The sequence below is a fragment of the Lithobates pipiens genome, unplaced genomic scaffold, assembly GCF_037356315.1.
Source record: "Lithobates pipiens isolate NorthernLeopardFrog02 unplaced genomic scaffold, aLitPip1_a1.2 Scaffold_30, whole genome shotgun sequence".
Classification (NCBI taxonomy): Eukaryota; Metazoa; Chordata; class Amphibia; order Anura; family Ranidae; genus Lithobates; species Lithobates pipiens.
Genome location: NW_027507791.1, coordinates 159078046 through 159654761, shown reverse-complemented (window position 1 = coordinate 159654761; position 576716 = coordinate 159078046). Strand labels below are relative to the sequence as shown.

The 576716-nt window shown below is 45.5% G+C and overlaps 2 protein-coding genes and 1 long non-coding RNA gene across 5 annotated transcripts in view; all 3 read left to right on the top strand.

Moving 5' to 3' along the window:
- Positions 1-129873, top strand: part of TEDC1 (tubulin epsilon and delta complex 1) — a 427923-nt gene extending 298050 nt beyond the window's left edge. For both annotated transcript variants that reach the window (XM_077465033.1, XM_077465034.1), the window contains 4 exons: positions 72739-72837; positions 75598-75684; positions 119579-119779; positions 129400-129873. In XM_077465033.1, the coding sequence (XP_077321159.1) occupies positions 72739-72837; positions 75598-75684; positions 119579-119779; positions 129400-129747 (735 nt within the window). In that variant the 3' untranslated portion in view covers positions 129748-129873. The remainder of the gene's footprint in view (positions 1-72738; positions 72838-75597; positions 75685-119578; positions 119780-129399) is intronic.
- Positions 129874-145044: 15171 nt separating this feature from the next.
- On the top strand, positions 145045-146402 carry LOC143942152 (uncharacterized). Its single transcript, XR_013264719.1, has 2 exons — positions 145045-145956; positions 146057-146402. It is a non-coding gene; the product is annotated as an uncharacterized LOC143942152 (long non-coding RNA).
- Positions 146403-217063: 70661 nt separating this feature from the next.
- Positions 217064-478924, top strand: TMEM121 (transmembrane protein 121). 2 transcript variants are annotated; one of them, XM_077465031.1, is made up of 3 exons: positions 217064-217736; positions 384012-384141; positions 477089-478924. In XM_077465031.1, the coding sequence occupies exon 3, from the start codon at positions 477585-477587 to the stop codon at positions 478518-478520; it is 936 nt and encodes a 311-aa protein (XP_077321157.1). In that variant the 5' UTR covers positions 217064-217736; positions 384012-384141; positions 477089-477584; the 3' UTR covers positions 478521-478924. The 2 variants fall into 2 exon arrangements, with proteins under 2 accessions (XP_077321157.1, XP_077321158.1); XM_077465032.1 differs by lacking the exon at positions 384012-384141.
- Positions 478925-576716: the final 97792 nt, after the last annotated feature.

Here is a 576716-nt window from a genome sequence, read left to right as displayed (position 1 = left end):
GTGATGGCACGTCAGGCACTATGGGAGCAATGGGTATCACTAGGTTGTTTATAGCTCTGAGGTCTTGTACAAACCTGTAAGAGCCACCCGGCTTCTTTACTGGGTTAATGGGGGTGTTGTAGGGTGAGAGTATCTCTTTAAGAATTCCTTGCTGCAGGAACCTTTCTACCATTGGAGCAACTCCTTCCTCTTTTTCTTTTGAAATGGGGTATTGTTTGTGATAAACCGGCTGTGCCCACGATTTTAAAGTTGCCTTGTATGGGGTACAAGAAATAGGACCTACATCCAAGGAGCTTTTAGACCATACCGGATCATCTGGTGGAGGGAGATCACTATCCTCAGTGTAATATATTGGTATTACCTTGGAGTGTACGAAGACCCCTCCTTCAGTGGTCATTTTCAGTGTTATACCCAATCTTCCCATCAAATCTCTTCCCAAGAGGCTCACGGGACATTTTGGTATAATCCTGAAACAATGATGCAAGACTGTTGCACCTTCCCCTTCAACATCACTTACTGGTAAAGGCGATGTTTTGTATGTTTTGGTAAGTATCCCATTAATTCCCATAGAAGGTTCAGCAATTTTGGTCTCACCTCTGTAGTAGTCCTCACTGAGGGTGCTCCGAGTCGCTCCTGAATCGGTTAAAAACGGAACAGGCCTATATTTAACATATAAGGTCACAATTGGTTGCTCATTGTAAGAGTGTGAGATCAAGGGAAATGTTGGGATACTACCTTCTGGGCAGCTTCATTTCAGTTGTTGTTGATTCCACTGTATAGGGAATCGGGGACCCTGTTGTTTTTGGGGCAACTTGATTCTGTTGGCTAGATTGGGGTCCCTGTGTATGCATTTGATCTTGATCTTGAGTATTCGGGTCATTCCATTCATAAGGACATTGATTTCTCCAGTGCCCCTCCTGTCCACAGTTAAAACAACATGTGCGTGACTGCTGGGGGGGTCTGGAAAAACCATGCCCTTTCCCTCTTATTTTTCCTCTTCCTCTGCCTCTACCTCTTTTTCCACTGTCCCATTGTCCACCATTAACTTGGGGAGGCTGGGCTTGCACTCCACCCTGATAATGGGTACTCACTGCTTTCTCTTTTATTACATCGAAACACCCTACTGCTTCTTTCTGTATTAAAGTTTCCTGAAATTGGTCAATCGTCTGTGTGGTCCATTCCGATATCATCTGTTTGACCACCAAGGCGAACTGGGGTTTTAGATTATTCATATAAGTTTGAATAAACAAAGCTCCCACATCAGTAGTTGTAGCTAATCCAGCTTCTGTTGTCCAATTTTCATGAAACCTTTTCCAGAACTCAACTACAGTCTCTCCTGACTTTTGTTTGCATGCTATGGCAGTAGGGAGGGAACTTTTATTTTTAAATACTCTCATCATTTCAGTCTCTAATTCCGTCCACATGGTGTTCCTACCTGGTACTGTGTTTAACCCATATGTTCCCGCATTTCTAGTGTCAATAGTGTTTATAGTTGCAACATTTGCCCAGTTCCAGGACGCATATCTTCCTGTGTGTAATTTCTACCCTTACAGGCCTTTTTTAAGTAAGTTAAAGTACCTCCTGCAGAGGCGGTGGGTTTGGGGCAATGTTTTACTATCCTGTCAATGTCCTCAATGTCTATTGCCTTTTTCAATATTTCATTTCCAATGGTCATGAAAGGCGCTTGAAGATTAGGGTTACAATATACAGCTCCACTCTTTGTTTTAGGGGGACTGAATATTCTATCCCTATCAGCGTTTTCCTGTTCTTCCTCCTGCTCTTGGCCAGGTGGTGAAACTACCTCTCCTATAGCTCCCTGATCTTCTGGTTCAGCTACCTCGACTTGGGCTCTCGCTTCTCTCCTCTGTGGGTGCTGTCTATCTTGTTGTGGAGCAGGAAAGATCTGCTGTTGTGGTTGTGGAGCGGGAGGGACCTGCCGTTGTCTGGTTGCATAATGTCCAGCCAGAAGATCAATATCTTCCTTTGCTAAACTTGGATAGACATGTACATATGCGGGTGGAGGATGACTGACTATTGGCAGAGATGGGGCTGTTGGGTCAGGGAAAACTCTCTTTTTATCGGCTTCTTCTCTATGTTTCTGGTCATAATCTTCCTTACTTAGACATTTGGTGGGCTTTTTCTGTTTCTTATTTTCCCTCTCAAACCAATATGGGGCGTATTTTAACCAGTTCTCCCCTCCCTTTTCCATATAATCCATATCCCATTGAGGATCCCCAGGGTACCAAGGGAAAGTTCTCTTATCTCCTAAACACAATCCTTTAATCATATCCATATGAAAATTATCATTGTTACCATTCCGGGAAAAGGGGTCTACACTGTGTATGGTTTCGGTCCAGCCCACTAAATTTGAAACCCATGGGACTATAAATTCATAATTAGTACCACAAATTCTGGCTACAAAATCTTTACATGTTTCTCCTGGGTTGGGAAGAGGGGGAGGATCTTCTTTACCTTGTTTCTGACCCATATTGACAGTGGGAGCCGACTGTTTTACCACGCAGCCTTCTGACCCACACAACAGATAATCTTATAATTCCTAAGCAATAGAAAGAAAAAGCAAAAGATTTTGGGGTCACCGGAGTCTATTTCCTCATTAACCTTCTCATATTTCTTCCCAAAAGAAATGTATCTATATATGTGTATGCAGTACTGCTTATCTTTGTGGATTTCCCAAAAACCCTCCAATATTAACCTCTGGCGTGATCCTATCCCCTACTAATTTATGGGTCTAAAAAAACATTAAATCAGAGCTGGGGTAAGGAATATTTTGTCAATAAAGACAAAAAAAAACTTACCCTTCAGCTGACTTTTGCTTAATGTTTTCTATCCCGAACGACGAGCCCCCAGTTGTAGGGAAATTCAGCTTCTAGGACCACCCAGATAGGTTCAGGTAATGCAGGAAGACTTCCGTAGACCCCCAGGCCCGGAGATATCAAGTGACACAGGAGACAGGTGTGCAACCATTCACTTTATGAATATCTGCCTTAGACAAGGCAAAAATTTTACTTTTATGCAGTCTTGAGATAACAAGGGAGGAGTTTCTGAAGTGTTACACGTATACAGAAGAAATAGCTTCAGTCAATATTTTACTGACTAGCTGATGCCATAAGACAAACTTTTACATCATTTTTACTACAAAATATATGTATTCTTGAACAGATGTCGTTATCTTATCTAAAACAAACGTAAGCCTGAGCTAAGTCAAACTCCACAGTCTTAATATATATGTAAAAATGACCTCGAGAACATTTCTATAGATAACACTTTAACCACTTCCCGACCAGCGCACGACGATGTACGTCGACAGCATGGCACGGGCAGGCATATTGGCGTACATGTACGTCCAATATTCGTTGCCGCCGTGCCATCGGGAGCGCGCCGGCGGCGGCGCGCTCCCGCGCTGGTCGGGACCCCCGTGAGTCCGGTCGCGGGACCCGCGGACTTGATCGCCGCGGGCATCCCCGCGATCGTCTCGCGGAGCGGCCGAATGGAGGAAATGCTGTATAAACAACATTTTCCCATTCTGCCTAGCAACTAGTGACGCTGATCTCTGCTCCATGTGATTGGAGCAGAGATCAGTGTACACTAAATGAAAGCCCAACCCCCCCACAGTTAGTAACACACCCCTAGGAACACTTAACCCCTACACTGCCACCCACTGGTTAACCCTTTCACTCCCAGTGTCATTTACACAGGAATCACTGCATTTATATAGCAGTGATTACTGTATAAATGACAATGGTCCCAAAAATGTGTCAAAAATGTCCGATGGGTCCCCGACAATGTCGCAGTCACAATAAAAATCGCAGATCGCCGCCATTACTAGTAAAAAAAAAAATAATAAAAAATTATTAATAAAAATGCTATAAAACTATCCCTATTTTGTAAACGCTATAACTTTTGCGCAAACCAATCAATAATCGCTTATTGCGATTTTTTTTACCAAAAATATGTAGAAGAATACGTATCGGCCTAAATTGAGGGAAAAAATGTTTTTTTATCTATTTTTGGGGGATATTTATTATAACAAAAAGTAAAAAATAATGCGTTTTTTTCAAAATTGTCGCTCTATTTTTGTTTATAGCGCAAAAAATAAAAACCGCAGGGGTGATCAAATACCACCAAAAGAAAGCTCTATTTGTGGGAAAAAAAGGACGCCAATTTTGTTTGGGAGCCACGTCGCACGACCGCGCAATTGTCAGTTAAAGCGACGCAGTGCCGAATCGCAAAAAGTGGTCTGGTCTTTGACCAGCAAATTGGTCCGGTCTGAAAGTGGTTAAACATGTGAGTTTCAACTTAAACTCATATCTGAATTCACGAGTTTTCCTGTAACACATATAATCTAAAAACAAAATGGAGTCTATCTTGCTATCGTTCTTTACAGTATATAGCTTATTATCTTCTTGCCAGATTTCCAAATCCAGGAACGAGATTGCCTTATCGCTTATCTCCCATGATAGATTGATATTCCTATCATTTCTAATTCAACTTTTCTAGGAAAGTGATCAGGTTATTTTTCTCTCCTTTCCACAATATTAGGATATCATCAATGTACCTTTTGAAAATTACCAATTCTTCTGGGAGTTTTTTAAATACTGTCTCTTCTTCCCATTGAGACATGAACAAGCATGCCACACTAGGTGCAAACTTTGCCCCCATCGCTACTCCTACTTTCTGATGATAGTAACTTCGGTCGTACCAAAAATAACTGTTTTTCAAACAAAAATCTAAACATTTAATTAAATATTTTCTCTGAAAGCATGGCAAAGTAGAGAATTTTCTTAAACCTGATGGTGCTGGATTATTGTATATAGAGAAGCTACATCTGCAGTTGCTAGTATCCAGGGTGTTTCTCCTTTAGGTGCCTCTTCAATCAATTGTAATACTTGCTTAGTATCTCTCAAGTAGGCTGTGGTTTGTTTCACTGCTGGTTGTAGATAATTATCTAGATATTGTCCCATTCTTGAAGTGAGAGAGTCAATCCCATTAACTATGGGTCTCGGTGGTGGATTCATATTGTCTTTATGTATCTTGGGCATCGAATATATAACTGGAGTTCTACATGATTCAGGAACTAAATATTTTGCTTTCTTTTTATTTAAAATATTTTTCTTTAGCCCCAAGTGTATGACCTGTTCAAGCGTCTTCCTACATCTAAATACCAGATTGCTGGGTAATATTGTGTATGTACCTCTATCCTCCAAGAGGTTCTTCATAGTCTCTTTGTATTGTAATTTAGAGAGAACTACAATACCTCCCCCTTTGTCTGCGGGGCGAATGACAATATCGTTCCTCTTTATTAGTTTACTTATACCACTTTTTATAAACTTCGGTCCCTCTGACTTTTTAATTTTCAAATCCTTAAGATCTTGAAACACAGCTTTTTTAAAAACATCTACATGTTTATTGTTGTTCATAGGTGGATTAAAAATAGATCTGTTCCTTAAGGAACTATGGACAACATCTGAATTTTCCATAGGTAGTCGTTTTTTAATGGGGTTACTAGCTATGTACTTTTTTATATTCAAAGTTCTAACATATTTTTGAATCTGTATATAGGTCTCAAACTTGTCCAGATTTTTTGTTGGTGCGTATTTCAAACCCTTGTCCAATACTCCAATTTCTTCATGCGACAAGGGTTTTCCACTCAAGTTGAAGATACCCTCACCCTTTAGTTTCTTCTTGGCCTGTGTTCTCTTTCCAGCTCTCTTTCCTCTCTTCTTCCTGGGCTTTTTCTTTGGCCTCTTGGTTCTATTGGGCGCTTTGGGGGATGATTTTCCATCCCTCTCTCTAAAAAAGCTCTATTCTGATATGAGTCTGGATAGTCATTTTGTATTCTTCCATCTCTCTCATCATCATAGTACTCCCTTAATGGAGCATAGCAATTATACAGCGGTAATGGATTATGATCATACGGACGATGTTCTCTTTGTGGGGGGCCCAAGTTATCTCTCTCTGTCCATTTCCATGGTTATGTGGTGGACTTCTCCCTCGTGGTCCATATGTCCCCTGTGGGCTTCTCCCTCGTGGTCCATATGTCCCCTGGGGGCTTCTTCCTCGTGGTGCATATGTTCCCTGGGGTGGGCCTCTATTTTCTCTTTGATCATAAATTGGTCGATTCCAATTATTATTACCATTATATGGTTTCTTGTTATTGTTCTTCCAATATGGCTTTTTTCCTTTATTCTGTGGAGTATTAAAGCATATTGTGATCTTTGATCATAATTTTGCGGAGTAGAATAATTATGATCATTTTGACCTTCATTGATTTTTGGATGTCTTGGAGAATACCGTTGTTGCTCATTTGGATATGGTCTTATTTGAATCTTATCCTGTTGTGGGATTTTTTCCGGTGTCAAAAATATAGAGATGGGAACGGGATGGCCAGTTTGACTCTGCCATTTGAATACCTCATCCTTTTTGAAATCATTAATGTCTCTAGTGTACTTTTTACTTTTCCTATTTTGGACCTCTTTGTCTTTCCTATTGAGATCTTTGTTCAATTGTGTGGTTAGGGAAATAAATTCAGGTTTCTCCTTATGTGTCTCTAATTCACTTTTAATTTCCCCTATTACTTGCTCAATTTTTTTCAGCTTCCTTCGTTTTCTTTTTAATGAGAATTCCAGAAGCTCTAGACCCTTCTCATTAAAAAATTTGATCCATTCGTCCATAGAGTCCTGGTCCAAAAGTCCATCATTGGGAGATACGTCCCATCTGAGACGTCTGGGTACTATCTTATCCTTTAGGTATTGTTTAAAGGTGGTCACGTCCCACCATAGACTCACCTTTTTCTCCATGTTGTGACCCAGTTTACGCATTAAACTTTCTAACTCACCATTTTTATGGGGATTAGAGTCAGAGCTATTGGAAACTTCCTCTAAATAAATTTTTCTTTTTTCCATAAAGGAAAACGCCTCCATGATCGCAGCAGGGATTTGTGGGTTATTTAACTGGTTGCCGACCGCCGGCCGTCAAATGACGGCCAGGCGGCGCACCTATTGTGGCGGGAGGACGTCATATGACGTCCTCCCGTTTAAACAGGGAATGCGCGCGATCGTGCGCGCGCATCCCTGTTTCTTCGGTGGCGGCGTGTCACGGAGACACCGCTCGCCACCGAAGGGGGTTAACAGCCATTCGTTATGGCTGTTTACCACGTGATCGGCCGTGATGAAGTCATGGCCGATCACAGATGGTCACACCCCGAACGTGCACGGCGCATGCGCGCGATCGCGCTGCGTGTGCACGTCGGTGGCGGCGTGTTCCCCGGGAACACTGCTCGTCACCGACGCTGGTAAACAGCCATTGGCCGGCTGTTTACCCATGTGATCGGCTGTGATCCTTTCACAGCCGATCACTAAAATGTAAACAAACCGCGGTAACGGGATGTTACCGGGTTCTCCTCCTCACACACCGATCGTGTGTGAGGAGGAGATTGCGGTAACATCTCGTTACCGCATACAGTGTACACCGATCACACTGATTGCCCCCCCCCCAATAAAGAGGACCTGTCACCACCCCTCATAGTACCTGTCAATCACAGTCCATCAGAGTACCTGTCACAGTCCATCAGAGTATTTGAGTACCTGTCCCGGCCCATCGGAGTACCCGAGTACCTGTCCCGGCCCATCGGAGTACCCGAGTACCTGTCCCGGCCCATCGGAGTACCCGAGTACCTGTCCCGGCCCATCGGAGTACCCGAGTACCTGTCCCGGCCCATCGGAGTACCCGAGTACCTGTCCCGGCCCATCGGAGTACCCGAGTACCTGTCCCGGCCCATCGGAGTACCCGAGTACCTGTCCCGGCCCATCTGAGTACCCGAGTACCTGTCCCGGCACATCAGGGTACCCGAGTACCTGTCACAGCCCATCTGAGTACCCGAGTACCTGTCACAGTCCATCTAAGTACCCGAGTACCTGTCACAGTCCATATGAGTACCTGTCACCGCCCTTCAGAGTACCCAAATACCAGTCACCATCAGAGTACCTGTCACCAGGCCATCAGAGTACCTGAGTACTTGTCACCAGGCCATCAGAGTACCCGAGTACCTGTCACCGTCCATCAGAGTACCCGAGTACCTGTCACAGTCCATTAGAGTACCGAGTACCTGTCTCAGTCCATTAGAGTACCCGAGTACCTGTCACAGTCCATTAGAGTACCGAGTACCTGTCACAGTCCATCAGGGTACCCGAGTACCTGTCACAGTCCATCAGGGTACCCGAGTACCTGTCACAGTCCATCAGGGTACCCGAGTACCTGTCACAGTCCATCAGGGTACCCGAGTACCTGTCACAGTCCATCAGGGTACCCGAGTACCTGTCACAGTCCATCAGGGTACCCGAGTACCTGTCACAGTCCATCAGGGTACCCGAGTACCTGTCACAGTCCATCAGGGTACCCGAGTACCTGTCACAGTCCATCAGGGTACCCGAGTACCTGTCACAGTCCATCAGGGTACCCGAGTACCTGTCACAGTCCATCAGGGTACCCGAGTACCTGTCACAGTCCATCTGAGTACCCGAGTACCTGTCACAGTTCATCTGAGTACCCGAGTACCTGTCAAAGTCCATATGAGTACCTGTCACCGCCCTTCAGAGTACCCAAATACCAGTCACCAAACCATCAGAGTACCTGTCACCAGGCCATCAGAGTACCCGAGTACTTGTCACCAGGCCATCAGAGTACCCGAGTACCTGTCACCAAGCCATCAGAGTACCCGAGTACCTGTCACCAGTCCATCAGAGTACCCGAGTACCTGTCACCAGGCCATCAGAGTACCCGAGTACCTGTCACCAGGCCATCAGAGTACCCGAGTACCTGTCACCAGGCCATCAGAGTACCCGAGTACCTGTCACCAGTCCATCAGAGTACCCGAGTACCTGTCACCAGGCCATCAGAGTACCCGAGTACCTGTCACCAGGCCATCAGAGTACCCGAGTACCTGTCACCAGGCCATCAGAGTACCCGAGTACCTGTCACCAGGCCATCAGAGTACCCGAGTACCTGTCACCAGGCCATCAGAGTACCCGAGTACCTATTTGCAGCCCATGTCTCATAGAATATACGTTGGGGTGTTTGCTTTCCAAAATTGGGTCATTTTGTGGGTAATTTCACTGTCCTGGTGGTCCAGGACCTTCAAAAGTGTGATGGGTAGGAATGAAATGAGATGTGTCATTTATGCTCCTAGAACGCCTGAACGTACTACTTCAATGTTCGGCCTCTCTATGTGGCCAGGCTGTGTAAAAGTCCTACACATGTGGTATCGCCATACTCGGGAGGAGTAGCAGAATGTATTTTGGGGTGTAATTTTTGCTATATACATGCTATGTGTTAGAAATATCTTATAAATTGACAATTTTGTGTAAAAAAAAAAATGCGTTTTAATTTTTTTCCACATATTCCAAAAACTTCTGGAAAAAAATGAACCGTTTAAAAGACTCATTATGCCTCACAGATTATACGTTGGGGTGTTTGCTTTCCAAAATGGGGTCATTTTATGGGAAATTCCATTGTCCTGGTACTCCAGGGCCTTCAAAAGTGTAATAGGTGGTTGAGAAACGAGATGCGTAATTTTTGCTCGTAGAACGTCTGAAGGTACTACATCAATGTTAGTGCTCTGTATGTGGCCAGGCTGTGTAAAAGTCTCAAACATGTGGTATCGCCATACTCGGGAGGAGTAGCAGAATGTATTTTGGGGTGTCATTTTTTCTATATACATGCTATGTGTTAGAAATATCTTATAAATTGACAATTTTGTGTAAAAAAAAAAATGTGTTTTAATTTTTTTCCACATATTCCAAAAACTTCTGGAAAAAAATTAACCATTCAAAAGACTCATTATGCCTCACAGATTATACGTTGGGGTGTCTGCTTTCCAAAATGGGGTCATTTTATGGGAAATTCCATTGTCCTGGTACTCCAGGGACTTCAAAAGTGTAATAGGTGGTTGAGAAATGAGATGCGTCATTTTTGCTCGTAGAACGTCTGAAGGTACTACATCAATGTTGGTGCTCTGTATGTGGCCAGGCTGTGTAAAAGTCTCACACATGTGGTATCGTATCATGTGGTACCATACTCGGGAAGAGTAGCAGAATGTATTTTGGGGTGTAATTTGTTGTATGCATATGCTGTGTGTGAGAAATAACCTGATAATAGGACAATTTAGTAAAAAAAAAAAAAAAAAAAAATCTTCATTTTGCAAAGAATTGTGGGGAAAAATGACAACTTCAAAAAACTCACCATGCTACTTACTTAATACCTTGGAATGTCTACTTTGTAAAAAGGGGTCATTTGGGGGGTATTTGTACTTTCCTGACTTGTTAGTGTCTCAAGAAATGAGATACACCTGATGTACTGAAGGCCTCATCAGAAGTGATCAATTTTCAGTGATTGGCACCATAGTTTGTAGACTCTATAACTTTCACAAAGACCAAATAATATATACTAATGTGGGTTATTTTTACCAAAGATATGTAGCAGTATAAATTTTAGCCAAAATTTATGAAGAAAAATTAATGATTAGCAAAAATTTATGACAGAAACCAAGAAAAATTCATTTTTTTCACAAAATTTACGTTTTATTTTATTTATAGCACAAAAAATAAAAAACCCACTAGTGATTAAATACCACTAAAAGAAAGCTCTATTTGTGTGGAAAAAAGGACGCAAGTTTCATATGGATACAGTGTTGGATGACTGAGTAATTGTCATTCAAACTGTGAGAGCGCTGAAAGCTGAAAATTGGTCTGGTCAGGAAGGGGGTGTAACTGCACTGTATTGAGGTGGTTAATATAGTAAACAAAATTGGAGTATCCCCGCGCTATCGTATAAAACCTAAATTAGTGCTAGGGATGGGTTGCAGCAGAACACCGACAGAGGTATAGACCCTACCACTGAGAGACGTGTATCAAAATCAAATAAGTGGTGCTGCGCTACCTTAAGAATAGTAAGTTAGTCTAAAGTGCCTAGTGCTTACTATTAATTAAATACCAATTTACATATAGCTAGACAATAATGTAAACCAGCTATCGTGACCATAAATAAAGCAATAAGTGAATAAAGTGTCAAGTGCTGAAATAAAACATACAATATATAAGCGATATTAAAGTGTCCAGTGCTTCATAGGTTCAAAGTCGCATAAACCAGTGAAAACATATAGTGCAAACAAACTCTTTCCACAGTAAAAATGAGCACAATAAAAAAAAAAAAAAAAAAATATCAATAATGACACACACGTGAATCACAGTGCAATTAAAGCACATGAGTAAAGTAAAATAGCAGAGTCTCTATAAAATATAAAGTGACGCGTGATTCATAAGGTGCTTCTCCGGGTACAGGGTGCCAGGAAAACCAGTGTGTACAAACTCTTGTGCCTCTTCAGTGTTCCACACACATCAAGTGAAGTGGCCCCTTACCTTACTGCTGTAAGGTAAACAGCAGACAAAAAAATCTCAAACAATCCAGGCGGTGTGTCCCTACTCCCGGAACATAAATCTTGTCCCCACGTCAGTTGTTGGAATAACAGGCTCTCGTAGGGAAAAGGAAAGGTAGGCTCCAATGGTGAAGTACATATATACTTTTATTAATAAAACCAAAAAGATGGAGAGGTACTCACAAACAACAGATAGGTAATTCACATATCACAACACAGCCAAGCAAATTAGAGACACATAAGGAGAAACCTGAATTTATCCCACAACAGGATAAGATTCAAATAAGACCATATCCAAATGAGCAACAACGGTATTCTCCAAGACATCCAAAAATCAATGAAGGTCAAAGATCCCAATATGCTTATAATACTCCACAGAATAAAGGAAAAAAGCCATATTGGAAGAACAATAACAAGAAACCATATAATGGTAATAATAATTGGAATCGACCAATTTATGATCAAAGAGAAAATAGAGGCCCACCCCAGGGAACATATGCACCATGAGGAAGAAGCCCCCAGAGGACATATGGACCACGAGGGAGAAGCCCACAGGGGACATATGGACCACGAGGGAGAAGTCCACCACATAACCATGGAAATGGACAGAGATAACTGGGGCCCCCCACAAAGAGAACATCGTCCATATGATCATAATCCATTACCGCTGTATAATTACTATGCTCCATTAAGGGAGTACTATGATGATGAAAGAGATGGAAGAATACAGAATGACTATCCAGACTCATATCAGAATAGAGCTTTTTTAGAGAGAGGGATGGAAAATCATCCCCCAAAGCGCCCAATGGAACCAAGAGGCCAAAGAAAAAGCCCAGGAAGAAGAGAGGAAAGAGCTGGAAAGAGAACAAAGGCCAAGAAGAAACTAAAGGGTGAGGGTATCTTCAACTTCAGTGGAAAACCCTTGTCGCATGAAGAAATTGGAGTATTAGACAAGGGTTTAGACAATCTGGACAAGTTTGAGACCTATATACAGATTCAAAAATATGTTAGAACTTTGAATATAAAAAAAGTACATAGCTAGTAACCCCATTAAAAAACGACTACCTATGGAAAATTCAGATGTTGTCCATGGTTCCTTAAGGAACAGATCTATTTTTAATCCACCTATGAACAACAATAGACATGTAGATGTTTTTAAAAAAGCTTTGTTTCAAGATCTGAAGGATTTGAAAATTAAAAAGTCAGAGGGACCGAAGTTTATAAAAAGTGGTATAAGTAAACTAATAAAGAGGAACGATATTGTCATTCGCCCCGCAGACAAAGGGGGAGGTATTGTAGTTCTCTCTAAATTACAATACAAAGAGACTATGAAGAACCTCTTGGAGGATAGAGGTACATACACAATATTACCCAGCAATCCGGTATTTAGATGTAGGAAGGCGCTTGAACAGGTCATACACTTGGGGCTAAAGAAAAATATTTTAAATAAAAAGGAAGCAAAATATTTAGTTCCTGAATCATGTAGAACTCCAGTTATATATTCGATGCCCAAGATACATAAAGACAATATGAATCCACCACCGAGACCCATAGTTAATGGGATTGACTCTCTCACTTCAAGAATTGGACAATATCTAGATAATTATCTACAACCAGCAGTGAAACAAACCACAGCCTACTTGAGAGATACTAAGCAAGTATTACAATTGATCGAAGAGGCACCTAAAGGAGAAACACCCTGGATACTAGCAACTGCAGATGTAGCTTCTCTATATACAATAATCCAGTACCATCAGGCATGTGAAGCCGCGAAATGGGGTTTAAGAAAATTCTCTACTTTGCCATGCTTTCAGAGAAAATATTTAATTAAATGTTTAGATTTTTGTTTGAAAAACAGTTATTTTTGGTACGACCAAAGTTACTATCATCAGAAAGTAGCGATGGGGGCAAAGTTTGCACCTAGTGTGGCATGCTTGTTTATGTCTCAATGGGAAGAAGAGACAGTATTTAAAAACCCCCCAGAAGAATTGGTAATTTTCATAAGGTACATTGATGATATCCTAATATTGTGGAAAGGAGAGAAAAATAACCTGATCACTTTCCTAGAAAAGTTGAATTAGAAATGATAGGAATATCAATCTATCGTGGGAGATAAGCGATAAGGCAATCTCATTCCTGGATTTGGAAATCTGTCAAGAAGATAATAAGCTATATACTAAAACACATTTTAAAAATATTGACAGAAATAGCTACTTGTCAGTAGATGTCACCACCGGAGCTGGTTATGCGACATCCTAATGGGACAACTGATCCGGCTACGAGGGAACTGCTCTCACTCTAAGGATTTTTTGATACAAGCAGATAAAATTGGACAAAGATTTACTAATAAAGGATACAGAAGTGAAGACATTGAAAGCAAGATCTCAGAAGTAAAGAAGATGGATAGAACACTGTTAATAAAGGATAAACCACCTACTACTGATAAACCCAATGGAGTACCAATAGTACTGAACTATAATGTGCAATTTAGAAGTATTGAGAAAATGATAAAAAAGCATTGGCATATATTACGGTCAGATACACACCTACAGGAGATTTTACCCCAACACCCGAAATTTATTTATAAGAGGGCTCCAACTTTAAGGGACAAGATTGTGAAGAACATCCCTGACCCGCCATATAACGGTATAACTTTCTTTACAGGAAAGGGGTTTTACCCGTGCAAACGCTGCTATGCCTGTACAAGAATAAAAAGACCTGTTGAAAAGAAATTTTAACTTTACCTCTACAAGTACCGGTAACTCATATGAAATTAAAGATTTCATATGTTGCAATACGGAAGGAGCCGTGTATGTCCTCCAATGTAGCTGTGGCTTACAATATGTGGGGCGAACAAAGAGGCCATTAAAAGTAAGGATTAAGGAACATGTAAAAAATATCATTAGTGGCTTTGACAAACACGGCATGTCCAGACATTTTAGCACCCACCATAATAGGGACCCCACCCACCTTACTTTTTGGGGCATAGAACCCTATAAAAAACATTGGAGAGGTAGCCATAAAGTCAGGACACTTAGTCAATTAGAATCTAAGTGGACTTTTATTTTAGATACTTTCTCACCCCAAGGCCTAAATATAGACTTTGATGTAAATTGTTTTATTAGTGATTTTTAGCTTTAATAGTGATTTTTTATCTTTCCGAATGGGAGTCAGGGGTATTTAAATTTAGCTTAATTATGTATATTTGTTTATTGACCTGTGTAAACTTAGTGGCCTCTTGGACATTATTTCCGGTGTCGGTCTCCAAGATTTTTAATCTTGGTGTATTTTTAAATTTTTTTTAACCAGCTTGTTGTTGAATATAATTTTAAAACTTTTATTTTAATAAAAAAAATAAAAAAAATCTTTTAGCCGTTTTCTTAAATTGGACTTCCCTATATTTTATAATGAGGAACCGTCTGTTAGTCCGTTCGATTGATTATAATTAAATATGTAGGAAGTATGCCCCAGAATGGGGATCATACTTTTGCCCACTGTACCTTATTTTTATAACTATCTGTACAGTTATCAGTCCTGGGCTGCCCTATTATATATTATGTTGTGAGCAGTCCATGCTCGGTATATGGTCTGCGCTGGACAGACCTTGTAGTTTTGTTTTTCCGTCTGCCCCCTTCCCCTTAAAGTCTTTTTAGCTACAGTCTTAATAAATTTTATTAAACAAGATTTTTTAATGGATGTATTGGAGAAGGATAGTCTGTGTTTACATGTTTGGACACACAGTAAAACCGTAGCCTATAAACAGTCTGCATGGATACCTATCCATGTATGGCTCCGGGAAAATGGTTGCTATACTATGTAAGCATAGGAAAAATGGTGGCGAATACAGTCGAATGCACTATCCAATTTTGAGCTATGGGAGGGCTTCGGGAAAATGGCCGACGGCTAGACATATGGAAAATGGCGGCGGTTGTAGTCCGATCCTCTAGAAAATGGCCGCGACAATGTTAGTCTATGGGAGGCTTCGGAATAATGGCCGCCATATATGCCAATATAAAAGACACTTCCGTATACCTATATCCCATTCCCTGATGAAGTCATGTGACACGTGACGATACGCATCGGAATAGGAGGAATTAGGACACCGGTAGTGACGTCCGAGACACGAACGGAGCGCTCGGCTGTGTTGTGATATGTGAATTACCTATCTGTTGTTTGTGAGTACCTCTCCATCTTTTTGGTTTTATTAATAAAAGTATATATGTACTTCACCATTGGAGCCTACCTTTCCTTTTCCCTACGAGACCCTGTTATTCCAACAACTGACGTGGGGACAAGATTTATGTTCCGGGAGTAGGGACACACCGCCTGGATTGTTTGAGATTTTTTTGTCTGCTGTTTACCTTACAGCAGTAAGGTAAGGGGCCACTTCACTTGATGTGTGTGGAACACTGAAGAGGCACAAGAGTTTGTACACACTGGTTTTCCTGGCACCCTGTACCCGGAGAAGCACCTTATGAATCACGCGTCACTTTATATTTTATAGAGACTCTGCTATTTTACTTTACTCATGTGCTTTAATTGCACTGTGTGATTCACGTGTGTGTCATTATTGATAGAGGTTTTTTTTTTTATATATAATTTTTTATTTTTTATTGTGCTAATTTTTACTGTGGAAAGAGTTTGTTTGCACTATATGTTTTCACTGTTTTTTGCGACTTTGAACCTATGAAGCACTGGACATTTTAATATCGCTTACCGTATATACTCGAGTATAGGCCGACCCGAATATAAGCCGAGGCCCCCAATTTACCCCCAAAAAAACTGGCAAACTTATTGACTCGTGTATAAGCCGAGGGTGAGACATGCCTGTCCATCCCTGTGTGTGTGTCCGTCCATCCCTGTGTGTCCGTCCATCCCTGTGTGTCCGTCCATCCCTGTGTGTCCGTCCATCCCTGTGTGTCCGTCCATCCATCCCTGTGTGTGTGTGTGTCCATCCATCCATCCATCCCTGTGTGTGTGTGTCTCCATCCATCCATCCATCCATCCCTGTGTGTGTGTGTCTCCATCCATCCATCCATCCATCCCTGTGTGTGTGTGTCTCCATCCATCCATCCATCCATCCCTGTGTGTGTCTCCATCCATGTGTGTGTGTGTGTGTGTGTGTGTGTGTGTGTGTGTGTGTGTGTCCAGCCTACCTTTGTCCCGAGCCTCCGTCCCGTGCCTTGCCTCCTTGCCTCCGTCCCGTGCCGTGCCTTGCCTCCTTGCATCCGTCCCGTGTCGTGCCTTGCCTTGCCTTGCCCCCGTCCCGTGCCGTGCCGTCCCGTGCCCTCTTCGTCGGCGGCCATTGTAAAGTTCAAAAGCTGCGCCGCCGCCTTCGCCTGTGATAGGCGGAACACTGAATTTCCCAGCAGCCTGTGTTCCGCCTATCACAGACGTCGTATCATCCTCGTCCGTAGTACGAGGATGATACGATGTCCGTGATAGGCGGAACACAGGCTGCTGGGAAATTCAGTGTTCCGCCTATCACAGGCGAAGGCGGAGCCGGAGGCGCGGCTTTTGAATAGAATGGCCGCTGTCTGTCTGCTCGACACGCTGATCGAGCGGGCAGACAGCGATGACTCGAGTATAAGCCGAGGGGGGCACTTTCAGCCTCAAAAAAGAGGCTGAAAATCTCGGCTTATACTCGAGTATATACGGTATATATTGTATGTTTTATTTCAGCACTTGACACTTTATTCACTTATTGCTTTATTTATGGTCACGATAGCTGGTTTACATTATTGTCTAGTTATATGTAATTTGGTATTTAATTAATAGTAAGCACTAGGCACTTTAGACTAACTTACTATTCTTAAGGTAGCGCAGCACCACTTATTTGATTTTGATACATGTCTCTCAGTAGTAGGGTCTATACCTCTGTCGGTGTTCTGCTGCAACCCGCCCCTAGCACTAATTTAGGTTTTATATGATAGCACGGGGATACTCCAATTTTGTTTAAGAATGACGCATGCTCAGAAGCAAGTACGAAAAGGAAGCCATTGGCTACTGGCTATTGAACGTCCTTTTTCTAGTCCCGTCATACGTGCTGTACATCATCGTGCTAGCAATCGCCGGACTTTCCGCCGGATTGTTTGCCGGACTAAGTACGCCGGACAATTTGATCGTGTGTACAAGGCTTTAGACACAGTGAATGCAGGTAAGCCGTGCCCCCCCCCCCTTCTGCCTCACTGGCTGTGATTGACAGGGGAGGGAGCCAATGGCTCCTGCTGCTGCATCTCGGCCCATCAGGAGGTAGAGACCCATGCACCGAGAGCCATTTAGTATTGGGGGAGCTGCACACTGAGGGTCAGTTCACAGAAATGCAGTCCAGATGCGTTCCAGGTGCTTTTCTGCATGCGTGTTTTTGATGCAGTCCAGTGCATTCCCCACCCCCACCCCTAATTTTTCTTAACTTTTAAATAAGGATGTGTGTTCCAGTGTGTTTTTGATGTGTTCCGGTGCCTTTTTGATGCTTTTTACAGTGTTCCAATCAGTGCAGAAAAAATGCCGCATTTCCTCCTTTTTTTACTCTTGAACTGCAAGCACTAGTGTGAACTATGCCATTAAAAACTATATAGCCTACTTTCCGTGCGTTTTTGATGCAGAAAAAATGCATTGGACTGCATGTGTTGTTAACAACCATTTTAAAGCGGAGGTCCAGCCTTTCAAAAATTGAAAAAAAAAAATTTTTTTTACTTACCAGAAATGGCTGTTGCTAGGCAGATCGTCCTAATCTGCCACATCCTACTTCTTGGTGCTCTTCATTCTTCTCCTCCTCGCGTTGTCTTCTGAGGAATGGGGTGCGGTGTGTTCTGGGAACTGTGTGTGTCCCAGAACACAGCCGGCCATTCACAAAGAGCCTCACGCATACGCAGTAGGAAACTTAGGATGGCTGCGATGGGCCTCGGGGGGTCGACATCGTGGGCTCGCTGGACAGGTAAGTGCCCTTATTTAAAGAGGAGGGCCAGTGTTAAAAAAATTAAAAAATTAAAAGTCAGCAGCTGCTGACTTTTAATAAGCAGACATACCTGTCCAGGGCGCCCGCGATGTTGGCCGCCCGAGGCTGACCCGTCCCTCAGCTCTTGGGTCCCGGCGCCGCCATTTCAACTAAGGGAAACATGTAGTGGAGCCTTGCGGCTTCACTGCACGTTTCCTACCGCGCATGCGCGAGTCGTGCAGCGCTTTGTGAATGGGACACACAGTTCCCAGAACACAGCGCGACCCATTACCCAGAAGACGCTGCACGTAGGAGAGAAGACAGAACATCACCGCGGAGATGGAAGAGGCAGATTAGGACGATATGCCTAGCAACAGGCATTTCTGGTAAGTTTAAAAAAAAAAACATTATTTTTTCCTGATTTTTTGCTAATTTTTAATGTACTTTTGTCTTTCAGGGTGGCCCTCCACTTTAAAGTCAGCAGCTACAGTGTTTTTTTTTTTTTTTTTTTTTAACGGCCGGACCTCCGCTTCCTGTTGTAATCCTATCTTAAGTATTAATGTTACTTCTGTACGTGTGTGTGTGGTGGGCAGGGGTTATTCCATTTTCCTTTGCCACTGGGCCCCGATCTGCTGTTTTCCTGGCCACAGCTTGCCAGGATCTGGCTGCTTACAGCTGAGCACATCGGGATAACACTGCAGAGAAGATTAGAGAATGGATGTTTACTAGTTTCCTTCTGCTTGCCATCTAACATGTTACACATGCATTGTCTGTGCGTTTGCCTATGCAAAATATTTTTTTCCTTACCTCACTCTGTAGCTAGGGCATTCTCAATGTAGTTAGTACCTATCCATTTTATTCTTCACATGTAATATCCTGCTGGAGTTATACACACAATGATTTTTTGACGTATCTGATGTTCATCTGTATGATCTTCACAAGTTTTGAAGTAAAAACGTTATACAACCTTAATTTGAATCGAGTCACTGTTTGCTAATCCTACTGAGGCTGTGTGAGCAAGACATCTCATTCACTGGACTAGTAAGGCTCCATTCCCACCATGGGGTTCTGGATCACGGGCGGAATCGCCGCTATTCTGCATTGCCGCAAAACCTGGGATGCGCTTGTGATCCCTGTTCCAGAACTTCTTTTGCTCAACCGCTGTCCTGCGATTCTGTATGTGTGATTTTACATTGATTCATTGAGTGACAATCGTGGAAAAATTGTACCGTGATTGGGGTGCCATTAAAAGTAACGGGGATTGCAAGTGCATCCTGCACTTTGTGGCAATATGGAGTCCTTTGGATTGGAGAGGCAGAACAGTCAAAAAATCATTGTTTAGCTCCATGCAAAGAACTTTCAAAGCTTCACTCAAAAAATACGTTTAGATTCAGCAAGAAATCATTTAGCTTCAGTCAAATCCAGCAACACCTCTGGAATATGCTATGAAATGTTCTATCACCCTGAATATACAGCTCTTTAGGACAGTACTGCTATTGTCCTACAAGCCTGTAAATGCCTACAAGCTAATCACAGCAGTTTACAGAAGAAAAATTTATCAGAATTTTTTCTAATGGACTGTTGTACAAGTCACTTGCGCACTATTCATCTGATTGGTGGAAGTTGCCTACATTACTACATGCTATTCTGATTCCTGGTTATAATACCTTCTCAAACAAGAAACAGAAAGTTGCATGTACGTCACAAACAACCTCTAAGCCAGGGGGTAGGCAACCCCCGACACGGGTGCCACAAGCAGCACGCAACTCCCTCCCCATCAGAAAAGCAGCATAGGGACGTGTCAGTGAGACACAGCTTCTGCGGAACTAATTAATTCCAATCTCGGAATGCCCTAAGCCGCACCTGCACTGAGGGGGAGGCACCGTGCCCCCATACATTGTAAAAGATGGGAAACATTGTTTGGTTCTCTAACTTTGCTGTAGCTGCCAACATCAGCTCTTGCGATAGGGAAGAGATTGGGTGCAGTTCTGCTAGGGTGGCAGTCTGTTTCCAAGAGGACTATGATTGGCCACTTCTAAAGCCAATCAAAGTCCTGCTAGCCCCGCTTGGTTGCCACTACCAATCTTAGAAAGAAGGGATTTCACTGTGATTAACCACTTTCTGCCCGGGTGTCATTCTGCTATAGTGGTTTTGTTATCTTGACTGGAAGTCACATTACGTCATTCAGGATAACAAGCCAGCACGCACCCCTGGGGGCTCGCATCGTGGCAATCGGTGGTGCGGTGTATCAGTGTGACACACAGCAACTCCAACCTAGGTAAAAAGCCTCTGATGGAGGTACCATCTCATTGGTGCCACCTCATCAGTGCAGCCTCATCAGTGAAGGTGAAAACGTATTTACAAAACAGAAACAAAGAAAAACTTTTCTCTTTTTCTATTTGTTTTTATTTAGCATTTGTTTAGCAAATAATAAACACCAGTGGTGGTCAAATGCCACCAAAAGAAAGCTCTATTTGTGGGAACAAAATGATGATAAAAACTGTTTGGGTACAATGTTGCATGACCACGCAATTGTCATTTAAGAAGAGACAGCACTGAAATTGGCTTGGGCAGGAAGGGGAGGAGTGCTCTGTATTGAAGCGGTTAAGAAAACCACAATAGGGTGACCGTTTGTGGAACTTTGTTGAAAATAAATAAATAAATGAAAAAACAGCTACTTGAGAGATGATTGTCTCCGCCCTTCTACAGGTAACAAAAATCAGACACAATTTAAAAGGCCCCTCCCTTTCCTCTGACCCTCAGTTGTTTTGTGTTTTTAGACCCCCAGGAGTATGCACTGAAAATGGTTCATTATTTTCTTCAGGTCGGGTAACTGTGGTTAGCGGACCCTCTTATTTAGTAATACCCAGACTGGTTCTGACTGTGTCTGTGGTGTTCTCTGCGTTGTTAACCACTTCAGCTCCGGACCAATAAACACCTTAAGGACCAGAGGTCTTTTTGCAATTTCGCACTGCGCTGCTTTAACTGGTAATTGCGCGGTCATGCAATATTGCACCCAAACGAAATTTGCGTCCTTTTCTTCCCACAAATAGAGCTTTCTTTTGATGGTATTTGATTGCCTCTGCGATTTTTTTTTTTTTGCGATATAAATGGAAAAAGAGCGAAAATTTTGAAAAAAAAAGATATTTTCTTCTTTTTGTTATAAGAAAAATCGAATAAACAAAATTTTAGTCACACATTGAGGGCAAAATTTATTCAGCCACATGTCTTTAGTAAAAAAAATGTCAATAAGCGTATATTTTTTGGTTTGCGCAAAAGTTATAGCGTCTACAAACTAGAGTACATTTTCTGGAATTTACACAGCTTTTAATTTATGACTGCCGATCTCATTTCTTGAGGTGCTAAAATGGCAGGGCAGTACAAATCCCCCCCAAATGACCCCATTTTGGAAAGTAGACACCCCAAGTAAATTGCTGATGGGTATGTTGAGCCCATTGAATATTTATTTTTTTTTGTCCTAAGGGATTGAATAATGACAAAAAAAAAAAAAAAAAATTTTTTTTACAAAAAGTTGTCACTAAATGATATATTGCTCACACATGCCATGGTTATATGTGGAATTGCACCCCAAAATATATTCCGCTACTTCTCCCGAGTATGGGGATACCACGTGTGTGGGACTTTTTGGGAGTCTAGTCGCGCACGGCACCCTGAAAACCAATCACCACCTTCAGGATTTCTAAGGGTGCAAATTTTTGATTTAACTCCTCACTACCTATCACAGTTTCGAAGGCCATAAAATGCCAAAATAGCACAAAACCCCCCAAAATGACCCCATTTTGGAAAGTAGACACCCCAAGCTATTTACTGAGAGGCATGTTGAGTCCATGGAATATTTTATATTTTGCCACAAGTTGCGGGAATATTACAAACTTTTTTTTTTTTGCACCAAGTTGTCACTAAATGATATATTGCTCACACATGCTATGGGCATATGTGAAATGACACCCCAAAATACATTCTGCTGCTTCTCCCGAGTACGGGGATACCACATGTGTGGGACTTTTTGGGAGTCTAGTCGCGCACGGCACCCCGAAAACCAATCACCACCTTCAGGATTTCTAAGGGTGCAAATTTTTGATTTAACTCCTCACTACCTATCACAGTTTCGAAGGCCATTAAATGCCAAAATAGCACAAAACCCCCCCAAATGACCCCATTTTGGAAAGTAGACACCCCAAGCTATTTACTGAGAGGCATGTTGAGTCCATGGAATATTTTATATTTTGCCAAAAGTTGCGGGAATATTACAAACTTTTTTTTTTTTTTTTGCACAAAGTTGTCACTAAATGATATATTGCTCACACATGCTATGGGCAGAAGTCAAATTACACCCCAAAATAAATTCTGCTGCTTCTCCCGAGTATGGGGATACCACATGTGGGGGACTTTTTGGGAGCCTAGCCACGTACGGGACCCCGAAAACCAAGCACTGCCTTCCGGATTTGAATAAAAAATGCTATAAAAAACAAACTAACCAGAGTCACCCGTAACACTTATACGGTGATCAGTGGTGAAAGGGTTAACTAGGGGCAATCAGGGGGTTCAAATTTTTATTAGGTAGTATATGGGGGTCCCTGGCGCTATATAAAAACCTGACGGGGAACCTAAATAACTAACTGGCTAACCAGCGTCACCAGTGACACTTATACTGTGATCGCTGGTGAAAGGGTTAACTAGCAGCAATCAGGGGGTTAAAACCATTATTGGGTAGTATATCGGGGTACCTAGCGCTATAAAACCTGGCGGTGAACCTAAAAAAATAACTAGCTACCTAGCGACACTAGCGACACTGATGCAGCGTTCAGAAAAATGATCGCTTAGTGACACTGGCAAAAGGGGGTGAAAGGGTTAACTAGCGGAAATCAGGGGGTTAAAACCATTATTGGGTAGTATATCGGGGTACCTAGCGCTATAAAAACCTGGCGGTGAACCTAAAAAAATAACTAGCTACCTAGCGACTGTAGCGACACTAATGCAGCGATCAGAAAAACTATCGCTTAGTGACACTGGCAAAAGGGGGTGAAAGGGTTAATTAGCGGCAATCAGGGGGTTAAAACCATTATTGGGTAGTATATCGGGGTACCTAGCGATATAAAAACCTGGCGGTGAACCTAAAAAAATAACTAGCTACCTAGCGACACATGCAGCGATCAGAAAAATGATCGCTTAGTGACACTGGCAAAAGGGGGTGAAAGGGTTAACTAGCGGCAATCAGGGGGTTAAAACCATTATTGGGTAGTATATCGGGGTACCTAGCGCTATAAAAACCTGGCGGTGAACCTAAAAAAATAACTAGCTACCTAGCGACTGTAGCGACACTAATGCAGCGATCAGAAAAACGATCGCTTAGTGACACTGGCAAAAGGGGGTGAAAGGGTTAACTAGCGGCAATCTGGGGGTTAAAACCATTATTGGGTAGTATATCGGGGTACCTAGCGATATAAAAACCTGGCGGTGAACCTAAAAAAATAACTAGCTACCTAGCGACACATGCAGCGATCAGAAAAATGATCGCTTAGTGACACTGGCAAAAGGGGGTGAAAGGGTTAACTCTAGGGGCAATCAGGGGGTTAAATCTTTATTGGGGGGTGATAGGGGGCTACCCTGGACCTAACACTAACTGTCCTGACAGTTTTTACTGTCACAACTGACACTGAATGCATTGATCAGTAAAGAAATGATCAATGCAATCAGTGACACTGTGACTGGGGGGGGAGGGGGGAAGGGGGGGGATCGGGGGGCGATCGGGGGGGGTTTGTGTGCCTGTGTGTACCTACATGTCAGTGTAGTGTTGGTGCACACTTACTTTTACTCTTCTCCTCGTAGTCCGGTCAAAAAGACCGCCCCGAGGAGAATGACATCACTTCCTCCTTCCTGTGTAAACAATACACAGGGGAGGAAGCTTCTCATTGGCCAGGAGCGATCCAGAGGGGGTGGCCGAAAACCAACGGCCATCCCCTCATCACGGAGCGCTCCTGGACCGAATCGGACCGCCGTAAACAGCGGGAGGGGGTCCGATCGGACCCCCCACCCGCTGGAAGGCAATCACGTAGATGTTCGTGATTGTGCCTGCCTGTGCCATTGTGCTGACGTACAATGGCAATACGGCGGTCCTTAAGTGGTTAAGCTAAAAAGGCCCCCCCTGTTTCCTTGTAGGTTACTTGCCTTTCTTTAACCACTTTCCTACTGGGCATTTAAACACCCCTCCTGCCCAGACCAATTTTCAGCTTTCCGTGCTCTCACACTTTGAATGACAATTACTCAGTCATGCAACACTGTTCCCAAAGGAATTTTTTGTCCTTTTTTTCCCCACAAATAGAGCTTTTGGTGGTATTTGACTACGTCTGTTTTTTTTATTTTTTGCCATATAAATGAAAAAAGACCGCATTTTTCTTTGTTTCTGTGATAAAATTATGCTAATTATAAATTTTTCTTCATAAATTTTGGCCACAATTTATACTGCTACATATCTTTGGTAAAAATAACCCAAATTAGTTGATATTTGGTCTTTGTGAAAGTTAGAGAGTCTACAAGCTGTGGTGCAAATCATAAAAAAATTATCACATCTGATGTATCTCATTTCTTGCGACCCGAACAAGCCAGGAAAGTACAAATACCCCCCAAATTACCCCTTTTTGGAAAGTAGACATTCCAATGTATTTAGTAAGAGGCATAGTGAGGTTTTTGGTGTTGTAATTTTTTTCCCACAATTCTTTGCAAAATGAAGATTTTTTTTGTTTATTTTTTTTTCCCCACAAAATTGTCATTGTAATAGGTTATTTCTCTCACATGGCATGTGTATACCACAAATAATTCCCCAAAATACATTCTGCTACTCCTCTTGAGTATTACGATACCACATGTGTTGGACTTTTTCACAGCCTGCACACTTAGAGAGACCCAACATGCAGGGAGCGCCGTCATGTGTTCTAGGAGCATAAATTACACATCTAACTTGTTGACTACCTATTACACTTTTGAAGGCCCAGGGAGCACCAGGACCATGACACGTGACACTAATATGGCAGATGGCACTGATACGTGGCACTGATGGCACGTGACACTGATGTGACACTGACGACAGATAGCACTAATATGTGGCACTGATGACAGATGGCACTAATACGTGGCACTGGGGACAGGTGGCACTGATAGGTGGCACTGGGAACAGGTAGTACTGGGGACAGGTGGCATTGATAGGTTCCCCGGTTCGTCGGGAGGCCCTCTTGGGGGCAGTAAGGGACCTGCTGAGTCGCGGGGTGGTTGTACCGGTTCTGGACTCGAAACGTTTCCAGGGATTCTACTCAAATATGTTTGTAGTTCCCAAAAAGGAATGGGTACGTACAATCTTGGACCTAAAACCCCTCAATCACTTTGTAAAAGTGCAGAGGTTCAGAATGGCATCAGTTTGCTCGGTAGTCGCTGCACCCCATCAAGGGGACTTCCTGGCGTCTTTAGACATCCAGGATGCGTACCTGCACATACCCATATGCCTGAGGAATCAGAAGTTTCTGCGATTTGCAGTCGGCGAAGCCCACTATCAGTTTGTGGCTCTCCCTTTTGGCCTGGCATCAGCCTCCCAAGTCTTTACCAAGGCGTGGCTCCAGTTTTGGCGTTGCTGTGACAACGTGCGATCTAGATCGTGGGATACCTAGACGATCTCCTCCTGAGAGCATCTTCCACCTCAGAATTAGAGGGGGGTGTAGCGATCACCATGCAGACCCTGCAAGCATTTGGGTGGCTGTTGAACCTAAAGAAGTCGGTGTTGGTGCCGACCCAGTGTCTGGAGTACCTAGGCTTGCTGCTGGACTCCTTGGAAGCGAGCGTGTTCTCCCTTCTTTCCCCTTAAAGCGATCAGGCTGTGCCTATCCACATGATCAATGAGACTGAAAGGACGTCCGATCAGGATCCAATCAGACAATGCCACCGCAGTGGCATAAGTCAATACTCAAGGGGGAATAAGAAGCTCAGCCGCTGCTCGGAAGGTCACTCACATACTTCGGTGGGCAGAGCGACCATGTACCGGCCCTGTCGGCCATTTACACTCCCGGAGTGGAAAACTGGCGGGCGGACTATCTGAGTCGCCAGATGCTGGACCCAGGAGAAGGGGCATTGCATCCGGAGGCTTCAGGTCAATGTGCCTGAGGTGGGGCACACCAGACGTGGATCTTCTGGCCTCCCGTCTCAATCGGAAAGGTGCCAAGATTTGTGTCCAGGACAAGAGATCCATGAGCAGACGCATCGGACGTGCTGGTGGCTCCGTGGGATCAGTACCAGCCGATCTACGCCTTTCCTCCATTAAAACGGTTGCCACACCTTCTTCACAGTGTGGAAGCCGAGGGGATCCCAGTAATACTGGTTGCCCCAGATTGGCCTCAGCATCCTTGGTACGCAGATCTGGTGTGTCTGGTGGCAGACGTTCCCTGGCGACTGCCGTTTCTGGAGGACCTTCTGGTTTAAGGTCTGATTCTCCATTCTGCTTTACCATCGCTGGTTTTAACGGCATGGCTATTGAGAGCCAGGTGTTGAGGAAGCGGAGTTTGTCGGAATCGGGGATCCCAAACATGTTGAGAGCACGAAAATCTTCCTCTCGGAAGATATACCATCGTACCTGGAAGGCCTATATCTCTATGTGTGAGGAGAAGGATGGCATACACGCTCCTTTTCCATTACCAGAATCCTGCTGTTTCTTCAGCAAGGAGTAGACCAGAAATTGGCATTGAGCACCATTAAAGGACAAATTTCAGCTTTGGCTGTCTTTTTTCAGCGACCCCTGGCATCTCACTCATTAGTGAGTACTTTTGTTCAGGGGGTTTGTCATGTAGTCCCTCCAAACGTGGCCCAACTGCAGGGCGATGAGCCGGCGGAAGCCAGGGCAGGGAGGACACTGCAATGGGATCAGAATCAACTATATCCATTGTGGCCCATAGCGGTAGTTGGTGTGTTTCATGGAGATGAGACACCGGTGCTATATTCGCAGCGGTGTAATAGGCCTGTAGATTAAGAATAGAGAGGCCTCCATTAATCCTTTTAGCGTACAAAATTTGTTGATTCAGGGACGAGTGGCTCCCCAAATAAAGTGTAAAAGCTTACGCTGATGTATCCGCAAGATATGTGAAGGCACCTGAAGAAATAAAGTAATTTTGGAAGGTAAGACATGCGAACCGCAGTCACTCTGCCGAACCAGGACAAAGGTAAATGGGACCAGGAGGATAACATATCGAACAGTTTTTTAAACAAAGGTGGGAAGTTGGCCTGATACAGCCCCGCATAGGAGGATGTGAGGCGGATACCCAGGTAAGGCAAGGAAGAGGGCCAGTGAAATGGGAAAGCTGTTTTCAAGTACCTCAGTACTGGAGGGGAGAGGTTGACTGATAGAGCCTTGGACTTAGAGGGGTTAACTCTTAGTCCTGATAGGGAAGCAAAGGAGTCTAAAAGGGAGAATACATTGGGTAGGGAGATTCGGGAGAAGTTAAAGTTAGCAAAATATTGTCGGCGAACATAGATATTTTTTGTGAGGAACCCGCTATATCAATGCCTCTGATGTCCGGATGGGAACGGATTGCTTCCGCCAAAGGCTCTAAAGCCAAAACAAAAAGAAGTGGCGAGAGTGGGCAACCTTGAAGGGTACCTCGCCTCATATTAAAGACAGATGACTCAAATCCATAGTATTTAATCTCGGCCCTAGGAGAGTCGTAAAGCGCTGTCATCCATTGCAAAAATTAAGCTCTAAAACCATAGCGGTGCAGTACAGACATAAGATACGGCCAAGACAGGGTATCAAATGCCTTGTTTACGTCCAGAGACAGAAGCATTGATTCCAAAGAGCGACTATGGGCTACATGCTGCAGCTGTAGTATATGCCTAATAGCGTCCCCCGCTTGTCTTTGCAGGACAAAACCTACTTCATCCTTCTTAACTAATCGGGGAAGGAAAGAATTCAATCGGTCAGCCAGAATTTTTGTCAAGATTTTCATGTCCACGTTGATAAGAGAAATTGGCCTGAAGTTAGCCCACGATGAGTGGTTAAGAGGTCTGACGTGAAGTTTTGTCCATTTTTAACAGAGGGTAGGGGTAGTGCGTTCCGAAGGGTATTTGTCCAAGGAGGGATGCAAGGCCAAATTCGGGGTAGTGCGTTCCGAAGGGTATTTGGCCAAGGAGGGATGTAAGGCCAAATTGGAGTCTCCCGCTAACAAGAGAGTACCTCTCTGGTGGCATGACAAGAGGTTACAGACATGGATCAAAAAGGGTCCCGGAGTAGTATTAGAAGTGTAATAAGTCATTATAGTAATTTCTGAGTCCTGAATGGTACCTTGAAGTAAAAGATACCTACCTTCCAGATCCGCTATCTGTTTGCTGCAACTAAAAGGGACAGACTTACGGAAAGCGATGAGCACCCCCCTTTGTTTGTTCGGGCCTGTAGCCCTAAAAACCTGGGGGTATTGAGCATCAAAATATTTGGGACAGGAGGCAGTTGAAAAATTTGTTTCCCGCAAGCAGGCTATATCCACCTGCTGCCTCCTGAGATATTTAAAAACTTTTACCCGTTTTTGAGGAGAGTTCATGCCCTGAACATTCAGGGACAACCAATTTAGCGTCATAGTGGGGCAAATTGATAAGATAGAACAGTTCCACCGAATACAACCCCCGCGGACATCAAAAAGGAGAAAAGAAAAGAAAGAGAAGCCAGAGAAGAACAGAAGGGTATATAACTATACAGAAAGAGATTGAGTAAAACTCGTTGACACGATTGTCACTAGTAGTGGGGCAAAGGGCCCACTTGAGGGACGGAGGTTGACCAGAACAGACATCCTTGTTAAGTTCCGACAAATCTGGGGGAGCAGTGGTCCACCGGAACCACTCGGCTTGTAGTACAGTCATACATACAGTAGTAAGAAAGGCACATATCACTTGTGGACAATTATATGAAGGCATAACATTTAGAAAAAAGGGGGACATTGGCTCAACCACAGTAGGATAGGGATACAACTAAAAATACTGATACTATCCGAGTCCAGGGTTGGTCTCGTATAAGCCTGGGAACCCAAGGAGGCGAGCCAAAATGAAGGCAACAGTGCTAAATCATTAGATATAATCTCGCGGAGCGACCTTACCCTGACAAAAAAAAAGGGGGGGGGGGGGAAGGGAGACCAAAGTAGTGGTGGCGATAAACCATCAGGTCACGACCACCCTGCATCACCAACTCTCACTCGGGCAGGCCAGGGCGAGGGACTAATACGCTAAAGCAGCCCCCAGTGAAGGTAATGGGTATCCATTGTCCGCAAGGGATCAAATGCTAATGGGCGTCACATTGTTAGGCTGGAACTCCACGTGACTGGCATCAAAAAGCGGGTCCAGGCCCGCTATAGGTATTAAGAGCAGATAAGTTGGAGAAAAAGTCAGACACCAGATGGAGTAAAAAAAAATAACCAACAAAAACCGTTTACTTGAGATTAGTCCCCTCTGTCAGCCTGTGGGCACATTCTGGAATCGCTGGTCTTGAAGGGAGCGAAGTGCTTGAGATCCTTGACGAGACCATTGGGAAGACTTGTGGGGAGGTTGAGTAGGTTCCAGGCGAGCAGAAGAGGCTGGCGTCTCCTTTTAGGAGGGGGGCAGGGTAAGCTGCAGATCTTGAAAATGACGCCGCAGGTCAGATGGGGAAGAGGCATGAAACTGGCGCCCTGAGTGGGAGAATGAAAGCTTGAAAGGGAATCCCTACCTGTACCTGATCCCATTCGCTTGTAAACCTGCAAGTAGGGTTTCAGGTTCCTCCGTTTAGCGATAGTAACCGGGGAAAGGCCAGCAATGAGTTGCAGGGAATTACCATGGAAAGATAGATCCTAGCGGTCTCTTGCAGCTGACAGGAGTCGCTCTTTAGTGCGAAAATAATGAAACTTGATAATTATGTCCCTTGGGGTACCGTCCGCAGGCTTAGGGGCAAGGGACCTGTGTATGCGGTCAAACTCCAAACGTTCAATTGGTATCTTGGGTGCCAGTTCCTGAAAGAAGGTCATAGCAGTACCCTGCAAATCGGTAATTGCCTCAGGGACCCCGAGAATGCGGAGGTTATCCCTGCAGGCCCTATTCTCGGCATCCTCCAATTTATCCTGCAAATTGAGAAGTTCAGCGTTTAATTTATCCACCTCCTCTTCATGTCCCTCTAGCACGGTAGTGAGGAGGTCCATGCGTTGTTCCAATTGATTAGTGTGGTGGCCTATCTCTTTAAGGCCTTTTACTAAGTCTGCCGACAGTTTGCGGGAGGCCAATGTTATTTCATCTCTCACTATAGAGCGAAATTTGCTCAGTAAGGCATCTGATTCCACAGGTAAGGGGCTTACCAGATCCGATGGAAATTGGTTCAGGCTGTCAGCTGGGGAAGCAGGATCCACTGCTGATATCTGCGTGGAGTCGTCAGGCTCCGGTAGTTCCGCCGCCATCTTGTCCTTGCCTTTGCTTTTACCCTTCATAGCAGGGGAGGTCTTCACCTGTGGACGGCACCGCTGAATATTTTGGGCGGTGTGCGGTGCATGCCCGTCTGAAGCCTGAGGGTGTCTGCCACTTCGGGAGCTGGATTATGTGCGCTGATGTTGTGCCTATGCTTCGTCAGCCGGGTGTTAGTGTTCCGACGGCGCGGAGCGAGAGGATCAAGCAGCCATCTCTCTATCTCCCGTGCATGTGCCCCCTTTTCCTGGTTTTTCGATAAAAACACAGTACTGTCTTTTTTTGGTGATCACTCCTGTTGAGAATACCCTGACTTTAGTACACGGTTGCATTACTTCCGCAGTTTTGGTGCGGTTTTGGGTAATCACTCCTGTTGAGGATACCCCGATTTTTAATTTTTTTTTGTGGTGGTTTTTTCATGCACTGTTTTGGTGGGTAGAGTTTCACTAGTTCCCACTTGCCATGGTGGATGAAGTTTTATGCTGTTTTCCCACCCCTCGTTTGGCACTGCTTGGGGACGTCCCATTTTGTTACAGAGAGGAGCTGTGTCGGTCAGTGAATATAAGAGAAAATAGTTTTTTTTGTACTCACTGTAAAATCCTTTTCTCTGTAATTCACCGACCGACACAGCACCCGCACCTCCTTTTTCTCTGTTATACTGCTTGTTGACGTACTGAGTCTGCTAGAGCAGCCTGTGGGTGTTGTAGCCTATGGACCGCCCCCTGGGCAGAACTAAAAGTTCTGAAGTGTTGTATTACAACTTTGCCTAGTAATCTCCAGTGATAGGGCTGACAACCCATTTTGTTACAGAGAGGATCTGTGTCGGTCAGCGAATTACAGAGAAAGGGATTTTACGGTGAGTACAAAAAATCCTATTTTTTCCCTCCAACCTTCAACTTCTTCCGGCTCGTCGGGGGGCCCTGTTTGGGGCAGTACAGGACCTGCTGCTGCGCGGGGTGATAGTACCTTTACCGACACCAGAAAGGTTTCAGGGGTTCTACTCCAATCTGTATTTAGTCCCAAAGAAGGAAGGGGTTAGTCCGGTTCTGGACTTCAAGGCCCTCAACCGCTTTGTGAAAGTACAAAGGTTCAGGATGGAATCCGTTCGCTCAGTGGTTACTGCACTCCATCAGGGGGATTTTCTGGCATCCCTGGACATTAAGGACGCATACTTGCATGTCCCCATATGCATCAGAGGTTTCTGCGATTTGCAGTCGGAGACGAGCACTACCAATTTGTAGCCCTGGCATCGGCACCAAGGGTCTTCACCAAGGTGCTAGCCCCAATTTTTGAGGCAGCAAGGGATAGCAATCGTGAGTTACCCGGATGACCTTCTTCTGCGGGCAGCTTCCATCTGAGAATTAAGGGAGGATGTGACAATCGCCATGCAAACTCTTCAGGAGTTTGGTTGGGTACTGAACCTACAGAAGTCTGTGTTGGTGCTGACTCAATGCCTAGAGTACCTGGGCTTGCTTCTGGACTCCTCAGAGGCGAGAGTCTTTCTCCCTTCGGACAAGTTTCAGACTCTTCAATCTGCAGTAAAGTTATTGGTGTCCCGCAGGTGGTCGTTGTTGTGTTTTTGCGGCGGTACCCTATGCTCAATTCCACACTCGAGTCTTGCAAAAGGAGATACTGTCCAAATGGGACAAATCTCCATTGTCCCTGGATTGTCAAATTCGGGTGAGCCAGCTTGTCAGGGATTCCCTGCTCTGGTGTCTGAGGTCGCCGGCCCTTCGGTCCGGGAAGTCGTTCCTTCCTCTTCTTTGGACGGCGATCCCAACGGACGCCAACCTGACCGGTTGGGCGGGAGTTTGGGGCGTACAGTCGGCCCAGGGTCGGTGGACCCAGGAAAGATCCCGCCTGCTGATCAATTTACTGGAGCTTTGGGCAATCAGGCGGTGCCTCTCCACATGGTCACAGAGGCTGCAGGGGCATCCGGTCAGGATCCAGTCGGACCACGCCACGGCGGTGGTGTATGTCAACTATCATGGAGGAACAAGGAGCTCGGCTGCAGCACTGGAGGTCGCTCACATCCTGGGGTGGGCAGAGTGGCGTGGCAGCTGTCAGCCATTTACATTCCAGGCATAGAAAACTAGCAAGAGGACTACCTAAGTCGTCAGATGCTGGACCAAGGGGAAGGGTCCCTACATCTGGAAGTATTTTGGCTCCTTTGCCTAAGGTGGGGCACACCAGATGTGGATCTCCTGGCTTCTCAACTAGTTCGGAAGGTACAGGGGTTTGTGGCCAGGTCAAAGAATCCCTGGGCGGACTCGGCAGATGCGTTGGTGGCTCCATGGGGGTATTGTCGACTTATTTATGCCTTCCCCCACTCAAACTTCTACCACGTCTGCTTCTCAGAGTGGAGGCCGAGAGGATTCCGGTGATTCTGATTGCCCCAGATTAGCCTCGGCCTTCACATCTCAAAAAGGTTGCTTTGCATTCTTTGGACATGGTCCGAGCTCTGCGGGTGTATCTGTCTTCTAAAGCTCTTTTTCGGAGGTCAGACTCCCTGTTTGTATCAGTGGCTGGTCCAAAGAAGGGCCTGGCGGTCTCGTCAGTCACCATTTCTCTGTGGATCAGACAGATCGTGGTTTAGGCTTATGCCATAAGGGGGCGGGAGCCCCCCTTTCCTTTCACAGCACATTCTACCAGGGCATTTGGGGCCTCCTGGGCTTTGACATCAAGCGTCTGTTCCCCAGGTGTGTAAGGCAGCGACCTGGTCATCCGTTCGCGCATTCACTAAATTTTACAAGGTTGATGTGAGCGCATCTTCGGATGCATACTTCGGCTGCAAGGTTTTGAGGTGGCCGTTTAAGGTTACAACTCATCTGTTGAGGAGTTCTTTTTGTTATGGATGGAGTTTATTTCTCTTATATTCACCAACTGACACAGCTCCTCTCTTTAGACCATTGGCATAACATGTTACATGTAATAAAAAACCTCAGAACTTCTAGTTCCGCCCAAGGGGCGGTCCCTTAGGCAGCAACCCCTCAGCCTGCCATGCAGCTTCAATTTTATTTTGCCTAGTGAAGGAGACGGACATAGGAATCCTGATGGGGCCCATCGGTCCATGTATTTTCTGCAGAAGCTTTGCTTTTTGCGCAAGATTAAAGATCCTGTGATCTGCTATCAACAGGCGTCTGGGTGACAGGCGGGATACGCTTATCCTTGTAGTCTCCCCAGCCTGGCCAGCGAGCGTGTGCAGACTAGAGCTACGCGCTGGGTCAGCCACGACAGGCCTCAGCTCCAGAGGTTGTCGGTGAGCGTTAGTGTTCCGGGGCACACATATGACGGGGCTACTGATGTCTGTGTCAGTGTGCTGGGCCAGTAGCCACCCCGTACTGATCAGAGAGTGGGTCTGTGATGAAATGTCTCCCAGCTCTGCAGGACTGGTAAATACAGCAGCTCTCCCTGCTTTGGCTGGGGCTGAGCAGCTAGGCATTCCCTGGGAGGTCAATTCGGGGGTCCTTCACCTCCCTCTCTTCTCTCCCTGTCCCTGTCTTCCTTCCCTGTGGGGGATGCTGCATGAGGCTGCTTAGCGGTGTGTGTGTGTGTGTGTCATATGCAGGGGCTCTCATGTTGGGGGGACTGCGCTGGCTGGTTGTGCCCTGGATGTGTGTGGATCTCTCCCTGGGGGTGTCTGGAGGCTGTACCTGTCGACCGCTTTAGAGCTGTTCTTGCCTGTTTATTTCACTGTCCCTCATGGTATACAGTGTTCGGCGGCCATCTTTGGTGGGGCAAGGAGCAGCATGCTTTCTTGTAGCTCGGCGGCCATCTTCCCTGGGTTTATGTCCTTTATACTGGATGCTCGGTGGACATTTTCTTGAAGCCTGAGCACATTTTTGATCAGTTTCAGTGCCATTTGCAGCAGCTCTGGACAGAGCAGTGGGTTCTCCTATCTGGACAGCGCAGAACCAGTCAGGGTGGTGAGTCCTGCGGGAAAGAGCCTCTCAGCCAGCAGCAGTTAGGAGGGTGGGACCATCACTGTCCTAAGTCCCCATCAGGTGGCAGACAGGGTAAGGTCAGCATGGCTTCAGAAACTGGTGTTTCTTCCCCCGAAATCCAGGCAATTGCAACTGGTTCACCTGCAGACTGTGCAGTGCCTCTGGACGCTTTGTCGGCGGTCCTCAATTCTTTAGTTGCCAAGATGGAGGCGGTGCGTGGGAGCAAAAGTGCTAAAGAGCGGCCCCTGCCCCCCAGGTCCTCTGGGGAGAGCTCTGATGCAGACTCGGGCCCTGCTGAGGCTGGTGACCCCTGCTCTGTCATTTCAGATGACGCTGACCAGAACCATTCAGACAGTGAGGATGGGTCCCCGTCCTGGTCCGAGCGCGACAAAGCACTTGTTGGAGCACTTTTCATAGCTGTGCGTGATACTCTGAAGATTCAGGAGCCAGCTGCTGATGTAGTGGTCCTTTTTGGGTCCCGTAAGCCAGCCCGTTCACCTAAGGTGTTCCCATATCTGATTTATTTTGATAAGTTCATTTACAAGGAATGGGGTCGACCGCAATGGACCTTTTCGGTCCCCAAATACATGGCGGTGCGTTGCCCCTTTGAGGAGAGCCTTCTCAAAAAATGCCGTGGACCCCCCAGTATCCAGGTTAAACAAGTAACCTTGATTCCGGTAGAGGGGACTCCTGCATTTAAGAAACCCACGGACAGGAAGGCCGAGGCAGTGGCTCGTTCCTTGTTTTTGGTTGTGGGGTCAACCATGCGACCAGTACTGGCATCCGCACTTGTGTCGCAGACACTAACCAAGTGGGCAAAACTGTTGCACCACGAATTGGGAGAACAACATACTTCTCCTATCTGCGTGGAACTAGCAGACCAACTAGTGCAAGGCCTGAAGTATGTCTGTGACGCAGCTCTGGATACCCTTCCACCGTTGTCCAGGGCTTCAGTGTCAGCTGTGGTGCTGAGACACCTAATTTGATTAAAATGCTGGTCTGCTGGCCAGGCATCCAAAAAGCCCTGACGGATCTTCCCTTCCTTGGCGACCAGCTCTTTGGAGCCTCATTGGATGACGTTATTAAAAATGCCACAGGTGGAAAGAGTACACTACTCCCACAGGCCAGGAAGGCTAAGGAGCCAAGCCGTAGGCAAGGGCCCTCTTTCTCCGCTCACAATCGGCTTTTTCGTCCGCCCAGGGCTTCGACCAAGTGTCCCAGCCCGACAGGACGACCTCTGAAGGACGAAAGCATCCCAGGAACCGCAAGCTGGACCAGCCTGCGAGCAAAAGTGCTACCGCATGAAGGTTTGCCCCCACCCGCAACACGAGTGGGGGGTCGCCTTCGGGAGTTTGCAGCCCGGTGGACCTCTTGGCTGTCCGACCAGTGGGTCTGCGATCTGGTTTCCTCAGGCTACAAGATGGAGTTCCTCTCTTGGCCGAAAAACAGATTCTTCCCCTTCAGCATACCATACTCCCGGTTCGCCGGGAGGCCCTTTTTGGGGGCGGTAAGGCACCTGGTGAGTCGTGGGGGTGATGGTACCGGTTCCGGAATCAGAACGTTTTCAGGGGTTCTACTCAAACCTGTTTGTAGTCCCCAAAAAGGAAGGGGTACGTCCAATCTTGGACCTGAAAGCCCTCAATTACTTTGTGAAAGTACAGAGGTTCAGAATGGAATCAGTTCACTGAGTAGTCGCTGCACTCCATCAAGGGGATTCCCTGGCACCCTTTAGACAACCAGGATGTGTACCTGCACATATGCCTTCAGCATCAGAAGTTCTGTGATTTGCAGTCTGGGAAGCCCACTACCAGTTTGTGGCTCTCCCTTTTGGTTTGGCATCAGCCCCCCTAGTCTTTACCAAGGCATTGGCTCCTACCGACTCAGCATTAAGAGTACCTAGGCTTGCTGCTGGACATCATGGAAGCGAGAATTTCTCCCTTCAGACAAGCTGCAGACTCTCAAAACTGTTGATGAACCGCAGGTGATCGTCGCTACACTTCTGCATGCGAGTCCTGGGACTCATGGTGGCCTCCTTCCAGGCAGTACCATATGCCCAGTTTTACACCAGAGTCATGCAGAAGGAGATTTTGACAAAATGGGACAAATATCTGTTGTCCCTGGATCGACAGATTCAGGTGAGCCAGTTAGTCAGGGATTCCCTGATCTGGTGGCTGAGGTCCCCGACACTTTGGTCCGGGAAGTCGTTCCTACCTCTGAAGTGGACAGTGATCACAACGAACGCCAGCCTATCCGGCTGGGGTGGAGTAATGGGAGTTCAGTCAACCCAGGGCCTCTGGTCGGTGGAGAAATCCAAGTTACCGATCAATCTGCTCGAACTGAGAGCGATCAGGCTATGCCTCTGCACATGGTCGAAAAGACTTTGAGGGCATCCGATCAAGATCCAGTCAGACAATGCCACGACGGTGGCATACGTCAATCACCAAGGAGGAACAAGAAGCTCGGCCGCTGAACAGGAGGCCGATCACATCCTTCAGTGGAAAGAGCGTCATGTACCGGCCCTGTCAGCCATTTACATCCCAGGAGTGGAGAACTGGCAGGTGGATTATCTAAGTCTCCAGATGTTGACCCAAGAGGATGAGCATTGCATCCGGAGGTGTTCAGGCTACTGTGCCTGCGATGGGGCACACCAGATGTGGATCTTCTGGCCTCCCATCTCAATCGAAAGGTGGCGAGATTCGTGTCCAGGACAAGAGATCCTTGGGCAGACGCGTCAGACGTGCTGGTGGCTCCGTGGGATCAGTGCCAGCTGATCTATGCCTTCCCTCCACTGAAACTGTTACCACGTCTGCTCTGCAGAGTGGAGGCCGAGAGGATTCCAGTAATACTGATTGCCCCAGATTGGCCCCAGCATCCCTGGTACGCAGACCTAGAGAGCCTGGTGGCAGATGCACCTTGGTGACTGCTGTTACGAAAAGTCCTTCTTTCTCAAGGTCCAATTCCCCATACTGCTTTACAATCGCTTGTTTTAACGGCATGGCTACTGAGAGCCAGGTGTTGAGGAACCAGAGTCTTTCGGACTCGGTGATCCCAACTATGCTGAGAGCATGGAAATCTTCTTCTCGGAAGATATACCATCGTACCTGGAAGGCATACATCTCTATGTGTGAGGAGAAAAGATGGTGTACACGCTCCTTTTCTATATCGAGGATCCTGCTGTTTCTACAGCAAGGAGTAGACCAGAAATTGGCTTTAAGCATCATTAAAGGACAAATATCAGCTTTGGCTGTCTTTTTTCAGCGACCCCTGGCATCTCACTCTCTAGTGAGCACTTTTGTTCTAGGGGTCCGACATGCAGTTCCTTCGGTGCGTCCACCGTTACCCCCTGTGGGATCTGAACCTAGTGTTATCGGCGCTTCAAAAACCGCCATTTGAAAATATCAGAGAGATTCCTCTGTTGACTCTTTCCCAGAAAGTGGTCTTTCTAGTGGCCTTTAAATCAGCCAGGAGGGTTTCAGAACTGGCAGCCTTGTCTTGCAAGACGCCCTATCTGGTTATCCACAGGGGTAAGGTGGTGTTGCGTCCGCAACCTGCTTTTCTGCCGAAGGTGGTTTCGGCATTCCACATCAATGAATACATTGTGCTACCATCTCTGTGTCCTAAGCCGACACATCCTAAGGAGGTGGCCCTTCATGCCCTGGATGTGGTTTGGGCTCTGAGGGTGTATTTGTCTGCCACGGCTCCATTTAGGAAGTCAGACTCCCTGTTTTGGTTGCTGGTCCAAAAAAAAGGCATGGCGGTCTCGTCGGCCACCATTTCCACGTGGATCAAACAGATTGTAGTAGAGGCCTATGCCTTGAAGGGACAGGTGCCCCCCTTTCCAGTCACGGCCCACTCCACAAGGGCATTCGGAATATCTTGGGTCTTCTGACATCAAGCGTCTGTCGCTCAAGTGTGTAAAGCAGTGACTTGGTAGTCTGTTCACACTTTTACAAAATTCTACAATTGTGCCTCAATTTCCTCTGCTATTTCATCAATTCGTCTAGTTACAGTACTAGCCGAAAGTGGAATAGGGACACTTTTTTTTTAACTGCAGCCTCTCCAACATTAAAGGGCTTCTTAGCGTAGTAATGCGTTTAACCACGAATAATAATGCTGTCAGTGCAGACATTAATTGAAGTGACGGCCTTTAATAATTGCTTCTGTTCTTCCTTTAACGCTTTTTATTTTATTTTAGAAGACTCCATAGGCTTGTCTTTTAATGAAGGGTTCTTGGTCTCCATGTGGCAAAGCAGTTTTGAAGGTTTCATAGCTTTGTTGAATAGCCACTTGCGACGCATTATACAAAGCGGGCTTAGAGAATGTGAATCACCTGTTGCAACAAACTCATCATTTAAGTGGGACTCTTGGTATTTTTTATTTGAATTTAGTTTTTTTTGGCAGTCTTAGAGTCTTCTGCTGTCTCATCATTTGGGTCTTTCCCGCTTTTCAAAGAATCTCTCCAGTAACATTTGTTTTTTGCTCAGGTTGGCTACGGTTAGCGAAGTGTGCCACCAGATGCAGCTTGTCACTGTTGCAGCCTTCCACCAGATGCAGCTTGTCACTATCCTGTCACCACATGCAGCTTGTCAGTGTTGAAGCCTGCCACCAGATGTAGTTTGCCACTATTGTCACAATTTTAATGGGAGCTTTTTTTTGTTGGCAGGCTTAGAAGAGTGTCGTTTTGGCTACTGTTAGTAAAGTGTGCCACCTGATGCAGCTTGTCACTCTTGCCACCCGATGCAGCTTGTCACTCTTGCCACCCGATGCAGCTTGTCACTCTTGCCACCCGATGCAGCTTGTCACTCTTGCCACCCGATGCAGCTTGTCATTCTTGCCACCCGATGCAGCTTGTCACTCTTGCCACCCGATGCAGCTTGTCACTCTTGCCACCCGATGCAGCTTGTCACTCTTGCCACCCGATGCAGCTTGTCACTCTTGCCACCCGATGCAGCTTGTCACTCTTGCCACCCGATGCAGCTTGTCACTCTTGCCACCCGATGCAGCTTGTCACTCTTGCCACCCGATGCAGCTTGTCATTCTTGCCACCCGATGCAGCTTGTCACTCTTGCCACCCGATGCAGCTTGTCACTCTTGCCACCCGATGCAGCTTGTCACTCTTGCCACCCGATGCAGCTTGTCACTCTTGCCACCCGATGCAGCTTGTCACTCTTGCCACCCGATGCAGCTTGTCACTCTTGCCACCCGATGCAGCTTGTCACTCTTGCCACCTGATGCAGCTTGTCACTCTTGCCACCCGATGCAGCTTGTCACTCTTGCCACCAGATGCAGCTTGTCACTCTTGCCACCAGATGCAGCTTGTCACTCTTGCCACCAGATGCAGCTTGTCACTCTTGCCACCTGATGCAGCTTGTCACTCTTGCCACCCGATGCAGCTTGTCACTCTTGCCACCCGATGCAGCTTGTCACTCTTGCCACCCGATGCAGCTTGTCACTCTTGCCACCCGATGCAGCTTGTCACTCTTGCCACCCGATGCAGCTTGTCACTCTTGCCACCTGATGCAGCTTGTCACTCTTGCCACCCGATGCAGCTTGTCACTCTTGCCACCAGATGCAGCTTGTCACTCTTGCCACCAGATGCAGCTTGTCACTCTTGCCACCAGATGCAGCTTGTCACTCTTGCCACCAGATGCAGCTTGTCACTCTTGCCACCAGATGCAGCTTGTCACTCTTGCCACCAGATGCAGCTTGTCACTCTTGCCACCAGATGCAGCTTGTCACTCTTGCCACCAGATGCAGCTTGTCACTCTTGCCACCAGATGCAGCTTGTCACTCTTGCCACCAGATGCAGCTTGTCACTCTTGCCACCAGATGCAGCTTGTCACTCTTGCCACCAGATGCAGCTTGTCACTCTCTTGCCACCAGATGCAGCTTGTCACTCTCTTGCCACCAGATGCAGCTTGCCACTAGATGCAGCTTGTCACTCTCTTGCCACCAGATGCAGTTTGTCAGTTTTGAAGCCTTCCACCAGATGCAGCTTGTCACTCTTGCCACCCGATGCAGCTTGTCACTCTTGCCACCCGATGCAGCTTGTCACTCTTGCCACCCGATGCAGCTTGTCACTCTTGCCACCCGATGCAGCTTGTCACTCTTGCCACCCGATGCAGCTTGTCACTCTTGCCACCAGATGCAGCTTGTCACTCTTGCCACTAGATGCAGCTTGTCACTCTCTTGCCACCAGATGCAGTTTGTCAGTTTTGAAGCCTTCCACCAGATGCAGCTCGTCACTCTCTTGCCACCAGATGCAGCTCGTTACTCTCTTGCCACCAGATGCAGCTCGTCACTCTCTTGCCACCAGATGCAGCTCGTCACTCTCTTGCCACCAGATGCAGCTCGTCACTCTCTTGCCACCAGATGCAGCTCGTCACTCTCTTGCCACCAGATGCAGCTCGTCACTCTCTTGCCACCAGATGCAGCTCGTCACTCTCTTGCCACCAGATGCAGCTCGTCACTCTCTTGCCACCAGATGCAGCTCGTCACACTCTTGCCACCAGATGCAGCTCGTCACTCTCGTGCCACCAGATGCAGCTCGTCACTCTCGTGCCACCAGATGCAGCTCGTCACTCTCGTGCCACCAGATGCAGCTCGTCACTCTCGTGCCACCAGATGCAGCTCGTCACTCTCGTGCCACCAGATGCAGCTCGTCACTCTCGTGCCACCAGATGCAGCTCGCCACTATCGTGCCACCAGATGCAGCTCGCCACTATCTTGCCACCAGATGCAGCTCGCCACTATCTTGCCACCAGATGCAGCTCGCCACTATCTTGCCACCAGATGCAGCTCGCCACTATCTTGCCACCAGATGCAGCTCGCCACTATCTTGCCACCAGATGCAGCTCGCCACTATCTTGCCACCAGATGCAGCTCGCCACTATCTTGCCACCAGATGCAGCTCGCCACTATCTTGCCACCAGATGCAGCTCGCCACTATCTTGCCACCAGATGCAGCTCGCCACTATCTTGCCACCAGATGCAGCTCGCCACTATCTTGCCACCAGATGCAGCTCGCCACTATCTTGCCACCAGATGCAGCTCGCCACTATCTTGCCACCAGATGCAGCTTGCTAGTGTTGCAGCTTGCCACTAGATGCAGCTTTCCACTCTCTTGCCACCAGATGAAGTGTCCCACTGTAGCTTGCCACCAAAAATACCAGAAGCAGCTTGTCACTTTAAGAATTTAAGGCTAATTTCTAATGAGTTTCTTTTCTGTAGTGAAAGAACTTACTACATCTCACAGCCTCTCCCCAGTGCTATGGCATCTGACAGAGTGGGGAAACTGCTGTAGGTTATAGCTATTGTGTTCCTTCCTAACCTAGAGTGAGAGGGCGGAACAATTGGTAATGTGGGGTGGGTGGTGAGAGATGATGTCATCTGTCTGCTCGCCCGCCGCACCTTTCTGTGCAGCCTTCATGGACCAGCTGCAAACGGGACACGGACTGGCACCGTTCGAGGGGTTGGGTACAACCAATTTGGATCATGTCACTGCTAATCCTAATGAGGCTGTGTAAGTAAGACATCTCATTCCCTTGACTAGTTAGGGATCACATTTGCAGTGATTCAATTGGAAATGTGGAGCACCATCCTTGATCTGCTTTCCTAGGGCCTGGGCTCCCATAAGAAAGAAGTACATTTTACAGCCTCCTGAATCATTTGCACATTACATGGCAGAGCCAGTACATTTCATTTTAAAACAAAAAGGTGGCTGCTCGTTTTAAAGCTTTGATTGAAATAATATGTTGGACAAGGGTTAAAAAACATTTATTTCTTTTTGAAGTAACATTCCATGACCTGTACCAAAATCAAAACTGTAGTGTCATAAGTGGAACAGTGTGACAAATGTCACGTCTACCTCAACGCAGGTGGTCAGACACTATAGCTGACTACTGTGTGGTTCACCTATAGCAGCCCCATTTCCTTTAAGACAACCAGGCCTTCTGGTACTTGGTTGCCCCCAGGACTTATACACAATGCTATAGCGTCTGGTTATCACGCCAGGCCAGATGCGAACTGAGCAAAGCAAACAGGTACTTGCAGTAAGAAAGGCAGACTAAGGGGAGGCTTGCTCTAGAACAATGCAGGTACGTCTGTCTCTATCACAAGCAAGGGATAGAGTGTTCGGTTTGCTTATATCAGGTGACTGATCACATCAATCAGATAACAGGTGAACACAGACAGGGGAAAAGCAACAGCCAACACCCAGGTGCTGGAATTAGGAACAGGGGCACTAAGTGATCATGACAAACAGATCACAGAATAAAATGTGCACTTATTTCTACAGTGACACCAGTTGTTTTAAAGCTAAGCATTGGTCTAATAACTTTTTGTATATAGTTTTATTGTGCCCTTTGTACTTTTTTGGATTGAAAAATAAAATATTTTTTCAAACAATATTAAAATTAAAAGTTTTGCTTGCCCCAAACAAAATAATATAGTTTCTGCTTTAGTTTGATAAGTTTAAATTAACAGGCCCGTAGCTGAAATGTAACATCCATCTCCATAAAGGTTAAATGCTGAATAGGGATGGTCCAGATGTTCGAATCGAATGTAAGTTTGACTCGAGCATCGGGTTTTTCGTTCGCAAACAAACCAAACTTAACCAGTTGCCGACCGCCGCACGCCGATGTACGTCGGCAGAATGGCACGGGCAGGCATAAGGACATACATGTACGTCCCTTGCCTCCCGCGGGTCGGGGGCCCGATCGGGCCCCCGCCCGGTGCCTGCGGCGGTCGGTTTTCGTCCGGGAGCGTTCCGGGACGAGGGGGCGGCCATTCATTCATGGCCACCCCCTCGCGATCGCTCCCGACGAATAGAAATCCCCGGTGACATCACTTCCTCTCCTGTAATGTAAACACAGGAGAGGAAGTGATGTATTCTCTCCTCCGTGTCGGTATTTTTCGTTCCGACACGGAGGAGAGCGGATCGGTGAGTTGCACCAACACTCTACACACACAGTAGAACATGCCAGGCACACTCACACCCCCCCTTTACCCCCCGATCACCCCCCCAATTACCCCTGCCCCCCAGTCACAGTGACACCAATGTCATTTTTTTTTTTTTTTTTTTTGCATTGGTGTCATTTGTGACTGTAATAACTGTTAGGGCAGTTAGAGTTAGCCCCCTTTAGTTCTAATGTACCCCCCTAACCCCCCCAATAAAGGTTTAACCCTGTGATCACCCCCCGTCGCCAGTGTCACTAAGGCTGGGTTCACATTGCAGCGGTTTATGAGAACGAATGTGATTCGCACCGCACTGCAGTGCAAATCACATCCGATCTCTGTGCGATTCGAGTTCAGCCATTCGCCGCACCCGCCGCACCCGCCGCAAATTCGCACGGGACCCTTTTTTTGGCCCGCAGCAGAATCGGATCGCATGGGTGTTCACACCATGCGATCCGAGTTTGCAGATCGCACTGCGATATGCGAACTGATCTGGGGGTGTCAGTAACATTTCACTGACACTCCCAGCAGTTCGCATAGGGCAGTGTGAACTGCCGCCGGGAGGCATGCGATGCGGGAACCCGCCGCGGATTCGCGGCGTTTCCGCATCGCTCCAGTGTGAACCCAGCCTAATAAGCGATCATTTTTCTGATCGCCGTATTAGTGTCACAGGTGACGCTAGTTAGGCAGGTAGGTATTTAGGTTCGCCGCAGCTTTTTATAGCGCCAGGGACCCCCATATACTACCGCATAAAGCCCCCTGATTGCCCCCTAGTTAACCCTTTCACCAGTGATCACCATATAACTGTTACAGGTGACGCTGGTTGGTTAGTTATTTTTTTATAGTTTCAGGGCACCCGCCATTTATTACCTAATAAAGGTTTAACCCCCTGATCACCCGGCGGGTGTCATTTGTGACTAATAACTGTTAGGGCAGTTAGGGTTAGCCCCCTTTAGTTCTAAGGTACCCCCCTAACCCCCCCAATAAAGGTTTAACCCCGTGATCACCCCCCGTCGCCAGTGTCACTAAGGCTGGGTTCACATTGCAGCGGTTTATGAGAACGGATGTGATTCGCACCGCACTGCAGTGCAAATCACATCCGATCTCTGTGCGATTCGAGTTCAGCCATTCGCCGCACCCGCCGCAAATTCGCACGGGACCCTTTTTTTGGCCCGCAGCAGAATCGGATCGCATGGGTGTTCACACCATGCGATCCGAGTTTGCAGATCGCACTGCGATATGCGAACTGATCTGGGGGTGTCAGTAACATTTCACTGACACTCCCAGCAGTTCGCATAGGGCAGTGTGAACTGCCGCCGGGAGGCATGCGATGCGGGAACCCGCCGCGCATTCGTGGCGTTCCCGCATCGCTCCAGTGTGAACCCAGCCTAATAAGCGATCATTTTTCTGATCGCTGTATTAGTGTCACAGGTGACGCTAGTTAGGCAGGTAGGTATTTAGGTTCGCTGCAGCTTTTTATAGCGCCAGGGACCCCCATATACTACCGCATAAAGCCCCCTAATTGCCCCCTAGTTAACCCTTTCACCAGTGATCACCATATAACTGTTACAGGTGACGCTGGTTGGTTAGTTATTTTTTTATAGTTTCAGGGCACCCGCCATTTATTACCTAGTCTCACTAGTGTACCAGTAAATTTAGGGGTGTCTACTTTCCAAAATGGGGTCATTTGGGGGGGGGTTTGTGCCATCTTGGCATTTTATGGCCTTCAAAACTGTAACGCCCTTAGAAAGCCTGAAGGCGGTGCTTGGTTTTCGGGGCCCCGTACGCGGCTAGGCTCCCAAAAAGTCCCACATATGTGGTATCCCCGTACTCAGGAGAAGCAGCAGAATTTATTTTGGGGTGTCATTTCACATATGCCCATGGCATGCGTGAGCAATATATCATTTAGTGACAACTTTGTGAAAAAAAAAAAAAAAAAAGTTTGTAATTTTCCCGCAACTTGTGGCAAAATATAAAATATTCCATGGACTCAACATGCCTCTCAGCAAATAGCTTGGGGTGTCTACTTTCTAAAATGGGGTCATTTGTGGGGGTTTTGTGCCATCTTGGCATTTTATGGCCTTCAAAACTGTAATAGGTAGTGAGAAGTGAACTCAAAAATTTACACCCTTAGAAAGCCTGAAGGCGGTGCTTGGTTTTCGGGGCCCCGTACGCGGCTAGGCTCCCAAAAAGTCCCACATATGTGGTATCCCCGTACTCAGGAGAAGCAGCAGAATTTATTTTGGGGTGTCATTTCACATATGCCCATGGCATGCATGAGCAATATATCATTTAGTGACAACTTTGTTAAAAAAAAATAAAAAAAATAAAAGTTTGTAATTTTCCCGCAACTTGTGGCAAAATATAAAATATTCCATGAACTCAACATGCCTCTCAGCAAATAGCTTTGGGTGTCTACTTTCTAAAATGGGGTCATTTGTGGGGGTTTTGTGCCATCTTGGCATTTTATGGCCTTCAAAACTGTAATAGGTAGTGAGAAGTGAACTCAAAAATTTACGCCCTTAGAAAGCCTGAAGGCGGTGCTTGGTTTTCGGGGCCCCGTACGCGGCTAGGCTCCCAAAAAGTCCCACATATGTGGTATCCCCATACTCAGGAGAAGCAGCAGAATTTATTTTGGGGTGTCATTTCACATACACCCATAGCATGTGTGAGCAATATATCATTTAGTGACAACTTTGTGTAAAAAAAAAAAAAATGTTTTTTTTTGTCATTATTCAATCGCTTGAGGCAAAAAAATAAAATATTCAATGGGCTCAACATGCCTCTTATCAATTTCCTTAGGGGGTCTACTTTCCAAAATGGGGTCATTTGGGGGGGTTTTGTACTGCCCTGCCATTTTAGCACCTCAAGAAATGAGATAGGCAGTCGTAAACTAAAAGCTGCGTAAATTCCAGAAAACGTACCTTAGTTTGTAGATGTGACAACTTTTGCGCAAACCAATAAATATACAATTATTGACTTTTTTTTTACCAAAGACATGTGGCTGAATACATTTTGGCCTAAATGTATGACTAAAATTGAGTTTATTGGATTTTTCTAATAACAAAAAGTAGAAAATATCATTTTTTTTCAAAATTTGCGGTCTTTTTACGTTTATATCGCAAAAAATAAAAATCGCAGAGGCAATCAAATACCATCAAAAGAAAGCTCTATTTGTGGGAAGAAAAGGACGCAAATTTTGTTTGGGTACAACATTGCATGACCGCGCAATTACCAGTTAAAGCAGCGCAGTGCCAAAGTGTAAAAAGACCTCTGGTCATTTACCAGCAAAATGGTCTGGTCTGAAAGTGGTTAAAGGGCTCCACACGATATAAGGCTTTTTACACAGCGGGCCATATGTAGTGTGATACGTGGTGGAGATTGAGAGAACTTGAGCTAGATTAGGCAGGTTAGTCAGTGGCGTGCAGTCAGTTTAGCGTGTTTGTGTGTGTTTGTGTGTGTGTGTGTGTGTGTGTGTATATATATATATATATATATTTATGGTGAAGAGCCCTCTGACCGACACGGACAAGGATGATAGACAAGGACAACATAAACTCGCTACCTGAAATGGACCTGAAAGTGTGCCCTGGTCTAACGTACGGTATACCAAAATAAGGGGGCAAAACACTCAGGTAGGGGATGCATTTTATTGAACCAAGATTGTTACTGGGTAAGTTTGACAAAGGCCTGAGCCATCTCAACTTGCGGATTGGGTACATAACGGGCAAAACAGGAGGACTTCCATCTACCCAACTTTTTGATGACGTGGACCGGGACCCCTTGGCGGGAGGCCGTTGAAGCTGCCCCGATGCGAAACGAATGTCCCGAGTAGTGCGCAGGATTGAGGTGAAGGATGCCCAGGAGTATCCTGACATGCTCCATGAACTGGGCTGCGTTGAGAGGTTTGGAGTGAAAGGGGAGAAGTGGGCCAGTCCCTGGTTGATCGGCCAAAAGGGTCAGCAAGCGGGTGAGGACAGCGACCGGACACCAGCGGTTGTGGGTCTTATAGAGATGTATGTCCGTACCTGGGCCAAGCTGCTGTGTCTTTGAGACCGCTAAATGTAGGATGAAATGGTCCTCAAACCTTACTAGATGGTGTTTGCACAGCATACGTGCCGAGGGGCTACTGCAGGTAAACTCGCCTGGCCGCAAGAAGCCGTAGAAGGCCAGGTGTATGGCTGCTTGCAGGACGACACTGACATGGAGACCGAAAGGTGAGGAGGCCAGAATGTCTGACATGTCCCTGAATACTTCGCCCGTGATAGGCAGCCGTTTGATGCTGGAAACCGGCCGACGTTTCTGAATGCCGCGCATGAGTGCCCGGACGGCGTGACAGGTGAATAAGGAGGGCTTAGTAGGGTCCTGGAGGGATGTGAAGTGTTGTACCCCGGCCAAGTACAATCGGATTGTGTTGAACGATAATGCCAAGTCCGAATGGCAGTAGGAAAGGAAGGCAAGGACTTGCTTGACCCGGGAGGTCTCTGTATTGTGGGATGATATGAAGCGAGTAAAGGCCCTCCAGGCCGACTGATAGGCCTTGCGGGTATTGTCTGAGAGGGAGTGATCAATAAGTTGAGTCGCTGCTGACAAGTGCGGGGCTAATCCAATGTCAGTTGAGACCAGTCCGGGATAGCTGCAGAAGTTGGTCCGGCTCCAGGTACCTGATCAAAAAACGAAACAAAGTTAAAGCGGGAGAGGGCATCCGCCGCCTGATTAAATTTGCCGGGGACAAAAGAACAATGAAGGTTGAACTGAAACAATAATGAGAGCTGGGTCAGTCGCCGCAGGAAGGACATAATCTGTAGAGATCTGGACCTGCCTTTATTGACAATCTCCGCAGTGGCCAGGTTATCTGTAGAAAAGACCACCGTCTGGCCTGACCAGCTGCGGCCCCAGGTGTGTGCAGCGGCTACAATGGGATATAGCTCAAACAGGGAGGACGTCTCAGTGAAGCCAGGAATAGCCAGTATCTGTGGAGGCCAGGGGGCTGCGAGCCAGAGGTTGCCAAAAATAGCCGCAAAGCCCGTGGAGGCCGCTGCGTCGGTCACCACCCGAGGTGAAAGGGCGGACACGGAGGGGACGAACAGGGACACTCCGTTCCAGGAGGACAGGAATTCCTCCCACATGGCTAGGTCTGCAATAGCCGCGGAATCCAGGTTGAGTACTTGCTCCGGGTCCTGAGAGTGGGATAATAAGGCCAGCAGGCGTGACACGAACGAGCGCCCCTGGGGGATGATGCGCATAGCAAAATTGAGCATACCAAGGAGGGACTGGAGCTGTCTCTTGGTACAAGTCCTGGCATGAGTAAAGTCCCTCAGGACCGTCCTGATGCGGGTCAGTTTATCCGGGGGAAGGCTGGCCTGCATGGTGTTAGTGTCTAGGCAGACCCCGAGAAAGGTGATAGCCTGCGACGGACCCTCCACCTTGTGCTCCGCAATGGGGACATTAAGGTTGCTGAAGACTCCCCTCAACTTAGCCAGATCTTGTGGGGGAGAGCCGGGCGGCTCTATCAGCAGGAAGTCATCCAGATAATGAATGACTTCCCGACACTGGGCTACATGTAACAAGATCCAAGCAAGAGCCTGTGCGAAGGTGTCGAAGAGCCAAGGACTACTCTTGGACCCGAACGTGAGCTTAGTGGCAAAGTAGTACTGCTGCCTCCACTTGATTCCATGCCAGCACCAGAGGGAAGGATGGATAGGAAGAAGTTTAAAAGCATTTGAGATGTCGGCCTTGGAGAGCCAGGTACCTGTGCCTGTCTTAAGAATGGCCTGGATGGCCATGTCTACTGATGCATATTTAAGGGAGAACTCCTCAGAGGGAATAAGGGAATTGAGACTGGGGACCGTAGAGGAATGAGGCGCTGACAAATCATAAACCAATCTGAGTTTATTAGAGAACTTGCCCTTGACAAGCCCAATAGGGCTGACTCGCCAGGTGACGAATGGGGGCTGTACGAAAGGGCCGATGACAAAGTCCTGATCTAGTTCAGATTGCAGCAGTTGGTCGATGGCTAGCTCATCCGTGGCTGCTGAGCGGAGGTTCTGGCACTCGTGTGTGACGTGAGGAAGAGAGATGAGTCCAGTGTGAAAGCCTTCCGTGAAGCCCTGGACGAGGAAGGTGGACAGTGAGGGGGTAGGGTGGCTGGATAGGTAGACGCTAAGCCACGACACATTGAGCCGGCTTAGTCAGGACCTTTTGAGCTGCTTGATCTCGCACATGAGCCGGGGGTGAGCTCTATGACATTGGGTGCACACATGGAGCAGCCTACACTGGCTGAAATTACACGACCCACTGTTATAATTATTGCAGATCGAAGCACCGCCCATGGTCTTAACTGGGCGCCCTAGCTTATCGGTCTGTGGCGGGCGAGCTGGCACTTGCAGGCCCTGAGCGGCCCCCGAGGTAGATGGGCCGACGAAGGGCGGGGCTGCCACTGAGGTAGCGCACCAGGCCGCAGTATGTGTTGCTGACTGGCAGATTGTACACAGAGGGGACCGAAGCCCCGCGAAGTGGCGGCAGAACAGTTCTGTGTCCATGGTGCTCCAATCCGTAGGGGTCTGGAACTGGGAAAGCCTGGCGGCTGCTTTAGCGGAGAAGGATCGGTGGTAGTCATAAAAAGAAGATCCGCCGTATTTGTAGCCCAGGTCAACTACCACATGGAGGTACCGATCCAGCTCCTCCCTCCTGCCAGGGGAGGCTGAGCAAATGATGTCCCTCATCATGCCAAAAGCTAAGGTAAACTCAGTAACTGAGAGCTTCCTATCTAATCTAGAGTCCTTAGCTTTGAGGACCACTGATACGTCCCCCCAAGTATAGGCCTTATTCTCTGCCAGCTCATGAATTGAGATCAGCAGGGAAGCCAAATTGACGTCCTTTCCCTCTAAGATGTCCTTCCTGATGTTTGCTGACACCATATGAGATGGGTACACTATCGGTGCAGCTCCGGGGATACCTGCAGGAGGGCTCACAACTGGTAGGGATGCTGGTACAGGCGGAGAAACAGAGGGTTGGGTCTCGAGGAGGGCTACTCGGCCCTGCAGATCTGTCATCGAGGTCGTGATGGATGACACCAGGGTGTGGAGCTGGGAGATAGAAGAGGCGATGGAGCCTAAGGAGGCCTGCTGAGTAGAAGCCTCCACCGCCGCGGGAGGAGGAAACAGGAGCCGGAAAAGCTCTGCCTTTCTGGCTGTTGCTGGAAAGGGGACACCCCTGCGTCTTAGCTCGGCTGTTAGCCTGGGAATGGTCCAAGCTCTGAAGGCCCTTTGGCTGCCATTCTCTGAACCGGATGGAGACAATGGAGCCGTGAGGTCCTCGCTGCCGGCCTGGGACATGGTGGCGGAAATTGGGTCTGACGAGGCCACAAGCCCTCTGATGCGATTCTTTCTCCTAATATGGACCTATAAGGGGTGAGATGGATTACAACTGGTTGGAGACTCCTAAAGAAATACCTGTTTCAAAGAAGGCAGCTTTGCTGAAGGGCATTTCCCCGCTAGATGATTATGCTTACCTAAGAAGGCACCGTCTGACCAGGTGCAGGCTGGACCTACTGAACTCGACTGACCTGAGGAGATGAAGGTGAAGTTTGTTTGAGACTCCCACCTGACGAAGGCTAGCTAACAGTGGAAGTGAGACGTCACACACGAGATAAACGACACCAAAGAAGGAAATAAATTTTCCTCTTTCCCACCCCCCTGAATCGCCCCCCCCCCTTTTTTTATTTTTCTTTTTTTTTTTTTCCCCTTCTTTTTTTTTTTTTTTTTTCCTCCCCCCTTTTTTTTTTTTTTTTTTTTTAGTGAAATGAGGCTGATGAGCAAGGCCCCCCGATAAGAATCCAACGTTGAAGAATCAACTGGACTAGAAGCGGGAAGTAATACGTGACCGTGAAATGAGTGAATCTGCCATGACAGAGATCCGAATCACCATGCCACAAACTTGCGACCGAGCACGAAACGGAACCTGGAGCATGTACTGAAATGAGGCCAGTCCTGGGGCACGCCGGAACGAATTTGGTCCATGAACATGACTATTCGTACCGGAACGTGATAGGTGAAATGAAATGAAACCCATGACAAAGACTGGAATCAGACGACGAGCCCAAGCACCTAGCAAATGAATCCCATCTTTGGAGCATGTACTGAAATGAGGCGTAGCAGCTGGGCACACCGGAACGAATCGGTGCATCAAATAAATGCAACGAGATTCGAATCGGAGTGTAATAAGTGACAGAAATGATATCCCATGACAGAGACAAGATTCAACGACTGGACTGACGGTAGCAAATAATGAATCCGTCTCTGGCGCATGTACTGAAATGAGGCGTAGCAGCTGGGCACGCCAGAACGAATCGGTGCATAGTAACATGCGACAGGATTCGAATTGGAGTGTAATAAGTGACAGAAATGATATCCCATGACAGAGACAAGATTCAACGAGTGGACCGATGGTAGCAAATAATGAATCCGTCTCTCGCGCATGTACTGAAATGAGGCCATTCCTGGGGCACGCCGAGACGAATTGGTCCATGAACATGACTATTCGTACCGGAACGTGATAGGTGAAATGAAATGAAACCCATGACAAAGACTGGAATCAGAAGACGAGCCCATGCACCTAACAAATGAATCCCGTCTTTGGAGCATGTACTGAAATGAGGCGTAGCAGCTGGGCGCACCAGGACGAATCGGTGCATAGAGGAATGCGACAGGATTCGAATTGGAGCGTAATAAGTGACAGAAATGATATGCCATGACAAAGACAAGAATCAGGGACCGAGCGTGAACCTGCAAGTGATTCAGTCTCTGGAGCATGTACAGAAATGAGGCCGAACCCTGGGGCACTTCAAAGCGAATCGGTGCACCAGCGGTGCGACAGGATTCGCGACGGAGCGCGACTAGTGACAGAAATGATATTGGAGCAGCAGAAATGACTGGGACTGAAATGTTTGAACGAGGTGAAATGAGACACATAACATAATTGCAAGAAATGAAGAGACACATTCGAACTGGAGCAGAGCAAGCGAAACGTGCGGACTGATTGCCTTGTCGTAACAAGCAGTCGGCTGTGGGTCGAACGATTCGACCGCTACAATAGAAATGCACAGGCAGTCGAACGGTTTCGAATGCCGTAGCTGCGAATGAATCGCCTGACGTGGCGTAATCGAACGTGTCGAATGATGACAACACCTGCGTCGAAAGTAGCATACAGTGACAAGCGTACGAGGCCACCGAAACATTCGATATGACAGAACAGAGCGGCTCGTGCGTACAAGCAAAATAACGGTACATCGAAAACGTAATGAAAAGAGGGTGCCGAAGCCCTACCTGCGACAGCCGGCCCGAGCGACAAATTCGATGGGTATAGCGACGACGAATCTACGGCCGCTGATGGACGAGACGGGATTGTCGAATTGAAGACGAAAACGCGGGAACCGCCGAACAGGCTCGCTGCGTCTGATCTGGATAGTCGGCCCTTGATATCTGACGTATCAGGTATCGCGCACCGGAACCGACGAGGAAGATGGGCGGACGGCAGGTTATATACACCACCGGGCTCCTCCCATAATTTCAGGCCACCATACTGGCCTTTCTATATATGTGTGTGTGTGTGTGTGTGTGTATGTATATATATATATATATATATATATATATATATATATATATATATATATATATATATATATTATTTATTTATTTTTTTATATATTACACACAATGCAGGCAGTCTAGTTTGTATAAATATATATTGCAGTTAAGGGGAACCCTATGACAGAATTAAGGAAAAAAAACGACATGGGTTCCATCACCCCCCAATCCATACCTGGCCCTTTGTGTCTGGTATAGATTTTAAGAACAACTCAATGCCAAAATTAAAAATAAAACTGCATAGGGCCCCCCAAAATCCCTTTTGAATTGGTGTCTTCGGGCAGGGGGCTTATGAGAATCTGGAAGCCCCCTTTAACAAGGGGGCTCCCACATCCTGGCCCCCACCCTATGTGAATGGGAGGCCTCCCGGCGACTGCTATCTCTTGGCTGTGACAGCAGATATTTAGGCAAGGGCGGGGCCACCTAGTGATGTAACAGTGACCCCACCCCTTCCGATGTCATGTGACATCAGAAGTGGTGGGGTCATCCTTTTACGTCAGCAGGTGGCCATGTCCTTGCCTAAATAACAGTAGTCAAAGTCAAAAGACAGCAGTCACCGGGAGGCCTCCTATGGAGGCAGAGCTTTTTTCTTTGTTTGTTTTTCAGGTCCATCGGATGGCGTGATTGATGATGGGTGGACATTACAGGGCACTTTATTTTTGTAATAAAGGAATTGTCAAAAACTGTCTATTGTGGTTTTTATTTTTTGACACTTTTTTGGTGAGTTGGTAGGGGTACAATGTACCTGATACCCATTCACATAAGGGGGGGGCGGGATCTGGGCGGCATCCAGTTTCCGGTAAGCCCCCCACCTTCCAGCCACTGACAACCAATGGCCAGGGCTGTCGGAAAGAGGCTCTTGTCCTCATCAACATGGAGACAAGGTGCTTTGGGGGGACCCCAAACCACCCTCCCCATGTTGAGGCATGTGGCTTGGTATGGTTCAGGAGGGGGGGATCGCTCGCCCCCTCCATCCTGTCCTTCAAGCTGAATGCTCAGTTAAGGGTCTGGTATGGATTTTGGGTGGGACCCCACACGCGTACCCGGGAATGTCTGTGACCCTCACGGAATGGGGTAAAGGGCAAATGACAGCGGTGCTCAACTGGGCCACATCCATGCCACAGCAGTGCTCATCTGTGCCATATCAGTACTCATCCGTGCCACATGAGTTCTCATCCATGCCGCATCCTTGCCACTACAGTGCCCATCAGTGTCTCACAAAAGTGTATTAGATAGTCAAATTAGAGTTGAAATGTATGTCCCTGATGGTGCTCCCTGCATGTTGGGTCTCTGTATGTGGCCAGGCTGTGTGAAAGTCTCACATGTGGTATCGCAATCAGGAGTAGCAGAATATATTTTGGGATGTCATTTTTGCTGTGTGTTAGAAATATCTTATAAATGAACAACTTTGTGTAAAAAAAAAAAAAAAAAGGGGGGGGGGGGTTTCATTTTTTTTTCCATGTTTTCCAAAAACTTGTGGAAAAAAATGACATGTAAAAAAGACTCATTATTCCTCCACAAACACATAGATTGTATGTGTTTGCTTTCCAAAATGGGGTAATTTTGTGGATGTTTACATTGTACAGGTGCTCCAGGACCTTCAAAAGTGTAAGAGGTAGTCAAGAAAATTAATGTGTAATTTATGTCCCAAGAATGCCTGATGGTGCTCCCTGCTTGTTGGGCCTTTCTATGTGGCCAAGCTGAGTAAAAGTTGTGGTATTGCTATACTCAGGAGAAGTAGCAGAATGTATTTTGGGGTGTAATTTGTGGTATGCATATGCTGTGTGAGAGAAATAACCTGCTAATTTGACAATTCTGTGAAAAAAAAACAATCTTAATTTAGCAAAGAATTGTGGAAAAAAAATTACAACTTTAAAAAACTTACCAGGCAACTTACTAAATACCTTGGATTGTCTACTTTCCAAAAAGGGGTCATTTGGGTGGGGGGGGGGGGTATTTGTACTGTCCTGGCTTGTTAGGGTATCAATAAATGAGATGGGCCACCAGTGAATGCCACCATAGCTTGTAGACGCTGTAATTTTCACAAAGACCAAATAATATACACTGATTTGGGTTCTTTTTACCAAAGAAATGTAGCAGTATAAATTTTGGCCAAAATTTATGAAGAAAAATTACTAATTTGCTAAATTTTATAACAAACGAAGAAAAATTAATTGTTTTACAAAATTTGCAGTCTTTTTTTTTTTTTCATTTATAGCGCAAAAAATAAAAAACCCAGTGGTGATCAAATACCACCAAAAGAAAGCTCTATTTGTGTGAAAAAAGGCCAAAAATTTCATATGGGTACAATGTTGCCTGACTAATTGTCATTCAAAATGTGAGAACACAGAAAGTTGAAAATTGGTCTGGGAAGGAGGTTTAAGTGCCCAGTGGGCAGGTGGTTAAGTTACATTTTTTTCCTTTAGAAGTTAAATTTTTTGCTGCAGCACTGTTCTACACATCACACAGATGCGCCACTTTACGGGCAGGCTAAGGGGGCCCCACAGGCACGATATTTAAAGGAATATTTCATTTTCATTGTTTCACTTTAAGCATTGATAAAATCACTGCCCCAGCAAAAGTGTAGTTTTAAAAACTTTTTTTTGCATTGATATATGTCCCCTAGGGCAGTACCCGGGTACCCATACACTTTTTATGGAAATAACTTGCATATAAGCCTTTAAAATTAGCACTTTTGATTTTTCATGTTTCGTGTCCCGTAGACTTTAATTTTTGCCTGTTTGCATGTTCTGGTGTGAACCAAACCGGGGGTGTTCGGCCCACCCCTAATACTATAAATCCCCTATTTTGTAAACGCTATAACTTTTGCGCAAACCAATCAATATACACTTATTGCGATTTTTCTTACCAAAAATATGTAGCAGAATACATATCGGCCGAAACTGAGAAAAAAATAGCTTTTAAAAAAAAAAAAAAGTTGGGATATTTATTATAGTAAAAAGTACAAACTACAGTGTTTTGGGGTTTTTTTTCAAAATTGTCACGCTTTTTTGTTTATAGTGCAAAAAATTAAAATTAAAAAAGATGATCAAATAGCACCAAAAGAAAGCTCTACTTGTGGGGAAAAAAGGCATCAATTTTATTTGGGTGCAGCGCTGCACTACTCTGCACTTGTCAGTTAAAGCGACACAGTACCGAATTGCAAAAATTGGCCTAGTCATCCAGCAGCCAAATCTTCCAGGGCTGAAGCAGTTAAATAGATTTCTGCATGAATGGCTCCTAAGGCTCAATGTACAGTACACGGGATGTTTTAAAATCTCTCCTGAATGATTTAACGTAACAGATAGTAACTGACGGTTAAAAACTTCAGTTTGCCACGTTTACATGCTGTGTTTTGCGTTTTTTTACTTTTCATTTATAACTATTTGCAAAAAAAATAAATGCCTGTAAACGGAACACGGCTAAATGCAACTTACTGCGTTTACAAGCTGTTACAGGCATTTGGCATTGAACACATTTTTGCATTTTTGTTGCTTTCCAAAAAATGCTTCCAAACTCACCTGCCTAGAAACGTCTATAAACGACCCTGTGTACATGTACTGATAAGATTACATAGAGGAAAGTTCAGGGGCAACTGAAAAAAAAAAAACCAACTGCTCCTTAAATGTCTGTTTACCAGCAGCAGTGTACATGAAGCCTTTTGCCGTGTTTACATGCTGCATGTTGCCGCGGTTTGCGTTTAAATGGTTCCCGGCCAGCGCACGCCGATGTACGTCGGCAGAATGGCACGGGCAGGCATATTGGCGTACAGGTACATCCAATCTTCAATGCCGCCCTGCCATCGCAAGCGCGCCGCTGCCGGTCGGGACCCCCGTGAGTCCGCAAGTCCTCCCACGGACTTGATCGCTGCGGGCATACCCGCAATCGTCTCACGGGACGGCTGAATGGAGGAAATGCCGTGTAAACAGCATTTCTCCATTCTGCCTAGCAACTAGTGACGCTGATCGCTTCCCCCTTTGATTGGAGCAGAGATCAGTGTTCACTAAATGAAAGCCCAACCCCCCCACAGTTAGTAACACACCCCTAGGAACACTTAACCCCTACACTGCCACCAACTGGTTAACCCCTTCACTGCCAGTGTCATTTACACAGGAATCACTGCATTTATATAACAGTGATTATTACTGTAGAAATGACAATGGTCCCAAAAATGTGTCAAAAATGTCCGATGTGTCCGCCGCAATGTCGCAGTCACAATAAAAATCGCTGATCGCTGCCATTACTAGTATAAAAAAAAATAATAAAAAATTATTAATAAAATGCCATAAAACTATCCCTATTTTATAAATGCTATAACTTTTGCGCAAACCAATCAATAATCGCTTATTGGGTTTTTTTTTACCAAAAATATCTAGAAGAATACGTATCGGCCTAAACTGAGGGAAAAAAAGTTTTTTTTTATATATTTTTGGGGGATATTTATTATAACAAAAAGTAAAAAATAATGTTTTTTTCTAAATTGTCGCTCTATTTTTGTTTATAGCGCAAAAAATAAAAACCGCAGAGGTGATCAAATACAACCAAAAGAAAGCTCTATTTGTGGGAAAAAAAGGACGTCAATTTTGTTTGGGAGCCACGTCGCACGACCGCGCAATTGTCAGTTTAAAGCGACGCAGTGCCGAATCGCAAAAAGCGGTCTGGTCTTTGACCAGCAAAAAGCGTTTCTAAAAAAAAAAAAAAAACGTTTAGCAGCGTCCCGTGTGCATTGGGCCTTAAACATAATCCACTTTTTTTTACCTAAATCATAATATTAATAAAGACTTTCACAATTTTATGTTCGTGTTCCCTTTATCAGAATGTTTGCCTGTAAGGCAAGATATGTTCCAGATTTCTTTCCCTTCAAAATGTACTTGCCTTTCTGGCAAAAAATTACTTAATGTATTAAAAAAAAAAAAAAGGGAAGTATAGTAGTTGCCTAAAGCAACTTGCTATGATTTTGCTGTTGTGTTTGATAAAGTACAATTAAAGAGGGATTCCGCCCAAAAAAAAAAATATTAAAAGCCAGCAGCTATAAATACTACAGCTGCTGACTTTTAATAAATGGACACTAACCTGTCCCGGGTTCCAGCGATGCCGGCAGCCGAGGCCGATCGACAGCTCGGGCCTCGGCTGCTGCCGCCGCTATTCTAGGTGAGGGAATCAGGAAGTGAAGCGAATCGGCTTCACTTCCCGGTTCCCTGCTGCGCATGCACGAGCCGCGCCGCGCAATAGGAAATCTCCGCGCTGTCACTGGGACCCGTGTGTGTCCCAGCAGACAGCGCGGCAGGGCAGGAAATGGCGTAGACTCCCACGGGAGTCTATGCCCGGAAGTGGGTGAAAATACCTGTCTTTGACAGGTATCTCCACCCCCCTCCCCCCTGAAAGGTGTCAATTGTGACACCGGAGGGGGGGGGGGGTTCCGATCAGCGGAGGTTCCACTTTAGGGTGGAATCTCGCTTTAAAAGGGTGACACCTGATTGATTTAGGCAAATCTCCTGAATTTTTTTATTTTTATTGTGAGAATTCTGTGGACATTAAAGGTGGCCACAATTTTCGTCCAATAGAAAGATACAAGAAAAACAGTGTTCTTTTTGATAGAATAATTTTACTGATTGAACTGTAAGATTGAACTGGTGGTACTGGGTCTAGTGTTAAAGGGTAAGTAGTGCGTGTTGGATGGAAAGTGGTCAGTCTGTTATCCAGCAACCTGAGGAAAGGGGATAGGCATTGGATAAGACTATAAAATCTAGTAAATGTGGAAGAGATCCATTAAAGAGTCAGTTGATAGTATGGTTTGAGTGTATTGGAAACCTTGTACTATGAATGCTTGGGTATCAGCAAGGTTTGAATGAAAGATTCCATACATTAAAAGAGAAGTATGGGTTTGTTTGTTTTTTTCCCCATTCATACTTACATAGGTGGATACAGTATTGGTCCGATACTGCTTCTTTCCCCCGGCGCCTCTCCACTGAGAACCGAACGATCGGACCTCGCTGATGGCTTGGTTCTCTCAACTCCCCAAGCAGAGAGCTGCTGACTGTCAATCAGCATCTCTCTGCTCTGCTCCTCCACGTTCAGCTGAGCTGTGGAGGGGCAGGGAGCTGAGAGGCTGAGACAGGCATCAGTCCAGGCACCTGGCGGATCCATATTTCCATTGTCGGGATGACAAGGTGCCTGGACTGATTTATGTGCCGTCAGCCTAGAACGAACTGAAGTCCACTCTCTGCTGAAAATGGTCACAGGAGGGCAAAACGAATTGCACTCTTGTGACCCATAGGAGAAGCCCAGCCAAACGAGCCTAACTCTCCTGTAACTACTTAAGAACCGGGGCTATTTTTCAGACTCTGTGTTTATAAGTTAAAATCATTTTTATTTTTTTTTTTGCTAGAAAATTACTTAGAACCCCCAAACATTTTTTTTTCAGACACCCTAGAGAATAAAATGGCGGTCGTTGCAATACTTTGTCACACTGTATTTGAGCAGTAATCTCACAAGCGCTATTTTTTTTTTTAACAAAATACACTTTTTAATTTAAAAATAAGACAACAGTAAGGTTAGCCCAATTTATTTTTATATTTTGAAAGATAATGTTACGCCAAGTAAATTGATATCCAACATGTCATGCTTCAAAATTGCTCCCACTCGTGCAATGGCGACAAACTTTTACCCTTAAAAATCTCCATAGGCGATGTTTAAAAATTTCTACAGGTTGCCAGTTTTGAGTTACAGAGGAGGTCTAATGGTAGAATTATTGCTCTCACGCTAACCTTTGTGGGGATACCTCACATATGTGGTTTGAATACCGTTGTCATATGGGGGTGCGACTTGCGTATGCGTTCGATTCTGTGCACAAGCTCGGTGGGACCAATCGCTTTAAAATAAAACATTCTTATTTACTTTACTTTTTATTTTTACACTATTTTAAATAAATGTTTTGGGTCACTTTTATTCCTATTACAAGGAATGTAAACATCCTTGTAGAAAAAAAGCATGAGAGAATTTCATTATGGGCTGAACTTTGGACCATCTAATTTTAGATAAATGTTTATGATTTTTGATTTTTAATTTATAGACATACATTGGTTATCCACAGTGAACTGTGGCGGATTTACACCCTTTATAGTGTATAATTTAGGGCATATCAGCCATTTGCAGTCACTCACATTGTACTTTGAATGGTTTACATTTTTACATGTTTTAACATGGTTCACTCCCATTCACATTTATAGGTTTAGCACAATTCAGATTTTTTTCCATAACTTTTTACTATATTGGTATTGTATAGGAAAATTGCTGCTTCCATTTAATTACGAATTTATAATTTTCAGGCTTTTTGATATCTATCTTAGCACAGTTTCTTTTTCTTTTATCTATACTTGCTAATGTTTGCTTTACCGCATGCCTATGTAAAGCAGCCTGTCCTGGGTCTTTCTGTGTTGCAGCTAGGCATGTGCTCATATACAGCATACTGTACAAGCACTGAATGCTGTTAGAAACATCTCAAAACTGCAGGAGGAGGCATATTTATAATACTGAATTACTGCAGAATATAGTGGGTAAAATATATAATTATGGGCATGTGTCTTCAGTTCAGTAGTAAATAAATAAAGCATGTACAGGCAATTCATTTATATCCTGTTGTTGCTGCAGGGGGTCATCCACAGTCCTGTAAACCACTGCAGCTGTGAATGATAGCAATGCAGCCTTGCTTTCATTCACAGTTAAAGGGGAACAATACGGTGAAGTAGCGTGGGACATTATGTTGTGACATCCTTTGACAATTGTTTATAAAATTGTGGGACCTTTTCTTGTCATATTGTGGGACATGCCTGGACCTAGGGGGGTGCTGGGGGAGGAGGAGGCTGGAGGGGGGGTGGGGATAGGGCTGTGGGTGAGGGAGCGGGGGCTGGGGATGTGGTGGGATGGGTGGTTGGGGGATTGGGTGGGTGGATATGGCTGAAAGATAAAATTTGCTCGGGGTGGTACAAGAGGGTTTTTTAAAAAATGGTAGGTGATAAGAGGGAATGTAAAACCGCTCAATAGGGTGGCAGAAAAAAAGTCTGGAAGCAAGCTAGATGGTAATGGTAGCTGGTGAGCTGATGATAGAGTGGTGCAGGTGAATGACAGTTGTGAATTCGGGCCCTGATGCAAAAGTTTACTGGGGGGGCGGGGCCCACTACCACCTGCCCCTTCCACTGTGCTCTTGCCCTGGGCCCTCTGAGTTTACTGAATTGCCTACCTAATAATGCCACAATCACTTTCCCTAGTGACAGTGTAAAACAGGGCTAGACAACCTAGTGGAGATCTACCTGAACAACATGAAAAAGATCACTGGGGTTCAATGCCCCCCCTTGTTTACAAAATTGACTAGAAAGGTCTAATCAAACGGTAAGGAAAACCTAGAAAAATATAATAAAACAAAGGTCACTGTAAAATTATAAGCTCTGCTTTCCTTATAAGTGGACAATGTCGGTCAGTAGGGCAGTGGACGGTTTCAGTACTGGCACCATCCACTGCTCTCCTGACAATGTCCACACACTGTCCACTAAATTATGTTTCCTTAACCCCTTGGCACCGGTGCCTCCTGGCTGGGAGGTGGGGGTTTATGATCATATGACCGACATGATTGGCGGTCACATGATTGGAAAGCTCCCAATAACTTCTCTCTATTAGTCATCGAAAACTGTGCAGGGCAAGTGCTCTTGGCATAGCTGTGTCTGCAAATTGGTATGCAAATATGAAGCCTCTCAGTGCCAAGGCCCACCTGCCAAGAGGCTGCATATTTGCATACCATTGACGCCTAGGGGTTAAGTAAGAAGGCCTTGGTACAAATATAGTGGTGCGCTGTACAGAAGGATATATGAATTTACAATAGTTATATACTATCTAGATATGTAAAGGTAAAATCCCAGTAAAGCCAGCGAAGGTGGCCAAATTATGTATAGTATAGTGTCCACAGTGTGTATACAGGTAAATAAATAACAGCTAATAGCACATCTGTATATATCAGGTATATAAAGAAAATATCGTAATTAACATATGATCTCTTTGGTTAATAAAATTAGCATACACAACAATACATACAGGTGAAATTGATTTATAGAAGTTGGTGGTATTTTATAGTGATAAAATTGTGTGCCAAAAACTTAATATATAGGGATAAGAAAAAATAGATAAAAAACATATAATAATTTAAAAAAGGCGAAAGAGGTGCAATGGTGCTAGAAGCTGAGTCCAAAAAACACATTTAAATAATCGTCTAAGCAGACGGATGAATATCTATATCAAATGTCCATGTAAAAGTGCATGCCGTGAGATAAAGTGCTAACTATACGAAATCGCATAAAGTGCAAAAAAAATCCGTGTAGCGATTATAACAGAAGTCGCATAAAATGTAGGTGAACTTGGAACCAAAAATCGCATACAATATGGATAAGCTACAAGTCTAAATAAAGGGCTAGGTGTTCGGCAATGCAATGGGTGGTAGTTAAAGTGATCCAACGAAGTTCAGAGGGGTGACATTATTTTCCGTGTGATCCCAGATGGTCAATTTATGAATGTCCCTTTACCTTGATGCTGTAAGGTTACAGCATATATTGAATGTGTCTTTAGGTGTCCCTGGAGACTTTATTCCTTTATGGGTCCTAAAACGGCAATTCCTGTTTGGCGTCCCTTTCTTGTTCTTTATAAGGTAAGTGGCCTCTTTAAGGGTCACTTTGGGGTATTCGCCGTAGGTAGTCTCATGCCAGGTAACATATGTTGGATTAAAACATAAAGGAAGGATGCCCCATAGTGTAGTAATTAAGTGCAATATTTATTATGGAGATAACATTTTAAAATCATGTACTCACAAACATATGGTATAAGCAGGCAGTGTAAAAACGAGCAGCGAGCTCGACCAACGTCACTTCCGGTAGCGGTATTCCCGACGCGTGTTCGTCACGGGTCACGTGACTTCATCAAGGGATAGCTAATGAGGTAGGAAGTGACTATATATAGGAAAGTCATTTAGATGTATGAGAACGCAGCTGTTTTTTATGTGGACGAGCACCGGAAGTATCGCAGCGGCCATATTTCTTTAAACATGGTCGCCGGTAGTCCGGCGGCCATTTTGTTGGTTGCACGGATGTAAACATCCGGGTTGATGTCTGCCGAAAATAGTATCGTGCCCATCTTGGTAGGAATATGTCGCCAACGTGGCCGGTAGACATGATGTTGGTGGGTACCATGTAAGGCTAAACCAGCAATCATCATAAAAAGATGTGTGGGCGGCCTCAGCGAACGCAGCACGAGTTCACAGGCGTGACTGAGGGTACGCTGTTAAAAACAAGAGGACGGAGGATCTCCATACATATTATGTTGGAGGAAAAAAGGGAAAAAAATATTTTGCAAAAGAAAGGGGGGGGGGGGGGGGGAGATTCCCATAGACGTTAAAAAGCGCAACAATAAAAAAAGGAATGAAAAAAAGGGGGGATCAATTTAAAAATATAAAATTAATAATAATAGGGGAAAATTTTGTTATTAAGTGTATCTAATAATAAAAATGCGACCAGAAATGACGAGATTAAAAAATAATAAACAATAATGACAAGTATAATATTTACATATTAGCATTGGACCATATTCGAGGAAAGACAGGATGAATAGGAGCAGGGATTTAATATACCATGAACAGTAGTAGAAGGTATGTTTATTAACAGACTGGCCTAAAATGTAAGGGATGTAGAGAGAGGCAAGTTTCAGATGTGTATATAAGGAGTCTTATGTGTATGTGTTTCAGAGGACTTATTTTCCATTATTTTTCATAGGAGGGAGGTTAATGGTGAATGGGAGGATATATTGAAAAAAGTATTAAAACAAATCTATATAGAAGTGTGTATTGGCGTGGCATCAATAGATGAATTTATATAGAGAATGTATATTGACGTAGCATAGATTTATTATTAGGAAAAAATCGCTAAGTTCAAGCCTTTTGGCGTAAGTGTGTCCATAGTAAATATCCATTTTGACTCGAGTTGGCTCAGAGTCCTTACTTTGTGCCCTCCCCTCCAGTGTTTTATGTAGGGCTCGATTCCCCAAAATTTTAGTTGCGAGGGATATTTCTTATGATTTAGGGCAAAGTGCTTAGATACGTTATGTTTGTCGAAACCTTTTATTATATTTTGTACATGTTCTTTTATTCGGACTCTGAGTGGTCTTTTTGTGCGGCCAATATACTGTAGCCCACAACTACACTCCAGGGCATATACAGCCCCAACCATATTACAGCAGATAAATTTGTTGATTTCGTAGATGTTTCCAGTACTTGTTGACCTAAATTCATTTTTCTTTTCGTTTTGGATGTTTTGTTTTGGTGCAAGCATAGCATCTTTTGCAGGGGAAGAAGCCTTTGCCTGTGAAGAAGGTTAGCCCTCTACCTGGGGGGTCTGGGATATTTTTTACGATTTTATCTCTGATGGTGGGGGCTCTCCGGTATACAAATTTTGGACGCGCAGGGAGGACTTTGTTAAGACTTGTGTCTGCTTGTAGTATATTCCAATTCCGTTTAATTATTCGTTCGATCTGCTTGTATTGTGTATTGTAGTCTAGAATGATCGGCACTAGATCTTGTGGTGACTTAGTGTGGAATTTGTCTTTGAGTAGATCTTTGCGATTTATAACGGTTCCTTCTGCTATTTTTTTGGTGATGAAGTCTTCAGTATAGCCTTTTTCTATGAATTTTGCTTTCATACTGTTTGCCTGGTCTTGAAACTGACTTTCTTGAGGTACAGTTGCGTCTTAGGCGCATTAGTTGGCCTTTGGATATGTTGTACAACCAGTTTCTATGGTGACAACTTCCTAGTGGTAGATAACTGTTGCAATCAACGCTTTTGAAATGTGTTTTAGAAGAAAATGACCCCTGTTCTTGTGTTATTTTGAGGTCAAGGAATGTTATGGTTTTATCACTAGTTTCCCATGTCAGCTTGATGTTACGATTATTTTTATTCAAATTTTCCAGGAAGTGTATGAGATCGGTTTGTTCACCTTTCTATATTATTATGATATCCTCAATATATCTTTTGTAGATGACTAATTCATTTGGTGGATTAATGAAGACTACTACTTCCTCCCACTGTGCCATAAAGAGGCCTGCTACGCTGGGAGCAAATTTTGCCCCCATGGCAACTCCTGTTTTTTGGTGGTAATAGTGCCGATTAAACCAGAAGTAGCTATTTTTTAGACAAAAGTACATGCATTTCACTAGATATTTCGAGTACATGGTAGACTTGTGTATTTCCTGAGTCCCCATTTAGTTGCTTTGCAGGCTAGATAGTGTGGTATTATCGTATATAATGAAGCAACGTCCACTGTGGCTAGCCACCAAGGTCCATCATTTGGTGGAATGTCTTCTAGTATTTGTAGCATGTGTTTTGTATCTCGTAAGTACGCCGATGTTTTTTGTACTACTGGTTGAAGGTAGTGATCAATGTACTCTCCCATTCTTGCTGTTAATGAGTCGATTCCGTTTACGATTGGTCTTGGGGGTGGGTTGTCTTTGTCTTTATGAATTTTAGGAAGTATGTATATAATTGGGGTTCGACATGATTCTGGGGTAAGATATTTGGCCTCTTTTTTGTTCAAGATATCCTTTTTAAGGCCTAAATGGACAATTTGATCGAGTGCTTTTCTGCACTTGAACATCAGATTGCCTAACAGGCAGGTGTATGCATCTTCATCTTGTAGGAGGGTGTTCATACTTCTATTGTATTGTTCTTTGGAAAGGATAACTATACCCCCTCCTTTGTCTGCTGGGCGTATGGCTGACTAAATCCTTTCTTTTAGTAAGTTTCCGAATTCCACTTTTTATATACTTAGGTTCTTCTTGTTTCTTGATTTTTAATTCTTTGAGCTCATCGTCTTTTAGAGTGTGATTTACAAGGGTTACTCAGCAAATATTTCTTAATATTAAGTTTTCTGACATATTTCTGAATTCCTATGTATGTTTGGAATTTGTCTAGGTTCTTGACAGGTGCGTATTTTAGTCCTTTATCTAGAACTCCTATTTCCTCGTGGGTGAGATGTTGTCCACTGAGGTTAAAGATGCCTTGGCCTTTTATTCTCTTTTTTTCTTTTGTTTTCTCTTGCCCCCTCTACATCCTCTTCTTTCTGGTGTTCTTCTGTAATATCTTTGGTTTTCGTTTCTCCTCGACGGATCGTTTTCCATGCCCCTCTCTAAAAAAGATTGCTCATAGTCCATGTCTGATTGTCTATGTCTGTCTGATCTGTAATCCTCTTGTCTTTGTTCCAGAGGTGCATAGTAGTTATACGTAGGGATTGGGCTCCTGTTATAGGCATGATAGGGTCCTTGAGTCTGAGGATTTTGGTATTCGGCGTCTCTTCTTTCATATTGTCTTTTTGGACTTCTACCCCTAGGTGCATAGGGCTCATAGGGGTGTTCTCTATTATCATTATGGGGCCTCTATATTCCCTTTGTTGATGTTGGTATGTTCGGTTGTCTTGATATGGTCTTGGTCCATTGTTGTGGCCATTGTTTCTCCTATTATTTTTCCAGAATGTTTTTTTTCACCCAATTTGGTTGTAGTTTGTGAGGTCTTTATTCAATTGCACGGTGAGGGCTGTGAATTCTGCTGTGTCTTTATATACTTCAAGTTCTTTTTTTACTCCTGTTATAATTTCGTCCACCATCTTTTGTCTTTTCCTTTTCCTCTCTAGTAGGAACATTAAAAGTTCAAGGCCTTTTCCGTTGAAAAACTTAAACCAATCATCGATTGATTCTTGATCGGTAAGGCCATCATTGGGTATTACATCCCATCTAAGTCTTCTTGGGACTATTCCATCTTTCAGATATTGCTCAAAAGTGGTGATGTCCCACCACAAGCTTACTTTCTTTTCCATATTATGACCCAATTTCCTCATTAGACTCTCCAAGTCACTATTTTTATTAGTGGGTGTGGATGTATTAAAAATGTCTTCTAAATGTACCTGTCTTTTATCGAGAAAAGAAAAGAATATCCATATTGGCTGCAAGAATGGGCGTGAATAGGTATATGGAAAATTAATAATTAAGTAAGAAGGCCTCCACCCATTCCATGCAGAAAAAAATAAGATTGTTTATCTACATACAGTTAGGGCCATCTTAATAGCATCATGGGCCCCTGGGGCCTCTACAAGCCTTCCTCAAGAATGAAAGTATAAATATAATAGGGGGCATACCCAAGTATAAGTAAGAGAAGAAATGGAAAGAAAAGGGGCAAGGGTGGGTGGCACACGAGAGAACCGTCGACAGGCAATGGAGGATAGAGGGCAGGTTTAAATACAGCCCGACTCCTCCTACAAATACAGGCTGACCTGCACTCAGCCTTCCCATTTGTCCACAGAGCATCTAGTAGACCCTATTAGGAAAGGTCTGAGGGGAAAATGGGAAAAGGGTGTGTCGTCGTCACGTTGTCAGTATGCCTAAAGGGGGCAAAAATCAAGACAGAAAGTAACCGTATGCAACAGTATTGAGTCAAATGCATGAATGCCTGTGACTTCTTAATTATGTGAACAGGGATCCCTTGGTGAGAAGCAGCAAAAGCCGCACCTTTTTCTGAAAGAATGGCTGGAATAAGCTTTGGAATCCAAACCTAGGTTTGACAGCAGGGTGCGGCAATGTTTCACGAACTGTGCTGTGGAGAGGGGAGCACTTGGGAAAGACAAAAGTGGACTACCCCTGAGTTTATCCGCTGTTACCACCATTAGTTGGTCTAAGACTGTGACCGGGCACCAGGCATTGCTGGTCTCAAAAAATCGAATGTTAGTACCGGCTCCTGTCTGCTGCATCTTGCAAGCGTCCAAATGCAACCAGAAATTATCGGATTACCTAACTGGTTGATCAAGATCTCGTCCCAGTACGAGTGAACTCACCCGGCCTGAGGAAACCATAGCAAGCCAGATACATGGCTGACTTGAGAACCAAACTGGGTAACAGCCCAAAAGGAGTCTGCTAATCATGGTAGGAGGGCTACTCTTCTGAATCCCCTTAAGAATGGCCTTGATGGGATGAGCTGCAAAAAACAGATGGTCTACTGTGCCCCGCAAGGACAAAAGTGTTAAATTCCCACCAGATAAGTCTTGATAGTGCTGTAGTATAGCTTGAGCTGTGAATGGCAGAAGGCAACGAAAGCAAGTAGACGGTGGAGGCACGGGCGCCCCCCCACCATGTGCCTGGCCCTTTCAGAATGCCGGATGCATAGGGGTGGTAATTTTTTAAGCACCTGAGTAGAGTCAGAGGCTCTAATAGGCTTCAAAATAAGGTGGGCTCAGGGTGCAGAGAGTGTGCCCTGATCCCACCCAATTGTGTGACAATAGCGAATTCATTTTCACTTTTTTCACACTAACCTTCCTCCCCGCAAATCAGGAGGCAGGGCGTCAGACCTGTTTCCTGATTTGCCAAGGTGCCAGGCAGGGCCGGTACAAGGCAGGGACGGGCGGGGCCACTGCCCTGGGCAGAATGTGGGAGGGGGGCCAAAATGCTGGAGCATCATGCTTTGTCTCAGCCTCGATGATGCTAATTTTGTCCAAAAGCAGAGCCGAGAATGTGCCCATACCTGCTGCAGACTTCCCCAGAAAGGACAGAGACACTCTCCTGGGCACAGATCCGTGACAGGCTGGGCAGCTGGATCGGACAGTGCGAGCTCCAGTACAGGTGGGTGGAGCAGGCAGACAGCACTACACTGAAGTCCTGAGCACTGCTTTCTGCTCAGCAGGCATCAGAGCTTTCCTCTCTCCTCCAGCCAAATGAAGATATGAAGTGACAGATAACAGACTCATTTTCTCCTCCTGTAAATACAGAACTGTTCTGCTATCCACACTGTGCAATGCTGTGCTGTAAACCTGTACTGACCCTTGGGTGCAGCACAGGAAATTATGCGACACAAGAGAACCGTGGACAGGCAATGGAGGATAGAGGGTGGGTTTAAATACAGCCCAACTCCTCCTACAAATATGGGCCAAACTGCAGACAGCCTTCCCGTTTATGAAATATCAGTGTGACGTTACAATAAAGTTTGTTTAAAAAAAGAAAGTGCAGCATGTTGTAATGCAGCAGCTGGGGTGAATTGCTGACAAGGCAGCAGCTGGAGATGTACACATGCTGGAGCTATGATGCATTTGGCGGGCACTTCCACTCACCAAATGCAACCAAACCAAAAAAGAGTCTCTGCTGCAACTTTCCCACAAACATGTGCAAGGCACATAGCTGTGGTTGGGGTACTAGGGGGTATTTAGGGGGTTAAAACAGGTGGTGAGGAGGTGACATATCACCTCCTGTCTAATACCTTTGAAACGTAATTCATGTGAGGGTTTCTTTTTAGGGGAGTGGCAGTCTTTTACAGCAAGAGACTAAGTGCCAGTTCACACTTTTGCGCTGCAAATTCGCAAAAAAATCTGTGTGGATTCTGCACCACATGCAAAGCAAATCACATCCTGTTCATGCGAACCGCTGCGGTGTGTATGTTAAGTTAGAGACACCTGAAATTGGTTCTCAAAACTCAGTGAAATTTGCAGAATTGGATTGCATGGGTGTAAACATCCATGCAATCTGATTCTGTGGCGGCCAAAAAGAGAGTCCTGCACCATTTTGTTGTGGATTCGGTGAGATTTGAGCCATACAGAATAATGGCTCAACTTGCACTGCTAAAGTATTGCATGTGATTTGAACAGGAACGTAGTGCGACTCCCGTTCAAACTCGCATGCGGTTCACACACTGCATAGTATGAACTGGAACTCAGAGCAGCAGAAGAGGACATATGCAAGCATTTGTCAAGTTGAGGGGGGTGTTTTGACAGTAGACCAATTTTACCACCCTTTGTCTCCTCCTATTAAAGTTTTCACCAGCTGTAGCTGCACACACACCTATCTAGCACCATGCTCTGCTAGCGTTGGCACAGGAGAGAATCAGGTATTGGTCACTTTACAAGCGGTCTTGAACACCCTGGGGTCCTGTGCTGTTCACTCTGAATCCTCCTGTGAGATATTGAATGACACTACAGGATCGGCACAGGCAGCTACAAAGATGGCACAGTTGCCCATTGCCATGGAGACCGTAGAGGCGAAGCCACCAACTTTTGGCCTTCACTCAGGGAAGCAGCTCATGAGAGTCAGGATAAGTGACAGCCAGCCCAGCAGCTGACAGGCAAAAGTAGAACAGAAGGTGCTGATGTGGCCACCCGCAGCCGTCCGACTCCTGAGCCCGGCAGCTCCGGCATTGCTAGTTGTCACTTGTCTGTGGCTGTGCATAGTCCACACTGCAGTCCTTCCTGCTGACCTCACCTTAGCCCTGCTGCATCCTGCAAGGTCATTTATTGTGGCAGAACCAGCCCTGATGAGGCCCCATGTGCACTTGGGGCCCGGGCAGTGCCTAGGGGTGCCCAGTCAATAAGACGGCTCTGCATAAAATGACCTAGTGGGAGGATTGCGGTAAATCCATTTATGCAGGATGGCTTTCCCTATCATGAAAGAAAAAAAACGTGAGCAATTGATTGCAACCTCTGGAAACTTTAGCTCTTGAAACATCTGTCAGGCCAAAAAGTGTCCATTCTGGAATTAGAGACAAATGGTTTACTAGGTGTGTGGTAACAAACCTACCACTGGGATCCAGAATTGTTTGATTTTGGGTCACTTGCAGAAGGCATGGAACAGATCTGTGTCCATATTTCAGATAACTACATGTAGCACTAACCCCCGAAGGATCTGCTGGTTTTATTGGGCTTACCGTTACCTCCTCGTTTGCTTCTCCGTCTAGGGATTCCCATGATAGATGGCCCAAAGAATGTGGAAAACTGACACTGAATCTTCTTTTGGGTTATTTATTTGGAACAGAAACAGAGTCTTTCAATAAAGGGTAGAGGGTTAGGAATGAGTTCAGGTTCTTATATTGCGAAAATGGAAGTCTCTTATAGAAAAATCCAGAGAATAGCAACCGTTTCACGGCTGGATTTAACAACCCCTGGATAGACCTCCTCTCACTAGGCCTAGCAGCCAGTAGGGTGTTTGACAAAGTCTCTGCTACAGACTTGTGATGTACACTTGAGCGTTACAGAGGGACGTAGATAAATTTAAAGAGCTAACATATGGTACCAGGTTCTCTCAGACGATCCGGCGATACTGTATGCGTGTTGATCCAGGTTGCGTCCTTCAACGAAACCTCCAGGCTCCTTCAGAGAAGCCAGCCTTACACACGGCCTTCTCCTGAAGAGTCCTCCCCTGGGGTTCTCCAGTTGCTGAGCCTCTCCCTTCAGATGAGACGGCACCGGACCACCCTTGGATCAGTAGGCCCCCGAAATCCAGTCAGGCCTGTCCCTGCAGTTGCGTCGCCTCGGGCCAGCCGGCCCCGAGACTCGGGATGCATGGCTCTGCACCCCAGGCCAGGAGGGCCATGGGGCTGGGTCAGGAGGACCACCAGAACTGAACAGCCAGAAAATAAAGATGGAGCCCCGAACCACGTGGCGTCTGTACCTTAAATATCACCTCCCAGAATGCACAGCAAGAAAACACTCCCACTGGGCTGGTTCGGAGAGACTAGTGCCATTCAATCCACCCAGCTAGACTGCGTTTCTACTCTTTCCGGCGGTGACAGCAAAACCTGCGGTCAAGGAGAACCCAGTCTAACCCAGCTGGACTGGTACTGAAACCAGAAATTTAGAGAAATAGTTCTGAAACCCAACTGTGGTTTCAGGCAAAATTAACTTTACAAAAAACATAGCACCTGCTTGTCAGGAGCCAGTGTTACATAGACAAAAAGCTTTAGCTCATGAGGTAAGAGGTGGGGATATGTCACCCTCAGCCCTGGTTCACACTGATGCGATGTGGGAAACCCACAAGATTTGCTGCTTTTCCCCTCGTCGCACTGTTTAGCAATCGCACGGCATCCATGCGATCTGCTGCAGGTGTCAAGGTTAGAATAAAACCCCAAAACAGATTACAAAACACTGTGCAATTGCCAGAATTGCAACACATGGGTGTAAATACCCATGCGATGCGATTCAGGTGCGGGGAAAAAAGGATCCTGCACCATTTTTATGTGGGTTCGATTTGAACCATACAAAATCTATGGCTCAAATCGCACCACACAGACATCGAATGTGATGTGGACAGGAATTCTGTCATTTCTGTGCATATCACATGCAGTGTTTTGCACACCCCAGTGTGAACCTATTGCTCTAAACCAGCCTTTGAGTAACTACCTAATATATTTTCCCTTTTCAATCTAGGAACCCTTTTTTTTAATTGAACTACACAAGTGACTAAAGTGTTTTGTTTTTTTGTTTGTTTTTTAACGTGTGATAATGCGTTTGCAGATTCATTTATATACTCAAGGGTGCCAGATTGACCGGAGAGCTCACCATTTGTCTGCCTTGGAAACTGAGCTTGTCCATCATCCTGAAATTTGCAATAAGGTAAGCAAAAAAAAAAAAGCAAATACAAAACATGAAAATATAGTCATAAATTAGTGCTATGAGAACATTATAAAACTGTTTTCATATATAAAGAGCCGAAGAAATAAATATATACTCAGTAAATCTATATTTCAGTTAGGCCATGTTCACATGGCCTTTAGCTTGTGTAAGAGCAGTGTATACCACAAGCTTTTGCAAAGCATTTTCAAGTTTTTTTTGCAAGCTTCTAGCAGCTTTGTTGAGCATCATTCAGTTTCAGTTTGGAAGGGCAAGCACAGATCTTAATCAGATTGGTGACTGTCACTTTAAACAAGTGGTTGCGGGGTTCACTAATCATCAGCACTACTGTACATGAAGCTTGTTGAAAGCCGCCTGAAGCTTGCTAAAAACTTCAGACATACCAAGTCCCGCATTTCTGCGGCGGCTCCTGCACACCCGCAAGCACCTTGTGATCTCCCAGGAATGATCAGTGTGGCGGGAGGGACAGTGAACACCAATCTCCCTGTATAGATTTTTTACTGACAGCCACTTTTCCTTCTCTCCCACCCCCCCCCCCCCCCCCCCCATGTCTGTCAGCTAAAAAAATATATACAGGGAGATCAGTATTTATAGCTGTTCCCCGCAGCACCAATCATTCGCAGCTGTTCTGTGTGCTCCTCCCTCTGCCCCCTCCGTGTCCTTCCCCCCCCCCCCCATTCTCCAGCCTCCGCTCCTCCTGGCTTCCCTTGCCCCCTGTCCTCCACAGCGCTGGCTCCCCTCCTCTCTCGCCAGCTGCGGGGGTAATCTGTCAGGAATTGGACACAGTGAGCGAGATCGCTCCTGTGATAACTGAGCAGATAACTGAGAAGAGTAAACTATGCTCAGTTTATGAATGAACAGGAGCCTCTGTCTCTTGTTCATTCATGTTCAGTGCTGAGAAAGGGACTGGGGAATCTGTATTCTCAGCCCTTTCTTTGTCTCAAAGGGGAGATGCCAGGGGTCTGTTTAGACCCCTGCTATCTCACCAAAAAATATTTAAAACATTCTACAAAAGTGTAAAAAATAAATAAAATTTATTAAAATCTACTGAAACCACTCTCCTCTGCCCTATCAACACTGTCCAATGCCCCAACCCCCTCCCCCCAAAAAGCATTGTGAAAAAATGAAATAAAATCAATACGTAAAAGTACCTCCCTGAAATGAGTTTGCCACCTACCTGAAATTTGTTTTTGCAAGTTGGGATGTCTGCAACTTGTTTAAAGCTGAACTCCAGCTTTTAATCTACTCTACTCGGTTCCTCACAAACATGTGAGGCCGCTGAATGTGCAGTAAAAACTGTATGTAGCTGAGGCTACATACAGCATACCGTACTGTGTTCCAGGTTGGAGCCCGAGACTTTCTGTCTCATATACAGAACACAGAGTCTATATGATCGGCGCTCAGCTATTCAGAGAAAGCCATGTATACTGGAAATGAATACACAGCTTTCTCTGATTGGCTGAGTCAGAGAGGTGGGCTGATGTCACAACCTCTGGCTCAAAGGAAGCTATGTATTCATTGCTAGAATACATCACTTTCTCTGAATGACTGAGCACTTTGAGGCTCTACTATGTTTTGGGTATAAGACGGGAAGTCTTGGCTGGATTTCAGCTTTAAAGTAACATTACAACATTAAGATTTTTTGCATAACCCAAGTTAGTAATGTTTTCTTTAAAGCTGAACTCCAGGTTGAAGCTACTAATTTTACCCAGTTCTCCTCCTGCTCCATGAGTCGGGTCATGGGTCCTGCAGACTCGATGTCTGCAGGGATACCCGTAATTGTCTCACGGAAAGGAACAACGTGGAGATACTAATGTAAACAAGCATTGCCCCGTTCTGCCTAGCGACAGTGTCACTGATCTCTGCTCCCTGTGATCGGGAGCAGAGATCAGTGATGTGTCACACGTAGCCACGCCCCTCCACAGTTAGAATCACTCCCCAGGACATAACCCCAACACTGCCCCTAGTGGTTAACCCCTTCACTGCCAGTGGCATTTACACAGGAATCGGTGCATTTGTATAGCACTGATTGCTGTATAAATGACAATAGTCCCAAAAATGTGTCAAAAATGTCCGATGTGTCCACCATAATGTCGCAGTCACGATAAAAATCACTGATTGCCTCCATTACTAGTAAAAAAAAAAAATGTATTAATAAAAATGCCATAAAACTATCCCCTATTTTGTAAACGCTATAAATTTTGCACAAACCAATCAAACGATTATTGATTTATTTATTTTATTTTTTTACCAAAAATATGTAGAAGAATATGTATTGGCCTAAACTGAGGAAACATTTTTTTTTGATATTTTTGGGGGATATTTATTATAGCAAAATGTAAAAAATAATGAATTTTTTTTCAAAATTGTCGCTCTTTTTTTTGTTTATAGCGCAAAAAATAAAAAACGCAGGGGTGATCAAATGCCACCAAAAGAAAGCTCTATTTGTGAAAAAAAAGGGCCGCGCAATTGTCAGTTAAAGCGACGCAGTGCCGAAACGCAAAAAGTGCTCTGGTCGTTGGCCAGCAAAATGGTCCGAGGCTTAAGTGGTTAAATTGCCCATCTTCAAAATTACTTTTTACTATTGCTGCATCTTTTATTTATTTCTTAATTCTGTATGAGAAAAGACAATGAGAATATGGTCACTGTGGATGGTGCCTCCATTCATATAATTGCTAGAGTAATGTGTTATGCCATTTGGTTTCAAATTATAACCTTAATAATATTTTCTTGTATCTGTAGTTATTGGGGTGTTTGGAATCTGAGGACTCTTATCTAGAAGCTTACATGGAATGGAAACATCTAGAAACAGTGTACTGGCAATGGATGGTAATGATTTTGCTAATTATTTGGGCTACTTTAAAATGTGTTTTATCAAAGTACTTAGTGCTGTCAATAATAACACAGAAGCCAACCGATTGCTATAAAAACGAATGGAGGGTGCATAAGTAAAATTAATAAAAATAAAGTTGAAGGGACATCTTTTTCTGGTATTCAACCAATTGTTCTATATCAAAGTTTTATTAAATAGTGTGTTTTCACTATATTTTCTGATGCTTACCTTTTTCTCATGTGAGTTTCCTTATTGAATTCTGGTTTACTCCCACCTAGGTGTGTCTGGCATACAGGTGCATAGCATAGTTTAGATCTCCAGGTATTCTTCTGTGTCTCTACCATATGGGCTTTATTGTTAGCATTTTGAGAAAGAAAAAAAATATAACTTTCTCTTTGATGCTTTGACTTTTCCCACCTGGTGGCATCATACAGCTATTCATATACAGATTACATTTCAGCTGATTCCTGTTGAATTGGCTGAAATTCAAGCCACAGGTGGCCCTGTCAGTACCACCTGATCAACAAAAGTCCTTATAAAAATTGCGTGAGCTAGGTGGAAAAATCTTGGCTGGACAGTGACTGCATCCTATCAGATACAAAAACCGCTCCAGGATAGATATGGCTGCGACAGATGTGAGTGGGTTGCCCTACTGGCAGCTCACATTAAAGATCTGGAGGAGCAAGTTGCAATGCTGGGCAGAACTGGCAACCTTGAAAGGGGTCCTCTGCTCAATGAGCAGGTGGCTAGTAGGGTTGGTGTGGAGGGGTCAGGATTATCAAGTAGGAAGATGGGTTAATGTAGTCAGAAGGAGTAGTAGGGGCTCCCAGAAAAGGAAGGCCAGCCCTGGATTTGAGCACTGTTGTGTAATTGTATCAGCCAAATGATCAGACCAGTGGTGATATGCAATTTCTACTTTACTGAACAATGGAGGTCAACATAACATTGCATAGGGGATATCATTTGCGCTGAAGGGTGTAGTATAAAACATTAATTATAACTAAAACTAGACTATAAAAGAAAACAGGAACAGAGGACATGAGAACAATTGTAAAAATGGCCACTAGATGGCAGTAGCGTTCCTGAGTTCAGTTCAGCTTCTGAAAACAAAAGCGGGCAATAGTTCTCACATGTCCACCTTATGAAGGAAGGTTCTGGAAAGCTAATGGCTGGGTGCATCGGCTGGTACAGGTTTCACACTGGCACTGCTGCTGTTGTCTTCGATCAGGAGCTTCTGGTGGCTGAAGATAGGGCTACCCTACTGCATGGATAGCTTCTCCACATGGACTGTAGCAAAGTCCTCTCCAGTGACTGGGGCTTAGATAGATGCTGCATGCTCTTGTGCTCACTGCTGGTGGCCTGTATAATATTGTCACATGAAAAGATATAAAAAAAAATATTTACAAAAAATGTGAGGGGGGGGGGGGTTGTACTCACTTATGTGAGAGACACAGAGCAGCCCTAATTACTATATGGGTTATACGCCACCTATAGGTGAATGGACACTGGGAAACCAAAAAGACAGGAAGTCCCCCTCTATATAACTCCTCCCATACAGGAAGTACTTCACTTTTCTCACCAGTGGCTTGAAGGTGACGATCATGGTGGTTAAGCTCTCTATGATTTATGCTTTTAAAATGGTCCCAGATAAAGGTCCTGCCAGGATCAATGGACTACTGCTGGGTTGTAAGCTGAGCTGTGATAGCTGCTGTAAGCTGGGTTACAGCATAGCATTAGAATTGAGTGCACAGGAGGTTTTTTGTACCTTAAATTTGCCAAGAGGAGCATGGGGGGCATTGGTGTATTTAGGTTTTGTGCTGCCCTAGGCCTGACTAAACTCGTACACCCCCTAATTTAAATATGACCCACCCCTTCCTGTCAAAGCCACACCCCTTCCTTTTTAAGACCTGCCCTGTCATCTTCATGGGAGGAGGACAGAAGGGGACGCCGCAAGAAGAGGACAGAGGGGGACACCGCGGAAAGAGGACAGAGAGGGATGCGGCATCTTTTCATTTGGGGGAGAGAGGGGGGTAAGGGAATATGTGCTGGGTGCTTTGGGAGGGGATCAGACCCCCCCCCCCACTAGCACATATCCTCTCCCCTCCTAAAGCACCCAGCACATATCCCCTCTACCCCTGCTCCCATCACTCCATGTGTGCATCTTTTATCTGCCCCCCTTCCTGGTTACTGTGCCCCCCCTCCACTGTAAACTATACACAGACCTCAGACCAGCAGTGTGACTCTTGCACTGAAGTTGTGTCCCTCCTCTGTGGCTCCTCCTCCTCATTGATGTGTACACTAGAACATTGGAGCAGAGGAGGAGGAAATGCAGAGGAGTGTGTGCGGCTATCAGTGGGGAGAGAGGTGTCGGCTGGTAAGGAAAGCCGATCGCCGCTTGTGGGACCCCCAGCGGCAGATGTCCTGGGTACCCATGCTAGCTCACCCGTCTGGCCAGTTACTGGAGCTCAGTGCCGGAACAGTAATGGATAATGGCCAACAGGCCCTCTTACCAGAACTGGCGAAACTGTAACAGTGATCCCTCCGGCTGGACTTTTGCTCACTCTGGGTTGCCCAGGCCAACTCTAGTCAGTAGTGTAGCATGTCTGTACCCTGGTAGTGGCTCCATCTTTCTCCCTTTTGGTGCAGGTACAGCGTGGCTCTCTAGTGGTGCATGCCTCCCTCTCTGGTAGTGCGGTTACAGCATGCCTCCCTCTCTGGTGATGCTTGTACAGCGTGGCTCCCACTCTGTTGGTGCGGGTACAGCGTGGCTCCCACTCTGTTGGTGCGGGTACAGCGTGGCTCCCACTCTGTTGGTGCGGGTACAGCGTGGCTCTCTGGTGGTGTGGGTACAGCGTGGCTCTCTGGTGGTGAGGGTGCAGTGTGGCTCCCTCTCTGACTTCCCCCAGCGCAGTACTCCTTAATTTTTTTTTTCCTCCTGTAACACTCAATTCCTCTGCTCTCCCCCAGCGGAGTGCTGTAGCATGGCATCTGTAGAAACACAGTGGCTGCCAATCTTTAGGGACTACATTTCCTATGATGGAAACAGCAGACAGGAAGCTGGGCGGCAGCACGGAAAACCCAGTTAGAGCCGCTCTCTCTTCTCCCTTTGGCATACAGGGGGGGGGGCGGGGGAGATAGACAGGCAGCTCGTGTCTGTGTATCTCCCCCACTTGCTCCCTCCCCTTTCTCCCATCAGCTGAAGGGAGATGTACTTTGTACATCAGCCCCTACCCTCAAGGAGCTTACACACTAAGGTCCCTAACTCACATTCATACATACACATACTAGGGACAACTTAGACAGGATCCAATTAACCTACCAGCATGTCTTTGGAGTGTGGGAGGAAACCCATGCAGGCACAGGGAGGTAGTGTCGTAGTTGGGATTCGAAACAGCAACCCTTTTTACTGCTAGACGAAAGTGCTATCCACTACACCACTGTGCTGCCCATTGATTGGTTTGCATGAAAATGATAGCTTCTACAAACTATACTGGCATTTTCAATTTTTTCTACTAGTGGCAAATAGAGCTTTCTTTTGGTGGTATTTGATCACCTCTTCGGTTTTTATTTTTTGCGCTATAAACAAAAATAGAGCAGCAATTTTGAAAAAAATGCAATATTTTTTACTTTTTGCTATAATAAATATCCCCAAAAAATATATAAAAAACATTTTTTTTTCTCAGTTTAGGCTAATACGTATTCTTCTACATATTTTTGGTTAAAAAAATCGCAATTAGCGATTATTGATTGGTTTGCACAAAAGTTATAGTGTTTACAAAATAAGGGATAGTTTTATAGCATTTTTGTTAATATTTTTTTTTTTACTAGTAATGGCGGCGATCAGCGATTTTTATTGTGACTGCGACATTATGGCGGACACATCAGACATTTTTGACACATTTTTGGGACCATTGTCAGATATACAGAAATCAATGCTATTTAAATGCATTGATTCCTGTGTAAATTACACTGACAGTGAAGGAGTTAACCACTAGGGGGTAGTGTAGTGTTATGTATGACGTTATGTGTTTTTTTTTTATCGTAGGGTGGCGTGACATGTGATGTCACTGATCGTCCTTCCCTATAAAAGGGAAGAGATGATCGTGACAGCCACACAGAGAAGCACGGGAGAGGTTTGTTTACACAGACCTCTCCTCGTTCTTCAGCTCTGTGACCCGATCGCGGGACACCAGCGGCTATCGGGTCCGCTGGTCCCACGGGCATGGAGCACAGAACCGGGACGGGAGCGCGCCGCCGGCAGCGCACTCCTGACCCACGGCTGGGCACTTAAAGAATCACTTACAGTTATGTGATTGTGCCCAGCCGTGCCATTCTGCCGACGTACATCGGCATGAGGCGGTCCTTAAGTGGTTAACTGTCACGGACATTACCAGTGACATTAATACAGTGATAATATTATACACTGTCACTGTACTAATGACTGGTTGGGAAGGGGTTAACACCTAGGGTGATCAAGGGTTTAAATGTCTGAGCACAGCCAATCAGAGACCCCCCCCCCCCCCACACCTGAGTACAGCCGAGTGGAGACCCCCCTTTAAGTCACTTTATGTCGCTCTATGAGACTATTTGTGTGGCCGTCGGGCAGAGGTGGGGCTTTTTTTTGTGTGGGGGGCAGCTTTTTTGCAAAGTCCTGCCTGAGCCAAGCTACAATGCTGCACATAGCAAGTTTGGAGGAATACCGTGACCTTCCAAGACAGCGTTAAAAGCCGAGGTAAAGTGGGACGATAATTGGGTCTGATATGATTTGTAGTAGGCAAGTGTAAATCTGTCCGGCCCCAGATTGAGTTTTAGCAATGGCTAATGCAAATTCTTCTGTAGTTATAAGCTGGGATAACTCTTCTCTGTCCTCATCTGTAAGGGTAGGAAGGTTAGCTTCCTGAAGGTATGTCCAAATAGCCGAGAGTGTAAGCAGTGTTGTGGCTGAGATAGAGGTCGAATCCAACTTCTAACGTTTTGAATAGAAGTCCCGCTTTCCCCCCCCCCCTCTTTTCTCTCTCTTTTCTTCTTATTGATTCTCCCTGACCACCCCCCATGGCACAGGCAATATGGGAGAAGATAAATTAAGCACTGGAGATTGGGTGATGTTTTTTTTTTTTTGACGATGTGGGAGTGGTTATTAAGGTTAATATGGCTTTTTAGAAGCCTCATACACTAAGTGTAGGTATAGTGACACTTTTTTTTTTTTTTTTTTTTTTTTTGGGAGGAGGTTGGAGGGAGGGAATGGTTAATTAAGGTTAATATGGCTTTTTGGAAGCCTCATACATTAAGTTAAATTTAAGGTGGGTGGGGGGTTAATTAACTTTTTTTTTTCTTGGGTTTTTTTTGTTTTTGTTTTGTATTTTGTTTTTTCTTGGGTAGGAGGTGGGTATGATATATTGGAAAAGGATTTTATATTAAAGATTTGGAAATGTGATATACTGTGAAATATTAATGGAATTGTTATGAAATCAATAAAAATTTTGATAATAAAAAAAATATTAATAGAAGTCCCGAAAAGCTTCCGCCAAGGCCGGGGAAGTCTGGATTTTAGATCCTGATGGGGCAAGCCATGCAGGGACATAGGACTGGGAGCGCTTTTCTCTCAAGAAGTTTGCTAAAAATAGGGCCGCACTCTCACCGTATTCATTAAGCAAGGTGTGCTTTGCTTTGTATAAAGAATGTTCTCCAATGGCTTCTCTGAGCCGTGCTAACTCCACTTCAGTCGCACTATCAGTCGGAGCGTTATGTTGCTGCTCCAGATTATGACGTTTTGCTAAGAGTTCAGGTAAGATTTTAGTGAGTGGTTTGGCCTCATAGCCATATTTCATGAAGATCCCCCTGATATAGCACTTATGTGCAGACCAGACAGAGAGTGGGTTGGTCACAGAACCCACATTAGTAGCAAAATAAGCTCCTTAAGAACATCAGCAACTATCTCAGGATCGTAAAGAAGTGCCGCATTGAGCCGCCATGTGGGCATTGTAAGAGATGAATTTGAGAGAGCAAGCTCCAGAAATTGGAGGCATGATCATGATTTGACTGATCTCTGCTTTAGAGGCCATGTGTTTCAGCAAGAAAAAGTTAATTCTAGAATAGGAGCCATGAGTGTGAGAATAGAAGGTATAATCCCGCTCCAACAGGTAGACGTTTCTCCAAATATATACTAATTGGTGGGAATGCAGAAGGTCCTTAAGTCAAAGCCGGACTCCTCTGGGCAGGGAGGAAGAACTCGTGGAAGAGTTATTGCGGAGATCCAGGGTTAAGGTAAAGTCTCCCCCTAAGATGAGGGTACGCTCAAGGAAGAATTCCAGGAAGCTCAGAGTTCGTCCGCATTGGGGAGATAAACATTTGCAAGTGTAAATGTGTGGGAGTAAAGTTTACCCTTCAGCAGCAGGAACCTGACCACAGGACTAATCAATGAATTGCCATGATATTGATTTAGATACGAGCATCGTCATCCCCTTGGATTTAGAGGATGAAGATGAGCTATGATAGGCCATCAGAAAATTTTTGTTCGAGAAATTTGGGACCTTGTCTGCCCTGAAATTAGTCTCTTGGAGAAAAGTTATGTGAACTTTGTCTCCAGAGCTCATTTAGACAACTGGTGCACATTTCTGGTGAATTTAACCCTTTAACATTCCAGGATAGGAACTTATCAGCCATAAGGCCGAGAAAAATTTGCTAGCTTAAGGCTGCTCCCGAGTTACCAAGGAGAAAATAAAAAGGAAGGGGGGTGGGTGTAGTAGGTGGTGGAGAGTAAGAGAAATTAAGTTAAGCAAAGAAAGTGAAAAGAGTAGAGAAAAGAAAAGCCTAAACAGTCCTCAGTCAAGCCCAGAGAGACGGCCATTGGAACCCCCACAGCAGCAATAAGTATAAGATTTCTATGGTATCAATTAAGGGTATAACTAATACCTCACAAATATATGAATTTGTAAATAAACAGACATAACAGGAGACACAGGAAAACTATGTATATGCCCTCTAGAGAGAAGCACCTTTAACAACAGCTTTCCAGTGCACTAGTCCCAGTAGTCAATCAACCTGTATGTACTAATGGTCATGAAAAGGGGGGGGGGGGGCAGTGCAGTGGCAATTAAGAGAGGCCATTAAAGCTGCAGCCCCCGGGGGGCACAAAGGGCATCCAAACAGGGAGCAAGAATATCACTCCAGGGGTCCCGGACTATAGATTTTATGCAGACAATCCCTTAATTAAAGGTTACTGTCTAAACACTCCGTGAGCTCCCCAATAGAGCTAAGTAGCCTGCCTGGAAAAATATCAAGTAAACTAGGTTAGGTAACATTAACCCATATATGTCAAACTATTAACAGCACTAGACCAATTTTGAGTGGATAAAGGTCCACAGGGTTACAAACCAGGTTACCTGGAGTGCCATAATAATCCAACCCAGCCTCCCAGGTCACCCGTATAGCATACCAGGCAAAACCCCCATGCACTACGTAGAGAGCAATGAATCCATGGGAAAGACCAGAGCAACTGATGCTGTCTCCTCTCTATTGCCACGAAAGGAACCAATTTCATTTGGCTAGCTGAGACACGGCCCTGCTTGCACTTGGTCAGGTGAGCGGACCTATCAGTCTTTGGCCTAACAACAGCATTTGTGCACTGTGTGTCAATGCTGGTTAACTTACGGCATCGTCTTTCATTTATACTCTCTGAGAATTCTGACCACAGAGCTTTATATTGACATATCACTATCATATTGTGATTATACTGAGGTGCTTTGTTTTATACAAACTGAGAAGATGAGTGATTCCACTGCTGTTCGGGATTTGTTCACTGATACCTTCAGGGTTCTTTAACCGGTATTAAGTCACTCAATACATCCTTCACGGGACTCCTCCTTATTCAACAAGCGAAGGTTGTCTGAGAATACTCTGATACATGGACATAACTTATACTACAGTTGGAGACCACCCACTATATTGTTCTTCAACACATCTAATTTGGTGGTTAATTGGAAATCCTTGGTTTTGTGTGTGAGTTTTGTATGCATGTGCTGCTTGCTTTGCAGTTACAATCACTTGGACAACGTTGTCTTTTTAATTAAGGTTAGATGACGGTGGTGGGTAATTTTATCAAGTCTTTATTTTTCATACATTTGAAATAAAAAAACTCATAAACCCATGTTTAAGCTGCATGGTCCTCTTGTGACTTTCTTTTTGGGGGGCTTTACCCTACAATTTTTTCTATGTACTTCAAATGAGACAGTTGTCGGCATCATCTTTTCATTCATAGTATCAAGGGTTTGCAGCTTGTTGAGCCTGGGAAAGACATCTTCGGAAGCAATAGTTATTCCTGTTCCATTGTGGTCTGCTCTGAGGGGTGCTGCTCTGTGATTCCTGAGAAATGGTCACTGTGAGCCAGTTGGGCACCAGTATGGGGTCCATGTCCGCAAAGGCAAATAGACCCGGTAGCTCAGATGGGTGATTTACAGTGAAATTGTCAATTCCCTTACGTGTGATGAGATGGAACGTGTGTCCCCACTTATAGGTAAGGCCACCAAGAAACTGCTTAAGCAAGTTCTGCATCAGTAAGGTTCTTCTAGAGCAGTGGTTCTCAACCTTGCTCTCGCCGTGACACCTTGTTAAAATTTCTCAAGTTGTGGGGAACCCTAACAGTAAAATTATTTTCGTATCGTCAGCACCCGAGGCAAGATGAGTAATTTGCTCCCCTAACCCACGGACATTTAGAGTCCCTTTAGAGACAGTAATAAAACCCCTTATGGTACATTTTAGGGTGTACCACTCTTTGTTCTCATTTCTTTCCCTTTTATCTCTCTCTCTATCCTTATTTTTTTATTTTTTTTCCCCCATCCCTCTCTAGCCGTCTTTCTTGTTCTATTCTTTATGTCCCTTTTTCTTTGTTCCTCCCCCTCTTTTCCTCTCCCTTCCATGTATTCTCTATTTTTATTCCTTCTCTTACTCCTTGGTGGGGGGATGGGATGAGTGGCAGTGCTGGGAGGAGTTCTGATCAGCCAACATAGGTGTAGTGGGGACTTTTAATGGCAAGTCTAAACACAGGCAGAGTAACTCACTGTGTCTCTGACTTTGTGGTGCCTCACAGCAGTGACACCTATGTCGAAATCAAAAGATAGGGTCTCCTCCACCCCCACCCACTTCACATTCCTCACCAGCCAACTGACCTCTAGTCTCTGCCCCCAGCCATGCCATGAACTAAATGGGCGGCTGCGAAGAGGCTGATTGGGCGGCCGCGGGCTCCAGGAACAACCCAACCGAGCAGCCTAAAAAAGACAGGGAGAGTGGTTCGGACTTCAGGAACAGCCTAGGATTCAGTTAACCCTGGTAAATCCTCATTTCGACCCCCGAAGGGGTCCCGACCCCTAGGTTGAGAACCACTGTTCTAGAGCTATCCGGAAGAAGGTGAATAGCTGCTCCATCAAATTCTAAAATGCCCATCTACTAGGTCCGGGGGAGGATCTCTTCCTTGAGGTTAAAGCATAGGCAGCATAGGACATCTCTAGGTTGGTCACTTGAGGTAGGATGCAGACGCAGTTCTTGGGCAGATACTCTGGCTTACAGGATGTCCCGAGGCAGGCCAGGAAATTCTGTGTGCATTTCCACCGATCATATAATGCCAGTGCTCGGCTGGCTGAGCTCTAAAAGGAGTTGAACCTGCCCAAGAACCACCTTATATATGACATGCCCACCAGGTGGAACTCAACGTTGGCCATGCTGCAGCGGCTGCACATGCAGCAGAGGGCCATCAAAGAGTGCCTGTGCGACTACGGCACCAGGACAGGGTCAGGGGAGCTTGTTTTGTTTTCACCCCGCCAGTGGGGCATGATCAGGGATGCATGCACTATCCTATCACCATTTGAGGAGGCCACGAGGATGGTGAGCAGTGACAGTGCATGCATCAGTGACACTGAATCTCTTGTCCACCTGTTGGAGCATACGCTGCATGGAATAATGGACAGGGCACTTGAGGCAGGAAGATGAGGACTTCCTTGCCTCTCAAGGCCCCCTTTATCCATACAGTGTTCCTGCTGTCCTGCCGATCACACAGGAAGAGGAGGAGGAGGAGGATTTTGTCAGCATGGAGGTGCTGGCACTCAGCAGCAGCAGTCTTTTAGGGATGATTTACAGTCCCAAGAAACCCGTGGACTTGTACGTGGATGGAAGGAGGTGGCTGCGGATCATGTTGTCCTTAGTGACCCAGAGGACTCTGGGCCAAATGCCTCAGCTAACCTACGCTGCATGGCCTCCCTGATCCCGCAAAGCCTGCGGAAGGATCCTCGTATTCTTGGGATCAAGGAGAGGGATCATTACTGGCTGGCAACTCTCCTTGATCCAAGGTACAAGGGTAAGGTTGCGGACCTTATCTTGCCATCGCAGAGGGAGCAGAGGATGAGACATCTCCGGGAGGCCTTGCAAAAAGGTCTGTGCAACGCGTTCCCAGAGACTGGGAGGTTACAAACTCCTGGTCCTGGACAACGTGTTGCTGAGGCTTTGGTCAGTCACAGAAGGAGCGGTGGAGAAGGTGGCCATCTGACCAATGCGTTCAGACAATTTTTTAGTCCGCAGCCCCAAGGTATGATTGGTTCCAGCAACCATAGCCAGCGCCTGATTTACATGGTGCAGGAATACCTAGAGACAAGGTCAGACTTGGAGACCTTTCCCACCGAAAATCCTCTGGCTTACTGGGTCTTGAGGATGGATCACTGGCCAGAGCTTGCACAGTATGCAATTGAGCTACTGGCCTGTCCTGCATCCAGCGTTCTTTCGGAACGCACAGAGGCTGGAGGCTTTGTAACGAATCACAGGGTGAGCCTGTCCACCGACCCAGTTGATCAACTGACCTTCATAAAGATGAATCAGTCTTGGATCACCACCAGCTACCAAGCACCTGAAGCTGATGTAACCGAATAATTTTTTTTGAAATGTCACATCCCTTCACGACTGCCTATGCTGATGCTGACTTTCCTCTTCCTCCTTAATGATCCTGCTGATAACTTTTTGGTTCTGGGTACCACCACCAGTGCCTAAGGCCCAATTTTTCAGCCCCTGTTTAACAGGGGCATGTAATTACAGTTTTTGATGCAATGCTTTGCAGCAGGGCTCATTCCTGCACTCCAACTAGAGTATCTGGGAGAGGTTGCAGTGTCGTGGCACCAGCACTAGTGCCTAAGGCCCAATTTTTCTGTCATTCCTTTTTTTAATTTGGGTATGGGGTTCCCCTTAATATCCATACAAGACCCAAGGGGGCTGGTAATGGGCAGGGGGGTTACCCATGCATTTTCTCACTGATTTTCATCCATATTGCCAGAACCAGACATTACATTAAAACGGCAAGCAGTTTTAAATAACTTTTTTTCCGTTATGTCATTTTGTGCAGGGACTGTTCTAAACACGGGAAACAGGTGCCACTACACAGGCATACTATAGACACCCCCCAGGCACGATATGTAAAGGAATATTTCACTTTTTTTTTTTCACTTTAAGTGTCATTAAAATCAGTGCTCCCGAAAAAATGGCCGTTTTGAAAAAAAAAAATTGCATTGATTCATGTCCCCTGGGGCAGAGCCGGGTCCCCAACCCCTTTTTAGGACAATAACTTACATATTGGCCTTTAAAATTAGCACTTTTGATTTCAAACGTTAGAGTCCCATAGACTTTAATGGGGTTCTAACGTTCGAATTTTCGGTTCATTCGAAGGTCCTGGTGCGAACCGAACCGGGGGGTGTTCGGCTCATCCCTAGCAAAAAGCCTATAAAATATAAATATGTCAGGCTGATTACACTAATAGAACATTTTAGTTAACTTGAGGGGAGACAATGTAACATCCAACTCAGAAAAGAAAACTGTGAGGGGGCGGACAAGCGCCAAAAGATTACATACAGGAAAAACTCCTGTTTCTCTTTCGTTCATTGACAGACACAGAGCCTCCTTAATCTTGACCATTGGGTTATCTTGCCTCTGCAGGAGTAGGACTAGGCAGAACAAAAGACACCTGGCAATGCAAATGGGCTGTCCTCAGTCAGTATATAACCCCCGCCTTGCTCTAGTTATTAAATTTTCTCTTACGTTCACTGACTGACACAGCTCCTTTACTTAGACCATCGGGTTGTTACTCCACCTTCAAGAAAGGACTAGGCAGAACATGTTAACATGTACAACAAAACCAGAACTTTCTAGTTCCGCGCAAGGGGCGGTCCCTTCAGTAACAACCCCTCAGCCTAGGGACTGTCCCTTGGGCTGAACTAGAAAGCTCTGGTTTTGTTGTACATGTTAACATTTTCTGCCTAGTCCTCTCCTGAAGGTGGCATAGCAACCCGATGGTCTAAGTAAAGGAGCTGTGTCAGTCAGTGAACTGCAGAAAAAAGGATTTTACGGTGGAGTACAAAAATCCTATTTTTCTGTCTAGTCAGGAGTAAGGACCCAGCTCCTTGCTAGGATCTTTTGGTCCTAGCAAATTTAACTTTTTGTCTTTTTTTTTTTTTTCATGCATTTTCTCCTGAGAGATGTGCAATCAACTGCTAGGCTGGGCGACGAGCTGGATAATCTAGATCCAATGGTCTCCCCAGTCCAGCCAGCGAGCGTGTGCAGACCGCAGCTACGCGCTAGGTATCACAGATGTTTAAGAGGGGGGTTTCCTCATAAGGGGTGTTTTTTCTTTAAATATTTTTTATTTCAGTTGGGGCTCCTGTGACCCGGTTAAGGCTCCTGTGTCCTGGTTAGTGCTCTTGTGGATAGCCTTGGGTTATTTTGCCCACCCCTAATTTTTCTTTGGCACTGCTTTTGGACATCCTAATGGTCAGCATTAATGAGGCCCTGTGTCTGTCGTTGAACGAAAGAGAAAATGTGATTTTTGTACTCACCGTAAAATCAATTTCTCTGAGTTAATCGACGGACACAGCGCCCACCCCTCTATGAAGTTTTTGATACTTCTATTACTGCTTGCTACTAAACTGAATACCTAGAGTAGGAAGGGGGTTATATACTGACTGGGGATAGCCCATAGGAGTAGCCAGGTGTTTGTTCTGCCTATTCCTACTCCTGCAGAGGCGATATAACCCAATGGTTAAGGTTAAGGAGGCGCTGTGTCCATCGTTGAACTCGGAGAAATGGATTTTATGGTGAGTACAAAAATCCAATTTTTCTCGGCGGCCTCTTTCATAGAAAGTCCTGCCTCCTTTGATGGACGGAACAGTCGTCCAATGGCAGTGCCGGAGATGAGACTTCCTATTACAGAGGCTGCCTTGTAAACAGGAAATAAACCTGTGTGTACAGCACTTGTCCTGCCTTCTCCCTGTCCCCTCCAAGGCAGCCAGCATGTATATTTTGTGGCCCTGGCGCTGGAAGATCGTTGGGGGCCGCAAAAGATATATATGTCCAGATAACCAGGCGAGCCGTTCAAAACCAGAATGCGGGCCGGACTTTGGACATGTCTGTTCTAAGGTTTTCAGTAGTGTACAGTGTTGGGACTGTTACTACTTTAATATAATTATAAATGATTGCATGGGATTACAAGTACCATCTCTGTCTTTTGCAGATGACACCAATGCAGTAGAATAATGTCCTTACTGGATGGCTCTAACATATAAGCGACCTCAATGTCTAATTGGACAACTAAGTGGCAAATGAGGTTTAATGTTAATAAATGTAAAGTTATGCACTTAGGGGCCAAGAATATGTATGCATCATCCATATTAGGGGGAGTACAACTGGGGGAATCGATAGTGGAGAAGGATCTTGGGGTTTTGGTAGATCCATAAGTTCAATAAATAGAATGCAATGCCAAGGTGCGGTTTCTAAAGCGAGCAAAGTCCTTTCTTGTTAAGAGAGGTATGGACTCCAGAGAGAGAGATATCATTATGCCTCTTGTGATGGTATGCGAGGTGAGATACACAATAATAGGTACATTTCACCTCGCATTTGTTCCATTGTAAGGGACTAAACCGGAATCCGGCCTGATTTTTCCAGCCTCTGTGGCAGGCTGGGTTCCGGTCTGGATGTTTGGGTCCACTGGAGTCCACAGTCAGTTGGACTTTAAATATCCAGGAAGAGAGCACAGCAGGGCTCTGGTTTTGAGACTCAGGAAGGAACCTGAGTGAGAGGAGCTCTGGCTGTTGGACTAAAAAAGGTTTGCTTTTCCGTATGTTTTGTGGGTCCAGCCTGCACTGTATAGAGAGGAGACTATTTGTTTAGTTAGCGCCGGACGGCAAGGCTTTAATTTACTGTTTTGTTTTTACTTTGCAAACCTCCTGCAAATAAACCTGGCATCCGCCAGATTTTTAAGAAAGTGCCTGTTTGCTGACTGTCATTTAGAAAAGGAGATCCCCACAAGCTAAACCCCCCACACGTGGTGGATTCAGCAGGCACTTTTCTGAAGATGGAGGAAATGATAAAGGCCCTGCTACAGGCCAATGCAGCTCAGCGTAAACCAACCACCAAGTCGCAGAGGCTGCTGCAGCACAACAGTTGGCCCAGCAGGAGATGCACCACCAAGTCGCAGAGGCTGCCGCAACACAATGCGTGGCCCAGTAGGAGATGTACTGCCAAGTCGCAGAGGCTGCTGCAGCACAACAGGCGGCCCAGCAGGAAATTAACCGGCAGTTCGCAGAGGCTATGGTGGAACTGAAAAAAGGGTCTGCACCTCCTGTGTCAGCGGAACCAAAGATGGTACGTGCCTCCTACCACCTGCAAAAAATATCACCTGCGGATGATGTTGAGGCATACAGTGCAACTTTCAAAAGAGTCTCTGTCTGCGTGGTATGGCCAAAAGAGCAGTGGGCGGGTCTGTTGGCCCCATTTCTAACAGGAGAACCCTAAAAGGCCTATTTTCATCTAGAACCAGATCGGGCCCAGGACTATGAGACTCTAAAGACAGATGCTCACACGCTTGGTTGTCACCATGGCAGTCTGGGCCCTGCGTGTGTATCAGTGGTCCTACTCCAGCAACAAGCCACCCCGTTCACAAATGTTTGACCTGGTCCACCTCACCAGGAAGTGGTTGCAGCCAGAGTCCTTGACAAGCCCTCAGATCATGGAGCATGCGGTAATGGAACGGTTCCTGCATGCGCTCCCTGCTGCCCTGAGGAAGTGGGTCGGACAGGGGGAACCCCAAAACTGCGGGCCAACTGGTGGATTTAGTGGAGAGGTACGGCACTACTGAGGACTTGGTGAACCTATCTACGCCCCACTGCGGTGTGTCTAGGGGTGTAAGATCTCCCAGTGGTTCTGGTAAGACTGTTCCGGGGTTCAAGAGCTTGGGGAAATTTGATAAGACTGTTACAGATGATGAGACTGTGGGTCCTAGACCTTGAGACTGGCTAAAGAAGCCAGGAAGGTCTTTGGGACCATTAAGAGGACTGGCGGTAGAGCATATACAATGTTTTCATTGCCATGCATTAGGGCATATTGCTGCAAACTGTCCTATAAATGATGAACCAATGCAATGTGATTATGCTTATATGAAAAGACGCATTTCTCTGTTTGCACAGGTCGTACTGCATCGTGTTAGAGTTGCATTGAAAAACAAATGTATGTTATTTCAGTGGATGGAAAGCCACCGACAGCCCTGCTAGACATTGGTAGTGTGGTGACCCTAGTCAGGATTGATTTATAAACTCCACAAAACTACACCCCAGTACTATTGTACTATTGGGGTAATTTGCATCCATGGGGACATGCGGGACTACCAGACAGCGGTGGTTGAGCTGGATACCCCCTGGGGCAGTGTAACACATTCAGTGGGGGGGGGGTACCTTCATTGCTTCATGAAGCTTTAGTGGGGAGAGATTTTCCCCATTTTTGGAATTTATGGTAGACTGGTAGATAGAGCTCCCCCTGCTGGGGAACCATGGGAACTCTCATCGGACCCTTTTTTCCAAAAGGAAAGGGGTGCTGTTGGTATGATCGAAGAAGATGGAGATCCTCTTCCTTTCCCAGTCATGGCTGGGGAACCAGAGGACCTGGAAGCCAGCTCCCTGCCCGAGGGTAATGAACAGGAGAGCACCTCTGACCCTGACAATGAAAGTAGGCAGAATGTAGTGCCTGACTTAGGGGTCAGGAGAGAGGATTTCTGTACCGAGCAACTGCGAGATGCCACCCTCATGAGAGCCAGGGAAAATGTTAAGATGTTGGATGGGGAACCCGTAGATCCTAACTGGGGGGTGTCTTTCACCTACATGGCCATTAAAAACAATTTATTGTATCAAGTGGTAAAATGTGAAGAGGATGAGATAGAACAGCTACTGGTTCCCAAACCCTTCCGCAGCGTGGTACTAGACCTGGCCCAGGGTCATGTAATGGCGGGACATCTCAGTATCGAAAAAAACATGGAGAGAATCGCCCAGAGATTTTTCCGGCCCGGGATGCATGCAGATGTCAAGGAGTACATGCGAATCGTGCCCCGAGTGCCAAATGTCGGCACAGTCATCCCATTTTCGCAGCCCTCTTGTCCCTCTACCAATAATTGAGATCCCCTTTGAGAGGATTGGCATGGACCTGGTGGGGCCAGTTGTCATGTATCAGATAAGACCAGAACTGTGTGGACTGCAACAGAGGAAACCCAAACGTGTATAAGTGAAATATGATTTATTAAAGAAAGTGAATAATATAAATTCAACCACACAGTGCAATAAACCAACCAACAAGACCCCCAAACAACAACAGACAGATATGTACAATAAATGGGTAATGCAAGGACCGTAAACGATAGGCAGGCCAGGGTCATACACAGAGGGATCAGCAAATGGGATAAGGAACACAGGACAGGGATCAGGTATCAGGTATCAAACAGGCTGCAGGTCAGGGCTCAAGGACAATACCAAGGCGAGGTGTGTGTGCACCTGCCGGGTATTTATAATGGCTGCTGTCAGTCATGTGACGCCTGACTGTAGAAGGCACAACCTGCTCCACACTGCCAGGATCCCTCCGCTGGTGGACACCAGTACTGCGGACCAAAGATTACATAATTCCAGCAGGAGACACCTGCTGGTGGATCGCAGTACTGCATGCCAAATGATTGATATTACCAGCGGAGGGAACCTTTCCTGACAGTACCCCCCCTCAAAGGAGCGACCTCCGGACGCTCCAACTAGCAGTTGCTGGGGAAAGTCCATTGCGTCAAGCTGGGCTATGAGCAAAGTCACATCAAGTTGGGTAACGGGAACTTCAAGCAGGGCAGCAGACAGAAGCACATCGGACCGGGAAGCTGGCACATCGGGCTGGAAGGCAGGCAGTGGCACGTCAGGCTGGAAGGCGGGCAGCGGCACGTCAGGCTGGAAGGCGGGCAGCGGCATGTCAGGCTGGAAGGCGGGCAGCGGCACGTCAGGCTGGAAGGCGGGCAGCGGCACGTCAGGCTGGAAGGCGGGCACTGGGACGTCAGGCTGGAAGGCAGGCACTGGGACGTCAGGCACATCAGGCTGGACAGCAGGCACATCAGACTGGAAGGCATCGGACTGCAAGGCCGGGACATCAGACCGCGAGGCCGGGACATCAGACCGCGAGGCCGGGACATCAGACCGCGAGGCCGGGACATCAGACTGGAAGGCCGGTACATCAGACTGGAAGGCCGGGACATCAGACTGGAAGGCCGGGACATCAGACTGCAAGACATCAGACTGGAAGGCCGGGACATCAGACTGCAAGACATCAGGCTGGAAGGCCGGGACATCAGACTGCAAGACATCAGGCTGGAAGGCCGGGACATCAGACTGCAAGACATCAGGCTGGAAGGCCGGGACATCAGACTGCAAGACATCAGGCTGGAAGGCCGGGACATCAGACTGCAAGACATCAGGCTGGAAGGCCGGGACATCAGACTGCAAGACATCAGGCTGGAAGGCCGGGACATCAGACTGCAAGACATCAGGCTGGAAGGCCGGGACATCAGACTGCAAGACATCAGGCTGGAAGGTCGGGACATCAGACTGCAAGACATCAGGCTGGAAGGCCGGGACATCAGACTGCAAGACATCAGGCTGGAAGGCCGGGACATCAGACTGCAAGACATCAGGCTGGAAGGCCGGGACATCAGACTGCAAGACATCAGGCTGGAAGGCCGGGACATCAGACTGCAAGGCCGGGACATCAGACTGGAAGGCCGGGACATCAGACTGGAAGGCCGGGACATCAGACTGGAAGGCCGGGACATCAGACTGGAAGGCCAGAAAATCAGACTGCAAGACATCAGACTGGAAGGCCGGGACATCAGACTGCAAGACATCAGACTGGAAGGCCGGGACATCAGACTGGAAGGCCGGGACATCAGACTGGAAGGCCGGGACATCAGACTGGAAGGCCGGGACATCAGGCTGGAAGGTCGGGACATCAGGCTGGAAGGCGTCTGGCTGGAAGGCCGGGACATCAGGCTGGAAGGCGTCTGGCTGGAAGGCCGGGACATCAGGCTGGAAGGCGTCTGGCTGGAAGGCCGGGACATCAGGCTGGAAGGCGTCTGGCTGGAAGGCCGGGACATCAGGCTGGAAGGCGTCTGGCTGGAAGGCCGGGACATCAGGCTGGAAGGCGTCTGGCTGGAAGGCCGGGACATCAGGCTGGAAGGCGTCTGGCTGGAAGGCCGGGACATCAGGCTGGAAGGCGTCCGGCTGGAAGGCCGGGACATCAGGCTGGAAGGCGTCTGGCTGGAAGGCCGGGACATCAGGCTGGAAGGCATCCGGCTGGAAGGCCGGGACATCAGGCTGGAAGGCCGGGACATCAGACTGCAAGACATCAGGCTGGAAGGCCGGGACATCAGACTGCAAGACATCAGGCTGGAAGGCCGGGACATCAGACTGCAAGACATCAGGCTGGAAGGCCGGGACATCAGACTGCAAGACATCAGGCTGGAAGGCCGGGACATCAGACTGCAAGACATCAGGCTGGAAGGCCGGGACATCAGACTGCAAGACATCAGACTGGAAGGCCGGGACATCAGACTGCAAGACATCAGACTGGAAGGCCGGGACATCAGACTGCAAGACATCAGACTGGAAGGCCGGGACATCAGACTGGAAGGCCGGGACATCAGACTGGAAGGCCGGGACATCAGACTGGAAGGCCGGGACATCAGACTGGAAGGCCGGGACATCAGACTGGAAGGCCAGAAAATCAGACTGCAAGACATCAGACTGGAAGGCCGGGACATCAGACTGCAAGACATCAGACTGGAAGGCCGGGACATCAGACTGCAAGACATCAGACTGGAAGGCCGGGACATCAGGCTGGAAGGTCGGGACATCAGGCTGGAAGGCCGGGACATCAGGCTGGAAGGCGTCTGGCTGGAAGGCCGGGACATCAGGCTGGAAGGCGTCTGGCTGGAAGGCCGGGACATCAGACTGCAAGACATCAGGCTGGAAGGCCGGGACATCAGACTGCAAGACATCAGGCTGGAAGGCCGGGACATCAGACTGCAAGACATCAGGCTGGAAGGCCGGGACATCAGACTGCAAGACATCAGGCTGGAAGGCCGGGACATCAGACTGCAAGACATCAGGCTGGAAGGCCGGGACATCAGACTGCAAGACATCAGGCTGGAAGGCCGGGACATCAGACTGCAAGACATCAGGCTGGAAGGCCGGGACATCAGACTGCAAGACATCAGACTGGAAGGCCGGGACATCAGACTGGAAGGCCGGGACATCAGACTGGAAGGCCAGAAAATCAGACTGCAAGACATCAGACTGGAAGGCCGGGACATCAGACTGCAAGACATCAGACTGGAAGGCCGGGACATCAGACTGGAAGGCCGGGACATCAGACTGGAAGGCCGGGACATCAGACTGGAAGGCCGGGACATCAGGCTGGAAGGTCGGGACATCAGGCTGGAAGGCGTCTGGCTGGAAGGCCGGGACATCAGGCTGGAAGGCGTCTGGCTGGAAGGCCGGGACATCAGGCTGGAAGACGTCTGGCTGGAAGGCCGGGACATCAGGCTGGAAGGCGTCTGGCTGGAAGGCCGGGACATCAGGCTGGAAGGCGTCTGGCTGGAAGGCCGGGACATCAGGCTGGAAGGCGTCTGGCTGGAAGGCCGGGACATCAGGCTGGAAGGCGTCTGGCTGGAAGGCCGGGACATCAGGCTGGAAGGCGTCTGGCTGGAAGGCCGGGACATCAGGCTGGAAGGCGTCCGGCTGGAAGGCCGGGACATCAGGCTGGAAGGCGTCTGGCTGGAAGGCCGGGACATCAGGCTGGAAGGCATCCGGCTGGAAGGCCGGGACATCAGGCTGGAAGGCCGGGACATCAGACTGCAAGACATCAGGCTGGAAGGCCGGGACATCAGACTGCAAGACATCAGGCTGGAAGGCCGGGACATCAGACTGCAAGACATCAGGCTGGAAGGCCGGGACATCAGACTGCAAGACATCAGGCTGGAAGGCCGGGACATCAGACTGCAAGACATCAGACTGGAAGGCCGGGACATCAGACTGCAAGACATCAGACTGGAAGGCCGGGACATCAGACTGCAAGACATCAGACTGGAAGGCCGGGACATCAGACTGGAAGGCCGGGACATCAGACTGGAAGGCCGGGACATCAGACTGGAAGGCCGGGACATCAGACTGGAAGGCCGGGACATCAGACTGGAAGGCCGGGACATCAGACTGCAAGACATCAGACTGGAAGGCCGGGACATCAGACTGCAAGACATCAGACTGGAAGGCCGGGACATCAGACTGCAAGACATCAGACTGGAAGGCCGGGACATCAGGCTGGAAGGTCGGGACATCAGGCTGGAAGGCCGGGACATCAGGCTGGAAGGCGTCTGGCTGGAAGGCCGGGACATCAGGCTGGAAGGCGTCTGGCTGGAAGGCCGGGACATCAGGCTGGAAGGCCGGGACATCAGGCTGGAAGACGTCTGGCTGGAAGGCCGGGACATCAGGCTGGAAGGCGTCTGGCTGGAAGGCCGGGACATCAGGCTGGAAGGCGTCTGGCTGGAAGGCCGGGACATCAGGCTGGAAGGCGTCTGGCTGGAAGGCCGGGACATCAGGCTGGAAGGCGTCTGGCTGGAAGGCCGGGACATCAGGCTGGAAGGCGTCTGGCTGGAAGGCCGGGACATCAGGCTGGAAGGCGTCTGGCTGGAAGGCCGGGACATCAGGCTGGAAGGCGTCCGGCTGGAAGGCCGGGACATCAGGCTGGATAGCAGGCAGATGATTGGCAGAATCAAGTGGGTGATCAGGTTCAGCTGGCATGCAGGCAGACTGGAGCAGGTTGGTTGATGTGGAGGCAGGTTGCGTTACTGGCAGGATCGAATGGGTAGGAAAGAACTTCCGTCTCTTTTTAGATTTAGCTACTGAAGGCCTGTAGGTAGCTGCAGATCTATAGGTAGGGGATGAATCAGACTGGAGAGAAGGTTTGGAATATGGCAGGGAAGAGGTAACAGTGGCTGGGGGAAGTTCTTGAGGGATAGTGGGCCATGGGAAAGAGGCAGTTGGATTAAAGGCAGGATATGTGCAGCAGGAAGAAACAGGGTATTGATATTTGGTGGGGAGTAGAGTATATTGGGCTGAAACTGATGTTGCCATAGGTGATGGAGGAAGAGACTCTTGGGCAGGCAGGTGTTTGGTAGCAGAGAGGGTTTGTTGTGGGCTGGCTGTGGCTGATTGCAAAATACCAGACCATGCTAAAAGTAGTGGCTGTACAAACTGCGGGTTACATACTGCCTGTCTAACAAGGGATTGTACGGAATCAACACATTCTATTATCATCTGTTGGGAACAGGCTGTGTAATGCTCAAAAAAGTAAGGGGAATCATCTTCCAGAAGCCATACCAGTGATGTGACTTGATTAATACCGAAAGGGGGAGAAAAATCATCCTGGCCCCCTGGGATGCAGGGCAGGGCCAGCTCTGTGCAGATTTGAATTAACGGCTGAACATCCCCAAACACCATACAGCCCTGATCAACCCAGGAGTGAGCTAAACGAATGGTTTCCAACAGCTGATCACTGGTCCACTCTTTCAGTGTCTGGCGGAGATAGTCACCACTCTCAGACGCCAACAAAGCATAATAATGAATCACTTCTAAATTCATTTCAGTAAGCAACCTGAACCAAGATGGTTCCTCTGTGTAGCCACTTCTGGTCAGAGATCGCCTTGGTATTCTGTCATGTATCAGATAAGACCAGAACTGTGTGGACTGCAACAGAGGAAACCCAAATGTGTATAAGTGAAATATGATTTATTAAAGAAAGTGAATAATATAAATACAACCACACAGTGCAATAAACCAACCAACAAGACCCCCAAACAACAACAGACAGATATGTACAATAAATGGGTAATGCAAGGACCGTAAACGATAGGTAGGCCAGGGTCATACACAGAGGGATCAGCAAATGGGATAAGGAACACAGGACAGGGATCAGGTATCAAACAGGCTGCAGGTCAGGGCTCAAGGACAATACCAAGGCGAGGTGTGTGTGCACCTGCCGGGTATTTATAATGGCTGCTGTCAGTCATGTGACGCCTGACTGTAGAAGGCACAACATGCTCCACACTGCCAGGATCCCTCCGCTGGTGGACACCAGTACTGCGGACCAAAGATTACATAATTCCAGCAGGAGACACCTGCTGGTGGATCGCAGTACTGCATGCCAAATGATTGATATTACCAGCGGAGGGAACCTTTCCTGACACCAGTTGTGAAATCTGCCCGGAGTCACCAGCATATTCTGTTGATCCTAGATTATGCAATGCGCTATCCTGAGGCCATACCATTGTGCAACACCTCCGCTAAGGCTATTGCTAAGGAATTGGTTCAGGTGTTTAGTCAAGGGGAGATCCCAAAAGGGATCTTAAATGATCAGGGTACCCCATTTATGTCCAGGGTTACCAAGGAACTGTGTAGGTTATACAAAATCTCCCATCTCCGTTCCTCTGTCTACCACCCCCAAACGGATGGTCTGGTCGAAAGGTTTAATAAAACTTTGAAATGTATGCTGAAAAAGGTGGTCGACAAAGATGGGAGAAACTGGGTTTTTCTGCTACCATATCTCATGTTTGCCATACGAGAGGTTCCGCAGGCATCCACAGGCTATTCCCCCTTTGAGCTTTTGTATGGTAGACATCCCAGGGGGCTGCTAGATGTCGCAAAAGAAACGTGGGAAGGAGAGGCCACCCCATATAGAAGCATCATAAAGCATGTCCCCTTGATGCAGGAGCAAATTGCAGCTGTCCTGCACCTGCTGCGAGAACATATGGAGCGAGCCCAGGAGGCCCAGAGGAGGGTCTATGACCGGGGTGCCAAGGTCCGTACTTTCAGCCCCGGGGACAGAGTGTTAGTACTGGTTCCCACGGTGGAAACTAAGTTCCTAGCCAAATGGCAGGGTCTCTTTTGCCGTGTACACACGTATCGGACTATCCGGCGGATAAATGTCCTTAGGCAAGCAGGTCTCACAGCTAAGCCAAAAAAAGTGCCATAGGCTTGGAGGAGGCCAAATGCCTTGGGTACATTATTGGCCGAGGAGCGGTCAAGCCGCAGACCAATAAGGTTGAGGCAATTCAAAAATGGCCCCAACCGATCAATAAAAAACAAGTAAGGGCCTTCCTGGACATTACGGGGTATTACAGATGGTTCATACCCAACTTTTGCCCCTCTGACAAAGGGTAGAGGATCAGTCATGGTCAAGTGGGTTACCATTACTAGTGGCCCCTGACATCAGCAAGGAGTTTGTCATACAGACGGATGCCTCTGAGGTGGGTCTAGGGGCTGTACTGTCACAGAACGGGGATGGTGAGGAGCACACCAGTTGTATTACTGAGCCAGAAGCTGAACAAGCATGAAAAGAACTATGCCATCGTAGAAAAGGAGTGTCTCGCCATTAAATGGGCCTTAGACACCCTGAGGTATTACCTACTGGGGAGGTCATTTAAACTGGCCACCGACCATGCTCCCTTTAAGTGGATGTGTGACAACAGGGAGAAAAATGGCCATGTGACAAGGTGATTCCTGGCTTGTTTCGGTTTTAGGTGGAGCACAGGCCAGGAAAGTTCCTAAATAACGCAGATGCCCTCTCTCTCGTGCACTGTATGGTTTGGTCAAGTGCTCAGCCACAGGGGCTTGAGCATTGGAAGAGGATATCTGACAGTATGCGAGGCATATACACGATAATAGGTACATTTCACCTCGCATTCGCTCCTTTGTGAGGAACTAAACAGGAATCCGGCCCAGTTTTACCAGCCTCTGTGGCAGGCTGAGTTCCGGTCCGGATGTTCGAGTGAATATGATCAACATGTACAAATGCATAAGTGGGGGGCGTGGCTTAGCAATGGCCGAGTGAGGACGGGATTTTTGGAGCTCCTGGCCACCTTGCCCCATCCCGCAATACAGACGGCTTTTTAGCAATCCATACCGAGGTATGATAACCCCCAGACGGTATAGGACGAGATCGGCGGCGGGAGACACCCGTTCGGCTACCCCACGGAGCGGCATTCAGCTATATTTCCGAGGCGCACAGAGACTGTCACCGGGCGCCGTTGTAGCCTCGCCGCGGGCACCGCACGAGGCAGCACATAACCCGCCGGACTTGCAGGCTTCCCCATTTGCATCCACCACCCTGGATCCCCCTTCGGGAACACCTGCAGCCCTCCGCACTGATATGGCTGGCACATCCACACAGCCGTCCAGCATGCCGGCAGATCTGCTTGCTATCCTCCAGACTCTCCCCACCAAAGCAGATATAGAGGGCCTCATGCTCCGCATTGAAGAGGCGCATAGCAGAGACATCCAGGAGGTCAGAGCAGAACTGCACACCCTCACGGACCGCGTGGATACCGGGGAGCTATCGCTAGCCGCTGTTACGCAGAGAGTGCTGGCACTGGAACGCTCGCAGGAATCGCAAGCTGCCACGGCCATCGACCTGCAACACCACTTGGAGGACCTGGAGGACCGCAGCCGACGCAACAATTTGCGGCTGCGAGGTCTCCCGGAGGCGACAGGCGCGGGGGATCTGGCGGTGACCGCTACCGCTATCTTCCAACAGGTCCTGGGCAATCCCTCGCAGTCCCTGGAGTTGGATCGTGCCCACAGAACTCTCGGTCCAAGATCTTCCGATCCGGAGAGGCCCCGGGACGTGCTCTGCAGGATACATCACTACAACCAGAAGGAGCTCATCCTCCGCAAGGCATGGGAGCAAGGAGACGTGGAATTTGATGGCGCTACCATTAAGATCCTCCCAGACCTCTCTAGGGCCACGTTACAGAGAAGAGCCCTACTGAGACCCGTTCTGGAGTTGGTCAGGCGTCAAGGATACACATATCGCTGGGGATATCCCTTAGCAGTCATCATCCGCAATGCAACAACCTCCTTTACCCTGCGTACACCAGCAGAACTGCCGGCTCTCTTCACTTTTCTGGGTGTGGAGCCGATCCAAGTACCGAATTGGCTTACCCTTCTCCCTCGCCCTTCTGGCCGCCCGGGCCCTGCCGCTCAACGGAACCCTCTACCACCACGCCGGCAGAGGAGCAGGAGAAGAGCCCGGACACCCTCGGCTGAGGATGCACGTGAGTCTTGATCACACCGCCTGTTGTTTGCCCCGTTATGCTAGGCTATACACGACCATAGTGACTACTCCCAAGTGAGCTAATCCTACTTGCCAGACACGATCACATGGTCAGCTACACCCATGATACCCACATCACCTTAGAGATGAGCTAGTTGCTCTTTTGTTCCACCTCACAATAAAGTGCGGAGCCTTCATCATCCCAGCCCTTGGCTTACATCACCCCGTGGGGATGGCCAAGGTCGTTACTGCTCCCAGGCTTTGTTCCCTGACGTTCTTATGGTGCTTGATTATTTCACACATGGTCTTGTACCGGGGGGTAAGCGTGTACACACCTTGGGTGGCTACAATATCCTCCTGCATTCATGACTCGGTGCTACACACTGAAAAGACATTGACTGGACGGAGGCATTGCAATTGCTCCTGTTTGCAAAACGGCCACCTCTGCGAGACTTACGGCACGCTCCTATTTCCAGTGCCCCTGCCCCATTGGCCTGGGAGGCAGTGCGGTTCACTCCTCTCCTTCTCTATTGGAGTCTGGACACGTTTGGCCAGGGGGGAGGGGGTTGGACTGCAGCTCTCATGAATGACCTTAACCCTAGGGGATTACGATTTATCGATGCACTCACAGTTCAGTTATTCAGGGGTGTACTTCATGTTATGGGAGGGTTGTGGGTTTTTTTTTTTGTTTTTTTTTTCCCTTTTCTGATGTGTTAGTACGGTATACACATGATAGTGACTGGGTGCTCTGTCTGCATATAGATATGGATCTATGGATTAGTTTTGCATAACCTGAGGCATGTTACTTTATTATGTATTCTCGGCTTTTCCCTCATCTGTTGTTCGATTGATTGTCTTGGTTTCTAGTTTTTGTTTTTATTTGTTATTTATCAGCCGTCCATGTTTTTTACCTCATTATATACCATTACACCTGGGATGGGGAGGGAACGGTCAGCGAGACCCTTGCTGGCTGTTTTCTTTCCACGACCCCACTTAGGCCTGCGCTCAGTTACCAGGCTTGCACTGGTGAGCGTCTCAGCACATAAGTGCTTCTTTTGTAGAAATTGTTTCCACACTCTGTAGGTGTGGCATAACTTTCTTTACTACCTGTTCCTTCTACCCTCTCTACTGCTCTGTTCTCACTTAATCCCTCTCTTGCTTTCCCACCCCCTCCTCCCGCTCTCCCCTTGGCTCCCACCCCCTCCCCTCCCTGCCCCCGGAGACCATGGAGGCAGTGAACGTGCTCTCGCTAAATGCGCGAGGCCTGAATACCCCCGAAAAGAGGCGCATGCTGCTCCAGGATCTGAGACGCCTTAAGACAGATCTGGCATTCGTCCAAGAGACACACTTTAAAGGGGACAACTTCCCTGTTTTGAAGAACAAATTCTTTCCAATGGGGTACCACTCCACCAATGGGACTGCTAAATCCCGGGGTGTTTCCATACTCATTTCCCACACCGTTCCTTGGATTTGCGAGGAACTAAAGACTGATCCGGAAGGACGTTTTTTGTTTCTGAGGGGCAAGATAGGGGGCATTGACGTGACACTGGCGAACATATATGTCCCTAACAGTCATCAGGACCAGTTTATCACCAAAATGATTGACACACTGCTAGCGTTCTCAAAGGGCCAACTGTTGTTGGGCGGAGATTTTAATATCCCCCTGATCCCCACGGAGGACACGTCTTCCGGACTTTCCTCAATAACACCTGGTACTAGGAAACGTATTGCTCGTGCTTTGCACAAAGCACAACTAATAGATGCATGGAGACTTACTCACCCGACAGAAAGGGACTACACCTTTTACTCCGCGCCACATAGACAGTATTCACGGATTGACTACTTCCTCATCCCCCACTCCCAACTCCACGCCGTTAGAGACACGTCGATCGGGTTGATCACGTGGTCTGACCATGCCCCTGTCCTTTTGTCTTACGCCCTGACTGACATTCACACCTCCAGATCTAGGACCTGGAGACTAAATGAAAGCCTCCTCCAGGACTAAGAAATACTTAAGGATGTGGCGAGGGAACTGGATTGTTACTTCCACACCAACGACACCCCAGACAGTGACCCCGGCGTTGTATGGGAAGCCCACAAAGCGGTGATCCGTGGGGTATTAATTAAACATGGATCTCGTGTTAAGAAACAGCGCTCTGCACGGTTGACGTCGCTTCTATGTGACCTGAACCGGGCTGAGGCCCGTCACAAACATGCCCAGACTCCCGCTTTAGAAGCAGAAATCCTACTCCTTCGCAAACAAATTACTGATCTGATGCAATTCCGTGCTAAGGCGGCAATTCAGATCTGTCGTCGAGTTTCGTACGAGTCGGGGAATAAATGTGGCAAGCTCTTGGCCAAATCCCTGAGAGATCAGGTGTTGGCGAATTATATACCGCATATTAGGGCGCCCTCCGGCCAAAAAATCACACTCCCACAAAATATTACGAGAGAGTTTCGGGAATTCTACGCAGCCCTCTACAACCTTCAGACCCCAGCTCCCCTACAAACGCAGATAGAAGATTACTTGACCAGCTCAGGTATGCCCCAGCTCTCCACGGAGACAGGCGAACTGCTGGACGAACCCATCACCATAGAGGAGATACGCTCCGCTATCGGAGTCACTAAACGAGGGAAAGCCCCGGGACCGGACGGACTCACTGCACAGTACTATAAGACCCTACTCCCATCCCTGGAGACGTTTATGCACAAACTCTTTAACTCAATAGGCTCGAATACCACCTTTCACCGTGACACATTGGCGGCACATATCGCAGTGATCCCCAAAGAAGGGAAGGACCCGACCATGTGCGGGAACTATAGACCGATCTCCCTACTCAACGTGGATCTAAAAATTTTTACTAAATTACTGTCTAACAGGATCCAGCTTCACCTTCCCTCCCTGATCCATTTGGATCAGGTTGGATTTGTCCCAACTAGGGAGGCGCGGGACAATACAATTAAAGTCCTCAACCTTCTACATGTGGTTAATAAGACCAAGATACCATGCGTTTTCTTAAGCACGGACGCGGAGAAGGCCTTTGACAGGGTGAACTGGCGATTTATGTCCTCTGTGCTCAAGCATATAGGATTGGGCAACACCATGTTGCAATGGATAAGCTCGATCTATGATGGCCCTTCAGCGCGTGTTCGGGCCAATGGGGTCCTGTCAGACTCCTTTGGAATTACGAACGGAACGCGCCAGGGATGCCCATTATCCCCGCTCCTTTTCGCCCTGTCACTGGAACCGTTTTTGCGTACCGTGCGAGCTAACCCAAACATTACTGGGGTGGGTATGGGAGACTCACAACAGAAGATTGCAGCGTATGCAGACGACATGCTGTTTTCAATTACCGACCCAAAGGTTTCTCTCCCAAATTTACTGAATGAATTCAGAACATACGGTAAACTCTCAAATTTGAAAATTAATTTCAGCAAGTCTGCAGCCATGGGCATAGGAGTCCCCCAACGTCTCCTCACAGACCTCCAAGCTAGTTTTAAATTTAAATGGACTGACTCGGCCCTGAACTACCTGGGCACCTTTATCCCCCCCAAAATATCCCAGGTCTTCTCCCTCAATTTCCCCCCGTTGTTGAGTGTTGTTCGAACCCTACTTGCCAAATGGCACACGGGACTTCATTCCTGGTTTGGGAGATGCAATATCCTTAAGATGTGCATCCTCCCCAAGTTTTTATACCTTCTACAGGCCCTTCCGATCCAAATCCCTTCTAAGTACTTTGACCAGACCAGAGCCCTGTTTTTTGATTTTATATGGGCGCATAAGAGGCCTAGACTTAACAGGCGACAGCTCATGTTGCCCAAACAGTTTGGCGGACTGGCTGTCCCAGACCTCCGTAAATACCACCAAGCGGTACACCTGACCAGACTTATCGACTGGAATCGCCACAAATGCATAAGTGGTCCATATAGTGAACTTAGTGTTGAGTTATTCACTTTAAGGTCATCACAGAGGACAAGGGGGCACTCTTTACGTCTAGAGAAAAAAAGATTTAATCTCCAAATACAGAAAGGTTTCTTCATAGTAAGAGCTGTGGAATAGACTCCCTCCAAAGGTGGTTCTGGCAAGCTCAGTAGAATGCTTTAAAAAAGACTTGGATTCTTTACTAAATGTACATATATAACTGGGTACTGACATTTATAGGTAAAGTTAATCCAGGGAAAATCTGATTGCCTCTTGGGGGATTGGGAAGGAATTTTTTCCCCTGATGTAGCAAATTTCATCATGCTTTGCTGGAGCTTTTTGCCTTCCTCTGGATCAACTGTGGCTGAAGGATACACAATATGGGATTGTATGTTTTTTTTTGTTTGTTTTTTTTCTTGTTGAACTAGAAGGACTTGTGTCTTTTTTTTTTTAAACCTGAATGTAACTATTAACCTAGAAAATGGCCTTTACTATTTTTTAAAAGGAGAGGTTCACTTTTACCAGCATGTTACATGTTACAACCACATTTACGGTGTAACATACATGTTGGTGGGGGCGTGGCCTGGAGAGCAGTGGAGTAGGTCGCAGGCTGTGTGGGCTCCGCTGATTAATACTCAGATTTTAACATCCTGCAGCCATCCTACCCATCGGACACCCTAAAATACATCTGGGGATAAATCCTGCCTTCTCCACTACTTTTGGAGCCTTCTGACTCGCCAAAACCCCACCCGAGGCCTCCGGACCGGTACTAGCCCTAGGAAAGGCTGTGGCTTTGGCCCAGTCTTCAGTGCGGCGGCCATCTTGCTCCACCCGGCACGGCCCAGGCAAGTTTTTCGGGGCCCCCCCTGAGTACCAGAAGTTGGCCCTCCTCCTGAAACCACTTCCAGACTGCCTGAGGCCGCTATCACAGTGCACCCATGGCCGAAATTTACCTCAGGACGGACCGCAGCGCCAACCTGTTTTCCCGGGGTGGCTGCCATCTTGCCCCACCCGCTGGTTCCCTGGTGAGTTTTCCTGGCCTGTCTGTTTGTCCCACGTCCTTCCAGAGGGGTCTTTGGGCTGCCTACTCTCGCTGACTAGGTACACCTACAGCCTGCATCCATCTTGAAAACAGAACGCGGCTCCAACCTAATATCCGGAGCAGCGGCCATCTTTCTGCACCTAGAGAAGGCCTGGTGATAGATATATCGGAGCAGCGAGGGAACATGTTTGTGCTGAAAAGGACCTCTGCGGTGGTGGTTAAGCTGGCAAAGTATCGCCATCAGGACCAAGACTCGCAGGCCAAAGACGGAGACGGCACGTGGTAGGCGCCAGTCCATTAGAGTGCGGACACAGCCAAGGTCTTAGATGCCATTGCAATGCTGCAGGGAACACTCACTGCCAAAATAGATAGAGATGCTACGCCAAGACTTTTCCAAGGTAAAAGATAGATAACCGAGGCCAAGACACGCATTGGAGCGGCAGAGGATATCCTGCACCCAGATTTATCAATTACATAGTTAGGTTGAATAAAGACACCAGTCCATCCAGTTCAACCTGAGTAAGTGTCTACAATTATCCCTATCCCTGTACATTGCACACTCACATTGGTCCCTACCCTCAAGGAGCGCCCACAATCCAAAGTCCCCATTCGTATACTAGGGCCAATTTTTTTTTGGAGAGAAGCCAATTAACCTACCTGCATGTCTTTGGAGTGTGGGAGGAAACCGGAGTACCCGGGGAAACCCACGCAGGCACAGGGAGAACATGCAAACTCCAGGCAGGTAGTGTCATGGTTGGGATTTGAACCAGCGACCCTTTTTACTGCTAGGTGAGAGTGCTAACCACTTCACCACTGTGCCGCCCTGAATTACACGCACACCAGGATGATATGGAGAATTGTTTGAAGCGATGTAACCTCTGGTTTATCGGTCTACCTGAAAAGGCGGAAACCCAACCCTTCAGAATACTTAGAATCCCTTCTGATTCAACATTTTGGAAGAGAAGCCTTTTCCATCATGTTCGCAGTGGAATGGACACACCGCATCCCAGCTAAACCTCCACCTGTGGGAGCCCCCCCCAAGGACCTTTATTGCCAAGTTTCTTAACTTTAAAGACAGAGATAAAATCCTGTGGCTGACCAAAGAGAAAGGCAACATCACCCTGGGCAACGGTCATGTTGCGGTGTTCCCTGATTTCTCGAATGAAGTCCAAAGAAAGCGTGCACATTTCCAAGATGTTAAAAGGCGACTCAGGGCGGTACACCTTAAATATGCCATGTTGTTTCCGGCCAGATCGAGAGTGGAGGAGGATGGCAAAGTCCTATTTTTTGAAGACCCTAGGGCGGCAGCACAGTGGTTAGATCAACGTGGACATCCGGATGGATGATCGGGCACACAGCCAGTTACTCTGAATACTGTTGACATTGGCAGAGAATGGCGAGCCCCACCATTTCTCTATCTGTAACTTCCACTGTGAGGGGGTAGTCTCATCTCACCATTCATTTTTTCGCACAATGGCCTTACCCCCCCCCTTTTTTTGTTCTCCTATTGTTTTTGCCTCCCCCTCATTTATACGACCCACGCATTACTAAATATGAGACCGGAGTCTCCCCCATTTTGAGGAGAGGAGACCCATTCCCTAGGTTGTACCCCTTGGGAGGGAGGAGGATCACAGCTTGTTGATACCCCTGGTCACGGGACCCCTTTGGGCTTGAGGCGGTTTCACCCACAGTGTTTACTACCCCCACAGCAAAGTTGAGGAGACTTATAGGGCCGAAGCCCCTCAACACTAATATGCCAGGATGACTGTGTATCCTTGCAGCGTGAGTCTCACCCAGACAGAGAAAGAGACACAACAGACTTGCCTCATGTCCTTTCCATGCTTCACACTGTGGAAAATCGTCCCCGACATGTTTGCAACCCTTATTTTTTATTTTTTTCCTTTTTATTCGGAACTTTACAGCTCAACAAATTCAAAGCTCTGTACCTCCAGCTAACGTTGATGGCTAGAAGCTGATTCATATACAGGTTGCAAGGGAATGTATGCTTCCACCAAGTTGGGGGGTGAGAAGCTGGGAGGGAAGGAAGATGACGGATGCCTTGATCTGAGCATTGGGAATGTTAGCACCATTGTGCAATTGTTATTTGGAATGTTTCTGAACAAGCACTTATTACATATGCAATATATCTATTGGGTTACGAAATGGCTATAATGTCGCAGGTATTTGGGGGGGGGGGGGGGCTGCCCTGCCGATGCACATGCAATCTGTACACGATTGAACACCATGGCGGACATAAAATTTATGATGTGGAATGTGCAGGGCATGCGAGAGGAGATTAAAAGGGCAGCAGTACAGCAGTATCTGAAAGGTCAAAGTAGATATTGTCATGCTGGTGGAAACGCATGTCACAGGCCACTTACTGGCGGCCCTAAAGCATCCTTGGGTGGGGTGGGCATACCACAGCACCCACACAAATATGTCTAGAGGGGTAACGTTGCTGATAGCAAAATCTACACCCTTTGAGTTGGTCTCCGTGGTGTCGGATCGGCAGGGCAGGCACCTCTTTCTGGATGCACTTTTGGGGGGAGAACCCTTGTTGATATTGGCTAGCTATATACCCCCTCCATACAGGTCGGATGTGGTTGCAGAAGGCCTTGCAATTATAGCGCTGTACCCATCCATACCAGTAGTGTGGTTGGGGGACTTCAGTCACACAATGACTCCATCCCTGGACAGACCAGCACAGGCTGAACCCAGACGGGGCGAACCACTGCATACTAGGTATACACTGACTGAATTTGCCCTTATTCACGTCTGGAGACATGCAAATCCCACGACTAGAGCATACGCCTGCCACTCAGTAAGTCATAATACCATGTCCCTCCTCCCTTCACGTCCTCTCCATTACCACTTGCCAGGGTATCCAAGATTAAATACTTGGGTGTGGAGGTGACTAGGGATCTGGTGGATTAAATTTACTGAAAAGTAAAACAGACATGATCTAGATTGCCTTTGGGGGTTATGGGATGTGTAAATTTTAATTAAAATGATTATACTGCCCAATATTTTATATTTGGTGTGCCATGCCCCTCTATACATGCATTTAAATACTTGCAACTCCGTCACACACTTAGAACCCAGTTACAGAGTTTGGATCTAGGGGTGGAGCCTCCCCCTGTGCTGGATATAGTTTTAGGAGACGACCCCTCCAAGCTGATATTACACCTTTACTACACAATTATACAACGGGGAGTACCAGCTGCGTCACACAAAGCTAAGATGGCATGGGAACAGGACATAGGGCCCATAAATGACACTGACTGGAACGAGATTTTAGAGGGAACCAAGATAGTATTTTCCAATATGTTGGATAGACCGACACAAATATTTATAGTTAGTGCCAAAGTTCCAGCACACGCTGGATCCAATGCGTCGCTTGTGCAGGGCTGATCCAGGCTTGTTTTACCATCTCATATTGAGCTGCCCTCATGTCCAGACATATTGGGCGCAGGTTGTCCATTTCCTCCATGACAATATGGGGTCCCCTGTGGTGCTAAACCCTAAGTTATGTATTTTGGGGCTTCTGCCAGAAGTAGAGGTGGATAAGTATCACACAATATTCATTTCTGAAACATTATTTTTTGCGCATAAAGTGATAGCTCAGAGATGGATGCAGAATGTAGCCCCAACGATACAGATATGGAAAAAAGCAGTAAATGATACCCTACCATTCAAGAAACTGATTTACGCACACAGGGAATCTTCACAAAAATATTCTAAGATCTGGGACAGATGGTTGGCGGTTGGGGAGACTTATGTTTAGTTCTGTCATACCCGGTGCGGTGCTCCCCTGCATCCGTGGCACACATTTACATACATTGGCACACATTTAATGTACCAATCGATTTGCTACACCTGCGAATATATGTATACACACCCTGCACTACTTTTGTATACTTAATTTCACTGTCATAATATGTAATTGACCTTCTATGAATATATGTACGGAATGGCTTGTAAAATTGTTTTATATCAATAGTTGGTTTTTCCAAGTAAAAAAAAAAAACAAACATACTTGTTGGTAATCACCAGCCCCCTCACTTCCAGAGCCCTTTCCTCTGTGACAACGAGCTGGTTTCTTCTCCCTGCAAATTTAAAATCTGTGCTGCTGTACGGGACTTGACTTTCACAGCTGCGTCTGACACTACGGCAGATGGACTTGTATTTCTCAGTAAACTACGAGCGTGCTCATCAGCTCCCTCATAGCTTATTGACACTTCCTGACACTGACTGTCTGCCCATATAGAGGTATGGGCAGAGAGCTGTAGGCAGTGTCTGACATTGTACCTGTGATCCACTGATTGTGAGTGCAATGCTTTGTAAGCTCCTATGTAAAAAAATAAAAATTATATGGATGATAGAAATATGTATGTACTGTAGCTAGCCTAAAGTGGTAGTAAAGTCTTATTTTTAACTTGTACCTACAGGTAAGTCTATAATGAGGCTGATGCCATGTACACACGAGATATTCCGATCGTGTGCATGCCCCATCGGACTTTTTACGTCGAAATTTCTGACGAACCTAGAAAGAGAACATGTTCTAAATTTTTCTGACAGAACCAATTCCTATAGGGAAAACTGCTTGTCTGTATGCTTTTCCGATGTACCAAAAACGACGCATGCTCTGAAGCAAGTACAAGACTTCCTTTTTCTAGTCCCATCGTACGCGTTGTACGTCACCGCGTTCTTGACGGTCAGACTTTGGTGTGACCGTGTGTATGCAAGACAGCTTGAGCGGATTCCGTTGGAGAAACCTTCAGAATTTATTCCGATGGAAAAAATGCTTAGGAGATCTTCACACTGCATTCAACCGCTAACATCGCTGACGCATGTGCTCTGAAGGGACAGCATACCATGCCGTCCCTTCAGAGCTCCATGCCGTGGCTGCGACCCCCACAAGCATTCGCGGCAGTGACATTAACGGGCTCCACCAATAAGGCCAGAGCACTCGAACCTGGAAGGAAGACTGGCTAAAGATGGAAGCCCTGTCAGCGGTGACAGCATGCCGCTGGAGGGCTTCGTTCTAAGGTAAGTATTATATGTGATGCATACTAGCACTTTATGACACTGCCTTGCAGAGTTTTTTTCTAAGACCGCTTGTAATAAGACTGTGCTTTTACAGGTGGCTAGTATAGGCTGCCTGCACAGATCCCTGCTATCAGTGCAGGGACAAGATCATACAATGAAGATGGGTAAAGGGTGAAGACGGCAAACTGTTCAACCCCCCTCCACTATCCCTCATTTGTTGTGCATGAGGAGGTGTGCCCCTCATCATCTTCTGCACCTGGAATCGAATTCCCAGCTGCTATCATGCTTATCTCAGCACGATTATGCAGCTCCTGGTCTCCCAATCAGTTTTCACATGGACCCAAAAGTTGAATGGAAGTATCTCCAAGGTTGTATTCTCTGGAATATTGTCTATGCCATGCACCACACAGGAAAGACATCAGGAACTTAGAGACCTGAATGTGTGGCAAAAGATCTGGTGTAAGAGAGAAGACTTGGGTTTCTAGAACACTGGGTTGACTTTTTATTGGGATACAGACTATATGCTAAAGATGGTTTGCCCCTGAATGGAAGGGGGTCTGCTGTGCTGGGGAGAGGTTTATGTGAAGGTTTGGTGAGTATTTAAACTAGGATTGTGGGGGGAGTAAAGGAATATAATAGGACAGACAGTTGTCAGACACTTATAGAGGGCAAGTGATGGTGAGATTTCCATGTTACAAACAACCATCAGCAATTGCAGTACTATTTGTACTGCAAAAAAATACATAAAACATAGGCGCAACAATAGATTAAAGTGTTTGTTCTCCAATGCTAGAACTCTGCCGAGTGTTGGAAGCTTTGGTGCAGATGATTTAATCAGTATTGCTGAATCTTGACTTTATTCTTCAAATGATTGGTCTATTAATGTATTTGGCTCTGCTGTTTCCGAGAGACAGGGTAAAACAAAAAAGATGACAGTGTCTGTCTCTATGTGAGAAATTATCTAAAAGTGTGTGACAAAGTGCTCTGTTTATGGAGAGTTTGATGGTGCTCTGAGGCAATGAGTGGAGCTGCAAAGTTAATTATTGGAGTTTTTGACAGCCCCCACCAAGGAATTAATGAAGAGATGGAGACTCCGCTCCTTGCACAGATAGCAATTGCAGCAAAGGCAGGGACAATGGTAATGAAGATCTTAACTGCCTTGAAATTGTTAGCAGTAATGACACTGCTGGAATCATAATGAGTGAAAATTTATAAACAATATATGTTACAAGTCAATATTATGGTGCAACCTATAGAAGCCCCAACTAGAAATGATGCTCTGTTGGACATGGTAATCTCAAACCAGCCAGATCTAATTCTCACAGAGACAGACAAAACCGCTCAGGATTCTTGCCATTGATGGATTTACCCTGCAATGCATCCTCCTTTGGGCATTTTCTCCAACACCCATAGGAGGTTTACCATCGATCGGGTCTGATAAGTATAATTTACTTTCTTGGATATGGGAATTTCATTTCATGTAATTTCATATCATGTTTTTCATGGATTACAACTATCTCTGGAACTGTGCCTGAAGGGTCATAGACCATTGTGTTCCTCACCAGTGCGGTTAACTTTACAGTGCAAGGGAGGTAGTTAAGGCATGAAGATTTGCTGAGGTATAATGGAGAACATCCTCAACACCTTTGCATCTCCAGAACCTTGAATAACAGGCCTCCTCTACACCACTGCATTACATCAGCCTTGTTTTGGATATATTCCACTTCACCCTAAATGCACGTGTTCCTTTCTACAAATGAATATGAACTGTTTGTATTTTCCTTAATAGTTCTATCCAAGTACTGCGGCTCAGATGCCATAGTATCGAATCAAGGGTTTATACTGAACTGTTCCTTTGCAGGATCATCCATCCAAATACAATATAAAACCCTGCATATATTATATATTGCGATCCACTGGCAACACTAGCCAGGGGGTCAGTGTATATTAAACCCAATGACATACTGGGGTCACAAACATATATATGTGTATACATATGAGGTGGACAATTGACTTTTATTGGTATGAGTGATTTTCTTCATTGTGTGATGGTACAATTTTTTTATTAACTTTTTCATTACTTGACCTAAATAAAGCATTTTTCTAGTTGAGACAGTTAGTTGAACCAATATTTGTAATGTTGTATATGAGGAAGTTTGAGCTAAAATCAGGTTTTTATCCTCAGTTACTGAGTCATCTCGAACCATGCAGAGCTTATTACTAATGTTCATATAAAAGAATGTCTGGTTAGCATTGATCATAACATTATTTTATTTAATGTAAACTGTAAACAACAAGCATATACTGTAAAGTTAAAAACACAATTTTAAGAGAAAATCTTTTTAAGGCTGAAGGCTGCTCTTCAAGACTGTGAGGGAATAATGTCATAAAAGAGCACAGAACAAAATTGGGAATATTTCAAACAGACTGCATGCAAACACACTGCATGATATACAGAAAGAAAGCGGCCTATAACAAAAGAAATGCTTTTGTTTTGAAAGTTATAACAGAATGTGTAAAAAGAAAATCAAGTTTGGAGATTTTCAAAATTAACATGTAGCAAATAAGAGTAGGCCAAATGTAAGGTCTGTGCATGTACTGCGCAAAACAATCTCCTGCACTCAGGAGCTTAGTCCATGTGTAAGACCCCTTTCACACTGGGGTGTTTTTCAGGTGCTTTAGTGCTAAAAAAAAAAAGTGCCTGTAAAGTGCTTGAAAGAAGCCTCATCTGCAATCCCAATGTGAAAGCCCAAGTGCTTTAAGAGCCCTTTCACACTGCCAGTGCCCAAAAAATGCTGGTAAAGCGCCACTTAAACTAGCAGCTTTTTACCAGCGTTTTTCAAGCACTATTGGGGCACTTTTAACCCCTGCTAGTGGCCAAATAAAGGGTTAAAAGCATCCACAGAGCACCGCTGCCAAAAGCGCTTTACAGGTGCTTCCCATTGATTTAAATGGGAAGGGGCACTTTAGGAGGGTGTATTCACCGCTCCAAAAGCACTGCAAAAAAGCTGCTTGCAGGACTTAATTTTTTTTTTTTTATGCCCTGCCAGCGCAGGACCTCAGTGTGAAAGCACTCAGGCTTTCACACTAGGATTGCAGATGAGGCTTCTTTCCAGTGCTTGAAAGGGGTCTAAGTGGTGTAGCCAACCCTTTGGATAAAATATGGAAAGTCAAACATCTTGCTGTCCTCCTCAGAACAATGGGTGTCCTTAGAGCTGAAACACCTAGAAAAAAGGGGAGAGTGCACCGACCTTGGGCATTACCAAAGATGACATTTATTTAAATATTAAAAACAAAAGTCATACTTGCAAACAAACATTAATAAAAGGCTTAACATTACTCCAAGAATTCAGAACTGTGTCTTCTAGACACCTGCAACCTGGACCGGGTATTAGGAGGAACCAGGTGGCATCGCAAACGGCTTACTCGTTACGAGGGGGGTACCCTCTTCATCAGAGTCTCAGTGGTAGGAGGTTCCCTCAGTGGTTCCTCCTAATACCCAGTCCAGGTTGCAGGTGTCTAGAAGACACTGTTCCGAACTCTTGAAGTAATGTTAAGCCTTTTTTTGTTTGTGAGTATGACTTTTGTTTTTACTATTTTAAATAAATTCTATCTTTGGTAATGCACAAGTGCAAATGCTTTAAACCAGATTTTTTCCTTCAAAATGTATCCATAAGCATAATGCCCTTGAAATCACTTATTGATATGTAATATAATCAAAAATATTCAATCAATGCAAAAAATATAGAGTGAGAAATTCCTATGTGCAAACAAAATTTCCCTAAGTCTATTTAAAATCCACCAAGTGAAACAAAATTCTTCCTCCAATGAACCACTTGTTAACGCCTCCCACTGTCCACTCCACAGTATTTCACCACATGCTTATTTAGGTTTATTTACCTTCACCTTCTTGGATTGACCTCACAATTTAAAATAGGTCAAATATAGCTTCAAACCAAGATACTACTTCTCCATCATCCTAGTGTTGTAATAAAATCTCTGCTCCACCAGTAAGGGCTAATGTATCAAAAGAAATAGCTCTTATAATGTAGTGATGTCCACAAAATGTATTGGCAATTCAAATAAAAGGCACTCACGTTGCAGCACACAGATGTCGGCTTCACAAAAGCAAAGTCCAGCAAGGAAGCATCTCTTTCCCTCACGCTCATTCACTTTTTAATAGTCTCTGAAAGCTCCATGCTGCGTTTCTCAATGGTAGGTGGGGTGGAGAAAACACCAAGCATATAACCGTTCATGCCAAAGTTACCTTGGCAAAATTTAAAAGACTAAGAAATCTGTTTCGGACACTCTCTCCGCATCTAACCACTCATGTTAGAGTTGCCTTGGCAACATGTAAACAGACAACGGAGACCATTTCGGCCACTCTCCACATATCAACCCATGTACAAGAGCGGCATACATGGATAAAAACGTAGGGAGTGTGTCCCAGGAAGTGGAGTCGCTGTGATTTTGGATTATAGTGTTCAACATAAAATAAATTGTAAATTTTCAGGAAACATTGGCAGATCTTGAAAAAAGACAAGATGCTAGCTTAAAGGGATTGTAAATGCTTGTGTTTTTCACCTTAATGCATCCTGGCAGTGACTGGCTCCCAGTTTTACTTACCAGAGCCCTGGAACTTCATCCGGCAGAGACACGCTCTTCCTTTGCCTGGGGTTCTCCCGCTGCTGTCAGTCAAATCCAATGATGCGGGGTCAGGGCCAAGTCATACATTCGGTGGCTATGGACACCGAATAATGGACTCAGGGAGCGAGCCCACAAGGTAACCCCCCCCCCCCCCCGGGAGAGCGCTTCTCCAAGGAGGTTATCTGATGTGCAGAGGGACCGCAGATGTCGGTGTTTGGGGCCACTCTGTGCAAAACGAGCTGCACAGTGGAGGTATGACATTTGTTTTTTTGTTTTTTTAAATAAACAAAGCTTTACAATCACTTTAAGTTCTGCCAGAATATCCAATGTTCATCTGTAGAAGAGCCCTCTCACTGCGAGATATCTGGTAAAAGGAGCTTTAGACTCCCCTATAAAAGCAGCTACCTCCATGTTTAATTTAGGAGGATTCTATGCCTGTGAGAAATGTTACACATGTAAAGAAGTGAGACTAAATCACAAAAAAATAAAGAATTTCATTAAGCCCAAATGCGTGGCTCCATTTTAATAAATGTCATTACATGTTCGACTAAAAGAGTTGTTAACATGATCGAATGTCCTTGCAGTCTACAATATGTAGGTCAAACATCCAGAAAACTGACGACCAGAATGAGAGAATACACATACAATAATAAAAATGAGTTTGTTAATCACAGCATATTGAAATATTTTAACCACTTGACCACTGGAAGGTTATACCCCCCTTCATGACCAGGACATTTTTAGCTATTCAGCAATATGCTACTTTAACTGGCAGTTGCTCAGTCATGCAACATTGTACGCTAATGAAATTTTCAATATTTTATTTCCCACAAATATAGCTTTCTTTTGATGGTATTTAATCATCTCTGAAATTATAAAAATACTGACAATTTTGAAAAGAAAACCTGTTTTTGTTATTTTCTGTTATAAAAGTTTGCAAACAATCTTTCTTCATAAATTTAGGCCAAAATTTAGTCTACTAAATTTCTTTGGTAAAAATAACCCAAACCAGTGTATATTTAGTCTGTGTGAAAGTTATAGTGTCTACAGTAACATGGTGTATACGGTATATATTCGAAAATTGATCAGTCCCGATGTACTGATGGCCTATTTCATTTCTTGAGGCCTTAAAATGCCAGAACAGTACAAATACCCCCCAAATGACAGCCTTAGGTATTTAGTAAGAGGCTTGGCAACATTTTGAGTTTTGTGCTCTTTTTTTTATAAAAAAAATGCTATATATATATATATATATATATATATATATATATATATATATATATATCTATTTTATTTATTTTTTTAACTAGTGCAGCACAGCATCATGTGGCAGTGATCACACCAAAGTCCGACGGATTCAAACGTGATGACGTATGACCGGACTAGAATAAGGAAGTTCGCAGCCAAAAGCTGCCCTCGCGTCGGTTTTTGTCCGTCGGGCTAGCATACACACGAGCGGATTTCTCGGTAGGAACTGGGTCCGGCGGAAAAATTTGAAACCTGTTCCATTTCTAAAGTCTGACGGATTTTTGCAAATCAAAAGTCCGCTGCAGACCACACACAATTGAATGGTCTGCCAGAATCGTTCCGTAGGACCTTTGATGTCGAAAAGTCCGGTCGTGTGTACGCGGCATTATAAGCAATAGCTAACTCTCACAAATGGCTTTCCATTCATGACAGCTTGCTTACTGTTGACATGCTGTGATTGACTACACATGGCACAGGATACTGTGATTGGCCCAGGTACCATGTTAGCTGTTGATAGCTGTGGGCCAATCACAGCATCATTATAGTAACCCAAATGTTCATGAATAGAAGCCATTCATGGCTGTTTTCTTTACATTGTAATGACGTGATTGCTATGATCAATCAAAGGGATCACATGATATCCCAGGCACTCACAGCGGTACCGAGCTCCATGATCCACTGTGTCCATCAAACACAGCAGTCACGGAATCACACTGCTACCCGCTCGCTGTACAATTACTGTGAGCAGGTGAGCTACTGGTTAAAGTGCACCATGGAAAGGACCTCTAGTTGTATGCAATTCTGGGGTGAAGAGAAGGTTAGGAAGTCATGGAGGGGGGAAGGGGGCTGGGGGAGGGCAATTGTATTAGATAATTAAAGTGTTACTAAACCCAGGATCCTGCATTCACTATATATGGTCTCACACAGAACATGGACATGAAATTATTTTAGTAAATATAAACTGCTTGGTGTTCAGGCGGGGGGGGGGGGGGGTCTAGTGCTATAATATTCCTGGCATGCAGGAGCTCAACCACCTCATGTAATACAAAAAAAATCACATTTAATCAGCATGTAAACACTGTAGCTGCCCCTCTGGTTCCCCACCCTTTTTCCTGGCCCTGCTTACCATATACCTAAACTACTGCACAAGTCTCCTTTGTGGTATGTCTGCACTAGTGCTAGGGGCAGCAGTGCATAGCAAAATGCTTAATGCTTTGAGTTATAATTTTACTACCACCAAAAATCTTCAGGGGCTGTATGGTAGGTTGATACCCTGTGATGGGATTGTAATAGTATTGTAATTCAGGCCTCACACATTTCTCATGCATGAATACGTGTTGTAGGGATTGTATGCTGAGTGGTTTTCAAATAGGGCTACACCACAACACTGGACACATGGTTTTTGAATTATATTGGACATTTCTACAGCTCTAGTTTTGTACAAAACCTAAAGTACAACTAAAGGCAAAACTTTTTTTTTTATGGATATAGTAGAGCGGAATTAGAAGACACATGAGGTTTTTATTTTTTGTGCCTGTTTCGAGAGATTCACTCTCTTTTTGTCCTGTTTACTGTCATCACTGAAAATGAAAGTAAAGAAAATACAAACTTTTGGGTTGTCACCAAAACCACAATAGAGGGGACATTTTCCAATGTCGATGCTAGTTCTGGTGACAATCTGGAATTCTCTCACTTTGGAGGGATTTCATCTAACTTCCTCTTTGGCTATGGGACAGGAAGTAAAGGGAAATCTCCCCAGTGGGACGCAGCTGATTAAAATAAACCTGACAGGTTATAACCCACCCTTTATCCAAAATGGAAAAAATAAGTTTTGCTTTTGCCCGATAATAAAAGACAGTAAATTGCACCTAGTCACCTCACCAGTATTATCTTTTGTCATTCATTTTCTTCTTTTGTTAAGTGTTCACCCAAGGCACCTTGATGTGATAGGGAGACCCTAGTTTGGCAACAGCTATGTACCAACTCTACTAAAATTACAGATCTCCACTTATGATAACCTAACAAGTTCCTTAGATCAATTTTAACTCCTAACCAAACCCTTCAGTTTCTCTGCCTAAACATGCTTACAGGAGTAGAGTTTAGGCATGGCCTCCTCGGTGTGCTACTGCTTTTATTCTGTTAACATGACTGAGTGGGCTGGTAGCAAAGCCTTATGCTGTAAATACAGTGAAGAAAACAGAGGTCACAGATCAATCTGTACTGAGGCAGGATACCCAGGATTTGTTTTGAGAATCGTCTGTTCTTTTCAGTTGAAGCATCCTTTTGTAGACTCTTAAGTTGCTAGAACTGGATGAGGTGCTTCATGAAGTTTACAACTGTTTTCACTGTATATTTAAAAAAGCGTAGTGACCATAAACTGTACACAAATTAGGAGCATCACATTGTTAGTACCTTCATGAATATGTACAATAGTATTTAGCATTATTCAAAGTAGGTTGTATGTGTGTAAATGCTGTAACAGGCAGTTTTTTATACATCCCTACAGGAAACAGTCTTTCAGTCTGCTTCGGAAGACGAGTGCGTTACTTTGGCTCAAAATGAGATCAACTTGTACACATTTTTTCAAAGCGAGTTTAAGCCTCGGAGTAATCTTGTTTATATAAAGACGTTGTATAAATCATTCTCTGATGTGCATGATCAGTTCCATCAACTAGTTAAACACCAGAAGCTTACATGGCATGAACAGGTATGTCTTTGATGGCTAATGCAGTGGAAGTTTTTAATAAAGCAAACATGAACCTGATCTGTCTATAAAATGTTTCTAATATAGCAATAGTGCAAGCAGCTTGTGGCCAGAAGGACTTGTGTGTTATACTGATCTTATAGAGCAATGGTGGTCAACTTGAATATTTATAGAGGGTGCCAAAAACATAAAAAACTAAAAAATTGCGCTACATCACTCACACACCAAGATATCAAATGTGTGTGTAAAGCATTAATCAGAATGACGCTGCCCAATTCAAAAAAAGTGTGGGGGGGGGGGGGGGGAACGTGCTCATCTGATATATGAACCCAATGTGATAAAATAATCAAACATAAACCATATATGTAAACTAGTGATAGTTTTAACATCAGATAATCAATAAAAATCCCCACAAAATTAATAATGTAGGACAAATTAATAAATAAACAACATAAAAATTATAAATAAATAAGTGAATAAAAACGTGGCCAGCACCCGTGCAACTTATACACCATAAATATGAAAAAAAGTCCAGCGGTGACAAGAAACAAATCCACTCACTTCTTACCGGAACTATATGACCCCCCATTACAGAGGGTCACAAAGGCATGTACCAATCAATATCTCTCCAAGACCCTCCGATATTTCAGCCGGTCTCCTTATTGCATGTTCCCAAGCTTTGGATGCGTTCCTGCGCTCATAATATCTCATATGAACTAGAAGCCGTTGGTACTGTGGTTAGCATAAAAAATATAAATGCTCCGATAATGTGTAAAAACCTCAGATTTAACCTCAGGTGTGTGCGCCAGCCTGCACACACTCAGACAACCCACGCTTCCTGGATCTCCAAGCACAACAAAGAGGTGACGTCAGCGTGTCTCTCCGCCCTACGCATTTCGTAATAGAGTTAAGTCGTCCAGAGGCACAGACATTTACAAATAATTATATTACCAAGAAATATTATCCGTGTCACAGAGTTAATCCCCACAGGCTCCCCAGGCTTCTCCTCCACTGGACCAGCTGACAAAAATGACAGGTGAATCAGCAGTCTAATTGGTAGTTTTCTAGGTATGAATGTAGATATTAGAATACAGTTTGTTTATACTTATATTTTGCTTGAGATAATTTGTCCTCCCTGCCCACTTTCTTTGCCCATGACATGCTGTGGTGTATGTAACCAGCTCTATTAGGATACATTACAAAAATGTAAAGCAACATGACAGTATAATTATTTGTTAATGTTTATATATGTTATTTGTCAATAATATGTTTGTATATCTGTTTTTTTTTTTGTTTGTTTTTTTACAATAACTGTGGTTTTAACCAGTTACTTTTTTAACTCTAACTATTTGCATATGGAAATTAAAGATTTGTTAAATTTTTTAAGCCTTTTTTGGTATGTGTATTAATTAGACTGCAAGGTACATGTAAAATACACCCCATTTTTGTTCTCATTCGGTAATTGTTTTATATGGGATGGTACCTTTTTGTAGGATTTCAATTGCCTCGCATTCATCCCCCATACTCTATTACCAGACTAATACATCTGTGGATATTGCCACCAAGACCTCTCTAAATACAAAGGACGCATTTATGCTAGTGTAGTCCATGCACCACGCCAAGGATGCAGCCCTACAGATGAGTTCAGGGCATCACAGTTGACCCTCTTAACCAAGGAAGTCCCAAGCCATCACAGCCATCTTTATTCCTGACTCTGAGGGCACCTTTATCCTAGCCATTCATCCCTGCCTTACACCTGGCTTCACCAGAGGCAGAAGCGGATCAGTCACCTTCCTTGAGGAGGCTAAGCAGGTTTTGAGTGTCTTTTGGGTTTAATCATTCATTAGGACGGTTAAGCCCTTAACCCTTGATATCCTCAGTTTGCTGTACAGATGGATGGTGATCAGTCTGCTCATGATTGCCCTATAATAGTGTATACTTTCATAAAGTCGCGTTCATCCTTGTGTCAGGGTGGCCGAATGTGCACACAGATGGTAAAGCCCATCCTTTTTTGGGATTCATGGGTGCCATCTACAGTAAAACTCTGTTACTTTGGGTGCTTCAGACATCACCCTCCAGAACATTACTTCATCCTGACCAGAATAGCACATTCCGCTCAGGAGGTGGATGTCCCCTCTGATCACATCAATATTGTACAATTGCAATGGGGCATGATTCCAAGTCTTCCCTCAGCGAGATTTACGGGCTTTTATTCTCCTCTGTGTCTCATACAAAGAAGACCGGTGTTGAATTTAAAGAGTCTGAGTGGAAGATGGACATTTTCAGTTTGTGTCTTCCTTTCAGGGCTCTCCACCTCACCTATGACCTTTTAAGGAGGTCCTAATCTCTGTGTAGCCCCTCTGAGGAAACAGGGGTGCTCCAACACTATCATTAATCGGATTCTACTGTTGGTTCAAAGTCCAGATGACCTACTAGTTCAAAGGGGATTCTTCTGGCCAGCCTGGGAAGTTTTGGCTGGATATGTGGTGTCAAGACAGTTGGAGCAGACTTGACTAGTCAGTACTTAGTTTCCTATGAATGGGTCTTTAGTCGTAAGATCTTGCCCATATCACTCAAGTATGGGGCTACCCTCAGCTAAGTCTGTTTGCATCACCATCCATTCACAAGGTGCCTCTCTTGCTACCCACACCCGTTGGTGGAAGAAATGGATGCTCTCACTTACCCAAGTAATAGTCACCTAGCAAATGCCTTTCCTCTACTGCCTTTGGTTATGAAGTTCCAGGGGAAGACTGTTGTCTGAGGGTCTCACTGTGATAGCAAGCATTTCGATTGGTCCCCAGGCCTTGGGTTTACCCTAGCCATGGAACCTAGTTAGGACCAAGCACTTCAGCTACCAGGTTCCAGAAAGAACGTCAACCAATGCTATTTACTCCGAAGTCTGGGGCAGGTTCACAGTCTTCGTAACTGAGCAAAATTTTAATCCTCGCAACCCGGAGGTTGCCCAGTTGCTACAAGTTCTGGATTTGGATCTGGATTTGAGGATCAGCATAGTTCCGTAAGGGCTCACATTTCAGCTTTTACCCGGGAAAATGGGTGTGTGAGCTGCCAGGTGAACCGTTCAAGAGGTTGATCCTGAGACTTTGCCCTGAGGAGGAATAACGTTCCCCAGTAGGTTTTTATTCCGGTCCTCAAGTTCCTTGCCAGGACTTTGCTTCATCAGAGAGCAGTCCTTAGTGGGACTACACTCGAGAGAAACTGCCCTTCTATAACTTCAAGGGGCAGAGTTTTGGATCTGCAAGCACTTGGGGCTAAAGAGTCCTACATCTTACCGGGAAGCTGTTTGTGTTTCCAACAGGCAAATTCAGAGGTGGTAGCTAGAGCAAAACCTTGAGAGAGTCAAGGTCATCCAGAAAATGTACAGTGCAAGATGTACAGGCAAGAGCTTCCAGAAGTGATAGAGGCTTATTCAGCTAGGTCCATTTTTACACCTTTAAATTCAGGCATTTGTCTATGGCATTATCTGCATAGGCAGCAGGCTGGTTGGCGCAGTGCACCTGCCTCAGGCGCTACATGGAAGAGCCAGGGGCTTGTACATCAATCGACTTCAACAGAATAACAGTCCAGGCTTCCATATCCATTGTAATAAAGTTTGATTATACATTTTAGCCCTCCCCGTTTAGCTACTTATTTATAAGATGTATGCTGCCATGTTGGCATCAGGAAAATGGAAAATTGTATCAAATACTTACCGTAATTTTCCTTTCCTGATGCAACTCCATGGCTGCGTACGAACTGTGAGGGGGTTCGCTCGGTAGCGGGTGTGTGTGACCCCCTGGATGGGTTCACAACACAAAGTCAGGCACAGCAGACAGCGGTGTAGGTGCAAAAAATAAAAGATCCGGTTTATTTAGGCTACATGCAGTGATACATATAACAGCCAAACAAAATAAAACAAGAAAATAAATCCTGGTCAGCTTGACCTCTAACTACACACGTAGACTCCCTGTCTAACAACTGGGTGCAGCCCTGTGCTGCCCCAGTCCCTGTCTCTATTGTAGGGGTTTGCCACACAGGCGTTAACTCACCGCACAGAACAGATCTCAGACTCCCCAGTCTATACACAAAGCTGGTTCCAGGATGGAGCATCTCCCTATGCATGCTGGGGTTTTTTGTAGAGGTCTTAATGAGCCCACTTACTACAGCTGGGCTCATTAACTCTTCCCCTCTAATTGTAAAAGTCTGCATAAAGCCTGAATCTAGGACACACATATTTCCCATCCTGAATACAACCAGGTGATTTTACCTGCGTGCTGCCACATACCCCCCCCCCCTCTTGTTTCAACCTTGGGGTTGTAACACAAGCAGCCAGACACGCATGTATCCGAGACAAAGCATCCACATTCCCCATTTTAACACCAGGGCGATGCTTAACTGTAAAGTTAAATTCCTGTAGGGCCAGGAACCACCTATTTACCCTTCTATTGGTCTCCTTGTTTTGAGCCATCCACTTTAAAGGAGCGTGATCAGTCACCAGGTCAAAGTGCCTACCTAGCAGATAGTACCGAAGGGAATCTAGAGCCCACTTCACTGCTAAACATTCCTTCTCAATCGTGGAGTAATTTACCTCATGGGACTTTAACTTCCTGCTGAGGTAAATGACTGGGTGCTCTTCCCCGTTCCAGACCTGGGATAACACTGCTCCTAACCCAACGTCTGATGCATCAGTTTGTACAACAAAGTCCTTAGAGAAGTCTGGTGAGTACAACACTGGCTGGCTACATAAGGCTGTTTTTAAGGACTGAAATGCTTCCTCAGCCTCTGGGGACCATTTAACCATAAACGACTCTTTCCCTTTTATCAGGTTGGTGAGGGGCACAGCCTGAGAAGCAAAATGGGGAATGAATCGTCGATAATAGCCAGCGATTCCCAGAAAGGCTCGTACCTGTTTCTTGCTGTTGGGACGTGGCCAACTCTGTATGGCCTCGACTTTATTGACTTGGGGTTTTATCACCCCCCTCCCAATAGTGTACCCAAGATATTTGGCCTCCTCCTGTCCAATGGTACACTTCTTTGGATTGGCCGTAAACCCAGCTTCCCGGATAGAGTCTAGGACTGCTTGTACTTTTGGCAAATGTGAGACCCAGTCTGTGCTATGGACAATCACATCATCCAGGTAAGCAGCAGCATATTTATGATGGGGCCTCAGAATCTTATCCATTTTCCGCTGGAATGTTGCCGGTGCATTCTGTAACCCAAACGGCATTCTCTTATATTGGAATGCCCCATCTGGGGTTACAAACGCAGTTTTCTCCTTGGCCGACTCGGCCAGGGGAATTTGCCAATACCCTTTGGTGAGATCAAGAGTTGTCATATATCGGGCTGTTCCCAGCCGGTCAACCAACTCATCTATACGTGGCATGGGGTAGGTGTCAAATTTTGTAACTTTATTTAATTGTCTAAAATCGTTACAAAACCGCCAGCTCCCATCAGGTTTGGGCACTAGTACAATAGGACTGGACCAGTCACTCTGGGACTCCTCTATCACACCCAATTCCAGCATCCTTTGAACCTCCCCACGTATTGCCTCCCGTCGGGCCTCTGGTATTCTATAAGGTTTTAGTTTTACCCTTTCTCCCGGCAGGGTGATAATGTCATGCTCTACGCCAGATGTTTGTCCCGGAAGCTCAGAGAAAATCTCTTTGTTACGAAGTACAAACTCTTTAACCTCCTGTTGTTGGGGTTTCGATAAGGTGTCTGCTATCCCAACCTCAGGAACTAAGCAATCAGGCTGTACTTGTGACAAAGTCTCTGCGACTAGGGATTCCCTATCCCTCCAGGCTTTCAGCAGATTGACGTGATAGATCTGCTCCGGCTTTCGCCTTCCTGGCTGTCTAACCCTGTAGTTCACCTCACTAATTTTTTCAATTACTTCATATGGACCTTGCCATTTGGCCAGAAATTTGCTTTCAACCGTAGGGACTAGCACCAAGACCCTATCCCCCGGGGAAAAAGTACTTGTCTTGGCCCCACGGTTGTACACTCTCTGCTGTGCTAACTGCGCTTGGGTTAAATGTTCCTTTACAATTGGCATTACCTGTGCAATTCTATCTTGCATCAGGGTGACATGCTCAATCACACTCCTGTGAGGAGAACTCTCATTTTCCCAAGTTTCCTTGGCGATATCCAGCAGCCCTCTTGGGTGTCTCCCATAGAGCAACTCGAAGGGTGAGAAACCCGTAGAGGATTGGGGTACCTCCCTAATGGCAAACATCAGATAGGGTATTAGACAATCCCAATTCTTTCCATCTCTATCCACCACCTTCTTTAACATTTGTTTTAGGGTTTTGTTGAATCTTTCAACCAACCCATCTGTTTGGGGGTGATACACAGATGTACGCAATTGCTTCACTTTGTACAACTTGCATAATTCTTTCATAACCCGGGACATAAAGGGTGTACCTTGGTCCGTAAGCAGTTCCTTACAAATACCCACGCGGCTAAAAACAAGGGATAGCTCTTTGGCTATGGTTTTGGCCGAGGTATTTCGGAGAGGAATTGCTTCCGGATAACGGGTGGCATAGTCCAATATAACCAAAATGTACTGATGCCCCCTAGCAGACTTCATTATCGGACCTACCAAATCCATTGCGATCCTCTCAAAGGGGACCTCAATGATAGGAAGAGGTACCAGTGGGTTACGGAAATGTGGCATAGGTGCCGACTTCTGACACACAGGGCAGGAGGAACAATACTTTTCTATTTCCTTCATGACCCCAGGCCAATAGAATCTCTGCAATACCCTCTCTCTGGTTTTCTCTGTCCCCAGATGACCTCCCAGAATGTGTCCATGAGCCAATTCTAACACCAACTTCCTGTAAGGTTTGGGCACTACAAGTTGCTCAATGGTTTCTTCTGCCCTTTGAGCCAGTCGATATAGCAGGTCTCTTTCCATAGTGAAGTAAGGATAAGGGCAAGTCTTATCTGGGTTCACTAACTCGCCATCTATTTTCACCACATTTTCCCGTGCCTTTATTAGGGTGGGGTCTTTTAACTGTTCTGTGGCAAAATTTTCCCTGTGAACCTCAAGATCCGAAAACTCCACAGACGGCATGTTTTCATCTGAGGATGTTGGCTCCTCCCCAGTTTCTCGAGTTTCCCCCGCCAATACCGACAAGGGAAATTCAGGAGAGTCCTCACCACTCCCAGAGGAATTCTGGTCATCTTCCTGGTTTATAGGGGCACCAATGGGGGCCTCAGGACAATCCCAGAGTTCCCAGAATTTTGGAAAATCCCTTCCCACAATAGCATCATGTGGTAACTGAGACACTAACCCCACCTGATGAGAGAGGTTACTTTTGGGGGTCTCAAAAAACACTGAAGTTACAGGATACTCTCGGGTGTCCCCATGCACACAAATAACAGCCACCCTGTTCTTCCCAGAGACCTCTGTAGTAACTAATTCAGCTTTTATCAATGTTACCAGGCTACCTGAATCTAGCAACACATCAACATGTCTACCATTAATACACATTTTACATAAATGTTTCTCAGGTCCCCGAATGGCAGTGCATGCAACTGTCGCAAACAGCGACTGACGTCTCTCCCTTATAAAGTCACATTGCATAGGCTCATCCACAACTGGGCAATTGGCTGCAATATGTCCCTCTTGCCGGCAGCGGTAGCAAATAATTTTTTTCGCTGCCTCTTGCAGCATGGGCTTCCTGGGCTGCTCCCGCCAGACCTTAGGTAGAACTCCCACCCTCTCACTCTCTCCACCCTCACCCCTTGGAGTCATCTTACCCGCCACTGGGGATGATCTGGTCTTAGGGGGGAAAGTCCGTGAGTCCCTGGAAGAGGTGGTCAAGTTCTCTGTAGCCAAGTACCTCTCAACCAGATCCACAAGTTTATCTGCATTTTCTGGGTCTCCATGGCTTACCCATTTTTGGATGGCAGTAGGAAGAGCTCTCAGGAAACGATCCATAACCACACGTTCCACAATGTTTGGTGCGGTCAAAATCTCTGGCTGCAGCCACTTCCTGCTCAGGTGAATGAGATCATACATTTGAGACCTGGGAGGTTTTCCAACCTGAAAAGTCCAGTTATGCACACGCTGAGCCCGGACTGCCAGGGTGACACCCAGCCGTGCCAATATTTCTGCTTTTAGCACCACATAGTCTTTTGCTTGGTCAGGCTCTAGGTCATAATAAGCTTTCTGCGATTCCCCAGTTAACAGAGGGGCCACCAGTCCAGCCCATTGCTCCTTAGGCCACTTTTCCCTTTCAGCAGTCCTTTCAAATGTGGTCAAAAACACCTCCGGATCATCCTCTCCAGTCATTTTTGTCAGTAAACGGCTCACACCAAAGGTTGCGGTATTATTGCACCCACTTGCTTCATTGGTCTGCGGACGTTGCTGTATCAATGTCTCTATTTGCTGTTGAAAATTCTGCTCTTGCTTCTGCAACAGGTCTATGAAGCGGGCTTCAGATCGCTGCTGGGCTTGTTGCTGAGCTTCCAAACTCTGCTGCAAAGTTGCATTTGTCTGCTGCTGATTTGCATTTGCCTGCTGCTGGGCTTCCAAACTCTGCTGCAAAGTTGCATTTGTCTGCTGCTGATTTGCATTTGCCTGCTGCTGGGCTTGTTGTTGAGCTGCAAGGCTCTTTTATAAAGCTGCATTTGTTTGCTGCTGGTTTGCATTTGCTTGCTGCTGGTTTGCATTTGCTAGAGCCAGCTGTCTCAGTATCTCCTCCATGCTGGCCTTAACAACAAAAAAAAAAAAAACTGCCAAAATTCTCCACCAACTGTGAGGGGGTTCGCTCGGTAGCGGGTGTGTGTGACCCCCTGGATGGGTTCACAACACAAAGTCAGGCACAGCAGACAGCGGTGTAGGTGCAAAAAATAAAAGATCCGGTTTATTTAGGCTACATGCAGTGATACATATAACAGCCAAACAAAATAAAACAAGAAAATAAATCCTGGTCAGCTTGACCTCTAACTACACACGTAGACTCCCTGTCTAACAACTGGGTGCAGCCCTGTGCTGCCCCAGTCCCTGTCTCTATTGTAGGGGTTTGCCACACAGGCGTTAACTCACCGCACAGAACAGATCTCAGACTCCCCAGTCTATACACACAAAACTGGTTCCAGGATGGAGCATCTCCCTATGCATGCTGGGGTTTTTTGTAGAGGTCTTAATGAGCCCACTTACTACAGCTGGGCTCATTAACTCTTCCCCTCTAATTGTAAGTCTGCATAAAGCCTGAATCTAGGACACACATATTTCCCATCCTGAATACAACCAGGTGATTTTACCTGCGTGCTGCCACAGAACCCTCCCTTTTTTGATCTTGTTATTTTTTACGGAGAATGGGGAAGGTTGCTCTAAGTCAGACTTTTATAGCTTTAAGCGGGTCCTGTGGGTGGATATAGGGGTGGAGCTATATCATGTATGTATGCTGCCATGGGTTTGCTTCAGGAAATTAAAATTATGGTATTTGATACGATTTTCCATTTTTGTTTTAACGCATAATTTGTAAGTCTAAAGTTGTATGTGAAATGTTTATATCCAGTAAGGTATTTTACTTAAATATGTAATTCTATCAGTTTTTTGGGTATATCGGTTGTCGCAATTTCAAACTATTTTCTTTTCTTACTGTGATTTACAGATAAAAGAACTGAAAAGATATGTCAAGGAAAAAGAAACTTCTTTATCAATAAAGCAAATAAAACAGGAAGTAAGAAAGAAAACCGAACACCTTAAACAGCATGAACAAGTCAGCAATGCACATGGCTTACTAAGGCTTGTATTTGAAGAAAGCAAGTTTAAAGAGGCAATTCATAAAGACTTTAATTTGAACAACACTTATGCCACTGACTTGACTACAATTCTCCAAGCAACTGTTACTAAATTAGAGATCGAATTTCAAAATCTACAGGATAAAAGCAGAAAAAAGTTGGATGTAATGACTGAAAACTTTGAAGGGATTGTTTGCATCCCTTCTGCAAAGTGTTAATTTCAATTTACAAAGTACTATAGAAAAAGCTGCATATCCAGTTGGATGTATAACAGCAGTCCAAGATACAGTTTGTTTATTCACCATTATTTTGCTTGGTATTAAAACAATGTTTTGTACATGTAATTTATATTATTTCGTTTTTCACCACCGTAACCACTTCAATACAGGGCACCCCCCCCCCCCCCCTATATTTTCAGCTTTCAGCACTGTCGCATTTTAAATGACAATTGCGTGGTCATGCAACACTGTAACCAAACTAAACTTTTAGCATTTTGTTTCCACAAATAGAGCTTTCTTTTGCTGGTATTTGATCATCACTGTGGTTTTTATTTTTTGATAAACATATAAAAAAAACTAACATTTAAAAAAAAAAAAGTTTCTTTGACTCTATTATAAAATTTTGTAAATAAGTAAGCTTTCTCCTTCACTGATGGGAAATTATAAGCTGCACTGACGGGCAATGATAGGTGGCACTGATGGCTCTGATAGGCAGCACTGATGAGGAGGCACTGGTAGGCATTACTGATGGGCACTCATTGGCATCTCTATTGGGCACTGATTTGCACCTCTAATGGGCACTGCTTGGCAAATCTGGTGGTCCTGGCCTGGGTGGGCATCCCTAGTGGGCATGGGGGGGGGGGGGGGGGGCGGCTGCACTGATAATCAGCACAGACCCATTCTGTCAGGAGAGCAGCCAATCATGGTTATTTCGTGGTCATTCACGTCATCAGTGCGAGTGGATGAAAAGCCAATATACGGCTCTTCCTGTTTACACTGTGATCAGCTGTGATTGGACACAGCTGATCACATGGTAAAGAGCCCCTGTTAGAGGCTCTTTACCAAGATCGATGATGCTGTGTGTCAGAATCACACACTACACCAACGATCGCCACGCCCACCATAGGCATGTGATCGCGGCTTATTCTGCTGGACGTCAAATGACGTCTAGTCAGGATAGCTTAACCACATTGCACACGTCATTCTGCTATATGGCGGGCGGGAAGCGGTTAAGATATGACAAATGGAATGTGTTGTGTTTTGATTGGGTTTGCATCAGATCACTTTTACGGATAGTCGATCACTGCTGGAAGTGCAGATACCTTGAACACTGGGTTCATCTGCACATACCTAAGTGCAGCCAGTTAACCGCTTAAGCCCCGGACCATTTGGCTGGCCAAAGACCTGACCACTTTTTGCGATTTGGCACTGCGTCGCTTTAACTGACAATTGCGCGGTTGTGCGACGTGGCTCCCAAACAAAATTGACGTCCTTTTTTTTTTCCCCCACAAATGGAGCTTTCTTTTGGTGGTATTTGATCACCTCCTGTGGTTTTTATTTTTTGTGCTATAAACAAAAAAAGCGACAATTTTGAAAAAAACGCATTATTTTTAACTTTTTTCTATAATAAATATCCCCAAAAAATATATAAAAAAACTTTTTTTTCCCTCAGTTTGGCCGATATGGATTCTACATACATACAAAAATCGCAATACGCGTATATTGATTGGTTTGCGCAAAAGTTATAGCGTTTACAAAATAGGGAATAGATTTATGGCATTTTGGGACCATTGGCATTAATAAAGCGATCAGTTTGATTAAAATTGCATTGATTACTGTAAAAATGTCACTGGCAGTGAAGGGGTTAACACTAGGGGACAGTGAAGGGGTTAATATGTGTCCTAGGGAGTGTTCTAACTAAAGGGGGGATGGGACTGTGCAGGGAAACTAACAGATCGCTGTTCATACTCTGTATGAACAGACAATCTGTCAGTTCACTACTTAGAGAACCAGGAACTGTATTTACACACACAGCTCCCAGTTCTCCATGTGTCCCGAGCGTTCACGGGAGCCCGCCGGTGATCAAGACCGCACTCGCACTGTCTGGGGGGGGGGGGCGCACAAGCACCCCCTAGTGGCCGTTTAGGTTACCGACGTAACATAACGGCGATTTGCGCTGCCGAGCCATGCTGCAGCAGTACAACTGTGGCGGCTGGTCGGCTAGCGGTTAAAGTATAACTAAAGGCAAAATGTTTTGTTAAATTTTGGATAGAGGGGAGAGGGAGAAGGACACCTTTCAGTTTTTTATTGCTTTCTGTGTCTCTGTTAGAGAGATTCACCCTCTGTTTGGTTTTACCATTATTATTATTTAAAAGTAAAAGAAAATCCTAAATTTTGGGATGTTCCCAGATAAGTAATAGAAGGGAAATCTTTCAAAGGGATCACTAGTTCTGGTGTCCTTGGGGGGGGGGGGGGGGGGTCAAGAGATTCCCATAATTTTCAGGGATTTACTCTCGCTTTGTTTTGGCTAATGGACTGGAGAAAAAGGTACATCTCCACAATGGTATAAAGATGCCAAAAATTTTACTTACAGGGGTTATAACCCTTCTTTTTTCTATCCAAAGTGGAAAAAAATTAAAATACTTGCCGTAATTTTCTTTTCCTGTTGCCTATCCATGGCATCATACCTGTGATAAGCTCTGCCTTGGCTCCTCCCTCAGGACCAGTGAACATTATAAAAGAAAAGGATTAGTGCACTCTCAGCATTCTATGTAATATAGCATATCGAGGGTGGGATTGTATGCTGCTATGGATAGGCACCAGAAAAAGAAAATTACGGTAAGTATGAAACTATTTTCTGTTTTCCTGCTGCCTCCATGGCAGCATACCTGTGAAAAATAACTAGCTGAAATGGGTGGGATGATGCATAGTAAAAGATTTATTTGAAAAAGAATTTAAAATAGGCAAATGCCGGCCTGATAGCCTGTCTGCCAGTTTCTACAGATGAGAAAGCCGCCTGGTCTACTCTGTAACGTCTCCTCAACGCATGTTGGGATAACCATGATGCTACCCTTTAGATCGTTTTGATGGATATGTCTGCTCTGGATGTCTAAGAAGCAGAAAACAACCGGGTGGCATACAGCCCAACTGAAGAGGGCATTCCAGTCCCCTATCCCTGTACACCTTCTAAACCAACTTGATTATCCATGAAACTATTGTACTAGAGTGGGGATCTACAAAGTATAGCTCCCCAGCTGCCGCAGAATCACATATGCCATGAGGTATTGTAAAGCTCTGATATTCACAAACATGACTAGGCATGATGGATACGGCAGTTCTGTAATGGCCGGAGGGCCCAAGATAATGCTTCTTTGCTCCTGTCTTTTTTTTTCTTTCTTTTTTTTGAAGTATTACAAATAGGTTATATGAAAGTCGGAAGGGAGTTGTGGCCAGTGTTAATTTTAGTCTTAGGACTAAAATGGCGTGTTAGTCCCATTTTAGTCTTCTGCAATTGTTTTAATTTTAGTCGTATTTAGTTAAATAAATCTCCAGTACATTTTAGTCTACTAAAATATCCTACGTTTTAGTCGACTTAAATCTCCAGTACGTTTTAGTAATTGCAATTTATAATAATGGAAAGATCAATCGGATTTTAACGGTGCTTGTTATTCGAAAAAAAACATAGAAAAAAGAAAAAATTATAATACAAAATTATACAAAAAATGTTTTTATTTAGCTCAAGATTAAAATATAATGTAAATATAGAAACCGCAACAGTACAATGCAGTACGATACAATGGTGGTCTAGATGAACAAATATACTGAATCACAATATGTTGTTGCACATTTTCCCGACATGTTTTGCAGAAATGCTCCCTTTAGGAAATGTGCGAATATTCAAACAATAAAATATCTCCAGTCACTGCCAGTTGGAAACACCAGGCAGTGACTGGAGATATTTTACTGTTTGAATATTCGCACATCCCCTGAGGAAGCATTTCTGTGAAACATGTCAGGAAAATGTGCAATAAAATATTGTCATCCAGTATATTTGTTCATCTAGACCACCATTGTATTGCACTGCATTGTACGTTTACGGGTTCTATATTTACATTATATTTTTAATCTTAAGCTAAATAAAAATATTTTTTGTATTATAATTTTTTATATGTTTTTTTTTTTTCTAATAACAAGCGCCATTAAAATCCCTTTGATCTTTCCATTATTATATTTTCTATTTTTGGGATGTGCTGCCTATCCTTATGGGTGCTTATTCTGTTTAGTAGAACCAAAGCCTTTTGTAATTGCAATTTAGTTGTAGTCATAGCCTTTTGACTAAAATGGCATTTTAGTTTTAGTCTCATTTTAGTCTTTTGACTAAAATGGCTTTTAGTTTTAGTCGTATTTTAGTCATCTCAATTGTTTTAGTCGTATTTTAGTAGACTAAAATAGTATTCATTAAATTAACACTGGTTGTGGCTTGAAGATGGTGTCTTAGTACTGAAGTAATATCGTCTTCGTGAAGAAGGTCAAAATTGGATCTGAAAAGATTGTCAGGGCCCAAGGCTCAGAGATGGTAGAGGAAGAGGAGAACTTTGGGATGAACCACAACATTACACTACCTAACTGGAGTTTGCATGTTCTCCCTGTGTCTGTGTGGGTTTCCTCCGGGTGCTCCGTTTTCCTCCCACACTCCAAAGACATGCAGGTAGGTTAATTGGCTTCTGTCCAAAATTGGTCCTAGTATATGAATGGGGACCTTGGATTGTGGGCTCCTTGAGGGAAGGGACCAATGTGAGCGTGCAATGCACAGGGATAGGGACAATTGTAGACACTGACAGGTTGAACTGGATGGACTGGTATCTTTATTCAACCTTACTAACTATGTACCAGTCTAAGTTCCACTCTACCAGAGTACAAAAATATTATCTTCTGATCCTAGAGCCTGCCGTTATGATACTTCCCACCCCAATGCCATCGCTAAAAAAAAGAAAAATGGTTTCCAAGTGAGATTCCACAAGGATGCTGAATCAGATGGGGCAAAAGGCTCTTGGATAAGGGCTCCAGAGTGATAGATCCCAAGTGGGAAAGATTTGTTTTAATGGGGGGGCTTATCTTCTTGACTGTCTTGAAGAATTTGATTATTAAAGGATCTTCGACCCATCTCTTGTTGTCACAGTAGAGGTGCTGTACCTTTTAAGTTGCATAATCTTAATTCAAGGGCTGCTTGCAAGGAGTTTGGAGGAAGAGAGTACATCAGGATTGAAGTTTTGCCGTTTGCAAAAGATCTAAACGTATTCCATCCTAATGATTAAAGCATCTGTTTTAACATTCTAATGTGAAGGTTCAATCTGTGAGGATTCTGATGGGTGTGATGCCTTGAGCCAGAAGAAAGGGTATTGGAGGAATATTTATATTCCCTTAGTAAGGAACTGTTGTTGGTTCCGCCTTGGTGATGTATGTATGATATTGCAGCTCTGTTGTCTATAACTGAATCAGAAGTGATTTGTCCTTGATCTGAGAGAGCAAATGCTGTCAATGCGAGATAAGTCACCTGGATTTCCAGGAAATTTGCAATCATGTCTGCCGCATTGAACGCCCATCTCTCTTGAACCAACATCTGGTTGCAATGTGCCTTCTAGCCTATTGCATCCGTGGTAACTGTGGTCCAGAAGACATGCCTTAATGGACGTGGCTTTACAGGCATCTCCCTCTTTGTCCACTAGTGCAGACCCCTATGCATCAAACTTGTTTGATATATGGATTGGGATAGATGGCTTGCTCCATTGCTTCAGGAATTCTAGTTAAAAGGTGCCTGAGGTGTCCATGGGACCATCTGGATACAAAAAGACAAAAATCTGTATTAAGTAGAGTTAGCTTGAAGCTGTTATGTAGGACCACGTCCTCATTTTCCTTACATTCTGAATGACCGCCCACACTTTCTTAGATGGCAGGGACACCGTTCCTTTTGTGGTATTGAATAAGGTGCCTAAACTGGAAAAAAGATGACTTGTTTGATGATTTACCATCCAACTGTACTCTTGATAGTGTAGCCCACAGCATCTACTTTTGTTCCACTAGGTGGGCTGGATCTTTTGATAAAATATTTGGCTAGTGATGAGAACTGAGACCCAGTTTTCAAAAAGAAGGGCTCTGAGGGAAGTGCAGGGTCCGAAGGGCAGACTCTGGAATTGTAGATGGACCTGGTCAACCGAAAATCTCAGATACTTCTGTAACAGTCGTAGTATGTGTGCATGCTAGTAAGCATCCCTGAATCCCCGTGTATATCTAATCCTGCAGTCCTGGGGAATAAAGTCTGACTTTCCTCCTTTGACGTGGGAAATGGCTTTCTGTAACCTTTCTGCAAAGAGTGATTTACCATCAAAAATGGGAATTAATACAAATTTTGTTTTTACAAAGTGTCAGCTGCCCGTAGTTCTGACCACAGTACCCATATGGTTATCACAAGTAGTGTCATTGATCTTGTAAAATAACAAATTGTATGCATCACCGTCTCACCAGTGAAGTCTACTGAGAGCCATAATTCGTCCAAAGCCTTGACTTATTTTCCCTAGTAACATTTTGATGAATCAGCATTTCCATGTTTTTGGTCCATGCCCACAGGGCTTTGGATACAGATAAGGCAATTGCTGACTTCCAGGCATTTACCCACCATTTGGTAAGATCTGTCTAAAGGATCCCCAAGTGAGTCTGAAATATCCAGGTGAAATTCTTTGTTATATGAACCACTGCCGCATCTACCTCCGGTGGACCGTCTGATATTGTAGAATCTTGTTCTGACCATGGATAAAGTTTTCCTAGGCAATTGAGAGGAAAAAAACATGTTTTTTTTTCTTTTTTCCTTTCGTCTTCAACAATGATGTCATCCATCAGCGTAAGCCCATGTTTCCACTCTTGCAACCTGAAAATCACATGATTTTGCCACAATTTTGATGCGACTTGAAACTATGCCTGTGTATTCTTGAGGTCTATGGACCTCAAGTCGCATTAAAGTGGGACCAAAGTAGTGCAGGGACTACTCTGAAGTCGCTGCAAATTGAAATCTCACAGATAAATGGTACTCATTGGAAATCATCGGGTATGAATCGTCATAAGACTTTGCAGTCCCAAGTCGCATGACAAGTCGCAGTAGTGTAAACCGAGCAGAATGAAGGAAATAAATGGGAAGTACATCTTTTGACTACTCGGATGTAATGACAGCTTTCTCCCAGCCAATAGTTGTTTTTGCAGGCTGCACATAGGGCTGAACTAGGAAAAAATCTGAGGGCCGAGCTCTTCTGAGGTATCCTCTGATGGCCCCCTATCATCCAGATGTCTAGGAGGGATACTTGCTGCGTGGTGAAAGGATTCTCTCGAGGATGGGCCAGCAAGAGTTAACGTCTCTGGAGGAGATTGAGCTAATTGCTGCAATGGAACTGCTGTTGATCATTCTGCTATGTATCCCCTGCCCACCTTTGAGTAAGGCCGCGTACACACGGGCGGACTATCCGTCCAACTAAGTCCGTCAGACAATCCGACAGACAGTCCGTCCTACTTTTGAATGAACGGACTTGACCACACACGACGAACAGACAGTCCGCTGAAAGCTTGCGCGATGACGTGTACGGCACGTACGACGGGACTAGAAAATCCTTTCTGAGCATGCGCCATACTTAGTCCGTCGAACTAGCCTACTCACGAGCAGACTGTCCGCTGAAACCAAGTTTGGATGGACAATATTACGGAAATTCCGAAAGACTTAGTCCGCCAGACTGTCCGCTGAAAAAGTCCGCTGAAGCCCACACACGAGCGGATTGTCCGTCAGACAGTCCGCCCGTGTGTACGCGGCCTAAGACAGCTTACCTGTTAAGCCTGTGACTCTGTCTGCTGCATAGACTCTAAAACAGCTTTTGCAGACCAATTGGCTAGTAAAGGGATGACCCTGCATGATTGGCATTTAGGGAATTGACAGTTGGTGAATGTGAAGAACTATGTCTTTCTTTATCATACATCACGGGACGCAGAGGAGTTATTCATGACTATCTGTGTTATACGCTACCTTGGACATTGGCAACCAATAGCAAGAAGGTTCCTCCCATATAACCCCTCCCATATGGGAGTTACCTCAGTTTTTCGTCAGTGTCTTCAGGTGATGGTCACGAACTTGAATATCTTCAAATTTTAGTCATTTAAGCATCCCAGTGAGGACATTGTGATCGGATCTTTTCAGATGGCACGAAGGTAAAGAAATGGTACCCGAGCCTCGATGCAAGAACAAGGTTTTGCTTGTAACGTGTCCTATTTTGGCGCTGGACCCTTGGATAGTGGTATTTTGGTCATTTTCTTGCCAAAGATAACCCAAAGGGTGCTTTACAGGCCCAAGGGTGTGGACCCCAAGATGGGGGACCCGGTCCTTGAAGGTCCACAGAGGCACTACCCGCCGTGATGGGGGAAGATTGGGCCTGGCTTTCAGGTCCTGCAGTGTGGACTGGTGAGTACTCCCTCTGGGATTGCTGTATTTCCCCTCTGTTACTGTGTCTTTTCAGTGCTGTTACAGAATGTCTCCATGCTGTGTTTTTAATAACGATGAAACGCTGGCGCATGCGGAGACGCCGGTTCCATACAAACATGCGCACATGCTGTGGTTGTAAACGTGCGCCATTGATTTTGGCGATTTGGTGATTTTCGCCTCGTACGGTTGGCAGTCTCCAGGCACACATGCAACGTATTTTGGCACCACTATACGTTTGGATACCACGCCTTCCACGTGGAATGTATGACGCCATTTGGAAGCCTTTAAAAGGAGGCAGTTCACCTGGGGTGTGCGTGGATGCATAGAGCTTGTTGGGCACGTGAGTCTACAGGTTTTTGGACACAGTTACATCAGGTTAAAGGGGACAGTGTTAAAACTGTAATAGCTGCTGTATACTGGATCACAGTTAGAAGCCCAGAGGGAGTGCTGTCCTCCCATACGTGTAAGCAATGTCTTCCAAGAAGAGAGGAACAGGGAGCAAGACCAATACAGGGTTAAGAGTACCTCCTTTAAAAGCAGGAGATCAAACTCTTGAGAATATTATCTCAGCTAGTGATGGACGAACTTCCGACGGGACGTTTAATGAACGCGATCCGCAAACGTGCCCAAATGTTTCTTGCTGTTCGCGGTGGACCCCATTCACTTTAATGGCAGGCGAACCTTAAAAACCTCCAGGTCATATTTTCAGCCACAAAATACTTACTAGCTGTGCACACATAGTCCCACAACATGGACACTGACATACCAGAAGTATTAAGTGAATCTGGGATCGACAACGACAAGCATTCTTTTTTTATCTGTGAAATTTTGACAATTCAGGAGCGCATGAAGGTAATGGAGGAGAGGCAAGGTCAGGCCAGGCTATGAAGGGGGTGCAGGAGATGATCAATGCCACAGTCAGGGCAGCGCAGTCCTGTGCCAGTGTCCCAGTGTGCCAACCTGTGCTTGAGCCCCTCCCTCTGCCCAGCCCTTACCCCACCTATGCAGGGCTCCACTGCGGTGGTCCGGAGGTGCCAGTCCAGTGCTGTTCCTCAGCCATGGTGCCGGAACTACCTGCTGATTGGCTTCTCCGCTGCCATCTCCCTCACTGTTTGACACCAGCACCGTGATAGAGAGCACTGACACTAGCACCGTGATAGAGAGCACTGACACCAGCACCGTGATACAGAGCACTGACACCAGCACCGTGATACAGAGCACTGACACCAGCACCGTGATACAGAGCACTGACACCAGCACCGTGATACAGAGCACTGACACCAGCACCGTGATACAGAGCACTGACACCAGCACCGTGAAAGAGAGCACTGACACCAGCACTGTGAAAGAGAGCACTGACACCAGCACTGTGAAAGAGAGCACTGACACCAGCACTGTGAAAGAGAGCACTGACACCAGCACTGTGAAAGAGAGCACTGACACCAGCACCGTGATAGAGGGCACTGACACCACACCAGCACCATGATAGAGAGCACTGACACCACATCAGCACCGAGATAGAGAGCACTAACACCAGCACTGATACCAGCAACTCGCTGCGGGACCCAAAAATATGACCCCGTTCAACCTCTTCAAACAGGAGGGTACGGGCATATAGTACAGTGTGCTTTTTTTGTACAAGTAAGCCAAAGGTAGAAAAAAGGTCCGTGTGCTAGATTATATAAATCGTTTATATGTTATGCATATACATGGTCTACTGGTCACATGTGTTGAATTCCTCTGAGATCCATGCCTCATTCATTTTTATAAATGTGAGGTAGTCAACACTGTCGTGAGCTATGCTTAGCGGTCATGATCCCCCCTGCTGCGCTGAACGTCCTTTTGGACAGGACACTGGACGAGGGGCAAGCCAACAGTTCCATTGCAAATTGTGCAAGCTCTGGCCAGAGGTCAAGCCTGCCCACCCAGTAGTCCAGGGCTTCATCACTTCTCAGGGCATCCACATTGGCCGTTAACCCGATGTAATTGGACACCTGTCGGTCTAGGCGTTCCCTGATGCTGGATCCGGACGATACCTGTTGAATGGTCAGCTGAAAGAATGATCTCGTATCAGAAGTGACCAACACATCTTCAAACCGCCCTCTTCTTGCAGGCGCTGTTGGATTGGTACCCACTCTCTCTGGGAGTAGGAATTCATCTGCCAGCGCACGCAAAAGCAGAATGCAGCATTTCTCTAAGCAAGGCCTGTAAGTGCTTCATTCTGACAGCCCTCTGTGATGTGTTATGGATATTTTTATATCTCACTTAAATGACTAACGATACAAGAAATAAGCGATTAAACCTTTGTCTACATAAGAATAAAAATGAACGATAACAGTGCGAAAAGATAAACAATTACCTTTATACAGAAAATAAACTTTAGAATAATTAGAACTTATCATATAACTCAAGTGATGTTACAAGTACAGTGTTGCTTAGGCTGCCAAGATGATTTAGGTCATATGGTTACAACAGACATACACTTTCAATATATATATATCAATATTTCAAGATAAGTCCTAAGAAAGAAATAATTTGATATACAAAAGAGAGAGAGAGAGAGAGAGAGAGAGAGATACGTTACATGGATTTCCGGTCGTTCACCATGGTCTAGAACTCAAGAGAGATATCAGCTAATTCTTGCACTATTTTATATGCATTCTCGGCCAATTAGAAGATGGAACGCACCCATTGGCTCTGAGTTTGCATCAACCTCTGATTGGCCGATTCTCAAGTCTACATGCTGATTGGTTCAGGATGGCTCACACTCTGGTTATAATTTCAAGCCCAGTTAAGCATCAAACTTCCGATGCCTTTATGAGCAACTTCCTTTGATCTCTGACCCTGCCAGTTCTGACATAAGACCGGTTTAATTATCTCTGGATTTACAACTGTCAGCCCTCTTTGATACAACATAAATTAGCATTTCAAGGACTTGTGGCACAGGAAGAGGCACTATATCTGAAATGGCCATCTCTGTGAACAATAGGGTAACTTAGATACTATACAAACAGCAGACCAACAGGTTTGTGTGTTTGAGATACCAAGAACAGTAAATATTCTATTATACATGTTACACATATATATATATATATATATCCAAAACAGGGCATAGTAAGTTAATTGGTCCTCACAATGGCTTTCTTTTAAGCTCTTTGATATAAATATTATATTTTAAAATCACCACCACAGTTCCCCCTGAAGTTCATTCTTGAACTGATATCCTCCTTCAGTGATTTTGTACCCATCCACAACAGCCCAGAAGCCCCAATCCTTCCCCACCACCACGGCCTCCTCTTTCTTTCTTGAACACGCCGGAACTCCTCCATGTAGGCTTGAAACAGCCAAAAGAAATCCTGGTGCCCTTGAGACTTCACATCCAAACCATGAGTGTCTGTACTGCAATGTTTCATCGCCCCTCTGCCTTGGAAGAGCGGAACTCCAACATTGAGAGCGGGATCCTGACATATCTGGTCCTGTAACGGTTGCTCCAATTGGATCGGACCACGAGACAGCACTTTTCAGCATGGTGAAGGGCAGTTCAGGAGAGTCCTATTTGTTGCACATTTGTCTCAAGAGATGACTTGTCTCAAGGTTGTCTTCCGGTGGTGGTTGGGCGAGCCTCCGGACAGTCGTGCATGAATGCAAAAAAACAACAAAAAAAGGTAGAATGTCAGTGTACAGATAGTGGAGGAATGCCAGACAGGAGCAGCGGGTTGGCCACTTAATACTTATAAGGGGTGCAATGTGGAAGAGTATAGTGGACTCCCCACAGGGAACAGAGGCCAAGCAACAGCCAGTATCATCAATGGCCCTTGATGGTAGGGATAGTCAACACTGCCTGTTATTGCCAGGTCCCTGGGTTCACCACACCTGCTCGCAGGGCTTCAGGTTAAAGCAGGAAGTAGAATTACATTAAGTAAGGCAGAAATGGTAAAGCCTTCCAATTCACAGCTCATCTCTGCTATTCAAACAAGAGTTCCAGAAGACTAATACATTTACTTTTAAAGATATAGAAGAACATTATCAGCTAATTGACTGGTACCATCACTGAAAGTAATTAAAGATAAGAATATGAAATAAAGAAAGTAGGAACAAGAAAGAAGAGGAAAAAAATAAAATAAGAAAAAAGAATTTAAAAAAAACACATACAGGTTTAATGCTACTTCAACCCAGATGTCAAAGAACATTGAATCTGCATTCATAAAAAACAAACGAACAATATATAACTGTCCTGAAAAATGATTACAAAGTGCCCTGAAAAATGATACATTGCCGCTGTTACCGCAACAACTTAGCAAAAAATTAAAAAGAGGAACAAAGGAATAAAAATAGGTAACTCCTCTCCCATATTAGTGATCAACAGGTGAACCGCATCCCTGTCACAAAAAAATTTACAAGTCGGGTACAAAAAAATATATAAAAAAAGGAGGAAATAAAACAATGGTTGCCAAAAAACTTTTAGAATTTAGTCAAACCCGACTGCACTTTGTTGCTCAAGTTTTTTTAGAGGCTTTTTCCCAAAATAACAAAAAGAGAAAAAATATAGTTCAAGGGTCCTCTTTTAAATGTGCACAATACTCTACATCGGTCTCTTAATAGCTACCCACATTAGGACAGCAACAGGGTGGAGTTTACTAAAAGCTGTGGCCCTAAGGTGGTACCTGAATAAACTTTTCCCATTAAGAAACCTTAGTTGGAGATATTTAAATTTAACCTCTCTTGATTGTGAGCTCATCCAAATCATCCACTTCACTCCTAAGAAATCCTGATTTCCAGCTCTCTTGTTACCAGTGGCGGCCCGTCCATAGGGGGCGCCCGGGCGCCGCCCCCCCTGTGTGGTAAAAAAAAAAAAAAAAAATGTCAAAAAAAAAAAAAAGTTTTAAAACTGCCCCTTTAAAAAAAAAAAAAAAAACGGTCTTTAAGGAAGTGCTCGAGCGCCGGTCACAGTGCACGCCGGGAAACGCCACGCCAATGCAATCATGAGATTGCAGGCGTGGCGCTTCATTTGCGGGCGTTTAGCCCGCCTCAGGGCGCTTTCTGAAGCGCTGAGTAGCTTCCGCCCGGCGCTGTAGTATGTGTTACTACGGCCGGGCGGGCGGGCGGGCGGTTTGATTGACATCTGAGTTGACTCAGATGTCACTTCCTGTCTTCTCTCTCCCATCTCACCTGAGAGAGGAAACAGGAAGTAAGAGGAGTAGAGCGGTGTGAGGAGCGGCTGCGGAGGTGACACAGTCAGGTAAGTGGGCTTCGTGTGTGTGTGTGTGTGTGTGTGTGTGTGTGTTATTTTGCTCACTAGATATACAGACACTTCTCTTATGGTGCTGCAGAATGTTGTACATTGCTTATCTTATTGCAAGTCTATCAGGCATGGTCTGCCTGCCCTAAACCAATCAGTTGTCTGCTTTGTGTAATGGTCTAAGACGCCTTCAGAGTTTTCAGTACCCTGGTGGAATCTTCTATTCGTGGCAAAGCCATTTTATATGGTGTGTGTGTTCCTATAGTACTTTTTATAAAAGTTTTCAACCACAGAGATCCAAAAATAATTAAATTTGTTACAAATCCCAATCGATAAAACAAACTTATTTTATAATCAAGAATCATTCAAATAAAAAGACATTGGTTTGGATTCAAGCGGGAGAGACGGCAGCCCCACTGAGTGCCGTTCGTGCGTGAACAATCCATGCACCATCTTTCATCAGCGTGAGTCAATAGATTCTGCAGTCTAATTGCAACAATTTCACACTCATCTGACGATTGTCTTACCAGCCAGGAAAATGATCCTTAAATTGCTCTCGCTCCCATCTCTTGAAGGGGAATAACATTTTCTCCTCTGCGTATTAATCAGGCATTCGGAGGAGACAATGCCGCTGTGAGGAACGCAAGCCTCACCTGAATTTATTGGAAAAGCCCAACAGGAGATGCAACTAAATTCTCTCAGAAGTTCTGAAATTGGGAGCATTAACAGTTTTCATCTAACTGTTACAATGTGATGCCAGAACACCCACGCAGATAAATCAGATGTAATAACGGGGCCTTTAACTATGTAAATTCATACTATAATCTTGGAAATTTCTGGGTGTGGCTTATGAGAAGTGGGAGGGGCCAGCCGTGGATGGGCGGGGTCTTGCGCCCCCCCATCCTAAAACTTCACCAGCGGCCACTGCTTGTTACCTCCTCCCATGCTCAACATCAAGATCGCTCCAGAACCTCTGGAACTCCACCATCCCCATATGTCCAGTCAGCTCCTACCCTGAGCACCACTAGGTGATCCCTGAAAAAACTTTTATTATGGGAAGCCTACCCCGCCTCCACCTAAAATGTTACCTCAGCCAGCTCCATATTCCCAGCCGCTATTTTTTGTACCACCCTCTTCTCCTTAGATCATAAACCCCTTGAGCAGGGCCCTTCTATTTACGACCTGCACAGACTGTTGGCACTAAATTCTGTTGCCCAAGCCACCCAACTTGTTATAAAAACCTTTTCTCTGGGGTAATAGGGGTCCGCCCTTGTGTCCCTGCTATATCTATTACCAGGACAGGGGAAGATGTGCAATAGACTTCCTGAGGTAGTGTACCATGCTGAGAACAGTTCAACCCGTATAGCAGCATATAGGGCATCACTGGACATTCAATACCAGCACCAATAATCTTGTCTCAGGTCTCAATTATTTTTAACTTTGTTTAGGACCAGTTGGGACACTACCCCGGCCTCCATTGGACCTGATCCCCTCCTGTGCCAGTATTGTTGTCTTTTCCCATAGCACAACACCTTCCTTTCTCCAGCACTCATCAGTACCAGTCATCTGAGGCTGTCTAGACTCCAACCATCAGAACAAGATGGACTCCAGGGTGTAACACAGTAGAGTCTGATAGGATAACACCCAGATTGACCACAATATCTGCCCAATGTTCCATCCCTGCCATTAGGGATGGGAACAGTGTTAGATTTTTTTGACGATCCTGGAACTGAGTCATCAACCAATCTATTACAACTCATAGGCAACCTGGATACTACCCCCTGCCTGCCTATCCTTGCAAAGTGATGCTGGACAGAGCAAGTTGGTTTTACTAACCCCTTCCCTGATATGTAGTACAAGACCTCCCAATGTGGTCCAGAGTATCTCCAGCTCCGTAGTGTTATAAGGTACCCAGTGCCCCACCTCTAACTCTGAAGGCAGTCTCCCTTAACCCTCTCTTTTATCCTAAGTATGGGAAATGGTCTGAGTACCTGAATTGAAACCACCTGTCAACAGGTACACCTTCTCCCTCCTTTATCAATTTGGTAATCAGACCATGTTATCCTTCACCGATACAAAACAAACTGTCCACACTCTTTAGACCGGACTCCCATGAATGACAGTGGCACAGTGCAACATTGGGGCACTGGTCTTCTTGGCACGCAGGCCATAGACCACTAGTTAAGGTACACTAAGACAGGGAGGACACTGATAAGTATTAACTGATGAGAATACAGCATACCCACACATATAACCAAAGTGAGGGTCCTTGGAACAGCCAAGAGCGGGGAGTACCCCATACAAACTTGCTGCAAAACTTTTCTCCAGACTGAACCCAAACTATACACACACACTTTTCAGCAATTAGCTATATTCATTCAACACGTTCAATCCAACACTCAATGTCCTGCTTTTGGGTTTTGTTTTGTTTTTTTTGTTTTTTTTTGTGACCCATCACACTTTTCTTTTTTTTTCTTTCGCAGATTTGGGTAACACACATATACATTTAGTACCTAGTGGACCTGTGTTGAGGATGTCTGTTTCGGTTCCGCCTGGCCTGCCCCCTGACACTGTTGGGGGATGGTCTGAACCCTGCCTCAACCCCGGATGAGACGGTTTTATCCCAGCTCTAACAGTTCCCATTGCTGGAAGTTCTGCCCAATCTTTGGGCTATTTTGTAAGTCACTTTATCAATCAAGTGGACCAATTTGATACTTTCTCTATTTAACTGAGGTTCCACCTATATTAACATTTGTCATATTTATTTGCTTTTTTAGTAAAAACATGCATCCCACCCCTGATGACTGGCAAGAAGCCAAGAAACGCGTCGGGTTCTCAAACTAAAGATGCCTACCTAAGCTTATTTTAATCCTTGATAATATCAACTTTTGTCCTATTGAGTTTGCACTCGTTCATGTGATTTTATGATTTTTGATTTATGCATTTCTGTTATGAACTGCATCCATGTATGTCCATTGGTATACTTCTAGATTCTCTGATTACTATTATGAAAATATATTGAGTGTATATCCATATTTATATTACTGTACTACTATTGTATGCATTCCGATCTTGGACAACCCCTAGTGGCTATTGATTATAAATTAAATCTAAATCATTTTATTCACATGCATTCATACATTGTTATTTTCAATTGACATGCTTCGTTTAAAGTCCCACTTGTTCCCCTTTTCTTTTTACATAATTTACCCGGGATGGAAGCATGCCATTGCTACTTGGTACTGCAGCAGGTCACTTCTCTTAAAACTATACAATACGGGGCCAGACCTATACACTTTCAACTTGTATGCAATCTGGCATATAGTATGCAAACTACACATCTGCAGGTAAATCGCATGCAAGGAAATTGGAGAATAAAAATTGTATAACGTATATCCAGCTCGAGGAACTGTTGCTACCCGACACAACTTGCCAACAGGCAAAGAAAAATCCCTTGCAGGACTAAGGCACTGAGATCACTGAACAGTAGTAGGTACACGAGCCGACCGGTGTGCCTTGAAACACACCAATATTCATTAGGTAATTGATAACAAATAGCCACATAAAAGCAGACAAACAGGAAACTCTAAGAAAAAAAATAGGATTGCATGGTGACACAGAAGGAAACAGTTGTGAACTACACTTGGGGACACCCAGATAGCTAGGCACATTAACATACTGTAGCCTAAGGCAAAGAGCTACGCTTGCAAGGAAAGCACTGGCTGGGTGTGTAACTAATTACAATGACAGCAGGGGGGTGAAGCAGTCTTTAACACAAGTCTTGTGAGATAACATCTAATTGCCGACCCTTACCAGTTAAATCCATGGAACTACAAGTATCAACATGGCTAATCAGTGGTGCAAAGAAACTCGTTCATACATGTTGGATCAGAACATACCACACACACTTAGGTAGTCCGAGACACAGCTGATTGGGCTAACAAATAGAAGCACCCACTAGATATCGGTGCTGAAACCAGGAAAAAGAAAAAAATTGTCTATGGTGATGGTGATATTCTTTGTTCTGTAAACCAGGAAACCCAATTATTGAATCTGAGGGATAAAAACACCAATAAAATTTAGTAATAAACATTACATTTTTCGCCTGAAAAAAAACTGGTTATATACCTGTGATAAGAGTATGTGAAACCAATATACATCACATTACATTACATAAATAGTGCACTTTTTTTAACTACCCAAAAAAATTGTTGAGCTCAACTCATTAATATGTATTACTTAGTAGATATTAATACCACGTGGATTTTTGTTTTATGGTATACCAATAATTCCCCCCAAAAAAATGTATTCACCATGGTGAGAGAGAAAAAAATTAGCAACTTGTAATAAACCTTTTTTTTTTTTAATTGAAAAACACACTTTATTGAAAAAAAATTTTTTATAAAAAAGGGGGAAGGAAACAGAGAAGATAACATACATAGTAAGCATACATGAAGGTACATCAGGTAATGAGGGCCAACCTGACCAAGGCAGTGTTGCATACATGAGTTCTCTGGGTTAGCTGCGCTGCATAGGGTTTAGACACCCGTCATGGGTAGAGTCATTGTAAGACCAATCCGTGTCAACCAGGGAAGGGGCAGCAGGCATAAAAAGAAAGGAAAAAAAAAGGGGGGGAGAGGGAAGGGGACACAATACAAGTAGGCCCAGGAGGTGGAGGAAACACAGAAAGGGAAAAAACAGAGGGGGGGAGGGGGGCAAGGGATCAATATAACAGCATATCAAGTACATGTCTCCCCATCCCCCAACCATCTGCCCCATATCTGCTCGTATTTAAGTGGACATCCTCTATGCGTATATATAAATTTCTTATACGGGAGGGTATCGTTAACCTCTTTCTTCCAGCATTGGACCGTGGGGGGGAGGGCCTGCATCCAGCCGCGAGCAATCACTTTTCTCGCCAGGAACAGAGTTTCATGTAAAAAGGTACGAAGGGACTTGTCAGCATCTAACTCTGGCAAAAGACCAAGTAAGCACAGCTTTGGGTCGAGGCTAACAGGAGAGCCCATCTGGTCATGGAGAAAGCGAATCACCTGTATCCAGTATGTTTGGATAACCGGACAGGACCATATGAGGTGATAGAAGGAGCCTGGAGTGTGGTCACATAAGCGGCAGCCCGGATTATACGTGGGTCTGAACCGTGCTACCTTCTGGGGGGTCAGGTATGTCCTATGTACAATGTACAGCTGTGTGAGGCGGTCCGAAAGCCTGGGGGATACTCTCTTCACATCCCCCAATACATCATCCCATTCCTCATCCTCAATTGTTCCAACATCCACCTCCCATTTGGCCTTGGCGGCATAAGCCAATGCCCCGGAGCCTGGGAGACGGATGGTGGAGTAGAGTGTGGAAATCAACTTGGTCGGCTCAGCACCTGTGATTATGTCTACTATAGGAGGGACTGTCAGAGGGGGGTTGGAGCCGGCAAATTGAGTCTGTAGCGCATGTCGGAGCTGTAAATATCTGAAGAAGAGATGGTTAGGGAGTGTGAATTCTTCCTTTAGCATTTGAAAGGATTTAAGCCCAGTGCTAGTCATAACTTGGTGCAGGTACAAGATCCCATACCGCGTCCAAGCTGCGGGGTCCGGAACGGACAGCAGTTCGGGCAAGTGAGTGTTGAACCAGAGAGGAGTATAAGAATGAATCTGTGGGGTCCCAAGTTTGTTAAGGGCCGTCCGCCATATCCTCCTGTGGTGCGTCAACATGTCTACGTTTTGATAGGGGGAACGTCTTGACAGTGGGGCCCTAAGAACTGATTGAAGTGGGGTGTGGGCAGGGTCGTCAGGGCATTTACAAAGTAATGTCTGGTATCTTGGTAGCTCGCTCTTGTCAAAGTGATAAAAATGGGACAATTGGGAGGCAAGATAATAATCCTGGAAATCTGGAAGGGCAGCCCCTCCCATTGTCACTGGGTTCTTCAGAAGTCTCCAAGACAATTTGTGTCTGCTGTGGCCCCATATAAATGAATTGAGAATTGATTCAATCGTCTTGAAAAAATGTTGTGGTATATACAGAGGTGCATGCCACACCAAATAAAGTATCTTGGGCAGCAGTATCATCTTGACAAGATTGATGCGTCCCATAACACCCAGAGGTAGTCTGGACCAGGTTTGTGTCTTGTTCTTGATCAGGGTGTAAAGGGGTTCAATGTTTAGGGGTACATAGTCTGTCAGCGATCTAGTGACCTGCACTCCCAAATACTTAATCACGGAAACCCTAGGGAGATCTAGAGGAGGGGACGTGGGTACAGGGGGGAAATGATCAAGCGGAAGGATCTGGGATTTGGACCACTTAATGTTCAGACCCGAATGACTACCAATACAGTCTATAGTGTGGAGGGCTGCAAGAAGGGAGGGACCCGAGTCGGCTAAGTATAGGAGTGTATCGTCAGCATACATCCCAATCTTTTCCTCCAGGTTTCCTATCCTAAGGCCACGAATTTTGGCGTCTGCGCGAACCATAATAGCCAGTGGCTCCACAGCCAACGCATACAACATGGGGGAAAGGGGGCAGCCTTGTCGAGTCCCTCTCTCCAGCAGGAACTGATCAGAGAGCCAGCTGTTCACAAACACCTTGGCCCTCGGGGATTGATACAGGAGTTGGACCCATCGGATAAAGTTGGGGCCAAGCCCAAATCCCGAGAGGCATTCCCACAGGTAGTTCCACTCCACGGAGTCGAAGGCCTTGGCAGCATCCAGAGCCACCACGACCCGTGAGCCGACTTCATCATGGGATCCCTGGATGTTCATAAGTAAGCGGCGGATATTCATGGCGGTGTTTTTTCCTGGCATAAAGCCAGTCTGGTCAGGGTGGATCAAGGAGAGGATAACCTGATTAAGGCGGGAGGCAAGAATCTTGGCCAATATTTTAATGTCGACCTGTAGTAGAGAGATAGGTCTATATGATTCCGGATAGTGTGGGTCCTTCCCTGGCTTGGGAATCACAACTATTTGTGCTTCTCTCATGGAGGGGGGTAGGACTCCCATGTCAAATATGGACTCATATAAGTCATGGAGTTTAGGGGTCAATATTTCAGAGTAGGTGGCGTAATAAACCTTTTAGGGGTACCATCTTCTCTCGCAGAACTGTCTTTTCTGGAACACAAACACAATTTAGTAAATACACCTTTTCAATTCATTAGTACACGTCTTGGCTCAGGTCATTTGCATGTCAATACAGTTTGCTTTACATTCTCACTGACCTGGTCAGAAAGAAGGGGGGTCATTTGAATGGGCTGTCAGCAGCTGAGAACAAACTTCACACGACACATCAGTATTGCATACTCCACACCCACACTCACACAATTAGGTCAAAGATGACCTCTAGATATCACACCTATTAACATGTTTTCTATCATAACCTGTACTTCTTGTTAAACCCATAACATCTGTTTGGTAAGTTTGAAATTCTTTCCGAGATCCATCCCATTTCATTCGCCCCTTCTTTCTCCACCTGTATGGGGGCAATAAAAAACTCTTACCTTCCCGGGATTTATTCTTGCATAAACACCAGGGATGGAACATTGTTGGTACATACCTTAAGTGTGGAGGATGTCCCCGTGAATTCAGACATACCCAAATCCCTTGCTCTGTTATCTCCTCTATCTGACTGGGCAGCTGAAGTCCTATGGCCGTGTCATCTTAGTGTGATGAGCACAGTACAGATCTTCCCGTACATTAAGTTTCTTACAATACCTCTTTACAGTCCAGCGATCCCAATCTTGCATATATAACCCAAGGCCCATATTTATCTATCCTCTCTTCCTTTGGGGTCACGTGGTAGGGTTTCTCGGGCTCTGCGTACAGAGAACCCGGCGCTTTATCTTCAGAGCGGTTATAATTTGCGCCTTTATCACTATAACCGGCCCCGCATCTCCGATTATTGTACACGGCCTGTGCGGGCTGCTAGTGTACTACTCCGAATGTACCCACGGTTAGACACCCTCTTTGAAGTGATTTGATTACCCATCCTTTATGGACGATGGACCTTGATTCCCCCAACCTTTTAACAGGTTGTCTTTACCACAGAGGTAGCTACTCTCTGGCCAAGAATTGGGTTGACAGGCCCCGCCCCTGTCACCGTTGCTGCTTTTTTCTTCACTACTTGTCAGAACAGTTTGTTTTTGTTTGTTTTTTCTCGGGCTCTGCGTACAGAGAACCCGGCGCTTTACTTACTGGAGCGGTTATGGCTTGCGCCTTTATCACTATAACCGGCCCCGCATCTCCGATTATTGTACACGGCCTGTGCGGGCTGCTAGCGTACTACTCCGAATGTTGCCTGTTCTGACTATAGTCCTTCAAAAAAATTAGCCTGGAGATTATCCAAACTATAATAGTTCAATCTCCCCCGTGGACTTTTCTGAAGTATTCTAAAAGAAATGCTTAATGAAGGGCTAGTACTTCTGTTATCTCAATGATTGGCATAAACTTGGATAATCAGAACCCCGATGCTTGTAGTACAGGAGGCCATCCACTGAGGCACACCTAATTTCAATATGAATTGTAGCATTTACAATGTTTACAGGTCTAATTACAAAGCTTATCATCCACAGTTAGCAGTTTACAAAAAGACAGATTCATACTAGGGCTGAAACAACTACCGTATATACTCGAGTATAAGCCGAGATTTTCAGCCTCTTTTTTGAGGCTGAAAGTGCCCCCCTCGGCTTATACTCGAGTCATCGCTGTCTGCCCGCTCGATCAGCGTGTCGAGCAGACAGACAGCGGCCATTCTGATTCAAAAGCCGCGCCTCCGGCTCCCCCTTCGCCTGTGATAGGCGGAACACTGAATTTCCCAGCAGCCTGTGTTCCGCCTATCACGGACTTCGTATCATCCTCGTACTACGGACGAGGATGATACGACGTCTGTGATAGGCGGAACACAGGCTGCTGGGAAATTCAGTGTTCCGCCTATCACAGGCGAAGGCGGCGGCGCAGCTTTTGAATTTTACAATGGCCGCCGACGAACGAAGAGGGCACGGGACGGAGGCAAGGCACAGGACGGCACGGCACGGGACGGGACGGGACGGGACCGGAGGCAAGGCATGGCGGCGAGGCACGGCGGCGAGGCACGGCGGCGAGGCACGGCGGCGAGGCACGGAGGCAAGGAGGCTCGGCACGGGACGGAGGCTCGGGACAAAGGCTCAGGACACAGGTAGGCTGGACACACACACACACACACACACACACACACACACACACACACGGATACACACACACGGATACACACACACACAGGGATGGATGGATGGATGGAGACACACACACACAGGGATGGATGGACGGACACACAGGGATGGACGGACACACAGGGATGGACGGACACACAGGGATGGACGGACACACACACAGGGATGGACAGGCATGTCTTACCCTCGGCTTATACACGAGTCAATAAGTTTGCCAGTTTTTTGGGGGTAAATTGGGGGCCTCGGCTTATATTCGGGTCGGCCTATACTCGAGTATATACGGTAATCGACAACCAATCGGCCATGAAATCAATTGACTACTACCTTCACAAATCGATCAATCGGCCAGTAACTTAATGGGGTTAAAGAAACAAAATGAGCCCTCTATTGTACAAAAAAAAAACACTTTCACAGTTCTACAGTAAAAATTAACCCCTTATAGTAGTGACTATCTGCTCCTCCTGCACCACAAAGGGCCACCCTTAGCCTTCTCAACACTATTATGTTAACAAATGTCCTAGACCTGGCTCATATCCATGCCCGCGCCCTCTGGTGCTTCCTGCAGAAAAACACCACAGTTCACCTACATGGCTTTCCATGAGACACATTCACATCTATGCTCTCTTCAGCCGCAGTATATCTGGAAAGGGTCAGGGAATCCTGCCTCAATGCAATAAGGTGCCTTTTTGGTTCAACACACTTTAATGGAGAGGCTGCAGAAAAACATGCAATACGCCCCTGCAGCAACCCGTGTCCTCCAATCTGACCTACAACAAACTGGCTAAAAGAAAATGCAAATCGCAGCAAAATCGCATGCATGAAAATCAAAAACGCACAGCAAAAAGCACTGCAGAAACGGATCAAAAGCAAACTGCATAGGCCTGCACCAAGCTCCATGCTGGCCACACATATCAACTCTCAGGCGAGAAAACATTGACGAAAAATCCATGTACATTCGCTGAATGTTTGAAATTTGACTTGTTTTTAACATCCTGTTTTTAAAATCAACGTAATTTCTGAACGAAAACCACACACACCGCCAAAAAATTCCTGTGAACAAGAAGTTCCCTATTATCTCCAAATCTTCCCATCACTGTAGTTGAAAACAAACATTGATCCGACCCCATCAACGGTCAAAACAAATTAAACAAACGCTCCCAAAATGACATCCTTCTTGACGGAAGAATTAAACAGTAAACACAGCATACATCCTCTGTCTGCCACTCTGTTCCCTAACCATATAGATGGTTATTTACATTCACCACTGCATAGAGATATTTAAGAACAAACCGCCTCTTTCTTCAAACCCCACATATTAACCAAATCATACATCTTGCTTTCCCCCAAGGCTATCAACCAATTAATTGAAAAAATAATCGCCCAACCAATCGATTATGAAAACAATCGTCAGTTGCAGCCCCAATTTATACACACAAGATCATTCCGTGCGACTTAGGCTCTGTTTCCACTAATGCAACTTGCCATGCGACTTTGGACCCAAAGTCGCATTACAAGTCGCAGCCCATTGATTTCAATAGCACCAGTCCCAATTTATGCGACCCAAAGCTGCAATGACTATGAAAAGGTACCTGCACCACTCCTATGCGACCCCGGATGCGACTCCGACCCAGAGTGGGAATTTGGATCAAAGTCGCATTCAAAGCCACCCCAAAGTCGCACCGCACAGTCACTCTAAATCATGAGACTTTGGAGTTGCACAAGTGGAAACACAGCTCTATGCCCACCGGTGTGTGTCTCCATCACCATGGTTGGCCTAATCTCATTCAAAGGGTCAACTGAAATTGCTTTTTTTCAGAGGCGCATATCCTTTTCTCAAAGATTCCAAATTTCACCATTATTCGCACGTACAATTTCATTTTATATATCCACATTATTCAAAATCAGTCTCATTAAAGTATTAGTACAGACACAAGGTTATATAAATATAAACAATGTTCAAAAGAAGCTTGTTAGTTTGATGGTCCTACAGGGAAGACAGACATACAATGACATCAAATTCTTACCGTTTCTCGAGTTTGTCTTGCCCTCCACATACAAACGTTAAGCTTCCTCACACTGGGCACCATTTGTTATGGCTATTTTTATATCTCACTTAAATGACTAACGATACAAGAAATAAGCGATTAAACCTTTGTCTACATAAGAATAAAAATGAACGATAACAGTGCGAAAAGATAAACAATTACCTTTATTTATACAGAAAATAAACTTTAGAATAATTAGAACTTATCATATAACTCAAGTGATGTTACAAGTACAGTGTTGCTTAGGCTGCCAAGATGATTTAGGTCATATGGTTACAACAGACATACACTTTCAATATATATATCAATATTTCAAGATAAGTCCTAAGAAAGAAATAATTTGATATACAAAAGAGACATACGAAAGAAAGGAAGAAAGAAAGAAAGAGAGAGAGGGGGAGAGAGAGAGAGAGAGAGAGATACGTTACATGGATTTCCGGTCGTTTCCCATGGTCTAGAACTCAAGAGAGATATCAGCTAATTCTTGCCCTATTTTATATGCATTCTCGGTCAATCAGAAGATGGAACGCACCCATTGGCTCTGAGTTTGCATCGACCTCTGGCCGATTCTCAAGTCTACATGCTGATTGGTTCAGGATGGCTCACACTCTGATTGGTTATAATTTCAAGCCCAGTTAAGCATCAAACTTCCGATGCCTTTATGAGCAACTTCCTTTGATCTCTGACCCTGCCAGTTCCGACATAAGGGCGGCACAGTGGTGTAGTGGTTAGCACTCTCACCTAGCAGTAAAAAAGGTCACTGGTTCAAATCCCAACCATGACACTACCTGCCTGGAGTTTGCATGTTCTCCCTGTGCCTGCATGGGTTTCCTCCGGGTACTCCGGTTTCCTCCCACACTCCAAAGACATGCAGGTAGGTTAATTGGCTTCTGTCTAAAATTGGCCCTAGTATACAACTGGGGATCTTGGATTGTGGCTCCTTGAGGGTAGGGACCAATGTGAGTGTGCAATGTAAAGGGATAGGGACAATTGTAGACACTCACTCAGGTTGAACTGGATGGACTGATGTCTTTATTCAACCTTACTAACTATGTAACTATGTAACTATGTAACTATGTAACTATAAGACCGGTTTAATTATCTCTGGATTTACAACTGTCAGCCCTCTTTGATACAACATAAATTAGCATTTCAAGGACTTGTGGCACAGGAAGAGGCACTATATCTGAAATGGCCATCTCTGTGAACAATAGGGTAACTTAGATACTATACAAACAGCAGACCAACAGGTTTGTGTGTTTGAGATACCAAGAACAGTAAATATTCTATTATACATGTTACACATATATATATATATATATATCCAATACAGGGCATAGTAAGTTAATTGGTCCTCACAATGGCTTTCTTTTAAGCTCTTTGATATAAATATTATATTTCAAAATCGCCACCACAGATGGTGGTAACATTTTCGCCATTTTGTGTTTGTACCGGGGGTCTAAGTACGTTGCCACCCAGTACTGGTCCTTGACCTTTATGATTTTTATATGGGGGTCCCTGTTAAAACACTGGAACATGAAGGCCCCCATTTGCACTAAACTGGAAGCGGTGTGGTGGCCTGGCTCCTGCTCATCATCCAGGATAATGTTGTTCTCCTCCCCCATCCACGGACAACAACAGGGATCCCAGAAAGGTTTAAAGCATGCTCTTCTTGCTCCTCCTCATCTGCCCCGGCACCATCCTCCTCTGACTCCTCTTCAGATTCCTGTTGTTGACTTGTCTCAGAGTAGCCCCCCCTGGGAATTCATCCAGCATTGAGACTTCCTCATCTTCCTGTTCCTGCTCCTCCACGGCTTGATCAATGACACAACACAGTGCACGCTCCATAAAGAAGGCATAAGGTACAATGGCACCATGGCTGCAACTGACCAGTTTGGTGATCTCATCAAATGGCTGCAGAAGTCTGCATGCGTGACGCATGGGCAGCCACTGACGCGTTGAAAAAAAAACCAAGCTCCCAGAACCTGTTCTGCTGCAGATTTCGTACAGGTAGTCGTTAGGCTGCTCCAGCAGAAACGTGCAGTTATCATCAGAAGGTTCACCCAGTGGGCAGTAAAAGTTATATACCTTCCCTGCCCGTGTTTGCTAGACCACGTGTCTGTGGTCAGATGTATCTTGGCACCAACACTTTGTGCCAGAGATACATTCACTTGCCGCTGAACATGGCCATATAGCTCTGGGATGCCTTTCTGTGAGAAATACTTCCTTCCTGGGACCTTCCATTGTGGTGTTCCAATGGCCACAAATTTTCGAAAGGCCTCCAGTTTATATGGCAGTAGTTGGTGGGCTAACAGTTCTGACAAGCCAGCGGTCAACCATTGGGCAAGAGGGTTTTTCAGCATCATCATTTTTTTACGCTCGAACATTTGGCCCACGGAAGCCTGCCTTTTTCCAGAAAAACTTGAGGACGGCATGATGGAAGGTGGAGTTGAGGACAATTCTGAGGAGAGAGGAGAAGTAGAAGAGGCTGGATGGTGAGAGCCTGGAGTGTGGCTTTGTGGGTTTCGTTGCTCCCACTGGGCTCGGTGACGGCAGCTCATGTGCCTTCTTAAGGCGGTCGTCCCTAGGTGAGTGTTGGGCTTACCGCGACTTATGCGTTGACTGCAAAGGCTGCAGATGGAAACACTATTGTCAGCAGCGGACACGTTAAAAAAAGCCCACACTGCGGAGCCATGTGCCGGCATCCTGGGAGCGCCAGATGTGACCGTACAGGGTTGATGCCTTGCTCCTGATACATTAGCAGTCTGGTTTGTCCCTCCTGTGCAATGTAAGTTCCGCCTGCTTCTCCTCCCTATCTGCTGGTCCATATCTCCCCTCTCCCTCTCTTGTGGGCACCCACGTGACATCACTAGACACGTCATCATCAACGTCACCTTCCCCACCGCTATAATTAGAGATCTTGGAGTTGGCAGCAACACCGGGGACTAACCTCCTTGGGCTGATCTGGGTACTATAGTCAGACTGCTGAGTGGTGGTTGTTGCTACCTCCTCTTCCTGATCCAGTGCCAAGAATGGCTGCGCATTGGCAATGTCTTGTGATGGGTCGGAAAATAATTCCTGTGACTCAAGCAGAGGGTATATGGTGGTGGTGGTGTTGGTGGTAGTGTCTTTGGGGGTGCACACAGCAGGGAGTGAATAGGGTGCAGATCGAGAGGCTGAGGAGGGTGCAGAAGAGTAAGGCTGAGTTAGTCACTCAACCAAGTCTGGTGCGTCCTTTGACGTAATCGAACGCACCTTCTGCAATTAGCCACTTTGGCTCAAGCCTGTTGCTCCTGCCCTACCCCTACCACCCCTGCAGAAGGGCCTGCCTCTTCCTCTGCCTGTCATTTTTTAAATGACCCTATGACAAAAGTCTCTAGAGAAGTCCAGTATGTATATGGAAGAAGGTATATAACACCCCGCTTCAATCTGTCGTTTTGGGGGCCACTGGTCTATCACACCAGTTATAATACTTTTTTCTAATTGCGTTTGTCACTCTTTGTAGTATCGCTGCAGAACCGCTCAGCAGTCACAATGCTGCACAGTGGAAATGCACTATACTATGCTTTCTATATTTGAAAGTATTGTATACGTGTATTACACCCCTATATACTGCACACCAAATAGTACACCTATACCAGTCCTTAAAAGGACCTTTGTGGACCTAATAGTAGCTAGCTAGTAGCTAGTGAATTGCAGACTGTCCCTGCTCCAAACACTAAACTGTCCCTACACTGAGAAACGACAGCTGCAGAATCGGTCAGCAGCACTGCATGCAGTGCACTATAATATGCTTTCTATATTGGAAAGAAAGTATATTATATGTGTATTACAACCCTATATACTTTACACCTATACCAGTCCTTAAAAGGACCTTTGTGGACCTAAAAGTAACAGACTGACTGTCCCTGCTCCACATAGCATCCTTTCCCTACACTGACAAAAGACAGAATGTAAAATGGCCACCAGATCAGGTCTATTTAAAAGGTAGGGGGTATGTCCATGTGCTGAAATGTCTCAATTGGCTGTCCTGTACCCCATGATGGATGTGTCATGGATCAAAGTTCAAGTTCACAATGTAAATGAATATGTCTGCCGCGAACAGAGCCAGAAGTCCGCCGGTTTGGCGAATCGCGAATGAGCAAAGTTCGGCGCGAACCGACCGCCCGGTGAACCGCAAGGCCATCTCTACTTAGGAACTTACAAAGTGAAGGCCATATGAGACTTTAGTATGTCAAAAACTGTCTTGATTTTGCCTTCATCAGATGGGGTGATCTCACCCCTGTAAAAGACAAATTTTGAAGATGCACACAAATTGGGACTCCGATTTTGGATTTCCCTCATGATCCCATGCCTAAAATGTGTGCATTTTCCCTACATCTTTTATGCTAAAGTCACAAATCACACATGTGCTATCTGCCATCATGGGATATCAATGTACGCGTTTTGTGGGTGCACAAAGAAGGGGTTGCACCCCCTGAAAAACGTCCATTGATCCCCCATGATGGGAGCTAGCACATGTTGATACACTGGGCCTTATTTCAGAAAGGACAATCCACTTTGCCCTACAAGTGCACTTGCATTGCACTTGTAGTGCGAAGTGTTTTTTATTTTTTTAAATAAGCCACAGTGTGTCAACATGTGCTGTCTGCCATCATGGGATATCAATGGACATGTTTCGGGGGTGCAACCCCTTCCTCCCACCTACTTTAGTTTGTAGAAAGGGATTGCAACCACAAAACGTGTACATTGATATCCCATGATGGCAGATAGCGCATGTTGACGCACTGTGTACATCTTCAAAATTTGGCTTTGCAATTCATTTAAAACTTTTAAAACATGTACAACAATAACGACAACTTAAAATTTTTTTGGGGGTTAGGTTTTGCTTAAAATATCAATGATGTTGCTCAGTCTTTTTTGAACATCATTGATATTTTGCTTCATCTTTTCTAAATCACAATTGCACACCATGATCTCACTGAGGAGTACTTGAGGAGTGACAAACTCCGTCTATATCCATATGTCAGAAGGCGGCTAAAATCTTCTACAAGAATGTGACACGTCCCTTCACCAAATTTTGGACACAGACAACACCCCAACCGTGAAGATAAAGTTGTCTTCTTACCAGATGATGTTGACTACTTTACTTAAAAAGATAGTCAAATAAGCTTATGCAGGTGATTCCCTGCTCACATGGAATAAGATGGACCTCTTATGGAAAAAACCTTTTCCTCATAGATTCAGACAGGTCATAAAAAAAGAGAGCAAACAGAATCCATAGTGTGACACCGTTTAATTATAAAAATGTAAAAAACATAAAGCCAAATGGCTGCTTACATATGCCGGTGCCCGACCTGGCACTGGGGCTGCTTGCTTAAAACAATCGTTTCGTGGTAGATGCGTAGTTCCTTGTTGTGTACGGCGTGCGTTCCACCAAAAAACAGCCGACAACCAAAAACGTCCGGAACTGTACGTGTACGAACGTGACTAGGTACCGCCTCGACGTACGTTTCGTATGACACGTCATCAGGAAGCGTACCTAGTCACAGAGTCAACGTTCTTTATGGTGTCCCGATCGATCGAAAAGACCAATGGAGAAACACTAAATTTTGTACGCAGCCTCAGTCCCACTCAAGGCTTAATGGATAATCCATTGTTCATAGAACATAACTGGCTTCCATAATACAAAACAAATAAAAACTAAACATAGTTCACCCTAAATCACAGGTAAAAAGAAAACTATAGATAGCAAAACAATTTAAAAAATAATAATAAAAAAAATCCTGTCAATTAATTCCCATTAGAAGAAAGGAGAGGGAATTGTTTTCTTGTAATTCACAAGATTAACCTCTAGATGTCAGTCTATAGGCGAAGGTATCTAATACCACTCATTGAACAGAAAATGACTTTTAAACCTGAATATTTAATTGCACTTTTTATAAGATTTATTAGTACTATTCCCAAAAAAATTATATTGGTAATCTTATCTATATATGTAAGGTAAACAAAACCCTACATCATAAGATAAAATAAATAAAAATTTATAAAAATAAAGGCTGCATTGTCTTTAATTTATATATCCATTTTGTTTCATTCTTTGATATTTCCCTTTTCATGTGTGTTCCTCTCCAATGTTTTGAAATCTTGTCAATCCCATAAAATTTACAAAGTGAAGGATCGCTATCATGATGTGATTTAAAGTGTCTTGACACACTATGATTGGGAAAACCTTTCTTGATATTTGTGAGATGTTCATTAATTCTAGTTTTTAACTGTCTGGTGGTTCGGCCTACATACTGTATAGAGCATGGGCATTCTAGCACATAAGTTACATGATCTGAGTTACATGTAATTAATGGTTTGATTTTATACTCCATCTTAGTGACTTGAGATTGGAACTGAGTAACCTTTTTTGATGAGCCAGGTTTTCTAGTTAGCTTGCAGGCTTTACATCTAGTACAATAATGAAAACCGGACCCATCCAGAAAGGTTGAAAGCTTTTTTGGGGGGTCTGGAACATTACGGGCTAATTGGTTTCTCAAACCTGGTGCCCTTCTGTAAATGAATTTGGGGTTCTGTGGAATTATAGATGCCAGATCCTTATCTTGCTGTAAAATGGGCCAATACTTTTTAAAAATGGTTTCTACCTGTCTATACTGTCTATTGAACCCTGTCACAAAGGCTGTAGCTCCTTGGTACACTGGTTTAGCTTTTGATACCAATAAAGTTTGTCTATCCATCTGGGACACCTGTGTTACAACTTTCTTTAGGGTTTTTTGGGAGTAACCTTTTTCTAGGAACCTATCAGTTAGAACCTGGGCTTGTAAGTGGAAATCAGAATCTTCCTCGCAGTTCCGTTTTAATCGCATATATTGTCCTTTCGGAACTGCTCCTATCCACTGTGGGTGGTGACAACTGTGTGTGGGCACATACCCATTTCTATCTGTAGCTTTAAAATAAGTTTTGGTAACAAACTTATTATGCTTTTTAGTAATAGTGAGGTCTAAATAGTTCACTTCCACCTTGCTGTATTCGGCTGTGAACTTCAAGCAATATTGATTACCATTCATTTTATTCAAAAATTCCTTAAAACTATCCAAAGTACCTTTCCAAAAAAGAATTACATCATCAATATATCTTTTATAAAAAATAAGGGATTTGTTCATGTTTTTATAGATGGTTTCTGATTCCCATCTATTCAGAACAATATTGGCTACACTGGGAGCATAACGTGCTCCCATGGCCACTCCTGCTATTTGATTATAATAATTATTATTGGCCCATAAAAAATTATTACTCATAGCGAGATCAAGGCCTTTAATCAAAAAATTTATCTGAACCTTCTTGAGTCTGGATTCTTTTGTTAGTGCCCATTTTATTGCTGTAAATGCATCCTTATGTTGGATATTAGTGTACAGTGACTCAATATCCACCGTAATCATGATGATGTCTTCTGATGCTACTAAATCCTGTAGAAGCACTAACAGATCTCTGCTATCTTTCAAATAGGAAGGAATTTTGGTCACTAGTGGTTTAAAAAAAACATCTAGATATTCCCCTAGTCTTGCAAACAGGGACTCCATCCCGCTTACTATAGGTCGACCCGGTGGGCACTCATTGTTTTTGTGTATTTTTGGCAAAATATACATTGCTAGAATTTTAGGAGCATGAGGTATAAGGTAATCAGCTTCCTTTTGGTTAAGGATATCTTTATATAGCCCCTTTGTTACCCAATCTGTGAGTTGTGTTTTTAATTTTAAAGTCGGATCACCATTTAATTTTTTATAGGTGTTTGTATCATTTAATAATCGTCCCATCTCATGATAATAATAGTCACGAGATAATATCACCAGACCTTCCCCCTTGTCTGCTGCTCGTATCACTATCTGTTTGTTTTCCTCTATCATTTTTATACCCTCCCATATGGTTTTATTTTTAGCCTGTCTTTTAATTTCTAAATTCCTCACATCATGCTGTACCATATTTTTGAAAACTTCTATATGGTGATGCATTCCTTTGTTGGGATTGAACACAGAATTGTTTTTTAACCCACTATGTACATATAATGACTCTGTAGTGGGAATACTTGTTTTTATATTGGGGTTTGCAAAATATTTTTTAATATTGAGTTTCCTCACATATTTCTCGATGTCAACAAGTAATTCAAACTTGTCCACATCTTTATTTGGTGCAAATTTTAAACCCTGATTTAATACTTTTAATTCTTTTTCTGAAAGCTCAACCCCTGCCAGATTAAAAATACCCTCATTTAATTGTCTCTTTCTTTTTCTTTTGACATCTAGAGGTTAATCTTGTGAATTACAAGAAAACAATTCCCTATCCTTTCTTCTAATGGGAATTAATTGACAGGATTTTTTTTATTATTATTTTTTAAATTGTTTTGCTATCTATAGTTTTCTTTTTACCTGTGATTTAGGGTGAACTATGTTTAGTTTTTATTTGTTTTGTATTATGGAAGCCAGTTATGTTCTATGAACAATGGATTATCCATTAAGCCTTGAGTGGGACTGAGGCTGCGTACAAAATTTAGTGTTTCTCCATTGGTCTTTTCGATCGATCGGGACACCATAAAGAACGTTGACTCTGTGACTAGGTACGCTTCCTGATAACGTGTCATACGAAACGTACGTCGAGGCGGTACCTAGTCACGTTCGTACACGTACAGTTCCGGACTTTTTTGGTTGTCGGCTGTTTTTTGGTGGAACGCACGCCGTACACAACGAGGAACTACGCATCTACCACGAAACGATTGTTTTAAGCAAGCAGCCCCAGTGCCAGGTCGGGCACCGGTATATGTAAGCAGCCATTTGGCTTTATGTTTTTAAAATTTTTATAATTAAACGGTGTCACACTATGGATTCTGTTTGCTCTCTTTTTTTATGACCTGTCTGAATCTATGAGGAGAAGGTTTTTTCCATAAGAGGTGCATCTTATTCCATATGAGCAGGGAATCACCTGCATAAGCTTATTTGACTATCTTTTTAAGTAAAGTAGTCAACATCATCTGGTAAGAAGACAACTTTATCTTCACGGTTGGGGTGTTGTCTGTGTCCAAAATTTGGTGAAGGGACGTGTCACATTCTTGTAGAAGATTTCAGCCGCCTTCTGACATATGGATATAGACGGAGTTTGTCACTAAATGAATCACTTTATGGACTGTGGATATATGTTGTTTTCCTAGCATCTAAATGGGACTTTAACACATTATCATTATATATTTACAATTTTTTTTGCAATTGTCTTATGTTTTTCAATTTATGGTGATAGGTTGTCTATCACTTGAGGTGTTTTACGATTATTAAGTTTCATATTTGTAATTGATGTCTATTTACATTTTTTAGCGCCCCTACTATTATTTTATTTTCAGCATGACAACGTTTTTTTCTCTTGCTTCTAGGGAGCAACTATTAGTGTTTCACCCAGTTTATTTGAATCACTGATTATTTATTTATTCCTTTTTCCCATTTTTGATAAGTGGCGCGGAGTTTATTTGCTGCTGTTTTTCAGCTACATTTTCCTATCATAGTCTGCCTCTTCAAGATGTCCACCATCTCCACCATCACTTCAAAGGACATATTTTAGGCCTTATATCTCCTCCTGGATCAGGAACTGCCTTGCTCTGGGCTTTCCTCGTTGTTGCTGATAACAGCGCACACCTGCTGTGTCTTCGCCATGTGATCTCCCACTGCCCCAAAAGAGAAGAGGCGGGGAATACACTAGAAAGGACAGGGGCAGAGTTTCACACATGTTTAGTGTATATAAAGCATAACACGCGGGCGACGTAGGTTCGATCTGTGAGTGGAGGGTGGAGGATCGTTAGAGCCGATCGTTCAAACGAAGGTACAATTGTAACTTGGGCCATCAGTGGTTAGTGACCTATACTGCTTATAGATTGAGGCCTATATTGGGACAATATTAGGAGGGTTTAGCCTGACATTAGGGTTTGTCTTGTATTGTGTCTTGCAGATAAAATGGTGGATAAATGTATAGCCCTTGACTTCCTGCCCAGCTTCATAGACAAGTACAGGGAGCTGCCATGTCTCTGGCAAGTCCAATGTATGTTCTATGCAAACAAGCAAAAGAGGAAGGCAGCGCTGGATAAAATGTCGGAATTGGTGAAGCCTGTGTATCCCACGGCAGATATCACCTATTTGAAGGCCAAAATTGGTAGCCTAAAGAGCACATATAATAGGGTGCACAAGGATTCCCTGAGATCCGGAGCAGCAGCGGATGACGTATATGTCCCCAGGCTGTGGTACTAGGACCAGGCCTGCATTTTTTGTCCGACCAGATGGAACCCAGGCCATCACTATCAACACTTCCTTCCACATCAGCTGAGGCTCCTGAAGTCCAACCTGGGCCTTCCTCCCAGGAAGATGTGGAGGAGCCCAGCTTGACCCAGGTATAGCATTGTTGAACATATTTCTTGTCAAAAATTGAATGATGTTAACTAGATGTTATTGAGCACTAATTTCTGATTTAACAACGTGGTTTACATATCAATATACAGACTTATTCCTGAAAATTCACTGACAGGCCTGGATACTGGCCGTACTGGCTTGGCACCCCAAAGCGCCCGTCAAGTTCAGGAGAGATGATATGTGAATTATTTTATGGGTAGGGGGCCATTGCAATGCCAGACAATGTCTAAAATTTATATTAATTTAAAAAAATGTTATGATAAAATCTAGAATTTTCTTTATTGCTGGCTTTTCTTTTTGGCTGTCTCCTAGTGGAGTTTCCTTTAGTAAATAAGCCCCATTGCCACTGTAAACACAAAACTGGTATTGAAAGAAGAAGCCACACATTGTTGTATTTCAAAAGGTTTACTATGTGCACATTCACATATGTGCGTTTTATAAAATGTGTTAACAAATTTTTGGAGTTTTTCTCTATATTTTTTGGTATTATATTTTTTCATCAAGTCCAGATTTTTTTGGGGGGGTTTTCACAATCTTCAATCTTTTTTTTTTTTTTTTCATCAATATATAATTTTTTTGTTGTTGGTATTTTTAAAACATAACATACACAACTCTGGAACTTACAAAGCTCAACATATAAATCTTGAAGGCAGTATAATACATTATAGTGTCACAGATGTCTAATCCAGGCTACAGTCATGGCAGAATCTACCTTTGACACTCATAGGTAGGGGGAATTTAGTGAAAATGAAATTTTTACCTCTGTTTTTGTATATATTTCGTAATTCTCCAGTTTGGATACCGAGATATGTATTTAAAAGAATAGATCAACTCATAACTACTTTCCTGTGGCAGGGGCAACACCCCCGAATTAAATTTCTGGTGTTACAATTGCCGTGGAAACAAGGGGGACTTGCAGTTCCGGACTTTCACAGGTATTTTTTAGCGGGTTAGCTAGTATTCATACACAGGTGGTTTACTTTGCCTGAGGATGACACTGCCAATACACTGGAGGCGGCAGTAGTTGGTTCTTATGAGGCACTGACACATCTTCCGCATCGGGGTGTGAGGGCTCCATATGGGCTCACAATATCCATGCGTGCAACCAAGAGATTTCTCCTCACACACCACTTTGGAAGAATCCCAATTTAACACACCTTTGTCAGTACCCTGACCCAATTATCTGGACTAAGTTTGGTATTAAGACCCTGAAAGACATTGTGGGTGGTGGGAAACTTCTACAGGTTGACGCCCTGAAATCTAAGTTTAATCTTCCCAACACTCACTTGTTCCGTTATCTTCAGCTTAGACATGCTTACAATGCCCAATTTGGGGATGTTGGTATTATCCTGAAAATTAGTGATTTGGAGTCTTTACATAGGGAGGACACTTTGGAGAAGGCCTTGTCTACAATAAATAAACAATTGTTCGTGGAGGGAGGGGATCTTCTTGCAGGATGTAGGGCGGTGTGTATGGAGTGAGGTGTTCCCCCAGATGGATGGAGACGACTGGGATAATGAATGAGACATTCATTTTACTAGATTGGTTTCTGCAAGAGACCAACTCATTCAGTTTAAATTCCTGCATTGTGTATATCTTACTCCAGCCAGATTGGCTAAGATGTTCCCTACCCGGTCTCCGGCTTGCTGGTGGTGCAGTTCCCTCACTGCTGATTTCATGCATATCTTTTGGAATTGCTCAAACATCCAAGTATTTTGGAAGGGGGTCACGGAATGTATGGCGAAAGTAACCACCATTCATATAAAGCCCACGATAGAGGTGTGCCTTTTGGGATTGGTAGACAATTTGGCTCCAAAGAGAGTAACTTGTACTTTGCTGACGATCCTCATTTATTGCGCTAGAAAATGATAGTGTTATCATGGAAAAAGCCCAATCCTCCATCTGTATTAGCATGGAAGGGTGTGGTCAATAGGGCAGCACTTTTATACAAGACTACATACATCAGCAGGGGCATATCAGAGAAATTTGACATAGTATGGGGCAGTTGGATAAATGGTGAAACTACGGTGGCGGATTGAGTGGTTACTAATAGAATGCACCCGCAACAAGATGTAAACTGAATGTAACTGTTTGACATATTTGAACGTGCCATTGTCTGTTCTTGAGAAAAGGGGGCCTTATCATTATCATTATTTTGATCTTTTCACTGAGTGTGAGTCTAGAAGGAAGAGGAGAGAGTCAATGCTGAAAAAATGTAAACAGTTTAGTCTGTTATGTGTGGCCCATTGGGCCTTATGTTTGTTATGTTAAAAAGGAATAAATAAAACAAAAAAGATGTCTTGATATTGCCTTCATCAGATGGGGTGATGAAGATATAAAACCTAATTTTGAAGATGCACACAAATTGGGAGTCCAAATGGGTAATATCAACATGTGCTATCTCCCATCATGGGGAATCAGTGGACGTGTTTTGTGGGTGCAATCCCTTCCTCTCACCTACTAGCGTTATGAGGAAGGGGTTGCACCCACAAAAAGCGTACATTGAGATCCCCTGATGGCAGATAGCACATATTGACACATCGTGTGCATCTTCAAAATTTGGCTTTTAAAAACTTAAAATCACAGAATGTGGTCATCTAAAAAGGAAATTAAGAACATGATCGATTTTGTTTTATGGAAAAAGGGATTTGATTCTCCCCAAAACATTGATCGTGTTCTTCATTTCCTGCTGCATGATGTCCAGGCAATTGCGCATTGCATTGATCTCCCCATTCCAGGCCATGATCTTGGCAATGAGAGTTTACGTGCTACCGCTAGTAAATGGGTCCCCTTCCACAACCAGAACATCACCTAAAATTGCTGAAAAAACATGTATTTAGAAATATGCAGGCAAACATAGATTACCTGAAGCTGGGGTGTCAGACACTCACCTGGTAGGGTGCCCATGTTGCCCACTTCCTCCACATCCTCGGGGGGCCTGGGGCTAACTTGCCATTCTGGCTGGTGAGGTCAGGGGTCCCTGGGATCCTGTTGTCTGAGTCTTTTCTCCCCTATGAGAATGAAACAAAAGGTATACTTAGCACACAGATATTTGAGTCCAGAAATAGGAATATGAAACATTGCTTAGAAGTGGTGTAAATTGTCTGTTTGGGAAGAGATCCAACTTTAAGACATGATTAAAATATCCTTTTAACCAAACTGGAATACTTATCTTCTTTGGTCAAGTTTCACAGATGGAGACACCCCAAGTATCCCCTGGAGCCCTGTGTGGGTTACTCTAAAAAAAAAAAATGTTCTCTGATGTCCCAGAGTCCAGATGTGTAAACAGCTGTTGAGTGTCCTCTCCTTGCATTCCACTGAATCAAGTTTGCTATTCATTCTAGTTTCAAAGACCTCTGCAACAACAATATCCTAAACTTCTTTTAATGAAACAAATTATCATGACCAAAATGTAGGTATAAGGCCGCGTACACACGGGCGGATTGTCTGCCCAACTAAGTTCGGCAGACAATCCGACAGACAGTCCGTTCAAAATTAGCATGAACGGACTTTACCACACACGATGAGCAGACAGTCCGCTGAAAGCGTGCGTGATGACGTGTACAGCACGTACGACGGGACTAGAAAAACGACGTCCTATACACTGCAATGCAACCTTCGGCCGTGTAAACCCTTTCTGAGCATGCGCCATACTTAGTCCGTCCAACTTGCCTACACACGAGCGGACTGTCCGCTGAAACCAAGTTTGGACGGACAAAACCAAGTTTGAACGGACTGTCTTACGGAAATTCCGTAAGACTTTGTTCGTCAGACTGTCCGCTGAAAAAGTCCGCTGAAGCCCACACACGAGCGGATTGTCCGCTGAAACACTGTTCAGCGGACTAAGTTGGGCAGACAGTCCGCCCGTGTGTACGCGGCCTAACCCTGTACCAGCTAAATACATTGTGTTTATTGGGAAATGAACGATTACTGTGGTCACGAACATGAAAGTTTCCATTTCAAACTGTACAAGAGTAAAGAAAAGCACATGGAGCAGCATGCAAGTTAATTATCATAATAGGAACACATGACAAGTATTTACTTTTTTGAAGCACCTTCTTGATTCTTCGATACTGATCTGGCTCCCTCAGCTTAAGGTCGGACCAGCGCTTTCTCAATTGGTCTTTAGACCGTCGTACCGCAAACTGCAGCTCCAGGGTGGTCACAACTGAGGACATTATTTGGTCCTTCTGCAAATTGGGACGGGTGTATGGACCATTTTTGCCATCATAATGCTCCCTCCTCAAGATGTCCACCATCTCCACCATTTCTTCGAAGGCCATGTTGGTGGCCTTAAATCTCCCCCTGGACCCGGATGTTTGGGGCTCCGGGCTTTGCTCTGTGCTACTTCCTGAAAATGTCTCTGACATTTTTATTGATATACTCCCACTACGCACCGAAGAGAGAAGGGGCGGGGAATATTTGTAAAAAGAACATCGGGGCGGGCGACACAGGCGGAGTTTGACACATGCGCAATGTATATAAAGCTAACTTACATCTGTCATACATCCAATCTGTGTGGCAAATGACCAGCAGTGGCGAGCGTCCTAAACAAAGGTAACATAGCCTATACTGCTTCAAGATTGAGGCCTATATTGGGATAAGATAATGAGAGTTTAGACTGACATTAGTGTTTTTGTCTTGTGTATTGTCTTTTACAGAAAAAATGAATCCATTTAAGGAACAAGAATTTCTGTCAATTTTTATTGACAAGTACAGGGAGATGAGGAATCTGTGGGAGGTCAAACACAGTTTATATTATAATAAACAAGCAAGGAAGGCAACACTGGAGTTGTGAAGACTCGGGTCCTCAAAGCAGACATTACATTTTTGCAAACTAAAATTGGGATCTTAAGAAACATGTATAGGAAGGAGCACAAGAAGATCAAGGCTTCCCTCATATCAGGAGCATCAGCTGAGAATGTTTATGTCCACAAACTGTGATATTTCCAAAAACTGAGGTTTCTGGATGACCGGACTGAAGCCAGGGAATCTTCTTGACCCTTCCCTCCACCCCAGCAGAGGCTTCCCAGGAACAACCTTGGCCTTCCATCCTGGAAGAAGTGGATGCGCCCAGCTGGAACCAGGTATATTCGTTCTTAGACATATTTATTGTGCTAATGTTAACGATGTTTCCTAGATGTTATAATTACTTACAAATCAATTATTTTAGACCAAAAATGATGTCTACATATGACTAGACAGTAGTGGCCAAAAATGTTGGTGACCAGCTTGAAAAATGCTGAGGTCAGAATGATAGCCTTTTCTATTTATTAACATTCAATTTGCAAGTCATGAGCTGAAAATTGTGTGTGATTGATGAAGCAAAAACTACAACTATGTCCCTTTTTTATACACAGGATGAGCTCAATCAGGAGGAGGATCTGGAAAGCGTCAGCCAGGAGGAGGATGCGCCAAGTGTCAACCAGGAGGAGGCTATGCCCAGTGGCAGCCAGGAGGTGGCTGGGCCCAGTAGGAGCCTCACCCAATGCCAGGTGCCTCCTCTCTGACTTACCACCAAAAGGCCCAGGAAGGGGACAATGACAGATTACGCAGCACTGGGCCTCATTAGGGAAGCCAGCGATTTTCTGAGGAGCCCTCCCAACGCTGAAGAGGCCTCTGGCTGCTATCTAGCCACCAGGTTGCTGGAATTACAGAAGGGCCAACGCCTTCTCTGTGAGCAAATTTTTTATGAGGCCCTTCAGAAGGGGTTGAGGGGCCAGCTCACAGAGAACAGCCACATTTATGAGCAAGCCCAAACCAGACCCACAACCTCCGAGGAAGGCTGCAGGGAAGAGAAGAAGGTGATGGCCTGGGTTCAGTCTGGTCTGACAGAAGACGTAGGCTGTGGTAGTACCACAGCCTGGGGACAGATATGTCATCTGCTGCTTATCCTGATCTCTGGAATTCCTGGACCAGATTGTGATCCCTATTATATGGACTCCTCAAGACCCAAATTTTGTTTTCCACTGACTTGATGTGTGCCCTGGGGACCAAAAGGCTTCACAAACTCCAAACGTTTCTCCAGCATTGCCTTCCTCTTTATTTTGTTACCCAGGATACATGGATATTTTTTTTTCCCAAAATACCTTCCTATGTGTTTTTATTCAAAAAGGACAGTTTGTGAGTAGGCAGGTATGTTTCAAAAAGACTATGGGGGTTATTTAGGAAAGGCAAATCCACTTTGCACTACAAGGGCAAAGTACAATTGGAATTGCACTGCAAATGCACTTGGAAGTGCAGTCGCTGTAAATCTGAGGGGTAGTTCTGAAACGAGGGGAAGCTCTGCTGATTTTCTCATCCAATCATGTGCAAGCTAAAATGCTGTTTTTTAACTTCATTTCATGTCCCCCTCGGATCCACAGCGACTGCACTTCCAAGTGCACTTTCAGTGCAATTTCAAGTGCACGTTGCACTTGTAGTTTGCACTTCTAATGTAAAATTAATTTGCCTTTCATAAATAACCCCTATGTCAAATTAACAAGGGACACCAACCTCCTCAAGGTTAAGAAAAAATACAAGATAATGATGTTATTGTGGTAACTTGAAACTCAAAAAAATAAAAATGTATGGAGATCACTAGAAATACATTTTTAAGTAATCGTAGAAAAAATCTTGATGAAATAAAAAATTATAAAAGATGACTATAAAAAATAATTGTAAACATTATTTATGGAGATTGGGCTTTTAAAAAATAGAATATTATTGATGGGATGAGGATAAATAATGAAGAAAGAAGTTTGTGAGAACTCTGTGTGAATATGAGCAGCAAAACAATTTCATTCTTCTAGCATTCTAAAGAAGAAAAGAATACGCTGTATTAAAAGATCACAGAATTAGCAGCATGAGGAATGTGCTAGCTCCAATACGAACTGTGGTTTTACCACACCAAGCGCTTCCCTCTCATACTTGCTTCAGAGCATGCGTCGTTTTTGGTCTGTTGGACCAGCATATAGACGAATGGTTTTCCCGATACAAATTGATTCCGTCTGAAAGATTTAAAACATGTTCTATTTCTAGGTCCGTCAGAATTTAAAAAAAAAAAAAGGTCCGCTGAGGCATACACACGATAGGATTATCCGACGGAATGATTCCGTCTGACCTTTTACGGTCGTGTGTACGGGGCATTAGAAGAAAACCTGTTAGAGCTTGCAAAAGACTGGGGCGGAGGTTCACCTTCCAGCAGGACAACAACCCTAAACACACAGCCCGTGGTACAATGGAATGGTTAAGATCAGTGGTTCTCAACCAGGGTTTTGCGGCGATCTGTCAGTCAGGCAACTGACAGGAGGATCGCACAGACACAGGCAGAGATAGGCAGGGAAGCGGCTGACATCCTATTGGCTGGAGCGCGCTGTTCCCTGCAGGCCCCTCTTCTCCTCCCTGAGTATGTGACATCATCTGAGGTGGACACTGGGCAGCATAGGAGGAGGAGGGGCGGAGGGAGAACAGTACGCCACTGGAGGAGAAATTAAATGTGCTCTGAAGCCAGAAGAAGCCGTTACTGTGCCTAGCTGTGTCCCCCCCACACCACAATGTGCCCAACAGTCTGCCCCATGTAATGTCCCCTGTCATGTCCCCCACCCCATATAATGTGCCCGGTCCCATGCCATGTGCCCTGCCCCATGTAATGTGCTCGGCCCCATGTAATGTGCCCAGCTGTGTCCCCCCCACAATGTGCCCAACAGTCTGCCCCATGTAATGTCCCCTGTCATGTCCCCCACTTCATATAACGTGCCCTGTCCCATGCCATCTGTCCCATGTAATGTGCCCTGTCCCATTTAATGTGCTCTGCCCCATGTAATGTGCCCTGTCCCATGTAATGTCCCCTGTCATGTGCCCTGTCCCATGTAATGTGCCCTGTCATGTGTCCTATCCCATGTAATGTGCCCTGTCCCATGAAATGTGCTATGCCCCATGTAATGTCCCCTGTCATGTTTCCTGTCCCTTGTAATGTGCTCTGCCATGTGCTCTGTCCCATGTACGGTCCTTTGTCATGTCTCCTGCCCCATGTAATGTCCCCTGTAATGTGCTATGAATGGATCAGCTCTGCAGGAAAAGAACGCACCAGTTGCAGATTAAATAGGTGCATTTTAATATTTATTCTTTTATTTAATGCTGTTTCTACAAATATTTTTTGTTATCAACAGCTCGCTGATCATACCAATGTAAAAAACGTTCCTTGCGTAGAATATATTGGTATCAAACATATAATGTAAAAAAAAAAAAAAAAAACGAAATACTTCATGTACATATGATAATAATCCTCATAAAAACGCACAAATCATTAATTGAGAATCACACTACTAAGCTATATATTATATAATATATGGTATAAATGTGCTATGAACTACATACAAAGCGCAAAACAAATAAAAAAGTCCACATCAATAAAATAAAATAAAAATCTCCTGCATTAATATTGCATAGATGCTCTACTTGACAAACGTGCCCATGTTCCAAATCTCATGTGCAAAACCAATAGTATATCATGCCGGAGTATTCCACCTCTGTGTATTCACCACCATTCTCTGCTGCCTCCTACCTCCACAACCGACCTACACAGTGGTAAGGTCCACCAGAGCTGTTTCAGACACTTGGGCGTATATTAATTGTAGAAATCCTTCAAAGGGCAGGTGAGACCAAATCCCCAGGATAAGAAGCACTCGGTAGTGAAAATGAAACAAAAATCCTTCCATAGTGTAATACGTTCGAAAAAAAACTATTATTAAGTAAAAGGTGAAATAATACAAAGTGCACTGCGAATCCCGTGAACAAGGTTAAAAGCCAAGAATGAATATATGGACATCTGGAGATGATATGTCAAACTGCCAGCTCCACAGCTTCTGGGCCTGATGATGTCACGTGGCGAGGGCCATCTTTAACTATTTCAGGAACGTCCTTCAGAAGGAGTGGGATCGCGCACGTGTGCCCACGCAGCGGCGCAATCCCAATGCGCTCGTGTCACCCAGACACGGCGCATCTCAGATTGGCAGGAGGGCTCTGTGATTGGCCCTCCTGAACACATGACGGCCATGTCCAATCACAGCCATCATGTGATGTAAACAAACAGCCGGTTGCTAGGCAATTGGCTCTCCGCTCCTCACATGGAAGTCGTCGCTGAGGAGAGGAGAGCGGATCGCTGCAGCCGGCTGATGATCAGTAAGTATGAGCTGTTTTTTACTCACTGATCACCAGTCTAGTGTAAAACACACATGTCCCCAAAACACACATGTCCCCAAATAATAAAAACACATGTCCCCCACATATGACCCACTAAAATTACATGTCTCAATGATTATCTGCACACATATATCCGTGATCACCTGCACACATCTGTACATGATTATTTGCGTACATATGTCCGTGATCACACAAACCAATTATACACGCAACAGAATACATTTTGGCTTAAATTTATGACAAAATTTGATTTTATTGGATTTCTTTTAAAATAGAAAGAAGAAAATATTGTTTTTTTTCCAAATTTCTGCTCTTTTTTTGCTTATATCGCAAAAAAATAAAAAACGGAGTCTTGAATAAATACCACCAAAATAAAGCTCTATTTGTGCAAACAAAATGATAAGAATTTAATTTGGGTACAGCGTAGCATGACCGCGCAATTGTCATTGAAAGTGCGAGAGCGCTGAAAGCTGAAAATTGGGCTGGGAAGGAAGGGGGAGAAAGTGCCCTGTATTGTAGTGGTTAATATTGATTGGACCCTAGGCAAACATTTTCTTGGGGCCCCCATGCAATTTCGCTCTCCACCTGCTCTGAGACATGCAATAAGTACCAGATAGACTCAAAATCAGTTTACCGAATCAGATCAGACAGTGATTGTGATTGGTTGGCAGAGGTGTTACAACATGTCATTACTGCTTACAGACACATTGTTAGAGGTTACAGCATATCATTACCACTTACTGACTGGTTTCTAGGGGTTACAGCACTCATTACAGGTTACTGATTAGTTGCTAGAGGTTACAGCACATGATTTCTACTTGTTGATTGGTTGCTAGAGGTTACAGCTCATCATTACTGCTCACTGATTGGTTACTAGAGGTTACAGCAAATCATCTCCTCACTGCCTGCACACCATGGACTTGGGGGGGGGGGGGGGGTGAGTGGACCCATCAATAGACAGAAAACTCCTATGGATCCTAGGACTCCTGGGATCAGTGGCAGTGCTGGGTGGAGATGAGGTTGTGATCAATGGCAAAGCTGTTTTTTTTTGTTTTTTTTTAACGACTATCAATATAAAGAGGAGTTTCAACACTGGCCACCAATAAATTGAGATTTACACTGACCACTAATGTAATAGTAGTGTAGGAGTACCCTCGTAATAGCTGATGAGTTGGTTATAGCAATCTGCCAATCATCCTGCTGCCAACCTCCCATTCACTATGATAAAGACAATAAACAGACATTCTGCTCCATTTTGTTGCTTTTATTGTGGGGTATAACTTGGATGGGAGAAGAGGAAAATATGAGATGCCCATGATACAGCATATTCTTGAAATTACTTGTGGCCTTCGTCTTGTATCTTTGTATTTCTGTGCATTAACTTCTTTACTGACTGTTGCTTTGTACAAATCCTTTACTGCATAATTACTGACTTCCAAAGTCTTATGAGTCAAAGAACCAGAGATGCACACAGCTTCCTTCTCCAGCTTCTATGAATTGGACAGTCACCTGGTCTTTGGAAGTTATTACCAATGTGCTAACCAGGCCAGAGACGACTCGGCATCTCTCCCCATTGTACTGACACATGGCAATAAATGGACTTCTACTTTCAGCCAGTTTATACTTAACAATGCTGTGTTCCCGGCCACACAGCATGACTAGGGTAGCCAGATACCTTACTGCCCCACCAATGCATGCATACACCTTATATTATCACTAAATGAATACACGGACACCTTAACAGCCTTTATTAACAAAAAACAATAAACTGTCAATTTTATTTCAAATATTTAAACAATTTAAAATATTCTAGCTACAAAATCCAAGTAATTGGTTGCTGGTCCCTGATGACCCCCTATTACTTTTTGAGCCTTTTAGCCGTTAGTCCAGACTGACAGCAGACCAACCAGAAGGACTCCATACCTGGGATGGGTCCCAACGTTTTCAAGTGCCCCATGTTTTCTATATATGTCTCCATATATATGTACCTGTCTTCAAGGACCCAACACCACCATCCATTACTGAAGTCCAACCCAAGACCCTTCTGGGTGGGAGGGAGGGAACGTTTCTCCTCATTTGCTGACCCCAACTGCTGCATTTGCTCCACCCAGCACCTTCAATGATTACCACACTCCCCCATCTGCAACCATCCTCCAGTCTGGTAAGTACAGCTCTCTTCTTAACCACCCCTCTAATCCTTAACCTGTTATTCCCTTAACTTCCTTGCACCCTGTCATGGATGTTCTGTGCTTACTCTTCAATACAGCTGCGTACATGTCTTGACTAGGGTAGCCAGATACCTTACTGCCCTACCAATACCTGCATACAACTTATATTATCACTAAATGAATACACGGACACCTGTTTGGATGTAAATGGCCTTAACAGCCTTTATTAACCACTTACAGACCGGACCATTTTGCTGGTCAAAGACCAGACCACTTTTTGCAATTCGGCACTGCGTCGCTTTAACTGACAATTGCGCGGTCCTGCGACGTGGCTCCCAAACAAAATTGACGTCCTTTTTTTCCTACAAATAGAGCTTTCTTTTGGTGGTATTTGATCACCCCTGCGGTTTTTATTTTTTGCATTATAAACAAAAATAGAGCGACAATTTTGAAAAAAACGCATTATTTTTTACTTTTTGTTATAATAAATATCCCCCAATAATATATAAAAAAACATTTTTTTTCCCTCAGTTTAGGCCGATACATATTCTTCTATATATTTTTGGTAAAAAAAAATCGCAATAAGCGATTGGTTAGCGCAAAAGTTATAGCGTTTACAAAATAGGGATAGTTTTATGGCATTTTTATTAATAATTTTTTTTATAATTTTTTTTTTTACTAGTAATGGCGGCGATCAGCAATTTTTATTATGACTGCGAAATTATGACGGACACATCGGACATTTTTGACACATTTTTGGGACCATTGTCATTTATACAGCAATCACTGTTATATAAATGCAGTGATTCCTGTGTAAATGACACTGGCAGTGAAGGGGTTAACCAGTGGGTGGCAGTGTAGGGGTTAAGTGTTCCTAGGGGTGTGTTACTAACTGTGGGGGGTTGGGCTTTCATTTAGTGAACACTGATCTCTGCTCCAATCACATGAAGCAGAGATCAGCGTCACTAGTTGCTAGGCAGAATGGAGAAATGCTTTTTACAACGGCATTTCTTCATTCAGCCGTCCCGTGAGATCGAGTCCGCAGGACCCATGACCGGACTCACGGGGGTCCCGACCGGCACACGAGCGTGCCGCTGGCGGCGCTCTCGCGATGGCAGGGCAGCATTGAAGATTGGACGTACCTGTACGCCAATATGCCTGCCCGTGCCATTCTGCCGACGTACATCGGCGTGCGCTGTTCGGGAACCGGTTAACAAAAACCAATAAACTGTCAATTTTTATTTCAAATATTTAAACAATTTAAAATATTCAAAATTTTCCAGATACAAAATCCAAGTAATTGGTTGCTGGTCCCTGAGGACCCCCTATTACTTTTTCAGCCTGTAATCCCTTTTGTTAGCATCTGTTCCCATCCGCCAACTCGCCTCGAGGACTCGCTAACTGACCGCAGACCCCCACAACTTATTAGCCATTAGTCCGGACTGACAGCAGACCAACCAGAAGGACTCCATACCTGGGATGGGTCCCAACATTTTCAAGTGCCCCATGTTTTCTATATATATCTCCATATATATGTACCTGTTGTCAAGGACCCAACGCCACCGCGGCACCGTTGTGAAACCTTACACTTGTGCCCGCAGCCACACCAACAATGCTCTATGGATACTATCCTCCAGACCCAATGCCCAAAGGTCCATCCCAACCGGGTTCAGGTGAACCCCGTCCTCTCTCAAGTACCTCCATGTGTCCACCTCCAACTCCCAATGCCGAATAACCACTCCTCCATTATGGGCAATGAACCTTCCAACTTCCTTGTTAACTTTTATCCTTGTTTTGTTCAGCTTTTCCCATGAACGAGCACCCCTCCAGGACATGTGGGCCACTATATCGGACCACACCACAATCATGTCCGGAAAGGATGTCAGCAGTCTTAGAAAATCCCATCGGATGTCCTTTATCACCTGCCACATGGGCCTAATCCCCAAATCTTTGCCACCCACATGAAGCACCAGGATATCTGGGGACCTGTCCAACCTGGAGAAACGATGCACCTCAGGGACTACCTTGTGCCACATCATGTCCGGAATCCCAATCTATCTAGCAGTGCCTTCCTCCCTGGTCAAATGGAAGAGGAACTGCGCCTTCTAAGTGCAGTAAAACGGTAAATTTTAATAACATTTTTAAAAATCAATACACTCACAAAATTGATTCATAGATGTGCATTTTTAATTATTTCAACATCCGCTAGTCGCCGTCAGAGAGGAGATGCCATCAGCTGTAAATCCGGCAGAGGGATAGATTATGTGGATGGTCCCAGGCCCGGAAACACCCCTGGATACGATGTTTCCGGTGATTGTGGAGCGCAAACACTAGGCACCAGCACTGGCGGTGATCGGCGTCACTTCTGGGTTAGCGGGAAGGAGCTCGCGTTTGGAACATGAGTCTCCCTTCTTCAGCCTTTTTGAGAGCACTTTTTACATTTCTACTCTGAACTTGCAGCCCCCTATGGGCAGTTTCTTTTAAATTCTTTTAACTATTTTAATTATTTTTCCTTATACTTCATGGACATTACTGACTGTAACAGCCCATTGTGGTCATTTATACTATTTATATTCTATTCATTCCCATTCAACACTATATGAGTTTGTTTACTAGTCATATTCAGAGTGTGACGTATTATATTTTGTTTTCCTCCCTGGTCAACCTAAGCTGCCTCCTGTCTGGCCTGACATCCGCCCTTCTTGCCCCCCAAAAAACATACGAATGTCCCAGTATCCATACCAGACATCTGGGGGGATCTGAAAAGACATAACAAAAAATCAAACCCAGCAACTCCCCCAACTAACAACCAAATAAAAAACGTACATGAGATAAGATAAGAATCACAGTAAATGTAGTTGAACATACAAGTTATATCTAGTTGATTCCCAACTGCCAATCTTCTTTATGACTTCCATTGGAAGTCCCCAACGAGCAGCTTCTGTAGCCATCCCAATTCTGAAGGAGTGAGCTGCATATTCCCCTGGAGGGAGACCACCCGCCTTTAAACACTTTTGAAAAACAGCCGTAAACTGAAATCTGGACAGGCGCGATCCATCCTGATTAACAAACAACACCCCCTCCCCCGGTGGGCGAATAGCCATAAACTGCTGTATGGCTGCAACCGGACAGAACCGGGTATCCAGTCCACTAAACAACAATACTCTGACTCCTTTTCCCTCCTGATCCATTTGTGATCTTCTGATCCAAATTTGAACCGCCCTATCCGAACACTGCACATCTCCTGACCGCAAGCCTCCTGCCACCCGCTTCGAGGACGAAACCAGCTCACTGATTCTGAAAGCTCTGAAAAATGCCAGCACAAATGCCGCCTGAAACAGTATTTGTTCAAAGACAGACGAACACACCTTCCCCAACACTGCCAAAATTGACCCCAACACGGCAAATGACACTGGGAGTCCTACTTGTGGGTTCCTCTCCTTTAACCCTTTAATGCCCTGTGGACCATAAAAGATTTTGTAGAATCCCTATGACCTTCCAACTGAAACAAAAAGGCTAAAGCATCCATCTTTGTACCCATCGCGGCCCCAGAAAACCCCCTGGCATGTGACAGGTAAAACACAACACCCATGTTTGCATCTGGGTCCTCCGACCCTTCTGCCTCTTCCATAAAAGCCAAGCATTCCTGCCATACTTTACAATAGGCCTTCCACGTTCCAGCGCTGAGGGACTGCCATATCAATCCTGCGGCGACTCCAGCACAGGCCCCCACAATTCTGGCAGGCATGGCTCCCCAACCGGATTTGCTTCCGGTGCCAGCTTGCGAAATTGTTCCCACTGGAAACGAGACAAAGCATGTGCTAATTTGTTGATGACTCCAGGGATATGAACTGCATAAACAAATGCATTTATGCACAAACAACCGAGCACCAGTTGTCGTAACAATCTTACTACACAGGGAGAAGAGACCGAGATGCTGTTAACTGCCCCAACCACCCCCCATATTGTTGCAGTTGAACCGCACCTTCTTGTTACTTAACTCTTCCCCCCCATAGCTCTATTGCCAGAACAATGGAAAAGAGTTCCAGCAAAACTACATTCTGGAGGAAACCTACCTCCATTCAACTCTCCGGCCAGGGACCTGCACTCCACTTACCCTGACAATACGCACCGTATCCCCCCAATCCTGCCACGTCCGTGAACAAGACCAAGTCCACATTGCTGACCGGTCCCACCTGCCACATTGACCACCCATTAAAAGATGCCAAAAAGGCATCCCAAATCTTCAAGTCCTCCTGCAACTCTCTAGTCAATCGTATGAAATGATTGGGCATCCTCACTCCTGCCGTGGCAGCCGCCAGTTGCCGGCCAAATATACATCCCATGGGAATGATTCTGCATGCAAATTCAATTTTCCCAATAATGATTGTACTTCCTTCAAACGAAGTTTGTGCCTAACACTCGCCATACTCGCCTCCCATCGCGGGGCCGCCAGCTTTCTTCCAGCAATCTATACTCCATGGCCATAGAATCGATAGTGATACCTAGGAAAACCAGCTGAGATTTTGGGCCCTCCGTCTTGTCTTGCCAAGGGGATTCCGAACCTCTCTGCCAAGTGCTGTACTGTCCCCAGCAAGATTCCGCAACAGCGAGAATTTGGTGGGCCTATACACAAAAAATCATCCAGATAATGGATAATTGAATTAACCCCTGCAACCTCCCTAACGCCCACTCAAAAAATGAGCTAAAAGCCTCAAAAAACATGCAAGAAATTGAACAGCCCATAGGCAGGAAACGATCTACAATATATATTCCATATTTTCTAACCCATGAGATGGCCGCATAAAAGGATGTATAGGTAACCGCACATATTTGCGGGTCAATACCATTGTTTACTGAGCTGCCTTTCGGGCAAGACAGATGATGAATCATCCTGTATTGACCCGGCTCCATTTTTGGTACAACTCCCAACGGGGAAACAACTAAACCTGGCATCGGCGGGGCAGCAAAGGGGCCCACCATTCGTCCCAATGCCACTTTCTTGGCCAACTTGGCTGACACCACCTCCTGATGAAGGCATGCCGACCTCAAATTATCCGAGACCGGCGGGGCCTTCCACACTGTACTTGGAATCCTGAAACCCTCTCTAAACCCAACTTCTAACAAATGAGCCGCCGCCCAATCGGGATACCTAGTTAGAAAAGGTAGCATCCTTTCCAGTCTCACCGGCATCATCCCTTTTTCCAGCGGCATCCCCTGGGCGACCCTTTCCTTGTCTGAAACAATGCATGAAAGGGTGTACCCCAATACACCCTGAGCATTCATGTTTGTATCGACACGAATTGCCAAATCGGCATGTTCCTTCATTGAACTGCCAGCATACCCCTTTCTTTTCAGGGGCCGGCGATCCTATGGAGGAGGCGCCGCCGACCCCACCTGGAAAAAACTGGCTCGTAGCCCTGGATGACATCATCAGTTTCATCCAAAGACTAATGTCCTTGTGGTTCCACCTGATCGAAGGGCGAACGGCCTTCCGCTGACGAAATTGTTCATCATACCAACACCATGCCAAGCCCCCATAGACCCTGCGATCCTCACTAAATGCCTCTAGGTAGCAAAATAATGCCGAACAATTCTCGGGGGCCTTTTTCCCCAATCACACTGGCAAAAATCGCAAATGCTTGCAACCAGTTTGCAAACGTATGCGGAATCAGTCTGTACCTCCTCTTTTCTTCCTCTTCTTTCTTACTCTCATCTGGCTTCACCTGATCTAAATTGAACTTTTCCAACGGGAGCAGGGAAAATATTTCCACAAACTCATCCTTCCAAATTTTTTCACGCACTTCCTTCTTCAAATGCGCCCCCAATGGTCCCTCGAAGCATACGTACACCTCGCACCATGCTGCCTCCGCCAATCGCACCTTTTCTGCCTTCTTGTCCTTCGTCATAGCTCCTGACGTCAATCCTGCGCTGTCCTTTTCCGTCTGCGTCTCCGCTGTCACCTACACAGCTGTCTTCTGTGGTGTATCCAGCCTAACCGATGGGTCCCTGCCACTCGTGGGGGGTGCCCAGGGGCTAACCGGAGCTGAGGGCTGCGGAGCCCCGTTCTCTAAGTGGCACAGTGACTCCCTAAGGGACTCCCACAGGCCCCCCCCTGTGTATCTTGCACACTGCCCCCCAACCCCCCCTGCAGAAGGCAACACAGATGTAAATGAGAAGAAAGAGGACTACAGGAGAATAAATTTGCTTACCAGGCTGTCCCAGGCGAGAAGACCCTCCAGCCGTCCATCCTGGCACCCCCACAGCCTACTGGGGATCTTCAGTCAGCTCTCCCTCATCACTGCTGTTGCCTGCCTGTTCCTCCTGTCTCCGTGACCGCTGGTCCTCTCCTGTCCCTCCCCCTGGTCTGGGCACTGCAGTGCTGTTGCTGGGTTGGAAGCTGGCTTCTCTCTGGGCTCCGTCCGCCTTGAAACACTTCCTCTGTGATAATGTCATCCTGCTGTGCCACCGACGTGGCCAGCGCACAGGCATCCTTCCGGCCAGCCCTCCCAGGACCCAAGCTGAGCCTGGAGGCGGGGCCTCCTGACCGCCGCTCTGAAACTGATTTTACCTTTTTTTGCCTCCCCCCACCTAGTAAGATGGCTCCACCACGAGGCAAACCGCCGGCCACCTCCACGACAAGGCTGGCACCCGCCAAGCGCCATCTCCCCCACCGGCTGCCCCCCAACCACAGCATCGCTGGAGGTGGCAGCAGCATGGATCTGGGCCTGTACTGTTCTGGAGGGGACATGCCTGGCAGCCTGGTGACTGTCTTCCCCCTAGGGCTTTGCTGTAGATGGGGATTGCTCCCAGGCCCCCTGCCCACCAACGGAGGGGTCTGCTTGGCTGGGGGGCCTGAAGGGGCCCAGCTGGGGCTCCCAAGCCGGCGTTGAGTCCTGGGGGTATTGTCTGGGCATAGGCGCTCAGAGGCCTGGACCTCCGAGCATGCGTGGAAGGACCCTGCCCTACCCCCTGCAGCGTATCAGCGATCTGGCTCTGCAGCCAGTCTGTGCCGTGTGTCTCCGCTGCATCCCTGAGCTGTGCCCAAAGCTGTTCTAGCCCACTCATCTTTTTTTCTGTCTTGTCTGTCTGCAGAGCCCAACGTCCAAAGTTTCTCCTTGCTTGCTGACCCCAACTGCTGCATTTGCTCCACCCAGCACCTACAATGGTTACCACACTCCTCCCATCTGCAACCATCCTTCAATCTGGTAAGTACAGCTCTCTTCTTAACCAACCCTCTAATCCTTAACCTGTTAATCCCCGAAGTTCCTTGCACCCTGTCATGGATGTTCTGTGCTTCCTCTTCAATACAGCTGCGTAAATGTCTTTCTACACTACTCTGACCAGTTTCTCTTCTTATGTTACACTGACTTTCTCCTCCAGAACAGTTCTGTGTCCCCCGGCACAGAATGCTGATCTAACTCCTCCGCTTGACTGCTACTTCCGCTACTTGATCCTCTTTACATCCAAGTCCTGTTTTCCCTGGTCACAGCAGCTTGATGTACTCCATAGAGATGAAGATCCTTAACTTTAGCTCCTTCCCCACGGTTCCTCCATTCCTTCTCTGCTTCTGCTGCATCCCCCACAGCACCTCACTACTCCATGCTGTCTTTCTACTCCCCCGAACTCCTCCCTGGCAGCATGTGACACCCATCTTATATGAGAGGCCTGCCCCCTGCCAATATAGAAAGATAATTGGTCAGGGCTCCCCACATGAGCTGCCTGCCACTCAGGTCTCAAGTCCCACCTCTCTTCCAGAACAATCCTTCTGGAAGCAGAGAAGGCATCTCTGAGCCAAAGTATAGGTGGCCACACCTCCCACTACACTAGACGCCCCCAGTCCCAAATCACAACAACCAGGCCTGAGATAAAACACAGGCTTAGCTAAATCTGGGCACTTGGGCCCTGCAACTAGAAAATACTACACTAGCACCTACCTTTAGGTAGAGGGTGCTACATTCATCCCTCACTAAAATCACAAATGTCCCCAGTTGTGGGGAAAAATAAATTGAAAAATACCTCCTTAAATAAGGAGGAAAGGCATCTCATATTACTAAAGGAAATGGGAAGGGAAAAGGGACAAAACTTGAAAAGGGGTATAAAAGTAAAAAATGATACAAATACACTGTTAGTGCTGGCTCACACAGGGGCGTCACGACTTGCAGCGGACTCATAGACGTGACCTGCAGACGACTTCAGCAGCGACTTGCAAAACGACTTCTGTATAGAAGTCAATGCAAGTCGCCTGAAGTCGCCCCAAAAATAATACAGGAACCTTTTTATCTAAGTCGGAGCGACTTGAGTCGCTCCTATTAGAACGGTTCCATAGTACAGAACGGAGCACGACTTATCAGGCGGCTAAGTCGCTCCTGTGTGAACCGCCACTTAATCATACATTTGCACAAATTATACATCCTGACTGCAGATCCCTGCAACCATCAGTTACATATAAGCGGAACAAGAGCACTGCTCCCTCAGGAGGAATACTCTGCTTACCACAGGTCTACATCTGTTCCAACGATGAGGATAAACGATGAGGATTTCCCTAAAAGAAGTCTTCTGTGGCTACTCAACAATAGTCCTAGCTTACAGATAGTATCGTGGGTCCGGTAATCTCCTGCGACTGTCCCCCTCACTTCTCACTAAGATAGAGTAGCTCCGGGTGCGCTGTCCTTCTTTCAAAACAAGCACTCTATCCTTATAAATAGCCCTCCCGAGTCTCCACTTTCTGTGTATGTCCTTAAAATGGACCCAGACCCCACTTTCCAGTGTCCGCTTTGGTTTTGGGACATGGAAGTCGTCCCAGACCAAGTCATTTTCCCAATACTCCCAGGAGTTTTCAATTATCTCCATGATATGGTCTGGAACATACGGGTAGTCCAGGCCTCACTCTTGACCAACTCTCTTCTGTACATCTCTTTGGAACCGAGAGAGCCTTGGCAATTCATTGGGCCTTCCCCCGCCCAGGCAGAACACAGGAGTCGGTGGCCTTGTTAACCCTTTGCTGGTATGTAGATGCTCTGGTAGGAATAGCATTTGACTGATTGGCAGAAAGTCTAAAGAGGGGTACTGGAGGTTGTGGGGATCTTGGTGGCCTCTCCAGTGCTCAGGTGGAAGCTCCAGCAGAGGTGAAACTTTCCAAGAACCATTACTCCTCATCACTGGATTCAGCCTCTTCGGGGGATGACCACTCGAAAAGGTTCTCCATGGACCCATACTTTTCTAGTACTTGTGGTGACCCCCAGTCCACAGCCCGGCCCTTGCTCACCCTGTCTGGCTCACCCTAGGGATCCCCCTCCTTAAGCTCCTTCCGGACAGGCACAACAAGGGACTTACTCCTGGCCGGCTCCTCAGGGGTTTCTTCGAAAAAAACTGCCCCCACTAACACTGACAGCGTCTGGGTCCCTTGCCAGGCTACAGGCTTCCCCAACAGTTCCTACCTTGTCCTCCGATATTTCCGATTCAGCCGAATCAGACAGGAGCTCCTTCACTGCTGAAGCAGGCGACGCATGGCCCTCTCAGGCCCTCCGGGTCACCTGACCTTGTGGCAGACAAAGTCCGGTTATGAGACTGGATGAATAATATTGGACCTCCTGTTGTACTGGTCCCAGGCGAGGTAACTGAGCACCACAATGTCCACACCGTGCCCAAGCACTAGCACAGACCGTAGCCTTCCGACATCCAGGACAGAGCATGCACAGTCTATCCACGACTCAGATCACTCCCAACGCCAGTGCACCGGTGAGCTTTAACCGAATACGGGTGTCTATTAGGACCTGGTCCTGCATTTCAGATGACTACTGCATGGTGGATACATGCTGAACACCCTCCGCCACGAGTCTGGCACATGGCACGCTGAACACTCTCCTCTAGGGCATGACTCCACCCCTCACTTGTTGGTTCAGCGCACGAGGAACTGTAGCTGTACATTTTCAAAGTGGCCCCCAGCGACACCTGGTGGCAGACACTGTTGAACTACAGGCTAACTTGGCAGAGGTCACCAATTACACAGGAAAAATGCCTCCATTGTGATGTCCCACTGTAAGAGACCGACTCCCTGCAGTCCCCGTCCGCGACACCACCTTGTGTCCATGTTACTAAGGGCAACAGCGACATCCACAATCTCACTCCACACTTTCCACTGTGTTAGCAGGATAATTGAACTCCACGCTGTACACACACCAGACACATTTGTAATCCAAAAACCACTATGCCGCTATGGTTGCCACGTGTGACAGCACATGATTACAGTCACTGAATTGCAAGGTTTGTTACTGTTGTGAGTGTCCATTGGTGCAACTGGGTGCAGGAAGTGTGCAGGCGGTGCTGATCCTGGACAGTTTCCATGGGCAACAACACTTGGTAACAGACTTGGTTTGGTTGCTAGGGGCAATGGCCAGCAGGTTAACTGTGAAGACAGATCTCGGTGGGACCTCCAAAATGTAGAGGTACCCTCGTAAGGGCTGCTGAGTTGGTTGTAGCAAACTGCCAATCACCCTGCTGCCAACCTCCTACTCACCATGATAAAGACAATAAACAGACATTCTGCTTTGTTTTGTTGCTTTTATTGTGGGGTATACCTTGGATGGGAGAAGAGGCAAATATGAGATGCTCATGATACAACACATTCTTGAAATTACTTGTGGTCTTGACCTTGCATCTTTGTGCATTAACTTCTTTACTGACTGTTGCTTCTTTACTTTGCACAAATCCTTTACTGCATAATTACTGACTTCCAAAAGAATAAAAGGAACCACTCTGAACAATTCCCATTGGTAAACCGAAATGATATTGTCTCATGAGTCAAAGAACCAGAGATGCACACAGCTTCCTTCTCCAGCTTCTATGAATCGGACAGTCACCCAGTCTTTGGAAGTTATTACCAATGTGCTAACCAGGCCAAAGACGACACGCCATCTCTCCCCATTGACCTGACACATGGCAATAAACGGACTTCTACTTTCAGCCAGTCCATACTTAACAATGCTGTGTTCCCCAGCCACACATTATTCTACACTGCTCTGACCAGTTTTTCTTCTTATGTTACACTGACCTTCTCCTCCAGAACAGTTCTGTGTCCCCGGGCACAGAATGCTGCTCTAACTCCTCCACTTGACTGCTACTTCCGCTACTTGATCATCTTTACATCCAAGTTCTGCGTTCCCCTGGTCACTGCAGCTTTATGTACTCCATAGAGATGAAGATCCTTAACTTTAGCTCCTTCCCCACGATTTCTCCATCCCTCCTCTGCTTCCGCTGCATCCCCCACGTGGGGATGCCCGGGACAGCTACTCCATGCAGTCTTTCTGCTCCCCCGAACTCCTCCCTGGAAGCATGTGACCCCAGCTTATATGAGGGGCCTGCCCCCTGCCAATACAGAAAGATAATTTGTCAGGGCTCCCCACAGGAGCTACCTGGAAGCAGATAAGGCATTTCTGAGCCAAAGTACAGGTGGGCACACCCCCCACTATACTAGACACTCCCAGTCCCAAATCCCAACAACCAGGCCTGAAATAAAACACAGGCCTAGCTAAATTTACCTGCACTTGAGCCCTGCAACTAGAAAAATACTACTCTAGTACCTACCTTTAGATAGAGGGTGTTAAAGAAGCATTAACAGTAACCACCCAATGTAAGGAGGGATTTACACTGACCACCAATGTAAGGGGGGCCTTCACACTGGCCACTGAAAGGATTCTACACCAAGCCCCAATGTAATGAGAAGATTTACAGAGACCACCAGTGTACCTGAGACATTTAGCCTGCATTCAAATTTGTGCGGGTTGGGAATGCATGCAAAATCGCTTTCCTGACACCACAGAAACATGCTGTCCTTTAGCAGATACACATCAGTGCCATTAATTGAGATTTTGAAAAAGGTTTAGGGTAAGGTGACCAGATTTTTAAAATGAAATCCAGGGACATATTTTTTTTTACTAGTAATGGCGGCAATCAGCGCTCTCTGCCCATTGCCGCTGCCGCCTGCCTCGCAGTTTGGCAAGTCTTACTCTCCGGGCCCCGGCTACTACTGGGTGGGGAGTGGAGGAAAATCATTCTGCCAGGGAAGGCAAGGAGATAAGCAGGTAGGTGACTGGCCGGGACTTGAGCCAAGGCAGAAGAATATGCGATCAGAGCTGGATGAGCATGCGCCCGAAACTGAAGAAATATTCCCTCTGCTCCGACCAGCACATGATCATCAGGAAGAGGCAAAAAAAACACATTCCCCTAAGCTAGTAGGAGTGGGGGGGGGGGGTGTAATTCAGATTTTTTTTCTTAATTCTGCACTGACTGTCTTTGAAATTGCCCCAGCCCCTGTTCAAATGCAGTCCGGGGACAGACTTGGTCCAGGGACAGTGTCCTCAATTCGGGGACTGTCCCCGGAAACCGGGGATGTCTGGTCACCCTAGGTTAGAGACTTTCTTACGCATTTCTAGCACATAGAGCAGCCCCTTGAAAAGAATAGGCTGCCCTACATGTGCCCTTTATTTATCCATTATTTATATTTATCCACCCTGTCAGTAAACATTTGCATCCTAAAACCCCTGATAACCTCTGCACCCCAAACCTTCACCATCCTCTCCACTCCAACCATCCCCTCCTTTAACTCTACCTGCCTACTCTGCTTACCTTTGCACCCACCTTTCTTACCTCTATACATCTCCCTCCTTGCTCACCTGTACACCCCAAACTGTAATTCCTTCTTTGCCTACCTCTGCACACCCCATGCTACCCCCCACCACCACCAATTTGCTTACCTTTGAGGAACAGGCGGATGTTAGGCTTAAAGTGGTGTTCCACATAAAAAAAAAATCATAAAAATTCCTAAAAAAAAAAAAAAATTGGATTTTTTTTTAACTCACCTCTAAAAGCCTGTTGCTAGGGGGTCTCTCATGGTCTGCCTCCTTCAGTGCCCGGACTGGTGACATCACTTCCCCTCGGCGCAGGAAGGGCTCAACTCTGCCCCCTCCCTCCTGTCAGTCATTTGGGACACGTGATAGGTCCCAGATGAACGCGCGGCCAATCACGGCGCCCGGCGCCGCTCACGCATGCGCAGTGTGTGCTCGGCTGTGGCCACAGTTAGAATGCCAACACCGATTCCTTCCCCCGCATCTCTGGACCCTGGGACAGGTAATTGTCCGATTATTAAAAGTCAGCAGCTGCTGACTTAACATTTTTTTTTTTAAGGGGAACACCTCCTTAATGACCATAGTTGCAGGTAGGACTTTTAAACATGTCTTTGTCTCCCTAGTGGGCAGCATTCAGTATAGGTGATGGTGGATATGACCTCAGGGGACATGATATACATATGAATGCTGCCGGCCACGTCTATTTACATAGAATGTATGTAATGTAATTGAATGCCACCGCTATTTACATATCAATGCAGGCTATTTACATGTAAACGCGGTCTGCAGGTGAGTGGGTCTGTACACAATACGGCAGAGCTGGGCAGCATTAGTAGCAGCATTTTACACTGAGATATCGAGACACAGCACAGGACTAAAATTTCAAGAGACAATGGAATTTAAACCAGGATAGTTGGCAAGGATGAGGCAGCTGCTTTGGGCCGCACAACAATGACAGGGTCCAGGGCAGCTACCCCTTTTGCCCTGCCTTAAAGACGATCCTGCACGTGGCTCCGTTCTGATGCATTTCCTGATAAAAAGCATTGTTTAATTACCATTGGGTTTATTATTTTTTCTATATATAACTGTGTATTTTTGCTATATAATTTTAAAAAAAAACAAAAATCAGTGCAGCTGTCAGGCTAGGTGCAGATAACAAGTAACAGTTCAGGTGTGCTGATTATACAAAGAGTTCAAAGCACATACCATGAGCAGGTCTAAGCAGAGCAGGTCAGCTGGGACTTGTAGTACACCGCTGTAGACGAAGGTAGGTGATTGCTGGACCTTGTAGTTCACTGCTGTAGATGAGGATAGATGAGTGCTGGACCTTGTAGTTCACTGTTGTAGATGAGGATAGATGATTGCTGGACCTTGTGGTTCACTGCTGCAGATGTGGGTACTAGTAGAATCAGGCAAAGCGTAGTCTAGGCAAGCTGGGTCATACACAGGTAGATCAGAATCCAAACGGTACAGAATCAGAAGCAAGCAAGGAAGGTCAAACAAGCCGGGTCAAACACGAAAGTCACAGAGCAAATATCAGCTGGATCAAACACAAGTGAACTCTAACACGAGCGCTGACTGAATGCTGATACAGGTGATTTAAACGTGAGCTGGCCAATCACTGTTGTTTCCCAGACACAGGCTGTGTCAGGTGAGTTGTGCTGGGTCCTAAAGGGATTCTAGCACTGACAGTACCCCCCCTTTCTCGAGGGGTTGCTCCTGCACCCCCAGGCTTACTTGGATAACGGAGATGGAACTTCTTCTTAAGTCGATCAGCATGAAGATCACGAGCTGGTACCCAAGATCGATCCTCTGGGCCGAACCCTTTCCAATGAACAAGATATTGTAAGGAATTGCGCACTTGTCTGGAATCAAGAATAAATGCCACTTCATATTCTTGACTGTCCAACACATCCACAGGTTCTGGTTCATTTACTAGGAGGCTGGAATGAACAGGTTTCAACAATGAAACATGAAAGACATTTGGAATGCGCATGGATGGGGGCAGTTTTAATCTGTAGGACACAGGATTAACAATCTCCGAGATTTCATAAGGCCCGATGAATTTTGGGCCAAGCTTTTTAGATGGAACATGCAGGGACAGATTCCGAGATGATAACCACACTTTGTCACCAACTTTATATTCTGGTGCCTTTGAGCGCTTCTTGTCAGCATTTTTCTTAAAAGCCTGCACAGAGCGGGAAATAGCATGATTTACATCGGACCAGATTTTGGAGAAATGTTCAATCGTGGTGTTGGCATCTGGAACATCAGAGGGCGGAAGATCAAAGGAGCACACACGAGGATGCAACCCGTAAACACAAAAGAAAGGAGAGGTCCCTGTAGATGTGCTGGCACAATTATTAAAGGCAAACTCTGCCCATGGAAGGATGTTGACCCACTCCACCTCATCTTTGGCCATCAGACAACGTACCATCTTCTCTAGAGTCTGATTAGTCCTTTCTGTTTGGCCATTAGTCTCAGGATGATATGCTGAAGAATATGATAATTTAATCCCCAGCTGAGAGCAAAGGGCCTTCCAAAACTGAGCTATAAACTGAGAGCCACGGTCAGAGACAATGTTAACTGGTGCCCCATGGAGCCTGAAAATGTGCTTAATGAATAAAGATGCCAGTTCTTTAGCAGATGGAAGCTTCGGAAGCGGAACAAAGTGGGCCATTTTACTGAACCTGTCTACCACCACCCAGATCGTGGAACATCCCTGGGACAGAGGCAAGTCTGTGATAAAGTCCATAGATAAATGGGTCCAGGGACAGGTAGGTATTGGTAGAGGACGAAGGAGACCGGGGGGCTTAGAGGTACTGCTCTTGCTTCTGGCGCAAACTTCACAGGCCTGGACGAAGGCTAACACATCCTGCCTAAGCGATGGCCACCAGAGGTTGCGAGAGACAATCTCAAAAGTTTGTCTAAACCCTGGATGTGCTGCAGGTTTTGATGCATGTACTTGTTGCAATACCTGCAAACGAAGAGCCAGGGGCACAAAGAGCATACCAGGGGGAGTGGAGGGAGGGGCTTCAGCCTGTGCTGGTAACAAGGCCTCAGAGATGTCAGTCTGGGTAAAAGCCAAAATCCTATCCTCAGAGATAATGGGTTGAGGAGGAAGCGGAGGAGGAGACTCTGATAAAAAACTGCGAGACAAGGCATCGGCCTTAATGTTTTTTGGACCTGGTAAATAAGAAATTGTAAAGTCAAATCTGGAGAAGAACAATGACCACCTGGCTTGACGCGAGTTCAGTCTTTTAGCAGAACGGATATATTCAAGGTTTTTGTGGTCAGTCAGAACTATGAATGGATAGCGAGCTCCCTCCAGCCAATGTCTCCATTCCTCTAAAGCTAGCTTTATGGCTAAAAGTTCTCTGTTGCCTATATCGTAATTGCGTTCTGCTGGGGAATATTTACGGGACAAGAAGGCACAAGGGTGGATGGCAGCACTTACAGGATCTTTTTGTGACAAAAGCGCCCCCACTCCTACTTCAGATGCATCTACCTCTACAATAAAAGGTAGCTCAGGAACAGGATGGCGTAGAATTGGTGCAGAGGTAAAGGCTTTCTTTAACTGGGTGAAGGCTGCCTGGGCTTCAGTAGTCCATTTAAATGTACTAGGAGTCTTCCTGGTGAGAGAGGTGATGGGATGTGCAATGGTGGCAAAGTTCTTAATGAATTTTCGATAGAAATTTGCAAAGCCCAGGAAGCGTTGAACTGCCTTCAGGTCTGAAGGTGGTGCCCAGTCTAGAATGGCTTGAACCTTGGCTGGGTCCATGGTGAGACCTGTGTCAGAAATTAGATAACCCAGGAAAGGTACCTGTTTAACATGGAAAAGACATTTTTCAGGCTTTACAAAAAGGGAGTGAGTCTTTAGTCGGGCTAATACCGAGCAGACATGCTTCTGATGTGTTTCAAGATTGGGAGAGTAAATCAAAATATCGTCTAAATAAACAAGCATGAAGCGACCCATCATGTCACGGAAAATGTCATTCATGAAGTTCTGAAAGACGGCTGGTGCATTCCTGAGGCCGAAAGGCATGACAAGACATTCATAATGACCATCCTTGGTGTTAAAGGCCGTCTTCCATTCATCGCCTGCACGGATTCGCACCAGATTATAGGCTCCCCTTAAATCCAGTTTGGAGAAGATTTTGGCTCCCTGGATTTGAGAGAACAACTCTGTGATGAGAGGGAGAGGATACCGATTGGGAATGGTTATTTTATTTAGGCCTCTGTAATCAACACAAAGTCGCAGTCCTCCATCCTTCTTCGGGACAAAGAAGCATCCTGCTCCTGCGGGAGAAGTGGAGGGATGGATGAAACCCTTAGCTAGGTTTTCCTGGATGTATTCTTGCAAAGCAAGATTCTCTGGTTCAGACAGTGGAAAGACTGTAGTGTAGTGTCAGGCAAGAGGTCAATGGGACAATCATAACTGCGATGAGGAGGTAAAGTGTCAGCAATTCCTTTAGAAAACACATCCCGAAAGTCCTTATAACAAAGTGGAATCTGTTCTATTCCCACTTGACAGGTATCAAGTCGAACAGGGTGCTGGATGCAGCTCTTTTTACACTGATTGGACCAAGCCAGAATATCTCTTGTTGGCCAGTCAATTACAGGATTGTGCTTCTGAAGCCAAGGAAGGCCTAGGATCAAAGGAGTGGATGGAGAGTCAATGACAAGACAAGAAATCTTCTCCCAATGAAAAGCCCCTAATTGTAACTGGAAAGGGTTGGTGGATTGGAGCACTAGGTCTTGTGAGAGAGGCCGATTATCCACAGAGATCAGGCGGACTGGACAATCTAGAGCATGAGTTTCCAGGGACAAAGAGGTGATCAGAGTTTTATCAATAAAATTCTCAGCTGCTCCAGAATCCACCAAGGCCAGCAGTTCATGAGCCCCTGTCCCAAAGTGAATGACAGCGGGTAAAAGTATACGATTGTCCCCCTGGGGAGATGAGAGTAGACCTAAGGTGACCTCCCCGCAATCACCTAGGTCCTGGCGTTTCCCGGACGTGTAGGGCACGAACGGAGCATATGACCCTTGAGGCCACAGTATAAGCAGAGTCCCATATTACGCCTGCGTTTGTGTTCCTGGGCAGATAACCGGGTGGAGCCTAACTGCATAGGTTCTTCCTCAGATTTGGCACTGGAGATGGAATAATCAGGTGGTAAGGAAGGTATACAGTTTGCCACAGCCATCGTTTGTTCTCGCCTCCTCTCTCGCTGGCGGCGGTCAATTCTAATAGCTAGACACATAGCCTCCTCCAGTGAGGCTGGATAGGAGAAGTTGACCAGAGCGTCTTTAATCGCATCTGAAAGGCCAATTCTAAACTGGCTGCGGAGAGCTGCATCATTCCAGCCAGATTCCGGGGCCCACCTGCGAAACTCTGAGCAATACATTTCAGCTGTGGTAGTTCCTTGTTTTAAGTTACGCAGGGTCGATTCTGCAGTAGCAGCACGATCTGGATCATCATATAGCAACCCAAGGGCTTCAAAGAAGGCATCTACTGTTAGTAAGGCTGGATGGTTAGGTTCCAGGTTAAAGGCCCAAGCCTGGGGGTCACCCTGTAGTAGAGAGATAATGATTTGAACCCTCTGAGTTTCAGGGCCAGACGAGGATGGCCTCAACTTGAAATATAATTTGCAGCTGTTTTTAAAGTTGCAAAACGCTTTACGGTCACCAGAAAACCGGTCGGGCAAAGGAATTTTTGGTTCAGATGGAGTTTTAGTAATGGTGGTAGTAGAAGGAGATTGCACCTGGGTGAGCTCTGTGGCCATTTCCTGAACTTGATGCGATAAACGGCAAAGTTCTTGTGTAAACAACTGAGCCTGTTCAGGATTCATGATAGGTTTCCCTTTATGTATTGGCTCGTGTTAATGTCAGGCTAGGTGCAGATAACAAGTAACAGTTCAGGTGTGCTGATTATACAAAGAGTTCAAAGCACATACCATGAGCAGGTCTAAGCAGAGCAGGTCAGCTGGGACTTGTAGTACACCGCTGTAGACGAAGGTAGGTGATTGCTGGACCTTGTAGTTCACTGCTGTAGATGAGGATAGATGAGTGCTGGACCTTGTAGTTCACTGTTGTAGATGAGGATAGATGATTGCTGGACCTTGTGGTTCACTGCTGCAGATGTGGGTACTAGTAGAATCAGGCAAAGCGTAGTCTAGGCAAGCTGGGTCATACACAGGTAGATCAGAATCCAAACGGTACAGAATCAGAAGCAAGCAAGGAAGGTCAAACAAGCCGGGTCAAACACGAAAGTCACAGAGCAAATATCAGCTGGATCAAACACAAGTGAACTCTAACACGAGCGCTGACTGAATGCTGATACAGGTGATTTAAACGTGAGCTGGCCAATCACTGTTGTTTCCCAGACACAGGCTGTGTCAGGTGAGTTGTGCTGGGTCCTAAAGGGATTCTAGCACTGACAGCAGCCCCATCAGTGTCGCCTCATCACCAGTGCACATCAGTGCAGCCTTATTAGTGCCCCCATCTGTGAAGCCTCATCAGCGCACATCAGTAAAGAAGATTAATTACTTACTTGCAAAATTTTATAACAAATACTAAGAAAATGTTTTTTGGATTTTTTTTCCACAAATGTTCTGTCTTTTTTCGTTTGTTTAGCACAAAATAAAAAAAAGTTAATCAAATTAAAAGTGGATTAAATAACACCAAAATAAAGCTCTATCTGTCTAAAAAAAAATGATAAAAATGTCATATGGGTACAGTGTTGCATGACCATGCAATTGTCATTCAAAGTGTGACAGCACTGAAAGCTAAAAAATTGTCCTGGGAAGGAATGGGGTGAACGTTCCCTGTAATGAAGTGGTAAGTAATATTTCTTAATAGATTTTTGGGCAATCTGTGGAGTGGCCATTTAAACATATCCACTTCAGATGTCCATGCTTAAAGGGGGTACTGTACATATTATCATTCTTGGCTTTTAACCTTGTGCATGGGATTCACAGCGAACCTGACTTGTATTATTTCACCTGTTAATAAATGGTTTTAACTGAACGTATTACACTATAGAAGGTTATTTGTTTCATTTTCGCTACTGAGTGCTATGTATCCTGAGGCATTGTTTTGGGAATTTGGTCTCACCTTCCTTTGGAGGCATGCTACAGTTAATATACTCTCAGATATCTGGGACAGATTTGGTTGACCTTACCACTGTGTACAGCGGCCGTGGAGAGCAGAGAATGGTGGTGGGTGCACAGAAGTGAAGCACTCCTGCATAATATATCATTGGTTTTGCACATGAGATTTGGAATATGGACATGTTTTCCTCATGTAGAGCATCTATGCAATATTAACACAGGACATTCTTTTTATTGATGTGGGCTTTTGATTTGTTTTGCACTTTGTATATAGTTCATAGCATATTTATATGAGATATATATATTTCTCTTAGTAGTATGATTCACACTTAATGATTTGTGCGTTTATTTGAGGATTATGATCATATGCACATGAAGTATTTCAGTGGTTCTTTGACACTACAGGTCCTTCTCAAAAAATTAGCATATTGTGATAAAGTTCATTATTTTCTGTAATGTACTGATAAACATTAGACTTTCATATATTTTAGATTCATTACACACAACTGAAGTAGTTCAAGCCTTTTCTTGTTTTAATATTGATGATTTTGGCATACAGCTCATGAAAACACCAAATTCCTATCTCAAAAAATTAGCATATCATGAAAAGGTTCTCTAAACAAGCTATTAACCTAATCATCTGAATCAACTAATTAACTCTAAACACCTGCAAAAGATTCCTGAGGCTTTTAAAAACTCCCAGCCTGGTTCATTACTCAAAACCGCAATCATGGGTAAGACTGCCGACCTGACTGCTGTCCAGAAGGCCATCATTGACACCCTCAAGCAAGAGGGTAAGACACAGAAAGAAATTTCTGAACGAATAGGCTGTTCCCAGAGTGCTGTATCAAGGCACCTCAGTGGGAAGTCTGTGGGAAGGAAAAAGTGTGGCAGAAAACGCTGCACAACGAGAAGAGGTGACCGGACCCTGAAGAAGATTGTGGAGAAGGACCGATTCCAGACCTTGGAGGACCTGCGGAAGCAGTGGACTGAGTCTGGAGTAGAAAAATCCAGAGCCACCGTGAACAGGCGTGTGCAGGAAATGGGCTACAGGTGCCGCATTCCCCAGGTCAAGCCACTTTTGAACCAGAAACAGCGGCAGAAGCGCCTGACCTGGGCTACAGAGAAGCAGCACTGGACTGTTGCTCAGTGGTCCAAAGTACTTTTTTCGGATGAAAGCAAATTTTGCATGTCATTCGGAAATCAAGGTGCCAGAGTCTGGAGGAAGACTGGGGAGAGGGAAATGCCAAAATGCCTGAGGTCCAGTGTCAAGTACCCACAGTCAGTGATGGTCTGGGGTGCCATGTCAGCTGCTGGTGTTGGTCCTCTGTGTTTTATCAAGGGCAGGGTCAATGCAGCTAGCTATCAGGAGATTTTGGAGCACTTCATGCTTCCATCTGCTGAAAAGCTTTATGGAGATGAAGATTTCATTTTTCAGCACGACCTGGCACCTGCTCACAGTGCCAAAACCACTGGTAAATGGTTTACTGACCATGGTATTACTGTGCTCAATTGGCCTGCCAACTCTCCTGACCTGAACCCCATAGAGAATCTGTGGGATATTGGGAAGAGAAAGTTGAGAGACGCAAGACCCAACACTCTGGATGAGCTTAAGGCCGCTATCGAAGCATCCTAGGCCTCCATAACACCTCAGCAGTGCCACAGGCTGGTTGCCTCCATGCCACGCCGCATTGAAGCAGTCATTTCTGCAAAAGGATTCCCGACCAAGTATTGAGTGCATAACTGAACATAATTATTTGAAGGTTGACTTTTTTTGTATTAAAAACACTTTTCTTTTATTGGTCGGATGAAATATGCTAATTTTTTGAGATAGGATTTTTGGGTTTTCAGGAGCTGTATGCCAAAATCATCAATATTAAAACAAGAAAAGGCTTGAACTACTTCAGTTGTGTGTAATGAATCTAAAATATATGAAAGTCTAATGTTTATCAGTACATTACAGAAAATAATGAACTTTATCACAATATGCAAATTTTTTGAGAAGGACCTGTATATGTTTGATAACCATATAGTGTACACAAGGAATATTTTTTTTGTGGTGTTACACTTTACTTCTTGTATTTATGAAAATGTCTTTTATTTTTCACTTTCAAATGCAGGAAATAATTTTTTTATTTTTTTTACACAAAGTCGATGAGTAAGATAATTCTAACACACATCTTAGGCATACTTAGAATTACACCCCAAAACACATTGTACTACTCCTCCCGAGTATGGCGATACCACATGCTTTTTCTCAGCCTAGCCACACAGAGGGGCCCAAAATCCAAGGAGCACCTTCAGGCATTCCAGAGGAATAAATTACGCATCTAATTTCCTGACTCCCTATCACATTTCTGGAGGCCCTGGAGCACCAGGACAGTAGAAACACCCACAAAATGACACATTTTGAAGAGAAAACACCACAAGGTATTTTTTTAAGAGGCATGGTAAGCCTTTTGAAGACTTCCTTTTTTTGCCACACGTATTTTGCTAAATGCCGAAAGAAAGTGATATTTTTTTTAAATATAAAGTTGCCAGTTTCACACACAGCATGGACAAACATAGAATTACACCCAAAAACACATTCTACTATTCGCTACAACCCGCTGGTTGAATGAAAAAAAAAATTATTGTATAACTATTCTAACAGGAGCAGGGGTAGTAATAAAGACCTGACAGGTATTCTAATCTATCTCCACTCTGTCCAAAACTAAAAAAAAAAAAAAAGTTTTGACTTTAGTTATACTTTAATCATTTTAAAAAGCGGCATATATTTTTATTATCTACTGTGGCTCCATGACTGCATAGGCTTTTTTCTAGAAAAGGTGAAATTAGCCTTTAACTACTTCCTGACCATAAGAAGCTGCCTACCTCTGGGTTGAGGGTGTATATATGCACCTCCTGCCTGCACCCGCTGTGCACAGCAGGAGCCTGTCAGCATGTCCCAGCCAATAATTTACACCTGGGACCTGCTGATCAGCTGTGTACAATCACAGCCCCGAGCTCTGTGTTGATAAACAACACAAAGCTCTGTACAGAGGGAGTGATCTGTCAGTTTCTTATCACTGCAATGCAGGGTTAAGAAACAGAGAATATTAGAAAAGTACACATTACACATCGCTCTAGATGTTAACCCTTTCCCAGCCAGTATCATTAGTGACATTAGACAGTGCCATTAGCAGGGATGACTGTGTTACTGTCACTGGTGATGTCAGTGGCAGTTATTCGGTTCCCCCCAGCATCAGTGCCGCATTATCGCAGTCCCATTAAAAGTCGCTGATCCCTGCCATTAGTAATATATTTTAAAAAAAATATTTCAGTAAATATACCATAGTTTTGTAAGCGCTAGAAATTTCACACAAAGCAATCAATATACACGTTTTTTTATTTTTTTATCAAAGACATGCAGAATACTTTTGGCCAAAATTTATTAACATTTTTTTTTTTTATTGTATATGTTTTATAGCAGAAATATTGTCTTTTTTTTGTTTATATCACAAAAAATAAAAAAACTTAGTGGTGATCAAATACCACAAAAAAGCTCTATTTGTGTGAAAACAATGTAAAAAGGGGGGCTCATCATCTGAGCCCACCTTCTTGGGACAGCGGCCACCCAGCCCTGTTTGTTGCAATATGCATTGTAGCCATTAAGTTACATAAGGTATAAATGGTGGGGTACTGTCACTTGAAATATTTAAATGAAGCATGCAAGGTGGTCCAATGGGAATTCCGGGAAGGTTCTGGATGATCCCGGGAAGTGATAAAAGGGCTGCAGAGGGTCTCTCCTTCCTCTTGCAGCACCAGGACTACAGGAGAAAAAGCTCAAGAAATCCAGCAGAGCTACCCTCCCTCCCTCTTTTCAAGGTACTGCACTGTGTGGCAATGGAGGACTTGGTTTGGGATTTTCTGCAGAGAGAGGGGTGTAGTGGGGGAGAAGCGTGGCTGAGACACTGCATGGAGATGGCTGACACTGAAGAGAGCCTGAGGGGCGGTTTTGAAACAGAATAGGTTCGGCCACAGCCAGTGCAGCCCCCCTCATTGGAGCTTGCCCCCTGAATGGCTCGTGGATGTGGGTGGCGAAGAGGAGGATACCAGGCTGGCAGGAGGAGCTGCTTATGCAGGAATGGAAGCGTCACACAGGAGATGGACAGGACAGAAGAGGCCACCAGCCTGGAGGAGGGGCAGGGGACATCCTGAACCACGAGGGGGTGGCAGGAGAGGACGGTGCCGCTCGCTCCAACAGACAGTCTTTAATAGGGATGAGCCGAACACCCCCGGTTTGGTGCGCACCAGAATTTGCGAATGGACTGATAGTTTGCACGAACTTTCAAACCCCCTTAAAGTCTATGGGACTCGAACGTGTGAAATAAAAAGTGCAAATTTTAAAGGCCAATATACAATTTATTGTCCTAAAAAGGGTTGGGGGACGCGGGTCCTGCCCCAGGGTACATGTATTAATGCAAAAAGTTGTAAAAATTTCTGTTTTTTCAGGAGCAGTGATTTTAATGATGCTTAAAGTGAAAAAATAAAAGTGAAATATTCCTTTAAATATCATGCCTGGGGGTGTCTATAGTATGCCTGTAAAGTGGTGCGTGTGTCCCATGTTTAGAACTGTCCCTGCACAAAATGACATTTCTAAAGTAATAAAAGTCATTTAAAACTGCTTGCAGCTTTAATGTAATGTAATTGAGAAAAAAGGCATGGGTACCCCCTCCCCCCCCCCCCCCCAGCCCATTACCAGACCCTTTGGGTCTTGTATGAATATTAAGGGGAACCCTACAACCAAATAAAAAAAAGAAAAGGTGTGGCCCTATATACTCCGAACGGCAGTATACAGGCGGTCCAAACAAGACAGAGACTGTAGGTTTGTTCTCAAGTAGAATCTGTTGGTAATGTTGAATTGGTACATTTTTAAAGTGTAGCACCAGCCAAAAAAATCAATTTTTAAGCTTTTTGGAAAACATATGGAAGGGTTATCACCCCTGTAACCTTTGTATTGCTGTCTGTGCACCTGTTCGGAAGATTTCACCTAACTTTCTGTCCCAATTTGGATTTTGAAAATTTGGGGTTTTTAGTGAAACAGGGAACTCTTACAGGAGTTAATTTCCCTTCCTAGGGGTAGATTTCCTGTTGCCTGCTTCTGTCTGAAAGTAGGAGTCGTTTGTAAGTTGGATGTTTGAAAGTAGGGGCCTGCCCTATATACTATATATTGGACCTTAGGTGTTGGTGTTGCCACAACACTGTAAGCCCTCACAATTATTCTTGGTGGGCGCAGGAATGGGCCCTGCTGTGAAATATTAGATCAAGAACTATTAAATAGGGGTGTGTATCTATCACAGGGTGGTATCTGCGGATACACTAAAAAGTCAAAAAAACAATTGCCACGTCCTTATCATAACTTCAATTAAAAAATTGTAAGGGAGAAGGGAAAACGAGAAACCTTCACACAAAAGAGCTCAAGGAAAAGTGTTGGTTCTATTGGACTTTTTAGGCAAAAATTAAAAAGTATAAAACGATATATTCAAAAATATTATTTATTAAAAAAAATAAAAATGAGAACAAAAAAAAAGAAGGGGATTGTAAAAACATATTTTAACAATTTTCTAAAATTTTCTAAAATACAGAGAATATATCAATCAGATCAACATCATAAAATATTTCACATATATTTATGTATACAGTCTATCGATATATTAAATGAAGAAATGACAACAAATTTTTTTTTTTTCGTGCATATAGTGTTGGTATTTTAATAAATTTACTTACGTTTCTTCATGGGTACACCCCAAGAGAAATGTGCAGCAGGGAGAAGAAAGATGAAAGGGAAGTGTTTTTCCAAGTAGATAAAAGACCGGTTTTCACTTCGGCAACACACTTTGATCTATATGAGAGCCTGCGATTTAGCATAAAGGCTTCAGGTACTATGTAGTGTGAGGTGGCCAAGAAAAACAGGAGGGGGTTATAGTGCCCCGTATTCTGTATAAACAAAGTTAAATGAAATGCTTTTTAGGGTGTTTATGAAAAACAAAAACAAAAAAAAAAATATATATATATATATATATATGTTTTTTTTTTGTTGTTGTTTCTTCATTTAATATATTGATAGACTGTATAAATAAATATATGTGAAATATTTTATGATGTTGATCTGATTGATATATTCTCTGTATTTTAGAAAATTGTTAAAGCTCCTGAGGAAGCGTTGCTCAAAAACGTGAAACATGTAGAGCGCCAGAACATATCTGAGTCTTAGTTCTGTACTTGGATACCCTGTCTTATTTACTTCCTGTATTAATGTATAATTTGTAATTTTTTGGATATATATGGAAATGAATATGGATTTTGTCTAGACTGTACTAATTTTGACAGGATATTAAGCAGCACTTGATATGTTTTTACAATCCCCCTCTTTTTTTTTTGTTCTAATTTTTGTTCATCCCCCACAGTTATTACCTTTTGTTTCAACTTGACCCTCCCTTCTAGATTGTAAGCTCTAACGAGCAGGGCCCTCTGATCCCTCCTGTATTGATTTGTATTGTAAGTGTACTGTCTGCCCTCATATTGTAAAGCGCTGCACAAACTGTTGGCGCTATATAAATCCTGAATAATAATAATAATATTTTTTTAAATAAATAATATTTTTGAATATATCGTTTTTTACTTTTTAATTTTTGCCTAAAAAGTCCAATAGAACCAACACTTTTCCTTGAGGTCTTTTGTGTGAAGGTTTCTCTTTTTCCCTTCTCCCTTACAATTTTTTAATTAGATCAAGAACTGTAATTACATGCCCCTGTTGAACAGTTTAGGAAAAATTGGGCCTTTGGTGGTAAACGTTGTGGTGGTGTGGCCACAACACTGTAAGGCCTCACAGTTACTTTTGGTGGGCGCCGGAACGAGCCCTGCTGTGAACTATTAGATCAAGAATTGTAATTACATGCCCCTGTTGAACAGGGGCAGAAAAATTGGGCCTTAGGCACCTGTGCTGGTGCCACTACACTGCAACCCCTCACAGATACTAGTTGGAGCACAGGAATGAGCCCTGCTGCAAAATATTGCATCAAAAATTGTAATTACACACCCCTGTTAAACAGGGGCAGAAAAATTGGGCCTTAGCCACTTTTGGCGGTGCCCAGAACCAAAAATGTTCTTACAAGCTATCAGCATGAAAATTGAGGAAGAAGAGGATAGTCACTCAGCGTACCAGGATAGTCACTCAGCATCAGCATAGGCAGTCTTGAACGGATCTCACATTAAAAAAATAAATATTTAGTTACTGTCATTGTTATGCAGTGATCTTCCTGTGTTTGCTTACCTCCCCTCATGTCTTCAGACTAGAGGCCAGCCACTTCCACCTGGTGGTTTTTATAACCTCTCCTCTAAGCATGGCTCCACCCCAGGCCCTATCAGGGAGTCCTATGTTAACCTGTGCACTGCAGGCCATCAGTGCTGATCAACCATTGTGTATTCCTTTGTGTGTTAGCTTCCTGTTTCCTGCTGTGTGCTCTGCTACTGTTTTCCGTTACCGACTTTGGCGTGTCTTGACTATCCTTGTTTGCCTGTGATCCTGACCTTTTGGCGTGTACCCGACTATTCTTGTCTGCTTGTGGCCCCGACCTTGGCTTTGTCCCTCACCATCCCTATCCTCCTGTTGCCTACCGTGGGTGTGAGCTGGGGGACCCTGGGGGTCGCGACCTGGAGCCAGTTGCAGCCAAGTCCATCCTCACCACTGGAGGCGCTGGTGAACACCTGCTGGCTCTTAGATTCCGCGCCCCAAGGAATCTTGCGCTCTAACCCCAGTAGGATCTGTCCCCTGTCTGCAGCAGTCAGCCGTAGGGTCCACAACCTTGCGGTGCACTCCTGATTCTTACGGTGTGCACCTGTCACCTCGCCTCAAGGTGACCTGACAGTTACATTAGCATTAGGTGCTTGGTAGCTGGTGATCCAAGACTGATTAATTTTTATGAAGGTCAGCCGATCAACCAATTCAGTGGACAGGCGTACCCTGTGACCGGTTACAAAGCCTGCAGCAGCACTGAATGTGCGTTCCGAAAGAACTCTGCATGCAGGACAGGCCAGTAGCTCAATTGCATACTGCTCAAGCTCTGGTCAGTGATTAATCCTCCTGATCAGTCCTCCCCTTCCTCCCTCTGGTCTGCCGCAAGTGCCCTGTCCATTATTCCATGCAGCATGTGCTTCAACAGGTGGACAAGAGGGATGGTGTCACTGATGCATGCACTGTCACTGCTCACCATCCTCGTGGCCTCCTCAAATGGTGACAGGACAGTGCATGCATCCCTGATCATAGCCCACTGGCGTGGGAGAAAAAACCAAGCTCCCCTGACCCTGTCCTGGTGCCATAGTCGTGCAGGTACTCATTTATGGCCCTCTGCTGCGCGTGCAGCCACTGCAGCATGGCCAACGTTGAGTTCCACCTGGTAGGCATGTTATAGATTAGGCGGTTCTTGGGCAGGTTAAATTCCTTTTGAAGGTCAGCCAGCAGAGCACTGGCATTGTATGACTGGTGGAAATGCACACAGACTTTCCTGGCCTGCCTCAGTACATCCTGTAAGCCAGGTACCAGCCCAGGAACTGCTGCACCACCAAGTTAAGGACGTGAGCCAAACAGAGAACATGGGTGAGGTGTCCCTGTCGGAGAGCAGAGAGGAGGTTGGTGCCATTGTCGCAAACCACCATTCCTGGCTTAAGCTAGCGTGGCATCAACCACCTCTGAGCCTGCCCCTGCAGAGCTGACAGAATTTCTGCCACAGTGTGGCTCCTGTCCCCCAAGCACACCAGCACAAGCACCGCATGGCATCTTTTTGCCTGCGTATTTGCGTAGCCCCTTCAATGCCTACGGAACACCGCTGGTTCCAAGGACAAATCGGCACAGGAAGAGGCCATGGAGGAAGAAAAAGAGGAGGGGGTGGAGGAGAGAAGTGAGTCAGAATCACCACCAATAGCATTTTGGAGGCCTGGTGACGGAACAACCTCCAACAATACTGCACCCTGTCCTGTATCCTTCCCAGCTGCCAGGAGAGTGACCCAATGCGCCGTGAAAGATAGGTAACATCCCTGCCCATGCCTGCTTGACCATGAGTCAGCGGCAATATGCACCTTAGCGCTGACTGCCCTGTCCAGCTAGGCATGGACATTGCCTTCCACATGCCGGTAGAGAGCCGAAATCGCCTACCGTGAGAAAAAGTGGCATTTGGGAACCTGCCACTGAGGAATCGCACCTTGCACAAACTCACGGAAGGGGCCGAGTCTACCAACTGAAAAGGCAGCAGTTGAAGTACTAGCAATTTAGCCAAGCTAGCATTCAACCGCTGGGCATGTGGATGGCTGGGAGTGAACTTCTTTCAGCTGTATAGCAGCTGGGGCAGAGAAATTTGCCTGGTACAATCAGACGTTGGTGTACCGATAGTAGATTGCCCGCAAGTACTTGGCAGTGACACACCTAATTCTACACCCTCATTCCTCTCAGTGCAGGTTTCTGAGAGGACTTAAGGTATAGTGGGGTTGGAGATCCCAGCTGATGAGGAGCAAGGAGAGGTCTGCTTTGTTCTTTGGTGTGGGTCTTTTATGTATGCTTGCCAACGGACTGCATGGCAGGTCGACATATGTCTGGTCAAGCATGTGGTGCCCAAGCGGCTGCTGCTTTGGCCACGCCAAAGAACTTTTGGAATAACGTGCAAAGACAGCAGCGCCCTGCACATGCGGAGCTCTGCAGTGTGATGCAGTCGGTTGGCTGCTCTTAAGCTGGCCCATGGAGGGCATCCTGCCTCTTGGAGATGTGCCTCCTCCTCCTCCTCTCTCCTATCAGGCACCCATGTAGAGTCAGTTACCTCATCATCCCCTCCATCCTCGTCACTGGAGCAAACCTGGCAGTATGCTGCAGCTGGGGGAACATGACTGCCAGTTTGCTGTCCTTCTTGGGCACCTCCTCTCTCTGGGCTCATGTAACTTCCTTCCTCAAGCTGGGTACCATCGTCAGAGCCCTCAAAACGCTGCGCATTCTCCTGCAGCATGTACCCAACACTGTGGTCAAACGGTTCTCAGGACATGGTGGGGCTAGGGAAGGAGTGACTGATGCCATTGAGCCGAGGGAAGAGGCCGCTTGGCAGACAAAGTACCCTGAGCCTGGGTGAGAGAGAATGAGGATGGCTTAGCCATCCACTCTACCAACTCTTCTGAATGTTGTGGCTCAACACAGCCAGCTCCCGGAAAAAAAAGAACAAGCGTGACCCACGGCCACGTGCTGAGGATGCACTGTGTCCACGACTAGTACTGTTTGCTGTAGACACAGAGTCTGCTTGTCCTCTTTTAGTGGACTGTGAGCATCTGCCTCTCCTTGGTGGCCTTCCAGACATACTGTATAATTAGATTAGCAAAAACAACGCCTGAAGTTTACTAAAAACAGTACACCAGGAATGGCCTACAGTAAGGTATAGGCTTGGCAGCTCAGTGAGTCACCTGCCCTGGCTGAAAGTGTCTTTGAATGCGCACTCAGGCAATGGCCTAGTCAGGTATAGGCTTGGCTAGACTATATATATATATATATATATATATATATATATATATATATATATATATATATATATATATATATATACACAAGCCTGTATATTAATATATATATATATATATATATATATATATATAATATAAAATGCATTTAGCTCAGTGAGCCACCTGCCTGGCTGAAGCATATTAGAAACAATACAACAGGAACGGTCTGCAGTGAGATGAAGCTAAACTGTATACAGTGTATATATATATATATATATACAATACCGGGATGCATATATATACACAATAAACTGCATCTATCTAACTGTCTCACCTGCCTGCCTTAAGTATATTAGCAATAGAACACCAGGAAGGAATTGCCTGTCTGCTGAAACTAAATTAAATGAAAGTCTCTCTGTCTCTCTTTCACAAACGCCACCAATAGGGATAGCCGAACGGTTCGCCCGGCGGTCGGTTCGCGGCGAATTTCGGCTGTTCGCGGTCCGCCCGATCGGCGGACTATTGACGCTGTTCGCCCGGCGGACCCCGTGTTTACTGTGTAAAAGAACTTTGACCTATGATGACACATCCATCATGTGGTACAGGACAGCCAATTGAGACATTACAGCACATGGACACTTGGACATTCCCCCTAACTTATAAATAGACCCGATCCGGCAGGCCATTTTACATTCTTTCGTATGTCACTATAGGGCAGTGATGGCGAACCTTGGCACCCCAGATGTTTTGAAACTACATTTCCCATGATGCTCCTGCACTCTGCAGTGTAGTTGTGCATCATGGGAAATGTAGTTCCAAAACATCTGGGGTGCCAAGGTTCGCCATCACTGCTATAGGGAGAGGTTGCTGTGTGGAGCAGGGAGAGACTGCAGTGACCCAAATCGCTAGCTATTCGGTCCACAAAAGTTCTTTTAAGGACTGGTATGGTATAGGTGTTGTTCAGGATATAGGTTTGAGGCACTGCTATTCAAGTCATTGTTGCAGCAGCCTGTCTTTTGTCAGTGCAGAGAGGGACAGGACACTGTGTGCAGCAGGGACAGTCAGTTTAATCATTAGCTGTTACTATTAGGTCCACAAAAGTCCTTTTCAGGACTGGTATGGTAAAGTAGTACAGAATATAGTTTTGAGTGCTATTCAAGTTATTGTTGCAGCAGCCTGTGTTTTGTCAGTTTAAATAGGGACAGACAGGAAGCTGTGTGTGGCAGTGAGGGACAGTCAGTTTAATCAGTAGCTGTTAATATTAGGTCCACAAAGGTTCTTTTCAGGACTGGTATGGTAATAAGCTTGTACACGTATAATATTCTTTCTTCCAAATATAGAAAGAATATTATACTTGACTGCTGCCCTTCTGCTGCAGTAGTCCTTTATGAGTATAGGGACTGAGGTACAGTCTGCTAATCACAACCTACTAGTTGCACAAAGGTCCTTCTAAGGACTGTTAAGGTATAGTGTACTACAGTATATAGGGTTGAGTGAGGTACAGTCTGCTAATCCTTAAGGATTGGTATAGGGTTGAGGTGCACTACTGCTGACTGCTGCCCTATTCTGCAGCAGTCCTTTATCAGTATAGGGACTGAGGTACAGTCTGCTAATCACAACCTACTAGTTCCACAAAGGTCCTTCTAAGGACTGGTAAGGTATAGTGTACTACAGTATATAGGGTTGAGTGAGGTACAGTCTGCTAATCCTTAAGGACTGGTATAGGTCCACAATATATAGGGTTGACGTGCACTACTGCTGACTGCTGCCCTATTCTGCAGCAGTCCTTTATGAGTATAGGGACTGAGGTACTGTCTGCTAATCACAACCTACTAGTTCCACAAAGGTCCTTATAAGGACTGGTAAGGTATAGTGTACTACAGTATATAGGGTTGAGTGAGGTACAGTCTACTAATCTTTAAGAACTGGTATAGGTCCACAATATATAGGGTTGAGGTGCACTACTGCTGACTGCTGCCCTATTCTGCAGCAGTCCTTTATGAGTATAGGGACTGAGGTACAGTCTGCTAATCACAACCTACTAGTTACACAAAGGTCCTTATAAGGACTGGTAAGGTATAGTGTACTACAGTATATAGGGTTGAGTGAGGTACAGTCTGCTAATCCTTGAGGACTGGTATAGGTCCACAATATATAGGGTTGAGGTGCACTACTGCTGACTGCTGCCCTATTCTGCAGAAGTCCTTTATGAGTATAGGGACTGAGGTACAGTCTGCTAATCACAACCTACTAGTTCCACAAAGGTCCTTATAAGGACTGGTAAGGTATAGTGTACTACAGTATATAGGGTTGAATGAGGTACAGTCTGCTAATCCTTAAGGACTGGTATAGGTCCACAATATATAGGGTTGAGGTGCACTACTGCTGACTGCTTCCCTATTCTGCAGCAGTCCTTTATCAGTATAGGGACTGAGGTACAGTCTGCTAATCACAACCTACTAGTTCCACAAAGGTCCTTATAAGGACTGGTAAGGTATAGTGTACTACAGTATATAGGGTTGAGTGAGGTACAGTCTGCTAATCCTTAAGGACTGGTATAGGTCCACAATATATAGGGTTGAGGTGCACTACTGCTGACTGCTGCCCTATTCTGCAGCAGTCCTTTATGAGTATAGGGAATGAGGTACAGTCTGCTAATCACAACCTACTAGTTGCACAAAGGTCCTTCTAAGGAATGGTAAGGTATAGCGTACTAGAGTATATAGGGTTGAGTGAGGTACAGTCTGCTAATCCTTAAGGACTGGTATAGGTCCACAATATATAGGGTTGAGGTGCACTACTGCTGCCCTATTCTGCAGCAGTCCTTTATCAGTATAGGGACTGAGGTACAGTCTGCTAATCACAACCTACTAGTTTCACAAAGGTCCTTCTAAGGACTGGTAAGGTATAGCGTACTACAGTATATAGGGTTGAGTGAGGTACAGTCTGCTAATCACAACCTACTAGTTCCACAAAGGTCCTTAAGGACTGGTATAGGTGTACTATTTGGTGTGCAGTATATAGTTGTGTAATACACGTATAAAATACTTGCACATATAGAAAGCATAGTATAGTGGGTTTCCACTGTCCAGCATTGTGACTGCTGAGCGGTTCTGCAGTGATACTACAAAGTGTGACAAACGCAATCCAAAAAAAAAGTATTGTAACTGGTGTGATAGACCAGTGGCCCCCAAAAACAATAGATTAAAGCGGGGTGTTATATACCTTCTTCCACATACATACTGCACTTCTGTAGAGAGTTTTGTCACAGGGTCGTTTAAAAAATGACAGGCAGAGGAAGAGGCAGGCCCTTCCGCAGGGGTGGTAGGGCAGGAGCAACAGGCTTGAGCCAAAGTGGGAAATTGCAGAAGGTGCGTGCGATTACATCAAAGGAAGCACCAGAATTGGTTGAGTGGCTCACTCAGCCTTACTCTTCTGCACCCTCTGCTGTGCATATTATGAGGGGCTCCCACCATCCCTGTGCTATGCTCATTATGAGGGGCTCCCACCATCCCTGTGCTATGCTGACTTCCTCCTGGGGCTGCTTACAGTGCAGGTGTCAGTGCTGTTTATCACGGTGCGGGTGCTGGTGATCATCTCTTGCACCCTCTTCTTTGCCTACCCTGACCTTCCCTCGCCTCCATTGTCTCAAGAGTCCTGAATTGTCAGAATTTCACATATAAAAAAAGAATGCTTGTAGTTGTCGATCCCAGATTCACCTCATACATGTGTTATGTCACGGTGCTGGTGTCAGATAACTCTATCACGGTGCAGGTGTCAGTGCTCTATATCACGGTGCTGGTGCTGGTGATCATCTCCTGCACCCTCTTCTTTGCCTACCCTGACCTTCCCTCGCCTCCATTGTCTAAAGAGTCCTGAATTGTCAGAATTTCACATATAAAAAAAGAATGCTTGCAGTTGTCGATTCCAGATTCACCTCATACATGTGTTATGTCACGGTGCTGGTGTCAGATCACTCTATCATGGTGCAGGTGTCAGTGCTCTATATCATGGTGCGGGTGCTGGTGATCATCTCCTGCACCCTCTTCTTTGCCTACCCTGACCTTCCCTCGCCTCCATTGTCTCAAGAGTCTTGAATTGTCAGAATTTCACATATAAAAAAAGAATGCTTGTAGTTGTCGATCCCAGATTCACCTCATACATGTGTTATGTCATTGGCCATGTGGTGGGACTATGTGTGCACAGCTAGTAATTATTTTGTGGCTGCAAATATGACCTGTAGGTTTGTAAAGTTCACCATCCCTGTGCTGTGCTGACTTCCTCCTGGGGCTGTACCTCTGCTGTGCATATTATGAGGGGCTCCCACCATCCCTGTGCTATGCTTATTATGAGGGGCTCCCACTATCCCTGTGCTGTGCTGACTTCCTCCTGGGGCTGCTTATTATGAGGGGCTCCCACCATCCCTGTGCTGTGCTGACTTCCTCCTGGGGCTGTACCTCTGCTGTGTATATTATGAGGGGCTCCCACCATCCATGTGCTATGCTCATTATGAGGGGCTCCCACCATCCCTGTGCTGTGCTGACTTCCTCCTGGGGCTGCTTATTATGAGGGGCTCCCACCATCCCTGTGCTATGCTGACTTACTCCTGGGGCTGCTTATTATGAGGGGCTCCCACCATCCCTGTGCTATGCTCATTATGAGGGGCTCCCACCATCCCTGTGCTATGCTCATTATGAGGGGCTCCCACCATCCCTGTGCTATGCTGACTTACTCCTGGGGCTGCTTACAGTGCAGGTGTCAGTGCTGTATATCTCGGTGCTGGTGTCAGTGCTTTATGTCACGCTGCGGATGTCAGTGCTCTCTATCACGGTGCTGGTGTCAGATCACTCTATCACGGTGCAGGTGTCATTGCTGTATGTCACGCCGCTGATGTCAGTGCTCTCTATCACGGTGCTGGTGTCAGATCACTCTATCACTTTGCAGGTGTCATTGCTGTATGTCACGCTGCTGGTGATCATATCCTGCACCCTCTTCTTTGCCTAGCCTGACCGTCCCTCTCTTCCATTGCCTTCATGCGCTCCACAGTCCTGAATTGTCACAATTTCACATATAAAAAAAGAATGCTTGTAGTTGTCGATCCCAGATTCACCTCATACATGTGTTATGTCATTGGCCATGTGGTGGGACTATGTGTGCACAGCTAGTAATTATTTTGTGGCTGCAAATTTGACCTGTAGGTTTGCAAGGTGGCCTTATATAGTGTGGGGCGTGCACTTAACCCCCGGAGCCATAATTGGCCACAGGCACCCTGCTTACATCGCTGTGATTGGCCAAAGCATGCGGGTCATGGTGCATGCTTGGCCAATCATCAGCCAGCAATGCACTGCGATGACGCAGTACATTATGGGTCGTGACGCGCCGCTCAAATTTGGCGCGAATGGCCCATAATGTTCGATCTTCGTCAAATGATCGAACAGCCAATGTTCGAGTCGAACTTACGTTCCACTCGAACTCGAAGCTCATCCCTAGTCTTCAAGCGACAGCTGTACCTCAGTTGTTGGCTATACAGAATGTCCTGGTTCCAGATACGCTGTTTCAGGATAACGAGCCAAGCTTGAGTGTGCCAGCTTTGACATTTTCACCAGCTGGGCAGGGTTTTCTGTCTAATGCTTTGCCTGACATTCTGGTATATCTGTCAGCTATTTCTACTGCTCTCTCTGCTGCTGGCATTTCTGCCCCTGCCTTTCCTACCTCTTTGAGGAAGCGATTGTGAAGGTTAAAGCCTGTGGCTTAGGGGCTTTGTTGGCTAAAGCTGACATGAAGTCGGCTTTCAGGCTTTTTCCCATCTCCCCATTAGCTTTCAGTTCTTTGGGTTTTTATTTTGACGGATGTTATTTTTTTGATAAATGTCTCCCTATGGGATGTTCGTTGTCCTGCACGTATTTTGAAGCTTTTATGTTATGTTTTTTGAGTCTGGGAAGGATGCTGTAGTGCATTACTTGGATGATTTTTTATTTATTGGACCAGTGGGATCTGAATTTTGTTCTCGGCTCGGCGGTTATTTGGTGAGATTACAGAACTTTTTGTTTTTTTGGTCCAGAGAAGACCTGTGACCTCCATAGAGTTTTTAATTATTTTGATTGATACCGAGGCAAGGGAGTTTAGGCTGCCACAGGCTAAAGCCCCATACACACTATCAGATTATCTGCTGAGTTTTCCTTCAGATTTACCAAAACCATGTAGTAGAAGGGCCTGCCTGATTGCATACACATTGAAACTCCTAAGGTTTGTCCTCATATTATATGGTTTTGGTAAATCTGAAGGAAAAACTCAGCAGATAATCTGATAGTGTGTATGGGGCTTAAGATTCACAAAATGAGGAACCGTATTGCCTTTTTCCTTTTTTTTTAAGAAGGCGTAAGGTGTTGTTGAAGGAAATGCAGTCGTTATTAAGCCTCCTGGCTTTTGCTTGTAAAATCATGCAGGTAGGGAGACTTTTCTCCCCCGACATCTGTATATTTCAACCTCAGGTCTAAAATCCCCTTTCGCTCACATATGCTTGATGGCCCCCTCAAGAATGACGTGGTGTGGGACAATTTTTTAACAACCTATAACGGAAGGTCCTTTTTTCAGACTGATTTTGTTTTTGTTCTGGGTTTTCGCTTGTTCACAGACGCAGCGGGCTCGAAAGGTTTTGCAGCAATATGGGAATCGCATTGGAGTTGTGGTGCTTGACTGGAAGCATGAATTTGGAAAAAAGCTACTAGAAACATTGTGCTGTTTGAGCTCTTCCCGATTTTGGTAGCAGTGTCGCTTTGGGGAACATTTTTTGCGAGCAGGCGGATTCTGGTTTTTATGTTTGAAATTTAATATCTGGATTAAGGCTAAGTACACGCTGGGAGTTTTAAATACTATAGCGGACTCTTTCCTGTTTCCAGATACAGCATTTTCGCCAATTGCTCCCTGGGGCAGATGCGGAAAGGATGGAGTGCCCAGCCTATCTGTGGGATCTGATTTAACACGGTTGCTGAAGCTATTAGACACTCAGTCGCTCCTCGTACATGAGAAGATTACTCCGCCGCCTGGAGGAAGTGGATACATTTCGCTGAAACAAATAGATTCGCTTGCGATGCTCCCAAGAAGTTCTCACTTTTTTGGCCTTTTTGAAGGGGAGGCTACCTTCTTATGGGTTTTTAGCAAAAACCATAGCGAGGGGATCTTTTTTCTTTTGAATGAGAAGTTTTCTGTCCTGTTCTAGTTTTTTTTACAGTAAAACAGGCATTGAAAGGCTACAGGAAGAAAACTTTTCGCCCGGATGGTAGACGGCTTATCTGTTTGGATATTCTTAAGCACCTTTGCGAGGCCACGCTTGTGGTTTGCTTTACCAGTTATGAGGCTTTGCTGTTCAAAGTGGTTTTTGTGTTGGCTTAATTTGAGGCTTTTCGGATTTCCAACTTGATTCCAGTATCCAAAAGGAGTTCTTTTGGAATGCTCTTGGAACATGTGCTTGTGGAACAAGGTTGGGTATGCCTATTTTTTTGAAGCGATCTAAAACTGACCAGTCAAGGGGAATGGGTGATTTGAACAGCCTGTGGGGATGTTTCCATTTGCCCAGGGGCACTGGTGAATGAGTTTTTAGCAGCAGATCTGGTTGGGTCGAGCCATTTTCTCATCCATTTAGATGGGTCTCTACTCATGCAGTACCAACTATCTTATGTCCTAAAACACTGTTTGGGAAAATTGGGTTTACAGAGTTTAAAGTTTTTATCCCATTTATTCAGAATAGGGGCAGCATCTGATGCTGCGGAGAAGGGTCTGCCGGCCAAGCCATTATGGGTATGGAAAGATGTAGGTCCAATTGTTTTAAGAGATATCAGACCTAACCTTTCACTTTGATTTCCTAGATTTTCAACATTGCGTATCGATTCTGGGCCATTCTTCCATACACTGGACACGGAGGTGTGCGGCTCAACGCAGGTACTCGGTTAACTGATCTTTACAGCCGGATTCCTTCGCTCTGTACTGGAAAGGTGTGAGAGGCCTGAAGTGGGAGCATCTATATTTTCATTTATCACAATTGTATCAGTCATTGCCACCACGTCAATTATAATAGTTCATTTAGGAGGTAATGACTTGGGTAATTTTTGTACTTTGGATATTTTGTTTATGATGAAAAGGGATCTTTATCGTTTTCATTTGACTTCCCCGGATACAGTCCCTGTTCCATAGAGTGATGGAAAAATTGAGGAAGACGGTCGGGCAATGGCTAAATACATGCCACTGTTAAGGGGTTTTGCTTATCAGCTCCGGGATCTTGAGGGAGGAATGCTGGGGCTTTATAGGCAGGTTGGGGTCTACCTTTCAGATGTGGGTGCCAATATATTCAAGCTGTAAAGCAGCATTGAAATGGCCGCGTATTTGGGGTAGGCCGGTCTTGTTTCACAAGGCCGGCTGGTGGGAATGTATTTCTTTATTCAATAAATTTATGATGCCGAGTTCTGATAACTGGGCAAAAGTTTGCTGTATGTTTTGATTTTATATGAATATTGAATTAATATGTTTGGTCTTTATGATTTATTGTAAACCAATAAAATGCTGCAGACAATTTTTGCCAAAAGGTGTGTGTGTGTATTAATCTACTATACGATTGTATCCGGGGAATTAAGGTAAGGGGTGAGTGTAGCCTGCGGTCCCATGTAAAAAGGGAGGAGCATCATCTAAGCCCACCTTCTTGGGATGGCGGCCACCCAGCCCTGTTTGGTTGCTATATGCATTTTAGCCATTAAGTTATATAAGGTATAGATGGTGGGGTACTTTCACTTTAAATATTAAAACGAAGCATGCAAGGTGGTCCAATGGGAATTCCGGGAAGGTTCTGGATGTTCCTGGGAAGTGATAAAATGGCTGTAGAAGGTCTCTCCTTCCTCCAGCAGTGCCAGGACAACAGGAGAAAAAACTCCCTCCCCTTCGCAAGCATTCAGGTCACCCGGAATCCGGGGGGGGGGGGGGAGTCTTTCTTTATTCAATATGGTTATGATGCCCAAGTTCTGATAACTGAGCATAAGTTTGCTGTATGTTTGATTTTATTTGAATATTGAATTAATATGTTTGGTCTTTATAATTTATTGTAAACCAATAAAATGCAGAGGCCAATTTTTGCCAAATGGTGTGTGTGTGTGTGTGTGTGTGTGTGTGTGTGTGTGTGTGTGTGTATTACTCTACTATACGGTTGTATCTGGGGAATTAAGGTAAGGGGCGAGTGTGGCCCGCGCTCCCATTATATAAATTTCATTCGGGTACAGTGTTGCATGACAGTGCTATTACAAGTTAAAGCAGCGCCGAATATCATAAAATGGCCTGGTCATGAAGGGTGTAAAATCTTCGGGATGTGTACAACTCTCCTTGTCCTACTTATTTTTTTCTTTTTTTGTAACAGTAGAAATTTTTGACAAAAATAAATTTCATTGTACATGTAGATAACATAAAGAATACAGCTTGTAGTGTAACCACACATTTTTATACAGTCATAGTACCTTCATAGACACCTACATAAATCAGCCATAAGAAAGAGCATAAGTCTCGTAAGTACATCCGGTCTGGAACCCTAAGACAGGAGCCACAATAGAATACATTCCATGATATATGTCGAAGTGGACTAACAGCTATCACAAATTGGGGGGGGGGGGGGGGGGGATGAAACATTTTGGGGGGAGAAGGGGGGGGGGGAGAAGGGGGGGGGTGAAGGGAGAAAAGAAAAAAGGAAGCAAAAAGAGTGGGGGAGGGGGGTCTTCCAAAAACAGGAGGATGTGGGAAATTTCAAAAAGATTCCTAGCTGCAACCCAGGTCAACCAAATAATCTCGAATTTTTGAGGGCAATTGAGACCCATATATGTGAGCTGGTACAGAGGGAGCAATGCATTGATCATTGATCTCCAGGTTGCTATTGTAGGGGCTTCTGTCAGTTTCCATTTTGTGAGTATTGTTTTCCTGCCATAATCCTTGTCCTAATTTAGTTGGTGGTAAAATGGTGGCCAAACTGATGGCTTTTACCATCCCCTCTTTATTTTATTTTAGGTACTTGTATAGCGCTGTTCATTTTAGGCAGCGATTTACATATGCATTGTACATTCACATCAGTCTTCAGCGCTTGTGCTGATGAGCCCTAAGAGATTTTACTAAAGCTGGCCATAGCTGGATCCCAATTTGGCTGAGATACTGTCTGAATTTTGATCTATCTATGGCCATTCCCGTTCGAGAGTAGTTGATCTAATAAATGACTCCTCTTGAACAGGACTGCTAGTAAATTTTTGTTCGATCAGCAAATGCAGCCAATCGGCTGCAATGCTGATCAGTGTATCCTGACAGTAGAGGAATCTGGATTGTCAGAATTCAATAAACTCCGCGGGGAGGAGTCCCGCATCCACCTCATTAGCGTGAATAGGGAAATATGTTCAGTTTTTTTAGATCTAAAACGGATTAATAGATAGAAAGCTTTAATTAGCATGGCTGCTCTGTTAAAATCTGACTGTCATGTGGTAACTAGCATCAATTGAACTGATGAATGCCATTCCTACAGCTGGAATATCGGAATCCATTCTGCTGATAGAGCTTCTATGCTTGCAGCAAGCAGAGGGAAGAAGCACAGACAAGTGCACATGATGGGTGGGAGCTACTCTACTCTATTCTTCGTAGCAGAAACGAGGAGAGCATCTTCGCTGGTTACCTACTTCCCTTTCCCCTCCTCCTCCTCCTCCACACAACACTCTTGCACTGTTCCTGGCATTTCTCCTACAAATGACTGCCTGAATGCAGTGCTGTGTGATTGGGAAGGGAAATGAAGCCTTCCAGACAGGAGAAAAGAGGTGGGCGAGCTCCCCGACATATCTTTCTGTGCAAGCACACTGCCAATGAATAATGCACAGACTCTGGCTGGACGGATTGTCAATAGACACATACGAGTCGACCACAAGCAATGATTTTTTTTTTCTTCTTAATTCTGTCAGCGCTGGATTTCTTTTCCCAGGTACAAGTGGGTGTCTGCTGTTTGTCTTAATGGTGAAGGGTTATAGCGGGAAACAGCAACCCGAGGAGAAAATCGAATCAATGTGAGGTACTAGTGGCCTTTGAAGAGCTGCGAGTTCTGTGAGATACTGGTACCCGGATGTTGCAGTTGTCTTGGTTTGGACCCCCAGTCTGACTGAAGGTAAGGGAACTATACAGCAAAAGACATGATGAAGACAGTCTGCATTTATTAGATATATATGTTCATTTTCTATACAGGCTCCTTGAAGTAATGACTGTATACAGTGCTTCAATTTCTCTCTAACTAAAGCCATGCCCCAGGTTAAAAAAAAAAAAAAAAAAAAGAAAAGCACAGTATATTGATTTTCTATATCAAACAAATAAAAAAGCAAGGCTATTAGCCTCTTGTATGGTATATAGCCCTCAAACTGCAAGGATACGCTGAATAATTCACCCAATCAATTTTCTTTAGCTATCAGATTTTTAAAGGCAATCGGCAAACATGGCTGTTGCTTGCAGTTCTCATCGTTGCATACTGTGAATTATGAGTGTGGTGGCTAGAAGACGTATTTTCAAAATTCAGGAGTTCGGTATATTGAATGGCTAGATTTATGGGCAATGAAATATAGTATTTGATTTTGGAATTTTTTACTTGTTGTAATTTTATATATGGATATTGTGTTGTTATTATTTTGTTTGTTTCATTGCAGTAGTTGCAAAATAAAACAGGCTTGGGCCTATATGAAAGAAGAGTTTCAAGCAGTATTAAACCCCCAAACCCGAAATGTAATATATTGCAGCTTACCAATCATTAGATGTAGTGGCTACATTTAGCTTTCTTTTTTACTTTTTTTCCGCTCTGTTTTCACCTGGTGATCTGATCGCTAAAACACCTCCTGTATTTGAGTGCCTCCCCTCTGGATGAAGGAGCAACAGAGATACCTTTGGACAGCAGTATTCTCAGTTTTAAAGAGAAAGTAGTCTTCCTTTTTTAATTGGACCTACAGGTAAGCCTAGAATAAGGCTTACCTGTAGGTACTGTAAATATCTCCTAAACTTGCACCGTTTAGGAGATATTTACTATATACGCCAATGTCATCGGCGCATATACTTTGAATAAATGGCCGCCCGTGCCGTTTCTTCAGGGCCCTGTGCCGTGAAGGGCAGCTCCCACATGCGTGGCAATGACATAATCGCGGCTCTGGCCAATCATAGCGCCAAAGCCCGCAAACCCAGAAGAAACACCGGGGAAGATGTTAGCCATCTCAGCGGTGTGCGGGCGATGCTGACAGAGCTTCATTCTAAGGTAAGTATTTCATAATGAGCTAGTATGCAATGTCTTAAAGTTTTTTTATTTTTTATTATTTTTTATTTATTTATTTTTTTATAGGAATTACAACCTCTTTAAGAGGGGGAAGTGTTAAATATGCTATATATAAAACACATTTTGATACACTAACAAATTGAAGCTAAACTCCAGCTAACACTTTTTAACCAGTTCCATACCAGGCCATAGTAAAATGATGCCGGAAGGAACACTCTCCCAACCTACGCTCTTTACCATATGATCGGCTGTGTCACAGGCACTGTCCTCGTGCACACCCATAGCGGCGGCCGGGGACGAGGCTTATCACCTTGACACAGCCCATCCACAATCGTGGTAAAAAGCCAATGAAATTGACTTGCTTGGACACAGCCGGTCACAGAATGTAAACAGTGGTAAAGAGTGGTTACCAGGTTCTCCGGCTCCTCGCACACCGATTGTGGAGGAAATTGCGGTAACAGCTCGTTACCACTTACTGTGCACACCAACACACACTGATTGGCCCCCCAGTAATAAAGAGGATCTGTCACCAGCCCATCAGAGTATCTGTCATCAGCCCATTAGAGTGCCAGAGTACCTGTCACCAGCACATCAGAGCACCCGAGTACCTGTCACCAGCCCATCAGAGCACCCAGGTACCTGTCACCAGCCCATCAGGGTACCCAAGTACCTGTCACCAGCCCATCAGGGTACCCAAGTACCTGTCACCAGCCCATCCGGGTACCCAAGTACCTGTCACCAGCCCATCAGGGTACCCAAGTACCTGTCACCAGCCCATCAGGGTACCCAAGTACCTGTCACCAGCCCATCAGGGTACCCAAGTACCTGTCACCAGCCCATCAGAGTACCCAAGTACCAGTCACCAGCCCATCAGAGTACCCAAAAACCTGTCACCAGCCCATCGGAGTACCTATCACCAGCCCATCCGAGTACCCGAGTACCTTTCACCAGCCCATCAGAGTACCCAATTATCTGTCACCAGTCCATCAGTGTACCCGAGTATCTGTCACCAGCCCATCAGATTACTTGAGTACCTGTCACCAGCCTAACAGAGTACCCAAGTACCTCTCTCCAGCCCAACAGAGTACCCAAGTACCTCTCTCCAGCCCAACAGAGTACCCATCTGTAGCCTCATAGAATATACCTTGGGCTGTGTGCTTTTCAAAATAGGGTCATTTTGTGGGTAATTCCACTGTCCTTGTGCTCCAGGACCTTCAAAAGTGTGATAGGTAGGAATAAAATTATATATATAATTTATGCTCCTAGAACACCTAAAGGTACTACTTCAGGGTTGGACCTGTCTATGTGGCCAGGCTGTGTAAAGGTCTCACACATGTGAGACGGGCGGCACAGTGGTGTAGCGGATAGCACTCTCACCTAGCAGTAAGAAGGGTCACTGGTTCAAATCCCAACCACGACAATTCCTGCCTGGAGTTTGCATGTTCTCCCTGTGCCTGGGTATCCCAGTTTCCTCCCACAATCCAAAGACATGCAGGTAGGTTAGTTGGCTTCTGTCCATAATTGGCCCTAGTATATGAATGGGGACCTTGGATTGTGGGCTCTTTGAGGGTAGGGACCGATGTGATATGTACAGGGACAATTGTAGACACTCACTCAGGTTGAACTTGATGGACTGGTGTCTTTATTCAACCTTACTAACTATGAAACTATGAAACATGTGGTATTGCCATACTTGGGAGGAGTAGCAGAATGTATTTTGGGGTGTCATTTTTGCTATGTACATGCTATGTGTTAGAAATATCATATAAATTGACCACTTTGTGTTAAAAAAAAAGTTTTCATTTTCTTTTCATGTTTTCTGAAGACTTATGAAAAAAAATGAACTGTTCAAAAGACTCATTATGCCTCATAGAATATACTTTGGGGTGTTTGCTTTCCAAAATGGTGCTCCAGGGCCTTCAACAGTGTAATAGGTCATTAGGAAATTTTATGTGGAATTTATGCTCCTAGAACGCCTGAAAGTGCTCCCTGCATTCTGGAACTCTCTATGTAGCCAGGCTGTGTAAAAGTCTCACACATGTGGTATCTCCATACTCAGGATGAGTAGCAGAATGTATTTTGGGGTGTAACATTTGCTATGTGTTAGAAATATCGTATAAATTGACCACTTTGTGTAAAAAAAGAAAATACGTTTTCATTTTCTTTTCACGTTTTTTGAAGACTTGTGGAAAAAAATGAACTGTTCAAAAGACTCATAATGCCTAGAATATACGTTGGGGTGTTTGCTTTCCAAAATGGGGTCATTTTGTGGGTAATTCTATTGTCTTGGTTCTCCACGGCCTTCAGAAATGTAATAGGTCGTTAGGAATGTAGATGTGTCATTTATGCTCCTAGAGCGCCTGACAGTGCTCCCTGCATGTTGGACCTCTCTATGTGGCCGGGATGTTAAAAAGTCACACACACGTGGTATTGCCATACTCGGGAGCAGTAGCAGAAAGTATTTTGGGGTGTAATTGGATGTATGCATATGCTGTGTGTGAGAAATAACTTGTTATTATGAGAATTTTGTTTTAAAATAAAAAATAATTTCTTCAATTTCCCAGGAATTGTGGGAAAAATTACAACTTCAAAAAACTTGCAATGCCTCTTACTAAATAGACTGTCTACTTTTCAAAAAGGGGTGATTTGGGGGGTATTTGTACTTTCCTGACATTCTTGGCCTCAAGAAATGAGTACATCAGGTGTGATTAATTTTCAATGATTACCTTGTAGAATCTATAACTTTCACACAGACCAAATAATATACACTTATTTGAGTTATTTTTACCAAAGATATGTAGCAGTATCAATTTTGGCCCAAATTTATGAACAAAATGTTGCAAAATGTTATGATCGAAACAAAAAAAGTGTTTTTTTCCCCCAATATTTTCACTCTTTTTTTCACTTCTGTCGCAAAAAATAAAAAACCTACTGGTGATTACCGTAAATGCCACCAAAAGAAAGCTCTATTTGTGTGAAAGAAAATGCTAAACATTTTGTTTGGGTACAATGTTGCATGACTGAGTAATTGGCATTCAAAGTGTGAGAGCACTGAAAGCTGAAAAAGTGCTGTGTATTGAAGTGGTTAATGAGTTACAGCTACAGTTTTTATCTTTTGGGATAAAGGTTTCACATAAATGAATAAAGGTTGACCATTGTAAGTACCCCTGTCAATGTTAAATGGTTTCAGCCCTCTAACTACTACATCTGCAAGACGGAGTGTTCTGTTCAAAAACAACAGACTTAGTGGTTGGATCACCAGGTGAAAAAAAAAAAAAAAGACAATCTTTTGGCCCTTTCACGTGGGCTTTGCAATTAGGTCTGCCTGTCAGTTTTTCAGATGGACCTGATCGAAAGCTCCATGCAGCCTTATAGACCGGCGAATGTATACCGGCTTGTGTCTTTTTACACCCACCTATCTCCAAGTCCATCCAGGTCTGGAGAAAAAATGGAAAATAACTTTTCTGTTTTCCAGATCAAAACATGATATCAGAGTCTGTTTACATGTGGCCACCCATAGATCTATCACAGCTAACAGAGGGGCATTTAGAGGCAGAAAAAATGCCTGTAAAATGGGTGGTATTAGCTGCCGTGTGCATGAGACCTTAAGTGGGGTACCCCCTAAAAAAAAAAAAATTAAAAGTCAGCAGCTACAAATACTGCAGCTGCTGGCTTTTAATAATCGGACACTTACCTGCCCCAGGGTCCAGCGATGCGGGGGAACGAAGCCCCCCCCTCGCTCCGCTCGCGGCGCCGTCATGCATACTGTGGGCACCCGGCTGTGGCTTCACAGCCGGGCACCCACTGCGCATGCGCGAGCGGCGCAGGGCGCCGTGATACGCCGTACAGTCACCTGGGACACATGACAGGTCCCAGGTGAATGTGCGGCGCGAGGGGAAGTGATGTCACCAGCCCGGGCAATGAGGAAGGCAGATTACGAGGGACCCCCTAGCAACCGGTATTTAGAGGTGAGTAAAAAATTTTTTTTTTGCCAATTTTTTTTTTTTTTTTTTTTACGAATTTTAAGCAGTTTTAATTTTTTGGTGGCAACACCACTTTAGGCCTGATTCACACCTATGCATTTTTTGTGCTTTTGCAGATTTGCACTACAGTCCATTTAACATGGTTTCCTATGGAACACGTTCTGTAGTGCAAAATGCAAAAAGCACAAAAAATGCTTAGGCATAGCTCCCAACTATCCCTGATTTCGACAGACTGTCCCTGATTTGGAAAAAAGTCCCTCTGTCCCTCATTTTGGTCTGATTTATATAGTTTTATATAAAATGCACTTTTTATCTTTTAACCACTACAGATCCGCGCTATTGCCAAATGACGGCATTAGCGCGGACCTACATTTCCGGGACTACGTCTATTGACGTCGTCCCGGTTACGAGCGGCCTGCGCGCCCCCTGAGGGGCGCGCGCGGCGCGCTCTGTGATCGGCGAGTCCGTGAGACTCGCCTGATCACCGATCCGTGTAAGGGGTCGATCCCGACCCCTTATCACGTGATCAGCTGTCAGCCAATGACAGCTGATCATGTGATAGAACGGAGCCGGTAATCGGCTATTATTCCTCCTCGCGCTGACAGCGCGAGGAGAGAAAAAAAAAGCCGATCGCCGGCGGCCGTGATCGGGACATCAGTCCCGATCACGGCCATCAATACAAGGGACCACCTGCCACCTGCCTGTGCCCACCTGCCTCCCGCAGTGCCATCCTGAAATAAAATAAAAGCAAAAGTAAGTGCCCCCCGTCAGTGCCCATAGTGCCCACAGTGCCACCCACAGTGCCACCCACAGTGCCACCCAATCTGCCTCAAAGGTGCTGCATCCCAGTGCCGCCCATCAGTGCCCAGCAGTGCCGCCCATCTGTGCCCAGCAGTGCCGCCCATCAGTGCCCAGCAGTGCCACCTATCAGAGCCACCTATCAGTACCACCTATCAGTGCCCATCAGTCCCATCTATCTGTGGTACCTATCAGTGCCCATCCGTGCCACCCATCCGTGCCACTTATCCGTGCCACCCATCCGTGCCATCTTATCTGTGCCTATCTTTGCCCATCAGTGCCGCCTTATCTGTGCCCATCGGTGCCGCCTTATCTGTGCCTATTAGTGCCGCCTTAACTATGCCTATCAGTGCCCACCGGTGCAGCCCATCAGTGCCCACCAATGCAGCCCATCAGTGCCCACCAATGCAGCCCATCAGTGCCCACCAATGCAGCCTATCAGTGCCGCCTAATCAGCGCACTTCAATGAAGGAGAAAAATGACCCGTTTGCAAAATTTTATAACAAACTATTAAAACATGATTTTTTTTTTTTTTTTTTTTGCATCTTTTTTTGTTTGTTTAGCAAAAAATAAAACTCCGAGCTGTAACTAAATACCACCAAAAGAAAGCTCTATTTGTGGGAAAAAAATGATAAAAATTTCATTTGGGTACAGTGTTGTATGACCGCGTAATTGTCACTCAAAGTGCATCAGCGCTGAAAGCTGAAAATTGGTCTGGGACTGAGGGGGGTTTAAGTGCCCAGTAAGCAAGTGGTTAAAAAGTGTTTCCCAGTGCCAGACCTTTCATCCAATTTCTAAACTGCTGCCTGTAAATTTCAAAAGCCAGTATAAATAATAATAATAATAGTGATTAAAAAAAGCACTTGTGGGTTTGACTAATATTTTTTTTGTATAATTCTCCTTTAAGGTGCCGTTGCATGGGTGTGTCTTATGCCTATATACTTTTGCTAAGAGGTGTCCTTCGCTCTGATCTAAAAAAGTTGGGAGGTATGCATAGGCGTTCGCAGGGGGGGGGGGGGGGGGGTGCTGGGTGTGCCTGGGCACACCCTAATCCCCTGACATACTTGTGGATGCGAGGGGAAGCAGGCGACATATAGAACAACCGATGCTCTGCATTTTCCGTCCTACAGCCGTTGAATGCCTTTGGGAGGAAGAGGAGGAGAAGCAAGCATTCAGGGGCTGCATGGAAGAAAATGCAGAGCATCGGTTGTTCTATATGCTGCCCCTCATCCAGCCTGGTGCTCTATGTTTCCATCGGATACCATACTAGAACTGCTGGCTCCGCCTCCCAGCTCCCCCTGACTCCTTTTTTCTAAGTAATTGACGCCGCCCATTGAATTTACAGCCGCAGGCAGATGGAGGCATGGCGTCTAGGGGACTGCAATAGCCAGCTGATCCAGTAGGAAGAGCGGAGTTGGTCTCCACTGTGTTGTGAGACACATGAAGCAGGGGGGGGGGTGGGTGCCGGAGACTAGGGATGAGCTCAGGCGTGTTCGCATGGACCACGTGCAGAGCCCGCCAGTAAGTCGGCGCAGCGCTGCGCTAATCACAGGCAGTGAGGCATTGCCCGATCTCTGCAGCTGCACATGTCTCACTGCCTGTGATTAGCGCAGCGCTGCGCCTACTTCCTGGCGGGCTCTGCACGTGGTCCATGCGAACACGCCTGAGCTCATCCTTACCGGAGACACGGCAAGCATGGAGTCTGCCACTGATCCCATCCATCCCCCCACACAGCACTGCCACTGATCCCATCCATCTCCCCACACAGTACTGTCACCGATCCCATCCATCCCCCCACACAGCACTGCCACCGATCCCATCCGTCCCCCCACACAGCACTGCCACCAATCCCACCCCCCCACCCAGCACTGCCACCGATCCCATCCATCCTCCATCCCCCCCACCCAGCACTGCCACCAATTCCATCCATCCCCCCCACCCAGCACTGCTACCGATCCCATCCATCCCCTCACATTACACTGCCACTGATCCCATCCATCCCCTCACATTGCACTGCCACTGATCCCATCCATCCCCCCAACCCAGCACTGCCACTGATCCCATCCATCCCCCCACATAGCACTGCCACCAATTACATCCATCTCCCCACCCAGTACTGCCTTAAATCCCATCCCCCCACCACACTGCTGCCATACCCCCCCAGCACTCATCCCACCCCTCCACCACTGCTACCACTGATCTCATGCCCCTCAACACTGCCACTCATCCTATCTCCCCCCAGCATTGCTACTGATCCCCCCCCCTTCCACTGCCACTCATCACTCGCAGTACTGCCACTCATCCCCCCACCACTGCCACTAATCCCATCAACCCACAGCACTGCCAATGATCCCCCCAACCTTGCCACTAATCCCATTCCCCCCAGTACTGCCACTGATCCCATTACCCCCCCCCCACCACAACCACCATCAACACCACTGATCCCATCAACTTTCCAACACTGCTACTGATCCCACCCCCCCAGCACTGCCACTGATCCCACCCCCCAGTACTGCCACTGATCCCATCAACCCCCTAGAACTGCCACTGATCACCCCCCCCCCAGCACTGCCACTGATCCCATCCCTCCAGCACTTCCACTAATTCCATCCCCCCAGCACTGCCACTGATCCTAGACCCCTCCCCCCACCACCACTCCCAACTGATCCCATCTCCCCCCTCTCTCACCCCCACTTTCTCCTTCTGACCAGCTCTGCCATAAGTTGTAAAATGTATTGAAATATAAAAAATTGTTTTAACGCATTTCAAAATGTTTGTTTACATTTTAAACATTACATTTTAAACTTTAACCACTTCGCGACCGCACTGTAGCCAAAAGACAGCTACAGCGTGGACGCTATCTGCCGGGAGGGCGTCCCTGGTCGTCCTCCTATTTACTTCCTCTCACAAACACACACACACACACACACACACACACACACACACACACACACACACACACACACACACACACACACACACACACACACACATATTGGAGTAATTGGCCCTGTGGAACGATTCTCACTCCCCCCCTTCTTATTTCAGTATTTTTACTAATTTATTTTTAATATATCTCATATAATAGGAGGTAGCGCCATAGGCCCTATTCTTTCTCATATATTACATTTTATATCAGCAGTCTCATTGAGGCTGCAGATATACTGAGGGCGGCAGCAACCATTTGTTGACCTAAGAGCGGCCATCCACATATAACAAAAACACACACATGCCCACCTGTCCCCAGTGCCACCTATCAGTGCCATCTGTCCCCTGTGCCACCTGTCAGTGCCATCTGTCCCCAGTGCCACCTGTCAGTGCCATCTGTCCCCAGTGCCACCTGTCAGTGCCATCTGTCCCCAGTGCCACCTATCAGTGTCATCTGTCCCCAGTGCCACCTATCCATGCCATGTGCCACCTGTCCCTAGTGCCACGTGTCCCCAGTGACACCTGTCAGTGTCACGTGTCATCAGTGCCACATATTAGTGCCATCTGTCATCAGTGCCACGTATTAGTGCCATCTGTCATCAGTGCCACATCAGTGTCACGTGTCATCAGTGCCACCTATTAGTTCCATCTGGCAACGGTGTCACCTGTCATCAGTGCCACGTATTAGTGCCATCTGTCATCAGTGTCACGTGCCATCAGTGCCACATATCAGTGCCGTCAGTGCCACGTCAGTGTCACGTGTCATTGTCCTGGTGCTCCGGGGCCTTCAAAAGTGTAATAGGTAGCCAACAAGTTAGATGTGTAATTTATGCTCCTAGAACACGTGACGGTGCTCCCTGCATGTTGGGCCTCTCTAAGTGGCCAGGCTGTGAAAAAGTTCCACACATGTGGTATCGTAATACTCAGGAGGAGTAGCAGAATGTATTTTGGGGAATTATTTGTTGTATACACATGCCATGTGAGAGAAATAACCTATTACAATGACAATTTTGTGGGAAAAAAATAAAAAATAAACAAAATCTTCATTTTGGAAAGAATTGTGGTAAAAAATGACAACATCAAAACCTCCCTATGCCTCTTACTAAATACCTTGGAATGTCTACTTTCCAAAAAGGGGTCATTTGGGGGGTATTTGTACTTTCCTGGCTTGTTCGGGTCGCAAGAAATTAGATAGGCCGTCAGTACATCAGGTGTGATCAATTTTGTATGATTTGCACCACAGCTTGTAGACTCTCTAACTTTCACAAAGACCAAATAATATCCACTAATTTGGGTTATTTTTACCAAAAATATGTAGCAATATAAATTGTGGCCAAAATTCATGAATTTTTTTTTAAAATTTGCTAAATTTTATCACAGAAACAAAGAAAAATGCTTTTTTTTTTTTCAAAATTTTTGGTCTTTTTTCATTTACAGCGCAAAAAATAAAAAACCCAGAGGTGATCAAATACCACCAAATGAAAGCTCTATTTGTATGAAAAAAAGGACAAAAAATTAATTTGGGTACAGTGTTACATGACTGAGTAATTGTCATTCAAAGTGTGAGAGCACCAAAAGCTGAAAATTGGTCTGGGCAGGAGGGGTGTTTAAGTGCCCAGTAGGCAAGTGGTTAAAAGTGTATGTCTGTATATATGTCTATATCTCTCTTATATATTTATATATATATATATATATATATATATATATATATATATATATATATATATATATATATATATTCTCCACACACGTGTGTTTGAGTTTTGGGGTGCACACCCTAATCCAATAGGCTGCGCACACCTATGGAGGTATGCATAGGTGTTAATCAGGCCAGCCTTAAAGCATATTTATATCCAATCTAATCCCAAGAACATAAATTGATAGTATTGCAGTTTACAGTTCTTATGGTGCCTTTATTTTAACCAGGTAATCCTGTGATTAACACACTTCCTGTGCTAGGGTGGCAACTGTACTGAACATCGTTATCAGCCTAGGAAAGGGAATGTGTTAAAGTGGTTGTAAACCCTTACAACCAACTTTGACCTACAGGTAATCCTAGATTAAGGCTTACCTGTAGGTCCAAGAAATATCTCCTAAACCTACACGGTTTAGAAGATATTTGCTGAAAGACAGGCACCGCTGTCTACGGCGCATGCGCCGTAGACAGCGGCGCGCAGGCGCACTGAGCGCGCCGCTGTCAACGGCGATGTGCCGCGAGCGGCGGGTCTCCCGTGCGCATGCGCGGGAGTGACGTCATTGCGGCTTCGCCGGATGACAGCGGCGAAGCAGCGAGACCCACCGAGAAGATGGATGCTCCGGACTACAGGGAACAGCGGTGACTTCTCTGGCTCCTGTGTCAGGTAAGTGACACATAATGGACTACTATGCGATGCATAGTAGTCCATTGTGCTTTACCTTTGCAGGGAATCAAAGAGGAAGTAAACTCATCAGGGTTTACTTCCTCTTTAACCGCTTCCTGCCCGCCCTATAGCCGAATGCCGGCCTTAGGGCGGGCGGCTTCCCGTGCCTGGCCGTCCCTGGACGGCCTGGTGTTTACTTCCGCAATGCGCGCCGCCGCGGGCGCGCATCGCGGAAGTTCTGTGTTTGCCGTGTCCCCCGGGGACAGGCAAACACAGATCGCTGTAAACGGCCAATCACAGCGGCCGTTTACAGCGTGATCGGCGTGTCCAATGGGAGATGATCTCATATGTAAACATATGAGATCATCTCTCAGCGCCGCTCTCCCTCCTCACACAGACAGCGTGTGAGAGGGGAGAGAAGAACGGCTGCAGCAGCCGTCAGTGTAAAAAAGAAAAAAAAAAAAAAAAAAAGTAAAAAAAAAGTTTAATAAAAAGTGCCATCCTCCCCCAGAGCCATCCTCCCCCAGTGCCACCCCCCCCCCCCCAGTGCCATGCCCCCCCCCCCCAGTGCCATCCTGCCCCAGTGCCATCCTGCCCCAGTGCCATCCGCCCCAGTGCCATCCTGCCCCAGTGCCATCCGCCCCAGTGCCATCCACCCCAGTGCCATCCACCCCACCCCAGTGCCACCTGCCCGCAGTGCTATCTGTCCCCAGTGCCACCTGTTGTCAGTGCCATTTGTCCCCAGTGCCATCTGTCATCAGTGCCACGTATAAGTGGCATCTGTCATCAGTGCCACGTGTTATTAGTGCCACATAGTGCCATCTGTCATCAGTGCCACGTATTAGTGCCATCTGTCATCAGTGCCACGTATCAGTGCCATTTGTCATCAGTGCCACCTGTCAGTGTCACGTGCCATCTGTTGTCAGTGTCACGTGTCATCAATGCCACTTATCAGTGCCATCTGTCATCAGTGTCACGTGTCATTGGTGCCACGTATTAGTGCCATCTGTCACCGGTGGCACGTATTAGTGCCACGTATTAGTGCCACATGTCATCAGTGCCACGTATTAGTGCCACGTGTCATCAGTGCCACATATTAGTGCCACGTGTCATCAGTGCCACGTATTAGTGCCACGTGTCATCAGTGCCACGTATTAGTGCCACGTGTCATCAGTGCCACATATTAGTGTCATCTGTCATCAGTGCCACGTGTCATCAGTGCCACGTATAAGTGTCATCATTGCCACGTATCAGTGCCATCTGTCATCAGTGTCACGTGTCATTGTCCTGGTATTTCAAAAGTGTAATAAGTAGTCAACAAGTTAGATGTGTAATTTATGCTCCTAGAACACGTGATGGCGCTCCCTGCATGTTGGGCCTCTCTATGTGGCCAGGCTGCGAAAAAGTCCCACACATGTGGTATTGTAATACTCAGGAGGAGTAGCAGAATTTTTTGGGGGGTGTCATTTGTGGTATACACATGCCACGTGAGAGAAATAACCTATTACAATGACAATTTTGTGGAGAAAAATAAAGAAAATGAAAAATCTTCATTTTGCAAAGAATTGTGGGAAAAAAATGACAACATCAAAAAGCTCACCATGCCTCTTACTAAATACCTTGGAATGTCTACTTTCCAAAAAGGGGTCATTTGGGGGGTATTTGTACTTTCCTGACTTGTTTGGGTCACAAGAAGCGAGATAGGCCACCAGTACATCAGATGTGATCAATTTTGTGCGATTCGCACCACAGCTTGTAGACTCTCTAACTTTCACAAAGACCAAATAATATCCACTAATTTGGGTTATTTTTACCAAAGATATGTAGCAGTATAAATTGTGGCCAAAATTTATGAAGAAAAATTAATAATTTGCATAATTCTGTCACAGAAACAAAGAAATATGCGTTTTTTTTCAAAATTTTCGGTCTTTTTTCATTTATAGCGCAAAAAATAAAAACCCCAGAGGTGATCAAATACCACCAAAAGAAAGCTCTATTTGTGGGAAAAAAAGGACACAAAATTCATTTGGGTACAGTGTTGCATGACTGAGTAATTGTCATTCAAAGTGTGAGAGCACCGAAAGCTGAAAATTGGTCTGGGCAGGAAGGGTGTTTAAGTGCCCAGTAAGCAAGTGGTTAAGGCTAGATAATACCTCCCTCTCATCACCATAACAGGGAATGCAACCCAACACAAAATCATAAACATTCAAAAATGTTGGATTTCTTGAATTATTTTGTAACAAATTAGACATTGGGGAATGTCTACCTCAGTGGTAGATGCCTTTTCAGTGAGTTCACAGTGAACAGGACCTTTAGTTTAAGGGCATGGTAGCCCACTTTTATTAAAAGGAACAAAATAAAGGAAAGTTCATACATGCACTTGGATGCCCACACAGGGGTTCTTCTCCCAAAAACAATAACAAATTAAAAATGCCAATCCACCTGGCTCTTAAAGAGGAAGGAAAGGCTATTTAAAAAAAATGCAACCTGCAAGGCAAAGGCATAATGAGCTATACCCACATCCTTCTAAAAAAGGATCCTTCCCAGAACAGCTAGTTGCAGTGTGATATTGGAGTGGAGATAGATAGAACAGGGCTCTGTTCATTGCTACTAGCAAGTTAGTGTGCTATTGTGAGTGTAGAGTGTAAGTGTAGTGTGACTATAGTGATAGTGCAGCGTGAATGTAGTGTGACCATTAATTTTTACTTTAGTGTCAGTTTAGTGTGAATATAGTGATAGTGCAGTGTAAGTGTTGTGTGACCATTCATTTTTACTTTCGTATCAATTTAGTGTTTCAGGGCAAGTTTACTGCAGTATATTGAGGTGTGTTAGTGCACGTTTACTGCAGTATATTGACGTGCTATAGGCTACTTTCGCACCGAGGCACTTTACAGGCGTTATAACGCTGAAAATAGCGCCTGCAAAGTGCCTATAAAGCGCCTCTCCTCTCACTCCAGTGTGAAAGCCTGAGGGCTTTCACACTGGAGCGATGTGCTTGCGGGACATTAAAAAAAGTCCTTCAAGCAGCATCTTTGAGGCTCTTTAGGAGCAGTGTATACAGGAATACATATTTATAAAGGAATACATATCTGTCCATATGGATTATTACTGAAACCCCTGTTACTGTGGACTGGTAACAGGTGGAGGAAGGGCGTTGTTTGTTCTACCCTTCTCCTCTCTATTACTCTCCCCCTTTAATTATTTGGATACTCATGGTGTATCTCCTTCCTCCCTCGGTGAACCATATGAGTTTATATTTATATCTATAAATCCTTACGCCATCTGGTATGTCTTTTATATACTATCACCTATTTTCATGTTTTATTTGACTGCTTTTTGGATAGTAACTTTGATTAATATGCTGATTATTGCAGCCCTATACATGGTCGCTGGTGTTAGTAAGAAACTGCCTCCTGCTTTACACAGTGATTCCTGGGCGATCATCTGGGAGCTCTCCATGTGGAGATATTTCTATGTTGACAAGGTAGCTATTTGTATTTGATATGCATATTTCCTCTGGATATAGCAATGTTTGAAAGTTTTTTATTATATTTTATTGTAATACAATGTCTCATGGATTTATTTTATCTTTGATAGTAAGAACTGTTCCTTTCAACTACCCCCAAGTGTGTTCTGACGAAGCAAAACCGCGAAATGCATTGAGGCTCAGGGGCTCACTGTCGTTTATTTGGTGTCAACTCTCTTGTTTACACTATATACTCATTACTATCATATAAAATATATTTTTGTACTATATCATTGTCCATTTTTTGCCTGTAAAGCTAGATTTAGGGCCCTGTGGCCCTTTACTTCTTCTCTCTTCCAATCAAGGTTATACAGATGTGACTTTAGGAGTGTTATTTCATTTTTGCAAGCAGTGTATACACTGCTCCTAAAGCGCCCCTGCCCATTGAAATCAATGGGCAGCACCTGCAAAGCCCCGTTGTGCTTTTAACCCTTTATTCGGCTGCTAGTGGGGGTTAAAAGTGCCCCGCTAGCAGCCGAAAAGCGCCTCTAAAACAACTGTAAAGCCCCGCTAAAACTAGCGACACTTTACTGCCAATACCCCCATGCCTCAGTGTGAAAGTGCCCTTAGTGCAGTTTACTGCAGTATATTGACATGCCTTAGTGCACTTTCACTGCAGTATATTCTAGTGCATTAGTGCAGTTTTATTGCAGTATATTGAATTGTGTTTGTGCACGTTTACTGCAGTATATTGAATTGTGTTAGTGCACTTTTTCTGCAGTATATTGAAGTGCATCAGTGCGGTTTTTACTTTCAATATTTTTATTGAAGTCTTATACAAACATAGAACAAAACAGCTATGTACAGTGCCTTGCGAAAGTATTCGGCCCCCTTGAACTTTTCAACCTTTTGCCACATTTCAGGCTTCAAACATAAAGATATAAAATTTTAATTTTTTGTGAAGAATCACCAACAAGTGGGACACAATTGTGAAGTGGAACGAAATCTATTGGATAATTTAAACTTTTTTAGCAAATAAAAAACTGAAAAGTGGTGCATGCAAAATTATTCGGCCCCTTTACTTTCAGTGCAGCAAACTCACTCCAGAAGTTCAGCGAGGATCTCTGAATGATCCAATGTTGTCCTAAATGACTGATGGTGATAAATAGAATCCACCTGTGTGTAATCAAGTCTCTGTATAAATGCACCTGCTCTGTGATAGTCTCAGGGTTCTGTTGAAAGCTCAGAGAGCATCATGAAGACCAAGGAACACACCAGGCAGGTCCGTAATACTGTTGTGGAGAAGTTTAAAGCCGGATTTGGATACAAAAAGATTTCCCAAGCTTTAAACATCCCAAGGAGCACTGTGCAAGTGATCATTTTGAAATGGAAGGAGTATCAGACCACTGCAAATCTACCAAGACCTGGCTGTCCCTCTAAAATTTCAGCTCAGACAAGGAGAAGACTGATCAGAGATGCAGCCAAGAGGCCCATGATAACTCTGGATGAACTGCAGAGAATTACAGCTGAGGTGGGAGAGTCTGTCCATAGGACAACAATCAGTCGTACACTGCACAAATCTGGCCTTTATGGAAGAGTGGCAAGAAGAAAGCCATTTCTCAAAGATATCCATAAAAAGTCTTGTCTAAAGTTTTCCACAAGCCACCTGGTAGACACACCAAACATGTGGAAGAAGGTGCTCTGGTCAGATGAAACCAAAATCGAACTTTTTGCCCACAATGCAAAACGATATTTTTGGCGTAAAAGCAACACAGCTCATCACCCTCAACACACCATCCCCACTGTCAAACATGGTGGTGGCAGCATCATGGTTTGGGCCTGCTTTTCTTCAGCAGGGAGAGGGAAGATGGTTAAAATTGAGGGGAAGATGGATGCAGCCAAATACAGGACCATTCTGGATGAAAACCTGTTGGAGTCTGCAGAAGACCTGAAACTGGGACGGAGATTTATCTTCCAACAAGACAATGATCCCAAACATACAGCAAAATCTACAAAGGAATGGTTCACAAATAAACGTATCCAGGTGTTAGAATGGCCAAGTCAAAGTCCAGACCTGAATCCAATCGAGAATCTGTGGAAAGAGCTGAAAACTGCTGTTCACAAACGCTCTCCATCCAACCTCACTGAGCTCGAGCTGTTTTGCAAGGAAGAATCGGCAAGAATTTCAGTCTCTCGATGTGCAAAACTGATAGAGACATACCCCAAACGACTTGCAGCTGTAATCGCAGCAAAAGGTGGCTCTACAAAGTATTAAAGCAAGGGGGGCGAATAATTTTGCACGCCACATTTTTTTATTAGTTAAAAAAGTTTCAAAAATCCAATAGATTTCGTTCCACTTCACAATTGTGTCCCACTTGTTGGTGATTCTTCACAAAAAATAAAAATGTTATATATTTATGTTTGAAGCCGGAAATGTGGCAAAAGGTTGAAAAGTTCAAGGGGGCCGAATACTTTCGCAAGGCACTGTACATGTTTCATACATTAGACAGTATTAAGTGGTCGTAGTTCTAACAATTCGTGCTGCGTTAATTAACGGGTAAAAAGCATGTATATGAACAGAATTGAATTCAAAACCTGGCTAGAGATGGGAGGTGATCCTCCATTCCTTCGTCACCCCATATGGGTTCAAGCTGGGGCGCGCACACGAGAGCATCCATGACCGCTGGGTCCAGTGGACCCGGCGCATCACGAATCACGGTAAACGGCCGCTCATCGCGGCCGTTTACCACGTGATCGCTCCGTCAAATGACGGAGTGATCACTTGTAAACAAGCCGGCGTCATGTTATGACGCCGGTTCCTCCCTCCCCCTCTCTGTACCGATCGGTACAGCGGAGGGGGAAGAGATCGGTGTCAGCAGCGATGTGGGCTGCATCTGCAGTGCCCACATCGCTGCTCACCGAAAATTAACCCCTCGATTCCCTGCATTACTCTGCAATACCCTGCCATTACTCTGCATTACTCTGCAATACCCTGCCATTACTCTGCATTACTCTGCAATGCCCTGCAACACTCTGCAATGCCCTGCAACACTCTGCAATGCCCTGCAACACTCTGCAATGCCCTGCAACACTCCGCAATGCCCTGCAACACTCCGCAATGCCCTGCAACACTCTGCAACACTCTGCAACACTCTGCAACACCTTGCAACACCTTGCAACACTCTGCAACACTCTGCAACACTGCAACACTCCGCAATACTCTGCAATACCCTGCAATACTCTGCAACACTCTGCAACACTCTGCAATACTCTGCAACACCCTGCAACACTCTGCAACACTCTGCAACACCCTGCAACACTCTGCAACACCCTGCAACACTCTGCAACACTCGCCAATACCCTGCAACACTCGCCAATACCCTGCAACACTCTGCAATGCTCTGCAACACCCGCCAATACCCTGCAACACTCTGCAATGCTCTGCAACAACCGCCAATACCCTGCAATGCTCTGCAACGCAGTACTCTGCAACGCCATACTCTGAGATACCCAGCCATTGTCGGTGATACCCTGCAATACCCAGCCATAGACACCCCCCCCCCTCCCGCCGCCCTCCGGTGCTTCTACCGAATCGCTAATACGATCAAAGCCAGAATCTTTTTTTTTTTTTCAGGCTTCCCAGCTTAGAGGTGAGATGCGGGGTCTTATTGACCCCACATCTCACTGTAAAGAGGACCTGTCATGCCATATTCCTATTACAAGGGATGTTTACATTCCTTGTAATAGGAATAAAAGTGATCCAAAAAATTATTTTTGAGGAAAAAAATGTCAAACTAAAATAAATAAAGTAAAATGAACAATAAAAAAAATGTTTTTTTTTAAAGCGCCCCTGTCCCCATGTGCTCGCATGCAGAAGCGAACGCATACGTAAGTCCCACCCACATATGAAAACGGTGTTCAAACCACACATGTGAGGTATCGCTGCGAACGTTAGAGCGAGAGCAATAATTCTAGCCCTAGACCTCCTCTGTAACTCAAAACATATAACCAGTAAAAAAAATTTAAATCGTCGCCTATGGGGATTTTTAAGTAGCGATGTTTGGCGCCATTCCACGAGCGTGTGCAATTTTGAAGAGTGACATATTAGGTATCTATTTACTCAGCGTAACTTCATCTTTCACATTATGCAAAAATTGGGCTAACTTTACTGTGTTTTTTTTTTTTTTTTTAAGCACAAAACTGTTTTTTTTTCCAAAAAAAAGCATTCGAAAAATTTCTGCGCAAATACCGTGCGAGATAAAAAGTTGCAAAGACCACCATTGTATTCTCCAGGGTGTTTGCTAAAAAAACATATATAATGTTTTGGGATTCTATGTAATTTTCTAGCAAATAAATGATGATTTTTACATGTAGGAGAGAAATGTCAGAATTGTCCTGGGTGCTCCAGAACACCTGATGGCGCTCCATGCATGTTGGGCCTCTGTATGTGGCCACACTGTGTAAAAGTCTCACACATGTGGTATCGCCATACTCGGGAGTAATAGCAGAATGTGTTTTGGGGTGTAATTTGTGGTATGCATATGCTGTGTGTGAGAAATAACCTGATAATATGACAATTTTGTGAAAAAAAAAAAAGGTAAAAAGAATCTTGATTTTGCAAAGAATTGTGGGAAAAAATGACAACTTCAAAAAACTCATCATGCCTCTTACTAAATACCTTGGAATGTCTTCTTTCCAAAAAGGGGTCATTTGGGGGGTATTTGTACTTTTCTGGAATGTTAGGGTCTCAAGAATTGAAATAGGCCGTCAGTACTTCAGGTGTGATCAATTTTCAGATATTGGCACCATAGCTTGTGGACTCTATAACTTTCACAAAGACCAAATAATATCCACCAATTTGTACTTATTTTTACCAAAGATATGTAGTGGTATAAATTTTGGCCAAAATGTATGAAGAAAAAATTACTAATCTGCTAAATTTTCTAACAGAAACAAAGAAAAATTCATTTTTTTACAGAATTTTCGGTATTTTTTCTTTTATAGCACAAAAAAGAAAAAACCCAGCGGTGATTAAATACCACCAAAAGAAAGCTCTATTTGTGTGAAAAAAAGGACAAAAATTTCATATAGGTCCAGTGTTGCATGACTGAGTAATTGTCATTCAAAATGCGAGAGCACCGAAAGCTGAAAATTGGTCTGGTTATTAAAGTGGAAGTAAACCCACTTTTTTAACTTTTACCTACAGGAAAGCCTATAATAAGGCTTACCTGTAGGTAAAAAAAATATCTCCTAAACCTGTACGGTTTAGGAGATATTCCCCTCGGTATGCGCCGCTGACTGCAGCGGCGCATGCGCACAAGGGGGTTCTCTCCGCGAAAATCCGGCAGCGCTCGTCCGGCCGGATTTAAATCTCCCGCGCGCATGCGCGGGAGTGACGATATCGCGGCTCCGGCCACTCACAGCGCCGGAGCCGCGATACCCGGAAGAGACGCCGAGGGAGCATGTCGGCTTCCTCGGCGTGGATCGGGCGAGATGTCGGGGCCTCGTTCTAAGGTAAGTATTTCATAATGAGCTAGTATGCGGTGCATACTAGCTCATTATGCCTTTTGCTTTGCAGGTTTTAAAAAAAAAAAAAAAAAATGCGGGTTTACTACCGCTTTAAGGGTGTTTAAGTGCCCAGTGGTCAAGTGGTTAAGAAGACTACAAACAGAGACTAATTGTCGAATGCCTTATGCGGGTGCTGAGATAACATTAACAATATTAAACTGAGAACAGGGGTAACAGATGTTGCCTCCATTTCTGTAGCAGTGTAGGCAGTCTACATATAACCGTGTGCCCCCTATGATGATGTATTGGGAGTGCAAAGAGTAAGTGGTCAGAGTGTCGTGGGTATTATATAGCATGCGTTAATCTATTGATTTGTCTTATCAACCGTTTCTTTATACCAGATGGACCATTGGGACCATTTTGCTTGTGTTGTACGTAGATGGCCTTTGCTTGATGCAAACAAACATTCATAAGTACAGTGCAATTGAGTGGTAGTTATGACTTCTGAGAAAGAGGATCTCGGTTTAAAATGCCAGTTACATGTGATGATCAATTTAGCCACTAGCAGTATGTGTGTAATTATACCTCTGAATGCGAATTATACCTCTGAATGCGAAGGGGAAATCCTCAATTCCTAGGTTTAATATGGCAAGTTCTGGAGAGGGATTTATCTGAATATGGGTGACGTTTTGAATGAGTTTAAAAACATTGGCCCAATATTGGGTTAGGAATCTGCAAGACCACAGAATGTATAAGAGTGAGCCGTGGAAGCATTCTCTCCAGCACAGTGGTGATTTAGAGGGGTCTATTATTATTATTATTCTATTATTATTCTAATCTTATGATAGTTCCCATAGGTTGGTTGATTTAGTTGCCTTGTATGGTGCATTTAAGGCCGCTCTCCATTGCTCTTCTGAGAATTGTGTTCCCAGTTTACACTTCCATTCATTTTGGGATTGGGTTTTAGTGAAGTATGTTTTATTTTTTTTTATTTTATTTTTTTTAATTATTTTTTAATTCAATTTTTAAAGCATACAAATAACAACAGGCCACTCTTGCGGCCGACACCCACCAGCTATAACACAGTTGCCGGTGGACATTTACATACAAAACAAAAAACAAAATTAAGCGTAGAGTTAAACCCCCCCTCCCTCCCCCAAAACAATAAAACTTTTGCCTAGATATATACCAATCAAGTTGGCCTCCAACTGGAGAAAGGCACTAGGTGACACCGCGCCCGCGTTGTCCGACATTTTGGGCCGTGATGCTAAATGCAGTCCAAAGTATGCCCCCCCCCAGCACCAAGAATTTTATATGAAGAAATAACTCGTCCCCCCTACAAAAGTGACCAGTTATCCTAATGCAGAATTATCAATATTTCTCCCGTATGCCAGTCATATACATCCCGCGTTATGGCCTAGCACACCAATATCAATAGTTAATAGTTAGGGGCGGTAGTAGCCAGGGGTTCCACCAGATGTAGTAAGCATACCTCAACCATCATGGGAATCGAAATAGAGGTGACCGACCTTATAAAGCTTTCTACAGCCTGCCAGTATGCTTTGACCTGTAGGCATTCCCAAAAAATATGCATAAAATTTGCTAGTGGCGAGAAGCACCTCCAGCAAGAGGATTGCTGATTCCCAAACATTCTAGCAAGTCTAGCCGGGGTCAGATAGATCCTGTGCAGGAATTTATAGTGAATTAGTCTGTCCTTAGTAGAGACCAGGGTCTGAATTGCAATTCTCCATATATCGTCCCAGTCATCTCTGTCTAACCCCGAGGTTGCAGCTTCCCACGGCTGTCTGCAGGGTTCCAACAGTTTTGTTGTCTCCTGAAAGAGGTCTTTGTATAGGCTGGAAAATGGTTTAGTTAAAGAGTCACTACAAGTCAGCAGTACTAGATCATGTTTTATTTTCTAATGTTTGGTAAAAAAGTGATATACCTTTAATATGTGGGCTCTCCTCAAACCAATAATTCAATAGTTGATTAGGGACGAATTGGAATATTGCAGGTGAATTGATCAGGCAGTGGGTGGTTTTAAGGTACCGATAATATTCTTTGTTAGATAGGTTGAACTCCTTTTGGAGTGTGGGAAAGATTTAAGCCTTCCGGATGCATAAAGGTCTGACGCTAAGGTGATGCCTCTCGTTATATCAGCATGATGAGATGCTGATGTCAGGTGTGTGACAGTACAGTTCCCTGTCCTAGTAATTGTCGCCCAGGGTTCTCAAATAGGCAGGTTGAGGGGCTCCAGGAGTATTTAATGTGGAGGAATCTATTTTATCAGTTTCCTCCAAAGTTTGTAAAATCCACTTGGGGATCTGGAGCCCGGAGATTCCATAGCGTTATGGGTGGGATGGAATCTCCAATCCTGGGACCGGGTTTTTGGACAGGAGGTCTCCAGGAGTCCAGAGAGTGCAGGTGTGCACTAGTAAAAGCCATAGACCCAAGTCTGAGGATCAGAGCAGTGAGGGGCTGCTTTCTAGATAGTCGCTGTGTGCATATAAGGAGACAGATGAGAGCCTGAAGTGGAAGGCCTGAGCAGCAAGGAGGCTGAAAAGAGGTACAGTAGTTGTACGGGAATCCTGTTATATGGCCAAGAGGGCTGATGTGTAAAGCCTAGGTGGCAGTACTGCTGAAGAGAGCCAGGTGGCTTGGCATTTTTCATGTATTGTTTTTGGGAGAAGAACCCCTGTGTGGGCAACCAAGTGCATGTATGAACTTTATTTTGTTCCTTTTAAATAAAAGTGGGCTACCATGCCCTTAAACTAAAGTTCCTGTTCGCTGTGAACTTACTGAAAAGGCATCTGCTACGAGAGCTAATGGTCCCCCCATGTTACAGGTGGTAGAACGGAGATTGTATTTAGTGGGATGGGGATTGGGTTCAGAGATCCCCTGTGTGATGATTTAAGGGTCAGATGCTGGAAGGCAGCCATTGATGCTGTTACAGTAGGGGATAGAAGTGTGTCTTTCTTCTGCTTGTGAAGCGTGCTAATGATCCAGCTGTGTAAGTTCCCCCTGGGACTTGTAGGCTTTCTAAGTTCCTCCATGGATTTTTTATGTGGGGCGTAAACCATACTTTTAGTTGTGCTAGTAGTGTTGATCCCTAAGGTCAGGAAGTCCCATGCCTCCAGCTGCTTTATGTTTGATGAGCTTAGATTGTGAACATCCTCGCTTTTTTGCCCTGCCATATAAAGTGGTTTACCACTGTTTGCAGTTTACGAAAATATGATGCGGGTATCGGACAATAGCTAGGTTTTGGAAGAGGTATAATAGCTGTGGGAGCTTAAACATCTTGAAGGACGCCATTCATCCCAACCATGAGACTGTAAATTTGGCAAGGTAATTCAGATTGTAAAGAGTGGAGGTAGGGGATGAAGTTTTCTTGGAATAGGGATTGAGGATTAGCGGTAATATGTATTCCTAGGTATTTAATAGAATTGTCTGCCCAGGGGAATGGGAAATTTGAGGATCGATTGGATAGTAAGGGGAACGTTAAGTCCTAGGATGTGGGATTTGGACTCATTGACCTTATAATAGGAGATGGGGCCAAACTCCTGCAGTGTCGAGTACACCGCCTCTAGTGATTGTGGGTCTGACAACATAAGAATTACATCATCTGCAAATAGGTTGATTTTATGTTCTTCAGTGCCTATTTTTATTCCTACAATGTTTGATTGGGAGCTGATTTTGTGGGATAATGGTTCCATAAGGAGGTTGAATATCAACGGGGAAAGAGGACAGCCTTGACGAGTCCCATTTGATATAGGGAAGGTGGAGGAGAGCATTGCTGAACAGTAACCCTGAGCGGAGGGCTTGGAGTAGAGAGCCATTATAGCGGATAATATTTTGACCTTGGAATCCAAATTTTTGTAATGTCTGCTGAAGGTATGACCAGTGTATTCTGGCAAATGCCTTCTCTGCATTTAGAGCCAGAAGCAGAGAAGGCATTTTCCGATGTTTGGTGTGTGGATGATATTGATTATGCGCCTTGTGGCATCTACCTTTGTCTCCCTTTCATGAACCCCGATTGGTCCTGTATATTAGCGCTGGGAGGATGTCAATAATCCTGCTCACTATTACTTTGTAAAAAAGTTTCAGATCGTGGTTCAATAGTGATATGGGGTGGACATTTTGATGGGAAAAGGCTTCCTTACCAGGTTTAGGCAATGTGTGCTTTTAGTATATCCTCAGGGAAAGATGAAGAAAATTGTTTATGGTATTCGGCTACGAAGCTATCAGGCCCTGGTGCTTTGTTGTTAGGTAGGAGTTTGATAGCTTTTTCTATTTCTTGGGTGCTAAATGGGGAGTTCAAAGTTTCAAGTTGGGGGTGGACAACTTAATAGTTTGCAGAAAGGATGTTATATCTGAAGGTGTGGGTTGTTTAGTGTTGGGGTCTTCTTTCAAATTGTATAGGGAACTGTAATATGCGCTAAACACGTTAGCTGTGTCTTGGGGGTTAATCAGTTTTTCTTTGAATGGGTGGTATAGAAAGGGGATGGATGTTTTAGTGCGTGGCCCTTTAATTTGTTTGGATAGTTTCCCCCGCTTTATTACCAGTAGCATATAGGGTGGATTTAAGGCATCTGTGGTTGAATTCAAATTGATCCAATAATAAGGATTGGAGTTCTAAATAGAGTTGGCCCAATTTGGTTTTTAAGAGATCGTTGGCTTTTTGTTTATTTGAGGAGTCGAGAACATTAACCACTTGCCTACTAGGCACTTAAACACCCCTCCTGCCCAGACCAATTTTCAGCTTTTGGTGCTCTCACACTTTGAATGACAATTACTCAGTCATGCAACACTGTACCCAAACAAATTTTTTGTCCTTTTTTTTCCCCACAAATAGAGCTTTCTTTTGGTGGTATTTGATCACCTCTGGGGTTTTTATTTTTTGCGCTATAAATGAAAAAGACAGATTTTTTTTTAAAAAAACGCATATTTCTTTGTTTCTGTGACAAAATTATGCAAATTATAAATTTTTCTTCATAAATTTTGGCCACAATTTATACTGCTACATATCTTTGGTAAAAATAACCCAAATTAGTGGATATTATTTGGTCTTTGTGAAAGTTAGAGAGTCTACAAGCTGTGGTGCGAATCATACAAAATTGATCACATCTGATGTGCCTATCTCACTTCTTGCGACCCGAACAAGTCAGGAAAGTACAAATACCCTCCAAATTATCCCTTTTTGGAAAGTAGACATTCCAAGGTATTTAGTAAGAGGCATGGTGAGCTTTTTGATGTTGTAATTTTTTCCCACAATTCTTTGAAAAGTAAGATTTTTTAATTTTTTATTTTTTCCACAAAATTGTCATTGTAATAGGTTATTTATCTCACATGGCATGTGTATACCACAAATGACACCCCCAAAAAAATTCTGCTACTCCTCCTGAGTATTACAATACCACATGTGTGGGACTTTTTCACAGCCTGGCCACATAGATAGGCTCAACATTCAGGGAGCACCATCACGTGTTCTAGGAGCATAAATTACACATCTAAATTGTTGACTACCTATTACACTTTTGAAGGCCCTGGAGCACCAGGACAATGACACGTGACACTGATGACAGATGGCACTGATACGTGGCACTGATGACTCTTATACGTGGCACTGATGACACGTGGCACTAATATGTGGCACTGATGACACGTGGCACTAATATGTGGCACTGATGACAGATGGCACTTATACGTGGCACTGATGACACGTGGCACTAATACGTGGCACTAATACATGGCACCGATGACAGATGGCACTAATACGTGGCACCAATGATGCGTGACACTGATGACAGATGGCACTGATAAGTGGCATTGATGACACGTGACACTGACAAAAGATGGCACGTGACACTGACAGGTGGCACTGATGACAAATGGCACTGATACGTGGCACTGATGACAGATGGCACTATGTGGCACTGATGACAGATGCCACTTATACGTGGCACTGATGACAGATGGCACTGGGGACAAATGGCACTGACAACAGGTGGCACTGGGGACAGATAGCACTAACAGGTGGCACTGGGGGGCAGGTGGCACTGGGCGAGGATGGCACTGGGGCGGATGGCACTGGGGGAGGATGGCACTGGGGTGGATGGCATTTTTTTTTAAACTTACGGCCGCTGCAGCCGTTCATCTCTCCCTTCTCACACGCTGTCTGTGTGAGGAGGGAGAGCGGCGCTGAGAGATGATCTTATATGTTTACATATGAGATCATCTCCCATTGGACATGCCGATCGCATGTGGCTGCTGTGATTGGCCGTTTACAGTGATCTGTGACTGGTTGTGTCCGAGGGACACGGCCAGCACAGAACTTCCCCAATGCGTGCCCGCGGCAGCGCGCAGAGGGGAAGTAAACAGGAGGACGTCCAGGGACGGCCTCCCGGCAGTTAGCGTCCGCTCTGTAGCCTTCTTTCGGCTATAGGGCGGGCACGAAGCGGTTAATTTCTTTAATGAGGTCATCAATGCGCTGCAATCTCTTTCTCTTAGCCCTAGAGCTTAACTGAATAAAAATACCCCGCATATAGGCCTTATGGGCTGCCCTTAGTGTCCTTATTGGTGTTGAAGAACTGTTCCAAATGATCTTTTAGAATGGCACTGTATGGGTCTTTTTGGAGGATGTTGGTGTTCATACGCCAAAGGAAGGTCAGTGAGTGGTGGGACAAGTCTGGGAGAGTGATGCTCACTGGGGAATGGTCTGACCAAGTTATCGAATGGATGTTAGAGGTGGAGTTAGGAATAAATCAATTCTGGAATATGAGTTGTGACACGGTGAGAAGAAGGTGAAGTCGCGTTCTGACGCGTGCTGGCATCTCCATGTATCCTGCAGTTGAAATTCTTTCAGAAGAGGGCCCAAGGAGAGATTGCAACGTCTGGATGAGGCGGAGGAGTCCAAATTGAGATCCGGAGTTAGGTTAAAGTCTCCACACCAAAGAAGAGCGTCTTTGTGGAAAGTGTCAATTTTACGTTTCAGTTTTCTTAGGAACTTGATTTGGTGGACATTTGGCGCATATACATTTACTAAGGTGAACAAGGAGTTGTTGAGGGAACACACTAGTATGATATACCAGCCATTGTGGTCCAGTACCTTGTTGTGTAGTTCAAAGTTTATGGCGGAGTTTACTGCTTAGGACCCCTCTTTTCTTAGCGTTTGTGCTTGCTGTGTAGATGTGAGGGTACTGGCTGTTGGAGCAGTAAGGTGGCACTGTGGCTTTGAAGTGTGTCTCCTGAACACACAAAATGTTGCAGTGAGATTCCTTAGCCAGTTTCCAGAGGGAAGATCTTTTTGCTGGATGGTTGAGGCCTTATGCTGCGTACACACGAGCGGACTTTTCAACATCCAAAGTCCGACGGACTGATTCCGTCAGACTATTCGATCGTGTGTGGGCTGCAACGGACTTTTGACTCGCCAAAGTCTGAAGGACTTTAGAATATGGAACATGCTTCAAATTTTTCCGAAGGAACTCCGCCGGACCCGGTCCCTTCGAAAAATTTGCTCGTGTGTATGCTATTCCGTCGGACTAAAACTGACGCTAGGGCAGCTATTGGCTACTGGCTACGAACTTCCTTATTCGAGTCGAGTCGTACGTCATCACGTTCGAATCCGTCGGAGTTTAGTGTGATTGTGTGTGGCCAAGTCCGCTCAGTCGAAAAGTCCGTCAGAACTCTGTCGGAACTCCGGCAGAACTCCTTCGGAAGTCTGTCGGACATAAGTCCTCTCGTGTGTACGGGGCTTTTAGCATTAATCCTCAGGAATTTGATAGTCATTCTGAAAGTGGAAAAGACGAAAAATTCCAAAAATATCTGGGATGTTAGCTTGGTGAGAGTACTGGAGAGGTTATTTACCAGCGTTAGCACTATAGTACCTACACCCCTAGGAAAGTTGTTTGGTGCAGAAGGCTGGCAAATGGTAGACAACAACAATAACACAGAGTCAAATCAAAAAAAAAAAAAGAGAGAACCAAGAAGTAGGGCTGGGGAAAAAAATTGATTTAAATCTTGAATCGAGTAAAGAGGTCAAATACATTTTTTTTTTATTTTTTTTTTCAACAGTCCTGAGGTGCTGCGGGCAGGAGTTTTTAGATGAGGCCTCCCCTTCGGCCTAGTCCGTGAGGCCGGACGCCACGGACTAGGCCTCGGCCTTGCCTTGCCTAAAAACTCCTGCCTGCAGCTCCCCAGGCTGAGACCGCACCGGTCCTGGAGGAGCTGCGAGCAGGAGTTTTTAACCGAAGCCGCAGCCTCGCCTAAAAACTCCTGCCCACAGCTCCTCAGGACCAGCGCGGTGTCCATCAAAAACTCATTTTCGAATCGTGAATTGAGTTTTTTTTTTTTTTTAAATCGCAGATTTTTATTTTTTTGAGAAGATCGCTCAGCTGTACAAAGAAGAGAAAAATATATAAAACTTAAAATGAGAAAACAGTTGGCTTTGAGCCAAGTGGCCTTGCAGAAAAATGCTGTGCACTTACTTGGCTAATTTGTGGGGAAAAAGTTCAAGTGGCCTAGTCGGAGCCATGTGACTGACCTGCTATCTTAGTAGGACCCTGTTTAGCGACTGGAAGAGAGGCGGGGACGCTGCGTGAGTTGGACATCAGGCTGTGGGATAGAGGGCCTGTGGTTTTCAGATGGTGGGTTTGTATTTTCTGGGATTATTCCCCAGGAGCGGAGGTGTTGCAACTCTTCATTCAAGTTAGAATCTGTGAATTTTGCCCCTTTGAAAGTAATCAAAAGCTTAGCTGAGTTTATCCATTTGTATGGCAGATTGTATGGCAGATTGTGGTTCCTCAAGGCTTTGGTGACTATATTAAGTTCCCTACGCAGTTGGAGGGTATGTTGTGATAGTTTGGCAAATATTTGCAGGTGCGAGTATGGCTCAGGTAGAGTTTTCTCACTTCTGGATGCCCTCATAACTTATGACATGGTAAAATTGTATGCGTAAGATTACATCCCGGGGGGCGTGTCCAAGATGGCTCTGGGAGCGGATGTTTGTTAACTGAGGTCCCGTCTCTGGCTTCTAATCCTCTCAATATCCTTGTGTAAGAGACTCCCTACCTAGTAATCCTCCAGCGGAGTGTCTGTGGGGGACCTGGGAGATGCCCGGAGGCAGAAGATTCAGTCAGAAGTCTGCTACGACCCCTGCCGCCGCCCGCTCAGCTCCGAGGCCTACCACGCACGTGGTTCACCACATGGAGGCACAGACGGACCCCCCTCCAGACGGAGCTATACATGCTGTCTCGGCGGCCTTTGACGCTCTCATGCTGGCTATCTCCACCTGTCAGGCTGTTCTAACCACGAAAATGGATCATGTGCAAACCGAAACAGCCCTTATCAGATGGAATCTGGACAAATTCCAAGACCGCGTATCGGAGGTGGAGCGAAGGGTATCCAAGATGGAGGACGTCCAAAGGACTCAAAATGCGGACATCCAGGCCCTGAAAGCTCAGGGTCAAGCACCTAGAAACGAGAGCCGAGGACGCCGAGAACCGCAACAGGCGTAACAACCTGCGGGTTCTTGGCCTCCCTGAGGGAGCAGAGGGCCCCGACCCAGTCGCGTTCATGGAGGAGCTCCTACCATCCTTGCTTCCCAGGGCTAAATTCTCTCCGTACTTCTCCATCAAAAGAGCCCACAGGATGCCGGTGACCAGAGGCCCCCTGTGTTCCCCACCGCGCACCTTCATTTTTAAGTTGCTCCACTACCGTGACCGTGATACGGTGTTGCAGGCGGCGCGGCTGCAAGGGGAACTCAAATTTGAGAACGCGAGGATCCTCATATTCCCAGACTATGCGGTTGAGACTCAGCGCCAACGGAGATCTTTCGACCACGTCTGAAGCCTGCTGCGACAGAGGGGGGAGTATAGCATGCTTTTCCCGGCCAGATTGCAGGTACAAGATGGAGAGAGGACACATTTCTTCACTTCACCCCAGGAAACTGCGCTTTGGGCTGAGTCACTCCCGCAATAAGCCTACTAAGGTACGTGGTCCCCCCCGATAACGACCGGCTGACTGTGTCCCTTGGATTGTCACCCCTATACTGAACTACTACCCATATTGTTACTGGAGACTTCCATGTGGCCCTGGGCTCTGCTGCATTGTGCACTGTGAACTGTGCGGTCTTGCCTTCACTTGTGGTGGGACCGGAGACACATAGCTGGAGGGGGTTTTGGGCGGGTTACAGCCACTGGATTTTCTAGAATCATCACTGGCGGGTGCAGACTCCCTCCCCCTGCCAGTGTGTGAGGGGGTGACTGGGATGCACGATATGAAGAGATGGGCTCCTCCAGCAGGAATTTATGCATGGATCTATTTTATTTCCTTTTCCTCCTCGCGCCGCGTGGGACCCCCTCCCCGCGGTGCACGGACTGTGACTACCTACTGCTGCGCTGGTCCCGCAAAACGTGGGGGAGCCCTGGGGCCCGCGGACACAGTCGCCTACTACCTTTTAGAATCGGGGACCCGTCCCTATCGGGGGGCTTGTACCTCGGAGCCTAATGTGTTTTGGTTTGTTTTGTTTTGCTTTATTTGTTCTTAACTTTAAGCATGTGCCCCCGGGGACCCGGGAGATCTACACACAAACTATCCTTGCCGGACTGCAGTTTAACTGTTTGTTTTTCAGCTACATCTGAAGTGGGAGGCACAGCTCCTCTTGCACACAGCCCTCATGTTAGGCTGTGAAGCCAACTTAGTTTTGGGGAGGGAAGCCCTCCTGCCGAGTTGGGGGATGGGCGGGGTGGGGGGGTGGTTTGTTTGTGTTGGGCTGCCGTTGCAGACCCCCAGTTATTAAGTTCTATGTTTTGGTTATATTTGACAGTACTGCTGATTGTATTCCTCAACTTGGTAGCGTGTATCTTGCAGCCTTTTGAATGCTGCTCCGGGTCTGGATGTCTAGATGGGGAGAGGGGATCTCCCCTCCTAATCCTACATTGTATCTCACCCCAGCTGATGTCTTCTCTTAGGGTTGTCTCCTGGAACACCAGGGGTTTAAACTCCCCTATCAAGCGCTCCCTGGTTTTCCAGTTCGTCAAATCCTATCATCCACACATATGCGTGTTCCAGGAGACTCATCTAGTGGGTAAAAAAAACCTTTAGTCTCAAAATAAACGTGGGTGGGGTATCATTATCACGCAACCCACTCTACGTTTTCAAGAGGGGTAAGCGTTTTGGTTTTAAAGACGCTCCCATTTAGACTCCTCGATCTGGCTCTAGACCCGGGCTGTAGATATGTTGTGCTGCATGCTTTGATCCATAATATGCCATGGGTGATTGTGGGCCTATATCCCCCACCTCCGGCTTCCCTACAGATACTGAATCAAGTTACTGCAAAAATAGCGGAATTCTCTACTGACCAGGTGTTAATACTGGGTGACTTTAATCTTGTCCCTGACACGGGCCTGGACAGGCTCCTTCCTACGAGTGTGAGCTGCCAGGGGCTTGCGGAATGGGCCGAGACCTATGGCCTCTCTGATGTCTGGAGATGGCGGCATCCTCAGGTTCGAGCTTATACATGTCACTCTGCCTCCCATAGAACGTTCTCCCGGATTGATTTGATCTATGCGGGCGCTCCTGTTCTCCCTAGAGTCCGAGACATCTCGATTCTTCCCCGAGGTATCTCGGACCATGCCCCGCTCCTTATCGACCTGGACCTTTCATTAGCCCCCTCGGACAGACTGTGGCGTCTCTCTAGGTATTGGGTCTCGGATGAGGGGGTGGAGCCGAGGTACAGGGATACACTGGAAACGTATTGGAGAGCGAATGCTGACTCGGCCTCGGCCTCCTCAGTTTGGGACGCTTTCAAGGCGTACTCCAGGGGACAATACCAATCCATTATAGCAGGGGTCAGGAGGGAGCGTAGAAAAGAGCTTACAGAACTGGAGGCAGCGGCTGAGAGGCAGGAGGCGCTATACGTTCGGTCCCCAGACCCGCAACACTATGACAGACTGCAGTCAATGTTGAGAGAGGTGCTTCTTCTGCGGACGACTTTGACGCAGAAGAGGCTGCTCCACCAAACCCAGAGACTGTTCGAGCAGGGGGAAAAAACAGGGCACCTTTTGGCCTGGCTCTCCAGAGAGCAGTCTGTGGGAGTGACTATAGGTCAGATCTGCGCGGCCGACGGTTCACCCTTGACCATTCCAGTGGACATTAATCGAGAATTTGCCTCCTATTATCAAAAATTATATAGCTCCCGAGTTGATTATGACCCGGAGGAGGTGGCTACATACCTTGAGGAGATTGACATCCCGACCCTCACCCCCACCTACTCTAGTGCACTAGATGCCCCCATATCGTCCGAGGAAATCCTAAAGGCGCTCAGATCGATGCAAACTGGTAAGACGCCGGGAACGGATGGTCTCCCGGTAGAATTTTATAAAATGTATGCGGAACAACTGGCCCCACGATTCCAGACCCTACTAGCTGGAGCCATGGTCGAGGGACATCTCCCAGACTCTATGCACGAGGTGGTGATTGTAGTTATCCATAAACCGGGAAAGGACCCCAACCTTTGCTCCTCCTACCGTCCCATTTCCCTCCTGAATGTTGACACAAAGATCCTCTCCAAAGTTCTTGCCCTTAGAATTAATACTGTCATCACAGCCTTGGTGCACCCAGACCAGACAGGGTTTATGCCAGGAAGAGGTACGGGTATAAACATCCGTCGTTTGCACACGCATATTGCGATTGCTGCGTCTGGGGGTTCGGGGGTGGTCGCCTCACTCGACGCCGAGAAAGCTTTCGACTTGGTCGAGTGGGGCTTCCTCTGGGAGGTCCTGGCCAGATTCGGATTCGGACCTAGGATCCTCGCTTGGCTTCATATGCTTTATGCTCAACCCAGGGCCCGTGTCAGAACCAATGGGATCCTGTCGGAGGCGTTCAGGCTGGGGAGGGGCACGAGGCAAGGCTGCCCGCTCTCCCCGGCTCTGTTCGCCCTGGCTCTGGAACCTCTTACCATCCTTCTCAGAGCACTTTGGTTAGGGGTATACGGGTGGGAATGATAGAAGAAAAGATCTCCCTATACGCTGATGACTCCCTCCGAATAAATTGGAATAAATCAGTCCTATTCCCTTTAGGCCAATCTCTCCCCTGGGAAGATACAGGCACTCCCCTGGAATGGGTGAACGAGTTCACTTATTTGGGAGTGCGGGTGAGGAGCGACCTGACAGGCTATTTAGCTAAAAACATCTACCCACTATTTACTCAGCTTCAGCAGAAATGCTCCACCTGGAGGGCTCTCCCCTTGTCGCTGGTAGGTAGGGGCAACCTATTGAAAATGATATACCTACCAAAATTCTTGTATTACTTTAGACAGACTCCAACCCCCATCCCTAGATCCTTCTTTCGTAAACTCGAGAGCGTGGTGATCTTTATTTGGGCGGGGAAGCCCCCACGGGTAGCGAAGGCCATACTCTATCTCCCATTGTCGAGGGGTGGTCTGGCACTCCCCAACTTCATGGTATATTACTGGGTGGATGTCTTGGTCACGGTGAGGTGGTGGTTCTCGCAACCACGTCAAAATCCAGCGATTACCCTCGAGGCCACCCTTCTAGGATCCTATGCAGCGCTGTCCAACCTCCCATATAGGGGGGAAAAGGCCAGCCCTGCTGTGACGGAGCCTATGATAACCACACCGGGTGTGGAGATCCTCCAGGGTGACCATCCTGAAACAGGGGTGTGTCTCACCTCATACCCCTCTCTGGGCTAATCCCTTGCTGTCCCATCTGCTCACGGTTCCGGACCCGGCAGCATGGGCCAGGAAGGGTGTCACCAAGCTAAAACAGGTAATGCCACGGGATGGTATGGCAACGTTCAGGGAATTGCAACAGACCCATAACCTACCCAGGAAATTCTTATTTAGATATTGGCAGCTCCAGCATGCCCTCCAAGCCCAATTCCCCTCCCGCCCCACGCTAGAATCTGACCCAATCGAACGCCTCTTAACCTCGGGACGACTAAAAAAACCTCTCCTCCCTTTATCTCCACCTGACTGTAGCCCATGATGTTAAGAATTGTAGGTCCAGGCTTAGATGGCAGGGGGATATTTCCCTCCCTGGGAAAGGAAGAATGGGAGGGGTGCCTGACTACCTATATCCCCTCTATGATTGCAGCTAGGGATATATTTATACAATTAGAATTTGTACACAGGGCCTATTACACGCCACAAAGATTAGCAAATATATACCCAGGCCTCAGCCCCAACTGTACTAGGTGTGACTTGGAAGTAGGAACCTTTTTCCATATGGTCTGGTCGTGTCCGCGGCTGAACCAGTTTTGGAGTGCGGTTGTGGATACCTTGAGAGAGGTATGTGGGATGCCGATACCACTAGACCCCTTGACATTCTTACTTAGCCACCTGGATGATATAGAGGGGGACCGATATGTTAAACTGTGCCTATCCTACGCTCTATTCTATGCGAGACGAGAAATACTACTCAAGTGGAAACAAGAAGACCCACCATCTAGAGAATCATGGCAAAAGACAATAAACAGTGTATTGCCGCTATACCGCATTACATAGGAAAGCAGAAATTGTCCACAGAAATACGATAAGATCTGGTTAAACTGGGTCGATGCATGCGGCTGACCCTCCACAGAGGGGGCGGGCCTCATGCAGAGCTCTACGTTGGTAACCCACCCGGGCCCTTTAGTGAGTCTGCACTTGACCTCCTCCACATGGTGTCTTGTCTCACATCCTGGTCAGCCTGACCCAGAGGTGGAGTTCTCCCCCCCCCCTCGGCCTGAGCCGGAGGTGGATTTCCCCCCCTGCAGTCGTCTGGCTGTGGGGTTGAGACTAGCCCCCGCGGGTATGCTTTTTGGTTAAGTAAGTCCCTCCCATGTATGATCCTTCAGCGCCCCCGGGCTGAGATCGATCATGCCTTAATAAGACACGGATAGGGGATATTCCTCTAATTTTTATATTGTTACAACGTGACCTGTCCTCCAGGTCCGCCAGTTTGCACTTGATCCAGACACGGTCCTCGAGGTTATCCTCATGTGCATCAACAAGGTCTTTTACGGCCGATGATGCAAAACCCCCTAGTTGATTTTCAATGTGGAACACTCTGCCTGAGACTGAGGATATATCAGCATGTAGACGCTGAATGATAGCTAACATGTCTGCCTGCATAGAATTCCTGAGGGTGGACAGCATGTCCTTGAGTGTAGTGTCAAGAATAAGCTGATCATTGGTAGGGAAACTAGCAAGTGGGTCAGAGGCACTGCAGGGGTTAACAGCATGTGTAATGCTTAGGCCCATCTCAGGCGCTGCTGTGCTGTCTGTGTCCAGCCTCTCCCTTGCCTTCGCTGGGCTGCCTGTTTCTGGAGTGCCTGGGTAGGAGGTAGGCAAGCTTTGTTCAGGGTTGATGAGCTCCATAAACCCCTCTTCTTCCTCCCCATTGATGTGGCTATCTGAGGATGCACGACGAGTGGGGAGAGATGCAAGCACTGCAGCCACAGCGCCATCTTGGATTCTTCCGGCGGCCGGCTGATTCGTATAAGCCGCTATTTTCTGCGGGTGTCTTTCTACCTTACATTTGTTGGACGACATGCCACACTGCTGGGTGGTGAGGAGAATCTCAGGATGCAAGTGTTATCCGAAAACGAGGTCCAGATGCGCTGGAATCTGTCTCTGGCTTCTACAGAGCTTAGCAGAGCACTTCCATGCTGCTCGGATACCGGCCACGCCCCACATCAGTGCAGTTTTACTGCAGTATATTGAAGTGCGTTAGTGCACGTTTACTGCAGTATATTGATGTGCATTAGTACACGTTTACTGCAGTATATTGAATTGTGTTAGTGCACTTTTACTGCAGGATATTTAAGTGCATTACTGCAGTTTTTTTTGCAGTATATTGAATTGTGTTAGTACACGTTTACTGCAGTACATTGAATTGCGTTAGTGCACTTTTACTGCAGTATATTGAAGTGCATCAGTGCAGTTTTACTGCAGTATATTTAAAGTGCATCAGTGCAGTTTTACTGCAATGTATTATAGTGTCAGTGGAGTGTGTCTGTGTAATAAGTCTCTCAAGTTAAAGTGCACCAAACAATACTTTACATTGCTTAAAGTGCATCCAAGTACACATTTCACTTTCTCTATTACATTTCAGTAATAAGCCTCCCCCATCTTGTCTGGGAGGCCAACAAGGAGAGGCAGTCAATCCCATGGCACTGTGAGGGGGGGCAGCAGCATCTGTGTCCACAGGCAAAGGTGGACGTGGTCTGTCCTTAGGCAGGGCACCAATTTGCTCTGTTCAGTTGTATTGCCCATACTATCCAACCACAGTATGCAGAGGAGGTGATGGACTGGCTTACTAAACCATCCTCATCCTCCTCATCCACTGTCACTCAAGCAGAGACTAGTGCGCACTCCACCGCATCTGCCAGACTGGCTTATTCTGCCCCCTTGTCCACAGCTACTCCTGCCATCGCCCCAGCATCGTGCATGAAGGAGTCAGCTGAGTTATGTGAACACAGCATCAGCCACTTGCACCTTGACCATGCACTTACTTGACCATTACTTGATTCTGATGTTCTGAGGTTGAGGAGAGTAGAAATATGAGCCTACAGAGAGGGAAGAATACAGGTAAACAACAAATTGGAAGTCATATACCCCATCCGCAGGGTATTGCCATGTTGGCTCCAGTGATGATGAGGATGGAGGGGATGATGATGAGGTCACTGAGGCGACTTGGGTGACAAATAGGAAAGTGAGGGTGAGGCACAACCCCAACAAGGCAGCCATCATGGAAGAGTAGAGAGCAGCCACCCTATTCCATCACATTGTGGAGCTGTTATCTCCTGGCCCACTTCCCACAACTCAGCTGTCTGGCCTTTTTTAGTTCTTGTGCTGCCAATCGCACTGTTGCAAACTTTGCCTCAGGCAGATCAAGCATAGCAAAAACACCAACCATTTGGGTACCACATGCTTGACAAGGCATTTAACCTCCCACCACTCAGCCCATTGGCAAGAACACCTGAAAGCCACACAAAAGGGACACAATCCTGCTCCTTCTCACTCCTCATCTTTTAGGTCTACCCCCGCTATATCTCTTGACCTCTCATCAGCCTCCAATGACAAGGATGATGGTACAGTGAAGGGTGTCACAGGTCCTTGCAGCACGTCTGCCAGCAGCACACCACCAGCTGTAGACTATAGCAGGCAAATTTCTCTGCTCCAGCTGTTGCAGTGGAAAAAAAAATACAGCCACTGCCATCCACATGCCCAGTGTCTAAATTCAAGCTTGTCAAAGCTGCTGTCATTCTGACTGGTGGATTCTGTCGCCTTCTATAGTTACATAGTTAGTAAGGTTGAATAAAGACAGCAGTCCATCCAGTTCAACCTGAGTGAGTGTATACAATTGTCCCTATCCCTGTACATTGCTACCCTCAAGGAGCCCACAATCCAAAGTCCCCATTCATATACTAGGGCTAATTTTGGACAGAAGCCAATTAACCTACCTGCATGTCTTTGGAGTGTGGGAGGAAACTGGAGTACCCGGAGTAAACCCACGCAGGCACAGGGAGAACATGCAAACTCCAGGCAGGTAGTGTCATGGTTGGTATTCGAACCAGTGCTAACCACTACACCACTGTGCCGCCCTATTATTCAGTAGAATGTGCTGTACCACAATGGCAGGTTCCCAGTCTACTTCTTTGCATGTAAGGCCATTCCAGCTCTGTACCATCACGTGGAAGGCAATTTTGTGGCATCGTTGGGCATGGCAGTCAGCTACAAGGTCCATGTTGCTGCTGACATGTGGTCCAGCAAGAATGGGAAGGGACCCTTTATTTCATTCACAGCACACTGGGTAACTCTGCTTGCAACTCAGAAGGATGCAGGACAGGGCTCAGTGCTGCAGCTTGTTTTGCTGCCAGGTCTTCATACAGTTGGTGGTGATGATGCAAGATTTGTCCGCTCCACACCCTCCTCCTCCTCCTCCATGCCCTCCTCTGCTGAATTGTCTTATGAACCACTAGTACCCCCTAGGCGTTCAAGGGGCTATTCAATGAGTCAGGCTAAAAGATACCATGCAGTGCTTCAGCTGGTCCTTCTAGGGGACAGTAGCCACACTAGAGCAGAGATTCTTTCAGCTCTGCAGGGGCAGGCCCAGAGGTGGTTCACACTATGCCAGCTGGAGCCAGAAATGGTGGTTTGTGATAATGGCACTAGCCTCCTGTCTGCCCTTACACAGGGAAAGTTGATGTGCCATGCCTGCCACATGTCCTCAGTTTTGTGGTGCAGCATTTCTTAAACAGGTACCCAGTGTTGGAAGATCTGCTAAAGTATGCCAGAAGAGTCATACACAGCCAGCGCTTGGTTGGCTAAAGTTCAGCGGGAATTCCACCTCCTGTAAACCGCCTGATTTGTGACATGCCTACCAGGTGGAACTCAACTTTGGCAATGCTGCACATGAGGCAGAGGTCCATCAACGAGTGCCTATGTCAGTATGGCACAGCGACGGGCTCAGGCTGGCTCTGCTTTTTTCTCTTATATTCACCGACCGACACAGCTCCTCTCTGTAACAAAATGGGTTGTTAGCCCTATCACTGGAGATTACTAGGCAAAGTTGGAATACAACACTTTAGAACTTTAGTCCCGCCCAGGGGGCGGTCCCTTAAGCTACAATCCCCACACCCTGCCCTAGCAGCCTCAGTTTTATTTTGCCTAGTGAAGGAGATAGACCTAGGAACCCTGCGGGCCCATAGGTCCGTGTTTTTATGATGCAGAAGCTTGGCTTTTTGCGCAAGATGAATGATCCTGTGATCTTCTGTCAACAGCCGGCTGGGTGACAGGCTGGTTCACTTATCCTTGTAGTCTCCCCAGTCCGGCCATCGAGCGTGTGCCGATCGCAGTTACGGCTCGGCAGGCCACGACATACCTCTGCTCCAGAGGTGGTCATGAGCTTTTATGCTCCGGGGCATACATATGACCGGGCTACTGATGTCTGCGTCACAGTATGCCGGGCCAGTAACCTTCCCTGTACTGATCAGGAGTTGGCTACAATGGAATGTCTCCCAGCTCTTCAGGATTGGTAAGTACAGCTCTCCCTGTCTCGGCAGGGTTGAGCAGCTGGGCATTGCTTGGGAGGTCGATTCGGGGGCCCCCTCACCCCCCTCTCTTCTCTGTTCATGGATCATGGATACTGAGCGGTGTGTGTGTGCTCCTGGGCTCTCACCTGGGTTCTGGCTGTACTGGGGTGCCTGGGTCCTGTGTGCTTAATCCCGGGAGGTGTCTGTGAGGTTGCCCCTGTGTCGGTGCAGTGCTGTGTCTGCCACATGTTTCTTTCTGCCTCTCATGGCGCTGGTTGACGGCCATTTTCAGTGTGGGCAAGGGACAGCATGCTTCTGGACTTCAAGCTGGCATTTTCCTGGTGATTCCCTATTCAGAAGACTGGCGGCCAATTTCTTGAAGCCGGACCATGTTTTTTGTGCTCTAGCAGCAGCTTCCTGTGCCCTCAGCTTCCTGTTTTGTCATCACAGAGCACTGAAAAGCTTTCTATGTAATCTGGACACTTTTTCAGATCGCTCAGCGATCATTCACCGATCGCTCTGACGGACTGCCACCGACACAGCTTTGGTCCCTCTGCATCTGGGAGCGCTAGGAGTCTACAGGCACTGCTGTATACAGCGCGGGACCCCTCAGGGCGGTAAGTCCGGTGGGTTAGAACCCCTCAGTCAGCGGCAGCAAGGAGGGTGGGACTGTCTCTGTCCTAAGTCCCCTTCGGGTGGCAGAGAGGGTAGGGTCAGCATGGCTTCAGAAACTGGTGTTTCTTCCCCGAAATCCAGGCAATTGCAACCGGGTCACCTGCGGATTGTGCGGTTCCCATGGACACCCTGACAGCTGTCCTCAATTCGTTCGTTGCCAAGATAGAGGAGGTGCGTGGGAAGAAAGGTGCTAAAAAGCGGCCCCTGCCCCCCCCCTGTCCTCTGGGGAGAGCTCGGACGCAGACCCGTCTGCTGATGTACCGGTCCCCTTTGGGTCCCGCAAGCCAGCATGTTCTCCTAAGGTGTTCCCGTATCTGACTTATTTTGACAAGTTAATTTACAAGGAATGGGGTCGCCCACAACGGACAGTGACATTGGGGTGGTTAGCTCAAGTGGTTAGATGCATTTTCAGTCCACATCAGGCAGGCATTTATAGTTAAGGGCCTGGTAGCCCATGTTTATTAACCACTTTCAGACCGGACCATTTTGCTGGTCAATGACCAGAGGTCTTTTTACAATTTGGCACTGCGCTGCTTTAACTGGTAATTGCGCGGTCATGCAATGTTGTACCCAAACAAAATTTGCGTCCTTTTTTTCCCACAAATAGAGCTTTCTTTTAAAGGTATTTGACTGACTCTGCGATTTTTTATTTTTTGCGATATAAACGTAAAAAGACCGCAAATTTTGGAAAAAAATGATATTTTCTACTTTTTGTTATTAGAAAAATCCAATAAACTCAATTTTAGTCATACATTTAGGCCAAAATGTATTCAGCCACATGTCTTTGGTAAAAAAAAAAGTCAATAACTATATATTTTTTGGTTTGCGCAAAAGTTGTCACATCTACAAACTAAGGTACGTTTTCTGGAATTTACGCAGCTTTTAGTTTATGACTGCCTATCTCATTTCTTGAGGTGCTAAAATGGCAGGGCAGTACAAAACCCCCCCAAATGACTCCATTTTGGAAAGTAGACACCCTAAGGAAATTGATAAGAGGCATGTTGAGCCCATTGAATATTTTATTTTTTTGCCTCAAGCGATTGAATAATGCCACAAAGTTGTCACTAAATGATATATTGCTCACACATGCCATGGTTATATGTGGAATTGTACCCCAAAATACATTCTGCTGCTTCTCCTGAGTACGGGGATACCACATGTGGTCGACTTTTTGGAAGTCTAGCCGCGTACGGGGCCCCGAAAACCAAGCACCGCCTTCAGGATTTCTAAGGGCATAAATTTGTAATTTCACTCCTCACTACCTATCAGTTTTGAAGGCCATAAAATGCCAAGATGGCACAAAACACCCACAAATGACCCCATTTTAGAAAGTAGACACCCCAAGCTATTTGCTGAGAGGCATGTTGAGTCCATGGAATATTTTATATTTTGCCACAAGTTGCGGGAAAATTACAAACTTTTTTTTTTTTTTTTTCACAAAGTTGTCACTAAATGATATATTGCTCACACATGCTATGGGCATATGTGAAATGACACACCAAAATAAATTCTGCTGCTTCTCCTGAGTACGGGGATACCACATGTGTGGGACTTTTTGGGAGCCTAGCCGCGTACGGGGCCCCGAAAACCAAGCACCGCCTTCAGGATTTCTAAGGGTGTAAATTTTTGATTTCACTCCTCACTACCTATTACAGTTTTGAAGGCCATAAAATGCCAAGATGGCACAAACCCCCCCCCCCCAAATGACCCCATTTTAGAAAGTAGACACCCCAAGCTATTTACTGAGAGGCATGTTGAGTCCATGAAATATTTTATATTTTGCCACAAGTTGCGGGAATATTACAAACTTTTTTTTTTTTTTTTTCACAAAGTTGTCACTAAATGATATATTGCTCACACATGCCATGGGCATATGTGAAATGACACCCCAAAATAAATTCTGCTGCTTCTCCTGAGTACGGGGATACCACATGTGTGGGATTTTTTGGGAGCCTAGCCGCGTACGGGGCCCCGAAAACCAAGCACTGCCTTCAGGATTTCTAAGGGTGTAAATTTTTGATTTCACTCCTCACTACCTATCGCAGTTTTGAAGGCCATAAAATGCCAAGATGGCACAAACCCCCCCCAAATGACCCCATTTTGGAAAGTAGACACCCCTAAATTTAGGGGTACACTAGTGAGACTCACAGGTAAAAAAGCACCTAGGCTGTCAGCGACTGTATCAAAACGCTACAAAAAAACTGTTAGCGATCGCAGGGATCAGGCCTGACTCTGCGAACGCTGCAGTTATGTGTGTTGTGTTTTGTAAGTGACAGTGATCGATCGATACTGCACTTGGGTGGGCTGGGCTGGGCTTGGCGGAGGGGCTAAACGCAGGTGCTAGCAGGTATCTGGGCTGATCCCGCTAACAATGCATTTTGGGAAACCTAAACTGCTGGCGACGCTAATATAGATCTGATCAGATACTATATTACTAAGGGAGGTGTATGCTTTGCGCGTGGGTGTTAGCGGTACTGGCACTAACCTGACGCTGCCTGGGGCGATGCAGACCCTATCTGACCCTCAAACTTATATCACCCGCCGGGTGATCAGGGGGTTAAACCTTTATTAGGTAATAAATGGCGGGTGCCCTGAAACTATAAAAAAATAACTAACCAACCAGCGTCACCTGTAACAGTTATATAGTGATCACTGGTGAAAGGGTTAACTAGGGGGCAATCAGGGGGCTTTATGCGGTAGTATATGGGGGTCCCTGGCGCTATAAAAAAGCTGCGGCGAACCTAAATACCTACCTGCCTAACTAGCGTCACCTGTGACACTAATACAGCGATCAGAAAAACGATCGCTTATTAGGCTGGGTTCACACTGGAGCGATGCGGGAACGCCACGAATCCGCGGCGGGTTCCCGCATCACACTGCGAACTGCTGGGAGTGTCAGTGAAATGTTAATGACACCCCCCGATCAGTTCGCATATTGCAGTGCGATCTGCAAACTCGGACAAGAATCAGATCGCATGGTGTGAACACCCATGCGATCCGATTCTGCTGCGAACCAAAAAAAGGGTCCCGTGCGAGTTTGCGGCGGATGCGATGCGAATTCAGCCATACTATCTGTATGGCTGAACTCGCATCGCACAGAGATCGGATGTGATTTGCACTGCAGTGCGGTGCGAATCACATCCGTTCTCATAAACCGCTGCAATGGGAACCCAGCCTTAGTGACACTGGCGATGGGGGGTGATCACGGGGTTAAACCTTTATTGGGGGGGTTAGGGGGGTACCCTAGAACTAAAGGGGACTAACCCTAACTGCCCTAACAGTTATTACAGTCACAAATGACACCAATGCAATAAAAAAAAAAAATGCAATTGGTGTCACTGTGACTGGGGGTGCAGGGGTGATTGGGGGGGTGATCGGGGGGTGAAGGGGGGGTGAGAGTGTGCCTGGTATGTTCTACTGTGTAGTGTAGTGTTGGTGCAACTCACCGATCCTCTCTCCTCGGTGCCGGAACGAAAAATACCGACACGGAGGAGAGATTACATCACTTCCTCTGCCTGTGTTTACATTACAGGAGAGGAAGTGATGTCATGCTGCACTTCCATTCGTCAGGAGCGATCGCGAGGGGGTGGCCATGAATGAATGGCCGCCCCCTCATCCCGGATCGCTCCTGAACGGATTCCGACCGCCGCTGGCACCGGGGGGGGGGGGGCCCGATCGGGCCCCCCACCCGCGGGAAGGCAGGGACGTACAGGTACGCCCATATGCCTGCCCGTGCCATTCTGTCGACGTACATCGTCGTGCGGCGGTCGGCAACTGGTTAAAGAAAAAACAAAATAATAGTCCATCCAGGAATCCCACGCAGGGGTTTAACTTCATTCAGCACACAAATGAAAACATACCAAGCCACCTGGCTCTCAATTGTCAGCAGTTCCTCTGCTTGCTCCCAACAGACTTATCAATTTTTTCCAGCCCCCCTGGACTCACTGGCTTCCGTAGTCTTCCTGACTCTCAAGGCTGTCAGCCTTTCCCAGTCCCTTACACGGACTACAGTCTCCCACAGGGCAGACCACTCTCCAAACACAGGCTTGTCTTCAATCAGCAGCGAGCTGCTCACACTCCACCATCCTCCACCCTCTACTCCCAACAGCCCCTCGTTATATGGGCTGTGTGCAGCTGGGCACACACCCTGCTCGCTATCGTCAAGACCCAGACACAGGGTTGTAGATCCCGTCCCACCCATGACTCTCAGGGATCTCCAAACTACAGAATCCCATTTGGAGCTAGCAAAACCTGGAGAAAACTGACAGAGCAGTTTTCTCCATTTAAACGCTACACTCTGTAGTCTTGCAGTCCGCAGATATGCAAACTCTGTGTCTGTGTCTCTTTTTCCTCCAATTTCATAAGGACAGAGCCTTGCTCTGTCACAGGACCTTTTCGGTCCCCAAATACATGGCGGTGCATTACCCCTTTGAGGAAAGTCTTCTCAAGAAATTGTCGACTCCTCCGGTCATGGACCCCCCAGTATCCAGGTTAAATAAAGTAACCACGATCCCGATTGAGTGGACTCCTGCATTCAAGGATCCCATGGACAGGAAGGCCGAGGCAGTGGCTCGTTCCTTGTTTACGGTTGTGGGGTCAGCCGTGCGACCTGTACTGGCATCCGCACTTGTGTCGCAGACACTGACTGAGAGGGCAAAACTTTTGCACCACGAATTGGGAGAGCAACAGGCTTACCCTGTGTGCGTGGAACTAGCAGACCAACTTGTGCAAGGCCTTAAGTACATCTGTGAGGCGGCCCTGGATACTCTCCCTCTGTTATCCAGGGCTTCAGTGTCAGCTGTGGTGCTGAGGCGCCTAATTTGGCTAAAATGCTGGTCTGCTGACCAGGCATCCAAAAAACCCCTACGGATCTTCCTTTCCTTGGTGTCCGGCTCTTTGGAGCCTCGTTAGATGACATTATTAAAAATGCCACTGGTGGTAAGAGTACACTACTCCCACATGCCAGGAAAGCTAAGGAGCCACACCGTAGGCAAGGACCCTCTTTTTCCTCTCACAATCAGCTTTTTCTTCCGCCTGGAGCTTCAACAAAATATCCCCAGCCCGACAGGACGCCCACGGACAGTCAAAAACGTCCCTGGAATCGCAAACCTTACAAGCCTGCGAATAAAAGTGCTACCGCATGAAGGTTTGCCCCCACCTTTGTCTTGGGTGGGGGGTCGCCTTCGGGAGTTTGCAGCCCGGTGGTCCTCCCGGTTATCCGACCGATAGGTCTGCCATCTGATTTCCACAGACTACAAGATAGAGTTTCTCTCTTGGCTGCCAAACAGATTCTTCCCCTCCAGCATACCCGTATCCTCGGTTCGCCGGGAGGCCCTGTTGGGGGCGGTATGGGATTTGCTGAATTGCGGGGTGATTGTACCGGACTCGGAACACTTCCAGGGATTCCACTCAAATCTGTTTGTGGTTCCCAAGAAGGAAGGGGTACGTCCAATCTTGGACTTAAAGAGGAACTAAACTCTCCCACTCTGATGCTTCTTTTCATTTAGTCCATTATAATAAGTAATTAGCAGACTATAGCCACTGTAATTATTTACTGTTTAACCACCTTCAGACCGGACCATTTTGCTGGTAAATGACCAGAGGTCTTTTTACAATTTGGCACTGCGCTGCTTTAACTGGTAATTGCGCGGTCATGCAATGTTGTACCCAAACAAAATTTGCGTCCTTTTCTTCCCACAAATAGAGCTTTCTTTTGATGGTATTTGATTGCCTCTGCGATTTTTATTTTTTGCGATATAAACGTAAAAAGACCGCAAATTTTGAAAAAAAATGATATTTTCTACTTTTTGTTATTAGAAAAATCCAATAAACTCAATTTTAATCATACATTTAGGCCAAAATGTATTCAGCCACATGTCTTTGGTAAAAAAAAAGTCAATAATTGTATATTTATTGGCAAAAGTTGTCACATCTACAAACTAAGGTACGTTTTCTGGAATTTACGCAGCTTTTAGTTTACGACTGCCTATTTCATTTCTTGAGGTGCTAAAATGGCAGGGCAGTACAAAACCCCCCCAAATGACCCCATTTTAGAAAGTAGACACCCTAAGGAAATTGATAAGAGGCATGTTGAGCCCATTGAATATTTTATTTTTTTGCCTCAAGCGATTGAATAATGACAAAAAAAAATTTTTTTTTTTTTTTTTTTTACACAAAGTTGTCACTAAATGATATATTGCTCACACATGCTATGGGCATATGTAAAATGACACCCCAAAATAAATTCTGCTGCTTCTCCTGAGTACGGGGATACCACATATGTGGGACTTTTTTGGAGCCTAGCCGCGTACGGGGCCCCGAAAACCAAGCACCGCCTTCAGGCTTTCTAAGGGCGTAAATTTTTGATTTCACTTCTCACTACCTATTACAGTTTTGAAGGCCATAAAATGCCAAGATGGCACAAAACCCCCACAAATGACCCCATTTTAGAAAGTAGACACCCCAAGCTATTTGCTGAGAGGCATTTTGAGTCCATGGAATATTTTATATTTTGCCACAAGTTGCGGGAAAATTACAAACTTTAATTTTTTTTTTATTTTTTTTTCACAAAGTTGTCACTAAATGATATATTGCTCACTCATGCCATGGGCATATGTGAAATGACACCCCAAAATAAATTCTGCTGCTTCTCCTGAGTACGGGGATACCACATATGTGGGACTTTTTGGGAGCCTAGCCGCGTACGGGGCCCCGAAAACCAAGCACCGCCTTCAGGCTTTCGAAGGGCGTTACAGTTTTGAAGGCCATAAAATGCCAAGATGGCACAACCCCCCCCCCAAATGACCCCATTTTGGAAAGTAGACACCCCTAAATTTAGGGGTACACTAGTGAGACTAGGTAATAAATGGCGGGTGCCCTGAAACTATAAAAAAAAATAACTAACCAACCAGCGTCACCTGTAACAGTTATATGGTGATCACTGGTGAAAGGGTTAACTAGGGGGCAATCAGGGGGCTTTATGCGGTAGTATATGGGGGTCCCTGGCGCTATAAAAAGCTGCGGCGAACCTAAATACCTACCTGCCTAACTAGCGTCACCTGTGACACTAATACAGCGATCAGAAAAACGATCGCTTATTAGGCTGGGTTCACACTGGAGCGATGCGGGAACGCCATGAATCCGCGGCGGGTTCCCGCATCGCATGCCTCCCGGCGGCAGTTCACACTGCCCTATGCGAACTGCTGGGAGTGTCAGTGAAATGTTAATGACACCCCCAGATCAGTTCGCATATCGCAGTGCGATCTGCAAACTCGGATCGCATGGTGTGAACACCCATGCGATCCGATTCTGCTGCGGGCCAAAAAAAGGGTCCCGTGCGAATTTGCGGCGGGTGCGACACGAATTCAGCCATACTATCTGTATGGCTGAACTCGAATCGCACAGAGATCGGATGTGATTTGCACTGCAGTGCGGTGCGAATCACATTCGTTCTCATAAACTGCTGCAATGTGAACCCAGCCTTAGTGACACTGGCGACGGGGGGTGATCACGGGGTTAAACCTTTATTGGGGGGGTTAGGGGGGCACATTAGAACTAAAGGGGGCTAACCCTAACTGCCCTAACAGTTATTACAGTCACAAATGACACCAATGCAAAAAAAAAAAAAAAAAAGCAATTGGTGTCACTGTGGCAGGGGTAATTGGGGGGTGATCGGGGGGTGATCGGGGGGGTGTGAGTGTGCCTGGCATGTTCTACTGTATGTGTGGTGTGTTGGTGCAACTCACCGAACCTCTCTCCTCGGTGCCGGAACGAAAAATACCGACACGGAGGAGAGAATACATCACTTCCTCTCCTGTGTTTACATTACAGGAGAGGAAGTGATGTCACGGGACATTTTCATTCGTCGGGAGCGATCGTGAGGGGGTGGCCATGAATGAATGGCCGTCCCCTCGTCCGGGATCGCTCCCGAACGAATACCGACCGCCGCAGGCACCGGGCGGGGGCCCGATCGGGCCCCCGACCGGCGGGCAGGCAAGGACGTACGTGTAAGCCCTTATGCCTGCCCGTGCCATTCTGTCGACGTACATCGTCGTGCGGCGGTCGGCAAGTGGTTAAAGAAACTTTAAAAAACTTGTTTCCAGGGGTTAGGCAGCACCATCTTAAGTATTGTTTTCTGAGTTCACAGTGGAGTGTATTTCCGCCCTTACATTGAGCACTTCCTGTACTGTTAACCAAGCCTCCTTTTCAATCCAACGTTTCTTTGGCAACCCTGTTTCCCTGTTCACAGCTTACTTGTTTATTTCATAGTATTTACTTGTGCCAAATGTTTGCCTTTGTCATACTTATCAGCTTCAGTAATGGCCAAGTTTAGACTGTATGTGAGGTCACATGGTGTGTAGGAGGAAGCTCTGAGTGGTTAGCAGCCTCCTGGGAGTTTAGTGTTGTGCTGTAGGAAGTCCTGATAACAGATAGATAAGCACATAGAGAGTGTGCCGTAAATCAGGGGAGATCTGGGCATGCTCAGTGACTTCATTCTACAGAACAAAAAGGATTACAACAATACTAAGCAAGTAAGGAGATATCTACAAACAGTGTTTATTAGGATTTTTTTATGCTGATTTACATGGGACAAAGTTGTTGGGGAGGGTTTACAACCACTTTTAAAGCCCTCAATCACTTTGTGAAAGTGCAGAGGTTCAGAATGGAATCGGTTCGCTCAGTAGTCACTGCGCTCCATCAAGGGGACTCCCTGGCATCCTTAGACATCCAGGATGCGTACCTGCATATACCCATATGCCTTCGTCATCAAAAGTTTCTGCGCTTTGCAGTCGGGGATGACCATTACCAATTTGTGGCTCTTCCCTTTGGTCTGGCATCAGCCCCCCGAGTCTTTACTAAGGTACTGGCTCCATTATTGGCGTTGCTGCGACAAAGGGGATCGCGGTCATGGGCTACCTAGACGATCTCCTTCTGAGGGCATCTTCTGCCTCAGAATTAGTAGAGGATGTGGCGATCACCATGCAGATCCTGCAAGAATTTGGGTGGCTGTTGAACCTAAAGAAGTCGGTGATTGTGCCGACCCAGCGTCTGGAGTACCTGGGTTTGCTGTTGGACTCCAGGGAAGCAAGAGTTTTTCTCCCTTCAGACAAATTGCAGACTCTCAGATCTGCGGTCAAACTACTGATGAACCACAAGTGGTCGTCGCTCCGGTTTTGCATGCGAGTACTGGGACTCATGGTAGCCTCCTTCGAGGCGGTACCCTACGTCCAGTTCCACAGCAGAGTTCTGCAGAAGGAGATCTTGTCAAAATGGGACAAATCTCAGTTGTCCCTAGATGGACAGATCCAAGTGAGCCAGGCAGTCAGGGACTCGCTGATCTGGTGGTTGAGGTCCCCGGTGATTCAGTCCAGAAAATCGTTCCTTCCTCTAAAATGGACGGTGATCACTACGGACGCCAGTCTATCTGGCTGGGGTGGAGTGATGGGGGTTCAGTCGGCTCAGGGCCTCTGGTCGATGGAAAAATCTGTGTTGCAGATCAATCTGCTTGAATTGAGAGCGATCAGACTGTGTCTCCACACATGGTCGATGAGTCTTCAAGGGTGTACGATCAGGATTCAGTCAGACAACGCCACGGCTGTGGCGTACGTAATTTACCAAGGGGGAACAAGAAGCTCAGCCTCTGCACAGGAGGTCGCTCACATACTTTGGTGGGCAGAGCGACATGTACTGGCCCTGTTGGCCACTTACATCCCGGGAGTGGAGAACGGGCAGGCAGACTATCTAAGCCGCCAGATGCTGGACCCAGGAGAATGGGCATTGCATCCAGAGACATTCAGGTTGTTGTGCCTGAAGTGGGACACAACAGATGTGGATCTAGTGGCCTCCCATCTCAATAGGAAGGTGCCAAGATTCGTGTCCAGGACAAGAGATCCGTGGGCAGACACGTCGGACGCGCTGGTGGCCCCGTGGGATCAGTACCAGCTGATCTACACCTTTCCTCCACTGAAACTGTTGCCACGTCTGCTTCGCAGAGTGGAAGCCGAGGGGATCCCGGTAATACTCGTTGCCCCGGATTGGCCTCAGCGTCCTTGGTACGCAGATCTGGTGCATCTGGTGGCCGACGCTCCCTGGCGACTGCCGTTGTGAGAGGACCTCCTATCTCAAGGTCCAATTCTCCATCCTGCTTTACCATTGCTGGCTTTAACGGCATGACTGTTGAGAGCCAGGTGTTGAGGAACCGAGGTCTGTCGGACTCAGTGATTCCAACTATGTTACGGGCACGGAAATCTTCTCGGAAGATATACCATCGTACCTGGAAGGCCTACATCTCCATGTGTGAGGAAAAAGGAGGGCATCCGCGCTCCTTTTCCATATCCAGGATTAGAGCTGCAACTAACGATTAATTTGTCTGTCGACTAATCTATCGATTATTTTTTCGATTAGTCAACGACTATCCGATTATTATTTTTTTAATGAATCTAGTGTTTTTTTTTGATTAGCTAATTAATCCTTTGGATAACCTTGAGAGTATTGTATGGCAGAGTATTGGCTGGCAGAGTATTGTATTTAAATTAGTAAAAATGCGGCGCTACCAAAAATTGCTAAATAAAAATAGTGTATGATAATCTCAAATATATGTGAATCAAATAATATACACTAAATATAAATACAATAAATAATGAATAAATATCAAAAAATGTAAACAAATATACGTGTATGCATTAGACGTGCAAAGATAGTGAATAGAAATCCGTGACAAAATATTCAGACACCTAAACAGTCCACATAGACAATCCAGATGCAAACAAACATAATAGAATATCCAAAAAATTATTAGTGAAATATCGTGAAAAATAAATAAATAGATTAATATTTAGTCCATAATTAAAGTGCATTAGTGACTGATGCCATTGCAAAAATTAATGGATAAAGTTCATGCAAAAAAATGTGATCAGACGATTCCCACACGTGCCAAATCACTGCAAGCTTCAGTGCTTAATGGGTGCACCACCTATTTCCCCCAGCCTCTCACCTCCAATAACTGGTATACAGGCACTGTATAAAGGGTAACTGCTGGCTTCTACTTTGTTCACACTGCTTCACCGCTGATACTGTGAGGATATCTATTACTTGCCCTCCCAATAGCTCCAGGGTTTCCAGGCCATACAGGATAGAAAAACACAGAGGGCTCTCATGTGCAGTAACTTCGCTATTTTATTGAAAGACACAGTAAAATCCACACTTACATTTAAGATCTCAGCAAAATGTGCAGCAGACGCGGACTTCCGGTTTCGGCCGAAAACCGGAAGTGATGGGTCCGACACCGAATTCCTTCCCTGACGCGTTGCGTTACAGAACGTAACTTTTTCAAAAAAAGTTACGTTCTGTAACGCAACGCGTCAGGGAAGGAATTCGGTGTCGGACCCATCACTTCCGGTTTTCGGCCGAAACCGGAAGTCCGCGTCTGCTGCACATTTTGCTGAGATCTTAAATGTAAGTGTGGATTTTACTGTGTCTTTCAATAAAATAGCGAAGTTACTGCACATGAGAGCCCTCTGTGTTTTTCTATCCTGTATGGCCTGGAAACCCTGGAGCTATTGGGAGGGCAAGTAATAGATATCCTCACAGTATCAGCGGTGAAGCAGTGTGAACAAAGTAGAAGCCAGCAGTTACCCTTTATACAGTGCCTGTATACCAGTTATTGGAGGTGAGAGGCTGGGGGAAATAGGTGGTGCACCCATTAAGCACTGAAGCTTGCAGTGATTTGGCACGTGTGGGAATCGTCTGATCACATTTTTTTGCATGAACTTTATCCATTAATTTTTGCAATGGCATCAGTCACTAATGCACTTTAATTATGGACTAAATATTAATCTATTTATTTATTTTTCACGATATTTCACTAATAATTTTTTGGATATTCTATTATGTTTGTTTGCATCTGGATTGTCTATGTGGACTGTTTAGGTGTCTGAATATTTTGTCACGGATTTCTATTCACTATCTTTGCACGTCTAATGCATACACGTATATTTGTTTACATTTTTTGATATTTATTCATTATTTATTGTATTTATATTTAGTGTATATTATTTGATTCACATATATTTGAGATTATCATACACTATTTTTATTTAGCAATTTTTGGTAGCGCCGCATTTTTACTAATTTATATATCTATTCTGGTGCAGAGAACACTTTTTTATGCTGGCTGCTTCCTAGATACATTATTTCTTTCCTGTAGGTTATCTTAGGTGGAGCGCACTAGCATTTTCTTATTATATCAGAGTATTGTATTGTATTGCAGAGTATCGGGCTGGCAGAGTATCGGCTGGGTATGGAGGGATGGCTGCTTCCATCTGACCTCTCGCCTCCACTGCACAGATCAGTACAGAGAGGGGAGAGAGAAACTGGCGTCACGCATGACGCCGGTTTGTTTACAAGTGATCGCTCCGTCGGAGCGATCACATTGTAAACGCCTGGGTGTAGAAAGATGGCCGCCGCTTCGGAGCTAGGCCAAGACTGCGAAGCGCTCCGCGGATCGCGGCATGTGACGATCCGTTGCACCCCTAGGGACGGTGGCACGGAGGGGGAGAAGAGAGGGGGACGGCGGCACGGAAGGAGAGAAGAGAGGTGGATGGCAGCACGGAGGACAGCGGTAGATACTAAGCACTGTGACGTATCGACACCCTGCACGCACGCCAACGTATTTTTGTAGTCGACGTAATCGATTACGTCGGCTCGTCGTTGCAGCTCTATCCAGGATCCTGCTGTTTCTTCAGCGAGGAGTTGACCAGAGATTGGCATTAAGCACCATCAAAGGGCAAATCTCAGCCTTAGCTGTCTTTTTTCAACGACCCCTGGCATTGCACTCCTTAGTGAGTACCTTTGTTCAGGGGGTACGACACGTACCCCCCATGGGATTTGAACCTGGTGTTGTCGGCGCTTCATAAACCGCCATTTGAGAATATCAGGGAGGTTCCCCTTTTGACTCTTTCCCAGAAAGTGGTCTTTCTAGTGGCCATCACCTCAGCCAGGAGGGTTTCGGGAATTGGCGGCCTTGTCCTGCAAGTCGCCCTATCTGGTTATGCACAGGGATAAGGTGGTGTTGCATCCACAACCGTCTTTTCTACCGAAGGTGGTCTCGGCTTTTCATAGCAATGAGGACATTGTATTACCATCGCTGTGACCTAAGCCGAAGCACCCTAAGGAGGTGGCCCTTCACACTCTAGATGTGGTTAGGGCTCTGAAGATGTATTTGTCTGCAACGGCTCCCTTTCGGAAGTCAGACTCATTGTTTGTTTCGGTAGCTGGTCCAAAGAAAGGCATGGCGGTCTCGTCGGCTTCCATTTACAGGTGGATCAGACAGATTGTAGTACAAGCCTATGCCTTGAAGGGGCAGGTGCCCCCCTTTCCGGTCACGGCCCACTCCACAAGGGCAATCGGAATGTCTTGGGCCTTCCACCACCAAGCATCGGTTGCTCAGGTGTGTAAGGCGGCGGCCTGGTCATCTGTCCATACATTTACCAAGTTTTACAAGGTAGACGACAGTGCATTGGTTGATGCCTGTTTTGGCCGCAAAGTTTTGCAGGAGGCCGTGTAGTTGCAATTAAATATGCAACCGATATTTTTTCCTGGTTTTTCGAAAAAATGCAGTACTGTTATGTTAATGCACTGTTGCATTACTTCTGCAGTTGGCTGCGGTCTTGGGGATCATTCCTGTTGAGGATACCCTGTTGTTTTGTGGTGCTTTTCCACGCACTGCTGTTTTTTTGTGGGTTTAGTTTCACTAGTTCGCACTTGCCATGGTGGATGAGATTTTTATGCTGTTTTTCCCACCCCTCGTTTGGCACTGCTTGGGGACTTCCCATTTTGTTAGAGAGGAGCTGTGTTGGTCGGTGAATATAAAATAGGATTTTTTGTACTCCCCAAAAAATCCTTTTGTCTGTAATTCACCGACTGACACAGCACCCGCCCCTCCTTTTTTTTCTCTTTAGTTTTATACTGTTTGTTGACGTACTGAGGCTGCTAGGGCAGCATGTGGGGATTGTAGCCTAAGGGACCGTCCCCTGAGCGGGACTAAAGTTCTAAAGTGTTGGATTACAACTTTGCCTAGTAATCCACAGTGATAGGGCTGACAACCCATTTTGTTACAGAGAGGATCTGTGTCGGTCTGTGAATTACAGAGAAAGGAATTTTACGGTGAGTACAAAAAACTATTTTTTTTCCACACACAAATGGCTGCTGATAAAGGATGCATGCACTGTACTGTCACCATTTAGGAGGCGACAAGGATGATAAGTTGTGACAATGCATGCATCAGTGACTCAATCCCTGTTTTTTTCCTGCTGGGGCATACTCTGCCTGGCATTATGGATAGGGCACTCATGGCAGAGCAGTGGGAGGAAGAAGAGGACTTTTCTTCCTCTCAAGGCCCGCTTTATGCAGAAATGATTCTTGCGACACCACAGAACACACAAGAGGGGGAGGAGGAAGATGATTGCAGTTTTGCTGGCATTGAAGCAAAGGAAGACATACATCAAACCTTAAGTGATGGTTTTCCCTTTGGAGTAGTACGTGGCTGGGAGGAGGCAGTTACAGTTACTATAATCCTCAGTAACCCAAGGAGTCTGCTTCTCATGTCATTCTTCAAAGCCTGCGAAAGGACCCAAGAATTTGTGGCATCAAGGAGAGGGATCACTATTGGTTGGCAACCCTCCTTGACCACTGTTACAAGGGGAAAATTTGAGAACTCATCCCATCCTTAAAAAGAGGAGAGGATGAAGTATGTCGAGGACACCTTAAAGAGAAGTTTTTTCAGACTTTGTTAGGTTACAGTCTCATGGAAAGGCTAGTTTTGAGGCTTCTGTTGGTCAAGAGAGGAGCAGTGCAGAAAGGGGCTGCTTCAGTAATGATCTTTTAAAAATGTTTTAGTCTCAGCGCCCGGGGCTGTCAGCTTCCACATCCTATCGGCAGTGTCTGCATCATATGGTGAGAGATTATCTAGGGGCGAAAACAGACATGGAGAGCTTTCCAGTTTATTATCCACCGGGTTACTGGGTCATGAGAATAGTCCACTGGCCAGAACTTGCTCAGTATGCAATTGAGCTGCTGAGCCGCCCTGCATCCAGTGTGCTTTTTGAATGGACATTCAGTGCTGCCGGAGGTTTTGTGACAGATAAAAGAGCGTATCTGTCCACAGACTCCATAGACCAGCTGACATTTATAAAAATTAATCATTAATGGATTAGCAGCTGTTATCAAGCCCCTGATGTTGATGTTGCCAATTAAGTGTTTTTCAGATGTGGAATCTGTGCAATACTGTCTAGGCTGCCGTTGTAGGTGTTGATTTTATTGTGAAGAAATTATTTGGTATAGGTTTCACAATTGACACCCAAGGACCAATTACGTGGCCAAGATGGCAACCGGGACAGACACTTAGGTATGGAGCTCGACGGGCAAATTCTATCCTGGTTGATCACCCTAGGCTTGTCTTAACGGGCAAACAGACAACAGAATTCTCCCAGCAGATGATGACAAGGAGGAAGCCACAATCAAGTCTGCAATCCGTACGGGGAAGCTGGTCAAAAACGCAGGAGCGGCCATACACGCGGCGGGACTATCTAATATGGCGACGCAAACTGCTGACTCGGGGCCGGCTCTTACAGAACAAGCCAACTTCATGGCTCTGATGCAGGCGATTACTGGATGCCAGTTCACACTCACGGCCAAAATCGACTCCCTGTAGCTGGAGTTGAGCCTTATGAGGAAGGACAATGATAAACTCTTTTGATGGACGAAGTAGAGCGAAGAGCAGGCTCCACAGAGGACATTGTGAGGGAACACTTGGCGGCCCTGCACTCCGTCCACACTCGGCTGAAACATCGAGAGGCGAGAGCTGTGGACGCTGAAAATCGGAACCCTGAGAAATAATCTATGGATTATAGGCCTACCGGAGGGAGTGGAGGGTACAGACACAATGGCCTACACGAACGTCTCCTCTGCATGCTGTTCCCTCAGGCAATGTTTTCGCCCCACTTCGCGGTGGAGAGGGCCCACAGAATGCCGTCCGCCCGTGGGGCCTCCGAGCACCTTCATTTTTCACCTTTTGAATTTCTGAGACCACGACCTGATCCTAAGAGAGGCCCAGAAGATGGATACTATCAGACTGGAGTCAGCGTGGCTAATGTTTTTCACAGACTTTTCAGTGGATACACAAAGGCTGCGCAATGTGCTGGATCTACCCTGTAGTGTACCTACCCGCATATATAATCTTTTTCTTTTTGCTTTCTAACGGAGAGTTAACATGCAGAACTTAGTGACGCCAAACTCTAGTACTCATGAGTGTAAAACATGGGAAATATACCTATGATTATGACTACCCATGATTTGATGGACGTTGCATAAGCTTGTGCCCCCAACATTGTGCGGGTGATCTGTTGCTATCCTCCATGGCCCCGTTGGCGGTGGCTCTGTGGAATGCCTCAGCGCCTCTGGCCTGGGGACGAACTCGCCTACTTGCTTGTAGTTCATGACACTCATTGGTTGACAACCATGTCTGTTTTAGGGATCCAAATGCAACCAGGTTGGGGGGGTTGCATAGGGTGGGGGGAGGGGGGGGGTTGTTGTTCAAAGTTTGCTGTTTGCTGATATGTTGGGAAAGTTTTTTTTAATTTCTCAGTGCTGGTTACTAAGTTGTTGGTTGAAGGAATGTATGTAAAGTGGGGAATCTGCGTACGAGAACGGGGATGGAGTATGACACCCCAGGAGGGCCCTATGCCACACTGATTCTCCCTAGAAGTTTGACCGAGAGGGCGCTCCCCTCACAATATGTCTTTCCTCCATGACATGGCCCCTGTGACGCTATTGTCATGGAACGTTTGTGTAATGAATTCTCCTCTGAAGCGGACCCTGGTCTTTAAACTTTTAAAACAGCACAATCCTGATATTTCTATACTCCAGGAGACACATTTGGTGGGGGGTAGAGTCCTGGGTCTTAAAAAAATGTGGGTGGGACATTACTATCACTCTACTTACACATCTAGAGCCCGTGGAGTGAGTGTTCTCGTGCACAGGTCCTTGCCATTTGTCCTCATAGATCTGAAATTAGATCCTGAAGGCAGGTTTGTAGTGCTGTATGCCACAGTGGATAGTTAACCAATGGTTTTAGTGGGGCTATACTTACCTCCTCCAGCCACGGTTGGACTCCTCACCAGGACAGCGCAGCTGGTGGCTGAGTTTCCAGCTGCTGCGGTTGTTATGGTTGGGGCAGGGGTGTCCAAACTTTTTTCAAAGAGGGCCAGATTTGATGAACTGAACATGCTCGAGGGCCGACCATTTTGCCTGACATTCTTTGAACCATTAAAATTCGGTCTAAGTGTGTTCGGCCGAGCACTAATACACTACCCAACAAGAATTCTCATGCCTTTGTGGCTGTGTGTGGTGAAGAGATGAACTCAAGTGTATTATTTGGATACACCGTATTTTTTGGGGTATAACACGCACCTTCACTTTAAGAGGGAAGCTTCAGGAAAAATTTTTTTTAATTTTAAATAAAGAACTGAAGCAAAATAAGGGTCAGTGCCCATCTGCAGACCCACAATTGCCAGGAACGCAGCGCCCACCATTGCCAGGAACGCAGCGCCCACCATTGCCAGGAATGCAACGCCCACCATTGCTAGAAATGCAGTGCCCACCATTGCCAGGAATGCAGCCCCACCATTGCTAGAAATTCACTCACCATTGCCAGGAATGCAGCCCCACCATTGCTAGGAATGCAGCGCCCACCATTGCTAGGAATGCAGCGCCCACCATTGCTAGGAATGCAGCGCCCACCATTGCTAGGAATGCAGTGCCCACTATTGCCAGGAATGTACCCACCATTGCCAGGAATGCAGCCCCACCATTGCTAGAAATTCACTCACCATTGCCAGGAATGCACCCACCACTGCTAGAAATTCACCCACCACTGCTAGAAATTCACTCACCATTGCCAGGAATGCAGCCCCACCATTGCCAGGAATGCAGCCCCACCATTGCACGGAATGCAGCCCCACCATTGCACGGAATGCAGCCCCACCATTGCCGGGAATGCAGCCCCACCATTGCCGGGAATGCAGCCCCACCATTGCTGGGAATGCACCCACTATTGCCAGGAATGCAGCCCCACCATTGCCGGGAATGCACCCACCATTGCCGGGAATGCAGCCCCACCATTGCCGGGAATGCAGCCCCACCATTGCCAGGAATGCACCCACTATTGCCAGGAATGCACCCACTATTGCCAGGAATGCAGCCACCATTGCCGGGAATGCACCCACCATTGCCAGGAATGCACCCACTATTGCCAGGAATGCACCCACTATTGCCAGGAATGCAGCCCCACCATTGCCGGGAATGCACCCACTATTGCCAGGAATGCAGCCCCACCATTGCCGGGAATGCACCCACTATTGCCGGGAATGCAGCCACCATTGCAGCCACCATTGCCAGGAATGCAGCCACCATTGCCAGGAATGCAGCCACCATTGCCAGGAATTCACCCCCAATTGCTAGGAATGCAGCCACCATTGCCAGGAATGCAGCCACCATTGCCAGGAATGCAGCCACCATTGCCAGGAATGCAGCCACCATTGCCAGGAATTCACTCACCATTGCCAGGAATGCAGCCCCACAATTGCAATTGCCAGGAATGCAGCCACCATTACCATCAGTGCAGCCATGGAGGGCAGGACGAGCGCCAAAGACATCCTACAGGAGAATTTCCTGTTTACACAACGGCCCCTTTAAGAGAAAGTCCCGCCTCCTCTGATGGACAGAACAGTCGTCCAATGGCAGAGATGGGACTTCCTATTACAGCTGCCATGTACACAGGAAATTCTCAGCCTGTGTGCACGGCACTCGTCCTGCCTCCTCCCTCCAAGGCAGCTGGACTATATATCTTTTGTGACCCCGGCGCTGGGAGATCGCCGGGGGCCACAAAAGATGTATATGTTTAAATAACCAGGCGGGCCGTTCAAAACCGGACCGCGGGCCGCGATTGGCCCGCGGGCCGGACTTTGGACATGCCTGGGTTGGGGACTTCAACATGGTCCCTTACCCACACCTAGATAAGATGTCACCAGACCCGGCTACAGAGTCCCCGCTGTCTTGATGGGCTTCAGAGTTGGGTTTGATAGATGTGTGGAGGTGGAAGCACCCCTGGACCAGGGGTTTTATGTGTAACTAGGCCACGTATACGGCCATGTCCCGTATTAATTTGATATATGTCAGCAGCCCCATCCTGAATAGAGTGAGAGGGGTGGTGACCCTCCCCAGGGGTATATCAGACCACACTCCCATTCTACTTCAGTTACAGATTAGAGACACCCCGGGTAACTGCCTCTGGAGGCTTTCTAGATATTGGGTGACAGATGAGAGAGAGGAGCCACGAGTGGAAGCAGCCATCATGTAGTTATGGTCTTTGGATCCCCCGCCACACAAATCCCCTGTTAGCTGGGAGTGCTTTAAAACACATATAAGGGGGCAGTACCAGACCACACTTGGCGAGGCCCGTAGGGCCTCTCAGGTTTCCCTGGCACAGACTGATTTTACAGCCTCAGATCTGGAGATACAATATGCTAGGACTGGGAGCGAGGGAGATAGGTTGGGGCTCTTGACGTCCATGCGAGAGGTTCAACTCCTTAGAATAGCAGCAGCTAAGAAACAAATTATATATAAATCCCAGAGGGTGTTTGAACAAGGTGAAAAACCTGGTTGCATGCTGGCATGGCTCGCTAGAGAGCAGACAGCTATCACTCACGTAGATAATATTAGAGATGACTTGGGAAGACTCCTCACAGACCCTGAAGAGATAAATTCATGTTCTGCCTCATATTATGCATATTATTCTTCTAGAGCGAGATATTCGGAGACCGAACTTCAGTTATACCTGGATGGAGTTGTGTTTCACTGATGAGGCCAGGTTGGACCTAGACGCCCCTTTTACTGAGAAGGAGATTAGGAGTGCGGTGGCATCTATGCAGATGGGTAAAACACCAGGGGGGGGGGGAAAGATGGTCTTCCAGCTGAATTTTTCAAAACACACATCAAGGCCCTGGTTGCCACTCTACGGGGGGTGTTCCAGACCTCAATCAGGAATTCTCAACTGCCACAATCCATGCTTAGAGCCATAATAGTGGTCATCCCCAAACCCAGAAAGGATCTGGAGCTTTGCTCCTCATACTGATCCGACAGCCAGGGTCCGAACAGGTGGTATGCTGTCCGAGGCCTTCCCACTCCACCGGGGCACTAGACAGGGCTGCCCCCTCTCCTCTACCCTTTTCGCCCTGGCCGTCAAACCGCTGGCGGTGATGATACGGTCAGCTGAAAAGGTAACAGGAATATCGATCCCACCCCTAGAAGAAAGGAAAAGAAAATTGTACGCGGATGATACCCTCTTGTGTCTTAGTGACCCGTGCAAATCCCTGGAGGCGGCCCTGGAGATCTTCAAGGAGTTCGGCAGATTTTCGGACATTAGAATCAATTGGGACAAATCAGTGTTGTTTCCTCTGAGCCTGATGGCCCCTCCTTCCAACTTACCAGCTCCCCTTCAATGGGTTGACAAATTTAAATACTTAGGTATTTATGTGCGGAGGCATCTGTCAGACTACCTAGAAGATAATGTACGCCCAATTCTACAAAATTTTGCCCAAAAAAGTACTATCTGGAAGACCTTGCCGCTCACCCCGGTAGGGAAAATAAATTTAGTTAAGATGACCTTCCTTCCAAGTTCCTGTATGTGTTTAGGCATTCCCCGGTCAGTATCCCTAATTAATTTTTCAACAAGTTGGATCAGGCCTTTGGCACATACATTTGGCAAGGGGCAACACCCAGAATAGCCAGGTCCACACTTCAACTCTCGTTGTCGGGGGGGGGGGGGGGGGAGGCTTGGCATTGCCTAACTTCAAAAAAATATTATTGAGCGGCGGTTTTAGTATCAGTGAGGTGGTGGTTTATGCAGGATAGGTCCAACCCCGCAGTAAATTTAGAAGCAGCAATAGTGGGATCGTATGCGGAACTTAGTAACTTGGTCTATCGAGGAACACGCTCACACATCACCACTCCTACGAGGACCACTCTTGGGGTCTGGAAGAGAGTCTCGGTGGTGCTGGCGGGGCCCCAGACCTGGTCTCCCTATTCTCCGCTGTGGGGTAACCCAGAGATGCCCCACCTAAGAACTGTACCTGACCCACAAGTGTGGGCCAGATTCGGAATTAAAACCCTAGGGGATGTGATAACGAGAGGTAAACTACTCCCCTTCCATGAACTAACAAGTACCTTCTCCCTTCCTCCATGGGTGTATTTCCGGTATATGCAACTTCACCATGCAATCAGGGCGCAGTTCCCGGGGTCAGCCGTCCTAGCCCCCCACTCAGTGGAACAACTTCTTATAGCGCGTAACATATATAAAACGCTATCTTCTATATACATTAGGCTGACGTGCGCCAACAGCCGAGGGGCGGATAGGGCATTCAAAGCATGGCAGAAAGATATACCCAGCCTGATGGAGGAGGACTGGTCTGAGGCCCTTCTGCAGTACATCCCTCTCATGATAGCAGCCAGGGACCGCTTCATACAATTGAAGCTTCTCCACAGAGTGTATTATACACCGCAGAGATTGTCGTTCATATACAACTCAGTTGATGAAAAATGTCTACGTTGTAGAGAGGACATAGGTAATTTTATTCACATGACATGGGACTGTCCCCTGATGCAGTAATTTTGGTGGGCGGTGGCTGCTGACGTTGGTTCAATTAGCTATTCAACTTATTCAACCTATTCAACTTGACCCCCTGGTTCTTCTATTGTGTGTAACCACCAACACACACAAAAAACTGTTTATCTTTTACTGTGCTTACTACGCTAGTAAATCAACCTGATGAGCTGGAAGGCACCTGAGCCTCCCCGGTTAGCAGCATGGAAAACGGTGGTGAACAACACCCTCCCACTATATAAGCTGACATACATTGGTCGGAATTGTCCAAAAAAGTTTTGGAAGATCTGGTCGGAGTGGGTGGAGGCCAGACATCTCACAGTTTAGCCCTGGGAGCGTAGTGCTCCATGAGGTGTGTCTTCTTTCCCAGACTCCTTCGGATCCCCCCCAGGGGTGGGTAATATTGGAGAATAGGCTTAGTCTGAGGATTTGAACCTTATGACTAGATTTGAACTTGACATCCTAATTCTAGGAAGAATGGGTGCTGAAGGTTAGCTCTATACATCGTGGTGACAATTGTATGCTGATTGTACTAGCAGTGGTTCTCTGTAAATATTCTCAGTAATTCACATGTAACTGATCTTTTTTTAATAAAGATTCCTTCTGTTAAAAAAAAAAAAAAAAGAAGAAGATTAGACTGTTTGGGTCTGATCATAGATACAGTCCAAAAAAGTTTTTTTTTTTACCCCAGGCAAAAATCAGTTCCATAAAAGAGCTGGTTCAGATGGTCAGGGTGAAGAAGGATCCTTCTGTTCGCCTTTGCATGAGGTTATTGGAAAAGATGGTGGCTTCATTTGAAGCGTTTCCCTATGCTCAGTTTCAGGCGAGACTGCTGCAAAACAGTATCCTGTCTACTTGGAACAAGAAGGTCCAAGCGCTAGATTTTCCAATGTGTCTGTTGTCAAAAGTGAGCCAAAGCATCAGTTGGTGGAGGATATCCAAGAATCTTCAGAATGGGAAATCCTTCATGCCGGTTACCTGGAAGGTGGTAAGAACAGATGCCAGCCTTTCAGGTTGGGGAGCAGTCCTGGAAGAAGCAAGGAAAATGGTCCAGGGCCGAAAGGACTTTGCCCATCAACATTCTAGAGATTCGGCAGCACGTTTAGCCCTAAAGGCCTGGATGTTCACGTTGTGAAATTGTCCGGTCAGGATTCAGTCTGATGGTGCCACAGCAGTGGCTTATCACCAAGGGGGCACCAGAGGTCATGAAGCCCAGGGAGAGGTAAATCATATCCTAACCTAGACAGAAGAGCATGTGCCATACATATCGTCAATCTTCACTCCAGGGACAGAGAATTGGCACGCGGACTACTTGAGTCGCCAGCACTTGTTCCTGGGGGAATGGTCCCTTCACCCTTACATCTTCCTGGTCATATGCCAAAGATGGGTGTCCCAGATGTGGATCTGTATCCAGGTTCAACAACAAAGTCAACAACTTTGTGTCAAGAACAAGGGATCCACTCATGTGCAGAACGGATGCCTTAGTGACCCCAGTGCAGCAAGACCTCAAGTAAGTCTTGGGGGGGGGATTCCCTCTCCCCACTAGATACCCCCCTGTGCCATTTTTTCTTACCTTCTCGGGGAAAGGGTGCCAAAGGATAAAAAAAAAAAAGACAGGCAGCTCTGTGGCTTCCAGGCCCCCCCTCCGCCATTCCTCCTTCCTCCTGGTGGATCCTTTAGGATCAGGGGCCTGCGCTCACGCAGGAAAAAGCTAATTTTTTTTTTTAAAGAAAAAAGGGGGGAAGGGCCGTAGATGGCTGGGGGCCAGGGCTTAGCATGGTATTGACGTCCTCCAACGTCCAGCGCAGGAAGGTCTGGTTTTTAAAGCACCATTGTGTTATTTATGCTGCAGGAGGGACACAAGAGCAATACGGTTTGTGACACAGGCATTCCTTTGACACATTTTTACTACTGCATCAAGCTGAGAATTAATAGCAGTGATAGAGCTGAAATATTTCTCAAGCAGTGAATGCATTCCTTCTGGTAGTACCTCTGCCTTGTGCATCGGGCTAAGGCAGAAGGGGGGGTATAAACACCTCAATAAAGGGCTCTAAAAAGACTTGTTTAGTCACACAGTAGCCTAGATCCATCCCAGTAAGATGGCATCCTCCCCTGAGAGTAATATGGCTGGTCACGGTGTGCCGAAAGACAAATGTTGCAGCTGCTATTAAACACTGCAGGCCCTGTGTATATTACTAAGGATTTTTTTTTTTCTTCAACCATTTTAAGCTTGAAGTAAAAGTTTGATGCCTTAATGGCATCCCAGAGTGGGACCAAGATTAACAGGTCCCCGTCCATTGCTCAGGACCCTCATACTGAGGAACAAGGAGCGAGGGATGACGAATTTCTCTCTAGGACCAGGAAAAGGCTTATGTATGTTCTTCCGAAGGACCTGATGCAAAGTATCAAGCTCACAGGAAAGGTTGTTTACAGTCCCTCACTGAAATGGTCTGCTCCACATTTTTACTGCCAGTAACGCAGTCGATGAGCCCACTTCTGCTTTGGGTTCACTAAAGGCCCCCCGCAATCTGTTCATTCTTTTTCTATCCATTCATGGCTAAGAAAGCTTATGTATTCTGAGTCAGAGCACCCAGATAAAGTGTTTAAGATAAGTTTTTTTCTTCTGAAAAAGTTCTCAATACTTTATTCTATGGAGGAAGGGTTTTATGAGGAGTTCCAGCAATTAACGCTGCTATATTCTCTGTAAACAAAAACCTGACTTGTCCAGTAGACAATGCTCATATGCTAAAGGAGCCAACAGATAAGAAGTTGGAGTTCCTTTTTAAAAAAGAAAAAAATATATATTTCGCTCGCAGGTTCAGTCATTCAAATCTGCGCTGGCGTTCAGAGTATCTCAGTCCTTAAAGGACCAGTTTATACAGGTAATCAAAGTTATTCCTGATCAGCAGGCCAAGCCTTTGGGCAGCATATCACAAGCGTTCTGTTTTACAGTTGGCGCTAGGAAAGATTATATTCTCCAGGCCTCATGGCTCATGCTAAGGCTGGTACATGTGCGTTGAATCCTATGGTTGAAAGATGGTCAGCCAAAGCGCCATGCAAAAAGCTCTTGGCCAGTTTCCCTTTTGATGGGGAATGGTTATTTGGAGACAATCTGGATAAGTATATCCAAAGAATTTCTAATGGGAAAAGTTCCCTTTTTTCCAGTTAAAAAGTTGAAGTATTTTTCTTTTAAATGTGCTTCTTTTCCAGGGCCAGTGGCATCTGCTACCGTGCAGTCACGGCGGCCTCCACCGTCAGGATTCAAGAGATAAACCTCAGGGTCAGTCCCAGGGTCAAATCAGGACCTGGGGTAGGTATCCCACAAAATAAAATACTAAAGCCTTATGAAAGGGAGCCCGCACTCGCTCAAGTGGGGAGCAGGCTTCTACGGTTTTTAAGGGTCTGGCAAGAACAATATCAGAGTTTCATTTTTTCCATGTGTCGTTTTTTTCCTCGCTCACCAGAAATGTCTGCACTTCAAGGTAGAAAATCTTCTTTTTCAGTTTGTAGCTCTGCTCCTCCTTTAGCCAGGGTAAGAGCTCAAGGTATAACAATACTAGCCTACTTAGATCTTCTCTTCATAGATCGATTTGGTAGCCCGCTTAATCCAAACTTTGGTCACCGCAGTTAGCTACCAGGAATACCTAGGTTGGATTCTCAACCTAGAGAAATCCTCCTTAAATACATCAAAGCTATTCCAGTACTTGGAGCTGATCATTGATACAGCTCAGAAGTTTTTTTCCCCAGGTAAGAATCAGTTCCATAAGGGAACTGATTAAGTTACTCAAGTCAAAGAAGAATCCTTCTATTCGGCTTTGCATGAATTTGTTGGGAAAGATGGTGGCTTCTTTCAAGGCCGTTCCTAATGCGCGGTCTCATTTAAGACTGCTGCAAAACAGTATCCTATCAACTGGGAACAAGAAGGCCCAAGCTCTGGGCTTTCCATTGCGTTTATCCCCCAATGTGCGTCAGAGCCCCAATTGGTGGTTGATATCCAAGAATCTTCAAATAGAGAAATCCTTTCTACCAGTTATCTGTGTAGTACTGACCCCCAAAGGAGCGGCTGGTTTTAATGGGCTTACCATTACCCTCTTCACCTCGATTTGCATCTAAGGGTTTCCCGTGGTAGATGGCCCAGAAACTTTAGAGACTGATGACAGATCTGCTCAAAGGGATTTTTATTTGCAAAAACGTAGTTAACAACAGTCTCTTAGTATAGGATCAGAGGGTTAGGTGAAATGTCCAGGCGCTCTTAGTGTCAAAGTCAGTATAAAGCCCTTCCTTCTCTGGGCTGGCTGCTCAGCTGTCAGCTAATTGCCAGCTCTTATCTCTCTCCACAGTTACCCAGCTGTTCCTAATCCTGTTCATCTGATCCGCCTACTTAAAGCTGTCCAGCTCACGTCATCTCTGCCTTCGCCTTGGTCACATCACAAGAAACCATCTCATGTGGTTCTGTTTTAAGACTGGTTTGCTGACATCCCTTCTGGCTCCTTAGCCTGCTTGCTGTTGCTCCACTTGGATCCCTGACTTCTGGCCTGGCTGATTACCCTATCTGGTTTTTGAACTCTGGACTGGCTGACTACTCGATCCGGTTACGGGACTCTGGCTATGCTTTAACTACGCTTACTCTATTTACCTTATTAAAAAAGTAGCCACATTTAATAAACAAGTGTGATTTAATTGTACTTCTGTCTCAGTCTGATTCATGGTTTTTGACAGTAGGCGAAGGCCATGAATTCAGAAGATACAGTCAATACACTTGTTGGTAATATTTTTTCCAGATTGGATGAGCAAGACCACCACATGGACCAGTTTGCCATGGCGTTACAAACGCTCCTGAGTCGCACGGTTCACCTGGAAACCCCCACTGTGGCTGCTCCGGTACAACCTGACTCACAGGCCATCCCTGCTGCTGCGACAGTCTCTGTGCAGGCACCCGCCTCGAGTATTACCTCTATAAGAGGTATGTCTGGTTCCGCTCCACTTCCCCAGCGATTTGGGGGTGATCCAGTTCAATGCAGAGGGTTTCTTAATCAGGTTGAGATATACTTCGAGGTGCTGCCCCAGGCATTTCCCACGGACAGAAGCAAAGTAGGTTTCGTGATACCTTTGCTTTCTGAGAGAACCTTGACCTGGGCTAACCCTCTATGGGAGACACAAAAATCTGTTGTCTTGAGTTACCCTGAGTTTGTGGCCTCCTTTAAAATGGTATTTGACGTTCCCGCATGCTCTGCTTCTGCTGCCAAGTGCCTCATGTCCATCAGAGTGCAAGAACTGTTACCGACTACGCCATTGAATTCCATACTCTGCCAGCAGAGGTTGCTTGGCACAATGAGGCCCTCATGGCTGCTTTTTATCATGGTCTCTCGGATTCCATCAAAGATGAGATGGTAGCCCGAGATATACCCACTGAGCTGGAGAGCTTGATCTCGTTTGCCATCCTCATTGACTCCAGACTCAGAGAAAGACTTTCTTTTAAGGAGCGCTTGCGGAAGCCTCCTGTACGTTTGCCTCCGAGCTTTGTAGTCCCACCCATGCCTCCCTCACCTCCCATGCAGTGATGGACTAACTTCCAACGGGACGTTTCACGAACGCGAACCGCAAACGCGGCCAAAAGTTTGCAAACCGCAAAGTTCTTGGCGAACCCCACTGATTTTAATGGCAGGCGAACCTTAAAAACCTCCAGGTCATATTTTCAGCCACAAAATACTTACTAGCTGTGCACACATAGTCCCACAACATGGACACTGACATAACAAAAGTATTAAGTGAATCTGGCATCGACAACGACAAAGCATTCTTTTTTTATCTGTGAAATTTTGACAATTCAGGAGTGCATGAAGGCCATGGAGGAGAGGCAAGGTCAGGGCAGGCTATGAAGGGGGTGCAGGAGATGATCAGTGCCACAGTCAGGGCAGCACAGTCCTGTGGCAGTGTCCCAGTGTGCCAACCTGTGCTTGAGCCCCTCCTTCTGCCTGGCCCTTACCCCCACCTATGCAGGATTCCACTGTGGTGGTCTGGAGGTGCCAGTCCAGTGCTGATCCTCAGCCATGGTGCTGGCACTGCCTGGTGATTGACTTCTCCGCTGCTATCTCCCTCACTGATACCAGCACTGAGATAGAGAGCACTGACACCACACCAGCACAGAGATAGAGAGCACTGACACCACACCAGCACAGAGATGGAGAGCACTGACACCAGCAACAGCACCGTGATAGAGAGCACTGAGACCACACCAGCACCGAAATAGAGAGCACTGACACCACACCAGCACCGTGATAGAGAGCACTGACACCAGCACCGAGATAGAGAGCACTGACAGCAGCACTGATACCAGCAACTTGCTGCGGGACCCAAAAATATGACACCGCTCAACCTCTTCAAACAGGAGGGTACAGGCATATAGTACGGTGTGCTTTTTTTTGTACAAGGAAGTGAGCCAAAGGTAGAAAAAAGGTCCGTGTGCTCGATTAAATAAATAGTTTATAGAGTTATGCATATACATGGTCTACTGGTCACGTGTTGAATTCCTCCGAGATCCATGCCTCATTCATTTTTATAAATGTGAGGTAGTCAACACTGTCGTGAGCTAGGCGAGTGCGCTTATCGGTGACGATCCCCCCTGCTCCACTGAACGTCCTTTCGGACAGAACACTGGACTAGGGGCAAGATCCATTACAAATTGTGCAAGCTCTGGCCAGAGGTCAAGCCTGCCCATCCAGTAGTCCAGGGGTTCCTCACTTCTCAGAGCGTCCACATCAGCCATTAACCCGATGTAGTCGGACACCTGTCGGTCTAGGCGTTCCCTGATGCTGGATCCAGATGACACCTGTCGATGGGTCGGCTGAAAGAATAAACTCATATCAGAAGCCCTCTTCCTGCAGGCATTGTTGGATTGGTACCCTCAACTCTCTCTGGGAGTGGGAATTCCTCCTCTGCCAGCGCACGCAAAAGCAGAATGCAGAAGTTGTTGAAGCAAGGTCTGTAAGTGCTCCATTCTGACAGCCCTCTGTGATGGTGGTAACATTTCCGCCATTTTGTGTTTGTACCGGGGGTCTAAGTACGTTGCTACCCAGTACTGGTCCTTGACCTTTATGCTTTTTATACAGGGGTCCCTGTTAAAACACTGAAGCATGAAGGCCCCCATTTACACTAAACAGGAAGCGGTGTGGTGGCCTGGCTCCTGCTCATCATCCAGGATAATGTTGTCCTCCTCGTTCTCCTCTCCCCATCCACGCACAACAGGGATCCCAGAAAGGTTTAAAGCATGCTCTTGACTCCTTTTCAGACTACAGTTGTTGACTTGTCTCAGATAGAGTAGCCGCCCCTGCGAATTCATGCAGCATTGCGACTTCCTCATCTTCCTGCTCCTCCACGGCTTGATCAATGACACAACGCAATGCACGCTCCATAAAGAAGGCATAAGGTACGATGTCACCATGGCTGCGACTGACCCGTTTGGTGATCTCATCAAATGGCCGCAGAAGTCTGCATGCGTCGCGCATGAGCAGCCACTGATGTGGTGAAAAAAAAAACAAGCTCCCCAGAACCTGTTCTGCTGCAGAGTTTGTATAGGTAGTCATTAACTGCACGTTTCTGCTGGAGCAGCCTATCAAGCATATAGAAGGTTGAGTTCCATCTCGTCGGGCAATCGCAAATAGGATGTCTGACCGGAATATTTTGTCGTCGCTGAATGTCAGCAAGGTGAGCCATGGCCATGTAAAATCTTCTGAAATGGGCCGAGATTTTCCTTGCCTGCTGCAAGATGTCCTGGACCCCAGGGTATTTGACAACGAATCGCTGCACGACCAAGTTTAAGACGTGTGCCATGCATGGCACGTGCGTGATTTTGCCCTGTTTCAATGCGCTAAGCAGATTGGCACCATTGTCTCACACCACTTTACCAACTATCAAATTGAGCAGTGTTAGCCACTGATCTGCCAGTGAACGCAAAGCTGAAAGGAGTGCAGTGCCAGTGTGGCTCTTGGCTTTCAGGCACAACAGATGCAGCACAGCATGGCAACGTCTCACCTGGCATGTCGAATAGGTTCTGGGGAGCTTGGGCGGTGCAGCGGAAGAGAAGCTAGCAGCGGAAAAGGAGGAGTCAGCCGAGGAGGAGAGGGAGGAGGATGGAGTAGGAGGAGGATAAGAAGAGGCAGGCCTGCATGCAATCCGTGGCGGTAAAACCAAATCTACATGGGTGCCACGGGTTACATGCTTGACGACCGTCAGAAGGTTCACCCAGTGGGCAGTAAAAGTTGTATACCTTCCCTGCCCGTGTTTGCTAGACCAAGTGTCTGTGGTCAGATGTATCTTGGCACCGACACTGCATGCCAGAGATACATTCACTTGCCGCTGAACATGGCCATATAGCTCTGTGATGCCCTTCTGTGAGAAATATTTCCTTCTTGGGACCTCCCATTGTGGTGTTCCAATGGCCACAATTTTTCAAAAGGCCTCTGAGTCCACCAGTTTATATGGTAGTAGTTGGCGGGCTATCAGTTCTGACAAGCCGGCCGTCAACCATTGGGCAAGAGGGTTATCCGGCGTCATCATTTTTTTACGCTCGAACATTTGGCGCACGGCAGCCTGCCTTTTTCCAGAAAAACGTGAGGATGGCATGATGGAAGGTGGAGTGGAGGACAATTGTGAGGAGAGAGGAGAAGGAGAAGTAGAAGACGAGGCTGGATGGTAAGAGCCTGGAGTGTGGCTTTGTGGGTTCCATTGCTCCCACTGGGCTCGGTGATGGCAGCTCATGTGCCTTCTTAAGGCGGTCATCCTTAGGTGAGTGTTGGGCTTACCACGACTTATACGTTGACTGCAAAGGCTGCAGATGGCAACACTATTGTCAGCAACGGACACATTAAATAAAGCCCACACTGCGGAGCCATGTGCTGGCGTCCTGGGAGCGCCAGTTGTGACCGAACATGGTTGATGCCTCACTCATGATACATTAGCAGTCTGCTTTGTCCCTCCTGTGCAATCTAAGTTCTGCCTGCTTCTCCTCCCTATCTGCTGGTCCATATCTCCCTCTGAACTCCCCTCCTTTTCCTCTCTTGTGGGCACCCACGTGACATCACTAGACACGTCATCATCAACGTCACCTTCCCCACTGCTATAATTAGAGATCTCGGAGTAGGCAGCAACACCGGGGACCAACCTCCTCCTTGGGCTGATCTGGGTACTGTCGTCAAACTGCTGAGTGGTGGTTGTTGCGACCTCCTCTTCCAGATCCAATGCCAAGAGTGGCTGTGCATCGGCAATGTCTTGTGATGGATCGGAAAATAATTCCTGTGACTCAAGCGGAGGGTATATGATGGTGGTGGTGTTGGTGGTAGTGTCTTTGGGGGTGAAGAAGAGGGTGCAGATCGAGAGGATGAGGAGGGTGCAGAAGAGTAAAGCCCCGTACACACGAGCGGACTTTTCAACATCCAAAGTCTGACGGAATGATTCCGGCAGACTATTCGATCGTGTGTGGGCTGCAACGGACTTTTGATTCGCAAAAGTCTGACAGACTTTAGAAATGGAACATGCTTCAAATTTTTCCACCAGAACTCTGCCGGACCCAGTTCCTACCGAAAAATTTGCTTGTGTGTATGCTATTCCGACGGACTAAAACCGACGCTAGGGCAGCTATTGGCTACTGGCTATGAACTTCCTTATTCGAGTCCAGTCGTACATCATCACGTTCGAATCCGTCGGAGTTTGGTGTGATTGTGTGTGGCCAAGTCCGCTCATTCGGAAAGTCCGTCAGAACTCTGTCAGAACTCCGGCAGAACTCCTTCGAAAGTCTGTCGGACATAAGTCTGGTCGTGTGTACGCGGCATAAGGCTGAGTGAGCCACTCAACCAAGTCTGGTGCATCTTTTGACCTAATCGCACGCACCTTCTGCAATTTGCCACTTTGGTTCAAGCCTGTTGCTCCTGCCCTACCCCTTCCACCCGTGCGGAAGGGCCTGCCTTTTCCTCTGCCTGTCATTTTTTAAATGACCATGTGACAAAAGTCTCTAGAGAAGTCTTGTGTGTACGTGGAAGAAGGTATATAACACCCTGCTTCAATCTGTCGTTTTTGGGTGCCACTGGTCTATCACACCAGTTATAATACTTTTTTTTTTATTGCGTTTGTCACTCTTTGTAGTATCGCTGCTGAACTGCTCAGCAGTCACAATGCTGCACAGTGGAAATGCACTATACTATGCTTTCTATATGTGCAAGTATTTTATACATGTATTACACCACTATATACTGCACACCAAATAGTACACCTATACCAGTCCTTAAAAGGACCTATGTGGACCTAATAGTAGCTAGCTAGTAGCTAGTGAATTGCAGACTGTCCCGGCTCCAAAAACCAAACTGTCCCTCCCTACACTGAGAAACGACAGCTGTACAACCCTATACACTGTACACCTATAAAAGGACTTTTGTGGACCTAGTAGCTAGGGATTTGCAGACTGTCCCTGCTCAGAACACCAAACTGTCCCTCAGTCCCTACACTGATAAAAGACAGCTGCAGAATCGGGCAGCACTCAGCAGCATAGCAGTCAGCATTGCACCATAATATACTTTGTATATTTGAAAGAAAGTATATTATATGTGTACAACCCTATATACTGTACACTTATACCAGTCCTTAAAAGGACCTTTGTGGACCTAATAGTAATAGCTAGTGATTAAACTGTCCCTGCTCCACACAGCGTCCTGTCCCTACACTGACAAAAGACAGCTGCAGAATCGGTCAGCAGTGCACTCAGCAATCAGCAGCACAGCAGTCAGCAGCAGTGCACCAGAACCCTATATACTGTACACCTATACCAGTCCTTAAAAGGACTTTTGTGGACCTAATAGCGAGCGATTTGTGTCACTACAGTCTTTCCCTGCTCCACACAGCAGCCTCTCCCTACACTGACAAAAGACAGAATGTAAAATGGCCACCAGATCAGGTCTATTTATAAGTAAGGGGGAATGTCCAATTGTCCATGTGCTGAAATGTCTCAATTGGCTGTCCTGTACCCCATGATGGATGTGTCATGGGTCAAAGTTCTTCACAATGTAAACAAATATGGCCACCGTGAACAGTGGCAGAAGTCCGCCGGTTTGCCAAATCGCGAATGAGCAAAATTTGCCGCGAACCGACCGCCGGGCGAACCGCAAGGCCGTCTCTACTCCAATGCCTCCTGGTACCGAGTCGGTCAGTGAGGATGAACCCATGCACCTGGGTTTCACGCGTCTCTCTGCGGATGAGAGAGCCTTTAGGAGGAGGGAGAGATTGTGCCTTTATTGTGGCCAGGCAGGTCACTTTTTTGAAGTCTTGTCCTACCCGTCCATGGAACGTCCAAACCTTGAGGTCCTGTCATGGACAGACCTTAGGTGGTGTTGTTTCGTCCCCAGTTATCCAGAAGGATAAGCCCCTGGTTTCGTTCACCCTTTCTTGGGCTGAATCAATCATCGAGATACAGTCTCTAATCGACTCTGGGGCTGCAGGCCTGTTCATTGATGCTGCATTTGTTTCGCAGCACTCGATTCCGCTGTAGCTGCGTGACACTACACTTTGCCATTGAGGCTCTTGACCTTAAACCTGGTGCCATACCTCCTCGTGGCCAGGGTTATCCTTTGTTGGTCTTGGAGGATAATTCCACGGAGGAGTATGTTGCTGACGCACTTTCTCGAGGTTTCATCCACAAATCCTCGTCTCCTGCTGGTGCTGGTTTCTTCTTTGTGAAGAAGAAGAGTGGTGAACTGAGACCTTGTATAGATTATAGGAGTCGCAATCGTGTTACGATTAAGAATGCCTACCCGATTCCATTGATTACAGAGCTATTTGACTGCCCCAAGGGAGCAACGGTTTTCACAAAGCTTGACTTGAGAGGGGCATACAATCTTGTGCGCATTAAGGAGGGAGTGGAAAACTGCGTTTAATACCAGAATAGGCCATTATGAGTACCTGATAATGTATTTTGGCCTTTGTAACACCCCAGCAGAGGGTAAGATTTGTTGCAGTTATGTGTGGTGGTTTATCTAGCTGATTTCCTCATATTTTCCAAGTCCCTAGAGAGCCACCACACAGATGTCTGTCGTGTGCCTCAGAAATGAAGAGAGAACAATCTCTTTTGTAAACTGGAGAAGTGCGAGTTCCATCGTGAGCAGGTTACATTCCTGGGCTATACATTTCCACAGTTTTTTTGATGGACCCAGAGAAACTTTCGGCAGTCCTACAGTGGCCTCAACCCGTGGGTTTACGTCCTCTGCAGCGTTTCCTGGACTTTGCCAACTACTATCGGAGGTTTATTCGTAACTTCTCGTCTCTGGTCAAGCCCCGGATTGATATGACCAGAAAGGATGGTAACCCATAGAGTTGGTCTCCAGAGTCCATTAAGGCCTTTGAGACTCTCAAGGCTGCCTTTGTTTATGCTCCTGTGTTGGCACATCCTGATCCTACGTTGCCTTTTATCCTAAAAGTTGATGCTTCTGAGACTGGAGTTGGCACCCTTCTGTCTCAACGTCCTAACTCAGAGCACTATGCACCCGTGTGGCTACTTTTCCAAGAAATTGTCACATGCTGAGTGCAATTATGAGATTGGTGACAGAGAGCTGTTGGCGATCATTTTAGCCCTGAAAGAATGGAGACATCTCCTGTGCTGGTTCTTATTCTTACCGACCATAAGAATCTTACATCCAGGGCATGGCCTGGAAATGGCTGGATAGAGACGTGCTTTCTCTGAGCTCCGGCCTTCTCCTGCTTACCCCGGCTGCTTTGGTAAGATCTAACGAAGCATGCACTCATCAAGGAGGAGGACTTCACAACGAAAACATAAACCCACAAAACCCTCGCCTAAAACCCTGTCTCGAGGTGAAATCAGGCTCTTATTTCAACGCTCACAGCAGCACACCCTGGAGCCGGTGGCCGCACGTGCGGAGAATGAGGAACCGCACATTAACACACCACATCCAGAGAGGGATTTGAAGCCTGATGACCCATTTTAGGACATGCCATCTGACCTACACTCAGAGCCAGGCAGCTCCCAGCATCCTACCCCGCTTCTCTTCTGAGCTGATCCGGAGCTCCGCTCATTGCTTCAAGCATTACCCACGAGAGCGGACATTGTCGCCCTGATCGGCACAGTAGAGGCGGCTCATAAAAAAGAAATCTCAGTCGTAAGACAGAAATTCAAGGACTCGTTGCGAGAGTGACAAAGGGGGAGTCCTCCTTGACTTTCCTAGACCTCCGAATGGCGACAGTGGAGGAACGCCAAGAGAGGCAAATGGACATTCTGATTGACCAACAGCTGTATCAGGAGGACCTAGAAGACCGAAGCCGGAGGAACAATGTCCGGCTTCAAGGCCTCCCGGAAGCCACAAGAGCAGAGGACCTAACAGATACAGCACTGGCCATCTTCCGCAGCATCGCAGGCATAGAACTACCTGAACGAGTAACTCTCGACCGCATACACAGAGCGCTTGGACCCAGGTCTCCAGACCCTGAAAGACCCAGAGACGTAATCTACAGACTCCACCATTACACCCATAAACAGATTATCAAGAAGGCATGGGAAGCGGGAGTTACAGAATTTTACGGCGCCGCTATAAAAATTCTCCCGGACCTCTCACGCGCTACACTCCAGCGGAGTGCGCTGCTCAAACTTCTAGATCTCGCCAGATGCGGGAATTTTACTTACAGATGGGGGTTCCCACTTTCTGTAACCTTCAGAAGAGATCAGAGATCTTTCACGCTCCGGAAACCGACTGTCACGATCGTTCCACCATCCCGATCGTACATAGGAGACTTACCCGCAGGTTTCCTGTACAAGAGGATCGTCGGCGCCCTCGGACGCGGGTTGGCGCACACGAACGCACGCGAGTGCATGTAGTCCCTAACAGGCGCACGCGGGTGCGCGTTGATACGAGCGAGCGCACGCGGGTGCGCGATAATCCGATCGGGCGTACGCGGGTACGCGGGGTCACGAACGGGAGCACGGTCACCCGCGGGGGTACGCAAACGTACCGTGCGACCGTTTCTGGCGCCCAACAGGCTATTTAAGGGATCAGCTTCTGCTCCGCGGTGCTGTCCTGTCTACAGCGTTCCTGTGACTTCTGCTACCAGTTCCTGTGTGTTCCTGATACTGTACCCGGCCTGTTCCTTGACCTTGTCTGTTTGCTGCCTGCCTCCGACCCTTTGCCTGATTGACCACGCTTCTGCCTTCTGCTCTGTACCTCTGCTGTCCGATAGTTACCGACCCGGCTCGCCTCTGACCACGCCTGCCTGTCCTCCCGAGTGCCAGCACCTACTACCCTTGTGGTTCCTGTTTGACTACCTGTGCCAGCTGTTCCTGCAGTTCCTGTCCGGCTTCCAGCGCTAGTTGCACCTACCGTTCCTGTCAGCTACCTGTTCCGGCTGTGCCTGCCATCTGCTATCCGGCCTGGCACTTGTGTCCTCCGGACTCCTGAATCCCTGTCTCCACCTCCAGGGGCTCTCGAGCCGGAGGCTTACGAGGCGCCGCTCCCTGCACGTTTGGGCTCTCCAACCAGGTACGTGACACAGACATCACTTCCAGCATTATTTGAGTTCCTGGATGTGGAGCCAATAGAAGTTCCCAATTGGTTGGCACTCATTCCTCGCTTCCCCACCTGTCAGGATCAACCATTGCCAAGGAGAGAAGGAACTGCATCCAGACAGCCGGGAAATCGTCTTCGTCCTAGAGCACCTTCTGCAGAGGGAAGCCGGGAAACATAAACCCGTGGAGCTGTAAGTACATCCCCTTGTTGCCCTTTCATTCAGCTAGCTCCTTATCTACTCTCCCTGGACTCCACGATTCTTTACGTTCACTTTTCACCCACCAGGAGTAGACCTGCCGAGACTTAGCCGATGGGTAAGCCGATGGTGAGCCGACTACCATCCACTACTCAGAACCGGAATAGAGTGGTCCCCCCGAGTGGAAATATCCAGCTGGCTCGGAGAGCCTCTTTTAGTCTGACTTACAGGTAATAGCAACAACGCGATGCCAGCTATGAGTTCAGCCCCCCACTCCATTATTGTACCATAACTAAACCTACACCTGGAATGTTTTGGCCTTGGGGGAAGAAACTGAGCAACCAGAGACTCCCTGCTCTTGAACCCAGGATGGGGGCACCAGCTATACCCATTGAGGGGGCCGTGCGTCGATGTCTTTGGGGGAGAGCGGTGAGAATCAGAACTTGAGGGAGCGGGCAGGGAAATGGGAGGTTCATGAATGCCTGAGCCAAAGCCTCTCCATACACAATAACTGAATGTTTAGATGGGGGAAATGCAGGCTAGACCCTGATATGCGACCCAACACTGGGTTTTCAGGAGTCTCCGCTTGACACAGGGAGTGGCTCTGGTGGGCTCGGGGAGGGGGAGGGAAGCGTGACCGCGTTGGGGAGATGTATGGCATTGTAACCCTTTAATTCCTGAATCACCATTAACAGGATATTGTTAAAATGCTAGATCTGCACTTTCGATACCAGTTTTTAAGTTAAGAATGTTGTTTCCTCCTTGTTTTTTGTGGATGTTTATAATGTTAGCAAGACGTTAAATGCTGCCGGGGTGGGGGCTCGCCTATCGAGTCCTGCCCTCCCTCTTCCCGCAACTAGGATTGCATATTCGCCTGGGGAACACCTTGGCCCAGGGTAAATCATATGCTAAGACCGTGTGTTTACACGGAATAAGGCCCTCGGGCCGAGAAATAGTAGTTCTTTACCTTCTCTGACTCCCTTTTTCGGATTGACCCCTTTCTTGAACCCTCTATTCGTCTACCTTTCCTCTACTCTTTTCTAACCTTAACCACATACTAACTTACACCTTGCCCTTCCTCCCTTCCCTCCCTCCCTTTCCTCCCCCCCTCCCCTTCCTCCCCTCCATTCTCCCTCCCCCATCCCTGACATGGCACTAGATGCTATCAGAGTGCTGTCCCTCAATGCTAGAGGGCTTGAAATGCCTGAGAAAAGACGGATGTTACTATATGACCTTAAAAAAAAAACATTCACGGACATCGTGTTTGTCCAAGAGACACACTTCAGAAATGACAAACTAAATTACTTACAAAACACTTTCCCTTGACTTTCCACTCAATTAACCCATTGGCCAAATCCAGAGGAGTGTCCATACTGATCTCTAAGAAAATCCCCTGGCGAACACAGGACACTCTGGTAGACCCCACAGATTGATATATCTTCCTCAGGGGACTGATAGGAGAAACGCAAATCACATTAGCAACCATATACGCCCCCAACGAAAATCAGGCTGTATTCCTGGAGAAAACATTAGGCAAACTTCAAGACTTTCAACAGGGCCATTTGATTCTAGGAGGAGACTTTAACGTCCCCCTAATACCATCAATAGACACTTCATCAGGTAAATCTTCTATTCCCCCAAGTCACCATAAACGTATAGCCAAAAGATTTTACAAAGCCCAATTAATTGATGTATGGAGGCTGCAACATTCTGGAGAAAAAGATTATACGTTTTTCTCTTCCCCTCACAGAGTTTATACCAGAATTGACTATTTCATGATACCCCATGGCCAATTGTATGCTGTTCGAGACACATCAATCGGAAACATTACATGGTCTGATCATGCACCTATCTTCATGACCTACGCCCTGTCTGGTAACACGTCGCCCAGGCACCGTTTTTGGTGCCTCAACGAGAGTCTCCTGCAGACCCCAGAAGTGCTGACAGAGGTGACTAGAGAAATTGACCTGTACTTTCAAACAAACGTCAGGCCTGACTGCGACCCCAGCATATTTTGGGAGGCCCATAAACCAGTCATTAGGGGTATCCTGATTAAGCACGGAGCGAGGATAAAAATAGAGCGTACAACTAACAACTAACAACTAACCCAACTGTTCCAAAAATTAGAATCAGTGGAGTCCAAACATAAGCATGCTCCCTCCCGGGCCCCGGAGGCAGACCTTGCGACGGTTAGGGGACAGATTAAGGATCTGCTGTTATACAAAGCTAAAGCAGCACTGCAGTTCTGCCATAAGGTAAATTATGAATCAGGGAACAAGTGTGGGAAATTGTTGGCAAAACAAGTGAGAGAACACAAACTCTCCTCATATATTCCCAGAGTGGTCAGAAATGATGGGCAACAAATGAACCTCCCAGCGCAGATTGCACAAGAATTTAGAGAGTTTTATTCTCAACTCTATAATTTACCGTTGTCTGGGTCGCTTCTTGCAGCCATAGAGGCGTATATCAGAACATCCCAAATGCCAACACTGCCCCAGGAGCTCCGTGAGGAATTAGACTCGACTATCACCCTCCTAGAACTACTGAAATCCGTGGGTTCTGTGAAACCAGGGAAAGCCCCGTGCCCGGATGGGTACACCATACAATACTACAAAACATTACTGCCAATCTTAGGCCCATGACTGATCCAGCTATTCCATGCCATAGATTCTGGCTCAGAATTTGCCAGAGACACGCTAAAAGCCCACATTTCTGTAATACATAAAGAAGGGAAAGACCCCACAGCATGTGGTAGTTACAGGCTCATTTCACTACTAAATACAGACCTTAAGTTATACACCAAGATTCTGGCTTCCCGATTGGCTCAACATGTACGGAAAATAATCCACTTGGACCAGGTGGGATTTTTTTCCCACGCGAGAAGTGAGAGATAGCACTTCTAAAGTACCAAATCAAATACACATAGCCCGGTCTAAAGGAACCCCGTGTGTTTTTCTGAACACAGACACGGAAAAGGCGTTCAACCGAGTAATTTGGTCATTTATGTTCTCCGTACTAAGACATGTGGGTCTGGGAGAGGTGATGCTAAATCCAGTGGCTAGTATATACTCTAATCCCTCAGCACAGGCAAAAGCAAATGGACTACTCTCCGACCCCTTCCAGATTATAAATGGAAGGAGACAGAGCTGCCCATTATCTCCCCTATTATTTGCCATCTCCTTAGAACCTTTCCTCTCCGCGATTAGATTAAACCCCGACATTCAGGGGATACAGATTGGAAAAACGCAACACAAAATCTCAGGATATGCTGACGACCTTCTATTTTCATTGTCAAACCCAACAATATCCCTCCCAAATCTGCTCAAACAATTTGAGATTTATGGGAATTTATCTAATTTAAAGATTAACTTTACAAAATCAGAAGCGATGGGAATAGCTATGCCTCCAAATACCTCCAGACGATGCACTCCGAATTTAGTTTTAAATGGACATCGACTGCACTGACTTATCTAGGCACAAAAATCTCGGACAATTTTTCTCAAATATATGAACTAAATTTCCCACCCTTACTTACAAAAACTAAGACGTTATTAACTAAATGGCAGACGAACCTCCACTCCTGGTTTGGGAGATGTAACTTACCGTATATACTCGAGTATAGGCCGACCCGAATATAAGCCGAGGCCCCCAATTTACCCCCAAAAAAACTGGCAAACTTATTGACTCGTGTATAAGCCGAGGGTGAGACATGCCTGTCCATCCCTGTGTGTGTGTCCGTCCATCCCTGTGTGTCCGTCCATCCCTGTGTGTCCGTCCATCACTGTGTGTCCGTCCATCCATCCCTGTGTGTGTGTGTGTCCATCCATCCATCCATCCCTGTGTGTGTGTGTCTCCATCCATCCATCCATCCCTGTGTGTGTGTGTCTCCATCCATCCATCCCTGTGTGTGTGTGTCTCCATCCATCCATCCATCCCTGTGTGTGTGTGTATCCATCCATCCCTGTGTGTGTGTGTCTCCATCCATCCATCCCTGTGTGTGTGTGTCCGTGTGTGTCCGTGTGTGTGTGTGTGTGTGTGTGTGTGTGTGTGTGTGTCCGTGTGTGTGTGTGTGTGTGTGTGTCCAGCCTACCTGTGTCCCGAGCCTTTGTCCCGAGCCTCCGTCCCGTGCCTTGCCTCCTTGCCTCCGTCCCGTGCCGTGCCTTGCCTCCGTCCCGTGTCGTGCCTTGCCTCCGTCCCGTCCCGTGCCATGCCGTGCCTTGCCTCCGTCCCGTGCCCTCTTCGTCGGCGCCTCGGCGGCCATTGTAAAATTCAAAAGCCGCGCCTCCGCCTTCGCCTGTGATAGGCGGAACACTGAATTTCCCAGCAGCCTGTGTTCCGCCTATCACGGACATCGTCTCATCCTCGTCCGTAGTACGAGGATGAGACGATGTCCGTGATAGGCGGAACACAGGCTGCTGGGAAATTCAGTGTTCCGCCTATCACAGGCGAAGGCGGAGCCGGAGGCGCGGCTTTTGAATTATAGAATGGCCGCTGTCTGTCTGCTCGACACGCTGATCGAGCAGGCAGACAGCGATGACTCGAGTATAAGCCGAGGGGGGCACTTTCAGCCTCAAAAAAGAGGCTGAAAATCTCGGCTTATACTCGAGTATATACGGTACTGAAAATGTGTATACTCCCAAAGTATCTCTACCTATTTCAAGCTCTACCAGTTAATATAACAAATGCATTCTTCAGACAAGCTCAGTCTTTGTTCACACGTTTTGTCTGGGCCCGCAGAAAACCTCGAATTCTGCATACACAATTAACCATGCCAAAACATTACGGAGGTCTCATACTTCCGGATATCAGGGGATATTATTTAGCAGTACATCTGGGAAGAGTCATTGATTGGCAGCACCATGTCGAACTGAAACTGTGGGCGCAGATAGAACAAGAGCAATCTGCCATCCATCTAAATAGAGCGATTTGGTGTTGGAACGCAATACCACCCGACCTAAAAACACATCCCTTGATTGGAAACACCCTGAAACAGTGCTCAAAGGCCATTATACAGGTATTCCAAACGACCAAGACATCACCCTTAACCCCAATCTTTAGAAACCCCAGGTTTCTCCCAGTCATGTCGCCTACATACTTTCAGATTTTGCGAGACTCCGGCAACATTATTGCATCCAAGTTTGTGATAGGAGACAGATGGTCCATCATTGCAGAACTAACAGACTCTTTAGGACCTTTTCAGCTCTCATTCTGTCTGGCAGTTCAATTACACCATTTCCTTCAAACCTTGAAGGACCCCCAGACATATGCTAGACACCTCACTACATTTGAAGACTACTGCTCAGGACTGGAACCTCTCCCTCAAGTCCTGTCCAAAACATATACTCTACTGAATACCCCCCCTGAACAACCTGAGTTGCCCAGCATAAGGAAATGGGAAATAGATCTGCAGCATACATTTAACGCTGTGCAAATACAAAATATGATCCACTTATCCCTTAAATCCTCAATTCGCACCAAAACACAGGAAAGCAATTATAAGGTTTTGATGAGATGGTATCTGACACCCAGCAGCCTCCACTCTATTTTCCCTGAGACATCAGATAGATGCTGGAGATGTGGAACGAGCACGGGAACGATCCTACACATATTTTGGACGTGTCCCAAACTAACCTCCTTCTGGACGACAGTCCGTACTATATCTCAAAAATCTACAGAGCTCATAATCCCAGATGATCCGGCTATTTTCCTGCTACATGTCTCCTCCATGTCGATCAAAACCTCCAAAAAAGCCATTTTACGACATTTAGTGAATGCAGCCAAGTCCTGTATTCCCTTGCTCTGGAAACAGCAAAACCCACCTACCACAGCACTCTGGTTGAAAAGAGTAGAGGAAATAAACAGAAAGGAAGAGATGATAATGACAGCAAACAACAGACACGAGACATATAAAAAAAAACTGGACCCACTGGAATCTTTTTAAATACTCTGAAGAGGGTAAAACTCTCTTTGGTACAGGACAAAATTAATTAATTCTAGAGCAGTGCATGACCTCATAACTAGAATCTGAGAGGTTAACGTATCAAGTCCAATGTCCCACCCCTTCCCACTCCTCCCCTTCTATTTTTTTCCCCCTCCACTATTCTTTTCTATTCCCTTGTTTTCTTCATTTCTTTGATAGGTCCACAAGTCATCGGTTATATATTGGTTACTGTGCAGGAGGTCAAACATATCCAGACGATTAAGGACAGGAGATGCGAATTGTAGGCATTATTATACGCACGCCATTGTATCCCAGCCAGTCAAGATGATAGCTTGTTATATCTTTAAGAAGGTGCCCTTTCTATATGTATATGATACTATGACCAGATGGAATGCTTTCTGTGGACCTACCTTTTAATTTTTAACTTTTATCTTTGTATATATATATTGGAAATTCAATAAAAAGATATTTGCAAAAAAAAATAAAAAATCTTACATTCTTGTCTGAGGCTAAGCGACTCTCTGCCAGAAGGGGGCGATGGGCTCTTTTCCTGTTGAGCTTTAAATACATTGTCTCATTCTTACCCGATACTAAGAATGTAAGGGCTGATGCCTTGTCACGACAATTTTCCTCCACTTCCAAGTCGGAGACGGTTCCTATGATTCCTCCTGATCGTATCTTGGGTACAGTTCGCACCAGTCTTACATCTCCTTTGGGTGACAAAATTCTTGCTGTTTAGGTCCACGCTCCTTCTGGGAAACCTTGTGACCACTACTTTGTTCCAGAGAGTTTCCATACTGCTGTGCTCCAGACTTACCATTCTCCCAAGGCAGCTGGCCATCCTGGGAAGAATCAACTCATTTGGGACATTTCCCAACAATTCTGGTGGCCTAGTCTACGGGCTGATGCTACTGCCTTCGTAGCTGCCTGTTCTGTGTGTGTTCAGAGTAAGATTCCACAACACCTTCCAGTGGGCCTCCCGCAACCCATACCCAGTGGAGAGAGGCCCTGGACTCACCTGTCAATGGATTTCATTGTTGAGTTGCCCAACTCCCAAGGCAGCACTTTTATCCTTATGGTGGTTGACCGGTTCTCAAAGATGTGCAATTGTATTCCACTTAAGAAGTTGCCTACCTCTAAGGAACTGGCTTCCATTTTTGCTTGGGAGATCTTTCACTTACATGGGCTACCCAAGGTGATTGTCTCGGACAGGGGCAGTCAGTTTGTCTCCCGGTTCTGGCGAGCCTTTTGTGCACAGTTGGGAATCCAGCTTGCGTTCTCTTTTGCATACCACCCGCAATCTAATGGGGCCGCAGAGCGAGCCAAACAGTCCTTGGAGCAATTCCTACGTTGCTATATTTCTGACCACCATAACAACTGGTCAGACCTATTACCATAGGCAGAGTTTGTTCACAACACTTCAATGAATTCTGCCTCCCGATTGTCTCCATTTATGGCGAATTATGGTTTTCAACCTTCCATGTTGCCTGACTCGTTTGTTCCGCAGAGTATTCATGTGTTAGAGGAGCATCTCTGTAGTCTTCGTTCCACTTGGGTACAAGTCCAGGAGGCTTTGCGTCATGCTAATGTTAGGTACAGACTCCATGCTGACTGCAGATGCCTGCCTGCGCCTTCCTACCAGGTTGGGGACAGGGTCTGGCTGTCATCTCGCAACCTCCGGCTTTGTGTTCCCTCGCTGAATTTTCACCTCAGTTTATTGGGCCTTTCCATGTCCTTCGCAGGATTAACCCAGTGGCTTACGCATTGGACCTTCCTCCTAGTATGCGCATCTTAAATGTGTTTCATGTCTCCTTGTTGAAACCGTTGGTCTGTAACCAACCACTGGTCAATGCCACATCCTCACCCAATTCAGGTTGAGAACCATGAGGAGTATGAGGTACAATCCATTGTTGACTCCAGTAGGTTCTGTGGGCGCAAAAAATACCTGGTGCTTTTGAAGGGGTATGGTGGAACGCTCTTGGGTTTCATCCTCGGATGTACATGCCCCTTTCCTCCTCCGCGAGTTCCGTAGACGTTTTCTCCTCAAGCCCGGTGGCCCTCCGAGGGAGAGGGGTCATTGAGGAGGGGTTACTGTCAGGGCTGGCTTAGCCCTTCCTTCTCTGGGCTGGCTGCTCAGCTGTCGGCTAATTGCCAGCTCTCATCTCCCTCCACAGTTACCAGCTGTTCCTTATCCTGCTCGTCCGACCTGCCTACTTAAAGCTGGCCAGCTCACTTCAGATCTGCCTTCATCTTGGTCCCATCACAAGAAACCATCTCCTGCAGTTCTGTTTTAAGACTGGTTTGGTTTGCTGACATCCCTTCTGGCTCCTTATCCTGCACCTCTGGGCTTTCAAGGAGCATAAATTATGTGTAGCGCCCTCTAGTTACGTAGGTGCTAGAGTGAGGATTTTTCTAGCAGAGTAGGAAAATTTAGGCAGGCCTGTTTATTTTAATTCTGGGCTAGGAGTGGCTAAAGATATCAGCTGGTGACTCACAGGCAGCATCACTGGGGCCTCCCTCTTCTTTCCACAAGATTCTGAGGAGCCTTGACCAATCCCTAACTTGGATTGGATGGGGGCAGGCCTCCTTAAATACCCCCGGTCAGCCCAGCTGGGGAGGGGTTGTCAGGTGGAAGTGCTGGAGTGAGCTTGTGGAGGCTGTCGGGGCCAACAGGTAGCTTCCCAGTCGGGGGGGGGGTGACCTGGGGCTGAGGCTTGGATGCATCCAGGAGAGAAGAGATCCTGTAGAAGAGGCACATGAGAGAGCAAGGAAAGGACAGCGGGAGAGAACACTGCTAAGAGACTCCAGGAAGGACAACTGTTTGCAGCCAAGAGGGCTGGTGAGTGAAGCACAGTCGGGAGGACTGGGGAGGCACGCCTGAGAGAACAGAGTTTGCAGTTTGAGATGGGTGCAGAACCAGAAGAGTGGACTGTGGGAAGGGCAGTGGAGAGAGGTCATTGCAGGTGGGCTGGCTGGCAGGGCTTGAATAGAACTATCTTGGATTGGTAGCTGAATAGAGGACAGAAAATATATATATATTAGTCCTCTGCACTACTAAATAACCGTACAAAATATATAAATGAGTGGAAATGCTGCAAAACCTAAAAAGTGTTCACAACTACACAATTAAACAGAATTAAGGTATACAGTGATCTTGCACAAAAACTTCAGTGTCTAAATAATAATAAACAGTGTAACCAACATAAATGTGAAGGATTGATTATAAAAAAATAAAGTCCATTCATGTGATTCATGCAGTAATCCAAGTAATGTGAATAGTGAACAGAGTAGTCTATTAGTGGTTTTTCAGAAGACACAGGTGTTATCACCAACACCTCTGTCCTCACAGAACTCTCACCTCATAGGCATAGAATATAAGCCTTGGTCATCAATCCAAAAAATGGGGAGATCAGCAAGCTATTCTTCCTCAGCTATGGCTTCCCACAAAGGATAAGGATGTTCTCTAAATGTGTTCATATTAAGACTTATGCTGCGTACACATAATCAGATTTTCCAATGGGAAATGTTGGATGTGAGCTTGTTGGCGGCAAGTCCCACCATGTGTTATGCTCCATCGGACTTTTGTTGTCGGACTTTCAGCCAGCAAATGTTGGCTAAGCATACTCTTAAATATTCCGACAACAAATGCGTGTTGTCTGACTTTCCGATCGTGTGTACACAAGTCTGTCAGTCAAAAGTCCAAAGTACAAACACGCATGTTCGGAATCAAGGACGAGCCGGAAGCGCTCGGCTTTGTAAAACTAGCATTCGTAATGGAGATATCATGTACGTCTTGTATGTCACTGCATTCGTAATGGTTGTCCAACATTTGTGTGACCATGTGTATGCAAGGCAAGTTGAAGCCAACACCCTTCGAATAAAATTCCACGGTTTTGTTGTCGGAAAGTCAGTTCGTGTGTACGAGGCTTTAGTTTTAATCTGAACACATGAAGAGAATATCCTTTATGTGAGCTGAGGAAGAAAAGCATGCTGATCTCCCCATTTTTTGGATTGATATCCAAGGCTTATGTTATATACCTATGAGGTGAGAGTTCCGTGAGGACAGAGGTGTTGGTGATAGCTGCTGTGTCGTCTGAAAAAAAACACTAATATGCCCTATACACACGGTCGGACTTTGACGGAAAATGTGCGATCGGACTGTGTTGTTGGAAATTCCGATTGTGTGTGGGCTCCATCTGACTTTTTCCGTAAGAATTTCCAACACACAAAGTTTGGGATCTGGATCTTAATGTGATTGTACCCGTATTAGTGCAATTGTGACAGAGAAAATTGAGTACTGCCCGTGATACTTTTTTTATTTGCACTAACATATAATTTTTCAGGACAAGCTTTCGGGTATGTCCCCTTCTTCAAGGTCCAAGCAGTACTGATTTACAAATTTTTAAGCAGAATGTAAAAAAAAAAAAAAAAAAAAAAAAACACCTCTGAGGGAAAGAAGAGAAAAAAAAAAAACAACAAAAAACACATACAAATCAATGGCAATAAAGATAACACAGGAGTTAGTGAGATAAGACAGAGGGAGAGCTATGGAATGGAGGGGGGGTTGCTAGTCACAGAGGGGGTTGTAAAACTTTAGTATAATGAGTAAGGAAACCTATATCTAAATTCAGGCCATTATTTTTTGTGTCAAAAAGAATTATCATTCTTAGTTCAAAGGTTTTCCTTTCCTGGATAGTTCTGAAATTCCCTTTAAGAACTAAAACATTGAGGTCTTCTATAGTGTGGTCCGGTTGTGAGAAGTGATGTCCCACAGGTGTACATATACTGTCTTCTTTATGTTCCTTGATGGTATGTCTGTAAATTCATCCTCGTTTGCAACTTCTGTCCTGTTTCACCAACATAAGATCCTTTGCTGCACCTTTTGCATTGGATGAGGTACACAACATTGCTGGAGGTACAGTTGTAAGATCCCATGATATTGAAGGTATCCAAAAGTGTCACACACACAAACGGGACCTTCAATATCATGGGAGCTTACAACTGTACCTCCAGCAATGTTGTGTACCTCATCCAATGCAAAAGGTGCAGCAAAGGATCTTATGTTGGTGAAACAGGACAGAAGTTGCAAACGAGGATGAATTTACACAGACATACCATCAAGGAACATTAAGAAGACAGTTTATGTACACCTGTGGGACATCACTTCTCACAACCGGACCACACTATAGAAGGCCTCAATGTTTTAGTTCTTAAAGGGAATTTCAGAACTATCCAGGAAAGGAAAACCTTTGAACTAAGAATGATAATTCTTTTTGACACAAAAAATAATGGCCTGAATTTAGATATAGGTTTCCTTACTCATTATACTAAAGTTTTACAACCCCCTCTGTGACTAGCAACCCCCCCCCCCCCCCTCCATTCCATAGCTCTCCCTAACTCTTCTGTTATCTTTATTGCCATTGATTTGTATGTGTTTTTTGTTGTTTTTTTTTCTCTTCTTTCCCTCAGAGGTGTTTTTTTTTGTTTTTTGTTTTTTTTACATTCTGCTTAAAAATTTGTAAATCAGTACTGCTTGGACCTTGAAGAAGGGGACATACCCGAAAGCTTGTCCTGAAAAATTATGTTAGTGCAAATAAAAAAAGTATCACGGACAGTACTCAATTTTCTCAGATCTGGATCTGAAATTTTCCGACAACAAAATCTGATCGTTTAAATTCCGATCATGTGTAGACAATTCCAACGCACAAAGTGCCACGCATGCTCGGAATAAATTACAAGAGGAAAGCTATTGGCTACTGGCCTGTTTATAGTCCCGTCACCTCGTTCTGAATGATCGGATTTTCCGACAACTTTGTACGAACATGTGTATGCAAGACAAGTTTGGGCCAAAATCCGTCTGAAAAAATCTGACGGATTTTGTCGTCGGAATGTCCGACCGTGTGTACAGGGCAATAGACTACTCTTTTCGCTATTCGCATTACTTGGATTACTGGATTAATCACATGAATGGACTATTTTTTAAATGTAATCAATCCTTCACATTTATGTTTGTTACACTGTTTATTATTATTTAGATACTGAAGGTTTTGCGCAAGATCACTGTATACCTGAATAGAGGACAGTTAGCACGTGAACTATTTCTACACCATGGGGGCCCCAAGGCTTTACCACCTGGGGGCCATGTCCTCACCCTATTCAGGTTGAGAACCATGAGGAGTATGTGGTACAATTCATTGTTGACTTCTGTAGGTTCCGTGGGCGCATACAGTACCTGGTGCATTGGAAGGGGTACGGTCCAGAGGAATGCCCCTGTTTCATCCTCGGACGTACATGCCATGCCCCTGTCCTCCTCTGCGAGTTCCATAGACACTTTCCCCTCAAGCCCAGTGGCCCTCCGAGGGAGAGGGGTCATTGAGGAGGGGGTACTGTCAGGGCTGGCTTAGCCCTTCCTTCTCTGGGCTGGCTGCTCATCTGTCAGCTAATTTCCAGCTCTCATCTCTCTCCACAGTTACCCAGCTGTTCCTAATCCTGCTCGTCTGATCCGCCTACTTAAAGCTGTCCAGCTCACTTCATCTCTGCCTTCATCTTGGTCACATCACAAGAAACCATCTCCTGCGGTTCTGTTTTAAGACTGGTTTGCTGACATCCCTTCTGGCTCCTTATCCTGCTTTCTGTTGCTCAATTTGGATCCCTGACTTCTGGCCTGGCTGATTACCTGATCTGGTTATTGAACTCTGGACTGGCTGACTACTCGATCCGGTTACTGGACTCTGGCTATGCTTTAACTACGCTTACTCTATTTACCTTTTTATTTTTTATTTAACCACTTGGGTACCGCGCTATTGCCGAATGACGGCATTAGCGCGGACCTAGATTGCCGGGACTACGTCTATTGACGTCGTCCCGGTTACGAGCGGCCTGCGCGCCCCCTGAGGGGCGCGCGCGGCGCGCTCTGTGATCGGCGAGTCCGTGAGACTCGCTTGATCACCGATCCGTGTAAGGGGTCGATCCCGACCCCTTATCACGTGATCAGCTGTCAGCCAATGACAGCTGATCATGTGATAAAACGGAGCCGGTAATCGGCTAGTATTCCTGTCAGCGCGAGGAGAAAAAAAAAAAGCCGATCGCCGGCGGCCGTGTTCGGGACATCAGTCCCGATCACGGCCAGCAATTCAAGCGGACACCTGCCCCCTGCCAGTGCCCACCTGCCACCCGCAGTGCCATCCTGAAATAAAGTAAGTGCCCCCCTGTCAGTGCCACCCAGCAGTGCCCATAGTGCCCACAGTGCCACCCAGCAGTGCCCACAGTGCCACCCAGCAGTGCCCACAGTGCCACCCACAGTGCCACCCAGCAGTGCCACCCACAGTGCCACCCAAAATCTGCCTCAAAGGTGCTGCACCCCAGTGCCGCCCATCAGTGCCCAGCAGTGCCGCCCATCAGTGCCCAGCAGTGCCGCCCATCAGTGCCCAGCAGTGCCACCTATCAGAGCCACCTATCAGTACCCATCAGTCCCATCTATCTGTGGTACCTATCAGTGCCCATCCGTGCCACCCATCCGTGCCACTTATCCGTGCCATCTTATCTGTGCCCATCTTTGCCCATCAGTGCCGCCTTATCTGTGCCCATCGGTGCCGCCTTATCTGTGCCTATTAGTGCCGCCTTAACTATGCCTATCAGTGCCCACCAGTGCAGCCCATCAGTGCCCACCAATGCAGCCCATCAGTGCCCACCAATGCAGCCCATCAGTGCCCACCAATGCAGCCCATCAGTGCCGCCTAATCAGCGCACTTCAATGAAGGAGAAAAATGACCCGTTTGCAAAATTTTATAACAAACTATTAAAACATGATTTTTTTTTTTTTTTTTTGCATCTTTTTTTGTTTGTTTAGCAAAAAATAAAACTCCGAGCTGTAACTAAATACCACCAAAAGAAAGCTCTATTTGTGGGAAAAAAATGATAAAAATTTCATTTGGGTACAGTGTTGTATGACCGCGTAATTGTCACTCAAAGTGCATCAGCGCTGAAAGCTGAAAATTGGTCTGGGACTGAGGGGGGTTTAAGTGCCCAGTAAGCAAGTGGTTAATAAACAAGTGTAATTTAATTGTACTTCTGTCTCGGTCTGATTCATGGTTTCTGACACCAGGACCATGGAGTCAGAACATATATCTGGACCGGAACCCCGAACCACGTGACATCCACATTGTTAGGAATTTCCCTTGTGATCAGTAAAAACTCCGGGTGTTCTGAGAAGCATGAAAATTTATTTCTGATGTGGCCCACAACAGAGAGACATGCTTACAGGACGAAAGCTGAAGAAAAAATGTCTCCTAAAAGACTGTGTTCCGCCCTCACATACCCCATAAGAATAACATCTCTATGCTTCTATTGGCTGAGGGAACATAAATAACGTTGTCATGGTACGAACTAGTACCTTTATTAGCTATCCATGTTCCGTACATTCTTAGGCTATCATATTTAGTTACATCTAATGATTCTACAACTTACTATGGAGTTAATTAAGACAAAACAATACAATAAGTTAATACAATAATGTGCTCAGAAGTAAGTTTTTTAACAAATCAGTCTCAGGACTATTGTTTTTCTAATAGTCACACAATAAACATTTAAAACTTTTCTAACATTCCCTCCTCTTTGTGTGACTATTTTATCTCAACACATTTCGATGATAGTCCCTGTGTTATACACTTTCGGACTGTATGTCATTAAGTTGAGCTTCAATGTCCACATAGGTATCCTCAGAGGTAGAGAGGGTTTGATACATTGTTCTTGAGACTGCAGTTTCAATGAGTTTTTGTGAAAGTCCTCGAATACAGGGAATGCAGCAGCATCCGCAAGTGACCAAAACGGCCAAAGCCACAGCGATTGAGATCAAACATGATGTGATAAATCCAGTCCATTTACCGAACCATCCTTCAAGCCAAGTTGTGAATGGATCATTAATACCTGAGTTTTCCGCCAATTCATTCGATAGCGCAGTCAGTCCTTCCAAGGCTCTGGTCACTGTCCCTCCAGGAGCTGTATTGTTGGGGATAAATGTACAACACATGCTACCAAACATTTTGCATACCCCTCCTCTTTCAGCTAAGACCATATCTAAAGCCATTCGGTTCTGCCAGGCCATTAGAGATGTGGGGGCCAACTGTTCTGCTAGGCCCTTCACAGCATCCCTAGTATAGTTTACAAATCGTTGTTGGTTATAATATATATAATTAATCCAGTCAACATTTTTATTTATAGTCACCCACCAGAGAAGAGACTCAAACCCAGCTGTCACCTGATTCCTGGCTTTAAACTCGTCCGGCACCCCGCGAGGAACCCCAATCTCATCTATGTAGATCTGAGAGTCAAATGACCCCAAGGGAGAGGTGTCCCTACGATACTGTCGGTGACTCTTAGTCCACGGGTATTCTGACAGGATTCTCAGGGGCATAGCCAGCTGGACCATAGCGCAATCCCCTTGGGCATTGGCTGGTAGTCTAGCTCGCAGTTTCTTATCCCCACACATCCACCAGACATCAGCTCTCTGAATGTCATGTTCAACCCAGTCACCGTTGTCCGTGTTAATCCTCTCCACACAGTAGTCATCAGGTAGTGACCCAAGATCCACCGCGCTACGGTTCCCTGGGAGTGCAAAACAAGTAAAGTTGCCCGGATAAGCGGTAACCGCTGGAGGTATCTGAGGTCTCTGTACTGGGGGAAACAACAAACTCAATGTGTGACAAGTAGAATTTGCTTCAGGTTTATAGCTCTTATTATACAATTGCAACATACATTTTAAACCTTCTGGATCTGTATTGTGATCTAGAGGAAAAGGAACTGTTGCTAAATGTGGTCTGGCTCCGACACAAACTAAACAGTTTTCCTTTTTCAGAGTTCTAACCGTGTACCTCAACCATTCTAACCACTCATTTTTTTCTTGGTAGCCCGTCTCCAAAGCTATGGCTAGGTGGTAATGCCTCAAGGAAAAATGTTCCTGAGGGATCAGTTCCTGACACCCATGCTCCCATGGAATACAACCGCTGATCTTCCTTCCTCGGCTCCGTTAATGTTATTAATAGTTGGTTACAGTTCTTACTATTTGTGCAGGGGGAGTTGGCCGCTTTTGTGATTATGAGTCTCTCCTTTATACCACTCTTTTTAGCCCCTGGTTGATTATACCCCCAATCTTGATGCGCTGTAGTCCACAGGGCCTGATCCCATGCTTGACATCCTGCCTTATTCCAGAGCCAGCAGATATATTTATCTGCCCATAGAAGTCCTCTAGCCCCAGTTGTATCCCCACAATCTGCAATCTGACAGAAGTCTACCAGTATAGTGCTAGTTATTCCCTCTATAAAGGTTAGATTTAATGCTTTTCCTGTTCTTTCCCAATCCAAAGGTTCCTCTACTCTTCCGTAGCGCCTACCCCCTCTTATGGATGCCTCTCCTAGAGTCACCAGTAACCCAAGGATAATTACTGTCCCTTTCATCCTAACCAGCTACAGAGTTCCAGCGGATAGGATAGGGGAGTTGGAAGGGGAGGGAGACTTCACCGGTTTGAGACAAGTCCCACCTTGTGTGAGACCTCCCTTTGTAGCCGGATTTTCTGGACCTCTTGTAGCCAACTGGCCCTACTCTGCCTGTAAAACCTTCTTACAATGGGACTGGTGAATCCAGGTAGACCTCTCTGCTATCCTTATAGCCGTGGGAGTGATGAGAAGAACTTGATATGTTCCCTCCCACTTAGGTGAGTGCCAATGCTTTCTCTTTATTATTTTTACCAGGACCCAGTCTCCAATATGGATTTTCTCTTCTCCTTGGATTGGACCTTCTGGAATAGAACAAACTTCATTAATTTGCTTCTGTTTCAACAGATTAGACATATATTCTGATAGAGTACGTTCAGATTCTTCAGCTGGTGTTTCATTTGGCAATAAGGGTATTTTATATGGCCTTCCATATATTATTTCAAATGGGCTCAAACCTTCTTTTGTGGGTGTAATATGTATACTAGTTACCGCCAATGGTAAGCAGTACATCCAATTTTTACCAGTTTCTTCCATAGCTTTTCTCAGCTTATTTTTTAAAATTCCATTGTGTCTCTCCACCAGTCCAGCTGATTGGGGGTGGTAGGCGCAATGGTTTTTTATTTGGATACCCATCACTTCTGTCAAATGTTGTATAGTTTTATTTACAAAATGGGGTCCATTATCACTGTAAATCCTTTCAGGGATTCCAAATCTAGGAATAATATCTCTTAGTAATGCTTTGGCTACAGTCTGTGCATCTGCACTTCCTGTCGGGAATATCTCCACCCATTTTGTCAGGGCGTCTATAATTACCAAACAATATTTCTTCCCTTCACATTTGTCTAATTCAATAAAATCTATGCAAATGTGTTGGAATGGATATTGCGGTGTAGGGAACTTCCCTTTCTGTGGTCTTATACCTCCCTGAGCATTGTGCCTTGCACATATAAGACATTGAGAGCAAAAAGTTTTTGAGTAATTTGTGAATCCATGGGCTGTACATACTTTATTTAACATCTCAGTCATCCCCCTGTTTGACACATGCGTTACTCCATGTGTCAATACTGCTGCATACCTAAATAAAGATTTTGGTAATACCGGTTTCCCTTCAGGTGATGTGTAAATGTCATCAATTATTGTGCAACCCTTTGTTTTCCAATATTGTTTTTCCCCAGGGGGGGCATTTTGCTGCATATCAGTAAGGACTGTATGATCTATCACTATGATTTCCTGTTCTGTCATTATTTTATGTGTTTCTTGTGCCGCTATTTTGGCAGCTTCATCTGCCCTTTTATTTCCCTTTGAGATAGGGTCCGTATATTTTGTATGTGCTTGACATTTACAGATTGCAAGCTTTTTTGGTAACTGTATTGCATCTAGGAGTTCTAAAATGAAGTCCGTATGTGAAATTGGTTTACCACTGGAGGTGACCATCCCCCTGTTTTTCCATTGTTGTGCGAAAACATGCACTGTTGAAAAGGCATATTGACTGTCATTGTAGATGGTTACAGATTTTCCTTCTGACAGTATACATGCTCTTGTCAATGCTACAAGTTCTGCAACTTGTGCTGAATAATGTTTTGGTAGTGGCCCCGCTTCCAAAATCTCATCCTGTGTCACTACTGCATATCCTGTTGCATTTGTGCCATCTGGATTTTTCTTACTAGAACCATCAACAAAAATTATCATGTCAGGGTTAGATAATGGTACATCTTTCAGATCACTTCGTGGCAGTACCTTTTCAGCGATGGCAACAGTGCAGTCATGTTTATACCCGTCAGTAGGAAGTGGTAGTAGCGTGGATGGGTTTAATGTAGTACACCTCTGTATTGTTAAGTGAGGTTGTGTCAAGAGTATTGTCATACAGGAAAGGTGTCGTGCTGGGCTCAAATGTGATATCTTTTGCTGTAACAGGATAACAGACACTGCATGTGGTACCTTGAGAGTCAGTGTGTGATACAGCACTATAGATGCTGAGGCCTTGACTGCTTCAGCTGCAGCGACCACTGCCTGTACACAGGGTGGAAGTGCTCTAGTTACACTGTCTAACTTTGTAGAGTAGTAGGCAATCGGCCTCTGGTGGCCACCATGTGACTGTGTAAGTACTGATGTCATGTGACCTTCCCTTGAGTCCACTGTTTGTTCAAAAGGTTTGTCATAATTTGGTAAGGCTAACACTGATGAGCTAGAAAGGACTTGTTTTATGTCAGTAAAAGCAGTCTCTGTTTCCTCACTCCATTTTATAGCATCCTGGGGGGCCATCGGGCTCCCATATATTGCCTGTAGCAATGGGGCCGTCAGTTTTGAATACCCAGGAATCCAGGCTCTACAGAAATTTGACATCATTTGTTTCTTTGTCTTTGGTTTTGGCAGCTGGAGGAGTGCTCGTATTCTCTCCTCATCCAGGTGCCGACCTTCTTTTGAGATGTTGTACCCCAAGTATTTGACCTGCTGTTGCCACAACTGAAGTTTAGCTCTATTTACCTTATGCCCTTGATCATGGAGAAAATATAACAGAGCCATTGTATCAGCCCTACAAACCTCCTCTGTGGAAGACGCCACTAAGATATCGTCTACATAGAGGAGGAGCTGGCTTCCCCCTGGGGGTATAAACTGAGCCAAGTTTGAGGACATTGCTTGTGAAAAGATGGTAGGGGACTCACAATAGCCCTGGGGCAGTCTGGTGAAGGTGTACCTTTTTCCCCTGTAGGTGAAGGCAAATCAAAATTGATGGTCAGGGTGCACCGGAATACTAAAGAAGGCATTACTTATATCAATCACAGAAAATAATTCATTCCCTGGATCTAAATAATTCAGTAATGTGTGTGGATCTGGTACCACAGGAGCTCTTGGTATAACTGCCTGGTTAACAGCTTGGAGATCTTGTATCATTCTCCAGCCTGTAGAAGGCAGAGCTTTCTTAACAGGGAAAAGAGGAGTATTGCAAGGGCTGTCAGGACATGGAATAATCACCCCAGTTTTTAAAAGTTCATCTACTACAGGGGCTATACCCTCCTCTGCTTCCTTCTTAAGGGGGTATTGTCTAAGGTGGGGTCTGTAGTGTGATTTTGGAGTGATGGTTACTGGTTGGACTCCTTTTATGAGTCCTACATCTGCTGGACCTCTAGTCCACAGTGTCTCTGGAAGCCCATCTAACAGATGATCCTCTTGTGCCAAGTATCATTCAGTTCCTGCAGCCCACATGTGTGCTAAGGGTGTTGTAATGATTTCGTGTCCCAAGGGTTTGTGACAGAAATAACCTGTCGACTTACTTTTGTATAAATCAGGTAGGCCCACAGGAGCCCAATCTCTTAGGTCTTGACATTCCTTCACAACTTCACAACTGTCCTACATCTTTCCAATCTCGGCTTTTAGGTTTAGCTAAGGATAGATGTGGGGCAATTTCCCTAAACAGAACCTGTTCTTCGGGGGGTATACAACATGCTGATACACAGAATCCCTCAACACTCCAGTAAACATTGGTTAATTGCAGGGTAACTTCCTTCTTTAACCACTTCCCGACCAGCGCACAACGATGTACGTCGACAGCATGGCACGGGCAGGCATATTGGCGTACATGTACGTCCAATATTCGTTGCCGCCGTGCCATCGGGAGCGCGCCGCCGCGGGCATCCCCGCGATCGTCTCACGGAGCGGCGGAATGGAGGAAATGCTGTATAAACAACATTTTCTCATTCTGCCTAGCAACTAGTGACGCTGATCTCTGCTCCATGTGATTGGAGCAGAGATCAGTGTACACTAAATGAAAGCCCAACCCCCCCACAGTTAGTAACACACCCCTAGGAACACTTAACCCCTACACTGCCACCCACAGGTTAACCCTTTCACTGCCAGTGTCATTTACACAGGAATCACTGCATTTATATAGCAGTGATTACTGTATAAATGACAATGGTCCCAAAAATGTGTAAAAAATGTCCGATGGGTCCCCGACAATGTCGCAGTCACAATAAAAATCGCAGATCGCCGCCATTACTAGTAAAAAAAAAAATAATAAAAAATTATTAATAAAAATGCTATAAAACTATCCCTATTTTGTAAACGCTATAACTTTTGCGCAAACCAATCAATAATCGCTTATTGTGATTTTTTTTACCAAAAATATGTAGAAGAATACGTATCGGCCTAAATTGAGGGAAAAAAATGTTTTTTTATATATTTTTGGGGGATATTTATTATAACAAAAAGTAAAAAATAATGCGTTTTTTTCAAAATTGTCGCTCTATTTTTGTTTATAGCGCAAAAAATAAAAACCGCAGGGGTGATCAAATACCACCAAAAGAAAGCTCTATTTGTGGGAAAAAAAGGACGTCAATTTTGTTTGGGAGCCACGTCGCACGACCGCGCAATTTTCAGTTAAAGCGACGCAGTGCCGAATCGCAAAAAGTGGTCTGGTCTTTGACCAGCAAATTGGTCCGGTCTGAAAGTGGTTAAGAAAAATCTGGAGGCATAATACCTATCAGGCCCTGGTGTTCTCTTAAAATACATTGTGCAGTGAGCTCTATTTGGTGTCTGTAAATCCACTGTCCTCCCTTCCATCACAGTTTCAGCATAATTAATCATCTTGTCAACAGTATCAACTGTCTCCTTGTCTTTCATATACACATCTAAGGAGTAATAGTAGTGTGTATCTTCTATTGGGTTAATGGGTCCCTGTCCTACCTGGACCCATTATTTTGTGCACTGACTGACATGCACATGGCTGACATTAGGTCTCTACCCAAGAGATTCACAGGGCAGACAGTAGATAAGATCACTCTGGTTGTGATCTTAACCCCTGTCTCTGGTTCCTCAATGGTGACATACTCAGACAGTAATTCCCTCACCAATTTTCCACTTACTCCTTGTACCAAAATAGATTTTGTAGATTTATCAATATGGGGCGCATCTGCAGGATGAATTAAGGTCCTAGAGGCGCCAGAATCCACTAAAAACTGTACACATTTTCTCTCTACCATTAACTCGACCTGTGGTAAGCTTTCAACATACCCTATCTTTTCCAGGTGGCTCACACATACTGTTTCTAGTCAATCCGATTTGTGAGGGCCTGGCCCCTCAGGGCAGTCCCTAGCCAAATGTCCCTTTTTTCCACAATCCCAACATTCCCTTCTTTCCACCCATTCTTTATTCCTCCATTGTCTTCTACCCCTTCCTCTTCCTCTAAAACTGTTCCTTCCTCTAAAACTACCTGTGCCTCTCCCTCTATGAGACCCCTCTTGTTCTGCCTCAGCAGTGTACTCTTCTGCATCCTCCTCTCCTTCATCACCTTGCATAAAAACCTTTACTTTCACATTCTTTTTTGCTTTTGCTTTCAAATACTTCTCAGAATGCTTAGCATATTGTAAAACATCTAAAACTGATGCAGTTCGGTAAGTAACCATGTTTTTAACAATGTAATCCTTATGATCCTGTTTCAATCCATTTAAAAAAGCAATCTTTAGCTGTTGCTGATATGCACTATTCACATCCTCAGCTTCGGGGAGCCCGGAGAACACTCTAAAAATCTCTCGTAATTTATTTAGGTAGTCACTGACACTTTCTTTATCTTCTTGTACTGTTATATTTATTTTTTGCCAATCAGTCCGTTGTACCCATCTAAGCTGGCATCTGTTCAGTAGGGCAGTCAACCTGTTTCCTAAGTCTGGGCTTTCTGGAGGCAATGGATCCCCCTGTCCATGTGCATTTGCTGGGGCGCAGGGGTCCCAATCCCCCTTTACCGAAGCCCAATCTGATCCTAATACTCTCCTCAGGGCTCTCTCTACTTCCACCCCATTCAATTTATAACTGTTCCGTAATCCCTCTATGTTTTCAATGAATTCAGCTGGACCTAATTTTGGATGTTTTATGTGTTCTGTAGCCTTTTGTATATCACTGTCAGTCCATGGTCGAAAAACAGTCATAGTCAAGGGATATGGCTGGCCCAGTGCATCATTCTGTCCTCCCCTTGGGTTTGGGACCTCTATCAAGGGGTATTCCTCACCGTCCTCCACACCATACCTAATAGGAGGTTTACTTAGTCTCTTGGCTCCTGCTGGGGCACCTAGTGCATGAGTTATGGCGTCAGTTAATGTTTCAAGGATCGATCTGTTCATCTCCAGGACTGAACTACTGTCTGGAGAGATTGAGGAAGTGGAGTTGGGGTTTTGTTCAGAGGCGGTTCCTTTGACAGGGGTGGATGTCACAGGGAATGTGTTACTCTGGGCAGTTACTTGCACCTGAGGGGGAGGACCATTATAGGGAGGTGGTCTCTGGGTATAGCAGATGAGATCATCCTCTTTGTCCACTAGGGGCTATTGGGCTTGGCATTTTTCCTTTGTTCTTTTTCCTTCTACCCTAATTTTAGCATGCTGAAGCCAATACTCCGCCATTTTTAACCCATACCTTTTTTGATCTTTAGGTCCTAACAACTTCAGCTTATCCACCAACTCCTGACACCCTTTCACAGTTAATTTACCATTAAATCCAAACTTCCTCTCCCACTTAGCACAGTATTGAACAGACTTTGGGTCATTGGTATGCATAAATTTCTTATCTCCTTCTAACGGCACCTCAGGGACACAACAACATAAACAAGCACAAGATATTCTCTTACAAAGGTTACTCCCCATTGTCAGTGTCTGTCTGGTCTCTCATTAACCTATAAAACACTGGAATAGTGACTCTCGGTTCACGGTAACAAAAGGAATATAAGAAGAATATAAACATCAACACTCCCCACACTATAGGGAGAATTAGAAAATAATTAAAACGTATCTCAGCAGTACCGTTATTCAATGAGCTTGCAACATCAACAGAAAAGTTAAACATGAGAAAAGAGAAAGATCACACTCTGAGAAAGGAGAAAAAAGTTAGCCTTGCGATCTTTATAGATCACTTGACTAAACAGCGCTCAAATAGTCAGGCATTCAACCTCTGACATTCGGTATACCTCAAATCTTTTTGTTATCTGTCCGGACAGCGGGCGACGTAATTTTTTACCTTAGACAACGTCCCCAAGTGTCTCTACGAGCACTGGACCACCTAGAATATTATAGGATCAATACCAATGTCAGCAATTACAACACATTAAACCAGAAGCAAAGAGAAAGAGAAGAAAAAAGACTCAGAAAGAATTAAGAATAATTTAAATTATCTTACCTCTCAAACACCTGGACTGGATCACACAAGGTTCGGAAACAGACAGTGGAATCCAGATCTTTTTGCACCCCGCCCCTTTTTCACCAATAACATTGATTGGGGGGACTTTTAAGCGTTCGGTGAGCTTCAAAGTCCAATACTCACCGAAGTTTTGTCGGGGCAGTCTGATCTGAAAACCAGCGTGTTGTTTCCGGCTCGAAGGACCAAAAATGTTAGTACCCTCTCCCAGAAGGCACAGCAAGAGTGACACTCCCATTGGGCTGACTCCAAGAGAAAGTAACCTTAAAGCACCCAACCAGACTGTGTTTTCATGCCCTCCAGAGGAGACAGCACCCCCTTTGGCCAGGCCGAACACCTTATAGTCCAGTCAGACTGATGCTGAGGTCAAAATTTTGGAATAATAATACCCAAACCAAACTGCAGTTTAGGTGTAACTTTAAATTTCAAAAACTCATAGCGCGTGCTCTTCCGGAGCCGGTGCTACACCTAGAAGGTAACAACAACAGACGCCAGCCTTCTGGGCTGAGTAGCAGTCCTGCAAGAAGCATCTGTCCTAAGGAAATGGTCCAAATCAGTGATGACCTTGTCCATCGATATTCTAAAGATTCGGGCAGTATGCCTGGTCCTCGAGGCCTGGATGCTCAAACTACGGAATTGTCCTATCAGGATCCAATCTGACAGTGACACCGCTGTGGCTTTTATCATTCACCATGGGGGCACGAGAAGTTGTGTGGCCCAGAAAGAGGTGAATCATATTCTATCTTGGGCAGAAAACAACATTCCTTGCCTATTGGCAATTTTCATTCCAGGAATAGTTAATTGGCAAGCGGACTACTTGATTTGCCAACAATTGTTCCTGGGAGAATGGTTCCTTCACCCTGACATGTTCATGTTTCTGTTGATATACCACAAGATGGGGAGTTCCAGATGTGGAACTTTGTGTCAAGGACAAGGGATCCGATGGCATACGAAACAGATGCCTTGATTTTTTTCTGTGGGATCAGTTTTTCCACTGATCTATGCGTTCCTTCCTGTTTACCTGCTTCCTCGCAGGATCAAGCAAGAAGGGAAGGAGGTGATTCTTGTGGCCCCAGTGTGGCCCAGGAGATCTTGGTTTTCCGAGATCGTAAAGAGGCGGTGGGGGACCCTTGGACCCTACCACTATGGCCAGACCTTCTCTTGCGAGGTCTGGTATTCCATCCTACCTTACAAACGCTATATTTAGCGGTTTGGCTATTGAGACCCACATTCTGAAAGATCGTGGGAGGTTAGCCTCAGTAGTTCTACTTTGGTTATATGCTAGGAAGCCGGCCTCGAGTCAAGTATCTGGAAGTCATATGTCTCCTGGTGTAAATCCAGGGGTTGGCACCCCAGGAAATATGTCATAAGTAAGAGCCTTGAATTTCTACAGATAGTACTTAATGCCAGCTTCATTTCTAAACCTATCGATGGCAAGATGTCGGCCTTATTGGTCTTTCTTTTCGTCAACCACTTGCTTCCCTCTCTCTGGTTCATAACTTTATTCAGGGGGTAACGCGCATTAATCGTCCAGTTTGGTCTCCCCTGAACCCTTGGGACTTCATTTTAGTCCTGTTGGCTATAGAAGCAGCCTTTTTTTGGAGCCAGTAGGAGATATTTGCTTGGTCCTCTTGACGGGGGGAAAAATTATTATCTTGGTTGCCATATCTTCTACAAGAAGAGTATCAGAGTTGGCTGCTCTTTCTTGTAAGGAGCCGTATTGGTTGTTCATAAGGATGAGGCTATATTGCGGCCTCATCCTGAATTCTACAGAAGGTAGTATCAGGTTTTCATTTAAAATCAGGATATTGTCCTGCCATCATTTTTTTCCAGAACTTTGTTTCTGTGGAAGAAAGGTCACTACATTTTTTTGAAGTTGTGAGAGCGGTCAAGGTCTATTGAAAGTGACTGCTCAGATTCATAAACAAATGTTTTGTTTGTGTTGCCAGATGGCCCCAAAAGAGGACAGGCAGCATCGAAATCTACTATTTCTAAATTTATTCGTCAAGTGATTGTTCAAACTTATGGTTTAAAGAGGAAAATTCCTCCTTTTCATATTAAAGCGCACTCCACCAGGGCTGTTAGTGCTTCTTGGGCAGTGCATCACCAAGCCTCCATGGCTTAAATCTGCAAGGCCGCAACTTGGTCTTCAGTCCATACATTTACCAGATTCTATCAAGTAGATGTAAAAGGCATGAGGACATCACCTTTGGGCGGTGTACTGCAGGTTGCAGTATGAGTCCTCTAGTCTCTTGGTGTCCTACTTTGTTGTGTCTCCCTCCCTTCAGTTGGCATTGCTATGGGACATCCCACATAGTAACAACTATGGTTCTGTGTCCCGTGACGTACGATAAGAAAATAGGATTTTTATAACGGCTTACCTGTAAAATCTTTTTCTTTGAAGTACATCATGGGACACAGTGGTCCCTCCCTTCTTGGTATACACATGTATTGCTTTGCTACAAAACTGAGGTACTCCCACCACTGGGAGGGGTTATATAGTGAGTGCACTTTTTCATTTAGGGCGTGCCAGTGGCCACTATGTGGCCTATAACCCACATATTAACTACTATGGCTCTGTGCCCCGTAATGTACTTCAAAGAAAAGGATTTTACAAGTAAGCTGTTATAAAAATCCTATTTTAATCTTCAAATATGGAAAGGTTTCTTCACAGTAAGAGCTGTGAAAATGTAGAATAGACTCGCACAAGAGATGGTTCTAGCCAGCTTAGTAGATTACGTTAAAAAGTCTGGATTCTTTCCTAAATTCACATCAAATTACTGGATACTAACATTTATAGGCAAAGTTGATGCAGGGAATATTCGATTGCCTCTCAGGGGATCAGGAAATACATTTTTCCCATGCTGGAGCAAATTGGATCACGCTTTGCTGTTTTTTTTGCCATCCTCTTGATCAGCTGTGGGTATAGGATTGTGTATATGGGATTATATGACCCCCACCCCCTTTATTGGTTGAACTAGATGGACTTTATGTCTTTTTTTAAACCTGACTAACTATGTATGTAACTATGTAACAACATCTTTTTTGGTGTGACTTTTGGATTAGGGTACCAGGAATGGCATCTGCAAAATTCTTCTCGTGCAGTCAGCTCACTACATCTGGATTGGGAGTTTGGGCCACAGCACCTTCTGGATACAAAATGGCAGTGGTGATCTCTTCCTGAAATTTTAGGAAGGATCCACTTCTTCCTGATGCTTTGTAAAGTTCAAAAGCATTAAACAGAGCCAAATATACAGGCACTTTCTAATACCAGCATCTGGTTTTACGGGAGGCCATATTTTTCACTCCATAAGACGTACCTGACCTTAAGATGCACATAGGTTTTAGAGGAGGAAAACAAGAAAAAAAAATATTCTGAACCAAATGGTTTACTAAAATATTTGCCAGTGCCCATGAAATGCTGCATGACCAGTGCCCATGAAATGCAGCCTTAGCAGTGCCCATGAAATGCAGCCTTAGCAGTGCCCATGAAATGCAGCCTGACCTGTGCCAATGACTTCTGGTCCCTGGCCCTGTTGTGGCTTGCTGGTCTGACTCCTCTTCTCTTCTGCCCATTGCGGGTGGGCACTGATTGCCGAGAGACTGGAAGGGACGTAGACTTGGAGTGAGGCTGGGCGTGCTTACTTGCTGCAAAGCATCCTGGGCTTCTTCTACTGGGGCCAGGCCCTCTTATCTTGCTATATGATCATCATGCATGCTGCTGGGGCCCAGGCGGGCCCAAAATAGATGGTCGCCGCCACCGTGGACCAGTCTGACCCCAGTGAGTTCCAGCAGACAGCACCAGTTGCCTCCTTTCTGTGACCCGTGCCCTCGGACCACAGCCGGCCCAATATGTAACACGGCGGTGGCGACGGGGAGGGGGGGGAGCCTGGTCAATTTTCGCTTCATAAGACGCAGAGACATTTTCTCCCATTTTTTGGGGGAAAGAAAATGTGTTCTTATAGTGTGAAAGATATGGTAAGTACAGCTTCATCATCTGGTCGTTGAAGTCCACCCCTCCCAAGTTAAGGTTGTAGTCATGGACACAGAGGGGCTTCTCAACAAGATGCTGTTGTAATTTGGACTGTGGTGTCTGCGTGAATGGAAGACCGGTAGAAAACATCCCGTTTGTCCTTCCACTTCACTGCGAGCAATTCATAATTTCTCAGGCAGGCTTTCTCCCCCTTTCTAAGTCAGGTATTTATAAGCCACTGGGGGGAGCCCTGGTGATTAGTCACCACATGATACTGCAGTACTGGTGTGTAAAAGACCAGGATGTACTCTGCTGCTGCTATGCAAAGTTGCGCCAAATTTTGCACGCTCCATTTCCAGTAAATCTCTATAGCAGACCCAACCGGAACAGGGGCTTTTGGAGGGTACTAGGAGCTTGCCTCCTATACACTGATTATGGCCCAGGATGAGGGCAGATCATCCTGTATTGATGGATAACAACTTTATGAACACTTAGCCCTTGTACACATGGTCGGAGATTCCCACAAATAGAGCTTTTTGTTGCCTTTTGATGGTATTTGATCACCTGTGCAATATGAATTTGGAGATTTTAGTGTTGCGCAATGTACAGGAAAGTAGTGGAGGGGGGAAGGAAAAAAAGGGGGGGGGGAGGAGCAGAAAGGGGGAAAGGAGGGAAAAAAAAGGAAAGGAATAGAAAGAGGGTGAAAGTGAGTGGGGGATGGAGAGGGAACAAAGGAGTAATAAGTGGAAAGAAAGAAAGGAAGTATGGATAGTGACTAAATGTAAACAGTGCCTTTTAGACTGATATAGTGCGTGATTAGCTAAAGTAAACAATAAAGATATCTATGATAAATAAATGCCATAAATAATGATAATATCAATCATAAATAAATGCCTAAGCTCGTAGATGCTAAGGACCAAAAACCTGTGCAAAACTGCAATATAATATGAACAAATGTGCCAAGTGAAATATATAAATAAGTGACAGTTCAAAATATATAGCCAAATGTAAACAATTTACCAACATGCAGATAAGCACAATACCATGTGGCATGCCAAGTGAAAAAAACAAATCTGAATGAATCCAATAAGCATAACAACAAAATTAGTATTCCACGCAGTGCATTTAAGTGCAAATGATGCTAGCAGCAATGCAAGACATAACCATTGCAAGTGAAAAAATAATGAAAAAAATGAATCAAACGAATAAAGTGCTAATAGTCAATATGAACTATTCAGAAATAAAAACGTGCAGTGTTCCAAGGAAAAAACACTTTGCTTCAAACTTCAGTGACACGTGCAGACATATAAGTGCAGTGACTTTTCCTTTCTGTCATCCAGTGAATGAACGGATTGGGCACATCCGTTCATTCACTGGATGACAGAAAGGAAAAGTCACTGCACTTACAGTATATGTCTGCACGTGTCACTGAAGTTTGAAGCAAAGTGTTTTTTCCTTGGAACACTGCACATTTTTATTTCTGAATAGTTCATATTGACTATTAGCACTTTATTCGTTTGATTAATTTTTTTCATTATTTTTTCACTTGCAATGGTTATGTCTTGCATTGCTGCTAGCATCATTTGCACTTAAATGCACTGCATGGAATACTAATTTTGTTGTTATGCTTATTGGATTCATTCAGATTTGTTTTTTTCACTTGGCATGCCACATGGTATTGTGCTTATGTGAATGTCGGTAAATTGTTTACATTTGGCTATATATTTTGGACTGTCACTTATTTATATATTTCACTTGGCACATTTGTTCATATTATATTGCAGTTTTGCACAGGTTTTGGTCCTTAGCATCTACGAGCTTAGGCATTTATTTATGATTGATATTATCATTATTTATGGCATTTATTTATCATAGATATCTTTATTGTTTACTTTAGCTAATCACGCACTATATCAGTCTAAAAGGCACTGTTTACATTTAGTAATTATCCATACTTCCTTTCTTTCTTTCCACTTATTACTCCTTTGTTCCCTCTCCATCCCCCACCCACTTTCACCCTCTTTCCATTCCTTTCCTTTTTTTCCCTCCTTTCCCCCTTTCTGCTCCTTCCCCCCCCCCCCATCCCCCCTTTTTTTCCTTCCCCCTCCACTACTTTCCTGTACATTGCGCAACACTAAAATCTCCAAATTCATATTGCTTAGGGAGTAGGTCAAGCTCCTTTCTAGTGTTTGCAGCAGTTTTTCATTTTCCCTGTTTGGTTGGTCGGCGCAGAGGTATTTCATACATCAATTGTTTGATCACCTGTGCAGTTTTTATTTTTTGATAGTTTTTCATATTTCTTTGCATATATTTAAAATTTTGTTTTCCTCTTCACTGATGTGCACTGATGAGTTGGCACTGATATGAAGCACTGATAGGCGGCACTGATGGGCACTGACAGGCAGCTGTGATGGGCACTGACAGGAGGCACTGATTGGCACTGATAGGCACAACTGATTAGGTACTGATATGTACTGACAGGGTTTACTGCTGGGCAGTGATTGCCACTGTGGTGGGCACTGGCACACTTTATTGTTGGGGCCCTTCTGGGCACTGATTGGCAGGTGATTGTTACATTTGAGAGGGTAAACTGAGGATTGGCATTTACCGGCACTTCCTGGTTCACGCAGTGATCAGCTGTGATTGGTCACAGCTGATCACGTGGTAAGAAGCCTCCAACAGAGGCTTCTTATCACAATCGGAGATGCGGGGTGTCACACTGACACGTCACACTTGCGATTGCTACAATTCGTGGCCCCACGGGCGTGCGCCGGCATGTTATCATGCTGGATATCATATGAGGCCCAGTTAGGATAACAGAACCACTTCCTGGACATCACTGTGGTTAAAGTGTATAAAAAAATGCATTTCTGTTCAATAAACAGTCATTCCTTTGGTTCTACCCGCACATCTTGTCTGTGTACGATGCTTGGGGTAAAGGGCTGGCATTAGCTCTTGGTCTCCTGGAAGGGTTTGGAGAGCAGGAGGCACTGTTTGGCAGAAGCACCCAAGCAGGGTGCCAAGCGGTTCTGTCACAATCTCCCTCATTGTGAGAAGAAGTATTCTTTTCCAAATGCTACAAGGATGACAAAACATCCTTGCTTGCCAGAGGTACCCTGAAGACATCAAAAAAATATTTTTTGGACTTAAAATGATGCGGACCATAATGAAAGTGCAAGTAGCTTTTCCCTCCAAAGTTCTCATTAAAGAAACACTTTTTGCTGCTTCTAGATCATCACAAAGTGTTTCTTTACCAGCAGCATCTTCAAGTAAGGAAGTGTTACAAACCACTGCCTAACAAAAAAACTATACATTCAATTAATAGATAAAACGACACCTGGAAATCAAGAGAACATTGATCAAGCTCTTGAAAGAGAAATATATGCGTTTGGACCAGCATTTTCAGTAACTTAAAATGCATATTTGCAGGATCTCATACATAGTTAAAATGTTCCTAACATATACAGCCCTTATTATTCCATTTGTAATAAAAAATAAATTTAACCACTTGACCACTGGGCACTTAAACACCCTTAATAACCAGACCAATTTTCAGCTTTTGGTGCTCTCACATTTTGAATGACAATTACTCAGTCATGCAACACTGTACCCATATGCAATTTTTGTCCTTTTTTTCACACAAATAGAGCTTTCTTTTGGTGGTATTTAATCACCGCTTTTTATTTTTTGTGCTATAAAAGAAAAAAGATCGAAAATTCTGTAAAAAAATGAATTTTTCTTCGTTTCTGTTATAAAATTTAGCAGATTAGTAATTTTTCTTCGTAAATTTTGGCCAAAATTTATACCACTACATATCTTTGGTAAAAATAAGTACAAATTGGTGCATATTATTTGTCTTTGTGAAAGTTATAGAGTCCGCAAGCTATGGTGCCAATATCTGAAAAATTATCACACCTGAAGTACTGACGGCCTATTTCAATTCTTGAGACCCTAACATGCCAGAAAAGTACAAAACCCCCCCAAATTACCTCTTTTTGGAAAGAAGACATTCCAAGGTATTTAGTAATGCCGCGTACACACGATCAAACAAGCGGGTGGAAAAGTCCGGCAAACTCAAGTCCGCCGGACAATCCCCCCGTGTGTAGCTTCCGGCATACTTTTTTGACCTGAAAGTACGGCGGACTTAGAATGCCGTGTTGCACTCCAATCTTCCCGTCGGACTCGCATTTCGGCGGACAATCCGGCCGTGTGCATGCCAGTCCGCCGTACTTTTGAAATGAGTGGACTTTTCCCGTACGGTGGACTTAGTACGCCGTATTAGTCCACTGAAAAAGTGCCGTGTGTGGGCAAGTAGCCCGTTCGGAAAGTCCGACGGACAGTCTGGCGGGAAGCCCACCAGACTAAGTACGTCGGACAGACGGCTACGTGTGTACGTGGCTTTAGAGGCATGATGAGTTTTTTGAAGTTGTCATTTTTTCCCACAATTCTTTGCAAAATCAAGATTTTTTTTCCTTTTTTTTTTTCCCCTCACAAAATTGTCATATTATCAGGTTATTTCTCACACACAGCATATGCATACCACAAATGACACCCCAAAACACATTCTGCTATTACTCCCGAGTATAGCGATACCACATGTGTGAGATTTTTACACAGCGTGGCCACATACAGAGGCCCAACATGCACGGAGCGCCATCAGGTGTTCTGGAGCACCCAGGCCAATTCTGACATTTCTCTTCTGCATGTAAAAATCATAATTTATTTGCTAGAAAATTACATAGAACCCGAAAACATTATATATATTTTTTTAGCAAAGACCCTAGAGAATACAATGGTGATCGTTGCAAATTTTTATCTCGCACGATATTTGCGCGGCAATTTTTCGAACGCTTTTTTTGGCGAAAAAAAAACAAAAACAGTAAAGTTAGCCCAATTTTTGCATAATGTGAAAGATGAAGTTATGCTGAGTAAATAGATACCCAACATGTCACTCTTCAAAATTGCACATGCCCGTGGAATGGCGCCAAACGTCGCTACTTAAAAATCCCCATAGGCGATGCTTTACATTTTTTTACTGGTTACACGTTCTGAGTTACAGAGGAGGTCTATGGCTAGAATTATTGCTCTCGCTCCAACGTTCACGGAGATACCTCACATGTGTGGTTTGAACACCGTTTTCATATGTGGGCGGGACTTACATATGCGTTCGCTTCTGCATGCGAGCACATGGGGACAGGGGCACTTTAAATTTTTTTATTGTTCATTTTACTTTATTTATTTTAGTTTGACATTTTTTTCCCCAAAAATTTATTTTTGATCACTTTTATTCCTATTACAAGGAATGTAAACATCCCTTGTAATAGGAATATGCCCCTCCTGCATGTGTTTCTTTTAGCTGTCTCCTAGGTTCTCCTAGTGCACTTGTAGTACCAAGTGTTTTTTTCATTATTTAAATAACACTCATTGTCACTGTAAACACTAACTTAATACAAAAAGTAGTATTAAGCATTGAAAGAAGAACACATTGTTGAGTAGAAAGCCTTTTACTCCATGCACATGTGCATTCTAAAACATTTTGGGGTAAAAAAAAAACACATCTTGTTTTTTTTAAGTTTAACCTTGAAATTTTTAAAAAAGTACATAAACAGGCATGTTTGCAAACATAACATACACAACTCTGGAACTTACAGAGTTCAACATTGAAAAAATGAAGGCAATATCAGACATAGTGTCAAAAATGTCTTGATCTTGCCTTTATCTGATTGGGTGATGTCAGCCCTGTAAAAGCCAAATTTAGAAGATGCATACAAATCGGAATCAAACTGGGGATTTCCCACCTGATCCCATGCCTAATGTCAACATGTGCTATCTCCCATCATGGGGGATCAATGGATGTGTTTTGGGGGTGCAACCACTTCCTCTCACCTACTAGAGTTGGGAGGAAGGGGTTGCACCCACAAAACACATACAATGATATCCCCTGATGGCAGATAGCACATGTTGACACACTGTGTGCATCTTCCAAATTTGGCTTTTAAACTATGTTAAAAGTTTAATTTGTCGTCAAAAATAAAAAAAAGCTGTACTATTTTTTGGCTTTAGATTCTCCCTAATACATCAATCATGTTCTTCATTCTTTGTTCAATCCCGTCGGTTTTTTCATTTATGTCTAAATCCCGACAACACACCATTATATACTGGATTATTAGTTGTTTGCTTTGAGTGGTGAAATTAGGAGATTGTTCCTCCACAACATGCACATCACCCAAAGTAAAATAAAAACACACCATGTATTATAAATATGCAGGAATCCATCTATTACCTGAATCTGTGGTGTCAGACACTGACCTGTTGTGCTGACAAATTCAACCACTTTTTCCACCTCTCCTTCCTCCACATCCTGAGTTTGTTGTGTCCTCTGCTCCCCTTCTTTCGGATGTGGGGGGCCCCTGGTGTCCTCCAACATCCCGAGTCTTTTTTCCCCTATGAGAATGAAACAAAAGCTATACTTAGCACACAGATATTTGAGGCCAGAAATACGAATATGAAACATTGCTTGAAAGTTGGGTACAATTGTCTGTTTTGGCAGAGTTCCAAGCTGAAGACATAATTTTTTCCTTTTTTTCCCCCCAATACGTTATTTTTGCAAAAAAAATAAAAAATAAATAGGGTAAATAAAGAGACCATACAATAATATAGGATTCTAAAAACGTAAAGAACAAGGAAAAGGTCCACTTAACATAAATCGGTACCCTGGTAATCTCAAATAATTATGTTGCAGACTGAATGGCCAGATCTGAGGAGTCTCCGTATAACGCATGCCAAATTTTGCACAGTAGAGACCGTGTGATAAGGATTTCTGGGAATTGGGGAAGACTCATAGGTAGGGTCCTAGCAGAAAAGAGGAAAGAGAGGGAAACAAACAAATGAAAAGGAAGAAAAAGAAGAAAAAAGGGGGGGGGGTTATTTTCTGCTTTAACAAAGCTGGAATACTTACCTTTTTTTGGACAAGTTTCACACCTGGAGACACCCCAAGTATGCACTGAAGCACTTGTGTGGGACACCCTAAAAAAGTTTGTTCTGGTGTCCCACACTAGTGCTCCTGAGTCCAGATGTGTAAACAGCTGCAGAGTGTTCTCTCCTTACATTACACTGAATCAGGTTTGCAATTCATTCTAGTTTCAAACACATCTAGACAACAATGTCCTAGACTTGTTTTAATGCAAATAGCATGACCAAATGTAGTTAACCCTGTATCTGTCAAAAACATTGTATTTAGTTGTCAAACGAATGATGTTTCCTATGACCGATTACTGTGCCCACGAACATGAAAGTAGCCATTTAAAACTGTACAACACTAAAGTAAAGCACATGGAGCAGCATGCAAGTAATAAAAATAATAGGGTCACACGACAACTACTTACTTTTTAGAAGAACTCTATTGATCCTTCTGTACTGATCCTGCTCCCTCAATTTCAGGTCTGACCAGCGTTTCCTCAATTGCTCCTTGGATCGTCGTACCCTGAAAATTCTGGCTCAGACTTTTCACAGCTTTAGTCATGATTTGGCTTTTCTCACATTTGGGTTTAGGTACGGTCCATACTTCTCATCATAGTCGACCCTCTTCAAGATGTCCACCATCTCCACCATCTCATCAAAGGACATATTTGTGGCCTTACATCTCCTCTGGGATCATGGTGTTTCTGGCCCTGGCCTTTCCTCCTCGGTCCTGCTATTATGCTCTCTCACCAAACATCTACTAACATGAGCTAAACACAAGATTAGCAGAAGGAGCCCAAAGGGTGGCTCACTGGCTATTGAACTTCCTCTTTATAGTCCCGTCGTATGTGTTGTACGTCACCACGTTCTTGACGGTCAGAATTTGGTGTGACCATATGTATGCAAGACAAGCTTGAGTGGAATCCCGTTGTAAAAACCATCATAGCTTTTTCTGACCAAAATTCCGATTGTGTGTACGCGGCATAAGAGTTTTTTTGCATTTCTGCTTCCCACGCATGCTTTAGCCTGGAGCCATGCTTAATAAGGATGTTTTGTATAAAAGGGTTTTTGGGCCTCCCACACATGCAGTGGCAGCCTGGGGTGGCATTTAACTCAAAATAAAGGGCTTGCTCTTTGACCACATCTGCCAGAGTGAGAGGATCCTGTAATAGACTCCTGTTAAGATGCCAAGGCCAGTCTCTCAGGAATTTGTCTGGAGAGAGCGATAGTGTCATTGAGGTTGGGCCATTTTCTGTCTGATATTACCTCTGGTCGCCCATTTGACAAAAGAAATATATGTATGGCCGATCGGAAAGAAGTCGAAACAAGAATATAATTTATTTGGTGGCGGGTTGTAGAAAGTGTAATCCCTTGTATCGGGATGATGGAACTTCCATATGTCTATTAGGCATCGTAGTGTAGATGGGAAATGCGTTTGTTGTGTTTATGGGAAAGGGAAGAGTCCAAGGGGAAGTTAGTTTCACCTCCTAGGATAGGAATCCCCTTCATGAAAGAGGTCAGAGAACCCAGAATATTTTTCCAAAGCAGTGCCAAAAACTGTTGCAAATGTGTGGTGTCCCCAGCAAGCCCCTTTAAAAAGTGGTACTGTATCTGCCATCATCTCCCAACCGTGAATTTAACAGTGTCCATGGTACAAATTTAGAGAGGCTAGAAACCCCTGTAGATTTGGCTGTTGAGTTACAGCAATGGTAGGTGATGGGGGAAATTTGATTATGAAGGGATGGGACTTTGTCATTTTTTAAGTATGTTTCATGGACGTAGGCAATGTGGGTTTTTGACCTTTTAAGGTCTGTAAGTCGTATTCTCTTTGCTGGAGAGTTAGGGCCCTTGGTGCTTATAGAGACAAAATTAAGGCCATCCATCACTACCTGGGGGGGGGGGGGGGGGAGGGGAAGGGATTGGAAAACAGGGAAGAAGGGGGGTGTGAGAAGGGAACATGTGGAGGAGTGAAGAGGGAAGGGATGGGGAGATTGGGGGTGGGGCAGGGGGCAATGATTAGGGTATAGGATAGAGTGATATTAGCAGAAGGGAAGGGCTGCTGACTAACAGCTCATTCAGCTGTTAGCAGGATTTCTCTGTGCCCTGAGGTTGGATATGGGAAAGACTCTGCCACATAGAATGCTTTGACTTCTTCTGTTAGCGTAAGCGAGTACTGTTTATCCCTGTGACATCTTTTATGGGGGTGTCCAAGGCAGCTCCACATACTGTAGATATTCTCTCTTAAAGGGAATGCTCAGAAAATGCTTTTTACATTGCTGTTCCACAATCCAACATTTCAACCAAAATGTTCTTTGCACATTCACTGTTAGGAGACTTATTCAGGACGCAAGACCGGCAATATCAACTAACCCAATTATCTCAAAGGGCTGTCAGCATGAGCTCTACAAATAAAGAATCAGTATGAATAGCAGCTGGATTATTTTAAGTGAGTTTAGTTTATTCCCCTAAGGTCTGACAGACTAACATCATGGCCATGGCAGGCTGCAGTGCAGGGCCTACAAGAGAAAACAAAGGTTGTTCACTTGGGTACTTAAATATTGATACATCTTCATCAGGAAACCTAAGTGCTTAATTAAGGTGGGACACCATCAGATCAACAGTGGGAAATGCCCACTTTTTAATAAAGGCTTCCTCAAACAGATATGGTTCTGTAAAAACTTTTGGTGGTGGTGTGAATACTTTCCTGTTTCTATACAGAATACATTTAAGAAGACTGTGTACGGGAAAGTTTTTTAAAGTCTGGGGCCTCTCAAGAATCACAGACTTGTAACACTCGTAGAAGCTATAGATTACCAGTTTTGGGGTGGTACACAATGCCTCAGAATTGCTTTGGTTTATGTAAGCCTGAAAGCCGTGGCAGGGACAAAATCATCTTGTGAGGATTTGTGAGACTTCATTAGATAGAGTCTCTACAGTTGAAGGCTCAGATGTAGCTACAGCTGCTGGTACAGTATATTGGAAAGTGATTCTGTAAGTATGCTTACAACTTTTGCATTCAGAGTTAGCAATCAAATTTGCAATTTTGCCTATAAACCTATAAACTAAATTGGTCTACAGGGGTAGGCAACCTTTTGGAGTATAGTGTGCCAACATTTTGTTTCAAAGAAATAGAGTGCCAGCTACCTATAAAAAAAAAAAAAAAAAAAAAAAAAATCCAACTTGACATAGTCACAAAAAGGAGATTTTTTTATAAAGTAAATTTAAAAGACCAATTGCTGCACTTTCACGCCTCAAATCAGCCATGATTCCTGCACCTTCACGCCTCAGTTCACCCCACTTCCTGCACCATCAAGCCTCAGGTGACCCCAAATCTTGCACATTCACCCTTCAGATCACCCCAATTTCTGCACTTTCACCACTCAGATCACTGCAATTCCTGGACCTTCACACCTCAGTTCACCCCAATTCCTGTATCTTTACACCCCAGATCTCCCTGATTCCTGCATCTTCACACCTCAGGTTAGCCCCAATTCCTGCACCTTCACACCTCAAATCATCCCCCCAAGCCAATTGAAAAGATTTGTCTCTCTTCAATGTAACCAATTTTTACTTTTGCCAATTTTACATGTCTCCTATGGTATTGCCCGACTTCCCATTCCTCTTGTTTTACAATAGCTTACTTATTAGACCTACAAATAGTCAGAATTCAGTAACTTTATTTGCCCCACCTATAGATTTTAGTGGGGTTTGGTGCAAAGTTTGTAAACTTCAAACTAAATTCACAAGACTGCTACACAACCAGGCCTGGGAAAATTCACTCAACCCTTAGACTGGGTTGCCTAATGAGGAAAAATGTTATCTTTAATCACCTCAATACCACCATACATGGGTGTATGTATGTGTGTGTATATATATTTTACATATATTTATTTATATGACCCTGTATTGAAGTTACAGATGGTGTAATCCTTAGGGGTATAGTCTGTGTCTTTAATAGCTGGATGGTGATGTATCCATAGAAAGGGGTATTAAGGGTTAAAAAGGAAGACAGCCATCTTCAGAGTGTGTCCAGAACTCTGCAAGACATGTAAGGAAAAAACAGGGAGGGGGGAGGCGCCAACCTGATTGTAGGATTAAAATGATGACTTTAATAGGATAAGATTTAAAACACTTAAAAGATGCATGCTCGTCAAAGTAAAGTGCAGTCCTGACATTCCACATGTCTCTGTAGGTCCCACCGCTGTTCCGGATAGCTGGAAAGGATTGAACAGCTGGCTGGAATGGATCACAGCGTTTCTCCAGGAGCCTGGAGAGCAGGACTGGTGCAAGGATTTTTGACACCCTAGGCGAAACCTCATTTTGCCGCCCCTCCTCTTGGCTCCGCCCCTGACTCCACCCACTTTCCCTGCCAATGTATACAGTGGAGGTGGTGGGTGGAGATTTTTGCGGCGCCTGGCCACTATTTTTTTTTCAGTCGTGGTCTGCAAGCTCGTACCTGCGCCTCTGGACCCGGCCTGAAGACAAATAGTAGTGACACCAGCTCGCTTCCTCACACCAGCCTTGGTCCACAGGTGTATAGACAGGCTAGGTTAGTATATGGACATGCTAGGGTAGTATATGGATAGGCTAGGGTAGTATATGGACTGGCCAGTGTGGTATATAGCACGGGTGGTATATAGACAGGGTGGTATGTGGACAGGCCAAGGTGGTATATAGCTAGGGTGGTATATGACTGAAGCACCGTAGATAGAGATATACCTGCTCTCCGTCTCCACACTACAAGGCATGGTGCCTGGGGGAGAAGACGCTCCTCCCGCAGCTGCCCACAGACTCCTACCCCTGCTCCGCTTGCTTTTTCATCCTTATCACTGCCCGGCTCATCCTGTGGCTTGTCACCCCGCATACCGCAATGGAGCGCCAATCTGCTCAGTGCTGCGGGTCTGTAATAGCAGGGAGAGGTGCGGAGTCACTTTGTCAGCAAGGGTTTACCGCCCCTTCTATCCTGCCGCCCTAGGCGGCTGCCTGTTACGCCGGCCCTGCTGGAGAGCAGAGGGACTGGCAGGAACACCAGGGAAAGGAAGCAATACAAAGAGAGCAGGATACTTTTTCTCTGTTCAAACACTTTATTAAAGAATATAATAATTATGCATAGATAAAGAACAATAAGGAAAAGTCCCATCTGCAGGGAAAAATATTATATTACAAAGTGTAATGATACGCAGCCCTTAGTAGTTGGATAAGGTTTACAAGAGAATACTGCAAGAGAATTATGCAACATTTTAATTCTTAGCCTGTACACACGGTCATTTCGACAGAAAATTGGACCGTGTTGTCGGATAATCCGACAGTGTGTGGGCTCCATCGGACTTTTTCCATCGGAATGTCTGACCAACAAAGTTGGAGAGCTGGATATAAAATTTTCCTTCAACATGATCCGATCGGACTTTGTCCGATGTTTTGTAGAGAATTACGATCGGACAAAGTGCCACGCATGCTCAGATCAAATTACGAGACCAAAGCTATTGGCTACTAGCCTGAACGTAGTCCCGTCGTAACGAACGAACGTCATCACGTTCCAAACGATCGGATTTTTCGACAACTTTGTCTGACCGTGTGTGTGCAGCACCAGTTTGGACAAAATCCGTCGGAAAAAATCAGACGGATTTTGTGGTCGGAATGTCCGACCGTGTGTACAAGGGCTTACAGGTGTAAAAGGTTATAAGTAGCAGTGTCATAGTCTCAGAAAAATATGGAGGCGGGTATGCTGTGTAACCTCTTACAAATTACAGCTCAGAAGAGCAAACCTAGTGTGAAACAAAATGAGGATACTAGGGTCTCCGTTGTATAAAACTGGAGAATCAGGGGGTTTATCACCATTTTAAGATTGGACCATGGGTCTCATAAATTGTCACGGGTGATGTCCTGTCAAACATAAACCTACTAGTAACTTAATGTTAGAGAAGTAAGTCACTAGCAATTAAAAACGAGTGGGAATTGGGGAGCTGTAAAAGAGCGAGAGGCACAGGAAACAGAGGATGAGAGCAGGGTACTTTTTCATACAAGTACATGGTACAACAGGTACATATCAGAAATATGAAATGCTGGGGTAACAAACACGTTAAGTGTCAGGGAAAGGTGATGTTAGATTTTGGTCCAAAGAAAGCAATCATTAACCTCTCACACTAATCATTCACTACCTCTAATGCAATTTTTTTAGTACCTGCAACTAACCCTTTGCTTAACTCCTTACCCTGGGCGCCCACTGACCTTGTCCCAGCACTGCCGTAATCACCTCATGCTGTGTCGATTCTCCCTGCTTCCTGGTGCCCCCTGTCTTCCGTCCCTCTCCCCCTCCTGCTGCCAGCTTCCCTCTTTGCCTTTCCTCTGGGGGATGTTTCAGGATGGATATCGGAGGGAGGGGTCGGTAAAATTTTTATTTACTTTTCCTTTTCCGAATGCACACAGTGAGTGATCTATACTGAATGATCTCTCCTGTGTTCATTCTTAACTGAAGTAAACTAAGTTTACAATGCTTATGTTTGTGAATGAACATGAATCACTCAGCATAGAACACTTCCCATTTGTACACTGTCCAGTGCAGCTGAGGCTGCAGAGAAAGGGACTGAAGAATCTCTCTCCTCAGTCCATTTCTCGGTCTCAAAAGTGTGACATCAGGGGTCTGTTTGGACCCTTGATATTTCACCAAAGGCCCTCAATGGGACTCCTAAAAATATTGTAAAAATAATAATAAAATATAATATTGTAAAAAAATAATAATTAAAAAAATGAGAAGGATAAAAAAAAACTACTGACACTGTCCGCTGCCCTAATGACATCAATCTCTGCTCTGCTGATATACACATGTGTGTTTGTACTCTGGGGTGCACACCCCAATCACACCAATGATTGGGACCTTGCTCTTCTGAAAAGCATTCACTTCCATACATAAGACATCCCAGTGCTGCACATAGTACTGCAGACTCTTTGTACTTTGTTTCACACTGTGTAGGGAGACTCAACTCCTGTCCATAGATGCAAGGGGAGACCTGGGGCAGCAGTCATTACATCAGCTTAAAGCGGAGTTCCACCCATTTCTACAAGGTGGTCTTAAACTAAAGAATACCTCTCTTTTTTGGATAGAGACAGATAGAGATATATATATATATATATATATATATATCTGGCCTGGTTTTTCCAGCCTCTGTGGCAGGCTGGGTTCCAGTCCAGATGTTTGGGTCTACTGCAATCCAGAATCAGCTAGACTTTAAATATCCAGGAAGAGAGCACAGCAGGGCTCTGGTTTCGAGACTCAGGAAGGAACCTGAGTGAGAGGAGCTCTGGCCGTTGGAGTAAAAATGGTTTGCGTTTCCTTGTGTTTTGTGGGTGACGGGGACCAGCCCCGCACTGTATAGAGAGGAGACTATTTGTTTAGTTAACGCCGGACGGCAAGGATTTAATTTACTGATTTTTAAGAAAGTGCCTGTTTGCTGACTGTCATTCCGAAAAGGAGATCCCCACGAGCTAATCTCCCCAATATATATATATATATATATATATATATATATATATATATATATATATATTTTGTGAAGTTTGGGGATACTAGCTCCGCAGGATTTAGTGCATAAACCGTTATAAGGTGAAACCAAAATATATTTATTTATAATTAAATCAAAAATAAAGCTTTTTCTTCAGCATATAAAAAAAACGTAAATTAAAGTCCACTTATCTTCAGCACAAATAATACGAAAAGAAAAGCACCTACAGTTCTGTAGACAGGTCTTCACCAAAAACAGCTCCTCAGACAGGTGTTCATCTCCTTCTCCTCCTCACCACCAACCTCTCTACTGCTTCCTGTCTTATAGGCTGTCTGTCTTCCTGGAGGCCGTTAACCCCCTGTGGGCCGAATCCCTGTGGTCAGGAAGGGAGGCTCTTTCCCACCCAAATGTCACTTCAGAGCCTCCCAAATTCCGGGTCCCAACTATCTCTCTTAAAATATAGAGAGGACCGCGAGTCAGTCTTCTCCCGAAACTATCCCCGGAATTTCTCACCCATTTTTGGGTGACCCCCTGAGGCCTACCATGATTCCCTTAAAGGGACCACATCCCGAATATAGGCGCCACATAGCACCCGTCCTGGACCCAATCTTGGCGTCCTTTACAATATATATATTAGTATACATTTTTTTTTCATACCTTTTTAGAATTACTAAGTGTTCATCCATCCTAGCTTGGCCGCGGCACAGGACATCATGTTCTTTTCTGCGTCGAGCCCTCCTCCTTCACCCCCCTGCCTTCTGGGACCATGCGCAGTAGGAAACCAGCTGTGAAGCCTGAAGGCCCCACTGCCAATTTCTCTTAGTTGGAATGGCAGTGCCCACACCCAAGTCGGTGGATGAATCTGCCTCGGGGGCCGACATTGTGTCCTTTAATAAGTTTAATACATTTTTTAATAAGTGTCCTTATTAAAAGTCAGCAGCTACATTAGTTGTAGCTGCTGACTTTTATAAAAAACTTTTTTGCGGCTGGAACTTCGCTTTATACAGGCACAAAGACAAGGATTAAAAGATAACTAAACTGCCTACTCTGAAAGTAATTAAATCGGCTGCTGAAAGTGCTGTGGGTTTATTTTAATTTTTATACCACTTTAACCACCTCAATACTAGCCACTTTTACTCCTTTCTTGCCCAGACCAATTTTCAGATTTCAGTGCTCTCATACTTTGTCATATGGGTACAGTGTTGCATGTGTCAAAGTGGGTAGGGATGAGCGAGCCCCCCTCCTGAACCGTACCAAGCAGCATGCCCTCAACATGGGGAGTGGGTGCTTTGGGGCAGTTAGGGCCTTGTGCCCCCCCACCCCAAAGCACCTTGTCCCAATGTTGATGCGGAAAAGGACCTCTTCCCATCAACACTGGCCGTTGGTTGTCGGGGTCTGCTGGCAGGGGGTTTATTGGAATCTGGAAGCCCACTTTAACAAGGGGGCACCCCAGATCCTGGCCCCCCACCCTATGTGAATGAGTATGGTGTACATTGTACCCCTACCCATTCACCTAAAAAAAAGTGTCAAAAATAAAACGCAGTACACAGGTTTTTAAAGTAATTTATTAAGACTTCTCCGGTGTCTCTTCTGATTTCTTCTCCCCACTCTGGTTCTTCTCCCCACTCTGGTTCTTCTCCCCACTCTCCACTGATGTCTTCTAGTCCTCTCTGGTTCTTCTCCCTCTATCCACTGTCTTTTTGCCTCTGCCGGGTCTTGTCCGCTGTCTTCTCACTCTGTTCTTCTTCCGATGTTGACTCAACGCTCTCTCTCGCTCTAATGTTAGGTGCGGTGTGACACTACTTATATTGGCATGGGGCGGAGTCACCAGGTGACGTCATCCAGAGGCCCCGCTCCTTATGACATCCCCACCTGGAGCATGATGGGGCTGTAACGTCATAAGGGTTGGGACCTCTGGATGACGTCACCCCGGGACTCCACCCCCATGCCAATATAAGTAGTGGCACACCACACACCTAACAGAGTGAGAGAGAGTGTTGAGTCAACATTGAAAGATGAATAGAGGGAGAAGACAGTGGAGAAGACCCGGCAAAAGGAGCGAGAAAACAGCGGACAAGACCCGGCAAAGGCAAAAGACAGCGGACAGAGGAAGAAGAACTGGAGAGGGCTAGAAGACATCAGCGGAGAGCGAAGAAGAACCAGAGAGGGGAGAAGACCCGGCAAAGGCAAAAGACATCAGCGGAGAGCAGAGAAGAGCCGGAGAGGGGAGAAGAAATCGGAAGAGATGTCGCAGTCTTAGTAAATGACATTAAAAACCTGCATTTTATTTTTGACACTTTTTTGGGGTGAATGGGTAGGGGTACAATGTACCCCATACTCATTCACATAGGGTGGGGGGCCCCCTTGTTAAAGGGGGCTTCCAGATTCCGATAAGCACCACGTGCGCAAAACCCAACAACCAATGGGCAGGGTTGCCGGAAGAGGCCATTGTCCTCATCAACATAGGGACAAGGTGCTTTGGGGTGGGGGGGTGCAAAGTCCCCATTGCTTCAAAGCACCTACCCCCCATGTTGAGGGCATGCAGCCTGGTATGGTTCAGGGGGGGGCGCTCGTCTCCACTCCCTTTATAGACCTGCCGGGCTGTGTGCTCAAATAAGGGTCTGGTATGGATTTTGGGGGGGACCCCATGCCTTTTTTTTGGCATGAGGGGGTTCCCCTTAAAATCCATGCCAGACTGAAGGGCCTAGTATGGTCTTGGAGGGGGAACCCCATGCCGTTTTACTTTGTAATTTGTCGCAGAGGTCCCCTTCAAGATAATCAAAGCACAAGTCACATATCAAAGTTGGATCAGTTAAGACTGAGATCCGACTTTGATCTGACTTCAGTGATATTCTATGGGCTGAAGTGGGCTCAAACTCAGACCAAAGTCGTACAGGGAGCATTTTCAAAGTCGGACCACTTAAGATCGCTCTTATAGGCAAACATTGATTTTCACACGTCATGCGACATGAGCTTCCAATGTCAGAGTGTTTGTCGTACCAGTGTGAAACTGGCCTCAGTCACTGACAGGACAGTACAAATACCCCCCAAATTATACCTTTGTTGAAAAATAGACATTCCAAGGTATTTACTAAGTGGCATGGTGAGTTTTTTGAAGTTGTAATTTTTTCCCACAATTCTTTGCAAAATGAAGGTTTTTTGTTTGTTTTCTTTTCACAAAATTGTCATACTAACAGGTTATTTCTTTCACATGGCATATGCATACACTGAGGGGAAAAAAAGATTTGATCCCCTCCTGAATTTGTACGTTTGCCCACTGACAAAGAAATTATCTGTCTATAATTTTAATGGAAGGTTAATTTTAGAACAGAATAACATCAAAAATATCCAGAAGAAAAATGCATTTAATAAAAGTTATAAATTGATTTGCATTTTAATGAGTGAAATAAGTATTTGATCCCCTGTCAATCAGCAAAATTTCTGGCTCCCAGGTGTCTTCCATACAGGTATCGAGCTGAAATTAGAAACATTCTCCTAAAGGGAGTGCTCCTATTCTCAGCTTGTTACCTGTATAAAAGACACCTGTCCACAGAAGCAATCAATCAGATTATAATCTCTCCACCATGGCCAAGACCAAAGAGCTGTCCAAGGATGTCAGGGACAAGATTGTAGACCTGCACAAGGCTGGAATGGGCTACAAGACCATCACCAAGGAGCTTGGTGAGAGGGTGACAACAGTTGGTGCGATTATTCGCAACTGGAAGAAATAACTGTCAATCTCCCTTGGTCTGGGGCTCCATGCAAGATCTCACATGGTGAAGTTTCAGTGATCATCAGAATGGAGAAAATCTTGTCAATGATCTTAAGGCAGCTGGGACCATAGTCACCAAGAAAACAATTGGTAATGCACTATGCCGTGAAGGTCCCCCCGCTCAGGAAAGCACATGTACAGGCCCGTTTGAAGTATGCTTATGAACATCTGAGTGATTCAGAGGAGAACTGGGTGAAAGTGTTGTGGTCAGATGAGACCAAAATCGAGCTCTTTGGCATCAACTCAACTTGTCATGTTTGGAGGAGGAGGAGGAATGCTGCCTACGACCTCAAGAACACCCACCGTCAAACATGGAGGTGAAAACATTATGCTTTGGGGATATTTCTGCTAAGGGGAAAGGACAACTTCACTGCATCAAAGGGACTATGGACAGGGCCATGTACCTTCAAATCTTGGATGAGAACCTCCTTCCCTCAGCCAGGGCATTGAAAATGTGTGGTGGATAGGTATTCCAGCATGGCAATGACCCAAAACACACGGCCAAGGCAACGAAATATTGTCTCAAGAAGCACATTAAGGTCCTGGAGTGGTCTAACCAGTCTTCAGACCTTAATCCCATAGAAAATATGTGGAGGGAGCTGAAGGTTTGAGTTACCAAACGTCAACCTCGAAACCTTAATGACTTGAGGATCTGCAAAGAGGAGTGGGACAAAATCCATTCTGAGATGTGTGCAAACCTGGTGGCCAACTACAAGAAACATCTGACCTGTGTGACTGCCAACAAGGGTTTTGGCAGCAAGTACTAAGTCATGTTTTGCAAAGTGGTCAAATACTTATTTCACTCATTAACCAGTCCCGGACCACCCACCGGATATATACAGGGCAGCCTGGCTGTCTGGAACCGACATGCCTGGACGTCGCATGCTCCTGCGGGTAGGGTGCACATCTCTGCAGCTATTGGATTCAGTACAAAACCAATCGATCTTTAGGCCCAGGTCACTGATTTCTGGTCTGGACCTGCTGATTGGTTCTGGCGAATGACAGCTCCCTCTGCCTGTGTAATTTAAACACAGGCAGAGGAAGTGATGTCATCTCCCCTCGTGGAGGCTTTTTCGACTCTGAAAATTTTGTAATATTCCCGAAACTTGTGGCAAAATGTTCCATGGACTCAACATGCCTCTCAGCAAATAGCATGGGGTGTCTACTTTCCAAAATTGGGTCATTTGGGGGGGTTGTGCTATCTTGGCATTTCATGGCCTCCGAAACTGTGAGGAGTGAAAGCAACAATTTACGCAACCTTAGAAAGCCTAAAGACCATGATTGGTTTTCAGGGTCCTGTACGCGGCCAAGATCCCAAAAAGTCTCACACGTGGTATCAGTAGTGTATTTAGGTTTTGTGCTACTCTAGGCCTGACTAAACTTGTGCACCCACTAATTTAAATATGACCCACCTCTTCCTGTCAAGGCCACATCCCTTGCTGTTTAAGACCCACCCTGACATTTTTGAGTGGAGACACTAGTTCTGAGGGCCTGGGGATTCCCTTAATTTGCATAGTTTTCCTCTTGCTTCCTGTTTGGCTATGGGGCTGTAAGTGAAGGGAAATCTCTGCAATGGGACAGGGATAGTAAAAAATAAACTGACAGCGGTTATAACCCTCCCTTACTCTATCCAAAATGAAAAAAAAAAACAGTGTTGTCTACAGATCTATTTTAAGCACAAATTTCTGATAATTTTATGGAGAGGGCTAAGAATATATACCACATTTATCGGTGTATAACACGCACATTCATTTTAAGGGGGAAGTTTCAGGAAAAAACGTAAATTTTAAATAAGGAACTTTGAAGCAAAATAAGAGCCATTGCCCATCTGCAGCCTCACCATTGCCATGAATGTAGCCTGATCAATGCCCATCTGCAGCCTCACCATTGCCATCAATGCAGCAGCCTCACCATTGCCTTCAATGCAGCAGCTTCCTATTACAGAGGATGCTAAGTAAACAGGAGATTCTCACTGTATGTAATCTGACGGCGCTCGTCCCACCCCCTCCATGTCCCCTCTGAGGCAGCTAAAATTTAATTATTGGTGTATAACACGCACACGCTATTTGCACCCAATTTTCATGGTGAAAAAGTGAGTGTTATACGCCAATAAATACAGTAACCATGCCAATGGTGCAGCAGAAAACATAGCACAGTGAGGAAGGTTTGTGGTCCAGGATGATAGGACACTCAAAATTGCGAAGCCCCCCCCACAGTTTCGGAGTGCCGGCTGCCCGCATACCGGAAGCAGTGCGGCAGCTTTATGGGGGAGCTAGACTAATTTGCCTCTCAGCCCAGTCTGCCCCATAAGACTGGCGCTACACTAAAAGTGTAGCGCAAGTCAGCAGGGACTCTTTCCGTGCTGCCCCCCTGAAAAATGCTGCCCTAGGCCTGGGCCTTTTTGGCCTAGGCCAGGATACAGCATTTATCCCCGTACTCAGGAGAAGCAGCAGAATGTATTTGGGGTGTAATTCCACATATACCCATGGCATGTGTGAGCAATATATAATTTCAGTGACAACTTTGTGTAAAAAAAAAAATATATATATATATATATTTATTTTCTGTCAATTTTCAATCACTTGTGACAAAAAGTAAAATATTCAGTGGGCTCAACATGCCTCTCAACAAATTCCTTGGAGTATCTACTTTCCAAAAAGGGGTCATTTGGAGGGGTTTTGCACTGCCCTGTCATTTAGCACCTCAAGAAATTAAATAGGCAGTCATAAACAAAAAGCTGCATAAATTCAAGAAAATGTACCATAGTTTGTAGACACTAACTTTTGCGCTAGCTAAAATTATTGAATTTTTTTTCTACCCAAGACATGTGGCTGAATACATTTTGGCCTATGAAAAAACCCTCAACAAAAAATTGTTGACAATGAGGGACTTTTTAGGCAGCCGGGTTGACGAGGCGAGGAGAGTATTGAGGGGTGCTCCTGTTCCCCCCTCTCCCTCAAGGACACCCTGGAACTCCTGACTGGATCAAGTGGAAGATTACGGTTTATATGATCCTTTTTTCCTGCCCTATATATATGTTTGGAGTTCTTTGCTCACTTGTGGGCTTCTCTGTATATGATATTTTGGCTATAATACCATTTTACTCCTGTAGAGACACCTCTCTTTTTCCTTTTTTTTGGTTTATCCAAAGGGAATGAAAATGATAAGCTCCTGATGAAGCGTTATGATGAACGCGAAACACGTAGAGCATCTAAATATCTTTGAGCTGATTCTTAATTGTTATCCTGTCTATGCAAATTATTTTCTGTATTGATGGTCAATCTTTTTTTAAGGTCCTATGTTGGATACTTATAAGAATATATACAGATCGTGATGTACTTCTAATACGCTAGACAGGATAGGAAGTATTGAGATCTGGTTTGTTTGTTTTTTTTTCTTTTTTTTCTTTTTAGAACAATAAAAATTGTTTTAAATGTATTTACTTCCTCCCCCCCCCCCCCTTTTTTTTCTTACTATATTTTTATCTTTGCCTAAAAAGTCCATCATTGTCAACAATTTTTTGTTGAGGGTTTTTTTCAAAAGTTAATTATCGGGACGTGGCATGTGTGCTTTTTTGTAATGTATCCCCAGGACCACCCTGTGGCAGATACACACCAAACTTAATTACATTTTGGCCTAAAGGTATGACTAAAATTGAGCCTTTTGGATTTTTTTGTATAACCAAAAGTAGCAAATCTAATTTCTTTCCAAATTTTCAATCTTTTTTAAATGTATATCGCAAAAAATAAAAATCCCAGAGGTGATCAAGTACCACCAAAAGTAAGTTCTATTTGTGGGAAAAAAGGATGCAAATTTAGTTTGTGTACAGCATTGCATGACCACACGATCACCAGTTTGCCGACCGCCTTCTGCATATATACTGTGGCAAGGCAGCTTGGCTGTGCATACCGATGAACCTATACGTCAGTCTGTGCATGTGATAGTGTGTGCGCGCGCCTGCTATACACCGGGGGAGCGCACGCGGGTCCTCTATGTCCGCTGGCCACCCTCGGTCATGGTACAGAGAGGCAGAACGGGAATCTGCCTATGTAAACAAGGCGGATCCCCGATGGACAAAATGGAGATCTACTGTTCCTAGTGATCAGGAACAATGATCTCTATGTTGTCCCAGTACGCCCAGCCCCACACAGTTAAAACACACCCAGGGAACACAGTTAACCCATTGACCCCTAGTGTTCATTACCAGTGACATTTATACATTGATCAGTAAATTTTGTTAGCACTGATCACTGTATTGGTTTCCTTGGTCCCCAAAAAGTTTCACATAGGGTCAGATTTGTCCACCGCAATGTCACAGTCCTGCTAAAAATTGCAGGTAGCTTTACCAATCGCAGATTGATTTACCAGAAATATGTAGCAGAATACATATATGCCTAAATTGATGAAGAATTTAGATTTTTTTTGGATGTGTATTATAGCAGAAAGTTAAACATTTTGGTTTTATCAACATTGTCTCTTTATGTTTATAGCGCAAAAAATTTAAACAGCAGGGGTAATCAAATAACACCAAAATAAAGCTCTATTTGTGGGGAAAAAAAGGACATCAATTTTGTTTGGGTACAGCATTACATACCCATTTGTTAGTTAAAGCAACGTAGTGCCTTAAAAAATGGCCTGGTCATTAAGGGGTAAATCCTTCAGTGGCTGAAGTGGTTAAAGTAGAGCAGCGCCAAATTGCAAAAAAATTTCTGATCATGAAGGGGGTAAAACCTTCTGGGGCTCAAGTGGTTAAAATGTAAATCAATTTAAAACTTTTTTGAAATGCATTTTTATGGATTTTTTATTGTTCTGTCTCTCATTGTGAGGCTGCTTTCACACTGGGGAGGGCAGGCATTGACGGTAAAAATGCTGCTAGTTGTGGCGGCGCTTTACTGTCATTTTAGCGGCGCTAGCGGAGTGCTTTTAACCCCCATTAGTGGCTGAAATAAAGGGTTAAATGCGCCCGTGTAGGGCGCTGCTGAAGCGATTTGCAGGCGCTTCAACAGTGCCCATTCATTTCAGTGGGCAGGAGCTGTGTAGGATCAGTGTATACAATGCTCCTCCACCACCCCAAAGATGCTGCTTGTAGGACTTTTTTAACGTCCTGCCAGCACAGCTTCCCAGTGTGAAAGCACTCTGGCTTTCACACTTGGACTGCAGGGGAGGTGTTTTTTATGAAAATTTTTGATAAAAACACATTTTATTTTTACATTTTGCCATAATAAATATCCCACAAAAATATATAAAAATACTTCTCTCAGTTTAGGCCGATACGTATTCTTCTACATATTTTTGGTAAAAAAAATCACAATAAGCGTTTATTGATTGGTTTGCACAAAAGTTAAAGCATTTACTAGGGGATCGTTTTATGGCATTTTTATTCACTTTATTAATGAATTATATTTTTATCGTGACTGCGACTTTATTGCAGACACATTGAACAATTTTGACACATTTTTGGGACCACTGTCATTTATATAGCAATCAGTTCTGTACAAATACACTGATTCCTGTGTAAATGACACTGGCAGTGAAGGGGTTAACCACTAGGGGGCAGTGTATGGGTTAAGTGTGCCCTGGGGAGTGTTTCTAACAGTGGGGGTGTGGCTACGTGTGACACATCACTGATCTCTGCTCCCGATCACAGGGTGCAGAGATCAAGGACACTGTCACTAGGCAGAATGGGGAGATTCCCGTTTACATTAGCATCTCCCCATTCTTCCTCCCTGTGAGGTGAACGTGGGTATCCCCGCAGTGATAGAGTCCACGGGACCCGCGACCCGACTCATGGAGATTGCCGCTGGCCTCTTCTTAATGGGCTACATACAGGTACGTTAGTTTGCCTGTACGAGCCCTTCTGCCAACATATATCGGTGTGAGGCGGTCAGCAAGCGGTTAAAATAAACCTACCATTAAAATGTATAATCTATTGTCTATTGTCAGTGGGCAAACGTACAAAGTCAGCAGGGGATCCAATACTTTTTTCTTCACTGTACTTGCAACTACACCCCAAAACACATTTTGCTACTCATCCCGAGTATGGCGATACCATATGTGTGAGACTTTTTTTTTTACAGCCTAGCCACATAGAGACCCAACATGCAGGAAGCACTGCCAGGTGTTCTATGGACATAAATTACACCTCTAATTTCTTGACTACTATTACACATTTGAAGACCCTAAAGTACCAGGACAATGAACCTCATTTTGGAAACCAACACCCCAATTTTTATTCTATGAGGCATAATGAGTGTTTTGAACATGTGGTTTTGTTTCCACAAGTTTTTGGAAAATGTAGAAAGAAATGTCCATTTATAAAATATTTCTAACACATAGCATGGACATATCAAAATTATACCCCAAAATACATTCTGCTACTCCTCCTGAGTATGGTGATTACACGTGTGAGACTTTTTCACAGTCTGGCCACATACAGAGGCCCAACATGCAAGGGTCAACGTCAGGTGTTCTAGGGACATAAATTGCACATCTAATTTCCTGACTACCTATTACATTTTTGAAGGCCCTTCATATTTCTAACACATAACATGCACATACCAAGAAATACCCCAAAATACATTCTGCTGAGCAAAGGGTAAACAAAAGATTACCTGTGGTTTTAGTAGTGCATTTGTCCACACAGTTGGCGTCAGCAAAAGGAATTGTCCAGGCATCAGGCAGGAATATTGTCCATAGTCAGTACAGGCAGCAGACAGAGATACTGTCAGTAGAGCCAAAATATTGCTTTTGGTCAGGGGTTGACAAATTTGCTTGGAATCTAGGAGCCAGCTAAAAAAGTTAGGAGCCAGGTCCGTGACGGCGATCTGGACCTGTCCCTGACCTGACATGGAGACGAGTGAGGGGAAGATAGCCCCCCACCTGTCTCCAAGTCATTGCCCATAGCTCTTAGAGGGACATTTTTAAATTGCATTTTAGTGTAAATATGAGATGTGAGGTCTCTCTGACCCCAGATCTCATATATAAAAGAGGACCTGTCATGCTTTTTTCTATTACAAGGGATTTTTACATTCCTTGTAATAGGAATAAAAGTGACACACATTTTTTTTTTTTTAAAAGAACAGTGAAAAAAATAAAAATAAAAGTTAAAATAAGAAAAAAAAATTGTTTTAAATGCGCCCTGTCTTGACAAGCTTGCGTGCAGAAGCGAACGCATATATGAAAGCGGTGTTCAAACCACACATGTGAGGTATCGCTGCGATCGGTAGAGTAAGAGCAATAATTCTAGCCCCAGACCTCCTCTGTAACTCAAAACGTGCAACCTGAAGAATTTTTTAAACGTCGCCTATGGAGATTTTAAAGGGTAAAAGTTTGTCGCCATTCCATGAGCGGGCGCAATTTTGAAGCGTGACATGTTGGGTATCGCTTTACTCGGCGTAACATTATCTTTCACAATATAAAAAAAAAAAAAATTGGGCTAACTTTACTGTTGTCTTTTTTTTTTTATCAAATAAAAAATTTTTCCCCCAAAAAAGTGCGCTTGTAAGTCCGCTGTGCAAATATGGTGTGACAGACAGTATTGCAACGACCACCATTTTACTCTCTAGGGTGTTAGAATAAAAAAAAAAAATTATATATATATATATATATATATATATATATATATATATATATATATATATATATATATATATATATATATATATATATATACACTTTTTTTTTTTTTTTTGTTTTGTTTAGGGGTTCTAAGTAAAGGGATGGAGAAAGACTGGCCCATTAGCATTGTTGGTTGTAATTCCAATGGCCACCACAAGAGGGCGCCAGATTCCAGAAGGAACCATAGGATCACAGAAGGCCTCAAAGCCGGGGGCTCAATTACCGGCCGCCTGCGGCGCGGCCCGACGCGATCGCGCGGGGGGGGGTCCACGGCGACGGGATACCCCCAGCTATGCTGCCCCAGGCGCAAGGTCGCTGATTCTAGTCGCCAATGCGACCTGGCGACCGGGTTTTGTCGAGCACTGCTTTTGGTAATAGGCAGGAATATAGTTTGTAGTACAGGTAGCAGACAGAGGTGTGGTCAGTTCATGCGGCGGGCACATGATGGTAGTAAGATGCAGGCTGAAAAGGCTTAGGGCCTCGATCAGGTAAGACCTGGACACAGGGGTGGAGGCTTCTCCTACCCAAATCTCTTTGAAGTCTCCGGTCTCCAGATTCTAATCCAAGAATTGCAAAAACCTGAGAAAACCAAAAAATTTGTTTTCTCCATCCAGAAAAACTATTCTGAAGCCCCTCATTTATGTGAGACCCCTGTGTTACAGCTGGTAAAAATATAGTAGCCGGGTAAAAGATCAGTCCAAGCAGGGGGCAAAAAACATGGGCAATAAACAGTCCAGGGTCAGTACCAGAGCAGGCAGAGGTATGGTCAGTTTAGGTGGCAGTCCGAGGTGCATTCGAATAACAGGCCAAGGTCAGTCCTGGAGCAAGCAGAGGCTTGATCAGTTTAGGCGTCAGGCAGTGGCGTGGTCAAATAACAGGCTAGGGTCAGTTCAGGAGCATGCAGAGGCATAAGGAGTGTGATGGCAAATGGCAGAAATTGAGAATTATGTTCGCCATACTTCACTAATATTGTAGAGAAGTTTAGTAATGGCGGAAACAGTCACCTATGCAAAGGCCTGGTTGGGATGGACACTGGGGACAATAATAAGTGGTGTCTCTTCTCCTCCTCTGGAACACACCCTAAATTTTTTGGATGTTTTTGGCCTGTTTCTCTAGGGGGACTTTCTCTGGAAAATGTCATTCCTGGAGTCTGCTTACTACATCTGATTGAATGCTTTCTGTTGGGCCATTCGGGTATACAAGGGCTGTGGTGATTTCCTCCTGATAGCTAAAGAAGAATATGGGTCTCTTAGTGGATTTGCGGTATATCACATATAAATTGTACATTGCCAAATTTAACAAGATGAATTGAGATGTTTTTTATACCAATGGTAAGTTGGATCATTTGATCATTGAAGTTGACTCCCCCATGAACAAATTGTAGTTGTGCACACATGCTGGTTTCTGGATTGGACCATTCTTTCCAGGGATTTCCACGCAGGTTTTGTTGTGGATTAAAGACGGAAAGTAGATATCTCTTTTGTCCCTCCACTTCATAGCCAGAATTTCCTCATTCTGCAAACTCACTGACTCCCCTCTTGTTAGTTTCGTATTAACTAGCCTTTGAGAAAAGCCCTTTCTAGTCGCTCTTATGGTGCCACATGCTGGAATTTTATTCCAGTGAAGATTGCAGAAAAGGGGCAAACTGTTGTAGTAATTATCAACATGGAGGTGATAACCTTTTTCGAAGAGTGGGAATATGAGCTCCCAAATTACTTTTCTGCTTGTTCCAATGTAGTCTGGACATTCAGGGGGATGCAGCCAGGTGTCCTTTCCTTTGTACGCCCAGAAAGCATAGGTGTACCCCGTGGCCCCTCCTTTGCCACATTTGGCAGGTAATTTTTTTGGTAAGTGCCCTGTTATTAAAAGTCAGCAGCTACAGAATTTGTAGCTGCTGACTTTTATTTATTTTTTCCAGAGTGAAGAACTTCTTTAACTCTGTTGCTAAAATCAACAAAAATGGTAACTACTTGCTTTAGCACTAAGTGACTATTCAGGTTCCTGCATAGGAATAAGTACACTGGAAGTACCAGGAAGTCCCAGCATTCAGTTCATCTGAGGAAACCTGCTCCTGTCTACCCCCTCTGTTCATCCTATAACCATATTAGTTGATTGTAGAGCTACATGATTCTAGATTAAATGAGAATCACAATTTTTTTGCTTAGAATAAAGATCACGATTCTCGGTGCAATATCATGTTTCACATTATACAAAAAAATTGGGCTAACTTTACTGTTTCGTTTTTTTTTTAAAATTAATTGAAGTGTATTTTTCCCCAAAAATTGCGCTTGAAAGATCGATGTGCAAATAAAGTGTGACATGCCATTTTATTCTCTAGGGTCTCTGCTTAAAAAATATATATAATGTTTGGGGGTTCTAAGTAATTTTCTAGCAAAAAATACTGATTTTAAATTGTAAGCAACAAGTGTCAGAAAAAGGCTTAGTCTTTAAGGCTGCTTTCACACTGGGGCGTCAGCAGTAAAGCTTTTCTATTTTAAGTGGCATTTTACTGTTTTTGTGGAGGTTTTCGGCCACTAGCGGCCACATTTAACCCCCGCTAGCAGGCAAAAAAGGGTTAAAACGACCCGCAAAGGGTTGCTGCAAAGGTGCTGTCCGTTCATTTCAATGGGCAGGAGCGGTGATGGAGCAGTGTACACACTCCTCCTTCACCACTCCAAACATGCTGCTTGCAGGAGTTTTTTTTAACGTCCTGCCAGGGAGACTGCAGGGGAGCCATTTTTCAGGTGCTTTACAGGCGCTATTTTTAGCCCAAAAGCGCCTGAAAAAGGACTCAGTGTGAAAGGGGTCTTAGTGGTTAAACTGACCTTATTTGCAGACCAAAGTTCATCCCTCTGATCTCTAAAAGAAGCATTGATACAGTGTTTCTTTTTATCTCTCAGCACTGAGCAATGTTGTAATAAACTTTGCCCGCTGCTGTTTTTTTTTTTTCATTTTTGACAGTTGTGAGCAGAGAATGCAATTTTTTTAACGATTGTTCGTGCAGCTCTAGTTGGTTGAAACTCATAACAAAAGGCTGCTTGCTTACTGGATATTGTTATGCTCAACCAAGGATATAATGCAAGGGACAGATGTATCACGTTCCCATTCAGCATGATGTTGTAAATACTGCCAAATCTGATGCTAAAAGGTGAGCAGGATGAGCAAGAGAGAAGAGGATGGGAGTTTCCTAAGATGCATGAAATGCTGGGACTTATAGAGCACACTTCCTGTGTACTCATTCCTCAACAGTAGTCTGGATGGTCAAGTTAGTGATGATGTAAGCGCACAGAATTTTGGTTAATTTCAGCTTTATGCATTGCATGCTAGCTCATTATGAAATACCTTAGATCTAAGCTGTTGCAGCGAAACCGTACACCGCTGTGACCGGTGACATGACTCCCGCAGTTATTTTCTGGGTTTGCGGGACGTCACTCCCCCGGGAACTGCCGGTCAAGGCACAGCTCCTGAAAAAACGTCACGAGAGAGACGTTTCTTCAGTGCTGATGTGCCGATAACGTCGACACAGGCCGATACAGTGAATATCTCCTAAACAGTGCAAGTTTAGGAGATATTCATTGTACCTACAGGCAGGGCTTTTTTTCTCAGAGAATAGGTGCAGGAACTCCCCCCTTTTGAGTCGCCCCCTTGTCTCTGCCCCTTACCCACCTCCAAGCACCGTCCCTTGATTCCACCCCCTACCCACCTCCCAGTACTGCCCCAAGTATTATACTAAATCATTTATATGGAATTTGTTCTTGTCTAATAACAAGAAAAGCAGTAAAATTAGATGCACTGGAGCCAGCAACAATAGACCCCACCCCAGTAATAATAGATCCTCCCAAGCAACAATAGATTCCCCTCCCACAAATAATAAACCCCACCCCAACAATAGGTCCTCCCAAGCAACAAAAATTCCCCTCCCAGCATTATTAGACCCCCCACCTCAGCAACAATAGATCCCTCACCCAACAATAGACTCCCTCAGCAACAATGGACCCCACCCCAACAACAATTGGTTCCACTCCCGGCAACAATAGAGCCCTCACCCAACAATAGACTCCCCCAGCAACAATGGTCCTCACCCCAGTAACAATAATTCCCCCCAGCAACAATACACCCCACCCCAAAAACAATTGTTTTCCACACAATAGACCCCCCCACACAGAAACAATGGACCATCCACAACAAAATACCACCCCCAGCAACATTAGATCCCACCTCCCCCCCAGCAGCATCAGCAGATTCCCCAGCATTAATAGATCCTCCAGCAGCCAGGAACTTTAGAACTTTCTCTCAACAGTAGATCCCTACAAGCACTTTGCGCTGGATTCTAGTGAGCCAGCTAGTCAGGGACTCCCTGCTTTGGTGGCTGAGGTCGTCGCTCTTCGGTCCAGGAAGTTGTTCCTTCCTCTTCATTGGACGGTGATCACAACGGATGTCAGCCTGACCGGTTGGGGGGGGGGGGTTTGGGGCGTACAGTCAGCTCAGGGTCAGTGGACCCAGGAAGAATCCCACCTGATGATCAACATGCTGGAACTTCGGACAATCAGGCAGTGCACCTCCACATGGTCACAGAGGCTGCAGGGGCATCTGGTCAGGATCCAGTCAGACAACGCCACGGTGGTGGCGTTTGTCAACCATCAAGGAGGAACAAGGAGCTTTGCTGCAGCACTGGAGATCACTCACATCCTGCGGTGGGCAGAGCATCGCGTGCCGACTCTGTCGGCCGTGTACATTCCGGGCGTAGAAAAGTGGAATGGTTGCTACAGCCAGATGTATTTCGGCTACTTTGGCTAAAGAGGGGCACACCAGATGTGAATCTCCTGGCTTCTCGACTCAATCAGAAGGTACAGAGGTTTGTGGCCAGGTCAAAAGACCCCTGGGAGGATGCGGCAGACACGTTGGTTGCTCCATGGGGGCATTATCGGCTGATTTATGCTTTTCCCCCACTCAAACTTCTACCACGTCTGCTTCGCAGAGTGGAGGCCAAGGGGATTTCAGTAATTCTGATTGCTCCAGATTGGCCTTGGCGTCCGTGGTACGCCAACATAGTATGAATGGTGGCGAATGTTCCTTGGTGGCTGCCAATGCGAGAGGACCTTCTGTCGCAAGGTCCAATACTTCATCCTGCTTTACCGTCACTGGCTTTAACAGAATGGCTGTTAAAAGCCAGGTGCTAAGTGACAGAGGTCTGTCAAATTAGGTAATATCCACTATGTTGAGGGCACGGAAGTCATCTTCTCTGAAGATTTATCATTGTACATGTAAGGCCTACATCTCCATGTGTGAGGAGATGGTGTGGCGTCCACGTACATATTCAGTTTCCAGGATCCTGCTGTTTTTGCAGAGAGGAGTGGATCAGGAACTTGCATTAAGCACCATTAAGGGGCAGATATCAGCTTTGGCTGTCTTTTTTCAGCGTCCCTTCGCAAATCATTCATTGGTGAGTACGTTTTTTTCAGGGGGTTCGACATGTGGCCCCTCGAGTTCGACCACCGCTACCTCCGTGAGACTTGAATCTGGTGCTCTCAGTACTTCAGAAACCGTTCGAAAACATTAGGGAGATTCCCTTGTTGACACTCTCTCAGAAAGTAGTCTTTCTGAGTTGGCGGCCTTGTCTTGCAATTCTCCCTACTTTATCGTCCACAAGGATAAGGCGGTGCTGCATCCTCAGCCTTTGTTTCTTCCAAAGGTTGTTTTGGCCTTTCATCTAAAGTGAAGACATTGTGCTCCCGTCCTTATGTCCTCGGCCGTCACACCCCAAAGAGGTGGCTTTGCATTCCTTGGACGTGGTCCAGGGGTATCTGTCTGCTACAGCTCTTTTTTGGAGGTTGAACTTGCTGTTTGTATCGGTGGCTGGTCCGAAGAAGAGACTGGCGGTCTCATCGGACACTATTTCTCGGTGGATCGGACAGATTGGGGTTCAGGCTTATGCCATAAGGGGACGGCGACTCCCTTTCCTGTCACAGCACATTCTACCAGGGCAATTGGTGCTTCTTGGGCTTTCCAACATCAAGGGTCTGTTTCCAAGGTGTGTAAGGCGGCAACCTGGTTGTCCGTTCACACTTTCACAAAATTTTACAAGGTTGATGTGAGTGCATCTTTGGATGCTTGCTTCGGCTGCAAGGTTTTGCAGGCAGCTGTTTAAGGTTGCAACTCCTCCATTGAGGAGCTCTGGTTGTTATGGGTGGATTTATTGTTGTTTGCTGTTCCCACCCCTCGTTTCTTTGACACTTCTTAGGGACGTGCCTAGAGCTGCTCTGTCCGTCAATGAACGATAGAGAAAATAGGATTTTTGTACTCACCGTAAAATTCTTTTCTCTGAAGTTCATTGACGGTCACAGCACCCACCCCTCCTATTTATGTTTGTACTGCTTTTGAAGAACTGAGCTGCTGGATGCAGTGTGAAAGGTTATAGCCAATAGGACCGCCCCCTGAGCTGTACTGTGCAAGTGTTACTGTTTTTAACACTTTCTGCCTAGTCCTCTCCTAAAGGGGCAATATAACCCTAAGGTCAAGAAGAGCTGCTGTGTCCATCAATGAACTTCAGAGAAAAGGATTTTCCGGTGAGTACAAAAATCCTATTTTTTCCTCTGACACTATAGAAGGTTGAGGAGTTTGTGTCCTCTGCAGTCAGGAAAATTGAGGGGTCTTCATGCCTTGCCAAGGATTGGCTCTGTGGTAAATTTTGGAGCCTGAGTCCAATATCTGTCTCTGATTGTAGACTACCACAACCAGTTTATGCCCATTTCTTCTTCCCCAATGTCTTCTTCATCTTTGTTTGGTGGCATAGATTGAGAACTGGTTATTGGGCATGATCTTTGAGAGGTAGTTTGGGCTGTGGACCTGGATGCTGAAGCACACAAACTTCTTCTAACAAGGGCAGTAGATGATTACGGTGCCAGGTTTTTAGTGGGCCCATGCTTCCTTCTGAGCAAATCTGGTAACTGCATGCAGATAATTTAGCTGATCGCTGGAAGTCACAGCCCTAATTTGTGTTTTCCAGGGGCACCTAGATTTCTCAGCAACACCCTATCGCCAGGCTGTAGGTCATGTACTCTCACCTTCAAGTCAGTAGCATCATTTTCAGTGTTGTTGTAGGCACGCACGATAGCTGCAATGTGTCTTCTCAAATGCAGTTTCTTCTCAGCAGAAAGGATTCTAAGCATATCTAGGAGAGTGCAATTAAATAATTCTGGCTTTGAGGGTGGTAGTTTTTTTTTCTTGACTTCTGAACACCTAAAAGGTCCAACAGTCTTTAAATGAGTCTACTCTCAAAGTCTCTTTCTTGGTTGGAATGAATGCTTAAAAGGTAGGCCGTAGTGGACGAAGAACTTGTCTACCAGAGCTTTGGCCACCATACATACTTGCTGGTCTTTGGTTGGGAATGCTTGGGCATACCAGTGAAGTAATCGGTTACCATTAAGACATTACCCTGTCTGCTTAAGTCAGGCTCCAGACACACAAAAGTCAATGCACACCAACTCCATTGGTCCTTGAGGGCAGCACAGTGGTGTAGTGGTTAGCACTTTCACCTAGCAGCAATAGGGTCGTTGGTTCAAATCCTGACCATGACACCATCTGCCTGGAGTTTGCATGTTCTCCCTGTGCCTGCATGGGTTTCCTCTGGGTACTCCGGTTTCCTCCCACACTCTAAAGATATGCTGGTAGGTTAATTAGAACTTAACTAAAAAAAAAAAAAATGGCCTTAATATGTGTATGTCAATGTTGTATGTGTTTGTAAGAGTGTCAGGACCTTACGGGTAAAAGGACCACACAAAGCCGCAGATGGATTCTGGTGGCAAGAAAGCGCCCTGAGGCGATTCAGTTCGCATAGGTAGTGCTATACAAGTCACTCACTTGACTTTGAATATTGCCCATTATGGTGGCCCAGCTGGGTAATGTCTTTCTCTGTATACATCGTAAGTAAGAGTGGCCGTATCCTTCCCCTTCAGTCCCCATACAGGGCCAAAAGAAATGGTCTCTCACGAATTATTGTCATCATCTTCCTCATTGAAGGGAGGAGCTATTTTAGCAAATCCCTTAACAAATCTTCTGTATGAGCAGTGACCCCCCTGGGGGTCAGTAGCCACTCCCTCAGCGGAGACAACATGCCCGAGGTAATTAACTGAAGGCTGGTAGAAATTACACTTTTCTAGGGACAATTTCAACCCCTCATCATGTAGTCTCTTCAGGACCTTCTCCAGATGCTCTTCATGTTCTTCAAAGGTTTTGCCAAAAACAAATGCTATAATCCAGATGCACCAACATTTCAATCAGGTTCATGTCTCCTACTATCTACTCCATACATTTCTGGAATGATGCTGGTGTACTGGACAGACCTTGAGGCAACCTGTCCAACTTGAAGAACCCTAATGGGGTGATAAAAGCTGTCTTCTCTCTGTCTTCAGGGTGCATAGGTATTTGATAGTACTCACTTTTTAGGTCCAATACACTGAACCACTTTGCTACGACAGGCTCTGTAAGGCATCTTCTATTCTTGGAGAGGTATACTGATCAGGGATAGCTTCCAGTTGAGTGTCCGGTAATTGATGCACAACCTCAGGGAACCATTCCTCTTCCACACCACCGCTGCAGCGGAGGCATAAGGGCTCTGAGACTCCAGAAAAATGCCTGCTCTCTTCAGCCCTGCCAGTTTCTCACATAGATCTTCCAGGTCCCCCAATGGGCTTTGTCTGACTCTGTCCCTGAATGGCTTGTCTTTCTGAAGTTGAAAACATACCCCATCATTTCAGGGTGTCTGGAATCCTTTGTCCTAGCAGAATTCGGGCCTAAGTCTGTGGCATTGCAAACACTGACTGGAAACTTCCCGTGGCTTTGTTGCAAAGCCCTAATTGATACTACCTCTGGGATCACCTCCACCCCTGTGTTTTCCCCCTTAGAGTTGGCTTTGAGGGCAACAAAGGGTGCTGGTTGGTCCCAATTGAATTTGACTGACGCTCGTAGACACGCCACCTCTCCAGGCTGTAGTATCCTCTCCCTTCTGTCTAATCTACACATCTTCCCCTCTCCTTCAGCTGGGGCTTTCTGTTCCTGAACTAGGTGTCTGATACACTTGTCACAGCATGGGGTGTATGCCCTCAGTAGGGGTGTCTGGTTTCAAAACAAGAGGAGTGAGTAGTCTCCTGAAGAGGTCAGTGTTGGTCACTATTATCAGGGAACTCTTGTTGGCTCCTGATTGGCAAAGCCACACAATGGCTAATGTGCAATGTCTCCGATTACCCAGCCACAGAGGGATCAGAGATCAACTTGACAAGTAGCCATCATATTACATAGTTACATAGTTAGTAAGGTTGAATAAAGACACCGGTCCATCTAGTTCAACCTGAGCGAGTGTCTACAATTGTCCCTATCCCTGTATATTGTACACTCACATTGGTCCCTACTCTCAAGGAGCCCACACATATTGAAAATTCTGGGTTCCAAGGCACCATATTTCCAATTCCTAAAATTTTTGTATGGGCAAATGTTTGAGGCATCTTTCATAAAAGTCTTGATATAGCAGGATCACTTGTGCCCCTATGTCCAGAAGGGTATTTGGATGGATGCATTCCTCTTGGATTGGCACAATTGAAGAAGGTCCTATTAGCTATGCAGGAAATTTGTGAGGAGCAATGGGGTTGCCTGTCCTGTTGTCTGTATTTGTACCCCTTTCTTGATGGGCTTCTGGTTTTGTGTCTCTGTTGGGCCCGGGTGGGCGTGTGTGAACTGACTTTCTGAGGCCGGACACCTGAGGTCAAGGAGAGTGGGTTGAATGGTTGCTCAGAAGCAACAGTGGGGACCCTCTGCGTGGGTCAGGGCTACCACGTTTCACTGGGGCCCTCTGAGGTTTCTCGCCAGCTTTCGAGTGCTGTCTTTCATGCTTTGGAGGACTTGTGCAGTTGCGTCGATAGTGGCCCACTCCTCCACAGTTAAGACAGACTACTTGACTCATAGGCATCTCTGCAAAATGACCATAGGGTTCAAAGTCTGCTTAGGTTCTGAGACATTCTTGTTAGGTGAAGTTACAATCCTGGGTGCCAGCAGTGTCATCATCTCCATTTGTGACATCTGTTTTTTAAGATAATTATTTCTAGGTCACCACTGGCCGCACTAGTCACTCTAACCTCAGCGACAGGCTCTGATTTCATTTCATTTCTCCTTTTACTTACCAATGGCTTCTGCACTTTCCTGATTAATTCAGGGTACGTCAAGATTTCACCATCTCTTTATTATTATTATTATACAGGAATTATATAGCACCAACAGTTTGCGCAGCGCTTTACAACATGAGGGCAGACAGTACACTTACAATACAAATCAATAAAGGAGGGACCAGAGGGCCCTGCTCGTTAGAGCTTACAATCTAGAAATCTCTTTGAGTATTCAGTTGGATCGTGATGGGTTCTAAGGGCTGAGCTCCTCTTAAAACCTGTTGTGCATGGACCTTGTCTACTGACCTAGGATCTATGTCTTTATTTTCAATGTTTTTATTAGGTATTTCTCAGAACATGTATAGAGCAATGTGAACAATGGGTTGTAATAAAATAATCATGTAAATAAATGTAAGTAACAGAACAGTTACTCACTCGATCCACGCCTAGGGAGCTGACATGTTCCCTCGGCGTGTCTTTCAAGTATCGCGGCTCTGGCCCTGTGAGTGGCCGGAGCCGCAATGACGTCACTCCCATGCATGCGCACGGGAGTTTTCTTCCTGGCAGGGCCTGTCTGCTGGACTTTCAGTCGAGAATCTCCGGAGAGCATGAGCCACTGAAATCAGTGGCTCATTGTGGTGGGAATATCTCCTAAACCGACCAGGTTTAGGAGATATTCTTTTTACCTACAGGTAAGCCGTATTATACCTGTAGGTCAAAGTTACAAATATGACTATACAACCGCTTTTAAGGTGATACTAATTGGTGCATGGTCAGACCAGGTGGTGGTGTGAATATGTGAAGAGCATACATTTTGTAATCTGTTTATCTATGATGAATAGCTCTATGCATGGATACGTATTGTGTCTTGGTGACATACGTATAGTTTCGTTCTGTGGCATGTCTACATCTTCATGCATCGTATAAGTCATGGTGCTGTAGAAACGAGTTCAGAGAGGGGGGTGATTCTTTTAGAGTTAGAGGTAGTGTCCAGGTGGTGGTCAAGAACTACATTAAAGTCCCCACATAGATCCAACAAAGGCATTTGTTCTTATTTCACTTTTTTGAGGGTCCTGTTGCGGAAGAAAAGTTGCCATTGGTTGGGAGCATAAATATTTACTAGGGTGTATTGGGTTTTATTTATTGAGCAGATTAGTATGATAATGCGATCATTTGGGTCTAGAATGTTTTGGTGCAGTTGGAATGAGACTGCGCCTTTAATAGCAATCATTACTCCCCTCTTTTTCTTTGTGAAATTTGCTTTGAACACATGTCAGCACAATTCCTACAAGTTGGAAGAGCTTCTAGGGAAAAATAAGTTTCCTGTATACAGAGCACACAGCTTTTGTGAGCCAATGCTGTTTTCCATAAAGAAGTCCTTTTTGCCAGATAATTCAGGCCTCTGGTGTTTAGGGATAAGGCTGTAAAGGTCATTGGGATGGAAGATTGTGTGTGTAGTATAGAAAGAAACTCACGATTAGTAGTCTTAGGTGTTGCAGCTGGCAGAAGTGGGTAGTGCTCCTGCGTATGAGTAGGTTTCACCCTCAGATACAAGATAGGTGCGGCTGTAGTTCAGTCAATATTATACGTAGAGCTAAGGTAAAAGAGTAATTTACTTAATACTTTATTTGTTATAAACTCGTGGTTGATGCCGATATTGGAACGTGAATTGGAGTTGCTACAAACAAAACGAACAACAAAAGGAGAAAAATAACAAACTTAAAGCGGGATTCCACCCTAAAGTGGAAATTCCGCTCATCGGAACCCTCCCCCCCCTCCGGTGTCACAATTGGCACCTTTCAGGGGGGAGGGGGGTGCAGATACCTGTCAAAGACAGGTATTTACACCCACTTCCGGGCATAGACTCCCACGGGAGTCTATGCCTCTTCCTGTCCCTGCGCGCTGTCTGCTGGGACACACACGAGTCCCAGAGACAGCGAGGACAATTCCTATTGCGCTGCGCGACTCGCGCATGCGCAGTAGGGAACTGGAAAGTGAAGCCGCAACGCTTCACTTCCTGATTCCCTCACCTAGAATGGTGGCGGCAGCAGCCGAGAGCCGAGCGATCGATCAGCCTCGGCTGCCGACATCGCTGGATCCTGGGACAGGTGAGTGTCCATTTATTAAAAGTCAGCAGCTGCAGTATTTGTAGCTGCTGGCTTTTAATATTTTTTTTCACAGTGAAATCCCTCTTTAAGGTGTATTCCGACCACAATTTTTTTTTACCTGTCCAGTGAGCCCGCGATATCTGCCTCCCGAGGCCAATCCGTCTACCGGATCGGCTGCTGGTGCCGCCATATTAATGAAGGGAAACAGGGAGTGGAGCCTTGCGGCTTCACTGCCCGTTTCCTACTGCACATGCGCGAGTCGTGCGGTGCTTTGTGAATGGCCCCATTGTTTTCCGGGACACACATATGTCCCAGAACACAACGGGGCAGCTCGCCGAAGAGGAGGAAGTGCCGCAGAATAGGAAGAGGCAGATTAGAAAGACTGCCTAGCAACAGGGGTTTCTGGCAAGTTAAAAAAAAAAAAATTTCAAATGTTTTTTTTTTTTTTTTTAAGAATATTAATGCAATTTTTTATTTTAGGATGGCCCTCCGCTTTAATAGAAACAGTGGAAGAGCTGAATAGCGGTTAAGCTGTTAGATTTCCTTGGGGCAAAGTTATGCCGCGTACACACGGTCAAACTGTATGACGTACTTAGTCTGGCGGAAAAGTACGCCAGACTGTCCGTCGGAATTTCCGAACGGGCTACTTGCCCACACATGGCACTTTTTGAGCGGACTAATACGGCGTACTAAGTCCGCCGTACTATCCGCCCTACTTTTGAAATGAACGGACTCGCCCACACACGCGGAGGAAAGTCCACTCATTTCGAGCGCGTCTCCAGGTAGGCGGGGCCCGCGAAGGAGACGTTGCTGGCCCCGCCGCCTGGTATGGACTTAAAGGGGAAGCCCAACGCCGAAAAAAATCGGCGTGGGGGTCCCCCCCCAAGTCCACAACAGACCCTTGTCCGAGCACGCTACCCGGCCGGCCAGGAAAGGGGGGCGAGCGAGCGCTCCCCCCCTCCTGAGCCGTACCAGGCCACGTGCCCTCAACATGGGGGGTGCCTTGGGGAAGGGGGGGGCCTTGCGGCCCCCCCACCCCAAAGCACCTTGTCCCCATGTTGATGAGGACAAGGGCCTTTTCCCGACAACCCTGGCTGTTGGTTGTCGGGGTCTGCGGGCGGGGGGCTTATCGGAATCCGGGAGCCCCCTTTAATAAGGGGGCCCCCGGATACCGGCCCCCCACCCTATGTGAATGAGTATGGGGTACAATGTACCCCTACCCATTCACCTGTAAAATAAAAGTACAAAAAAAAACACAACACACGAGATAAAATACTTTATTGCACAGCTCCGGGGGTCTTCCGTCTTCGGGGGTCTTCTCGCCGGACTCCTCCGCTATCTTCTTGTAGCTCTTTTGCTAGCGGAGGAGTCTGGCTTTCTTCCTCGCCGCCGGCCTCTTCTCCCGACTTCGGGGGTCTTGTCCCCCTCTTCGGTTCTTCTGCCGGGCCACCGCGCCTTCCTATAGCTCTTTTACAGGTGGTGGCCCGGTCTTCTGTCGCCGCCGCCGCCTTCCGCTCTTCTTCTTCTTCTTCTTCTTCTCCTTCTCCAGGAGATGTTGACTCGACGCTCTCTCCGGCCACAATGCCAGGGCCGTGCTGCGTGGCCACTTATATAGGGACAAGGGGCGGTGTCACATGGCTTTATGTCACATGGGTTGGTCACATGGGTTGATGTCACATGGGGACTATGACATCGTAAGTGGGCGGGGTCACCATGTGACACCAACCCATGTGACATAAAGCCATGTGACACCGCCCCTTGTCCCTATATAAGTGGCCGCGCAGCACGGCCCTGGCATTGTGGCCGGAGAGAGCGTCGAGTCAACATCTCCTGGAGAAGAAGAAGAAGAAGAGTGGAAGGCGGCGGCGGCGGCGACAGAAGACCGGGCCACCGCCTGTAAGAGCTATAAGAAGGCATGGTGGCCCGGCAGAAGAACCGAAGAGGGGGACAAGACCCCCGAAGTCGGGAGAAGAGGCCGGCGGCGAGGAAGAAAGCCGGACTCCTCCGCTAGCAAAAGAGCTACAAGAAGATAGCGGAGGAGTCCGGCGAGAAGACCCCCGAAGACGGAAGACCCCCGGAGCTGTGCAATAAAGTATTTTATCTCGTGTGTTGTGTTTTTTTTTGTATTTTTATTTTACAGGTGAATGGGTAGGGGTATATTGTACCCCATACTCATTCACATAGGGTGGGGGGCCGGTATCCGGGGGCCCCCTTATTAAAGGGGGCTCCCGGATTCCGATAAGCCCCCCGCCCGCAGACCCCGACAACCAACGGCCAGGGTTGTCGGGAAGAGGCCCTTGTCCTCATCAACATGGGGACAAGGTGCTTTGGGGTGGGGGGGCCGCGCGGCCCCCCCTTCCCCAAGGCAACCCCCCATGTTGAGGGCACGCGGCCTGGTACGGCTCAGGAGGGGGGGGGCTCGCTCGCCCCTCTTTCCTGGCCAGCCGGGTAGCGTGCTCGGACAAGGGTCTGTTGTGGACTTGGGGGGGACCCCCACGCCGATTTTTTCAGGGCGTTGGGGTTCCCCTTTAAGTCCATACCAGGCGGCGGGGCCAGCGACGTCTCCTTCGCGGGCCCCGCCTACCTGGATACCCGCTCGAAATGAGCAGACTTTTCTCTGGGCGGGAAAAGTCCGCTCATTTCAAAAGTACGGCGGACTTGCATACACACGGCCGGATTGTCCGCCGAAATGCGAGTACGACGGACAGAATTTCGAAAAAAAACGAAATTCTTAGTACGCCGGACTGCACGCTGAAAAAGTCCGCTGAAGCCCACACACGAGCGGACTGTCCGCTGAAATGTGTTTCGGCGGACTAAGTAGGCCATACAGTCTGCCCGTGTGTACGCGGCATTAGTGAGAGAGACTATGGGGTTGATTTACTAAAGGCAAATCCACTGTGCGCTACAAGTGCACTTGGAAGTGCAGTCACTGTAGATCTGAGGGGAAGCTCTGAAATGAGGGAAAGCTCTGCGGATTTCTATCATCCAATTATGTGCAAGCACAAATTTGTTTCTTTATTTTCCTTGTATGTCCCCCTCACATCTACAGCGACTGCACTTGGTGCACTTGTAGTGCAAAGTGGATTTTCCTTTAGTAAATAAACCCCTATGAGCCATAGTCTGGACCAGATGTAAGCCTGAGGCTAAAGGGCATCAGCGAAAGAGTCATTTATATTTGGAGCCATATTTTTTGGAGTAGATGCATGTTGGAGACAGGTGGGGTAGAGGTGCCTTGGTGATCGGTATGATACTCCAGATGTGTAGCAGTTGCATACCCTTGTTCACACTGGTGATTGTGGGCGGTGATCCATTGTGAGTGACAAGTAATATGGCAGGGTATCACCATCTATAGGTGATTTTTTGGTTATTGAGTTCTTTGGTGATGGTCTTTAGTTGTCTCCTTATCTGAAGAATGTACTGTGACAGATCTACAAAGATTTGTAGCCCTTACTTTGGGGCTGGGAGGTTAGGAAGTAGTCTCATTAGAGATTAATTGTTCTTTCACCAGGAAAAAGTGAATTGTCATAAGGACATCCCTGGAGACTGTGTCTGCCAGGTGCTGGGGCTTAGGAATCCAGTAAATGGTCAGTTCCGCTGATGACAGGCCAGGTAGTATAGTGGAAATTAAATTGGGGGCATATTGGTGTGGATCCTGAGAGGGTACTGATTCAGGCACTCCATGTAGTTTTACATTATTGCGCCGTAAGTGGTCCTCTAGGTCCACTAACTTTGCATTTATCCATAGTGCGTCCTCTTGGGAGTCTTCATAGGCATCAACCAAGTCATTGACTGTTTGTGCTTTCCTCCATTTTGCCCTCCATGTATTGGACTCTATCCACCGTTTGTTGAATGTCATTGGAGAAATTATGGATGAGGTAAGAAAGATTAGACATGAGGGAGGATTGGAGTGAGAAGAGCATGTCCTTCATAGTAGAATCCAGGACAGTTTGCCCAGTAGTACGGAAAGAGGCAATGGATGATTGTAAACGATTGTCTGCATATAATGGGAGAGCATCTGTACTCACCCCTGTGGCCTGATGGTGAGGAGTATCCATCCTCATCCTGGCTTTAGCTGGGCTTCCCATTGTTGGGCTGTTAGGAGTGGATTCCCCTTGTGAAGTAGGCGACTTTCCACCTTCGGTTTCCTGGATGTCTGCATCCGGCAGATCTGTGTATGATGCCAAGGGAGAGCTGTTACTCAGCTCCCTGGTGCCATCTTGGGCCTTCTCGTTCAGCATCCAGAGAAAGAAGGCTGTTCATTTTTTAGGGCGATACTCCTCTTTCCTTTTGCGGGAAAGCATTCCCCTGTGGTTTCAGGATGTCAGTGGGGAGAAGCTGGCTCAGTAAGCGGTGGTTCTTTCACTGGTGTGCTGTATGTCAATGGTCCATGGCTCTGAGCTCGGACTTAAGCAGCCACCTTCGAGCACTCGCAAACCATGCCCTCGGATCTATATTTTTCTTTGGCAATATCTGATGCAATATTTGTCAAGACGCCTCATGTATTCAGTTTCTCACCCTCATCTTGGTTGGTATGATTAAACTGGTACATGAGGTCAGAGGCTTTTCTGTTCTCCCGAAACCGTCTTGTAGGATACCCGAGTAGTTATAAGCAGTACAGTCCTGTTAAGTTTAAGTTTGCAAATAGCTTCTGAGGCAGGCACCCTTAAACTCTTGGTGATTCTCTGCTTTTTCGGGTTCTTGGGAATATCTCATTCATCTAAGGCTTGCATGGCTTGCTTACTCTTCTGACACTTTGCCGCAAAATCTCCCAAGGCAGCAAAGAATTCCAGCGCTATCATGGCCTGTAGAGTGACCTCTTTAGTTGGAGCTGCTTCACTCAAACTTTCTCGGCGGATGCCTGGTAAATTCAGCTGGAACAGGTGGGCCTAAACTTTGCTAGGAAGCTGCAGACTAGTCCCTCTGAAGCAGGCAGGCATCTCCACTCCAGTAGGACATAAATGCGAGAGGTTCCTTGATCTGGTTTCAAGTACCACACACACCTTCTGATGAGGAACTCGCACCATCACAGCTTGGTAGATCTGCTCCTCAGTCTAGGCTTCTCCAGGGATGTCGAGCACCACTCTTGACTCCCACCAACCATTTTCTTCTTCGCATCACTGGCTTGCTGCCACAGGATCCATCTTGGTGGTTGGCATGTTGTCTTGTCAATTTGCTTGTAGAACAGAGTATCCTGGAAGAGCCCCTAGGTGTAGCACCACCCCAGAAGGAGCCACTTGAAAATTGTGGGTCCCCTGTTCTGATTCTCAACTCCAAGAACTTCCTCAACTCCACTGACACACCTGGTTGAAAGTAAAACACTTTAGGTACGTATAAAGAAAATACCCTTTTCCTGGTTATATTTAAATTCAAAGAATGAACATACACCTGCTTAGAAAGACACATACTTTTTTATATTGGCAAGAGCTTAGTATACAACAGTAGTAGAACCTACATGCTCACACAGCAAATGAAGTTTAACATTGTCTTCTAGACAGAGTAAACTATGCTAGAATTACTAAGGTCAGCTTATATATATATATCTCTAAATGGAAACAATACTGGTATTAGCAGGCCAGCATTAAACAGTTTACATTTATATTAAATAATTGATGTTACTGTTACTCTGGTTTAGAATCTACTATAAGGGATTGACATGGGATATAGTGTCTGAAATAAATAGGGTGTTGTTTTGAATTCCTCCCAATTTAAATATTAATATGTATTATCTTCTCCGTTCCTATAGTGAGCTAGTTGATCAAAGCTCTAATAATATAAATAGTAATGATATAACAGTATTATCTGTAAAATAAACACAATGCTCAAGGAAGCAAAGGTCTTATTTATTTACAAAGAAAGTACAATACGTAGGCCCCTTTCGCACAGGTGGACCGCTAAGGTCCACCTGTCAGTTTTTTAGGTGGGCCTGAATGGACGCTCATTACAGGTCTATGCAGTGATGGATGTCAGCGGTGACATGTCCGCTGACATCCGATCCGCCAAAGTGTGATGGATGGAAACTATTTTTCCATCCATCTGGCGGATCGGATGAAAACAGACTCTACGGTCCATCTTCATCCGATCCCCCATAGAGGAGAGCAGCGCTCTGACAGATCCGTCCCTGCACAGTGTGCAGAGACAGACCTGTCATCTGCCTACTCAGCGGGGATCATTGGAGCAATTCCTGCTGAGCAAAGCGGAGCCCGTACCCAGACACGTCCATGTGAAAGAGCCCAAACACAGAAAACTAAAATAATAATACAAAGCATATAAAAACAAGAGAGCAGTGTTCTGTGTCTCCTAGCTGGAGCTCAAGGAGAAGAGAGCTTTCATCGCTGGCCTTTGCATTTTAAAGCACACTCAGACACAACCCACACAAACACTCTCTGCCCACCCATGCAGTTCTATGTCCAGTGAGCTACAGTCAGTAAGCTATAAGGGGCTGTCCTTCCTAATCACCAGGAAGTATGTTATTACCTGAACATCCTCCAGGGAGTATGTTAATGTCTTTCACTCTGGGTCAGTATCACGCTGTGAGCAACTGCCTGGACCCAGGTCAACATTCCCATCCACATCAGTTTTTTTTATCCTATTGCAGGCCTGTAAATTGGTCACATCTCCACCTCATCAGGAGATCTAAGGTGAAGCTTTCTTATCTCCATGCCCCATGACTAAGGGGTATGCGTGAAGTCTGTTTCAGAGGCAGGATTCTGGTATTCAGTCTTTTGTCACACACACACACACACACACACACACACACACACACACACACACTCTGCTGTGTAATCTGATTCTCCTGGCATTCCAGGACTTACAGCAGGCTAGATGATAACAATGTCTCAACAGTTCAGAAACATCTGATATATAGAAAAAATGTTGCGCTTTCCAACATATTCCGCTTTGTGCCTGAATGGCACACCATCACCCTTCTTCAGAAACAGCCTCCATGGAGCAGTCCAGAAATGTCTGACCTAAAGATGTGCTTCCCCACATGTGCTGCTTTGCCCCTGAATGACACACCGCTACCATTCTTAAGCGGCAACTTCCATAGAACCATTCCATGTATTCTCCTTATTGACATCTTCATGATAGGGTCTACTACAAGCAAGGTGAGTTCATTCATTCATCATTCATTAACACACACTCAGTAGCATACATTGACCAGCTTTCAGATACAGAACCTTGAGGAGGATAACCAACCATATTACTAACCTAATACATGTATAACTGGTTGCTGACCGCCAGCCGTCAAATGACGGCACCAGGCGGCGCACCTATTGTGGCGGGATGCCGTCCTCCCGTTTAAACAGGGAATGCGTGTGATCGTGCGCGCACATCCCTGTTCCTTTGGTGGCGGCGTGTCATGGAGACACCGCTCGCCACCGAGGGGGGTGAACAGCCATTGGGCATGGCTGTTTACCACGTGATCGGCCAAGATGAAGTCATGGCCGATCACAGATGGTTACACCCCCACTGTGCACGGCGCGTGATGGCGAGCGCGCTGCGCGTGCACGTCGGTGGTGGCGTGTTCCCGGGAACACTGCTCGTCACCGACGCTGGTAAACAGCCATTGGCTGGCTGTTTACCCACATGATCGGCCGTGATCCTGTCAGGTCACCTTGAGGCGAGGTGACAGATGCACACCGTAGGGATCAGGAGTGCACCGCAAGGTTGTGGACCCTACGGCTGACTGCTGCAGACGGGGGAAAGATCCCACTGGGGTTAGAGCGTAAGATTCCCTGGGGCGCGGAGTCTAAGAGCCAGCAGGTGTTCACCAGCGCCTCTAGTGGTGAGGATGGACTTGGCTGCAACTGGCTCCAGGTCACGACCCCCAGGGTCCCCCAGCTCACACCCACAGTAGGCAACAGGAGGATAGGGATGGTGAGGGACAAAACCAAGGTCGGGGCCACAAGCAGACAAGAATAGTCGGGGACACGCCAAAAGGTCAGGATCACAGGCAAACAGGGATAGTCAAGGACACGCCAACGTCGGTAACGGAAAACAGTAGAAGAGCACACAGCAGGAAACTGGAAGCTAACACACAAAGGTTGATCAGCAAGGCTGGCCTGCAGTGCACAGGTTAATATAGAGCTCTCTGATAGGAGCTAGGGTGAAGCCATGCCAGATGATGGATACAAAAGCAGACAGGTGAGGGTCGGCTGGTCTCTAGATGAACACATGGGAACAGGTAAGCAGACAAACTATTGCATAACCATGACAGATCCTTTCACAGCCGATCACTAAATGTAAACAAACCGCAGTAACGAGATGTTACCGGGTTCTCCTCCTCACACACCGATCGTGTGTGAGGAGGAGATTGCGGTAGCATCTCGTTACCGCTTACAGTGTACACCAATCACACTGATTGCCCCCCCCCAATAAAGAGGACCTGTCACCACCCATCATAGTACCTGTCACTCACAGTCCATCAGAGTACCCGAGTACCTGTTGCAGTCCATCAGAGTACCCGAGTACCTGTTGCAGTCCATCAGAGTACCCGAGTACCTGTTGCAGTCCATCAGAGTACCCGAGTACCTGTTGCAGTCCATCAGAGTACCCGAGTACCTGTCACAGTCCATCAGAGTACCCGAGTACCTGTCACAGCCCATCAGAGTACCCGAGTACCTGTCACAGCCCATCAGAGTACCCGAGTACCTGTCACAGTTCATCTGAGTACCTGTCCCAGTCCATCTGAGTACCCAAGTACCTGTCCCAGTTCATCTGAGTACCCGAATACCTGTCACAGTTCATCTGAGTACCCGAATACCTGTCACAGTCCATATGAGTACCTGAGTACCTATCACCGCCCTTCAGAGTACCCAAATACCAGTCACCAGGCCATCAGAGAACCTGTCACCAGGCCATCAGAGTACCCGAGTACCTGTCACCAGGCCACCCGAGTACCCCAGTACCTGTCACCAGGCCATCAGAGTACTCAAGTACTTGTCACCAGGCTATCAGAGTACTCAGGTACCTGTCACCAGCCCATCAGAGAACCTGTCACCAGGTCATCAGAGTACCCGAGTACCTGTCACCAGGCCATCAGAGTACCCGAGTACCTATTTGCAGCCCATGCCTCATAGAATATACGTTGGGGTGTTTGCTTTACAAAATGGGGTCATTTTGTGGGTAATTTCACTGTCCTGGTGCTTCATGACCTTCAAAAGTGTGATGGGTAGGAATGAAATGAGATGTGTCGTTTATGCTCCTAGAACGCCTGAAGGTACTACTTCAATGTTCGGCCTCTGTATGTGGCCAGGCTGTGTAAAAGTCCTACACATGTGGTATCGCCATACTCGGGGGAAGTAGCAGAATGTGTTTTGGGGTGTAATTTTTGCTATATACATGCTATGTGTTAGAAATATCTTATAAATTGACAACTTTGTGTAAAGAAAGAATGCGTTTAAATTTTTTTCCACATTTTCCAAAAACTTCTGAAAAAAAATTAACCATTCAAAAGACTCATTATGCCTCACAGATTATACGTTGGGGTGTTTTCTTTCCAAAATGGGGTACCGTATATACTCGAGTATAAGCCGAGATTTTCAGCCTCTTTTTTGAGGCTGAAAGTGCCCCCCTCGGCTTATACTCGAGTCATCGCTGTCTGCCTGCTCAATCAGCGTGTCGAGCAGACAGACAGCGGCCATTCTATAATTCAAAAGCCGCGCCTCCGGCTCCGCCTTCGCCTGTGATAGGCGGAACACTGAATTTCCCAGCAGCTTGTGTTCCGCCTATCACGGACATCGTCTCATCCTCGTACTACGGACGAGGATGAGACGATGTCCGTGATAGGCGGAACACAGGCTGCTGGGAAATTCAGTGTTCCGCCTATCACAGGCGAAGGCGGAGGCGCGGCTTTTGAATTTTACAATGGCCGCCGAGGCGCCGACGAAGAGCGGCGATCCTGGCAAGGCACGGGACGGAGGCAAGGCAAGGCACGGCACGGCACAGGACGGGACGGAGGCAAGGCACGACACGGGACGGAGGCAAGGCACGGCACGGGACGGAGGCAAGGAGGCAAGGCACGGGACGGAGGCTCGGGACACAGGTAGGCTGGACACACACACACACACACACACACACACACAGGGATGGATGGATGGAGACACACACACACAGGGATGGATGGATACACACACACACAGGGAGGGATGGATGGATGGATGGAGACACACACACACACAGGGATGGATGGATGGAGACACACACACACAGGGATGGATGGATGGATGGAGACACACACACACAGGGATGGATGGATGGATGGACACACACACACACACAGGGATGGATGGATGGACACACACACACACAGGGATGGATGGATGGATGGACACACACACACACAGGGATGGATGGACGGACACACAGGGATGGACGGACACACAGGGATGGACGGACACACACACAGGGATGGACAGGCATGTCTCACCCTCGGCTTATACACGAGTCAATAAGTTTGCCAGTTTTTTTGGGGGTAAATTGGGGGCCTCGGCTTATATTCGGGTCGGCCTATACTCGAGTATATACGGTAATTTTATGGGCAATTCCATTGTCCTGGTACTCCAGGGCCTTCAAAAGTGTAATAGGTGGCTGTGAAATGAGATGTGAATGAGTGTCTCAAGAAATGAGATACACCTGATGTACTGAAGGCCTGATCAGATGTGATCAATTTTCAGTGATTGGCACCATAGTTTGTAGACTCTATAACTTTCACAAAGACTAAATAATATAAACTAATGTGGGTTATTTTTACCAAAGATATGTAGCAGTATAAATTTTGGCCAAAATTTATGAAGAAAAATTACTAATTAGCAAAATCTTATGACAGAAACAAAGAAAAAGGCATTTTTTCACAAAATTTAAGTTTTTTTTAATTTATAGCACAAAAAATAAAAAACCCACTAGTGATTAAATACCACTAAAAGAAAGCTCTATTTGTGTGGAAAAAGGACGCAAGTTTTATATGGGTAGAGTGTTGCATGACTGAGTAATTGTCATTCAAACTGTGAGAGCGCTGAAAGCTGAAAATTGGTCTGGTCAGGAAGGGGGTGTAAGTGCACTGTATTGAGGTGGTTAACAAACTATAACAGCACACCTATCAAGATGTTATCAAAATATATACTTTACATATACTGTATATGTTGCGCCTAGTAACCATTTGATATGTTCCTATCAGTCTATGACCTACCAAATTCGGCATCTCACTCCCAACCTCCTATAACTCTCCATTGTATATATGGGATTAGACAAGCATCCCCAGTATGGCCTTTTCTACTGCAATTTTGGCATGTCAGAGGTACTTCAGGACTCCTAATTGCCAGCAAAGCCTCTAACTTGTATGAAAAGACATTCCCATCAATTCATCCCTCAACTGACATAGACAGATGCCAGACCTTCTTATATAAATGTCAAGTCCAACAACACATACCAACTTGACCCACTGAAGAATAAGTAATATCAAATAACTAAAAATGCCATTGGCCTTACTGGAGTGTCCAAATATTACCTCCTACCAGTACCCTCTAGCATTGTTCTAGGTGATGCACTACCTCCTTTATTTTATTCTGATCATGGTAATTGACTATAGTATTGCTGTAGTTTCCTCATAGGGTTCTCATCAAAGAAAGGACAAAGAAACAAACTCTTATATGGCCTAAATAATACACAGGTGCTTCATTCCTGGCAATGATCTCCCCATGCAGAACACAGAAAAAGCATCTTCACAACATTTCTAATTCACCACTGTGTTTTGGCCTGGCATATAAAGAACATCATGGTCTTGCCTCCAACAGCGGGAAATATCACCATGCTTCCAGCTCCCCTACTCTCTAATTACATGTGGGCAATTTAGCCTTCAACAAGGCAGAGTCCCTAAGTAAGCCCATTGACACCACCGAATATACAGACCGAGTCTGCCCTTCTGTATATGATCAATAAGGAAGCATAACTTTCATAATCCAAACTTGTACAGCCCACCCAGGCATTCAACCACCACCCTGGATTCGTAAAAGCAATGTGTTTAGGCAAAATCTTACTGAGATGGGATGCTAACTCATAAGGCCACTGCTCTTCATACAGAGACTGCAGCTTGATGTTGGTTGATAATTCCAACTGTCTTGCATGCATGTCAGAGCCCATGATACATTTTACCCTGTACTAACACACTCTCTACCAACCTCTTAAAATGGTGCATACAAACTTGAGCCACCTTAACCTGGATCTCCCACCCATTGTGTCCCACCAGTATTTAGCCTGTACCAATTTCAAGGTACCCTGAACACCCATGTGGCTTCTCATTCTGTGATCCTCTCAGGCTAAATCCTTTTGATTATGGAAGGGCACAACAAACCACAAGCCAAGTACACACTACTAGTTTTTTGGATTCAACCCAGCAGGCTGAACGAAAAAAAACCCAGCTGTATTAACAATCCGATGTTAGTACAGCGATCTCCACTGCTGTGCTATTGTGTTCTGACAGGGGGGGGGTGCCCCCCACCAGAACACACTGGTCAGAGCTCTCAGCCACTGAGGTGGCTGACCTTTTTCTGTAATGCCCCTTCAACAGAAGCCGGCTAAACGTCCGTTTTCTGTCAGACTGGCTTCAGTATACACGGGCCGAATGTCGGACGGTTTTTATCAAACTTAAAAATTATCCTGTAAGATACAATTTTGGGGAGCATCTGCCGCTTTTCCTCTAAACTGCTCTTTGATTGAGCTCAAGGCCTAATCCTTATTTCGCTCATCTGTTGAGCACGGGGTAGGTGTCCTTAACACCAGCAAGAGGTCAGGTGAACCTGCTTTTACCTCCTGTTCCTCAAAATTATGTTAATCCCAGGCCTGCCTCACCACAACATCATAGGGTGTCCACCTGACTCCTATCAGGGCTGCCTCCTTTGCAAGCTCATCTACCTTGTTATTGCCCATGGTAACCTTCTCACAGCCTCTTTGGTGAGCTTTCACTTTAATGACAGCCACTCTCTGAGGCTCAGCACTCACTCTTTTACATATATTTCTGAGCACCAAACTATGTATCAAGTCTTTTGCAGAAACGGGTTGCTGGTATGCAGTCTTTTGTCACACACACCCTGCTATGTAATCTGATTCTACTGGCATTCAAAGACTTAGACCCCTTTCACACTGAGGCAGTTTTCAGGCATTTTAGCACTAGAATCCGCTCCTGTAAAGCACCAGAAAACTGCATCCCATGCCTCCCGAGGGTGAAAGCCTGAGTTCTTTCACACTGGGGCGGTGCACTTGCAGGACATCAGGAAAAGTCCTACAAGCAGCATATTTGGGGCGGTTTGCATACAGAGCTCCCAAACCGCCCCTGCCCATTGGAATGCATGGGCAGCTCTTCAGAAGAGCTGTAACATGGTCGCTTTTAACCCCTTCTTGGGGATTAAAAGCGCACCGCTAGACGCCAAAAAGCCCAGTTTAAACAGTGCTAAAGCACCGCTAAAATGGGTGACGCTTTACTGCTAACGTGGCTGCGGCCTCAGTGTAAAAGGGGTCTTACAGCAGGCTAGATGACACTTCCATAACCAGCTCTCCACAGCCCAGAAATATCTGACATATAAAAAAAATCTTGCACCTTCCAACAACATCTATTAAGAGGTACCTCTTTAGCTTAAAAAAAAAAGGGGTAAGGTATCAGGGCAGCAACTGTTAGGGGCAGCCCATAGTCTTGATTCTTAAGCCAGCTAAGCATCGGGGCCCATTGGAGCACGTTAATGGCGTTAATAAGGCCTATGGGCAGTATTAAATCTGAAGTAACTGGAAGGTAGCTACTAATGGCTCAGTCACTAATAACTACTACTAACAAGTAGTGGCCACAAAGCCTTCTCACCAGACCCAGTGTCACAACAGCAGTTGTACACTGTATAGGACTAGCTGGGGGCTGTAGTCCAATATTTGTTATAGGCAGCCTGTCTCTGGGGACTAGGGCTGCCACCTTTTCTTTGAGCCAAACCCAAACACTTCAGTGGGGCTTGGCATTTTTTTTGTAGCATACACTGAGATTGTAAAATACCTGGGACACCTCTGTGTGCCCTAGGGGAGTAGTACAGGTGTGTGTGTAATGTACAATATAGTGTAGGTGTGTGTAATGTACAATATAGTGTATATAGTGCAGGCGTGTGTAACATAGTGTGTAATGTTTGGTGGGGAGCATCCCATTATAATTTTAGGGGGTGGGGGAGGTCTCCTGGTGTAGTATGGTGAGACAGGGGAGAGGAGGGGGGCTGACAGGGTGGAAGGGGGCTGACAGAAAGGAGGGCGGGCTGATGCTGAGAGAGAGAGAGGAGGGGGGCTGACAGAGAGAAAGAGGGTTGACAGAGAGGAGGGTGGCTGCGATCATACCTTTGTGTTCCTGCTGTGCGGAGGAGGTCTTGGGCTCCCCGGTCACCTCAATATCTTGTCTTGGAGGAGTAGTTAGAGGGCGAGGTCCTATGAGGTGAGGAGCTACACCGACTAGAGAGAGACTTGGACTGTGATATGGAGGGCTGTCTGTTGTGACCCATGATCGCTAGAACATTACATAGTAAGGTTGAATAAAGACACCAGTCCATCCAGTTCAACCTGAGTGAGTGTCTACAATTTTCCCTATCCCCGTACATTGTACCCTCACATCGGTCCCTACCCTTAAGGAGCCCACAATCCAAGGTCCCCATTCACATACTAGGGCCAATTTTGGACAGAAGCTAATTAACCTACCTGCATGTCTTTGGATTGTGGGAGGAAACTGGGATACCCAGAGGAAACCCACGCAGGGACAGGCAGAACATGCAAACTCCAGGCAGGTAGTATCATGGTTGGGATTTGAACCAGTGACCCTTCTTACTGCTAGGTGAGAGTGCTAACCACTGTGCCGCCCATTGTATGTGCAATGATCGGATACATAGGAGAGAAGCCCCTGAGCTGCCATTTGGGAGATAAACATAATAGGATCCATGTGTATGGAGGGGGAGGGGCACTGACACTACCATCTCCTCCACAGCATAATGGAGGAGATGGAATGGGACAAACTGGGAGGCAGACAGGCGCTAGATATATGTTGTGCCTGGGTTTCTCAGGGACAGAAACCCAGGGACAAGTTGCCAAACCCGTACTGTCCGGGTCAGACCCGTACGGTGGCAACCCTACTGGGGACTACATGTCCTGTGATGCTCCTCCCGTTTGCTTGTTGGTCTTTCGCTGTTAGGAGACTGGGGGGAGAGAGTACACATACAGAGTCCTCTCTTGTGCTTGAACTCTGCGCTGCTGACAGGAAGAGGTGGAGGCCGGTGGAGCAGCTTACCTCTCCCTTGTCACAGTACAGCCAGCTGTTTACACAATGGAGGGTAGGCAGATGAGCCAGGGGAAGGGGGTGGGGGGGTGGGTAATCAGCTGCTGGGCTACTCACCTAATGTACAATTAAAAAAATTGGCCTGCATGCAATATAGCTTCTCCTTCCTTCTCCTTAAAGATGTTGTAAAGGTTTGTGTTTTTTCACCTTAATGCATCCTATGCATTAAGGTGAAAAAATACCTGTCAGTGACCGGCCCCCAGCCCCCCCCCCCCCCCCTTTTACTTACCTGAACCCTCAAACTTGTCCCACGGGGATGTGCCCTCTCTCTGCTAGGGGGTTCTCGGCTGTTGATTGAATAGATTGATAGCAGCGCAGCCATTGGCTACTTCTACTGTCAATCAAATTCAATAATGCGGCTGCCGGGGGGTGGGGCCGAGTCCTGCATTTCTGCTTCTATGTACGCTGAATTAGGGATGAGCTTCGTGTTCAAGTCGAACATACATTCGACTCGAACATCGGCTGTTCGCCCATTCGGCAAATTCCGAAAGTTATGGGCCCTTCGCGCCAAATTCGTGTGGCGCTCACGGCCCACAATGCACTGCGTCATCGCAGTGCATTGCTGGCTCATGATTGGCCAAGCATGCACTGTGACCCCGCATGCTTGGTCAATCACAGCGCCAGCAGCGAGGAGAGCCATGATTGGCCACAGGCAGGATGCCTGTGGCCAATCATAGCTCAGGCTGTGTAGTACACGCCCCACACTATATAAGGCCGCCAGCGCGGCGGCCTTGTGTAGTGTGTTGGCTTCTGAAGCAGTTAGTGGGCGTTCTGTGTACCTTCAACACAGTATACACCGATCGCTATCGGCCGATTTTCGATCTTGCTCTTCTGTAGTGGTTGTTGTCTGCGTGCCCCGACCGCAGTATACACCGCTATATTCACCTCACCTATATATTCACCTCACCGCTATATCCACCTACATAGCTCTTCTCTATTTGAGCCCACTTGCCATCTGCAGGAGTTATTGGAAGTTGTGTGTGCCTCCAGCACAGCACAGTATACATCTGTATATACCCCTTTATCTCTGGTGTTCTATAATAAAGGCATCTGCAGGAGTTAGTGGGTGTTTTGTGCCTCCAGCACAATATACACCTGTATCTACCCTTTATTGCTGTTCTCTAATAGAGCCATCTGCAGGGCTTAGTGGGTGTTGTGTGACTCCATTACAGTATACCCCTTTATCTCTGGTGTTCTATAATAAAGGCATCTGCAGGAGTTAGTCGGTGTTGTGTGCCTCCAGCACAATATACACTACCCAACTGCTGTTTTACCCAACTCCCTTCAGGCCATTACCATGTCTGGAAGGCCAGCAAGGAGAGGCAGACAGGCACAAGCCGATAAAAAAGGGCAAGCAGGCTCTGTGTCTAGAGACAACAGTGCTGGTCGTGGACGCGGTGCATTGTCATCAGCACGTGGCCATGGGACATGCTTGTCCTTCTTTTCGGCAGCTGGACATGTTGAACCGCAACATTCCAACGACTTGGTAGAGTGGATGACCAAGCCCTCTTCATCCTCCTCATCCTCTCTCACCCAGTGTCAGGGTACTAGCAAAGCATCTGCCAACGCATCGTCTTCCCTCGTCTCAAAGTCATCATCAGTGACTCCTTCCCTAGACCCACCACGTCCTCCTGAGGAGTCTCCTGAACTCTTTGAGCACAGTGTTGGGTACATGCTCCAGGAGGATGCCCAGTGTTTTGTAGGCTCTGATGATGACACTCAGCTAGAGGAAGGCAGTAGCGTGAATGCAGAGAGAGGGGATGCTCAAGAAGGACAGCAATCTGACAGTCATGTTCCACAAGCTGCAGCATATTGCCAGGTTTGCTACAGCGATGAAGAGGGAGGGGATGATGAGGGCACTGACTCCACGTGGGTGCCTGGTAGGAGAGAGGAGGAGGAGGAGGAGGCACATGTCCAACGAGGCAGGATGCCCTCCGGGGGCCAGCTTAGGGGCAGCACACCGACTGAATCACACCGCAGAGCTCCGCCTGTGCAGGGCGCTGCCTCTGCGCGTTATTCTAAAAGTTCTTTGGTGTGGGCCCTTTTTGAGACGAGTGCATCAGATCGCACCGCTGCTGTTTGCAACATATGTCTCAAGCGTATCTCGCGTGGCCAAAACATCAGCCGCTTGGGCACCACATGCTTGACCAGACATATGCTGACCTGCCATGCAGCTCGTTGGCAAGCGTACCTCAAAGACCCACACCAAAGAACAAAGCGGACCTCTCCTTGCTCCTCATCAGCTGGCATCTCCAACCCCACTAGACCTTCAGTCCTCTCTGAAACCTGCTCTGAGAGGAATGAAGGTTTAGAATTAGGTGTGTCACAGCCAAGTGCTTCCGGGCAATCTGCTAGCAGTACACCCACGTCCGATTATAGCAGGCAAATGTCCCTGCCCCAGCTGCTGGACCGGCGGAAGAAGTTCACTCCCAGCCATCCACATGCCCAGCGGTTGAATGCTAGCTTGGCTAAATTGCTAGCACTTCAACTGCTGCCTTTTCAGTTGGTAGACTCGGCCCCCTTCCGTGAGTTTGTACAATGTGCGGTTCCTCAGTGGCAGGTCCCCAAACGCGAATTCCGGCTCTCTACAGGCATGTGGAAGGAAATGTCCTTGCCTCGCTGGACAGGGCGGTCAGCGGTAAGGTGCATATTGCCGCTGACTCATGGTCCAGCAGGCATGGACAGGGACGTTACCGGTCTTTCACGGCCCATTGGGTCACTCTTCTGGCAGCTGGGAAGGATGCAGGACAAGGTGCAGTAGTGTTGGAGGTTGTTCCGCCACCACGCCTCCAAAATGCTACTATTGGTTGTGACACACCTCTCTCCTCCACCCCCTCCTCTTCTTCCTCCATGGCCTCTTCCAGTGCTCTGTCCTCGGAACCAGCGGTGCTCCGTAGGCGTTCCAGGGGCTACGCAAGTACGCAGGCAAAACTATGCCATGCCGTGCTTGCGCTGGTTTGTTTGGGGGTTTGTTTGTTTGCAGGGGCAGGCCGAGAGGTGGTTGACGCCAAGCCAGCTTAAGCCAGGAATGGTGGTTTGCGACAATGGCACCAACCTCCTCTCCGCCCTCCGACAGGGACAACTGACCCATGTGCCCTGTGTAGCTCAATCCTTAACCTGGTGGTGCAGCGGTTCTTGGGCAGGTACCCCAGCTTACAGGATGTCCTGAAGCAGGCCAGGAAAGTCTGTGTGCATTTCCGCCGATCATTTAATGCCTGTGCCCGGCTGGCTGAGCTCCAAAAGGAGTTGAACCTGCCCAAGAACCGCCTTATATGTGACATGCCCACCAGGTGGAACTCAACGTTGGCCATGCTGCAGCGGCTGCACACACAGCAGAGGGCCATCAATGAGTACCTGTGCGACTACGGCACCAGGACAGGGTCAGGGGAGCTCGGTTTTTTCTCACCACGCCAATGGGGCATGATCAGGGATGCATGCACTGTCCTGTCACCGTTTGAGGAGGCCACAAGGATGGTGAGCAGTGACAGTGCATGCATCAGTGACACTGTACCTCTTGGAGCATACGCTGCATGGAATAATGGACAGGGCACTTGAGGCAGAACAGAGGCAGGAGGAGGAGGACTTCCTTGCCTCTCAAGGCCCCCTTTATCCAGACAGTGTTCCTGCTGTGCCACCCATCACACAGGAAGAGGATGAGGAGGAGGAAGAGGAGGAGGAGGATGATTGTGTCAGCATGGAGGTGGAGGCTGGCACTCAGCATCATCATCAGCAGCAGCAGCAGTCTTGTAGGGATGATTTACAGTCCCAAGAAACACGTGGACTTGTACATGGCTGGGAGGAGGTAGCTGCGGATCATGTTGTCCTTAGTGACCCAGAGGACTCCGGACCGAATGCCTCAGCTAACCTACGCTGCATGGCCTCCCTGATCCTGCAAAGCCTTCGGAAGGATCCTCGTATTCTTCGGATCAAGGAGAGGGACCATTACTGGCTGGCCACTCTCCTTGATCCACGGTACAAGGGTAAAGTTGCCGACCTTATCTTGCCATCGCAGAGGGAGCAGAGGATGAGAAATCTCCGGGAGGCCTTGCAGAAAGGTCTGTGCAACGCGTTTTCCAGAGACTGGGAGGCTACAAACTCCTGGTCCTGGACAACGTGTTGCTGAGGCATCGGTCAGAAGGAGCGGTGGAGAAGGTGGCCGTCTGACATGCTTTCAGACAATTTTTTAGTCCGCAGCCCCAAGGTATGATCGGTTCCAGCAACCATCGCCAGCGTCTGATTTACATGGTGCAGGAATACCTAGGGGCAAGGTCAGACTTGGACACCTTTCCCACCAAAAATCCTCTGGCTTACTGGGTCTTGAGGATGGATCACTGGCCAGAGCTTGCACAGTATGCAATTGAGCTACTGGCCTGTCCTGCATCCAGCGTTCTTTCGGAACGCACCTTCAGTGCTGCTGGTGGCTTTGTTACCGATCACAGGGTGCGCCTGTCCACCGAATCAGTTGATCGACTAACCTTCATCGAGATGAATCAGTCTTTGATCACCCACAGCTACCAAGCACCTGAAGCTGATGTAACCAAATAATTTTTTTTGAAATATCACATCCCTTCAAGACTGCCTATGCTGATGCTGAGTGACTGTCCTGTTATGTTGATTGTCTATCCTCTTCCTCCTCCGCTGATATGTTGGAAGAACATTTCTGGTTCTGGGTGATGCCATCAGCCCAATTTTTCTGCCCCTTTTTAACAGGGGCGTTTAATTACAATTTTTGATGCAATGCTTTGCAGCAGGGCTAATTCCTGCAATAAAACTAGAGTATATGGGAGAGGTTGCAGTGTGGTGGCACCAGCAGCAGTGCCTAAGGCCCAATTTTTCTGCCCCTGTTTAACAGGGACATGTAATTACAATTCTTGATATAATATTTCACAGGAGGGCCCGTTCCTGTGCCCACCCAGAGTAACTGTGAGGACTTAGTGTTGTGGCACCAGCACCACAACCACCAAAGGTCAATTTTTCTACCACTGTTCAACAATGGCATGTAATTACAATTCTTGATATAATCGTTCACAGCAGGGCGCTCCAGCGCCCACCAAGAGTCACTTTGAGGGCTTACAATGTTGTGGCAAAACCAACACCTTGTTCCGCCATTTCTGCAGAGCATATAGGGCAGACCCCTACTTTCAAACATCCAACTTACAAACGTAAGGAGACAACAGCAAGTGAGATGAAAAAAGATGTACGACAAAACAAATTATACAGGGGTGATAACCCTTCCCTATGTTTTCCAAAAAGCTTAAAAATAGTTTTTTTGACTGGAGCTACACTTTAAAAATGTACCAGTTGAAAATTACAAACAGATTCAACTCAACACAACAAACCAACACAGTCCCTGTCTTGTTTGCACCGCCTGTATACTGCTGTTCTGAGTATATAGGGCCTGGGGGCCACACGCATTTCCTTTTTTTTTTAATATGGGTACTGGGTTCCCCTTAATATGGGTACAAGACCCAAAGGGGCTGGTAATGGGCAGGGAGGGCTACCCATGCCATTTTTCTCAATGATTTTCAACCATATTGCAGGAACCAGATATAACATTAAAACCGCAAGCAGTTTTAAATGATGTTATTTCCGTTTAATGTCATTTTGTTCAGGGACTGTTCTAAACACGGGAAACACGTGGCACTTCACGGGCATACTACAGACACCCCCCAGGCACCATATTTAAATGATTATTTCACTTTTTTTTCCACTTTAATCGTCATTAAAATCAGTGCTCCCGCCAAAACGGCCATTTTTAAAAACATTTTAGGCATTGACCCATGTCCCCTGGGACAGGAGCCAGGTCCCCAAACCCTTTTTAGGACAGTATCTTGCATATTAGCCGTTAAAATTAGCAATTTTAATTCCAAACGTTCGAGTCCCAAAGACTTCAATGGGGTTCTAAAGTTCGTACGAATTTGGGGTTCGTTCGAAAGTTCTGGTGCAAACCGAACCGGGGGGGTGTTCGGCTTATCCCTACGCTGAATGCTGGACTCCAGAGTGCACCCACAAGGTAACCCCCCGGGAGAGTGCTTCTCCCAGGGGGTTATCTGATGGGGGGAGAACCACAGAGGGACCCCAGAAGAGCAGGTTCGGGACCACTCTGTGCAAAATGAGCTGCACAGTGCAGGTAAGTATGATATGTTTGTCATTTCAAAAAATAATAATTAACCTTTAGTATCACTTTAACATTCATTCCTTTTTTTTTCCAGTTTGTACGAGCTATCATGGTACCATAGTGATTAAAAGCAGTGATGTGGTATATTTCTTGTGCCAACTGTGCCTCCTCTTCAGCATGTCTGTAGGTCAGACAGTAGGCTCTGTGAAATGTGTGGCATGATGTGCATATTCATGTGAAATGTGTGGCATTATGTACATATTCATCAGGCATAGTATTAGTGAATATGTGCAGAATTCAAGGATGTAAATGTGTGGGGCTCTTCAAAATGTACGGTTTCAAAATTCAAAAAATTATTCAGATTAATAGGAATAGGCTATAAAGAATTGAAATTCAGTGTGGAAATGATCATATGTGTAGCACTACCCCTGCAGGAGCCGCTTTTGTTTTTTCAGTCCGTTACTCTGCCTCTTAACCCTAATAACAGCCTCAGCGTCCTCTGGCACACCTGGCAATAGTGTAAGTGCAATGACCAATGAGAAACATACATTATAACACACAGGAATTGTCTTTACTGCAATATTTCTGTGTAATGCCACATACACACGTATCAGACTATCCGGCGGACAAACCGCCGGATTTCCTGAACGAGCTACCTGCCCCCACACAGAACTTTTGCGGCAGACTAGGTCCGGCGGACTACACACGGAGGAAAGTCCGTTCATTTTGAGCGTCGCTCCAGGTAGCTGGAACCAGCGAAGGAGGCGTCGCTGGCCCCGTCACCTGGTATGGACTTAAAGGGAAATCCGTACGCCGCAAAAACGGCATGGGGGTCCCCCCTAGGTCCATATCAGACCCTTATCCGAGCACGCTACCCGGCCGGCCAGGAAAGGGGGTAGGGACGAGCGAGCGCCCCCCTCCTGAGCCATACCAGGGCACGTGCCCTCAACATGGGAGGTGCCTTGAGGAAGGGGGGCCGCGCAGCCCCCCCACCCCAAAGCACCTTGTCCCCATGTTGATGAGGACAAGGGCCTCTTCCCGACAACCCTAGCCGTTGGTTGTCAGGGTCTGTGGGCAGGGGGCTTATCGGAATCCATGAGCCCCCTTTAATAAGGGGGCCCCCAGATCCCGGCCCCCCAATCTGTGTGAATGAGTATGGGGTACAATGTACCCCTACCCATTCACCTGTGGAAAAAAAAAAAGTAAAAAAAAAAAAAAAAAAAACAACACACAAGGGTTAAAATAGTTTATTGCACAGCTCTGGGGGTCTTCTTCCGTCTTCGGGGGTCTTCCCGCCGGTCGCCATCTTATGCTAGCTCTTTTACTAGTGGAGGAGCCCGGCTTTCTTCTTCGCCGCCGCCCTCTTCTTCCGACTTCGGGGTCTTGTCCCCCTCTTCGGTTTTTCTTGCCGGGCCACCGCGCCTTCTTCTAGCTCTTTTACAAGTGGTGGCCCGGTCTTCTGTCGCCGCTGCCGCTGTCTTCTGTTCTTCTCTTCTTCAGATGTTGCCTCGTCACTGTCTCCGGTCACTATGACAGGACACGCGGCATGCAGTGACTTGTATAGGGACATCACCGGATGATGTCCCCGCCCATTATGATGTCACAGTCCCAGAGGATGCTGGGGCTGTGACATCATAATGGGTGGGGACATCATCCGGTGATGTCCCTATATAAGTCGCTGCACGCTGCGTGTCCTGTCATAGTGACTGGAGACAGCGACGAGGCAACATCTCCAGAAGAGAAGAACAGAAGACAGCGGCAGCGGCGACAGAAGACTGGGCCACCACTAGTAAAAGAGCTAGCATAAGATAGCGGAGGAGTCCGGCGAGAAGACCCCCGGAGGCGGAAGAAGACCCCCAGAGCTGTGCAATAAACTATTTTAACCCTTGTGTGTTGTGTTTTTTTTTTTTACATTTTTTTCACAGGTGAATGGGTAGGGGTACATTGTACATAGGGTGGGGGGCCGGGATCCGGGGGCCCCCTTATTAAAGGGGGCTCCCGGATTCCGATAAGCCCCCCGCCCACAGACCCCGACAACCAACGGCCAGGGTTGTCGGGAAGAGGCCCTTGTCCGCGCGGCCCCCCCTTCCTCAAGGCACCCCCCATGTTGAGGGCACGCGGCCGGGTACAGCTCAGGAGGGGGGCACTCGCTTGTCCCCCCACTTCCTGGCCGGCTGGATAGCGTGCTCGGATAAGGGTCTGATATGGACCTGGGGGGACCCCCACAACGTTTTTTCGGCGTAGGGATTACCCTTTAAGTCCATACCAGGTGACGGGGCCAGCGACGCCTCCTTCGCTGGTCCCGGCTACCTGGAGGCGCGCTCAAAATGAGCGGACTTTTCTCCAGGCGGGAAAAGTCAGTTCATTTCAAAATTACGGCGGACTGGCACACACATGGCCGTACTGTCCGCCGAAATGCGAGTCGACAGATTGATGTGCAAAACTCCAATCTTAATCCACCGGACTTTTGGGTAAAAAAAGTCAGCCGGAGCCTACACACAGGCGGATTGTCCGCCGGACTTTTATTGTTTGATCGTGTGTACGTGGCGTTAGAATAACAGAGAGTAACCATATATATTCAAGTAATCAACTAGAGAGCAATAACGAGATTTAAGAGCAATATATCTAATATAACTCTCAGTCCTATATTCAAGCTAACTTCAGTGGATTCCAAACCTGAGAATGTCCCCAAGAGCAGAGACACACTTAAATGGTAAATAAAGCACAATATGACACTTTAAATTGGATTGGTTACCTTTATTTAGGTTGGCTCCATGAATCCAGGCAAGAGGAGTGCAGAGGATATCTTTGTGGATGAAACACGTTGGGTCAAGCCTGCTGTTCCCATTGCATCATTTTATCGACTAATAAGCGCTTTTTTACCTCTTCCAAAATGTGAGTGTAAATCTTTCATTTTTAATAATAAATTTTGTGTTTTCACGCTATGTGCATTTTTCATTCCTTTTTGGCCCTATATGTTTGAACCCACATAACTTTTATATACTTTGAAGCTTCCTTTCTTGTTGACCAGTGGTCCTTGTGAGAAGATTATTTTATCCAATTGTATCAATGCCTATATCCATCCATGCTCTTCTATTTTTGGTGAAGAATCACTGACAAGTTTGTTTGATTCATAGGACGTATGTCCTATCGAATCCATACTTTCCAGTAAGCCTCAGTGTTATTGGTGGCGATGCTCCATCTCCCTTTTTCATGCACGGTCAGCGGTGGCTTGAAAATTACCATTTGAGGTGGCAAGATATTTATGTTTTGTACATTTCCATTTCATCAAATACTCTCTCACTCAGTGGACTTTTTCCTTTATTCATTGCTTTTGAATTTATATTAAGTTGTTCACTGCATTTTATGTTTATGGTATATATTGGTTTAATCACCTGATATCACTGCATTTTATGTGTATGGTATACATTTGGTTTAATCCCCTGATATCAATATTTCAGTATTGCACATTATACTGTTAGTTTGATATCTTCAAATATTTTAACTTTGATACATTTAGATGTGTATCAGGTTATCTATGCACCTTAGATCACCTATTTAAATTTCAAATTGTTACTAGCGCTGCACCATCACTTTTTTACTTTTACTCTTTGCAATTGTCATTTGCAGTGCTGCCAGCTTTCCCCCCTTTCTTTGGACTGCACTGTATTTAGCACATTTTTTTCAAGAGGAGAGCAGAGGAATGACCCTCTGTGTCATGCCTCTCTCTCCTGTCCCCTAACGACTTTATTCAAAATCAACATGCAATGGTTTAACCTCCTCGATAAGCTATTCTATACACGCCAACTGCATATACAAAGCCCTAATTATGTGTGTGCGGATCCGTATGGCACTAGTAGCTTCCGTCTTTTTGGAGAAATGATAAATCTTTGTCTTCAGCTAGCCACTTTCGTTGGTGCACTTAACTGCTTGCTGACCAGCTGCTGCAGTTTTACTGTGGCAAAATGGCACGGCTGGGCAAAACAATGTTAACTTACATTGCTTTGCCTTTTGGCCACTAGGGGCGCGCGCCCTAGTGGCGCACCCGGAGCCGAAACGATTACCCGTGACAGAGCAAGAACCTGGATCTGTGTGTGTGAACACACAAATCCCTGTTCTTTCAGCAGAGAGGAGACAGATTATGTATTCATACTAAGCATGAACACTGATCTCTCTTCCCCCATCCCCCTACAGTTAGAACACACCTAGGGAACACAGTTAACCCCTTGATCGCCCCCTAGTGTTAATCCCTTCCCTGCTAGTGACATTTATATAGTAATCAGTGAATTTTTATAGCACTGATCGCTGTATAATTGTCAATGGTTCCAAAAATTTGTCAGACGTGTCCAGTTTGTCCACCCCAATATTGCACTCCCAATAAAAATTGCAGATCGCCACCATTACTAGTTAAAAAAAATAATAATAATAAAAATGCCATAAATATAACCCCTATTTTGTAGATGCTATAACTTTTGCGCAAACCAATTAATATACACTTATTGCATTTTTGTTAATCGAAAATATGTAGAAGAATATATATCGGCCTAAACTGAGGAAAAAAATATATTTTTTGGGAAAAAAAAATTGGAATATTTATTATAGAAAAAAGTTAAAAATATTGTGTTTTTCAAAACTGTTGCTCGTCTTATTTAAAAAATAAAAACCGCAGAAGAGATCAAATACCACGATCAAAGTTCTATCTGTGGGAAAAAAAAAAGGACATCAATTGTTCTTACAGCATCACACGACCACGCAATTGTCAGTTAAAGCGACACAGTGTTGTATCGCAAAAAATGGCCTGGTCATTGAGCAGCCAAATCTTCCGGGGCTGAAGTGGTTAGCAGGATCAAACAACACAACTGACCCAGATCATCAAGTGAAGCAGGCAGGATCTTTCTCAGCAAGGTGAAAGGACAAAGATGTCTGTATACAGTGTCCCCAGAAATGGATGGCCTTATGCTTTATCCCTGTGGCACTACAAGTGTTAGCAAGAGGAATACCAGCAATTATGTCTGTAAACAGTCTTCATTTAACTCCTTCTGTAGTGCAGTGTCCCCGTTTCCTGCAAATGGGAAAAAGCCCTCTCACCAAATCCTGTGGTCAAGGCCCAAACTAAACATCCTGGAACAGCAGGCTCTCCTGGCGACCCGACTGGTTACCTCACAGTGGAACACTTCACCGTCAGTGTAGATGCGTCTGGATGTAGACCTGGGATCCCCCCCTCTCTCAGGCTGGATGTCCCGACTGGCCGTGGAGGCCTTAATTGCGCGGTGAAATCACCTGAGAGAGACAGCATCTCTCCCTCAGGTCTGATCTCTTCCTCTGCCTCGTGCTGACTGAATTCTCCTCAGAAAATAAAAATGGAATCTCTCTTTTCCTGTCAGCAGAGCATGCTGGGATTTGTAGTCCTGCCTCTTTAAAAGTCAGTAAGGCTGCTCTCTCCTGAGACTTCATATTACAAAGTCCTTTGCAGCCGCTTCCTGCATCTTAGTACAGTATTTATACATGTTGATCATATCCCCCCTTAATCTCCTCTTCTCAATTCAGTTCTGCTAATCTCTCCTTATAGCTGGGCTCCTCCATGTCTCTTATCAGTTTGGTTGCCCTTTTCTGCACTCTCTAGTTCCCCGATATCCTCTTTGTGTACTAATGCCCAAAAGTGAACTGCATATTCCAGATGAGGTCTTACTAATGATTTGTACAGGGGCAAAATGATATCGAATGATATAAAGGATTTTGCCCGCTTTGGAAACCGCAGCTTGGCATTTCATGCCATTATTAAAGTGGTTGTAAACCCTTATAAACCACTTTGACCTACAGGTAAGCCTAGATTAAGGCTTACCTGTAGGTCCAAGAAATATCTCCTAAACCTATACAGTTTAGGAGACATTTACAAAAAGACAGCACAGGCGCACTGGGCAGGCCGCAGATGACGACAATTTGCAGCTTGTGTCGGCTCCCGTGCGCATGCATGGGAGTGACATCATTGCGGCTCCGGCGAATCACAGCGCCGGAGCACCAAGACCCAGAAGTCACTCTGGGATACATGGCAGCGGCGAACATGAAGACGGAGGACCGCTTCGGGGGCTTCGTTCTCAGGTAAGTTATTCATAATGAGCTAGTATGCTATGCATCTATGCTATAGATGGAGAGGCAGTGTCTGAATTTCCTTTGAAGCTGTTGCAATTACAGTCTTTGTATTGTGCCACCTGCACAGTGTACACCTAAAGCTACCGCAGTTGCTGGTGTTCTGCTGGTCCTATACCACAGGAAGCTGCAGCAATTACAGTCGGTGTAGTGTGCCACCTGCACAGTGTACAGCTAAAGCTACCCCAATTGCTGGTGTTCTGCTGGTCCTATACCTCAGGCAGCTGTAGCAATTACAGTGGCTGTATTGTGCCACCTGCACAGTGTACAGCTAAAGCTACCCCAATTGCTGGTGTTCTGCTTGTCCTATACCATAGGCAGCTGCTGCAGCAATTACACTTGGTGTTGTATTGTGTCATCTGCACAGTGTACGCCTAAAACTACCCTAAGTGCTGGTTTTCTGCTGATTCTATACCACATGCAGCTGTAGCAATTACAGTCAGTGTACTGTGTCATCTGCACAGTTTGCACCTAAAACTAGCGCAATTGTGGGGGTTTTGCTGATCCTATACCGCAGGCAGCTCCAGCAATTACAGTTGGTGTATTGTACCACCTGCACAGTGTACACCTAAAGCTACCGCAATTGCTGGTGTTCTGCTGGTCCTATACCACATGCAGCTGTAGCAATTACAGTCGGTGTACTGTGTCATCTGCACAGTTTGCACCTAAAGCTAGCCCAATTGCAGGGGTTTTGCTGATCCTATACCGCAGGCAGCTCCAGCAATTACAGTTGGTGTATCGTGTCATCTGCACAGTGTGCACCTAAAGCTACCCCAATTGCTGGTGTTCTTCAGATCCTATACCACAGGCAGGCAGCTGCAGTAATTACAGTTGGTGTATTGTGCCATCTGCACAGTGTGCACCTAAAGCTACCCCAATTGCTGGTGTTCTCATAGTAATAATAATACAGGCAGGCAGTTGATTCTGCTAGCTGCAGTATAATCAGTATATACGTCCCAGCTTTGTGCAGCTACATCTCCCTGCAGGCCATTAGTATGTCTGGAAGGCCAACAAGGCGAGGCAGACAGTCACGAGCTAATAAAAGAGGGCAAGCAGGCACTGTGTCTAGAGGCAACAGTGCTGGTCATGGACACGGTGCATCCTCATCAGCACATGGCCATGGGACAAGATTGTCCTTATTTTTGGCAGCGGGATGTGTTGAGCCGCAACATACCGAACACTTGGTAGAGTGGATGACCAAACCCTCCTCATCCTCTCTCACCTAGGCTCAGGGTACTGGCAAAGCAGCTGCCAACGAGGCCTTCCCTCATCTTAATGGCATCAGTCACTCCTTCCCTAGCCCCACCATGTCCTCCTCCTGAGGAGTCCCCCAAACTGTTTGAGCACAGTGTTGGGTACATGCTCCATGAGGATGCCCAGCGTTTTGAAGGCTCTGATGATGATACCCAGCTAGAGGAAGGCAGTAACGTGAGCCCAGAGGGAGGGGATGCCCAAGAAGGACAGCAATCTGGCAGTCATGTTCCCCCAGCTGCAGCATACTGCCAGGTTTGCTCCAGTGATGAGGAGGGAGGAGATGATGAGGTCACTGACTCGACGTGGGTGCCTGATAGGAGAGAGGAGGAGGAGGCACATCTCCAATGAGGCAGGATGCCCTCCAGGGGCCAGCTTAAGGGCAGCACACTGACTGCATCAAACCGCAGAGCTCCACCTGTGCAGGGCGCTGCCTCTGCTCGTTATTCCAAAAGTTCTTTAGTGTAGGCCTTTTTTGAGATGAGTGCATCAGATCACACCACTACTATTTGCAACATATGTCTCAAGCGTATCTCGCATGGCCAAAACATCAGCCGCTTGGGCACCACATGCTTGACCAGACATATGTCGACCTGCCATGCAGTTCATTGGCAAGCGTACCTAAAAGACCCACACCCAAGAACAAAGTGGACCTCTCCTTGCTGCTCACCAGCTGGGATCTCCAACCCCACTATACCTTCAATCCTCTCCAAAACCTGCACTGAGAGGAATGAAGGTGTAGAATTAGGTGTGTCACAACCAAGTACTTGCAGGCAATCTGCTAACGGTACACCGACATCCAATTGTATCAGGCAAATTTCCCTGCCCCAGCTGCTGGCCTGTTGAAAGAAGTTCACTCCCAGCCATCCACATGCCCAGCAGTTGAATGCTAGCTTGGCTAAATTGCTAGCACTTCAACTGCTGCCTTTTCTGTTGGTAGACTCTGCCCCCTTCTGTGAGTTTGTGCAATGTGGGGTTCCTCAGTGGCAGGTTCCCAAACGCCAATTTTTCTCACGGAATGTGATTCCGGCTGTTTACCGGCATGTGGAAGGCAATTTCCATGCCTCGCTGGACAGGATGGTCAGCGGTAAGGTGCATATTACCACTGACTCATGGTCCAAGAGGCATTAACAGGGACATTACCTATCTTTCACGTCACATTGAGTGACTCTTCTGGCAGCTGGGAAGGATGCAGGACAAGGTGCAGTAGTGTTGGAGGTTGTTCCACCACCACACCTCCAAAATGCTACTACTGGCAAATGTGACACACCTCTCTCCTCCACCCCCTCCTCCTCTTCTTCCTCCATGGCATCTTCCTGTGCTTTGTCCTCTGAATCAGCGGTGCTCCGTAGGCGTTCAAGGGACTACGCAAGTACACAGGCAAAAAGATGCCATGCCGTGCTTGCGCTGGTGTGCTTTGGGGACAGGAGCCACACTGAGGCAGAGATTGTCATCTCTGCAGGGGCAGGCTGAGAGGTGGTTGATGCTACGCCAGCTTAAGCCAGGAATGGTGGCTTGTGACAATGGCACCAACCTCCTCTCAGTCCTCCGACAGGGACAACTGACCCATGTGCCCTGTATGGCTCACATCCTTAATTTGGTGGTGCAGCGGTCCTTGGGCAGGTACCCGGGCTTACCAGGAAAGTCTGTGTGCATTTCTGCCAGTCATATAATGCCAGTGCTCAGCTGGCTGACCTCCAAAAGGAATTGAACATGCCCAAGAACCGCCTAATCTGTGAAATGCCCACCAGGTGGAACTCAATGTTGGCCATGCTGCAGCGGCTGCACACGCAGCAGAGGGCCATCAATGAGTACCTGTGCGACTATGGCACCAGGACAGGGTCAGGGGAGCTCGGTTTTTTTCCCCACGCCAGTGGGCCATGATCAGGGATGCATGCGCTGTCCTGTCACCATTTGAGGAGGCCACGAGGATGGTGAGCAGTGACGGTGCATGCATCAGTGACAATGTACCTCTTGTCCACCTGTTGGAGCACACGCTGCGTGGAATAATGGACAGGGCACTTGAGCCAGAACAGAGGCAGGAAGAGGAGGACTTCCTTGCCTCTCAAGGCCCCCTTTATCCAGACAGTGTTCCTACTGGCCCGCCGATCACACAGGAAGGAAGAGGAGAAGGAGGATTGTGTCAGTATGGAAGTGGAGCCTGGCACTCAGCATCAGCAGCAGTCTTTTAGGGATCATTTACAGTCCCAAGAAACCCGTGGACTTGTACGTGGCTGGGAGGAGGTGGCTGCGGATCATGTTGTCCTTAGTGACCCAGAGGACTACGGACCGAATGCCTCAACTAACCTATGCTGCATAGCCTCCCTTATCCTGCAAAGCCAGCGGAAGGATCCTCGTATTCAGCAGATCAAAGAGGGATTATTACTGGCTGGCAACTGTCCTTGATCCACAGTACAAGGGTAAGGTTGCAGATCTTATCTTGCCGTCGCAGAGGATGAGACATCTTTGGGAGGCCTTGCAGAAAGGTCTGTGCAACGCGTTCCCAGAGACTGGGACGTTACAAATTCCTGGTCCTGGACAACGGGTTGCTGAGGCTTCGGTCAGTCACAGAAGGAGTGGTGGAGAAGGTAGCCGTCTGACCGATACATTACATTTTTTAGTCCACAGCCCCAAGGTATGATCGGTTCCAGCATCCATCGCCAGCGTCTGATTTACATGGTGCAGTAATACCTAGGGGCAAGGTCAGACTTGGACACCTTTCCCACCGAAAATCCTCTGGGTTACTGGGTCTGGAGGATGGATCACTGGCCAGAGCTTGCACAGTAACAATTGAGCTACTGGCCTTTCCTGCATCCAGCATTTTTTCGGAACGCACATTCAGTGCTGCTGGAGGCTTTGTAACCGATCACAGGGTGCACCTGTCCACCGACTCGGTTGATCGACTGACCTTCAAGAGATGAATCAGTCTTGGATCACCACCAGCTACCAAGCACCTGAAGTTGATGTAACTGAATAATTTTTTTTGAAATGTCAGATCACTTCAAGACTGCCTATGCTGATGCTGAGTGACTATCCTGTTATGCTGACTGACTATCCTCTTCCTCCTCAATGATCCTGCTGATAGCTTGGAAGAACATTTTTGGTTCTGGGCGCCGCCACCAGTGGCTAAGGCCCAATTTTTCAGCCCGTTTAAAAGGGGCATGTAATTACAATTTTTGATGCAATACTTTGCAGCAGGGCTCATTCCTGCTCTCCAAATAGAGTTTCTGTGAGGTGTTGCAATGTTGTGGCACCAGTGCCTAAGGCCCAGTTGTTCTGCCCCTGTTCAACGGGTACATGTAATTACAATTCTTGATATAATATTTCACAGCAGGGCCCGTTCCAGGGCCCACCAAGAGTAACTATGAGGACTTGGCCCTTGTACGCACGGTCGGAGAATCCGTCGGAATGTGTCCTATCGGACCGTGTCGGATAATCTGACTGTGTGTGGTATGCATCGGACTGATTCCGTTGGAATATCCGTCGGACCCAATTTTCCAACATGTTGGAAATATTTCCCGACCAACTGGTTCGATCGGACATACTCCGATCATGTGTAGAGAATTTTGATCGGAACAAGTGCCACGCATGCTCAGATCAAAATTCCTACATCAAAGCTATTGGCTACTAGCCTGTAGCCACGATGGTAGTCCCATCGTAACGAAATGACGTCATCACGTTCTGAATGATCGGATTTTTCGACAACCTAGTCCGACCGTGTGTATGCAACAGTTTCGGACAAAATCCGACGGATTTGGTTGTCGAAATCTCCGACCGTGTGTACAGGGGCTTACAGTGTTATGGCACCAGCACCACCACCAAAGGCCCAATTTTTCTACCACTGTTCAACAATGGCATGTAATTACAAATCTTGATATAATAGTTCACAGCAGGGCGTTCCAGAGCCCACCAATAGTCAGTTTGAGGGCTTACAGTGTTGTGGCAACACCAACACCTTAGGCCCAAATTTCTGCAGAGCATATAGGGCAGACCCCTACTTTCAAACATCCAACTTAAAAACATCTACTTGCAAATGAAAGGCGACAACAGAAAGTGAGATGAAATCTACCCCTAGGAAGGGAAATTTTCTCCTGTAGGAGTTGATATGGTAAAAACATGTCTCCTCTCCACTGATCCTTGTTTTACTAAAAACCCCACATTTTCAAAAAACATTTGTCATTGGGACAGAAAGTGAGGTGAAATCTTCTGAAGAGGTGCACAAATGGGAAAAAAAAAACTGTTACAGGGGGGATAACCCTTCCCTACGTTATCCAAAAAGCTTAAAAATAGATTTTTTATGACTGGAGCTACACTTTAAAAATGTACCAGTTCAATATTACAAACAGATTCTACTTAACAACAAACCTACACAGTCTCCGTCTTGTTTGCACCACCTGTATACTACTATTCTGGGTATATAGGGCCTGAGGGCCCCACGCCTTTCCTTTTTTAATTTGGGTATGGGGTTCCCCTTAATATCCGTACAAGACCCAAAGGGGCTGGTAATGGGCAGGGGGGCTACCCATGCCATTTTTCTCAATGATTTTCATCCATATTGCTGGGACCAGACATTACATTAAAACCGCAAACAGTTTTAAATGACTTTTTTTCCCCGTTAGAAATGTCATTTTATGCAGGGACTGTTCTAAACACGGGAAACACGCGCCACTTCACAGGCATACTATAGACACCCCCAAGGCAGGATATTTAAAGGAATATTTCACTTTAAGCGTCATTAAAATCAGTGCTCCCGAAAAAACGGCCTTCTTTAAAACTTTTTTTTGCATTGATACATGTCCCCTGGGGCAGGAGCCGGATCCCCAAACCCTTTTTAGGACAATAATGCAGTGTACACATGATCAAACTATGTGGTGGAAAATTCGGGCGGACTCGAGTCCGGCCAATCCGCCTGTGTGTGGGCTCCGGCGGACTTTTTTTTACCCAAAAGTCCGACGGACTTAGAAAGTAGTTTTGACTCAAAAATTGTCCACCGGACTGCCAGTCCGGCGGACAATCTGGCCGTGTGTGCTAGTCCGCCGTACTTTTGAAATGAACGGCGTCCCCATCCCCTTTCCTGACTGGCCGGGTAGCGTGCTCGGATAAAGGTCTGATATGGACCTAGGGGGGACCCCCACGCCGTTTTTTCGGCGTAGGACTTCCCCTTTAAGTCCATACCAGGTGACGGGGCCAGCGACGTGTCAATCTCGCCGCCGAAGGCCATTCATTTCAAAAGTACGGCAGATAGTCCACCGGAAAAGTCCGTGTGTGGGCAGGTCTGCTCGTTCGGACAGTCTGGCGGACTTTACAGTGCTTTGTCCGCCAGACTAAGTCTGCCAGATAGTCTGATCGTGTGTACGCGGCATAACTTGCATATTAGCCTTTAAATTAGCACTTTTGATTTTGAACATTCGAGTCCCATAGACTTTAATGGGGTTCTAAAGTTCGCGCAAATTTTTTGGTCCGTTCGCAGGTTCTGGTGCGAACCGAACCGGGTGGGGGGGGGGGGGTGTTCGGCTCATCCCTACTCTGGAGAATAAAATGGCGGTTGTTGCAATATTTTGTTACACGGTATTTGCGCAGTGGCCTTTTTTGAGGAAAAAATACACTTTTTTAAATGGAAAAAATAAGAAAACAGTAAAGTTAGCCCATTTTTTTCATATTGTGCAGGATGATGTTACGCAGAGTAAAAAGATACATAACTTATTATGCTTTAAAATTGCACGCACTTGTGGAATGGCGACAAACTACGGTACTTAAAAATCTCTATAGTAGACGTTTAAAAATGTTTAATGGTTACCAGTTTAGAGTTACAGAGGAGGTATTTTTGCTAGAATTATTGCTCTCGCTCTGACAATGGCGGGGATACATCACATGTGTGATTTGAACACTGTGTACATTTGCAGGCACAAATTACGTATGCGTTTTCTTTGGTGTGCGGAGACGAGGGTGCTTTTTACACTCTCTTTAACCACTTCAGCCCCAGAAGATTTGGCTGCTCAATGACCAGGCCATTTTTTGAAATACAGCTCTGTGTTGCTTTAACTGACAATTACACGGCTGTTTGATGCTGTACCCAGACAAAATTTGCATCCTTTTTTCCCACAAATAGAGCTTTCTTTTAGTGGTATTTGATCACCTCTGCGGTTTTATTTTTTGCACTATAAACAAAAAAAAAGTGTGACAATTTTGAAAAAAATAAAAAATAAAAAATAAAACACAATATTTTGTACTTTTTACTATAAATATTCCCAATTTTTTTTTAAAAAGCTAAAATTTTTTCCTCAGTTTAGGCCGATATGTATTCTTCTACATATTTTTGGTAATAAAAATCGCAATAAGCGTATATTGATTGGTTTGCGCAAAAGTTATACAAAATAGGGGATAGATTTATGGCATTTGTATTATTTTTTTTATTTTATTTTTTACCAGTAATGGCGGTGATCTGTGATTTTTATCAAGCCTGCGACATTATGGCGGACACATCAGACATATATTGGATACATTTTTGGGACGACTGACAATTATACAGCAATCAGTGCTATAAAAATGCACTGATTACTGTATAAATGTCACTGAGGTTAACACTAGGGGGCGATCAAGGGCTTAACTGTGTTCCCTAGTGTGTTTTCTAACTGCAGGGGGAGCGGACTGACTGTAGGAGATGACAGATCATGGTTCCTGGCTATTAAGAACTCATGATCTGCATCTCCACTTCTCACAGAAGAGGGATTTGTGTGTTTACACACACGTCCCTGTTCTGCCTCTCGTGCTCGCACCGGTCACTAGCATCGGCATCCCCGCAGTGTGTCGCTGAGCATGCGTCTGCTATCCCGCTTAAAGGAGCCGACGTACAGCTACGAGGGTTCGCAGGATTGTGCCAACCTTCTGCAGTATAATCACGGCTGCTCGTCGGCAAGTGGTTAAAGGAAAAAAAAAATCTGATCACTTTTAATTTTTGTTCCCAGGAAGGAATGTAAACATCCCTCGTAACAGTAATAGGCGGTGACAGGTACTCTTTATGGAGGGATCTGGGGTCCCTCCTTTGCACTTAAAAGTATTCAAAACGCCAAAATCTGTGTTTTGGAATACTGTGTAAAATCATTGGCAGCAGAGTAAACCAAAAGTGATGTCATGACAACGATTTCAAGTTACTACATCGGAGACCCAATCGAAGCTGATTCTGGCTTTGGGACCCCAGGTCAACTGGCGGACATGCCCCAGCTGGTCGCTGGGGTCTCCCAGTGGGACTGGAAACCCAGGAGGAGAGGCGAAAGGCAGCGGCGGGGGGGGGTCCCCTCCTGCTCATTGAGATAATGGTTGTTATCACCAGAAAGCTGACCATTGGCTCTAAAAAAGGTACCTGGGTGAAGCCCACAGCTGCAGCCTTCACCCCGGTGCAAGCACTTCCTCAAAATGACATACAGGGATGCCATTTTGTGTGAAGTGGTTAAAAGGTAACTTATAAATGCAACACTAATCATATTGTAATTGAATGTTATTAAAAATTACTTTTCCCTTTCAATCTGCCGCCACTGTAATTTTCTGAGAATGCATTGCAATATGGCTACCTGGAGTTATTCCATACACAGAGTGTGTACTGACCACTCCCCAGAACCATCATTTCCTGATACAAGTCAGATTTCAGGCACCCCCTGCAACAAAAATGTCATTTTTTTAGAGATAGTTTCAATAGGAGCATCTAAAAGGATGCAGGCCCAGCAGATTTCCTTATTAGTGCCCTGCACACCTTATGCCGCGTACAAACGACCGGACTTTCCGGCAGACTAGGTCCGACGGTCTTTCCAACTGGCTTTCGACGGACCTTCCGAATGAACGGACTTGAGCGTGATGACGTAAGACAGGACTAAAAAAGGAAGTTCAATAGCCAGTAGCCAATAGCTTCCCTTGCGTCGTATTTGGCCTGTTGGACCAGCATACAGACAAACGGTTTCCGCAATAGGAATTGAGTACGTCGGACAGATTTGAAACATGTTCTATTTCTAAGTCTGGATTTTTTATGTGAAAAACGATCGGAATAGCCCACACACGATCGGATTGTCCAACGGACTGATTCCATTAGACCTAGTCTCCCGGAAGGTCCGGTCACGTGTATGCGGCATGACAGTTAATAATAAAACCAATCCCATTAGACCTACTTAGCACAGAGGCACAGACAAACACGCATGGATTTCTTCTGAATAATAAAAGGTAGGAATCTGCAAAAAAGGTTATTATAATCCTTGCATTGTACATAGATCACCCAGAGGGGAATGTTTTTTTCTCAACATAAGTGGAGTTACTCTTTAACCACTTGCCACCCAAGCCAATTCTGACATTTCTCTTCTACATGTACAAATCATAATTTTTTTGCTAGAAAATTACATAGAACCCCCAAACATTATATATGTTTTTTTTAGAAAAGAACCTAGAGAATACAGTGGTGGTTGTTGCAACTTTTTATCTCGCACGATATTTGCGCAGCAATTTTCAAATGCGTTTTTTGGACAAAAAACTGTTTTGTGCTTTCAAAAAAAAACAACAGTAAAGTTAGCCCAATTTTTTGCATTATGTGAAAGATGAAGTTACGCCAAGTAGATATATACCTAACATGTCATGCTTCAAAAGTGCACACAGTTGTTGAATGGCGGCAAACTTCAGTACTTAAAAATCCCCCTAGGGGACGCTTTCAATTTTTTTACTGGTTACATGTTGTGAGTTAAAGAGGAGGTCTAAGGCTAGAATTATTGCTTTCGCTCTAACGTTTGTGGCAATACCTCACATGTGTGGTTTGAACAGAGTTTTCATATGTGGGCGGGACTTGCGTATGCGTTTGCTTCTGTGTGCAAGCACACGGGGACAGGAGTGCTTTAAAAAAAAATTATTATTATTGTTTTACTTTTTTTTGACACTTTAAAAAAAAAAAAATGTTTTGATCACTTTTATTCCCATTACAAGGAATGTAAACATCTCTTGTAATAGGAATATGGCATGATCGGTCCTCTTTACAGTGAGATACGGGGTCAGTAAGACCCCACATCTCACCTCTAGGCTAGGAAGCCTGAAATAAAAAAAAAAAAACGATCCCAGCTTCCCAGGCGAGGCAGTGCCCTTTGTTTGAATGCAGAGGCCAGGCGTGACGTCATAACATTGTGCCTGGCCTCTGAATGATCCTAGAGACTCCAGCGACCATCTGGTCCGCTGGAAATCTCTATGGTAAACATCCAGGGCCTGCGGATCCTGTCTCCGATGGTAGAAGCACCAGAGGGCGGTGGGGGGGGGGGGGGGGTGGAGTCCCCTCTCTCTACCCGTAAGAATGATCGAGAGGCAGAACAGCTGCTATGATCATTGTACACATGGTCGGACATTCTGACAACCAAATCTGTTGGATTTTGTCCGACAGATTTTGTCCGACACTGTTGCATACACACGGTCGGACCAAGTTGACTGAATTTGCGGTTGCCAAGAACGCGGTGACGTAAGCCGTGTACGGCGGGACTAGAAAAGGGAAGTTCACAGCACCACGTCCGGCACCCTTTGGGCTCCTTCTGCTGAGCTTGTGTTAGTAGAAGTTTGGTGAGAGACGATGCGCGCTTTTCAGATTAGTGATTCAGATTGCTACTGCTCTTCGGTTTGTGCTTGTGTGTGCGTATCTGATAATCAGTGCGTGCAGTCAGTATTTGTTTCTCATTGTGGACTATATCTTGGTATAGTACGCTTTGAAAGGCATTTCTTATTGTCTGCTTGCTTCTGCTATTCAGGTCGTTCTTTCAGGCCTTGCTGGTTATCGGTGCTTTCTGTTGTCCGTTCTGACGAGCCGACCGCTTTGAAACCATGTTTCGGCTACGTACTCGTCGTAGAGTTCGTGCTGTGCAGGGGCTTCGTGCTGGGGTTCTTACTTTGACACAAGCCCGGTCCATGAACAGGGAGGGGAGGCGTTTGTGGACCAAGAATTGGTTGCGCCAGCGTGACCAGTTCTCACACATGCCTTTGCTCCGTGAGATCCGGGAGAATAATCCTGATGATTTCAGGAATTATCTCCGGATGACGGACCCCATTTTTCACCGTCTGCTGGCTTTGCTGACCCCTTATATCAGCAGGCAGGATACCTGCATGCGGCAAGCCATCACTCCGGAGCAGAGGCTCATCGCCACGTTGCACTACTTGGCGACAGGGAGAAGCCTTCAGGACCTCAAGTTCTCTACAGGCATCTCCCCCCAGGCTCTGGGGATCATTATTCCAGAGACCTGTTCTGCCATCATTCAGGTCCTGCAGAAGGACTATATGAAGGTAAGTTTTCTCCTTTAACATCACATTCTATGTATTTCATGATTGCTAATGTCTTGCATTTCTTTCCTCATTCCCCAATTACCATCATTGCAATATGCTCCAATTCATATGCTCTGCCCCTTTGCCCTCAGGCATATTTGCCTCACTAACTTCACCACCATGCTCTTCTTGGCCCATAAAACTATAGTCTAGCTCCATAGTATTGTTTCCCCTAAACACCCCCTATAATGTCTACAAATGTGATGTGTGTGCTTCAATTCATGCAGAGTGACATTTTTTTTATTTTTGGGGTTGTGCCAAACTCATTAGGAACCCCCCTCCCCGCAACTGCTAGCTCAGCTGATAGCAATCCTCTATCTGATGACTTTACCAAACCCAAAACACACTATATCTACCTTTTTGATGATCACATTTATGGATGAATTCACCTAAGCATGTAGTGCAAGGGCCTGCCTCAATACTTTCAAATGCCATTTTTATTTTGTTTTTTAACATATTAATTATCTGGATATGTAATAGCAGAATGTCAAAATGTGCTTCTATTTTGTTTTCTTTTTGGGATTATGACACTTCTTACCTCTCCAGTGGGCTGCCAATAGTGTAACTAAGGAGGGGCTTCCCAAAGTATCACACATTATTTAGGCATTCAGCTCTCAATCAAGTGGAGAGGGTTACCTGTCCAAAACATCCCCCCTCATTTTTTAGCAAGGGCCCATCCAATGTGGGGGTGGGGGGGGGGGGTGCGTGATGACTCTCATAAGGGGACCTTATACTTTAGGCTTTAAATACTCAGTTCCCAAAATGTTATACTAATTTTGACCAAAAATGTTGGTGTCTAATCTGCTTGCAATGTTGATTTGTCAAATTGTTCTTGTTTAACTCCACAGTGTCCTTCAACGCCACAGGAATGGCAGACTGTGGCCTCCCACTTTGGCAGTTGTTGGGACTTTCCCAATTGTGGAGGAGCAATAGATGGGAAGCACGTCCGCATCGTCCCACCACCCAACTCGGGGTCATACTATTTTAACTACAAGGGGTTTAATAGTATCGTTAATAGTATTGTGATGTTGGTGGTGGTGTCTGCGACATATGAGTTTTTGTATGTGGACGTGGGGCAAAATGGATGGATGTCGGATGGTGGAGTGTTTGCACGGACAGAGTTCTACTGGCGTCTCCAAAATGGCAGCCTGGGCTTGCCACCCCCAGAGGAGAATCAGGAAGGACTCCCATTCGTCTTTGTCGCGGATGAGGCGTTTGCCCTGGCGAACCATCTTATGCTGCCTTTTCCAATGAGGACCCTCACCCCAGAGCAGAGGATTTTTAATTTACGCCTATCCAGAGCCCGAAGAGTGGTGGAGAACACTTTTGGTATACTGGCCAGCCAGTTCCGCCTTTTTCTTACGCCTATTCACATGGCGGAATACAAACTGAATCGCATAGTGCTGGCGTGCTGTGTTCTGCACAATTTTATGAAAAAAGTTTCTGTGAACTATGCGGTCTCAGTTGGCCAACAAGAAGCAGACTTGCTGGAAAATGAAGATAACCTCACGGGCCTTGAACCTGCTCATCCTGGCTTTCCCCCCTCAAAGCGCCCGTGAGGTTAGAACCCAATACATGGACTACTTTGTGGGTAGGGGGGCCATTGATATGCCAGACAATGTCTGAGCGGCATTTTAAGAATACATTTTTCTCTGAAACTCCTTCATTTACTGCTTGGCTTGGTTTTAGGTGTCTCCTAGGTATATTTATGTTTTTTCAAGTTGTGCCTTTTTCAACAACAGTGCAAACCCAAGTTCAGAGTGAGATGAGGGCACAGTCTCTTCTTCAGATAATCTTATTATGTTGTGGGTCTGCCACACATACACACACACCTTTTTTTTTGGCAACTAATGCATTACTGACCAAAATCGTGCTCATTTTCAGCACCATGGCAGGAAAATGGCATGGTTGTCCAAATTTACACCTCACTGTGGGTGTTTTTTTACTAAAGGCACATCCACTATGCACTACAAGTGCACTGCAAAAGTACACCTGAAACTGCACTTGGAGTGCAGAGTGGAGTTTCCTTTAGTAAATCACACTCCTCAGCACAAACTAAATTTTACTCCAAATACATTTTTGGCGCAATGAAAAAGGAAGCCACACATTGTTGATAATTAAACTTTTTAATCCAAGCACATTCACATGTGCGTTTAGAAAAGGTTTTTACAACAAACCAAGAAATTGTGTGTATCAAAAACAGAGTTTCTGTAAAATTTGGTTTACTTGGTGTTTTTGTGTAAACAGGCATGTATCAAAGTGTAAAATACAGAACACAGGAACTTACAAAGTTCAACTTTGAAAAGTGAAGACAATATTAGACATGAGTATGTACAAACTGGGCTGATATTGCCTTCATCACATGGGGTGTCACCCCTGGAAAATCCAAATTTGGAAGATGCACACAGTGTGTCAACATGTGCTATCTCCCATCATGGGGGATCAATGTACATGCTTGGGGGCTGCAACCCCTTCATCTCAGCCACTTTCCACAAAACACGTACATTGATCCCCCATGATGGGAGATAGCGCATGTTTACACACTCTGTGCATCTTCCAAATTTGTAATTTCGAAAAATACAAAAAAGTTGTGTTTTAAAATAGCAAAACTAAAGCCCTATTTAGTTTTTTCTGTTTCACACTCTCCCCAAAACATCAATGATGTTCTTCATTTTATTTTTAACATCATTGATGTTTTGCTCTATATTTTACAAATCCCAATTGCACCCCATTATCTCCCCAATCAGGATCTGGGCACTTTCACTGGTAAAACGGGAATCTTCTTCCACATCACCTACAAAACAAAGCAAAAAAAAACAAACAGTGTAATAAAAATATGGTGACATACATTGATGAGTTTACCGGAAGCTGTGTTCTCTGACACTCACCTGTTGTGGTGACAATTTGCCCAATCTCAACGATCTCTCCCTCCTCCTCCTCCTCCTCCTCCTCCTGCTCCTCTGTTTCTGGTTTTTGAAGTTGCCCTTCTTTAAGAGGGGTGTGGTCCCTGGTGTCCTCATACTTGCTGAGTCTTCTCTCCCCTATGAGAATGTAAAAATAAAAAAATTAGCACACAGAGGGCAGAAATAGGAATATGAAACATTGCTTGGAAGTGTTGTACAATTGTTGTACAATTCCAAGGTGAGAAGATTATTGTGGACACTTTGTTAAGCTGGAATACTTACATGCAGAACGATGTTTCTTACGAACGAATGAAACCATGAACTTGAAAGTGGCCATTTTAAAATGCACAACATGAAATCAAAGCACATGGAGCAGTATGCAAGCAAGAATAATCATATGAACACACGACAACTACTTACTTTTTTTAAGAACACGCTTGATCCTTATGTACTGCTCGAGCTCCCTCAGTTTCAGGTCTGACCAGCATTTTCTCAGTTGATCCTTGGATCGACGTACCCCAAAATTCTTATGACGACTCTTCACAACTTTAGTCATGATCTTGGCCTTTCTGATATTTGGGTTTGGGTAAGGTCCATACTTTCCATCATAGTCGGTCCTGTTCAATATGTCCACCATCTCCAACATCTCTCCAAAAGACATATTTGAGGCCTTAAATCTTCTCTTCCTGGATCGGGATGTTTCAGGCTCCGGGCTTTCCTCACCCTCCTCCTCGTTAGTGGAACTGTGATTGCGCACCTGCGTTCTCTCTGCCATGTGCTCTCCCCACTGCGCCGAAAGCAAAGGGGCGGGGAATAGTCTAGAAAGAACGTCAGGGGTGGGCGGAGTTTCACGCATGCGCCCTGTATATAAAACGCAACACGCGTGTATCGTCCGTACGATCTGGGAAGAGAGTGAGGCGCGGACGCAACGATCGTGCAAACAAAGGTTAAATTTTTAACTTGGTGCATCACTAGACTAGACTGCTTCTATCTAGGCCGATGTTGGGACAAGATTAGGAGGGTTTTTAATGGCATTATTAGTATTTGAGGGTTTGTCTTGTGTTGTGTCTTGCAGACAATATGGATCCATTCCAAAAACCCAATTTTATGGGGTTATTCCTCCAAATGTACAAGGAGATGACCTGCCTGTGGCAGATCCACAACGAGTTTTACTACGACATAAGAAAGAGGAACGCAGCGCTGGAGAAACTTGCAGCGCTTAGATTATGACAATGTCTATATAATCTTTTACCAGTGTAAATAATATAATCAACTTTAATAGTGAAAAAAAACTCATAACACTATTAATGATTCTATGTTTTAGACAACACTATATCCAAATATACAAAAAAAAAAAATTGATATACATATATCCACCAAGGTGAACATGTTAAGAGCCCATAAGTGAAACAATATGGTGACAAAGTGCAATATCTTGAGAAGTTATAGTGACTTCAGTGAATACTTTGCAGAAATCCACCACCACTTGAGAGGAGGCTTACCAGATGTAATGGACCCAGTTAGGTATATACCTAGTGAGTCACATGAGTTTATTGATGTAAATCCACACGAAAAAACAGCTGGCAAAACTTGTAACTTCTCATGGGTACCAAAGTAGACAGAGAGATGACCCAAAAATAGATGAAATGGCTATCCACCTGACTGAGGTGACTGAGGACAGAGATTCTTCCACGTATATTATAGGCCAAAAAGAAGAAAATACAGCCTCATAGTGAAATACAGTTTAAAACTTTTATTAACATTAAAAGCGTAAATGGTTACTCACATATTACAGGCAAATACAAGCATGGAAATAAAATCTGGCAACGCAGTGGTATCAACGAGCCCTTCCCGACGCGTTTCTCCTAAACAGGCATCATCTGAGGGATGTTAGCACACTGCGGCCACCGCGTTTATATAGACTATGGGGTACTCACATTAGAAGGTCAGCTCCCTTATCAGCTAGGTCCTGGTATGAACTGTTTCCGGTATCATCAAAATGGCACCCATGGCTTGCTATCCAAACCTCATTCTGATCAGTGCTTCTGGTCAGCAAAATGGCACCCATGGCTTGCTATCCAAGCCTCATTCTGATCAGTACTTCTGGTCAGCAAAATGGCACCCATGGCTTGCTGTCCAAGCCTCATTCTGATCAGTGCTTCTGGTCAGCAAAAACACTACGGAAACACAATCAGTTCAAAAAGCTTTGCACATCATTAAATAAAAACGGGCATGTAAATCAACATAGATTAACTAATAAAAACCGCTCATAATGTGAGTGACCACAAAAATGAAAAAAAAAAAAATGTTTTTATAATGCATTCTAATAATTTACTATAGTAATTCTTGGTGGGCTGACCCCCGTGTGAACCCCACGGTGTACATATAAATATAATAATAAATGAATACACACCATTCCAACAATAAAATTAACCCATATGATAAATAAATATCACATAAATACAATCAAAATTAGAATTGGTAATTTGACTAAGACTTAAAATCAAAAAATATGAAAACTATAAAAACAGGAATGAGAGAAAAAAAATAAAAATAATAATAATAATAATAATTAAAAAAATTAAAAATTGACTAAAAAAGAAACAGACATCGATACCATATTATCAAAATCTAAACAGAACTTCTGGTTAAAAATAGTGTGGGAATGTATGCTTTATTTCTGGTTAATTGTTAATTTATGTAGAGTTTTTTTCACTATTGAAGTTGATTATATTATTTACACTGGTAAAAGGTTATATAGATATTGTCATAATCTAAGCGCTGCACCTTTTTTATTATTTCACCATTTTGTTTGTTGCAGTAAGTCTGCGGTGCTGGCAGCTATTATTTATTTGTTGTTTGTGGATAGCGTGTTTTTTTCTCACTTTATATAAACTTCTTTCTTTGGTGCGGATCATGGTCCCCAGGGCAGACATGGCCTATATGAATATGAAAATTGTGGCCATGAAGATTACATATCTCAGGAAGAGAAAGAAGCACCTGGAGTCCTTGAGATCAGGAGATCCAGATGCCATTTATTACCCCAGGATGGTTTACTTTGAGAGACTGCATTTTCTGGTAGACCAGGGGGTACCCAGGCCACCACTCAAGCCACCACTCTCCAGTCTTCCTTCAAGGCATCCTTCACCCCCAGCTGAGGCTTCCAACGTCCAACCTGGGCCTTCCAGGCAGCAACATGTGGTGTGGCCCAGCTTGAGACAGGTATTGCATTGTTGAACATATTTCTTGTGTTACATTTAATGATGTTAACTAGTAGGGATGAGCTTCGAGTTCGAGTCGAACTCATGTTCGACTCGAACATTGCCTGTTCGCCTGTTCAGCCAACAGTGAACAATTTGGGCTGTTCGCAGCAAATTCGAAAAGCCGGAACAGCCTGTACAAGTCTATGGGAGAAATCTAAAGTGCTAATTTTAAAGGGTAATATGCAGGTTACTGTCTTAAAAAGTGTTTGGGGACCCGGGTCCTGCCCCAGGGGACATGGATCAATGCAAAAAAAAGTTTTAAAAATGGACGTTTTTTCAGGAGCAGTGATTTTAATAATGATTAAAGTGAAACAATAAAAGTGTAAAATTCCTTCAAATTTCGTATCTGGGGGGTATCTATAGTATGCCTGTGAAGGGGCGCATGTTTCTGGTGCTTAGAACTGTCCCTGCACAAAGTGTCATTTGTGCAGGAAAAAAAGTCTTTTAAAATCACTTGCTGCTATATTGTCGGGTCCCATAATACAGAGAATACTCAATGAGTGTTCTCTGTATTAGCCGACAATTCATTCATTCATTGATAAAAAAAAAAGAAAAAGCGTGGGGGTTCCCCTAAATTCAATTACCAGGCCCTTCAGGTCTGACATGGATATTAAGGGGAACCCCGTGTCAAATTTAAAAAAAAGAGAGAGCGGCCCCCCTCCCTCCTGAACCGTACCAGGCCACATACCCTCAACATTGGGAGGATGCTTTGGGGGTCTGTGACCCCTCAAAGCACCTTGTCCCCATGTTGATGAGGACAAGGGCCTCATCCTCACAACCCTGGCCGGTGGTTGTGAGGGTCTGCGGGCGGGGGGCTTATCAGAATCTGGAAGCCCCCTTTAACAAGGGGACCCCCAGATCCCGCCCCCCCTGTTTGAAATGGTAAGGGGGTACAAAAGTACCCCTACCATTTCACAAAGAAAGTGTAAAAATGGTTAAATAAGACAAACACACTTTTGAAAAATTCCTTTATTAAAAATAAAAAAAAGATTCCAGCGGTGCTAATCCACTCTTGCTATCCAGCGACAAATCTCCGGGGTCCATCGATGGATGATCATATCCAGTGACGGGGGATCTCTCAGTCCAGCGCTGTCCATACATCCGTTTTCTGTCTCCATTGCGGAGACACTGCGGAGATCCCAGCGCTGACGTTTCTTATATTAGGAGGGCGGGGCCACCCGTCACCTGACCCCGCCCCCTCTGACGCTGGTGAAGGGAGCCAGAGGTTCCCCAGTGACGTATGGGTGACCCCGCCCCCTCTGATGTAACAGAAACCTGCGTTACATCAGAGGGGGCGGGGTCACCCACACATCACTGGGGAACCCCTGGCTTCCCTATTAACTAGATGTTCTTATTGATCAGTAAGTTGTGATTTAACAAAGTGGTTTACATATCAAGAGACAGTAGTGACCAAAAATGATTGGGACGGGAAAGAAAAATGCTGGGCTCAGAATGATAGTCTGTTCTATTTGTTTCATTCAAAGCCAGGAGCACAAAATGGTGTGATTGATGAGCAAAAAACTAAAACGATGTCCCCTTTTTATACACAGGAAGACCTCAGTCTGGGGGGAGGCTGTGGCAAGTGGCAGCCAGGAGGTCGACCAACGCCCTCCTCCTCCTGCCCCGACTACAGGAGCCCAGCCACAGCCTCGAAGGATGCCTGGTGGGAAGTGCCTAAGGAAGACGAGAGAGTGATGGCCTGGGTTCAGTCGGGTCTGCCAGAAGATGCAGCCTCTTGAAGAACCACATCCTGGGGACATAAGTGGCATCTGAATTTCCTGTTCTCTAGGACTTCTGGACCAGACTTCTCTCCCTGAGATATGTACTCCTCAGGCCACCAATTTTTCTTATTCTAATTTGTTCATGTCTGCCCTGGGGGCCAAAGGCTGCACCAAAGTAACAAGTTTCTTCAGCGCTGCGTTCCTCTTTTTATTTTATTGCAACCAAAATAAAGTTTTTTTTGGTTTGATTAAATACTTGTGTATGTGTTTTCCTTCCAAAAGGCCAGTTTATTTGTGAGCAGGCAGGTACGTTTCAAAAATACAAAGTGAAATGAATAACAAGGGGTACCAACATCAAACAACCTCCTGTAGATTAAAAACGAAAAACCAAAGATAAAAAATACAATAATGTTGTTGTGGTAAGTTTACACACAAAAAACACCCCAAAAAAAGGAGAAATGAGCAAACTGTCTTTAAAGGAGATTTTTAGGATATAAAAAAAAAGCATCCAAAAAAGAATAAACAAAATCTAAAATTGTGTAGATGTGACGCAAACAAAAATTGTATTGCCAAAATGGTTAAAAAAGAGTCATGAAATACGTTCGGGAGAAGTGTGTGTGACTATGAGCATCAAAAGAAGTTCCTTCTTGCAGCATTGTAAAGAACAAGAGAATGCACTTCATGAAATAATTTTTAACATTGCAGCGTGACGAATGTGCTATATCGCTTACGAGCAGTAGTTTTACCTGAACGAGCGCTTCCGTGTCGGAATTTGAATGTGAGCATGCGTGGCACTTTGTCCGTCAGAGTAGGCTACACATGATCGGAGTATGTCCGATCGGAGCAGTTTGTTGGAAAATATTTCCAGCAAGTTGGAAAATTTGGTCCGACGGATATTCCGACAGAAACAGTCTGATGCATACCACACAGTCGGAATATCCGACAAAACGGTCCGATAGGACACATTCCGATGGAATCTCCGACCGTGTGTACAAGGGCTAATGGTGTAGGGAATCGCCGGCTGAAAAAGTCGATATCTGAATGATGCCTGTACCTGCAGGCATTATTCAGATATGCCTGCACAAAGTCAAGAACGTCATATGACGACCGGCGGATGGGAAGTGATTAAACTTGTTGCCCATGGGAATATATTTTTCTATGAATTGGCATACAGTCATTGTGAAGAATTCACATTTCTATTCTGTGTTCATCAATGCCAATAATCCCTTCCAGTCTATGTCTTGGAGAGCAGCCCTCAGCCTTGGAAAACTTGCTTTCTTAAAGTTACTGTAAGTGTTTTTATCTTTCCAGTATGTGCTTGTTAACAGCTAACATAAAAAAAAAAAAAAAAAATAAAGTTATGGATTAGTAATACGGTCTGCATGGTTTGAGATTACCAAGTTCAGCAGAGCATGATTCTTCGTTGGGGCCTCTATAAATTGTACCATAAAATTGTCTTGTAACAGGTTTATAGATATTTGCCCTTTAACTGTTCCTGCAGTGCCATTACTCCCAGACAGTTTTTGGGTAGTTAAAATCTCCCATTATTATCACCGTCCCAGCCCTTAAGGACCTTTGTATCTGCAGAAGCGGAGTCTCCACCTCCTCATTAACACAGGGTCACCTATAACAAACTCCAACGATTAACCTTTTAGTACACACTGCAATATGCAGTTAAACTGATAATGCTTCAGCCTCATCACACTCTCCATCAACTAGGTCCTCTTTCACACTCTCTTTGAAATCACTTTTCACATAGAGACAGACACAGCCACCTTTCCTTTTTACCCTGTCTCTCCGAAAGAGAGCATAGCTAAGAATATTAATAGTGAAGAATAAAGGCAAGATTCAGCGATACCAATTAAATCATAGTTCTCTTCATGCACTAAAGCTTCCAACTCACCTATTTTGCTTGGCAGACTTCTGGCTTTGGTGAACAAACACTTTAATATATTGTCACATTTTGCACACATTTTATGGGGGAAAAAACACTAAATTATTTTGCTGCAAAGGTGGGATGGATTTTCTCAAAACATGAAATCTGACAACCAGTAAATGTTCCATTGTGTGTATTTTGGCTCACGTACATACACTTGCTCTGGATGGAGGCAGACAAACCTTGGATGAGGCATGTTCACTAAGGGCTCTTTCACACGACCAGGGCCGCTGATAGGCCAGTACAACTGGCCCTGTTGTACCGGGCCCGGCCAGCAGGGGGGGCCGGGCAACCTGAACAGAGACCTAATTAATGTAAAAAAAAAAATAATAATCCCCCAGCCAACTGAACACTCCCCCCCACCCCCCGCCGTTCTTTTTACATTTTTTTTTTAATGCTCATAGATCAATAGGCAGGGGGAGGGACTATTTTTTCTATTCCGGACGCGGAAGAATGTCCTCTCTGCGCCCGCTCCTCATGCTGGCTCAAGTTCCGGTCAGCGCATCATCTATATTGCTCTGTTCTTCACTCAGCCAGAGAAAAAGCAGAGAGACGAGCGGCGGTGGCAGAAGAAAAAAAAGAAGCATCTTGATCTGGCATCTGAATGGAATAGTTTGTGGACACAGGCACTCCAGTCCAGACAGCAACCAGCAACAGGATCAAGGAGGAAGTGACTCCTGGGGCCCGGCTAACACAGAACACAGGTGTGTGCTTGCTTGGGGGGGGGAGGGTGTATTCAAGATCTACTACTACTGCAGGAGCATCTTTACATTATGCCATTGGCGGCATGGGTGGCACTGTCTGCAAGTAGCACATGCGTTATGGGCAATAACGCATGCGGCATGGGTGGCACTGTCTACAGCATAATATGGCATTGGCGTCATGGGTGGCACGGTCTCTGCAGGCAGCACATGCATTATGGGCCATAACGCATGTGCTGCCTGCAGAGACAGTGCCGCCCATGCCACCAATGCCATAATGTGCTGCAGACAGTGCCACCCATGACGCTAATGCCATAACTCATGTGCTGCCTGCAGAGATAGTGCCATCATGCCATTGGCAGCATGGGTGGCACTGGCTACAGCACAATATGGCATTGGCGGCATGGGTGGCACTGTCTGCAGCACATTATGGCATTGGCAGTATGGGTGGCACTGTCTGCAGGTAGCATGTGCTATCTGCAGAGACCGTGCCACCCATGCCGACATGTGCTGCAGACAGTGTCACCCATACCGCCAATGCCATATTGTGCTGTAGACAGTGCCACCCACACTGCCAATGGCACCATGCCATTGGCGGGATGAGTGGCACTGTCTGCAGCACAATATGGCACTGACGGGCGGCATGGCATTGGTGCCACTGTCTGCAGCACCATATGGCATCTGGGGAAGGGCCAGGGTGAGGCTAAAGGAGGGACCAAGGGTGGAGCTGAAGGGGGGCCCCGTCAGGTAGGCTGTATGGGGCCCCATGATTTCTATCAGCGGCCCTGCACACGACCAATCCGTTCAGGTCCGCCTGTCAGTTTTTTAGGCGGACCTGAGGTCTATGGAGCATCGGAAGTCAGCGGTGACATGTCCACTGACATCTGACCTCCTCCGATCCGAAAAAGTGTGATGGAGGAAAAACCTACTTTTCCATCTGTCTGCGGATCGGGTGACAACGGACTCTGTGGACGGAGTGATCCCCGCTGAGCAAGCGGAAGTCCTCGGGGCAGATCAGCACGGATCCATCCCGTGTGAAAGAGCCCTAAGGCCTCATGTACACTGCTGCTGGTAAACGGACGTTCAGCGGCAGTTGGATGCTTTTTTCAACTGCTCCTGAACTCATTCAATGTTATCATATGTGTACATGTACACAGGTTCGTTTAATGTCATTTTTAGGCAATTGGTTTTTTAGGCTTTTCTTTGAAGGCAAAAAAATGAGTGCAGATGCCGTAGACGCCAAACGCAGCTAAACATGGTAACTCGTGTTTAGCCGCATTTCGTTTACAGGCATTTTTCATCTTTGGCTATTTAAAAATATATATATATTTTTAAAACCCTTCTAAACGCAAACGCGGCAAAACAGACGTTTTAAACGTGGGTTACTATCTGTCAAGTTAAATCATTCAGAAGAGGTTGTAAAAACGTCCCATGTATATTAAGCCTTATGCTACAACATAGGAGAACCTGAACTTAACCGCTTCAGCCCCGGAAGATTTTACCCCCTTCCTGACCAGAGCACTTTTTGCGTTTCGGCACTGCGTCTCTTTAACTGAAAATTGCGGAGTCGTGCGACGTTGGACCCAAACAAAATTGACGTCCCTTTTTTCCCACAAATAGAGATTTCTTTTGGTGGTATTTGATCACCTCCTGCGTTTTTTATTTTTTGCCCTATCAACAAAAAAATAGTAACAATTTTGAAATATGTGTATTTTTGCTATATCCTGCAAAAATATATAAACAAAAAACATTTTTTTTCCTCAGTCTAGGCCAATATGCATTCTTCTACATATTTTTAGTTAAAAAAAATCTCAATAAGCGTATATGGATTGGTTTGCACGTCTACAAAATAGGGGATAGTTTTATGGCATTTTTATTATTATAATGACACATTTACCCTTCCCCTGACACATGTCGGAATTGTGTGGCAAGGAGTCAATTATAGATACTGCACCTCATCCCTGAATAAATCACATCAAAAGCAACAAAAGAAAAGAATGGGATTATCATGGTGCATGGATACAAATAAACAAAAAAAAGGAAAAAACTAATTGTATTAGGGGCATGTCCGGATGTAGAGGGGGAAAGACGTGTTGCTGCGGAGCTCCGCCGATCCTGTTACAATCCATCGCCATCCTGCATCGCCGCCAGCCTGGAGAGCCTCTAAACTCTCCACACCAGTAACCAGACATCTTCTACACCAGACCAGGCAGGAATTTTCAAATCGGCCGGACGGGAGAGACTCCACGCATCGGGGACCCCCCTGCCATTTTGAGGCCTACAGAGCCTCCGACAACCGCGGGCTCGAGTGCCGCGATCGGCGGACCGGGAGGTGGCGAATCCAGACATCTCGGTGGCAGCTGTCCCTAGGAGTATGCTGGGCTGTGTGGGGCCCCCATAGGCCGTCAGCGGATCCGTAGCGGCCGATTCCGGGTGTCCAAGGCCTGCCGCCATTTTGCGGCCTACTGTGCCAGGATCAGCCTCCGAGTCAGGTACTGTGACTTTGTTGGGCAAGCCTGCTCTCCCCTGACCATCATCTCTGCCCCAACCACACCATGCTGGGCTGCCTCCCCCGTGCCACCCCCTGTGCCCCAGCAGTGCTGGGCTGTCTTTCTTGTGTCATTATCTGTGCACAGCAATACTGAACTACCTCCCTGTGCTATTATCTATGCTACAGCAATACTGAACTGCCTCCCTGTGCTATCATCCGGGTCATAGCAATACTGAACTGCCTCCCTGTGATACCATCTGTGCTACAGCAGTACTGAACTACCTCCCTGATCTATCTGTGCCATAGCAATACTGAACTGCCTTCCTGGGCTATCATCTGTGCCACAGCAATGCTGAACTGCCTCCCTGTGCTATCATTTGTGCCACAGCAATACTGAACTGCCTCCCTGTGCTATCACCTGTGCTACAGCAATACTGAACTGCCTCCCTGTACTACCATCTGTGCTCCAGCAATGCTGAACTGCCTTCCTGTGCCATCATCCGTGTCCCGGCAGTACTGAACTAGACTTTTGGGCATGAGAGGAGGCAAGCACAACTCCAGACGGAAGACTTCCTCTGTCCCGGCGTCATCCCCACAGCAGGCGAGGCAGCAGCAGCCCCCTCCTGTTGGCGCCAACATGGCGACCCAGACTCCGCCACAGGACCCGGCCACTGTGGAGGAGGACAGATTTCAGGCGCTGATGCAGGCTATCTTGGGATGCAAAACGGCCCTGACGGCAAAAATTGACCTCCTACAGACAGATGTGGGGTTGGTGCGCCGCGATATGGACAAGTTCCTTGAGCGGATGGGGGAAGTTGAGCGGTGGGTGGGAGACACCGAAGATGCCCTCAGAGATCACCGTGCCTCCCTCCATACTCTTCAGGTGCGGGTACAGGCACTGGAGTCCCGAGCGGAGGACAGTGAAAATAGGAGCAGAAGGAACAACCTCCGCGTGGTGCACCTGCTGGAGGGAGAGGAGGGACAAGACCCCGCAACCTTCACTGAGCATCTTCTCAGCACTCTCCTACCGGCGGCGGCGTTCTCTCCCCATTATGCGGTAGAGAGAGCCCACAGGATGCCATCCATGCGATGGCCGCCCGGTGCCCCACCTCGCACCTTTATTATGCGTCTACTGAACTTCAGGGATCGAGATCTGGTCCTCCGCGATGCACGGAAAATCCCTGAGCTACGGTTTGCCAATGCCCGTCTCATGCTGTTTCCGGACTACTCCGTAGAGACCCAGAGGCAGAGGAAAACTTTTGACCATGTTAAGGCCCAAGAAAAAGGGGTAAGGTCGCGCTATGGAGCAGTTTGATATAGTTCTGGTATGAGCGGCCTCTATTAAATTTCCACCCAATATGGGTGGAACAATGAAATGAAATAAGAGGGGAAATAGACTTGGCGCTATACCGTTTTAGATTCAAAATAAATAAATAATTATAGTTTGTATAAATTTTTCAGCGTGCTGGTAAGTAAATAAATAAATAAAAAAATATTGATGAAAATGAAAAACTATCTGTGTTATGGCTAACGGTGATCTCTAGTAATTATCTATATATATATGCTTCTTAATAAATATTAATACGCCATAAAAACATATAAAACATGCAATTCCTAAATTAAAATATTAAAGTGCAAGTGCCAGTGAAAAAAACATGTGCCAGTGTTTAAATGCACAGATTCAATTACAAAATAAATATCCGATCAATTGTCCATTTTGCATGTCATATATCAATTGGTGCACATATTAAATACCATGTGACAAATAGTCCGTGAGTAAATGGAATAAAAAAGAAGAAGGTGAACAAACTGGAAAGTTATAAAAATTAATAATGAATATTAAAAAAGGAAAAAATGTGATAAAAATTGCTTAAAAAATAATGGTAATAAAAAACAGTGAAAAAAACAGTGAAAAAATAGTGAAAAAATTCTTCTGTGAGTGTCTTTAAAGGGGGGGGGGGGGGGGGGGGGTGACTTCAACTGCTGCTCTCAGTGCTCGGTGACTGCTTATGTAATTGCTCTCACCAGAGGTATAGCCCCATCCGGGGTGGATCAGCCTCCACAGTATAAGCCATTGTGTTGCTTTCTGGCTTTTCTCTGCTGTGGTCCTGGGAGTCCCTCGTTCCTCTGTTGGTATAGCGTGCCACGTTATATGCAACAAGGAAGAGGCATATCCATGGTGTAGTACGTTTGCAAAATGAGGTTTTATTTATATGAACTTAAAATTACTCACAAACATTCAGTACAAATTCGTTTTCTTATGTTGCTCGGTTTTAAAAGTCCCGCTCGGCTGCCTCGCCGTCTAAGCAAGAGGTGTACGCTGTCTGGCCACGCCCTACGCATTTCGTCATTCAGACGTCATCTGGAGCGGCCAGCTGCATACACCTTTTCCTTTATATAGGGTGTACTGTTCCAACACGCATGCGCGGAACTTCGCCGCCATTTTTGTTGAGGGAATGCCCTCTATTAGCATTGATGTTAATCATGCAAGGCAGAACAGTTGATTGCTTACTGCGCCTGCGTTAAGCCTGTTATCTATTGCCGAAAGAAGAGTTGGACACTACTCCTGTATATATAGATTCTGTATATCGGGGACTCTGTTGTAAAACAACTTATAATTCATAAAATCACAACAAAACACAGATAAACACAGGTAAAATCACAGGTAAACTTAAAAAATAATAAAAAGGAAAAGGAATAAAAAAGGAAGAAAATCTAAAAATTATAGTTGTGTATTCATGAATTTGAATGCGCAGAAAATCTTTTATAGAGGAGTGTAGGAGATGCATATAGAGGAGTGCAGGAGATATTAAAAAGTTAGGCTGTAGGGTATACCAGGATAAGGTCTGGATTCCTCCTAATTTTGGTATTCTACCTATTTATTTATATTATATTTAAGGGAGTGGCCGTAGGACGCACCGGAAGTAAAGTAGGACTGGCGGAAGACGCCACGCCACCATTTTGTTACTTCTTTTGCTGTGTTTTCTCGTTTATAATGTGAGAGTCCGATTTTTTACTAATAAATTGATTACATTACTTGCCAATACTACACCATTGGAGCCTCCTTTCTCTCTCTCTCTCCCCCCCCCCCCCTTCTTGTTTTGAGCCATACACTACGGAAAACATCCTCTGGGTTATCAATATAAGCACTTGTGCTATTAGTGGCCCTCTAGTGGCCGAATATAGATATCCACATCTCTAATCTGGCACACTAAAGGCTGAATATGAGGAATGAAGTGGGACACCCTCTGTGTTTTGTGATGAGCCTGTTTTCTCTGTCCTAAGGTGAGAGTTCTGAGAGCCCTTACGTTTTGGAATTTTTACCATCGTTTGTTCATCATTTTTTCATCGTTGCTGCTTATTATTATATGGACTTTTTATCTATATCTATATTGATTTATTTTCACGTTGCTTTGCACTTAGCAGTTTCAGGACTATTTATATATTCAATTAATTTTTTGGCATAATTTGCGCAGGACTTTTTCTATTTTATCACTTTATATGATAGTTTTGTGTTCACTATTTCGTCTTGCTGCATTTTTTGCACTTTATATTTTGCACGTGCACTTTGTGATTATTTAATTTTACTATTTATTTATATTGATTGGTTGAGGAGGTATTCATATACCCTATTTACATTTTTCACGTAGCACTTTATATTGCACGTGTCATTTTGTGATTATTTATTTTTTCATATATATTGATTGATTGAGGAGGTATTCATATACTCTATTTACATTTTTCACGTAGTAGCGCGGAGGTTTACTGTTTTTTATATTTAAAAGAAGGTTTCTAAGAATTAATTACAATGCAAAAATAAAAATGGAGATAAAAACATATAGTAATAAATGACACAAATTATTTTAAAATTAGATGACACTTTTGGTGAAAATTAAAATCAATGCAGTTTAAAGGAAAATATTTTTGGCGAAAGGGCACCTTTGTATTTTTAATGGTCTCATTTATAGTGTTCTATTCTTCAAAAGAAAATAATTATTGTTTTTTGGGGAAATGTTGATGTTAAAGTGGCATTTGCTTATATCTGTCATAGGTGGGGGAGGATTTTTCTATTATTATTTGTTATTATTAGAAACTATAAATGAATAACATTCGACCCTTGTGTAATATACAAATAGGAATGAATAACATTCGACCCTTGTGTAATATAAAAATGGGAAAAGGGGGAGGGGAGGGGGGTAGCTAATGTTTATCTAACTCCCAAGGTTCTGCCCCAGTGAATGAAATAAATAAATAAATTAAATTTGGGTGACGTTGTAAGATGGTAGTGCAAGAAAATATATATACTAACTTGTGAGTATACACTTGACCTTTGTATATTCCCAAAGTATATATCTTTTTTATTATTTATTTCCCAATGGAAGTATATATTAATTTGTGTATGTTCCATTATATTGAATGTGTTACATTCGACCTTTATGTATCATCAAGAATGTGTATTATATTTTTGTGAATTTTGTTAACTATGAGGTTTGTTGTTTAAAATCTAAGCACTAATAATCAAAAGTTGGTTAAAAAGCAGTTAAGATCCAGGTCAATGTTCATTCCCGCGGGATGTAAAGTTTCTAAGTTAAAAATCCATCTCGTCTCATTCTGTGAGACTTTTATGGTCTTGTCCTCTCCTCTCCAATGACCTTTGATCTTATCGATGGCATAGAATATCATTTGCTTAGGGTCCTGATTGTGGAAGCCTCTGAAATGTCGTGAGACACTATGTTTGTCATATCCATTTTTGATATTTTTAATATGTTCCCTGATTCTTTCATGCAGTTCTTGTGTGGTCCTTCCCACGTATTGTTTATGACAGGGGCATTCTATGACATATGTGACAAAGGTGCTTTTGCAGGAGATGAGTTCCCTAATAGAAAATTTTCTTCCATTGGTGGTTGAGGTAAAGGTGGTGGTTTTTCTGCTGGTTTTTTTGCTTTGGCGACAAGGAAGGTATTGGCCACATTTGAAAAATCCTTTTAGATGTTTGGCAATCCTAATATCTCGTGGAGGATCAATTGTATTCTTGACCAGTTTGTTTCTTAGGTTGGGAGCCTTCCTATAGATAAAAGAGGGGTTGTTCGGTAGTAGTTGTTTTAGTAAATCGTCTGTTTTTAAAATGGGCCAATGTTTTTTTATAATTCTTTCAATTTCCTTATGCTGTCTGTTAAAGCCCGTAAAAAAGGCAGTTTCTATGCTCTTTGTTTTCTTCGTAGTTATTCTGTTGTCTAGCAATTTTTTTCTTTCCATTTTTGTTACACTTTCTTTAAGAACTCGTAGATGTGATTCTTTATATCCTTTCTTTACAAACCGTCCGATAATGACTTCTGCCTGTTTATTAAAATCCTCTTTGTTGGTACAGTTCCTGTATAGTCTCAGAAGTTGCCCTTTGGGTATGTTGCCAATCCATCGTGGGTGGTGGCAACTTGAAGTAGGTATATACCCATTACGGTCCGTGGTTTTGAAAAAAGTTCTTGTGCCTAAAGTCCCCTCCGATTTAAAAATCTGTAGGTCCAGGTAGTCTATACTCTGGTCATCCCAACTTCCTGTGAAAGTGATTCCATATATGTTATGGTTAATCTCCTCTAAAAAGGACTGTAATTCTGAATGTGTGCCTCCCCAGATAATCATAATGTCATCTATGTACCTTTTGTACATCTTGAGGTTCTTCCTAGGTACTCCCTAGATCTGTTCTTCTTCCCAGTGATCCAAGAAAAGGTTTGCCACACTGGGTGCATATTTTGCCCCCATGGCTACCCCTTTTGTTTGGACATAGTATTTGCCTTTATACCAGAAGTGGTTATGGCTTATTGCCAAATCCAATCCCTCTACTATATAGTCAATTTTTTCTTATTTGAGTTTGGACTTTTTATGGAGGGCCCACTCAACCCCATTCAATCCATCTTTCTGTTTAATATTTGTGTATAGGGAATTTACATCTATCGTTACTAATATGTCCTTCTCTCCTATGTTGATATCTTGAAGTTCCTTCAGAAGTTGTCTGCTATCTTTCAAGTATGATTTGCCTTCAGCTACTAGTGGTTGCAGAAATCCGTCAACGTAAGCACCCAGTCTTGAAAATAAAGAGTCTATGCCACTTACTATAGATCTTCCCGGGGGATGTGTTTGACTTTTGTGGATCTTCGGGACATAATATATTACTGGAGTTTTTGGTACATTGGGTATTAGATATCTAGCTTCCTTTTTGTTGAGTATACCTTTGGTTAGTCCCTTATTGACGTAATTTTTCAGCTTTTTATTGTATTCCTCTTTTGGATTTTTCTTTAATTGTTTGTATGTATCCGGTATGTTGAGGAGATTAGCCATCTCCTCTTCATAATCTGTTTTATTTAGTATAACCAGTCCTCCTCCTTTATCCGCCGGTCTGATGACTATATCTTTTTTATTTTCCAATTGTTTGATAGTCTTCCATATTCCCTTTCTTTTTGAGGGTTTAATCGTCAGATCCCTTATATCTTTTTCTACCATCTTCTTAAAGACTTTGATTCCCTCATTCTGTTGTTGATTAGGGTTAAAAACAGAATTATTTTTCAACAGAGAATGTTTAAAAAATGTCTCTTCCTTATCCTTCTTTGTATAATTCTTGGAGGCAAAAATTTTTTTAATGTTTAATTTCCTTATAAATTTTTGTAAATCAATAAAAGCTTCGAACTTGTCCAGGTCCTTGTCTGGAGCAAATTTTAGGCCTAGGTCCAATATCTTTAGTTCTTCTTCACAGAAGGTAGCCTGGCTTAAGTTATAAATGCCTTCCCCTAGTATTCTCTCCTTCTTTTTCTTGAGGCCTCCTCTCTTTCCTCTCTTTCGTTTTCTTCTGCCCATCTTGGGGGCCTGTATTCCCTCCTCTGATCTCCTCGATGTTCCGGGTATTCCGCGTGTTCTCTTCTCATATTCGCTGGACCGGTCCATCTGGGGTTCCAACCTCCATTTCTTCTGGGTTGTCCCTGGTATTGATTTCTTGTTGGGTACCGAAACGGTCTCCATCCTCCTCTTGGTCCATATGGGGTAATTCCTGGTGGTCTGTGTCCCTGACCTCTGTGGAAAATTTTTTTTGGGTATCTGTTATTAAATGGAGTGTCCCGAGGGTATTCCCTTAGTGGGGAATATCTATTTTGATGTATCGGGATATTAAATGGCTCTGGGCCCTGGTTTTGGTTTCCTCTAGGAGTACCCACTCTCTTTTCCTGTGATTTCTGTTGGTACTTGTTTCAGGCCTTCGATAGGCCGGTGTGTAGGGTTCTTCAGTTCTTCCCATTCTACTAGGTATTGGCATGGGTTGCTGCCATGTTTCTTCTGTTCTATTGATTTGGTCTTCTTCTGAGTCCTCTCCCATGGATATATGTTATTTTCCTCTTCTGTGTAGGTAGTATCCATCTGCCACTTATACACTTGTTGATTTTTATAATCTAGCACGTCTCTCCGGAACTTTTTCTGTTTTTTCTGTTGGATATCTTTGTCATATTTCTTGATCATTTCTTGTAAGTTTTTTTCTCTTTCTTTGTATTCATTCGTATCCTTATGTGGTATAATTTGGGCTCTGATCTGTGAGATCTCAGTTTCAATGTTTTTAAGTTTGACTTGTCTCCTTACTACTATTTTTTGTAGTAGCAATGTTTCACTTTCATTAAAAAACTTGTACCAATCATCCATTAGGTTTTTATCATTTATCAATTATACCAAACTGCTCCATAGCGCGACCTTTTTCTTGCTCCTACTATCTATTTGGAGTTTTTTTTTTTTGTAAATTTATTTTTATTAACAGTTTTTCAACACAAACAACACATATAACATATGACCCAGAACCCCCCCCCCCCCCCTCCCACCCATACCCCTGTGCAGCCCCCCAGTCAAATACAAATCACAGAACATATACATCAGCCGTATCCCTCAGAGAAAAACTTGTTCCCCAAAAAGTAATGATGCACCCTGACTCCGAATGCACAACAGAAAGACCCATAGGTCTCATAGCATCAACCTGCCCCGTGCACCCATTGGCTATCCAGGAGTCCTCTCCCCACTCAGCAAACTAATTCAAAGTATCTTTGGCGTCCAGCCAGCCCTGCCACACTTTCTCAAATTTTTTGGAGCATCCCCTACTAAGGTACGTGGCCCTGTATAGTGGAAGTGCTTTGTTAATCAGGCTTTTCCAATAGGACACAGTAGGTGGTTCAGGCTTTTTCCAATATAGCAGGATGGCTTTACGCGCATAGAACAAAGACAGAGATATCATAGTCCTTTGTGCCCTTCTAGGAGCCAACTCCTCCACCAGCCCCAGCAAACAAACCGCGACCGTAAAAGGAATCGGCACCAAGAGGACTGTTTGTATGGTGTCCGTTACTCCCCTCCAAAAGTCCCTAATCTGTGGGCACTGCCAGAATATATGATCAAAACCAGCTCGGTCCTCCGTACACCTCCAGCACTCCGCCGCACCCGTACCATACATTCCAGCTAGCCTTATCTATTTGGAGTTTTTAAACACCAAATTATAGGTTGCAGCAATGGATCTTTTTAAATATGTTAACAGCAGAACTATTAATCTGATTGAAGTTTTCAATCAAGAGCAAGTAGCCAACAAACAAGATCTAGATAGCTTGTTTAAACGGCTGCAACACAACCTAGAGAAACAATTAAGAGTCTGGTGGGACATAGCCATCTTGGAGATGTACATCTCCGAAAAAATAACACCAAGAAGGCTCAGATGGGACGTTTCCCCTAATGATGCCCTAAATGATAAAAACCTAATGGATGATTGGTACAAGTTTTTTAATGAAAGTGAAACATTGTTACTACAAAAAATAGTAGTAAGGAGACAAGTCAAACTTAAAAACATTGAAACTGAGATCTCACAGATCAGAGACCAAATGATACCACATAAGGATACGAATGAATACAAAGAAAGAGAAAAAACTTACAAGAAATGATCAAGAAATATGACAAAGATATCCAACAGAAAAAACAGAAAAAGTTCCGGAGAGACGTGCTAGATTATAAAAATCAACAAGTGTATAAGTGGCAGATGGATACTACCTACATAGAAGAGGAAAATGACATATAGATGGGAGAGGACTCAGAAGAAGACCAAATCAATAGAACAGAAGAAACATGGCAGCAACCCATGCCAATACCTACTAGAATGGGAAGAACCGAAGAACCCCACACACCGGCCTATCGAAGGCCTGAAACAAGTACCAACAGAAATCACAGGAAAAGAGAGTGGGATACTCCTAGAGGAAACCAGGGCCCAGACCCATTTAATATCCCGATACATCAAAATAGATATTCCCCACTAAGGGAATACCCTTGGGACACTCCATTTAATAACAGATACCAAAAAAAAATTTTTCACAGAGGTCAGGGACACAGACCACCAGGAATTACCCCATATGGACCAAGAGGAGGATGGAGACCGTTTCGGTACCCAACAAGAAATCAATACCAGGGACAACCCAGAAGAAATGGAGGTTGGAACCCCAGATGGACCGGTCCAGCGAATATGAGAAGAGAACACGCGGAATACCCGGAACATCGAGGAGATCAGAGGAGGGAATACAGGCCCCCAAGATGGGCAGAAGAAAACGAAAGAGAGGAAAGAGAGGAGGCCTCAAGAAAAAGAAGGAGAGAATACTAGGGGAAGGCATTTATAACTTAAGCCAGGCTACCTTCTGTGAAGAAGAACTAAAGATATTGGACCTAGGCCTAAAATTTGCTCCAGACAAGGACCTGGACAAGTTCGAAGCTTTTATTGATTTACAAAAATTTATAAGGAAATTAAACATTAAAAAAAAAATTGCCTCCAAGAATTATACAAAGAAGGATAAGGAAGAGACATTTTTTAAACATTCTCAGTTGAAAAATAATTCTGTTTTTAACCCTAATCAACAACAGAATGAGGGAATCAAAGTCTTTAAGAAGATGGTAGAAAAAGATATAAGGGATCTGACGATTAAACCCTCAAAAAGAAAGGGAATATGGAAGACTATCAAACAATTGGAAAATAAAAAAGATATAGTCATCAGACCGGCGGATAAAGGAGGAGGACTGGTTATACTAAATAAAACAGATTATGAAGAGGAGATGGCTAATCTCCTCAACATACCGGATACATACAAACAATTAAAGAAAAATCCAAAAGAGGAATACAATAAAAAGCTGAAAAATTACGTCAATAAGGGAATAACCAAAGGTATACTCAACAAAAAGGAAGCTAGATATCTAATACTCAATGTACCAAAAACTCCAGTAATATATTATGTCCCGAAGATCCACAAAAGTCAAACAAATCCCCCGGGAAGACCTATAGTAAGTGGCATAGACTCTTTATTTTCAAGACTGGGTGCTTACGTTGACGGATTTCTGCAACCACTAGTAGCTGAAGGCAAATCATACTTGAAAGATAGCAGACAACTTCTGAAGGAACTTCAAGATATCAACATAGGAGAGAAGGACATATTAGTAACGATAGATGTAAATTCCCTATACACAAATATTAAACAGAAAGATGGATTGAATGGGGTTGAGTGGGCCCTCCATAAAAAGTCCAAACTCAAACAAGAAAAAATTTACTATATAGTAGAGGGATTGGATTTGGCAATGAGCCATAATCACTTCTGGTATAAAGGCAAATACTATGTCCAAACAAAAGGGGTAGCCATGGGGGCAAAATATGCACCCAGTGTGGCAAACCTTTTCTTGGATCACTGGGAAGAAGAACAGATCTAGGGAGTACCTAGGAAGAACCTCAAGATGTACAAAAGGTACATAGATGACATTATGATTATCTGGGGAGGCACACATTCAGAATTACAGTCCTTTTTAGAGGAGATTAACCATAACATATATGGAATCACTTTCACAGGAAGTTGGGATGACCAGAGTATAGACTACCTGGACCTACAGATTTTTAAATCGGAGGGGACTTTAGGCACAAGAACTTTTTTCAAAACCACGGACCGTAATGGGTATATACCTACTTCAAGTTGCCACCACCCACGATGGATTGGCAACATACCCAAAGGGCAACTTCTGAGACTATACAGGAACTGTACCAACAAAGAGGATTTTAATAAACAGGCAGAAGTCATTATCGGACGGTTTGTAAAGAAAGGATATAAAGAATCACATCTACGAGTTCTTAAAGAAAGTGTAACAAAAATGGAAAGAAAAAAATTGCTAGACAACAGAATAACTACGAAGAAAACAAAGAGCATAGAAACTGCCTTTTTTACGGGCTTTAACAGACAGCATAAGGAAATTGAAAGAATTATAAAAAAACATTGGCCCATTTTAAAAACAGATGATTTACTAAAACAACTACTACCGAACAACCCCTCTTTAATCTATAGGAAGGCTCCCAACCTAAGAAACAAACTGGTCAAGAATACAATTGATCCTCCACGAGATATTAGGATTGCCAAACATCTAAAAGGATTTTTCAAATGTGGCCAATGCCTTCCTTGTCGCCAAAGCAAAAAAACCAGCAGAAAAACCACCACCTTTACCTCAACCACCAATGTAAGAAAATTTTCTATTAGGGAACTCATCTCCTGCAAAAGCACCTTTGTCACATATGTCATAGAATGCCCCTGTCATAAACAATACGTGGGAAGGACCATACGAGACCTGCATGAAAGAATCAGGGAACATATTAAAAATATCAAAAATGGATATGACAAACAGAGTGTCTCACGACATTTCAGAGACTTCCACAATCAGGACCCTAAGCAAATGATATTTTATGCGATCGATAAGATCAAAGGTCATTGGAGAGGAGAGGACAAGACCATAAAAGTCTCACAGAATGAGACGAGATGGATTTTTAACTTAGAAACTTTACATCCCGCGGGAATGAACATTGACCTGGATCTTAACTGCTTTTTAACCAACTTTTGATTATTAGTGCTTAGATTTTAAACAACAAACCACATAGTTAACAAAATTCACAAAAATATAATATACATTCTTGATGATACATAAAGGTCGAATGTAACACATTCAATATAATGGAACATACACAAATTAATATATACTTCCATTGGGAAATAAATAATAAAAAAAATATAAACTTTGGGAATATACAAAGGTCAAGTGTATACTCACAAGTTAGTATATATATTTTCTTGCACTACCATCTTACAACGTCACCCAAATTTAATTTATTTATTTATTTCATTCACTGGGGCAGAACCTTGGGAGTTAGATAAACATTAGCTACCCCCCTCCCCTCCCCCTTTTCCCATTTTTATATTACACAAGGGTCGAATGTTATTCATTCCTATTTGTATATTACACAAGGGTCGAATGTTATTCATTCATAGTTCCTAATAATAACAAATAATAATAGAAAAATCCTCCCCCACCTATGACAGATATAAGCAAATGCCACTTTAACATCAACATTTCCCCAAAAAACAATAATTATTTTCTTTTGAAGAATAGAACACTATAAATGAGACCATTAAAAATACAAAGGTGCCCTTTCGCCAAAAATCTTTTCCTTTAAACTGCATTGATTTTAATTTTCACCAAATGTGTCATCTAATTTTAAAATAATTTGTGTAATTTATTACTATATGTTTTTATCTCTATTTTTATTTTTATTTTTGCATTGTAATTAATTCTTAGAAACCTTCTTTTAAATATAAAAAACAGTAAACCTCCGCGCTACTACGTGAAAAATGTAAATAGAGTATATGAATACCTCCTCAATCAATCAATATATATGAAAAAATAAATAATCACAAAATGACACGTGCAATATAAAGTGCTACGTGAAAAATGTAAATAGGGTATATGAATACCTCCTCAACCAATCAATATAAATAAATAGTAAAATTAAATAATCACAAAGTGCACGTGCAAAATATAAAGTGCAAAAAATGCAGCAAGACGAAATAGTGAACACAAAACTATCATATAAAGTGATAAAATAGAAATAGAAGTCCTGCGCAAATTATGCCAAAAAATTTATTGAATATATAAATAGTCCTGAAACTGCTAAGTGCAAAGCAATGTGAAAATAAATCAATATAGATATAGATAAAAAGTCCATATAATAATAAGCAGCAACGATGAAAAAATTATGAACAAACGATGGTAAAAATTCCAAAACGTAAGGGCTCTCAGAACTCTCACCTTAGGACAGAGAAAACAGGCTCATCACAAAACACAGAGGGTGTCCCACTTCATTCCTCATATTCAGCCTTTAGTGTGCCAGATTAGAGATGTGGATATCTATATTCGGCCACTAGAGGGCCACTAATAGCACAAGTGCTTATATTGATAACCCAGAGGATGTTTTCCGTAGTGTATGGCTCAAAACAAGAAGGGGGGGGGGAGAGAGAGAGAAAGGAGGCTCCAATATAAACGATATAAACGAGAAAACACAGCAAAAGAAGTAACAAAATGGTGGCGTGGCGTCTTCCGCCAGTCCTACTTTACTTCCGGTGCGTACTACGGCCACTCCCTTAAATATAATATAAATAAATAGGTAGAATACCAAAATTAGGAGGAATCCAGACCTTATCCTGGTATACCCTACAGCCTAACTTTTTAATATCTCCTGCACGCCTCTATATGCATCTCCTACACTCCTCTATAAAAGATTTTCTGCGCATTCAAATTCATGAATACACAACTATAATTTTTAGATTTTCTTCCTTTTTTATTCCTTTTCCTTTTTATTATTTTTTAAGTTTACCTGTGATTTTACCTGTGTTTATCTGTGTTTTGTTGTGATTTTATGAATTATAAGTCGTTTTACAACAGAGTCGCCGATATACAGAATCTATATATACAGGAGTAGTGTCCAACTCTTCTTTCGGCAATAGATAACAGGCTTAACGCTGGCGCAGTAAGCAATCAACTGTTCTGCTTTGCGGGATTAACATCAACGCTAATAGAGGGCATTCCCTCAACAAAAATGGCGGCGAAGTTCCGCGCATGCGTGTTGGAACAGTACACCCTATATAAAGGAAAAGGTGTATGCAGCTGGCCGCTCCAGATGACGTCTGAATGACGAAACGCGTAGGGCGTGGCCAGACAGCGTACACCTCTTGTTTAGAGGGCGAGGCAGCCGAGCGGAACTTTTAAAACCGAGCAACATAAGAAAACGAATTTGTACTGAATGTTTGTGAGTAATTTTAAGTTCATATAAATAAAACCTCATTTTGCAAACGTACTACAGCATGGATATGCCTCTTCCTTGTTGCATATAACGTGGCACGCTATACCAACAGAGGAACGAGGGACTCCCAGGACCACAGCAGAGAAAAGCCAGAAAGCAACACAATGGCTTATACTGTGGAGGCTGATCCACCCCGGATGGGGCTATACCTCTGGTGAGAGCAATTACATAAGCAGTCACCGAGCACTGAGAGCAGCAGTTGAAGTCACCCCCCCTTTAAAGACACTCACAGAAGAATTTTTTCACTATTTTTTCACTGTTTTTTTCACTGTTTTTTATTACCATTATTTTTTAAGCAATTTTTATCACATTTTTTCCTTTTTTAATATTCATTATTAATTTTTATAACTTTCCAGTTTGTTCACCTTCTTCTTTTTTATTCCATTTACTTACGGACTATTTGTCACATGGTATTTAATATGTGCACCAATTGATATATGACATGCAAAATGGACAATTGATCGGATATTTATTTTAACACTGGCACATGTTTTTTTCACTGGCACTTGCACTTTAATATTTTAATTTAGGAATTGCATGCTTTATATGTTTTTATGGCGTATTAATATTTATTAAGAAGCATATATATATATAGATAATTACTAGAGATCACTGTTAGGCATAACACAGATAGTTTTTCATTTTCATAAATTTTTTTTTATTTATTTATTTACTTACCAGCACGCTGAAAAATTTATACAAACTATAATTATTTATTTATTTTGAATCTAAAACGGTATAGCGCCAAGTCTATTTCCTCTCTTATTTCATTTCATGTTAAGGCCCAGCTCCGTGCGAGAAACATCAAATACGGTATGCTGTTCCCTGCACGCCTTCGGGTGGTGGATGGGGAGTCCACTCGCTACTTTACTTCACCGGAGGAGGCTTCACAGTGGCTGGACACTTTACCCAGGCCCCGGTAACTATGGTGTTTTCAACAGCCTATGCTCTTAATGTCGCTCCATGATGTCTCCCGCCCTTTCTCTCCCCCCCCCCCCTTTAATGGCTCCCCCAGTGTGACTTTTTACTGTGGAGAACTGTGTGCACTAGCCCCTGGTGTGTGAATACGCCCCACTCCTTCAGTTTACCCCGCACGAGTGATGGTCTGGGCCTGCACGACCTACTCGCTGTTGCGAGCCATAACATCTGGAAAAGTTGTCCCCCTGACTGAGACATCATGGCTCATTCTTCCCTCCCCCCCCCCCCCCCAGATCCTGGCTTTTACCAGTGCTGGGCCTAGGAGCTATATGGACTCACTGCCCAGCTGGGGTCTTGGACACTGTTTGAGTGCTGGTGGGGGAGGGGCTGCTCAGCGACAACAGAGTCTCCATGCCAGTGGAGCGACATGCTATAACCATTGTTTTTTGCCTTAGTTCAATGTACCGTTCTTAAGTATGTGCCCTTGACTTCGGTCAAGCTATCCTGCCTTATCAGTTTTGTCTATGCTGGTTTTCTATTCTTTGTCTCCCGGGCTGGGGTTGGTGACGCGTGGACGGCAGCGACTCCACCTCGGGCTACCCCTCTTAGTTCTCCCTGCGTTTCTTTTCTGAGTTTCACCTGACTTGCTTCGGTTGAGCTGGGTTCTGGTTTTGGGAATAGGCACTCCGAGTTCCCCAACAGCTGTGCAGGGTGGGGGGAGGGGGGGGGGGTTTGGGTTGTTTTATTTTACACTAATGTACATGTTGGAATTTTTTTTAGTGGTACCTTTCTCTGGTGGGACCCCCACCGTTGGCAAGGGGTTGCTGTTGGCGGTCTGGGCCTCCAGGCTGAAGCCGGGGGGTGGGCATTGCGGTACCTATGTCCACCCGGGCCCAGGGATGAGATGCTCCCTGGGCGTTCATTTGCGGCAGACCCCACAATGGTTCAGATGAGGCTGCTGTCCTGGAACGTCCGGGGCCTGAATGATAAATTGAAACGCTCCTTGATATGGGCATATCTTAAGCAGCATAACCCACATGTGTGCATCCTACAGGAGACACATCTCGTGGGGGGCAGGATCTTGAGCCTGCGGAGGCAGTGGGTGGGCAGGGGTTATCACTCTACATACTCGTGCTATGCACGGGGGGTTAGTATATTGATACATAAATCCCTTACATGTGAAATACTGAATGTGCAACTGGACCCGGGGGGCAGATATGTGATCCTGCATGCTGTTATAGACACAGTGGAAATGGTGATTGTGGGCCTCTACATCCCGCCACTACTCTGTTAAAACTTCTGGTTCCCCTCCTGTCTAGTTACCACACTGATAACATCATCATCGCGGGTGATTTTAACATGGACCCGAACCCTGCTTTGGATAGGATGTCCCTGGGGGGTGGAGTGGAATCCCCGTTATCGAGATGGGCTGCCCTCTATGGCCTAACTGATGTTTTTTAGCGGTGGAGACACCTGGGTGAGAGGGCCTACACATGTCACTCCACCTCATATAGAGCTATGTCACTGATTGATCTGGTGTTGGTTAGCGGCGGGATGCTCTCACGGGTGCGGGTGGTGGACATGCTTCCGAGAGGAATCTCGGATCATGCCCCCATGTTGTGCACCTTTCAAATGCTGACTCCCCCCACGGAAAGAATATGGCGGTTATCTAGGTATTGGATTTCTGACCCACTGGTGGAGATGGAGATTTCTAAACATATCCAGACTTACTGGCTAACAAATGCGGGTTCGGCTTCAGAACTTAATGTGTGGGATACGTTTAAGGCATATATTAGGGGGCATACCAATCCTCTATAGCTAGGGCCCGACATGACTCGGCGATTACTTTGGTGGAGGCTGAGGCGTCTGCTAGGGAGCTGGAAGCCCGCTACGCCTCCACGCAGAACCCTATTACCTACCTTGACATGCAAACGGCCTACAGGGAGGTGATGCTTCTTAGGGTCTGTGGGGCAAAAAAGCAACAACTGGCTCAGACGCACCGCATTTTTGAGCAGGGGGGTAAAACCGGCCGCCTTCTGGCCTGGTTAGCTAGAGAGCAACAGCCTGTCACCTCCATTGCCCGTATTCGGGGGCCCGGATGGCACGGTGCTGGGGGACTCCTCACTCATAAATGCTTGGTTCGCTTCCTACTATAGTGATCTCTATAGCTCCCGGGTGGATTACTCCAGCGCTGACCTTGACCGATTTCTGGACCATATCCAGTTCCCTACTCTCTCTCCCGAGGCCCGGGACTCTCTGGAGGCCCCCATAGCGGTGGAGGAGGTTCAGCGGGCACTGGGGGAACTCCAGGCGGGGAAAACTCCGGGCCTTGATGGGATTCCTCCAGAATTCTATAGACAATATTGGGACATGTTGGTCCCCAGGCTTCACTATATGATAGTTCAATCTCTTCGGGGGGAGGCCCTACCGGCGTCCATGGCTGAGGCGATAATAGTGGTTATACCCAAACAGGCCAAGGACCCGGAGCTGTGTTCCTCTTATCGCCCTATATCCTTGCTTAATGCCGACGCCAAGGTGCTTACTAAGGTCTTGCCGCGGAGATTAAACGAGGTGATCCTTGCCCTGGTTCATGAGGACCAGACTGGCTTTATGCCGGGTAAGGGTACGGATATAAATCTCCGGAGGTTATACACGGTTCTGGGATCTGATGCCCACCTGGCCCAGGCGGATGCAGTGGCCTCCCTGGATGCTGAAAAAGCATTCGACTCTGTCGAGTGGGAGTATCTTTGGGGGGTCCTGCTCCGCTTTGGCTTTGGCCCCAGATTTATTTCCTGGGTGAAGGCTCTCTACGGTGCCCCTAGGGCACGAGTGCGCACTGGGTCGGTCATTTCTCCCCCTTTCCTCCTCCACAGGGGCACTCGACAGGGATGCCCACTCTCCCTGGCGCTTTTTGCGCTGGCCATAGAGCCAATGGCCATATTGATCAGGTCTTCTTCAGTGATCCGTGGCATTCCCTTGGGCCCTGTGCAGGAGAAAATTTCCCTTTATGCCGATGACACCCTTTTATACCTTCGGGAGGTGTCCACTTCCCTGGAGGAGGCCCTCTCCCTTATCGACAGCTTTGGCAGGTATTCAGGTGTCCGAGTAAACTGGGACAAGTCTGTCCTGTTTGCCCTTCACCCCTCGGATGCCGGGCTCCCAGCTAACGCCCCACTTCAGGTGGTTACCCAGTTTAAGTATTTGGGGGTGATAATCCACAAAGACCTGCCCCGATTTATACCTCTTAATCTTGAACCGGTTTTGTCCTCACTGACACGACAGTGCTCAGGTTGGAAAACGTTGCCTCTCTCGCCAGTGGGCAGAGTTAATTTGATCAAGATGTCAGTCCTGCCCAAGTTCACTTATCTGTTCCGACAAACCCCAGTGCATATTCCCCAGGTTTTCTTTCGGAAGTTAAACAGTTTGATCATTTTCTTTATCTGGAACGGCGGCACCCCAAGAATAGCACAGAGCACGCTTCAGCTTCCGCTCTCTTTAGGGGGTTTAGCTCTACCTTGCTTTGTTAAGTGCTACTGGGCCACAGTCCTGGTAACGGTGCAGTGGTGGATGTCGGCAGAACCGGCAAACCCTGCGGTTACCCTTGAGGCGGCGCTCTTGGGCTCTTATTCCGAACTCCGGAACTTGGTCCACAGAGGCCCTAGGTCCAATTCGGGGGTCACTCCCTCGATGTGGGCCACACTGAGGGTCTGGGATGCAGTCAGGACCAGGATAGGGAAACCTAACAGCTGGTCCCCTGATACTCCGCTGTGGGGGAACCCGCGGTTGCCCCACTTTCGAACCATTCCGGACCCGCTGCTCTGGGCCCGGAGTGGTATCAAGACTTTGGCGGATATCTCCTCCCCACAGGGGAACTAAAACGCAGACACGAGCTGCCTAACTCCATGTTTTTTAGGAACATCCAGCTCCGGCATGCCTATCAAGCGCAGTTTACATGCGCTATCACTCTGGAGGCAACCCCTGTGGAGACCATTTTGGCCCTGTCGAGTGAAAAGAAAATGCTGTCTACCCTGTATGCAGTTTTAAACAGCATTGATACCTCTGTTGTCTCCCGTCTGTTCTCCAAATGACAGCGGGACATACCAGAATTAGAGGAGGGGGACTGGGAGGAGGGTGTTCAACAATATCTGCCTCTCATGATATCCTCTAGAGACAGATACATCCAGCTTAGGTTTATTCATCGAGCTTATTACTCCCTAGAACGTTTGTCCAGAATTTACCCTAACAGGAGTGGTATGTGCCCTAAATGCGGCTTGGTCTCAGGTACTTTCTTCCATATTATATGGTCCTGTGAGTACTTGCAGACCTTCTGGAGGGGGGTGGCGTCGGAGATCGGCTCTATAGGCCAATTTGAAGTCCCCTGTGATCCGCTGCCCCTCTTACTGGGTATTGTAGCTATGCTTTCAGCATCGCAGGCTAAAAAGCAATTTGAATTCTACTCAGCCTTCTATGCTAGGAAAGCTATCCTAATTAAATGGCAGGACCCTAGTCCCCCAACGGTGACCCAATGGAGAGCCCTGATTGATGCGGCCTTACCGCTCTATAAACTGACATACCTGGATAGAAACTGTCCCAAAAAATTTGACAAGATATGGGGACCCTGGACCAAAGAGAGACCACTTACTTAGTCACTAAACTGAAGATGACACAGGAATCTCTGGGTAAGAAGGTGGTTATAGTGGGGAGGGTCAGGAATTTGTCTGCCCTTTTGCCTTAGATGGGGATGACTTGATATGCTTGATATAGATGATTGTATCCCACCCGTAATGATTTGTACCCTATACTGATTTTGCCCTCTGGCTGCAACTCTGGCTTGAAAGGGATATTACAAGACTGCATAATATAATTTGATATGTTTCTTATGCTGATTAGCCCATATTAGACTTTTCTTTTTATATATTCTTCTTGATCTACTGCTGTAAACTGCCACGATAATCACTGCTGAGATTGTACCACTGTTCTGACATGTACGGTACAAACTTAATAAAATCTTATGTTAAAAAAAAAAAATATTGTATTACCAAATTTTAATAAATATCACACAAAGTAAAAATACAAAAAACATAAAAAGAGAAAATGAGACAATTAAATAGTTAAACATAGAATAGATATATTCTATCCAATTTTCAGACAGCCAAGAATTTGCAGTGTATTTGGCCGAGGTGACAGTGGCCTTAAGGTGCTGTCTGGTCAGTCCTTCCCTACATGTTTCGCCATAAAAATGGCTTCTTCAGGGGAAATAGAATATAATCTCAAAAGGAGAGATGATTCTACAAAGAAAAAAAGAAAACACATGTACAATTAAAATCAAGGGCTGCATGAAAGAAATTATATATATAGGCACCCCCATGAATATGGACAAATCAAAACCATCCAAACCCACAAACCCATCAACAGTGCCTACGTGTGGCCGAATACCTAACCCTCGGTGACCCCACATGAAGGGCCACTAGGATGCAATCATGCAGATGGCGATCGCCTAATAACCACCTTAGTGTAGCTGCAGGGGGTACAAAGGGCAATCGTAGAGACTGGAAAATCAAAAAAGAAAAAAGAAATAAATTCATAAAGTCCACATCAGGATAACCCTACAGCTAGGGCATCACGACCTGGAACAAAGATGCACAATATAAATCCATCCAAGCCAATATGGCCTTCATTAATTACCTACCAATTTAAAGAAACATCTAAAAACATAGGAGGCTCTGAAGAAGTTGCATTCAATGATGAAGGTTATATAGCATGACCCGAAAATGTCTGAAAACAAAACCAAAATTAATTTGGAGTAAAGGACACTGGGACAGATAAGAACAAGGGAAAATAAATAAACAGATGAACAACATGACCCAAAAAGGTCAGAAAATAAAACCAAGAATCATTGAAGAAGAAAAAAAAAAGGGGGGGGGGAGAGTGCAACTTTCTTTGTAATTTTGTATTAGATCAATTAAAATGCTTACCTCAAAATGAGGGCAAGCATTAAACCATCAGGCAATCAAGCACGGGATAGGTATAATTTAACTTAGCACCTCAACATAAGGACAGGCTCACATGTGAGTGGTCTACAGAAATAAGACAAAAAAAGAGGTATAAAACAAATATTGCCAGACTGAAAGGGAAGGAGAGTGGAAGGTTTCCCTACCAGTCCAGGTACTAACCGTGCTCCAACACAGCGATAGCATACTGCGCCTCCAAGAGCTCAGCAAATGAATGCTGGATTCAATGCCTATTATATACCCCCTCACCCGATCGGCGTAATGACGTCACCGCCGAGCAGGAGGAGCATTTACCCAGTATCATTAGTACAGTGACAGTGCATTTTTTTAAGCACTGATCACTGTTTTGGTGTCACTGGTCCCCAAAAAGTGTCACTTAGTGTCAGGTCAGGTTTGCACGCCGCAAAGTCGCAGTTCTTCTAAAAAAAAAAAAAAATCGCTGATCACCGCCATTACTAGTAAAAAAATAAAAAAATTAAAAAAAGTTACATAAATATATCTCATAGTTTGTAGACACTATAACTTTTGTGCAAACCAATCAATATACACTTATTAGGTTTTTTTTACCAAAAACTTAACAGAGTACATATGGGCCTAAATTGATAAAGAAATTTGATTTTTTTTTTACATTTGGATGTGTTTTATAGCAGAAAGCAAAAAATATCTTTTTTTTTTCTTTTATGTAACCGCAGTATGAGCTGGTGTTTGGCTTCAGTTTGTTAGTGTATATACTGTAAATCTGCGAGTACATCTAATGCTCCCCTCCCCCAGATTAACAATGTTGCTGTCCAAAAAGTGCCCCAGTACTCTTTCATCCAGAGTGGGGACACTCTAATACAGGAGGCGTGTTACTGGCCAGATCACAAGGGGAAAAGCCTAAGAAAATAAACGAATGCAGCCACAACATCTATGAATTGGTTAACTGAAATATATTACATTTTTGTTTTTTTGTATAATACTGCTTTAAATGTCACTTAATGTAACAATACAATTGAAAAAAAAAGAGACTGATTTTGAAAATTGACTCTCCTAGTCTTCAGTGACAGATCTAATCAGTTTAATTATATTTTCAACATGGCTTTCCTGTTCTGACTGAACACAGAACCCTCTCTTCAAGCTGAATAAGCTTTTCCTTAACACTTCCCTTAGCAACTACTTTCCTTAGCAACCAGCAGTGAGGACTGCTGAGCCTAACCTCTGTAAGTAGACATTAATTTGTATTTTTAGCCATCATTACATTGCACTGTTGTACACAGATAGGTAGTAGTATTCAAAGTATGGAGATCATCTCCCCTTATTTACAGATTTTTCTGTTGTATGTTTTGTGCATTCTAACAGAATCTTTTGCATTTATATTGGTATTTGAAACAAATCTTAAATCTTAATACCTCTGAAATACTATTAAACTTTAGCAGACAAGAATTGTTGGACTCATGGACTGGTAATTTAGTGCAGGAAAAATTGTTAGAATTTTAACCCTATATGCCTAATAACATAGAATGGTGTGTATAGCTAGCTACAAAGGCCACTAGCAGTCAGCATTTTATTGGCCAGGAATCCAGGATGATAAAACAATTATTTCAGAGGAACAAGAGTCCAGGAATATTATTTGACAGATGAGTCGGGGGGGGGGGGGGGAAGGGGTGATAGGAACTGAAGGATGGAGGGGTCCAGAGATGAGAATGTGTGGGACCTCAGATTGTTCAGGGTTGCATGGGGTGGAGGTTAGAGACTGAATGGAGTTGGGTGGGTGAGGGTGGTGGCCATTGGTTTGAATAGGGAGGTGGAAGAGGAATGGGCCAGGAGCCATGTGCATCTGATGTGGAGTTTCGGTGATCTGGGGTTAGTGACGGGGGACATTTTGAGACATATAGGGGGGAGTTGGGCGAGACAGTGGGAATTGAGAGAGGAGAAATTGGTTGTGGAGGCAGTTTGACAGCCAGCTGGGGAACATGCTGTCATATCTGAATTAAAAAACAAAATAAAGTGGGCTCTGTATGATTAGCTAGTAGCTAGCACACGGTGAATATACAACCAGCTACACATGGCCCTTTCCTCCTCCCCCAACCACCTTGAGAGCCCTCTCCTTCTCCTCCAAACATCCATGTGCCCTATCCTTCTCCCACAGCCACCCAGGGGCCCTCTCCTTCTCCAGGTGGCCACCCAGGGGCCCTTTCCTTCTCAAAATCGCCACCCAAGGGCCCTCTCCATCTCCAAATTGCCAACCAGGGGCCTTTGCCTCCAAATTGCCACCCAGGGGTCCTCTCCTTCTCTCTTAGCCAGTAGCCACCCAGGGACCCTCTCCTTCTCCCTTAGCTACCCAGGAGCCCTATCCTTCTCTCCCAGCCACCCAGGGACCCTCTCCTTCTCTCCCAGCCACCCAGGGACCCTCTCCTCCTCTCCCAGCCACCCAGGGACCCTCTCCTCCCTTAGCCACCCAGGAGCCCTATCCTCTCCCAGCCACCCAGGGACCCTCTCCTTCTCTCCCAGCCACCCAGGGACCCTCTCCTCCCTTAGCCACCCAGGGGTCTTCTCCTTCTCCCCCAGCCACCTAGGGGTCCTCCCTTCTCCCCCAGCCACCCAGGGGTCATTTTTTCCTCCCCCAACCACCGTGGGGGCCCTCTCCTTCTCCTCCAAACATACATGTGCCCTATCCTTCTCCTGCAGCCACCCAGGGACCCTCTCCTTCTCTCCCAGCCACCCAGGGACCCTCTACTCCCTTAGCCACCCAGGGGTCTTCTCCTTCTCCCCCAGCCACCTAGGGGTCCTCCCTTCTCCCCCAGCCACCCAGGGGTCCTTTTTTCCTCCACCAACCATCCTGGGACCCCCCACCCCCTTTCCTCAGTAGGCACCATAAATATGTGACAAGGCTTCAGAGTGGCTAATCAGGGGCGTGGTTACCTGCATGTTCCTGGGCCAGGGTGAAGATCTCCTCCTGGGAGAAGGTGTACTGTGCACTCATCAGCCATTGTCCCTGAATCAGAGCCAGCAGGATCCCGATCACCGCTGCCAGCGCAGAGCCCCTCACAGCCCAGGACTCCCAACATCCAATAACAGCAGAGTGAGCTGACAGACCGGGCAGCCACTTCCTACTAATTCGGGGACACGCCCACCGCCCAACTCCTCCACATCCTCAGTGTCATCCTCGCAGCCCCCTCTGCCAATCTACCCCACTCTCCTCCGGCCATCCTCCACCGTCATACCTCTGGCTGGGAAAACTGCAGCTGCCCTGAACACTTCTGGGCCCTTTGGCTCTGCTCTCCTCCCCGGAGCTCCATGCTCCACAAGCCCGGCCAACACCACCACTGCCACTCTCATCAGTTGCAGCTCCAGCGTTGACAGGCCAAGCCACCCTTCAGCTCCGGACCCGGCCTTTCATGTCCCCGCCAACATGTACACACAGGGTGGCTCCTCACGACCATTGCGATAAATGTGAGAAGGGGGAGGAACCGCAGTGACATCAGTGCACATCGCGATTCAGCTGCTCTCTGCATAAATCCAGAATCAAGCAAGGCCGAATCGTGATACATTGATTATATTCAGCACCCCTAATCATTAGTGGTAATCAGCATGAGTTTATGAGAGGACGTTCCTGCCAGACCAATCTGCTAACATTCTACGAGGAAGTAAGCAGCAATCTAGATAGAGGGAGGCCTGTGGATGTGGTGTATCTGGACTTTGCAAAAGCATTTTATACAGTCCCCATAAACACTTAAATTACAAGCTGAGTTCCACAGGCTTGGACCATAGGGTTTGTGCTTGGGTAAAAAACTGGTTACAGGGATGGGTCCAAAAGTTAGTGATAAATAGCATGTACTCAGACTGGTCTGGAGTGGGGACTGAGCTACCCCAAGGTTCTGTCTCGGACCAATTCTATTCAACATATTCATAATTGATTTAGAGTATGTGATAATTAGTTCAGTCTCAGTTTTTGTGGATGACAAAAAAAAGCAGAATAATCAGGACATAGAAATTTTGCAGAACGCCCTGAACATAATAAAAGAGTGGGCAGACAAATGGCAATGAGGTTTAATGTGGAAACATGTAAAGTAATGCATTTTTGGTCAAAAAACATTAATGAAAAATATTCACTAGGTGGAGAACAGCTGGGAGAATCAAGGATGGAGAAGTATCTAGTGGCGCTAATAGATGACAGATTGAGCAACAGCATGCAGTGCCAAGCTGCAGCTACCAATACAGGCAGAATATTAGCAAGCATAAAAAAGGGGATACACTCCAGGGACAAAACTATAATTCTGCCATTTTATAAAGCTCTTGTAAGACCTCTTCTGGAGTTTTCTGTTCAGTTCTGGTCACCACTCATCTGAAGGGATGTGCTGGAGCTGGAGAGAGTCCAAAGAAGGGCAAGGAAACTAATAAGGGGACTGGAGAACCTCAATTACAAGGAACGGCTTCAAACACTAAGTTTATTCTTGCTGGAGAAAAGACGCTTGAGAGGGGACATGATCGCGATTTACAATTATGTCAATGGGGATTCCATCATAGGAAATAAACTATTCAGTCCTAGTGAGTGCAAAACGACACAGGGCCACACAATGAGACTGAAAGAGAAGCAGTTTAACCTCAAACTGCGCAGGGGTTCTTCCCTGTTAGGGCAATAAGGATGTGGAACTCTTTCCCACAATTGGTGGTGGATTCAGGGAATATGGATATCTTTAAAAGACTCTTAGATATACATCTTAAGGGACACAACATACAGGGATATGGGAAATAATTATAGACACTGATACATGTGCTCCTACACAACTGGATGGACTATTGTCTTTTTTCAGCCTTACCGGCTATATAACTATGTGTCTGTATACAGTTTCCGGTGGTACTACAACTGCCAGAGATGTGCAAAGACAATGGTGTCTGTATACATTGTAATTAATTGGGCAGGTGCCCGCTCACCAAATACTACAACAGATGAAGCTGGTGGTGATGAAAGTGACTTTACAGGCTCTCCCTCTGGTTCCTGGCTCAGGGAATGGCGTCTGACCTCTGCGGCCTACCCAGATCAGCTACTGTGTGATTCAAACTGAGCAGAAATGGCCTCCAGGCTGCCACTTGACAGTAAGGCTGGGTTCACACATTCTTCGCATGCGGCTCACCTGCTCAGTCCAGTGTGTCCCCGCTTCAGATCCGATTTCAGCCCCAATTTTTGGCTGAATTCGGAGCTGAAACTGACCAAAAGATGCAAAGGACTCCTGTGCAAATTCGCACCAGAGACACAGTGGAGATATGTGAACTGGCTCCATAGAGAGCCGGTCAAAATCTCCTGCTATTGCAAATTGGATGTGGGGAAACCTAGACAGATTACTAGATGAAAACAGGGCTAAAAGCCAAAGAAAACTGATGCAGCTACCACATCTAATGTCAGGAAGTTTAATCGATTAATTAACCACTTCAATACAGGGCATTTTCACCCGCTTCCTGCTCAGGCCAATTTTCAGTTTTCAGCGCTGTAAAATTTTGAATGACAATTGTGTGGTCATGCAACACTGTACCCATATGATTTTTATCATTTTGTTCCCCACAAATAGAGCTTTCTTTTGGTGGTATTTGATCACCTCTGCTGTTTTCATTTTTTGCGCTATAAACAAAAAAATAGCGACAATTTTGAAAAACAAAACAAAAACACACAATATTTTTTACTTTCTGCTATAATAAATATCCCATTTAAAAAAAAAAAAGTTTCTCAGTTTAGTAATGGCAGCGATCTGCGATTTTTTATCGTGACTTTGACATTGCGACGGGCATATCGGACACGTTTGACACTATTTTGGGACCATTCACATTTGCGCAGTGATCAGTGCTATAAAAATGCACTGATTACTGTATAAATGGCACTGACAGGGAAGAAGTTAACACTAGGGGGCTATCAAGGGGTTAAATGTGTTACCTAGGGGGTGAATCTAACTGTGGGGGGAGGGGACTGACTTGGGGGAGGAGACCAATTGGTGTCCCTATATACAAGGAAGACATGATCAGTCTCCTCTCCCCTTACAGGACGTGGAACTGTGTGTTTACACACACAGATCCATGGTCCTGCTCTGTAACGAGCGGTCATCGTTGCGGCTGGGCACGCACATCGGTAATGCAGCGGTGGGCGAGCACCCCCAGTACCAACGAGGACGTCATATGACACCCACCCAGGATGGGAGATCCCATCTGCAGACGTCATATGTCTATGGGCAGTTAGGGAAGTGGTTAAGTCTTCGATATTGATTGTTTAATCCAGTGATCTCCAAACTGTGAAACTTTGCTTGCCTTTTTTGGCTTTATTCCTCCAACTGATACAAGACACTATTCCTACCACTGACATCAATGATAGGACACCATTCATTCCACTGACACCAATCATGGGGTACTATTTCTCCCATTGACACCAATGATTAGACAACATTCCTTCAACTGACACCAACATTGGAACACTATTTCTCTCATTGATACAAACAATGGGGCACTATTCCTCCTCCTACTGACCACAGGTGCTGTGCTATGTAATTTATTTACTCCCACAGACCACCAAGACTGAAACTTTGCCTACTCCTAATAAATGCTGCGGCATTTACTACTCCCATTGTTCACAGTCAAGCCCACCTAAAGTGTGAAGGACTGTAAACTGACCCTTTGTTTAGAAAGTTTGGAGACCCCTGGTTTAATCGATAGATATATATTAGTGCCTCCAATATTAAATAATTAAGGATAATTATGCTGACCAATAAATTATTTCCTGAATTTGTGCTCTATGCAGATATTCTTAAGCACAATAAAATTATGTGAATGTATGGACCACAGAAGTAGAAAAATAAATTAAGATTCATTTTATTATTTAGTCACTAATAATCACGTACAGCAACAGTATTATTAGTATGACATAGACACATAAAAGTTATATTTCACAACTAAGCCCAAGAGTATACGGCTAAAATAGTATGCCTAACAATAAGATAAGTTGAATAATTTGCTGTCCACTGGTAGGTATCACAACCAAAGTACAGGGTGCCAATATTCTAACTAGCCTAGCAGAAGGCTAGGTCCGCATTCATCAGATTTTTTTTCTTTTTCCTCTACAGCAGAATAAAGGGGTCCAGTCTATCTACAACAGGTATGTCCAAAGTCCGGCCCGTGGGGGCGGGACGAGTGCCGTCAGATTACATACAGGAGTATCTCTTGTTTACTCGGTGGCCTCTGTAATAGGAAGTTCCGTCTCCTGGGCTGGCATTGATGGCAATGGTGAGGCTGCATTCATGTCAATGGTGAGGCTACATTCATGGCATTGATGGGCACTGAACCTTATTTTGCTTCACAGTTCTTTATTTAAAATGTAAGTTTTTTCCTGAAACATCCCTCTTAACATGAAGGTGCGTGTTACATGCTGATAAATATGGTATATCCAAACACACCCAAGCTCATCCTTAGACTTTTCACTAGGGATAGTCCTGATGTTCGAACAGCGAAAAATTTGGGGTGTTTGCGACAAATTTGAAAGCCGCGGAACACCCTTTAAAAGTCTGGGAGAAATCAAAAGTGCTAATTTTAAAGGCTTATATGCATGGTATTGTCATAAAAAGTATTTGGGGACCTGGGTCCTGCCCCAGGGGACATGTATCAATGCAAAAAAAGAGTTTTAAAAACAGCCATTTTTTCAAGAGCAGTGATTTTAATAATGCTTATAGTGAAACAATAAAAGTGTAATATTCTTTTAAATTTCATACCTGGGGGGTTGCTGCTATAGTATGCCTGTAAAGGGGCACATGTTTCCGTGTTTAGATCAGTCTGACAGCAAAATTACATTTCTAAAAGGAAAAAAGGTAATTTAAAACTACTCGCAGCTATAATGAATTGTCGGTCTGGCAATACACATAAAAGTTCATTGATAAAAACGGCATAGGGAACCCCGAACCAAAAAAAAAAAAACCCATGGGGGTCCCCCCGAATACCTTACTCTGAATGGTCTAGGGTTGTTAGTGGTGTACCCCAAGGTTTAGTGTTGGGACCCTTACTTAATTTTTTAATATATTTATAAATGATATAGGGTATGGCGTTAAAAGTACCATTTCAGCCTTTGCAGATGACACCAAGCTATGCAGTGAAATAAAATCCTTATGGTATGTCTTCAACTTACAAGCCAACCTCAATGCACAGTTTAATTGAGTAACTATCTGATATATGAGGTTTTAATGTTGATAAATGTAAAGTTATGCACTTGGGTGCTAAGAATATACTTTGCATCATATGTACTAGGGAGAGTACAACTGGGGGAATCAGTGGTAGAGAAGTAATTGTACACACTGGTAGATCATAAGCTTAATGCAATCCCAAGCTTCGGTTTCCAAAGCAAGCAAGAGTGGTATGGATGAGTGAGACATAATGTTGACCCTGTACGAAAGGATATCTGCATTTTTCTGGTTACAACCCACCCTGTACTCCACCTTAAAAGAGAAATCTTGGAGCGCCAGGAACCAACAGGTAACCCTCGCATTACGGTCCTTAGCCTGGGCTATGCATTTTAAGGGAGCAGGGTCTGTTATGAGTCTGAAGTGGCGCCCTAGCAAGTAGGGCCAAACACTTTCGCTCCACAATGCTATAATTTTTCTCTGCCAAGTTTAGCTTCCAATTCAAATAGATCACCAGGTGTTTTTCTCCGCCTACCACTGGTGACAAGACAACCCCCACACCAATACTTGAGGCATCGATTTGGACCACAAACTCTTTGCTGAAGTATAGGGCCACTAGCACAGGCTGTTTACACAAGGCCTCCTTCAGACTATGGAAAGCTGCTTCAGCCTCTGGATTCCACTTAATTGCTACAGAGGAGCTTTTCCCCTTGGAGGTCAGTTAAGGGTGCTGCCAACATAGCAAAGTTTGGGATGAACTTACGATAATACCTCACCATGGCTAGAAAGGTTCTCACTTGTTTCTTGGTGACTGGAGCAAGCCAGTCTTTGGGGTTTGATTAGGCCCCACCCAATGGGATATCCCAGATACCGGGCCTCTAACCCTATGGCACACTTCTTTGGGTTTGCGGTTAAACTGGCATTTCTAACGGAATTTGATAGCCTGGACTTTGAGTAGGTGACTTTCCCAATCTGTTCCAAATAACCGCATCATCTAGATAGGCTACAGAATAGTATTGATGTGGGCTAAGAATCTCATCCATCATCTGCTGGAATGTAGCGGGAGCTCCATTTAACCCAAAGGGCATCCACACATACTGCCATAATCCCTCAGGTGTTGCAAAAGCTTTTTCTTTCTTTTGCTTCCTCTGTCAGTGTAAGAAAACTGTTATATCACGCATTGCGCATACTCGTATGCACGGACCACAGCAGACTTCTAGAATGGCTAATGTGCATGCAGAACGGACGGCATGCACGCGCAGGAGCACTCCCCTAACCCCAGTTCACGCCAGACAGGCTATTTAAAGGGTGCTCTGCTCAGAAACAGTGCCGACTGGTCTTCAGCTTGTCCTGATCCTCTGTATTCTGCCTGAAACCTGCTTGATACCCGTTGTTGACCCCGGCTTGCCCTGACTCTGCCTTTGAACTCTGATACCTCTGACTTCTGGCTTCTGATCCCGGGTTGATCTGACTCTGCTCTTGCCTGATGCCTCTTACCCCGTTGCTATCTTCACGACTCTGCTTCCGTTTCCTGTCCTCAGGAAGTTCTGACAAGACACAAAACCTCAACTCGCACATTGGTTGTTCTACCTGACCCGTCTACCCTACAGCCTCAACTGCAAGTTCTGCGAACAACACACCCAGGTACTTGTGTTCCTCCTAACCCTAGCTACCATCTGTTCCACATTCAGTGGGGCTTGGGTCGGAGATACAAGGGAGGCCAACCTTGTCATATCAGACTCCTACCAGTTACGTGACAGTACCAGTCAGCCATGGATGGAGTCTGAAAGGGAGGTCTCCCCACCAATGGACATTTTCAGATCAATCATTGCACTAACATGTACACTGCAGGGACTACAGAAGAATCTAAGGCGCATGGAAAGGTGACTTTCGGACAAGATGAATATCGCATTGGCCCCTGCTTTTCCTGCAGTCACAGATTCTTCTGCTCAAACGGAGCTCAGGTTTCTCCAGGAGGCTGCTCCCCCTCCGGAATCCAGGGTGCCTATTCTGGAACGGTTTTTCGGGGACCGTGGAAAGTTTCGTACCGTCTGGAATTCCTGTGAACTGTATTTCTCTCTGGTGCGCCGGACCTTTTCTTCAGAGGACATCAAGGTGGGGTTCATCATTACCCTGTTATCTAATGAACCACTTTCCTGGGCCCACCATCTCCGGGAACAACATGACTCTGTCCTGGCAACCACTGATTCATTTTTTACAGCCATGGCCCAGTTATACGCTGATCCTTTCTCTCATCATATTGCGGAGTCTAAGCTCGGCAAGTTACAACAGGGCTCAAGGCCTGTTGAGGACTATATAACCGATTTTCGTACCTTGAGTGCTGATACCCTATGGAACCACTCCGCACTTCGCACCCAGTTTCGCTTGGGACTTTCTGATACCTTAAAGGATGAGCTTGCCAGAGTGGATATGTCCACATCTTTGGGAGAGCTGATCAACTTGACTATCCAGATTGACCAACGATTACGGGAAACGCAATCCAAAAAACTTCAAAGAACCCCTGCTGTGACTCCTAGATCTTCTGCTCCTTCGTTGGCTGCATTCCCCAGAGAGTAAGAACCGCCTAAGATTCACCATAGGAGTTTTCAAAAGCCTCCTCTCTCCCCCCTCCGACGACAGCAAACCAATTTATGCCTCTATTGTGGGGAGGTTGATCACTTTATATGGACTTGCCTGCTAAAACTCAATAGACCTTGCCCACGTCCACCGCACATGATGTATCTTCCTGGAAAAGATCAGTCACATGTTTCTCTCTCTGGAACTTTTGTACTCGGGAAGGACAATTCCTGTATCAGCTATTATAGACTCTGGGGCCTGCAGCTGTTTCATAGATTCCACATTTGTCTGCCTACATCAGCTACCTGTATGTGCCAAGAAGCAAGGGTTCCATGACCATCTGGCTGTCGGCTCTGGCATTAAATCTGGCCCTGTTACTCATGAGACCACACCTATCTTCTGCCAAACTGCTACAGACCATCACAAACTCCTCCGGCTGGATGTCATAACATCACCTATGTTTCCTGTCATCCTTGGCATTATGTGGTTAAAAGCCCATAATCCACACATTAACTGGCTTGCAGGAGATGTCTCCTTCACTTCCAACTACTGCCTGACACACTGCCTTCCCAGAAGTACGGTCAACACCACCCCTCTCCTGAGTCTACAACCTGATCCTGAAACTTTAAAATTAGTTCCTGCTGCTTACCACGAATACCTGGATGTGTTTAACAAGAAGGGTGCAGACACTCTTCCCCCCCATAGGACGTATGATTGTCCTATTGAACTTTTTCCGGGAACTGAAATTCCGCTTGGACAGATCTATCCCCTTTCTGAACCCGAACTGGAAGCTCTACGTACCTACATAAATGAAAGTCTGAAGAAACAGTTCATTCGGCCCTCTACGTTTCCTGCTGGTGCTGGTATCTTTTTTGTGGAGAAAAAAGACCATTCATTGAGACCCTGCATTGACTATCGGGACCTTAATAAGATCACAGTGAAGAACCAGTACCCCCTTCCTCTGATTCTGCTCTTCTAGCGACTAAGGGGGGCTGTGTTTTCCAAGCTCAATCTAAGAGGAGCATATAATTTAGTTCGAATTAGGGAAGGGGATGAATGGAAAACGGCCTTCCAAGCATGTTTCGGCCATTTTGAATATTTAGTCATGCCATTCGGACTCTGCAATGCCCCAGCTACGTTTCAGCACCTAGTGAACGATGTTTTACGGGACTTTCTAGATCTATTTGTCATAGCACCTAGATGGCATTCTTATATTCTCTGAAACTAGTGAATCACACCAGATCCATGTGAAAAAGGTGTTAAGTCGGCTCTGTGAACACCGCCTGAAAAATGCGACTTCGAGAAGAGAACTATACATTTTTTGGGACTTGTTATTTCTGCTGACGGCATTTCTATGGACCCACAGAAGGTCTCATCTGTCCTAGAATTGCCTGCTCCCACCGACAGAAAAGATGTTCAGAGGTTTGTGAGGTTTGAAAATTTTTATAGAAAATTTATCAAGGACTTTTCTGTAATCATCTCCCCCATTACACAATTAACAAAACAACATGTTCCTTTCTGCTGGACTCCAGAAGCTCAGGAGGCTTTTGAACAACTGAAGGCTTTATTCACTTCTGGCCCCATCCTGAAGCACCCAGATCCATCCCTGGCTTATGTGTATGCCTCTGAGAATGCAGTCGGAGCTATATTATCCCAGCAACAAGGACCCAAGTCTTTACTTCATCCAGTGGCCTTCTTCTCAAAGAAACTGAATCCTTCCGAAAGGAATTATGACGTCGGAGACCAACTACTAGCCATCAAGACTGCTCTCGAAGAATGGCGCTACCTTTTGGAGGGAGCATCTCACCTGATCCTCATCATAACGGACCACAAAAATTTAGAGTAAGGACGGCTAAACAATTAAGGCCACGACAAGCATGGTGGACACTTTTTTCTCACGTTTTATGTTCCATATCACCTACCGCCCCGGCTCAGAGAATGGTAAACGATGCCTTATCACACATGTTCAACAGCCCTGTAATTTCCATGGAACCTAAACTATTCTCCCGGCTAAAAATGTTCTATTTCTTCAAGCAGACCTGGTGTCACAAATAAAAGCAGATCCAGTAAACCGACCCCCTTCCCAGGACCTGGCTCTTCAATTGAGAAATGATCTTTTTTTTCATAAGGAACTAATTTTTGTCCTTGAGCAATTCAAGGTTGCTATCTTGAGACGTTGCCATGATCACCCTCTTGCAGGGCACTTTGGAATTACTAAGACTGCCGATTTAATCTCCCGCACCTTCTGGTGGCCAGACCTAACAAAGGACTGTAAGAAATACGTAAATTCTTGTACAACATGTCTTCACAGCAAGTCAGACAATGCCAAGACCTGGGGACTTTTGGAAGCCCTCCCTGTACCTAAGAAACCATGAAGTATGATCTCCATGGATTTCATTGTAGAGCTCCCTCCGTCTGAAGATTTTTTTTCCCCTGCTTGATCATGTAACACTGGCTAAAGAGGTTTAATTTTATCCAGCGATCCATGTGAGGATATTAATGAATCCAAAATAACAATATTTTGTACACATTTTTCACAATTTTTCACCCTATTCCTGAAAACATAGATTGTGAAACACACATTTTCTGACACAGATTACAGTAAACATAGACATGCTTATATTATTCCTATCATGATTGAGTTCTTTTGCATACTGTAATGTCTTGTATATACATAAATCAAAATAATTTAACCTTTTATAGTCTTTTCCAAAAGACTATATAAAAAAAAGTATTAAATACTTTATATCTCTTAGAATAATGAAATGCACCTAATTCACTTCCCATTCTCTCTTCTCTGGATTAATTCCCTTTGTAGCACAGTCCCAAAATGTTTACTTGTTAAAACATCTTTCATGTATTTCACAATGCTGCCTAATGTCGATACCTATTGTATCATGCAATGTAAAAGGGGTGAATAATCCTTTAACCACTTGTTTTGGGGATTTTTACCTACCTCACTTATATGCTTAATGATACATAGCATAAGTGATTAAAACCTTTTATCTATATATTTATCTATATATGAATCAACCAATGCGTTTGCAGCTATAACCCATGAAATCAATAAGGAATGATATTGGTGCTAAAATACAAAGATCTAATTTATTTATACAGAAAAGAAACATTAGAATAATCAGATATTACGAAATATAAAATACAGTGTTGCCAATCTACAAAGATAACTAATGCAAAAAGGAGATATGGTTACAATTGACATACACATGCTATCAAGGTATTAAGGCAAATTCTAGGATAGAAAATGTTAGAGAAAAGAAAAGAGACATAAGATAATACAGATACATTACATAGACAGTTCTTACGTGACCATACTTCATCTAGACTGTGAGCTTAAGGCCCCTTTCACACTGGGGCGTTGCAGGCATCGACGGTAAAGCGCTGCTATTTTTAACCCCCCGCTAGCGGCTGAAAAAGGGTTAAAACCGCCCGCAAAGCGCCCCTGCAGCCGGCAGTATAACCGCGCTGCCCCATTGATTTCAATGGGTAGGAGCAGTTTAGGAGCGGTGAATACACCGCTCCTTTCACAGCTCCAAAGATGCGGCTAGCAGGACTTTTTTCAATGTCCTGCTAGTGCACCGCTCCTGTGTGAAAGCCCTCCGGCTTTCACACTGGAGTGAAAGGGGCCAGTTTTTTGAGGCGCTACACAGGCGCTATTTTTAGCGCTGTAGCACCTGAAAACCACCCCAGCGTGAAAGGGGCCGAAGAAAACGAGCATCCCTGGCAGCTTTGGTTTTTACTCTCCCTCTATGCCCATCCCTAGCAATCAAACCCCTGGACCACTTTCATTGGTTCAGAAGTGACATTGAATCCTGACTGGCTGAAATTCAAGTCTAGTTAGTTACAGTGGGGATCAAAAGTTTGGGCACCCCAGGTAAAAATGTGTATTAATGTGCATAACGAAGCCAAGGAAAGATGGAAAAATCTCCAAATGGCATCAAATTACAGATTAGACATTCTTATATGTCAAAAAAAGTTAGATTTTATTTCCATCATTTACACTTTCAAAATGACAGAAAACAAAAAAATGGCATCTGCAAAAGTTTGGGCACCCTGCAGAGTTAATATCTTGTACTGCCCCCTTTGGCAAGTATCACAGCTTGTAAACGCTTTTTGTAGCCAGCCAAGAGTCTTTCAGTTCTTGTTTGAGGTATCTTTGCCCATTCTTCCTTACAAAAGTGTTCCAGTTCTTTGAGATTTCTGGGCTGTGTGTCACGCACTGCTCTATTAAGGTCTATCCATAGATTTTCAATAATGTTGAGGTCAGGAGATTGTGAAGGCCATGGCAAAACCTTCAGTTTACGCCTCTTCATGTAATCCCCCGTGGATTTTGAGGTGTGTTTAGGATCATTATCCATTTGTAGAAGCCACCCTCTCTTTAACTTCAGCTTTTTCACAGATGGCATCAAGTTACCATCCAAAGTTTGCTGACATTTTATTGAATCCATTTTTCCTTCTACTCGTGAAATGTTCCCTGTGCCATTGGCTGCAATACAACCCCAAAGCATGATTGATCCACCCTCATGCTTAACAGTTGAACAGAGGTTCTTTTCATAAAATTCTGTGCCCTTTCTTCTCCAAATGTACCTTTGCTCATTCCGGCCAAAAAGTTATATTTTAACCTCATCGGTCCACAGAATTTGTTTCCAAAATGCCTCAGGCTTGTCTATATGTTCATTTGCAAAGTTCAAATGCTGATTTTTTGTGGTGAGGACATAGAAGAGGTTTTCTTCTGATGACTCTTCCATGAAGACCATATTTGTACAAGTATCTCTTTATATTGGAATAGTGTACCACAACCTCAGTGTCTGCCAGATCTTTCTGGAGGGATCGTGCAGTCAAACGTGGGTTTTGAATTGCTTTTCTCATAATCCTGCGAGCTGTTTCTTGGTCTTCCAGATCTTGCTTTAACTTCCACTGTTCCTGATGACTGCCATTTCTTAATTACATTCCGAACAGAGGATATTGACATCTGAAAACGCTTTGCTATCTTCTTATAGCCTTCTCCAGCTTTGTGAGTGTCAACTATTTTCAGTTTCAGTTTTCTAGACAACTGCTTAGAAGAACCTATGGTGCTGATTGTTGGGACAAGGTCAGAGGTGTCTTGCCATTTAAAACCTTTGAGATTGACATCACCTGGTCTTCCCAGACGATGATTGAGAACAATCCATGACACTGGCAGGTCTCAGCTTTGCAAAGGGGGCAGTGCATGCTATAAATTCTGCAGGGTGCCCAAACTTTTGCAGACGCCATTTTTTTGTTTTCTGTAATTTTGAAAGTGTAAATGATGGAAATAAAATCTAACTTTTTTTGACATATTATAAGAATGTCTTACCTGTAATTTGATGCCATTTGGATATTTTTCCATCTTTCCTTGGCTTCGTTATGCACATCAATACATATTTTTACCTGGGGTGCCCAAACTTTCGATCCCCACTGTAACATGTTTCTCACTTAAGCATTATGCCCTGTACGATTGAATCGTATTGTCGGAAAATCCAATCTCAGCTCTATCTGACTTTTTCCGTCAGAATTTCTGACTCACAAAGTTTGAGAGCTGGATCTAAAATTTTCCAACAACAAAATCTGATAGTTTAAATTCCGATCGTGTGTAGACAATTCTGGCAGACAAAGTGCCACGCATGCTCAGAACAAATTACGAGATGAAAGCTATTGGCTACTGGCCTCTTTATAGTTCCAAAAGTTGCAATGACCACCATAATGTTTGGGGTTCTGAGTAATTTTATAGAAAAAAAATTATTACATGTAGGAGAGGAGTGCCAGAATAGGCTACTGCTAAACTGTTCTCATGTTTCTCCAAAACGCATCTGTCTCTATCCTGAATAGATTTTTGTGTGGGCAACGCTCTTATGCTTGGACAGATTTCTAATATTGTATATCATACATGAGGAGTATCAGACCACTCTCTGCTTGTTGCGGAGCTTGCGGTCCGCCCTCCGACCAACCTTCTTTGGAGTGCCCTGGAAACTTAACGCCGACTGGCTGCAGTTGTTTCCCTCACATGTCAGTATTGAGCGCCAGATTACAGCATTGTTTCACGATCATGACCCCTATAAGGACCCTCTTCGAAAATGGGAGACATTTAAAATGGTACTTAGGGTTATCTTTATTACTGAAATTCAGGTGGTGAAAAAGAGATAATCTGAACTCCTTTCCCATATGGAGATTCAGATTAAACAGTTTGAATTGGTTTATATTGTTCTGCTGACTGATTCTGCTTGGGGAGCCTGGATGTCGGCCCAAGATTCTCTGGATTGTCTGCGGGCCTCCACTACGGAGCAAAAATTGTTCTTTAATAAAGCTGCCAAGTCATAGGAGTTATCTGGAGTAAATGTGGTAGAAATGTTAATTCACCCAAATTGATTATGGAAGTGTTAACAGACTTCTATACTTCACTTTATCAATCACAGAGGTCACAGTCCTTCGAGAACCTTGAGACTGAAGGCTACACTCTCCTAAATCCACCTTTTTCCCCAGATACCAACCATAAAATTAACACAAAGACACATAGATTGGCAAATAATGGCCGCGGCAACTTTATTGGTTTACATAAATACTATAAAATTCTTTTATTTCAAATAATAAATTATATCATCACTTGATACAAACAAAAACCATATTAACTGCCCAGTTGTTAGAACTCGAGCAGCAAGGCATCAACAATGTACCATTTACCAAAAAGTCCCCCCTAGAGATCCAGGGTGATCCAACCACATAAAGAGTGCCAGCGACGAGGGACGGAGGGAGCTCCTATGCTGCTGCTTTGGTCCAGGGGAAAAGGAATAAGCCCCATAGCCTCTCCTAAAATCCAGAATATTCCAAGGATTTCTATTGGATCCCTGAATCCCACAGCTAAACTTCTTAGCCCTTGTACACACGGTCGGAGATTCCGACTGAATGTGTCCGATCGGACCATTTTGTCGGATATTCCGACTGTGTGTGGTCTACATCGGACTGTTTCCGTCGGAGTATCCGACGGACCAAGTTTTCCAACTTGTTGGTAAAATTTTCTGACAAAATGCTCCGATCGGACATACTCCTATCACGTGTAGAGAATTCCGATCGGACAAAGTGCCACGCATGCTCAGATCAAATTCCTACACCAAAGCTATTGGCTACTAGCGTGAACGTAGTCCTGTCGTAACGAAATAACGTCATCACGTTGGATTTTCCGACAACTTTGTCTGACCGTGTGTATGCAACAGTTTCGGACAAAATCCGTCGGACAAAATCCGACGGATTTGGTTGTCGGAATCTCCGACCGTGTGTACAAGGGCTTAAAGGGACAGTAGCCTTCATAACCAAATTAGATAACCATTATATATTAACATTATATAAAATAAAAAGTGTGTGGCCACCGCCTCAAATCGGTGGGCCCCTAATTGTGCCCCCCCTTTTCCATGAGACTGAAGGCCACACTCACCTAAATCCACCTTTTTCCCCAGATACCAACCATTAAATTAACACAAAGGCACATAGATTGGCAAATAATGGCCGCGGCAACTTTATCAGTTTACATAAATACCATAAAATTATTTTATTTCAAATAATAAATGATATCATCACTTGATACAAACAAAAACCACATTAACTGCCCAGTTGTTAGAACTCGAGCAGCAAGGCATTAACAATGTACCATTTATCAAAAAGTCCCCACAAGCCGGGCATGAAATCAAGCCCGACCCACCCCCAAAACCGTAGCCATTTCAATCCCATATTGCAGACCAGGGTTGAATATATCGACACCAACATCTGATAGGTGTACCCCGTCCTGCCTATACAGGCTGAAAATTCCACCCTCCAAATCCGTATGTCGATATGACAAACCACCTTTAAAGACATGTATTTTTCCATCGCCCTGTTTATTCTTTTTCTCACCTTTTCCATCACTCTTCGCTGGGGGTAGTACAGCCAAGCAAGGCGCGGAACAATTTCAGAAAAAACAATGGTTGTACCTGGGGAAACCAAAGTGAAACGGTGGAGGTCCTGCTTCATTCTGAACAGCAAATCCAACATTCCCACCTTACCTAGATCATTACCCCCTAAGTGTACAACTAAAATAGAGGGTGGGGGCCAAACCTGTAATAACCTGGAGAAATGGAAAAACAACTGGGGCCATTGAAAACCTCTTATACCTCTCCAAAATACTTTAAAGGATTTCAGATTCAATGATAAATTAACTGAATAAGCAGCTCTCTTCCACACCCAGTAAATAAATCAATGCCCCAGAATCCATATAATGCGATGTACATCTGAAATTCAAACAAACGGGTTAGGTCTCACATAAACTTGATAGCACTTTGACTTCCACCTCCCCATTATTTTAATGGCCGGTTCTTCCCAACCCCTCCTGGCTGCCTCTAAAGCTGTGCTGATTCTAAAGGAATGTGAAGAGAACCTAAACCCATGTAAACCCATTTGGCTGAGGCATTTACATAAAATTAAATCAAACTGATATTTTGATACCGGGGTGAGATTCAAATGGATGAGAAAAAGCCCTGGCACCGGGGGTCTACACCCAACAAATTGCCGAACCACCAATAAAGGGAACATTGACGCATTGACCTGAGTGTCATGGTTATGCAATAGTTTGTCTGCTTACCTGTTCCCATGTGTTCATCTAGAGACCAGCCGACCCTCACCTGTCTGCTTTTGTAATCCATCCTCTGGCATGGCTCCACCCTAGCTCCTATCAGGGAGCTCTATATTAACCTGTGCACTGCAAGCCAACCCTGCTGATCAACCTTTGTGTGTTAGCTTCCTGTTACCTGCCGTGTGCTCTTCTGTTGTTCCGTTACCGACCTTGGCGTGTCCTTGACTATCCCTGTTTGCCTGTGATCCTGACCTTTTGGCGTGTCCCTGACTATTCCTGTCTGCTTGTGGCCCCGACCTTGGCTTTGTCCCTCACTATCCCTATCCTCCTGTTGCCTACTGTGGGTGTGAGCTGGGGGACCCTGGGGGTCGCAACCTGGAGCCAGTTGCAGCCAAGTCCTTCCTCACCACTAGAGGCGCTGGTGAACACCTGCTGGCTCTTAGACTCCACGCCCCAGGGAATCTTACGCTCTAACCCCAGTGGGATCTGTCCCCCGTCTGCAGCAGACAGCCGTAGGGTCCACAACCTTGCGGTGCACTCCTGATCCCTACGGTGTGCATCTGTCACCTCGCCTCAAGGTGACCTGACACTGAGCCTGCAACTTAACCCAAGAACCTCTACTGCCAGGGTCCATCTTAGAACATTGTAACCAAATGTGAACTGCTGATTGTTCTACATAAATATCTTCTAAACGGATATCTGAAATCCCTGTTTTGGAACCCGGGACTAGCTCCGATATACGAAAAGTCCCAAAAAATGCAAGATAAAAAGCAGTCTTAAAAAGCAAGGCTTCGTATGCTGAAGCACAAACTGCTCGAGTAGCCAATCCCAAACCCCCTAGCATTTCCAGAGAGATTGGTCAGACACCACGGTCATTCCTTTGTAACCCTTGACCGCTTGTTTTACCAAAAAAAAGGACATACAGGCAGGTAAACCTCTAAAACGAAAGAAAAAAGAAAGACCAGCCAAAGTCTGACTGCACGAGCAATGCTGAAGCATGAGGGAATTCATGAAAGTTAACACTCTCTCTTCTGACGGCCTGCCCGCAATCCAGCCCTTATTACTATTAAAAGACATCCAACCTTTCCAAGCAGCAGAATAGCTCGCCCAAGTGCGTGGCCACTGTCTCAAGTCGGTGGGCCCCTAATTGTGCCCCCCCTTCCATTCTCACTATATTCAGGAGATTTCCCTCCCTACCCTGATGGCTGGCCAAACTTATATGCTCTTATTACTTTGGCAGAGCTACAGAGGGCGACAGAGGGCGACCAGCTGTTTTCCTCACCTGTAAGGCCCCTGGTTATGATTGCATCCTGATCGAAGTGTATGTTAGATATGGAGAGTTAATTTTCCACCACTGCTAAAGGTGTTCAGTGCCTCGTTAAAAGTGGGTAAAGACCAAAAGTCCTGGCCTTTAGGCTAAATTAGGTCATATTGTCTGTGGTACATCGGGACCAGGCAGGCTTTATGCCCCGAAAGTCAACAGCAGTCAACCTGCAAAGACTATTTATTAATATACAGACCTCCGCATATAAAGTGGGTAGCAGAGCCTTACTATTCCTTGATGCTCACAAAGCATTTGATAGTGTTTAATAGGACTATCTCAGGCTGGTCCTGACCAAATCTGGTTTTGGAACACAGTTCATATCCTGGGTCTGCCTCCTTTATGGTGTACCAACTGCATCCATAAGAGTCATGGATAGGGACTCACCTTCATTTGTTTTGGGCAGAGGCACTAAGCAGGGCTGCCCCTTATCTCCGCGGCTGTGCATAGTGCTTCTGCAGTGTAATTTGTCTCATTCTATGCTGCAAAATACCTGTTTGATCGTTTGATCCTGTTTGTTCCTGTGTCCCCCTAGGTGTGCTGGCCACTGTAATCATGGCTGCCGATCCATGATACCGTGGTCAGTTTGCCTCTGTCATCCCGCTGTGGTCAGAGTCTCTCCCCCTTCCTCTCTGCCTGTCAGTTGCTAGTATGTATGTGTGTGAGCCGATCTCCCCACCCCTCCCCTCCAGCCACTATTCTGTGTTTCTGTAAAGTCTCAGAACACAGTTACTGGTATCCTCTATGTTATAGCAAGCTATACAGTACAGTTTGTGTGTGTTTTTTTTTTATTCTGATGCACTATGAAATAAGTTTTCTTGATCATACATCACGGGACACAGGAGCTTCATTACATAGTGGGTTATATAGGCACCTCTGGTGATTGGACACTAGTTAACCCCAATTAAGGAGAATTCCTCCCCTATATAACCCCTCCCATATGGGAGGCACCTCAGTTTTTTCGCCAGTGTCTATGGTGGTTGGTCACGTAAAACTTTAGCTCCGTGCAGGTCCCTGCGGGGGCCTAAGGGCTACAACAAACCGGATCCATACCTCGGGCCGATATTTGACTCTCCTTTCCCCCTGGATCCCACGGTCCTCGTGCACGCACCCCGGGCATGTTCCTGGCCTAATGGAGGAGGAGGGAGTGTGGTTGTGAGCCGTGCACGTCAGTGTGCACAGCGCTGTACTGCGCAGGCGACAGGCGGCAGATTTAAAAAGCCCAGAGCGTCAGGGGGCTGTAAGTGGAGACACGGGCTGTGGGCAGTAAGCATCCATGGGGATTGGATCCAGGCAAACCTTAGACACCTACTCAGCATCAGGTTGTGCAGTTTAAGCATATATATTTATTGTGAGACTTTAAGCACAACAGTGATTGCACTTGTACTAGTACCTCTGCTTTGTAGCTTAGGACTATGTCTCCTCGTAAGAGGGTCTCAGGGGGAGGTAGCAAAGGCACTGGTAAATCACCGCCTAGGTCCAGGGGTTCTAAAAGTGCCTGTAAGTTACCATCCCCCCCTGCAAGACTGGAGCCAGCCTCTCAAGACGAGTCAGTGCCCCTGTCAGGTTTTGCAGCCTCTCCTAATGTCCCAGCCCCGGTTTATGTCACTGAGGACCCTCTTAGGGCTACATTGGAGGGTTTTGAAGGGAGAATAATGAATTTTATTTCTGCTTCCCTGAAAGATAGCAGGAAAAGGGGTAGATCCCCTCCCTCTGCTAAAATTCCTCTCTCAGATGATTCTTCCGAAAATGAGGAGAGATCCCTGTCTTGGGACAGGGATCATGAGCAGTCGGATGAATCAGAGGAAGAGGAGAGAGTCCCCTCCTCCCAGGCGCTCAGAAAACAGGTGCAGTATTGTACTGAATTGGTGCGTACCACATTCAGAATGCCTGCTGCTGAAGTCGCTACATCCTCTGTTTCTTCCCTGGGAGTCAGGAAAACCCCACAGACTGCCTATTCCTTTCCAATTCATCCCTTAATGGATGAATTGTTGTATGAGGATTGGGGACATCCCGATAAACTGTTTGCTCCTCCTAAAAGGTTTTCTATGCATTATCCTCTGGAGGAGAGTTTCACCAAGAAGTGGGGGGTCCCATCTGTTGATGCGGCTGTTTCTTGCGTGAATAAAAACCTGACTTGTCCCTTGGATAATGTGCAGGTATTTAAAGATCCAACTGATAAGAAGCTGGAAACCTTATTAAAAGCCTCCTTTTCCATGACTAGCGCTGTAGTGCAACCTACAGTCGCAGCCGTGGGGTTGTGCCAGTTCCTCAAGGAACAGGTTAAGCAGATGCTTGGTCTCCTTCCCAGCGAGGAAGTAGAGAAGTATGCAGAAATGCCTCATATTCTGTGTTTCATGATTGATGCAATTTTGGATTCTGTCCAACAAGTATCACATTTGTCCCTCATGTTGGTACACATGCGAAGGTCCCTATGGCTAAAGAATTGGGCAGCTGAGCTGTCATGCAAGAAGCATTTGATTGGGTTCCCGTTTAAAGGGGAACGTTTGTTTGGAGAAAAATTAGACAAATTCGTCCAAAAAATTTCAGGGGGTAAATCTACTCTCCTTCCAGTCAAAAGGAGCAAGCGTCCTTCATTCAGGCGTGCTCTCTCTCCCGACGCATCGAGCTCTAAGCATCGAGCGCTACAGGAAAGGCTCAGGGCCGAGCCCAGGGGCAGAAAAAGACTTGGGGGCGAAAGCCTGCCAAGCAGAGCCCAAAAGCTTCCTTGTGAAGGGGTGCCCCCACTCAGCCGAGTGGGGGGAAAGCTCCTGCAGTTTGCAGGAGCCTGGTGGGAAGAGATCCGGGACAAGTGGGTGATCTCTTCGGTATCTCTGGGCTACAGGCTAGAGTTTCAGGAGATTCCACCTTCTCGCTTTCTAAGGTCAAGGATCCCCAGGGATCCAGTAAAGCAAAAACCACTATTTCTGGCCTTAGATCACTTACTATCCCAGGGGGTGATAGTAGAAGTGGACCCAAAAGAACAGGGTTCAGGGTTTTACTCAAATCTCTTCACCGTTCCAAAGCCAAATGGAAGTGTCAGACCTATCCTAGATCTGAAGGATCTGAACCAGTTTTTACGCATCCGGTCCTTCCGAATGCAGTCAATCCGCACTGTGGTCTCCTCCCTGCAAGGGGAAGAGTTTATGGCATCAATAGACATCAAGGATGCATATCTCCATGTGCCAATTTTTCCCGCACACCAAAAATTTCTAAGGTTCGCGGTAGAGCGGCGCCATTTTCAATTTGTGGCCTTGCCGTTCGGGCTTGCTACGGCCCCTCGAGTCTTCACAAAGATTCTGGACCCTCTCTTGGCAAACCTAAGAGCTCAGGGTATAGCCGTCATGGCTTATCTAGACGATTTGCTTCTCATGGAGAAAACAGTAGTGTTCCTGAACCACAGCGTTACCAGAACGCTAGAACACCTGGAACGCCTAGGTTGGATTATAAACCTTGAAAAGTCGTCCCTACAGCATGCCACCAGGTTGGAATACCTGGGTATGATCATCGACACCGCTCAGGGCAAGGTGTTTCTTCCAAGGCCAAAGGCCTTGGCCATTGGGGATCTGGTGCGCCTAATTCTGGGCAGGAGATCTTCCCCCATTCGATTGTGCATGAGACTGTTAGGGAAAATGGTCGCCACCTTCGAGGCTGTGCCATTCGCCCAGTTCCACTCAAGGCCTCTGCAAAGATGCATCCTTGCGGCTTGGAACAGGAAGCCCCAATCCTTGGATCTTCCTATGCGTCTATCCCCAGGGGCACGCAGGAGTCTCATCTGGTGGTTACAAACCAAGAATTTGCTGAAGGCCAAAACTTTTCTTCCTCTTCCATGGAAGATTATCACGACAGATGCCAGCCTGACAGGCTGGGGAGCAGTGTTGGAGGAGACGTGCTCGCAGGGGAAATGGTCTGCGATCGAGAAGCTATTGCTCATAAATGTCTTGGAGATCCAGGCAGTTTATATGGCTCTCATAAAGTGGTCTTACAGACTACGAGGTCTCCCTGTTCGGGTTCAGTCCGACAATGCCACAGCAGTGGCTTATATCAATCACCAGGGCGGTACCAGGTGTCTGGTGGCCCAAAAAGAGGTGAATCGCATACTTGTCTGGGCAGAAAAGCATGTTCCGTGTCTTTCTGCAGTCTTCATTCCAGGAGTGGAAAATTGGCAGGCGGATTTTCTGAGCCGCCAGCAGTTGTGCCCAGGAGAATGGGCTCTGCACCCCGACGTGTTTCGGAACATATGTCACAGGTGGGGTACTCCAGACATAGATCTGTTTGCATCCAGGTTCAACAGGAAACTGGACAATTTTGTGTCAAGGACAAGAGATACACTTGCTCAGGGGTCAGATGCTCTGACAGTTCCCTGGGATCAGTACAATCTGATCTATGCCTTCCCCCGAGCCCGCTTCTGTCGCGGTTCCTGGGAAGAGTCAAGAGGGAGACAAAATCGGTCCTTTTGGTGGCCCCAGCTTGGCCCAGGCGACCGTGGTACGCAGTGATTAGGGGTGAGCTTCGCGTTCGAGTCGAACGTACGTTCGACTCGAACATTGGCTGTTCGGGCGTTCGGTGAAATCCGAACTCTTGGTCCGTTCGCGTCAAAATTCGTATGGTGCGCGCGGACCACAATGCACTGCGATGGCGCAGTGCATTGCTGGCTCATGATTGGCCAAGCATGCACTGTGACCCCGCATGCTTGGCCAAACGCAGCGCCAGCAGCGAGGAGAGCCATGATTGGCCACAGGCATCCTGCCTGTGGCCAATCATAGCTCAGGCTGTGTAGTGCACGCCCCACACTATATAAGGCCGCCTTTGAGGCGGCCTCGTGTAGTGTGTTGGCATCTGAAGCAGTGGGTGTTCTGTGTACCTTCAACACAGTTACACACCAATCGTTTTTGGCTGATTTCCTATCTTGCTCTTGTGTAGTGGTTATTGTCTGTGCCCTGACCGCAGTATACACCACTACACTATATTCACCTCACCTATATAGCTAGCTAGTGATCTATCTTTAACCACTTAACAACCGCCCATTGCCGATTAACGGCTTCAGGGCGGTTGTTTAACTCTGAGAGGCCGTTAATTAACGGCCTCCCAGAATTCTGCTCTCGCGCGGCCCCTGGGGCGCGCACTCGAGAGCATCCGTGACCACCGGGTCCACAGGACCCGGCGCATCACGGATCACGGTAAACGGCCGCTCGTCGCGGCCGTTTACCACGTGATCGCTCCGTCAAATGACGGAGTGATCACTTGTAAACAAACCGGCGTCATGTTATGACGCCGGTTCCTCCCTCCCCTCTCTGTACCGATCGGGAGGGGAAAGAGATCGGTGTCAGCAGCGATGTGGGCTGCATCTGCAGTGCCCACATCGCTGCTCACCGAATTTAACCCCTCAATTCCCTGCCAATACTCTGCAATACCAGTGCATACTCTGCAGTACCCTGCCATTACTCTGCAGTACCCCCCATTACTCTGCAGTACCCTGCCTTTACTCTGCAGTACCCCCATTACTCTGCAGTAACCCCCATTACTCTGCAGTACCCTGCCATTACTCTGCAGTACCCCCCAATACTCTGCAGTACCCGCCATTACTCTGCAGTACCCCGCCATTACTCTGCAGTGCAGTACCCTGCCATTACTCTGCAGTACCCCGCCATTACTCTGCAGTACCCTGCCTTTACTCTGCAGTACCCTGCCATTACTCTGTAGTACTCCCCAATACTCTGCAGTACCCTGCTATTACTCTGTAGTACCCCGCCAATACCCCGCCAATACTCTGCAATACCAGTGCATACTCTGCAGTACCCTGCCATTACTCTGCAGTACCCCCCATTACTCTGCAGTACCCTGCTTTTACTCTGCAGTACCCTGCCATTACTCTGTAGTACTCCCCAATACTCTGCAGTACCCTGCTATTACTCTGTAGTATCCCGCCAATACCCCGCCAATACTCTGCAATACCCTGCCATAAATTGCCATACCCAGCCATACTCGGAGATACCCAGCCATACTCGGTGATACCCTGAAATACCCAGCCATAGACGCCCCCCACCCCTCACCGCCCTCCGATGCTTCTACCAACTCGCCAGTACGATCAAAGCCAGAATCTTTTTTTTATTTTTTATTTCAGGCTTCCCAGCCTAGAGGTGAGATGTGGGGTCATATTGACCCCCAGATTTCACTGTAAAGAGGACCTGTCACCCCATATTCCTATTACAAGGGATGTTTACATTCCTTGTAATAGGAATAAAAGTGATCAAAAATATATTTTTGGGGAAAAAAATGTCAAACTAAAATAAATAAAGTAAAATGAACAATAAAAAAAAAATAAAAAAAAATTAAAGCGCCCATGTCCCCATGTGCTCGCATGCAGAAGCGAACGCATGCGTAAGCCCCGCCCACATACGAAAACGGTGTTCAAACCACACATGTGAGGTATCGCCGAGAACGTTAGAGCGAGAGCAATAATTCTAGTCCTAGACCTCCTCTGCAACTCAAAACATGTAACCAGTAAAAAAAAATTTATGAAGAAAAAATTACTAATCTGCTAAATTTTATAACAGAAACAAAGAAAAATTAATTTTTTCACAGAATTTCCGGTCTTTTTTCTTTTATAGCACAAAAAATAAAAATAAACTGAGAGGTGATTAAATACCACCAAAAGAAAGCTCTATTTGTGTGAAAAAAAGGACAAACATTTCATATAGGTCCAGTGTTGCATGACTGAGTAATTGTCATTCAAAATGTGAGAGCACCAAAAGCTGAAAATTGGTCTGGTTATTAAGGGTGTTTAAGTGCCCAGTGGTCAAGTGGTTAATAATAGAGCTTGCAGTCAGTAGTGTTAGGAGATAGTGCGTGCTGTCTGCGTGCTCTGTACCCAGTACATACCGCTATAATATAGGGCAGGCCCCTACTTTCAAACATCCAACTTACAAACATCTCCTACTTGCAAACGCAAGGAGACAGCAGCAAGTGAGATGAAAAAAGATGGATGGCAAAACAAATTATACAGGGGTGATAACCCTTCCCTATGTTTTCCAAAAAGCTTAAAAATAGTTTTTTTGACTGGAGCTACACTTTAAAAATGTACCAGTTGAAAATTACAAACAGATTCAACTTAACACAACAAACCTACACAGTCCCTGTCTTGTTTGCACCGCCTGTATACTGCTGTTCTGAGTATATAGGGCCTGGGGGCCACACGCATTTTTCTTTTTTAATATGGGTACAGGGTTCCCCTTAATATGCGTACAAGACCCAAATAGGCTGGTAATGGGCAGGGAGGGCTACCCATGCCATTTTTCTGAATGATTTTCAACCATATTGCAGGAACCAGATATAACATTAAAACCGCAAGCAGTTTTAAATGGTGTTATTTCCGTTAAATGTCATTTTGTGCAGGGACTGTTCTAAACACGGGAAACACGTGGCACTTCACAGGCATACTACAGACACCCCCCAGGCACCATATTTAAAGTAATATTTCACTTTTTTTTTTCACTTTAATCGTCATTAAAATCAGTGCTCCCGCCAAAACGGCCGTTTTTAAAACTTTTTTTTGCATTGACCCATGTCCCCTGAGGCAGGACTCAGGTCCCCAAACCCTTTTTAGGACAGTATCTTGCATATTAGCCGTTAAAATTAGCACTTTCCATTTCGAACGTTCGAGTCCCATAGACTTCAATGGGGTTCTAACGTTCGTAACGAACGTGGGGGCCGTTCGCAAGTTCTGGTGCGAACCGAACCGGGGGGTGTTCGGCTCATCCCTAGCAGTGATCATGAAGTTGGCAGTAGGCAGGCCATGGATCCTCCCTCTCCGGCCAGATCTGCTCTCACAGGGTCCAATTTACCATCCTGCTTTACGCAGTCTGAATTTGACGGTTTGGCTGCTGAGACCCACATTCTGAGAGACCGTGGCCTTTCGAGGCCAGTCCTTTCTACTCTGGTCAATGCCAGAGAGCCAGCCTCCAGGCTTATTTATTACAAAATCTGGAGGGCATATGTTTCCTGGTGTGAACTCAGGAAATGGCATCCTAGAAAGTATGTCATTAGCAGGATCTTGGCCTTTCTCCAGTCAGGCCTAGAAATGAATTTGGCCATAAGCACTATCAAGGTGCAGATTTCGGCCCTGTTAGTGTTTTTTCAGAAGCCACTTGCATCACATTCCCTGGTGCGGGCTTTCATCCAGGGGGCCATGCGGATAAGACCGCCAGTCAAACCTCCGGTATGCCCATGGGATCTGAATTTGGTTCTCTCGGCTTTGCAGGGGCAACCATTTGAACCTTTGCATCTGGCTTCATTAGTTCTCCTGACTAAAAAATTGGTCTTCTTGGTAGCCATATCTACGGCTAGAAGAGTATCAGAGCTAGCAGCTCTTTCCAGCAAGGAGCCGTATCTAATTATTCATAAGGACCGGGTGGTCATGCGTCCCAACAGGTCCTTTCTACCTAAGGTGGTTTCGGGATTCCATTTGAATCAAGACGTAATCCTACCATCCTTTTTTCCGGACCCACAGTCCGCAGAAGAAGAATCTTTGCACACTTTAGATGTGGTTAGAGCAATCAGTATATATCTTCAAGCAACTGCTCAGATAAGGAAAACTGATTGCTTGTTTATTTTGCCAGAAGGCCCTAGGAAGGGCCAGGCGGCGTCAAAATCCACTCTCTCAAGGTGGATTAGACAGGTTATTTCTCAGGCCTATAGTGTAAAGGGGAAGATTCCTCCTTTTCAAGTGAAAGCGCACTCAGCGAGGGCTGTAAGTGTTTCTTGGGCAGTGCATCACCAGGCCTCCCTGGCTCAGATCTGTAAGGCTGCAACTTGGTCATCAGTCCACACATTCACCAGATTCTATCAGGTGGATGTCAGAGGGCAAGAGGATATTGCCTTCGGGCACAGTGTACTGCAGGCTGCAGTTTAGGTCCTCCGATCCCTGGCGGTCTATAATTATGATCTGTGTCTCCCTCGCCTCAATCTGAGCATTGCTTTGGGACATCCCACTATGTAATGAAGCGCCTTTTTTCCCCGTGATGTATGATCAAGAAAATGGGATTTTTATATACAGCTTACCTGTAAAATCCTTTTCTTGAGAGTACATCACGGGACACAGGGCTCCCACCCCTCTTGGGTTTTACGTGGTTTCTTATTGCTTTGCTACAAAACTGAGGTGCCTCCCATATGGGAGGGGTTATATAGGGGAGGAATTCTCCTTAATTGGGGTTAACCAGTGTCCAATCACCAGAGGTGCCTATATAACCCACTATGTAATAAAGCTCCTGTGTCCCGTGATGTACTCTCAAGAAAAGGATTTTACAGGTAAGCTGTATATAAAAATCCCATTATTTAGCTTCATAATAAAAAAAAAAACACACATTGCACTGTATAACTTGCTATAACAGAGGGGATACCAGTAATGGCCCTCAGTGACTTTACAACTACTTTAAAGTGGTTGTTAAGCCACTTGTATGACTTTGTATAATTCTGTTTGTTTGCTAAGCCTGTGTGCCTCTCTCTGTGTTTTAAAAAAAAAATGCTGTTTGTATCTGATTTCAGTGTGCTGCTCAGCAATCACGTGACCGACCTGCTCACTCCTCTCCCTGTCTAACGGCTTGAGCAGGAGGGGCTGAGATTCCCCCCACTGCCTCACTCGGTAGAGGAGGAGGAGGAGAGATAGAGAGCCAGCCAGTCACTTGTTTGTCGAGCAGCACACTGAAATTAGGTATACGTTTTTTTTTTATAAAACACATAGAGGCACACCGGCTTAGCAAACAAAGAGTATGTGTTATTAACAGTTATTTCAGCAGCAGGAGGGGGGGGGGTGACACAGGGCTAACAGGCAGGGAGGGGAGGGGGGGGGACACAGGAGACAGAGAACAGGGCTGTGGATGACGGAGGCACGTAAACTGACCTCGGTGTCAGGGCTCAGCAGCCATGATAAACCGTCGTCAGTTTACAGGGGGAGGGCAGAACCAGGCAGGATCAGCCAGGTGTTTCAGGTGATAGAAGGGGAAAAAATTGCACAAACACTGTGCTTTATAACATGCTTTAAGGGAACAGGATCAATTTTTTTTAACTATCTATGTGTAATGTGTGTAAAGTGTGCTGCTTTTACTAAATACACAGAAACACAGATTGTTCCCTGTGTACAGAGCTCTGTGTTGAATGTCAACATAGAGCTGTGGGCTGTGAATGTACACAGTTGATCAGCATATTGACAGGCTCACTTGCTGACAGGCTCCCACTGTGTACAGTCACATTGGGTGTCAGGCGGGGAGCACGCATGGCTTCACCCTAAACCCGTAAGTAGCCAGAGTTGTACGGGTACACCGCATTGCCTACAGAGGCTGTTCTGGCAATGTACTGCGGAGAGTTTATAATAAAGAAAAAACTTCCGGAGCTTTAGGTCGGCAGATGACAAAGTGGTTAAAAAGACATCCTCTAGACATCTTGGTCCTCCTTTTTTGCCCAAAGTTTGCCTTCCTATTCTACTTAAATTAGAACATTGTCTTCTTTTCTATCCATCACCCTCTCACCTGACGAATATTACCTTGCACTCACTAGACATAGAAAGAGTTGTCAGGCCCCATTCACACTTCTTTTGGAGCTCGAAGCTCCAAAACGCTGGAGGAGAAAAACATCAATTATTCTCCATGGAGTTAGTTCACATATTCACTCCAAGTCGCCTGAAGCTCAAAAAAGTTCTGGAGCTTTTTTTTTGTAGCTCAAATTGGGCTTTTTTGCACGCTTTTATCTCCATAGAAATTAATGGAAATGTACGATTTGCGCGATTTTCTGCTCAAATAAAAACAAAAAAAATAAAATAAAGTAATAATATATGAATAAATAAATGTAAAATAAATACACAAATAACTATAAAACATCATAAATAAAATAAATTATTAATATGTAATAATAATTAACCTCTAACCTAAATAAATGTATTAAATAAATTATTATTATTATTATTATTATTAATAATAATAATAATAATAATAATAATAAACACCCAAACCCGAACAAAAATATATAATATATATAAGGTTGTATTATTAATATTATTATTGTTATTATTAATAATAATCATTTATTTACTCTGTGTTAGAGTGTTTATTATTATTTAATTTTTTTAAGGGTTAGGGGTTAATTATTTATTATTACATAGTAATAGTTTATTGTATTTATGTATTATTTATTTCATTTTTAATTTTTTATTTGTGTATTTATTTATTCATGTATTATTATTATTAGTAGTAGTAGTAGTAGTAGTAATAGTAGTATTAACATCCTAACCCTAACAAAAATAAATAAAAAATAAATAAATGATGATAATAAATAAAATATTAACCCCTAATCCTAACCCAAACTTAACTCTAAGCCCTTACCCTAAAAAAAATGTTTTTTGTTTTCATTTTGTTATAAGATTTTAAAATGGGTAATTTTTGTCCGTCATTGATGTACGCTGATGAGACAGCACTGATGGGCACCGACGGGTGGCAGTGATGGGCACTGATCGGTTACACTGATAGGCAGCACTTCTAGGTGGCACTGATTGGCCTCACTGGTGGGCATTCATACGTGGCACTTGTGGGCATTGATAGGTGGCACTTGTGGGCACTTTCAGATGGCATAAATGAGGTTTCGAGATCGATGTCACTTTCATATGAGCTTGTGATCGGCTTTTTTTTTTCCTCTGCTGAGCTTTTGTTTTGATCATGTGTGGCTGACAGCTGATCACATGGTAAGGAGCCGGGACCGACCCCTTACTGGGATCGGTGATCACCCAAGTTTCAGTGGCTCGGTGATCATAGAACGCCCTGTGCGTGCCCTGTAGGGTGCACGCAGGGAGCGTGCACGGGGGAGGTCGTCATATGACGGCCTCCCGGGAATTCAGGTCCGTGCTGTGGCCGTCATTCGGCCGTAGCATGGATGTCAAGTGGTTAAAGAAGGGGATCCTCCATTTCCTATTACCATTCATTCTACTGGGATATAAAAGTAAGAGTAAATGCTGCACTATTACCAATATTTTATCTGTGAGTATTAGCCAATGGGAAATCACTCACCTCTCTGCATTGACCCTACAACAAAGATCAATATGCGCTCCAACACCAGATGGACTCCTTTCCTTCTTAATTATTAAGGACTCTCTTGGAGAACTTTAGCAGCTCAGGTGAGTAGATGGATGAATCAGTGTGTATTTACATGTTAAAAGACAACGAGAACCTACATATATAGTGCTCACTATTCTTTTATTCAAAAAAGCATAAAAATAGAAAGCCTCTCACATGTTTTCAGACCATACTTGAGTATATATAGCTTTACAAAGTTAACTATGAAGAAAGACCTAGGTGCATGGCTTCATGGCACTGAGAGAGAGAGAGAAAGCTGACAATACAAGCTTACATTGAAGGATCCAATCCATTGCTATCCGCTCTGACGGTGAAGATGGGAACATTTTAAAGCTACAGTATATATGCTCATGTCCTGAGTCCTTGCTGATTAGGAAGGAAAGGAGTCCATCTGGTGTTGGAGCGGATATTGACCTTTGATAGGTGAGAGTATTCCCAGAAGGGATTTACTGTAGTGGAGTTGTTTTCTATTAGTATGTTCTTGCAGCACTTACAGTACTTGGGAGTGATATACTATATAAGTTGTATGTAACTACTATATTTATGGTTACATAGGCTTTTCCTGTTTTATTGATTATGATTAGTTGATTCGTTTTTTTTCTGATTATTTGATGATTGCTGAAAACGCATAGAACACCAGATTACAGAGATTGGTTATTACAGATAAATTGTTGGTGATAGCGCAGCATTTACTCTTTTATATACATTCAAGTGATTCTTTCACTTTATGCCTGCAACTTTTTTTAACTTTATATCTTTATTAATTTATTTTTCAATTCAAACAACACATACAGCCTTCCAATAAAAGACAAGTAAGGACACAATACCAATTTTACATATCCCTCACCCACCCTTCCCTTTCCTACATTCATCACCTTCCCCACTCATGCACACCCACTCCTCATACTTCCTTCTTGCTAAAAAATACCATCATTCATCATTTTTACACACCATTCCTTCCATATCCTGTCAAATTTTTTAATACCTCCTTGTCTTGTGTATGCTACTCTTTCTTTAAGGATAACCCTGTTCATATTTTGCACCCACTCTCCGCTCGTAGGGGGTGTAGAGGATTGCCATTTCTGGGCTATAAGTTTTCTAGCTTGAAAAAGACACCTTAATTTTGCTAAGTTACTATCCTTAGGGTCACTACTCCCCCTGATCCATCCCAGTACACATCCCACCGGTTCCATTTCTACTACCGTCTCAAAAACTTTACTAACTATCATCACCACCTCCCTCCAATACCGCTGTAGCTTAGGACATCTCCAGAACATGTGGATCATGTCTCCTTCTGTCCTTCCACACCTAGGACATGCTGCATCACTCCTTCTACCAAACTGAGCCAGCCTCTTAGGGGTGTAATACGCTCTATACAATAGAAGTAAAAGTGAAAACTTTTGAGATGGAGAAATGGACACCCAGGGTGCCAACTCGAGAATCCTCTCCCATTGGTCTTCCGAGATGTTACCCACATCAGTCTCCCATTTTTTCCTATTTTTTTGGCCCTGTTTTTTTTCCTGGAATTTCTTACACAGCTCTGCATACACTTTAGATATTAAACCTTTCCCCGATTTTGCTCGCAGTATGTCCTCAATTACGGGTATCTCGCTCCATACTATTACTGCCCCCTCAAACTGCTTTTCCAGAGCGTGCCTGATCTGCAAATATCTAAAAAAGGACTTTTTCGGAATTAGAAACTGATTCCTTAACTCTTGAAATTGTTTCATTCTACCATTCTGGTAAATCTGGTGAACAAAATGTATACCCCTTCTTTCCCATTCCCTTACTTGTCCTATTTTTAAAACCTCATCCAACTTATTGTTTGCCCATAGGGGGGAGTATTCTGTAAATCCCCTATAACCCAGTATTCTTTTGGTTATCTCCCACACCTTTGTCATTAATCCTAGAGTAGGGACATCTTGTATAACAACCCCTGCCTCTATTGCCACTACCAGTGATCTTCCGAGTAGTTGTTCGAGGGGAGTTCCCTTTTTCCACCCCCCCCCCCCCCCCTCTACATCCTCTCCTGCCAGATGTTGTAGCTGAGCTGCTATGAAGTAATTGAACGGGTGTGGGAGCGCAACTCCCCCCCCCCCCCCCGTTACTTGGAAGTTGCAGAGTCTTTAACCCAATACGTGCTCGTCCCCCCTTCCACATCAATTCTCTAAATATGGAGTCCATCTTGTAGAACCAGTCCTTATGTATCCATACTGGAGAATTGTGTAAAACATAGAGAAGTTGCGGCAGAAAAATAATTTTAATAAGGTTACATCAACCCGCTACTGATAGTGGTAATTTCTTCCATATATTAATTTTTTGTTTAAATTTGGATAACAGTGGGGCCAGGTTATTTACCACATATTGTTTAAGATCTTTAGTAATGCAGATACCCAGATATTTCATCTTACTCACTATCTGGATATGTGCAGCTTCACACGGTAGGGGGCTATCCAATGGGTCTTTAGGCAGTATGCAGGATTTATCCCAATTTATTTTTAGGCCCGCAAGATGTCCAAAATTAGTAATTCTGTACATCACTTCCCCTATTGAGTGCTGAACATCTCCGAGAAACAGAAGGAGATCATCTGCAAATAAAACTACTTTTTCTTCTTCCTCCCCTCTCCTAAAGCCTTTTATCCTCATATTTGATCTCAGAGATATAGCCAAGGGCTCGATCGCCATAGCAAACAGGAGGGGAGACAGGGGGCACCCCTGCCTCGTACCTCTCTTCAGTCGGATCCCAGCCGAACTCTCATTATTTATTCTAATCCTTGCTTCCGGGGATCTATATAGCATTTTAACCCATTTTATAAATACCGGGCCCACCTTATATTCCCTCAAGACTCTCCACAGATAGCTCCACTCTAGTGAATCAAAGGCCTTAGCAGCGTCTAGGGATAAAACAGCTCTCTGGCCATCTCCGTCCACTGGTATCTGGAGATTCAAAAAAAACGGTCTTATATTTGTACTCGTGGATCTCCCAGGAATAAATCCTGATTGATCAGGATGAATAATTTTTCCTATCACTCCGTTCAATCTATTTGCCAAGACCTTAGCTAGGATCTTTACATCCAGATTCAACAGGGAGATGGATCTGTATGATGAGGGAACAAGGGGGTCCTTGTTTTCTTTTGGCAGCACTATTATATTTGATTCTCTCATTGAGGGCGGGAGTTCTCCTGCTTCTATCGCCCAGTTAAGGACTTTTAAAAGTTTCGGGATTAACACCTCGCCAAAGTGGCGATAAACCTCCACCGGGAGGCCATCTGGGCCTGGAGCTTTCTGACCTGCCATTTCTTGTACTATACGCCGAATCTCTTCAACCGTTATGGGGCCATCTAGAATATCCCCATCTTCTTTAGAAAGATGGGGGATTACCAGTGGGCTAAAAAATGTGTCCATTTCCTCCCTCATCTCGGCCTGGTTGGATTGATATAGGTCCTCATAATACGCTCTAAATCTCTCTAAAATATCTGATTTATTTGTGGATATCCTACCTTCTACCATACTAATCCTTGATACCATGGACGGAGTTGAATTTGTTTTCACCAAGTATGCTAGCATCCGACCTACCCTTTCTCCTTCCCCAAATGCTAGTTGTTTCTGAAATATGAATTTATTTTCAGCCTTCTCCAGCATTATATGGCGATATTCCTGCTGCGCTTTTAGCCATTGTCCCTGGTTATCTAGTGTTGGGTTTTTTATATACTGAATTTCTGAGTTTACCACTCTCCTTGAGGCATTCTCTTCCCTTTCCCCAAACTGTTTTTTAATTTTAGAAATCTGTTGTATTAAAAGACCTCGGAGGTAGGCTTTTAATGCATCCCATACTATCCCTGTCGAGGCCGAACCTGTATTTAAATCTACGTATTCTTTAAGTAAGCTTAATACTTCCTTTGGTTCTCTCATAAGCTCCAACCATGTGGGACTGAATCTCCACCCTCTTTGCTGACTTCTCTCTCCTATATCCAAGAAGCTCTTTATTGCTGAGTGATCCGATAAGCTTCTTGGCATATAGCTTATTTTATTTACTAGTGCCACTGCCTCGTCGTTCCCCATAATCATGTCTATCCTTGACAAGGTTGAATACGTGACGGAAAAACACGAAAAGGCTCGAGATTTTGGATTCTGGAGTCTCCAAAGGTCCTTCAGACCCATTTCTCCCATGAACTGCGATAGGCGGTTCTCACTTATGCCCCCTTGCTGAATCCTCCCATTGGAGAATCTATCCAGTATTTTATCCATAACCATATTAAAATCTCCCATTAATATCAATGGGACTTCCGGCTTGTCCAGCACAAACTCAACTAAGTCATATAGGATATCCATAGTGGAAGGTGGTGGTATGTAAACATTGGCCAAAATCAAAGTCTTTCCCTCTAGTTTACCATATAAAAAAATATACCTCCCTTGCTCTTCAATCTTCACCTGGAAGCAATTGAATGAAACCCCCCTTTTAATAAGAATACTAACCCCCCTGGAAAAGGAGGTATAACACGAATGGTATTGAATATGATATTCCCCCCACCCCAGCTGTGTAGTAGTAGTTTTTGTAAAATGTGTCTCCTGAAGAAAAAGAAGCATTGCTCCATGAGACCTAGCCGTTAACTTAACTGCTGTCCTCTTCTTCGGATCTCCCATCCCTCTAACATTCCAGGAGTATAGAGTAAGACTTCTCCCCCTTAACACTGTGCGTTCACTCATTGATAATTATAGTGCCAATACCTAAAAACTGGTTTGTGTAACTCATCTTTGTTATTTAATTTAATGTGATAGACTTTTAGCCATTGTTTCCTTATAAATAAATGTGCTTTTAACCCTTCTTTGTTATTCCATTTTGTGTGATAAACTTTTACCCATTGTTTCATTATAAATAATTGTGCTCTATATAGTGCTCTTCTCACTAAAATAAACCTCTTCCACACTTCTCCCACCTGCCAATCAAACCTTGAACACCATATACTACTTTCTCTCCACCCATACCACTCCCCCTTCTCACACACTTCTCCCATTGCCTCTTTAGGCATCTCCTGGGGCCTCCTTCTGTGACCTTCCCATACACACCTTGCCTGTAAATCACTCCACATCTTTTCCTTATACACTATTCCCTGCCCACACCCCCTCCCCACTCCTCCCCCCCCCCAAAAATCTCCAAACAAAGATATTACCCCATACGACTGATATAAGAGGGGAGCACCCCGCTAACCCCTCCAACCAGAGGGGTAGCATGCGTGAAGCTCTCCTCCCTCAGCTCACCCTCTCCTCCCCCCCCCCCATACTCCAAATATCATCTCACAAATTATCTCCCTCTTCCCACCTCCACCACATCAAAAAAATAAAAATAAAACAAGAAAACTTATACCAAAAAAGAATACATTTGAACCCACATTCCTCTCCCCCCCCCCTCCAAAACAGGGAGGGGGGGAACAGAAAACAGATCAAATCCGAAAGTCCACTACTACTAAAGTCTCCGGGGGTGGGTCTCCAACCACTCCTCCACACCTCCAGGATTGTCAAATATTATAGTCCCTTCAGGGGCGTTTATCCGTAATCTTGCTGGATATAATAACGCATATGTCATGTTTATTTAGCGGAGCTTCTTTTTAACTTCCCCAAATTTAGCTCTCCTTCTTTGAAGGTCTGGAGAAAAGTCCGGAAAAATCGACACTCGAGAGCCATTATATACAATCTTACCCCTATCCCTAGCTTTGCGGGTGATAGTCTCTTTATCTTTAAAAAACAGTAACTTGGCCAAAAATGGTCTTGGAGGGGCACCCATTTGTGGAGGTCTTGAGGGAACTCTGTGTGCCCTTTCAATGGTAAACAATGATGAAAAAATATCCTGGCCAAACGTATCCCTGAACCATTTCTCCAGGAAAGCTATAGGATCTGAACCTTCGCAAAGTTCTGGCAAACCTACTATCCGGATGTTCTTCCTCCTCATCCTGTTCTCCATTTCATCTAATTTGTTATCCTGTTTTGTTAACTGTTCTTGCATTAACCTGAATTCTCGTATCAAAGGGGCCAAATCATCTTCAACCCGGCCCAACCGATCCTCTAGGGCTGTGGTCCTTTCCTGGATCCCTTGGATATCCTGTCTGGTGTACGATAGTTCCTCCTGGATGGAGACGAGTTGGGTGCTCATTCCTCCCAGGGACTCTCTACAAAGGTTGACTGCCATCAGAACCTCTTTTAGTGTTGGCTCAGGTTCTGGTTCAAGTCTTCCCTGCACACCCTCCTCTAGTGACCCAGTTGCCCCCTCTAGACTCACATCTTTGACCTGGCCCTGGGAATTAACTCTTTCCTCGTTTTCCTCCAAAGCCATTGGGGGAAGGCTTGGCCCGTGGCTTTTCCTAGTGCCTTTAGCACCTGATAGCCTATTAGCTTGGGGTTGCTGTCCTTGTTGCGGACCCTTTGGGGGGGTCTGACTAAGCCCCTGACCCGGATTATGGGCATACTTTTCTAGTTTTGCGGCTGCAGCTGCTTGACTTGCTTTAGTCGCACGGTGCAATGGCATAATAGCTTTACTTTGCTCCAGGATAATATCCCCAAAATATATGTGTATATTTGGTTTCTCTCTCACCTGAAGGCGGGAAAAAGAGGAGGGCCGAAGGATGGGAGAGCACACACAACATAAATTGCACTTAATAAGGCACGTTCTGGACTATACCAAGACTTCAATAGTTCCCAATGGATCCAGATAACTCCAGCTCCAACCAATCTGTTTAAATATGTAAACTGCCACTTTAGAACAGGTTACAGTCCCTTCAAGGAAAGAATTTTCAGTTCTCAATACTCTTATAAGCAGAGAGTTCTTAGGTTTCAGGGTTAAGGCAGTGAAAAAACATCAAGCAGGTAAATTTATACGGTAAGAGTTAATAGCAGGCTCTCTCGTCAGGGGGCGGGAGAAAAGGAGGGCCAAAGGATGGAAGAGCACACACCGCGTAATTTGCACTCTATAAGGTACACTCTGAACTATACCGAGACCTCTATAGTTCCCAATAGATCCAAGTAACTCCTGCTCCAACCGATATGTTTAAGTATGTAAACAGGCACTTTAAAACAGGTAAAGAATCTCTTCCAAGAAAGAATTTTACAGTTCTCAATATTCTTATAAGCAGAGAGTTCTTAGGTTTCAGGGTTAAGGCAGTGAAGAAACATCAGGCAGGTAAATATATACGGTGGGAGTTAATAGAACTTATCCATCTTCTTTCTCCTGTATACAATATCTTAGTCACAGTTCGCATAGATAATTCACACTCACCACCCTGCTTGGCAGTTCACTCTCACCAGTTCCTTAAGTTTGTCTGTATGTTTCTCCCGTTGTGTCTCTCCACTGCTGCACGTACCAGAAGTTTACTCTCCACCTCCCCTCGCTGATCTCATCTTCCAGAGCCCAATCCAGGATTTCAGTGACAGTCAGAGAGGGAGCCGTCTCCTTTACTAAACCGCCCACCTCCGTCGGAACTCCTACAGAACGCATTCACTGCTGCATAGCGTGGCAATAGGCAGGGGGGGATGTCCGGTCATTCGATCAGCTAAGCGCCGCTTTCCCCGGCCATCATCCGTCCTGATAGAAGCGAGAGGGTCGGCGGGTCAGCGGGGAAAGACCCCGCTCGTTGCGGTATGCTACCAGCATGGAGGGGAGAGCGAGGCGAGGCTCCGACTCACTCACACATGCACAACCTCCTCCTTCTCCATCCGGTCAAGTGATTCTTTCACTTTATGCCTGCAACTTTAATTATCCACACACCTGTGCACAGATAATCATGTACACAACATTCTACTAGGGTTTGAATGCTTCCTGGGTTTTTTTTTTTTGTTTTATTGTGTGGACATGGCAAAGCTGGCTGATGTAAAATCTTGTAGGCTGCTGTGTGATTCACTCACACTATTGTTTTTGAAGACCGGCATGCCATTTGTGTCCCTGTGTCTTATCCACCCCTGCATTTGGGATTATGAAGGTCCCCATTTGTGGGAGAATGAAGTCTTTTGTCTCTCAATGAATGCTGGGAGAATTAAAAAATGTTTTATTTTATTATTATTACTGCATGACTTTTAGTAAGAGCACAAACAGCTTGGTGCTGATTTGCTATAACATAAACTACACTGAAGCATTGTTTTTCAAAATGTTATATATACACTCATTAAATCAAACTAGTGTGCCGTGCTGTGCTCTGCAAAAGAACTCCTTTTATGCACCTGTGCAATATGTTACAATCCGTGCAAGTAGTGTTCAAATAGTGAATAATACATTCTAACAATAAAGTGCTAACATGCTATAGTGTGTGTATATATATATATATATATATATATCAGGGGCGGATCCAGAGTCTAGTCTCGGGAGGGGCACTGCTATAAAATGTTTTTTTGGGTGCAATTTATATGGGAAACGGCTGGTATTGGCGCTTCAATCATTACGGCACCATGGCTGTTATGGTGTCAGAATGATTGAAGCGCATTATTTCTATTAATACATTGTAATATAAAATTTAATGGTTCAACTCACCATAATGCAGAATCAGTGTGAGCCCTGAGGGTGTCATTTGCCATGTCGCCTGCCACCAAATGTGGATTGTCACCAAATGCGGATTGTCACTTGCCACGTCACCTGCAACACATTGCGGATTGTCACTTGCCACGTCGCCTGCCACACATTGGGGATTGCCACTTGCCATGTAGCCTGCCACTCGTTGCTGATTGTCACTTGCCACGTCACCTGCCACACATTGCTGATTATCACTTGCCACGTCGCCTGCCACACATTGCAGAATACCACTTACCACGTCACCTGCCACACATTGCCGATTGTCACTTGCCACGTAGCCTGCCACACATTGCGGATTGTCACTTGCCACACATTGCGGATTGCCACTTGCCACGTAGTCTGCCACACATTTCGGATTGCCACTTGCCACGTAGTCTGCCACACATTGTGGATTGCCACTTGCCATGTAGCCTGCCACACATTGCGGATTGTCACCTACTGTGTCACTTTTCTGCTAAGGTGTTCTTTTGTTGAGTCCCAGGGTGAAGATAGGCAGCAGAGAGATGATGTAATCTCTCTGCTGCACACAGCTTCCCGCACAGTGAGGGCAGAACCGGAGGGATGCAGGGCAGTGAGAGATTATGTCATCTCCTTGCTCTCAGCTTCCTGATGGGCCAGCAGCCTTCCTAAGCCGCCCCCCTCACTCGTCCACTCAGCGCAGTCACCCACGGAACCGGCCGTGCTGGCACCCGCGGAACCGGCCGCGCTGGTACCCGCGGAACCGGCCGCGCTGGCACCCGCGGAACCAGCCGCGCTGGCACCCGCAGAACCGGCCACGCTGGTACCCGCTGGCCGTATTCTCGGAGGGGGAAATTTCCCTGTTGCCCCCCCCCCCCCGGATCCGCTCTTGATATATATATAAATATATATATATATATACACAGTATTATAGAATAATCACTTGAATATAATAACCAACAGTGAATAATAAAAAAATCATCAATAAATGTCCTTATAAAATTTTCACAATTCCCCTGAGGAAGACACGTCATCCCTGTGTTGACACGCATTGGGGAGGGGCCAGGACAGTGTAGCAAGCAGCTCCATTGCTAGTACCAGCAGCTGCAGAGGAGAAAATTGACATACGGCCTAATTTGCTATTGATTCTGTCAGATATAGACTGGTGCGCTACAAGCACCAGAAAAGTGTGAGTACCCTGGATGATTTATTTTAATAAATATGTTTAAAAACGATAAAGCACTATTCAGCCCTATCTTTTATAAATGCATCGAGGATAACATTTGAATAGCTTAGGAACCTGCACAGCCCATCACATCAAAGAGCCCAGGGGTGGTTCAACTGCGTTGTTAGACCAAACTTAATTGTGCTGTGTCACATACCCTAAGGTGAGGATAAACACATGGGGGGAGCAGGAGTTTGCTGGCACCTTGGATACATTCAAAGCACTATCACAAGGATTCCACTATAAAAAAATTGAAAAAAAATTATAAGGACATTTGTTGATGATTTTCATTATTCACTGTTGGTTATTATATCCAAGTGATTCTATAATATTGTGTATATATATATATATATATATATATATATATATATATGTATGCACACACATACACACACACACACACACACACATCATTATAACGTTAGCATTTTGTTGTTAGAATGTATTATTCACTATTAGAACATTACTTGCCCGGATTATACCATATTGCACAGGTGCATAAAAAGAGTTATTTTGCACAGCACGGCACACTATTCTGATTTGATAATTAATTAGCACAACTATATGGGATATGATTACTGCCATCAGCTGAAAATACAGCATTTATATTTACAAAGGATATTCAAGTGATTATTACTGGTAGCTTGCAAGGTTTTGTTCAAAGTTCGTATTATATATATATACACTTGAATGAGTTTATCATTCTTACCTATTTTGTTTGCAGTTAAAGCGGTTCTAAAGTCTAAGCATTTTTATCCTAATGCATTAGGCCCCTTTCACACTTGTGTGACTTGTCCTGCGATTTGGGACTGCAAAGTTGCATGACAAGTCGTACTCCATGATTTCCAATGAGTACAATTCATATCTGTGCGACTTCAAAGTAGTCCCTGTACTACTTTGGTCCGACTTTGATGTGAGTTCATAGACCTCAAGTTTACACAGGCATTCCCTGAAATCGCGCCAAAATAGTGGCCATAAAACCGCGTGACTTTCAAATCGCGGCAGTATAAAAGGGGTCTTAAGGAAATAAACGCTCTACTTCCTCTTCTACCACCCATCCCTAAACACTTACCTGACTTCTCTCACTGATATATATAGGCTCCTGCTGCTGTCAATCAAACCCTGTAAGGAAGGAGAAGGGTGTGTGGCCAAGCTACGCTGTGTGTGTCCATAAACGCACACAGCCCTACTCAGGAGCACAGCCACACCAATGCCCCATCAGCAACTGTCTTGCTGAGGGAGCAATTGGAAGAAAAAGGGGTGGACTCCAAAAGAGGAGGTAAGGGAACACTCTGTGCAATATCATTGCACAGAGCAGGTAAGTAAAACCTTTGTTTTATTTTCATGGTGAAAAAGCCTTTACAACACTTTGAATAAATACTTTTTATGTTTGAAAATATATATACAGTAGCATTTATGAAATTTTATTTATGTATAATATTTGTTTGTTTTTTTCCCACAGAGGACAACTTATACAAAAAGGAGAATCTGGATAAATGAATTGTAGACTTTTATGAATATCTGGAGTACCATGGCCTAAAAAAACACGGATCTGTTGATGGTGAATTTTTTTATCCAGTCAAATCAGATCTTTTTTAGAAGAACGATTTAGAAGATCTCACAACGATTTTTAGCAATATATTATTATGAAATAATATCTAAAGCTTGTTCAATGAATCCTTCAATCCCTTACTCCACCTGAGAAAAATATAAAAAACAAAACCTAAAACGTCTAAGTCTGAAAAAAAACAACACATGGAATTACAAAGAAATCTATGTAATTGCACATATATCATATAAAACATGGTATTGCTGGAACAGAGAGCATTTTACAATGAATGAACGAACATCTGTCATCAAAACCACCCACTATCTATAGCCATAAGAGAGTTGACAATCATTCCTAATACATGATAGTTGTATATACTTGATGAAAACCTGCAATAAAGTGGAAAAAAATGGTTCTTCCACCTCCAGACAAACGTCACGTGTGTCTTACAACTATTGTCATCATGACAAGTATGGCCTTCATGGATGCCTATCTTGTGGAGCAAAATCAGGGTCCAAGAAAGATTGGAGTATGCATTATTGTGTTGGTTGGAGACATATGCTTCTTAATTGTTTTACGTTATGTGGCTGTGTGGGTTGGAGCAGAAGTTAAGACAGCCAAGAGAGGATATGCAATGATTTTATGGTTTCTATATATATTTGTTTTGGAAATTAAGTTGTATTTTATATTTCAAAACTACAAGGCTGATAAGAAAAATGTTGACACTGTGGCTAGAAAGGCACTGACGTTGCTTTTATCCATCTCTGTGCCAGGACTATATCTTGTACTTGTATCATTGGATAGCATGGAGTATGTGAGAACATTCAGGAAAAAAGAAGATCTAAGAGGACGTCTCTTTTGGGTTGCTCTTGATTTACTTGATATTTTGGATATTCAAGCTAATTTATGGGAGCCACAAAAGACTGGTCTCCCTATATGGGCTGAAGGACTTATGTTTTTTTATTGCTACATCTTACTGTTGATCCTACCTTGTGTCTCTTTGAGTGAAATAAGCATGCAAGGAGAGCATATTGCTCCACAGAAGATGATGCTATACCCAGTTCTAAGTCTTGTCACTATTAATATTGTTACAATTTTTATTAGAGTTGTGAACATGGTTTTATTTCAGGATAGCAGAGTTTCAACAATATTTATTGGCAAGAATATCATTGCAATAGCCACAAAGGTGTGCACTTTTTTGGAATACAAAAAACAAGTTAAGGAATTCCCACAAAACACAATCGCTTTAGAACTGCAAAATTCAATATCACACAATCAAACAATTCACAATACACAAGGAATTAATCCTGAGCAGTCTCCATCCAGAGAAATCATGGACACATGACAATGGCAACATTTTTCCTTTTTTTTTCCTTTTTGACTTTGCTATACAGAAGAAATATAACATTGAATGGTTGTGGGTAAGGGATGGGCAAATTACTAATTAGCATTTTTTTTAGCAAGTGTATATCATGCAAATGCATTTTTACTGTTGTTTCATATTTTAAGTATAAAAACATGCTGGTTGTTTGAAAGAGCCTTCAAAATAATTTACATTTTGAAATAATGAAGCTTAATATTTTGGGATGAGGAGATTATGTGTCAAGTGAAGAAAAACAAACACATTTAGTGTACTGTACAAATATACTAATAATTTGCCCATCTCTGTCTCTAGTGCATTGTTACTGAGAAAAAAATGTTACCCAAGGCACAAAAATATTTTAATAAAACTGATGTCTTGACCTTTTACATTCATGTACAAATGAATAATTACACTACATATTGATAAGAAAATTACTTGATTAGCCGGCTGATCATTGGTTGTGTTTTTAAATTGTTCATATTTATTATTTACCTACTATGCATAAAAATGCATATTTGTATAGAGCGACATCTGAATATTCTGTCAACATTTATTTTTTTTAAAACATTTTGTGTGTTGTGATTTATTTATTATGTTGATCTAAGTTAGTGCTAGGAGCCAAAAGATTTTAGATCTTTTGTAGAGCAAAATCAATGTTCTGCTGCTGTTAAACAGTTATAATAATAAGCCAGTCCTTCACAGCACCCATTTGTTTACTTGGCATGTATGATGGCTCAACTGTTTTGAAGAAAGGCAGAAGAGAAACAGCTACATTTTGCAATTCAGTATGAGCTTAGCTTTGCCCCTCCCAAAATTGTCTGTACCCACTGTGGCATTTGCCACATAGAAGGGAATTTTCCTCATGATCAACGGCAGATTTAAGGTTCCGGGGAAGCAGGTTTTTAATATTTATTTTTGTCTTGTGGTTGACTGTATTTTTTGGACATACAGGTATGTATCTTTGTTTTTCAACCTCAGCAGATGGAACACAATGCTAGGACTTCTATCAGTTGAATATGACCTAAAATTAGATTTGTCTTCCACACAAGTCCTAAAACCAAAACATTATACCGGTTTAATTTTTTTTTAGGAAAATCATTTAGTTACCTGTGTGTGTCAATAGTATGTGAACCTCTAGCTTTCTTAGGTCATTTTCACACAGGCATTCCGGATTCCGAGTCTCCTTTTCCATTTATCTGCACCTAAATTTGACCCATCAAGGGTAGCCTAATGTATACCGTATTTATCGGCGTATAACACGCACCCAAAGTTTAGGAGGGAATTTAAAAGAAAAAAACTTTTAGGAGGGAAGTTTAAGGAAAAAAACTTACATTTAAATGCCTATTAATGCAGCCTTGTCAGTGTCAATTGCAGCCTTGCATTGCACCCTTATCAGTCATTTTCAGCCTTGTCAGTCATTTGCAGCCTTCCATTGCAGCCTTGTCAGTCATTTGCAGCCTTGCATTGCAGCTTTCTATTGCAGCCTTGTCAGTCATTTGCAGCCTTCTATTGCAGCCTTGCCAGTCATTTGCAGCCGTGTTAGTCATTTGCAGCCTTCTATTGCAGCCTTGCCAGTTATTTGCAGCCTCGTTAATGTGTTTGCCATTTAAAAATGGCGCCGCCAAGATGCAGAGTGGATGTCCTGTGTATCTCGGCAGTGCTCAGTAGTTCTCGGCCATTCTTGGTGGCCTTCAGGTATTTTTGGCCGCAAACGGCCGTTCTCTGCTATTTTCGGGCGTTCTCTGCTATTTTCGGCTATTTTCAGCCACACTCGGCCGTTCTCGGCGGCTTTCGGAAAGCCGAAAATAGTCGAGAATGGCCGAAGATAGCCGAGAACCACTGAAGATAGCCGAAAATACCCGGAAGCCGCAGAGAGCAGCAGAAGGGGATAGAAACAGCGGGGGATCGGCGTATATTGCGCACCCCCGATTTTCCCCTGATTTTAGGGGGGAAAAAAGTGCGTGTTATATGCCGATAAATACGGTACATATGCAAGTCTATTTGCATCCAATCACCCATAAAGCCATCTTGGGTCCTCGTTCACTGCCAAAATGTATACATAAAAACTGCATTTACTTACTTAGACTGCCTTTACGTAGCTCCAAGTGGCTCCAGCCGCTTAAACAAATGCCTGTTTCATGGCATATGGATGTCAGTGCAAACATGAATGGGGCATTAACTGGGAATAGAAAATATGTATCTTATTCGTACAGGACAGGAAGACATAAACTATAGTAAATAGAAAAAGCATAGTCAAGCATAGCCAGAGTCCAGTAACCAGATCAGGTAATCAGTCAGGCCAGAAGTCAGGGATCCAAGTAGAGCAACAGCAAGCAGGATAAGGAGCCAGAAGAGATGTCAGCAAGCCAGTCTTTAAACAAACCGCAGGAAATGGGTTCTAGTGATGTGACCAAGTCGAAGGCAGAGGTGAAGTGAGCTGGAAGGCTTTAAGTAGGCAGGTCAGACGAGCATCATCAGGAACAGCTGGTAACTGTGGAGAGAGAAGAGAGATGGCAATTAGCCTACAGCTGAGCGGCCAGCCCAGAGAAGGAAGGGCTAAGCCAGCCCTGACAGTACCCCCTCCTCAATGACCCCTGTCCTTCGGAAGGCTACCGGGCTTGAGGGGACACCGTCTATGGAACTTTGCGGAGGAGGACAGGGGCATGTACGTCAGAGGATGAAACCCAGGAGCGTTCCTCCGGACCATACCTCTTCCAATGCACCAGGTACTGTATGCGCCCACGGAACCTACGGGAGTCAACAATGGATTGTACCTCATACTCCTCATGGTTCTCAACCTGAATAGGATAAGGAACGTGGCACCGAGGTGGTAAATCGGTTACAGACCGATGGTTTCAATAAGGACACATGAAACACATTTGAGATGCGCATACTAGAAGGAAGATCCAACGCGTAAGCCACTGGGTTAATCCTGCGAAGGATACAGAAAGGCCCAATAAACCGAGGTGCAAACTTCATTGAGGGAACATGAAGCCGGAGGTTGCGAGATGACAGCCAGATCCTATCCCCAACCTAGTAGGAAGGCGCAGGCAGGCGTCTGCGGTCAGCATGGAGTCTGTTCCTATCATTAGCATGACGCAAAGCCTCCTGGACTTTTACCCAAGTGGAACGAAGACCACGGAGATGCTCCTCTAACGCAGGAATACTCTGCGGAACAAACGAGTCAGGCAACATGGAAGGTTGGAAACCATAATTCGCCATAAATAGAGACAATTAGGAGGCAGAATTCAAGGCACTGATGTGAGCAAACTCTGCCCAAGGTAATAGGTCAGACCAGTTGTTATGATGGTCAGAAATATAGCAACGTAGGAATTGCTCCAAGGACTGATTGGCTCATTCTGCGGCTCCATTAGACTGCGGGTGATACGCAGAAGAGAACGCAAGCTGGATTCCTAACTGTGCGCAAATGGCTCGTCAGAACCGGGAGACAAACTGACTGCCCCTATCCGAGACAATCACCTTGGGTATCCCATGTAAGCGAAAGATCTCCCGAGCAAAAATGGAAGCCGGTTCCTTAGAGGTAGGCAACTTCTTAAGTGGAATACAATGACACATCTTTGAGAACTGATCAACCACCATAAGGATAAGAGTGTTGCCTTGGGAGTTGGGCAACTCCACAATGAAATCCATAGACAGGTGAGTCCAGGGCCTCTCTCCATTGGGTATGCGTTGTAGGAGGCCCACTGGAAGGTGTCGTGGAGTCTTACTCTGAGCACACACGGGATGGGCAGCTATGAAGGCAGTAACATCAGCCCGTAGACTAGGCCAACAGAATTGTTGGAAAATTGCCCAAATGAGTTGGTTCTTCCCAGGATTGCCAGCTGCCTTGGGAGAATGGTAAGTCTGCAGCACAGCAGTACGGAGACTCTCTGGGACAAAGCAGCGGTCACAAGGTTTATCAGGAGGAGCATGGACCTGAGCAGCAACCAAAGAAGTAAGACTGGTGCGAACCGTAGCCAAGATACGATCAGGAGGAATCATAGGAACCGGATCAAACTCCGACTTTAAAGGGGAGAAAAATTGTCATGACAAGGCATCAGCCCTTACATTCTTAGTACCGGGTAAGAATGAGACAATGTAATTAAAGCTCGACAAGAAAAGAGCCCATCGTGCCATTCTGGGAGAGAGTCGCTTAGCCTCAGACAAGAATGTAAGATTCTTATGGTCAGTAAGAATAAGAACAGGCACAGTGGTGCCTTAAAGGAGATGTCTCCATTCTTTCAGGGCTAAAATGATTGCCAACAGCTCTCTGTCACCAATCTCATAATTGCACTCAGCAGGTGACAATTTCTTGGAAAAGTAGCCACATGTATGCATAGCGCTCTCAGAGTTAGGACGTTGAGACAGAAGGGCGCCAACTCCAGTCTCAGAAGCATCAACTTCTAGGATGAAAGGCAACGTAGGATCAGGATGTGCCAACACAGGAGCAGAAACAAAGGCAGCCTTGAGAGTCTGAAAGGCCTTAATGGACTCCGGAGACCAACTCTGTGGGTTACCGTCCTTTTTGGTCATATCAGTCAGGGGCTTGATCAGAGACGAGAAGTTACAAATAAACTTCCGATAGTAGTTGGCAAAGCCCAGGAAATGCTGCAAAGGACGTAAACCCACGGTTCGAGGCCACTGTAGGACTGCCGAAAGTTTCTCTGGGTCCATCGAAAAACCGGCAGTGGAAATGACATAGCTCAGAAATGTAACCTGTTCACGATGGAACTTGCACTTCTCCAGTTTACAATAGAGATTGTTCTCTCTTAGTTTCTAAAGCACACGACAGACATCTGTGTGGTGGCTCTCCAGGGACTTGGGAAATTTGAGGATATCATCGAGATAAACCACCACACACAACTGCAACAAATCTCGGAGGAAATCGTTAATAAATTCCTGGAAAACTGCTGGGGCGTTACAAAGGCCAAAAGGCATTACCAGGTATTCATAGTGGCCTGTTCTGGTATTAAACGCAGTTTTCCACTCGTCGCCCTCCTTAATGCGCACGAGATTGTATGGCCCTCTCAAGTCAAGCTTCATAAAAACTGTTAGTCCCTTGAGGCGGTCAAATAACTCTGTAATCAATGGAATCGGGTAGGCATTCTTAATCATGACATGATAGGGGTCTCAATGATCAGACATGATTGAGACCCCTATAATCTATACAAGGTTTCCGTTCACCGCTCTTCTTTTTCACAAAGAAGAAACCAGCAGGAGACGAGGATTTGGGGATGAAACCTCGAGAAAGTGCGTCAGCAACATACTCCTCCATGGCCTTATCCTCCAAGACCGACAAAGGGTAAACCCGGCCATGAGGAGGTATGGCACCAGGTTGAAGGTCAATTGCGCAATCATAAGAACGGTGTGAAGGCAAACTACCGGCTTGACCATTATCAAAGACTTCGCTAAAATCACGGTACTCCTCCGGCAATGAGGGGAGTGAAGAAGTGCACAGGACCTTGGATACCTTCAGGAAGCATGTCTCACTGCATTGTGGTGACCAGGAGAGAACCTCAGCATGGAGCCAATCAAAAGAGGGGTTGTGCCTCTGTAACCAAGGATAACCACTAACCAGCAGAAACCTGGGTGAGGAAATAACTTGGAATTGGATTATCTCATGGTGAAGAGCCCCTACGGCCTTGGACAACGGAACCATCTTATGAGTCACATGGGCAGGCTATAAAAGTCTCCCGTCAAGAGCCTCAATGGCTGCGGCGGAATGGAGTGCTGCGAAACAAATTCAGCATCAATGAACAGGCCTGCAGCCCCAGAGTCGATTAGAGCCTGTATCTCGATGGACAACACAGCCCAAGAAAGGGTGACCAAAACCAGGGGCTTATCCTTCTGGATAACTGGGGACGAAACAACGCCACCTAAGGTCTGTCCATGACAGGACCTCAAGGTTCGGGCGTTCCCTGGACAGGTAGGACAAGACTTCAAAAAGGGACCTGCCTGGCCACAATAAAGGCACAATCTCTCCCTCCTCCTAAAGGCTCTCTCATCCACAGAGAGACACGTGAAGCCCAGGTGCATAGGTTCATCTTCACTGACCAACTCAGTACCAGGAGGCATGGGAGATGAGGGAGGCATGGGTGGGACTACAAAGCTCAGAGGCAAACGTACAGGAGGCTTCCGCAAGCGCTCCTTAAGAGAAAATCTTTCTCTAAATCTGGAGTCAATGAGGATGGCAAACGAGATCAAGCTCTCCAGCTCAGTGGGTATATCTCGGGCTGCTATCTCATCCTTGATGGAATCCGAGAGACCATGAGAAAAATCAGCCACGAGGGCCTCATTGTTCCAAGCAACCTCTGCTGCCAGAGTACGGAATTCAATGGCGTAGTCGACAACAGTTCTTGTACTCTGTTTGATGGATATGAGGCACTTGGCAGCAGAAGCGGAGCATGCGGGAACATCAAATACCTTTTTAAAGGAGGCCACAAACTGGGGGTAACTCAAGACAACAGGTTTTTGCGTCTCCCATAGAGGGTTAGCCCAAGCCAAGGCTCTCTCAGAAAGCAAAGTTATCACGAAACCTACTTTGCTTCTGTCCGTGGGAAATGCCTGGGGCAGCATCTCAAAGAATATCTCAACCTGATTAAGAAACCCTCTGCATTGAACTGGATTGCCCCCAAATCGATGGGGAAGCGGAGCAGAACCAGACATACCTCTTATCGAGGTAATACTCGAGGTGGGTGCATGCACAGAGACTGGCACAGCAGCAGAGACGGCCTGTGACTCAGGTTGTACCAGGGCAGCCACTGTGGGGGATTCCAGGTGAGCCGTGTGATTCGGGAGCGTTTGTAACGCTATGGCAAACTGATCCATGCGGTGATCTTGCCCATCCAATCTGGAAAAAATATTACCAACAAGTGGATTGACTGTATCTTCTGAATTCATGGCCTTCGCCTACTGTCAGAAACCATTAATCAGACTGAGACAGAAGTACAATTAAATCACACTTGTTTATTAATAAAAATAAAAAGGTAAATAGAAAAAGCGTAGTCAAGCATAGCCAGAGTCCAGTAACCAAATCGGGTAGTCAGCCAGGTCAGAAGTCAGGGATCCAAGTAGAGCAACAGCAAGCAGGATAAGGAGCCAGTCGGGATTTCAGCAAGCCAGTCTTTAAACAAACCACAGGAGATGGTTTCTAGTGATGTGACCAAGGCGTGGGCAGAGGTGAAGTGAGCAGGAAGGCTTTAAGTAGGCAGGTCAGACGAGCATCATCAGGAACAGCTGGTAACTGGAGAAAGAAGAGAGCTGGCAATTAGCCGACAGCTGAGCGGCCAGCCCAGAGAAGGAAGGGCTAAGCCAGCCCTGACACACAGACAACACTGAGGAAATATAGCAAAATGCTAAGGTTGACAGCTCTTCCCCTGCATCAGAGCAAGGTCCTAAATCAACACATCTCCCCTCCTCTAATTCTAGTTCCCTCTCACGTGCACAACAAAAAGCCTACCTGACTAATGCTGGGCAAAGATTATGCAGTATTCATTTCTGCAATGGGGGAATCCCTCCTGCTGCGTTACTGTATTCTAACAGTGGGAGGTTTCTTAGCCATCAGAATACAATGATCACTGCTGGTGGCTATAGTTGCCTGCAGTGATCGCATGAAAAAAAAATGACACAAATTAACTGTACTTTGCAGAAGGATTGGCCAAATCCTAATCCTAACTTTTTGCTGAGATATATCTCATGGAAAAGATATGGAAAATGGTGTGTTTTGGTAGTGGATCTTGCCATTTCTGTACCCAGTAAACATCTCACTGTTTCTGTTGAGGATGTTCCCTCCTTAAAGTATAACTAAAGGCAAAGCATTTTGACACTGCTCTCTGACCATAGGCACAGACATTTATAAGTTAAAGGTTTGGTCTGCTGAGCCTGCTTGTAAATGGTCTGTTTTAGTTATGCCAATTAATGATGAACACCTGTTTGGGGAAATACATATATGCAATTTATTAAGGAAGTTACTGGGATAAATTTCACTCCATCCAGGCATCCTCCTCTAAGTCAAAGGTCTATCATTTTATCGCAAACCTTGGATCCCAAATCTGTCTGACCACACCCAGAAGCAGTTCTCACAATGAGGGTATGCCCTCACTCTTCAGAGTGGGGGGGGGGGGGGGGAATCTGTCCGCATATGCCATAGTCTGAATAGGAGATGTTATGGTTTACCGGGTTCAATCTGTCATTTCCAGGGGCTACAAAAATCTTGGATGTGTACTGAGGAGTGCCTAGTACAAAAGTTCATCTCACTTAAAGGCCATTTTGAAACATTTAATGGTTAATGCCGTGTACACGCGATTGTAATTCCGGACAGAAAAAGACAGATGAGAGCTTTTCATCGGAAAATGCGACCATGTGTATGCTCCATCGGAATTTAGCTGTCCGAATTTCCGCCAGCCAAAAATTGATAGAAAGTTCTTCCGTCGGGAAAATTGAGAACATGCTATCGGAAATTCCGATCGTGTGTATGCAATTCCGACACGCCAAAAATCACGCATGCTCAGATTCAACTACGAGACAGAAGCTATTGGCTACTGGCTATTGAACTTCCTTTTTCTAGTCCTGTCGTACATGTTGTACATCAATGCGTTCGAACAAAACTGTTGGAATTTGATGTGACCGTGTGTAGGGAAGACGGCTTGAGCGAAATTCCGTCGGAATTCCGTCGGGAAAACCATCAGAGCTTTTTCTGACGAGAATTCCGATCGTGTGTACACGGCATCAGAGTTGGGTTACACCGATACTGGTATTAGTATCAGCGCCAATACTAAGCATTTGCATGAGTATTGGTACTCGTGCAAATGCTCTGATACGGTGCCCCTAGACGATGTCAGTTTATGATGAAACGTAGGTCGGAAGGAGTGGCATGCTGACGTCATCGTGTATTGGTCCCGAGAGGACGAGTGTTCGTTAGCCGGCCGGCTTTTTACATATTGCTTTCATGCTTCCTATGAAAGTACAACTTTTATACCGGATAAATCAAATGTTTATCTGATTTACACTATGGTGAGCATCTCTCATTTTTGGATATACTTGCCTGGTTCATGCCTAATACCTGTTGGAGCATCAAGTTGTCATGGTTTCTGGTGTGGGTCCTGTCCTATAACCCAAAGAATCTTTCTGTGAGCTGGTATCACACTATCCTCAGGATAAAGGCCCTGGCTGGGTTGATAGCCGCAAGCACGGTTAGTTTGCCTTCTGGTAAGCACGCATTCTGTGTGGTGGAGGTGCACACATCTGTTGTGGTGTTTTTGAAATTGTTCATCATTTCAACCATGCAGTCATATGCATCTGTGTTAACGGAATGTTTATGCACGATATAATTTGAATTCACATGCACTTTATTTATACTATTTATATGTATTCATTTATTAGTGTGGCTCCTTTTTATGATACCTGAAGTCAACACTTGCAGGCTCAGTTCTTTAACCACTTTCAGACCGGACCATTTTGCTGGTAAATGACCAGAGGTCTTTTTACACTTTGGCACTGCGCTGCTTTAACTGGTAATTGCGCGGTCATGCAATGTTGTACCCAAACAAAATTTGCGTCCTTTTCTTCCCACAAATAGAGCTTTCTTTTGATGGTATTTGATTGCCTCTGCGATTTTTATTTTTTGCGATATAAACGTAAAAAGACCGCAAATTTTGAAAAAAAATGATATTTTCTACTTTTTGTTATTAGAAAAATCCAATAAACTCAATTTTAGTCATACATTTAGGCCAAAATGTATTCAGCCACATGTCTTTGGTAAAAAAAAAGTCAATAATTGTATATTTATTGGTTTGCGCAAAAGTTGTCACATCTACAAACTAAGGTACGTTTTCTGGAATTTACGCAGCTTTTAGTTTACGACTGCCTATCTCATTTCTTGAGGTGCTAAAATGGCAGGGCAGTACAAAACCCCCCCAAATGACCCCATTTTGGAAAGTAGACCCCCTAAGGAAATTGATAAGAGGCATGTTGAGCCCATTGAATATTTTATTTTTTTGCCTCAAGCGATTGAATAATGACAAAAAAAAAAATTTTTTTTTTTTTTTACACAAAGTTGTCACTAAATGATATATTGCTCACACATGCTATGGGCGTATGTGAAATGACACCCCAAAATAAATTCTGCTGCTTCTCCTGAGTATGGGGATACCACATATGTGGGACTTTTTGGGAGCCTAGCCGCGTACGGGGCCCCGAAAACCAAGCACCGCCTTCAGGCTTTCTAAGGGCGTAAATTTTTGAGTTCACTTCTCACTACCTATTACAGTTTTGAAGGCCATAAAATGCCAAGATGGCACAAAACCCCCACAAATGACCCCATTTTAGAAAGTAGACACCCCAAGCTATTTGCTGAGAGGCATGTTGAGTTCATGGAATATTTTATATTTTGCCACAAGTTGCGGGAAAATTACAAACTTTTTTTTTTTTTTTTTTTTTTTAACAAAGTTGTCACTAAATGATATATTGCTCATGCATGCCATGGGCATATGTGAAATGACACCCCAAAATAAATTCTGCTGCTTCTCCTGAGTACGGGGATACCACATATGTGGGACTTTTTGGGAGCCTAGCCGCGTACGGGGCCCCGAAAACCAAGCACCGCCTTCAGGCTTTCTAAGGGCGTAATTTTTTGATTTCACTCCTCACTACCTATTAAAGTTTTGAAGGCCATAAAATGCCAAGATGGCACAAAACCCCCACAAATGACCCCATTTTAGAAAGTAGACACCCCAAGCTATTTGCTGAGAGGCATGTTGAGTCCATGGAATATTTTATATTTTGCCACAAGTTGCGGGAAAATTACAAACTTTTTTTTTTTTTTTTTTTTTTCACAAAGTTGTCACTAAATGATATATTGCTCACGCATGCCATGGGCATATGTGAAATGACACCCCAAAATAAATTCTGCTGCTTCTCCTGAGTATGGGGATACCACATATGTGGGACTTTTTGGGAGCCTAGCCGCGTACGGGGCCCCGAAAACCAAGCACCGCCTTCAGGCTTTCTAAGGGCGTTACAGTTTTGAAGGCCATAAAATGCCAAGATGGCACAAACCCCCCCCAAATGACCCCATTTTGGAAAGTAGACACCCCTAAATTTAGGGGTACACTAGTGAGACTAGGTAATAAATGGCGGGTGCCCTGAAACTATAAAAAAAATAACTAACCAACCAGCGTCACCTGTAACAGTTATATGGTGATCACTGGTGAAAGGGTTAACTAGGGGGCAATTAGGGGGCTTTATGCGGTAGTATATGGGGGTCCCTGGCGCTATAAAAAGCTGCAGCGAACCTAAATACCTACCTGCCTAACTAGCGTCACCTGTGACACTAATACAGCGATCAGAAAAACGATCGCTTATTAGGCTGGGTTCACACTGGAGCGATGCGGGAACGCCACGAATGCGCGGCGGGTTCCCGCATCGCATGCCTCCCGGCGGCAGTTCACACTGCCCTATGCGAACTGCTGGGAGTGTCAGTGAAATGTTACTGACACCCCCAGATCAGTTCGCATATCGCAGTGCGATCTGCAAACTCGGATCGCATGGTGTGAACACCCATGCGATCCGATTCTGCTGCGGGCCAAAAAAAGGGTCCCGTGCGAATTTGCGGCGGGTGCGGCGGGTGCGGCGAATGGCTGAACTCGAATCGCACAGAGATCGGATGTGATTTGCACTGCAGTGCGGTGCGAATCACATCCGTTCTCATAAACCGCTGCAATGTGAACCCAGCCTTAGTGACACTGGCGACGGGGGGTGATCACGGGGTTAAACCTTTATTGGGGGGGTTAGGGGGGTACCTTAGAACTAAAGGGGGCTAACCCTAACTGCCCTAACAGTTATTAGTCACAAATGACACCCGCCGGGTGATCAGGGGGTTAAACCTTTATTAGGTAATAAATGGCGGGTGCCCTGAAACTATAAAAAAATAACTAACCAACCAGCGTCACCTGTAACAGTTATATGGTGATCACTGGTGAAAGGGTTAACTAGGGGGCAATCAGGGGGCTTTATGCGGTAGTATATGGGGGTCCCTGGCGCTATAAAAAGCTGCGGCGAACCTAAATACCTACCTGCCTAACTAGCGTCACCTGTGACACTAATACGGCGATCAGAAAAATGATCGCTTATTAGGCTGGGTTCACACTGGAGCGATGCGGAAACGCCGCAAATCCGCGGCGGGTTCCCGCATCGCATGCCTCCCGGCGGCAGTTCACACTGCCCTATGCGAACTGCTGGGAGTGTCAGTGAAATGTTACTGACACCCCCAGATCAGTTCGCATATCGCAGTGCGATCTGCAAACTCGGATCGCATGGTGTGAACACCCATGCGATCCGATTCTGCTGCGGGCCAAAAAAAGGGTCCCGTGCGAATTTGCGGCGGGTGCGGCGGGTGCGGCGGGTGCGGCGAATGGCTGAACTCGAATCGCACAGAGATCGGATGTGATTTGCACTGCAGTGCGGTGCGAATCACATTCGTTCTCATAAACCGCTGCAATGTGAACCCAGCCTTAGTGACACTGGCGACGGGGGGTGATCACGGGGTTAAACCTTTATTGGGGGGGTTAGGGGGGTACATTAGAACTAAAGGGGGCTAACTCTAACTGCCCTAACAGTTATTACAGTCACAAATGACACCAATGCAAAAAAAAAAAAAAAAAATGACATTGGTGTCACTGTGACTGGGGGGCAGGGGTAATTGGGGGGGTGATCGGGGGGTAAAGGGGGGGTGTGAGTGTGCCTGGCATGTTCTACTGTGTGTGTGAGTGTTGGTGCAACTTACTGATCCGCTCTCCTCCGTGTCGGAACGAAAAATACCGACACGGAGGAGAGAATACATCACTTCCTCTCCTGTGTTTACATTACAGGAGAGGAAGTGATGTCACCGGGGATTTCTATTCGTCGGGAGCGATCGCGAGGGGGTGGCCATGAATGAATGGCCGTCCCCTCGTCCGGGATCGCTCCCGTACGAATACCGACCGCCGCAGGCACCGGGCGGGGGCCCGATCGGGCCCCCGACCCGCGGGAGGCAAGGGACGTACATGTATGTCCTTATGCCTGCCCGTGCCATTGTACCGACGTACATCGGCGTGCGGCGGTCGGCAACTGGTTAAACTGTCAGTGGGATCCCCCACTGGCAGTTAAAATGTAAACAAAAAATAAAGCTGGCAATTACCAGTTGTTAAGAACCAATGACTCATTCATCCGTCAGTGGGTTTTCCCTTTGACAGCTGAAGTGTAAACAAAGTCCTGGCAATTGAAGCTTTCAAAAGAAAAAGCAGCCAGGCAATGTTTAACAACAGTGCTCTGCCGCTAAAACAGACGGATAAAAAGAAACATTGTTTACTATTCATCTACAGATCAAAAGGATGAACTCCGATCTGCAGATGAAGTCAGTTTAACCATTTTAGGACCAGCTGCCACAGTTATACTGTAGCAGGTTGGCCCAGCTGGGCGAAGCGTCGTAGCTATACGTCGCATGCACGTGGCCGCTGACAGGGCACAAACGTGCACCCCCTAGGCAGCCGTGACGATTGGATTCACTTCAGTGGTGATTGGTCCTGGCAAATGAGATCCTTTCCCTGCATGTGTAAGTATAATCACAGCAGGGGAAGTGATGTCATCTCAGAGGAGAGAAGACATCTCAGAGTAAGTGCACCAATACTACACTGACACCAGTTCACATAGGTATACTTGTCACCCCCTGATCTGAGTACTTAGTGGTAGGCCCAGATAGGTCTATGGACCCCCCTAATAAAGGTTTAACCCCTTGATCACCCACTATCACCAGTGATCACTGTATTAGTGTCACATGTGATGCTAGTTTTTTTTACAGCATCATGACATCTGCAGTATATTACCTAAATAAAGGTTTAACCCCCTGATCTCCCAGCGGGTGATATCAGTTAGGTTTTAGTATCAAATAAGGTCTGCGTTGCCCCAGGCCAGATTAGTGGCAGTAGCGCTAACATGCACGCACGTACCATACACCTCCCTTAGTAGCATAGTGTCTGAACGGATCAATATCTGATCTGATCAGGTCTATACTAGTGTCCCCAGCAGTTTAGGGTTCCCAAAAACACAGTGTTAGTGGGATCAGCCCAGATACCTGCTAGCACCTGCATTTAAGCCCTCCACCCAGCCCACCCAAATGCAGTATCAATTGATCACTGTCCCTTACAAAAACACAAAATACCTAACTGCAGCATTCACAGAGTCAGGTCTGATCCCTGCAAATTTTAACAGTTTTCTTTTGTAGCATTTGAAGCAGTCGCTGATAGTCAGGAGCTCTTTTTCCTGTGAGTCTCACTACTGTACCAGTAAATTTAGAGACCAAAATGTCAAATCGAAGGTACAGTAGTGAAGAGGCCTACACGTTTCTAAGCATGACAGATGGTGAAGAGAAGTCACCCTTCTGTCAGATTCAGGCTCAGAATACGAACTGGTAGACAGCAGTGGCACCCTGACAGATAGCTCTGAGAATGGAGTAGTAGTCCCTGCCAAGTTCAGGCGTACCCGACCCTGTTCTTCTGCTGTCGTTGAGGTGCAAGAACTGCAGAGCTCTCGTATGGATCAGAGAGCCAGTACTAGTGCCACTCAACCTTCTGGTGAACTGGCAAGCACCAGCAACCTAGTACATCCTGGTCGTACATTCAGCACTGCAGTAACACTTGGTGATGTGGTGAGTCCCATAAGTGCAGTTCAAGCTGGTGAGGTGGCTAGCAGGAGTAGTGTCCCGCAGCCACCAAGAAGAAGACAAACACAGACCCGTTGAGCCCATAGTACCCTTCCTGCTGCATTTGCCAATCTGAATTAGGAACCCACCACTTCTGCAGCACCCGAACTTCCCCCATTCACTGGCCAACCCAGAATTCAGGTGGAAACTATCCCTCCTCATGGGCATAACTAAAAACAGTGAGTTGCAGTCATATTGGTCCACTGACCCAGTTCACTATATGCGCGTGTTCTCTGCCTCCATGACCAGGACACGATACAAGCAGATCTTGCGCTTCATGCACTTCAATGATAATGAACTCTGTCGTCCTCGGGGTGACCCTGGATTGGATTGGCTCTACAAAATTCGGCCCCTCATAAACCACTTCAACCAACAGTTTGCAGCCTTGTTTACTCCCAGTCAAATTGTCTGCATTGATGAGTCCCTGATTAAGTTTTCTGGCCACTTGTCTATCAAACAGTATCTTCCTAGCAGGCGTGCCAGATATGGGGTCAAGATGTATAAGCTCTATAACAGGCTATACATCAAGTTTTATGGTTTACGAGGGAAAAGATAGTCACATAGAGCCGGAGAACTGCCCAGACTACATAGGGAGTGCTGGTAAGATTGTGTGGGACTTGGTGTCACCCTTATTCGGAAAGGGGTACCACTTGTACGTGGACAATTATTACATGAGCCTGCCACTTTTTAGTCACCTTTTTGATTATGGAATTAGCGCATGTGGCACTGTGCGATCTAATCGCCAGGGCTTTTCATCCAAAAGCTTGTAGATTCCCAACTTAGACAGAGAAGAGAGTCTGCTTGAAGTGTAATAATTTGTTGGCAGTGAGGTGGAGAGATTCACGGAATGTTTTCGTTCTGTCCTCCCTTCACGCAGATATGACAGTCCAAATTCCTATGGCGACTGGTGTTGTGGAGAAACCCCTCTGTGTCCATGAATACAAACTTAAGATGGGAGGGGAGGACCTCAATGACCAGTTGTTGGTGCTGCACCTAATTGCCTGTAAGGCCAGACACTGGTACAAAAAAGTTTCTGTATACTTATTTCAATTGGCTCTGCTGAACAATTTTGTGCTATACAAAGCTTCAGGACAAACTGGATCCTTTCTAAAATTCCAGGAAAAGATCGTCACAGCCCTTCTGTTTTCAGATGGTGCTATGGCCCTCCTTCCCAATGCAAATGCAGTGAGCCGGCTGCATGGGAGGCATTTTCCGCATGTCCTCCTTGGTACGCCTACCCCAAAGAAGATGTTGTGTCTGCAGAAAATGCGGATTTAAGCGTGACACCCGCTTTTATTGTCCCTCTTGTTCTGACCAACCTGGTCTCTGCATCGGTGACTGTTTCAAATGCTACCACACACTAGTGGAGTATTAGCGTAGGGTACAGCACTACACGGTCCTAGGGCACACTAACACAGGGTCTCAAAACATGAGATGGCCATCACATTTTGAGAGACCCTAATCTGGAATGTTCACAGTTTTTATAAAAATGAAAAAAAAACACAAAAAAATAAAATAAAAAGCCAAAAATAGTTGTGGCTTTATTTTTCTTCTCTTTCTCTATTATTCTTTCTCTTATGTTCACTCTCTGCTGTCCGCTCTATTGTTCGCCCACTATTGTTCTATATCTATTGTTCTATTTCTGTTGTTACTGTATTTTAGAACTGTAATGTTTTATTTTTACTATGTTTTACTGTATTTGCTTTGCAGGTATGAATGTCTTACTGTTATACTGTAATGTTGCTTTGTTTTATTTTTAACCATTATTTGCTTAGCAGGTACGCCATTCAGCTGCAGCACTGATTTATTTATCTGGACATCAACAGCGTTTGCTCCCACAATACGTAAATCAGCGACTCCAGCACTGTAGGAGGGGATTTCACCACCACAGTTAAAAAATAATGAGAAATTGGTGGATGAAGGGCGGTATTCTAATGGTGGGCATACCCACTGATTAATCTTTTTTTGTTCAGCCCATAAAAAAAAGAACACTACAATGTATGCCCAACAAGGACCAGCGACGTACTGGTTTCTTGCTGGACTTTGAGTGGTTATACCAGAATGATCCCTGCAGGTTTAGGTATCATTTTCAGCCAACGGCCAACTTTCATGTAAAAGCAGTCCTAGCAGTTAATTAACCTCTATACTGCTTTTACAAGCAGTGGGAGGGAACATCCCCCCCCCCCACCCACTGTCTTCCATGGTTTTCTCGGGCTCTCCTATCCCAACAGGGAACCCAAGAATGCAGCCGTTGCTTCTGCCAGCTGACCCAAGAGCTGATCAGAGACCAGAATGGCTCCAATCATCTCTATGACCTAAGAAACCAGAAGCCACGAGCATTTCATGACCTAGGCTTCGCCGAATATAAACAGTGCCATTGGGAAATCATTTTATCACACCGATCTTGGTGTGGTCAGGTGCTTTGAGGCCAGAGAAGAGATCTAGAGTCTATTAGACCCCAATTTATTTATTTTTAAAAAGAGTACCTGTCACCAACTATTGCTATCATGGGATATTTACATTCCCTGAGATAACAATAAAAATGATAAAAAATAAAAAAATGAAAGGAACAGTTTAAAATTTTTTTTAAAAGCAAAATAAATAAATAATGCACCCCTGTCCCACTGTGCTCACACGCAAAGTCAAACGCAAGCATCTGTCTCGTGTCGTATGTAAACAGCAATTTCACCATGCAAATACCTTGAGGTGTCTACTTTCCAAAATTTGGACATTTCAGGGCCACCGTAACTATGATAGGTAGTGAGGAGCAAAATCACAGTTTTACATGGCTAGGCTCCCAAAAAGTCTCACACATGTGGTATCCCCGTACTCAGGAGAAGCAGCAGAATGTTTTTTGGGGTGTAATTCCACATATGCCCATGGCATGTTTGAGCAATATATCATTTAGTAACTTTGTGCAAAAAAAAAAAAGTTTGTAATTTTCCCGCAACTTGTGGTAAAATATAAAATACTACATGGACTCAACATGCCTCTCAGCAAATAGCTTGGGGTGTCTACTTTCCAAAATGGGGTCATTGGGGGGGGTTGTACTATCTGGGCATTTTATGGCCTTCGAAACTGTGATAGATAGTGAGGAAACAAAAAAGGGGTGTAGTGATACAGCGCTGTCTAAAGAACAAAAATACTGACAAAGTGCTAAATGAAAAGAATAATCAAATATTTAAAAAATAATTGAAAAGAAATTTAACCACCTTCAGACCGGACCATTTTGCTGGTAAATGACCAGAGGTCTTTTTACAATTTGGCACTGCGCTGCTTTAACTGGTAATTGCGCGGTCATGCAATGTTGTACCCAAACAAAATTTGCGTCCTTTTCTTCCCACAAATAGAGCTTTCTTTTGATGGTATTTGATTGCCTCTGCGATTTTTATTTTTTGCGATATAAACGTAAAAAGACCGCAAATTTTGAAAAAAAATGATATTTTCTACTTTTTGTTATTAGAAAAATCCAATAAACTCAATTTTAGTCATACATTTAGGCCAAAATGTATTCAGCCACATGTCTTTGGTAAAAAAAAAGTCAATAATTGTATATTTATTGGTTTGCGCAAAAGTTGTCACATCTACAAACTAAGGTACGTTTTCTGGAATTTACGCAGCTTTTAGTTTACGACTGCCTATCTCATTTCTTGAGGTGCTAAAATGGCAGGGCAGTACAAAACCCCCCCAAATGACCCCATTTTGGAAAGTAGACACCCTAAGGAAATTGATAAGTGGCATGTTGAGCCCATTGAATATTTTATTTTTTTGCCTCAAGCGATTGAATAATGACAAAAAAAAAATTAATTTTTTTTTTTTACACAAAGTTGTCACTAAATGATATATTGCTCACACATGCTATGGGCATATGTGAAATGACACCCCAAAATAAATTCTGCTGCTTCTCCTGAGTACGGGGATACCACATATGTGTGACTTTTTGGGAGCCTAGCCGCGTACGGGGCCCCGAAAACCAAGCACCGCCTTCAGGCTTTCTAAGGGCGTAAATTTTTGATTTCACTTCTCACTACCTATTACAGTTTTGAAGGCCATAAAATGCCAAGATGGCACAAAACCCCCACAAATGACCCCATTTTAGAAAGTAGACACCCCAAGCTATTTGCTGAGAGGCATTTTGAGTCCATGGAATATTTTATATTTTGCCACAAGTTGCGGGAAAATTACAAACTTTAATTTTTTTTTATTTTTTTTTCACAAAGTTGTCACTAAATGATATATTGCTCACACATGCTATGGGCATATGTGAAATGACACCCCAAAATAAATTCTGCTGCTTCTCCTGAGTACGGGGATACCACATATGTGGGACTTTTTGGGAGCCTAGCCGCGTACGGGGCCCCGAAAGCCAAGAACCGCCTTCAGGTTTTCTAAGGGCGTAAATATTTGACTTCACTCCTCACTACCTATTACAGTTTTGAAGGCCATAAAATGCCAAGATGGCACAAAACCCCCACAAATGACCCCATTTTAGAAAGTAGACACCCCAAGCTATTTGCTGAGAGGCATGTTGAGTCCATGGAATATTTTATATTTTGCCACAAGTTGCGGGAAAATTACAAACTTTTTTTTTTTTTTTCACAAAGTTGTCACTAAATGATATATTGCTCACGCATGCCATGGGCATATGTGAAATGACACCCCAAAATAAATTCTGCTGCTTCTCCTGAGTACGGGGATACCACATATGTGGGACTTTTTGGGAGCCTAGCCGCGTACGGGACCCCGAAAACCAAGCACCGCCTTCAGGCTTTCTAAGGGCGTTACAGTTTTGAAGGCCATAAAATGCCAAGATGGCACAAACCCCCCCAAATGACCCCATTTTGGAAAGTAGACACCCCTAAATTTAGGGGTACACTAGTGAGACTAGGTAGTAAATGGCGGGTGCCCTGAAACTATAAAAAAATAACTAACCAACCAGCGTCACCTGTAACAGTTATATGGTGATCACTGGTGAAAGGGTTAACTAGGGGGCAATCAGGGGGCTTTATGCGGTAGTATATGGGGGTCCCTGGCGCTATAAAAAGCTGCGGCGAACCTAAATACCTACCTGCCTAACTAGCGTCACCTGTGACACTAATACAGTGATCAGAAAAACGTTCGCTTATTAGGCTGGGTTCACACTGGAGCGATGCGGGAACGCCACGAATGCGCGGCGGGTTCCCGCATCACATGCCTCCCGGCGGCAGTTCACACTGCCCTATGCGAACTGCTGGGAGTGTCAGTGAAATGTTAATGACACCCCCAGATCAGTTCGCATATCGCAGTGCGATCTGCAAACTCGGATCGCATGGTGTGAACACCCATGCGATCCGATTCTGCTGCGGACCAAAAAAAGGGTCCCGTGCGAGTTTGCGGCGGGTGCGGCGGGTGCGACACGAATTCAGCCATACTATCTGTATGGCTGAACTCGAATCGCACAGAGATCGGATGTGATTTGCACTGCAGTGCGGTGCGAATCACATCCGTTCTCATAAACCGCTGCAATGTATACCCAGCCTTAGTGACACTGGCGACGGGGGGGTGATCACGGGGTTAAACCTTTATTGGGGGGGTTAGGGGGGTACCTTAGAACTAAAGGGGGCTAACCCTAACTGCCCTAACAGTTATTACAGTCACAAATGACACCCGCCGGGTGATCAGGGGGTTAAACCTTTATTAGGTAATAAATGGCGGGTGCCCTGAAACTATAAAAAAATAACTAACCAACCAGCGTCACCTGTAACAGTTATATGGTGATCACTGGTGAAAGGGTTAACTAGGGGGCAATCAGGGGGCTTTATGCGGTAGTATATGGGGGTCCCTGGCGCTATAAAAAGCTGCGGCGAACCTAAATACCTACCTGCCTAACTAGCGTCACCTGTGACACTAATACAGCGATCAGAAAAACTATCGCTTATTAGGCTGGGTTCACACTGTAGCGATGCGGGAACGCCATGAATCCGCGGCGGGTTCCCGCATCGCATGCCTCCCGGCGGCAGTTCACACTGCCCTATGCGAACTGCTGGGAGTGTCAGTGAAATGTTAATGACACCCCCAGATCAGTTCGCATATCGCAGTGCGATCTGCAAACTCGGATCGCATGGTGTGAACACCCATGCGATCCGATTCTGCTGCGGGCCAAAAAAAGGGTCCCGTGCGAATTTGCGGCGGGTGCGACACCAATTCAGCCATACTATCTGTATGGCTGAACTCGAATCGCACAGAGATCGGATGTGATTTGCACTTCAGTGCGGTGCGAATCACATTCGTTCTCATAAACCGCTGCAATGTGAACCCAGCCTTAGTGACACTGGCGACGGGGGGTGATCACGGGGTTAAACCTTTATTGGGGGGGTTAGGGGGGCACATTAGAACTAAAGGGGGCTAACCCTAACTGCCCTAACAGTTACTACAGTCACAAATGACACCAATGCAAAAAAAAAAAAAAAAAAGCAATTGGTGTCACTGTGACTGGGGGGGCAGGGGTAATTGGGGGGTGATCGGGGGGTAAAGGGGGGGTGTGAGTGTGCCTGGCATGTTCTACTGTATGTGGGGTGTGTTGGTGCAACTCACCGAACCTCTCTCCTCAGTGCCGGAACGAAAACTACTGACACGAAGGAGAGAATACATCACTTCCTCTCCTGTGTTTACATTACAGGAGAGGAAGTGATGTCACCGGACATTTTCATTCGCCGGGAGCGATCGCGAGGGGGTGGCCATGAATGAATGGCCGTCCCCTCGTCCGGGATCGCTCCCGAACGAATACCGACCGCCGCAGGCACCGGGCGGGGGCCCGATCGGCAAGGCAAGGACGTACATGTAAGCCCTTATGCCTGCCCGTGCCATTCTGCCGACGTACATCGGCGTGCGGCGGTCGGCAAGTGGTTAAAGAGCTGCAGCTTAAATGTGAGATACCCACAATAATACAATTTTCCAGAAAAGCTGCACTATAATGATCAACCCAAAAGGTTTAAATGTGTGTGAATACAGAGAAATTAATCCATTAATAACATTTCCACATATATAAAGTGAAATACAAATCATGCAAAATTAATTGTGAATATAACTAAATATAAAATAAATGTATACACCACTAAATTGCACAAATCTAACACTTAGTGCCAACAATTAGTCCATCTCAAAAGAGAATATTATTCCTTGTGATCTCCCCCATGATAGGACACACCACACCAGCGAAAAGGTGTCACAAAGAAGGAAAGAAAAGGTTCTTCCACCAGTAACAATACTGCCGCTTACCAGCTATTTTTATCCCATATATGGGATCAGATATCGCCAAATGACTTGTCACTCAATCAGGGTTTGGACTGCATGGAGGGTGTATCCTTTGAAGCACTCCGCTCAGATAATAGTATATTCCTATGACCACACCGCTCATTTCCCACCATATAGATAGAAGGAAGAAACCACCATAGTGTAATATTGCCAGAATATTTAATAAAAGAATAAAAAAATTGCACTTACATAACACATGTAACAGAAAAGCATCTATAATAAAAACTTCCAGCTGGCCGGCTTCTGTATCGCTGCCCGTTGCTTCCGGGATCAGCGTAGATTAGCGGTGATGTCAGCACGTTTCGTTAGAGATAACGTCTTCCAGGGGCACGGGCGGCGTGCTGACTCACCGCCATAAATACCATAACAATCGATTTGGGAACACCCCGCTCTGAGCTCCTGGCGTCCTAAAGAGCCATCTTGAATGAGGGCAAACACCCACACTATAGAAGCGCTCTATCTCGGCCAATAAAAGCACAAAATAAATAGGACCACCCCACTCCGGACTCCTAAAACCAGTATGCCAAAAAAGCCATCCTATGTAAGGGCAAATGCCCTCATATTGATCATATTGAGGATCAACTGCCACGGCTATACCTAAATAGGGCAAATGCCTTTTAAAATAAAAAGTTCCTAAACTTACTATTCCAAAAGGATCTAATAAAAATAACTTTAAAAAGGCCATATTATCACGTATATTGGACTCATATATCGAACATGTATCTAGCAAATATCAGACTCACATCTAACTATGCCCTAAGATACATTATTAGCAAATAAAAAAATATTAGTAATCAAAAGATATAAAAAATTCCATCTTTGATTAGGAACAATCTTTTCTATTTTTATTTATATTTTACGTTTTAAAGAGAAAGCGACTGAAATCAAAAATAAGGATTTCTTGCCCATACTTTTCAAGTGTCAGCCGTAAAACTAATTATGCATGATTATACCCAATTAACATAATTTTCCATGTAGAAAATTAATTAATGGGTCACAAAACAAAACCTATCTCAGAATTGAGGCCTTTACCGGAATTGCTTTTTATAAATATTTAATATTTATATAGTCCTAGATAAACCCATTTATTTGTATCACTAGGCACATACCCTCCTATAAGCATAACTACAAAAAAAATGTATCCACAATTATCCCATATAAAGTTTAATCTGATTACCAGGCTACCAGGAACTCAGAGCGGGTTACAATACACTGCATCACCCCACCCTATCTAACTGTTATCTATAAAATAATTAACATCTACTTCAACGTTGAGGCCATACGGAGTACAGCAACATACCCTATGTATCCAAGCCATCTCCAATCTAGATAATTTTCTCACCAATGAACTTCCCCTTCAATGGGCACTATATTTATCAATTCCCAAGAACAACGTGTTTGCAGGGTTACGGTTATAATGAACAGCATAATGTTTCGAAACAGAATGAAACCTAAATCCATTTTTTTATATTAGTAATATGTTCACCCAAATGCACCTGTATGGCGCGTTAAGTTCTACCAATATACTGGAACCCACAAGGGCATTGTAACAAATATACAACGCCTGTTGAGCTACAAATGATGAACGGTTCTATTTTATGTTCTCTAGATGTACTAGTAGAGAAAAAGGTCTCGGTTTTTCTCTGTCTACTTTTATAAGTCTTACTTGCCCCCCCGGGCCGTCCTATAGTGAGTGGTATAGACTCCATCACGGCCCGGGTGGGCAAGTATATAAATTTTTTTCTCCAACCTTTGGTACAACAAATGCCATCATACATTAAGGACACTAGACATGTAATTAATTTATTGTCAAAGTTGAAACCAGGTATACACACCTTTTTGGTAACAGCTGATGTCGCCTCACTGTATACCATAATCCCACATGCCATGGGAATCTCTGCAGTTAAATATTTTCTAGATATCTCTGCTACCATACCCAAGCAACAACAGTCATTTATTATTGACCTGCTTGAGTATGCGGTGAGCGACAATTATTTCTGGTTTGAACATCAGTTTTATCAGCAGATTCGTGGAGTAGCGATGGGGGCATAATACGCTCCCAGTCTGGCTAACTTCTTCATGGCCAAATGGGAGGAGGACGTCATCTATAGGAACCAGAGCCCTTTTTTGACTTTTTGGGCCAGATATATAGATGACGTCCTCCTCCTATGGGATGGAACCATCTCTGAATTGGAGGATTTTTTTCACTAATATTAATGACAATGAGAGGGGCATTAGGTTTTTGTATGAGGCAAGTCAGGAGAGGATCAATTTTCTCGATCTGACAATTATGAAAAGTGGGGACACATTCAAAACTGTCTCTTTCTTTAACCACTTTCAGACCGGACCATTTTGCTGGTAAATGACCAGAGGTCTTTTTACACTTTGGCACTGCGCTGCTTTAACTGGTAATTGCGCGGTCATGCAATGTTGTACCCAAACAAAATTTGCGTCCTTTTCTTCCCACAAATAGAGCTTTCTTTTGATGGTATTTGATTGCCTCTGCGATTTTTATTTTTTGCGATATAAACGTAAAAAGACCGCAAATTTTGAAAAAAAATGATATTTTCTACTTTTTGTTATTAGAAAAATCCAATAAACTCAATTTTAGTCATACATTTAGGCCAAAATGTATTCAGCCACATGTCTTTGGTAAAAAAAAAGTCAATAATTGTATATTTATTGGTTTGCGCAAAAGTTGTCACATCTACAAACTAAGGTACGTTTTCTGGAATTTACGCAGCTTTTAGTTTACGACTGCCTATCTCATTTCTTGAGGTGCTAAAATGACAGGGCAGTACAAAACCCCCCCAAATGACCCCATTTTGGAAAGTAGACCCCCTAAGGAAATTGATAAGAGGCATGTTGAGCCCATTGAATATTTTATTTTTTTGCCTCAAGCGATTGAATAATGACAAAAAAAAAATTTTTTTTTTTTTTTTACACAAAGTTGTCACTAAATGATATATTGCTCACACATGCTATGGGCGTATGTGAAATGACACCCCAAAATAAATTCTGCTGCTTCTCCTGAGTACGGGGATACCACATATGTGGGACTTTTTGGGAGCCTAGCCGCGTACAGGGCCCCGAAAACCAAGCACCGCCTTCAGGCTTTCTAAGGGCGTAAATTTTTGATTTCACGCCTCACTACCTATTACAGTTTTGAAGGCCATAAAATGCCAAGATGGCACAAAACCCCCACAAATGACCCCATTTTAGAAAGTAGACACCCCAAGCTATTTGCTGAGAGGCATGTTGAGTCCATGGAATATTTTATATTTTGCCACAAGTTGCGGGAAAATTACAAACTTTTTTTTTTTTTTTTTTTTTTCACAAAGTTGTCACTAAATGATATATTGCTCATGCATGCCATGGGCATATGTGAAATGACACCCCAAAATAAATTCTGCTGCTTCTCCTGAGTACGGGGATACCACATATGTGGGACTTTTTGGGAGCCTAGCCGCGTACGGGGCCCCGAAAACCAAGCACCGCCTTCAGGCTTTCTAAGGGCGTAATTTTTTGAGTTCACTTCTCACTACCTATTACAGTTTTGAAGGCCATAAAATGCCAAGATGGCACAAAACCCCCACAAATGACCCCATTTTAGAAAGTAGACACCCCAAGCTATTTGCTGAGAGGCATGTTGAGTCCATGGAATATTTTATATTTTGCCACAAGTTGCGGGAAAATTACAAACTTTTTTTTTTTTTCACAAAGTTGTCACTAAATGATATATTGCTCACGCATGCCATGGGCATATGTGAAATGACACCCCAAAATAAATTCTGCTGCTTCTCCTGAGTACGGGGATACCACATATGTGGGACTTTTTGGGAGCCTAGCCGCGTACGGGGCCCCAAAAACCAAGCACCGCCTTCAGGCTTTCTAAGGGCGTTACAGTTTTGAAGGCCATAAAATGCCAAGATGGCACAAACCCCCCCCCCCAAATGACCCCATTTTAGAAAGTAGACACCCCTAAATTTAGGGGTACACTAGTGAGACTAGGTAATAAATGGCGGGTGCCCTGAAACTATAAAAAAATAACTAACCAACCAGCGTCACCTGTAACAGTTATATGGTGATCACTGGTGAAAGGGTTAACTAGGGGGCAATCAGGGGGCTTTATGCGGTAGTATATGGGGGTCCCTGGCGCTATAAAAAGCTGCGGCGAACCTAAATACCTACCTGCCTAACTAGCGTCACCTGTGACACTAATACAGCGATCAGAAAAACGATCGCTTATTAGGCTGGGTTCACACTGGAGCGATGCGGGAACGCCACGAATGCGCGGCGGGTTCCCGCATCGCATGCCTCCCGGCGGCAGTTCACACTGCCCTATGCGAACTGCTGGGAGTGTCAGTGAAATGTTAATGACACCCCCAGATCAGTTCGCATATCGCAGTGCGATCTGCAAACTTGGATCGCATGGTGTGAACACCCATGCGATCCGATTCTGCTGCGGACCAAAAAAAGGGTCCCGTGCGAGTTTGCGGCGGGTGCGGCGGGTGCGACACGAATTCAGCCATACTATCTGTATAGCTGAACTCGAATCGCACAGAGATCGGATGTGATTTGCACTGCAGTGCGGTGCGAATCACATCCGTTCTCATAAACCGCTGCAATGTGAACCCAGCCTTAGTGACACTGGCGACGGGGGGTGATCACGGGGTTAAACCTTTATTGGGGGGGTTAGGGGGGTACCTTAGAACTAAAGGGGGCTAACCCTAACTGCCCTAACAGTTATTAGTCACAAATGACACCTGCCGGGTGATCAGGGGGTTAAACCTTTATTAGGTAATAAATGGCGGGTGCCCTGAAACTATAAAAAAATAACTAACCAACCAGCGTCACCTGTAACAGTTATATGGTGATCACTGGTGAAAGGGTTAACTAGGGGGCAATCAGGGGGCTTTATGCGGTAGTATATGGGGGTCCCTAGCGCTATAAAAAGCTGCGGCGAACCTAAATACCTACCTGCCTAACTAGCGTCACCTGTGACACTAATACGGCGATCAGAAAAATGATCGCTTATTAGGCTGGGTTCACACTGGAGCGATGCGGGAACGCCGCGAATCCGCGGCGGGTTCCCGCATCGCATGCCTCCAGGCGGCAGTTCACACTGCCCTATGCGAACTGCTGGGAGTGTCAGTGAAATGTTACTGACACCCCCAGATCAGTTCGCATATCGCAGTGCGATCTGCAAACTCGGATCGCATGGTGTGAACACCCATGCGATCCGATTCTGCTGCGGGCCAAAAAAAGGGTCCCGTGCGAATTTGCGGCGGGTGCGGCGGGTGTGGCGGGTGCGGCGGGTGCGGCGAATGGCTGAACTCGAATCGCACAGAGATCGGATGTGATTTGCACTGCAGTGCGGTGCGAATCACATTCGTTCTCATAAACCGCTGCAATGTGAACCCAGCCTTAGTGACACTGGCGACGGGGGGTGATCACGGGGTTAAACCTTTATTGGGGGGGTTAGGGGGGTACATTAGAACTAAAGGGGGCTAACCCTAACTGCCCTAACAGTTATTACAGTCACAAATGACACCAATGCAAAAAAAAAAAAAAAAAAAAAAAAATGACATTGGTGTCACTGTGACTGGGGGGGCAGGGGTAATTGGGGGGGTGATCGGGGGGTAAAGGGGGGGTGTGAGTGTGCCTGGCATGTTCTACTGTGTGTGGGATGTGTTGGTGCAACTCACTGATCCGCTCTCCTCCGTGTCGGAACGAAAAATACCGACACGGAGGAGAGAATACATCACTTCCTCTCCTGTGTTTACATTACAGGAGAGGAAGTGATGTCACCGAGGATTTCCATTCGTCGGGAGCGATCGCGAGGGGGTGGCCATGAATGAATGGCCGTCCCCTCGTCCGGGATCGCTCCCGAACGAAAACCGACCGCCGCAGGCACCGGGCGGGGGCCCGATCGGGCCCCCGACCCGCGGGAGGCAAATCACGTACATGTACGTGCTTATGCCTGCCCGTGCCATTCTGCCGACGTACATCGGCGTGAGGCGGTCGGCAAGTGGTTAAAAAAACTGATAAGAACGTTTTCATACCAAAGGGAAGTTGCCATCATGATTCATGGTTGGATTCAGTACCAAAAAGCCAATTTTTGAGAATGAGGCGAAATTGTACAGATATCAGTGATTACAGGATTCAGGCAGGCATTTTAAAGAAAAGATTGGTAGAGAAGGGATACGAGTTGGAATCCTTAAATGAGATAATGGAACAAATAGGGGAGATCGATCGTTCTGTATTGTTGAATGATGGCCCAAAAAAGAGTAGGGAGAGTCCGGTTATACCATTCATCACCACATTTTCAACACAACATTATTTGATCAAAAAATTGCTTCAGAAGCACTGGCATTTGTTGGGGAACGATAGGATCATCAAAACCTTATTTCCAGCTTGGCCACAGGTGATCTTTAGGGGAGTACCTTCCCTACGTGATAGAATAGCGCCTAATGTGGTGGATCCCCCCACTAAGAAGATCTCCTTTTTCCAAAACCTTTCAGGATACCATCAGTGCTGTAAATGCCAAATCTGTGTACTCAACAAAAGTAGACAGAGAAAAAACGAGACTTTTTTCTCTACTAGTACATTCAGAGAACATAAAATAGAACCGTTCATCACTTGTAGCTCAACAGGGGTTGTATATTTGTTACAATGCCCTTGTGGGTTCCAGTATATTGGTAGAACTAAACGAGCCATACAGGTGCGTTTGGGTGAACATATTGCTAATATAAAAAATGGATTTAGGTTTCATTCAGTTTCGAAACACTATGCTATTCATCATAACCGTAACCTTGAAAACACGTTGTTCTTGGGAATTGATAAATATAGTGCCCATTGGAGGGGAAGTTCATTGGTGAGGGAATTATCTAGATTGGAGATGGCTTGGATACATAGGGTACGTTGCTATACTCCGTATGGCCTCAACGTTGAAGTAGATCTTAATTCTTTTATAGATAATAGTTAGATAGGGTAGGGTGATGCAGTGTACTGTAAACCCGCTGTCATGGTTATGCAGTGATCTTCCTGTTTGCTTACCTCCCCTCATGTGTTCAGACTAAGAGGCCAGCCACTTCCACCTGGTGGTTTTTTCAAATATAACTTTTTATTAAACACCACATAAAGGGAGGAATCCCGACAGTACAATCAATACAGAGGTACAAACATATGAAGCGCTTGCATAACTTAAAAACATTACTAGCAAGATCACAGGGCCAGGCGTCTCACAGTGAACCGCCAGGAAACCGGGATAATGCGCTAAGCCACTCATCATCCCACCGTGATCACTCATGTCCAAGACGGGAACCTCCCTTCCATTTTCCATATACTCTTCAGGGAAGGGGGGGGAGAAAAGAGGGAGTGAAAAGAAGGGGTGGGGGGGGTATCAGCCAGGGAGATGGTCATCCCTATCCGCGGGCCCGCACCGTCGCAAGTCCACTACGAACCCAGGAGGGCAGTCCCCTCCTCTGAATATATAAAGGTAATCCATATTGCCCACGTCGCCGAAAATTGCTCACTCTTATGCTGTGCCGTAAGGGCCAAGTCCTCTAATCTCCTGATTTCCTCCACTTTGCGCAGCCAATCTGTAACAGTGGGCGGGGACTGTTGTTTCCATCTAAACGGAATACATGACTTCGCTGCATTCAAAAGATGGCGTACTAATGACTTTTTATATTTTTTTAGGGGGATAGCTGACAGGTGTAGGAGGAAGAAGGCGGCGTCATCTGGAATTGTGTATTCCGCAAATTTCTGAACAATGCGCCTCACAGCTCCCCAAGTCCAAAAAATGTGGAGCATAGTTCCCTCTTCCTCGCCACAGCGCCAGCATCGGTCCGAGACGTCAGGGAAACATTTTTGAAGTCTTGAAGGAGTGAGATACCACCTATAGAGCACTTTATAGTTTGTCTCCTGTATTCTGGTACATATGGACGTTGTAACCGCGCAGCTAATCATCCTCTGTTTTTGTGTGTCTGAGAACGTTCGGTTTAGGTCTTTCTCCCACTTTTCCAGGCCAAGCAGGCGTGGTTGAGCGTCGGGTGAGTTAAGTAGTACATACATATTGGATAGCGTACCAGTCAAAGGTTCAGTGCCTATGCAAAGTTCCTCAAATACCGTCCGTGGACGACAGAAGTCCTGGGGCTCAGGGATCGAGTGCAGGAAGTGGTGTATCTGCACCGCCTTCCAGAAATTTAGGCGGAACTCACCCGTTCCGTCGGATAGTTCAGCGAGAGTAGGCCAACGGTTCTGCAACACAAATTTAGCCGCATGATCAAAAGCTTTGTTACGCAGGGCAACAAATTCCCTGGGGTGAAGGCCCGGCACAAAGTCTGGGTAACCCAATATTGGGTAAAGAGGGGACTTAAGCGAGGTTAGCGAGTGTTGTACAGCCACCTGTCTACCGTGTCGCAGCGTGGTCCCCAGGAGGGGGTGTTGTTTCGTGTCCAAGGGGAGGGAGTCGTAGCACCATAGCGCGCCTTTCAGTGGGACAATCGTCTGAGCCTGTTCCAACTGTACCCACAGTTTAACTCCACTGTTCCGTCTCCAGTCCAGGAAACGACCCAAGTGCGTCGCCTGGAAGTACCGCTTAATATCAGGGACTGCCAGACCGCCCTGGTGTTTGGGGAGGGACATCTGGTGTCTATTAATCCTAGGTTTTTTGCCGGCCCAGATAAAGCTTATGAAAAGGTTGTGTGTTTGCTTGAAGAATGCTAATGGGAGATGTATTGGAAGGGCCTGGAGCAGAAAGAGGATCTTAGGCAGTATACACATTTTAAGGAGGTTACACCTGCCAAACCACGAATGAAGACCCCTGGACCAGCCATCCAGGAGTGAGCGGATTGTGACCAAGAGTGGTGGGAAATTCAACTCGAACGTCCGTGTGATGTCCATGGGAATTTGAGTCCCTAAATATTTCAGAGCCACATTTGTCCATCTAAAGGTGAAGTGGGTTTGCATAGAATGCCTGATTGATGGGGGAACAGCTACACCCATGGCTGCCGATTTAGAATAAATTGATTTTTAAATTCGATAGCTCCCCATACGCCTCGAATTCTTTAAGGAGGTTGGGCAGTGAGATTGTGGGGTTGGTCAAAGTGAACAATAAGTCGTCTGCGTACGCCGAAATTTTACAGTGCAAGGCACCCACCTGAATACCCTGAATGTCAGGGTTTCGTCTAATGTTACACAGGAAGGGTTCTAGCGAGAGTGCGAAGAGTAAGGGTGAAAGAGGACACCCCTGCCTCGTTCCGTTTGTGATAGGGAAGGGCGTTGATAGGATACCATTAGCCTTCACCTGTGCCGTGGGGGAGGAATACAATTTGGTGATCCAGGTGAGCATTCTATCTCCTAGGCCAATATGACGGAGTACCGAAAACAGGAATGCCCAGCTCACCCTATCGAACGCTTTTTCAGCGTCTGTGCTAAGAAACACACATGGGGACTTTTTAGTACTGGCCACGTGAAGTAGGTTTAGAACCTTTATAGTGTTATCACGCACCTCCCTTCCAGGTATAAAGCCGACTTGATCTAAGTCGATTAGTGTCTGCAGGTGGCGGGCAAGGCGTGTCGCCAGAATTTTAGTGAATAATTTTAAGTCCGTGTTTAACAGGGAGATGGGTCTATAACTACCACATCCGGAGGGGTCCTTACCCTCCTTGGGGATTAAAGAGATATGTGCGTTTAGCAGATCCCTAGGTAGGGCTGTGTCTGCCCCCACGGAGTTAAAGAATCTCACCATGCGTGGACCCAGGACGGGGAACAACGTTTTATAATATTGAGTAGTGTATCCGTCCGGACCCGGGGCCTTCCCCGGCTTCATAGCACTAATGGCAGTCTGAAGGTCCGCTAAACTTATCGGTGCTTCAAGTTCTTCCCTAACTTCCGCGGGGAGAGAGGGCATCTGGGAAGATGCTACGTAGGCATCAAGCACAGTCTGGGAAGGGCCTACTCGTGGGAGGTTATATAAATTGCTGTAATAGTCACGAAAAGCCGTCGAGATATGTTGCAGCAGGGTAACCCTCTGGCCGTCCGGGCCCACAATATAAGGAATGTAGGCTGCCTGTTTTTGTACCCGAATCGTTCTAGCTAGCGACTTCCCGCATTTGTCTCCGGATTCATACGTAATTTGCCAGCTACGTTGCACCGCTGCCTTCGCCCTGTAGTGTAGCAGGTCCGTAATCTGTTTGCGCGTCATGGTTAATTCTGCTTCTAAGGTCTGGGAAGGGGCGTGTTTGTGTCGTGCCTCCAGAAAGGCTAGGGAGTTTAGGAGTGTACGCAGAGTTGCGGATCTCTCTTTTTTTATACGTGCCCCGTGGCTGATCAAGAGCCCCCTAATGACCACCTTATGCGCCTCCCACAGCGATCCCGGATCGCAGTCAGGGGTGTCGTTCTCCCGGAAATATAATTCCAGCGATTTGTTCACTTCTGATAGTATCTCAGGCGATTGGAGGAGGCTCTCATTCAGTCGCCAGAACCTCGAATATAACGCCGTGCGACCAGTGAGTGTGTATGTAAGGTAGATAGGGGCATGGTCTGACCATGTAATGTGTCCTATAGCGGAGTCTACCACTGCGTGTAGTTGATTGTGAGGGATCAAGAAAAAGTCAATTCTGGAGTAAAGTTTATGGGTGTTTGAGTAATAGGTATAGTCCCGTTCGCCGGAATGCTGTAACCGCCAAACGTCAATAAGTCGGGCCTTGTGGAGGGACTGAGCCACTCGTTTCCTGTGGGCTATAGGGACCGAGGAGGAACCCGACGAGGTATCTGAGGATGGAATTAGAGGGATATTAAAGTCCCCCCCTAAAATCAACTGGCCCTCTGTAAATTCGTCCAAGCTATCTAAAACATTTGCAATAAAGGTGTGCTGTTGTTCGTTAGGTGCATATACTGTCGCAAGGGTGACTGTTACGTCCCCAACCAGCCCTTTAAGGAACAAGTACCGACCTTCTGTATCCCGGAGGGCGGTTTGACATTTCCAGGGAACGCCACTGGAGATCACTATTGAGACTCCCTTGGTTTTGGCGGAAGGGTTGGTAGCATGATACATCGTGGGGAAGAATCTGTTTAGAAGGAGTGGGACTTTAGTGTTTTGAAAGTGAGTTTCTTGGATAAACGCTATATCCACATGGGATTTCCTTAAATCTGTTAACAACATGCGCCTTTTTTCGGGGATGTTAAGTCCCCGTGCATTTAATGAGACCACCTTAATGGAGTCCATCTCCCCTGGCTGATGAAGAGGGAGGGAGGGGAGTGACAAAGGGCGGGGGGGGGGAGAGGAGAAGAAAGGATAGGGTGGAGTGAGAGATAGGAGAGGGGAGAAGGGAAGTCAACAGAGAGGGGGTTGGGGAGGGGTAGAAGGGCCGTCCGATATAATATCAGAGACCCCCCTCCCACTCGGGATAGAAAGTTTGTTAGGGGTGGGTCTTGGAAGAAGGGGGACCCACAAGTATCTAATCAAGACTAACCTTGAGAAGGCACGTCACCTCCAGAAATCCTGGGGTGTGTGCCGGCCTATGTGGGGGATGGGTTGGACTCTAGGAAGGAAAGAGGAGCCCCCGTCCTCCCACCCTCCCCAGGACTACACTGTACCAGTGTAAGCGGCAACCATAAATAACCTAGTAAAAACCCCTCGAGAGGGAGGACACAAAACACAGAGAAAAATAAAAGAACAAGATAAACAATACAGAACATTTCCAAACAGGGTGCGGCAATATAAGGCATAGGAACTCATTGCAGAGCACTTCACCAGATTCCTATGAAGACTCGAGGCTTAGCCCCCCGGGACAGGTTAACAGGTCCGTGCAAGCAAACCTAGAAGTAAGAGTATACAATACAATACAATAACTGTGTAGCGAGCATAATATCCCAACATAACACACCTCCCCAGCGCCCCCCCCGCCTAATAACCCCACCCCGCCACCACCGCCCCCCCGCCCAGCACTCAAGGCCCATGTCACCCAGGGGGGGGGGTCCCCCATCAGCTCTACTACAGCCCCCCCACTCCCAGCAAAATAAAGCACCCTCCAGAAGAGCACCCCAGCCAACATCCCGGCGCCCCACGGGGGCTACAGTCCATATCGTGATGAGGTGTCCACGACCTGCTCATATTAGGTACAACGTTCGTGCGGAGGAGTCCAGATACTAATTGGCAAGTACCCATCGACCGGCTTCCAACTCTGTACAGTCTGGAACGCGTGTTCTGAGGCCAGAGCAAGGTCGTACCCACCGGACCGGCAGGTAGGTGGGGGGGGGCCGTCCACCGCACCAATGGCTCAAAAAAGGAAGACAGTCCTCGGAACAACCCCCAACCACCACCCCGAGGTATTCAGCAAAACTGCGGGCGTCAAGCAAGGGGCCGCAGGTGTCAGGCGCCACGCTCCGCTTGGTATGCAGGCCGACCCCCCCCCACCACCCAACCCCCCCCCCCGCACCGGGACCGCGGTCCCCCCAGCCCCCAGCGGACCCAAAAATGTGTCCGAGGGGGCACAGGGGGTGCGCGTAGGGCGCCCAGAACAGCCGGGTATCCCCAAAAGAGGGCACAAATCAACCCCAACTTTTATCCTTGGTGCATGTCGGCAGAGCGCCCGTCCAGACAAAAGTATGCAGCAGTCAGCATCCAAATCCGGGGAGGGGGAGACCAGACGGAGGCAACTAAACCCTCAGAAAGAAGGTGTCGGGGGGGGAGGGTCCCGGAACACCTCCGGGCGGCAGAACAGGGGGGGGGGTCCCGAAGGAGCCAGATAAACCAACCGAGGCGGAAAGTGAGGGGGGGGGGCCCGGAGCACCTCCGGGCGGCAGGACGGGGGGGGGGAAGCCAGAAGGAGCCAGGTGAGACATCAGATATAAAAGGTCAGGGGGGGTCTCAAAACGCCTCCAGGCAGCAGGAAGGAGAGGGGGGGGGGACGTGGAGAAGTAACAAAACAGTCACCAAAAAAGAGAAAGACAAAGAGGGAAAACTCACACCTCTCTGCCGTCTGCCGGGGATGGCGCTCGGGAACGTTGTCTACTTCTCTGTGTTCTGGGAGGCAAGCCTCCGCCCGCAGCGACACGGCTCCTGTGCCCTGGATAGTCCGGGAGGTAGTCCAGCCAGTTGGGCAACATTATTGGCTCAGTCTCCAGAAAGGAGAAAAGCGCTGGTAATGAATCTGGGGATCGGAGCGTAAAGGACCGCTGGTCCTTCCGGAAGGTAACTGAAAGGGGAAAACCCCAACGGTAGGTCACTCCTCTTCTCCTGGCCAGATCCAACAACGGTTTCAGTAGTGCCCTGCGCTGTAGCGTAGCTCTGGAAACGTCTGGGAGGATCTTGAGAGGCGCCCCGTCGAGTTCCAGGTCTTGAGTCTCCCAAGCCTTGCGGGCTATAAGCTCCTTGTGAGCGTAGTGGTGTAGGCGGCATATCACATCACGTGGTCTAGCAGGGTCCTCAGATCTTGGACCCAGCGCTCGATGGATATGATCGAACTCCAATCTGCCCTGTATTTGGTCTCCCGCTACCCTGCGGAAGATATCCGCCACGGTCGCCTCCAGATCTTGCGGGCCAGTTGCTTCAGGGAGGCCTCGAAGCCGCAGGTTGTTCCTGCGGCTCCTGTCCTCCATTTCTTCCATATGGAGCTGCAGACCCAACGATCGCTCTGATTGCGTGCAGTGGTGTGCCTCTAGGTCCGTCACCCTACGGTCCAGTACTGATAGGGATGTCTCCCCCACCGTCAGCCTATCCGCCAGGGAGTGCACCTCCTGCTTGACCGCGTTAAGCTCCTTACGGTGGGCCGCCTCCACCCGGCCAACCATGTCCTCAATGTCTGCCTTCATTGGCAGTGCCCGCAGGATCGCCCTCAGTTCCTCATCATCATTACATGTCGGCCGTCGCCACGGTGAACCCTCCGGAGGTGAGGAGAAGGCCAGTGGAAAGTCCGGGGCCGGCTCCGGGCTCCGGGATCCCGACGGGGTAGCCAGTGGAGTTGTGCACTCTGAGTCCTGCACGTGGGAGGCCTGTGCCTCCGCCATATTGGTGTCCGCGGAGCTCGGCAGGGCTGCCCCAAATAAGCGCTGGATTTCACCCCGGGGAGAAGTCGAGGGAAGCCGATGATCAGTTCTCCTGTTCTTCTTGGACGTGCGCTTACGGGAAGAGAGCATTGTGCTGACAAAGGAGCTAGGTAATCCGGAGAAGGTAGGAGATGGCCGGGAGCTTCACTCGAACACCTCTCTACTCCGCCATGTCCAGGCCACGCCCCCACCTGGTGGTTTTTATAACCTCTCCTCTAAGCATGGCTTCATCCCAGGCCCTATAAGGGGAACCTTATATTAACCTGTGCACTGCAAGCCAACAGTGCTAATCAACCATTGTGTATTCCTTTGTGTGTTTAGCTTCCTGTTACCTGCCGTGTGCTCTTCTGTTGTTCCGTTACCGACTTTGGCGTGTCTTTGACTATCCCTGTTTGCCTGTGATCCTGACCTTTTGGCTTGTCCCTGACTATTCCTGTCTGCTTGTGGCTTGACCTTGGCTTTGTCCCTCACCATCCCTAGCCTCCTGTTGCCTACTGTGGGTGTGAGCTGGGGGACCCTGGGGGTTGCGACCTGGAGCCAGTTGCAGCCAAGTCCATCCACACCACTCGAGGCTCTGGTGAACACCCGCTGGCTCTTAGACTCCGCGCCCCAGGGAATCTTACGCTCTAACCCCGGTGGGACCTGTCTCCCGTCCGCAGCAGTCAGCCGTAGGGTCCACAACCTTGCGGTGCACTCCTGATCCCTACGGTGTGCATCTGTCACCTCGCCTCAAGGTGACCTGACACTCACTCTGAGTTCCTGGTAATCAGATTAAACTTTATATGGGATAATTGTGGATACATTTTTTTTTGTAGTTATGCTTATAGGAGGGTATGTGCCTAGTGATACAAATAAATGGGTTTTTATCTAGGACTGTATAAATATTAAATATTTAAAAAAAGCAATTCCGGTAAAGGCCTCAATTCTGAGATAGGTTTTGTTTTGTGACCCATTAATTAATTTTCTACATGGAAAGTGATGTTAATTGGGTATAATCCTGCATAATTAGTTTTACGGCTGACACTTGAAAAGTATGGGCAAGAAATCCTTATTCTTAATTTCAGTCACTTTCTCTTTAAAACTTAAAATATAAATAAAAATAGAAAAGATTTTTCCTAATCAAAGATGGAATTTTTTATATCTTTTGATTATTAATATTTTTTTTATGTTTTATTTTCTAATAATGTATCTTAGGGCATAGTTAGATGTGAGTCTGATATTTGCTAGATACATGTTCGATATATGAGGCCGCGTACACACGCGGGGACTGTTCGCTGAAACTGTCCGCTGAAACCAAGTTTCAGCGGACAGTCTGCTCGTGTGTGGGCTTTCAGCGGACAGTTTCAGCGAACAGTCCGCTGAACAAGGTTTTTCGGAAATTCCGAAAAACTGTCCGCTGAAACCTTGTTTCAGCGGACAGTCCCCGCGTGTGTAGGCTTGTTCGTCAAACAAAGTTGCGCGCATGCTCAGAAAGGATTTTCACGCCGAAAGTTATAATGCAGTGTATAGGACGTCGTATTTTTCGTCCCGTCGTACGTGCCGTTCACGTCATCGCGCACGGTTTCAGCAAACTGTTCGTCCGTCGTGTGTGGCCATGTCCGTCCATGCTAATTTTGAGCGGACTGTTTGCCGAAACTGTTTGACGGACAAAGTTGGGCGAACAGTCCCCGCGTGTGTACGCGGCCTGAGTCCAATATACGTGATAATATGGCCTTTTTAAAGTTATTTTTATTAGATCCTTTTGGAATAGTAAGTTTAGGAACCTTTTATTATAAAAAGCATTTGCCCTACTTAGGTATAGCAGTGGCAGTTGATCCTCAATATGAGGGCGTTTGCCCTTACATAGGATGGCTTTTTTTGACATACTAGTTTTAGGAGTCCGGAGTGGGGCGGTCCTATTTATTTTGTGCTTTTATTGGCCAAGATAGAGCGCTTGTATAGTGTGGGTGTTTGCCCTCATTCAAGATGGCTCTTTAGGACGCCAGGAGCTCAGAGCAGGGCGTTCCCAAATCGATTGTTATGGTATTTATGGCGGTGAGTCAGCACGACACCCGTGCCCCTGGAAGACGTTATCTCTAACTAAATGGCGTAGGGAGGAGCAGCGTGCTGACGCCACCGCTAATCTACGCTGATCCCAGAAGCAATGTGCAGCGATACAGAAGCCGGCCGGCTGGAAGTTTTTATTATAGATGCTTTTCTGTTACATGTGTTATGTAAGTGCAATTTTTTTATTCTTTTATTAAATATTCTGGCAATATTACACTATGGTGGTTCCTTCCTTCTATCTATATGGTGGGAAATGAGCGGTGTGGTCGTAGGAATAATGGGATTTTTATATACAGCTTACCTGTAAAATCCTTTTCTTGAGAGTACATCACGGGACACAGGAGCTTCATTACATAGTGGATTATATAGACACCTCTGGTGATTGGACACTGGTTAACCCCAATTAAGGAGAATTCCTCCCCTATATAACCCCTCCCATATGGGAGGCACCTCAGTTTTGTAGCAAAGCAATAAGAAACCACGTAAAACCCAAGAGGGATGGGAGCCTTGTGTCCCGTGATGTACTCTCAAGAAAAGGATTTTACAGGTAAGCTGTATATAAAAATCCCATTTTCTTGATCATACATCACGGGACACAGGAGCTTCATTACATAGTGGGATGTCCCAAAGCAATGCTCAGATTGAGGGGAGGGAGACACAGATCATAATTATAGACCGCCAGGGACTGGAGGACCTAAACTGCAGCCTGCAGTACACTGTGCCCGAAGGTGATATCCTCTTGCCCTCTGACATCCACCTGATAGAATCTGGTGAATGTGTGGACTGATGACCAAGTTGCAGCCTTACAGATCTGAGCCAGGGAGGCCTGGTGATGCACTGCCCAAGAAACACTTACAGCCCTAGTAGAGTGCGCTTTCACTCGAAAAGGAGGGATTTTCCCTTTAACACTGTAGGCTTGAGAAATAACCTGTCTAATCCACCTTGAGAGAGTGGATTTTGACGCCGCCTGGCCCTTCCTAGGGCCTTCTGGCAAAATAAACAAGCAATCAGTTTTCCTTATCCGAGCAGTTGCTTGAAGATATATACTGATTGCTCTAACCACAACCAAAGTGTGCAAAGATTCTTCTGTGGACTGTGGGTCCAGAAAAAAGGATGGTAGGATTACAGCTTGATTCAAATGGAATCCCAAAACCACCTTAGGTAGAAAGGACCTGTTGGGACGCATGACCACCCGGTCCTTATGAATAATTAGATACGGCTCCTTGCTGGAAAGAGCTGCTAGCTCTGATACTCTTCTAGCCGTGGATATGGCTACCAAGAAAACCAATTTTTTAGTTAGGAGAACTAATGAAGCCAGATGCAAAGGTTCAAATGGTTGCCCCTGCAAAGCCGAGAGAACCAAATTCAGATCCCATGGGCATACCGGAGGTTTGACTGGCGGTCTTATCCGCATGGCCCCCTGGATGAAAGCCCGCACCAGGGAATGTGATGCAAGTGGCTTCTGAAAAAACACTGACAGGGCCGAAATCTGCACCTTGATAGTGCTTATGGCCAAATTCATTTCTAGGCCTGACTGGAGAAAGGCCAAGATTCTGCTAATGACATACTTTCTAGGATGCCATTTCCTGAGTTCACACCAGGAAACATATGCCCTCCAGATTTTGTAATAAATAAGCCTGGAGGCCGGCTCTCTGGCATTGACCAGAGTAGAAAGGACTGGCCCCGAAAGGCCACGGTCTCTCAGAATGTGGGTCTCAGCAGCCAAACCGTCAAATTCAGACTGTGTAAAGCAGGATGGTAAATTGGACCCTGTGAGAGCAGATATGGCCGGAGAGGGAGGATCCATGGCCTGCCTACTGCCAACTTCATGATCTCTGCGTACCACGGTCGCCTGGGCCAAGCCGGGGCTACCAAAAGGCGGATTTTGCCTCCCTTTTGACTCTTCCCAGGAACCGCGACAGAAGCGGGCTCAGGGGGAAGGCATAGATCAGATTGTACTGATCCCAGGGAACTGTCAGAGCATCTGACCCCTGAGCAAGTGCATCTCTTGTCCTTGACACAAAATTGTCCAGTTTCCTGTTGAACCTGGATGCAAACAGATCTACATCTGGAGTACCCGATCTGTGACATATGTTCCGAAACACGTCGGGGTGCAGAGCCTATTCTCCTGGGCACAACTGCTGGTGGCTCAGAAAATCCGCCTGCCAATTTTCCACTCCTGGAATGAAGACTGCAGAAAGGCATGGAACATGCTTTTCTGCCCAGACAAGTATGCGATTCACCTCTTTTTGCGCAACCAGACTCCTGTTACTGCCCTGGTGATTGATATAAGCCACTGCTGTGGCATTGTCGGACTGAACCCGAACAGGGAGACCTCATAGTCTGTAAGACCACTTTATGAGAGCCATATAAACCGCCCGGATCTCCAAGACATTTATGGGCAATAACTTCTCGATCGCAGACCACTTCCCCTGCGAGCACGTCTCCTCCAACACTGCTCCCCAGCCTGTCAGGCTGGCATCTGTCATGATAATCTTCCATGGAAGAGGAAGTAAACTTTTGCCCTTCAGCAAATTCTTGGTTTGTAACCACCAGACGAGACTCTTGCGTGTCTCTGGGGATAGACGCATAGGAAGATCCAAGGATTGGGGCTTCCTGTTCCAAGCTGCAAGGATGCATCTTTGCAGAGGCCTTGAGTGGAACTGGGCGATTGGGACGGCCTCAAAGGAGGCGACCATTTTCCCTAACAGTCTCATGCACAATCGAATGGGGGAAGACCTCCTGCCCAGAATTAGGCGCACCAGATCCCCAATGGCCAAGGCCTTTGACCTTGGAAGAAACACCTTGCCCTGAGCGGTGTCGATGATCATACCCAGGTATTCCAACCTAGTGGCATGCTGTAGGGACGACTTTTCTAGGTTTATAATCCAACCTAGGCATTCCAGGTGTTCTAGCGTTCTGGTAACGCTGTGGTTCAGGAACACTACTGGTTTCTCCATGAGAAGCAAATCGTCTAGATAAGCCATGACGGCTATACCCTGAGCTCTTAGGTTTGCCAAGAGAGGGTCCAGAATCTTTGTGAAGACTCGAGGGGCCGTAGCAAGCCCGAACGGCAAGGCCACAAATTGAAAATGGCGCCGCTCTGCCACGAACCTTAGAAATTTTTGGTGTGCGGGAAAAATTGGCACATGGAGATATGCATCCTTGATGTCTATTGATGCCATGAACTCTCCCCCTTGCAGGGAGGAGACCACAGTGCGGATTGACTGCATTCGGAAGGACCGGATGCGTAAAAACCAGTTCAGATCCTTCAGATCTAGGATAGGTCTGACACTTCCATTTGGCTTCGGAACGGTGAAGAGATTCGAGTAAAACCCTGAACCCTGTTCTTTTGGGTCCACTTCAACTATCACCCCCTGGGATAGAAAGTGATCTAAGGCCAGAAATAGCAGTTTTTGCTTTACTGGATCCCTGGGGATCCTTGACCTTAGAAAGCGAGAAGGTGGAATCTCCTGAAACTCTAGCCTGTAGCCCAGAGATACCGAAGAGATCACCCACTTGTCCCGGATCTCTTCCCGCCAGGCTCCGGCAAACTGCAGGAGCCTTCCCCCACTCGGCCGAGCGGGGGCGCCCCTTCACAAGGAAGCTTTTGGGCTCTGCTTGGCAGGCTTTCGCACCCAAGTCTTTTTCTGCTCCTGGGCCCGGCCCTGAGCCTTTCCTGTAAAGGAGGGTTGAGAAGGCCATTGCCACTGCTTAGAGCTTGATGCTCCGGGAGAGAGAGCACGCCTAAATGAAGGACGTTTGCTCTTTTTGACTGGAAGGAGAGTAGATTTACCTCCTGAAATTTTTTGGATGAATTTGTCTAATTCTTCTGCAAACAAACGTTCCCCTTTAAACGGGAACCCAATCAAATGCTTCTTGCATGACAGCTCAGCTGCCCAATTCTTTAGCCATAGGGACCTTCGCATGTGTACCAACATGAGAGACAAACGTGATGCTTGTTGGACAGAATCCAAAATTGCATCGATCATGAAACACAGAATATGAGGTATTTCTGCATAATTTTCTACTTCCTCACTGGGAAGGAGCCCAAGCATCTGCTTAACCTGTTCCTTGAGGAACTGACACAACCCCACGGCTGTGACTGTAGGTTGCACCACAGCGCTAGTCATGGAAAAGGAGGCTTTTAATAAGGTTTCCAGCTTCTTATCAGTTGGATCTTTAAATACCTGCGCATTATCCAAGGGTTTTTATTCACGCAAGAAACAGCCGCATCAACAGATGGGACCCCCCACTTCTTGGTGAAACTTTCCTCCAGAGGATAATGCATAGAAAACCTTTTAGGAGGAGCAAACAGTTTATCGGGATGTCCCCAATCCTCATACAACAATTCATCCATTAAGGGATGAATTGGGAAGGAATAGGCAGTCTGTGGGGCTTTCCTGACTCCCAGGGAAGAAACAGAGGACGTAGCGACTTCAGCAGCAGGCATTCTGAATGTGGTACGCACCAATTCAGTATAATACTGCACCTGTTTTCTGAGTGCCTGGGAGGAGGGGACTCTCTCCTCTTCCTCTGATTCATCCGACTGCTCATGATCCCTGTACCAAGATAGGGATCTCTCCTCATTGTCAGAAGAATCATCTGAGAGAGGAATCTCAGCAGAGGGAGGGGATCTACCCCTTTTCCTGCTATCTTTCAGGGAAGCAGAAATAAAATTCATGATTCTCCCTTCAAAACCCTCCAATGTAGCCCTAAGGGAGTCCTCAGTGACAAATACCGGGGCTGACACATTAGGAGAGGCTGCAAAACCTGACAGGGGCACTGACTCGTCCTGAGAGGCTGGCTCCAGTCTTGCAGGGGGGGATGGTAACTTACAGGCACTTTTAAAACCCCTGGACCTAGGCGGTGATTTACCAGTGCTCTTGTTACCTCCCCCTGAGACCCTCTTACGAGGAGACATAGTCCTAAGCTTCAAGCAGAGCTACTAGTACAAAGTGCAATCACTGTTGTGCTTAAAGTCTCACAATAAATATATATGCTTAAACTGCACAACCTGATGCTGAGTAGGTGTCTAAGGTTTGCCTGGATCCAATCCCCTGGGATGCTTACTGCCCACAGCTCCTGTGTCTCCACTTACAGCCCCCTGACGCTCTGGGCTTTTTAAAACTGCTGCCTGGCACCTGCGCAGTACAGCGCCGTGCACACTGATGTGCACGGCTCACAACCACACTCCCCCCTCCTCCATTAGGACGGGAGCGCGCCTGGCGCGCATGCACGAGGACCGCGGGATCCAGAGGGGGAAGGAAAAACTCCATCGGAGCTGCGTGGGACCCCCAGACCACGTGGGACCCCAGTATTACCTCTATTGTGAGACAGCTGGAGAACCAGGCTTCACTGAGTGTGTGTACTGAAAAGGCATGTAAGTATGCATCAGGCTGCTCTTACTCCCTCTAGTGGTGGAAACCAGGTAAGACATACAACTACTCAAAATTAAGAAATCCATCATATAATTATATATATAGGATTAACTTCCCTTACCTGTCCTCGCCGCAGGAATTTCTGAAACAAACAAATTCCAGCTTTCACCCAACAGGGCGGGCAGTGTTAGCCAACCTTCAGGTTTATCTGGGGTTCTTTCTCGGGAGAGCCTCCTACCTGGACCATGCAAAAGACTCTGCCAGAAACTTTCGTGCGCTAAACAGTAAACAGTACACCAAGTCTGGTTTTCCCAGTCTTCCAATAGGAGAGGACTTACAGGCCAAACCTCGTTTCTTCGGCTGACGAGGCCCGGGTACCATACCATCTTGGGAGTCAAATATCGGCCCGAGATATGGATCCGGTTTGCTGTAGCCCTTAGGCCCCCGCATGGACCTGCACAGAGCTATAGTTTTACGTGACCAACCACTATAAACACTGGCGAAAAAACTGAGGTGCCTCCCATATGGGAGGGGTTATATAGGGGAGGAATTCTCCTTAATTGGGGTTAACCAGTGTCCAATCACCAGAGGTGCCTATATAACTCACTATGAAATGAAGCTCCTGTGTCCCATGATGTATGATCAAGAAATACTATTATCTGAGCAGAGTGCTTCAAAGGATACACCCTCCATGCAGCCTAAACCCTCCATGCAGTCCAAACCCTGATTGAGTGACAAGTCATTTGGCGATATCTGATTTCATATATGGGATCAAAATAGCTGGTAAGCGGCAGTATTGTTGGTGGTGGAAGAACCTTTTCTTTCCTTCTTTGTGACACCTTTTTGCTGGTGCGGTGTGTCCTATCACGGTGGAGATCACAAGGAATAATATTCTCTTTTGAGATGGACTAAATGTTGGCACTAAGTGTTAGATTTGTGCAATTTAGTGGTGTATAAATGTATTTTATATTTATTTATATTCACAATTAATTTTGCATGATTTGTATTTCACTTTATATATGTGGAAATGTTATTAATGGATTAATTTCTCTGTATTCACACGCATTTAATCCTTTTGGGTTGATCATTATAGCGCAGCTTTTCTGGAAAATTAATAGGTAGTGAGGAGTGAAATCAAAAATGTACACCCTTAGAAATCCTGAAGGCAGCTAGGCTTCCAAAAAGTCTCAAATATGTGGTATCCCCATACTCAGGAGAAGCAGCAGAATGTATTTTGGGGTGTAATTCCACATATGTCCATGGCATGTTCCAGAAAATGTACCATAGTTTCTAGACACTATAACTTTTGCGCAAACCAATAAATATATGCTTATTGACATTTTTTTTACCAAAGATGTGGCTAAATACATTTTGGCTTAAATGTATGAGTACAATTAAGTTTATGGGATTTTTTTTATAACAAAAAGTAGAAAAATTGGATTTTTGTACTCACCGTAAAATCCTTTTCTCTGAAGTTCATTGACGGACACAGCTCCTTTAATTCTTGACCTTAGGATTATCACCCCACTTCAGGAGAGGACTAGGTAGAACATGTAACACATGTAAAAACAGCAAGACTGCACAGCACCGCCTATGATTAAAATGGTATTTCTATATACCTGACAAAGACCAGCTAGAGGTATAACTAACGCAATTACAATACTCACGAAACCCTTTTACTTAACACTGCAGTATTAAGGAGACAACAAGAAAGGATGAGTCAAGATTACAGTTCAGCAGTTGTCTGGTGTATTGTGGGAGGGGCTGCATTTTATATACACCCTTATCAGCCAATAATTGTATAGAACATGGGTGTGGTTAATACAGAGGCGTACATTACACATCATCATTACATATCATTAATTATGTCATCTGCTTCTGAATCACAGTCATGGGATATGTGGCCCAGACATATTGTGACACAATTTCTTTATTTAGACTGTACGGAATAAAACTGCCTATGCAAGCTATATTTTCTTATATGCATGTCCACAGAAAACCTGCCATAGTCTGCAGATACAGAGCCTAAGCCAACTAATAGGTTAACCCCAGTTAATCTTATGTGAACTTATAAAGATGGAGTCACTCTGTTTCAGCCATATCACAACACCGCCCAGGGGGCAGTCCCTCTGGCTATAACCCCTCATCTGGCTTCGTGCAGCTCAGTTTGTCAAAAAGCAATACAAACATAAATAGGAGGGGTGGTTGCTGTGTCCGACAATAAACTTCAGAGAAAAGGATTTTACGGTGAGTACAAAAATCCCATTTTCTCTTTCGTTCACGTTCATTGACGGACACAACTCCTTTAATTCTTGACCTTAGGGACGTCCCCAAGCAGTGTCAAAAAACGAGGGGTAGAAACAGCAAAACATAACTTCACCCACAACAAAGGGAATACCTCAACAGAGGAGTCGCTATCTTAAATGGCCGTCATCAAAACCCGCAGCCGACTTGTGCATCAAAAGATGCATTTACAACAAACTAGTAACTTAAAGAAAGTGTAATTGCAAACTTACACAGCCACCTGCAAAACCTTGCGTCCATAGCAAGCATCCGAAGATCCGCTTACGTCAACTTTGTAGAATTTAGTGAAAGTGTGAACGGACAACCAAGTCACCGCCTTACACACCTGAGAGACAGATGCTTGATGTCGGAAAGCCCAGGAGGTCCCAATTGTTCTGGGGGAATGAGCCGTGACAGGAAAAGGGGGCATCCGCCCCTTTAATGGCATAGGCCTGAACCATGATCTGTCTGATCCACCGAGAAATGGTGGACAATGGGACCGCTAGACCTTTTTCGGACCAGCCATCGAGACAAACAGAGAGTCTGACTTCCGGAAGGGAGCCATAGCAGACAGATACACCCGTAAAGCCTGGACCACGTCCAGGAAATGTCAGGCAACCTCTTCTGGATGTGTCGGCTTAGGACATAAGGAAGGTACACAATGCCCTCATTTAGATGGAATGGCAAAACCACCTTTGGAAGAAAAGAGGGCTATGGACGTAACACTGCCTTATCCTTATGGATGACCAGGTAGGGAGACTTGCATGACAAGGCCAACTCAGAAATCCTCCTGGCAGATGTAATAGCCACTAGAAAAACTACTTTCTGAGAGAGTGTTAACAAGGGAATCTCCCTAATGTTCTCAAACTGTGATTTCTAAAGCGCCAATAGCACCAGATTCAAATCTTACGGAGGTAGCGGTGGTTGAACCGGAGGGACTACTTGTCGAACGCCTTGAACAAAGGTACTCACCAATGAGTGAGTCACCACAGGGCATTGGAAAAAGACAGGCAAGGCTGATATCTGTCCCTTGATGGTGCTTAAGGCAAGTTTCAGATCCACTCCTCGCTGCAAAAACAGCAGGATCCTGGAAACTGAATAATTGAGCGGACACCACCCCATCTCCTCACACATGGAGATGTAAGCCTTCCATGTACGATGATAAATCTTCTGAGAAGAAGACTTCTGTGCCCTTAGCATAGTGGAAATTACTGAGTCTGACAGACCTTGGTCCTTTAGCACCTGGTTTTCAACAGCCATGCTGTTAAAACCAGCGACGGTAAAGCAGGATGAAGTATCGGACCTTGCGCTAGAAGGTTCTCTCGCAGCGGTAGCCACCAAGGAACATCCGCCACTAGGTCAGCATACCAAGGACGCCAAGGCCAATCTGGGGCAATCAGAATTACTGGAATCCCCTCGGCCTCCACTCTGCGCAGCTGACGTGGTAGAAGCTTGAGTGAGCGGAAGGCATAAATTAGCCAATAATGCCCCCATGGAGCCACCAACGTGTCTGACGCATCCGCCAAGGGGTATCTTATCCTGGACACAAATCGCTGCACCTTCCGATTGAGCCGAGAGGCCAAGAGGTCCACATCTGGTGTGCCCCACCTTAGGCAAAGGATCCTGAATACCTCCGGATGCAACGACCATTCCCCTGGGTCCAGCATCTGACGACTTAGGTAGTCCGCCTGCCAGTTTTCTATGCCCGGGATATATAGGGCCGGCACGTGTCGCTCTGCCCACTGGAGGATGTGAGAGACCTTCCGTACCTCAGCTGAGCTCCTTGTTCCTCCTTGATGGTTGACGTACGCCACCGCCGTGGCGTTGTCTGACTGGATCCTGATTGGGCGCCCTTGTAGCCTCATTGGCCATGTGGAGAGGAAAAGTCTGATCTCCCGGAGCTCGAGCACATTAGTTGGCAATTGGGATTCTTCCCGCGACCAAAGACCCTGGGCTAACTGTACTCCCAGCACTCCCCCTAACCAGTCAGGCTGGCGTCCATTGTGATCACCTTCCCAATTGAGAGGAAGGAATGATCTCCCGGACCAAAGAGCCGGAGACCTCAGCTACCAGAGAAGGTAATCCCTGACTAACTGGCTCACACAAATTTGACAATCCAGGGATAATGGAGATTTGTTCCATTTTGACAAAATCTCCTGCAAGACTCGAGTGTGAAATTGAGCATACGGTACCGTCTCGAAAGTGGCTACCATGAGGCCCAGAATGTGCATGCAGAAGCGTAGTGACGACCACCTGCGTTTCATCAACAACTTTACTGCAGCTTGAAGAGTCTGCAGCTTGTCTGAAGGGAGAAAAACTCTTCTGAGGAGTCCAACAGCAAGCCCAGGTACTCCAGGTGTTGAGTCAGCACTAACATCGACTTCTATAGGTTCAGTACCCAACCAAACTCCCGGAGAGTCTGCATGGTGATCACTGCATCCTCCCTTAATGCTGAGGTGAAAGCTGCTCTCAGAAGGACGTCATCTAGGAAATCCACGATTGCGATCCCACGTTGCCTTAACAGCACCAGAATTGGAGCTAACACTTTGGTAAAGACACGGGGTGCTGACGCCAGGCCAAAAGGGAGAGCCACAAACTGATAGTGCTCTTCCCTGACTGCAAATCGCAGAAACCTCTGATGCCTGAGGCATATGAGTACATGTAAATACACGTCCTGGATATCCAGGGATGCCAGAAAGTCCCCCTGATGGAGTGCAGCGACTACGGAGCAAACTGATTCCATCCTGAAACTTTTCACTTTCACAAAGCTGTTGAGGGCCTTCAAGTCCAGGATTGGATGTACCCCTTCCTTTTTGGGGACTACAAACAGATTGGAGTAGAATCCCTAAAACCTTTCCAGCGTTGGTGCAGGTACTATCACCCTGCGCAGTAGCAGGTCCCATACTGCCCCGAACAGGGCTTCCCGACGAGCTGGAGGTAGAGGTAGGTTGGAGGGAAAAAATCTCTTTGGTGGACAAGAAAGAAAATCTATCTTGTATTCCGATGAAACCAGTTCGCAAACCCACTGGTCGGACAGTATAGAGATCCACTGGGCTGCAAACTCCAAAGGCAACCCCCCACCTGAGAGTTGGACAGGGCAAACCTTCATGCGGTAACATTTTTGTTCACAGACTTGTTTGGCTTGCGAAACCAAGGGCGCTTTTGTCCTTCAGCAGGCACCTTGTCGAACTGGGAACGCTTACCTGCCAACCCAGGTGGACAAAAAAGCTGTTTCTGAAAAGAAAAAGAGGACCCTTGCCTACAGCGTGGCTCCTTACCCTTCCTGGACTGTGGGAGCAGCGCGCTCTTTCCACCGGTAACATTTAATAATGTCATCCAGCGAAGCTCCAAAAAGCCTCTTACCTTAGAAGGGCAAATCCACCAGAGCTGTTTTAGATGCCTGATCCACAGACCAGCATTTCAGCCAAATCAGGCGCTGTAGCACCGCTGCTGATACTGATGTTCTAGAGAGCAGGGGGACCGTATCCAGGGCCGTATCACAGACATACTTAAGGCCATGCTTCAACTGGTCTGCCAGCTCTATGCAGACCAGGGGAAACTGCTGCTTCTCCAATTCAAGGTGCAACAGTTTTGCCCATTCAGTAAGCGTCTGCGACACCAAGCCCATGGCCAGCACAGGTTGTAACACTGATCCCACTACCGTAAACATGGACCGGGCCACTGCTTTGGCCCTCCTGTTGGCAGGATCCTTGAAGGCAGGAGTGCCTTCTATCAGAATCATGGTTACTTTATTTATTCTGGATACTGGGGGGTCAACGTCCGGAGGAGACATCCATTTTTTCAGGAGGCTCTTCTCAAAGGGGTAACGCACTGCCATTCTTCTTGGGACTGAAAAGGCCTGCTGCAGACTTCCCCATTCCTTGTAGATGAACTATCAAAATAAGTCAAATACGGAAACACCTTAGGCCACTTTGCGGGACCCAAAAGGGACCGCCACCTCAGCAGAGGTTCCTGCTGCATCCTGTAATTTCAGAGTATCCCGCACCACAGTGATAAGTGCTCCTACTAGCGATTTTTTCCTGTGCTAACCCGCACACAGAGTCATTCTCACTGCCCGAACGGTCCTGGTCTGCATCCTCTGATACGTCAGAACAGGGGCCATCAGTCACCACGGGACCAGAGTCTGAATCAGCTCTCCCCAGAAGGCAGGGGGTTTTACCCCCCTTGCGCCCACAGGCCGCTTCCACCCTGGCAACAAAGGTCTCCTTAGGCACCGCATTTTTTGCAGGTGAGCCAGTTGCAATAGTAGGGATGTCTGGGGAAGAAGCGCCAGCTTCTGACGCCATGCTGATCCTCACTCACCTGCCACAACTTAGGGACTTAAGGCAAAGTCCCACCCTCCTAGCTGCTTGCAAACTTAGGGGCCCCTCCGCAGTACTCACCACTCTGACCAAGTGCTGGGCTGTGCTGCCGCTGACCACTCTGCCCTGTTTCAGTCACACTGTTCTGAGGTACACAGACCCAGCACTAAATGTAAAAACGTGCTGAGGCTGCAAGAAAATGGCCGCCGGCTGTCCTGAGTACAAAAATCACCAAGAAAATGGCAGCCGAACCTTCTAGAAAATGGCTAACAGCCATACACTGCATAAGACTACAGGAAAATGGTCGCTGCCTCAGCAAAATGGAGGCGGCCTCTCCTGAGGTAAATTTACTCACAGCGCAGTAAAAAAAGGGCAAAAAAACGGACCATAACAGCCAGCGCAGCCCTGCCAAAGCTCGAAGCCCCCCCTGGAGGACCCCCAATCTTGGTACAAACACTGCACCTCATGCCCAGTCACACAGCAGCCCCAGCAGGTGGAGGAGGGATAGGGATAGTGAGAGACCCCCTAGTCGACCTCCCAGGGAATGCTCAGCTGCTGGCAGGAAGAGCCATACTTACCCTCCCTGTGAGGATTGCTGGACACATTCCACCACAGGCCCATCACCCGAGCAGTACGGGGTGGGTGCTGGCCACGGCACACTGTGACACTGACAGCCCGGTCATATATGTGCCCTGGAGCATATAGCTCACCGGCCCCCCCTGGACTACAAGGATCTATATTATCCAGCCTGTCACCCAGCTGGCTGTTGATAGTAGATAACAGGATCAAAAAAATTGTAGAAAAAAATAAAAAAAAATCCCAGGACCAATGGTCCCCTTAGGGAGCCAGGTCCTTCTCCTACACCTGAGCCACAGGAAGCAGCATGAGGGATTATAGCCAGAGTGACTGCCCTCTGGGTGGTGCTATGCAGTCTTGCTGTTTTTACATGTGTTACATGTTCTGCCTAGTCCTCTCCTGAAGTGGCGTGATAACCCTAAGGCTGCTTTCACACTGGGGCGGTATTCAGGCGTTACAGCACTAAAAATAGCGCCTGTGTAGCGCCTGAAAAAAACCGGCCCCTTTCCCTCCAGTGTGAAAGCCGGAGGGCTTTCACACTGGAGCGATGCGCTGGCAGGACGGTGAAAAAAGTCCTGCTAGCCGCATCTTTGGAGCGGTGAAGGTGCGGTGTATTCACCGCTCCTATACCGCTCCTACCCATTGAAATCAATGGGACACCGCGGCAATACCGCCGGCAAAGCGCCGCTGCAGCGGCGCTTTGCGGGCGGGTTTAACCCTTTTTCGGCCGCTAGCGGGGGTTAAAACCACACCGCTAGCGCCCGCAGACTGCCGCTAAAACGACGGTAAAGCGCCGCTAAAAATAGCGGCACTTTACCGCCGACGCCGCTCCCGCCCCAGTGTGAAAGCAGCCTAAGGTCAAGAAATAAAATCAATGAACAAAAGAGAAATATCATTTTTTTTTTTAATTTGGGGTCTTTTTCCGTTTATATCACAAAAAATTAAAAACGCAGAGTCAATAATCATCAAACCATCAAAAGAAAGCTCCATTTGTGGGGGAAAAAAAGGTTGCAAATTTTGTTTGGGTACAACATTGCATGACCGCACAATTACCAGTTAAAGCAGCGCAGTGCTAAATTGTAAAAAGTGGCTGAAGTGGTTAAAGCAACCTGTCAAGTAAAAAGTTTTTTGTGGTATTTTTTTTTAAATACAATGTTCCTCTGTTTAACCCTTATTAACCCTAATTTACTCTAATCAGCCCTAATTAACTCCTTATTCTCCATTTTTTTATTTTCCTGCTGATTTTTTTTACACTCCTAACTATTAATAATTAAAACTCTTTTTTTGTTTTTGCTTTGTTCATTTATATTTTTACACCTTAGAGTTATCATATATTTACACGTTTGTGCATTGAAAACTGCACAAATTGTAAAATAAATAAATAAATAATTATTTCATTTATAAAGAATTTTTCAATGCTTTAAACAAAACAGTTGCCGGTGTTCTGACGAGAAAGGTCCCCCGTCAGATAATGCCCACCCTGTACTGCGCAGGCTCAGCGATTGCACAGTATGGAGGACAAAGGAGCCGCCCAAAGTCTCCAAACATGAACAGCTGTTGATCAGCTGTACACAGTGCCTGCGCAATTAAGACTACATTGTGCCACACGCTCCTGCATGCTCCCAATGCTCATTGCAAAACCCACACTTCAGTTGTGTAAACATGCCTCGCAAAGTTGTGTAGTTTATGAGAAAACCACCCCCAACTTGTCAGCTCTACCCATCATTGTAAAATACAGCCTCTTCTGCATGCATCTGCCCCTTGCAGAGTTCCATGAATAATACACCCGCCCCTTGCAGAGTTGCACAAGCATCAGGAGCGTGCGGGAGTGTGTGGCACAATGTAGTCTTAATTGTGCATGTGCCATGTACAGCTGATCAACAGCTGTTCATGTTCAGAGACTTTTGGCAGCTCCTTTGTCCTCCGTACTATGCAAGTGCTGCACCTGTGCAGTACAGAGCGGGCATTATCCCACTGGGGACCTTTCTCTCCACAACACCGGCAGATATCGGTAATTGGTATTGGCAAGTACAAGCACCAGATCTGTCAGTGTTTCTTGTGCCTTTTGTTATCCAGAATTTTTTTCGTAGGTTTGCAAGGCCACAATATCTTGGAGTACAGTAAAGGACACAGGTTCCTCCTCTCTCTCTCTCTTTTCCTCCTTTGTTTATCTTTAATTGCTTGCTAAAAAAACTGGAGTTCCATGGAATAGGTAGAGTTATATGAGGGAGCACTATGGGCATTCCAGCAAAGCTTTAAAGGTAGCAACATATACTGTAAACCATGGTCTATGACTTCCTGTTCTGTACTCCAAGATCCAGAATTTACAGGTAAGTCACATTTCCTTTTTGTGCACATAAAGTATAACATGTATAATAGATACTCTAATGTACAGTAAAACTCTTTATTTTTTTATTACTCACTTAAGCCAGATATATGCAGTGTATGGATTTTAACAAATTTGATTGCAAATCTTACCTACTTTTCTATGATTGCCAAGAGTAAAGCTCTGTCTTATCTATAATTAGAGGATCAGTCTTAAGGCCCGTACACACGATCTGACTTTTTGACAACAAACATGCAAATTAGCTGTTTTGGAGCAACATCCGACCATGTGTACGCTCCATCGGACAAACTTTTTGGGTTTTCATCGGACTTTTGTTGGCTGTGCAAATGGACAAACTTTTTGACAACATAAGTCCGATGGAGCAAAGTCCTATCGTGTGTACACAAAACCATTTTACAAAGTACAAACACGCATGCTCAGAACCAATGCAAAAGATCAGACAACAATACAGAAGTTGACCAAAGGTGGCGTTAGAGTAATTGATCGGCCTCTTTTGAATTGTCGTCAGTACGTTGAAATGTCACTACGTTCGTGTTTGTTGCCTAAAAAGTCTGATCGTGTGTATGCAATACAAACTTACGGCCAACGCCCTTTGTACAAAAGTCCACGGCAAAGTCCGATCGTGTGTATGGGGCTTTACTCTTCTCAGTTTACCAATTGGTTGCACTCTGCACTAATGGCCCAAAGAAAACTCCAAATACAACCATACATATATGATAAGAGGACACAGAACACAAAATTGTCATAAATTGGCCACGGTACTTTTTTTTTTTTGGTCTCAAATATTCAGACCATTTTAGAAAAGTAACTTAATAAATCCATTATATTAGTATATAACCAATCTGACAATGCTTAGCCATAATTACTCAAGCAAAACATAACTTCCAGCTATGATAAAGTCCCCCTTTGATACAAAGGTAACGAATCATTTAAAGTGCTCAGGCCAGCTCCTTTCGCTTAACCTGTCCAGCCAAAAGGCTGACACACTGCCAGGGTCCCTTAATATACTTAGGCCCTCATGCCTCTGGAAAGATCGTTTGCACACCATTGGACAAAGTCTACCTGTCCACACGTTTGCCAAATTTTAAACGGGCAGTAAACCCAGCAAAAAACCCTAATCAAGCCCAGATCTTTACCTCAAAATTAAGGTTGAGGCAGAGGCAAACCCATGTCAAGTGTGCCCAAATAAATTGTGTCCATTTTTCACATGGGGTTGCACTCTACACTAATGACCCAAATACAACAATACATATATGATAGAGGACACAGAACCCAAAATTGGCGTAAACTGGCCACAGTACTTTTATTGGTTTCAAATATTTAGACCACGTAGAAAATAACATAATAAATCCATTATATTAGAATATAGCAAATCTGACAGTGCTTTGCCTCAATGACTTAAGCAAAACATATCTTCCAATTATGATAAAGTTCCCAAAACTCCAGGACTTTGACGTAGCCAAAGACCCGACCTACCCCAAACCCGCGGCCCCTCAATACTGTGTTGTTGTAAACCCAAATTAAAAATTTCCAGGCCCATATAAGAAAGGTGGACGAGATCAGGGCCATAAAGGTCAGGAATCCAACCCTCCAGGTCAACATGATGAAAAGAGATTCCACCAATCATGGGCATAAATTTCTCCATGGAATGGTTGATTCTCCTTCTGAACTTCTCAAGACACCATGACCGTACCTAGAGCATTTGGCACCCAGGTTGGATCCTATGTTTGGCATGCCCCCCATCTAGCACCCCCCTTCGCTGATCATGCCCGTACGCACACAGTTCCACTCACACCTCTATGCACTCAGCCCCCGAACACACCTGTATACAAGCTGCTGCCGCCACACACACACACACACACCAGCACACACTTAGCTGCCCCCCCTACACACACACACACCTGTATACACTCAGCTGCAACCCCCTTCCCCACACACACCTGTACACAGTCAACTCCCCCCACACACACACACACCGGTACACACTCAGCTTCCCCCAACACACACCTGTACACACTCAGCTGCCCCCCACACATACCTGTACACACTCAGCTGCCCCCCCACACACACCTGTATACACTCATTCCCCCCCCCCCCACACAGACCTCTACATACTCAGCTGCCCCCACACAGACCTGTACACACAGCTGCCCCCCCCCCACACACACACCTGTACACCCTAAGCTCTCCTCCACACACACACACCTGTACATACTCAGCTGCTTCCCCACACACACCTGTACACACTCAGCTGCCCCCCACACACACACCTGTACACTCAGCTGCCCCCCCCACACACACACCTGTACACTCAGCTGCCCCCCCCCCCACACACACACCTTTACACACCTATTTGCCCCACACACACACACACACACCTGTACACAAACGGCCTCCTCCCTTCCCTTCTTTTCACATCCCCCACTTGTAAGGTGGTCTTCCTAGTCCCAGGTCCTGTTTCTACATGTCCCTGGAACACGAGAGGAGCTGCAATCCAAATATAGTACAGTACACACAAGGAGTATACATGCAGCAGCCAAAGGTGGCAGTAAAGAGCCCGAATGTGAGCTCAATAACACAGAGCAGCAGCTACGGACAAATATAGAGAGCCAGCACAGCTACAGAGCACCTGCCCTGCTTTGTCCCTTCCCTGATAGCTAGCCTGACACCCCCCAATGTGTGGCACCTGGGGCGGCCTGCCTCCCCATAGGTACGCACTACAAGACACTTAAACACTAAAGTGACTTTACATGTATCCCATGCAGATATGCTACCATTAATGAAAGTTTAAGTGTTTGCCAAAAATGAACAGGGGAAATACATTTTCTGACACTACAGCTGTGCGGTCAAATGATCCTCCTGTGCTGGCCAGCCTTGATCTTTGCAGAGAAGTGGGAGGGGCCAAGATTCCCCTCTGCTGGCCGGCTGATGTCACAGACTGCAGCTGCTTCTTGGTACACCCCCTAGTGTGAGTGATGTCTCGTAGGACCGCCCTAATGTGGATCAGTTTGTCAAGAGGGAGGCTGGCCTGCATGGAGCAGGTGTCTAGGTTGACTTAAGAAAAGTGATGGTATGTGCTGGACCGTCGACTTTATGTTCTGCGATGGGAACATTGAGATTCTTGAATATGACTCTTAGTTTGTCGAGGTCTCCTGGGGATATGCTGGGCGGTTCTATTAGTAAGAAGTCATCCAGGTAATGGATGACCTCTTGACACTGGGCTTTGTGCAATAAAATCCAGGTGAGAGACTGCGCAAAAGTGTCAAAGAGCCAGGGGCTACTCTTTGAACCGAAAGCCAACTTGCTGGCGAAATAGTATGCCTCCTTCCGCTTGATGCCATGCCAGCACCAAAGGGACAGGTGGATAGGCAGGAGCTTGAAGGCACCCGAGATGTCGGCTTTGGAGAGCCAGGTACCTATACCTGCTTTGATGATTGCTGGAATTGCCATGTCCACGGAGGCATATTTGAGGGAGAACTCTTCAGAGGGGATAAGGGAATTGAGACTGGGAATGTGGGAAGAATGAGGCGCAGACAGATCGTAAACCAGATGCAGTTTATTAGAGAATTTGCCCTTGACAAGCCCAATATGGCTGACTTTCCAGGTATTGAAAGGGGGCTGAGTGAAAGGGCCTATTATGAAGTCTATTTCAGCCTGTAGAAGCTGGTCTATGGCTTGCTCATCAGTGGCCGCTGAGTAGAGATTCCTGCATTCATGAGTAGTGTGAGGCAGGGTTATGAGGCCAGTGAGAAACCCTTCTGTGAATCCCTGGATAAGGTAGGTGGCCAGGGAGGGAGTGGGGTGTGAGGTGAGGTAGAGCCAAAGCCATATGACATTGACCCAGCTTAATCATGTCTTCTTCTGTTGTTTGACCTGACATAAGATCCTTGGATGTGCCCTCTGGCATAAGGTGCAGATGTGGAGCAGACAGCACTGGCTGAAGTTGCAGCAGCCGTAATTGAAATTGTTACAAATGGCTGCTCCTCCCACGGTCCGGACTGGGCGTCCGAATTTGTCCACCTGGAGCGTGTGTACAGGGGCTTGCTGGCCCTGAACCGCACCGGAGGTGGGGAGAAACTCGAAGGGGCGACTGTCGCATTGGCTCACCAGGTGGCAGCGTGGGTGGATGATTGGCAAATGGCACACAGTGGTGAGTGCAAGCCAGCAAAGTGGCGACAGAACAGCTCTGTGTCCATAAGGCTCCAATTCGTGGTTGTCTGGAATTGTGTGAGTCTGGCTGCTGCCTTGGCGGAAAAGGAACGGTGGTAGTCATAAAAAGAAAATCCTTCATACTTGTAGCCCAAGTCTACTACAGTATGGAGGTATAAGTCCAGCTCTTCCCTTCTGCTGGGAGATGCTGAACACAGGACATCCCTCAGCATGCCAAAGGCCACTGTGAACTCTGGGAAGGACAATTTCCGGTTGAGCCTGGGGTCTTTGGCTTTAAGGACCACTAATACGTCACCCCAGGTGTAGGCTTTATTCTCCACCAAATCGTGAACCGAAGTGAGGAGAGAGGCAAGGTTGAAATCCCTGCCATCCAGGATGTCCTTCCTGATGCTGGCTGGAACCAAATGGGATGGATAGACAATGGGGCTCCACCCTATGGTACCTGCAGGAAGAGGTGTCAAAACCCAGACTGCAGTAGGGTCAGGGACAGCAGCGGCTGGGCGAGCCTCCAAGAGTTCCACTCTGGTTTGGACATCTGAGACTGAGGCAGTCAACGATGACACCATGGTGTGGAGCTGTGCAATGGCAGAAGATATAGACTGGAGGGACGCCTGTTGGGTGCTGGGCCCTACTGCAGCTGGTGGAGGGAAGAGGAGCTTGAAGAGCTCAGCCTTCCTAGCTGTAGCGGAAAAGGGCTCAGCTCTACGCCCCAGTTCTGCCGTCAGTTTGGGGATGGTGCATCCCCTGAGGGACTGGACACTGTCGATCTCTAAGACCGGAGAAGGGGACAGAGGGGACGTGAGGTCTTCGCTGCTGGCCTGGGACAGGGTTCTGGTGTTTTATGCCCTAGGTACGATGTCCTGTCCTCAGAATCGAGTCTTGGTAGACCGGAACCTATTGAGGGCGACATAAATTTAAAATGGAAGTAAACCCTTCCAAACAACTTTGACCTACAGGTAAGCCTAGATTAAGGCTTACCTGTAGGTCCAAGTAATATCTCCTAAACCTATATGGTTTAGGAGATATTTGCCCGAAAATGGGCACCGCTGTCTACGGCGCATGCGCCGTAGACAGCGGCGCGCAGGCGCACTAAATGCGGCAAGTCCAAGAATGGATTTGCCAAATTTGTCTACTCCCGTGCGCATGCGCGGGAGTGACGTCATCGCGGCTCCGGCGAATGGCAGCGTCGGAGCTCCGAGACGCGACTCCCGTGCGCATGCGCGGGAGTGACGTCATCGCGGCTTCTCCGCTGTCATTCGTCGGAGCTGCGAGAGACGCCACAACCAAGATGGATGCGGCGGACTACAGGTGACAGCGGCGACTTCGCTGGCTCCTGTGTCAGGTAAGTGACACATAATGAGCTACTATGCGATGCATAGTAGTCCATTATGCTTTACCTTTGCAGGGAAAAAAAGAGGAAGTAAACCCATCAGGGTTTACTTCCTCTTTAAAATTTGCTTCTACTCTCTAAAGGCATACATACCTAGTTGGTGGTTTTTTTTGTTGTTGTTTTTTTTTTTTTTACCGGGGGAATATCGTCCAACCTGGTGCAGAGTGGACCTACTGAACCCGACTAACCTGGAGGAAAATGAAAGGTGACAACTCGTGAAGGGCTTGCTTACCTAACTTGAAGAAGTGATTTGTATGTTGACTTTAACAACAGGTGGCGGTTTGTCGATAATGAAATGAATGAAATGTTTGCCTTAAGCCGCGTACACACGGGGCGGACTGTCTGGCCAACTTAGTCCGTCAGACAATCCGACGGACAGTCCGTCATACTTTCGAATGAACGGACTTGACCACACACACACCACTTTTTGAGCGGACTAATACGGCGTACTAAGTCCGCCATACTATCCGCCCCAATTTTGAAATGAACGGACTCGCCCACACACGCGGAGAAAGACCGGGCCACCGCCTGTAAAAGAGCTATAAGAAGGCACGGTGGCCCGGCAGAAGAACCGAAGAGGGGGACAAGACCCCCGAAGTCGGGAGAAGAGGCCGGCGGCGAGGAAGAAAGCCGGACTCCTCCGCTAGCAAAAGAGCTACAAGAAGATAGCGGAGGAGTCCGGCGAGAAGACCCCCAAAGACGGAACCCCCCCGGAGCTGTGCAATAAAGTATTTTATCTCGTGTGTTGTGTTTTTTTTGGTACTTTTATTTTACAGGTGAATGGGTAGGGGTACATTGTACCCCATACTCATTCACATAGGGTGGGGGGCCGGTATCCGGGGGCCCCCTTATTAAAGGGGGCTCCCGGATTCCGATAAGCCCCCTGCCCGCAGACCCCGACAACCAACGGCCAGGGTTGTCGGGAAGAGGCCCTTGTCCTCATCAACATGGGGACAAGGTGCTTTGGGGCGGGGGGGGCTGCGCGGCCCCCCTTCCCCAAGGCACCCCCCCATGTTGAGGGCACGCGGCCTGGTACGGCTCAGGAGGGGGGGCGCTCGCTCGCCCCCCTTTCCTGGCCGGCCGGGTAGCGTGCTCGGACAAGGGTCTGTTGTGGACTTGGGGGGGACCCCCACGGCAATTTTTTTTGGCGTTGGGGTTCCCCTTTAAGTTCATACCAGGCGGCGGGGCCAGCGACGTCTCCTTCGCGGGCCCCGCCTACCTGGAGACGCGCTCGAAATGAGCGGACTTTTCTCCGGGCGGGAAAAGTCCGCTCATTTCAAAAGTACGGCGGACTGGCACACACACGGGCGGATTGTCCGCCGAAATGCGGGTCCGACGGACAGTATTACGGAAATTCCGAAATACTTAGTCCGCCAGACTGCACGCTGAAAAAGTCCGCTGAAGCCCACACACGAGCGGACTGTCCGCTGAAATGTGTTTCGCGGACTAAGTAGGCCAGACAGTCCGCCCGTGTGTACGCGGCTTTAATCGTGAAATTAATAAAACATCTGCCATGACAGAGGTATGACTCGGTCGTGCTGCAGCTGCGACTGACAGCAAACCGGACTCTGGAGCATGTATTGAAATGAGGCAACAGAAAACATTGGTGCACACCGGAACGAATCAGTGCATTGGAGATGCGACTGGATTCGGATCGGAGTGCGGATCATAACAGTGAAATTAGTGAAATCTTGTGACCTGACAGAGGCACGAATCGGTCAAGCCGCGACCGCAACTGGCAATGAACTGAGCTCTGAAACAGGTACTGGATAAGGCCGAAACAACTGCGGCACTGTGGAAATGAATTGGTGCATCTTGGATGCGACTGAATTAGAAACAAGGCAAGATACATGGGAGTAAAATGAATGATACTTGATTCCCCTGACAGAGACACAGAATTCCCATGACAGAGACCACATCTGCGATTGACCATGAACCGGATTTCTGGAGCATGTACTGAAATGAGGCCAGACAACTGGTACACACCGGGAAAAATCGATGCATCGCGGATGCAACTGGATTCGAATCGGAGCGCGGTACGTGACAGTGAAATTATTTTGATTGCCATGTCGGAGGCACGAATCGATCATGCCGCTGTTGAGACTGACTATGAATCGGACTCTGGAGCATGTACCGAAATGTGGCTGAAATATCTGGGGTATGCTGAGACTAATTAGTGCATAGATGCGATTGGATTCATATCGGGGCGTGATACGTAACAGTGAAATGATATGCCATGACAGAGACAAGAATCAGTCATCAGTCAGTCATATGTATGTATATATATATATATATATATATATATATATATATATATATATATATATATATATATATATATATATATGTGTGTGTGTGTGTATATACTGCATCCAGTGTAGCCTATATTTACAGTGCATTCTGTGGTGTACTGTTTATAAAACACTTCAGGTGGTGTACACAGTATCTAATACAGTGTGTACAATTTCTACTACTTTTCTAGTGGTGTACACAGTACACAATACAGTGCAGCCGTAGTACAGTTTCTACTACTTTCCTGATGGTGTACACAGTATCTAACACAGTTTCTACTTGTCAGGGCTGGCTCAGCCCTTCCTTCTTTGAGCTGGCTGCTCAGCTGTCAGCTAGTTGACTGCTCTCATCTCTCTCCACAGTTAACCAGCTTTTTTGGATCTGCTGGTCAGTCCTGCCTACTTAAAGATCTCCAGATCACTTCATTCCTGCCTTCACCTTGGTCACATCACAAGAAACCATCTCCTGCGTTCCTGTTTAAAGACTGGCTTTGCTGACATCCCTTCTGGCTCCTTATCCTGCTTGCTGTTCCTCTACTTGGATCCCTGACTTCTTGCCTGGCTGATTACCTGATCTGGTTACTGAACTCTGGCTTGGTTGTTTACCCGATCTGGCTACTGAACTCTGGCTTGGCTGTCTACTCGATCCGGTTACTGGACTCTGGCTATGCTTTGACTACACTTACTCTATTTACCTATTACTCTATTTAGTTTCTACTACTTTTCTGGTGGTGTACACAGTATCTAATACAGTGTGTACAGTTTCTACTACACTTCTGGTGGTGTACACCATATACAGTGCAGTCATAGTACAGTTTCTAATACAGTGCAAGCGGTGTACACAGTATCTAATACAGTGTGTACAGTTTCTAATACACAGAGTAGTGTGGTGTTGCAAAACAAAAAATACATCATGTCCGGGAGGCCACCAAAGAGAGGCAAATGCTCACAGGCCACTAAAAGAGGGCAAGCAGCCTCTGTGTTTACAATCAACAGTGGTGGTCGTGGGCATGGTACATCCTTGTCAGGGCTGGGCTCAGCCGTTGCTTCTCAAAACTGGCCACTCTGTTGATGATATCCTGCTCATCAGTCCTGCCTACTTAAGCCGTCCAATCCAGATGATCTCTGCCTTCACCTTGGTCACATCTCTAGAGATGCTCCCCTGTGTTCCTGTTAAAGACTTACTTAAAGACTTACTTGGCTGACATTCCTTCTGGCTCCAGATTCTGCTTGCTGTTCTACTACACTCTTCTCAGGCTCCCTGATATTTTGGCTTGTCCGACTATCCATTCCGATTCCTGAACTCTGTGTTTTGACTACATTTACTCTGTTTACCTTTTTTTTATTATTATAAACTTATTTATTATAAATTAAAGTGTAATTTATCTGTACTTCTGTCTCAGTCTGATTCACGGTTTCTGACAATCCTCTGCAGGTGGCCGTGGGGCACGCTTGTTCTTTTTTTCTGCTGCTGGCTGTGTTATTGAGTCAGAACATGCAGAAAAGTTGATGGAGTGGATAACAAAGCCATCCTCATACTCCTTACCCTCTGTCATCCAGGCTCAGAGTAGTTTGCCTTCCAATGCAGCTGCCACAGCAGCCTATTCATCTGTCTCCTTGTCCAGTCACTCCTTCTGTAGCTCCACCATCATGCAGGAAGGAGTCCCCAGAATTATTCAACCATAGCATCGGGTACATGCTGCTGGAGGCTGCGCAGCGATTTGAAGGCTCTGATGTTGTTTCCTAGGTTGAAAAAAGGAATAACGTGAGCCTAGAGGGAGGGGGTGCCCAAGAAGGACAAGAAACTGACAGTCATGTTCCCCCAGCTGCAGCATACTGCCAAGTTTGCTCCAGTGACGAGGAGGGAAGGGATGATGAGGTCACTGACTGTACTTGGGGGCCTGAGAGAAAAGAGGAGGAGAAGGCACAACTTCAATGAGGCAGGATGTCCTCTAGGGGGCAGCTTAAGGGCGGCCATCCTATTGCATCTCACACCACAGAGCAGGGCGCTGCAGACTCCCCGCTAACTTTTAAAAATTCCTTGGTGTGGGCATTTTTCAACAAGTGTGCAGCAGATAACACCATTGCTGTTTGCAACCTATGTCTGAAGTGGATCAAGCGTGGCCAGAACAGCAGTCGCTTGGGCATCACATGCTTGACCAGACATATGATGACCTGCCAAGCAGTCCATTGGCCACAGCACTTGAAAGACCCACATCAAAGAAAAAGCCAGACTTCTCCTTGTTCCTCATTTGTGATTTCCAACCTTACTATATCTCCAGTCCTCTCAAAAACCTGCACTGAGAGGAATGAAGGTATAGCAATAGGTGTCCCAAGTTCTTTGAGCCAATCTGCTAGCAGTACACCATCTGATCTTAGCAGGCAAATCTCCCTACCCCAGTTGCTGAACCGTAAAAAGTATTTCGGTCCCAGCCATCCACATGCTCAGCATCTAAATGCTAGCTTGGCCAAATTGCTAGCACTGCAACTGCTGCCTTTGCAGCTGGTAGACTCTGCCCCCTTTTGTGAATTTGTGGAATGTGCTGTACCTCAGTGGCAGGTTCCAAAACGCCATTTCTTTCCATGGAAGGCTGGCATGTGGAAGGCAATGTTTTGACCTCCTTGGACTGGGCGGTCAGCAGTAAGGTTCATATTACCACTGACTCATGGTCCAGCAGGCATGGGCAGGGAAGTTACCTTTCCTTCATGGTGCACTGGGTAACTCTGCTGGCAGCTGGGAAGGATGCAGGACAGGGTTCAGTGTTGTTGGAGCTTGTTCCACTACCACGCCTCCAAAATGCTAGTGGTGATTCTGCTACAGCTCTCTCCTCCAGCCTCTCCTCTTCTTCTTCCTCTATGGCCTTTTCTGAAGATTTTTCCTCTGAACCAGTGGTGCTCATTAAGCATTCAAGGGGCTCCGCAAGTCAGGCTAAGAGATGCCATGTGGTGCTTGAATTGGTCTGTCTAGGGGTCAGGAGCCACACTGGGGAAGAGATTCTGTCAGCTCTGCAGGTGCTGGCTCAGAAGTGGTTGATGCCAGCTTCAGCCTGGAATGGTTGTATGTGACAATGGCACCAAGCATCTCTCTGCCCTCTGACAGGGACACTTGACCCATGTTCCATGTTTGGCACACTTTCTGAATTTGGTGGTGCAGCAGTTCTTGAGCAGGTACCCAGGCTTACAAGATCTCCTGAGGCAGGCCAGAAAAGTCTTTGGTCATTTCCCCTGGTCATACAATGCCAGTGCTCGGCTGGCTGACATTCAAAGGGAAGGCAACCTGCCCACCAACAGCCTCATTTGTGACATGCCCACCAGGTGAAACTTAACATTGGCAATGCTGCAGCGGCTGCACACACAGCAAAGGGCCATCAATGAGTACCTGTGTGAGTATGGCACCAGGACAGGGTCAGGGGAGCTTGCCTTCTTTTTGCCACACCACTGGCTACTGATCAAGGATGCATACACTGTCCTGTCACCATTTGAGGAGGCCACAATGATGGTGAGCAGTGACAATGGATGCATCAGTGACACTGTCCCTCTAGTCTTCGTGTTGGTGCACACACTTCGTGGAATCATGGCCAGGGCACTTGAGGCAGAACAGCGGGAGGAAGAGGAGGACTTCCTTACCTCTCAAGGCCCCCTTTATCCAGATAGCATTCCTGCGGGCCCGCATGTATGTCAACATGTATGTAGAGGATAAAACTCAGCAGCAGTCTTCAAGGGATGGTTTTCAGTCCTCAGAAACCCATGGAGTTGTACATGGCTGGGAGGAGGTAATTATGGATCATGTGATCCCTAGTTACCCAGAGGACTCAGAATTGAATGCCTCTGCAAACTTATGCTGCATGGCCTCCCTGATTCTGCAAAGCTTGCGAAAGGACCCTAGGATTTGTGGTATCAAGGAGAGGGATCATTACTGACTGGCAACCCTTCTTGATCCACTAGAGCAAAAGCAACCATCGCCAGTATTTGCATGACATGGTGCAGTAATATCTAAGGGCAAGAGAAGACTTGGAGACCTTTCCAACAGAGCCTCCACTGAGTTACTCCGTCTTGAGGATGGACCACTGGCTAGAACTTGGTCAATATGCAAGTGAAATACTGGCCTGTCCTGCACCCAGCTTGCTTTCTGAATGCACATTCAGTGCTGCTGGATGTTTTGTAATGGATCAAAGAATAAAAATGAATCAGTCTTGGATCAGCAGCTTTTAAGCACCTGATGCTAATGTAACTGATTGAATTTGCTATGAATGTGGGATCCCTTGAAGACTGCATATATCAATCTTGATGATGCTAGCTTCCAACAATATTTTTGGTTTGGGGAACCACCAACACCCAAGGCCCAATTTGTCTGTCCCTGTTTAACAGGGGAATGTCATTACAATTTTTTATCTAATATTTCACAGCAAGGCCCATTCCTGCGCCCAACAAGAGTAACTGTGAGGGCTTACAGTGTTCTGGCACCACCAACACCTAAGACCCAATTTTCTGCAGAGTATATAGGGCAGTCCGTATAGTATATATACTGCTGTTCAGAGTCCTGGGAGCCTGGGGAACCCCCACACAATTTTTCTAAAAATTTTGGTGCGGGGTTCCCCTTAATATCCATACCAGGCCTGAAGGGCTTGGTATGGATTTTGGGGGTGACATCCATGTTTTTTTGGGGGGGGTTTTGGTATTTTTATCTATATTGTCAGGATCAGACAATACATTACAGCCGCGAGTAGTTTTAAATGAATTTTTTTTTCCTTTAGAAATTTAATTTTGCTGTGGCACTGTTATATACATTGCACAGATACCACCAAGCATGATATTTAAAGGAATATTTAATTTTTTTTGTTTCACATTATTAAAATCACTGCTCCCGAAAAACAGACGTTTTTAAAACTTTTTTGCATTGATACATGTCCCCTCGGGCAGGACCCGGGTCACCAAACATTTTTTATGGCAATAACTTGCATATAAGCCTTTAAATTATTTTTCACATTCGTGTCCCATAGACTTTAACGGTGTTGAAACAAATTTTTTGCCTGTTCGCATGGTCTGTTGCAAACTGAACTGGGGGAGTGTTCGGCTCATCCATACTGTGCAGCTGATCAAAATTCGATCAACAAGGGCATACATTTAAGAGATAAATTTATAATTTTACCCCTTTACAAAGCACTGGTTTGGCCTCATATTAAATATGCAGATCAGTAAAATTGGAACATTGTGTGAAATCTACATAAAAACAGAATGAAGTGATCTATCTGCGAATCTCATAAACCCACATTTTATTCACAATAAAAAATAGAAAACATATCAAATGTTTAAACTGAGAAAATGTACCATTTTAACCACTTACGGACCAACCGCCTTCCATCCTTTTACTTCGCTATTTTCAAGTGGAACGGTGTTGTTATGGCAGCAGCTAGTATCATCTTCTTCAGCGGGCGGTACGCTTCAAGGTAAAAGTGGTCTCTCTGCAGCGGATTCGCTTTGGTGGCTTTGGATAGAATTACCAACTTACAGCTATTCCAGTCATGTACTTGTAAAAATTCCATGTTATATTTAAAATGAACCACTTTCACAACTCTGCCCACTTTGCGGCTGCTTCGAGATGGGTGTATTGGGAGTGAAAAGACCCCAATATAAGGTGAAATGAGGGGCCTTAAGATAAAGGTGCCCCTGCAGGGAAATACCAAGGGCACTGAGGCCAGACAGACATAGTTTTTTAAATGAGACAAAAGAACATGGGAGTATTACCAGTATATGAAAGTTTTAAAAAAGCCATAAACTAGACCTTTTGAACAAATCTATATACCTACATGTAAGGTTACACCAAGCCCATAGAGTTCAACCCTGAATTGGCTGAGCTCCAAAATATGCTGGGAGGTATTCAAAATATATGTATAAATAACATTGTTGCTATTGCTTAAGAAAAGCCAATACCCCAAATTGTATATAAATATATATATATCCCCAAGATATGGCAACATGTTGTGGTTATAAGCATCGCTGGAAACGAACTGAATACAAAGGGCCCAATTAGTGGGTAATGTAAGAGCAATGAGACTATATTGTGTTGGTTAAACTAATCAAAAATCTCCTCTGCATCCCAGTAACCTCTGTCCCCAAAACTCTACGGTTAAGGGAAAAACCATTGAGAAAGCCGAGAGATATACAAATAATTCAGTATTTACCATTAAGAGGCAACCATGTACAGTGCCTTGCGAAAGTATTCGGCCCCCTTGAACTTTTCAACCTTTTGCCACATTTCAGGCTTCAAACATAAAGATATAAAATTTTAATTTTTTGTGAAGAATCACCAACAAGTGGGACACAATTGTGAAGTGGAACGAAATCTATTGGATTTTTGAAACTTTTTTAACTAATAAAAAAATGAAAAGTGGGGCGTGCAAAATTATTCGGCCCCCTTGCGTTAATACTTTGTAGAGCCACCTTTTGCTGCGATTACAGTTGCAAGTCGCTTGGGGTATGTCTCTATCAGTTTTGCACATCAATAGACTGATGTTTTTGCCCATTCTTCCTTGCAAAACAGCTCGAGCTCAGTGAGGTTGGATGGAGAGCGTTTGTGAACAGCAGTTTTCAGCTCTTTCCACAGATTCTCGATTGGATTCAGGTCTGGACTTTGACTTGGCCATTCTAACACCTGGATACGTTTATTTGTGAACCATTCCTTTGTAGATTTTGCTGTATGTTTGGGATCATTGTCTTATTGGAAGATAAATTTCCGTCCCAGTTTCAGGTCTTTTGCAGACTCCAACAGGTTTTCATCCAGAATGGTCCTGTATTTGGCTGCATCCATCTTCCCCTCAATTTTAACCATCTTCCCTGTCCCTGCTGAAGAAAAGCAGGCCCAAACCATGATGCTGCCACCACCATGTTTGACAGTGGGGATGGTGTCAGGGTTTGTCCTGCCCGGAACGGGCGGATGTGCGGGTGCGCGTACGCAATGTGCGTGTATGCGGCGTTCGCGTACGCGATCGCGACGTTCGTGTGCACCCGCGTGGCGCGCGGTTTGCGCGTGCGCGGTGTGCGCGTTAGCGCGGTTTGGCGCCAGTGGGCCTATTTAAAGGAGGCTGCTGCATCTACTCGGTGCTGTTTGTCTGCAGCTCTGTACCCGAACTACCTGCTATCTGCCTGCTGTTGTGATATCTGACCCGGCTACCGTCTGACCTCGCTGACCTCTCCTGCTCTGACCCTGGCCTGCCTGACCTTGCTTTGGACTGTACCGCTGTTGCCGAACCTCTGCCTGCCTGCACTTCTCTTCTGCCTGCTGTACTTACCTGTCTGCTTATCCATCGTGACCCGGCCTGCCTGACTATTCTTCTGCTGTTCAAGTGTGCTGCACCCGGTCCTTGCTGCCGCTGCCTTGCCTGCTGATCGCTGCCTGCCTATCTACCATCTTCTCTGCAGTTCCAGCATCCAGAAGTAACCAGCCACTGCTTCCAGTCAGACACTCCTACCCCGCTGCGCTCACGGGGCCACTGTCTCCATTCCAGTTGTCCCTGAACCAGAGCTGTAAGAGAAGTCTTTTCCCATCAAGTTGGGCTCATCACCAGGTACCTAACAGATGGTGTGTTGAGGGTGATGAGCTGTGTTGCTTTTACGCCAAACATATCGTTTTGCATTATGGGCAAAAAGTAAGATTTTGGTTTCATCTGACCAGAGCACCTTCTTCCACATGTTTGGTGTGTCTCCCAGGTGGCTTGTGGCAAACTTTAGACGAGACTTTTTATGGATATCTTTGAGAAATGGCTTTCTTCTTGCCACTCTTCCATAAGGGCCAGATTTGTGCAGTGTACGACTGATTGTTGTCCTATGGACAGACTCTCCCACCTCAGCTGTAGTTCATCCAGAGTGATCATGGGCCTCTTGGCTGCAGCTCTGATCAGTCTTCTCCTTGTCTGAGCTGAAAGTTTAGAGGGACGGCCAGGTCTTGGTAGATTTGCAGTGGTCTGATACTCCTTCCATTTCAAAATGATCGCTTGCACAGTGCTCCTTGGGATGTTTAAAGCTTGGGAAATCTTTTTGTATCCAAATCCGGCTTTAAACTTCTCCACAACAGTATTACGGACCTGCCTGGTGTGTTCCTTGGTCTTCATGATGCTCTCTGCGCTTTCAACAGAACCCTGAGACTATCACAGAGCAGGTGCATTTATACAGAGACTTGATTACACACAGGTGGATTCTATTTATCACCATCAGTCATTTAGGACAACATTGGATCATTCAGAGATCCTCGCTGAACTTCTGGAGTGAGTTTGCTGCACTGAAAGTAAAGCGGCCGAATAATTTTGCACGCACCACTTTTCAGTTTTTTATTTGCTAAAAAAGTTTAAAATATCCAATAGATTTTGTTCCACTTCACAATTGTGTCCCACTTGTTGGTGATTCTTCACAAAAAATTTAAATTTTATATCTTTATGTTTGAAGCCTGAAATGTGGCAAAAGGTTGAAAAGTTCAAGGGGGCCGACTACTTTCGCAGGGCACTGTATGTATCCCATTATAAGAAATGGAAGATCAGTCAATATAGCAGGACAGAACACCATCCCCAATATGTCCCTAAACAGCATTGTTCAAATCCAGTGTGGGCAGTGGGATATGAAGATACCCTAGATAGTTGAATGAATGAATGACTTGTGTAGCGCTACCTATATGAACTGAATTGCCTCAGGGTGCTTTTCTTGCCACCGGTGTCCATATGCAGCTATTTATGCGGTCCTTTAACCTGTAGAGTCCCAACACACTTACAACATTGACATACACATACACATATTATGGCCAATTTTTTTGGACAGGGTCTAATTAACCTACCAGCATGTCTTTGGAGTGTGAGAGGAAACCGGAGTACCTGGAGGAAACCCATACAGGCACAGGGAGAACATGCAAACTCCAGGCAGATCGTTTCGTGGTCGGGATTTGAACCAGCAACCCTATTGCTGCTAGGTGAAAGTGCTAACCACTACACCACTGTGCTGCCCCTTACCTAAATTAAAGTTGCTTACCTAAATTAAAGCTTGTGCCCCAATTAGAGGTGACCACCTTGTCACTTCTATAAACCTTATAAGAGTGATCAAATTCCCCAGGTGTTCATGTCTGCCCTCTCCAGGCGCACCGCCCACCTAATAGGTGACAGCTGTGTGTGGCAGGGAAGAGACCAGGGGCTCTGATAATTGTTCTCCTGAGTCAGACTCGTGCCATACCTCCACACCATGCATGCATGAACTGTGATGTCATGGGCAAGTGGGGTAGCATGATGCCACGGTTGAATGACCCACAGACACGGAAATGTTTCCAGGGGAAGCAGAAGCAGTGTAGGACCAAGACACAATGTCAGGAAAGCCTTTCCAGCAGATGTCAAAATAGTCTGAGGGTCAGAAGAATACCTGTGCGCAAGAAAACCGCTTTGCACACACACATGCGCAATAATGCAATTAGCGTGCGCTCGTCTGTCTTGACGGCAATTGGTGCCAATGCGCGCTATTTAAAGGGGAACCATGCCTTGCTGTCTTGCTGCCCGATCAACAGCGTTCTTGTGTACCCTACTACCCTGTATCCGAAGTTTACTTGATCCGTATCTGACTTGGCCTGTTCCTGACTTCTCTGCTTGCTGCCTGCCCCAACCTTGGCTTCTGGACTTGACTACTCTCTTGGATTTTGTTTTGGTACCTGATCTGCCCACCTGTGTTTGACCCGTACTGTTTAACTACTCTGCTACCTGCCAGTTACCTGGTCTAGGATGAGGAAGGAAAATTTCGGGCTGATACCTTCATGTACTGAAGTGACATGTCTGCCAAGTGGGAAGTTGGGATTACATGTTCTCATAGAAGTGATATGTGTATATGCTCCTGAATGTTTTTTCCTACGTAGAAGCACATGCATTCACACATTAGGAGGTAAACTATGCAAGGTGCTTGGCAGTTGGCGTAGTGTCTGGCTTTGAACAATTCACTATTGGGTAATGTGATGTTTTTTTAAATATTCATGAACTGGCAGTATTTACAGCCACCACATGTAAAGGTCCCTTTGTTTTTGCATAGGTCCCTTTTGCCGTCTCCTCTGAACTTGCTACATACCAGTTGGACTCGTAGGGTGCCAACCCACCTGAAGGTAAATGCTGAAGTATCGGGTACAAATGAACCATGGGTCCATGGTTGAATGTGCTAGTATTTGTTAACCACCTGTGATGGTTTGGTGTTGATTTGAAAATCTGGTAATAATAGAAATGGGGGTTTTGTTTTTTCTTGTTTTGGAAGATGGATTATAGAGAAGGTCGTCATGGGTTCTGGTACATGCCCGTTTGAAGGCCTTTTTAAGACACTTGTTAGAGTAGCCCGTGCCTGTAGTCGTATTCTTAGTATATTGGGCTCTTTTTTGAAGACCTCATCATCCGTAGAGTTCCTCCTGGTACACGAGTACTGGCTGTATGGAATTGAGGAGATGAAATGTTGAGGGTGAAAGCTGTTGGCATGTAAGATTGAATTACCAGCCGATGATTTCCTATATAGGCTGGTGGTTAGGCATCCATTGATGTCTTTGTGTATTGTGACATCCAGGAAGGAGATGGATTCCTGGTCCCAGGTCATAGTGAATGACAGGTTAAAATTGCTTGTATTGAGTTCCTCAAGAAAAGCTAGCAACTGGTCTGTAGGTCCATTCCATGCCAAGAGGACATCGTCAATGTATCAATACCAAAAGACAATGTTCTCTATGTGGGAGGCAAGGGATACTGATTGGTGGATAATGCATTCCTACTTCCCCAGGTACAGGTTGGAGTAAGATAGGGCACACGAGGTTCCCATCGCGACACTCTGCACCTAGAGGTAGTGGGAACCATTGAATGTGAAATAGTTGTGGAGGAGGATGAACTTCAAAGCACCCCCAAGAAAGTCATTGGTCTTCTTTTTGTATCTGCTATTTTGAGCAATTATGTGTTGTATGCAGGAAATGCCCTTGTCATGTGGGATTGAGCTGTACAAAGGGGATGCACAGCCCATCAATGTTTTGTAGTAAGTGCATGGTCTCCTGGATATAACTTGGGAGAAGTAGCACATGGGGGCACAAATACCCATCTAAGAATTGGCTTAACTTATCTGTTTTGAGCCATTTCCTGATATAATGGGTCTCCCGGAGGGATGTGTCATACTTTTGTGAAGTTTGAGTAAATCGTGAAACATTGGAGTACGTGGAAGTTGTGTGCGGACAGTCCCACTCTGCTTTATTAGGAATGTTCTCAGTGTAGGCACGGTCCACAAGCTTGTAAAACTCCTTTTGGAATCTCTCAATTCTTGTGACCAGAATTTTTCAGTACTATTCTTGGTTATTGAGTATTTTATTACATATTTCCATGTACATCTCATTATCCACCACATGAATATTGCCCCCCTTGTCAGAGGGTTTGATAGTTATCATTGGATGGTCTTTGATTGATTTGAGGGCTTCCCGTTCAGCTTTAGATAAATTATCATGTTTAAGATCAGGTGACTTACTTCCTAGAATTTTACCATCAGGTACTAAGCCTCTAAATGTTCTTCTGGAGGATCACTCCACCAGATCGACCATGAACACAGACCCTCTATGAAATACGGATCAGGTAAGCCCCAGAAATCTTTTGCCTACCGATCCATTAAGTCAAAATCTGAATGTTGTTAATTTATCCTCGTATAACTTGTCAAACCTAGAAACACGAGTCCTGGCTCGAGGGTTGAGTTTTTGCCCCAACCAGGACATTGACAAATTCGAGGTGATAAGATCTACAACTCTTCCAGAAAACTTATCCTGAAACAAATGTACACCAAAGAAATACAGATAAAACCAGAGGTTGAACCCTAGGAACTTGAGGAACTGGATACACTGATCGAACTATTGGAGGAAAGTGACATACCGGACCTGATTGACCGCATAGATCTTGAGCATCTGCTCGGTCGATTCGACCAGTCATAACTTCCGACTCCCCCTTCATCCACTCTCAAAAAGAAATCAGACAAATTATTTTCTTGTGGGTGCTTTAGAGTTCATCATCCTCCACAACTACTTCACATTCAATGGTTCCCACTACCTCCAAGTGCAGGGTGTCATGATGGGGATCTTGTGTGCCCCATCTTACGCCAACCTGTACCTGGGGGAGTGTGAACGCATTATCAACCAATCAGTATCCCTTGCCTCCCACATGGAGAACATTGTCTTTTGGTATCGATACATTGACGACGTCCTCTTGGCATGGAATGGACCTACAGACCAGTTGCCAGCTTTTCTTGAGGAACTCAATACCAGCAATTTTAACCTGTCATTCACTATGACCTGGGACCAGGAATCCATCACCTTCCTGGATGTCACAATAAACAAAGACATCAATGGATGCCTAACCACCAGCCTATATAGGAAACCATTGGCTGGTAATTCAACCTTACATACCAGCAGCTTTCACCCTCAAACTTTGATATCCTCAATTCCATGCAGCTAGTACATGCGTACCAGGAGGAACTGTACAGATAATGAGATCTTCAAAAAAGAGGCCAATATACTAAGAACACGACTACAGGCACGAGGCTGCTCTAACAAGTGTCATAAAAAAAGCCTTCAAACGGGCATGTACCAGAACCCATGACAACCTTCTCTATAATCCATCTTCCAAAAACAAGAAAAAACAAAACCCCATTTCTATTATTACCAGATTTTCAAATCAACACCAAACCATCAAACGGGTGTTTAACAAATACTGCCACATTCTAACCATGGACCCTCTCACTGGTCCAGTTTTACCAGATACCCCAGCATTTACCTTCAGGAGTCCTGGCTCCCTATGAGACATACTGGTATGTAGTGAGTTCAGAGGAGACGGCAAAGGGGACCCATGCAAAAACAAAGGGACCTTTACATGTGGTGGCTGTAAATACTGCCAGTTCATGAATATTTCTAAAAACATCACATTACCCAATGGTGAATTGTTCAAATCCAGACACTACGCCAACTGCCAAACACCTGGCGTAGTTTACCTCCTAATGTGTGAATGTATGTGCTTCTACGTAGGAAAAAACATTCAGGAATTCTGGGGTAGAGCATATAGACATATCACTTCTATGAGAACATGTAATCCCAATATCCCACTTGCCAGACATGTCACTTCAGTACATGAAGGTATCTGTCCAAAAATTCTCCTTCCTCATCCTAGGCATAAGTGGGGAGATTGGAATAAAACTGTTACAACTTGAACAGAAATAGATTTTTCATTTAAAAGCCAACCACCCAGACTTAATGGCTCCATATCTTTCAGACCATTCCTTGAAGGTTTCACTTCGAGGGAGTCTGAATGGGAGCCTAATGAACCATTTTAATATACCAATAACACCAAATATTTTTTTTTTATTATTCCCCTCTCATCTCTGGATGCTTGCTTGTTTTCCCTTTTTTAAACATCCAAAGACAAAGCTATGTAAATATTCCCCACCTCAATATCATGCCTATCAATTGAGGTGCATATTTCCCCATCTCTTGCATTTGTCAGCATTATTATCATTAATTTGTCCCCTTTTAGTTATATCTCTTTATTTGATGTTCATTGGTTTTACATATATGTATTTTACATTTGCACAGATATGTTTAATATACTATAATCTGTATAATCAGTTTTTTTCCCATCTTGTGTCTTGGTCCTACACTGTCCTGTGTGATCTGCAGCTGCCGACATGCGCAGCAGGGCCTGGCTGAAGCAGACCCAGGGATGTTTTTCTCCACTCGATGTAGGTGGGCCGCTCTGTGCCTTTTTGGTACAGACAGCACCTCTTCCATGGGAGGTGTGGTTTCATGTTCTCCTGTCACACCACTCCTTCCATTTTCACTGCGTTGCGGGCCAGCGACGCAGGCTCTAGTCACTTCCCTGTCACTTCCAGCATCATGACATCGGATGTTTGACGTCACCGCGACCAACATAAGACACGTCAGTCCTACCATCACCTTGCATCTCATGCATGGGGGAGGAGGCAGCAGTGTGCGCCTATGGCTCAGGGGGCGGTCTCACACCCCGGAGCCCTATTCCCCACACACACAGGGACCAGCTCCTTGCCCCACCCCCTCACCCTATTAAAACCTAGACCAGCCAGATGCCTTTGTGCTCCACACCTGCATGAGCTGCCACCGTCTCTTTGCTGAACACTATCCCAGCACACACAGGTACACCTTACCTCTCCCCTTTTATGGGGTGCAGCACCAGACCTATTCCACCTTTATATGCTGTGCAAGTAGGATTTTTTCCCCCCTTTTTAATCACTGACACTTTTACTCTCTTTCCAACAGGGTGTGCTACAGTCTGTCCTAGCCTGGGTATTGCGTGTATATTCCTACGCCAACAGTCTAAGCCACCATTCCAGCATAGCAATGGGACCTGTGTCTCCCTGGCTATCAGGTATGACCCTTTTATATCATTTTTATTATTGTTATTCATTTCTACTTGTTTATTTTAGTATGGTGTTGTTAATGGGGGTCTTGTGTTTTTTTCGGGGGCCTTCTCTGTTTCCCTCCGGTCCCATGCATAGCCTGGCACACCAATGTGTCTCCCTTTGCCTTTTTAGCAAGTACTTTTCGCCTTCTGGATCGTTACCATATTGACTTGGGTTTAGCCGCCCCTAGTGGGGGAACTTCCCAGTGGGTTTCCGTTGGTCATCCCATGCCTGGGCATCTTGGAGCTGGCATCACGCAGGAGAGTGGCACATTATCTTCCCTTCTCTTGCTTTTTAAGTGGATGAAGAAATATTTTAAGCTCTCAAGCAATACTTTTTGGTCAGTGTAAATACAATTTCTATAACATAAATATGAATGATGTTCTAATTTGCCACTATATTTTATGTTTACAATTGTTTTTTTCAATTTATAGATGTACCTTCCATCATGGTCACAATCCTTTATGCCACTGAAGAAGAGTATTATCTATTCTAAACTCGAAATGTTGGGTCCTTTTTTGTTTGTATAACCATATACAACAGCATTATGATTGTACCTTATGTATTGCATGTTTATTTTTGACCAGAGTTTTTGCATCCTGTATATGCACTTGTTGATTTTGATTTTGTATCCTCACCTGTCTATATAAAGACTATGTTCATCCACTATAACCTTTAAATAAATATCTTATACTCATACCAACGCCTTTACTTTATAGAGTAGATTACCTTTCAAAGTCCCACCAGAGGAATAACTCTTCCAGTATATATGTTTATATATATATATATATATATTCCTCCCGTCTTAAATTATAATTAATCGCATCCATCCATTGAGCATCGATTGTTGGCGGAGTTTTTGACATCCATTTCTGTAATATAAGTTTGCGGGCTATATACATAGACCGCAACCACATTTCATGTGTTTCAAATTGGAGTATATCTTCCGGTATAGTCCCGAATAAAGCTATTTTTGAAACAGAATGGACATATGTAGAACACAAGGTGTTTAGGATATCAAAATGTATTCTCCCAATATCGACGCAATTTACATATTTTGAAAATATAGTAAACTACCTTAAAAAACAATACATAATCATTTGTATATTACTTACTTATGGTAATTAACCACCCACCCACCTTGCCACCCAGGCCAATTCTGACACTTCTCTCCTACATGTAAAAATCATTATTTTCTTTGCTAGAAAATAACTCAGAACCCCCAAACATTATGCTGAACACTGCCCATCTATTAGAAATCTCTGCTTCAAGCCCCACAGACAGCTTCCCGAATACTCCAGAGGCTTACCCGAATGTCCCAGAGCACCGCTGACACTATCCAGCATCTGCCGATTCCCCGCTGTGTGCTACCGAACCACAGAGTCCTCTCCCAAAGCTTTGCATCTCCGGAAGCGGCCAGGGGGCAGAGAGACAGCCTGAGAAATAGACACACGAGCCAGGAGCCAGGAGAAAGACCTCCTGGAAAATAAAATAGAAAGCACAGGAGGCAGTGAAGGACAGCGAGTACAAGCCAGCAGCCAACAGAGTTATCCACACTGTCACGCATGTCTCCCAGCCATATACTGCAATCCAGAAGGCCAGAGGAGAGCAGCACACCAGGCTGCAGATTATCACACACACCCGGACACACCAGGCAAGGATCAAGGGAAGCTAATTAGCAGGATGAATGAGCCTCCATGTTTCAAAGCTTCTCCTCTGCTGTTTACTTTTAATTTCTAAGGATTACATACAGGTATCTTGTGTTACCTTGCTGCCTGCAAGCAGTGACTTCTGTACTGATTGTGTCTCCTGAAACTCTTCCTCTCAGCATGTTTGTAGTTCAATAGACAGGCTCTGTAAATTATGTACTAAAAACAAAAATCCAGGCACACATACCAGCGGCCAAGTGAAAAGTCAAAAAGAAAAATTATAATGTAGCTGTGGCCGCTACTGTCCAAAATTCATAGACAAATGAAGACAGAAGATATAATCAAAGGAGTTAACAGCGCTGAGCAGCAGACATAAATAAGACCCTCATTATTGTTAAAAAAATAATAAAATGTTCACCAAGGCATACAGCAGTCAATTGGTGGTCATGCAGATACTTGGATTAAAAAACTGACAGTACCTGGAGGCTGGAGCCGCATTGGATGACACAGGGGCTTAGGGAAACCCAGCACAAAGCTGTTGGACAAAGAACGCAAGAGCACTGCTGGTGAGAGCCCATCCAGGACCATAAGGCCAGGGGTCCGATGAAGAGGGAACCAAACTGCAGGCAGAGGAACTGTTGGGGCCAGTATACAACTGCCGCTCGCATTGTGTATGAAGTGAAATGATGTCACAGCCTGGCGGAAGTCAGCCAAGGGAATCCGAAGAGTATGGGCAAAATCCTACTGCTGGAACCAATTAGGGAGCAAAGAGAGTCACACAAAGGCAACTGGAGAAACTACATGTTTTGGGGACATGCCCCTTCTTCAGGTTCTCTAATTAGTCAGCAGGAGTGTGAAGACTAAATAGGGAAAATGACCTGGAAGCATAAGTGTGGGAGGGGAAGGAGCTAGTAGCCCCTGTCATCCATACGGCCCCACGCACCCGAGTGGATAGTAACAATACCCAGTGCACAATACTTTTTAAATAATTGCATATCTTAAAAATGTACTGTTGAAAAGTAATAATATTAATAATAATACAAACCAACACAAAAATTATAATAGTCCTAATAATACACATGCATAAAAAAATCTTTCAAATATATGTGTATTTTGTATAATATACACGCAATCCCAGTTAGCATAGTGGTGTAGTGGTTAGCACCGTCACCCAGCAGCAAACGAGGGATGCTGGTTCTAACCCCCACCATGACACCACCCGCCTGGAGTCCTCATGCTCTCCCTGTACCTGCATGGGTTATTTAGTAATAATAAATAATAGAATATTTTAAATACACAGATAATGTCTATATCTCAGAAAATGCAGAAAACTGATGAAAACAGCTAAGGTATATTATATAACTGTACAAACTTCAAGTTCCTCATTCAACCCATTGGGAGAAAGAGTATTGAGCTTATATGTATATCAAAGGGGGTAGTCACGGCGCACACCTACTGCTATTTTGTGCAAATTGCAAATATATGGAACAAATTAATTGTGCAAAAATGTACTAGGAAAAATGTAAAAATAAAAATAAAAATTAAAAATAATAAAAACTGATAATAAAACACATGCGTAGTGGTAACAAATGAAAAATACCATAACTATATACGTGCTAACCACCAATTCTTATGCAGTATGGGTGAAGATATTCCATACCTGATACAATATTTTAAGTAAAGTGCTCGATACTCTTAAAGGTGTATAGTGCAAAAATATTAATATAATATTAATATAAAGTGCTTAATATAAAGTGCATAGTGTTCTGAAATTTATAAAAACCGAAAATACAAAAAACAAAAATTAAATTTATCAAAGTATAATTTCATGCGATTATAAAATCGCTAAGTGGAGACATGCAGCAAAATGTATAAAAATGTATAAAAAGTCCAGCATCAGAATACCATGAGCAATTGTACTTTTCGTGCGATTATAGAATCGCTAAGTGGAGACGTACAGAAAAAGTCCAGCATCAAGGTGCCATGAGCAAAAGAGTTACATTAAACCAGTAGATAAAAATAAAAATAGTAATAAAAATAAAAATAAAAGTCTTCTTAAATGAAAGTGACAGTGTGCTTCAGAATTCCTGGGTAACAACCGGTGCGTTTGTAGTGTAAAGGCAGTAATCCGCACTCACCAGCTCCCCATCCCCTTAAGGGGTTAACGTGCCAAGGAGGCATAAAGGGTATGTTGCGGGGAAGAGAAAAAAAAGTGTATAAATTGACTTTCTAAATTAATGAACAACAGTCTGAGACAAGACAAGGAAGCACCTTCATAATAATGCTTTCTTCCCGGCTGGAGTTCATAATTAAAAGAACCTATAATTTGCCCTAATGTAACATTTTAAAAACAAAAACACTAGCACCACAGTAGTCCTTAAGGGGTTAACGTGGCACGTTAACCCCTTATGGGGATGGGGAGCTGGTGAGTGCGGATTACTGCCTTTACACTACAAACGCACCGGTTGTTACCCAGAAATTCTGAAGCACACTGTCACTTTCATTTAAGAAGACTTTTATTTTTATTTTTATTTCTATTTTTATTTTTATCTACTGGTTTAATGTAACTCTTTTGCTCATGGCACCTTGATGCTGGACTTTTTCTGTACGTCTCCACTTAGCGATTCTATAATCGCACGAAAAGTACAATTGTTCATGGTATTCTGATGCTGGACTTTTTATACATTTTTATACATTTTGCTGCATGTCTCCACTTAGCGATTTTATAATCGCATGAAATTATACTTTGATAAATTTAATTTTTGTTTTTTGTATTTTCGGTTTTTATAAATTTCAGAACACTATGCACTTTATATTAAGCACTTTATATTAATATTATATTAATATTTTGCACTATACACCTTTAAGAGTATCGAGCACTTTACTTAAAATATTGTATCAGGTATGGAATATCTTCACCCATACTGCATAAGAATTGGGGGTTAGCACGTATATAGTTCTGGTATTTTTCATTTGTTACCACTACGCATTTAAATATACTTCTTTCATTCACAGTCAGTCCTCTGACTGATACACTTCTTGTGCAGTCTGCACCAGACATCGCTGGCTTTTACTCCTATATCGGCAACACTAGGTAACTACCACTATGACACTTATTTCATATATGGTGTTAATCCCAGGATTTTATTATATTTTCTGGGGATCTATGCTGTTTTGATATCAGTTCACACCCATTTTAGTTAGGCTCCTTTCTTTGATTAGTTCACATTTTTACATCTTTAGCACCATTTGGGGTATTTATGTTTTTTATTGTTCCACAGAATGGAGCCCCTTGGTTACATTGTTCCAGACACTCTGCATTATGCCCATACTTATGTTCCCTGTGTTCCTATTGGACCCTACTACCACAGCTTCCGGAACAGGCATTCATCTCGGCCCTAGCACCCCAGCGGTTTGTTTGTTTCACACTAAGCAGATTCGTGAGTTTTACAGGGATGACCACCTTATCCTCCCTGTATGTATGTTCATTTCTTGATTATACGTCACGGGACACAGGAGCTTCATTACATAGTGGGTTATATAGGCACCTCTGATGATTGGACACTGGTTGACCCCAATTAAGGAGAATTCCTCCCCTATATAACCCCTTCCATATGGGAGGCACCTCAGTTTTTTGCCAGTGTCTATGGTGGTTGGTCACGTAAAACTTTAGCTCTGTGCAGGTCCCTGCGGGGGCCTAAGGGCTACAACAAACCGGATCCATACCTCGGGCGATATTTGACTCCCAAGATGGTATGGTACCCGGGCCTCGTCAGCCGAAGAAAAGAGGTTTGGCCTGTAAGTCCTCTCCTATTGGAAGACTGGGCTCTGGGAAAACCAGACTTGGTGTACTGTTTATACAGAGCACACGAAAGTTTCTGGCAGAGTCTTTTACATGGTCCAGGTAGGAGGCTCTTCCGAGAAAGAGCCCCAGATAAACCTGAAGGTTGGCTAACACTGCCCACCGTGATGGGTGAAGGCTGGAATTTGTCTGTTTCAGCAATTCCTGCGGCAAGGACAGGTAAGGAAGTTAATCCTATATATATAATTATATGATGGATTTCTTCATTTTGAGTAGTTGTATGTCTTACCTGGTTTCCACCACTAGAGGGAGTAAGAGCAGCCTGATGCATACTTACATGCCTTTCAGTACACAGGCTCAGTGAAGCCTGGTTCTCCAGCTGTCTCACGTCTCCACTGCAGTCCCTGCCACAACAAGGTAACACAGGGGTCCCACGTAGTCTGGGGGTCACACGCAGCTCCGGTGGAGTTCTCCGTTCCCCCCTGGATCCCGTAGTCCTCGTGCACGCGCGCCGGGCGCGTTCCCGGCCTAATGGAGGAGGGGGAGTGTGGTTGTGAGCCGTGCACGTCAGTGTGCACGGCGCTGTACTGCGCAGGCGCCAGGCGGAAGATTTAAAAAGCCAAGAGCATCAGGGGGCTGTAAGTGGAGACACAGGAGCTGTGGGCAGTAAGCATCCGTGGGGATTGGATCCAGGCAAAACTTAGACACCTACTCAGCATCAGGTTGTGCAGTTTAAGCATATATATTTATTGTGAGACTTTAAGCACAACAGTGATTGCACTTGTACTAGTACCTCTGCTTTGTAGCTTAGGACTATGTCTCCTCGTAAGAGGGTTTCAGGGGGAGGTAGCAAAGGCACTGGTAAATCACCGCCTAGGTCCAGGGGTTCTAAAAGTGCCTGTAAGTTACCATCCCTCCCCGCAAGACTGGAGCCAGCCTCTCAAGACGAGTCAGTGCCCCTGTCAGGTTTTGCAGCCTCTCCTAATGTCCCAGCCCCGGTTTATGTCACTGAGGACTCCCTTAGGGCTACATTGGAGGGTTTTGAAGGGAGAATAATGAATTGTATTTCTGCTTCCCTGAAAGATAGCAGGAAAAGGGGTAGATCCCCTCCCTCTGCTGAAATTCCTCTCTCAGATGATTCTTCTGAAAATGAGGAGAGGTCCCTGTCTTGGGACAGGGATCATGAGCGGTTGGATGAATCAGAGGAAGAGGAGAGAGTCCCCTCCTCCCAGGCACTCAGAAAACAGGTGCAGTATTATACTGAATTTGTGCGTACCACATTCAGAATGCCTGCTGCTGAAGTCGCTACGTCCTCTGTTTCTTCCCTGGGAGTCAGGAAAGCCCCACAGACTGCCTATTCCTTCCCAATTCATCCCTTAATGGAAGAATTGTTGTATGAGGATTGGGGACATCCCGATAAACTGTTTGCTCCTCCTAAAAGGTTTTCTATGCATTATCCTCTGGAGGAAAGTTTCACCAAGAAGTGGGGGGTCCCATCTGTTGATGCGGCTGTTTCTTGCGTGAATAAAAACCTGACTTGTCCCTTGGATAATGCGCAGGTATTTAAAGATCCAACTGGTAAAAAGCTGGTAAAAACCTTTTCCATGGCTAGCGCTGTAGTGCAACCTACAGTCGCAACCGTGGGGTTGTGTCAGTTCATCAAGGAACAGGTTAAGCAAATGCTTGGTCTCCTTCCCAGTGAGGAAGTAGAAAATTATGCAGAATTGCCTCATATTCTGTGTTTCATGATTGATGCGATTTTGGATTCTGTCCAACAAGCATCACATTTGTCTCTCATGTTGGTACACATGCGAAGGGCCCTATGGCTAAAGAATTGGGCAGCTGAGCTGTCATGCAAGAAGCATTTGATTGGGTTCCCGTTTAAAGGGGAACGTTTGTTTGAAAAAGAATTAGACAAATTCGTCCAAAAAATTTCAGGAGGTAAATCTACTCTCCTTCCAGTCAAAAGGAGCAAGCGTCCTTCATTTAGGCATGCTCTCTCTCCCGGAGCATCAAGCTGTAAGCAGTGGCGACGGCCTTCTCAGCCCTCCTCTACAGGAAAGGCTCAGGGCCAAGCCCAGGGGCAGAAAAAGATTTGGGGGCGAAAGCCTGCCAAGCAGAGCCCAAAAGCTTCCTTGTGAAGGGGCGCCCCCACTCGGCCGAGTGGGGGGAAGGCTCCTGCAGTTTGCAAGAGCCTGGCGGGAAGAGATCCAGGACAAGTGGGTGATCTCTTCGGTATCTCTGGGCTACAGGCTACAGGAGTTTCTGAAGATTCCACCTTCTCGTTTCCTAAGGTCAAGGATCCCCAGGGATCTAGTAAAGCAAAAACCGCTATTTCTGGCCTTGGATCACTTACTATCCCAGGGGGTGATAGTAGAAGTGGACCCAAAAGAACAGGGTTCAGGATTTTACTCCAATCTCTTCACCGTTCCGAAGCCAAATGGAAGTGTCAGACCTATCTTAGATCTAAAGGATCTGAACCGGTTTTTACGCGTCCGGTCCTTCCGAATGCAGTCAATCCGCACTGTAGTCTCCTCCCTGCAAGGGGGAGAGTTTATGGCATCAATAGACATCAAAGATGTATATCTTCATGTGACAATTTTTCCCGCACACCAAAAATGTCTAAGGTTTGCGGTAGAGCGGCACCATTTTCAATTTGTGGCCTTGCCGTTCGGGCTTGCTACGGCCCCTCGAGTCTTCACGAAGATTCTGGACCCTCTCTTGGCAAACCTAAGAGCTCAGGGTATAGCCGTCATGGCTTATCTAGACAATTTACTTCTCATGGAGAAAACAGTAGCGTTCCTGAACCACAGCATTACCAGAACGCTAGAACACCTGGAACGCCTAGGTTGGATTATAAACCTAGAAAAGCCGTCCCTACAGCCTGCCACCAGGTTGGAATACCTGGGTATGGTCATCGACACCGCTCAGGGCAAGGTGTTTCTTCCAAGGCCAAAGGCCTTGGCCATTGGGGATCTGGTGCGCCTAATTCTGGGCAGGAGATCATCCCCCATTCGATTATGAATGAGACTGTTAGGGAAAATGGTCGCCTCCTTCGAGGCCGTCCCATTTGCCCAGTTCCACTCAAGACCTCTGCAAAGATGCATCCTTGCGGTTTGGAATAGGAAGCCCCAATCCTTGGATCTTCCTATGCGTCTATCCCCAGGAACACGCAAGAGTCTTGTATGGTGTTTACAAACCAAGAATTTGCTGAAGGGCAAAACTTTTCTTCCTCTTCCATGGAAGATTATCACGACAGATGCCAGCCTGATGGGCTGGGGAGCAGTGTTGGAGGAGACGTGCTCGCAGGGTGTAAAAATATTTGCAAATGTCTTATATATCTCTTATATATATCTGATGAGACCGATTGAGATTGTGAGACGAATTTCCTTAATTAGTTCTGAGTCAGCGTAAATCAAAAATGTGTATTTTATTGTACACACTTAAATGGAAAAGAATACTTACAAAAAATAGTACAATGATAAAATTATTAGTATCTTTCTTTCTTATTAAAGATATCAAGCTTGTCCATGTGGTCTATTGTACTATCTAAAATGGCGGAATAACCCTTTGTATGCTGAATGTAGCTGAGATGTGTCTTTCTGAGAGTCTGCTTAGTTGTGTCAGTAGGATCCAACAGGAAGTCTTACCACCTAACTTTTGTTTATATAAAACAGACTTCTAATTTCGCGCCAAAAGAATAAACCCTCATTCACAAGGGTGTGGGCTAAAGAGTGGTTACTATAGTAAAGCTACCATCTGTTAACACTCATGAGTTGGGGGAAGTAAAACTATACCTCTAAACAAAATATCAGTTACATACAGGAATGTGTCTCTAAAAGCATATATATAATGAGGTGGGGAAGTAAAAACTAAACAAGGTATCAATTACATATAATATATCTCTTAAAAGCATATATATGATATACAATATTCATCAAAATCCTGACAGGTTTTAAATGTTTACTTTTTCAATTATCACATGTCATAACATAGAATTAACCGATTCAAACTTTTCTTTCACACAGTATGGAGAATTCATATTCTAAATAAAGTATAATAAAGCCAATTAAAATTTAGATATTAAGAATATAACACAGGGGAAATGGTCTGCGATCGAGAGGCTATTGCCCATAAATGTGTTGGAGATCCGGGCAGTTTATATGGCTCTCATAAAGTGGTCTTACAGACTATGAGATCTCCCTGTTCGGGTTCAGTCCGACAATGCCACAGCAGTGGCTTATATCAATCACCAGGGCGGTACCAGGAGTCTGGTGGCCCAAAAAGAGGTGAATCGCATACTTTTCTGGGCAGAAAAGCATGTTCCGTGTCTTTCTGCAGTCTTCATTCCAGGAGTGGAAAATTGGCAGGTGGATTTTCTGAGCCGCCAGCAGTTGTGCCCAGGAGAATGGGCTCTGCACCCCAACGTGTTTCGGAACATATGTCACAGGTGGGGTACTCCAGACGTAGATCTGTTTGCATCCAGGTTCAACAGGAAACTGGACAATTTTGTGTCAAGGACAAGAGATACACTTGCTCAGGGGTCAGATGCTCTGACAGTTCCCTGGGATCAATACAATCTGATCTATGCCTTCCCCCCGAGCCCGCTTCTGTTGCGGTTCCTGGGAAGCGTCAAGAGGGAGAAAAAAATCGGTCCTTTTGGTGGCCCCTGCTTGGCCCAGGCAACCATGGTACGCAGAGATCATGAAGTTGGCAGTAGGCAGGCCATGGATCCTCCCTCTCTGGCCAGATCTGCTCTCACGGGGTCCAATTTACCATCCTGCTTTACACAGTCTGAATTTGATGGTTTGGCTGCTGAGACCCACTGTCAGAGAGTTGCCCGTAGCGGACATGTCACTGGGCGCGCTGCGGGGCGTCGATGTGTGCTGGTGCGCGCTGGCACTGCTGGGCGTGCGGCTGCGCGTGCGCGTGCTGTTGCGTGTGTGGGTGCGCGTGCGCATGCGTGCGCATGCGTCGGTGCGCGTTGGCGACAGTCGGCCTACTTAAGTGTTCCCCCGTGGTGTGCTCGATGCTGTCCAATCTGCAGCTTCCTGTGCCCTATTGCCTGTGACTTTGCTTGTGTTCCTGAACTCCTTTTTACCCGGCTCGTCCCTTGGATTTTCCTGTCTGCTGCCTGCCTTTGACCTCGGCCTGTCTCTGACCTCGCATCTGCCTGCTCCTTTGTACCACGCTGCCCGCCTGTTGCCAACCCTGCTTGTGACCCGGACTCGAACTTGCTCATCCCTTGTCTGAACTGTCTGCCTGCTTTCATCTGTGCCTGTGGCTGGACCTGCTCACCACCTTCTGCTCGCATCTGCTCCTGCATCTAGCTGTGAGAGTCTACTTGTCTGAATTCTGCCGTCGGATCTCTCCTTCAGCATCTAACCCGCCAGGCTCTCATACCCGTCTGCGCTCCCGTGCCTCCTGTCCATCCTACCAGGGGCCGTGAACCAGACCCGTAAGGGTCTCCTGCTATTTCGGGCTCACCTGTCAGGTACGTGGGTCTGACGGTATCGGACAGCCATGTCTGAGCCCGAGCAGGGAGCCTCCCCCATGGAGGAATTGTGCAGACACCTGGCGGGTCTCACTCAAGCCGTGAAGAGTCTGCAAGAAGGCTACACCAGACTGGAAGGCCAAATCCAGGTACTGTCATCTCCTGCACACCAACCGGGAGTTTCCGCTGCCGGACCAGCATCAGCACCCTCCGTAGTAATGCTGCCTCCCGAACCCAGGGTACTAACTCCAGAGAGATTCTCTGGTGACCGCGGTAGGTTCCGGTCCTTCCGCAACGCTTGCAAGCTTTACTTCGCTTTACAACCTCACACCTTCTCCCTGGAAGCAACTAAAGTGGGCTTCGTGATTTCTCTTCTGTCTGGTGAACCCCAGTCCTGGGCCCATCGTCTCCTAGAGCAGAAGTCGCCCTCCCTTGACAGTCTGGATACCTTTTTCGGCACTATGTCCCAGCTCTATGAGTATCCCCAGCTGAGAGCAACTGCGGAGGCTGCCTTGCATGCCCTACAGCAGGGGCGCAGGGCGGTATAGGACTATGTGGTGGACTTTAGACGTTGGAGTTCTGATACAGAATGGCATGATGCCGCCCTGCGCTACCAGTTCCGCATGGGTTTGTCAGATTCACTAAAGGATGAACTGGCACGGGTCGGTGTCCCCCAGTCTCTGAAAGCGCTCATCAACCTCTCCATCCAAATCAATCGACGCATTAGGGAACGTCGTTCTGAGAGGTCCTCCAGCCAGTTTTGGCCTACTTGGGTCCTCCCCAAGGTTCCTAGTGCTTCCAGCTTTTCTCGGCCGACCACTCTAGCTCCTCCGGCTCCGGGACCTGAACCCCCTGAACCCATGCAGCTGGGTCTCATCCGTCCATCCCTCACTCTGGAGGAACGGCAACGTCGAAGAGCCAGTAACCTGTACATGTACTGTGGGGAACCAGGTCACTACGTGAGACCTTGTCCTAACAAGACACGTAAGTCTCTTCCGATTCCTTTCAAGCACGCTCCTAATCTGCCTAAGTCTACTTCTCACCTTGCTCTCTCTGTTATTCTACAGCTTCCCGACAAGGATATCCCAGTTCCAGTCATAATTGATTCTGGAGCCTGTAGTTGTTTTATTGACCAGACATTTGCTGCCAATCACGGCATTCCCCTTCGACCGAAGTCCCAGAGCCTGGCGGTGCACCTTGCCGATGGCTCCATTCTAAGTTCTGGTCCTGTCACCCAGGAAACCATACCCTTGCTGGCCACCATGGGTCCTAACCACCGTGAACTCCTTTGCTTGGATGCCATCTCTTCCCCTCTTTTTCCCATTATCTTGGGAATGCCTTGGCTACAAGCCCACAACCCCAACATCGACTGGGCCACAGGGAGGGTCGAGTTTCTTTCCGGCTACTGCCAACAGCACTGCTTTCTTGAAGTCCCTTTCACGTCCACTCAGCTCCTCAGTCTGGACTCTGACCCTGAGTCACCTCAAGCAATTCCTGAGCCCTATTGGGATTTTACGGATGTGTTTAGCAAGAAAGGAGCAGAAACCTTACCCCCGCACAGATCTTACGACTGCCCGATAGAGCTTCTACCCGGAACCGAGGTCCCTTTTGGAAGAATTTTCCCGTTAACTGAGCAAGAGCTGGAAACTCTGAAGGGCTATTTAGATGAAAACCTCAAGAAAGGCTTCATTCGCCCATCTACTTCCCCAGCTGGGGCCGGCATCTTTTTTCGTTGAAAAAAAAAGACCACTCTCTACGACCTTGTATAGATTATCGGGAGCTAAATAAAATTACCATCAAAAATCGCTACCCGCTACCCTTAGTGCCCGAACTCTTCCAAGGACTGGGATCCGCTGTTGTGTTCACCAAGTTAGATCTCCGCGGTGCCTACAACTTGATTCGCTTTCGTAAGGGGGACGAATGGAAGACTGCCTTCCGTACGCGGTTCGAGCACTTCGAATACCTTGTTATGCCCTTTGGTCTGTGTAATGCACCCGCCACTTTCCAACACTTTATAAACGACGTCTTCCGTGACCTCTTAGATTAATACGTTATCGTTTACCTGGATGACATCCTAATTTTCTCTTCCTCAGTCTCTGACCATCGCAGGCACGTCCGAAATGTGTTGACTCGCCTTAGGCAGCATAGACTTTACGCCAAGTTGGAAAAGTGCGAATTTGAGCTCCAAAGCATACAGTTCCTTGGCCTGGTTATCTCTGTTTACGGTATCAAGATGGATCCTCAGAAAATGTCCGCTATTCTGGATTGGCCAGCTCCTACCAATAAAAAGGGTGTCCAGCGTTTTATTGGCTTTGCCAATTTTTATCGGAAGTTCATTAGGGGCTTCTCTGCTATAATCGCCCCCATCATTGAATTAACCAAGCAAGGAAACCAATTCTGTTGGTCCCCTAAGGCCCAAGTTGCTTTCCAGAAACTGAAGCAACTTTTTACTTCTGCTTCCATCCTAAAGCACCCGGATCCTGCCCTGCCTTTTGTTCTTGAGGTGGACGCTTCGGAAATCGCGGTAGGGGCTGTACTCTCCCAGCGACAAGGTGCCAAGGCCCTTCTCTTCCCTGTGGCCTTTTACTCTCGCAAGCTCTCCGTAGCGGAGAGAAACTACGATGTGGGGGACCCGGAACTACTGGCTATAAAGGCAGCTTTGGAGGAGTGGCGTTACTTACTGGAGGGTGCTGCCCATCCAATCCTGGTCTATACCATAAGAATCTGGAGTATCTGAGAATGGCTAAGAGATTGAAACCACGGCAGGCGAGGTGGGCAATGTTCTTCTCCAGATTCCACTTCCACATCACGTACAGACCCGGCTCCAAGAACATCAAACCAGATGCCCTCTCCCGTATGTTTCATAACTTCCAGGATACCTTGCTTCCAGATACCATCCTCCCTGCTGGAAATTTTTTGCTTCTCCAGGGGGACCTCCTGTCCCGGATTAGACAAGCTTCTGTGGGGTGGTGCCCGATGGTTGAGAATGTTGTGAGGTCGCAAGATGGCATGTTCTGGTACAGGGACAAAATTCAAGTCCCGGAGGATGTGAGGATGGCTGTTCTGGAGCTCTGCCATGACCACAAACTTGCCGGCCACTTTGGCACTTTGGCACAAGCCGGCGGACTTGGTACAGCGTGCATTCTGGTGGCTAAGCAGTGATTGCAAGAAGTACGTAGAGTCCTGCACCACCTGTGACCGGAGCAAGACTAGCCGGACAAGATCCTGGGGTCTACTAAGACCCTTGCCAGTTCCAGAAAGACCTTGGAAGATGATTTCAATGGATTTCATCGTGGAGTTTCCCCTGGCAGAAGGCTTCTCTACCATCTTTGTGGTGGTCGACAGACTGTCTAAGATGGCCCATTTTCTGCCTATGAAAGGCACACCTTTGGCCCTTGAAACTGCAAAGGTGTTCATTAAAGAAGTGGTGAGGTTGCATGGAGTTCCCTCAAGCATTGTATCCGACCGGGGTGTCCAATTTACCTCCAAGTTTTGAAAGGCTCTGTGCAGTTCCCTTGAAATTGAGTTGGCTTTTTCTTCTGCCTATCATCCCCAGACGAATGGGCAGATGGAGAGGACTAATCAGACCTTGGAACAATACCTCCGCTGTTTCTCTGCCTTTTCACAAGATGACTGGGTCTCTCTTCTGCCTCTAGCCGAATTTGCCTATAATAACTCATTGCATTCTGCTATCAAACAGACGCCTTTCTTCGCAAATTATGGTTACCATCCATCCTTCTTGCCCGGTTCGATTCCTGAGTGTGCCATTCCTGCAGTTTCAGAGACAATTGACTTTTTCTTGACCAACAACAAATTGCTACAGGAGGCTATGGCCAAGACCCACGATTATAACAAGAGGATGTTTGATAGGAAGAAGCGAGGAGAACTCATTCTTGTACCGGGCAATCAGGTCTGGCTTTCTACGGCTAATCTGAAGATGGCTTGTCCCTCAAGGAAGCTGGGTCCTAAGTTTTTGGGACCCTTTGCAGTCAAGAGGAAAATTAATGATGTTACTTATGAGTTGGACTTACCCGGTTCCCTAAAGATTAATCCAGTCTTCCATGTATCCTTGTTAAAACCTGTTACTCCTAATCCTTTCACTGGCCGGAACTCGGGCCCACCTAAACCCGTAATCGTTAATAATGAAGAGGAATTTGAAGTGGAAGCGATACTGGACTGTAGAAGGAGGGGTAACCAAATTCAGTATTTAATCAAGTGGAAGGGGTACGGCCTGGAAGATAACTCCTGGGAACCTGAAAGTAATTTACATGCGGAGGAACTGCTCAGTGCTTTTAAAAGTGCCCATTTGGATAGATTGGCCCGGATGGGCATCCGGAGGCTGCACTTGAGGAGGGGGCACTGTCAGAGAGTTGCCCGTAGCGGACATGTCACTGGGCGCGCTGCGGGGCGTCGATGTGTGCTGGTGCGCGCGGCTGCGCGCGCATCGGTGCACGTTGGCGACAGTCGGCCTACTTAAGTTTTCCCCCGTGGTGTGCTCGGTGCTGTCCGATCTGCAGCTTCCTGTGCCCTGTTGCCTGTGACTTTGCTTGTGTTCCTGAACTCCTGTTTACCCGGCTCGTCCCTTGGATTTTCCTGTCTGCTGCCTGCCTTTGACCTCGGCCTGTCTCTGACCTCGCATCTGCCTGCTCCTTTGTACCACGCTGCCCACCTGTTGCCAACCCTGCTTGTGACCCGGACTCGAACTTGCTCATCCCTTGCCTGCACTGTCTGCCTGCTGTCATCTGTGCCTGTGGCTGGACCTGCTCACCACCTTCTGCTCGCATCTGCTCCTGCATCCAGCTGTGAGAGTCTGTCTACCTGTCTGAATCCTGCCGTCGGATTTCTCCTTCAGCATCTAACCCGCCAGGCTCTCATACCCGTCTGCGCTCCCGTGCCTCCTGTCCATCCTACCAGGGGCCGTGAACCAGACCCGTAAGGGAGACCTTCCCCTGTTATTTCGGGCTCACCTGTCAGGTACGTGGGTCTGACACCCACATTCTGAGAGACCGTGGCCTTTCGGTGCCAGTCCTTTCTACTCTGGTCAATGCCAGAAAGCTGGCCTCCAGGCTTATTTATTACAAAATCTGGAGGGCATATGTTTCCTGGTGTGAACTCAGGAAATGGCATCCTAGAAAGTATGTCATTAGCAGGATCTTGGCCTTTCTCCAGTCAGGCCTAGAAATGAATTTGGCCAAAAGCACTATCAAGGTGCAGATTTCGGCCCTGTCAGTGTTTTTTCAGAAGCCACTTGCATCGCATTCCCTGGTACAGGCTTTCATCCAGGGGGCCATGCGGTTAAGACCGCCAGTCAAACCTCCGGTATGCCCATGGGATCTGAATTTGGTTCTCTCGGCTTTGCAGGGGCAACCATTTGAATCTTTGCATCTGGCTTCATTAGTTCTCCTGACTAAAAAATTGGTCTTCTTGGTAGCCATATCCACGGCTAGAAGAGTATCAGAGCTAGCAGCTCTCTCCAGCAAGGAGCCGTATCTAATTATTCATAAGGACCGGGTGGTCATGCGTCCCAACAGGTCCTTTCTACCTAAAATGATTTTGGGATTCCATTTGAATCAAGATGTAATCCTACCATCCTTTTTTCCGGACCCACAGTCCACAGAAGAAGAATCTTTGCACACTTTGGATGTGGTTAGAGCAATCAGTATATATCTTCAAGCAACTGCTCAGATAAGGAAAACTGATTGCTTGTTTATTTTGCTGGAAGGCCCTAGGAAGGGCCAGGCGGCGTCAAAATCCACTCTCTCAAGGTGGATTAGACAGGTTATTTCTCAGGCCTATAGTGTAAAGGGGAAGATTCCTCCTTTTCAAGTGAAAGCGCACTCAACGAGGGCTGTAAGTGCTTCTTGGGCAGTGCATCACCAGGCCTCCCTGGCTCAGATCTGTAAGGCTGCAACTTGGTCATCAGTCCACACATTCACCAGATTCTATCAGGTGGATGTCAGAGGGCAAGAGGATATCACCTTCGGGCACAGTGTACTGCAGGCTGCAGTTTAGGTCCTCCGGTCCCTGGCGGTCTATAATTATGATCTGTGTCTCCCTCCCCTCAATCTGAGCATTGCTTTGGGACATCCCACTATGTAATGAAGCTCCTGTGTCCCGTGATGTATGATCAAGAAAATTGGATTTTTATATACAGCTTACCTGTAAAATCCTTTTCTTGAGAGTACATCACGGGACACAGGGCTCCCGCCCCTCTTGGGTTTTACGTGGTTTCTTATTGCTTTGCTACAAAACTGAGGTCCCTCCCATATGGGAGGGGTTATATAGGGGAGGAATTCTCCTTAATTGGGGTCAACCAGTGTCCAATCAGCAGAGGTGCCTATATAACCCACTATGTAATGAAGCTCCTGTGTCCCGTGATGTACTCTCAAGAAAAGGATTTTACAGGTAAGCTGTATATAAAAATCCAATTTTTTTGTCCATGAATGGTTGATGTTGACATATTTACCTCTTTTTATAGATGTATCGTGCATCCGCCCCTGATGATTGGATAGATCCCATGAAACGCGTCGGGCCTAACCTAGATGCGATGCATACATACTTACATGGTCTTTGGATTATAACTGCTATATTATAATGATTTTTATGATTGAGGACAATACTATTGTATATTGTATATTCTATTCATGTTTTTAACATGTGAATGTTTTTGGATACATGATTGGTTACACTATGTGCCATTATTGCATGTATTGTCTGCCATGTACCTACTCAATCATGGCAAACAAATAAATACTTGTTTATGTTTTACTTTGACTTCTTCAATTAGCTACAATTTAGACACCTCATTTAAAGTCCCGACCCTTTTTTTCTATGTACTTGAACAGGGATGGAGATGCATATTACTGTGCATCTCATTTAAAGTCCCAAAAGCCCCCTCTATTGCAAATGGGAAGATGTTGCCCAGCAATTTTTGAACAAGACAAATTTTCCCAACTGTTTAGGAGCTATTGATGGAAAGCATATTAGGCTAATTAAACCATGCCATAGTGGAAGCAAGTACTACAATTACAAAAAGTATTTTTCTGTAGTTTTAATGGGTGTGGTCAATGCAGACTACAAATTCCTTTATGTAGATATTGGATCGTTTGGGAGCAGTGCAGACTCCGCTGATTTTCAGCAAAGTAAGTTTGGAAAACGACTTGCCTATAATGAATTAAATTTATCAGATAACCGACCACTGCCCAGAACAGAAGGACCCGATATGCCTTTTGTGTTTGTAGTGGATGATGCTTTCGCCATTCATGAACATCTCATGAAACCGTATTCACTGAGAAATCTTGATACACGAAAGAGGATCTTCAACTACAGGCTGAGTCAGGCACGTAGACTTGTAGAATGCACTTTCGGGATACTGGCCAACAAGTGGCAAATTTTTCTAAAACCAATTAATCTTAATATTGAAAACGCATGTAAGGTGATCAAGGCTGCGTTTACATAATTTGGTGAGAGAGATGGATGGAGTTGATTTTGAGGATACACTGTCACATAACATTGAACCTGCTGATTTTCTTCATGTGAGCGGACCTGTGGCAGGTTTCACAATTCGAGATGCATTTGCGGACTACTTTATGAGTCCGGCAGGTGCACTCAGCTGGCAAGAAGACATGATCTAGACCTTCAATATACAGCTTGTCTTTCAGACTAGATATTTCTTGTAAATTTATGTATGTTCATTAAAGCCTTTTATCAATTAACTAATGTTGCATGCAATAATAAATTAATTTGTTTCCCAAAAATTTCTGAGTCAATTACATTTAATTGCTATATTACATTATAAAGTTATGAACAATATTTCATCATTACATTAAAGTTACATTTACAATGATGGGATTAAGAAGGGGTTTGGGACTATGAGGGGTGGGATTAAGGTTATGGTGGGTGGTTTGGGACTATGAGGGGTGGGATTATGGTTACAGTGGGGGGGGGGTTGGGACTATGAGGGTGGGATTAAGGTTATGGTGGGGGGTTTGGGACTTTGAAGGGTGGGATTACGGTTACAGTGGGGGTTTGTGACTATGAGGGTGGGATTAGGGTTATGGTGGGGGTTTGGGATTATGAGGGGTGGGATTAGGGTTAGGAGTTTGGGGCTATGAGGGGTGGGATTAAGGTTATGGTGGGGGGTTTTGGACTATGAGGGGTGGGATTAGGGACATGGTGGTGGGTTTGTGACTATGGGGGTGGGATTAGGGTTATGGTGGGTGTTTGTGACTATGAGGGGTGGGATTAGGGTTAGGGTGGGGGGTGTGGGACTATGAGGGGTGGGATTAGGGTTATGTTGGGGGGTTTGGAACTATGAGATGTGGGATTCGGGTTATGGTGGGGGATTTGTAACTATTAGGGGTGGGATTAGGGTTAGGGTGGAGGGTTTGTGTCTATGAGGAGTGGTATTAGGGTTATCTTGAGGGGTTTGGGACTATGAGGGGTGGGGTTATGGTGGGGGATTTGGGACTATGAGGGGTGGGATCAAGGTTACGGTGGGGGGTTTGTGACTATGAGGGTTGGATTATAGTTACGGTGGGGGTTTTGGACTATGAGGGGTGGGGTTAGGGCTAGGAGTTTGGGAATATCAGGGGTGGGATTAAGGTTATGGTGGGTGGTTTGGGACTATGGGAGGTGGTATTATGGTTATGGTGGGGGGTTTGGGACTATGAGGGGTGGGATTATGGTTATGGTGGGGGTTTGGGACTATGAGGGGTGGGATTAAGGTTGTGGTGGGGTTTGTGACTATGATGGGTGGGATTAGGGTTAGGGTGGGGAGTTTGGGACTTTGAGGGGTGGGATTAAGGTTGTGGTGGGGAGTTTGGGACTATGAGGGATGGGATTAGGGTTATGTGGGGGTTTGGAACTATGAGGGGTGGGATTAAGGTTATGGTGGGGGCTTTGGGCCTATGAAGGGTGGGATCAAGGTTATGGTGGGGGTTTGTGACTATGTGGATGGGATTAGGGTTAGGGTGGGGGTTTGGGATTATGAGGGGTGGGATTATGGTTAGGAGTTTGGGACTATGAGGGGTGGGATTAATGTTATGATGGGGTTTTGGGACTATGAGGGGTGGGATTATGGTTATGGTGAGGGGTTCTGGACTATAAAGGGTGGGATTATGATTACAGTGGGGAGTTTTGGACTATGAGGGGTGGGATTAGGGTTAGGAGTTTGGGACTATGAGGGATGGGATTAAGGTTATGGTGGGGGTTTTGGGACTATGAGAGGTGGGATTATGGTTACGGTGGGGGGTTTGGGACTATGAGGGATGGGATTATGGTTATGGGGGGTTGGGATTATGAGGGGTGGGATTAGGGTTAGGATTTTTGGACTATGAGAGGTGGGATTAAGGTTATTGTGGTGGGGTGCCTTCGCATGGTGTCGATGAACTCCTCTGGATCTCCAGTCCCAGAGGGTCTTTCTGCTTCTGCAGCTGATCTGCAGCTGTTGGCTGCATTTCAACATGCTCTGCCATGATGATTAATTTGTCACTTGTCTGGTCTCCTCTCCTGTTCTCAACAGGATTTCCTGGTATCCCAGCATTCTACACTCTACTGAGGTCATGTGACCTTCCCACAGTTTCTGGGCGTTTTTAAAGCGGTATTACCGTGGTTTTACAGCGCTAGTCATTCATTTCAATGGGGATAGCCGTTTTTACAGCGTTATTTTAAGCGCCCCAAAAGATGTTCCAAAAAAGCTGTTTGCAGGATGTTTTCCAATGCACAGCCAGCGCAATGCCTCAATGTGAAAGCCCCTCAGGCTTTTACATTGAGAATGCTGGGGAAGGATTATTTCAGGCATTATTTAGGCTCTATTTTTAATGCTAAAACGCCTGAAAATGCCTCAATGTGAAAGGGGCCTTAACAGCAACACAAGATCAATTTACACATAATGCAGCCCAAGACCTGTCTACCTATACCTCCCATTCTCCTGTAGTTTGATAGAGGTTCTGCTGCAAAAGAAACACATGTAAAACAGCAAACACAATATTTTCAGAAGGCAAGTCCCTCTCTTCCAACTTAAACTGTTACTAGAGATCAGAAGATTCAGAATGTTCTCTTTTTTTTTTCTTGCAAACTCACACCACTTAGTGGCAAGTGCCAGTCCTTTTCTTTAAACAAATGCTGTGATATGTAGAAACTCTCTTCAAGAGCCTAACACCTAACCGTCTACCCACAGTCCTTGAATCCAAGCAAAAGTAGGAGGAGCAAAGGTTAAAAAAAACACATTGTCCCTTCCCGGTTTGCAGATAACCACCTTGTCCATATATGCCTTCCATAGCTCCATTGCTGGAGGCACCCAGTAAACAGTTTGTGCATGTCCAAAGAAAATATCTTCTTCCTAAATGGTTTTGGAACCTTCAAGTAGTTCCAGACGTCCTCCGCATACCATTCCTCATGGTGCTGTTCAATCACATCCATTATTTCTTTAGGCACATAAGGAAATTCTAACCCATATTCAGTCGCTACCCGCTTATTGAGCAGTCGCTGGAACCATGCAAGTTTTGGCAAAGCTCTGGAATTCCCATTTCCGGGAGGTACACGAGAGTTAGGGGCCTTGCGCACCAGGGTATCAGAGCTCGTCTTAGGCGTGGGCAAGTTCACAGGTTTGGGAAAAGTCAGATCTATTGTGGTTGGGGTCTCCGCTCATGGCGTTACTCTCCCTGAATTTAGAGCCAGCCATCCAGAGACACTGCAGGTTGCGGCAACATCATCCGCGTTAGCCCAAAGCATTTCTTGCGACATGGTCTCGAAGAGGTCATCATCTCCAGTGTCAGAGAGAGAGTCTAGCTCTGAATCTCTCAGCTCCTCCACTGGGAGATAGTTCCTCACAGTTCCAGAGGACCTGGATCGCCCCACTTTGTCCAAGGCGGGCATGGTTGTGGCAGTCATGGTAGACGATTGCGGTGTCCATGACCTCCGGAGTAGTTCCTCTGATGATGGCAGTAGTAGTGGTAACAGTGGTAGTAGTCACATCTCCGTCCGGAGTGCTGACAGCAACAGGCATCACGGCTGTGGTAGGCCTCACTAAGGGAGTATAGGTAGCCGACTCCTCAGTGGCCATGCCCGTGGCTCAGTCCACACGGTATGCCCTAGGCGGCAAAACGGCTTGCTCCACTCTGAACAGGTATTCTCCACAACCAGTACAGTAAGCAAATGGCTGGGGGCTTGTGGCCAGTCCTGCACACCTTCCGCACAGCATCCAGAGGGCCTCGATGTCTCCTGAGGTGTATAAGAGGAAACGCCCTTGAAATGCCAGGCGAATCCCCGTATCAGTTATTACAGGTCCTGGAAGTCTCACACTTGCAGAGATACCCACAGCTGGCATTCTGGGTCTCATGGCAGGTGATGTTCCCGGAACTCAGAACATTTTTCTCAGTTTAGCTTCCGACACAGCGTACAAGCTTCCTCCTCTCTCTCCCATGAAACTCTCACGCGGTGCCTCCTGCAGAGCAAAGAGAAAGGCAAAACTCCTCCCACTGGCTCCTTTGGCTCCTCCGGTCTTGCAACTCGTGGGCTTTTTTCCAACTCCCCCCAGAGCTTGTGCATCAGTAGTGGATGTCAATCATTTTGTTCACAAAATGGTGCAGTCCAAATATTTAACCCTCTACCCTATAGCAGCCACGTGTACAGTTCTTTCGTTGCAAGAGGTAACGACAAATCCCGGACTTTAGCCCCCACATGTAGCACTGACCCCCGAAGGAGCGGCTGATTTGATTAGGCTTCTTGACCTTGTGTATGTCTAGGGGTTTCCCAAGGTAGATGGCCCAAGAACTGCAGAGACCGACACCAGATCCGCTTAAGGGATTTTTATTTGCAAAGAAGGGTAAACGAAACAGTCTCTCAAAATAGGGTTGGAGGGTTAGAGGGTTTAAGTAGAAAAGTCCAGGTACTCTTGG

What these genes read in the sequence shown, in the direction of transcription:
- TMEM121 (XM_077465032.1), top strand. Translation starts at nt 477,585, where the DNA reads ATGGTTCTTCCACCTCCAGACAAACGTCACGTGTGTCTTACAACTATT.